The 415,410-nt window shown below is 30.1% G+C and overlaps 43 protein-coding genes, 1 long non-coding RNA gene and 1 other non-coding gene across 73 annotated transcripts; 25 read left to right on the top strand and 20 right to left on the bottom strand.

Moving 5' to 3' along the window:
• Positions 1-4,989: 4,989 nt before the first annotated feature.
• On the top strand, positions 4,990-6,112 carry LOC126833556 (adipokinetic prohormone type 1-like). The gene is made up of 2 exons (XM_050564973.1): positions 4,990-5,340; positions 5,839-6,112. Exons 1-2 carry the CDS (start codon positions 5,164-5,166, stop codon positions 5,884-5,886), a joined length of 225 nt encoding a protein of 74 aa, XP_050420930.1. The 5' UTR covers positions 4,990-5,163; the 3' UTR covers positions 5,887-6,112.
• A 5,044-nt stretch (positions 6,113-11,156) lies between these two features.
• On the bottom strand, positions 11,157-11,228 carry Trnah-gug (transfer RNA histidin (anticodon GUG)). The gene has a single exon. It is a non-coding gene; the product is annotated as a tRNA-His (tRNA).
• Positions 11,229-13,562: 2,334 nt separating this feature from the next.
• LOC126833819 (uncharacterized) lies at positions 13,563-14,385 on the top strand. The gene is made up of 2 exons (XM_050565373.1): positions 13,563-13,708; positions 14,023-14,385. Exons 1-2 carry the CDS (start codon positions 13,691-13,693, stop codon positions 14,383-14,385), a joined length of 381 nt encoding a protein of 126 aa, XP_050421330.1. The 5' UTR covers positions 13,563-13,690.
• Positions 14,386-15,214: 829 nt separating this feature from the next.
• Positions 15,215-16,255, top strand: LOC126833713 (otolith matrix protein OMM-64-like). Its single transcript, XM_050565210.1, has 4 exons — positions 15,215-15,289; positions 15,499-15,594; positions 15,670-16,061; positions 16,131-16,255. Exons 3-4 carry the CDS (start codon positions 15,800-15,802, stop codon positions 16,142-16,144), a joined length of 276 nt encoding a protein of 91 aa, XP_050421167.1. The 5' UTR covers positions 15,215-15,289; positions 15,499-15,594; positions 15,670-15,799; the 3' UTR covers positions 16,145-16,255.
• A 1,590-nt stretch (positions 16,256-17,845) lies between these two features.
• On the bottom strand, positions 17,846-32,116 carry LOC126833428 (uncharacterized). The gene is made up of 3 exons (XM_050564763.1): positions 31,858-32,116; positions 22,455-23,008; positions 17,846-19,043 (listed from the first exon to the last, which is right to left on the bottom strand). Exons 2-3 carry the CDS (start codon positions 22,994-22,996, stop codon positions 18,317-18,319), a joined length of 1,269 nt encoding a protein of 422 aa, XP_050420720.1. The 5' UTR covers positions 22,997-23,008; positions 31,858-32,116; the 3' UTR covers positions 17,846-18,316.
• Positions 27,899-29,209, top strand: LOC126833429 (uncharacterized). The gene is made up of 3 exons (XR_007684945.1): positions 27,899-28,039; positions 28,126-28,279; positions 29,084-29,209. It is a non-coding gene; the product is annotated as an uncharacterized LOC126833429 (long non-coding RNA).
• Positions 32,117-37,810: 5,694 nt separating the features above from the next.
• Positions 37,811-65,782, top strand: LOC126833700 (hexosaminidase D). Its single transcript, XM_050565183.1, has 6 exons — positions 37,811-38,127; positions 62,366-63,068; positions 63,142-63,390; positions 63,460-63,701; positions 63,824-64,069; positions 64,165-65,782. Exons 1-6 carry the CDS (start codon positions 38,120-38,122, stop codon positions 64,571-64,573), a joined length of 1,857 nt encoding a protein of 618 aa, XP_050421140.1. The 5' UTR covers positions 37,811-38,119; the 3' UTR covers positions 64,574-65,782.
• A 1,699-nt stretch (positions 65,783-67,481) lies between these two features.
• On the top strand, positions 67,482-73,573 carry LOC126833341 (small G protein signaling modulator 3 homolog). 2 transcript variants are annotated; one of them, XM_050564609.1, is made up of 16 exons: positions 67,482-67,764; positions 67,957-68,180; positions 68,527-68,619; positions 68,694-68,848; positions 68,924-69,134; positions 69,616-69,746; positions 69,963-70,196; positions 70,867-70,961; positions 71,024-71,169; positions 71,251-71,360; positions 71,473-71,652; positions 71,781-71,891; positions 71,975-72,142; positions 72,417-72,559; positions 72,919-73,079; positions 73,229-73,573. In XM_050564609.1, the coding sequence occupies exons 1-16, from the start codon at positions 67,702-67,704 to the stop codon at positions 73,419-73,421; spliced, it is 2,418 nt and encodes an 805-aa protein (XP_050420566.1). In that variant the 5' UTR covers positions 67,482-67,701; the 3' UTR covers positions 73,422-73,573. The 2 variants fall into 2 exon arrangements, with proteins under 2 accessions (XP_050420566.1, XP_050420565.1); XM_050564608.1 differs by having other exon boundaries at positions 68,691-68,848.
• Positions 73,574-76,212: 2,639 nt separating this feature from the next.
• On the bottom strand, positions 76,213-82,825 carry LOC126833750 (protein bric-a-brac 1-like). 3 transcript variants are annotated; one of them, XM_050565260.1, is made up of 5 exons: positions 82,381-82,615; positions 80,579-80,794; positions 79,366-79,542; positions 78,419-78,698; positions 76,213-76,920 (listed from the first exon to the last, which is right to left on the bottom strand). In XM_050565260.1, the coding sequence occupies exons 2-5, from the start codon at positions 80,780-80,782 to the stop codon at positions 76,616-76,618; spliced, it is 966 nt and encodes a 321-aa protein (XP_050421217.1). In that variant the 5' UTR covers positions 80,783-80,794; positions 82,381-82,615; the 3' UTR covers positions 76,213-76,615. The 3 variants fall into 3 exon arrangements, with proteins under 3 accessions (XP_050421217.1, XP_050421218.1, XP_050421215.1); XM_050565261.1 differs by lacking the exon at positions 82,381-82,615 and adding an exon at positions 80,941-81,095; XM_050565258.1 differs by lacking the exon at positions 82,381-82,615 and adding an exon at positions 82,654-82,825 and having other exon boundaries at positions 76,216-76,920.
• A 657-nt stretch (positions 82,826-83,482) lies between these two features.
• Positions 83,483-91,838, bottom strand: LOC126833674 (eukaryotic translation initiation factor 2-alpha kinase). Its single transcript, XM_050565132.1, has 15 exons — positions 91,516-91,838; positions 91,318-91,444; positions 90,649-90,799; positions 90,368-90,551; positions 89,013-89,181; positions 88,774-88,902; positions 88,582-88,708; positions 87,620-87,718; positions 87,285-87,553; positions 86,147-86,400; positions 85,873-86,025; positions 84,865-85,384; positions 84,247-84,420; positions 83,990-84,154; positions 83,483-83,903 (listed from the first exon to the last, which is right to left on the bottom strand). Exons 1-15 carry the CDS (start codon positions 91,635-91,637, stop codon positions 83,706-83,708), a joined length of 2,841 nt encoding a protein of 946 aa, XP_050421089.1. The 5' UTR covers positions 91,638-91,838; the 3' UTR covers positions 83,483-83,705.
• A 798-nt stretch (positions 91,839-92,636) lies between these two features.
• Positions 92,637-98,247, top strand: LOC126833450 (protein PTCD3 homolog, mitochondrial). Its single transcript, XM_050564797.1, has 13 exons — positions 92,637-92,905; positions 93,450-93,588; positions 93,661-93,858; positions 94,120-94,249; positions 94,374-94,515; positions 94,583-94,679; positions 94,841-94,975; positions 95,076-95,277; positions 95,745-95,964; positions 96,040-96,148; positions 96,742-96,980; positions 97,262-97,448; positions 97,992-98,247. The coding sequence occupies exons 1-13, from the start codon at positions 92,889-92,891 to the stop codon at positions 98,160-98,162; spliced, it is 1,986 nt and encodes a 661-aa protein (XP_050420754.1). The 5' UTR covers positions 92,637-92,888; the 3' UTR covers positions 98,163-98,247.
• A 299-nt stretch (positions 98,248-98,546) lies between these two features.
• On the bottom strand, positions 98,547-102,240 carry LOC126833451 (transmembrane protein 179). 3 transcript variants are annotated; one of them, XM_050564799.1, is made up of 6 exons: positions 102,136-102,240; positions 101,897-102,049; positions 101,072-101,248; positions 100,541-100,669; positions 99,564-99,648; positions 98,547-98,983 (listed from the first exon to the last, which is right to left on the bottom strand). In XM_050564799.1, exons 2-6 carry the CDS (start codon positions 102,004-102,006, stop codon positions 98,750-98,752), a joined length of 735 nt encoding a protein of 244 aa, XP_050420756.1. In that variant the 5' UTR covers positions 102,007-102,049; positions 102,136-102,240; the 3' UTR covers positions 98,547-98,749. The 3 variants fall into 3 exon arrangements, with proteins under 3 accessions (XP_050420756.1, XP_050420757.1, XP_050420755.1); XM_050564800.1 differs by having other exon boundaries at positions 102,121-102,237; XM_050564798.1 differs by having other exon boundaries at positions 101,897-102,215.
• A 919-nt stretch (positions 102,241-103,159) lies between these two features.
• On the top strand, positions 103,160-113,840 carry LOC126833886 (poly(U)-binding-splicing factor half pint). 5 transcript variants are annotated; one of them, XM_050565457.1, is made up of 12 exons: positions 104,143-104,223; positions 105,927-105,987; positions 106,094-106,179; positions 106,686-106,751; positions 107,353-107,557; positions 110,623-110,839; positions 111,119-111,445; positions 111,512-111,788; positions 111,853-112,115; positions 112,189-112,274; positions 112,863-112,972; positions 113,537-113,840. In XM_050565457.1, exons 3-12 carry the CDS (start codon positions 106,167-106,169, stop codon positions 113,644-113,646), a joined length of 1,674 nt encoding a protein of 557 aa, XP_050421414.1. In that variant the 5' UTR covers positions 104,143-104,223; positions 105,927-105,987; positions 106,094-106,166; the 3' UTR covers positions 113,647-113,840. The 5 variants fall into 5 exon arrangements, with proteins under 5 accessions (XP_050421412.1, XP_050421414.1, XP_050421413.1 ...); XM_050565455.1 differs by lacking the exons at positions 105,927-105,987; positions 106,094-106,179 and adding an exon at positions 103,160-103,547 and having other exon boundaries at positions 104,097-104,223; XM_050565456.1 differs by having other exon boundaries at positions 105,927-106,179.
• A 1,225-nt stretch (positions 113,841-115,065) lies between these two features.
• Positions 115,066-115,810, bottom strand: LOC126833889 (NADH dehydrogenase [ubiquinone] 1 alpha subcomplex assembly factor 2). Its single transcript, XM_050565464.1, has one exon. It carries the CDS (start codon positions 115,600-115,602, stop codon positions 115,162-115,164), a length of 441 nt encoding a protein of 146 aa, XP_050421421.1. The 5' UTR covers positions 115,603-115,810; the 3' UTR covers positions 115,066-115,161.
• Positions 115,159-118,620, top strand: LOC126833888 (uncharacterized protein MAL13P1.304-like). 3 transcript variants are annotated; one of them, XR_007685019.1, is made up of 6 exons: positions 115,814-116,303; positions 116,554-116,653; positions 116,806-116,991; positions 117,369-117,507; positions 117,847-117,934; positions 118,011-118,615. XR_007685019.1 is itself a non-coding variant. In XM_050565462.1 (5 exons), the coding sequence occupies exons 1-5, from the start codon at positions 116,498-116,500 to the stop codon at positions 118,192-118,194; spliced, it is 765 nt and encodes a 254-aa protein (XP_050421419.1). In that variant the 5' UTR covers positions 115,159-116,497; the 3' UTR covers positions 118,195-118,620. The 3 variants fall into 3 exon arrangements, 2 of the variants coding, with proteins under 2 accessions (XP_050421419.1, XP_050421420.1); XM_050565462.1 differs by having other exon boundaries at positions 115,159-116,653; positions 117,847-117,946; positions 118,011-118,620; XM_050565463.1 differs by having other exon boundaries at positions 115,174-116,653; positions 118,011-118,614.
• A 397-nt stretch (positions 118,621-119,017) lies between these two features.
• On the bottom strand, positions 119,018-128,081 carry LOC126833887 (glycerol-3-phosphate acyltransferase 3). Its single transcript, XM_050565461.1, has 9 exons — positions 127,408-128,081; positions 123,918-124,247; positions 123,318-123,464; positions 122,916-123,050; positions 121,805-122,038; positions 121,058-121,173; positions 120,846-120,987; positions 119,999-120,207; positions 119,018-119,838 (listed from the first exon to the last, which is right to left on the bottom strand). Exons 1-9 carry the CDS (start codon positions 127,567-127,569, stop codon positions 119,751-119,753), a joined length of 1,563 nt encoding a protein of 520 aa, XP_050421418.1. The 5' UTR covers positions 127,570-128,081; the 3' UTR covers positions 119,018-119,750.
• A 1,718-nt stretch (positions 128,082-129,799) lies between these two features.
• LOC126833339 (protein ABHD18) lies at positions 129,800-134,716 on the bottom strand. Its single transcript, XM_050564607.1, has 10 exons — positions 134,454-134,716; positions 134,010-134,094; positions 133,760-133,942; positions 133,284-133,396; positions 133,059-133,197; positions 131,753-131,842; positions 131,225-131,344; positions 130,685-130,967; positions 130,379-130,613; positions 129,800-130,118 (listed from the first exon to the last, which is right to left on the bottom strand). The coding sequence occupies exons 1-10, from the start codon at positions 134,543-134,545 to the stop codon at positions 130,064-130,066; spliced, it is 1,395 nt and encodes a 464-aa protein (XP_050420564.1). The 5' UTR covers positions 134,546-134,716; the 3' UTR covers positions 129,800-130,063.
• A 619-nt stretch (positions 134,717-135,335) lies between these two features.
• LOC126833427 (tumor suppressor candidate 3) lies at positions 135,336-139,348 on the top strand. The gene is made up of 8 exons (XM_050564762.1): positions 135,336-135,576; positions 136,333-136,499; positions 136,749-136,866; positions 136,958-137,098; positions 137,262-137,402; positions 137,500-137,650; positions 138,817-138,982; positions 139,121-139,348. Exons 1-8 carry the CDS (start codon positions 135,496-135,498, stop codon positions 139,134-139,136), a joined length of 981 nt encoding a protein of 326 aa, XP_050420719.1. The 5' UTR covers positions 135,336-135,495; the 3' UTR covers positions 139,137-139,348.
• LOC126833425 (MMS19 nucleotide excision repair protein homolog) lies at positions 139,171-146,504 on the bottom strand. Of its 2 annotated transcripts, XM_050564760.1 has the most exons (18): positions 146,268-146,504; positions 145,171-145,409; positions 144,947-145,091; positions 144,690-144,877; positions 144,120-144,275; positions 143,824-144,046; positions 143,647-143,759; positions 143,416-143,530; positions 143,054-143,347; positions 142,829-142,979; positions 142,550-142,741; positions 142,291-142,402; positions 142,012-142,180; positions 141,781-141,941; positions 141,612-141,724; positions 141,097-141,253; positions 139,965-140,210; positions 139,171-139,528 (listed from the first exon to the last, which is right to left on the bottom strand). In XM_050564760.1, the coding sequence occupies exons 1-18, from the start codon at positions 146,347-146,349 to the stop codon at positions 139,415-139,417; spliced, it is 2,970 nt and encodes a 989-aa protein (XP_050420717.1). In that variant the 5' UTR covers positions 146,350-146,504; the 3' UTR covers positions 139,171-139,414. The 2 variants fall into 2 exon arrangements, with proteins under 2 accessions (XP_050420717.1, XP_050420718.1); XM_050564761.1 differs by lacking the exons at positions 139,171-139,528; positions 139,965-140,210 and adding an exon at positions 140,377-140,777.
• Positions 146,505-147,329: 825 nt separating this feature from the next.
• LOC126833770 (ubiquitin domain-containing protein 1) lies at positions 147,330-151,715 on the top strand. The gene is made up of 5 exons (XM_050565296.1): positions 147,330-147,670; positions 150,020-150,256; positions 150,555-150,677; positions 151,316-151,434; positions 151,529-151,715. Exons 1-5 carry the CDS (start codon positions 147,592-147,594, stop codon positions 151,673-151,675), a joined length of 705 nt encoding a protein of 234 aa, XP_050421253.1. The 5' UTR covers positions 147,330-147,591; the 3' UTR covers positions 151,676-151,715.
• A 2,553-nt stretch (positions 151,716-154,268) lies between these two features.
• Positions 154,269-156,123, top strand: LOC126833743 (40S ribosomal protein S28). The gene is made up of 3 exons (XM_050565252.1): positions 154,269-154,414; positions 154,515-154,727; positions 156,022-156,123. The coding sequence occupies exon 2, from the start codon at positions 154,529-154,531 to the stop codon at positions 154,724-154,726; it is 198 nt and encodes a 65-aa protein (XP_050421209.1). The 5' UTR covers positions 154,269-154,414; positions 154,515-154,528; the 3' UTR covers position 154,727; positions 156,022-156,123.
• Positions 156,124-156,295: 172 nt separating this feature from the next.
• On the bottom strand, positions 156,296-158,653 carry LOC126833742 (translation initiation factor eIF-2B subunit beta). 2 transcript variants are annotated; one of them, XM_050565251.1, is made up of 9 exons: positions 158,477-158,653; positions 158,332-158,418; positions 158,045-158,174; positions 157,822-157,970; positions 157,346-157,502; positions 157,057-157,251; positions 156,795-156,988; positions 156,382-156,498; positions 156,296-156,313 (listed from the first exon to the last, which is right to left on the bottom strand). In XM_050565251.1, exons 1-8 carry the CDS (start codon positions 158,533-158,535, stop codon positions 156,420-156,422), a joined length of 1,050 nt encoding a protein of 349 aa, XP_050421208.1. In that variant the 5' UTR covers positions 158,536-158,653; the 3' UTR covers positions 156,296-156,313; positions 156,382-156,419. The 2 variants fall into 2 exon arrangements, with proteins under 2 accessions (XP_050421208.1, XP_050421207.1); XM_050565250.1 differs by lacking the exon at positions 156,296-156,313 and having other exon boundaries at positions 156,369-156,498.
• A 588-nt stretch (positions 158,654-159,241) lies between these two features.
• LOC126833351 (39S ribosomal protein L51, mitochondrial) lies at positions 159,242-160,416 on the bottom strand. 3 transcript variants are annotated; one of them, XM_050564626.1, is made up of 2 exons: positions 160,228-160,416; positions 159,242-159,852 (listed from the first exon to the last, which is right to left on the bottom strand). In XM_050564626.1, exon 2 carries the CDS (start codon positions 159,843-159,845, stop codon positions 159,360-159,362), a length of 486 nt encoding a protein of 161 aa, XP_050420583.1. In that variant the 5' UTR covers positions 159,846-159,852; positions 160,228-160,416; the 3' UTR covers positions 159,242-159,359. The 3 variants fall into 3 exon arrangements, with proteins under 3 accessions (XP_050420583.1, XP_050420582.1, XP_050420584.1); XM_050564625.1 differs by lacking the exon at positions 160,228-160,416 and adding an exon at positions 160,056-160,157; XM_050564627.1 differs by lacking the exon at positions 160,228-160,416 and adding an exon at positions 159,990-160,102.
• Positions 160,417-162,992: 2,576 nt separating this feature from the next.
• LOC126833818 (jouberin-like) lies at positions 162,993-167,771 on the top strand. The gene is made up of 11 exons (XM_050565372.1): positions 162,993-162,999; positions 163,575-163,751; positions 164,058-164,265; positions 164,634-164,901; positions 164,997-165,185; positions 165,247-165,454; positions 166,093-166,205; positions 166,280-166,512; positions 166,649-166,808; positions 167,213-167,472; positions 167,552-167,771. Exons 1-11 carry the CDS (start codon positions 162,993-162,995, stop codon positions 167,769-167,771), a joined length of 2,043 nt encoding a protein of 680 aa, XP_050421329.1.
• Positions 167,772-169,127: 1,356 nt separating this feature from the next.
• LOC126833975 (serine protease Hayan-like) lies at positions 169,128-177,736 on the top strand. The gene is made up of 7 exons (XM_050565600.1): positions 169,128-169,318; positions 174,839-176,020; positions 176,080-176,240; positions 176,305-176,411; positions 176,757-177,016; positions 177,094-177,260; positions 177,360-177,736. The coding sequence occupies exons 1-7, from the start codon at positions 169,240-169,242 to the stop codon at positions 177,525-177,527; spliced, it is 2,124 nt and encodes a 707-aa protein (XP_050421557.1). The 5' UTR covers positions 169,128-169,239; the 3' UTR covers positions 177,528-177,736.
• LOC126833976 (palmitoyltransferase ZDHHC16) lies at positions 177,094-180,881 on the bottom strand. Of its 3 annotated transcripts, none has more exons than XM_050565601.1 (9): positions 180,748-180,881; positions 180,395-180,542; positions 180,101-180,292; positions 179,842-179,959; positions 179,553-179,734; positions 179,384-179,486; positions 179,026-179,218; positions 178,215-178,325; positions 177,094-177,523 (listed from the first exon to the last, which is right to left on the bottom strand). In XM_050565601.1, exons 1-8 carry the CDS (start codon positions 180,771-180,773, stop codon positions 178,229-178,231), a joined length of 1,059 nt encoding a protein of 352 aa, XP_050421558.1. In that variant the 5' UTR covers positions 180,774-180,881; the 3' UTR covers positions 177,094-177,523; positions 178,215-178,228. The 3 variants fall into 3 exon arrangements, with proteins under 3 accessions (XP_050421558.1, XP_050421559.1, XP_050421560.1); XM_050565602.1 differs by having other exon boundaries at positions 178,219-178,325; XM_050565603.1 differs by lacking the exon at positions 177,094-177,523 and having other exon boundaries at positions 179,012-179,218.
• Positions 180,882-181,294: 413 nt separating this feature from the next.
• LOC126833449 (major facilitator superfamily domain-containing protein 10-like) lies at positions 181,295-184,178 on the top strand. The gene is made up of 9 exons (XM_050564796.1): positions 181,295-181,871; positions 181,943-182,046; positions 182,116-182,274; positions 182,388-182,570; positions 182,973-183,081; positions 183,153-183,373; positions 183,446-183,536; positions 183,604-183,741; positions 183,827-184,178. Exons 1-9 carry the CDS (start codon positions 181,652-181,654, stop codon positions 183,931-183,933), a joined length of 1,332 nt encoding a protein of 443 aa, XP_050420753.1. The 5' UTR covers positions 181,295-181,651; the 3' UTR covers positions 183,934-184,178.
• Positions 184,179-185,403: 1,225 nt separating this feature from the next.
• LOC126833403 (phospholipase DDHD2-like) lies at positions 185,404-200,156 on the bottom strand. The gene is made up of 14 exons (XM_050564720.1): positions 199,869-200,156; positions 190,142-190,351; positions 188,757-188,893; positions 188,568-188,688; positions 188,306-188,496; positions 188,036-188,215; positions 187,789-187,936; positions 187,336-187,574; positions 187,089-187,265; positions 186,871-187,030; positions 186,378-186,572; positions 186,168-186,307; positions 185,926-186,101; positions 185,404-185,835 (listed from the first exon to the last, which is right to left on the bottom strand). The coding sequence occupies exons 1-14, from the start codon at positions 199,948-199,950 to the stop codon at positions 185,613-185,615; spliced, it is 2,379 nt and encodes a 792-aa protein (XP_050420677.1). The 5' UTR covers positions 199,951-200,156; the 3' UTR covers positions 185,404-185,612.
• LOC126833404 (uncharacterized) lies at positions 190,499-200,363 on the top strand. 2 transcript variants are annotated; one of them, XM_050564722.1, is made up of 8 exons: positions 190,499-190,734; positions 193,305-193,519; positions 193,782-193,962; positions 197,717-197,927; positions 198,505-198,652; positions 198,731-198,857; positions 199,315-199,491; positions 199,572-200,363. In XM_050564722.1, the coding sequence occupies exons 1-8, from the start codon at positions 190,542-190,544 to the stop codon at positions 199,703-199,705; spliced, it is 1,386 nt and encodes a 461-aa protein (XP_050420679.1). In that variant the 5' UTR covers positions 190,499-190,541; the 3' UTR covers positions 199,706-200,363. The 2 variants fall into 2 exon arrangements, with proteins under 2 accessions (XP_050420679.1, XP_050420680.1); XM_050564723.1 differs by having other exon boundaries at positions 193,782-193,911; positions 199,572-200,361.
• Positions 200,364-201,085: 722 nt separating this feature from the next.
• On the bottom strand, positions 201,086-207,239 carry LOC126833304 (dipeptidyl peptidase 9). Its single transcript, XM_050564558.1, has 16 exons — positions 207,049-207,239; positions 206,400-206,897; positions 206,182-206,317; positions 205,961-206,104; positions 205,722-205,830; positions 205,483-205,659; positions 204,139-204,307; positions 203,689-203,848; positions 203,410-203,624; positions 203,202-203,337; positions 202,935-203,107; positions 202,171-202,290; positions 201,942-202,094; positions 201,690-201,832; positions 201,511-201,622; positions 201,086-201,404 (listed from the first exon to the last, which is right to left on the bottom strand). The coding sequence occupies exons 1-16, from the start codon at positions 207,064-207,066 to the stop codon at positions 201,312-201,314; spliced, it is 2,556 nt and encodes an 851-aa protein (XP_050420515.1). The 5' UTR covers positions 207,067-207,239; the 3' UTR covers positions 201,086-201,311.
• Positions 207,240-212,342: 5,103 nt separating this feature from the next.
• On the top strand, positions 212,343-245,999 carry LOC126833936 (F-box/LRR-repeat protein 7-like). The gene is made up of 5 exons (XM_050565533.1): positions 212,343-212,629; positions 223,229-223,341; positions 234,633-235,382; positions 239,909-240,088; positions 244,386-245,999. The coding sequence occupies exons 3-5, from the start codon at positions 234,653-234,655 to the stop codon at positions 244,919-244,921; spliced, it is 1,446 nt and encodes a 481-aa protein (XP_050421490.1). The 5' UTR covers positions 212,343-212,629; positions 223,229-223,341; positions 234,633-234,652; the 3' UTR covers positions 244,922-245,999.
• LOC126833938 (uncharacterized) lies at positions 245,960-247,744 on the bottom strand. The gene is made up of 4 exons (XM_050565535.1): positions 247,380-247,744; positions 247,136-247,297; positions 246,680-246,937; positions 245,960-246,248 (listed from the first exon to the last, which is right to left on the bottom strand). The coding sequence occupies exons 1-4, from the start codon at positions 247,742-247,744 to the stop codon at positions 246,029-246,031; spliced, it is 1,005 nt and encodes a 334-aa protein (XP_050421492.1). The 3' UTR covers positions 245,960-246,028.
• Positions 247,745-247,767: 23 nt separating this feature from the next.
• Positions 247,768-249,219, bottom strand: LOC126833940 (mediator of RNA polymerase II transcription subunit 21). The gene is made up of 4 exons (XM_050565537.1): positions 248,728-249,219; positions 248,176-248,284; positions 248,009-248,109; positions 247,768-247,935 (listed from the first exon to the last, which is right to left on the bottom strand). Exons 1-4 carry the CDS (start codon positions 248,767-248,769, stop codon positions 247,768-247,770), a joined length of 420 nt encoding a protein of 139 aa, XP_050421494.1. The 5' UTR covers positions 248,770-249,219.
• LOC126833939 (zinc finger CCCH domain-containing protein 11A-like) lies at positions 249,190-253,312 on the top strand. The gene is made up of 6 exons (XM_050565536.1): positions 249,190-249,485; positions 249,585-250,183; positions 250,510-250,611; positions 250,675-250,794; positions 250,887-250,995; positions 252,337-253,312. The coding sequence occupies exons 3-6, from the start codon at positions 250,549-250,551 to the stop codon at positions 252,471-252,473; spliced, it is 429 nt and encodes a 142-aa protein (XP_050421493.1). The 5' UTR covers positions 249,190-249,485; positions 249,585-250,183; positions 250,510-250,548; the 3' UTR covers positions 252,474-253,312.
• Positions 253,161-256,401, bottom strand: LOC126833937 (crossover junction endonuclease EME1). The gene is made up of 11 exons (XM_050565534.1): positions 256,148-256,401; positions 255,556-255,717; positions 255,429-255,497; positions 255,205-255,336; positions 254,895-255,038; positions 254,381-254,544; positions 254,274-254,309; positions 254,077-254,208; positions 253,808-254,006; positions 253,545-253,601; positions 253,161-253,472 (listed from the first exon to the last, which is right to left on the bottom strand). Exons 1-11 carry the CDS (start codon positions 256,292-256,294, stop codon positions 253,356-253,358), a joined length of 1,359 nt encoding a protein of 452 aa, XP_050421491.1. The 5' UTR covers positions 256,295-256,401; the 3' UTR covers positions 253,161-253,355.
• Positions 256,402-258,902: 2,501 nt separating this feature from the next.
• On the top strand, positions 258,903-263,217 carry LOC126833359 (facilitated trehalose transporter Tret1-like). Of its 5 annotated transcripts, XM_050564642.1 has the most exons (11): positions 258,903-258,920; positions 259,037-259,127; positions 259,832-259,918; positions 259,985-260,075; positions 260,139-260,274; positions 260,436-260,621; positions 260,699-260,797; positions 260,894-261,087; positions 261,400-261,621; positions 261,685-261,871; positions 261,941-263,216. In XM_050564642.1, exons 3-11 carry the CDS (start codon positions 259,902-259,904, stop codon positions 262,339-262,341), a joined length of 1,533 nt encoding a protein of 510 aa, XP_050420599.1. In that variant the 5' UTR covers positions 258,903-258,920; positions 259,037-259,127; positions 259,832-259,901; the 3' UTR covers positions 262,342-263,216. The 5 variants fall into 5 exon arrangements, with proteins under 5 accessions (XP_050420599.1, XP_050420604.1, XP_050420602.1 ...); XM_050564647.1 differs by lacking the exons at positions 258,903-258,920; positions 259,037-259,127 and adding an exon at positions 259,135-259,239 and having other exon boundaries at positions 261,941-263,217; XM_050564645.1 differs by lacking the exons at positions 258,903-258,920; positions 259,037-259,127 and adding an exon at positions 259,298-259,407 and having other exon boundaries at positions 261,941-263,217.
• A 713-nt stretch (positions 263,218-263,930) lies between these two features.
• On the bottom strand, positions 263,931-273,562 carry LOC126833641 (uncharacterized). Its single transcript, XM_050565085.1, has 3 exons — positions 273,165-273,562; positions 266,666-267,022; positions 263,931-264,583 (listed from the first exon to the last, which is right to left on the bottom strand). Exons 2-3 carry the CDS (start codon positions 266,990-266,992, stop codon positions 264,407-264,409), a joined length of 504 nt encoding a protein of 167 aa, XP_050421042.1. The 5' UTR covers positions 266,993-267,022; positions 273,165-273,562; the 3' UTR covers positions 263,931-264,406.
• Positions 273,563-278,164: 4,602 nt separating this feature from the next.
• On the top strand, positions 278,165-291,721 carry LOC126833402 (2,3-bisphosphoglycerate-dependent phosphoglycerate mutase-like). 3 transcript variants are annotated; one of them, XM_050564719.1, is made up of 5 exons: positions 278,165-278,398; positions 288,184-288,288; positions 288,934-289,166; positions 289,576-289,846; positions 290,957-291,720. In XM_050564719.1, the coding sequence occupies exons 2-5, from the start codon at positions 288,186-288,188 to the stop codon at positions 291,127-291,129; spliced, it is 780 nt and encodes a 259-aa protein (XP_050420676.1). In that variant the 5' UTR covers positions 278,165-278,398; positions 288,184-288,185; the 3' UTR covers positions 291,130-291,720. The 3 variants fall into 3 exon arrangements, with proteins under 3 accessions (XP_050420676.1, XP_050420674.1, XP_050420675.1); XM_050564717.1 differs by lacking the exon at positions 278,165-278,398 and adding an exon at positions 278,692-278,795 and having other exon boundaries at positions 290,957-291,721; XM_050564718.1 differs by lacking the exon at positions 278,165-278,398 and adding an exon at positions 284,536-284,675 and having other exon boundaries at positions 290,957-291,721.
• Positions 291,722-292,465: 744 nt separating this feature from the next.
• On the top strand, positions 292,466-321,384 carry LOC126833537 (protein neuralized). 3 transcript variants are annotated; one of them, XM_050564945.1, is made up of 7 exons: positions 292,466-293,168; positions 317,971-318,252; positions 318,416-318,665; positions 318,738-318,978; positions 319,091-319,445; positions 319,536-319,882; positions 320,128-321,383. In XM_050564945.1, exons 1-7 carry the CDS (start codon positions 293,144-293,146, stop codon positions 320,305-320,307), a joined length of 1,680 nt encoding a protein of 559 aa, XP_050420902.1. In that variant the 5' UTR covers positions 292,466-293,143; the 3' UTR covers positions 320,308-321,383. The 3 variants fall into 3 exon arrangements, with proteins under 3 accessions (XP_050420902.1, XP_050420900.1, XP_050420899.1); XM_050564943.1 differs by lacking the exon at positions 292,466-293,168 and adding an exon at positions 296,184-296,393 and having other exon boundaries at positions 320,128-321,384; XM_050564942.1 differs by lacking the exon at positions 292,466-293,168 and adding an exon at positions 315,063-315,482.
• Positions 321,385-326,099: 4,715 nt separating this feature from the next.
• On the top strand, positions 326,100-330,078 carry LOC126833393 (uncharacterized). The gene is made up of 7 exons (XM_050564696.1): positions 326,100-326,267; positions 327,681-327,759; positions 327,889-327,953; positions 328,891-328,926; positions 329,012-329,120; positions 329,542-329,609; positions 329,707-330,078. Exons 1-7 carry the CDS (start codon positions 326,202-326,204, stop codon positions 329,764-329,766), a joined length of 483 nt encoding a protein of 160 aa, XP_050420653.1. The 5' UTR covers positions 326,100-326,201; the 3' UTR covers positions 329,767-330,078.
• A 10-nt stretch (positions 330,079-330,088) lies between these two features.
• LOC126833392 (uncharacterized) lies at positions 330,089-334,862 on the bottom strand. Of its 2 annotated transcripts, none has more exons than XM_050564695.1 (9): positions 334,766-334,862; positions 332,849-332,963; positions 332,661-332,720; positions 332,380-332,439; positions 332,200-332,262; positions 332,038-332,101; positions 331,855-331,954; positions 331,684-331,797; positions 330,089-331,609 (listed from the first exon to the last, which is right to left on the bottom strand). In XM_050564695.1, the coding sequence occupies exons 2-9, from the start codon at positions 332,928-332,930 to the stop codon at positions 331,478-331,480; spliced, it is 675 nt and encodes a 224-aa protein (XP_050420652.1). In that variant the 5' UTR covers positions 332,931-332,963; positions 334,766-334,862; the 3' UTR covers positions 330,089-331,477. The 2 variants fall into 2 exon arrangements, with proteins under 2 accessions (XP_050420652.1, XP_050420651.1); XM_050564694.1 differs by lacking the exon at positions 334,766-334,862 and adding an exon at positions 333,866-334,115 and having other exon boundaries at positions 330,090-331,609.
• Positions 334,863-338,171: 3,309 nt separating this feature from the next.
• Positions 338,172-340,312, top strand: LOC126833981 (venom protease-like). The gene is made up of 6 exons (XM_050565608.1): positions 338,172-338,541; positions 338,687-338,917; positions 338,990-339,257; positions 339,309-339,568; positions 339,652-339,818; positions 339,897-340,312. The coding sequence occupies exons 1-6, from the start codon at positions 338,433-338,435 to the stop codon at positions 340,089-340,091; spliced, it is 1,230 nt and encodes a 409-aa protein (XP_050421565.1). The 5' UTR covers positions 338,172-338,432; the 3' UTR covers positions 340,092-340,312.
• Positions 340,313-340,602: 290 nt separating this feature from the next.
• Positions 340,603-343,120, top strand: LOC126833980 (galactosylceramide sulfotransferase-like). The gene is made up of 2 exons (XM_050565606.1): positions 340,603-340,792; positions 341,056-343,120. Exons 1-2 carry the CDS (start codon positions 340,683-340,685, stop codon positions 342,059-342,061), a joined length of 1,116 nt encoding a protein of 371 aa, XP_050421563.1. The 5' UTR covers positions 340,603-340,682; the 3' UTR covers positions 342,062-343,120.
• Positions 342,094-345,732, bottom strand: LOC126833979 (U4/U6 small nuclear ribonucleoprotein Prp3). Its single transcript, XM_050565605.1, has 11 exons — positions 345,431-345,732; positions 345,157-345,368; positions 344,721-344,873; positions 344,305-344,667; positions 344,068-344,228; positions 343,912-343,997; positions 343,710-343,852; positions 343,432-343,646; positions 343,223-343,369; positions 343,029-343,125; positions 342,094-342,351 (listed from the first exon to the last, which is right to left on the bottom strand). The coding sequence occupies exons 1-11, from the start codon at positions 345,579-345,581 to the stop codon at positions 342,214-342,216; spliced, it is 1,866 nt and encodes a 621-aa protein (XP_050421562.1). The 5' UTR covers positions 345,582-345,732; the 3' UTR covers positions 342,094-342,213.
• Positions 345,733-348,553: 2,821 nt separating this feature from the next.
• Positions 348,554-392,307, top strand: LOC126833267 (protein similar-like). Of its 2 annotated transcripts, none has more exons than XM_050564499.1 (12): positions 348,554-349,186; positions 360,206-360,393; positions 361,844-362,001; positions 362,460-362,633; positions 367,282-367,580; positions 368,411-368,517; positions 368,587-368,734; positions 387,803-388,296; positions 388,427-388,871; positions 389,003-389,220; positions 389,317-389,459; positions 390,858-392,307. In XM_050564499.1, the coding sequence occupies exons 1-12, from the start codon at positions 349,158-349,160 to the stop codon at positions 391,086-391,088; spliced, it is 2,634 nt and encodes an 877-aa protein (XP_050420456.1). In that variant the 5' UTR covers positions 348,554-349,157; the 3' UTR covers positions 391,089-392,307. The 2 variants fall into 2 exon arrangements, with proteins under 2 accessions (XP_050420456.1, XP_050420455.1); XM_050564498.1 differs by having other exon boundaries at positions 389,317-389,474.
• Positions 392,308-415,410: the final 23,103 nt, after the last annotated feature.

Genomic DNA, 415,410 nt, shown 5'->3' with positions numbered 1-415,410 from the left:
ACAGCATTTCCATGTGTGGTACATCTTATATGCCCAACGTGGGCAATATATACTTAAATAAAAATAAACATATATTTAAACAAAAGTATCAAATAATAAATACATTTGTATTTTTGTTTAGAACAAATATCCAAATAATTCGGTAAAAAAATTATTTACATACCTACATTTAAAAAATAAAAATAAAAGTATTTAAATAAAAGTTCGGATTTTATATACGACTTAACTAAAACTTCATAATAATTTGTCAGAACCCACTGCCCCATCCTATGTATATATCTATATATTTAAATAATACCTTATTTGGAGCAGTCGAATAAAAATTTGTTTAAATAAATTATTATTTGAAAATACAAATAATAAGTTATTTTAAATAGTTTGTTGAGAGTAAGTAAAATAATATTTAAAACAAAAATTATTTGAAACGCTGTTTGCGTTATTTGTCATTTAAATTAAACATGCCCAGGTTTGCCGTAAATTAACAAAATATAATTTCAACTAGAAATCAAAATAAATATAATTGTTTTTAAGAGAACGTCAAAGTAAATTTTTGGAGCAAAAAAGTAAGATCTCGAAATACAATACCTAACTAATTATTAATAATGTCACTTCACAGGAATGTCCGATCCATTTGCATGCTCAATGCTCGTGGAAAGAAATACAAGTCGATGTAGCAATAGTACAAACATGTTAACACCAACCTATGAATTATATTACGGTATTAAACGAATTTAATAAATTCAAGTGTTCTGAGTGTGGACAAAAATAACACCTACACAGTTGCTTCTACTTGATGCAAATACTTTATACTTTATAGTAATGTATATATTATGTATTGTACTTCAAAAATAATTACTTAAAGCAGATTAACGACAAACTCTAAATGCTACTAAAATTGCCCATAAAGTTTGACCACTTTTCAATTCAAAGTGAATTTAAGAAAACGTTTAACAATACCGTGTGTTGTCAAGCGAAAAATGTAAAAAAAAAAACACAATAGCACTGTTGTAACTTATTTTAATATGTTACTGTTATATTTATTTATATTTTAATAATAAAGTCAATACAAAACCATGTAATTGTTTATTTGTATTTAAAATGAAGCATAAAACGATGTCTTCTATATAAAATACTAAATTATACTTTTATATTATGTATAAATTCTCACTTATTATCAGAATTTAAAAAAACATGAATAGCTTTAGATTTTAGCAAACAAAATGTTGTATCTAAAAATATTAAAAGCCCTACACTTAAAATTGTTTTTCTTTAATGAGTCCTTAATAATGCAGAAAGCAATTTGGTATTTATCCAATCCACATCAGAGGCGCTGAAGTCCAAAAAAAAAAAAATCATACATGACATTGATTTAAAAATGTTAAATATTACATCAACTTAATGGATTTATGTATATATTTCAGTACGATAAGAAATAAATCATGACAAAAATTGCGAACACCAAAAAATGTCATTTGGAAATCCATCCCACTACATTAGGAATGACTAATTTTTTACCTATTCCAATTGATTTGATTTCAACAACTGCTAAATAAATAATTCTAAGGATATTATATTTATATAGAAAAAATAAATATTTATCATCAATCTGCAATGTCTGCGTGGACACCATCTGGAGATTCTAGAATACATTCAATATAATATTACAATTTGGTATGAACAAAAAAAAATTCAAAACTTAATTTAAAAATGTAATAGAACAATAAGCAACAATGATCAACTAAATTTAATCGTTTAGGCGTTTTTTTTTTTTAACAGTTGCTTTTTTTGTATTTTTCAAAAACAATAATATTGGCATATGTGACAATATTGTTATTACAATATTACTTTGACCTTTGTTTTACAAAACAAAAGCATGTTAATTAAATTGAAGAACGTGATACAAGTACACGCCGTGATAATTAATGTTTATAATCACATTTTACACATTTTCAATTTACATTTTACTGTTAGTATATTTTGAAAACAACAGCGCAATTATCTGCTGGTGGGCGATTCAAAGAAATGCTATAGTATTACTTACAGGAAATAAATAGTAAGTTAATTAATTGAAAAGTCGGTTTATCCGTATAACAAAATGTATTCATATTAATATGTTTGTATGATAGCTTCGTTTATGCTTACTGAACAACGACCAAAATACATCAATATTTTTTTTGTGGTTATTTGTTCATTAAATCCGTTTTGTTCTATATTATATTATAATTTGGATAATATATACCAACTGTGGTTTGAGATACCTAACTCAATTTTTTTTTTGTCTATTTGCGGGGTTAAGCAGAACACAAAATGTACATGTATTGTATTGACCTTTCTAACTCTATGATCCTGTATAATATGCGTCCACTTGAAATTCTTATTCGGCTGTCTTGAAAATATAGTCATACCACAGCGGCAACCACTTTTACCGCGCACCCATAGTAGTTGTTGTAATTAAAATATTTTATTAATAATTATAATATTGCGTTAAAAGTGTTTTCGTTTGGGTACCCGAAAGTGAAGATTATTTTTGCAGCCAAGTGCAAATTTGTGTTGTCGGTCGAGGCGGCGCGACTAAGTGGGAGAAAAAAAATCTTTACGTTTCGCCGTCCACACGTTATTTTTAATTTTGATTTTTTGTTGTTTTGCTTATCCCGGAAGTGCGTTAAATTAAAAAAAAAAAAATAATGATAACAAAACAGAGTATAGTTAATTTTGCGAAAGTTCTTCCTGTAGTGGGTGTTGTACACAACGGTCGACATTAGACCATGCTTGACGTTATCAGGTCTGATGGGTCTTCGGTTTGCTCGTCCATTGACGCAATTATTTTCGTTCTAGAAAAATCATTTAAACGAAAATAAAACACCCGGCCAGCAGATAAAACTCGGTGAAAACGTTTTTAGACACCGCGTCAAAACGACAAATTGCCCAACCGATAACCTCCCACGCAGAGCTATCGCGTGCTACCCATATGGAATCCATAAAAAATCACTCCATGCCGTTTTGGACGGTCTTCGGTTAAGTCGAATGCAGAATAGGAGGCTTTAAGCAAAACCATTTAACAAACAGCAAGAATGTGTTGAAAATATCTGAAATACCGTTAAAAAGAAATTGAAACAGGAATTTATTACCTAAATAAACCGATTACAATTTTAAATACAATTTTTTTTCAACTTTAAAGCACTGTCAATCTCTATCTAATCTATCATCTATCTGTTTCATCTGATCAATCAAGTACAAATTAAACTAGGATACAACAGCATACAAGTGCCTACTGCAAGCCTGTCTACTATATAAAATTTCCCAAATTCTATTCACTTTACCCAACGGAATCTTCGAAAGTAAAATGACATTAGAATGAGCTGCGATTGTATACTATGCAGAGTAATCTATAGAAGTCGACTCCGAAATCGTCAGTTGACAGTTTTCTTTAATCTTTTTTACGAGTCAAATAATAAATATAATAAAACATAAACAGTAAAAGTAAATAGTTAATCGTTTTTGATAAAAAAAGAAAATTAATTAAAATTTAAATTTAAAAGTTGAATTGAAACTTTAATTAAATACCAGTGTTTGTAATATTTGTACTGCTGTGGGCTAGCTGTAAATGAATAAATAAGATTCATATTTCATGTATCACGTTAACAACTAAAGTACCTATCTATCTAATTTAAAATCGTTTAAATATTTCAGCGGATTAACAAAATATTGAAGTTATAACAACTTTTTAAAACCTAATTAAATTCTGCGTGTAAGCCCGTCTTTCGTGTAACTCTAAAATCGTTTGTTGACGAAAAAGAATCCTCATCCGAAGAGCTCATACAACCCATTTTATTCATTTTAAAATATGATTATGATTTATGTATATTATGCAGAAGTTATAGCATGTAAATAAATAATAATTCAGTCAACGCAAGTCGCAACTGCTGAAAGACATTTAACTTGAGAACATCTTGTGAAGTAATACAAATATAGTTTCATCATTTACAATAGTGAATTTAGCAGATTCAATTCGCTACGGTTAACAGCTTACACTGAAGATATACACAAGTGACACAACACCCATTGAACATAATATAGCATATAAGAATGAGGACTACACCTACCTATTGACTTGGCTCCTACTTAGTAAAAAAAATAATTTTGATTGTGTTTAAACTATCAAAAAACTAAAATCACTACAGTATAGTTCTCTATCCATTATAAAAATGTTTATTCAGCTACTGCAAATACTGCCCTCACATACTTGTCGCCGGCAAACCCTATTTCGCAGATAAATTACGGGTGTGTGGCGTCCTCTTAACCTACATTTATTGCCAGCAAAATACTTTTTACCATCTACAGTTTCGCATTGAATCGTTTATTTCCAAAGGGATTTAATTACAAGTTGGAAGAAATTATTAATCATTTGCCAACGCCTCAAAATACATCTTGAAATTATAAAAAAAAAATACATCATTGTAATACTTTCTTAGCTTTGCACCAAAGCTAAACCATTTACTAAACAATTTTTTTTTTTAATTTTAAGTGGGTTTTAATTAATATTATACCTAATTTTATGCGAATCATAACAAGTGAAAAAATATTGAACAAATGGACAAATTATAAAATAAAATCGAAATCTGGCGACATTATAGAAACAATAGGACATTATATCCTTATTATTTCATATAATATTAAATATAAAAAAAAAAATGTTTATTATTAACAGCAATAACATTTTTTTAGGAAATTATGGGGAATTTTTTGCCCATTTCAAATCTAGGGGTATACAAGTATTTACATTATTTTTATAAATGTTAATACGATATTTTTTATATATATATATATCTTCCTTTAAACGAAATTGCTTGCATTGTTTTTTTTATGAAAATAATGGCGAGACGTGCGCCAGTGCATAGTTAGGTTTCCTCCTTGCGGGCAGCGAGTGGGTGTATTGTGTGTATATAAAAGTACAGCGTTTGAGGGTTGTAGGCAATCATTTCGACATCCCTCGCAAGTCGTGCCAGCCACTCTTGAACGGCAAACGCCTCTCGACCACCACAAGTTCGTTTAAGTATCGTCCGGTCGTTATTATTATTTTTTTTTTTTTGCAAATCGGGCTCTAGTTTTTTTTTTTGTATTTTCAAAAACTCTATTCGGTCGTGCCATAAACGAAAATCCAATATGCGTCCGATTTTGTTGGTTGCCTTGTTGTTGTTGTGTGCCTGCTACGCTGCTGCCCAAGTGAACTTCACTCCGACCTGGGGACAAGGCAAAAGGAACGGAGCCGGTGCTTCCACTTCGGTGACGGACGAATGCAAGTCCATGGACACACTAATCTACCTCTACAAACTCGTTCAAGTAAGTCCGTTGATGCGATCTGTCCAAAGGGGATAGTACTTTCAAACGCAAACGGGTTAGGACGACACTAAAATTAGACAAAGGTCCCACAATGAACGCGTACGTTACAAGTTATTATCCGTTTAGGTTTAACAATTAAAAAATAGTTGCAAATTTGTTTAGCTCCTGAAAATAAATCCCAATATACTGTGAACTCGTATAACAGCTGTATTTGTACACAAAATCCATCACCCGCAAGACTTGGATCGTTTCGTGGACAATATAATTATTTAATAAAAACTTTATTTTATACTTTATGAACCGACAGCGAAAAAGAAAACTATGTTTTTAAACTGTAGTAAATATGTTGTTCAAAAAATAGTTTTATATTCTGCTGACTGATTTGTTTTAATAAATATTCTGGATGTGCTATTAATATGATTATCACTCCCCGTCAGCTAATATATTAGCTTTGTATCTATGTATTTGTTATTGTAAAATTTAATATTTTTTTTTTAGAATGAAGCGCAACGGATTGCTATGTGCGAAAAGATGTCTTCGTCTTAGAACTAAGCCAACCTTAAAGCCGACAATGACTAACAACATACATCAGTTATCAACATATTTTATTATTATTATTATGATTTTAAATCAATCACTTATTATCGTCGTTAATAACAGTTAATAATATTAAATGGTTTACATTATATGCAAAAACGGATATTTTATTTATATAGTTACGCGTAGTAATAAGACATTATTATAATACATTTGATCTGTTTCCGTGCTTGAATTCCATCGTTTACATATATTATATATAATATAAAACAGACTTGCATTATTTCAGACAAAAATGTGTTTATATTGAATGGTTGATATATTAGGTTTTGGGTACATTACTCGAAAACCCACATAAAAACATGACGCTCAAAGACTGTGTCAATTGTACTCGGTCAAACTTAACATAATTCAAACCGTTAGCAATGATAATAATAATAATAATAATAATAATAACAGTAATATTATAGTATGCAGTTCTGATTTTAAGTAGTGTGTTGGCATTTGGTCGTTTCCGGATGTCGGTGCAGTGCCAGTCAAGTGCATGACGCCAACTTATTTATGGGTAAACTCTATTCATATAAAATGTTGTAGTACAGTGGTAGATTTTTTGTTAAATAATTAAAAAACAAACTTGTTTATGTGCAGCGACGTGGGCTCTGTTATTGTCATATTTTCAAAGTATAAATTTCCAGAAAGTCTGTGTCATAAACAAGTGCCACGGTGCAAATTCATCACTTTTAAAATTTTAAGCCTCGAGAGTACATTTTTTTTTTGAAATAGCTGTTTACAGTTTGACTAAAGTGTAATATACTACTTATACACCACGGTACATAAATCGAACGATCTATAGGTCAATAGGTCTAGTTTGAGATCACAAATTATACAACCGCAAATCACTAACAGCCAAACGCGTGAATCGGAATTACCTATTGTAAGCAACAATATAATTATTATTATTCGTTTAAAACTATACAATGGCTTTTTACATATACATTGGTAGTCAATAGGTCCTTTAGGCCTTTCCGATAACGAACCGCTGTTCATTTGAACGGATATAATCACATACACTAATTATTCTAAGCAACAGCTGGTACATAACGCAAGAAATTAATCTTCTGGTAAGTTGTATTTGTTATTTATTGTATATTCATTAGTATAATGCTAATGTGTGAGAAATACCAATCGAGTAACAGTGACAGGGTCAAATTTGTTCAACTTATTCAACACATTCACATAATAAAGATTATTTACCATACTAAGTAGGTACACTGTATAAACAAAAATTTAAATCAAGAATTTATTTTTTGAAACATTTTCCACTAAGACCGATTCTGGTCTTGTATTGATTTCTCTGGCACGTCTAGGTAAAATCACTTCCAACATAGTAAAAAACAACGCTATTTGGTATTTTCAGCATGTTTTTTACGTTTTAAAAATTGTCTAATATGCATTCCAAAAGGTTTTTTTATTCCATTTTCTTTACTGAATTTGGACCTTGCCGGAATTTATGCAAAATTTGTAGTTTTTATTAAGGGGAACGGAAAGCGCTATTTATTAAGGGGCAAAGGATAGGCAATATTTGACAAAAATTGATCTAATAGCCATTTTTCATATGCCTACTAATTTTAAGGTGAACATAAATTATAATTTTCTAATTATAATACATTTAAAGTTATTTTTCTCTGAGTTATAACGAAAGTTTAATAAAAAATTACTTTTGTAGAAGTCATTTTCTGGCGTATTCACTGGACGGATTTCAAGTTTTTTTTAAGCAAAAATAAAAAATCGGCCTTTTAGCACCCATAGAGAAGATGTTAAACTTTAAAACAAACAAAACAATTATTGAAATCGGATCGCTAGACACTTCAGAAAGTGACTCCACGTTTTAGTCTTTATTTGTAAAAAAATTGACACTTTCCGTTCCTTTAAGACAAAAGGAAACTTGAACATTTTTACATTTGTTTTATTAGTCGATTACAACTTTGGAGATAATTATTAAAAACAAAACGTCGTGCTAACGATAATCTGAGATCAGATTCGGATTTGGCGAAAAAAATGTGTACATTGTTGATCTTATTCAAAAATCGTATTGTACAGTGTTATTATAAACTAGAAATTATATTACCATAATTTCGGTGATGTTCCTAATTACATTTATTTGGAAAAATATTTAATGGTGACAATAACCCGCAAATAGGTTCAATATCTCAATAATACATTAAAATATTTAAGTGTTGTTTGATAGCTACACGAAGGCCACGTTTTTAAAAAAATAAATAGGTTTAAACTCACAATACCTTTTTGGCTGTCTAAGCTTAAAAGTTAAATTATTAGTTTTATCTCTGACAATTCGAATTTTTGAGATAGAAGATAAATGTGGCATTTTTTTTAAACGAAAATTTAATAATTGATTAATATTTGTCATTTTATATATCGGCGGATGTTTTATAATTTTTCACAAAATTTTGAGAGAGATATTGAAGAAAACTCTGATGAACATCACCCCCGAGAGTACATTGTAATTATAATTTGCATTTAATTCAGCTGTAAAATAAAGTATAAGACACTTTTACCCTTTTGGTTCTCACCACTTAATTTAATATTCAGCGTATGTAAACAGGAAATGCAAATAATATTTTTCTACAGCAATGATAATAATAATAATAATGAAAGGTATATCGCATTATTAATGTTTATAATACAGAAATTCAGGATAAGCGTTTAAAAGGACTTTAAGTCCTTATGTGGTTATATTATTTTATAAATATACCTACGGGCTGTTATGAATTAGTCCGACCAGCGACCAAGTTGAGTTTTAAAGTATTTTTAGTTGTTTTAAGAAATTTTTTTTAATTGTTTTATATGATATAAAATATAAATACATTGACATATTGTAGTGTTTTTTGGTAAAAAAAATTACATTTTACAATAATAATTTTTGACTTTCATAGAACAATTCACACACAATTGACTGGTATATTTTTGTAATAATCCATTGTGTATAGTTGATACAATAAGCTTTGCTATCTAATTATGAAAACGTATTGCTCTTTATGTTACGAAACTAATCAGACTTAAAAAAAAATGTGTTGTATGTTTGCTTAACATACCACATGTGTGGGACTTATACATTAAGAAAACGACATGATGCAAAAGCCTAACAATACATTGGCCACGTGTCTTTTATAAACATCATTATTCTGCCAACAACCGCAGAATTAAAATATTTTTTGGTGTTAAATGTGTTAATGAGCTGTATCATTATTATTAGCTCTGTCAGCTGTATTTCATTTAATTAAATTTAAGTAGGTAATATAAATTTATAAAAAAATAATTAAATAAATTATAAAAAAAAAAAATAATTTAAACAAATCCACTCACACGTATACTTACTCGGTGTTTGAACTTAGATTTACTTGAGTATTAAATAAACATAGATACCTAATTTAAAATTGTCTAGATCTTATATTTTTAAAGTTCACATAAAACAGTTAAAATACAAGTTTGAGTAAAGGTAATATTTACTTTTAGCTTCGATACGGAACTGAGGAACTGTTTTTAAATAAAAAATAGGTAACTTCTAAATTTTATCCCTGTTTTTACTGCTATTGCAGCAGCGCACTTTTGATTCTTTTTACATATTTTGTATGATTAATGGCCGACCCCATGTAGTCGGGAGTGTGACTTGAAGACGAAGATAAAGCAGAAGATATTTTGTATGATTAAAATAGTCGTATATTATGTAGTTTATTAGTCATATTGTAGTTGACTAATGTAAACAATAAGTTACTAAATTAGTCACTCATTACTTATTGCATTAGTAACGACATAATATTATTATTATATTGTTATAGTCCTATAATATTATATGCACATTAGCAGCTTCCATTGTGTACATAATCACATTCACATAATATACAATAAGCTTCCTACTTCTCTGGATAATTTTACTCTTTTCGATTTGCACAAAACAAATTAATTAACAAAGACTGAACACATAAACATCAATATAATACAAATCCCATCCTGACCTTGTCTGCTATGTAAATGTTTTTATTAATTCATTTGCTTATGGATAGGATATAATATATATCATTCATCATGTAGCTTAACGGGCCATGAAGGCCCAACGCTGCCATCATGTGATGGTTTCTTGACGAAATATATATATATATATTATTATTTTCAAATATGCTAGGTAACCATGCTAGGTAACTATGCAAGTATGCTAACCTATTTAAAAAATAATTGATTTATTAGATAGACATAAAAAGCAAAGGATACTATTTGTCTTAGTTTTATTTTGTAAAAACGTGCGTATGATTTTACACTGTTGGTCAAGTTTTCCAAAAATATTGAAAATAGTTATGTAAAACTAGTTTTTTTCCAAACGGACCAATATATGTTATTTTGGGAAACTCCAACATTATGAATTTGCTCAATTTTTCCTAATTTACACTTGAAAATGTTATTATATTTAGGTTAAAACTTGAATCCGGCACGTTTTATATAGAAAATTTCAGTCTCCACCTTTGCTTATACTTTAAAGGCGACAAATAATGATAGTGTAGTTCAGACAATCATATTATAATCTAAGGGTGCGTTTGTATCATGAATAAGGTTATTAAGGTATTTCGAGGACACAAGTTACGGTTCACTGAGCTCGAAAACGTGTCCTGCACCTTCAATTGTATTATGTAATAAGTAATCTATTTTATATCACATAGAAACGTTTTATCTTTATTTTGGGCTACTCGTGGAATTACGCACGACAGAATATTTTTTAGCTTCGTCGCGTAGCTAATAAGGTATTGTTTTTACATATTTTAATTTTTTAATATAGTTCTAATATTGCTTCTTATAGCAAGTCTGTAGATCAGAAAATATCAAATGAAAAACTTGGCCAAAAAAGTTCACCCCTTTCCCTTGAAAATCGAAAAAATCACTCAATTAATATTAAAAACACACATTTTTCTACATAACATTACGGTGCTCCAAAAACTTTTTTTTTTAATTTATGAAAGTAGTAATTTTATGGAATATTCTTTAGGTATAGGACAATTGCTAAACGTTGGTCGTTGACTGACCTAAAATATATCGTAAACCCTTTCTTTTAGAAGTAAAGCAATGTGTAATAAATTTAATAATCAGTCGATAACAATAATAATATGGCAAGGTTAATAATTTTCTTATAAATACATAATTAACGGGTTAAATACTCGAAACAAATAAAATTAAATGTTTAAGAAACATGTAAAATTTTACAAAAAGATATGTGCCGTGACCAGGATTCGAACCTGGGTTATTGCGGCCACAACGCAATGTCCTAACCACTAGACGATCACGGCCGGATGATTTAAACGAATAATTTCACCTTATTTAAGAAAACGTCAAGTCCATTCGTTGACATTCGGTCTGTTTTATGCAAATATTTTATAAAAAACACAATTAATTAAATAAAATATTATAAAATGGTGAAATTTAATGTTAGATTGATAAATTTTAACACAATCTGATACCATGAATAGATATCATCGAAAAAGGAAATTAGATGATTTATGACTGGGATAATAATTATTATTGTGAATTTTTTAAATGTTGTATAAAACCTAATACCTAGGCATCATTTACATATCCTGGTATTTATCTTGGTATTACCTTGGATTATTGGGTTGGCGCACAACATTATGTTTCAACGTCTTATTTAGTTATTAAAATAATATGTATTAACAAATTAATAAAATAAGTAAATTATTAAATTTAATCGATTCGTTACTTTATTCTATTATTGTGTTTATATAACATTAAAAATATTTTGATTTAAATTGTTTCTCTTATTATAGTCATAAAATTTATCAATTTCGTATTATTTTATCACTTCCTTGCTATACTATCAACAACGATATGGATTTTCAAGTCCTACACAAGTTATACACTTACACTTAGTATTAATATTGTTTTATTTGTGATGATGAGAGTCGAGAGAGGACCTGTATTATTGATCATTGGTACATCTAGGTAGGTATGAGATTTATACTGGTTACAACTGGAAACTGTGTGAGTGTGTGTACATAATATTTTTTTTGTAATTTTTTTATCTAGCCAACGTTCAGTAAATATTTCAGTCGGTGTTACACATTATTAACGAGGCGCGATCTAGTAGTGTTTACGATCCCCTACAGGTTTTCTTATTCTCCAAAAGAACTCGGTCTATTGTCTGTCGTTGAAATGTTTAAAACTATCATTGTATAAACCGTCAAGCCTGTTGTTTGGCACAAAAATGAGATAATATGTATAAAAAATAAAATTATATTGCTGAAGGATCATGGCAATATTTGACAACAATTGTTTTATGACAATTTTAGTTATGTAAATTTGTCAGAAGGGAAATTTGGATATTAATTTAAAACAATTAGTTTTATTTAAAATAGTTTTTTTATGAGCTACAGGGATGTTTAAATTTTAAAAAAACACTACTGGAAAACTTACGGTTTTATATATTTATGTTTTTTTTTCTTTACAAATATAATAACTAATAAGTGATATAGGAATTAGAACGCTACGTTTTTGGATTTTAGTTGTTTTCAATAACAATTACTCTATAATTAAAATATTTCTTAAATGTTAAAGGTAGGTATTTGAATCGGCTTATACAAACTATATATTTTTTCTTTCTACTCAATTTATAAAAAAAAATCATCCCATTTTATTTTTCATATTTTTACTATTAAGATTTGACTAAAACCCCAATATCTCGTTTTAACACGATGACAGCAGACAACAATTATATAATTGTAATATTTACTGGCATATACTTGATTATTTAGTAATTCATTCATTTTTTTTTTTTAATTAATTATCCTGACATGTGAACTAAACAAGATTAATTGAAAAAAATGTCTGACGATTGCGGTCAGTAAAAACAAATTTAATGTCTAAAAGAACGCGTTGTTTTTGGCATTGAACGTGAAAGAATTACATTTTTAATGGACGTTTTAAACATTGGCACGACGCCTTTCGGTTAATTCGCTCCTGCTCTGTTAAATCATTTGTTTCAATTAAAAAACTAGCTATAATTTGCATCGTCATAAACGTCATAAACAAATTATTCACACAATGTGTTATGTGAACGTAACTCGAGCTAGCAATACTGCCTGTAAAGCGACTTTTTTTTTAACTAAACACATTACATCTACACGAAAAAGCAGTCGGATCTTGATCATTTCACGCCACAACTAGGACTGATCAGGCCTTCAGTTTTTTGTCAGGACTTACCTGTGTGCTCTGGACTGTTTAGACAATACGTTTTAAAATTCCCAGTTAATTATAAATTATAACTTAGTTAATTTAAAAATAATAATTGGAAAGCTAACAAATATTTTTTTTTTAAATATCACACAACTTATGATTTTGGTAAATAATAACACTACACATTTACAATAATAATTATTCTGGAACTTATTGTATACATTTAAATATATTATTGTGAACATGACACATATGGCGAACCATAGAGGACTAATATCACGTATGCATGATTCAAATGGATTTAAAGGCAATTAGTGATTTAAAGATTACCTAATCGTACGTATAATGACGAATTGAGATATAATTATTAGTTTTGAGGGAAAACACGGTTTCTAAATTGTTATAATGTCATTAATACGATCGATACTCGTCGATGGCGCGGATATAATATATAAGCCTATTATATTTACATTATACTACACACTTGCGGTGTTACTGTCATTTTGATTCAAACCTGGTCTATTCAGAATACGGATTGGCAGCCAAAAGTACACCATATAAAATGATTATAAACATTAAGGTATGTATATTATATTTTTATAAATAATTAAAAAAAAAAAATATATATATATATGTGTGTGTCTAGAAGGGCTAATCTCACTTTAGGCAAATAAGAATTAAAGCTTTTGTTTTCCATAAGGTTCTGTGTTCGTAATTTGTTTCTACATAACTCAATTTATTCATTTTCTAATTTTTGTTCTGGGAATACTATTTTTTAATATAATTTGGTGGTTAAATTTTTTTTGCCATAAATTGCCGTTGACCCTTTAAAACTAAGATACAGACTACAGACATACATATATATTATATATTGTTTTTATCCATCATATATAGGTACTCGTATTATTCTCCTGTGTTTTTCTTATGGAAATCGGTTCGTCCGTGCAATATGGAAGAGGCCAGGTAGGATATTATGGAGGTCAAGGTGGATACGGTGGCCAGGGATTTGGGCAAGGAGGATTTGGCGGACAGGGTGGCTACGGATATGGCGGTTACGGTAACCATGGTAAATACGGCGTACAAGGTGGACACAACCAAGGATGGGGTGGCAACAACGGCCAGTACGGCTACCAAGGAGGTTACGGCCAAGGATATAACGTTCAAGGATGGAATCAAGGAAACAGATACCAAGGATACAGTGGTGGCCAAGCATACGGAGGATATCAAGGATTAAATGGCGGATATGGACGACAGTAATTTTAAAACCCTAAGGATAGCGTTCTATACTAGAAAGTGAAGAAGCGTTTTTAAAAAAAGGATTATTATCTTTATTTTGTAAAGAATTAATGTATTAATGTTTTTTTTAAACTTAATAAAAATACTTTGAAATAAATGTTCTGTGACGAAACTATGAAAATATATCGATTTGTGTGTTTAATTACAAATAGTTGATATTATAATATGATTTAAATATAAAAATATCATTTCAAAATGCAATAGCCTGATCACAAATAATCCTCTTGTCCTAATGGATCTAATGGTCAGTTATAATACGAGTAAATTAACTATTAAAAATGTAGAGTAGAAGGTTGAGTAAAGTAAAAATAAATTATGTTTTGTTTCCATTATTTGAGCGTTTTAAACCTTGACATTTGCCATGAAAACACGTCAACTTATTAATCAGTCTATAATTATTTTGAAAAATAACACCCAGTATATTTTAGTCAACTTCCCAACAAAATATGTAGGATATTTGGAATGATCGCATTTTTACTTACGCGTGGCCAATAACTTTTGCAATTACTTTAATTCCTAGAAGGTAGTATGATTCCACAAGTTATCCACATTGATCGCAATATGAGGGACAGTGCCTATTATTAATTTATTTTTCAATACAAATGAGCTCCTAGATAATCTACATGCTTTGTTATATTGTCAGTACATGTATAATTCTAGTCATTTGTTCCTAGTATTTTTTTAAGGTCATTTTATTTTAAAACATCGTACTAATTCACTAAATTTCAATATTAAGGTCACGTATACCTACAAACAAACGTGCCACACAGTATAATAAATCACTTGCTGTCCAGAGTTTAGCAACAAATCAACGTTAAATAATTCGATTGGTCTAGTGTTTCACTATTTAAGTCTGTTTTAACGAGTAAGTTGGCAATACTTTAAATGTGTCATTATTAATCAGAGCTGGGGAAAAAACTGGATTTTTCCCAACTCTGTTGTGCTTAGTATACTTTATATATAATAAAAATATAAAAATGGTTGTAAATGGGAAATTATAATTGGGTAGATTGTGAAATTTTTGGAAACGTTAGTTACTATAAATCTGCTTTATTTGACATTTTACTGTTGTAGATATAATCGTAATAACGATACGTCAAAGGTCACAACTCCAAAGTTTTATTGCACTCAACGTTAATAAAACACAATAAAATGAAGACAAATTCTTTGGTAAACATTGTTTAATGTTTGTTGTCATTATTTTAACGAATTTAATACTAAAATAATGTTGATTTTTATGTTTAGACGTGTGTTCTGATGATATATATATTTATAATGACTATTGGGGCATTAGCACAATTCCAAGGAGAAATTATGTTTGGAGGTCAGGGGGAACGCCGAGGTGGATTCGGACAAGGACAACGTGGAGGAGGATATGGACAACGTGGATATGGACAAGGTGGATATGGACAAGGTGGATATGGACAAAGTGGATATGGACAAGGTGGATATGGACAACGTGGATATGGACAAGGTGGATATGGACAACGTGGATATGGACAAGGTGGATATGGACAAAGTGGATATGGACAAGGTGGACGTGGAGGTGGATATGGACAAAGTGGACGTGGTGGTGGAAGATTCTAACGAGGAGGACATGACAAGTTTGATGGAATCGAAAAGATTCAGTGACACATGTAGGTTTAAAAGTTAAACACCATAAATCAGCTAAATAGTTAATAACAAATAAAATTACTTTTTTTTAGGTATTATAAGTTAATGTCGGTGTTTTGAGAAGTCACATAATTCACGTAACCATTACTTTAAAGTTAATAATACCAAATAACAAAAAAACTTAACATAAATACGTTGTAATTAACATTATAAATTAGTGTAGGTATACTTAACGTTTGATATATGTATTTATTATATTAACTATAATAAAACTTGGGTGTATTAATTTAAAAAAAATACATATTTTTTAACAAATTTTTTGTAAATTGTTTTGAATAAATTAAAAAAAAAATCTTTGCGATTATTGTGTAGGCAAAACAATTTTACTTTAAACTTGTTGTGTGAGTAATTTGTATCAACATTTCAAATTTTACTATTGTTATTTTAGTTTAAGTTCTTGAGCGACAAATATTGTAATCTATTTCTTCAGACATATTTAAGTACATTAACACAGCAAAAATCACCGTACGGCTAATCGACACGTAACAAATGGTGATATAGATAATAATAAAAAAAAACCTTTCCTAATTTAATTTGTAAAGTAAACTTCAAAAACTGAGACGTCAGATAAGAAATAACTAATAAGTAACTACCACATTTTGTTAAGTTACCGGGTGTTGGACCATATTAACTTAAAAAACCTTTATGAATTTGTAAAAAAATTGAAGGGTCCAAAGCAAGAACAAGGTAACTCCACTTTTTATATAAAATTGTTTTTTTATGGGAAGATGTTTATGTAAAAATTATGTACTTTTTCGTGCATCAAAATAAAATCGGACAATTACCTACAAAGGTATTACAAAACTCATTTTTTCCTGTCAATGGTGGTAAATGGGACAATGGATTTTCTTTTGGCTGTCCTGAACAATTTCAAAATATGGAGATACTTGATTCTTGCTCTGGACCCTCCAATTAAACTTTTTTAAAAACTTACAGTAGTTTAAACATATTTTAAGCATACTTAAATGTTGTATGTAAACTTCCTAGCTTGGCAGTAACTGTTAAGATTTAATTTATTTTGACAACGAGATATTAGAGAAAATGTTATGAGTACCTAAAGCCCGAAAGTGGATGATCTAAAATGATATTAACGAATTACTTGAATATATTATCTAACTACTTTTATGTGAAGATTAAATAACGTAAACAAATTTTAATATAAAGAAATACATAATATACTAAATTTTACTGTTAATTTTTGCTTAACACTTATGGAAAAAATGACAAAAATATTTTTAAGTTGTATGTAATGCTTTTACAATTTTGATACTTTGAAGACCAGTATTTGTAATATATTACTGATCTCGAGATAAACCAATCAAAATTACATAACTTCACAAAACCAAGTTTGATCTTGGTAAAGAAATGTCTGTTATAGTTTTAAGAAATATTAAGTAGGTATATTATTTTCTAAGCTATTGGGCTTAGGCATGATTTTACTTATTGCATTATTGAAATCATTAATGTACTTAAACTATTTAAAATTAATTGTCTGTAGCATAATTCAGATCATTTTGCAATTCACAGTTGACTAAACAATAATTTATCTCGGTTTTCTTCCAAGTTCATAGTGTACTGGTCGTTCGCCTGAAATTACATAAATACCGCAACTACTATTGCATAGGGTTTCGTGTAGTTGCCTGATATTATTAATAATAAAACAAAATTAAATAACAACAATAGTTACAATAATATAATTTTAATTGATTTGAATTAATGTAATAAGAATATAGTAGTATACACGCGTTACACTTTTGACTTTAGTAAAATGTTTTTGATTCATATAGTTCAGGAATGGTAAATACAAGAATTTGGAAAACATCATATTATTGAAGTTATATGTACAACACATAATATTACACAATTCAGGATTGTCCATACCATTTCACAACAAAGTATTCAGTCACAATAAATTACAAATTGTACAAAATACAAAATTGTTTTGTTTTATGCAAATCGTTTCTAATTTAATGTAAGTTATTTGCATTTGTGTCGATTCCACGTGAATCACTCTCAAAATCTAAAATATTTTATCAGGGCCGTGCCAAGCAACGGTCGCACTCTTGGCAAAATGCATATTTCAATTGAAATTTAATTCTCGGGTCAAAATTTGCTCTCATTCCCTCTTACTTGTTCAATATTTTGCGCCCCAGCCTGTCACCCTCGCGGTCCAGCCCTGCATTTGATAACAATCGATAACATCACCCGATGTGGTCGGTCAAAACCGGGACTCTTCGTTTTTCGGTTGTTCGGGCCTGTGGATTGCGCTGACTCTCCTGGAGAACCGCACGTTGCTTTTGCCGTCCATAGTGTTGCCGTCCTCGTCCAGGTCACACGCTTTGATGGTGAACCCGTCCTCGTTGGACGTTCTCACGCTGATCACTCCCGAATCTTCCAGGAACAGCACGGGAGCGTCGTCGGTCAGACGGTCTTCGCCGTGCCGGCGGCCGGCGGACAGGGCCTTCCGCAGGACACTGGAATCGTCCGAAACGGAGTTCCTGAAACCGTGCAAATACAGATCCCGGCACTTCTTCCGGAAAACCTTGTGGTAGTTGATCAACACGAACGGCACGAGCACGTCGAACACCACGGACAGCCGGCACAGATAGCCGTCCAGCGTGTATTCCCAGTGCGCGTTCCCGCCGGACCGGAAAATTCCCTCCGGGTCGTCCCTGTACAAGTGAGTGCACGACCATATGTATCCCGGCATCACCAGGGCGGTGTACGCTGCCAATATCCGTTTGCACGGCGGCATCAGCTCGGCGACAGGCCTGGGGTTGTCGCCGGAAGCCAGCAAACCTCTGGCGGCCCTCGTGGTAGCCGTCGACGGTCGGGAAACGAACACCAAGTAAAACGACACCGACCACGGTATCACCAAGCCGAAGGCGATCAACAGCGTGGGGTAGAACCATCCGGTCGAGTTGCCAGTGAAACCGCAACGACCCCTGTAAAATATTAACCGATTCGCCAGTTATTTTACATTGCCTAGTTAATGCGGTCTGTTGAAAAACCGACAACATAATGTTCAGTCCTTGTAAACCATGACGAGTAAGTCCGGCAGCGTAATTACAATTTTCTTCTGGGGGTGATAGGCAAAAAAATTCCTAATGTACTACACGTTGCCCTTATGGCCTGACCAAAAAAGATGTAACATCAAGTTTTAATTGGACAAATTGTATTTTGTATCCATTTTTAAAAGTTGGACATTCATACTCTCTCTTGATACAGATACACGATACTCTGATCAAGGGCGTCCACAGGGAGGGGCAAGGGGAGACAACTCCCCACTCCCAGCTTCTCTATAAGTTAAAAAAATGTATATTTAACTAATCAATCCCTAACTGTAATTTCATAATGTGGTATCTACAGGACTGCAAAAGTAATATATAAAACCCGTTCTCTGCATATAACATCCATTTGAATATTTATGATAAAATGCTAATATCAAATAATTATTAAGCCAATACAGATGTGCAATTTAAATAATGTCTGCGCGATAAAAGTACAAACAAAACCCCTTATACATGATTACCAAGAATTATTTGAATGCGTTCTGTTTGATTTATACATATCATTTAAGTAATTACTATTTGTAAGTAAAATTGGATACTATTATCTCGTTCCTTTTAAACTTAAAATGGTATTACGATCATAAAATAATATCTCTAATGTTTCATTATACATTTAACGTCATAGGAGTATTTTATCTACGGTACCTGCATAACGAGAAGTGTAGTATTTCTTATGTCATCTTAAGCAGCTGCCACGCAATTAAATGATGTTATGGTAGCACGCATATGTACGTTTGCATATTATTGCCTGATTAAAAATCTCTATGCGGTGTGTATATATCTTACATATTGTTTGTTCAATTAGTATAATTACTAAATAGTAAAGAAAGCTTCAGAGTTCGATCTTGGCAGGAGACTTGAATAGCCCCACGTATTGTCTGTTCTTACGCCGGTTGGAGTTTTTGAGTATTTTACTATACTATACATGTCTAATCTTATCTGTAATGCTTTGTTATTAAATAATAATGTAAGCCAGATTACGAATACAGTTTACACCCTCTCCAAATAAAGTCAAATAAAAACCATTCGATAACCTTTAAAGGCACCTTTTATAGCTTTTTAATGCGAAGTCGAGTTATCTAAAATTATATGTGACCTGTGAGTAACCTCCCGTTTTTTTTTTACAATACACACGTCATGGAAAGTTAACGCAATGTTTTTATTTTTAATTAATATCCTTCGCAAAGTCAATGTAACGGATATTAAAACCATATAATAGTATTAACCGTAAAAACATAATGATTAAAACAACTACTATGTAATAGTGGTTTATATGTACGGTGCGTGCAGACATTTTTATCTATATATTAATATCTAGAAATCCTACAATTATTAATGGAGTTAACACGAATGGTGTCCCATGGGAAAATATAACCCAATATAATATAGTGCAAAGTAAATCTACATATTTTCCAAAAAACATAACGTGAATTGGTGTATTTAAAAAACAACACTATTGCTTTAAAAATAACAAATATCAAATAGGTGCAAGTGATGAAATCGCTTTATATAGTTATTTATATTTTATAGATAGGTACGCGCTAGATCTTACAATCAGTCCTATTTTCAAGCCGTAGGTCTAAAAGTTCCACCCCAAATGAAAATGAATTTCCAAGTGTAAACTAATCAATCGAAAATGTATTATAAGGCAGATGAAAAATGTAAGTTGCAATCAAATAAATCAAATAGTTTTTTCGAGTTGTAAAGTGTGGTGGCCCTTTTTCGTTGTCTATTTGTGATCTAATTTATTTTTATCTTACACTTTTTATATAGTTTTAGCTTACCGAAATCACTAAATCGCTAACATCTCGTTAATCGGGAGTGCTCATAATAATAACTGTATTTATTTTTTTTTACTATATTTCAACAACCTATGACACTGTAGATCTAGTATTATTATATGAACTACACGAACATGTTAAATATATTGATATTTTCTAAATGTTTGGTTAGACATATTAAATACCTCATAGTATAATATTATGAGTATGATATATTTTTTTTTCTTCATATTTTCAAAATAATAAATGTCTAATTTTTTATTTAATTGAATGGTGACAACAGCTGAGTTGGTCGAAATAACGTAGATTATAATTTACTCAGAAACTAATGACTGTAATAGATATTGTAATAATCTACACTATCACTATCACTAAACCAAAAGGGTGCGAGTGCACCTAATTGTAACCTTTTGATGTTCAATATTTGTATGGGCACAAGTGCCTAATTATTATAATATAGTAAGAGTAAGTAGTTACTACTACTTACTATACAACTATGTAATTATTATGGTACATACATTTTAGCTTCGACGCGGAGTTGAGTAGTAATTGTTTTGTTCAATGCGGTTTTATTTTTTTCTATTTTTTTTTTTAACTATATATATTGAATTATTAAAACAAAAGTAATTGTAACATTTTTAAAATGTATTAAACAGTTGTGTTTTGTCTGTCGAACGATCAACACGATTGTTCCGCTCTTAGGCATCGAATTCACTAGTTGTGTTTAATAAATATTGTAGCATTAAACATTTTTTCGCTAACAGCGGAAGAGGAGTGTTAAGTGTTTAACATAAATTATTGTCTAGGTCACGCGCATATGACGGATCGGACGTGGTTTTGCAATGGATTCATCTTCTATGCAAGCGGACAATATTTATGCCGGTGCCAAATCAAATTGCTATTGACCAAGCAATGTTTGGTTCAATTACGAAACGAAAATGAAAGTTTAATGGGAAAAAAATTTGTATTAGATCTACAAGCGAGAATAGTTCACAGTTGTAGAGGTCTAATTGTTAGACTCCCGAGTGAGTAGTATTAATAATACTAGTAAAAATAAAAACCCTAATAATACAGAGTTACATGAAAAATATCGCTTCTTCCAAGCATGTCTAAACTGTAAGGATGTGTTCAGCTGCGACTGACATCCTTTAAGTAACAATCAACTACGTTTACAGCTGGACAAGCGTTGGAAGATCAAAATGAATTGTCACTTTGAAGGAACAGATGATGCCAAGTACTTGGGAATGTACCGATTGACTCTAGACTTAACTGAACACATCATGTAGGCCAGGAAAACTTGGAAATCAAAAGAAAACCGCGCAAACTATACTGGCTAGAAGATCGACACTCCTAGATCTAATAAGCAAACGTCTTTTGTGCGTATCGATAGTTAAACCGATTTGGATATTGGATCTATGATAACTATCTAAATATGATAAATATGATCTATCATAATAAATAAAAACCATCAACTTGTACGGTTGTGCTATTAATTTGTTTGTACCTGAGTGGAAAGTATCTGGTGGACAGCAACAGAGTGGGGGTGAGTATGACATAAGTGTACAAGGATGGAACAGCCCAGAGGACAGCGGCGGCTGGTGCGGGCAACACGTAGTCCGGCCGGGCGAACGCGTTCAGACAGGAAAGTGCGGCGAACGTGATCAGCTGGACGTTGGGCAAGGCCGCGGTGACGGTGGCCACGACGCGACACTGTACGGTGGCCACGTTGTCGGAGAACGACGACGCCGTCATCACTCCCGGCGTTGTTTTGTCCTGCGACAACAGGTCTTTGGTGACCAGGTAGTGGCCGACGGCGCTGTCCAGCGCGCACTGCAGACACAGTGCGGACACCAGTACCGCGTACGGCGTCCGCAGCCGGTCGCTGGTCAATATGCCGCTAAGTACCATTATGTTGGACACTATGGCCACGGAAGACAGTGTTAGGTACACGGCGGACAAGGCGAACGGCGGTCTGGACGACGAATCGACGTCCGGCAGTATCAACAGTGTTCCGTTCGGACTGGCGTGTATCACTTTGACGTCCATCGATTGCCGTACCTGCAAATGCCATAAACTCAACTGTTTCATAACTGTATTCATCAGGGATCGAATTAAATTTTTTTACTTCAAAATGTTAAAAAGTCATACTTTAAGATTGTATTTTACAAAATAAAAGTAAAATCGCGGATAACCGTTCTTGTAAAATAGATCTCTTACAAAAGTGTTCTGTAAAACTTGAGCTTTTGTTTAAACGCTTATAATATATTTTATAATACAATTGCCCGGCTTATTATTAAAAACTACAATGTTTGTCTGGCCGCACGCAAAATTTTGAGTAACAATTCTTAAAAATGTGAACATGATTTACAAGATGTCAAAAAGTGGTAACTGGTAACGTTAAAAATGGAATTGCCAAACAATTTAGGATTCCGTGGAAATACACTCCAAGTATTTGGGATGTATTATAAATATTAAAGATTTTATTTACAAAATGCCCAAACGTAAAACCCTAATTACAAAGTATATTTTTTTTTAATTTTAGAAAAACGAAAACACATATTTATTAAATTTATTGTATTTGTTTAATAGTTTTCGGTTATAGTCATAATGTATCACTTTATTTTGTAGTGTTGATTTGTGGAAGTCTTGTTGTCTACTTTTGTAGATTATAATTATTATTCTTAAAATAATTGTATGAAAATAATAATATGTGATACCCTTACGTGAAATACAGTTTTTAAAATTTCCCTTGAACAAAACTATAAATCAATACTAGCAAAACACGCTAGTGTTATACCTTTGTTTTCAAAACGTAACTTAGTGTTTTAAAAAAGAAAAACAATATGGCGAAAATGTTTAAAAAAAACATTTTGTTCTTTTTCCCATGAATTAAGAACTATATACCTATAATTATTTTTAATTGCTTTATATTTTTTTTAAATTGTTTTTGCATTTTTTTATATTGAGAGATAGCATAATCGAGTAGACAGCAAGGCAGTTTCTATACCATAGTCCATAAATAATTAGCGCCTTGGCGTTGTGTAACTAAAATGTAATGTTTAGCTTTTTTCCATTAGGAATTTCTTTGAAAAATAACTATAAGTAACGCAATAAGTGTTCTATAATTTAATTAATATGCAATGAACCGACAAAATCCTTTTTTCGGTTAATTTTTTGTACACATCACAAAAAAAACAAATACTCAACAATTTGTCTTAAAATCGATAATTGATCGAAATGAAACTCATATAGTGGATGAAATCTAAGAAGCAAAAACGTTTACAGCGACTAAATGAGCTCACATCGCATTGGCCGGTCTCGTTTGCGAGTCGATTAATAATAATAATACTTTCGTTCTGATTAATGCGCGCCATTACTTAATGAACAGACGCATTTGACTACAGCGTCTGACATTCAACACTGGCAAAGTCAACGCGCACAATAGTGGTCAATGTATAAATAAATATCAACAGCGTTTGTCTTAAAAAATATACAATTTTAAGCGAATAAAATTACTCAAGGCTTTTGTGTTTAGTGTTTATTAATTTCAACGCTATTCGTTTACGAGTCCAAAATACATGAAAATCAATACAACAGTTCACGCTGTAAATAAATTATGGCATTTAATTTTCGAGTCACGTGTCACGTCAGCTACACACAATTTTCAGAAACGACCCTATTCTTTTTTTAATTATTACATATATATATGTTATAATATATGTTTATATATTTATTCCTTTTTTATTAGTTTTTGTCTGTACGGTGTATCGTTTTGTTATCGATATATTCATTTAAGTTATGACTTAATAAAAAATTGACGAAGATCAATAAACTCAAATTACATATTTTATCATAAAAAAAGTCGTTTTGAAAACAAACAGATGACAGATGAGTGAAAGTGATTTTATTTAAAACAGCTGTCCACTTAGATGTCCCCTGTCACCCTTAAACAATCTATTACTTATTTTTGAAAGGAGGAAAAGGTTAGAAAACAATCCTGTCGTGTCTACGACTTCTGATTGTGTGTTTCAAATGAACTAAAATCTAATATTAAACTAATTATATGTTATATAGAAGTCATGTATGCATTATTCGCTTTTTCGGTGTATCATTTTTTTTCAAACCATGTACAAGATCCGACGCCCGCGTATTGTACTTATACAATACATAAAAAAAAAATATTAGAAAAATATAAGTGTTAATGTGAAATGAAATACTGTTTTCCAGTACGACCAAAGTAATTGTACATAAAGTTAGCTATTAACGTGCGAGATCCATCAATCATCATTGAATTCACATTTGAACGTTTTTACCAGAGCAAGACGTACAATTTTTACAATTTCCTCGTGAACTTTTAGTCATATACATGAAAAGCAAAATATTAAAACTATAATAATATCATGACTGACACATTATTCGTGAATATTACTTTTTGAACTAACTTAACGTTACATTAGATTACATTGATATACAAACAATTTTAATAATATACATTTTCTTTTAATCGATGTAAAAGTAAAGTTCATCATTACTTAAAAAAAATTAGTTTCCTAAAAAAACTATGAAACCAATGAAAATTTAATTATTAAAATCCTAATTTCATTTTATACATTTATTTGGATTTGTTGTTTACTATAATTACAAATTCTGCACTCAAATTGAAATATTTTCAAACTCCAACTATGTATTTTGTTTATTAATATTAAAGCAAAATAGTTCATCGGCTGCGTACATTATCTAATTTGCAAAAATTGGTTTAAGCTTAGTTTTTAGATAATCTACTACTGATGTATAATAAAAATCCATAAAATTGTTCTTGGGGACAGTTACCTGATTTTAGGTGCGATTTAAAATAAACCTAATGTGGCATGTGCTTATAAAAATAACAAATAAATTTTAATAAAATGGTAACAATTTTAAACAGTAAACTACTACAAATTACTTTTGAATAAAATATGTAAGTCATGTTAGTATCGCCTTTCTAATTTTGCTAAATCTGAAAAAATTGGAGATTAAGAATTATGTAAATACATATTTTTTTTTTTGTACAATACATCTAATACTTTTTAAACATACTTTGTTCTATGAATAAAACTGTTATTTTAATAATTTTGAGTTTGACTGATATGTTAGCTTTTGATTTTTTTTTTTGGTGAATATTTTACCAAATAGCATGGTAGGTTTTTTGGAGTTAATGCTGGTCGTAGGTTATTACACTTTTTTATACTAATTATATTTTTTTAAGAAAAAAAAACAGATTGAAAGTTTTGACTTTTATAACTCCACTGTATGTTTCAGATGAATAATGGTGCGATGCCTGTGTCTGTTAATACCTTTAGTTGTACACAATCTAATATAGTTTTGAATGAGCTGATGCTATTATGTAAAGGATGGAAGACACACAATACCGGGGATTAACAAAGCCAACGCGAACCCAAATATGAAGTATAAAGATTTTAGTGTACACATTACACTGTACTGGTAGCCATATCTAACCGTGATTACATTATGCTGAGCTTCGGGTAATGTCCACGACAACTGCAATGTTACCCACACGGTTGTAACGATTTTTTATGGTGCATTTAATAACAATAATAATAATAATATCACATTATCCCATGCGCATGCAATCATTTGACCGTTAAAGCAGCGTAACGCGATTACATGGCCGCCCGTATAAAGTATACAATATTATCACTAATATCGCAATAACAACAGAATAATATACCTATATGCTTGGCGTAGGCGGATTTCGGTAAATTTCAACCGAGTATAGATAAATAATATATATATTTTATATTGATTTTTTTCGACCCTTACACCGCCGTTTAAAAATTACAATTATTAAACAACTGTAGAAACATAAAATATTATATTGAACAGCGTTGAGAATCTTTAAAATCAACTTGAGATTGTTTTTAATTAATTTTCGTACTATATGTAGCCTTTTACCTTACTATAGTTGTCTAAAAAAACAAAAAAGGAAGGTTATTAAAAAACCAACCGGACATTGATTTCAAAAGATTTTCAGGACTTTAGACGGTTTTAAAAATCGTTTTACAACAACTGTTAAAATCTTTATAAAATCAAAATATTATTTTATATTTTTTTTCCAATGTTATAAAAAAACTAAATGTTTACTTTTTATAGGCCCCGATTCACAAACGATTTTAGGTTTCTTAGAATTTTTCCAGAGCAATTTTTCAACTTTGAAATTAAGAATAATTTTGCTGTAAAACTTTACTGGTCGGATGACCAGTTCTGAAAAAGTTACTTTTAAAACTATAAAAGATTTAAACTTTGGGTTATTACACTTGAATACTACACTCAACCCTTTCACCCGTCTTCAATTTTAAACTTTAATAATTATTCAAAACTGGTTATCGACTAGTCAACGTTATTAGTAGATTATTATTCATTAAAAAAACTTATTGAAATATAGTATTAAGTTTTTAAAAGTTAATAGAGCGCTGAAATTCACTAAAAAGGATACAAAATTAAAACATTGTGTTAGGTAATAATAAAATGTCTCAAAAAAAAAAACTACAAATTTGCATTTATTTTAAAATGAAATGAAAATTTCATGAGAATGAGTGTACTACGTTAAATGGATCATTTTGTACATTTACAATGTGTAAATAGAAGGAAAAAAAAGTTTACCAGATATGTTGACCATTATTAAAAAACGGTATTTTGAAACAAAACCGACACCGAAATTCGTGTGAATTCGTCTGAATTTTTTGATGTTATTATATTTTTTATGATGTCATCATTTTTTTATCACTGCAATGGAACATTTAGTGTTTCAAAAATGTATGCATTTTTTATTAGGTATAAGGTATTATTACTTCTACAGTAAATAATCGTTTTGTTATTGTGTTATTTACTTACTTATCGCTCGTTATTGACCAAAATAGTACTTTTAAATAGTTCAAATGGACTTTAAGCGAATAATATGGTACCACCTTCATCGGACGATGGTTACGTGATGCGGTCATTGCGTTATCAGTCAATTTCAGTATTCATATAAATAGACGTGCAGCATCTCAGATCAAGCATAACACGATTTTTGTGCAAATATATACTTTGGTAAGTGCAAGCGGCATTGTTTTTATTTACAACGAACGAATTGTTTAGTAAGTAAATACATTATAACCGATTTTGACCTTTTTCAGTATTTTCTTCGCAAGTACTCCTAAAAAACCAACTCAAAAACCAAAAATGGGCGCAGAAAAGGTATCCATGAACATCGTCGTCGTCGGACAAGTGCAATCCGCCAAAGCCATCAAAACCGTCGCCAAGACCAACCTTGCCGCCAACCAAATCATAGTAAGTTTTTGGTTAAGTCGAAATCGTAGAACTTATATATTATAATAGGAAAAGTTGAATTATGCTATCTTAACGAATACATTTTACTAATTAGTTTGTATTTTTTTTTTTTAAATAGTTTTTTTACAAAATATATTTTATAACAAAAAAAAAATTATATTCACCGAAAATAACTTTTACACTTCTAGTTAAATAGATTAATTTACACTGAAAACTTTAATGAAATTAATTTTGTTACAAAAATAAAGTTTGGTAAATTTAATTTAAAAAAAAATACAAATTATTATAATTTATAGAATATTGAGCAGTAATGTAAAATAGAAACTATACTACAGTACTAACTTTAATGTCCCTTGTTGCTGTTTTATAATTTATTTTTTATACCAAAATATGATGTGTAATAACTGTTAAAATCTACAAATTTTTATTTAAGCTAACTTAAAAAAAAGATTTAATAATATTATACAATATAATATTATTTAAATATACAATTAAAACGTGATAATTTCATGAAATTTGTATTAGCATCTAAATTGTTAATTTTATTAATTACCACCATTTTTGTTGATAAGTAAACTAAAAATTAATTCCCTACAACGATTAATTAGATAAATAGGTACATATTACATTTGTTTTTTAAATTTAATTTACTGAGAAACAACAAATATTTTTAAAATATACAACAACAACGTAGCATTGTCATTAATTTTATTGGTATCACAAAAAATTGTTTTTGTACTAGGCATGTATTTAAGAAAAAATGTATTTCTGTTTGCTTAATACCTAATATTTTAATTTTTTCAGAACTGATTATGAAGTAAATTCAAAAATTCCAAACTCAAAAATGCCATAGTCCACAATACAATGCATACTATATAGTATATAATATGTATTGATATCACCAAATAAATTATAAAAAAATCCGTTGAACTATGTTTATTTTTTATTTATTGAATTCTGTTTTTTTCCTTTCAAAAGATAAACGAACCACGCTGTAAGTTTACAAACCTAGAATTTGAAATTGATTTATGTAAATTATTTTGTCAAATCAATTATCTGGACTGACTAAACTAAAAATACGTAGTTCAGCTAACTGTGTTGAGTTATTTTGCATTAAATTTCTATAATGCAATTTAAAAATTTTAATATTTCGTCGGGCCATAGTGGACACGGAGTGTTTACAGGTCTTTAAGAATTAATATAAAATAAAGTGATTTTAAAGGGGAAAAGGTGATTTTTTTTTTTAATTTCACGGCCCAATGAAATACTGCTCAGATACGATTTCTGATCTGTAGACTTGCTACATAAAGAAATCGGTTTAGCGGTTTGGGAGGTATGTTATGTCCAGGCACAAAACTATAAAAAAAATATATACATTCTCAGCTTCGCATTAGCTAAAATAGTTCTTAAATAAATCACCACGAAACAGACGGTGGAGATAGGTAGTTTAGGCCTTGCTTCAAACATGGAACTAGCTACTAAGTATTGAAATAAAACTGGACAAAGACGAAGACTACTTGTATTATTCTACTCACGCCGTTGTTGTAAACGTTCCGTAACTTCAAGAACCTATTTGGCATTTTATTGATGTGTGATGACCATACAACGACTACCGTAATGTCCAATTGAATTCTTTGAAGAAGAAGAAACAATGTTCTTTTCAAAACTGTCTTACTTTTCAACAAACTGTACATCTTTTGTTGGTGTAAAAATTGTTTTTTTTTTTATGTTATTATATTGTAATAGCATTAACAAAAGTTTGTTTCAAAAAGCTTTCACAGAGAATAGTGTTTACGCGTTCGGACAATACTAATGTGCTTTTTCCTAAAATAGAGTAAAGAAAACTAGCCAGTTTTTCTAAAACCCACATCTAATATTATATTGTTTTGGGCGACAACAACAAATAATAATATGGAAATGGTCAAATCCAGCGTAGGCGAGTAGGTGAGATATGACATTTTTTAACGGATATTCGTTTGCACGTTTCTATGGGATATTATTACAAAAAAGACCTTTAACTCTGGAATGGCAGCTGCGGTGGGTGTACATTTTTATCACCCAACTGACATAGTCCACAGCCCAACGGTTATGAGCACACGAGCAGGTGTGCATTTTTTAATGTCAGTGCAGCTTATTTGTGTTGTTCTCCGAATTTGGTTATTTATTAACTTTATTACCAGTCATTTTTTTCTCTCCTATCATACACATACAATGACAATGTCAAGGTCAAGAGACACTGTCGATAAATTATCATAATATGTATTGTACTAGAATGAAAGTAAAAACTCCATTCGCGCTGATGTGTAATGCGTATTAATAACAGTAAAAATCGAGGCCTCTTATACAAATTATTCCACTCTCTTTTTGTCGTCACATACAACATTAATGATTAACATTAAGTTTACTCCATTACAAAATATGTAAAATATAGTTTTAAAAAAATATGACTAATGCCGTATACAAAAGCGAAAAGTCTGCTCTTTTGTCGTTTTAAGCACTACAGATAGTACGGACAGCACCTACTAACTACTTAATACTATTGTTACTTGCATGGACAACACGTCATGTCCAATGGGAAATGTGACACCGCATGTAACCCACTTTGAGTGTTGTGATGATACTATCACATACAAATGACATAAACGTTGTCTCTCTGATACCAATACACCATTGTTAATGAATGTTAAGTTGCGTCGAGCACGATAAGGTAATGCCATAAACTTGTTTATGGTAATACAGATTAAGAACTGTCACTGGCATAACCTGTGTAATTATAATTATCTTTTCCACTCTCCCAACAAATAAATAAGACAGAAATTAAACCAAATTTTTTTAATAGTAGGATATTTTCTTAAATTGTAGTTTTAAAGTTAACTTAAATAAATTAAAATGTTTCTAATAGAATCTTCTTTAAAAAAACTAAAAATCCGGATTTTATTAACTTGATTAGTAATTGCATAACCACCAGATCAGATTTATAATAAAGTTTTAATGGCCGATTTTTGATAGCAAAAGAAAAATGTACAGAAAGCTTTCATATGTTTTTTGTAACAAGTAACAATCAACAATAATAATAAAAAATAGTGAAAAGTATTTAAAATAAAATAAATGTTAAAAAAAATAAGTTTATAAAATATTTGTCGAATATATTATAAGTAAATGTAAAAAAAAAATGTATAATAATATTATGTAACTAATAAAAAATAAACTTATTAAAAAATATCCACAAAAAACGTATCTACGTATCATATAGTAGGAACGTTTTTTATTAACATCGTACATAATATACTTGAATGTTGTTTCTTAAATATTTTATTTACAATACATCACAACTTAAATATTGTACTGTTTAGAAAATTGTTTTTGATACTAGGGAATTCTCCCTGGTATATTTTTAAATTGTTGATACTTTATATAATATATTCTATAATAACTTAAAAATTGAACGCTGACATTTATTTGAAATTTTGTTCTTAGACTTTGAGATGTGTTTTTTTTTTTACTGACTGGACTTGGTCAATAACGGTCAATGACGTTTTAAAATCCGGTGCTTATATAATAATATGGTTTCGGCTCACCTAAGTACTGTCGGTGATCAGGTAGGTTTCTTCACGGTGTGTTCAGAGCGCATCTTCAGACGATCCGAGTCGCTTAAAACGTGCTCGTTACGACCCGCAAACGCCATAGCTGACAAAAGCTCAAGTAACTTAAGCTAAGTTCGCACTGAGTAGAATTAAAAAAAGTAAAAACCAAAAAAAACTTCCAACGACCCACCGCTACACTCGCAGATGTGGACTGACAAGTGGTGAGCGGACAAAGTTCGGTCGTCGTCACTGTTATTCGACAACATAATAAAGATACAATAATAATAGTACAAAAATATATATTATATTATGATGTTCTAAAAAAATATGATAAAGACACTCGATGGCGCGCGCACGCTATACTCGACATTATATTGGATCATACAGAAACTTAGACGTAGCGCCACAAAATGTACACAAGTAATAATAATGCTAATAAATACTACATAATATAAATGACAAACTCGGAAACGGCGACCACCCCGTGTTCTGTTTTAACAGACTGTTGCCCTTAGAAACCCTTTTGGACAACACCTACGTGGCTATATATTATACAAACCTCTGTGGGACTCTACCGCTGCTACACGCCGTATGTGTTTAAAATAAAAACAGTAACTAACCTTTGTCGCGTGAGAAATATTAATCGATACAGCTAGTCTAACGACCCTATCAAAAACTGCCATCGTTGGTTTTTGGACACGACATATCAACCCCCACTATGACCAGTGACCACAGACAGACCAGTATATAGGTTTTGTTTTTTGGCAGCCAATTACACACTGAGTACTAGTTGTGTACTAGTTGGCTTACCAGTATGAGGAATTGCCAGAAGAAGGTAGCAGAACCTGTTCTGCTCGGTGAGTAAGACGTGATAAAAATGGAAAAATGTAAGTATTTTAAAAGATTTATGCAAAGTGATGCAAGTGCAATAATATGTCGTGTGATGTAAATTTGTCATTTGGAGTAAAACCAAATTGTATAAAGTGCAGTGAGACCAACGTGACAAAAAGTGTGAAGCGATAAATGGAGCATGAAAGTAGCTGAAATAAGAATGTTGAGGTGGATTATGTTTTGACTAAGTTAAATGCACAATAAGCATAAACAAGAAAGTTTGGGAGTGGTACCAATGCAATGACTGAAAAAATATGAAAGATCTTCTTCTTATCTTATAAACATAAGCTGATATTATAACGTAATACCTACTATATAAATTGTTATCAACATTAAAGGACTATATCAACTGTAACTGTAATGCAAGCACCCACACGAAACTTATGTTAACTGCAGTCATACTATTATAACTGCATAACTAAGTGTTCGTTTACCGTCTATTATAGTCATTGCCATTAATTATGCTCCCCACGTTATGACAAATGTCTTAATTATACCAATTGAAGTCCGGAAATTATTTAATTGCCTCGTTCCATGTCGGTACACCGCCGAATGAAGGTTCCACCGATTTTTTTGTCCTATTCAATGTATAAAAATAGTTTAGTTTAGCTTCGACGCGAAGCTGAAAAGATATTAATTTTACAATAAGGTGTTTTTTTTTTATAATTTAATTTGGCGCGCACCGTTCAAGTTTATAAGTCGAAGTAATTTTATTACTAATTGGGTTTGCCTTAACGTTACCGCCTGCGGATGTTAAACTGAAACATTTGTGTTTTATATTGATTGAAAGTTATGATTGAAGCTTGACCGAAAACCGAATTTAGATCTATTAGTATAAAAAAAAAAGTGATAGGATTTAACAGATTTCCTTTACTTTCACTTAACAACAACCAAAATATAATCGAATAAATAGTGGCGCATTTAACAGTGGCTGTCTTTAGAGAACCCAGATTTCTATAAAAGTTCTTTTCAAAAACTCGATCAAACACAAACTTAGTTTTCATGGTAAATACAATCTGTAATTACAGCTTTTCGAACTGTGAATTACTTTTGTTTTGCATTTAATGAACGTGTGAAGGAAACCAAAGAAACCTTTAAGTCGTTTCAAGTGTTTTAACTACCTATGCTATTTTTGGTTTATAAATTAACCAAGATAACTGAACGTGTAACTGAATTTTATATATTATTGTGTATATTAATAAATTGCAATTTATTGTTACACGATATATTAATAATATTTCATTTGTAATTAATTATTAACTTACCTGTTACCTCGTTCCCTATGTATTATTATTAATATTAATATTATAACAAGAGTTTTTCTGCAAAACTGGTTAAATTATATTGATTAAGTAGTTCAAAATATTTATTATGGACCTGCTGATAAACTTCAATTGTAACTATAAATCGTGTTAAACGATGTAAGTAATTGCTTTACCGCAATAAACGGTGGAATGGGTTTCATTCGCGGTAACCGAAAAATTCACAATCAAACGGTACCGATACAAATAATAATATTATTTCCCTGAAGCCGTTTAAGATCCGCTTTGTAGACGTAACAGTACAACAATACAGAAATTGCGCAAGGCCTACATACAAATGCTGGCTCATGTCTAAGATTAAATAATTATTGTCCGTGACTTGTGCGTCATTCGAACACCTGTGGTGACTTTGATCATAACATAGTGTTATCGTCTCAAATATGGTCAGTGAGGCTGTATCTGAATTTCCTTTGACTTTTTCCGAAGTTGAATAAAAGGGTGATTTTGAGTAAAAACATTTTTTTTAAAAAACAAAATCGTATAATTTTGCATATCAGACTTAAATATTGTACAACGTCTTTTTTTTATATTAAAATAAAGAAAATGTTTACAACTTAAACAAAAAATACAATAAGTAAATGGGCTGACTTTTACAACTGAACATGACGACGTGTTAGTCGACAAAGAAGATTGTCGGGTATTGTGTAAGAAGATAGCTTGGATATAGCGGGGTTTGAGTGGTCGGAGACGTTCTTATGGAATTTGTATAGTAGTAGGAAGCAAGAGTCGATTGCATTGGTATGTGTTAAGATCACGGAGCAGGGTTCGATTGCCGATATACCAAGGAGCATTTGTGATGAGGCGTAGGTTTCTTGATTGAAGGATATTTAAGTTAGAGGTTTTGGTAGTTGCCCAGACTCGCATACAACGTATACAATTTAATAATAAAAATTGTCCATCTCATAGGAGTTCTAACCGAAAATGTGAACATAGTTTCTCTTTTTTTCTTTTTGAAATGCACTAGTTGTGACCGAAAATTATGCAAAATATGTGTAATTTGTTTTAAATGTTTTCTATACCGTTTTTAGTATTTGGCGGCACGCGCTATTTTAGCACTTAACATCTTGTTTACCGTCGGCTAATAGCGTTCATCTTCGTTAAAATTCTGTTTTCCAGAGGGTGAGCATAATATATTAGGTTTTCTTTGGATTAGTCACGGTTGTACTGGCACGAACACAAACAAACAAAGTATAGTAATAACATACAACGAGTACACAGATGCTGTTGCTTCGGGTGGATTTGATTACCATTTAAACGGTCACAACGCTGGACAAAACACGAATTTTCTTATAAAAACCAATGACGTTAGACGGGTTAGAGCTTTGGTTTTTAAAATTGGTCAAAACTATATATTTTTTCTCTTTAAATTTTAGTTTCCACAACATTTTTGTTTTTCGATAATTACCCGTACTTTCTAGGAACAGCTTAACTAACGTTTTGTGCTGTGAATTTTAAGTAAACCAATTTTATAGTTAAACCACATTACACGTGTCCGCCACGCATAATAATATATTTTTTTACGGTTGAAAGTGTTTTGATCTGAACGTAACACATCTATCGTCACTGTTAGCCGCCCGCAACGTCGCATTCTATTTGTATACAGTTTATTTGCTTCGATATTATACATTCAGTTTAATTTAACAACTCGGTAAAAATAGATTTTAACATTGCGTTTAAAAAAATTATTGAAATTTTGACATCTGATAGTGAATAACAATAAATTCTAAAAATATCCGTATCACAAATGTAACACTAAAGCAAATTAAATTGTTCATTCTGACATGTCTATTACAATTTGAAATTTGATACCTATTCAATAGAACTAACAGTTTTAATGGAAATGTCATTTTGAGAAAATAGTCTTTTTTCTAGTTCGAACAATAAACGTTACAATTTATTTAGACTTACTTCTGTAACCTGTCATTATAATGGATTTTATTTAACTGTTGCTGTTATACAACGTTTGTCAAAAATAATCAATAGGCGAATCGCAAAAAAAAAACAGTTTTGATCTCAAAAAAACAATGTCAATTGTACGTGCATTTAAACTGATTCGTCTTTTAGAGAAATTGAAAAAGCTGATTTTCCACAGAGTTATAATTAAAAGTAATAATATAATTTCATACCGGACATGCTCGTGGTATAAAAGATATTTTAAATATTGAATGAATTATTTAATTTATAGTAAAATTATTGTTTAAACATGTATACAAAACATAATATAATATATTATTACCATACAGCAAACCAATATTAATGTTAATATTGTTAATATTAATGTTACCAAATTGTTGTGAACATTTATTTAGTAGTTTAAAACCATTAAACTATGTTTTGGAATGAGATTACATGTTTAAAAAAATTATATTAAACAACATGTTGTTATAATATTAGTCGAACATAGAAAATGTGATCATACTTTTAATTGTATTTGTAGTAACTACAAGTTGGGTGTAAAAACTAAAATGTATTTGTATTTTCTCAAGTAGACAGCGGGGCAAGTCATAGGCAACATATTGCCTATATTGGCCAGGGCGGCAATTACAAAGGCGACAATTATATTACAAAATGAAAATTTGTACAAATTAATGATTGAAAATGCGACACAATCGGAGTTTGCCTAGGCATAGACTGTAGGCCCACCGGGATACCGGGAAAATCCGATACGCCCTTTTTTTGGGCGACAACTTTTCGGGTACATTTATATACTATAGGTACAGTGTTCGCTACTCAACAAGTGAAAATATACACAATGGCTGAACCAATTGTATTACCTATTAACAAATATTAATTTTAATTATTTCTCCCGATTAAAAGAAAAACAAAATCTAAAAATTACAATAGCTTCCATAGTTGATGAATTATTTTTGTTTAACATATAATATTCTTCACGAAAATGTACGATTATATTTATATATTATACACATTTTATATTTATTTTCATATAGATTCCGTTTGAATTGAAGTTTGAAAAACATGTATTAAATATGCATGATATAAATAACACAAAAGAATACACTTTGTGTGGATATAAAAAGCCGTGTGTGCAACAAAACTTCCCACGAGTCGGGTCTCTTATACTTTTAAGTAACGTTGACCTCTTTTTGTACACTTTTCCGGTAACAAAATTTTACCCTATCCACCCGTGTGCCTAGGGCCTGTGGCCATTTCGACGTCTAGTCGTAGAACCGTCCGTAGAACGCGCAACAGTCGTGGCGAGGGCCCTATGAATGTGGTCTCAGTCCTAGCCATAACGCGCGCCAGTCTGGCCCTAACCGTGGGCCCGACGCCGTACGGTACAATGGCCAAACGGGCGCACCGTAGCCGCGTGTCCTCACGACACCGTGCACAACATAGTTCGGCACGTCGACAACCAGATGGCCTCGCCCGTACCCGACCGTCCGTAAATCGATATTATCCGTACGGCGGACGCGCCAAAGCACGAGAGAAACACACGAAATAATAAACTCTGCCATCTCACGCCGTATACGTCTTCCGTTCCTGTCGGTCGGATCCGGTGCAGGACGCAGAGAGGGAAGAGATCACCGCCGTCGCGTGGGGCAAAAGCGGTGGCACAAGTGTGTGTATGGTGCGTGTGTACTCGGAGCCGGGCTTGGGTGGACGAGGCGGCAAAGGGAAAGGGTGCGGGGGCGGGGAGGTGGCGGCGAGGTTCAAAACTGGAACCGTGGCGGCGCGAAAGGAGCGACTCTACCGGGTCCGTCCGACGCCGCCACTCACCAGTCACCGTCCTACGCCGTCCGCGAACGACGTCGCGTGCGCTGCCCGGTCTCGCCTCGCGTGTGTGTCTTTGTGCTTGCCGCCGTTTTGCTGGAAAGAAAAAAATGAATTAAATAAAATATATCAATCGCCGCCAAACGAAAAATAGCGATCGATAAGTTTACACAGTTGTCGTCCGTAAACAATATTATTTTAGTGCAGCGTGTGCCAAGACGACCAGCACAACCGGACCCGCCGATTATCGACATATTCCGGATGGATTGACACCGCAGTGGATTGGCAACGACCACGATACACACCGAATTATGACCAGGTACACATCGATACACGCATGGTATACACAAGCGTAACAATACCCTCCTGCAGAGTATATAATATTATCTACCTAACAATATATAGCTGTGCGGTCGACCCCTAGAGCGTGGTCGCGCGCGCTGGTATGTCTATGCAAATGGATACGACGACCCTTTAGGATACGAACGTCATGTCATTCGGTTATCCAATAGCCTGTTCCAACCATTGGCTATGTGAAATTACTGTATAATTTACATATTAGTGAATAATAGTGATAACTCAAAAATAGTTGTGGTTTTGTCAAACCAAACATTTTGAGCTAAATCGAGAAATACACCAAAAAATCAAACCTATATTATAAACCCTGTGGTTTTTAAACCTGACTTAACCAATCCGGTGGGTTTTTATTTAATCTAACCTGACCAACCCGATATTTTTCTTTTGTTAAAACCAATAAAGTGTCGGGTAAAAAACAAAAAATAAGGACTTTATCGAGCTTATACGTATACCAAAAAATAACCTAACTAGGTCGGACGTTAACTCGAGTTAAAAAAAATTAACTCAGTTTTTGAAGATTTTAAAAAGTACCTAATTTTGGAGTTGTAGTTGTTTGTTCTGTGGCCACAGATTATATAACCTTGAGAATGTATCAATAATATTATTATATTCGGTTAATTATAATTCAAGACCTGGTTAAAGCTTTAGCGGTCGTTTTATTCAACTATCAGCATGTCATATTTAGAGTTAGGTTGTCAGTGTCTACACACTACCAATAAGACCCATAATTTCGATTTAGTACCAAAGTTTTGCTGGATTTAAACAACAAAAAAACTCCACCAGCTTTTTTATGCCAAATGTGGTCGTATTAGTTATTAATTTCTACACGAGATTTAGAGCGTATATTAAATTTGCTTATTTGACTTGATTGTTCAAGATTTGTGTAAACTCTTAAAACATAAAATCACTGTAAAACATAAAAGAAAGAACGTCATTAATAAATTATTAATTATTGGTGCTCTCGAATCACAAACTTATAAGCGTTGGTGTACGGACACAGAGAGACTTTAATTGGTGGATACTTAACCTTAGAGAAGAAGTAGAAAAAAAAATGGCGCACAAACTTTTTGATAACGTTTTTTTACGGCCGCCCACGTTTAGTATTTCGACGATCCGTTTTTAAATTTAAATTTTAGAATTGTTTTGCGATCCGTGAAAGTATAACTACTACTCGACCGGTCTCTACGATTTGTTCCGTCTCGTTTTGTTTGAATTCTTCAAAACGCGGTCGTGGGTTTGTAAGTACGATAAATAAAACGCTCCGAACCTGTTTTCATACAAACTGCGCGCCCGAGTCTGACGTAAGAAAACCATAGGGAATGATAATAATAATAATATTATCATTATTGCTGCCAGTCGGTGGTGTACCCATGCCGTTTTAATGGTTCGGACGAGCACAGAGGCAGGGGAAATGGTATGGAAGAGATGTGTTTTGTCTTTTTAATTGGTAATCGTTTCTTCGATTTACTCGATATCTTGATCGAGGGCCAAGTCGTTAATCGTTCCAACATATTTTACAGAACGACCGTCGCGTCGGTCACGAAATAAAAACGACCACTTCTTCTCATAGGTATAATATCAACTTTTTAGACGTTTTGAAGAAAATTAAATTAAAAAACTGTTGATACTGTTTTAACGCCGATCGATTGCTGTAGCTTAACGCACAACCGCACAGTCGATTTGGAACACACTGTATAATATACGATATATTTTTTTTTATCATAAGACCAACGCAAACTGATCTTCATTTGGACAACGGCGGATAATATTATATTCTCAAGCCGGTACGCCCACGCATTTTCTAACCGAGTACTTATACCGGCAATGCCGTCCACTCGACATTATACTATGTAGGTACTGTTGCTGCGGTATAGTAATGCTCTCGAAGTAAAGTTGTTTCAGGTCTGCTGCAGATTTATATGTACATATATAAATATAAATTATTAAACACCGAGAAAATGTGGCAATTTTCATTAAAAAAGGGAACTAAAATATTAGCCCGTCGTTAGTCGCGCTGTTGGTCAAAACAACCGCATGAAGTTAATTGTTCAATTCAATTAAATAATTTATTGTTGTGTAGTTAGAACGGCTAGTTAATGCGAATAACGACGTGTTAATAATAGTATACCTACTTAAAATATTTACCAATAAAAATTTTTCTGGTCAGTAGTAATTTTTTGTTTTTAATTTAATAATTGTTGGATAGTACAACAATATTTTATTTTTTAAGCGTTGCTGGTTCATCCATAATATAATATTATATTATAATATCTAACGTATCGTACATCTATTTTAAACCGATCTTTTAGTACAGTCTTGCGGTATTTAAGCGACGATGAAAAAGAAACAAAGTATAGCTGTTACTAAATTTCAGACACATTGTCAGCATAGTGGCGGGTGGTTGTATTTTTATTTGACCAGCACTATAACGGCGGCGGTGATGGCTTTTGACAATTTGCCACAAACGCAAATAATAATAATTATCACGCGCAATACCGTCCGTGGGTGAAACACATTACGCCGTTCACACACGACACATATTGGCGAAAGAGCTCAGGTTTAATTATTATAGTAATAATTGTCCTAATCGCAGTTAAGTCGATACGTTTAAAAAAAAGAAAAAGGTTTTGATTTGTTAATTATGAATTTATAAAACCGATGTTGATTTCAAAGTGCACGTTGCACATTTTCTATTCGTGGTAGAATGGGAACTGAAATCAAGTCGGAAAATTAAACCCATCCGGGCCACCCGAAATTTTGAGTAGGTACCTACTAAAGAATTATTAAAAACAAAAAGTTATTATATAATAATGTTATACGTTGTGTTGACATCGGGTCTAAATTAGCAAACATAATATTATGTCAAGTATACTATGCATAAATAAGTGACAATATTTCATTAGTAAATATTTTATTTTTAACATAATTACAACAAAAAAATGTGAATAACAAATACAAATTTATTCGTTTAAAAACAATAATCATTTGCTCCATGAAATGAAAACTAATATGTTTTGTTTTGTAAAATGCTTAATGCAATTTATTTCACAATGCAAACGTTTAATTCTTTATTTGCTGCGGTATAGTTGTGTTTAACAAAACTATTGATGATTGTTCAAAATATGTCTCATACGCTCTTATTGCATTATCTAATCGTGTCTTTGTATAGAAAATGTATTTATGTGTGGTTGACTCTTAATCGGCCAGCTAGCGATTCGTGCTTCGCTTCTGATCTCATCGGTTCAAATGGTATTTGGTGCATTGTACGTCAATTATTGATGACAATAAAATTACGTTGTATATAATGTTGTTACTTATAGACCACAGCAAGGGCGAGGGTGGCATATACCTGTTTAACGTGTCCATATTTGTACGATGCTTTTGCGGTTATTGATTTTTGAAAATTAACCACCAAATTAGGTCGACATACGCGCGAGGGAGGACGTGGTTCGTGATATGTTCGTGTAGACCATAATATTGGTAAGCGTACAGACACTTCATAGTTCATCATTAGGTCTACAATTGGACGAGGAACCAGTGGAAAACATGTCACAACGTCGTCACACCTTTTTAGGTTAGGTCATATTATAGATATATGTATATATGTGTGTGTGTGTGTGTGTATGCGAATCTCATAGATCTCGTGTCGATGAGGCGTTAACAATGCTCGTGGATTGCCATTTTTATTTTTTTTTTGGCCACTTACTAACGGTACCTGTACACTTACACAGGTATACGCAGGTAATGTGTGTTTATAATAAGTAAGGGCGCATGCGGTGGCCGACAATTTATTAGTATAGTGCAAGGCATGTAAAACCGTGGCTGATCAAAATCCGATTGTCAGCACTGCGCCATAGGTTAGGTTCGGGTAATCGCAGTGTTTACCAGAGTTTTTTTTTTATGTGATAATTTAATTTCCGGGTCGACGGCAGTCAAAAACGGTTTTCGTCCGGCTACATTATTGAAATGGACAGAACTGTCGAAGGGTCGAAACCGGCGCGTCAAAATCGGTCAAGGGACTACTTTATAGGTTTTCCATCCGGCATTCGATTTACAGTGAATCATTGCTAGAGCCAAATTTCACAAATAGGGTGTGTCATTTTGGTCTTCGAATCCGACTAGACTGTCGGTTTGGTCAACTAAAACATCCGTTATTTAATAAAGTTGACGAATCGTCATGGCCTTCTTAATCTTAGTCTTAAATCACACCAGTAGTGCCGGCTACCCTAACCCGACCCAGTTTCTCTCACCTCTCCATAGACTACACTTGGACGCCTACTTCATTCCTCCTGTGCTGATTCTTACACTTTATTTTGTCACCTGTTCTTCCAGTAACTAATAAGGGCCGAATTAAACCACTCATAATGTTTAATGTCATAAGGCATTATAGGTTCCAATATTCAGAGAATTCGCATACAATAATTGTATTTTATCTCTAGAACAATCATCATAATATTTAATATCTAAAACTGTGTAAATGTATATATCGATACCTTAAAGCATTGTGTCCAATACCATATAACGAGCACTTGTGTGCTTTAAGGTATCGATATTATGTTTAAATATTATACGTCAAATTTTTTCATATAGCGACGAAAATCATAAAATAAAGAATGTATTTTTTTCATCTACCTACATACTTTATAGGTATAATTTTTGTAATAGGCTTTGAAAACAATTGGAGACGAATTTAAAATGTATAATAATATTATGTAGAGATATTATTGTGTAATCACAATATATTTTTTTCCATAATGTGTTGTAAAAATATTATAATGTTTTAAGCATATTATTATTTCTGTGGAGTGTAATGGAAGTATAAAATGTACTCAAATCGAATGGTTACACGCTTTAAATTTCAAAACTGATGTTCCGCTGGATGATGTTACCATATATAACGACGACTACTTCCAAATATTGTTATAAAAATATTATTCTTCCGGTTTTTTCCACGTTTTCATTCCCAACGGTTATCGGAACGTGACTTAATTATTATAATACTAACACACAAACTAAAAAAACATAATTAATTATGCACGGAGCATGGTCAACGTGCCCGTCGACTGTTTTTGTGATTTTTCTTTGTCTTTGTAATATTATTATATTATGTATTTTAACTTTTTTAATCTGTCCATGGCTTTCGCAAAAGGCCCATTAAAATATGCACCAGTGTTTATTACATTATTATGTTACACCGTTTGTCGTACTTTGTGTGTAAATAATTTGTTGTAACTTCATAAGGATTTATTCGAAACTCGTTGTCGACCAGTCTTTTTTTTTTTAGAATATTTTTTATTCAAAAGTACATTTAAGTTTCTAAAATTTATTAAGTTATAATAAATAGGTAAAAATGTGGCGATTATAACAAACTATTGAAAATCATCATCTAAATATTTTAAAAGTTCTAGTTGGATTATAATTTTTTTTTTTGTAATCCTATAAAATAGTAGTACTTAAATGATTAACATTTTTATAGACTACATTCAGTTTTCAGAAACAAATCACAACATTGCTAATAATAACAGTTTTTAGAGCACACTTGATAATTTGATAAAAGAAAGTTTTCCTTTTTTTGGAATCCTATTTTTGTAGCTGAAAAAGTCGTTTTTAAAAAAGGTTGCATTAATTAGACCACTAAGTATAATACATTTAAAACAAAATGTGTTTATTATTTTATGCCCGAATAATCAAACAGATAAAAATATTCACAGCAGAGCTGTTGTTGTTCTTTGCTTTTGACGATGCGCAAACGAATCTTTCAGCGCCTCATTCAAACAGTTTTGACGTATATTTATATAAATATTTCATACAGTGTTATATAATCTATACAATGAAATACAAATTGTCAGCTGTCATAACGCATAAAATGAATTTCGCAGAAAACCACTTGAACGATTATTTGCGTTATACGGGGAAGGAAATTGAATATTTTTGCTTTACAGTCGGTTGAAAAGTTTTCCTTTTATCCCCTTGACCATTTCCTTTAGGCGAGTTCAGGACGGAAGACGTTGCGGTATATAAAACGTCACCGTCTCCGCCATAATTTGCGGTCAAAGTTTAATAAACCGGTAGGTGGACAATTGCAGGAAAACAGTTTTCCGCCGAAAGAGCAATAAAATAGAATCGTTTACCCGCCTTATATTTTAATTTCCGTTTGATTTTGTATAAAAGGTTGACATGTCGACACGCTCATCAAGACGTTTGCCCGGCAAACTCTGAACGGTTACACATTTCAATAGTAAAATTTGTTTTCAGAATCTAAATATACATTTTATATTTTTACGAAATAAAAAACTGCTCAAAAGAAATTCCCCCCAAAAAAACCTCCCACTCTCTGTTTGACCTTTTAGACTTTATTCGCTAAAAAAATGTTTGAAGCGTTCGCGGAGAGATGGAAACAATAACAATTTACTCGTATTCATTTAATAAGTACATGTTTTTTAGTTTTAGTCCACGTCACATTATGTATCCAAACTGCACTACAGCAGCAACGCCAATGAGATTTAGAACATGACATGTTATAATTATATTGTTGTATGCTATATTATGAGTTATGACACATTCGTTATTTGTGGTTTTATTGTAAGGTTTTAATCCGATGGATTTTTGTTTTTTCTGTGTACACAATGGTACCACGATGATGTCACGGTGTAATTAACCGTAAAAAGCCGCAGCGGCAACGTTCAAACTTTAACGGTACAAAAGGCCGACAAATCGCAAAAAAAAAAAAATAAAAAACACAAAAGCGATAAAAAAAAAACGCGAACAAAGTATTTCTGTTCTTTTTATTTATCGTCTAGTATTTCCTGTCTGAAGGGATAAAAAAAAACCCCATTAAGTATATTTTTCTTAGTGCATCCGCGATAATTCATTAGCAACAATACTTAACACTTATCCGACCACCGTATACTCCGACAGGGTTTTCTCTAATTATTATTCATTGGCAACGCCTTGTAAAGAAAACTCGGTATTATAATTTAGCTATAACCTTGCTGTATGTGCTAAAAGTTGTTCAATTACCCGTTCCATCAATATATTCATTAAAATTGTCTAACGTGATAATATTTTAAAGTAACAATAATTGTGCCATAGAAAAATATACAGTATTTATTTTTATTAACGGGTATGTTGTATTATAATATATCGTTATTCTTAAAAACTGTCAATACATCAAGCAAAAGGTTGTGAACCTAATTGTGAGGAAACAGCTCGGTCAGGTGTCTTGGGTGCACTTGCACCGTACGGTTAATAATCTTATAGGGCGATATCTTCGGTACACCTTCGAATACCCGATAAAAAAGATACTCAGGGTAGTTTTCGCCTGTTGCTTGTTTCTGTCACAACTCAAAGCGGTTATCCAGAATCCGGTTATTCTTCACAACTAGAACTGTTTGCTCTGTAAATACCGATTTAACGGCTATTATTTTTTATATTATGTATGTATTTCAGTCGCGTTTTCCGTCGTGTAGTTCTCAGTTCTATGCAATAAACGTCTCGTGATAGAAACGGGGACAGTTATTTTATATCCTATATATACCTACCTACAACTACTTTTGTTTTCTCACACTACACCGTAATGGAGTTTGGTAAAAAAAAAAAACATAATAATAATAAGTTCACGTCCGCCGTGGGGCCGCTTTCACTTTTAGCCTACAACAACAGTCCATGTACCCCGGCGTTTGTTCCATTCGTTTCGGCGGTCGTTACGATAAATAATAATATAATAATGGTAACACTCGTGGATTCGCCATAGAAATGCTCGCAGCGTGTTCGAGATGATATTTTTTGATTTTCCGACCGGGCTTTCAGCTGTACAAAGAGAAATAGCACTAAAAAAACCTAGTCACATCGACTTTTCATGCTTGTTTATCCGACTTTGTACGCGCCAAATGTTTCAATTCATATACCTACATTTCAATCGACCGCACGCACAGTTAATATTGTGGTGACCGATTGATCCGTACAGGTAGGTAGATACTAGGTACTGTACATGTATGGTATGTCTGATTGATCGTACAACAACGAGCCAAACCAATTTAAACAAACGCGTGCAGCACAATGTTCGCTATAGTATGCCGAGCCGATCAATTGAATTACCTATGTAAATTGTGGTATTATTGTATAGTAGCCAGTGGGTAGATTTTTAATACATTTGACGTTTTCACATAGAAACCATAAATCACCGCTCAGTATTTATTGTGTCAGGACTTTATTTTGTATACTGTGTGCGAGATGAAGTGGAAACCGTTTGTGCCTTATTTAGATAATATGTCACAAAATATGTATTCAAATTGTACCAATATTCTTCATGTACCTACAGACATTTTTGAGTTCTTCAAATTCAAATATTCTTATTTTATTACACATACTACAAAATAAAAACATAAACACAGTTAAAAAGTGTTGTATATTATACATTATTACTTGCATTCGATACACACAATTTCTGCCTGCATATTATTATACACTATATTCCTTAGTATAATATCAGGAGTAATTTTTAATAGCTCTTGATCATTCCTATATAATTTAATAAATGTACATATTTAGTGTATATAGCTGTACTACAATATAATATACTCAATGATATACATTAACCACTAAAACATTGGACGTTTTGAACATTGGGTAATCGAATAATGTTTTTATAAGCAAGCTGAGACAGGTGGGCAGGGCGTTTACACATTTTTAGGGCACACCTGCACGGCCTGCTAGTAATAATATTAGGGCTGTATCTCCTGAATACATAGTATGTGATATAGCCTATATGGTCCCTAAATATCGTCGACCCTATGGTGTTTATAGATGTTGTGTAACCGAAGACGCATGTAGTTAGTTCAACCGTGACCTTCTCGGTTTTGTATAATTAAAGTTTAAATTCTAATAAAAACCTACTGTGAATAATTCTGTTTACGATGCGTTAGTAAAAATTACCAGCATTTACATTTTAACATGCTGAATGTTTGTAATTACCTCGTGTCAGCACGTAAATAACGTTGAATTAAAAAAAAAAAAAATGAAATAAGGAATTGCCAAGAAGCATCTCGGTAAGACGGAAAACACTGTATGTATTTTTAGGGGGACAGACGAGTGTGACGAACGACGACCTACGCAAAGATTCAAATCAAACGCATCAGGTACACGCCACCAGGTATACGGCGCAGTCGGTTCAGAGGACGAATTTGACAACTACAACAAAACTCGACGGAATTAGAAAAAACACAAAATAATCCGTCGACCGCATTTTATAATTATTATTATGTTTCCTGTATACATCCATTCGCATCGTGTGCGGACGAGACGTTGCTAATAAGATTAATGCTGTAACCGGACACCGCCGGCGGGTTTAAAGAAAACCCAAAGGCAAACCTGCATGCAATTGGGGGTAGGTACACGACAAAATATTATGACGGCAAAGCTTGCAACCGTGCAGGATTTTCTATACTTAAGTCTCCCGGAAAAACGTGCCGTGTAGCCATTTGACGACCTCCCCCACCCCCCCGCGGTGCGCCGGATAATTTGCTTGGTCAAATTTCTACGAGTCAAATGAACGTTTGGCGTTGTACTTGACACAGCCGCACAGCAGTGCTTATATCGATCGGCTGCAAAGCAATACGGCTTGTGTCATCGTTAATGCGTTATTTGTTTTTTCTTCTCCTGCTGTTCAAGCATTATACGCAAAATAACGCGATATTCCAATACTTGGCTACCCGTAAACAACGGTTTACTACAACGGTTATAAGACAATTAAAAAAAAAAACGCCCGAGAATCAAATGACTCTCAAAAACACGGTCAAATACAATTTCTAAGCATATTGCATAATACAATCTATAACTTAAAATGTAAACATTTCGATATAATATTACGTATACTTGTTGAATTCTTTAATTGATATCAATAATGTGCAAAATATTTATGTCGATAAGATAAATGTTATTTTGAAACGCTGATAAAGTAAAATTATTTGATTTAATCAAATGTGTGTGTTCAATCGAACATACGCATTTTACCAAATAATTTCACTTAATCAGTATTTTGCATAGTTACTGACTTTGTAATATTTTATTCGATATGCAACATGACACGATTACTTTCAAAAAATGTTTTCTTTCGAACTGTTCTTGAGTGGTCGGGAAAACACATTGTATAAGTTTTCCGGGCGCACTCACAATGTCTCCCCCACACACTGCTCATTTCTACCAACCATTTTCATATAATATTTTCTATTATTTTTAACTTTAAGTTCTAACTGTATATATTACTTTCTGTTGTTTATTCAGGCTGTAAAAAATAATATCACGGTGGGGATAAAATTTACATTTTTTCTTACCAGCCGTAAAGTAAAACAAATTGTGATCATTTTGTTCACGATAATGGTAAGGTGCCGTTCGCAAAATGGTCATAATATCCTAGCAGAGATAATCGCAATATAATATCAAATAATTAATACCCGGATCCGATTATTAGAATTTAAGATGATTATCCCGTCGTTAGCCTTTTTGTAGTCATTAGCATTTTCTATTTTTTTTTTATCTGGAACTCGACCGGGCAGTTTCATTCAACCCGGTGTATATGTAAGCGAGTATATTTTAAGCCGTTTTTTTCAGCTGGTCAATATTTTTTAGATTCGCCATCACACGTTTGTGTGTACACTGCAATACACTTGGGTACTAGAAAAGTGACCGTAAAAGTAAATCGAGTACATTGGCGCTCATCGTCCAAACTGTATCGTAAGGTTCCCTCCTCGCTCTCTCGGGGGACACACGTCTCCACTGTATGCATTAAATTACTCTATATATATATATAAACTATGTAACATAGTATACATACAAGCCGCACGGCTGTTAGTTTAGGATTCTATACCGTAAATTACCGTCGTATAATACCGTAGTAAAGGGTACTTATAAGCGCCGCTGGTGCGATATGAGGACCATAATATAACAAATATATATATATTTGTGAACAAAAAGGAGCGAAGAAAATGATGCTATAAAAAGTTCATGTTGTTCACTTTTTGTCTGTACATCGATCCGAAATCGTTGTGCAACGTAAACAAATTCAGTTGGTCAGGTTAGAGTTAATAATATAATATTGATTTAACAATTAATATAGTGATCTTGTCGTAGTGCGTGAAATAGCCAAATGCAGGGACGGCGCTAGACAATATTTCAACCTAGATCAATTTTTATAAAAATGTTCAACTCGTTAAAATGCCACCCTAGGCAATATACCTATGTTGCATAATATGTCTTTCGCTGGCCTTGGCTAAGTGGTATAAAATATAAATGTATTTTTTACGTCGGCTATAATATTATGAATTTGTACACTTATTATAAAGTAATGCCCTAACGCGTTTTCCATACAATAATCGAGCCATTTTATGGTTTTCGGAACACTGATTCTTATCTTGGTTTGACATAATATTACACGCAAATTATGTTTTGCCATTATCCGTACTATAGGTACATTAGTATACTAATACATATTGTACACCGTTGTATGTATTAAAAACATTTAAACAATTATGCGTATTATCGTACACATAAATTAAACAATTTTGTTTTTTGGAAAATAATTTAATTATATTTTGTTGAAAAATTATTATATTATATTAACCACACGATAATTATTTACTCAATATGATACATTGGTTTTTAAATATCGTATCGAGGTAAGGGTAGGAAGTATTATGAGCGTAATATTTATTTCACATTTTGAAAAATGTGGTATATTGAAATATTTGTGTTATTTTATTTCCTAATATTTGTTTTTAAATGTTGATTTGCAAATTTTTTTTTTAGAAAATGACAAAATACTACTATGTAATTTTTGATTCACACCACTTGAAATAATAATATTAAAATCAGTACGTTTACCTGAAATTATTAAATTCGGGTAACAGTTTTTAAATACATAACACCTAATGAATAATTAGGTACCTATAAAATAATAATAATACCTATAAAATTATATTACACTTACTATTTTTCTTTGAACTTTTATAAACCATTTAGACCTTAGATTTCATATTATAATTGCACAGTTGTCTGTTAATAAACGGCTTCTCCTCTTTGGTACTCATTTTAGATTACGCAATAGCATTAATGATCATTTAAGTACTGCAAGGCCGTGATTGTTTGAAGACAGACATTAGATGCAATCGGCGTGCCGGTCAATCGATCATTTAAGAATACACGATATTTAAACACTTCACTTAGCCGACAGTAGACGTTAATGAGTAAATTTACATAACCCACATTAACGGTGTTACGCTAATATCGATAACTTCTCTTTCAATTAATATGTTATTGGATTTTGTTTTAATTACATTTTGCCCAACCGACTTAATGTTGATTTGTCAAACAATACTTTTTATATATTGAGTTAAATTGTGTAGGAGAAAACGTCTGCAAGAAAACTAGACCGTTCTCTTTTCCAATCCATTCTCTGTAACCAATTATTATTGTTGTTTCTAAAACGATTATGTTGTTAATTTTTTTTTTGTATGCAAGATACCAGCCTTGTATTTTGTGGTGTCATATTTTTGGCTAGGTGGTGTTATTGTAAAAAAGGTACTGCTTAATATTAAAAGGTGGATAATTACCAAAACAAAATAAACTAAAGCAACTTTATCTGTTTATCGTGTTTCTAGTGGACAGTAGAAAAGAAAATAATTAACGAATATTTTGGAGTGTAACCTTGGTGGACATTCCTACAATTTGTTATTATTAGCTAAATGATATCGAATAGTTAAATTGAAAATTATATTATTAAAAATCATCATATACTATTTAATAACAACAATAGATTATTTTAATGAAAAAATTATGACTGAGAAAAACAATCTGGTACATATGTACGGTTAGTGTTGAAACACAGTCCACAATATTGACCATAAGTATAATTTTATACCTACATTTATCATTTTCTTTCGTGTTCTTTTAATGTACTTAAGGTAACATTTTTTTAATAATATGTAAAGGTTTCTTATTCTGTTTGTACAGACTCTAGTCTCTTATGAAATTGATCTCTTCGATTTTTAACCGGGACTGCTGTGCCTGCTCCATTGGGCTCGCCTATATCGCTGTCTTAGTATTTTTTTTTTTTTTTATTTATTAGAAAATACTTGGCTGAAAGCCGGCACTTTAAACCCGAACGAAATATCACTGACGTTGTCTGGTTACCGGACGTCGGCACACGCATTGAATTGCCAACATTTTCTATATAGCTTTATACAGCCTTTGCAAATTCTGTTCATAAAAAAACAAAAAATGGTTACGTCCCCGGAATAACAAAAACCAATCCATCTACCGATTGCGAATATTTTCAAGAAAAACCATTCAACATCTACCGGAAAACGTAAGTGTAACCAAAAGGTTTCTGGAATGGAACCTTTTGCTTATCATTTTTGAGCACTCACACAATATTATAGTATTCTACTTAATAATATAAGAAAAAAGAAAAAGTCGTTCCTTTCGATGGTTTTCAAGGAAGAACACCAAACCTCTTTAAACCTTTGTAACAAGCATTGTCCTATTTGTATAATTTGTAATACCATTAAATATATTATTGTGTGTTACATATTATTTGGTAATAATTCAATCTAATTTTTCCAAATTGTTGCAGTTCGATCCGAACCTTCATATAATTTAATGTATTGTGTTAAAATTAAGAATTGTCAATTAATTTCATGAAAAAAAAAGATAGGAATAAAAGGTAGGGATTAAAAAAATATCCCTATCACCTATCAGTTGATCCCGTGTATTTAAATAATGTTTTCAAAAGTATTTTTTCCCCTTTTTCATAAATCTTCAAAAAAATTGTCATTATATTATGGTGTAACGAATTTCATAACGATCTCGACCGAGTTATGCCCCTCCCCCCCTCAATAATATTGTTCCCTGTTAAAATACCTGATCGACCTAAATATTGCGATACGATGTGCACTTCCTCCTAATAATGTTCTGTCGGATACGGTTCGAGTACAGACTGTTTGACCGACTAAAACCGACTGATATTTACTGTGTATATATGTATACACAAATGCAAAGGTAGGAAGACGTGATGTGTACCGGAACGAAATTCGCATTGCCAAATTTGTGAACACAAAACCTGAGCTGGCCAATACACAATGGCCCGTGACTAATATGTTTCGTTTCGATCTTCATGGATGTTTTGGATCACCGATCACAAGTTTTCATCGAGAACAACTATGTTTTTCTTATATTTGGCCTCTGATTTGTATTATTATTATTATTTCATTTTTCGTACAATAACAATATTGTTAAATTATGAAATAAACTCAAATTCAACGTGTATTCTTCAACTTTAAAGTATGTAAAATGAGAAAAAAAAAGATCGAATAAGTTTGAAAATCGTCTTAGGGTACACTTCACATTTGATAGCACTACATAATGAGCGTTAGGAACACTTATAAGTTACCTATTGTTTTCTTTTTTTTACTAATCAAGTTGTAAATTGCTTTTGAGCTAACAAGAAAGGCTGACGTTGAAGCCGTCTAGTTTCATTATATTTTACACAATATTATGTATTATAATATCACTTGGCATTTACAGCTCAACGGAGTATAATGAAATTTTAATGGTTTCCTAAGTGTGTGTTGTGTTTCACGTAAGTTTCTATGGAATTAAATTAGTTTAATTTCAATATAATACGTTTTATCGACTGACCCGAAAAACGAAGAAAGTTATAAGTTAATTGAATACATTATATTTCCCTTAAACGTGTTACATTGTTATTTTAGTAGAGGAAAATAAAACATAAAACAATAATAAGAAAGTTGGATGTCTTTTAACACTGTTTTTGGTATAATTAATGAAAAAAATCAAAGTTCAGGTCATCGTGAAATTTAAATTATTGAAATTTAAATTTAAAACAAGAATTTTATTACCATGTGAAACAATCATTTTCGGATAGAAATAAAATTCCTATATTTAAATTTCCTCAAACAAGCCCGTCGACGTTGTTTCCGTTCTGGTTTTGGTAGGCACGGTCGTTAAACACAAAATTAGTCATTCACTCATCCAGCTTTCCATTACAATCCACACATGCACGTGTATGGCACCCTATTCTTGCGGCTGATACACTATAACTTAAGTTAAAGGTGCACGTGGCAATACTTTATAACCTCCTCATCCCACGAAACACAATCCTAGACATGACTACTTGTATCAATAAAATATAACAGTAATGACACTAATTGGAGCGATAGGACCGAATCATTATATACATAACAACACCATCGTAATGTATTATTATTGTCATGGCGATAATTGTCAATTATTTTAATTATACTCTCCTTTTATTTAATTCTTAGACTACTATCTTAAAACTACATCTAAAAAAACCAAATAAAGAAAACCAATTTGGCAATCCAAAAATTATCACTATTATCTTTGTTTCAAGGCAATATTATTGATTTATGTAACTCTTGATAGGAACTGATACGCTTTAAAAATATTGAACTATTGGAAATGTGGTTCGGATAAACTATACGTGGTTGGTCTTTATTTGAAGAATTGAAGGTGTAGAATTGTTTTAACTTTTAAATTTAATGAGTTATTCTTTCATTATTTTCAACTGATAAATATTAAATTCATTCTTTTATTGATTTTCTGCAAACATATTATTTTTAAATAATTTTACAATACCAAAAAAAATATTGTAAAATATATTATTACGAAAAATAATTTCAAAATTTAGTTCTGCAGTGTGGAGAAGTGCATGTATTATAATAATGTTGGTATACAACCAAATAATGCGATTTTTGTATTAACCGGCTTAACGGGTTTTAAATCAACATAATAGATCAATTTGTTCTGTTGAACGATTTTGGTAAACTTGATCCGCAACAAATTTAGAACAGAAGTGAGATAAGTATCAGTGATTGAAATTCACAAATCTTCTAAGAATAAAATGTCGTGGAAATATGTTTAAGCACCGACTGCAATGCCCGGCTGTTGGCGTCGAGTTAATGCGGTATTTATTTCATGCAGTAGAGCATTTTGTATTTTTACTGCAGTAATAAAATAGTAATGTGCAGCAACGGTGCCCCGAATTAGAGTCCACAGTACCAAGGTTTTTTTTTGTGGACGAGTAACATCCTACCGGAATAATAATTATTACTGAAAACTTATTCTCTAGAAACTCCAGCGGCTTTCTCACGGCGGCCAGGCCGATATAACATAATAAAATATAACGGTAAAACGGTTGCCCTAGCTTTGGAGAATGTCTTATAATTTTTACCAGATTTCCATGGGTGTAACACATATGATATTACATAGGACGGTGTGGCGATATATGGAGTATACCACTGTGATTTTTCGACTGTAAGTAATGAATTTTCACTCGGTTGCCCCTCTGAGAGTTTAATAACAACATTTTAGTTTTTTCCCTTTACAACGTTTCATTTATATTTTCGTTTTACATACACATGAATTAATTGTTTTTATGGGTCATCAACAAACGTTTTAATGTGAAAATAAAATAACCTGTATACTATTATGGTTTTCATAGAACGTTGTGTTACGCCCGACTAGTCAAAATATATATTATCTAATGAGTTATAACATTATAATATTATGGACATAGCTTATTTGTGGGTTCTGAATATTAATTTATTTTAGAAACAGGAAAATGACAACAAGCTATACTTGTACTATTAATCTTTTAATTAGTGACACGAACCACGATTACAGCGCGGACTTAATCAAAGTGTACTGTTAAATATTTACATCCGCTGAAACAATTATAGAACAGCTTTATAAAGCGGTCATTAGAATACAACATTTTATATTGGACAAAATAAAATAGATTAGTTACTAGTTACAAATAAACGGGTTGATCAGCATAGTTTAATAAGTTATGATTTATGATAAAACAAGTATTAATTAATACTTACAAAACCTGATGATCTATTAACGTTAGCTATGATGAACCAAATATTATTAGTAAATTAATAGTAGGTATGAGTTTTTACATTTCTCTTAAACAAAAATTGTTAAAATAATAGATAACATTATTTTTAAAAATATTTTCATATAATTAATATAAGTACAAAATATTAGTTTCAACAATGTTTGTTGCTTAGATCAGTTAATATTATTCCACCTTTAGCTCGACTATTTAAATCAAGTACTTATTTAATATAATTAGTCTTTGATTTATAACTTAATATTTAACAAAAATATTGTTAGTTGAAATAAGAAATGAACATTATTTTTTATTTCTAAATTTCATTAATCGTCACTTGTCCCAGTCAAGTGTTATTTTTTTTAGATCAATACCAATTATAGGAATCTTAGAAGTTGTTAAAATTAATTACCAGCCAGTATTGGGTGTTTGATAATTAAACGAAATTATGCTCTCATAAAACCATGACGCCAACCACTAGAGACCAGTTTTTCTTATTGTACGTTTTATTCAGAGACGCCAGACTAGAACGGGCTATTAAACAGTTTTTACACTAGTAGATTTTGGTGACGTTTGTTTTACTTGCGACATAATAATTATTATTGTTCTTACTGTGTGGTCGGCTCAAGGACGCTAATAGATAGGACACTCTTAAAGTGCACCAACAACTGCCATCATATAAATATAGTCCCCAACAATGTCGATTGATAATAATAATAATATTTATTTGCCAACACGGTGACTGATGATCACTGAAGGAGAAAAATAACAAACGAACGTTGCAGTATTTGTATTTCGCATTATTCTTGTATAGGACTGGGTGTGCGGTATACTGAGGAGTGGGGATAACAAATGATCTGGACCACTTCACCTATGATCTTTCTCGGCGAGAGACACTTGTGTTTACAAGGGATCGCCGAGATAGATGATCCGAGAAACGGCCCATTTCCAAGAGCAACCATCTTACCGTGATTCTGAAAGCACTCGAGACCAAAATTTTATAGCAATTTTATAGGAAACGCATTTATTTGTCCAACCATTTATAAATCTTAACAGTTTATTACAAATTAATTTATCCACAAACGTTACCGGTGAAAATCCTTGTACTGTTCATCTAAGTATTCCACCACGGAGAGCAAGTCCTTTTTCTTCCTCGTTGGTGGTCCAGAGAAACTAATTAAAAAAAAGGTACGGACGTAAGCGCTTTTCCACGTGAGCTCCTCAATTATTATACCCATAAAAAAAATTCAGCTCGGTAGTTTTTTAGCGGGAAAAGTACAAGAACACCGTGTAAAGTGTTTCTGATTATTTTATATTAAAAAAAAAAACAACTGAAGCATGTTAAGCTGTTTATTTATTAATTTTTCTCCGGTATTTTTTCGCATAAATCATAAAAAAGTTTTCTAATTTTTTTGTAAATCTGCTTTTTAAAAATAAGCTATTGCAGTAAGGGTTTTTTTTTTTTGTTTAAACGACAAAACACAATTTACGACTTTCGCCATAGCACAGTTAGGTCATGGAAGCTATTACGTCAAATGGGAACCACGAAACTTTTGTGAGATTTTCCAACAGCGAGAAGTCGTATGATACGTTAGTCAGTTTCTTCAATAAATACATATATCGAAAACAGGTCGTTTTAATTTTTAAATAAAGTAGCCTAATCTAAAACTACTAAGTCCATAAGAAGCATACCTCTTCTTATTTTAGACATTGTTATTTTTTGTACAAAATTAATATCGTTATCAAAAAAATATTTGAAAATTTTAAACTAATATAGAGAGTCGGATATTTTATACGAATAGATGTCACAAATCGACGACAGTAGGTATACTATTATATTGTAGTATTGTACTGTGTTCGTTTACATATTTTAAAAGTAATTTTACTATTATTTCTGGACATCGGTCTTCTTGACTGTAATTTCAAAGTAATTACATTGGTTATTCAATAAAATGGCATTGTCCAACAATGACCTTGGTGAAATAAAACTAAAGAACAATACTAATTATCGTTTCACGGTAATTGTTCCAAGTACACCGCGTATGTATTATGACGTGACTTTAAGTTGTTAATAATAATTAAAAGTAGCGCAAATTAAATAAATATAATAATATTATGACGATGATGTTAACCGTTCCGGTAATTTTCGAAACTTGCCGCAACAATAGGTACCTACGTGACATAATATCTACTTGTGGTTAGTATGCTCAAGTAGCTAAACCTACTATATATAGCACAAGTTAAAGAAAAAAATAATTGTTTATATTACAGCTGTGTTTTAGATCATTTTTGTGGTACGATTTGAGTATACCTATTTTACCGTTATCTAGGTGGCTAAATTCGGTCGGAAAAACAACCAGGCTATCCTAGGTAATTATTATCGTGCTACTGCGTGCGGTAAATTTGTTGTGCATAGCACGTTATATTTAATACACCGTATTATGAAAAAAATTGTAATAAGTACTCGTTATAAAAAAAAAAAATAATAATAATAAATAAGTCGCTGTGGTTTTGGGGGAGGGGCAAATTTCAAAGCGAAGAAAAACCGGTACCGACTTTCTCACTTCTCGGTTGACAATGACTTTGTATGTCGTTAGTGTTTACCGTGTACTATTATATTATATAGTAATTATATTTGATTAGGCGGTAACGTACACGTTAGACGGCGGTAACACATGAAATGAAAAAAATTCGCCTCATCACAACGGAGATACGATTCTTCTAGGAACGACTGAATTCGGGGTCAAAGTTTGATAATCACTTTTTACCGATAGCGTTGCCCGCGCAATGACTTGTGACAACGTACAAAAAAAAAAAAAAAACAATGTGCATTGTACCTACACGGTTTGCACGTCGTCATCTAGGAGAGATTAACGAGCCAGATATATCTTTGCCATTTTCGTTTTGGCATCGGTCCGAAAAAAAAACCCTGAAGTTAAATAACATCCAAAACACGACGACGGTGTCTGAATATTCGCGTTGCTAAACGAACACGAACATTTTTTAATTTGAAAACTGTTAGTCTTGTTTTTCTGTTTGAGTCCCGCCGCATCTGTGACGCACAAAAATTATATCGTCAACAAAATTATGATTTTCCGTACAGGTACTTTAATAACTTCAAGTATAAACCTAACCCATACCAAAAGGCAAATATTTGTTTTATAATTATTTTATTCCTTGCCTTTTTCTACATAAGTAATTGCTTACTTCGAAAAATAAGATCTAGTTAGCCATTCGATAGCCTTTCCTCATTCCTCGTCTATTTTGTTATAATTCTATCACGTGAGGAGTGATTTTCATAAAACTCTTCGACTTTTCTATATTGTAATTTCATTATTTTTTTTTTTTAGGGCGAACATGTATGCCGTATGCTTGTACTATTTATAGGGTGGTTTACCGTAAATATTGTAGGACTGGTTATGCATAGGTGTATATAGACTATAGCTATTATGTATAAAAGTTGTGAACACCTCGCAAAGACACAAAACCGACAAAAAAGTGCGAACATTGTCTTTCCGTACTTTTAATTTATCGCTCAGTATTTCCTGTCTAAAGGGATAAAAAATCATCCAATCATTTATTAGCAAACACTTCACTTTTATCCGACCACCGTATACTCCGACAGGGTTTTCTCTAATTATTATTCATTGGCAACGCCTTGGAAAGAAAACTCGGTATTATAATAAATAATTTAGGTACAACTTCGCTGAATGTGTTAAAAGTTTTCAATTACCCGTTCGATCAATATAATATTCTACTATAAGGTCCCGCCCGATAGTGTTTTTATTTGAATCGTCTGACGTGACATTTTAAAGTCATAATTTTTGACATAAAAAATACAGTATATTTATACAAGGGTATGTTGTATGTTATCGTCATGCCAATTCTTAGAAAATAATAACTTATTTTGAAAAATCAATTAAGATGTATGTCAAAACTTATAATATAATATATTAAACTGTCACTTGTACTATTGATTCTGTTTTATTTTTTTCATTTCTTGTCTTTAAAATTTCAATTTCTTATGAGGATTAAATACTACATTTATTTTTATATCTAAAGATACACAAAATTAATTAATTACATGCCTATTTAGTTTTGGTATAATGCTATGTTTGGTATAAAGTATACTGTATACACTATACAGTGTATTGACCGTATATCAGTTAGTATTTTAGGCTATAAAAATAAACACTGGTATTGTGCAATTTGGCCTTAAGGAATAATAGTGAAGATTGATGTAATTTTTGCACCTTGCTAACACAACAATATTATTTATTGACATGACATTTAGTGACTATATTGGTATTATTATATATTCAACGAGAAGCGAGATTTCACATTATGGGTTTGGTCAAATTATTATTTTTTATTTGCACGCAATTACACCGACGTTGCATAAACATGGTAAATACGAAGAGCCGCCATAAAGATGGTTTCCGGGAGATCATGAATAATTCCAGACATGTGATAACGTTGTAAAATGATATTCAAGATTTCTTGACTGATATTTGTCACGGAACTTTGTGTGAATATTTTTGTTTAAACACGTCTTATTTTCAAAATCCTTTCTATAAAGAATATAAATAATCTACATAGATAATTACTATAGAAAAATGGTTAATTCAATAATTATGGTTTTATATTTGAGTTAGCAGATTATCAATTAAGATCGATACATTTATCTATAGTTTATAGATACATATTCCGTAGTTTTATTGAACCGTGCGACTGTAAAACAATATTATTATTATCAATCAGCCGGTACTGGAAGAACAAATGGAACATAACCTGGATAATATTATACTTTTTTTTTAGTCCAAAATAACAGTTATTTTAGTGTTGTTTTTTTTTTAGTTTAACAGCCTGTAAGATTTGAGTATACTCAGTCAAACGTAAATAATAACGGTTGAAATATTATTTACCAAGTAAATTAAGATACACCTCGATTTAGTGATCGTTTTGTTCATTCAAACAGCTTACCGGTATAGTATGAAGTATCTACTAAGCATTATGCAAAAAGCATAATTTGGCAGCATGAGATAATTTGACGGCAAACCTAAAGCTTTTGTTTGATATAAAAAAATAAAACTAACTCAACATATTATAAAATATATTATGTCCACAGTTTAACGAAAATTAAGTCCTTTATAATTTCTTGATAACCGTGTTTCCTCGGCGCATATATCTACCCTTAATAATCCAATTATTACTACCACTAATACTAGAAAAAATTATAATAAATTCATGCAATTAGAATATAAGCCCCCAAAGAAATTTAAGATTGAAGATACAGCATGTTTTTTAATTTTTGTTGTATATTGTCAATTTACTTAGGTTGTTGGGATCAAATCATTCTCAAATAAAACGTTTCGATGCGAATCTGTAGATGATACAAAATATAATACAAATTGTTATAACTAAAGACAATGTGCAAACAATTGTTTTTTTAGTATAGGGATACGAGGTTGATCGTCAGTCTATTATAATTGTATGACGTTGTTACCCAATAATAATTGTGTTTAATATTAAAATGAAAATATTTTTTTGATACCTGTTGTTTGATTTATTCACACATGGCAACCTGGGAATTTTCCTCATCAAATTGTAATTTACCCTTATTTAGTATTTTTCTTAATAAAAAATTGTACAGATTGAGAGGTTGTGATTTTTTTATAGTTCAGACTTTCGTAGCACACCAATTGTAATATGTATTATCAAGTTGGCGGGTAATGAAACAACACCCTCGATAGACGATTGACAATTTGGATGCACATCATTGTCAAAGACGTACAGTAAAAGACGCTGTAGAATGTAGACCGTAAGGGGTTCCCTTTTTAATTTTCAGATACCAACGCAACGTTTAGACTTAAGTATGTATGTCCTATTGTATCGGGCGTGATGAGTTAATTAAATTAACAACTCCTTATTGTTATTCGCTCCCCGATGGTGGGAGGTCGCCAATGGTTGGCGTGGAACAATAATAATAATATATTACTATTGTAGGCAGTCAAATTGATTAAAGCGGCATGTATAACCTTCAACATCGGTGCGGATACCTAACGCGCACATTGCTAATAGGAAATAGCGCGTATTTGGAATAATGGAAACGAATTAGCTAGGGTAAAAGTGTACTTGCAAAACCTTAAGTCGTACACTATTCATCTTTTTATAATATGGTAAACATTGCCAATTTCACATCGAGGCCATCGAATTTGGTCGAATTTTGTCGTAAAATAAAATACTATTGTAGGATAGCCGTATAAAAAGTCTAATGGACACAGCTTTAAACATATTCGACAGTTTGATAGTAATAAAATAATTATAAAAATGTATTTAAAAAGAAGTTGAACTTAGAGTTATTTATGCTGGATTGTATACACATGTATCGGTTTCAAAAAATGTTATTGGTCTTAAAATTGATCATAACGCGGTTTATAGAACCAAAATAGAGGTTTGTGCTTAGCAGAAATTAAATATTAAAAAAAAAACTGTGTAGTAAACGTTGTTATTCTTATTTTTGTTCAATATAGATAAATATTTTGTATGGTTAAAAAAACATTTACAAATGAGCGGTTTTATTATTATTATTTCCAATTTGCTGACAAGTCTAGTACACTTTATCCGACGGAAGCGACTTAGTTTATCACTAAAAGCCGATACACATTATCAAATGTAACAAAATGGGCGTTAAGTAAAATTTTTTTGGCGAAGGTTACTAGAGGTCATGCCAGTGTAACAGATTTTTTATCAAGGTATTTGACTGGTCCTGAGCTACCTGTACACTACTAACATGTACATTTGAATTGCAGCATTGCTTCCATTGTTCAATTACGATGCTTATAAAAAAACCAATCGATTAACATACAAAGTATACACAATTATACGCCAGACAAACAATAAAAAGGATAGGCTTATCCATTCATACATAATGTGCACGCCCGCACGCTTAATGCAACTATACAATAACTCTTCAAATGGGGTTTTAAGTCTTGGTCCGTTTAACAACAAACTCCCACACTAGTGACACGTAGCATCATAAATATATTACACATTTTATATCGATTTATTGCATTTCCTGTTTAACTACAGCAACCTCGTCTGTAATAATTAAGTGTTAATAAAAAATAATGCGGCTGCCTCTAATTGGACGTAAGCGGCATATTTAATTTTAGTATGCGCCACACGTCAATTGCAGCGCGTTTAACACCGTTTGAGTTTTCACTGACTTCAGGTAATAATTGGCAAACATTTTTTTGTGTTTCAGAGCCGAGTGGAGAAAATCGTTGACCTCTTACGCTGGTTGGTTAGCAAATCCACTGAGGCGACGCAGATTCGTAATGCTCGGCCTGTTGGGCAGTGCATTGCTCTTGGTACTCTGTCTGCAATACAGCACCTCCGACGAAATGGCCCACCAAAATTCTTTGCTCATGTCTGAGTTCGAACCGGTCGAGCCACCTCGGCCAGCTCCGGTTTCGGGGACGATTAGGAAGATCAACGACGACGTGCAGTTCGTCGAAGAGCAGCAGGCGCGCATCAGCGTCCAACAGCCTCAGATGAACACCGTGGCCCAGCAATCGCAACCGTACGTACCCCCGCATAGACTCGTCCACTTGGACCTGAAAGGAGCCCCTCCGAAGATACCCTACCTCCAAAAATTGTTTCCGTTGATCAAACAATTCGGCGGCACCGGCCTGCTGTTGGAATGGGAAGACATGTTCCCTTGGAGCGGTGCCTTGGAGCCGTTAGCGGCCGGAAACGCGTACAAAAAGGCCGAAGTCAAGGAAATACTGCGATTGGCCGAAATGAACAATCTGGACGTTATCCCGCTGATACAGACGTTCGGCCATATGGAATTTGCGTTGAAAACACCGGATTTCGCTCACCTTAGAGAAGTCCAGGAGTCCCCGCAAGCGCTGTGCCCGTCGTACAACGCATCGATAACATTTATCGAGCAAATGATCGATCAGGTATACACGAGTAATTTTTAACCACGGTTTTTAATTACATTACAACGGTATTAATGTTTGTACTGTTTCCCAGATCATGGAACTCCACGGCAACATCAAATATCTGCATATCGGCTGTGACGAAGTGTTCCACATGGGCGAATGCTACAGGTGCAGGTCCAAACCCAGGGAAAATTTGTTCCTCTCGCATGTTAAGCAAGTGGCAACGTATGTCCGCACCAAGCACCCGAACACTATACCGATCATTTGGGACGACATGCTTAGGCATCTACCGGTGACTTCGATGCAGATGTACAACATAGGAAACCTCGTCGAACCCATGGTAAACCAATTGTCATTAATATTGTTTCTGTAAGACTGTTGATTCTAACCGGATGATAATGTTGGATAGATATGGGTGTATGCGGAAGACGTGTATAGGTTCGTCATGCAGAACGTCTGGGAAAAGTATCAGGCAGTGTTTCCGTACGCGTGGACGGCAAGTGCTTTCAAAGGAGCGTTTGGAGAAACGCTATACGTTCCGAACGTCAAAAGACATCTTGAAAACAACTTGAACTGGTTACAATTGATGTCCAACGAAGAGAGTAGATTTACCGGCGGATTCAAAGGGATCGCCATAACTGGGTGGCAAAGGTAATGTCCACTATTATTCACTATCGTTTCATAAACAAATTGTGTTATATGTCTGGCTCGTCAGGTCTTTGTAAAAGAAATTTTAAAATTAGCTTTGTACTCACATTTTGTTTATGCTGTAGGTATGATCATTTCGCTGTACTGTGCGAGACTCTACCGGCGTCCGTACCGTCAATGGTGATAAACTTAATGGCGACCACTCACGGGTACATTAACCAATCGCTGCAAACGAAATTGAACGAAGGTCTCAACTGTGGTGTATTTGGCAGCTCCAATGATTATGACGGTGATTTCCTAAATTTAAACAACGATCCTCATCTTTGGGACCAATTTTCAAGATGCTCGTTCCCCGGACATCAGTTCTTTAGGTAAACTAACTACAATCATTTACCGGTCCGGGTCCAAGACGCACGGCAACCATGCTCGAGCATATCTAATTCTTATTTTCATAATTGTATTACAGATTAACGTACAGGCTGCACTCTATCGAAACGGATTACGCGGATTTCATTGCAGCCACTAAAAAAAATCGAGGTTGGATGACCGATTACAACGTGGAACATCAATTTTCATCGCCACTCCGTGTAGACGAGCTGATGTTTGACTATTCGCGTATTTACCGGCCTCTGTTGTCGATGATCAGACCGGTGCAGGAATCTCTGGCGGGCATATACGACAAGTACACCATTGCCGAATGGATCGAACAGAGGATATATCCAATGATCAAGGAACTGGAGAAAATACAGAGACAGGCGCACGATTTGAAATCTAAAAAGACATGGCCCAAGCGACCGCTGCCAATTCTGAAAGAGTTGACGAGGATCGGCGTGTCCGATCGCGAACCGTCGACATCGTCCAATGACAAGGTATAATCTACTCAAGGTAAGCGAATACCGATCAAAATAAGAAGAAAAAAAACGATGATGCTTTTGTAATCGAGAACTGCAAATGCCCAAAGACGCGCATTAAACAAAAACAAACGCAGGACATAATAATACTAGATGTACACGAGACCTTAAGACACACGGTTAAGTTGGCAAAGTTTCAGGGTTTTGTGTATGAAATACATTTCATTTTAAAGGGTATTAACGTAACAAGAATTGTTATTACTTATTAGTAAAATGTTTGGTTTGTAAGTTAGCCCCTCAAGTTTTAAAGAAAATAACGTCCAGTTCTTCGTAGAACACGTGCAATTTAGTTAATAAATTGTTCGTATGAAAACTCAATCTGTATATATGTATTGACTAATCCGAGTCGTATGATCCATAGTTTTAAAACGTAAATATTATACATTAACATGACAAAATTACAGTTACCCTGTGCCATTTATATTGTAGAAACTACTTAATGAATTAAAGTTTAATTTACCTAAGATTTGTAAAACAAATAAACCAGAATATTTGAATTTTTATCGAACTTAAGCCACCATATAGTTAAAAAAAACATTTAACTAGTAGAACTATTATTATTATTATTTATTTAGTACCTTAATTTTGTTAAAACTGTTTTTTCTTTGTTTAGCTACTTAAATTGTTTTTAGTATTTTTTTCTATAGGTACCTTTATTATGTTATTTGTCTAAGAATCTATTTATTCTAATTTTGTTTTTGCGTGGCATAATTTGTATGTGGCTGTGTATTCTTGTTAATGTTACTTCACTGTACACTGTTTACTACGCTGTACACTACTTATTATAACTAATAGCGAACGTGTGAAAGTTGTTCTGAACACAATAAATTGCTAAATTTTATTATAATTAATAAATTGTTGAGAAAGTATCTAAGAGAATTATATTATGCCTAGCAGGGTTATATCGATAAATTGGAACCCGTCGAATAGAAACTACTTATAATAAACATAATTTACTTTTGTCAATTTTAATTTTAATCTTTAATAATTGTCCAATATAGAAAAATAGTACTATCTTTGTGAACATATTTAACTCGAGTGTATATTATTATTTAATGTGATTTAAGTTTTGTTAAATGTGTATAATGAACAGTGAAAATGGAGTATCTTATAATGTTACAAAAACATTATAATTATTATTATATAATTTTTAAATTAGGTAAATTATACTTGATATTTCTACGTACATTTCAATTTCTATTTTTGTTTTATAAATCAATTATTTATTAAATATATATATAAATGTATAGTTAAGTATTGACTGAATGGTTTCTTATTTTTTTATCTTTACATTATTTTATAAATATATTAAGTTAAAGAAGTATAAATAAATATATACATTATACATACATATATATATACACATACATATAAAATATAAATGTAAAATATGAAAGTATTACAGAATTATAATATCTATTTATTGTTAATTTTAAAATACTAAACCTTAATACTTCAAAAGTAGGTATAGATTAACATGTATTCTGAAAGTTTTCGATTCTACGACGGTGTATGTTATAAATTAACATTTATATTTATAATTTTTATGTTAATTATAGTACCTTATGTTTTAAATATTATCAATCTAATGGAATGTATACAATATACAAGAAAACCACTCATACCTATTATATTATATTAATAGAAAATATTATAAAATTTATAAAAAATAAGCTTCTTGATTTTACAAAATTTTGTTGTGTTGTCATTGTGATATTATAAAGTATTTCAAAGTGCTTTTTTTTTTTGTTATAATTTAAATGATTATTATATGGATTATGAATAATTATAGCTCTTGTTTATAAACATGTTTTTGCTACATTATAAAAAAAATACAACGTATTCCGTTTTATTTTTTATCCCTATATAAATATAAATAAATAAAAATGTGTTTATTAAAAACGTCTTTCAAACGCCTTTAATAATTTATTTAGACATACCTGAAAAGCAAAACAAAAATTGGCTATAATTCACACAGAAAAAGTATTCTTATTGATTTTAGAAACAATGTAAATATTTTTGTCCATTAAAAAAAAAAGGAAAAAGTATTTTAGAAAAGTTAAAAATACCTTTTTTAATATTAACTATCAATCTGACTAATGAACATATTATTTAAAAAAAATAATGTGTCATTGTTTTCAAAATGTTATCATCTTTTGATTTCATAATAAATCAACGATGCTATGTGTCAAAAGAATAAATAAACTAACGACAAAAAGTCCTAATTATCGAATCAATAATTAGAATCTAATTACAATTAAATTTTCCAAAAAGTTGCCTATACCGATTGCCCTAACAAATAGAAAGTACAAAGTTCTCTTAGGGGGCGCAAGCTATGAAATTTATATTTTTTTTTTTATGTTTTCATCAATTGGAAATTTTTTAGTTAGGTATTTATTTATTGCTAAATCTAAAACAAATTACTTATAAACAACAAAATGATATAAATGAATCAATTGATTAAATTATGGATATTTAATAAATTAATGATAAATCTGATGATTAATTTTACTGTATAACAAAATTTAAATTACATTTAATTATGCTCATAATTATCGATAAAGTTTAATATCTTCCTAGATATTAACTAGTCACTAGGTTGTAGTTGACCAATCACTGTATATTTAATATTATCAAACTGGGGATTCTAAGGCGCATGCTGCAATACTGGTACAACGCCTTCTTTTCGGTCCACTGCAACTGCATATACATTCTATGTTCATCCGTATTATATTAGCAAATAAAAATTATATCTATTTTTATTTAGTAATTTATATTTGGTATAAGGTTATTGATAAGCTATCTCTTATCAGCTATTATTTTTATATAATATATATCATAGTTTGTTTATCAATATAAATTATCAATTAGGTTTGTTCATAACTCATTTTGAGTGTACTTTGAAAATTGATTTTTGACATATATTTTGTATCGAGTCTCGTGATATTCTTACACGTAATAGATTACTGCAAACGGCTTAAAAGCTACAATAATGGTCGGGCTATGAATGTAAACACATTACAATATTGTATACACATTTATTTTAGCACCATGACAGTAATTTAAGTGTTACTGTACTACATTATTGAAATATGGACTTAAAACATTTATTTTTGACGAGATCACACGAAGGATATGCAGGAAAAGAAGACAACGTAAGTTTAAGTATTTTTTTTTAAATCAGTGTTATTACAACTAGTTTCCAATTTGTATGTAATAACTATTTTGACATTAATTTAAAACAATCTTGCCATATGTTAGGATTTTTCCATCAGCCTAGTGAATTGTTTTGTATCAAGTTAGAATATTTTAATGATGTAATAGATGTAATATGATGTTTTACCTAGATCCACATTGAAACAGCACTTGAAACTGAAGACGAAGAGGATAACGAGATATCAAATGATAGAAATTTGACAAAAAGGTTGTCATTTAACATTAAGGAATGGGGTAGCAATATAAAACTAACAAAAGGAAAACCATTTTCTGGTCTTACTCCTTCTATGTGGCCAGAAGACATTCACACCTGCTACATTCAATATGACAATAAATCACCTCCTAATCAACAATGGTAATAATCATTAATAGTATGAGCGAGAATGAACAACTATAAAGTAATTTATAATCTATTTACATGCGTGATTTAAATAAATTTAGCGTAAACCAAATTAGTTAAAAGGAGTTGACTAATTCTAATCAGGCTTATTTGTTTTAACTTTTAATTCTACATGTATATGTAATAATAAACTAAATTTTCTTAACAGATTCATATTATAACTGGCAAACACTATTACTACATGTAGTTTCATCAAATTTGTTTTTCATTAACCAATTTTACTTTTTTATTTTTTTCATTGCACATGTATTTTTTAAACTAATTTAGAAAATGTATAAATAATATAAAAACTGTAATTTAGGTTTGATGAATTCGGTTTCCGCATAGAAAGTACCAATGGAGTTACCAAAGAATATGAATTAGATGACGACTTGTATGAAGATCCTCAGCAAAGGTTAGTTTATAACTTTGTTTTGTTTAAATATTAACATAAATAAAATATGATACATTTTTTTCTTAATTTAGTAGACTGTTATGGATCTCTTATTTAGAAAATTCTTACAAAGATGAATTACTGGAAAAAGAAACAATCACATTAAAAACTCGTTCAAGTACTTTACGATCTATGGTTCGTCAAGGTATTCCGCATTCGTTAAGACCACAATTATGGATGATATTTTCTGGTATTTAATATTAATAAATTTAACTAACGAGACAATGATATATTGTTCTAATTTTTTTTTTTATAATATTGTTAGGTGCACTTTTAAAAAAACAAACACACAATGTTACCTACAAAGAAATAGTACGATCGTCAAACAATGATACTCTGGTGTCTTCTAAACAAATAGAAAAAGATCTTCTGCGCACCATGCCTAGTCATGTATGTTTTAATAATTTTCAAAGTACTGGTATTCCAAGATTACGAAGAGTATTACGTTCACTAGCGTGGTTATATCCCGACATTGGGTATGTGAAAATAATTTTTTTTTTTATTGTGTAACGGAACGTGAACAATTATTTGTCATTTATTTGTTAAATTTTTTTTTTCTAATTATTTATTAATGTTGTGATAAATAATTAGCATTGTAACAAACAACTTGAAACTCTTTCTAAAAATATAAATATCATCAGCATCAGCTTAACAGGCCTTTAGGCCCAACGCTACCATGACACGATGGTATTCTAGACAGATTCGCTGTCCAGTAATAGGTAATAGGTCGTCAGTCCGTCGTCAAAGAGGGGACAATAAAAACATACAGAATTATTAGTCAAACTAGAGCACCATATAGTCTTAAGACCTCATTAATTTTTTAACTCACATCTGCTATGAATAATAAAACCAAGAGTTATTAACTTTCAGCGGCTTGCTATTTAACCTCAATTAATTAAGAAACATAACAAGTAATAATAATAACAATTAACAAATTTTTTTTTTTTTAAATGTCAGATATTGCCAAGGTACAAGTATGATTGTCGCATCTCTTCTACTCATTCTTGAAGAAGAAGAATCATTTTGGGTGATGTGTGCAATTGTAGAAGATTTATTGCCTGCATTATATTACACAACAACTCTGATAGGTAAAATTAACATTATTTATTTAATTAGCTTCACAGACTTGTTTGGGGTGTTGAAAAATCCCCTTAGTAATATTAAAGTAACAAGAATTATAAATGATTTTGATATACTTATAAGTGATATTAATGAGTGATGTTTAATGCTTAAGCTATTTATTTACACCCAGTACGTCTTCTAGGAATTGTTTTTTTTAAATAATATTTTTTGTATTTTTAAAGGTGTAAAAGCTGATCAACAGGTTCTACAAACTGTACTCGGTACTTATTTACCTGGTGTATGTCAACTTTTACGGTTACACGATATTGAACTAAGTTTGATAACAGTTAATTGGTTTTTAACTTTGTTTTCAAATGTTGTCAACTTTAGAGTTCTATTAAGAATTTGGGATTTATTATTTTTTGAAGGTTCAATTATTCTTTTTCAAATAACAATTGGTCTTCTTAAATTAAAAGGTATTTCAATTATATATTTATATCTATATAATGTTCTACCGAGCTTCAAATGAGCCTTTAAGGATGCCCTGTATATACAATATTGGTTATCTATTTAATTTTTCATATTCGAGAAAATATTTGTTGTACTAAAATTCAATTAAATCAACTAGTGGTCTGATTTATTTTTATTAGGCTTAGAGTATTAATTGTATTATATTTCATTTTATTTTCTACTTACATTTTGGTAGTGCTATTCAACCTTTTGGTATATACACTCACGCTTCTTAAAGGGGTCTAATTTCCCAAAGTTTTGAACGCTATTATAAACTTAATCAGACTTCAGAAATTTTTGAAATCCGATCATTACAAGTGACGTGAGAGTTTATATAGATAGGTTATTTTTATCCCCCAAAATGGAAGTACAAAAAAAATGAATTAGATTTTCGACCTGCTGGCTAAAAAGGAACTGTTAGGGGTAAAGTTTGTGTTATCAATTCAACACATTTCTTTTAATATTTGTATTCTTTTTTTTTATATGTTAATTGTTGAATTAATGTGATCTCTATTTTTGTTTATTTTAATTTTTAAAAATCATGGATTACAAATATTATATACAAGAAGCATCCTAAAAGACACTTTATACGTAGTGTATAAGTCGGTTTTATAATTAGTTATTTTCTATTTTCAGAACCAATACTAAAAACTCTTGATAATTCAGCTGATATTTTTAACGCTTTATCTAATATTCCTGGTAATATATCTAGTATTAAAGAGTTATTTGAGGTACGTCGATTTAATAAATTAACTTTCTTAAATGATAAATAATTATTATTGTCTGTTTATAGGTTTGTTTTGAAATATCTTCAGAACTGACTATTGAAAATATTGAAACATATCGTAGGCGGTATTTAGGATATTTAATGGCTGATGGAGGTGCGTTCGTTCCTAATGTCGAGTGTTCCACAAATTTACCTAAACAACATCTCAATAGGTAAGAAATAGCTTACTCAAAATTAGAACTTTGAACTCATTAAAGATCATTAAACATACAACTTTAATTATATTTTACTAGAAGACAAATACAAAAATCAAAATCTCTTATGCAATTGCTACTCTTTGGCGACGACACAAATGAAGAGTCTTCTAAAACTACAATAAAATGTAAAAATATCCGGCAGACTGGTATGTTTTTTTTTAATATTGAATATTCAAATCAGTTAATACTTATTACTGTATTAGATAGGTTTCATTGTATTCATCTTTCATCCATAATAGCTAGTGTAAATTATTTCAGAGTTTTTGGTCGATTTAAGGGAAGCAATAATGCAAGTAGCCAGACATTTTATTATTACTGATCCTAAACTCAGTAATATTTCTTTGAAACCAGATTTTACAAAAGAAAGCCATTTAAATGATATAGAAACTTATGCAAATGTATCAAGAAATAAAAAAAGAAGAGCCAAAGCACTATTAGGTATACGCTATTGCCTTTTGTTTTTTTAATTTGATAAACTAATTACGCCGTTTATAAATAATATCATATTATTGTAATTTAAAAAAAAAAATACTTATTATTTTACTATTTTTTTTTTTTTTTTTTAGATTTTGAAAGACATGATGACGATGAATTGGGATTTAGAAAAAACGATATTATAACTATAATTAGTCGTAAAGACGAACACTGTTGGGTCGGCGAACTAAATGGTCTAAGAGGTGAAACAATTCTTAATTGAGTATAGTTTATTACAAATAATGTTAATAATAGTAATAAAATAATGTGCAATCTAAATTATTAGGATGGTTTCCTGCCAAGTTTGTAGAATTATTAGACGAACGAAGTAAACAGTATAGTATTGCTGGTGATGATTCTGTTTCTGAAATTATAACCGATTTAGTAAGAGGAGCTCTTTGTCCTGCTTTAAAACAAGTATTAGAGCATGGAATGAAACGTCCATCATTTTTAGGTAAACAGTTTTAATTTTTAACAACTCTAAAAAACTGGTACTTGTCAGTTGACGGGTCTATCGAAAAACAGGGATGAACTACAAATAGGGTAGTGTAAAAATTGTTTAGTTATATTAGGTGATTTTGTAGCGAGTTGTTGGTATATTTTTGTTGAACATAAAACTTAAAATTAATTACATACAATGTATAAAATATTAGATGTTTAGATTTTTGCGATAACCCACTTAAATAAAAAAGTAATTGTCTCAAAACTTTTTTATTTCAACTTAACAGGTGGACCGTGTCATCCTTGGTTATTTATTGAAGAAGCAGCAATGACTGAAGTAGAAAGAGATTACAGTTCTGTGTATAGTAGATTAATGTTATGCAAGACCTATAGATTAGATGAAGATGGCAAAGTTTTGACACCGGAAGAAGTAATTATTAATTAATTAGTTAAAAATTTAATTGTATAAATAACCATCTCATGATGGCAGATTTATAAATCTACCCTGGCTAAAATACTATATTTATCTGTAATTATAATATTATCACGAACTTGTAATATTGAGTTAAGTATACCCTTAACTATACTCTATTCAGAATAAGAGCGGTCCTGTGCGGCGGCTGTGAGATGCTTCTCCCACCAAGTCGAGGCGTGCGATGCAATGCTTCGGAACAAAGCCACGCCCATGCGCACAAATCGGCCGCCCAGACCTCTCTTATTCTGAATAGAGTATAGTTATAAATTAATAATAATTAACTTATTTGAGGTTGTTGTTCTTTTTTTTTCAAGTTGTTGTATAGATGTATTCAAAGTATAAATCAAAGTCACGATGCTGCCGGCTGTCAAATGGATGTAAAATTAAGAAGTTTAATTTGTCTTGGTCTAAACGAACAAGCATTGCATTTGTGGTTGGAATTGTTGTGCTGTTCAGATCAAATTGTCAAAAAATGGTAAATGTTGTACATAACTTAAGTTCTTAAAAAAGTTAAAAAAACCTCCTTTTTTTTAATTATTATAATTTTTTGTTTTTTGCTATTTTGTGATGGTTTTATAATATTTTTTCTTAAGTGCGAATTAATAACACTATTTTTGTGTTCAGGTATCAGCCATGGAGTTTTGTGTGTAGTCCAGGATGGGTACAAGTGAAATGTGAACTAAGAGTTTTATCTCAATTTCCTTTTAATTTAAATCCAAACTGGGAACTTCCACCAAAAAAAGAAAACGCTCTAACATTAAAAGCTGGTGTTAGAGATATGCTAGTCAAACACCATTTATTCAGTTGGGACTTGTAGTCTTTTTTGTTGATGAATTATTGATATCTTTATATAATTTATGTGATCTTATATATGTCAAATGTATTAATGTAAACTATTTATAATATTTATCTTTCAATTTTCTTGTACTTTATTTGCAAAATTATAAAATTAAATTTTTCTACTGAGTGGCTGTGAATAATATATTTCTAAAATATAAAGTATTACTCATACAACTATTGTCAATTGTTTTATCTTTTATATCTATTTCCTACTTTTTTGCATACATTTATAATGTCTTGCCCAGGTTAGGTGTCTTGGTCACCTAACCTGACAGTCTTGGACTGGTATTTAAAAATTGTTGTTTGTAACTAGTACACAAGTTGTAGATCATATTTTTCTACCTTTTTTTATGCTTATGTCACTTAGAATGTACTTTTAACATGCTGTGTAACGGTCACATTTAGCCACCTGTTATCACTCACCTCCAAATATACATTATAAGTATTTTATCTTGATTAGTGGAATTTGTCATTAAATAATAGCTTATTACATTAAGAGAAGAAACTATGAGAATGTTCAATCTAATATAGATTACACTTTTATCTGTAAGCAATTAAATAATGAAATATCTACACATGAAAAAAAAATCTTAATTCACCATTTTGAAATTTATTTTTATTTACAATATATAATAAAAACAACCCATCTTAAATTTTAAAAATAAAATTCAGACAATAATTAGTTTTAATTAAAACGCTAAGAAGAGCTGTCTATTAATAATAAAACTATTTAAAAGTATCACCCTGGGATTGCAATAAAAATTTGTTTAATGTTTGGAGGTCTCCTTTTACAAAAAAATAATGATAATTTCAATAGTTAATTTAGTACAATTCTAAACGTTCAAAATCGTATTTTAGTAACAAAACATAAAATAATATATAATTAATATTGAAACATGCAATAAAAGTCAGTAAGGATACCTTAGGTAAATCTATATTTTAAGTGCTTATGTTTTTTTTTTAAATTAATATTTAAGTATTATATTTATAACATCAGTTTACAAATAAAGAAAGTGATCCAAGTTAAAAAGTAATTATTTAATTGTCAAAAAATCAATAAGATTTACTTAGAATAAAACCTGAACATTACATTTATCACAGCTCAATGATTACCAACAATACATATAATATATAGTTATATAAACCGACTCATTTAACAATATTCCAATCCTTACAAAATATAGTATATTCTGTACAAAATATAATAGTGTAACTATAACAATTTAACTACTTAGTGTATAAAATAAGAAAATCTGAAGGAATAATATCTTATTATTTTGTTAAAGTTTTGAAAAAACTTATTCGTCTTGTTTTTAATAAAGTAATAATATCTATGATTAATTTTGAATTCAGAATTTATGTAAATATGCATTAACAACTAAATGTTTTACAATATATAATTGTTTAAAAACAAACTGTAACTTAAAATAAACAAAAGTTTTGCCTTTCACTTTTCATACTAATATGACATATGTGTAGATTTGTTATTAACAATAATCAAAGAATTGAGATCTAATTAACTTAATTTTATAAAGTTCATACAGGATACAAAGTAATTTTCAAAAATACTTCACTATATTATTTTTAAATTATCTTTTAGTCTAATTTTGTTAGTTAAAGAGAAAAAAATAAGCAAAAGTAATTTAACTATAAATTATAAATTTCAATAGTCTTAAGACCTATATATATCGGTGTGTTGGGCTATATAATGATATATAATATATCATTGTTTGATAGAAATACTAATAAGTGATATCAATTACAGTACATAAGTGAATTAAATATGAATTTATTGTATAATGTATAATGTAATTAGAATAAAGTATAAATTAATAAATATAATACTATAAATATTTTTAATTAGTCTCCATATATCACCACAACACTTACACATAAACCATTTACGCCTTAACATAACAAACTTATATTGGACAAGGTTATTTTCATTCTTTTTCTGTACTATTCTCACTATAAAGTCTAATTTTGAATGACTAGTATCTATATATGACGGTTAAAGGCACTTGTTTATACAAACAAAAATAGTTATGACGTTTTATGGAACATAGAGGAAATTTAATTATCACAGTTTTCTAATTCAAAAAATTGTTACACTGTAATTGTTCAACAACTGTAAGAGAAATTGCAACTATTCTCGTTCTTACTTTCCTTAATAATAACAAACATAATCAAAATATTCTACAAATCTTTGAAACAAGCCCATATCACAGTGAATTTTTAAAATGATAACCTTTCTTTACCATGGCCGGTATTAATTAATTTACACAATAAATATTAAGTTATCACAGAAATAAAAAAAAAAGTTTTTTTGTTTATACCATCGACAAACCATGATTATGGAGACATTATAGTGTGCCTACTGCGCTGTCCTCCAAAAAAAAAAAAAGAACATTAATCATAATAATAACAATAACAATAAAAGTAATAACAAATCTTACGTCAATAAGTATTAGGCTAAGAAAGTTTTTTTTTTAAAAATAATATTAAAGAATATATTGGTAACTTAAAACTGATAAATTATGCATCATTTATCATAAAAAGATAAAATAAATATTAATATTATAACTATTATTACTAAATAAATAACAATTTCTTTAAATTTGTAATTTTTTTTAAAAATGTTAAATAGTATTAATAATAAATATGGCAAATTTGCTGCCAATAAACATAAATTTGGTTCAAATTTAAACCAAAAATATATAGATACCACACTAATTTAAACTAAAATAAAATGTTTTTCAACTGATATAAGAACAATTACAGAGTGCATTAAAACGTAATTTAAAAACTAAGAAAAAGTTTAATAGGTATTTATTTTTTAAGGTAATCTAATATTTATAAAGTCATAAATGTATTTTTTAATATAAATACATTTTTTTTTTTTTTGGTATAATGAATTAATTGTTTACTTTTACACAAGCACAGTAGACCGTAACATTATCTACTATTATAGGTCTATAACAGATTACAAATTTCAACAATAAAACAATAACAATTAAACACTCACGCAATAATAATAATAATAACAAGTCAACAATTAATATGAGTATAACTAAGAAAAATATGATTTATCTAAGCGGGTAACAACGATAAATTATATAATAATAACAAAAAAAAAAAATGTATATATTACGTGATATGCAAACCTTTGGGTCAAGTCGATGGTAATTTATTGACATTAGGCGATGAATCCACTGTTACCGAATTGTCCGTTGTTGTATTATTGTTAGTAGGCCTTGGGTGTCTATAAGACACATGTTTACGCAATGCATCTCTAGACCGCGAAACATGACTACATACTGAACAAGCGTACTGAGCATTTTGATGAGTTTCCATATGAACCCGCAGATTATAATGATTGCTTAGTTGTTTTCCACATATGAAACACATAGTATAGAGCTTGGACACAGGTGTTCGTGACTTGACATTATCAGACTGAGAACCCTGAACAACTGGACCTACAAATAATAATTCAGTAAATTAGGAATTAATTAACTGTCAAGTTAACTAGAGGATTGGGTTTAACGTCACACACTGCAAAACATATAGCATAAAGCATAAAGAGAATATTAATATTTTTAAAAATATTATAGTGAAATGTTATTTAAATGTTTTTAACTGTTAATGAACAAAATAAAAAAAGTTATTGAAACATTTATATTTATAACAATATTTTTGAAACATCAATTTTTTTTTTTGCTGTCTGGGGTATCATTATGGATCTGGTAATTTCTGATTAAAGATAAAATTAATCCTATTTTCTTTAGAATAAACTTAAAAACAAAAATTACTATCAGATAACTGTTAAATAAACTATCACATTTTTCATGTTTTGCCAAAAGTTGCGAAAATGTATGAGTGTTTATCCACATATTTGAGGAACACAACACAAAGGATCATTCACAAAATTAGAACATGTTTAAAAATAATAGCATTATTTTTAAACAGTGGAAATATTAATGAAGTTATACATAGGAAATAAAAAGCACATTCTTTTCTTGATCAAAATAAAAAAATCAAACAAAAATAACAATTCAAAATGTAAGCATTATCTTTTTATAAATAGTATAAATTTGTTTAATTAATTAGATTTTATTATAGTATAAAAGGTGATTCATCAAGGCTAAGACATTCATTTTCTTTGGAACTTATGAAAATTTCATATTTTTTAATATAACTGTCCAATCTAGTATTTATAAAAAAAATTAACAATATTCTTAGCTATCATTGCTTAAAACCACCTATGTTAATGAATATTACGCTCATTGCATATTACCAATGCATTTAAGGGGGGAGGGTTGTGTAAACAGAAGTTTTTCAGATTCCTTTCTTTTGATAAAATGGTAAGATTTATTAAAATGAAATAAATTACATCATGAAATTGTCAATTCAAAGTATTTTACAAAAAGGTTTCATATGAAAAAAATAAAAAATGGCAGCATTGCAGCTGTTTGAATCTGGCTTTTAATTTTTGTGCCGTGCAGCGTACAGGTTACTCTAGTTATCTTAAATAAAAATTCTACATTTTTTTTGTTAAAATACATTCATATGCTTTGAATGAACCTAAAATTAAAATTAAAAATTTAGGATCATTTTCGAGAATACCTATTTTTTGTATAAAAAGTTTCTTAAAAACAATATTTATTATTAGTTAAGTAATAATAATTAATGAACTATTAGGTTCATTCAAAAGCCAGTAAGTTTTGGAATAAAACGTGCTAATCCAAATGTCAATTGGATTAAAATTCATTGAGCTACATTGCACGGCGTGTGAAATTTAAGTAGCCAATTTTCCAAGTTTCGGCGCGCGCTGTTGGTAGATCACCTCCCTATATTTGAATTTTTTTTTTCTTTTTTATGCCAAATTTTATGATTTTATTCAACAAATAATGTGGTTCTTGAAATGTTCACACGACACTCCCCTTTTCCCCTTTTCTCCCCTTCCAATTTATTTACCTTGAACTAAATCTGTAGGTGTTGGAGCTTCTTCGCCATATGAAACATTTATTTCTGATGTGGACGGCTTTTGATCTGTGTTTGCAACTAAATTTACAGCATCGCCTTGATTTTCATTTTCTGGAACACGTTTACTCAAGTCTTGAGCAACATCCAAATCAGCAAAAGCTTCAGTTTCACTCAATGTTGGTCTATTCACCCTTGGTGCCTCAGGTTCATCCACTCGTGATCGTTTCCACCGGGATGTTTTCTCAAATGTACCAGGAGTATAACCAGGCACCTTCAACAAAATTGTTAAAATCAAAAGTTTTAACAATTGTTTCTAATTTAAAATAAGTAAATAAGTTGATGTTTTTATAGAGTTGTTTGAAATATTTACATGGTTTATGATAACACATATATTTACAAATTGGCTTCGCCCACGTTTTGGAAGCCTACCATCTTCAGGACTGTTGCTTGCTGATTATAATGTTGCTTACTCCACTGCTGCCTTTAGGCTCTCAAAATCTACAGGCAGCAGCGAAGCGAACAACCTTCGTCATGCAACACAGTCCTGAAACGTTGGGAAAGTCAATTTGTAATTATAGGTGTTTCTATATAGGATTGCTGAAACCAGTACTTAAGAAGAAGATATAGCTGTTAAATTACCAACGTTTTTACAGGCACGTTAGAAACATTGTAAGAATGGCCCTTAGTATTATTATTATTATTATTATTCATTGAGTAAGTATGTGAAATATGATGTACCTATATTTTATTTGTTGAAATGTTCTTTTTTCAAGAGGGTGTTATACTGATAAAAGTTGTTAACAAAAAAAATAAAAATACAGTGAATAAAAAAAAAGGACTGTAAACCATGTAAATATTTTAAAATATTAATTTTAGGATACATATTTTTAGCTATTGCATATTCAAAAACTTGATTACCCTTAAAAAAAAGAACTTACATTAGAAAATTCTGCCAACCCTTTAATATGTAATGTATCAGCCATTGAAAGCATACTGGCTAATTGATGTTCATAAACATTTACTTCTCCACTGTACATAAAAGTGACTAGAGCACAGAGATCAGTAAATTCAACACCAGGTAAGACAATTACAGGATGATGGCTCGCTCCCAAGTCCTAAGATCATAAATTTACGTAAATAAAACTACAAGTCATAACATAATTTTTTGGTATACGAAAGTATTCAGAACTTTTCTTACTAAAGTCTAGATAAATTATAATTCATTTTACATTAAACATTTTAAAAGTAAAGATATAAGTTTGGAGGTAGTCTATACGCCTTAAACATTTAAAAGACTGAAAACACATTATTCAAATGCTATATTAAATATTTATACCTACATTGTATTTAATCAATTAAATTAGGATAGTTAACGATACAACATTGATTTATTAAAAAACTTAATTTTTGTACTTATGTATGCCCAAATAGATAAGGAGTCAACAGTCCTGCTTTAGAGCTGCTGATGACCACATCGATACCTTGAAGCACACAAGTGCTATGTCCATTTTTGTCAAAATCATGATTTTGGGTATCCCTGAATTTGCGATAAGAAACTGAATCGAATAAACCCAAAATCATGAGTTTGAAAAAAATGGACATAGCACTTACGTGCTTCAAGGTTGAAATACCTATGTAATTACTATATAAATGTACATTTTATTGCGGTTTGGGTTTTTTTTATTAAAATAAATAATAATAATCCATAAGTTCTAGTTTTTATTAGCGTCTAACTTAGTCTCCCTATATCAAAATCAATTCTCGGCATCAACTACAAAATTGAGATTGTCTGTTGGTAATATTGATTTACAATTGTAAATACATATATTAAAATGTATATAAGTTAAACATATTTAAAAAATACATAACTATAACAAAATAGTTATAATAATTTGAAATTAATTTTAACAATTTATCTTTGCAACAATGTTGTACATTTTCAACAATAAAAAGTATGAAGATATACCACTTTTTTTTCTGAAATCCAGATTTGAATTGCCCCCTAATATGAAATTAAGATTTCTGCAATTGTTTTATACAGAACCTCTGAATAAAGAAGCTTATACAGGGAGTATAACATAATTTTACATTGATTGGTCAACCCTGTCACAAAGATCTGCACACACATATATATAACTGAATGACACTAACCTTTGTAAGTGTTTTAAAAAGTTGCTTGAAATAATCACTACAAGCAGACAAAACAACTCTGTGTGCTTTCAGTGTTCTTAGGCCCGCACATAATGTTACATCGGTCAGATCATCGTGATTTAATAGTTGTGGTAAAGTTGACATTAATGAACTTTGGTAATTGTGCCATCTTAGACAAAACTGTTGTGATTCTTCTGTACTCATTTTATTTAATAACTAAAAAAATAGATATTTATACATTGTTATGTTATATTAATAAAAATAAAAATATATAAATTATAAATATTAGAGCTCTCGACCAGTTATGTGAACTTATGTAACAAATACACAAATTTGATAATTGTGAAAAATCATTAACTTACTCAAGCTGCACAAATTCACATGGGGTTTAAACAAGACAATTCATTCGGACAATCGTATACACATTTTTATGTATATACATCAAATAAGCAGCCTTAATAAATAAACAAATATATTGCTAAACAACTAAAATTTGATTTTAAAGCAGTGTCATAATTTCAGTGGGCATACCCAAAGCTCTGTAATTTTTAATTGGGCTTATTAAATTAATTGTATTAAACAAATCTCTCTAAAAAAAAATATATATAAATTTAGGCTATTTGAACAATGCTGACTTCCAAATTTTATATTTTGAATATACCTTTAGAGTTCTCCAAGATAGCACCTATATATATATATATATATATATATATATATATATATATATATATATATATATAATATATGTATATCATTAATATAATTACATATCTGTACTTTGAGTTTAAAAGGGCCAATCACAATTTGTTGACAAAATATATCTACTCAAGTATACATTGTCATTTATTTTATCTTCCTTGAATAAATCAATGCAGTGTTTATTGTGTGCTAACTTAAGTGTGAGTACTATTAATCAATTGATGCTCATTTAGAAAATAATAATTAAGTGATTGACTCTTTTAGACTCACATACAAACAAATATATTTTATACCGCGATACAGACAAATGTATTAAATTAATTTGTTCAGTTGAGTAAACTTAAGAGTGATATTCTTCTTATTTAAACTGTTCTGTGACCTGTTGTAGTTAATTATTATTAAATAATGAGCTATTAATAGAGTAGGTAAGAGAGACATGTAGTAAAACAATTATTTTATAATTTATTCTTATAAAAAGTTTTTAAAAAAATATTAATATAAAAAGGAAAAACTGCTGACTTTTATTCTGAAAACATTATTACGTCAAACACAGATAATATTGTTTATTGAAGCCACTGATATACATGGAATCAATTATAGTTTGTTTTTCCATAATGAAACGTTAATACAGTGCTGGAATACTTAACTACCCTATGGCCAGCAATGACGTATATGAAAATTAGACAACAAAAATACAAACCAATGTAAGTTGGGTAATAGGTAATAGAATACAGTTGACATTTGTTTTGAAGAAATTATCATAGAAATATGGGTTATTGATAGTGGACAGTCATCAAAAAGTATAAAATAAGCAAAAAAAATCACAGTTTAAAATCAATTAAATTTATTAAGAAATAGCAAAAACTTTATTCCGAACCCTGATTATAAGAAAGATTATAGGATTTTGTTTTAAACTAATCTTAGCTGTCACAAATAACGTCAAACTAACTCGTTACATCATTTTTTATGCCAAAGTATAAACACGAGTATTATTCTTTTCAATTTTAGCAAAATTATTTAGTTTAATCAAAAAATGTTTTTACATATATTATTGATAAATATTGAGTATAAATTTGTACATTCATTAATGGTATAATTCTTACCTTGAATGAACCAGTTATAAAAATAATAAGTTAGGAACAGAATAATGAGAAAATAAAACAAGTATAAAAAGATAAATTAATTCAACATAGTCATTGTGTGCTCAGAAAATTTGAATTTGATCCAGCCCAATCTATAATTATAGCCCTGGATAAGCTGGAAATAGGTTTTTTGGACACCAGCCAATCAGTACAAATAGTTTATATTGACAAAAGGTAATACTGAATTTATAACTGTTTTATAATAGTGGTACAATGGGCGTCTTAGTGTCTTACCGATTGTTCTGATTTCGTGGTAATACTTTTTGTAGGATTTAGTAGTGGTATTTACAAAGAAGATCAACGGGAAAAACACTAAATTGACAACGTTAAATAAGAAAATCCGTAGAAAATTTATACGAACTGAACAGAACCGTAATTTTTTTTTATTAATTTTTTCAAGTGCACTTGGAATTTGTGATAAGGTTAAAGAAAAACACGTCACGTGATAAAGTATCAGCTGTTAATAAATTTATAAATTGTATTATCATTGAATAAAGTGCGGGATATTTTGTCCATACCTACCTTAACAGTTAACCCTTTAACTTACTACTCGAAAATCAAGATAGTCTGAAATCTGAATATATTATAGTCCATGTAGCGTATGCCTGTGTCAACTAGTTAAGTACTAATAAACTTTAATATCTGATAACGCTTTTTGAGCCTAACTGATTTTTGAGTATCGGTTATCATGCAAATTTGATCCATATCATAGTTTGTCACAGAATAGTTTTCATCTTTTAATTTGATTCGACAGAACCCATTTTAATTCTAAATACAGAATGCAAATCAATAAGTTACTGGTTAGCTAGTTTAAAATCCCAAATATTTGGGAGGAAAAATATGGAATAAATATTATCGTTGATAAAAATGATAAATTTATAGGAAATTATAATTTATACAATTTATAAAGTATTATATATTATATTAATTAACAAAATAAATAATGAGTATAACAGAGCAAAGGAAAAAACTGAGATTAAATAATTTAAGTAAATATACAAACATTTTCAAAAAAAAATATATTAAAAATATAATAACTATAGTTACGAGTCTTTTTAAGTTATCAGTTATCACAAACATTTATTAAGAAATGTAGATTTTAAATTAACTCTACTTACACCTGTACTTTTTATCTATTATTCTAAATAATGGTAGAATTACCATATATTTTAATGTTTAAACTATAATACTAAAAAAGATACTGTTATTAATTAATACATTAATTATTATATAAGTTTACAAGTATTAACAATACATTTAAATCAAACGACATAAAAAATTATGTATCAATAGTTTTTTGGTGTATTTGAATTGGTAGAAAGGTGTCGTTTCTTTATTCGAAGTTCAAAATGGCAACTATTATCGTCCAATGTAGGATCTAAAGATAAATCTGAAGTAGTTCTTAAAGGTGGTCTAGCTCTTATACCAAATGTTGTTGGTCGTAATTGAGGTTTTGGAGACAACATTAAACACAAAAGATCATACTAGACAGTAACATACACAAACAAAAGTTATACAGAATCATAAATTAAAAAGGTAATGTATATTTTTAAAAATTAATTTGGCTTACTTCATTTTTAAACTTTTTAGAAAACTCTTGGGGAAATACATTATTTCTAAGCTTTAATAGTGTTTGATATCTTTCCATTTCGGTAGTAAAAGGACTAAGTAATTCAAAGAAAATTACACCCAGTGAGTATATGTCCACTTTATAGTTATATGGCATACCTTGAACCTGCAATAAATTATTAAAGAACCAAATTAATTTTAGTAAAATGTATGACTATCAAATGCTAAGTAACAGTTTTAAAGTATTAATTAATTCACCTGTTCTGGGCTCATATATAATTGAGTTCCTACTCGGTCTGTGTGTTGTTCATTAAAAAATTTTTTTTTATTCTCACACGTCGCCATTCCTTCATCTGATTCAAACATTTCAGTAACCAAACCAAAATCACCAATTTTTATTTGTCCATCCAACGAGAAAAATATATTTGAAGGCTATAATATAAAATTTCACTTTACTGTTTATAATATAATGTTATTTTATTTATCAAATATAGAAACCTATTTTATTTAACCTATAGGGGGAAACTAAAAGAGGGGGTCTGTCAGCAGACAACAATCAACACCTGTTCATTGTGCGAGATTTGAAATAAGCAAATTGATGTATGGAGTTTTTTTTTATGCAAAGATACACCAGTGAACCAATTATACTTAAATCTGATCAGTACTAATGCGTTTCTCCTACTACTACAAATACTAATACATCATTTAATATTTTTGGCAAGAAAAGTACCATGTTGCGCCTATCAAAGTCTGTTTTGGTTTAATGAGAGGTTCTAACAAACTGCTTTTCTTACCAGGTGTTAATTATTAATATTAATCGTTAAAATCAATGATATATAACTTCTTTTTAATTTATTTCCAATAAATTACACTTACTTTTAAATCTCTATGAATCAACCCTTGTAAATGAACATACTCGACAGCTTGCACAATTTGCCGAAAAATATCTAAAGTATAGTTCATATTTCTGTTTGTAGTATTATCTTTTAGCCATTCTCTTAAACTATTCTGATGACAAAGCTGCATTTGTATGTATAAATAATGTCTAGCTGTTCTGCGTTCACTATGAACATTGCTAGTTGTATCACATTCTGATTTATATCGACGTCGTTTACTGCCTTTTGTAAAATTTCCAGAGCTAATATCTAATACACAGTCTTTTTTGCTGTTACTGTTAGTTGTTATACCATCAAAAATTATAAATGAAGAATCGCTATTGTCATTATAATTGAGCAATGCACGAGGGTTATTTAATATTTCAGATAGTTCGCCACTACTCTCAGGAAAAGTGATCATAGTTGACAGGCTTTTAGCACGTACGTGCTGTTTGCCTGGATTCAAATACTTCTTTTGCGACTTTTCTTCAGTTGTACTTTCCACACTTATATCTATATTACTACAAAGAAAATGTAATTGTTAGGCTTTTCAAATTGCAAAATATAATAAAATAATATTTAAAACCCTTAATCATAAAAAATTATATACTCTATGTGTATACGACATATTTTGGAAAAATATAACATATATTTGGAAATCTCAGCTAGCACATGCAAACAATATTATCATTAAAGGATTTAGGATGCAGACACCAGCATTTGTATGTATGAAAATTTAGCTGCCAACTTATTATTTTATATATTAATACTTCTAAGTCTAAATATGACTAAATTAATTAAATCACTCATCCTACTCAATATCCAGCCTTCACTTAATGCTGTCCTCAAAAATGGTACTTATCATTTTTATGCTATGTAAATGGCTGTTAGGCATCTATTGTTACACAAAACTCAATTTCCCAAAATATACACATAATATGACACCCATGCACTGTGCTGCTATCATGAAGTTTACAATTATTGTTTAAAACTTTATAAATATACATACCTATTGGATTTTTTAATCCAATCATTATCATGCTTTTCTTGCCAACCGCTTGGAGGTTCTTCTAACCAAGTATTAAAGTACCTAACAATATGTTGATGATCTAATTTTGCTAATGCTTTGACTTCACGCAAAACCCGATTTCGTGATTCTTCTCTTAAAACAATGAAAAAATATTATAAAACATTAATACCCATACAATTAATTATAATAACAATAATAAATAATAAACATAATTGTTTGTATATTTTAGTTAAAAATAATTAATTATTCTTACTGGGAAGGCAGTGGTATTCTTTTAATAGCATAATGACAATCATCAATTTTGTTACGAGCTTCAAATACAATACCAAAACCGCCTTTTCCCAAACAATTGATTGGTTCAAAGTCATGTAAATAACGTGATTTAAACTCTAATGTCGGATGTGACGGCTTTTCAATAGCTATACTTGGTGTCACATCTACACCAGAATCTTTGCAATCATTAGAGCTTTTAATGCATTTTACAATTTCTTCAATTTCATCATTCTTCTAAAATAATTGTTAAATCACTGTATTAATAATTAACAGCTAAAACAACATAATATTTTATGGTTGTATAATGTATATAATATACAGCCATAAATGCTCATTGAAGTGCCCTAAATAATAAATATTAGTCTAGTTATCAAGATAAATAAATAAAAATGCATTTTTTTTAAAAATATTATTTAACAATTTTCAGCTGTTTTATCTAACATAAAGTGTTTGTTGTTATAGAATAACAGCTATGAATATACCTCTTTTTACTATTTAATTTTTTGTATTCGGATTAAGCTAAATTCTAAAAAAATATGGAATTATTACTGTTTAACAAACTATGTTATTTTAGTACCTTATTTGCTTTTTCTATGTTATTACAGTTTACCTTTTATTATTAAGTGACAGGAATTAAGCTTTACGTGATTAAAGGGTATTGTGGTATACCCTCAAACAAGATAACTACCAGCAATGTAACAATTACCCGCAATTTATAAAATGTTTCAGTTCATTCATTTGGTATGTTATGTTATTAAATAATTTTTAAATATTTGACATACTATTAAAACTGGTATATTTACCTAAATAATAATAAAAAAATTACTACTCATGTAATATTAGTAAAAGAAATTGGAAACTTCATCATTAAAAAACTAAATTATAGTTATGCCTTTTTTTAAAAATTAAATAGAATTCGAAAATATGCATCAAAATCGAATTTTAATTAAAAGGTGTAATCAAATTTAAATGAATAAATCACAAATCATAACATTTGTCAAAACCCATCAATGTGGGTTACATCATTCTTTTAGTTACAAAAAAGTCTACCCAGGCGGGTATCAACCATTAACAGATATTCACAAAAATAAATTTAACTACATTATAATTAGACTTACTGGTTTATTACGGAGAAAATTAATTATTTTGAATAACCGTGCTGGAATCAAGATATTTATCAAAATGGCAGTCAAAATACTTATAAACAATACTTCTTTCCACCAGTACCACAATGAAACGATAATTATTTCAACTGGCATTTCAAGTTCTCCTTCATATTTATCAATGTTTTTTGCATCTGTTTTGTTTTCTTCATTTGAAACTTTTTTTTTGTCCCCATTTGTAATCATTTTGGTTTGCTTAGGACCATATAAATAGAACCCATTACCTACATCAAATTTAATAATATTACAATATAGTAATAATAATTATAACTGTACTATGTTATACTTACCATTAATGTATTCTGAAGCGTACAAAACAGATATTGCAGTTGTTTTAGTAATGTCATCAATTGTTTGAACAGCTGAAGAATCAATTGAAATCAATTGACCTATGTAATATGAATAATTCACATTTTTGGATAATGATATAAATAATATGTACATTATCCAATGTAGACATCTTCTACTAAGTTTCTTTAAGAACTTTGGGAAATTATATATAACCTTCTATTATTAAATAATACATAGCAACATTGACGTAAAATAAATAATTAAGAAGTTATAAACCTAATATTGCATAAAAAATATTTTTTTCTGCTAATAAATATATATTTTTGCAATATACTAAATTAAAAAATGACTACCCAATATCAAAAGATATTTAAGTAATAAAAAAAAATAAAAATTTGAATGTTGCCTAATATTTTAAAACAACATAATCTAGAGTATCTCCAAAAAGAAAAACTACAAAATCACTATATTCTAAGAAGAAATAAGTGCCTCATTCTTAATGGTATATCACAAACTAATGTTGCCAATTGTTTTATTATTATTGAATATTGAAAATGCTGTGATATTCTTAGTGAAATTGTTATAATATCACTAAAGTAATGTATTAATACAAGAAATGTGCGTAGTTGCATTTTAGTCCGCAATACAAAAAGTGGCAAGTGACCGTCGCGCACTAAACAATTTTTTGCGATAGTAGTTAATAAATCATTTGCCGTACTTTTTCAAATATTTTAAAAAGGATTCTTCAATGAACGCATAGACAAAAAAAATTAAGGGATGCAAAAATTTTTAAATGTACACTAGCGCGTTGTAGTTATTATTCACAATACAGCTGCACGCGGTGCATAAAATGGTTGTGGTAACATAAAATCCACTGTTTACAGACTGGGTGAGGCCCAGAGTACAACGGAAAAATTACAGCAATACATTTTTTTATTTTTGTAATTTTTTTTTAACATACTCGAAGCTGGTATTGGCTCCCAAGGGATTCTGTATTTGTTTTCATAATTTTCTTCAATAAGATCTGATTGAGCATATACAGAAGCTGCTCCAATACCAAATGCTCTGTCACTCTCTTGAATATAAAGCTATAATTAAAAAATAATGATGCATCTGAATACTACATTATATAAACATTTTTTTTTAAATATACCTGTTTCATGTGCATTCCAAGATAAACTAATGGACCTAGTGCGTTAATATCATATTCAGATTTAAATAAGTCTATTGTTTCAATTTTTCCATGTTCAAATTTCCAAACATTGACAATCGGTGCTTTAAACTAAAATTAAAACAATGATTTAATTTTTTTTTTAATAAGGTACAATATTATCATCATTTCTTAGATTTTTCTTAAAATAAAAATTAATTATTATAGAAAAAAACATGTACTTGGTGAGACCAGATTACTTCCTCTGGGTGATCATATGCTACAGCTGTTATAACTCCTTTGGGAATATTTATTTTAAAATCAAGTTTAACCGTAGGATGAGTAGTATGACAATACTTATTTGAATCAGATAAAACTTTAAGATCATGTTGGCCAACGCTAAAATTCCATCTAGAACATTTAAAAATATATTAATATTTATATATTTTTTTTTTTTTGCTTTACGCGCCATTTAGGCGCTTCGCAGCTTCTACCAAAGCTCTCCAAACTTCTCGATCCTCTGCATCCTCAATACTTGCTCCATTGCGTAATCTCTTTAGGTCGTCCTTAACTCGGTCCAACCACCGTTGTCTTGGCCTTCCTACAGGTCGTTTTTTATTTGGTTTGTTGATGAGTACCTGTCTTATCAGTCCACCCTCTGCACGCCAAACATGGCCAGCCCACTCTAACCTTTTCGACCTTAGAAAATCTTTTAAATTGGCTGTATTAAACAGACTGTTTAAGTCAGCGTTTTTTCTTCGCTCGTATACACCAGTATTGGGGTTTAATATAGGCCCATATATTTTTCTAAGTATTTTCCTTTCGAAAGTCAATAGGTTATTCTCATCACCCTGCGTCGTGGACCATGTCTCACATCCGTACATGACAATGGGGCGCAAGTAGGCAATGTATAGTTTTTTCTTTGTGTCTCTAGATAGCAGTTTCGATGTGAACATTTTTCTCATTGCATGGTATCGTCGGTTTGCTGCACTTATCCTGGACTTAATGTCGTTACGCATATTATTTTTACGATTTATATTAGCGCCTAAGTACTTAAAATTTTCGACTTGCTCAAAAGAGAAATGATCAATGCTCACATTTTGTAACGGAGTAGGTCGTCTACTCATTAGCATATACTTAGTTTTATTTTCATTTATTTTAAGGCCCATCTTTTTACTTGTCAGTATGAGCTTTCGTACTGTCCCTTCTAATTCCGTTTTCGATTCTCCAAATAACACAATGTCATCCGCATATGCTAAGAGAGTTGAGCGCCCCAGTACTTCCATTTCTTGGTCTTCCTGTATATCTCTTACGACTTTTTCAAGTGCTAGATTGAAGAGAGCGGGAGATAGCGCGTCCCCTTGTTTCAATCCACATCTGACCTCAAACTCCTTTGATGTTTCTCCAAGAAAACGCACTTTGCAAAGCGTGTCAGAATTACAGCACTTTATTAACTTATTTATTAAACTTTATTAATATTTATATAATATATAATTTTATAAATATGTAAAAAATAATACAAACAAAATCAAGCCCTACGTAGACAGAGCGTCCAGAATTTAAATGTAATAAGTTAAATTTATAAAACATATATTACCTTTCTACTCCACTGCGTGGTTCTGCCGCTCGAACAGTTTGAGTTTGCCTTTGTAAAACTAAAACATTCCTATCAATATCAGTAGATGCATCACTTGTGACATTGTTGCAATTGGCCATATCACATGTATATAATACCTGGCCGCTACTCATATCGATGCCGTATGTTTGACTTAACTTTCCCCCTTCAAACCATTTTGAAATTATTATTAAACTATTATTTCAATTTAAATTTGTAGAATAAAAATACAATAAATAATTTAAATTAATTAAAAAATATACCTGATATGATAACATCATCATTATAACGAAAAGATGATTTTAACAAAGAATCAACTGTAAATGGTACACGATCAAGGTTTTCTCCATCAAATTTATATAAACTACCACTTAAAGATGGAATCATCCGTATCCAATGTCCATGATTAGATAACTGTAGAACAAAATTGATTTTTCTTATACCATTTACGCAGTGCACAGTGTCATAAATAACTATTTAAAAAATTTAACAAGAACAATACTTGAAAATTCATTATGCTAATCAATTTTATTTAGCAACAAAATAAGTATGTTAATATTTGTTTTCATAATTAAATCAGTTATTTGAAAAACTCATGTCACTATTTTTAGCAAACATTTTTTTTTTCAATCCTTAAATTGTAGAAACACTTATGGAGAAATATTCCTTGTCGTGGAGTTTTTTTCCATTATAAATAAAGATTTATATTCACAAGAGAAACCCTATTAGTAGGAAGAAATTTTTTCCTTGTCCTGTATATTTTATATTTTGTGACTTAAGGTGTTTCTCAAATGACCAATTCAGTTGTAATATGAATGAGAAACCCTTATAATTTATGAATTATCATTGTATTATTTTCATCTAGGTAATATTATTTAAAACAATATATCTAATTAATTTCATCATCCTTTTCCTAATTTAAATTTTATTACCTCTATTTGATCAATACTTGAAGACAACAAAGCTCCTGGCTCTGTTGATAATTCCCAGACTTCTGTACCTCCATTAGCAATATTTAAGGCTGTGAATTTTCCATCCAACGTACTTATAAATAAGAACCTTGGTAAAAACAAAATAATTATTAAAATAACAAAATTGTTGGTATAAATATAACTTTCCAGTTTCCTTACTGTTTATTGACATCATGATTTTCATTACAAACTATTGCTTCATCAGAAGCAATCAATTTCGTTATATTTCCACAAAATGTTAAAATTAGTAACAACAAACAATTTAAAATATAACAATTCATTGTAATACGAATCCATCTAAATATTTTTGAGACATTTCTTACACAAAATAATAGTCTACACTTTTATGTCGATACACATAAGTCATAACAAACATCACATACTTATAATTTAACATAGGTATATGTACATAATATTATTATAGTAGTATAATATTGAATATAGGTATTATAAAGATATACATTCATTATTATCAAAATATATAGAAACTTTTAGTGATAGTACCACGACTCTAGATAGAATGGTTGACGTCCGCCTACACCTCAACAATGTTCAATCGTCGGCTACAAGAGTTCTTATCTAAAACTATAAAAAAGGCAGTGACTGGTAGCGCTCCTTGTGGATAAATCATGGAACTTATCATCTTTCACTGATGATCCTTGTTATTTTCAGTCGCGTTTATGATAACAGTCTGATTAATGATTATCAGCACGAAATATGGTTGCCCCATTATTTTAGAGATTAATCGAAAAACAATTAAGAACAGACATGCAGCGTATAATTTTCAAAAAAAATTGGAGGGGGTTGCTTGGAAAGGTTTTTTTTTGTATTTGGCGTTTTGACCTATAATACATAATAAAGTAAACATTGCCTTCTTAGAAATTGGCGCACTGCCACACAACTTAGTCGACGCTATCTAGTATGCTTATAAATCTAGGAGATTTATCCACAGGATAATCAGTGAAAGATAATCTATTCTGTAATTTATCCTCGAGGAGCGCTATTAGTCACTGGCGTTTCCACAATTTTAGACAAGAACTCTTGTGCCGCTTTATCATAGCTCGATATTGCAACCAATCTATCAGCACAGTCGTGCTGTGGCGTGTCCTCCACGATTAATCATTAATAATATATTTTATCTTTATCGCGGTGTCCACTGCCATGCGTCAGCCGCGAAGCTCTGACCACGGTTGAAGTTTATCTATGAAATAACCGGATAATTGATAATTGATAATATTGATAATAATAATATAAAATAATAAATGTATTATTTTTGGTTAATAGGATACTACGTGAATCACGATTCAAAAAATTTCTCGTTGAATAATTAGAATTTCTATTCTCTACATTTAAGGTTATTTTTCTCTTTAAAAACTCGTATGAGTCTTTTATTTGAAAAACACAAATTTTGTAATTATGTTACTAAGTATTTTTTGATTAATTTGCCGGTTTATGATGAACTGAACTTTGTTTAAGAACATAAAAGGTATTAAGTGTCACTTTTTGAATTTACTTTCTACCGAAAAAAAATAATGATGAATAATTGCAGGTATTGAATATTTTTGTATAATTATATAGTAACATTATAGAAAGTGTTTAGGGATGGATTTATGTATTAAAGTTAAGGACCAACATCTAATGTTTAAAATTATATAGTATACAACAATTTTTTTTACAATACCTATTAAATATTATGGCAAAAGTAAAATGCAGAATGAGCTACTAAAAAGTACTTGGGTTTGTAAAATATCCTAAACTGGTTGAGAAAAAATTGGAAATGAGCAGCGAAACACTTATATTGAATACACAGCTCTTATTAATTAAAAAGTATTTATTAGTATTAATGTAATTAGTTTTCGAGCCATACTTTAATTTGTTTTTTAAAAAATGTGCTTAAAATTACCATGTAGGTATTGTATGTTATTGAATAAAGTATTAATCTTATTTTGTATCGCTCGATATAAAAATTTAAAACAATAACTAACTATAAAAAATATAATTTTTACCATTGTAAATGTATTCTTAATTATTTTATACTTATTACTTAATATAATATAAACAATAGTTAAAATGTGTGTTTTATAATTTTTCAGAGTTGGAATTTTAAGGAAATGCAATGAAATAGTGCTGCTACTACGATTGTTGTCCTCTTCATCTAGAAAATTGTCAAGTGACAAAAATATTATTAATATTCCAAATAGAATCAATAGATGTTCTACTGACATTTTAAAAGTTAGATCTGACAAAATCTTACTTATTTTATTTTATTCTTTAAAATAAATTATCTAAATTAAACATTTTTAGGCTATTTCTAGTACCATACAACGTGACCCGACTGCAGCACACTATAAATATCATGATGATCCTTACCTTATTCCAGTTTCAAATTTTCAAAAGCGAGCCTATGCTTTGAGTCAAGAATCTGGTAGAAAAGCAGCACATTGGATTCGAAGCCAACATGCTGATTTATTTAACCATAAGTTAGCATTTCCACCTATAGAGGTCAGATATTTCTTGTTAATGTAATCTTTAAAGATCAAATTTAGTTGAGTTTAAACTGATCAAAATGGTTTGTTCAAAAAATAGGGAATAGATATAATGAAATCTACATACATAATAATTTACATAAGTACATAGTACATAATTTCTAGCTGTCTCTTTTGATGGGTTACAGATAGTTGCTTTAATCTAAATTTTTTCTTTGAACATTTAACACACTTATACTTAGCACTATAAAAATTTGATTTGATTTTTCTTTTCTAGAAATTTTATCCTAAAGTTGTTTATGATGAAAGTCAAGAAGTAAATGAGACAGATTTACAGAGAGTAATCAAAAGTGGAGCTGTATCTGATGCTATCACTATTTACAACATATTAAAGAAACAAGATACAGGTTTAAATATGTTTATAGTACAAGTTTTAAATGTTATGTTAAATTAAATAAATAAATGTTTAAACAATTAATTAATTAGTTAAAAAAATATTAATTTAAATTACTAACTGATGAATGTTTTTAGATTTAAATTTAGAAACACAACAAGCTCTACTTGAATTGGTATGTTTTTTTAATAGTCAAGATGACATAGAAGAAGATTGGATTGAAGAAAAGTGGTACACACAAGCAGGTCATGAACGAGAAGCATTTAGAAACACTTGGAAGTATAAACTTTTATAAGGTCTTACAAAAATATACTATGATGGTTAATTATTTTTAAAAATTATTTAGAACAAATGGATTTGCAAATAAGTTATTTGCTCAAATTAATAGTCCAAGTGCTGAAAATTACTCAACTATGATATTAGGAATGACTAAATTTAATCAGGTACACAAACTAAATTATAATATAGCATACATCCTTTTTGTTCAACTTTTTTTAGATCAGAATTTGTCCTCAGACTGTTTTTCCCCAAAGTTTTTGTCCATGATTCTTATTTAGAAGTATTATTTTTTGCTGTAAAATTATCTACTCTGTAATTTTAATAGTTTGAAGAAGCATATAAACTGTATAAGCAAGCATGTGAAAAACAATTAGTTTTGACAGTTGATGCCTATAACTCAATTATTAAGACAGCGTTGTACATAAAAGAAGGAGCTGACCATAAATGGTTGCATATACAGGTAAAAAAAAATAACTATATATATTTTTATAAGTTAAATGAAAAATGTAAATTGTGTTAAAGTAAACTATTGAATATGAATTTAATATGTTTGAACTTAGGAAATTTTGATCAAAATGAATGAATTAGGACTACCTATGAATTTGGGGACTCTGAACTCAACACTTCATGTTTTGTCAACTATAGCGACAAATCCAGCAATAAAAAAATATGCATTGAGTACTATTGCTGAAGGGAAAAGATTTAATATTGAGCCTAGTTTGGCGTCTTACTATTATCTACTTAAAATATTTTGTTCTGACAGTATGTAAAATCATAAGACAACCCAGTTTAATACTGCTACAACATGAATTTGTGAAAATAAAAAAATTTTAATTATTAAGAATACCCTGTTTGCTGAGAGAGCATGCCGGGTTTGCGCATGTAGACAGAAGACTAAGCTGACAGACAAGGCGGACTCCGGAAGGAATGCTAGTCACACTGGGTGCCGCGCGGGGATGCGCAGAACGGCCAATTTTTGTTGGGTCGTGGCATGGTCTCTCGGCAAACAGGGTATAGGTGTTATAAACTGCAATATCTGTACTATTTTAAAAACGATGTTATAAATCCATAATATTGCTTGGAGAAAAATAAAAACCCAATACATTTTTTTTAATTTTTACAATATTGTGTAGTTGCAGATTTAAACTTGGATATAATAGTATCATATACCAATAAAACATTTTTGTTTTTGTAATATCAATAATAACAAAATGTGTTTTATTTTCTAGGAAAAAATAAAAGTGCAGTATTAAAAGATATATTAAATGTGTTAGAAGGAAAATCGCTAACCATTAGAGATATTGCTGATACCAATTTTTTTATGGCAGCCATGGAAAACTGTCGCTATCATTTACATGATTTTAATGTTGCTCAAAGAGTTCATTCAATTTTGATAACAAGTGACAACTACAATTTGATTGGCGATTCATATAAAGAATCTATTTATTAGTAACTACATTTTATATGAACAAATATTTTTTTATTTATTTGTACAATATAAATATACATATTTTTTTTTATTAGCCGACATTTTTTTGCAATATTGTGCCAAAATGAATCAGTTGAATTGCTAATGAAGTATTATAACGATTTTGTACCACATATCTATATACCAGAACCAAATATCAGCGAGGTAAAATGTTAATTATAAAATAATATTAAATGTGTTGGATATAAATCTTATAAACATAGTTGAGCTTTTGTAAGTTTGTTTTAATACCACAGGAATACAGGAGCATACTGATTTCGATTAGGTTATGTTATCTATGTGTTAACAGTTTGATAACTTGTCTCGGTTTACAAACTAACCATTTAAAATATTATATAGACTCAACTTTAGAAATTAAGATGTTCATAGGCTACTGAAACATTTTAGACAGTTAAGCTTTAATTTGCTGCCTTTTTTTTAACCTACTTTTTATTTGTTATTTTTTAATAATCAAGAGTTCTTAGCTCTGCGTGTATAACATCTTTAGCAAAGCAAAGAATTACAGTAGTCCTAAGCAATGCATTTTATAACTGTCGACTTTGGCGAAGCTCTGTATAAGAGTTAGAGATTTAATGAAGTATTTAGCAAATATAAAAAAGTTTAATAAATACAAAATTATTTTTATTAATTGGGTTGAAGAGTTTAATACCATTGAAAATGGTATTATAAAATAGCTTACCAATTAAATTTTTTATTTTAACTTTATATACATTTTTTAAATACTTTCTTGATTATAGATGATTGTAAAAGCTATAAATGCATCTGCAGCAGTTGAACTTTATCCAAAAATATGGTCTGACATTTTAATGTTTGACCAAGCTGATCGTGAGCCAATTATTACAGAATTAACTACTGGTATGGCCCAAAACTTATTTCCGAGCTTTGACGAATCAGTGAAAATTAAAATTGGTAAATTAGGAGCCAGCATTTATACTGAAATTGATGATAGGCAACAAGTTGGAAAAATAAAAATGCCGTAAGTTTATCTTATTATTTTTAGAATCAATTAACTATTTGTATTTCATTCACCGAGAGAATTAGACTACACAGAAACGAAAATGCATTATTATTGCATGCACCTGTGCAGACAGGATTAACGCGTTATGGTTTCTGCGCACTCTTATTCTCTCGGCAAACGGAGTATGGACAGTTATTCTAATGTAAATATCTTAATAAGGTTATTATAATAATGATAAAATGTTAGCATAATTGAATAAATATATATATATATTATATTTACTATATATATTTTTTTAGGTGGACTGGCATTATGTTAGGAAATTTAATAGATATTTGTTTGTATGGAGATTGTATTGATGAAGCTGCAACAATTTTAACAAAATTACACAAAAATCAAAATGAAATAATTGGAATTCCAAGTAGTGAAACAATAACTAATTTTATAAATTATTGCATTGAAAAAAATCAATTCAATGAATTACTTGTAAGTTAATTAAGTTTATTACTTGTTTCATGATACAGTTACTTCATTGAATTATTTGACAAGTATTATAAAATCATGTTCTAAAATTACTAGTGATATATTTCAGCAATTTATGCATAAGTACATAAAAAGCACTGTCACTTTAGGTGGATAAGGAACTTTTAGAATCTTATTTTAAATTTCTAAAATTTTAAATAGTTTTCATGTTAGGAATTTTTAGTGAATAATTAAAATTTATCATTTTATTTAAATGCAAAAATACAAGTACTTAGGGTTCAGTTGAAAGGCTAAAATTTGTAAGGTTTCTTATTTCGATGCGCAACTATAGAATAGAGTTAATGCCAAACATTTTTTGACACACTCTAATGTAATTTGATGTTATTAGATATTTTAAAGTAAAAAAAGAAAAATACTATTTTCCAATTATGACATGTGAATAGGAGTAAAAAATTAAAAAAAGGTTTTTAGGGTTTGCTAACTTATTTAAAAAATATACAGAAATGTTTAATCTTTTTTTTGTATTAATTGTTCATGTTTATTTAGAAATGTATTGAATACTCTTTGGAAGTTGAATATATTGAACTTGAAGACTACATTTCAAAAATCATAGAGAAAATGACTTTGACACCAATGCAGCGGGCCCATTTGTCTAAGCTAGTTGGAAATGATTATTTTGTTACTATTGAAAACCGGTTAAAGTCTATTTCTAATTAAAATTTTGTTATTAATTGCATGTAGGATAATTATTATAAATGAACAGTTATGAACATATGTTTTAAAATATACTAGTATTTCTATATCAGGTGTACTGTATGAAGTTTCTATAATTCACCTTATTTATCAATTGTTCTACATGAAAATTGTATTGCTTTTAATTTTATTAAGGTGCATCTACAACGTCAATTATTAAAGTTCATTGTATAAATACATTATTAAATGTCGGAGTCTACCTGAAAAATTTAAATCTGTTTTCAGATACCTATTATCACACTACTTGATTTGAAAAATGTATGTTAACTGCATGTGTGTGTGTGTGTTTGTACTTAACAAGTTTGCATTTTCTTTAAATAAAAAATGTGAAAAAACAATAATCTGGAATTTATACTATCAATAATTACATTTATTCGTTTTTACAAAAAGGTAAGTTATAAATTTAAATTATACAAAAATAAGTGTACAATACTAAATAATATACATAAAAACTATGTCAGTATATAAATATTAAAATTCTAAATAAAAGTTAAAATAAATACATGAAATATTTAATAACAGACATGATATATTTTAAATATTTTATCAGCTTATTTTTCAAGTTGAGGTTCAATTTTAGGATTATTAATATCATCTGGTGTTATATCTGATTGGGTGGCATATGGTGTTACTCTGGTAGGTGCAGCCATTCCTTCATCAATAAGTTTTTGTCTTTCTCTCAACATTGAAGCTTTCATGTTACTCATTTGATGATAGTAACATAGTTTGCATAATGAACAAACTGTCAAGCCAACCCAACATGACCACGATGCCCACACTCCAAACTAAAATATGTGTTATTTATATAATATAATATAATTATACTATATAATATCAGCAAACAAGTTTTATAAGTTAGTTTTGGCACATTCATATACATACTCAAAAAAAAGGATCTTGATATTTAATTTTACATTTTAACTAAACGTGTATTGTTATAATAAGAAAACCCCAATAATTTCATACGTTTTTTAGCACATTTTTTTCATGCAGAGCGGGAAAATAAAATTTAAAAATTATAAAAATATAACCATAAAAAGACGAAATTAAGTAAAAACTCAACTGTTTAACATAAGATTCAATTTTTCTCAGCATCAGAAGTCAATAGAAGTATTGATTTACATTATGTATATATTATTAAGCTAACTATTATAGGTTGATCAATAATTTTAATATGTTAAGTTGTCCAAGAAAGAAAGATAAATAGTAGTGGGTTTGTGCGCCAAGGTTCATTCAGTGCTATTGTTTTATTTTTTTTAAACATTCATTATAGTAAATTATCAGTTTTATTTAACTCTAAACCTTTATTTATATTTCCTTTTAATTATTTCTTTTACATATATATTATTAAGAGAATAATTATACCTGAGCAACACCTAACTGAAAGTAAAACCCAGAAGTATCTATGCCATCTTGAATATCAATTGGATTGCCAGCAGCCATTTCACATCTAAAAGAATATCAAAAATCTAAAACATGTATTGATAATATTTAAATATTTTGAAAATAATACTTTGGAACATATGTAACATTACAAGTTTATGTTACTGGTAAAGTGTTGAATCAAGGTCGTATAGAATATTAAACTTTTTTGGTAATAAAATATGTTATTTCATTAGGCACTTAACCTGTGACGGCCCATCAGGGGAGACTTTTAAACCAAGTTTCCCCTTAAAAGTTTTTAGCTACTAATAAATAATTAAATTTAAAAAATAAATAAATATGGAAACTTTTATCTGAATTACAAAGTGTAATGTGTTTTATCATTATTGTAGGCAACACAATCTATAAAGAGTTATGTTGATCGGTTTATTATGAAGTTATTGAGCATTACGACAGTCACCGGTTCAGTGTCACCCAACAGTTTCAATCATTACATGTTAATCGGCGGCTTTTAACATAGTTGATTTCTAGAATAAGTAAATGTTCTATAGAATGTCATTGTTGTGGTAGGCAGCATATTCAATATCAAACAAATATTTTTATTAATTATTTTATTTTATGCATACCTTTATTCAACAATGTCAATACCATAATATAAAAATATTATGGTATATTATTCTGTGAAAACAACTATATTTCAAGGTGTATTACAAAAAGTAGCGAGTTACTTTTGCTTTAAAAGTTACATGTTAATGTTTTGTTCCTTCTCACATTTAATAGATAGTATAACTATACTTTTTTTGTAACACAAACTATTAGCTTTTGTGACTGTACATAAAACAAAATATTCTTCAGCATAATAGATGAAAATATGCTACTTTTTAAGACATAAAATGAAACATATTACTTTTTTTCAAAACAGAGGCATCAACACATAATTACTCATTAAAACAACTTACGAAGGGAATCTTTCTATCATGTCATTGCACCAAGTCATAAATCCAAATGTTATCATAAGAGCAGCGTTAATTGTGAAAAGACACATTAGTGCACATGTTATGGCATCCACAAAAGTCAACAAAAATGAACTGCAAAAAAAAAATTTAATTAATAGAAAGTAAAAGTGTTATGTACTACAAGTAATGCACGGAATAGACTAAACGACAATATTCATAAATATATAATTTTGATCAATATGGTCTTGCTAAATCTTGTTATTTTGTAAACCTATACAATATTTTTAGAATTAAGCCATTTGTTAAGTCAATATGCATGAAAAATAATAAGAAAATATACCTAAAAAAATGTTTTCACTTCATAAAATTAACATTCTGTTTCCTTTTCTAAAAAATGATAATTTAGTATTTATTATATACATAACTTATGACTAAAATTATGTAATTAAATAAAGGCAACATAAATAGGTAAATAATAATAATAATGCAATAAAATATAAAAACAACATTATTTAACAAAATGTTTTTTTTTACCTATCAGTTCCCTTGTATGCAAAAATTGACATTCTATATGTCTGTATTGATGATATAACTAATAATAAAACTCCAACAAAAATGGAGTAATTACAATAAGCTTGGGATGCCCAGTTGACTAGAAATTGCCCATTCTTTTCCAACCATTGGCCTGAAGAAAACAACAAGCAGTGTCCTCTGAAATAGTTAAATAAAATTCATTATAAATGTTATTCTTAATTGCTGTTACAACATAGTTGTTATATTTATATACATATATACAGGGTTATACAAATAGTATGTTTTTAGTTAAATTATGAAATAATTTATGTTGAAAGTTTTTAATAAATTCATATTTTATGTAATCTATCAGTCGAGCGGGATAAAAATTTACCCTAGCCACATAATATTGTTGTGACTGGCATGAAAAGTTTACCTAAGTCATAATTAATTTGAAAGTGATCTAGAACAAGCCACCAATAGAAGGTTATTGATGAAAAATAATATTTAAAATTTAATAAAAGAATGTTATCTTAAAGGATAATTGTAAGTCAAATAGCTATATACATATTTTATTTACCTATGTAATAAAAATAATGCCTGGTTGATAACCAATTTTAGATAAATACATATTGAGTTATAAGCATTTAAAGGACTTTGAGGTAGACTGTAATGGTTTTTATATCCATAGGTACCACTCACCCACACTTCTTTCCTCCCTTAAACTTTAAATGCTTATAACTAAAAAAGTATTTATTGAAAAATGGTTATTGACCAGTCATTTTTTAATACAAATTTTATTAAGACTTTTTAAAAGAGTAATAGTTTTATTAATAACTTATTTACTTAAATTCATCCTGGTGAAGGCTCATTGGTATGATGATGCATAATGAAAGAATTGTTGCTATTGTATATCCAGCAATTTGACTCAAAAGTAATTTATTTGTAAGAGCCATGGAGTAATATATTGAAGTATATCAACAAACTAAACGGCAATGTCTATAAATAAGAAACATTAAGAATCAATTAAAATTGACACAGCAATAAGATTGATACTTAGTAGTATGTACTTGTATTATATATACATTATGAAAACTACACAACTAATGCGTTAACTTCAGAAAAATATCCTTTTTTTATTGTTTGTTAACTGTAAATTAATGTTAATATTATTTGATTTGATAATATTAAAAAATATAACAACAACGCAATGAACGCATTATCATTATATATGCATATATTATCAAAAGTAATATGGTCTATAATCAATGATCAGCTGTTCCTTTTTGTTTATTATATTATTATGCTAAGCGAGTAGGGAAGAGAAATGGAGCCCAACGACTTGCATTTGTGCTATAGTCACCAACCATTTATAAACTGAGGTAAAAACTTTTACGGGCAAGGTTTACCAGACTACCCTTTAAAATGCTATAAATATCTAACGATATAGTTGAGCACGATTTTCATACAATACGGATGTATCAAAAGATGACATTTTAAAATAAATAACTACTCTTGACCCAAATGTTTGGTCATAATACAATAAAACCATACTTCGATTTATGGAATATAGACTGCCACTGACCACTGAACAAGTTTAAAGACTGCACTACTACAGTAAATCATATGGTTTCTTTTCAATTAAAACAGTACAGTTGCATTTCAGTATACGGCTATTACATCACACTCACACACTGAAATAAACCTATAACTTTGCATTTGAAATTAGTTCTAGTTAGCTCTCAAGGTGAAGCTTACATCATCAGGTAGAGAATATAAATAAGAATTCAAAGATACCAAAATATCAAATTACAAATACCATATTTTTTAAGTTACGCCCTAATTATAAGATAGTGTGTTCTGTAGAAAAAAGAAACAGTTATAGAAATATACCTTTATACAAAATAATTGATAATTATTGTTTTTGGAAAGTCATTTACAACAAATTTACAATAGTAAGTTAATTGTTTTGTGGCGAGGATTATAATATAGTTAAAATAATTCAATTTTTTTGCCGCTGTTTATTATCAAATACTTTTCTTCCATGACTTGCGAGAATTTGTTGTTGGTAGATATTCGATTGGCTGTTTTTATTGTTGATTGTTCCAAATCAAACTAAATCAAATGTTATACGGTCTCGGTTTACGAATAATTACGTAAAGTATGAGAATGATTCAATGATACGAATATACCTAAGAAATTATTCTTGACTTGTTTTGTCATTTGTGTCATTAATTCGGCGACTACGATACTAAAGTAGAATTCACTTTCGAAATTCCGTGATTTTGCATTTAGTGGTTCATACTTCAAACTAAGTTTAATTTTTGTACAGACTATTGATTGTCTGGTTCTGTGTCAACGTTTTATTTTGATAATAGAAAAATAAATAGTTCACACTGTTAAGTATCAGTATAAATACTTATTGATTTAATTTTTGTTTTATTACATTACGTTAAAATATCCTGGTTTAAATATGATGAATGGAGGAGTTGGATTGGTGAGTAACTTAATGTATTTTTTATATTATTGACCTATTTCCTATTTAAGTATATAAAGCAATTTAATTATTTATAATTGGGTTTAACATGTTTTGTGTTATTCCTATTCTTTTAGGGTTATCCTTAATACAAATATACTTTACTTTGCACCCTTTATTTTACGTTTTCTATTATTACAAATTACAGTGTTATTTAGGTGGAGGAGTGGCCAAGTGAATAAGGCGTCAGTGTGTTTGGCGCTCACTGTCACTGGTTCAACACTTGGTCACGGTTATATAATAAATAATAAATAAAATATTATAAGTAAGCCTTTTAAAGAGGCAAAAAAGTTTATCTGATAAAGTAAATTTATACCTTCACATTTATATGTAAATTTCTATCTACTGCCATTATTGACTGTTGTCACAATAAAATCAATTGAAAACATATAAGTTCTTATTTTATGTATTAGGAATAGTGCTTACTAATTTGTTTTTCTTATTTTAATGATCAAAGATATTATGTAGCATATCATACAGTATTTATAATCATATATATTGAAATTGTAGCAACAATCCTTTGCCGATGTACTGCCATCAGCTGCTTCTAACAACTACCAGACTGCCACTATGTCTACTACAATTATTACTAATGGTACAGAAAGTGAACCGCCGGCAAAGATTACAAAACATGAAGGTATAGTATGTTTGCTTTTTATAATGCAAACTCTTTTCCGAGTATTATAAGTTATAACAATTTTACTACAATTTGGAAAAACTATTGATCATTAATATTTATAAATATTTTTTTTATTATGATTTAAGATGTATATAAATATGATTTAAATTAAAATTAAAAAATGGAATTTAGTTACAACAATTTGTGTTCTTACATTTAGATGTTAAAGTTATGTTTGGTTCAAGTTTTCTATTTTTAATCTTAGATAGAAAAAAATTATCATTACAATTTGGTATTGCTAGCCAGCTAAACCAACTAACTAGTTACAGCTTGCACTAAGGAATAATATAACTATAAAATCTTATAACAGTATATATATACTGTTCGGACATTATTTTAATTTATGTTAATTTTACTTATTGGCGTAGTTTAATTTATTAATAAAGTTTAAAAGTTGTAGAGTGTAGAATAACAATTTTTGTAGTAAATATAAAATATGCGCTAGTTATGTTGTTTTTAATAGAACTCTTAAATATAATTATTTTTTTTAGTAGAGTAAATATCCTGAAATAATTCAACATACTCAACAATAGAGTAAATTTTATTCTACATTTAACATTTTATGATTATTTAGGAATTTATTATAGAAAACAGCAAACATTTTAGTCAAAAATTATAATATATCATGCTATACTGTTATTATGAAAATTAATTATTGGTGACTGTGCAGTGAATTTATTACTTTAAATATTTGATTAAAATTGAAGACTAGTAGTAAGAGTATTATATTATATGTATATGATTCCTTTCTTAATTAATAGCCCATATGTACCATATTATGTCTTAAATAAGAGTTATATGAAATCGTTGATTTTACATCTATTTTTAGTGAGTTAATATCTAAATTTGGTAAACATCTTTAACTTTGCTAATGAACAATTTCTGAAATTCAAAGCTTTTAATGTTTTTAAAATGGTATGACAAAATATTTCCAAAACATACTAGGTGTTAACTAATCTTTGTGATTTTTTTTTTTGAGATGTTTCAGGCGGTTTACTGATAGTCATAGTCTATACACTTTCTACACTTCAAAAGATTAAATAACCTATTTGTTAGGGAAGGGTGTGTACAATTTTTCTTTTTTAATAATCCTTGTAAATATTCTCTTTAAATAATTACCTTGATTCATACCACTATCATAGAGAATTCTACTAGAGATTCATTTTTGACTCAATTATGTTTGGTATGATTATGCTTGCAGATTCACAATCATTACCTTTTTGATGAATTTGTTTCAATATTGTTCTGCGGAGATGATTTTTCAACTTCATGTTACTCTTCAAAAAATAAAATACATGTTAATGTTTTTTTTTTACTTAAGGTTATAAAAGTTATTGATAGATATTTTATTTATATATACGTCATTATATATAGATGTATTTATATAAATATATTTGTGTAGCATATAATATTTTTTACCAAGTAATTAAGTATATATTTATATATATTGAATTGCTTGATATTGAACGATTAATTATTAAAATATAATTATAAATGTGTTTTATAATTTTTAATAATTTTAACTCTTCTAAATTTCCAATAAATTTAGCAACTTATTTATTAATACTTTTCAAAAATAATATTAATTATTTAATAGATGTAGGTGTATTTTCATAAACATATTCAAAATTTGTTTTTTTTTTTGGATCAATTGATTTCAGTTTGGAGTTAACTTTCAAATTGTTGGTCCATTGTGTAGGCCTGTGGTTGTTTAAAAGAGTTGTAAGTATATTAGACAACTAAATTAGGAGATTTAAAACACTTAAATACTTTGTATTTTATTTTGGTTTGTTTTTGTTTTCGTCATGCTCTTCTGTGTTGTCTCCAGACCAATATCCCTCTACTAGCAAGTGCAGAACCTGAACAAGTCAGGCCTACTACCCACCGCAGTTGTCTCTCAAATGGAAACACAATGTTTGCTCATATCTCTATGATGTAATTTTATTAATATAATAACAAGCAGCATTTTTAAGTACTTACATTTAATACAATTTAATATTAATTAAAGTAATTTATTACTTAATATGAAAAAGTCTAGTGAATTATATCATGTAAATTAAATATGTATGTAATTAAAGTATGCATACAATACTTGTTGTAAGATGCTGCTTGTTATAAGTGTGAAAACATGTTATTTATGTAACAATGTGTAATTAATTTTTTTATTAGTAAAATGATAATATTAATCTTGAAAATATTATGTTTATAATATAATAAATGTATTTAAAAAAAAATATAGTTACATAAGCTACATGTTTTCATAATCTTAAAATTTTATTTTCAGATGATATTTGGCCCTATTTTATTAAATTATCATTATCATACATTGTCTTTTTTTCTTTAAGTTTTTAATAGAAATACATGGTGAAACAGTGTTACAAACAACTTTATTTTATTAACATCATGATATTTTATTTCAGTAAATGGATCTCCTGCTTTTACTACTGCTCCGTATGATTTCAATCAAGTTGGAACTTTGATATCAGGTACAAAACATGATTCAGTAATTTTCATTATCAATTATTTTATAATATATCAACATTTGTGGGTCAGTGCTTTGAGCACAGAATAGACTAAAGCTAGATAAATATTAAAATATATTAACAATGTTTAATAGTAATATATTGATACTTACATTTTAATTATAAAAGATAGACTTAATCTATTCTGTGGTTTAAGTACCTAAATCCCCTCAGACAAGGGAAGCCTGAGTTATTGATAGAAAAAAACATAAAAATATATGTGCATCGGTATTATGGGCACATTGTAGTATGTTCATATAAATGTAAATATTAAAACAAATATGTGGCTGAGTGCATAATATAGTAGTGCTTTTACACTCTAGCCGTGTTATGTAAATTTAATCACTGATTGTTTTCCCACTGAGCGGGGGAAAATAATAGCCACCCTCTGATGCAGAAGGCAATGCGAAGCCACTGCACTAACATTTTACCGAAGTCCCAAGAATTTTTTATCAACTCAAAAAGGGTTGTAAAAAAATGTGGATTATTTAAAAAAATATAAATATAGCTGTATAATAAAATTTTAATATTTTACTATTAAAATTTAACTATGTATTTATTTTAGGGCCAGGTTCAAGGCTTGGAATATTAGGAGCTCTTGCTGCTCCATTAATTAAGTTGAGTAGTGAACAAACTGAAGCTGTAGCTAAAGCAAAAAAATATGCTATGGAACAAAGTATTAAAATGGTTTTAATGAAACAGACTTTAGCACATCAACAACAGCAAGCTAAATCTTTTCACCGTCATCAAGCTTTAATACTAATGTGCAGGTTAGTTAAGAAGTGTTTTTATAGTTTTACTTTACAAGTCATCTAGGTTTTTTCTCATCATCATCATGTAGAGCTTAATGGGCCATGAAGGCCCAACGCTGCCATCATGAGATGGTTACTTGACGAATTCGCTCTCCGGGACGGGTTGTCAGTCAGTCGCCGGAGAGGGAGATGCCGGCTCCTTTTCACCGTATGATTGCTCGCCCAGCATATGTAGCGCCTGTAACTGAGTATTGAACCAGCGACAGTGAGCACTAACCTTATCGGGAGGGGATGAAGAGGTGCTTTGGTACTGTGAACTTGTTAATTTTTCAATACAGAAACTTTCAAGCATAACATTTTTATTTTTACATCAATTTTTTTTTAATTTTACAATTAACCCATTTTTACATGGGGGAGGGAGGGAGTTAAAAATTATTTTGCTAATCAGGGGATAATGCAGCTTTAAAAATATTAAGAACCACTGTTATAGATAGTGATGGGAAAATCCGGATTTTGCGAAGTTCAAAAAACCGGAGTTTTAAACTTCGAAATTCGAAATCCGGAGTTGTAGTATTCGAACTTCGAAAACCGGATTTCAAAGTTTTCGTTATAAATCCAGATTTCGAAGTTCTCGTTATAAATCCGGATTTCGAAGTTTTCATTATAAATCCGGATTTCGGAGTTTTCATTATAAATTCGTAGATTGGATTTCAATTTTTTTACAATAATAAATAAATTATACTTGTTAAATATTTAGTATTATGTACAACGCGTTTATGTAGTGTACAAAAAAAATTTTAATTATTGAATTGGTAAATTAGGTATCTGTTTTTATAGTTATAAGAACATTATGTATAAACACGATTTACAAGTCTCAATGACACTTTTATAATATATTAGAGCAATAAGTTGTAATAATATGAAAAATACACAACACAATATAATATATATATATATATATATATATATATATACACATAAATTAGGAAAAATAATAAGTCAATCTGGAATTGTATATGTCTTAAATCTAAATAAATAATAATAATACTAATAATACTTTTTGATATAAATAGTTAAACAGTAGAACCAATTACATTATATAACATTGTTGTTAATTTTCGGTTGTTTTTAAAGTAATTGACATTTTAAATAATATGTGCTACAGTTGAGTGGTAAATTGTTCTTGTAATAAAATTATTTTTTACTTTTTAGTTCACTTTTTACTATTTTTTAGAAAAGCATGTTTTTAAAAACAAAGTTTTATTTATTTATTTATTTTATTTTTTACTTTTTAGACCTATTAAAGGTACTTAATAATTGGTGAATAGATTACTAAATTCATTTTAGAAGATTTAAAAAAAAAAATTTAATTTTAGTGAAATGGCCGCCATATTTGACCCCCCGGCATTTGCGACCTGGATGTCTAGGTCCCAATATTTTGACGGAACATTGTATTGTCATCCAAAATGAGTCTCTAGGTTAAATTTCAGTCTATATGATATCAGGAAGTGGGTTAAATTAGTTTTAGAAGATTTGAAAAAAACATGAAATGTTAGTGAAATGACCCCCACATATGTCCCTGTGTAGGGCGACCTGGATGCCCGAGTCCCAATATGATAACACTATATTATAGTGTCATCCGAAATGACTGTCTGTGCCATGTTTCAGCCTTCTACGACATCGGGAAGTGGGTTAAATTAATTTTTCAAGATTTGAAAAATATCCGTACAGACGTACGGACGTACGTACGTGTTAGCAAGTTAAAGAAAAGCATGTAAAAACTACTCAAATATAGCTTACAATTTTTAAATAGGTAATTGTTTTCAATATATCACAAATAGTGAACTAAATACAGCATACTTACTTTGTATTTAAGCTAGATTACATATATGAAACTTAAAGTTCATTAGAAACATATAACTTAGGGTAATTTAGTTGAAGGGGTCCGATAATAGCATTTCATAGAAGATTAAAAGTCAACTAATTTGAACAATTTGGTCATCTTGTACTGCTGAATTAGTAATTACAAAATGGCTTTATAAATTTTAAAATCGGTAATTTGGCTTTTTATTTAAACCCAGGTTACGGTTTCTTAAGTTCAAATTTTGAAATCCGGATTTGTCATAAAACCCGGATTCTTTATAAAATCCGGATTCTTCGTGAAATCCAGAGTCTTTGTGAAATCCGGATTCTTCGTAAAATCCGGATTTTTTTCATTGAACTTTGAAAACCGAAAACCGGATTTTACGGATTTTAAGAAAATTCGGATTTATTTCCCATCACTAGTTATAGACCATAACCAATTAACCTAACCAGATTTTTACTTTCGATCAAGTATACTTGGATCTTTCAGATATGATAAAGAATCACCATTTATTAATCAAAAATGTTTAGTATTATGTATAATTTTTAATAATTAGTAAGCAAATTTAGTAGTTGTGTTAACACATTTTGTAATACTTCTGGCAAACTAATTTTGTATTTAATGTTATAACAAAAAGAAAAAAAAATTAAAATAAGTGAGTGGGCTGCCTACAATATGCAGCTCTTACTGTTACCGGTAAGACGCTCGGTCACAGGAGGACTCATTTACTAAGCAAGGAGTGTCTAATAAAATAGGTGACACACTATTACTCTGCGTTAATAGACTAATAACCCTTCCTGGAGTAGTAAAGTTTGTTAGGAATCCTTTTAGGAGGAGAAGACAGCAATGACTTTAAATGGGCTGCTTTAGCAGTAATCCAATGAAATATGAATCAAAATGATGGATAACTAGAAAATTTGAAAATGGTTGAGACTATTGTCTGTTTAACGGATATTGTGTTTCCCTAATATTTGATCAATTTGCTGATAAGATCTGATTGGTTCATTTTATGAAATAAAGCATTACCCAATTATGTAATTGATAAAATGTTCATTAAAATCACAAGTAGAGTGTTATTGTAATAGTTATTGTAAAAACTGATTTTAGTCAAATTTAAAAATTAAGTTGAAATTTTTAAAAAAATGTAATTTTATATTTACTTTTTAATTATTAGTCTTATAGAGTTCTACTAAATATACTTTTTAACTTTTTGTTATAGAGTCTATGTTGGTAGTATAAGTTTTGAGCTTAAAGAAGATTCGATAAAGCAAGCATTTTCACCATTTGGTTGTATTAAATCCATAAATATGTCATGGGATCCTATTACGCAAAAACATAAGGGTTTTGCGTTTGTTGAATATGAAATACCTGAAGCAGCACAGCTTGCTCTAGAACAGATGAATGGAGTAATGCTTGGTGGCCGCAATATCAAAGTTGTAAGTAGAAACTTCAAATTAAATAATAAAAAATCACTTGTTACTGTTTTACCAAAATAACACAGTTCATTTTCAAACTTGATTGTGTACAATATATATTATACATTATATAAGTAATAAATATATAATTTAGTTACTACATTTACTAATTTTTTACACAACTAATACGAGTTTACCAGCATATTGTGCGTATAATTCAGAAATAATGTTACTCAGTTTTTTTTTTTGTTGCCAAAAATACCTTAAAATGACAATTGCCATTTTTTTTTTTTTTGTAAGGTGGGACGTCCTAGTAATATGCCACAAGCTCAATCTGTAATTGATGAGATCCAAGAAGAAGCAAAACAATATAATAGAATCTATGTAGCATCTATACATCCTGATTTAACAGAAGAAGATATCAAAAGTGTATTTGAAGCATTTGGCCCAATTAGAACGTGTAAACTTGCTCAAGGAAGTACACCCAACAGACATCGAGGGTATGGTTTTATTGAGTATGAAGGACGTCAATCAGCTATTGAAGCAATATCGTCAATGAATCTTTTTGACCTTGGAGGTCAATATTTAAGAGTTGGGCGTGCCATTACACCTCCTAATGCTCTTCATGTAAATTAAAAATACTACGTAAAATATTATTTATTTTTCATAAAACATTTATTATGTCATATTTAGGGCCCTTCATCTGCAAGCCATATGCCTACAGCCGCAGCAGTGGCAGCGGCAGCGGCTACAGCTAAAATACAAGCAATGGATGCAGTTGCTTCCAATGCAGTATTAGGTTTAAGTAAATTAAGTTCTCAATTGGGTGCCCAAACTACTGTTTTACCTGGATTACAACAAATGCCTACCACATTAGGAATAACTTCTACTGCTCTACCTACTGTAGCTATACCACCACCAGGCATTGCCATTCCCCAACAAATAAGAGCTCCTGTTCCAATTATACCAGGTATTATCTTATTATTATTTATTATGTTATTTAAACATTAATTATAAATGTTTATTATTTTTAGTAAATACTGCATTAAGCCCAGTTATGCAACAAACAATACCTCCACCCACAATGGTAAATCCAACTCAATTGGCTGCTCCTATAGTTCCAACTATAACGGCCGATGCACAAAAGCGAGCTGATCAACAAAAGAAACAAGAAGAGTTACAAAAAAAATTACTCGAGGAGACGGAACCACAAACATTGCAACAACAAGAAAATATGTCAATTAAAGGTCAAAGTGCTAGACATCTTGTAATGCAAAAATTAATGAGAAAAACTGAGGTAAAAATGATAATATAATAAAATTGAAAATTAAGCATTTAAAACATTATCATTTATACATATAAATTTATAGAGTCGAGTGGTTATATTAAGAAATATGGTTGGTGTAGAAGATGTGGATGATAGTCTTCAAGAAGAAATTCAAGATGAATGCAGCAAGTAAGTCATTAACTTAATATAAACAAAAATACTCATTTATAAAAATAATTTTTTAAAGATGTAACAATTTATAGCTACTCTATTAATCAAATTGATTTTTGTGTTATATGAATGGACAGTTTTTTATCTGATAGAAAATCGGGTGTTGCAAAATTACTTCATGAAAATAGAAAAGACATTGTATTATCAGAATTTAATTATTTTTTTTAAAGAGGAAGCAATCCCACGAGGGCTATTATCTTTTGATTTAAGAAATGAATTTCTATATACTATAATTCTTAGCTAAAAGTTTTTAAGTATTTAGACAAATCTGTTGTGTAACAATTTATTGATGCAATAAGGAATCTGAAAACATATTCAAATTTGACACTAAGTCTACCTGAAATTGGTCTTTTACCTTTTTTTATTCCAAATTATAATTACTAAAGCCTATTTTAACAAATAATAGTAGTTACTATTTATCTGCTAATATTTGTAGAAATAATCAGTTTCATGTAAACCTTTTGACTTATATGTAATAAAAATCATTAACTAAAAATCAACTTAAAATTGTTGTTTTGGTACTGACTATTTAATATTATTTTTTAGATATGGAATTGTTGAACGAGTTATTATTTATAAAGAAAAACAGTCTGACATTGAAGATGACGATTCTGACACAATTGTAAAAATATTTGTTGAGTTTACACAGATGTCAGGTAAATTGTATTTTATATAAATATATGCAAGTAAATGGCTTAAAACTTTTTTAATAATTGCTTGTCAAATTAATCAAACATAACAATATCAATTATTGTGATTGAGGTGTATTTATTTGACTCATTATTAGTTTCTCAAGACAGTTCTCACCAGTTTAGCTTTAAAATTAAGTATTGTTATGTATTATTAGTTTAAAAAACATTAAAATTATTGGCTAAATAATAATTTAATATTAAGCACATGCAAAAGAATACAACCAAATAATAAAAGCAGGAAGAAAACAGAATAACAACAGAAGTTTAAAAGAAGAGAAGGACCAATGGAGGAATAGCCAAAGCCACTTTAGGAGAGACGAGAGCAAACTTTTTCTATTAGAGCTTAGAGTAGGACAGTCTAAGAGAATGTGATTGCAAGTTACAAATGGTTTCATTAAGGTGGAAGATAGAATAGGGAGATGAGTTTAAAGAAAGATGGAAGGCATGAGTGTGATAATGATTAATCATGTTTTATTTACTAAATTTAATACCAACACATAATTCAATACTTTTTTTTTATTATTTCAGAGGCTGAAAGAGCTTGTGACTCGTTAAATGGCCGTTTCTTTGGTGGCCGCTTGGTAAAAGCAGAACTTTATGATCAAGCCTTATTCGACCATAGTGATTTTTCTGGTTAAAATATTTTCAGAAGTATCAAATTATTACATCTTATGCTAGTTTGTACATTTCATATTAAATTTACCTTAATAGTTATTACTATAATGAAAACTAATTAACCATAATGATTTCATATTATACAATGCTAGATTTATAACACATTCTGTATATATATAAACAATTTTCTTAATAATAAATGTATATTTAAGTTTTATTTTTTCTTGTCACCTGATTCTGACTTTTACATACATATATGTTATATTGAGTTTATAGGTTTAAGTTATATGTACCAATACAAATTATATATTTTGTTATTGTATTTGTATGTATTGGTGTTCTTTGAATCATTACACAGTGTATTGGATTTGTGAATAATTTTTCTGGGAAATAAAAATCTACAACTGATATAAATACATTATGTAATTTTATGCTTTTATCAGTGATAATTTTTACACAATAACAAATGTTTTCCATTTTTAAGATATTCATTTGATAACAAAATCATAGTTACTCTACTCTAGAATCTGAAAATTGTTTTTGTAATACACCCATTAGTTGATAATAATTGTAACAATGCTATGCAAATTTTAATCTTAACGTAAAAACAAATTCAATAAGATATTTTTTAATATTGCATTCTACGTCAATATTAAACAATTTTCGAGGAGGTATTTTTAACAATACCAATGGCCAGTTGAAGGGTATATGACTAAACACTTTATAGACGAGTCATGCATTTAATGTGTAAGTAGTCCTTTCTGGAAAGACGCCTAGTCTCTGGTGTACTAATACTTGATTGTTATATTATACATACATTTACTTGTAACATTACTTTGATTATTGTTAATTTTATATATATATTACATATTTATACATATTATAGTGATTCAAAAATCCTATTTTTTTTTTGTTCTTCTCTTGACTATATATTATTTGGATAAAAAAAATGTATTGATAATTTTTTTAGATATTTAAAGCCATTCTAGAGGTAGTTCGTGTCTGTTTTCTATCAAAATTTCAATTTTTAGGTTCAATAAAAATTGTTTAAAAAAAAAATGTTGATACTCACTTGAAAAATACGAATATTGCTAATGCATGGACCTTCATAGATGAAAATGTTTGAAATTTTGATAAATATAAACATTTTTTTTTTAATGGTCAAAAGAAATAAACAAAATCAAATATTGTAGAACGACGGTAGGTATTACATTATAATGCTAACAAAAGGTTTTTAACTCGATTATTCAGACATGGTTTTTTAACTACAAATGCTTTGTTAATTTTTATTTTGGACCCAGCTTCAGTCTTAAGATGATTCAAAACAATATATGGGTTTTAAATGCTAACATTTTTAAGAACAAATTTAAGCTTTTAGCCTTGGTTTTATATCATGTATACAAATACTTAAATAAAAACAACAGTTAACAATAAAAAAACCGTTATTAACAAATATGTTTTTATTATACATATTTACAAGTAAAATCATAGGTATAATTCATAAACAAAACTATTAGTTAAGTTAAAATGTCCAAAGACTATTTTTGATTATTTGTATATTGACCTGGTTGTCTTTCAAATTTGTCTGACATGTCAGGAAATCCTTTTGCATTTACTTTATCTTTTATAGAGTTACCTTCAGATACCGGGATACTAAATTTATCAGCAATCATCTGTGCATTAACTTTTTTCATTTCAGCAATTGCTTCATTACAAGCTATTTCTTCTTTAGTTGGTGGTTCTAGTCGTCGTCCTCTTAACCACTGTGACCATTCTGGCGTTGGTACACCAGTTTCCTCGTCTACAGGAACAAACCACCTCCTCGGTAAACGACGACCACCTTGAGGATCAGCTGGTATTTCATAATATTTATTTCCTTGTGCATCAGAACCAATAGGTTTTTCTGCGGCTTTAGGCATTAAAGATTTTACAAAGTTATTAAACACTATTCTCCATAAATGCCTTTCCCGTGGAGGCATTTTTAATTTAAAATTTTAAGTTACAGTAGGCAAGTAAAAAATTAACTACAAAAATAATTATACAAATTACATAAGTTAAATACTACTGTGATTAATCATTTACATATAACAGCGTTAAGAAAAAAAGTATCTTATTGTTATGACTTACGTTATATAAAATATTAATTATAAATTTATCTATTCTATCCCAGATAAATAATCTGCGGAACTATTAAATTACCATCTTGATAACGGGCTATATGATAAAAAAATTACTGGTAATAATGATTTTAGATAATCTTAAATTATGTAGGTAAGTTGGCAACTCATGTTTATCAACTTTCAAACAAAACTGCATGTGTACTCTCGTAGAAAAATACACGGCCATATTATATAATAATCGTTATCGTAATTTACCGACTTGCCCATAGATAATAAAAGATTTGTATTCTTTTATTATCTATGGACTTACCTATCTCTTTAGGCACGATAACTTGGAAAAGATCTTAATATTATCAATTTGCGGTCCGATACCGTTTCAATTTTTAACCATTTTTTGTGTCATATATAGCATTGATTAAATAATAGTAATTATATAATTTTAAATAATTTAATTAATGGTACAGTAAACTAAACGACTACCGGTATCGGCAGGACTAGGAGTCGTTGTTAAATAATAAAACACTTCTTGAAGTTAATTAATATTAGTATAATAATAAAAAGTAATATTGATTAAACTTGATAGTTATATAATTGTAAATGATAGTTGATAATTGGTGGTTCCATTATAATTAATCATAATCAATATTAATCAATCATTAATAGAACTTATTCGGGCTTACGCCTATTGAGTACTTATTTTAAATCCAAATTACGCGCACATTCCATTTTATTTTTATGTGTATCTAAAATTATTATGACTATGTGGTCATCAACTAATCAAAAAATTAATAATACAACTATATTTTATAGTTTTACACTAGAAAACAATTTTTATTATTTCAAATTTACAAATTTAGTAAAATACTGGGAAAAATCCTCGCAAGAATCGTTGTTTTCATCATTGTACACTGTAAGTTATTCACAATATGAAATGTGTTTAAGCAATAATATAAAAAATATATATAATTAAATATAGAAATGACTATACTGAAGTGCATGAGTGTTAAACATAATATTTATGAGTTTTTGCTTACCATTATTGATATTTTATTTTATTTGTAGGATGAAATCATCGAAACAGAACCTAAAACTATCTGTGAATATCTTGCCAATATAGAGAAAAAGAGTTCTTTGGATTGGAGTTTTGTTGAAAAAGAATCTAATTTAAATGTTGGTTTAAGTATTAATTTATCAGATGGATTTTGTATTAATCTAGAATTTGATGTGGAGTTAAAAAACAGTGAACATGTAAGTTTTAGTTTTGCTTAAGAATATTTGAACATGAATGGTGGAGTGATATAAAGTATCAATTGGGATTAGATTTTTACTAGTTTTTTTTTTACAGAGCTTTTTTGTTTTTTAAAAGAGATAGTTTAGTTGAAACTAAGTACTAAGACGTTTTAATAGTTATTACAGCCCGGTAATAATAAAAATATATTTTTCCCTAAGTACTGTCAAACATAACAAAAGTTTTATTGATTGGTTATAATAAAATAATAGTATTAATTTTATTATTATCAATAAATTTCAAGTGAAGGTTTGTAGTCTGTGTCCAGTTTATGCAACCTATCATATTAAATGGAAAATATAAATCTATATCTGTTCTTTATTTATGTATTTAACAGTTTTACAAAAATATAACTATGGCTCTACTAATGACAATAAAAAGCCTCAATAACAATCAAGACAACTTAATATCACTTATAAAAAAAAAAGACGAAGAAATCAAAGAGTACATTCTAGAAGGAGGCCAAATATCCTGCAGTAAGTATATTTATTTATAACTGTATACCATAGAGTAATTTACTATGTTACTTCTTTATATGTAGTAATTACCTTTGTTATATTTTTAATGGTTGTCGGTTTGTCTTATTGTCAGTAATAGTGTCAGTGAAAGCCAATTGAAATTAAATTAATCACTGTAACACTGAGCTTTCAATTACAAGGATGACACCCTACTTGTTTATTAAGGATTACATTTTAAAATATAATCTGTGATTTTTTTATCTGTATGTATTATTAATTTGGTAGTATTTGAACCACTAATTTGTAATTCATTTTAGCAATTAAGAATTTTATATTATTATTATCAAATTTTTGTAGAAAATATTCAAACTGAAAGATTTGATGAAAATGAATTTTTTAAAAACTATTCACAAATCAATAATATAATTCAAGTATTTTCTTCAGAGTATGTAAACAAGTATAATTTTAAAATTAGGCTATACAAATGTCGAATTATTTATAAATATTAAAAAACATTGCAGGTGCATTACAATTGATAAGAATGGCTTTGAAAATATAGGAAAAGATTATTTGGATAAAAATAATTCTACAACCAATGTGAAGGACACAACAAGTTGTTTTAAATTATCTAAAAGAACATCAGAGATTTCGAATGTTCCTTTAGAAGTAAAAAAAAGAAAAAGAAAAAATACACTTTTAATTTAAATTTTGATGTACTATTTTATTTTTGTTCATTTAAACATCATCCCTCATCTAAGAGAATAACTACAGGATAACAGGCCTTTTGTGTCAAAGTGAAAACCCCCCCCAATTAATATAATTTTTTTTTTGTTAAATGTTTACAGAATTATTGGACTGAAATACTCAAGTATCACTAAATGTGTTTGGGATTTAAAGGGAGGGGGCCAAAACAAAATAATAATACATTTAAAAAAAAAAATGTTTACTTTTTAAACTAAAATACACTTAGAAATTGACATTCACTACCTACCATATAAAACTATACAATTATATAATAGCTGAAACAATTTTAAACTGACAGCAATAAATTAAGTGCTCCTATACATTTTCCTAAAACTTTACTATCATTGCAGTGCATTATTTAAATAAAATACTACATAACATATGTATATAGTTATAAATACATTTTTATTTAAAAAAAAAACAATTTAGTAAAAAATTAGAAAATACATTGAAAATATGTATGTGTAATTGACAACTATATTGTGAACTAAAATATTAAATAATTTTCTGAATACAACAAAAACCCATAATATAAATCATGAATAAACTACCAACTCTGAGTATTCACTTTTTATATGAAAACATGCATAACAAATATAAGGGAATTTTGTAAAATTGTTATACTTGGATAAATTAGAAAATTATAGTAAATGCATAAATTCTGTACTTATCTCAGACATAACCAAATAAGTCTTGTTTTGATATTTTTTTTCATATAAATCAGTGGTATTGTAAAGAATTCAATAACACTTATAAATGATAACTATAAAGCTCAAAATTTACTTATAATATTTTTCCAATAAGTAACAAAGATAAAGCCTATTTATTGTAGAAACAATTTGAAATGTAACAGCATACAGTTACTCAACAAAAAAAACAATGACATACATAATACACATCTAAAACAAATGCAATATAACAAAAAAAAATATATACATATTTATGTGTGTGCGCGTATGTATATATATATATATATTTTTTTTTTTTCCACTGGTATGAGTATTGTACATGAACAAGAAAATCAAAATAAATTTGTTGAACATTTTAAGTAAAAATAAATAAGCTGAAAAAAAAATGGATATTAAAGTAAATTATCATTAAAATATGTAAATCAAATCCATAGGCAAACAAAAGTATCTTAACCTGACAAAAGTTAACAGAAACTATACAAACAATTCACAATTTTCAACGATATTCACCAAATTTAAAATAATATTACCAAGTCTTTTTGAGAGGCTTTTATAGATCACAGACAGAATCCACAATTAACAGTTATTTCCAAAATCAAAAACTTGATTGGGTAATACAAATATTATTATACAATTATTGATAATAACTACTCGATTACATAAATTAATCTATAATCTAAAATAAATATAAAACCAATTTTTGTGATTTAAATATACGACTAGGTTTGTTCTTGAATTGGTCATAGAATTTTTGTCATTGACGCAAGTCCCATAAATATGTTATTAGCTTCTGACCAATATATGTAACAACACACAATGTATTTTCTGCTATTCGACTTTAAGTCTTTTGCTAAATTCTTCTTGTTGCCTTTCTTTCCATTCCTTTTTTGGTTTCGAACGCTTTAACTGCCCATCCCTGAACAAATTTAGAGTTTAAAAATTATGTTAGACATACATTTTAAATTATAAACGCACATACATTTGGTATATTATTAAATTTGCTAAAATAAGAAAATTATTTCAACAAGTATTCTGTTTAAATAAACTATTTTGCTGAAATGTGTTTATATCCTTACCATACTAAATCAACAAGTCCTCCTTGATCAGCAATTACTCTTTTTACTCTATTAGCAAAATCTGCACCAGATTCATTTTCATTTTGGTACATTGGAGGTAAATACCATACATCACAAACAATGGCCCACGATGTCATCATTAAATATAAATATTGTAACATTGAATATTTACTACTGTTCCAAAATGCATCACCAAATCTTGGGTCATACTAAAAATAATAATAAACAAATAAAAGTAAGACATTTGTAAATAAGACTATTTATGTTTAATTTATGATTATAGATTTCCAGAATGTTGTCGATACAAATATTATTTTGTGAATGTATTATTTAAAAACTGTTTGTATACGGCAACACTAGAATAATAATACTTAAGCATCATTAATTTTACAAACATATACATTAAAGTGTTAAGCTAGGAGCCCATAAGGTTGATACAGTGAAACAGCGCGGGAAGGTACCAGAGCAAAGTTCAGCATTATTCAAATGATTTGTACCAGAATAAATCAATTAATACAAATTATTTTTTAATTTTATTAATTTAATAATACTTAATTTTTTTGAATGTCTAATTATTTTAAATAACTTTAAATTTCTATCGCTCTTTTAAAATATTGTAGTAAATAAATAGCTATAAATTATCGAGTTACAAAATAATATTATTCATAAATAAAAAATATTTATTCAATTTAAACTTTGCCCAACACTGCTCTCAAAAAAGCACAGGTCTTGTGGTGTGGATTACGCTGCGTTATGCTGCATCAATCGAAGATAGATGCTGAGCTTGTGTCTTAGGATCTAATAGTAATCTAAATTTGCTTTCTTGTTACGTAAACATTTGTTATACCTTAATAGCCACAGGATAAATAACACCTCCTACTTCAAAACTTCCTTTTTTGAACTGCATCACAGATGTGTTGTTAATACAGGTTCCTTCGGGAAACACAAGTATAGGAGGATTAATTGGATTTGAAACGTGTTCTCTAAGTCTACATTCAAAAAAAAAAATTCAGTTTGAAAATTTTTGAATGATTTTATTTAAACAAAAAATTACTTTACCTTCTTGCAACAATTTCTCTGTCCTTTACTTCTGATCGTTCAAACCATAAATGAGGTGAAGCTCTAGCTAATGCTCTTTGAAGGATTCCTAAAAATCCTCCATGTCGTTGACCAATCTAATTATGAATATAGAAATGATAAATGATTACTATATTATTATATTATATACATGCTAAATAAACAGACATGTTTGCTATTATATTATTAATAGTAGTGCTTACAAAAAAAAACTTTGGAAAATGTGCAACATTAACCTTTTAAGGTTTTTAGCAACAACAAACCATGCCTGTTTAATTAACTTAACTTTATTATTTAACATTTAATTATTAGTTAATCCAATTATTTAAATAACAAACAAATATACTTTTTTTATTACAATAACAATTTTTTCATAGTATACCTGTACGATAAAGTTGTAAGAGGGAGTGGGTAGAGAATAGTGTGAAAGAAAAAATTGGATATTTAAAACAAAGTCAAATGGAAGAGGTGATAAATAAGGATATAGAATTAAATACTGATTGAAAGTAAATTGTATGAGCAAACATTTTTAGTAATAGGTGATGAGTGAAGAAAATAAGATATGGTATCATTATTAGAAAATAATGATTTATTAAATAAAATTCCAGTTTTTAAATAATAAGTAAGAATTAATTTTGTTAATAAAAGTACTGAATAAATGGTAATAATTGTTTAGATAAACTCTTTGTAATCATGCTATATTTATGATAGTGCAATTTTGTGACATACCAAAGCATATGTGTTGTCACATGCTAACACCAACACGTCAATAGGCGATGTATGATTGGCAACGCATATGCCTCGCTTAGGAAGGTTTTCACGGTTATGGTAAGTTATAACTGAAGATAGTGCAGCCGATAAAACTTGAAAACACATAATTGACACATTGTGATTGAGCCAACGTTTACCCAGACTATCAGGTATAAAACCGACAATAAACGTACATATCCACAGCCACATTACCTATTTGCAAAAAATATTAATCATACAATAATGTTAATACATTTTAAAATCTTTTATATTTTTAAAACGGAGGAGATTTTTAACATAAGAGCATTCTAAATCATTTTTGTAAACAATACTTCAAGTCAAGTTGAACTTACACTTAAACTTATCTTTATTTGTATAAGTTACAGTTTATGTTTTATTAAACATAAAAATTAATTCTTTATTTTATTAATTGTTAATATTTTATTATTAAAAAAAAATTAATTTTTAATATATTTTAGTAATGTTATTTAATGCAGTATAACTGTAAATTTACGATAATTCCCAAAAAAGGAGAAGTGTCTCATCTGTGCTAAGTTATTTTAAATTACATGGTGTAATCTAGCATGTATGATTGATATTAGTCTAATAATACAATCATTCATCACACTTAAATTACCAATATATAATAGTTGTGAGCAAAAAGAATTGCAATATCAATCGGTGATGTATGATTGGCTACACATATTCCATTTTTCTTAGGAATCCATTGTGGATTATGGACATTAATGACTATGGTCAAAATATATTGAAATAAAACAAAAACATATCGAACAACTCCATTTGTCCAACTCTCTTGCAATAATTGATCATTTGTAACCAACCATATAATACTTATAGCTACACTAAGCCAAATCACCTGTTGATGTAATACCTAACTATAATGAGTATAATGCTGAACAAATTATATTCCGCAGTAATTAATGTAATTTTTTTAACTGCTAAAAAAAAAAAATAGTTTTATACAACAAAATTAATTACTATGACTGTATGACTGTATAATGTCATAGAATAATTCATTTTTAACTATTAATTCATTCATTAACTATTTAGTAACAAATCAAAAACTTACCCCAAAAAAGCAAATTAATACACGTAACGGCAACAAGAATGTGTATCGTATAACAAATCCAATCATCCAAATAACTGTTATTTTCCAGTTTATGAACTCGTAATGTCTATTTGTTCTTGTTAATAAATTCCACGACTAAAAAATAATTATCAAAACATGGATAAACAAAAAATATGCAATCACTCTCTAGGAGTAATTTAATAAATGTTAGTTGAATTGTTAATAAATGTTACATTAAACAAAATTTTACGATAGTCCTGAAGTATTATAACATTGATACAAACGAGTATCAAAACTTATATTATACTTAAGAAACAGGTTGCTTTACAAAAAAAAAAGGGTTCAGTAAGTTATACAACATTTTAAAACAAAAGAAAATGACTTATAATTTCTAAAACTTACTTTAAGTTCTTCCGCTTCAAATCTAGAAGTAACCTGATCTTCAATAATAGCTTCCACACCAGTTTTTACATAGTCAAGTACATCTGCCAGTTCAAATTCTCGCTTAAGAGTGTTGAACGATCTTGTTCTTTGCAATATTTGTTTACCCTAAATAGAGGGAATCTATTATTGTTCATTAATTAATACACAAATTACAGCAATTCAGTTATAATAAAAAAAAAGTGACATACAGGATACATTGGACTTTGATTTTTAAAAATAAATTTTAAAAAGCTATAGTAAGATTTTAAATAACAAGAAATTTTACAAATTTATTCAACCAATATTTTTATTTTTTTTTATGTGTCAACTTCTGACCACTCCACAAAGGGGTGAAACATAATTTCATAGCCATTTTGCATCAGTAAAATGGATAACTTAAAAAAATGATACCAAACTTATACAAGTTAGTTTGAAAATTATTACATTTTGCGCCTTAGTAAAAAGCTACGTTTGATTAAATTAATTTTTGTTAAACTAGAAAGAATTTTGAAATTACATTAGTTATCTAGGATATCAAGTTTCGAATAAATCTAATAAATTTATTCTATTTAGACTTACCCCCTCAATTTTTACATTGTTATTTCCATTGTAATTTTGATCAGGATCTGGAACTAATATTAAATCTTGTCTACTTATCAGTGGAGGTGCCCCATTTTGAACTTTTTTATCAACACCATTAGATAAACTATGGGACGAGCTGTTTCTGGTAATTGATCCATTTGCATCAACAACATCTGGGTTAGCATCAGTAATATGTTTATTTAATACACTCTCGTCATTAGAGTTTTCCAGACAAGGTTCATCAACATCATCAGTTTCTTCACCGTCAGTTTCCTCAATAATTTTTTTCTTTTTTTTTGATTGTTTCTCAAGATTTTCTCTGCCATACTATAAATTAATTTTAATTAACTATAGTTTTTTTCAATAAATACAATATTAGTATATACCTAATTAATTTTATACAGCAAAAGAAGTCATACCTATTCAATAATATAAATTAAATTTATTCTTGATATTAATTTTATAAAAATGACTTACAAATATATTTTAGCACAGCTGATGTCTATTACTTATATGCATTGTCAAGTTTTTATTTAATACTATTAATTTTATTAGTCTAATTTGTCTGTTAAATATTTAATAGCTATAAAAACACCAAATTTTAAAATTTTAATTATACTTGTGGGTTATTGCGATTTTAGTGTAAAACATAATCAATGGCTGTTCTCACCAGTTTAACATGAAAATGAAATACAGCTCATCAATACTAATATTAAAGAACGAACTATAATGTAAAGCCAATATAGTGAGCCATACAAGTTTCAAGTTGAAATTAAAAGTATGAAAACCTCAACTTTAAGAATGGCTTAAAAACAATCAGTATGAAATTCATTTACAAATAACAACATGTTAGTTGTTCCTAATGAACTTGTAATTTACTAATAAATAACTTGACTTCTTGATCCATGTGTTTGTTTTCTCCTTTCATCTATAGTAATGTAATTAAAAGTTAAAATTAAGTTAATAAAAACTATATGACTACACCTATAATAAAATATCTATATGAATACAAAGAACAGATGTATAAGAAAAGTTCTCTAATGTAAAAAAGGGTCCCCCTTTTTCACTCCTAATTACCCTTTTCCAAACGATATGTAATAGAGGCGTACAGTAGGCTTTTTATGATCCTGTAAAAGGCCAAAAGTTTATATTTATGAATAGTAATATGTGCGACCCAGGTAATGTCCTCTATCACACATGTTCAACTGACACAAATAAAACTCTAACAAAAGAATATACCAATTGTTTTTCACATTATGTAGAAAATTAATATGCATTGTCACAATAATAATATTCATAACGCCTTATGGGAAAACATACAACAGAATACACAAACAAATAATTAAATATATACAAAACATTCATTAATAAATACAAGACATAATAATAACAATAATTTAAAATAAAAGATGTAGCTACATTAGAAACGCCAATATCATATTTTGCATTTTTTAATATATAAAGGTTATTTTGTTATCACGGCACTGCATACCACCGCCAAGGTCAAATTCTACCTTTTTTCTGTTAACTCGTCATTACACGCATCCTTTTTTTCTATGTCAGTGGTTGTGAGGTGAGAAATTCTCACACTCTTTTTTATATGCTGTCTTAAATTGTATTAATTACTTAAATATGTATAATATATTCACATTATTAATTAATAATAAATACATAAACATATATAAGTATATATTATTTAAAAATGTATATCTGTGTGAAATCCATTGTAAAACAAAAAAGGGGAAAAAACTAACTTGCTTAGTCGCAGATAGAGAACTCTCTCACATTGTGTGTACGAACTGCCAATTACTACCAGTTAAACAGTTGCAGACAATAAACAGTTAACTATTTTTTGTGTGTGTATAATTCTATACATAGACTACATGTTATAGACAAGGTATAGGTATGAAACAAGAAAATAAAGTCTTATAGTGAGAAAAGCTCACCACACGACCAACGACGGGCTAACAATAAAAAAAGTCTACTTTAGTTTTAAAAATTTGATGATAATTGGTTTCAACAATTAAATTTTTTTTTTAAATTTTGACTTATTTAAAAATTAAATGAAAAATTTGGTATACTAATGTTCATTTATTAATTATGATGTAAATCATTATTTTAATTGCACCTACTGTACCAATATGATTTATTGAATTATCATTACATATTTTTATAGACATTTAATACAAGTTAATACAGTTAATGGTTATTTTTATCAATGAATTTTAATTCAACTTAATTATCTACAAACTAACTAGGTAAATTCAACTAGTTCTAGTTTTGTTTAAAGTATATCTAACTTAATGGTGTTACTTTTTAAAAATCATTAGGTATTATAGTTATTTATGACGAATATGAATAGTTTTTTTATAAATTAAATATCAGCAGTTATCTTCCAAGCATAAATATTAATTCAACACTTTTAATTTGATAAAGATATACATAATGTTAATTAATAGTTATACTTTAGAAGCACATAAATTTATCATTGATTCATTATACATAATCAATTCTGTTGAATTATGTTAAAACAAAACCATTTAACTAACCTTTGAGTTATTATTATTAGTTTTTATTTAAGTAGCCTACTTGTAAAAACCTTGAAGTAGGTATTATTGGCTTTCCAAATATACGCTGTACTTTGAACTCGCACACATTTTTTTTTTAATATACCTACTTTATCAGAGATAATTTAAATTTATTTAATCCGAATAATAGTAGTTCACTTTTACAATAACTATAGTTTTATTTTATAATAAAATTGAACTCCACAATAACTAAAATGGGTTTATAGAATCTAAAACCAACTTTTATATTTTAAATAATATTTGGTTTCATTATTTATTTAAACCTACAACATAAAATATAAACTAAAATTCTTAAAAAAAAAAAATTATCGACAGGTAATCTGGATTAAAAAAAATTAATTTATCTTAATTATAGTTTTTAAGAAACATGCAGACACAGTTACAATTATAGTACACATCTAAAGCACATTTTTTATTGTGTAGGTCAGGAATTATATTCAAATTGACTTTTACCTATAAGTTATAACTATTAGTAAGGAAATGTATACTTTCTTTATTAATGAAACTAGAGGAAATGAAAAAAATATTTAACTCGTCTGTACCTAACTACATGTTTTTAGATTATAATTAACAGTAATAATAATATATAAAATATATGTACATGATGACATAACTCTATGTGTATTCCACACATTGTAGAACCCATAGACCTACATATCCTAACATCAATGTCACCTTTCAGCCCCATACTACTTATGTATGTAATCATTGATTTTATAATGGCATAAAGATAAGCAAACTCATTGTTAATGGTAAATGCAGCTAACTGAACAGTAAATATAGGTACAATAAGAGAACACCTTCCTACATTTACCACGCTTGAATACCTGATAGCCCTCGCCAGATTTAATATATTATAAAATCAATGGTAGGTATAATTAATACAGAAAATTTCTTACCTCAAATACTTTAACGAGAAACTCAACGTAAATTCTCCGTATGCCGAGAGTTTTGCCAATGTATGCAAGCAAAACAATGCCTAGGAAAAATATAAGAAATGGAATAAAGATAATAAAAAGTATAGTAAAAGAAAGAGTGTCCACTATTAATATAGAGGACATTGTGATTGGATTTGAGTAAGTGTTATCTTCTTCGGGTTTGGACCAATTCTAGGTACATTCCGTGGGGATATTTAAGGTGTAGCCTGTTGTAGGCGACGACTAGTATTAAGAACACTCGATGTTTTATTTAATAAAAAAAACTATCAATAAAACTGCTCGAAAACAAATTAAACTTTATAAAAAACAAAAAGACCACTGTTATTGCCGAAAAAAGAAGACTAATGCTTCCTACTAAAACGTTTGAACCTATCGTTCCGAAAAACTGACGATAGCAAAAACGCTACACCAAACAATAAAACTAAACAAAAAAAGAAGTCCATCCGATAAAAAATGATATCAATTAATTTGTACGGGAACTTCTACCTATTAACTACAAAAAAAAAAAATAGCCATAACTAAATAACAACAACTCGTTACGGCACGTATCACCTTAGACAACGAAACACAATCCACAATTGGCAAAAACGACGGTGCAGTTCAGACTGTTCAACTTTCAAGTGACTTCTATGATAACTGATATTAACGCGCACGACGTGAGCACGAAATCAAAGAGTTTGTATATTATTACTCTATGGTTTGTAACAATAACATATACCTAGATAATATTGTAGAGCGTACGCGTACCGCAGACCGTACTGCGAAGTGCGAGCTGTGATTACCGTGAAAACGTACAAATGAGATTAACGGAAACCGTCTACCAGGTTAGATGTATGTACGAACCACGAGAATGATATCAGTGTTACGCTATTATAAGTTGTATGTAATAATATGTACAATATATATGTATAAAATTTACATTTTACAGTAAACTGAAAATGTTGACTTAACACTTACGAATTCGTAATTTTTAACTCTCAGGCTATGACAATTATTAATTGATGCATGTCATAAAGAGCTCTTAAATACAAGAATGCACCTATACCCTATGCATGATAGGACGCATCATGCGCTAACAGCAATGCATACGTCAACAGCACGGTTTGACATTGCATCAGTGTCGAACGATTAACGAACACGTTTACAATAAGAGTGTTGCTACTTGTTAGGGTTATCTACCAATTGTCGTTCGTTCACCATGTCGACGTAATTCTATAATTAGTATTTTTAATTCAAAAATAATTTAAGTATAAAAGAGCGAAATTTACTACATTTCTATAAAATAAAAAACGCCATATTATTAGCAAATAATTCTCACCAGTCACCACTATTAGAAAACGACGAATGACGTTAATCGGTTAATAGGAGTTACAGGGCCACGACGCTATTCGAAATTAGGACTTGGGTTGAAAGTCCATTTGTTATATTTAATCTCTTCATGGTCTTTTAAAACTGTCTATTTTACGGGTTTTTTAGTGAACGTCTGAAAAAACTATATAATAACAGTAGCTACTAAATACTAGGTGAAGTGTTCTGAAAATAATTTTTATACGTATATACGTCGCTAGTATATTAGATGCTTGAATAATAATTCAGTATCAATGCAATTAGGTAATTACTAAATAGTGCACTAGCAACAAGGTTTAAGGTTTTACTAGAATTTCAAGATGGGGTGAACTTTTTTCACTTTTGATTTTATGAAGTAACTTTAAGATATGATTTCTAATACACGAAATGATCTACCACCAAAAAAGTTTATAATTAACCTTCAAGCAGTCATTCCTTACAAAATCTCATTGACGGTCACGCTGCGGTGTTTACATCACCAACGTAATTCCTGCACTAAACTCAATATTGAGTTCAGTCAATTCCTGTACTTGCAAATTCGCGGTGTTATCACTACATAAACGACCGCTTGGAGGTGAAAAAGAAATGATTAAAAAAAAAATTAGTTTAAAGCTCAAAACCAATCTTCAGATTGTACCCAGTAGAGTGTATACATAAATGTACGGATTTACCTACATCTGTAATGAACAAAAATGATCGTTTTGAAAAATAGTTGTCTAAGACATGTAAAAGAATAAGTGTTACGTAGATAGAAGTTAATATTTAGATTTTGTAAACCTATTCTGGTAAATTAAAAATAATTTTTAAACTATCGATAGTGTCACTTTTAGAGATAAAAATGTTCATATTCTTTTTGGTAGTTTTCTATTTAAAATAAGATTTTTGCTTAAAACATATTTGCTCAATTTTATTACAGCAAGTATATTATTTAAACAAAATGGCACGTATAAGTGACAAAACAAATAAAATTTAAGTTTCAGCATAGTCAAGGCTAATTAGTATAATAAGTCATAACTTAACTCAATGGCACGAGTAAAATATACAAAATAATAATTAAATTATTTTTGTAATAAAAAAATTAACTATGCCCAAGTGTCATAATTATTGAAGGTCAAATAATACTAAAAAAATGGTTAACACTTTACATTACAGGTAAAAATACAATCATATACAGATAGTGAATTATTTTAATAATAAAGCATATTAAAAGTACTTAGAGAAATTCACAACAACTTCTTGTTCATTATGTTCTTAATTTATATTGTTGTGGTTATTTATCAAAATATTTATGTTGGGCTCGATGGAAAGCTTCAATTATTGCATTCCTAAAACAATAATTACTTTATAAATTGTTATAAATTATCATAAAGTTTACACCAGTTAAATGGGATAAGAAAAACATAACTATTATATTTTACCAATGTTTTTAATATCATTAATAAAGTATACTTTACAATTTACGACGTAATTTGAATAAGTTCAATAAAAAAATTTATCTATTTATCACATAATATTTTTTTTTCAGTTATACATTTTTATGGTAAAATATTTCTTATTAGTACTTTTAATTGTCATTACAACTTACTTGAATGTATTTCGATGTAGTAAAAAAGCAGCTACATGACCAGTGTCAACATACCTAACTTCAGCTCCTGGCCAAACATCTTCTAATCTTGCTACACCTTTTTGAGGAACATAACCATCTCGTTTTGCACAAACTGCTATTACTAAATCCATATCGACTGGTATGTTAAAATTTCTTAAATGAGTACATTCATCCATTATACCCTTCATGAAACTCAGTGCTTCTAAATTTAAATCTACGACAATAATAATTTATATGATACGTGGTAAGAATTTAAAAATACACATTAATTTAATTTTAAACCACCTTCATTTTTAGATTGTTCATTAAAAAATCTCATCATATGTCTCATTTTTTTAGCATCAGATTTAATTTGCATTTTATTATGTTCTTCAATTGTTGGATCATCTAAATTATCAAAAGAGTTAAATGATTTTGTTGTCTTCAAATTTTCTAATTGTTGAGAGGAGTATAATTTTAATGCGGCTTTTTTATTTTTCACAGTATCAAACATTAATTTAGATTGGATGTCAGAAGATGAGCTGGAATTCAGATTTTTTATAAATTGTTTTCCAGCATTAAATTCTCTCTACAATAATAAGCAACAGTAATTAAAATTACAAGTATTGCAAGCTTATAACAGGAACTAAAAAAGTTATTAAAAAGCGTTTTATAGTCTAGCAATAATTATTTACATTGGTCATGTATAAAAAAAATTAATTAAAAAATACATCTAAAATATGTAAGATGTTGATCTCTCTAAATAGTTAATATTTTACATTAACTAAATATTATGTAGTATTTATTTTACCAAGTCATGATTTTTTTTACATATTATAAACTTACATTCAAATGATTAACTTTAATTTTCAAATCATTAACATTCACAATTTCATTCTTATAGGTTGCATTTGATTTATATTGCTGTTCAAGTAAATTCCAATCAATTGCACAACTCATTGCGCCCTGAAAGTATAAATAAAATACTTTAACAACATCATCGGATGTATTCTTAAATGAATATTGTACATTATTTCTATCAATTTATTGCTGTATAACACTTTAACAAATTTTAATTAAATAAGAAGATTATTTATTAACAATCCTTATAGTTCATTGAAGTATAATACAATTTGTAACTATAAATATGTAAACATATAAATATGACATTAAAACTAAATTTTTTGTTAAACATCTTTTTTTTTTTAATTTATGATTGTTATAAAATGTTTATAGACCATATTTCACTTACACCATATGTATGTCATCAAAAAAATTTAAAAAACCGCACAAATTAAAAGTTAGGGTAAAATATGTATAATGGTAAGCATGAAGAATATTTTTATAATATTTTAGCCGTTAAAAAAAATATACCTCTGTAAATACACCAGATGCGGTTGTCCCTGACAAACAAGGTACAAGTACTACTGGTTTAGGCCAACTTGCTGCAGCTAAGGATGCCATCTAAAATAAGAATAAGAATATTATGTTTAATAATAGAAAAATTTAAAAAAAAACATGGTTTATTATTATTATTATGGTTTATTATTATAAATATTTTTTCATAAAAACTGTAATGTTCATTTTTAATTAATTAGTTGGTAATAAGTTTATGATAATTAGATTAATTAAGAGATTAAGAGTAGTTTTCAACTTTTTATCTAGTAAATCATTAACTAATAATTTCAATTCAAACAACAATTATGATTAATTGACTAAAAATATAAAAATCAATTTAGAATTTTTTGATGATGGAAATTACCAAAATTAATAGCTAAAATTTGTTTTTCAAGAAGAGTAGTATTTATTCTTAATGCAAAAAATTTTCACTAGACAAATCGTGGGAACTAAATATTTTTAAGTTATTCTGAAGAAGAGTTATGATTTATTACTATACCGTTTATTTTAGCAAAGTGCCTATTGTTTTTGAACCGGATGACCAAAAAATTTTTTTTTTGTTCAAACACCCCCGGTTGCTTTACACAAATGACCTAAAAAGTTTGAAATAAAAAAAAAAGATACAGTCAGAAATTAAAAGAAATTGTGTTGATAATACATGGAAGAACCCAACTTTTAGATCTAACTTTAAGTAATCATAAATTTTGGTTTTACTTATTTTCGATTAAGTGATTTGTCATATTTTAATTTTTTCTTTTTGTACTAAAGTTTAAAGTTCTTAAAATTAAAAGCTCAAATTCGATTTTTATAAAGTATGATATTTTCTCCTAAAATTAAACCCCAAAACAAAACAAGGTATTTCCTAGTTATTTTGTATAAGAGTTATAAACTTTTAAACTGGTCAACCAACATTCTTTATTTTTGCTTGTAAAATCATTATTTGCCTAAGACAAACAATAAAAATTTAAATATAAAAAACATAAGGCCAGACGATACCATAAATGAAATGACTCAACAGTATAAATACATTTTTTAATTTTCATCCTTTTGGTAGGTGTAATCGACCTTTGTACATAGGTACAAGGCTCCGTAATTAAATATGAACTTACTTAAATTTGTTTGTAATGCAACAGATAGATATTTAAAACAAAAATAATTGTCGACAGACTGATGACCCCTGTCCCGGACAGCAGAATTTGTCAAGACACCATTATCTCTTGATAGCAGCGTTAAAGGCCTTAAAGGCCTGTTAAACTACAATAATAATATACTAGCTACTTACATGTCCACCCATAGATAATCCAGTTACTCCTAGAGGACCAAAACCTTCTCGTTCACACCAATTAAATAATACAAGAGATTCCAATATAAGACATCCACCCATTACGAAAATGTCAGAAACATTACATAATGTAGACCTCCTAGAATTAAAATTATTTCATAATTTTGATTAATTTAATTATACATTTTTATTTTATGTTATATTTAGTTAATATAATATACTTACACTTGATTACTTGGTTTTCTCTTTCCATAAAATGGATTTTCTAAAATTATTGATCCTATGCCTGCTTCTTTTAATAATGGATTCGCCAAAAATGCTCGTCTTCGCCAGTAATACTAAAATCAATTATAAATTGTGTAATTTAATTAGTTATTAAGAATAAAATTGTTGGCTCTATATTATTTAAAACCACTTAAAAGTCCTTCTAAGGACTTAGAAGTAGGCGTAATTTTGTCAGGCTTTTAGGTCTAAATTAGATTTCTTTTAGGAACAAAATTGTTATTACTCATCGAAAAAATTATATAAGTTAAAAATTTTACAAATTAACCTGAAAATAAATTGACACATTCAACATTTATTAAAAACCCTTTTTTTCTTCAATATTGCCTGTATAAAATTTCTTAAAAACCACCTGTTTTCAACCCCTTTAATTAAATAGTTTTAATAAAACTGTACATTTAGTTTAAAAATTAAGTTACCTGATCTCCTGTACCAGCCATATGTAAACATATTGGTTTTGCATTTATCGAACGCCATTTTTTTGGGAGTAAAAGTTGAAAATGAGCTAAATGGCTTTCTCTAGGAACGACTGTTGGGAGATAACAAAAAAATGGCGATTCAAAAACTCCCTCAAAGGTGATAGAATCTGAGTCTTCTTTTTTCTAAAAAAAGTTATATACACATATTAAATACTGATTTGATTATTCAAAGTTTTAATTTTACTACTACTTTGACAATTTTAACTGGATAATCTGTAGGCACAAGTTTGTTGCACGAATCACGATTAACTATATATTTCCTGAACTCAAAAATGCTAAAAAGAAAAATAATAATAACAAATAACAAAAAAAAGCGTATTTAATAAATGTTTAGTGTGATCCAAACAAATATATTTCTTAGAATACGTGCATGTCACCAGTTTTAATAGGTGCTACTGTATAATTAAAAGAAAAACCTTCTATGGTATATATTTTCTAAACTATTATTTTCTATTTTATCTATTTATACAAAGTAGACAAATTATTCTCATTTTTCTATACTCTTTATTAAAAAAAAAACTCTTTCTATATTTAGATTATACTAATTAACAGTATTTATTATTAATAAAGCTAAATAACTTAATACCACCTTATTCCATAATAATAAGTTATTAATTAAAACTAATTGACTAACCTTTTTAATTTTTCAGGATCACCCCAACCATTTACGAAATATTTAGTTAATAGTAATTTCCTGTACAAATAATCAAACTTATTGATTATCATTTTTCGATATATTGTTACAATACGAGTTCTAAAGTTAACATAATATACACTCTTTTGATAGATAATTTAATGAGAATTTAATCAATATTCAATACATTACTTCATAACAAACATAAGGTCAAATAGGTTAAATTAAGAACAGTAATATGTAAACATATCGATAAAATACCATATACTTTTTTTAGAATAAACGTAATTAAGATGTTGAAAGACGGCGGATTTTGTCAAACGAAATGATAAACATCTAAAATGGAACTTAATTTAATTTTTCTTTGAATAAGATGAAGAAAACATCAATTGAAACATTTCGTGAATAATAAACCCATAGAAATCATCAATGATTCACGTTTCAATAATTACTAAATGGTCTACAATTTTTATTATTTTGCATTTTCCACAAAATAAATATAATAATAAACAAATTATTATTAATAGTTGTTATCTATTATCGTCAAGGAATCCGGCTATAAAGAAAATACATAGTTGTACATGGTTTAAATAAAATTCAGTATTTTAAACGAATTCCAAATCTGTATTTTAAATTTTAATCATAATTTTAAATTAAAATTGTAATTGAAGTTTAACATTATTTATTATATTTTTATGTCGATGAATCAATGTAATAATAAATAATTTAATCATAATTATTACTATTATACTGTAATAAATTGTATTACACCATTTTTTATAAGGACCGTGGCTAAACTGTTAAAACGTTATTTACCATCAAACTAACCGGCAATCGCCAATCGGCAAAAACAGTTTTTATCATAAAGGAAACGTCATTACTATTTTCAATCCATGGAACATGGATTAATGATAATAGTTAATACCGAATGCCGAATACCTACCTATTTAATAAATGACATTATTAATATTTTAATTTTCTTTGTTATTAATATAGTATGAAGTCGTTGTTCACATAACAAACTTAAATAAGTTTTCTCAAGATGCAGTTACAAACAATACTTTTTTGTTCAATTGTAATTTTCAATGTTTTTGTTGGAAGCGCAAGAGATGAACGACCAAAGGTAACTTGATACCACAATTTGAATAACGACTAACGTAACTACAAAATAATTTATTTAACAAAAAGTATTAATTTACTTTAATGAAGACTGTTTTTGTATTAAACAAATTATAGAGCGTCTTTACGCAAATTACGAATCATAATTTATAGCTACTTGAATTTTTGGAATTATGATTGCAGAATTACTTGAATACACTATGTGTGAGATAGCTGGTTGACTACTAAAGTAAATTTGTTTTATAACAACAAAAAATTGAAACCATAATTATATATAAAATATATTTTTTTAATCCTGTGAGAGATTAAAAACGTCATTTTTATTTTAATATTGTAAAAGTTAGAAAAAAAATTATTATTTGTTTTTTTGCAGCTGGTAATATTTTTTAAATTTAAATAACCAATTTGTTCTTATTAATGCCAAAAATTGACAAATGGAGTAGTAATTATTTTGAGATTTTTAACTAAATTCTTTTATTAAATAATACTCTAAAATAAAAAAATTGTTATTCTAGTAATTCTTACTAGTAGTTATTTAGCTTCAATGTTTCAATTTTTAAATTTAACTAACATTTCACTTTATTTATAAAAAAAAAAATGTATTCCTATTCTTCAATTATCTGATATTTAGTAACTTTAAATAATAGTTATTCCGCTTGGCTTATAATTGTACTAAATGTGGTCTTTTACATACATGTTGTAATTATGCTCAGATCTAATTTTTCAATTAAAATGTATTATATTTTATTATATGTTTTAGACCCTTGAACAAAAAGTACAACAACTCAATGAAATGTATACTAAGAAATTTGTACTCAGGTTTAATGGACCAAAGTTTAAAGAATTTGTAAAACAGCCACCAAGAAATTATTCGGTTATTATGATGTTTACTGCCATGGCTTCACATAGACAATGTTCTATTTGCGGGTAATTTATAAAAATGTGTATAAATTATAATCTTTACTCTGATGATCCGTCCCGGATACATCAGGAAACCTCTCTTAAAAGAGATAGTGATAGCCCTACATGGATTAAAAGCTGTATAGGAGTGGCAGTATGTTAGAGCACTCAATTACCGGTTTGACATTCGGCAGTAATGGCCCTTACATGGCCTACTAAACTGTCTTTGATATGTTATAGTAATGCAATTTAATAATTTAAATGTTTTTGTTTTAGTCATGCTAGTGACGAATTTATTATTGTTGCAAATTCATATCGTTATACTCATAGATTTGATGGTCCTTTATACTTTGGAATTGTTGATTTTGACGAGGGTTCTGATATTTTTCAAATGGTTTGTATTTTTTGAATAAACATACTATATACTAGTAGCATACTACTAGCTTTAAATTATATGCTAATAGAATTCAATTTGATTACTATAGATGCGTATCAACACTGCCCCAGTTTTTATGCATTTTCCACCTAAAGGTAAACCAAAGCCTTTAGATACCATGGATATACAAAGAGTTGGATTTGCGTCGGAAATGATTGCTAAATGGATTCAAGAAAGAACTGACGTACAGGTAAGTAATTTGGATTTACGCGACCATGATGTAACACTTTGCCTACACTTATGATTTTTAATTATTGGTACAATGCAAGTTAAACAAATATTTCAAGTTATAGTCGACAACATTTGAGGATTGACAAGGATGTTAAAAGAATATATATTTTTTTCTGTATTAGATACGAATTTTCCGTCCACCAAATTATTCAAGTACATTTGCTTTGTCAATCTTATTTGCAATTTGTTCATCATTTTTGTATATTAGAAGAAATAACATGGAAATGTTTTTCAACAAAAATTTATGGGGAATCGGCGCTGTGGTAAGTTGTATTATAATGTTTGGTTGTTATATGATATTTTGGTATAAGTTATACTGTGCATAATAATATAATAATTGTACTACTTTTTTTTATTGAGATATTCTGTTTAACCATGACATCTGGACAAATGTGGAATCATATAAGAGGACCTCCTCTTATGCATCGTACCCAACAAGGAGTAATTACATATATTCATAATTCTTCACAAGGACAGTTTATCGTGGAAACTTACATTATTATTATTTTGAGTATCCTTTTTAAACAATTACTAAAAACAAAAATTAACCATTTTAGTAATTTAGTTGCTGGATTAAAATTTTTTAGCCAGCTACAGGCTTATCAGGAGAAAGAATTAAAAACTACCTTTTTTAAAAAAAAACCTAATTAATTCTGACTTATTTTTTTAACGACTTTGTGAATTCATTGTTTTTATGTTGTTTCATTGGTTAGCTTTGCTGTCTAATGTAGATTACCATATAAAATGAATTTCTTAGATCAGTTTTCTAAAATGTAGTAAAGATAGAGAAAAACTATTTGATTTAGTGATTTGCTTCTGGTATTTTCACATAAAAACCTTAAATAGATGAACTAAAATTTATTTTAATTTTCTACACTGTTAAAAAATAATTCTTTATGAAAATATTTTAAATAATTTTTTACATTTTCAAAAAATAAAATATTTAATTCCCATAATAAAACCTATTTTAAAAATAAAATAAAATTGTTTTCAATAAACTGAATGCTACACACTCACAGTTAGCAAAATCATTGGTTACAATAAAGTAGTTTTGAAAACTATTTTTTTAGTGTTAAAATTTCTAGGTAATTTTACTAGGTTAATGGCTATGTAAGAAATAGATTTTTAACTTTTTGCTTTTTTTATGTAAAAAAAATAGGTTTTTAATATTGAAAAATAGTAAATTTAGTTAAATAATTACTAGAAACTGAAATTTTTAAATAAAAATCGGCTTCCTACAAATATAGTTAAGTAGCCAAAGAACTTGAATATCTTTACAGAATTGGAATCGGCCTACCTTATGTAGTCGAAATTTTGTTCTAAAATAAACCAAAATGGCTTTTACTCATAAAAAAATGATTAAAATTAAAAATAATACCTTGAAGCTTATACAAATTAACCAGTAAATTAATTGACATGGTAGAAATTTATTAAAACCTTTTTTTTCTAAAATATTTTTTATACAAAGCTCCTTAACACTTTAACTGCCAAGAAAAATAACTGCATAAGATAAATAACTAAACTGGGATCGCCGGCACTACCCATGGCAGTTAAAGTGTTAAAAACAGACCCCATGCCCATTTAAAATCCCCTTAATATATAACATACAATTTTCTCATAACTTTAAATAGTAAAACCTAAAGGCTAAAAGTTATATTTCCTTAACAGTAACCACAGATACTATACTAGTTTTTGGTGCTGTAATCATGACAGATTCTTATTCTAAGAAGACTGACTCAAAAACTCGTAAAATTATGGCCGTTGTTGGTTTAGTTTTAGTTGTGTTCTTATTTAGTGTGATATTGTCAATATTCAAGTCGAAAGCTCATGGATATCCTTACAGGTAAAAAATATACTCAAGTTTGCTTTATGAAAACAAGTCAGTGACAGTAACAGTAATCTCACTAGCACATTTTCATAAAGTAGAATAATACAAACCTAATTTTTTTTTTACTAAAACTTATTTATCTTTTACTTTCAGTTTTTTGATCAAATAGATAAAAAATAGAATAATGGAAGATAGATGCACCGAATATATAATTTTCTACTTCCTTTATAAAACAAGATACTACTTGCACCGAAAAAATGTTAAAATATTTAAACAAACTTTTCTTACTTGTATATCACAATTTTATTTTGAAAGTGAGTGTACTTTCTTATTTCATGTTCACTTAGATTGATTTTTATAAAATGTAAAACATTGATTAAATAGTTATAAAAACAAAATGTTAAAAATCTAGTACAATAAATATTGTGCTTAATAAATTCTATGAAATCAATCATCGTCTTTCAACAAGTCTATTTTCATCCATCTAGACTTTGTCCTGACTACTTCCTTGCGAACTAATCTTTTCTTGTCGTCTAAACAATTCCCCAAGTCTTGAACCACCTATAAACAAATAATTACATAAAAAATGCTTTTACAATTTGTATAATGTACACAAAACAAAATTGTACAATTGACATATAACTGGTTATTTTTTAGTACATAAATAACAGAAAATATATTGTGAAAAAATGTTAGCCAAAAATGTATTATGGATACAATGTTACATAATGTATCTACTCATTTTAATTCTATAATAAGGGTTTTAAAGGCCCTATGTCAATTTCCAGCAAAAATTATTGTTAAGACAATTAAACATGTAAAATAAAAAACTATTATTGGGAAATTAGCCTGTTGTATAATTACAGACCTGATTGATATGGAAGATCTCATCTCTATCATTCCTTCCCCTTCCCAATGAAATATTATAATTGTGCCAATACATACATCGTCAGATTAATAATATTATTATTGTATTCATAAATTTTATAATTATTACTTGTCGTTTTAATGGTAAAAGTTTGATCAGTGGATAATCACAGCAATGGTAAAGGCACTGTAAAGCTACAATCCGTACAGACATTAGTTTTGAGTTTTGTGATAGGTTAAGTAATTTTGGTATGAAAGATTGTAAATGGTCTTCTAAAATAGGAGTTTTTGATTCCAAAAGATGACAAAATGTTTGTAATGAATGTAAAACATGGCTTTGTTCAGGACACAATAGCTGTAGAAAAACAGGTAGTATCTGAAAGAACATAATTGTTAAATTATAGTTAGCTAAAATAATTTTATTTATAATGTTAACATATTAAAATATAAACCGATTTCATAATAAGTCAAATTAAATATGTTGAATTATTTACATTTTTTAAAAAAATATTAGCAAAAGCAAATTGTATGTCTTTCCTTACATAATATTGACAAAGCGACACAATGGCAAAAATTATGTACTTTTCTTCTTCTTTTTGAGTCTTTACATTCAATTTTGTAAGGGGTACGTTCGGCCACCCGTTACCACTCGTCCTAAACAATTGTCAATAAGACAATAGGTAGGGGAGACAGCGAACACACAGGACAATGCCCTCCACGCTCACCTCATCAATCAGTTGAGACCTTACCATCATCAGATGGTAAATTAGTAGACGATCGAACTGCGTTCGACTACTAATTACCCCTAATATATTCTGCTTTATTCGCCACGCCTTACAACTTTCATCTTTTATTGTGTGTCCGCTTCTCCAGGACCAGCTGACAATCTCAGGGATCCAGGTAGAAATGTATTATATATATATATTGTGTAGTTAGTTTTACCCTGTAAATACATAGTTATAGTTGCATACTTAAAAGTTATATCATTTAAAAGTATGACCGCCCATTTAGCCCTATCGGCGACTGTTCAGTCTAGTTTAGCCAACTAGTTGAGCAGGCTCATTACAATTTATATTACTCTATTAGGTTTCAACAAAATCGGTGCCCCCCCCCCTATTAATATTGGGTCTCCATAAAGAAAAACCCCTTGCAGGATAAACTAATAAGCTCATCAAAAATCAATACTATTTAATTTGAATTGGTTAAAAATATATAAGCGTAGTAATTTTCTATTAAATATAAATATCAATGTAATACAATACTTTTGAGAAGTAAGGTGAAAGTGTCACATAAGAAAGTCCTTCCATCTGATATAAAATACTCAAGAGGTAATTTTCTTTGATTGGCTCAGGTAAGGTATTATATTTTAATATCAACGGTTCAATAGTATGACAAAATACTCTTTGTCTATACAAAAGTCTGAAACAATATTTTATACATTGTACCTTATAACATAGTATGAATATAAAGCCGCTATGAAAATTAATAAGGTCCTTATTTGCTTTAGGAAAACTAGTATATTTCAACACTTAAATCAAATGTTAATACATTTTGCCTTAAATGATAAAAACTAATACGTATTACAAAAAGTTATACCTTTGTAATACTTTTTGTGACAAAACTGATACATTATAGTTTTCGTCTTTACAACTGTAATATACTACTACTTTACCTGACATAAAAAAAAATTAGGTAGTATTGTTTATACGAAAAATTGGTAAGCAAAATGAAAATATTAATTTTCATAACGATTATTGATAAGTAGTGTCTAGGTTACCTGACTGAACAAAAACATTTTATATTTAAATATTGACTGTCAGAAGTTGCCAACATTTGAAATCCTGTGGAAGCAATTTTTCCATACTCAGGATTTTCTAATAGGTCGATAAGCTAAAAATAAGAAATAAAATACTAAAACGAGTATGTATAAATAATGCTATATTTACCCAATCTAGCCATAGAAACATTTTACTATGTCCCTTAAGTACGAGAGCTTTAGTAATCCATGATATTTGGTTAATCGCTTTTTCCTTACATAAATTAGATGATTTTAAAGTATTTTCTAGTATTAAATTATACTCGTGTAAATGTACATCATACTCGTCCCCTAAAAATAAAAAATGATACCGAATTAAATAGTTTTTATTTTAGACAACAATTTAGTATATAGTAAATACCATTAAAATATTTATTTATTAATGTAGCCGCTAATCTAGATGCAAAAAGGCTACTCAGTGACACTTTAGTATGTGTCGATATTTCAATACAGTTTCTAACTATAATTGTGACATTTTGAATTTCAATGTTTGGGTTCAACGAATTCAGTATGCTTTCAAGTAGAATAATCTGTACAAAAATAATAATTAAATATAATAATATAAACATATCTATAAAAGTATCTACTTCTTACAAATATACATTGAAGTTAAAAGATGCAACAAAATAAATAACAATACCAAGTATGAATATTTTTCTTGGTCTATACTAGAAAGTTCTTTATATATAAATTGACTGTTCTTAATGTCATTAAAGTATTCAATGTACCGCTGAAATATTTGATACTGATTACTGAAAAACACAGTGAAATTTGTTAATTTCAGTATTTAGATATTTTGGAAACTAAAATATAATTAGAGCTATCTTTGTGTATAGTTCATTAATTAAAAATAATGCAATTGTTAATTGTATTGTAATTCTTATTTATATAATTCTTACCTATTTAAGGTTTGCACAATATGGTTAATGACATAAGAAAGATTTTCTAGTATAATTTCATTATAATACACTTCACTTTTACTACAGTTAATAATTCCATTGATCCAAAACATTAATAAATAATTAAAGAGACCTTCCTCTTTAGAAAAGTGTAATAATAAATTAGTGCAGTCAATATTATCACAAAGTTGCCTAATAAAAAAAAATTGTTTTTTTAACTGCAAGGTAAATTTTTGGAGTTTTCAATGTAGCAACATTCAATATTTTAATAATTTTTACCTCATATATTTCAAAGCCAACTGTGTATATTCTTGTTTGTTGCATATATTTTTACACAATGTTTCACTGATTAGAGTAAAAAAAGAGTGTTCACTACCCAAACAACATAGTGTGTTTAAATACTTTGATTTTGTTTCAATATCATCAGATTCTGAAAATTAATTTAATATTGTAAAATGTGTTATTAAAAAGAATATATTTAAACCCAAAACAATAAATACTTACTATCTAAAATACTAATATTAGAATCAATTATAGTTGTCATAACTTCATCGGTAAAATACTTTGCTGTTTCCTTTAAACAGCTTAATGTTTCATTTCTCACATCACTCGACACATCTGATTTAATCAACTCGCTAATAACGCTATAATAATTTCTACGTTGCGACATAGATAGAAATTTAGTAGATAATCTAAGTGCTTTAAGAGCAGTAATTTTTATATTTGAGGCATCATTTTGTGCATAAAATAAAAACATACAACATATTTCTTCCCATCTATTTTCCAAACTAGGTATAGCTAAAACAAAAAATATATTTCACATTTTTTTTAAATTTTATTCCTTAATAAAAATATGATAAACTTACAACTCAACTCAACATCCATTTGTAGACACATATTTGTAATTAGACCTAGGGCCTCTATGATATGAGGGATTTCTGTCTGCGATAGGTCACTTTTGTCCAAAAATATTAAATATATCTATAACAAATAAAAAATGTATTTACATCATGATACATAATATTTCACTAGTCCCTTATATGATTTTACTTTAATTTATTAACTAAAACAAAAAATTTAAACAAAATTGTTAATACCTTTTTAGCTATTCTAGCACAGGCATACTTTGAAGTCATGCCTACACTACAAAGCAATTTAATTGAGGGCATAAAAAAGCTTGTTTGTGCATCCAACAAAAATCTGTCTGAACCTATAAATAGTTGAATTCAAGTTTAACTATTCATATTTAATACATTAAAATTTTTGGACAGTACTTTTTAAAATCAGATCTAAAAAATTAGACAATTGTTCATTAGAGTCATCCCCTTTAATAATAGCTGTGGAATATAATAATGCAGTGAGAACACTAATTGCCGCTTCTCTAACTTCAGTTGATGTATCATCATTGTCTGATAATATAATGATTTTTAAGATACGCCATATTTCTTCAATATGTCCAATTATTTTTGTAGAACTAAAATTTTCACAACATAATTTCTAAAAATAAAAGCATTTAAAAAATTAATATATTCAAGCAAGTTTGTATTTATTTTCTAATCATAATATTTACCAAGAGATACAAAGAGTCTAATTTGGCAACTTTTAAGCTGGCTTCTAACTTTTGCAAAGCTAGGGGAATACAAAAATCGGCAAAATCTTCAGTACATGAAAGACACCGTGCCAAGTTTGTTGCTAAATCATTTCTATTCACTTTACTCTCGTCAGTCTTAAATAAAAAAATTATATTACAAGATGTTGCGTAAAATTTAATAAATATTTGTTATCAATTGAGTAAAAACACTAATTTTCAGTTGAAGCCTGAGAAGTTTAATTTTTAGAAGTTTTTGTTAGTATAAAAAAGTTTTATTAATGAAATTTTATTCTCCTATATATTTTCGGCCATATTTGTAACAAGGTTAAAAAATTATAAAAACCTTTGTCACAACTTTTTTTTTCAAAACAATTACATCCCTTTTATTACACTAACAAATTATGTTTTTTTAAGTAGTTTTCAATGACCTTTTTTTTATTGTCAGTAGATAAATTTTTTTTTTTATCTAGGAAATACTATAGTACACATTTATTTAACTATCAAATAAGTAATAATTTATATCTATATATATATATATATATTATATACTTCTCGAAAGTCTATGGGAAAATAGCAAGCTATAACATCAAAGGCTTCTTCAGCCAAATGACCCAACGGGTAATTGCAGAAAAATTGTGGCAGGATCCTAAATAATAATGCTAAATTTGTTGGATCTCTTTCACCATCCATTGATGAAATAACACAATACAAAAAATCTGGTCCCATTATGCGTACATCTATAAAAATGTTAATACTCAATTAATTAATTATTATATTAGCTTATTAAAACTTTATTTAGTATTTACCATCCAAATGATTCAAAAACACTTGATGCAATATACGATAGAAAGTATTTCGATCTTTATGAAGCTGTGACTGACAATGAAAATGAGGCATGATGACATTGAAATATCGAATAATCATCTCTTTCGATACATGTTTCATTTGTATCTAAAAATAAAAAAGTTCTTTAAAACTAATATGATAAACACATGTTATAATTATTATTTTAAAAAATGTATATACATACAGTACATTCAATACCAATTAAAACAGATGGTACAAATGAATGATGATCGATGAAACGTTCACATAAAAATGTACTTATATAATCAAGTTCTTCAGGCATAAAAAAGTCAACAGGTATCTTTTCAATAACAGTGACTAATGCCTTAATTCCATTTAAACGAACATTTTTATCTACAGAAGTTAAAACTTCTTCTAAACTTTCTACAAATTGAAGAAATGTCAATGATTTACACGATATTTCTGAAACCAAAAAAAAGTAGAATTAAATTATTGAGTTCATTCAGTTTTATAATAATATACATATAGTTATTAAATAATGATTAAATTAATATTTACTATACATTTCTTGAATAAAACTTAAATAACTAAAACGTTTTATTTAAACAAGTATCCGAACACCAAACTGGGGACAGTGAAAGTCAAACACACTGACGCCTTATGAACTGGTCCACACGCTGTTCTCAAATATCCAATAAATATAAACAAATGTGCAATGGTAATTTGAAATATATTTTTATTTGAAAAAATTTAAAAAACAATAATAAAAAAAATGTAATTTAACTTAAATTTTGACTAAATAATTTTATACTTATATACAAAATAAAAGAACATTTCAAATAAAAGAAAAATATTTAAATAAACTGAAGTTAATAATAAAATCAAATACATTTTTATTCGAGAAATTATTTAATAACAGGTTATTTGAAACAGTAAAATAAAATATTGCCTAATGTTCTCATTTGTATTTCAAACCTCATTATTTTAAATAATTATTTTTCATTTAAATACAAATTTACTCAAGTTTGCAATCACATACTACTTATGTTGCCATTATATTTTCTTTTAAATAATCAGTACACATTTTTATTACTACAACAAATAAATAATGTCATTACGTTTTAAATAAAACTTGTTGGACAAGTGCTCTACACACATTATATATCTAACCATGTTTTAATAGATTTATAAGATTACATGAAACACAATAGTAAATAAAAAAACTAATACTGAATACCTACAGTTATATTTTTAAAGGATACTTAGTATATCTATTAAGCACGCTGTGGAATAGTATAAAGAGCTATTATTTTTTTTTACCTTTGCTAATTTGATCACATGTAAATTCAATATTATTTTCTTTTTTCACAATATCTACTATCCCACCCAACACTTTCGACATTGTGTAACTTTTAATTTAAACTACACGGGTATTTTATAAAATCGAATGTTCAAATATCGTCGGTGTTCGGTGTACTAGTGGCCTAAGTTCAAATCAATTAAAATTTAAATCTACGAAAAAAACAAATAGTTTATCCATTTTTATATCTAATATCATTTGATATATTCAATGGAATTAGTGATTAGGGATACAAATTATTGTCGTATCACAGAATAAACAGAAGGGAAGCTAGAGCTTATCAAAAAACGGTCAGATATATTGAGAAGTGGGCAGTGACGCCAGAACTCGGATATTTCCTCGTTCTTAATTTTTCTGTGACTTATGGCTACACTGTTCATATATTAAATGTCGTACGCCGACAACGATGTCGTCGCAATTTCCGATGAACAGTTTAGCCAGAATTATTGAAAAATGAGAATTTCCCTACACTTATCAGCACTGCCCATTTCTCGATCATATTCAAGATGTCGGACATGATTATATCTCGTCTCATAACAGCCTATGTAAAAATTGAATAGTTTCCGTTCTGTTTGTTGTGTGCTTGTGTCCCGTATGCCGGACATAAATAATAAAATATCTACGATGGTTATAATAATGATGATGTCGGACTGTTTAATATAACATATTTCTAATCAAATTAAATTTGAAGTGATCAGTCATAACTGCGCATGCGTTAGTGGATCATGATCAGTTGGCGTATGGTTTTAAGGAATACGCGCTAGGAATTTGTTATTTGAAAATTCTATGGATAATATAGTAAAAAGTGAGGGTTATCATTTTAAATCGTGGTCATAGACCTACATTTATAATTATATATTTCCCAACTGGAAATTCCAATGCGTGTATGAAAAAATCCTTGGTTCAAGACGAACAGCGCTCTCACGCCAGGAAACTGGAACTATATATTGATAAACCCTCCTTGTGCATGATAATGTTTTTCTCACAAAATGTCCAAGCTTGGACAAAATGAACGTAATTTTTTACTTCCACGAGAATTGTTTTCCTTTTTTTTTATCAGATTTGATAATTATTTGTTTTTCATTACTTTTCTACAAATTTATTGTTTTACGATATAAAATATTACACATTTATGACTTATTACGTACAATTTAAACTTTTGTAATTTGATGCAAATAAAACTTGTTAATAATTTCAAAATAATACATTTTACTACGTTTAAAACCGCAGTCATAAGATATAGAAATGTAATCCTGCCATGAATTTGAGGCTTGTCCATACAATATGGGAGGCTGTTTAGGTTTGCAGAGAAATCGAAGGGGAAGGAACGCAACTACAGACAATGGATCTCGTCCGAGTTCGGGTAAAATACGCATAACCAATACTTATTACTAATATGACAATGCTTATTAATGACTTAATTAAATGAAATATTTTGTTCCGTTATGTTATGTTATCTTGTGTATAAATCTCAGAAAATCACATTTTTTATTATTAATTCCTTTAAATAACTGCAAGAAAGTTTTACAAATGCATGTATTATAAATCTTTATAACTAACTAGTTTTAATATTATTATGTTGGTTTCAGTATTTGTACTCGTCCTTACGTTACCTATTAAAACAAATCACAAGAAATAGTGATAATTTAAAAAATCTTATCTCTGTTTACCAATGACTGGTATAATTACATACTAGGAAATTCTCTGACATTTGATGTCTGCTACTAATAATAATTAATACTAATAATTAAATGAAATTAATTAATGAGTTAGTTATTTCAGCATGCTCCTTTGACTCGTTGACAATAATATGATACAGTTCTACTTGTTTCATCTATTCATTTCTATGTACAAACCTTCCCAATCTCTGTAGATAAATTGTATTATGTGTGTAGTAAAAAATGGTGGTAACTTCCAGCATTCTTTGGAAAATGGCACTAGCTTTTTTGACCTGCGATTCTGTGATCTTTAGACTTTTATGATTTTACCTGGATCTGCAATGTATTTTCCTCCCATTGCCTTTACAACTTGCCTCATTTCTCTCGTTCTCCCTCTCTCCATCTTAATTCTGATACTTTATAGTTAGTTTTTATTCACTTGTCTTATTTTTCTCATTACAGTACTTTTGTTTTTTTGTTTTATCGCATATTGTCTGTATTATATCTATTGCCTTTTTAATTGCAAATAAATTAATATTACTACGACATTTCTTCTCTTAAGTTTTCTTAGTTCCATATCATTAGCTATTTATCATATCTAAACATATACATTCTCTCTGTCTAGCTATTACTTTTACCATCTCATTCTTATGAATGTTGGTTGTCCTATTAAATTTGATATTCTAATAATAATATTTATTGTAAATTGTTGTGATCATCATTATTTTATAATTGTGTAGACTTAAAATTATGTCGTTGTTATATTATACTATTTAATTCTAATTAAAAAACATAAGTTCAGCTCGCTTTTGACCAATATAGAAATATTTTTTTTTATTGAGACCTATTGAATCATAACCATCATTACTGTTCAATGTGTAGGGTTACTATATGTACAAGGACATGTTTATAGTAACAGACCAATGCATTGACATTTTTTAAAGTAAAACTGCATGTAAACTAAGTTACAATCAAATACATCAATCACAGGATACTGACTATGTGACAATTTGCTAAATATTATTAATAACTCTCCTTAGTATGACACATTTAGGATCTCAAGTCTTAACTAACTATCTAAACCCTTTTTTGTCGAAGTTAAACATTTTTTTAGCTACATTAAGAAAGTAATTATAATTATAGTAAAGATATAAAATCTACTTGAACCCTAAACCATAAAAATTATACACTTCTTGCATACACGTGTTACGACAACCGGTATGATGACCTTGTGTATATGTATAGAGGGAGATGTTTGCCCGTAATCGGTCTCAGTCTGTTGTTAGCGCTGAAGATGACAACATTGTTGTCGTAACACGTGTACGCAAGAAGTGTATAATTTTTATGGTTTAGGGTTCAAGTAGATTTTATATCTTTACTATATATTTAACCATAAGTTTGCTTAACAGTTTTTTCTAGATTAATTATAATTACTCTAAATTAACTATAATTAGTATAGTTAAAAATATACTGAATCCCTACCTGGAAAGCTGATTGTTAACTTTTGGTATAAAAATAAGCTCTCTTAAGCTGTGCTTTTTTTTTGCTCTTAAAAGTTTTAACATTTTAAAAACATTAAAAAAAATTAAAATACAATTGGAAAGTATCCAATGGTTAGGGTAATTCTTACATAGCTTGTATTCAAATTTATTTTTTTGCCTTTCTTACTCAAAATCAATATAAAAAAAATACTTACAAATTTTAGTACAATAGTTCTATTTCAATTCTAACAATTTGTTGTAACAAAGGACTGTTTTCATTTAAGACTTATGCTTTTTTTTTATTATTGTATTTTTATTTATATTTGAAACACATTATTTAAGAACAAATATGATTTTTTCTACTTCTTTTTAGAATGTTTTAACATAGTTATTCAGACGAAGTAAAAAGTTAATGGTTGTTGTTTATAAAAACATGGAGATGTGTGGAGTGAATAATCGATGACTGATAGAGTTTTCTAGGGAGAGAATTTGTATGGGATAAAGCAAAGAACATATTTATAGTAGTATAATAATAATAAAACATGCATATAATAAAAACACATTTTTTAATAGGTACCAATAGAAAAAACCATCCATTGTGTCACGAGACTATACGTTGGAAATCAGATGTGCCTTTGACTGAAGGTCAATTGCGTAGTAAGCGAGATGAATTTTGGGATACTGCACCTGCATTTGAAGGTCGTAAGGAAATATGGGATGCCTTAAGAGCAGCTACAGCGGCTGCAGAAACAACTGATTTTCAATTGGCACAAGCTATACTTGATGGTGCTAATATTTCAGTTCCTAATGGTATAATTCAAACTTAGCGTCTACCTTATATTATACTGACAATTAATTATGTTAAAAATGTTCTGACATAATTTTATGTTTTTTATTTTATACACAATATTGCAGTGGTGAAGCAAAATGCATGCTCATGAAAGACAGTGAGACATTGCCTACTTTTATTTAATTAAAATAACAAATATTTTTCTTAAACTGTATGTACAGTTATTTACTGTCTTCTCAACTTTAAGGCCTCTCTACTGCAATATTGCTTGACAGATGTTATCTGTATTTAACGTTGAATATTATTTATCTGTTTAAGGATTTTTAACTGAATGCTATGATGAGTTGGGTAATCGATATCAGGTACCAGTGTACTGTTTATCATACCCTATAAATATAGTAAAAGAGGGTAGCGGCAGAGACTCTCCTATTGAACAAACTGGTAAATTTAATATTAATTAGTCTGACTAAAACATTTGCTTAACATAAACAATCTAGACGAGTATGTATAATAAACTTATATGATAAGAGTAAGATTATGGTCATGAAGGCTTGAATAAGAAGTAATTCTATAAATTAGTATATAAATTATTTAATAAAGATCATAATTGAATTATACTATCTATAAGACATATTTTTTTTATATATAGAATACATAATTTAGGATATACAATTTTATTTTATCTACATTTTTAGATAATGTTAATTCATCTGTAAAGCATAAGGATTTTGTGATGTTTTACAGAGATAATTTTAAAAATTAAAATGAATCCTACACATGAAAAATTATATGAGGCTTTTGACATGTCTAAGCATAGACCAATTTGCTTTTGAGTACTCATTAGTTTCAAATTACATATTTTTAGTGTTTAGGCTAAAATAAAAAATCACATTGATATTATTTTAAAAAAAGCTTCCATTTATTATGTTAAACCGTTTTTTCATATAGGTGCTAGAATGGTTTTATATAATATTAAAACTTATCTAAAACCTTTTAAAGATAAATATATTAAAAGTCATAAGATAATGTAAATCCCAAGTAAATTTGCATAGCAGTTATTTTTTTATTTTTTTACTTAGAATCTTTGGATGAAGGCTCTGAAATTATGTTAAAACTTCGTTTATCATCTAATTGCCTAGACATAAAGATGCCACTCATGACAAGAGATACAATAGCTCAAGCCAAAAAGAAATTACAAGTGAGCTACAGTATATTTAAAACAGTCTTTAAAATGGATCATAATTCGTAAAAACATATTATCTAAATTTATATATATATATTTATTAATTTAGGCTAAGGAAGGTATTGAACCACTGCATCAAAGGTGGTTTTTCGGAGGAAAGCTTTTGGGAGATAAGTTGCATATAGACGAAGCCAAAGTTCTTCCAGGTTATGTGATCCAAGTAATCATTAACCCTGAGCCTACTAATGAAAGCTGAATTGTAAAAAAAAAAAAAATAATCAAATTGTTAATTATCATTCTTAATTATTTAAACTAAACGCTTGTCCGTTCTGATTTCTAAAAAGTCAGTAATAAATCAATGAAGATTAATTGTTACAGTTATATTATTATCAACATTTATAATTTTATCAGTGTATTTGTAATATGAGTTATATGACTTTTATTAACTGTTATTGGTTACCTTAAAAATAATGAAACTCTAAAACAAATGAATCTAAATAATATAGACAATAGTCCATCTTCAGAAGAAAAAAATACATTTTGTATATTTTAAATTACTATTTATGAATGAAATAATAAAATCCTAAACATTATTTTAATTTATAATATTGCATATAATAAACTTCCAAAAGTGTACAGTATTTGCGAGGAACAAATTAATAAAAACAAACTTAAATTATCATTTTATTATTGATTAAATTTTTTTTTTTGTCTTTTTGTATTCTAATTTTAATTGTATGTGTAATTTGATTTATATGAATTATATAGTTTTATTATAATTGTATTAATCGCTAAACATAGATGTACAAACCTGAAATCTATGATCAAATTTAATTTTTAAAAATAATGATTTAATAGATGTATAGGGTGTACCTCAATGATCTCGTAGTATTACAATTAAAATATATGTAATCAGACGAATCATTGTGATACACTGTATATTATATAGACAATTTTCTCTTTGTAAATTACAAATGTTATCCAAATGTTTAGATTCAGCAATTATAATAAATGTTAATTGTAATTATTGTGTATAAGGATTTTAAATCTCATCTAAATGTTGTTAATTACTTTATTCATTTTTATGTTTGACCTGTTTTATTTATTTATTAATTATTTATATATATATATATTACCTTTATACATCAGTAAATTAGGTTTTTTTAACTTTGTATTTTTTAGCTTATATACTACTTGGTATCAAATCTGTATGCTTAAATATTATGTTTTGTAAACAATAAAATTACAAACAAAAAACCTTTTTAACTGGAATTACTTATTGTAAAAAACCAGTGATATTATTATTAATAAATATAAATTTATTTCTAGATAAAATTGTTTTGTTAAATTATATCCTTAAAATATATGTTCAAAACATACAAAACTATCTGCTACAATGTAAGCTGAATGAAAGGGTAAACAACACGTGTTGTACTGATATAAAAATATATAATACCTATTACCTAAGAATTAAAAATTTAATTTATTTTTCTTTATACAACATTTTTTTTTTACATTTTGTATGTACTTAATTATTTCTATGATTATTGATGTCCAGTTATATTCTAAGTGTATTGTTTAGTGCTTGACACTTGCGTATAAAATACGTATGAATGTATTTTAAATTTCTGAATTAGCAACAATATTAGTAGACCTTAAACTAATAAATTTCGAACGGTTAGTTATAGTTTATAATAATAAAGTTTCAGTCTTGGATAGTAATAGGTAGTAAATACAAAACAAACACACGTTAGTGTACAAATTCGTAGAAAAAAAATCAATAAATAAAAAATATACAATATAAGAATTTTAGAATAATTTGTAATAATAAAAAAAAACTGTTATTCTATAAAAAAAAAATTAAGTAGGGTCCTCTAGGTATTAGCGATTCGCATCTTACGATGTCCGGGGTTTTCACCATAATTTGTGTGGTGTAAGGGAGAATAGAAACGGGGTGATCTGAGAGGGACAACTTCTTCAGTATCCTCTATAGTTGGGCATAATCTGAATTATAGTGAAAGGATCCCAAAAACCGAACCAGCGGGCAGCAGTATAAAAGACTAATTAGTTAAGCGTTTTAAGCTCGGACGTGCCACGTTTAATTAATCCAAGGATCTTTAGTGCTTTACGGGACATGGACGCAATTTGTTTGCGAAAGCAAGTATTATCGGTATAATAATGACTAGGTCTTTTTATAAAATACAACACGTATATGAAAACTATTTATTAATTATTTTATAAACAAACATGTATGAGTTGCGTTAACGGGGGACATGGATTCGCTCTAGGTTCAATTTTTATAACCAATAAAACCAGTATATAAGTCTGTATATCATTTACTTCATCTTGCAAAGACAAATCGATCTTATATTCTTATCAATGGTCAATGGATCTAATAAGTAATAACCACAGATATATATATAATAAACTAGATTGCTAACTGTATATACCACCAATAGAGAAGATTGAAGCAGCCACTTTCCGCCATCCTGGTGGGAATTAGAACCTTATCACGTGAGAATAATATATGTTTATAACAATCACATATATATATATATTATTGATATAATAATATATATTATATTCATTGATAACACACATAAATCCTACCAGAATGGCAGACCGTTCGCAATCTAGTTTATTATATATATCTGTGGTAATAACTGAGCCTTGAGGATAATTCAACCTTGATCCACACCTGCTATCACTCATGACTCATGAGTACATTAATTTGCTTAGTAACATTGAAAATTAAATCAGGTTTTTTTTTATCAATTATTTAAATGGCTACACTGATCAAAAATTCCCTTCAATAATCCAATGCAAACGTGCTTATATTTTTTCAGTTTTTAAAAAAACTTTTAAGGTTAATATTTTATAGTTTACTTTGGATTCTGCAGAAATTGGAAATATCACTTCCTCAGGACTCGGCGTATTATAATAATAACCAAAAGTCTTGGTGTTAAAGCTTTCAAGTTGCAATTTACAAAATCAGGTGAGATCTCAGTAATTTTAATCGGTATAAATCGTTTGATGATCTTATTTTGTGTTCTTCATGCCAAGAATACGTATGTAATTACTTAATTTTTCCACAGACTTATAAACAAATATGGATAAACCAGTAGTCTTGTCTAGAGTTTTGAAAGTCTTAGGCCGTACTGGATCGCAAGGCCAATGTACTCAAGTTAAAGTTGAATTCATTGGCGAACAGAATCGTCAAATTATCAGGAATGTCAAAGGGCCCGTTCGCGAAGGAGACATACTCACACTCCTCGAGTCCGAAAGAGAAGCCAGAAGACTTCGATAATGTGAGTTACAATAATTATACTACGGTGAAATATAGTGTGATGGTAGACCTCTTAAAGTGTTGCCGAAACAGATTTTTTTTTAATTATACCTAATAGCATAGCAACCGATAGTCTTTAAGTAATAAATATATTAATTGAATATATATATTACTTTGAATCCACAAAAGTTTTAACGCATTCAAATATTTATATTTTTATGGTTTTTAGGAAGTTATATTTGCCAGTAATATGGCAGCAGTTTTTAAAATTATTTTTCTGTATTACATTATTTTATCATAGCTACTATAAGAAGAGTGTATACCCAACTCAATATTCCAATCTTTATGTGGTAAAGCCTAGACTAAACTTGATGAATTTTATGGTTAGCATTTTACACACCAATTATAAAAAGCTTAAACGATAAAAACACTACATACATATTAAATCACTATATCTTTTTAACCGATCGAGAATGTGAAATTTTTTAATCAGTACCCATGTAAAATGCTATAGATTTAAAATAAAAATTAAAAAATAATAAGACTTGTACCTTAGAATGAATCAAGATGGAATTGTACATAATGTACAGTTAATAATATTTTTTTTTAACATGGCTATAGTAATTTAATATAGCTATGAAAAGTTCAACAAACTCATCGAAGAGTTAACTGCAAATATTAAAAAAATATATTGAAATAATTGGTAACTAGTTTTTTTTGAAATTATTAAACTTTATACCCAGTTTAAATATTAATTTCATTTCTTATCTTAATTATTAATATCTTGTTCCCGATATTAATTCTTTTTATTCAGAAAGTTCTAAAAAGAATTAATTACATTTTTTTTTTTTCATAATTCCAAAATTAGAAAAATTATTTTATTTATTAGTTAAATAATGCCACTCTTTTAAGTACTTGTTTGAAATTCTAATGTTTTCTTTATATTTATACATTTTTAAGTATTTCTGAAATTTAAAATGAACGAAATGATGAGTTAAACATTTGAAGGGCTACGGGGAAAAAAGATAAGTGTCAATTTTTTTTCATTCTGTGAAAATCAAGTTTTTAATTTCAAAACGTAATACATTTTGCCGATGCCTAAACTTCTGACGGTCATTACTCTAGACTAATCTGTTTTTTTCTGTGGTTCGAGCACATAAAAGATATAATACGTCAATACAAATAATTTGATACCAAAACCTCATTTTCAAAAAAAATTAACATTGATCTTTTTCCCCGCAGCCCTTTATTTGCTTTCTATTTTTAATGTATTACAATTTTAATTTATCTAAAATTACAATTTGCTTTGGTTGCAGATAATTCAATGGATATGCGTTCAAGTATAAATATTAATCATAAGGTGACAACTAATTTGTGACAAATGACATTGTAATAAATATGTCTGAAACACATTTGCATTGAACGTGTTTTTTATTGTTTCCTTTCCATTTCTCCTCCAGTTAATGAAAATAAGTGTTACCAAAAGTCAAACAAAATTTAACACAGTTCAAATCGAAGACTGGCCACTTTTTAAAAATTTTCATTACAGGTGTGTCTTGCAGCAATTGTGTATAACAAAATAATTTAAACTGTATTGAGACTTTATATCTAAAAAAGCCATTCGTATTTTATAATATTTTAAAACATAAATACAAAAAAAATGTACAGCAAAATACTTTTAATGAGTATCAATTATTATATCATTAGTGTAACATTATGTTGTTAAGTCATAATCGTCTGGATGATAAATCTCTGACAGTAATCTGTAAACATAGGAAGGAGATTGACCACCACTGGAACAGATATAAAATAAATAATTAATAGTTCAACGATTAAAAACGTAAGGAATATTTTAGTATTAGGTGACTGGTGACCTATTTAATTAAAATAACATCTAAATTTGTAAATCAAAATATACTTAAAATATGTAATTGCATTTTATAGTAATAAATATTAAAATCCGTTTAGTAGCTATAACCCACTAAAAAGTATTCATGTTTTGTACATTGGAGGAACGGTCATCAAGACACCTTATTTTTTTCTTTGTAACAGGCTTAACAAGCAATGGTTAAATAAATATAACAATTACTTGTTAAAGATAAATAATGTCACATTTTCCGGAGGCACATAATCATAGGTTGGATTGTAAACATCAACTTTTGAAACATCCGAATCGGAATAGTTGAAAACGCCAGCCGGTGAAACAAATTCATTAAACGCATCTTGATTGTACGAGCACAAGTAACGTGTACTCAATTTGTACATAGGTGCTAAGACTATTACCTAAATTGTAAATGCAAATTACAAACATTAAATAAAATTAAAAAAATAATTGAAACATTTAACGTTACGGGCACAGAGTAATGACGAGCAGCTAAAGCTACAGCGTGACAACTACTAAATGTCCTGAGTCCACCATTGGCCATAACGGAGTCAACTCCAATTATAACTTTATTCACTCTCGACATAATTCCAAACATTGTAGAGTCTGGAATTAAGGTAGATTGAATTTTATGCTTTGAGAGACTTAATGCCAATTGTTTGCCCTTAAAAATAACACAAGATTAGACCAATATCTTTTTAGCTATGTACAGACACAATGTTTAAAATAAAGAAATAACATTATAAAAATATAATTACAGTATTTATTGGAGCACAGTCTGTAATAAATACTTCAAAAGTACGATCTTTAGCGGCTTCTTTTAAAAACATTTCCACGTCAGAAGATTTACCCACTGTCAATATGATTTCATTGGAATGAATGTGCTCACGAGCTTGTTTTGCAATATCTTCATTACTTAAAAAGCATACAAAATAAGTAAAAAAGTGAATTTCTGCAGTCGTAGATCAAATTATAGTAACTTAAGAGAACGTAAGTATTTTTAGAAATTTTAATATTTGGGTATTGGCGACGGACTGATGATGTAGCCAAAAAGCACATTTGTCCATAAATCATCACATGATTGCAATGTATAGAACATCTAGGGCTTATTAGGCTACATGATGATGATAATTTATAACAACTTATACTTATTCAAATTTTATTTTTTTATTAAGTTATTCCTTAAAAAAAATGTTACTCAGTTGTATGTACTACTTCTATTTTATTTGTTTACCTTGACTCTATCTCCATTTGAAATTCATCTAAATGCTCAAATATTGATAACTTGAGTTCAGGGACTTCATTATTATAATCATCTCTATCATCCTCTGACGTTACAATTTTATGTAATGAATCTTGCACATCTATTTCTTCTTCTGAACTCTGTTAAAATTAAAATAAATCATACATATATTTATAATGTAATCACTACTAAGCATAAAATTGATTTTAGTTACTTTTCTAGCTGCAGTATATTCTTCTCGTACAATATTTAATATTCGCCTAACAATGTTGCCAACAATAAATTGTAATGGTAAAGCTGAAGTTAAAATTAATCCATATTTTCGTAATTGTTTCAACAATTCTCTGGGTAATAAACAAAGTGAAGTTAGTAGTTATTAATTATTAGAAATATTGGTCAGCAGAATACAGAATTGTTCATAATTTAAATTTTAACAGTAAAAATAAAAGGTTATTTTGTAATAAAAATATACACTATTTAAAAATGACAAATTATTATTACTTTGCCGTCGACCATTGAATCGTATCAATAAAATGCCTGAAGAGTTTTAATGTTTCTTCAGCAATCATGTAGTTATTTTCCCATTTCCTATAACGATTACGTTGAATCATAAAAATGCCAAATTAGAAATAGAGCATACACTTACTTCCTTTTTATATTTGATACGTAATTGTCTAAGAGTACTTCATGCTCAACTACATCCATATTTTTTTATTAATAAAATTATGGTATAAATTATAAAGTAATCGTGCGTATAAAGAAAACTATTTAAAATAATAATTCATTAAAAAAAATAATGTAAATGAAAATTTCAGACATTTGATTTCCGTTATCATTATTGTCCTTATCAATTTTTGATTTTATAATCACCAAGGTGAATTTCACCTTGATAATCACAGAATTATAATCATCTTGGAAATACTAATAGGACTCACGTATGTTAAACTATGGTGTAACTTGTGATAACTTAAAAACTCTTAGGTTATGAAAGTTAGAATAACACAAGTTGATGCCATACGTGAGACAGGTTATTTTTTACATGATTATCATCATTCATCATAAAAAAGATTAAATTTCAAGAAAAATAATCAATATTATAATAATATTTTTGAAAAACTAAAATTAAAAGTTAAGAGCCCCAAGTATTGTGACTTGTCAGTAATTCAGACTTCAAAGTAGAAATGAGCCAAAATTACTTGTCATATTTTCCTGCATTTTTGAGGCTAATATAAATAAAACCATGAGCCAATTAAAAATATATAAATGGCCAATATTGTTTAGTAGATATAAACTTAATTTATGTCAGTCTGACATAGTTTTACTAAAACCTCAGCCTTAAAAACTTCAAACAGTGCAGTTAGGATGTATCAAAATATCTTTACAAATAAAATATTAATATAATACATTAAAATATAGAATAACAACTAAAATTTATATTACTAAATTATAATTGTGACTTATTATACAATATAAATGTATAGGTATTTTAAGTTCTTAAATAATTTTCAATTGGAATATTAATTATAAAACTACTTTTCCATTCCAGTTCTTGTTTTCCTATTTAAAAATTTGTACAAGTATGTTATCCTCTTTTGCATTTGAGTCCATTTCGTCGGTCTAGCGACTGGATATATACCATGTTGCAGCATTTTTCTTTTCCTCAATAAAACTTGAAATTCATTGCCTTTTACACCTCGTAACCAAGATGGTACATTATAGAGTACACGCACAGGGTGTACAGATCCGTCTCCTAATATATCTATGTAGTCATTTTGCCCAAATAGTGCCCGTTTCTCACTCCAAACATCTTTTGGTCTATATATTGGCATGGGCAATTTAGATTCATCAGCCGATCTTGGTAATAAACCAGACTGAAGTAATGTATTATCGTTGTAGCCATAACGACGAACTACAGGACGGGCACCTTGTAGATCTTTCCAGTAGCGATATCGAACAGGTTGAATGTTAATTTTTGGACTAGTAAGTTTAAATTTGGTCATTATTGATTGAAGCATAATTACTCTGTAAATATAATAATAAATAATTGAAATTGATAAATATATAATAATCATACACACAAGTAAACAAGGTTACCCTACTAAAAGAATTTATAACTAAATAAATTGTACTATCAATAAGTAATAACAGCATTAGAATACCAATTTAATGAACATTTCTAATATTTCAGAGCAGCTATTCTTTTAACACAATATTAAAATGATTACCCTTTAAAGCCTAAAAACAACTGATACATTAATGGGGTTACTTTGCACAATGGTATAATTTATACCCAGTTTTATCATTAAATGCTATTGGGTGTATATATTTATTAGGCTTAACAATGTTGATGAAATTAGTTTTATAATCTATATAAATACACATTTATGTTACATTTACCTTTTCAATATATTTGTTTGTAATATTAAGTAGTAAAACCACGAATATTTAGTCTATTTTGGATATAAAGTAAATATGCAGAATTACAGAATGTTTTAGAGTTTGAGACTGGAAAGAACTAATGAGTAATAATTAAGAATCAGTAAAATTTAAGTCTTTTTAATTAAAAAAATATATATTATCGTGATTAGAACTGATCGTGTTATCATATCCAGAGCGGAACACCGTGGGATGTGGTACAACCGGGTTGCTACCACTTTTCCCAAATTGCATAAATTACCAATGTCTATGTCGAGTTTCTTATCACTTTGCACACATTCGTTTAAATTCTTAGGCAATCGGTAATCTCGCAAAAGATACCTTATAACTATTCAAATTAAATGTTTTAAGGACATAAGTCAATTGTTGAGATACAATATTGCACATATGTAGAATGCCAGAATCTCAATAAAAATTTAAAAAGTAATAAATCATAACGTGTTGGGCGATAAATATTAACTAGGAATTCATGTTTAAGTTTCTTGAAGATCCTTAATAGCTATTATAAATTTATTGCGTAAATTATATACCTACTTCTATTTTAAAAGAATAATGAAACTTAATTTATGGTTTGTATTCACTACCTATTTTCGGATATAAATCAGGAATATTCACACTACCGCCGTCCGTCGAACGAACCCGTTATATCATCACACTATAATTATTATTTGCTTGCTTTTAGCTTTGGCTAAGAAGCCAAAAGTATTCTTATACTAATAACTAACCACTGTAATTGTATCAACTTAATTTAATACACACAACATTCTTTAAAACCACACCGAATCACCAACGAGTTAATTTTTTTGTTTTTTATTCGTGTGACCGTCCCGCGATAACCCATTTTGTGCGCGTGGTACCCGTCCCGCGACAATACGTCACGGGTACATTTATTGGTAATATTATTTCTCCTTCGTCTAAGGCAAGCATGTGAGTATAGTCGGAGCAAAAAGATTTTAGTGTTAAAACTTCGAACGACCAAGTTGCGGTTTTAATCTTTTGCTAACGGTTTTGTTACGACAAATTAACTTGTATACGCTGTTATTAAGTTATAATTGTAATCAAAATAATACTTCTAACCTAAGCCACACACCTATCAGGTTTATCTTTGGAAATACGTTCGAAAAACATGTCTGTCTAAATTCACACGGATTTGCTGGTGACTTTATTAAAATTAGTAGGAAATCTCATTATTTAAATTATGTTTTAATTATTATATCTCTAAGATGGCGGTTGTCAGCGGCAATACATTGCTCTCAGAGGGGGACTTAGAGTGGCCGGCACGCCGCACGCTTCCATGAATTGAGCATATGCGATTTTTTTCTCTGGGGCTTAATATAAGGTTTTTAAACATCGCTACCTTAGAAGACGTGAAGGAGATATCATAGAAGAAAATGCGGCCGTACCGTGTGGAAACGCATCGAAGATCATGTGTAAACTTCAGAGATCGCCAATAGCAATGTATTGCTGCTGACGGTCGCCATACTGGAGACATAATTTTAAAAAAATGGGATTTCCTACTAATTTTAATAAAACAAAACGCCTTTCTCTATGTTTTACCGTTCGTTATTTATAACCCCTCAAAACTCATCAGTCGGCTCCGCCGCATCCTGCATGCATATATCTACAATACAATTACAGCATACTCTACTATACACATAACATTAAAACATGTGAGAAATGAATAATAAGTATCTACGTTAATACCAAAAAATTAAATAGTTTTTTTGAAATAATGGCGGTTTAATTGTAAATCTACCTTGATATGTTACCTAGTAACTTTACTATCAGATAATATAAACAGCGTATTGAGTATAGTTACTATGGCAACTAGAGTTAAAACTACCAACAATATTGCAAATGGGATACAGTAAGATAATATACGTTATTTTTATTATTTATATTATCATAGATATTGTTTTACTTTCTAAATATAGGAAAAAATATGTAAAATTATTTATTAAACTATTAATCCAATGCGCAAAATTGGGTAGGTTGTATGATTCTTGCATGTTTTTTGTTTTACTATATAAAATAAATCATATAACAACAGCCAGAAAAAAATCGAATCTTGTTTTTATTTCATGAATTTACTATTAAATACCTACATGTTATACAATAACACTCACATGTTATTGATACTTTACTTATACGATTAATTTAATACATAAATAATAATTGACGTACATGAGAATTAATAAAAATGGACGACTCAGATGTAGAGCTCATCGAATTGAATAGCAACCAGTGCGGTATGTTATCGAAATCATCTTCCAGAGAATACCTTTTAGAAGTAAGACATTGTATTTTTATTATGGTTTTAATGCAATCGATTAAATGTATCAATCAAATTCATTAAATATTTGTAATAATCAGTTTATTTTTTGGGAATTTATACAAAAATAAAATAAAATATAATAACCTTGAAATATTTTAAGAAATTGTTAAACTAATTGATAATTGTAGTAAAATTTCCACTTTTAAAATAACTTGGTAAGATTGTAAAACATTGTGGTTTAGTTACGCTGACGTGAGTTAAAATTTAAAATTTAAATTATGAATTTTGAATTTTTTTCAAAGTTATTAACCTAATTTGGAATTAAATCTGAATCGATAACCGTATTCAAATATATTTCCAATTTTATGATGATAGGAACCGCCGAAAGTTAAACCCAGGAAAAAAAAATTACTCTTAGAGCACAATTCAAATTCAATGGAATCAATAAGCAATGGAAGGTATGTACGACCAATTTTCTGTTAACATTTTATAGTAAGCAAATTTTAAACAAAAATAATTGTTTTATATTAGTTCGGTTGTATTCTTTTCTTCAATTTTACATGGTTTGAGAACCATTTCAGGTTCATTTTCTGAGCGAAGCTTGTTGCATCGCACTGTGGATGTACTCAGTACATATGTAAAATTGAATACTTGAACATTTTTTCGGTTAAACTATACACAATATACATCGAAAAAATTCCCAAAAAATTATATTAAACCATAAAATCTTCAATCTGCATACACAGTTTAAATTTAAATTATATATAGCCGATAGTTGGTATAAATAAAGCTGTCGAGATGTAATATTATTTGTTTTTGCTGTATAAAAAACAATTGTATTCATTTAAATGCAGAGAAGGTTCAGAAACGTTTTCTATCAGTCAAACGCCATCGCCAATAGTTCAAGAATGGAAAGAAAATTTAAGTAAATAAACCGTTTTTTAACATAAACAATAATTCGACACATACATTATTCACGTAAACTCAAGATGTAATGTACGTGTTATGTGTCAATGTGTGTTTCTATTCGCAGATATTTCTTCTTCAAACGTGCCTGTGCCCTATCCTCGTTCTATCACGAGTAAAACTTCATCAAGTAGTTATAGTTTAAAGAGTAAACTTACCATTTCATCAATATCAGACAAGAGTAGCTTACCCGACAGCAGACCGATAACGCCAGAAGAAAGTGTATCTATTGATTTGAGTGAAAGTGATAATACAGACAGTTCAAACAAAATACGAATAGTACCTTTAAAGTAAAGTCAATACATAAATAATAAAAATATTATTGTTAATGTACAACTAAAAAAACAACACATTTCGTCATTTTAACTTTTTTTTTTTTAATATTTTCAGGAGAAAACCAAAACATTTAAGAAAAAATGTAATTGAAATGAAAGAGATAAAACCTACAAACGATTCAAAGAAGTTAAACGAACCGCAGAGAAGTAATAATAAATATTTTATACGAAAAATACCTTGTATATATAACCTAAAAATAACAATATTTATGTAGATGGAAAAATAGGATCAAATTTAGAGATTTATATCCACAAAACCGATATTTTGAAAGTGGATACGAGAATAAGACACCCTAGTATTATTATTCATATTGTCGATTCTTCCGCGTGGGAGTATTTAAAGAAGAACGATAAGGACGGAAACGGTCAAATGGTCAACATTAGTCCATTATTAACCAGCGAATTTAATTTTAAAACAAACAAGTAAGAAAAATAATGGGAAACAAAATGTGCTTATTTATTTTTTACATTTTACAAGTTAGATTTATAATTATTTTTACAGTTAGAAAATAAAGCGGTAAATTGTAGGTAATTTTTTCCGATTTCACTTGCGTTAGATATTTGAGATTGATAATTTTAGTTTTTTTTTTATTAATTTCTTTTATCGCTTATACTATATATTTTCCTTACATGCACTTCAAAGATATTTTTTAGAAATTGTTTACTATTGCTTGGTTTTACACTTATAATAAAATGTAGTTAAGAAAACAAATGTATGATGAGGATGACGTGCAAAAATTATTATTAGTTAGTATCATTATAATTGACTTATTTAAAATGTATACATTTAGAACAGTACTGCCTGGCTGGAACGAGAGAATATCGGTCGATGAACCGTACGTTAATGTAATAACAGAGAAAACGACGATTTTTTTCGAGCTGGTAGACTTTGTTGGGTCCAATCGACCGCCGTTAATGTCAAATGATTGGTACAGAATAGCTTGGGCGTTCGTCAAGCCTGTCGGATCTAATGGCACAAAAAACACGGGTAAACCGCTAAGACTGCAACTATACAAACCCGGGCGAGCTCCCAAGTCAGTTCATAAAAACCGTCCGATGGTATCTAATTATGATCAACGTTTTATATTTAGTACATAGAGGTAACGCGTGAAGTACACTGCATAGTAAAATGTTTGGGTTTCCCCATTCCTCAGGTCGCACATTGGTTAAAAAAAGGAACTCTCCAAAAGTACCCGAGCACTCTTTATGCAAGTTTGAATGAAATAAATCGCGAAACAACAGCGGTATCCGACAATCGTTTGGAAAGAAGTTCAGTTGGTAGTTCCGGTTCGTTGCGGGAAATCTTAGACGAAACGCTAAGCTCCAGTCCAGAGACTTTCCAGGTATTTGCCAGTTTGTGTACCGCGTTGAGAACTAACTAAGAACCGACTTTTTACTTTCCAGGAGTACGATGTGAAATGGAAACGATTTCCCGGGCAAAAATGTAAATTGCCAAATTCTGAAATAGCAAAGCTTCAGCCGAGTTCGGAGGGTTGCATGTGTTTGAAATTCAGTCACGATGGCCTTAAATTAGCAGTGGCCACCAGTAAAGTGATAAATATCTACACTGTTCCCGAGTTCAAATTACTCAAACAATTGTTGGGTCATCAAGGTAAATTTGTTTAGTCGTACAGTAATTGTCACAAGTATTATGTTATAGTATTGTAGTAAAAATTTAACAAAAGATTTTACTTAAAAATATTAAATTAGGTACTCTGAAGATCTATACAAAAGATAGCATAGATTCTTAACCTTTTATTATATTTCCCACAAAGACTAAGGTTTCTAAACTGGCGAAGTTTGTCCAATATCAGTTTATTTCTATAATAACTGACAACGACACATTAATTCATTAAAATAACAGATTTTTAAAAATTGAAATTTTATTAATCGAGATACTTCAATTACCTATAAATTCAAAAAACGAGCCTTCTACAGTCTCGTAATAATTGTAGTAATGCGTTTGGTTTCGCTTGAATTAAGAATTAGCGGTATACTAAAAAGTAAATGATTCGTCTAGTGATGTCTAAAATGTTTAATGTTCAAAATACATCTATTTAATAATTTTCGATTCTAAACAATGTAATGGAACAAAGAAACACTTTTAGCTTCAATGCTCTTTTTAAATATTTATATTGATTGTAATACACAGAAATGAGTAAGAAAAATAATTGAGATACTCCATTGAGACAGCTAAAGACGAGAAAAGTTTGTAAAATTGCTTATAATCATATTTGTAAAATATCTTAGGTTTGGTTTACACTTTAAGATGGAATAAAGACAATTGCCATATTCTATCATCGTCTTCCGATTATACTGCCTGCATTTGGATGCTTAAAGATGGCGACAAAACTGACTTCCAAGTTAGTGTTTACATGTGTACAATCAAATAATCTGTAGCGCACTTATTTTATCTCAATATGTCATCCATTCACAGATACTTCCGCATCCGTCATACGTGTACTGCGCGGAATACAGTGACGACGTCATATTGACCGGATGCTACGACAGCATTTTGCGACTATGGATTTTTACTCATAACAAATGGACTTTGTGCCAAGAAATGGAATTCCACAAAGGATTTATATCGAGTGTTGCTCATCGAGGTAGCATGATACTATCGGCTGACAGCCAAGGGTTTATCGTCGAATGGACGTTGGTGGATAACAGGTAAAGCCGGTGTGTCACACAATATCTTTATTATAATATTGTAATAGTGGTTAAAAAAATAATTTTTAAATTAATGCACACCCACCGGCTAAATAACACGGCCCGGACGTTGACTAATGGTATTGTTGTTTTAAAGATTGGAAATGAAAAGGGCCATACTGGTTCCGGAAATAAGGAATGTGACCATCAGCAATATTCAGCTCCATCCAGGTGGCAAACGGCTATTAATACAGACCAGAGACAGCGTTTTGCGCATGATGGACTTGCAAACAGCCGCCATTGTACAATGGTTTCGGGTAACCGATATTGTATTATAAAATATTATCGAAACGGACACTGATGCTAATTGGGAAAGCTCATTGACCACATCAGTTTTTATATTCTTACGTCAATTGTAGCTTAGCTACTTCAGCTAAATAATTCAGTCTGAAATTAAGGTATCTGTGACCATAATTCGTAACTGAGTACCCAACAATAATCACGGCTTATGGGGACTAAGGGTGCATTATTGACACTAAAGTGTCTTTAAATTGCAGCGATTGCATAGGCACAATTATAAGTTTATATCAAGCCAATAAGGCATAAGAAAATAGAGGTGCCAATGTACACACGCTAGAGAATGATAAAACGATACATTTGAGCTCGTTATAATGGAAATTTCCAAAATTACCTTCTATATTTTTTTTTTTACTAAATACAGGGCGGTGTAAACAACAAGGTGCAAACCGGTTGCGTTTTGAGTCCCTGCGGCAACCTGGTGTTGGCATGTGGCGAAGACGGTCCCGTGAACGTTTGGGAAGCGTACACTGGCAAGCAATTGGCATTCTACACGAACCGACAGCCCTTGACGGCCACTGCCACTAGCGGTGCCGTCGACTATCATCCACACGATCATATTCTGGCTTTCGGCGTGTACACGCCGGCCAGGAGTTCGCCGGTTTACGTGGCTCAGTACAAAAAGTAAGCTTTCTGCAATGTTTTTTTTTGTCTTGTAGAGTCCTATATTCAATATATACATATGTATGGCTGTTGTCTGCAGAGATCCAGATTTGGACATAGGTCTAAGATTGTTAGCACCTGCGCAGCCGACTGAATGCAAGCGTGGCGCGACCAAGTCTGAAGGTCAGACTCATCACCACAAGATCACGGCGGAGACGACTAGTACGTCACAGCACAATGACCATCAACAAATGAGACCGCTCATGAACATCATACGAAGAATGGACAGTGTCATAAAAACGTACAAAACAAATGCTTGACCAAAACCAGGATGACAAAAAAAAAGAAGAAAAATACACTAAATAAAAATTAATTTTTGTCATTTTTTAAAGTAATATATTTTTTGTACACGAAAATTGTAGTGAATTTCTTCTACGTTCAAGCGTGAACGGGATTATTACGAATCTATACCCTTAATTTATTATAATTTTTTTTTTTGTGTAAAATCAGTATTACGTTGACGCATTATGTAAGACGCATATCTCAATAAAATTAAAAAATAAATGTATACGCAAGACGTCAACAAAAGCAGTCAACGCGTAAACAAAACAGAAATAACCTTCAAATAAGAATTATACATCAATATTAATTTACAAAATGCTACACGTTCTTAACTAAGTACAGGTAGTAGTGTTGCATAGGTGGGGCACTAATACTATAATTATTTCCCAAGTTGATATATATAGCTTCCACGTGGATTCTACAGCTAAATAGGTATTTGTTTTATAGTCGTCTAGTTTTTTTATACTATTCTTTTTTCAATGGAATTCCTAAGTGAATCAATTCACTCATAAAAATATATTCCAAATACATTATGTTATCTTAATAATTATTGTTGATCTAAAATCGTACTTAACTAGGTACGTACTAGCGACTCATCATTCAACAAAAAACTAACGTTATTATATATTATTTAGTAATTGTAGAGATTTAATAACTTTTGGTGAAATCTCATAAAAAAAAACTAACGTTCTTTCTAATTTCTAATATCAATAAAAAAAAAGAAAAAAAAACCTGTAGTAAAAATTATATTATTCAGTAAAATCATAAAAATTAATGTATTTTTCTAATGTAAAGCTCCGTTTTTGCAATTAGTTTATGTACGGTAAGTTAGTCGTGTTATCGATATCATAACATTTTATTTGCAAGATTTAAAAAGAGAGATTTTTGTATTTTTTAGCTTCAAATGTTTTTTAAAAAAGAAGAAAAAATGTAATACTAATTCAGAAGGTATTCTACTTGTTTTTTTTTAATCAAAATTAAAATGAGTAATATTATTGATATTTGTTTACACATAACGACAATTTGTTTTAAAATAAAATCGATGTGAATGAAGGGTCATTTCTAATTAATTCTGAAAAATTATCATAAACGAGTAAATAAACAAATAAATTATCATATGGGAGCTGACAGGCTTTCTCTAACAAATATAATAATAATTATAATATTATATGAATCCTCAAGGTTTTTCCCAGCCGGAGATAATATATTTCCTAAGAAGTGGTATTTAAACATGGTCTTTCTCGCTTATTATTTATACATATCGTTTATATATTTATATGTAGTGGGAAACCAGAATACACGATTTTCAGAGCTCATTTTCGCTATCAATAACTAATAAGCGTTGTCCAGTCAGTCTCGTCTTGTCCGACGAACCGGTATATAGTGTATATCTTCTGGTGTTATTCATATAAATGTTTTCGTTGTCCTTGTGTGAATCGTGTTAATATGTGTAGTATACAGAACTGGCCACGAGGAGTAATTATCGCCTTAACAATTGTGTCTTGTGGTGTAACACTCAGACAAGGTAAGTCGTTTAGACTTGTACACTTGAGTGTAAAATTTCTAATGTATAAGCATAATATACTAGATTGTGTCCATGTAAGTGAAATTTTAGTGCATCATCTGAAAAAAAATGTGTATCCAATAAATTCCTTTGGTTACAATATACAAGACTTATGCGTACAGTTTTTAATTATAAACCATTAAATATATTAACGTAAAACACTGGTAATGCCAAGCGCCAACAATGCTGAAAGGTCGTTTTGAAACATTTAATTTTACTTTATTTAGAGCACATTATAGTATAAAATTATTATCTGTATTTCCGGTTCACTGTAAAGTAATTTTCCATTCGAGTACTATCGTTTGCAGGAAATAGATAAATGTTTGTAAAAAAAATATTTTAAAAATTTCGCAAGTGTAGAAAAAAACTAACAAAATTAATACTTAAAAATTGTACGTACAATAATACATTTTTAGTTATTATTTTTCTATTAATTAATAAAATGGAAAATGTAATGTTTTTTCCAAATTTAATAACACACAAAACCTGATAAAAAATTTAAATCGATTAATAAACTAAGTAAAGCTAGACAAAAAAATGTATTTTAAAAATGTATAATAAATATATAAATATATATATATTTAAAAAATTAATATAACATACATACAAATTAATGCAGTTTCATATTAATAATTAATAAGGTATATACAATAATAGATAAACAATTTATTATGCAATAAAACACCTTGAGAAATTTACAATTAATTAATGGGACAATTTAATTCAGCCTGATAACGGTTAAAGGTCAAGGATTAACATCAATTAAATTTGATTATTCATATAATACATTAAACTAAATACGCTTTATCACTTAAGTGTTGAGGATTTATCGAAAGATTTTTTTTCCAAAATCCCTTGTTAAAGCTAAAATTATTGAGTACGTTTTTTCAGTATAGTAACAATAAATTACTGGAAGTATTTATTATTATTCTTAATGCCACAATTTATTAATCCACAAAAGTGTTAAAGCAAAATAAACAATTATCAAATCGAAATATTATAATTCGAATAGGTATTTAGTAATTAGCTCAAAACTTTAAAAATGTAGAAACAGTTAATTTATTAGAAAATATTTCTAAGACGAATACGACATTTTCTCTAAAAAGTTATCCTCATTCGATTTCATTATTGATGTTTTGGCAAGTAAAGTGCATTATGCGGCCATTTTTTTTAAAAAATACGCCCAAGAATATCGAGTGTATAACGTTACACTAATAATATGATTACATTACATAACAAAATAAATTTGAACTAAAGAAAAATAGACATCGACGTTAAGACTCCAAATTATTAGTTTATTTCAATAAATTATTCTAATGAAATAACAATTAGAAGATATATATAAGTTAGTTGTTAACTTTATATATTTGAGAAACATCGCCCCTTGTACGATAAATCTTGGACAAATCACATGTTTAACTTTTCGAACGCTTAATAAAAAATAAAACTACTCAACATTTTAAAACCAGCATATTCAGTTATAATATGGAATAAATTTAGTTAATGACAAATATTTATTAAAGTATTATACACATTTAAGTTTTAAAAAGTTAACTAGAATAAGTAGTTTATTTAAATATAATTATTTATTGGCACTAATAAGTACAAATTGTCAATCGTTAACAACCTCCAATAACCAGTTGTTATGTTGGACGTATTCAATTGAAGTGAATTTGAATTAAATTATCGCATCTAATAATTGTAATTACTTACATTTTGTCTGTGTTGTCTAACAATTAGTATCTATTTAAAAATTAAACGTTAGGTTAATATAATGAGCGACTCTTCAAAAGTCTTTCCGCAAGAATACGTCAAATAATATAAAACAACAACAGGGTCAAAAGTTTTAACGATTTTTTCACTGCTTATTACGGCAAAAAAAATGTTTGGACTCAATTCTACTATCTTTGAGAATTAAAAGCGTGACAAAGTTGTATTCTGAAAGAATTTGGGTAACTAAGCGACTACACAGGCGTGTCATTTAATCATCTAAGAAAATAAATAAATGATTCTATAACCGATTTACAACATTTTTGCTAGTAAAAGAATATTGATTAAATGTTACATTTTGACCAATGTTTTGTTAATTATAATTAGTTTGTCCGGGTTGAGAATTTCCTGCTGTAGGTACTTCATACATATTTTTTTTAATAGCAATTCAACGCATCTAACCGATTATAGAATATTTATAAATGTATTACAGTTTAGTGCAAAATTAATACTAAATAATTATAAATGTTAGTTCTCAACATCACTGTTGTATTGAATGCCAAGGTTTCTGGGAAACACTGTTTTACCTATAAATTTAGGATTCGTGATGTGCCTAGTAACCTTAAAACTTTTACAGATATACCTAAATAAACCAATTTTTTTAAAGTCCTGACATTAAGCAAAATAATAATTTAATAAACGCGACGTTTAAATATAACAAATATAAATAAATTATATATTTAACGCAAGTATAAGATCGGTAGCACAATGTCGGTTGTCTTCATTGTAAAATTTAAATATTCCATTTAAAACAATTCATTGTATTTTAAATCTGGTAGAAAATGTGATATCGATTAAAATTGAAAATATACTCATATTTAATTATGCACAAATTCAGCCTCGTGTGTACAATTAGAGTTATGCAAAATAAGCTATTCTCTAGTTGATATTTTTTCAATTTTAATAATACAAAGATGAAAGATGTATATTCAATATTCATAAGAATCCGATGTTATAAAAATATATGCATATCTACGAAATGAATACACTAGCCATTTGGTTTATTATAAGTAGTAGTATATTATTTTATTTTTATTAATGATAATTGTTAAACACATATGACATTTGGGTAGTTATTAGCTATTTAAAAACTCATAACTACATTATTATAGTATCTCTATGACGACATTCCAACTGGTTATATTATACTAGTATAAAGACAACAACTCTAGTCTGTACTTATATTATGCTAATTGTGTTTTGTTATGTTTAAAACACATTAAAACATTACGTAGGTTACGGTATTTAATAAAATAATATTTACATAGGATGACGTGGATTAACTGTTCAAGACTTCTTATTTCAGATTTCAGATTATTTATAAAGTAATTTTTATATAGTAATGCAGTTATATACAGTTTAAAGAACAAAGATTGTACACCAATAAACTGTTTAAAAACGTCAAAAGTTAAAGAACAATCACTTTTACCATATTAAAGTCGTTATTTTTAACTTTAAAATATTGTACAGCATATAAAATTCTGAAAAATATTTTATACAGTTCGAAATTTAGGCTTTAAAGCTCCAAGAAAAAACCGGAATTAATACGATTTTCGGGAGATACTCAATTTAAAAGCTACGACCTTAAGCGTTATACAAAACATTTTCGAACTTCTCGAATGTCTACGAGTATAGTAAATACTAAATTACTCAAGAGCCAAATTGGAGATCCAAATCCCTTCAGAAATCAAAATAAAGAAAAGTATAAACTTTGAAACTCGTACATTTAGTATAAATGTAATTTGAAAATTTAAATATATAACTGTTTGTAAAGAAGCTAGTACTTGTGACCTGTCAAAGACATATTATCACAAACTCGATAAGTACCTATAAATAAATGATAGTTGATGTACCTTAAATTATATACAGAAGGTTAAGCTCCCATATACGTAAAACGAGTTAATAATAAGGACAAAGACCTGTCGATATCTGCTTACGTGTGACACGAAGTCCAAATATTATAATATTCGTTTTAAGGAAGTACATGCTTCATTCGGGATCCTTGTATAACTCTTAGTCGCTTGTCTGCATCTGCATGTTAACTGCACGATTTTTTTAAGTGGCTCTCCATGTTGTAAATAGCCTACGGTTTACTCAGTACAAAAGTATCGATTCGACAAACATCAAAGAAAGCTTTTTTTTTTTATTAACTAAGTCTAACATAGATTTAATAAAATACAGACGATTTTTTATACATTTTAGTATTGTTGACTTTCTATCAATTGAACAAGACAATTTACAAATCTCATATTTATTTTAACAAACCACATGGTATGTGCAAAACCTTCTCAGCTTCACATTAAAGCAAACAAATTTACAATAAACTTTTTTCAAAATGAATTACGGAAATATGGAAAAGTATTAGTATTGATTGAAATTAGGTCCAATAAGTCCATGCACTTAAAACAATTTTCATTTTCATATATATTTTTATGGTTTTTAATAATAATAAAAACATTATACTTAAAGAAACAACATTTATTTACAAACCTTAAAATATTATCAATACAAAAAAAAAAATCACAAATAAAACAATTTACAAACAAATGAATTGACAAGTTTTCTTTTTTATCTAATAATATTAATTTATATATTGTACGTTATACTATATTTCTCTTTTTTTCTAAAAATGATTAAAACCTTTTTTTTTATTGCTTTTAGATAGAACAAATGTAACTAAAGCAAAATACGCTGTAAATATCGAAAAAATTAAAAATAAAACCAGAAATATATAAAACACAATTATGAATTTGGATTCTTTTAAGAACAATTTAAATTTGTAGCTCATCTAGTTATTTTCGGACCATTCAGTAAATTAATACAAATATATGAATTTACAGGCCCTAATCAATGGTACCTATTGAGTTCACAGAGGACGTGGCCCCCGGGATAGACTACGCTGTTGATCTAAATTTAGAAAACGACTTTAGGTACTTTATTAAATATTAACAATGCCAAAATAATTCTAAAAAAAAAAAAAATAATACACTTATAAAACTCAGAATGCAATTAAATGCCTTCCTAGACCATCGAGTAACTGGCACTTGTTGAGTTTTATTTATTATGTATGTATTGAGATTTGAGAATTTTGTTATTACATATCGTTCACTTTGATTAATACTAAATAATAATACTATCGCTCGTTTATAATTTTTGTAATCATATATTTGGGGAGCCTAGGATGTTTTGCATTCTGAGCCACGTGATACTTAAAATATGTATCTATTGTAAAGCAGTTAGTAGTTGTCTGCACGAGCCGAATGTGTTGGAATGAACTGCAAAACATATTTGATACATTGAGTAATATTTTTCAGTCCGTTCAAGGTTTGTATAATTATACACATTAAAATTGTTTTCATATACTTATTTAAACTTTTTAGCTTGTAAAATAAAACAATTAAAATTATAGCGTAACCTATAATTACAGTTCTTGCAGGATATTTTGACATTTGATTACGCAGAGTCGTTATTCTTTACCTAACAAGAAAGAAACCAGCTAAAATTTAGTACACTCACTCTTACGAGTTAAATTTTTTTTGTATAAACATTGATAACTAGTTAGTAAAAAAATTAATTGTTCCTTTGTTTAATACATTTAGAATATTCACTTGGGCATAACTCTTGCCCTTCAAAAAAATGGTACATTTATAAAAATCTAAAACTCATTTTCACTCAAATTAATTAACATATACATATTATTTGTTTACACAGAAGTTGGTAGCGAATGTACAAATGAAAACGGAGTCAAAGGGTTATGCCAACTCAGAGATGATTGCGCTGAAAATGCCGATTTAGGAGTGACATGTAATTCAGGGCAGAATATAATTTGTTGTTCTGGAAATGATTCTAATAATGGAAAACATAATTCGAACGACAACCAGAACAAAGGAGAAGAGCTGGAATCTAGATTTGGGTTCAGTGCAGATTTCTTTAACGCTCCTATTATACATTCTAAAAAAATTAATTTGCCGAACTTAAATTATTTTCAACCACAAGAACAACAATTACCCAATAACAATGTGTTAAGACCAAATAACATTGAACATTTTTTAGAAGAGAGGCCTTATCAAAACCTAGATCAAGGTGTAGTCACAAAACCTACTAAGAAAAAATATATGACTACTATTTATGGTCAAAATATTGACGGTTCAAATGTTGAGCAATCATATAACTACGAAAGAACAACCAAAACACCTCAAAATAACAACTACAACTATTATGAAAGTCAAAATCCCTTTCAAAATATAAATCAACAAAATCAAAATAAATATCCAATTGTATCTTCACATACGCCAAATCAGAACCATAATAGTAACAATAACAATTTTTATTATAACAATAACAATTATGAAACTAATCCATACAATCAACATAATAATAATAATAACAATTATAATACCCACCCCACTGTATCTGGAAAACCTAATTATAACCATAATACTTATAATTACCCTTCAGGTGAATCTTACCAATCAAACAAGAACAATTTCAATAACTACCCTAGTACTACTTCGAGTCAAAAACCGAATCAAAATCAAATGTACAATAATCGGCCAAATAGTTTTCCTTACGAATCAAATCAAAACAATAATTATAATCCTAACTATGGAACTCAAAGGCCAAATTCAAACATTTACGTAAACACTCTTAGCCCTTCAAATGGTTTTAACTCTCAAAATTCCAATAATCGTCCAACTTGGTCAAGCCAAAGTAATAGACCAATTAATAATAATAATAATCAACATTCAACCAGTAGTATATTTTTCCCCAATAATTCTGATAACGAAAACAATTATTATACACAAGAAACCACAACGACCAAAAGGTATACCAATGGAAATTATAACAATCCGACAAGGCCAAATGCAAACACTAAACGCATCAGCGAAACTAGTAGGTTAAAAAAAAGCTAATAATATATACATTTTATACAATATTTTAATAACTTGTAGAATGTGAAGAATACTCAAAAACTTTAACGACTACTATTTCTGCATTGCCTTTGTCAATTGATTCATCGCCAAGACCTATATCTGTAGAAAAATGTGATTCAAAAGGAGTTGGATTAATTGTAGGCGGAACCAAAGCAGAACTGGGAGAATTTCCTCACATGGTATGATATACAAACTCAAAAAAACATGATTTCAATGTGCTTAATTATAAATACTTCTTTACAGGCTGCAATTGGTTTTCGAACAGCAAGTGGGAATCCTTGGAATTGCGGAGGAACATTAATAAGTGAAAGATATGTTATGACAGCCGCTCATTGTACACATAGTGCTCTGTAAGTTCTATTATCAATTAATTGCTAATTTATAATTCATTCAAATTAAGTTGTTTGCATTTATATAAAACAAAATAATGTCGCATATGAATAAAATATAATAACCATTATTTTGGAATATATACCTTCATATTACCACAAGGTAAAAACAATGAAACCCTAAGTTATCTTAGAATTTAAACTAAGTTTCTCAAACTGAGAAAAACGATTTTCGAAGTACGTGTCTCATGTTTATGCCTTGTGGTCTAAATATATACGGAAAAAAAAATGTATAAATTGTAAATAAAAACGCATTTAAACTAAAAAAATCTTAAATTAAGCCCTTACAATATTTTGTTTTCACAGAGGAAATCCTGTACGAGTTAGATTAGGTGATTTAAACATACATAAATCAGATGACGGTGCTAAACCAGTAGATTACACCATAGAAGAAATCATAGTACACCCACAATATATCAAGACATCAAAATATAACGATATCGCACTCCTGCGTTTGGATAAGAATGTTCAGTTCAATAAAAACATCCGACCAGCTTGTCTTTACAACAAAAATACGATTAATGCTCATAAAGTTACGGCTACCGGATGGGGAAGCACCGATTTTGGTATTCAACGCTAATATATGCAAAACTTTTTTTTTTAACATTATACACCCAAACTATATATATTTTTTAATTCGTAGGTTCCACTTCAAGCGATCACTTGTTGAAAGTGGATTTAGACTTGATTGAAAATCAACGTTGCAATAAGTTATATGAAGCCGAGAGTAAAACAAATACTTTAAATAAAGGTATTATAGACACTATGATATGTGCTGGAGACTTAGCTGGAGGACATGACACTTGTTTGGTAAGTAGAAGACTAAAAAATGTCATTATATTCTAAGCAAATGGAAGGATAATAGTTAATACAACCTACATCAATCTTATAACTTACTGTTTTTTTTAGGGCGATTCTGGCGGACCATTAGTGATAAGATCAGAGAAGAATATGTGCATTTTTAACGTAGTTGGTGTTACTTCATTTGGAAAACAATGTGCCACTGAAAATTCACCTGGTGTGTACACCAGAGTATCATCTTATTTATCTTGGATTGAACAAACAGTGTGGCTCTAAAATATTAAGATGATTTAATTATATGTTGGTTTATTTTGATTTGTACCTTTGACTATTGTAAATAATTTATTACTATTAGATTTATAACATTATTAAAACCATAATTAAAAATAAATACTAATGTAGCAATATTATATTATATATATATTAATAATATTTTATAATCCTAGTAGTTAAAGTATGCAAAACAATATTGTGTCATAAATTACTAAAATGTTAATACATTATTGTTATTGCCATTTAAAATTACATGTGGTTACAATGTTTTTTATTAATGACAAGTCGTAAGTGTATTGTAAGAGGTAAATATTATATTATGACCATAAATTACTAATTTATTTATCTGTATTTTTTTTATGAACTTAAAATAAACTTTGAAATAACTTTTATTCTGAGGTATTTTTTAAGACTTAATATATTGTTTTTAAAGAAAAATGAGTTTTGATAGCGATACTTATATTTTTTCAAATACCTTGGTCGAGGGAGCAAATGTAATAGTTGTCAACATAGTTAAAAAAAAAAAAAAGACTTATTTTTATCATACAACCTGGTAATGAGATACAAACATAATGTAATACACCAGCGACCAGCCCCTAATCTAAAACTTTATTAACCCAAATGACCCCCTCTTTAGCTCAGTCCGCTTCTGTGATTTGTTGACTTAAGAGTAATAAAATGTATACTTACTTACGTTCTTGTTACTACAATTTTACACATTTCATATCATCTGATGTAGGCCAAATATATCCATTACCCAAAGGCTTATGAGACGAAGGAAATATTATGTGTCTCCAATCTCTAAAACAATATTAAAATGATAGTCTTTATGCTATAGACAGTTGAAGTATGTGGCTGAAATACGTAAAATATTATATAAACATTATAATATAATCCTTATTTTCTCTTTCAAAAAGAATAAGAATATTATTATAATTTTTTTGTTTCTCAATAATTATAGGGAAAAGCAGAGTTGTGAATCATTTGAATAAAAAATATCTAAAAGTTATCTAAAAAATCATCTAGATGTAGACAATACATTAATCGAGTAAAATGTATTTAATTCATTTTTTATATGAATAATTAAAAAAAAAATTGTGCAAATAACTATTTGAATAATTTTTTATTCAAATAATTCCAAAAATAGTTTGTAAGTGCTTTTTTAAGTAATTATTTTTTAAAACATTCTAATATAATACATTTACAAAATATTTAGTCAGTATCTATAGTAAAACTATTTTTTATTCGAATAATTTTTCATTCAAATAAATTTCAAAGTAATTATTTGAATAAGAATTTGCACAACTCTGGTCAAAATCATATCGAAACTTTTAGGCTAAGAGCACAAAACGGAATAAATGCACTTTAGTTAAGTAAAAATTATAAATAATTAATATTTTGCATTGTAAAAATATAATATGTACTTTGATCTATGCTAATAGTTAACAGATTGTAAGTCCAAGTTGCTTTATGAAAGCTGAGGTTACCTGAGGTAAATTACCTTCCACTGTGAAGTCCCAAGAATAGTATCCAATTCATTTTCGCGCCATAGTTATAAACATTAATATACTCAAAATTTAAAACAGCCATGCGTTCTGTTTCATATTTATTAATATGAGCTTCAATACTTGTTTCACCACCACTTATTAATAAGCCATGCCATATAGTTAAAATTACTAAGGCAATGAAAACTGCTGTGATAAAAAATACAAATATAAAAATTAAACATTTTGTTTTGAACTTGTTACTTAGGTTTTAGGTAAAAAAAATTGCTTATTTTAAATATAAAGAACATAAATTAATTGTACTAAGAATCGAGGGATTAACTAAAAACTTAATTTTTTAATAAATAAACCTACTACAGGCTATGAAAGTAATAAACACAATACAGCAAAATCTCCACTCAGCCTCATAGTCGCGTTCGTTATCGGATTCGTCTTGAGAAGTAAGTATCCACTCGTCCTGAAATAAAATAGAGAAATTTAACATTTTTACAAAAGTAAAGAAATATTTTCTATTTTAACATACTGTAGGCAACGAAGTGTTTATCTTCACCGGATGACCTACTGGATGTTCTTCTTTGTAGAATACTTCAGTAAAAACCAGATCGGCCCCGAAAGTTATCAAAAACAAAGAACCTAATGTCATATAAACCATGTACAGAAAAAAATATCGATGGTTATAAAACCCAACACAGTTATTTAACCATGCTAAATAATATAAAGTTAAGAATTCATTTTTTATTGTAACAATATTTTTGCAAGAATAAATTTCTAAAAAAAAATATTTAATACAGAAATAAATAACATAAGGATACGACAATGATGATCCATCTTCAGGATACACTTGTTGCATACTGAACAGTGATGTGTTCGAGGAGGTCTAGGAGAATCACATTTCTTACAGTTTATCACATCATTGATTATTAAAGTGCTCTGGAAAAAAAATGAAACCATTTAAGCCTATGTTAACTATATAATAATACAAATTTTTAAATAATTGTTCAACAAATAACAATATAACAGAATATTATCCATAATTTAGCCAATTTTTAATTACAATCATTTTTAACTAACAGATGACGGGTAACCAGGTAATGTTGTTACTCCCATATAGTAATGAAATACTACATTTATCAATAGCCAATTTCCAACCAACAACAAGCAAACAGTGACGGGTTTACTTTTATTCCACCAATACGGTAATCCAATCCAATAAGAGACGATCACAACAAAAGTTGTCAGAACAACAACCAAGACTACCATCACCTATAAAACCGCACATGTTTAATATTAAACACTACTAAATTTTTTTTTTATGTTATAATACTAACATTTTGTAAGACAATAATTTTACATTATTTAACTTACTTGACTCAATACGACGGTATATCTATCCACAAACTTAAATAAAGGTTCTAAACACACATCGCTGGTTTCCTCCCAACTTATATTTTTTCTTTGTAAATATGTGGTAGATGAATTTTTTAATTTGTACCATGTTCTTTTCAACCTTGATCTATAAAATATAAAAATTGACAATTTTAAAATAGTATATTTGTACTTATTTTTTTCCAGTGTTGTTGTATGTTCATTTGTTGATAAGTTACTCATCAATAAGTTTACCATCTTACTAATGTTAATTGGTTTTACAATTTTAATTCAAGTTAAAAACATTTCCACGAAACAAACATTTTAGCATAATTGTACTATATTAAACTTACTTTAGACATTTTACTGAATACATCATCTAATAATAGGTAAGCGGTAGGCCTACTTTTTGTTATTTGTTATTAAAAAAATTACATGGGTTGTTATGAGTCACCGAAAAGGCCGACTGCCATACTGTTTTCGCGGCTAGATATAGATAATTCTAGGAAAAATCGTGATAACTGTACGTAATCCACGAAAACAAAATGTCGGATACTTATCAGTCCTGACCTAAGCTTCCCTTCTGGTTTCATTGATAAATTGTATCAAGGACAAACGATAAAGAAGCAGGTATGTCAGCAACTTGTGATAACCGCGTAAAAGTGCTGAAGTTGTCGGGCGACCGTGTAATTGTTACTAGAAAATACCAGCTACCGTGTTGTAGTATATTACAAATTTGTGATATTAAAAAATTGCTGACTTACCTGTTAACTTTGTCACGAGTCTTCGAAATCAAAATATGATTTATAAATGCATGGAATAAAGATATATTTCTTATCCAATAATCTTATCAAGTTTCTAAGGCGCATGCCGAATTTCAAATTCCGGTGTTTATTAAAATAGATAATTTTGAAACAATAAACCGACAAAAAGACTACTTTGGTCTTTGAACTTTTTTGCATTTAAATTTTTTTCTACTTTCAAAGGTAATTAACTAATTTAACCTTTAGAAACTGACGAAATGTGATATTATCTGATATCACTTTCTAATCGAAAAGTGAAAGTATATCGCTTGTTTAAGAACTATCAGGGTACAACAGCTATATTATAATCTGAAAGTATTGAAGCTGTTATGTAACATTTTTTGAGGAAAATTATTAATTTAAAAATTCACCACGTAGCGAATACTAGTTTTAATGCACTGGAAATTATCTTTTAGTTTTTTATAAAAGTGCTTTTGTCTTATATTGCACACATATGGCTGCAAAAACATCAAATACCACTGGTTATGTGGTATTTATTTCACTACTATTTGATTTATTAGCGTTTACTATGATATTACCATTATTTCCATCGTTGTTGGACTATTACAAACAAAATGACTCTGAAGGATTGTACCAATGGTTGGAGGGATATGTCGGAGTTTTTCAGAAAATGATAGGTGTTCCAGATAGGTTCAATAGTGTTTTATTTGGAGGTAATGTATATTTACATTAAGATATTTATAATAATTTTAAGTGAATAAATATATGCTGTTATTCATTTTAGGAGTCCTGGGTTCATTGTTTTCGTTTTTGCAATTCACATCATCGCCTATACTTGGTGGAATCAGTGATGTGTACGGACGAAAACCAGTTATGATAATATGTTTGGTTTGTAGAAAAATTAATTTCTTATTGTGTATAATTATTTGGTGATTTAAGAATTAAATTAAATTTTAGATCGGAATACTATCATCGTATGTAATTTGGTCAAAAGCGACAACATTTTCATTATTTGTCTGGGCAAGAGTTATTGGAGGACTTAGTAAAGGCAACGTCAGTTTGTCTATGGCTATTGTAACCGATGTTTACTCACCAGAAAAGCGTGGAAGAGGAATGGTAATTGCTAATTGAAATTTTTAATAAGAGTACAACATGGAGCAATTTTTTTCATTGATGTTGAAAAGCTTTATTTAGATTTTAGTTTGATCTATTATACATTTTTTTTTCAGGCAATGATTGGTATAGCATTTTCAGTAGGTTTTGTTTTTGGTCCTATGATCGGAGCAGCTTATGCAAAATGGTCTCATAGCCAAGAAGGAGCCTGGTTTGTTCAACCTGCATTGTTAGCGGTTGCATTAACTGTGGTTAATATTATTTTTGTAACCTTCGCATTCAAGGAATCGCTCCCAAAGGTACCAAATATAGATTATAAGCAGAGTTGGACGTAATTGAAATTATTTTGTCTAGATGAAGTGATAAACAAAGAAATATTTTTTTTAATGATTTATTATGTTATTTTGTTTCAAACTATTTTCTATTAAATATTGTTATAGTAATTAATATATATATATATATATTATTTTAATAAAATAATATATTTTTTTCTTAATTTGTAAACTATTTGAGATAATTGCTTATTTATAAATAATAAATAAACCAATTATCTTTATTTATTGAGTTAAAAATAATTGTGTTTTTACTATTCAATTATTTATCAAATTATATCTAACATTAATTTTGCCCAACTCTGATTATAGGCATACATTTTTAAAATTGTTTTTATTGTTATTGGTTTTTATTTTCAAATTTTTTAGAAAAATCGGGCACTATCAGTCATTGGAAAATTATCTGAAGCTCTCTCCTACATTAACGTAGTGGATCTTTTTAAATTCAAACTTTTGGATGGTCTTATTTCAAGTGACGGTAAAATATTAAATATTTTTGTTTAGTATTACAAATTACGATACATTATCTTCTCTTATTATGTTCGATAGAAATCAAGAAATTGCGTACGTTGGGCAGTGTTTATTTTGTTTATTTGTTTCTTTATTCTGGTTTGGAATTTACATTGACGTTTTTGACGCATAACAAATTTGGATATACTTCAATGCAACAAGGTTGGATGTTCTTTGGTATTGGTATAACAATGGCACTTATACAAGGTGGCTGGGTACGAAGAATTCCTCCAAGTCGAACAGCCAATACAGCAGTAATGGTATGTATGTTTGTTTAATAAAATGGCTTTCTTTTTCTTTTGTTTTTATTAATTATCAACATTTGTATATAGGGCTTGTTATTGGTTGTACCATCATTTCTCTGCGTTGGATTAGCCAACTCTGCACCGCTCTTAATTTTTGGGTTATTTTTGTATGCATTGTGTAAGTACTTAATTTGTAAAACAGTACTGTAGCACTATTATGATTTTTTTAAATATTTTTTTTTTAGCTACATCTATTGTTGTTCCGTGTATGACAACGCTTGCGTCTCATTTTGGATCTGGTGCTCACAAAGGTAAAGCCATGGGCACATTCCGTTCGTTGGGAGCTCTGGCCAGAGCAATCGGCCCCGTTGTTGCCTCGATATGTTAGTTTGTCATAATATTAGTTTCTCACGTACAACCACATAATGAATATTAATATAATTTATAAATTATGAATATTTATTGCAGTGTATTGGTCTATTGGTCCAGAAATTACATACTGCATTGGAGGTGTGTTACTATTATATCCTTGGTACACATTGAAGAAAACATTAAAAACTATTAAGGTACAATAATAGCGTGTTTTACTATACCTATTTAAATTGTATGAAAATTTAAAAGACAAACATTTGTCTGTTGTTAATTTTAGTTTTAATGCATATTTTTTATGCAATATTATTATATATCATTTCCATTTAAAAAACAAAAATACTTAAGTTTTATACAATAGTAAGTTATATATTGTGTTTTAACTTGTTATTTATTTTATAAGTTAAAGCAATTTATTAATTATACTTTTATAGTTAAAGATATAAATAGGCCTGGTACATACTTATAAAAATTAACACCTACTTATTTATTATTATTATGAATAATATTTATAATAGAAAATGTGACGCATTTTAAAATAACATGCAGAACTCTTAGAACTGATTTTTTATTGCCATTCAATTTGGACTTTCTTGTTTATTACTATTACCATGGAGTATTGTATAATCTTGTATACTCAATTCTATTACTAATGCTATACTTATATAAATCATTGTCATTAATATTTTAGACTACTGAATAACTTAAATGTTGATAAATTAGTAATTTAACTATCCAACTGTATTTACAAACAATTAATAGATCACAATTATTTTATTTTTGTACCCAACACATATAGATAATATGTATAATATATACTCCATAGTTACTTCTTATTATGTTTATTATTTAAAATTTAAATAGTAATATATTTTATTAACAAAATAATGTAATACAAACATTTTAATATTTTTTTCATTTTAATCAGTAATTACAATAATTATTGTCTAGAGTTGAGTCAAATTTTAATTGAGTTAATATGAGTAAAAATCTTAAAATATTTTTTTTTATTATAGATAAATGTATTTAAAATCTCTAAAAGGTTGAGCGAATTTCGGTTAGGTTTTGATCTAGCTTTATATTTACATAAACTGTATAATAATGCCAAAGTGTGATAGAAATTTTAAAAAATGTATTCCTAAATAATAAATAAGTCTTCAACTGAATAATTATATAATAATAAAGAATAGATTAATGTTATTTTTTTTACCATCTAAATGAAAAATGGCTAACTTTGATTTTTACAACCTCTTCTAATACTTTATGATAGTTTATTGAAGAACAATGTTAAATTAGCAAATTACACTCTTTGAAAAGTAATTCGCCTTATGTTAATAATTTTTATCAATGTATCATAATTTTTGTTGGTCGACTGTTACAATTTAAACAAAATGTAGATAGATTTTCAACTATCTATGACCATTAATCATTATTAAATAAAATTACTTTTAATTGTTGTAACTCGTTAAAAAATAATATTTTTACATTTTAATGTATTTTATGTAAAATTCTAACGTAAAAGTTTTATGTGATTATATATATTTTAATACTTATCATTAAAGTTTTGTAAAATAAATGTAAAAATACTCTGTTTATTTATGATAATAATAATATAAAACCAAATTTATTTATGTATTTACAATAATTATAACTTACATATCAAATAACAACGAAAGTATAGTGTTAAGAATTTTTTTGTGATGTATTTGTGATAAATTATAAATTATAACACACATTTATATGAATATTTAATTATTGTTGTATATGTTTAAATTTCTAATTAAAAAAATATTTATACGTAAAGAGTTGTAAATTATCACAGAATAAAGTAAGGTTTTTTTTAAATATTATAAATTTGATATGACATTAATCTTATTATTTTAAACTAATTTTCCGGTTTATCATCAAAAATAGGCGGCAGAGAGCTAAACGATAAATTAAGTAATGGAGGCTCTTCAAACTGCAAACTAGTTGAATAGTTTGAACCGTCGTCTTCATCATCTAAATCAAACGGTAACATTGTCGCGTGTTGCACTTGACTGTCTGGTGAAACGCCTAACACTGAGTATAATTCTTTCAACACTAATAAAATAGTATCTTCCGACTCCCTGTGCAAACAGTGATTAAACTATCAGTACCAAATTCAAGTTTTAAGGATTCTTTGTTACAATTGTGACCTGACATAAGAGTTAACTTACCAGTAACATAAATGACTTCCCACGGCGAATAAATATTCATTGAAACTTTCGAGTGGAGCCTCTTGCAACACATAGTCCACTCTGTTGCCTTTATTGAGATTTCCAATCTTAGAACTACTATGAGATGTACTTTGTTTTGTAGATTCTGCTTGTGACTTAAGCTGTTGGTCTAACACCTAATTATTTTATATAAAAATGTAGTAAATAATCTTACAAGTTTATTTAAAAAAATTTTCTTTAACCATTCTTGGATTGTAATTAGTTGCTTCGGTACTTTTAGTAAACATAGCCATCTGGTAAAATGTACTCCAGGTGGTCTTCACTGTATTTACAAGACGATCTTTCAAAGCAGCTCCCACGTGTGCCATGGTGTCCTTTAATTCTATAGAAATAATTTATAACATCTCACCATCTCAAGAAATTTTGATTGATTAGTTTTAACCAAGTCTTACCTAAATGCATTCGTTTGCGACCTTTGTGATGCGGTACTTGAACAGGAGGTATATTTTCAAATGCAGCATTTATTAAAGGTTCTATACGGTAAGCAACAGGATCGTAGGGATGAAAAATGTTCAGAAAGCCAGGGCACGTGGGAAATTTAAAGTTTTCTCCTAAGCTCTCAATTCCTCGCACAGTGACAAACATGCCTGAAAAATGATATAATTAATTCATAAAACAAACGTTTTACACATTAAAAATGTTTAAAACAAAATTTTTTTAAACAGTTATTCTTTAAGATACTTTATTGGAACAAATCAATTTTATTTGTTTCAGAGAGAATAACACAGACAAAACAATTTTGTTTTTTTAATGTGTTCAAAATTAAAAACTATAAATTTGAAATGAATCAAACATTTAAAAACTTCGGTTTTTGTCAACTCTGATACTTCACATCAGATACCGCATTCAGTTAAGTAAATAGTCATAAATTCCATTAGCAATTACCAATCGGTGAGCCAAAGCCAAAGAAATAATCGAGTCCAAAATTTAACTGTGGATATGTGATGTACGGTTGTCCAGTACCGGCTTTTCCTAAAGTTACATACGACACTCCTCGACTTAGTTTACTCTTTTGTTTTTCAACAGTCGAATCAAATGTTGGATCCTAAAAAGTTAAAATAATTAAAAACAAAATTATAATAACAAAAGAGCTATTAAAATACATTGCTTGTAGTTTGTTTTGCAGGGTTTGGTGGTCGCTGGTTGCACAGCAAATCAAAAGAAATTAATGATCCTAGACTATGACCGCCAATAGAAACATGACCATTAAAATCTGGATTTCTAATTCGGTACTGACTGTACATGCGATTCATTTCATTTCCTATTGCATTCACTATAGTCTTGAAATTAAAACAAACAAATTATAAACAAACATTTAGGTAACAAGCAATTTTTAATTTTAATTATTACTTGACAAAATGTAGGGCTCGTATAAAACAATACATCTAAGATAGTGTCGTTACTGAAATCTCGGAGTTTTGGTATCGAAGGTAAAGTAATACTTTTGAGTTTACGATCAATGCTTTCACTGTGTAATGCTAAATGCCAAGAAATAGGTAATACTTCAATTCGACCGATTGTTTCAGAACTACAAGCCGTTTTAAAATGAGACTGTGTCAGCTGAAGAGCTAAACTTCGAAAGTCGTCCACTGAAAACAAATAAATTGGGAGATAAATGAAAAACATTGCATTGCAAAACAGAACATAAATATATTGTAAGTACTGTATATTATACCTTCATATCGTAGAATGATTTTTTAAACTCACAATAATCTTTTCTAGTTTATTTCACAATAGTTTAATTTATTTATAAAATTAGTAAAAAAGAATACATGCAATTCTATTTGAATCAAAATGACGTACCAACTTCGTAAATCGGTCTCATTTTAAAATCACAGTAAGCCCCAATTCCATGGACAATAAACATTAAATTGTCGACTTTTGAAGGCTCGTCCACAGGAATAATAAATTCGTCTAAGCCCCGCTTAACTATACATTGTTTTATGGAAGGCTGAAAATTATTTTAAAACTAGTATTATTACTTAAAATTACAACAAAATTAGTAATAAAATGCATTCAAGTATTTATTATTATTTTTTTTTTAATTTACCACATTTATTATTTGGTCTACTTGCGTTTCTGGTGGGATTTCGTCACCAGTGTTAAAAGGTACAGCAGATACGCCACAATGTATTATGGCAGTAGGACTGTGCATTACTACTTCTTCAAAATTACCGACCGGAACTTTTCGACCCCATTCGTTACTGTCCCAGGCTGCCTTGTAGTTTTCCTGAATACATTTTTGAAAATTAATTTACATGTATAATAAAAAATAATAAAAATTGTTTTAATTATTATTAATATTATAAATAAATAATACTTCTAAAAGCGTAGCTATTTGTTCGTCGTACGGAATATAGTTGGAACTGCTACGATTACGGAAGAACCAGGAACTACGCCGCACGACAGTCGACTCATCAGTCCAATATGCAGGTTTACGAATTCTTTGGTTTAGGTGCACATCAAAACGACTACCATTTGTTGGTATAATTATTTCTTCATCACATCCTTCTGCAAATTTTTATGCTATTAAAAAGATCATTTACGTACAAATATAAACATGTATTTTTTTAACGTCTTACCAGAAAGGTATTGTTGTTCTAATGCGTTTGAATCTTTCTGACTGAACGGAACCCAAACAATTTTATTAGCGTATTTACAATAAAACCAATGACACTTCACAGGCGAGTACTGTAAAATAAGCTAAACATATAACATAGTGTGTCAGCTGGTTTAGTATTTTAAGAGCATTTAACAATAATAATATTCACCGTTGAAAGATTTTCTGAAGAAATATTATCGTCAGTAACTGGTGGTTTAGTTTTCAAAGAACTAGGACTGCCCATGATAGGATTTGGAGATTTAGACGTACTCGGTAAAGTCATATTATTAGATGGACATGTGTCATCTTTCAAACAATAATAAAAATGTTAAAAAAATGTTTATTATTACTAACTGTAGACAAAAATAAAAACCACTGTCAAAAAAAGTATGCTTTGATGTGAAGCAGTAAACGGTAATAAAAAGTGTTAATTATCAATATAAATCACAATATAGGCAATGTATAGACATGCAAACGGTTTTTGGTGTAATCTCGATAAAAAATAATTTGTAAAATTTTTGAGAAAAAAAATTATATATGTTGAAAGTATACCCTAAAAGTAATATCTGACTAATTTTTGGAACCTAAGTATAAAAAATAATCTCCTAAATAGCCAATTAAAAATGTCAACACTTTTTAGAAGACTTTAGAAGAATAAGTTTTTAAGAATTCGGCTGTAGACATTGTTAAAATTTTTTTTTTTTATAGTTAAATAATACAAATAATTACATTGCAAAATGTAAATAAAATTTCTCATGAGTTACTTTCTTTGTATTTCCTATTGAAATGTTAATTGTTTTTTTTTAATTTCTGATATTATTATTTTATTTATAAAAATATATATTTTTTTACATGTATGTTAAAACAAAGGTCTTTTTCATGTTTTTATGATTCATATGTAAGTAATTGTACTTTGTACTTTTAACTTTGGACATTGCCCGTTTTGTATTAAAATAAAATCTAATAAAATAAAATAAAAAATATCTTCGTTGCTAGACCTATTAAGCGGTTGAATATTGTGATATTCAATACCAAAGTGATGACTACAAATATTAGGTACGGTTTTGTCAATTAATAATTGCAAATGTGTCGATCATGAAGAATCATACATATATAATACAAATTTAGTTAATTGGCAAAAAAATAGTAATCTGATTAACCGAAGAGTAATCTGAAAATTACTGCAAAGAGTAAATAAAAAAAACGTATAAATTACTTAAAATAAATAAACATCAAAGTATTAGAAAAGTAGGTAATTTCATTGCAGTGACTTTTACTTAAATTATCACCTACAACACTGCATGTAGAGATATACCTAAATATAATGTCTAAAACGTTTGAAATTTGAAACTAAATCGATTATTTTATAGAAAGTTTTATCGAATCATGTTATTTTTCATTTGAAAGATATATGCAAAATTGTATGGTTTAACTCGATTTTGAAGGTGTTGGGATGACTTTTCCACATTTAGATCTTAAATGGTACTTTTGGCGAACAATAATTTTCGATCAGTTCTCACCATCGAAGCTAAAAATAAATAAAAAAAATTATACCTATGTCTATTGCGTTGGCTTGTTCACTTTTTAAACGTGGTGGTAAAATATGAGAATTATACTCTTCAAAACTCGAAAAACCATAATTGCCGCTTAAGTGTTCCTTAAGCTGTTCGCTGGCTCTGACCAAAGTCTGCTGTTCGTCAAAGCTTTGTTGTGGCGTGTAAAAATCACAAGATTCTTGGAACCGATTACAAATAGTGTCGCTATCTAAAAAACAAAATATAAGTGTTTGCCGCTATTAGTTTTTTTATGATTCAGCGTACAAATCCGAACCCATCCTTTTATGGGTAAATAGTAAGTATGTATGTAGATAAAAACGCAACGAAAATACTATATATAATTAAAAAACCATTCTTAAACTACTTCATTAGTACCACATATTCCGTGTAGTGTCATCATGTATTTGTTGATTCAGTATTTTGTGTTGTTAACAACAGCCTCGTTCGGTTTAACGAATAATATTATAATTTTAACCGATTGGCAAAAAACAACATTGCAATGCACGCAAAACTACCTTGAAGCCACCCAAACATTTTCAATACAACATCATGATCGGTCCAATGTGACATTAATTGGACTAGACGAATTCGGTAACCTTACAGTAACGTGTAACTATTAAACTGAAGTGATGAAAATCAAAAAGATACAAGTGATTTTTTATCAAATTTTACAGGAGAACAAAATAAAAATTCCACCGTCTCTTGTAAAACTTGTGAAATAATAACAAGTACAGGTAGAATGTTTTATTCACAAAAAATGTATGATCAAAAAAATGTTTTTTTTTTTAATTGTCACTTGTTTACTTTTGGTTCTCATTGCTTCAATTATTATACATTTTTTATTTTTAGACTAAGTGCCAGTCTCGAAAAAATAATAACTTACGTTTAGGGTAGTTGGATATTTTGATTTTTAGGAGGAGGGTGGGGGAATTCTTAACACCAAACACATAAGCAAAACTAGACATTTTTATATTAGATTTCTGAAAATGTTATATTAGAGTTTAGTTTTAAGACTTATGTTATATTTGGTTTGAGTTTTAAGGAATTTCAAATGAAATATAAATTATTTTAAATAATAAACGAATAATCCATTGGAATAAAACTCGCGCAATATTACAAAACTACTTCAGCAGTGGCTGGCAATGGGGTTTCATTGCAAGCTTTTATAGAACTAACAAAGTATATCAAATTAATATTGAGAAAACTAACAATTATAAGATAATCAAACTATGGTCAATAAATTATTAACAATTTACTTCTCAGATTTTAGTAATATAGCGGTAAAACGACTAGCTATAATAATTAGGCTAATGTCAGATAACTTATTTTCAAAATACATCTATTTTTAAATCCCAATATTAGTTATTACTACAATGTTAGTTATTCACTTAATTTATTGTATTTTAAATATACTGAATAATATATAGTATTAAATCAATGCAAAATGCACATGTTTTACTCACCGCTGATCATTATGCAACTATAAACACAAGACAACTAACAATAAGTATATAAAACAAGTATATAAATTTTTAACTTAATTTATATGTTTATATTGTATGTATAATTATAATTTGTTACATCGCATAGCAATGCGAAAATATGTGTGAAAAAATGAAATGTTACATCCCATTTATAACATTAAAAATAAAATTCAATGTCAAATGACAAAGACGTATAACGCGACCTTCGTAAAACAATAAAATTTGAATTTAAAAAAAAAATGAATATACACATTAAATGAATATATAAATTAAAATACTTATTATGCATTCAGTAAACAATTATTAATATAAATTATAAATTAAAAATTCTATAGATAGCAGGAGAGTTTTTGAAATTGTTTTTTGAAAATCATGTGATAATTTTATCGTCAACCACTCATTATCTCATTGGATTTAATAAATAATTGATTTCTTTTTTCCATAATGTTTTTATATAATGTGACCTCAATTTTCTACGAATTTTTATGTTCTTATCCCCTTTCCCAAACGAATTACTCTTATATCAAATTTTGAAACATAAATGATAACGCATATATTTCGTTAACTTTTCAAATCAAGAATAATGTACGGGACATTTTCACTGGTCGATAACAGGTTTTGGATAACTATTTTTGATGTTATTGAAATTTCAAGTTTAGGGCAGGTGGAAAGTTAGAGTGTAGTATTATTTTTATCTGCGCATCATAATAATTCTTATAGCTTTAAGAATAGTTCAAAACTGGTTATCAACCAGTCATTTTTTTAAATAAAATATTCTTAATTTAAAAAGTTATTAATTATATACGTTACCACTTAAGTTTAAAAAGTTGATATAAAAATAATCAGTTCGGGAAGGCCGAAGGGAATACAAATTGAGATATACAATTGAGATCACTTGTATAAAAACACTATAAAAAAAAAATTAAATTTCTTATTACACCTATGAGATATTGAATGGATCACGATAAAATTATCACCCTGTACATAGGGAATATTGGTCATATGTGACTAAAAATTACGCACTAAAATATTGGTAAAACAGTGTGATTCATTAGGGATAAAACAATAATTTTTCTTAAAATAGTTGCAATTTTGTAGTTTTTCTTTTTGAAAACATTTTTATTTATGTAATTTCACAATATTTTCATCAACATTTAAAACTTGAATGGTAATGAAAAATGACTAATGTACGTATTATTTAATAAACTTTTCGAATTAAGAAAAATTTTGACTGGTAAAATAATTAGTTTAGGATAGTTATTTTTAAAGTAATCAGAGTTGAACATATTTGAGCCATATAATACATGATAATATATTTTCTAATATGAAGAATAGTCTATTAAACTAGAAACTGCGAGAATACTTAAAAAAACAAAATAATAAGTGGAGCTTATTAAACAATTAGGTTATGGTATGTAAATTCTAAGTGCTAGCGGAAGTTAACACATATCAGCTATTATAGTATCTTTAGTAATGAGTAATGACATAAAACTATTAGTTGTTTGAGCGACCGTTTTCAGAAACCCCATCTAATCTATATAAGATAATCGACTTCCTCGATAATATTTATTTACGGCAAATAACAATATATATTTACCGAATTCGTAATAATCGTTAATAGCATATGTCATACGTACTTAAATATTTATTTATATATTTTAAATATTTTTGTTTTAGGGAGCGGCATTCGAGAGTTAACATTAAGGAACTTACAAGAAATCACACCGCAAATGGCAAGTCGTCCGACTACAATGCCACAACAGAAAAAAGGAGACGAGCAATATTATTGGAAACTATTGCGAAAAATTAGTTTTAGTAGAAATGGTCGGTTCCTGTTGTTTGCAAATAGAGGAGAGTTTGGCGATGAAAATTTCGCCGAAGGATACAGAAAGGTTTGCTTCAGTATTGGGTCGATAAGTTATCATTTAATTCAATAAGTACCAACGTACTTAGTAAAGTAAACATGAAAATACATTAATATTAATGTACCTATACATACCTAATTAATAAAGAACAAACTGTTCTCGATAGCTGTTTCTTTTATTGGAAATCAAAAAAATTTTAAAACCTCGGACGATAGCAAACCGAACGGATTTTTCTGAAACATTTTTTTTCGTCAAATTGTTTCTGTGTTTGATACTTTTTTTTTTGTAGATCGACATCGTGTGGTGTAAAAACGGAATTTGTGAAGATTGCAGAATGGCTTACGAACCGGTCGCTATGGCAATAGTAAATCAAGCTCCACAACGCAAAAGCGGCGAAGTCGATGAAATTCCATCAAAAAGTAACACTATTAACAAAATCACAACACTTGTTTACATTAAGCGAATATTGAGTAATCACATACAAAGCGATCCGTTATCTAATTTAAATTGCCATACCTGACCTTTATCAACGCATAATACTTGTTTATATAGCCTTTATGCCTTTTATTGAGTACATATCAAATCATAAGGGAGCGTGATGATAGGAACTATGACTGCTCTATGTCTTAATCTACAACTGATTAAAATATATTCACCGTACCAATTTCGATTTTTACGTGAAAGTTGTTAAAGTTGTGCTATTTCAATAAAGTTAGCAAAATGACATTGTATAGTATCTTTTTCAGTTTCTTTAAATTAACTTATGACAGTTGAGAAATGTGTTAAGATGTACCATAAAAAAATTAAAAATTCGCTCCCTTACTAACTCCAAAGACTCCTACCCTGACTTTATCAAATATAATTTGAATACTAATTATTAAAACCAATATATAAACTATTAAGTGTGTACTTAGCCATTTATCACCATAATAAATGGGCAACAAACACCATTGACAAAAAAGTTCACTAGGTGTGGACAGTCTCTATTATCTACATACAAGTAGACTTTCAATAGTTGTCGATTTATAATAGTTTAAAAATAATTATCTATTTTTTACTTAAATATAAACAACAATATTTACTGTGGGTCCACAAGGACGTCATATGATAACATATTACCAATACTAAAAATAATTTATTCGTATGAAAAATAATTTTTTTTAATTTTATTAAAAACTATAATAATTCTGGGACTAATTTAACCAAGTCTAGGAACGTGTTGCTTTAGAACGAAAGCAAATGCATTACATTCGGTGACTGTTTATAATTTACCCCGAATATAATTCAAGTTAAAATCCTTACATTTTAAACGCTGTGTGATCTTTGCAAAGTAAATATACTAATTAATAGTACAATAAATTACTTATCTTTTATTCTTTAATCATACAAACAATCGGTTGTGTATGAGTATAACATAGCAATGCATAGCAATTTTTTATAGCATTGCAATAACTGGACACTAGCCAGGCTATCAAAATAATATATACATAACAAACATAATTAATATTGTGCAACACGTATTCACAATAATAAAAATGAACTATAATTATTAACAAACGTTCACGGCGAATCACCTATTACAAAAATATATTAATGTCTAGTTTTTTAGTTTAGATTTTTTATCCGTGTAAGGTTACTTACACTCATACTTCCATTATTACAAATTACTGAGTTTTGGGTCATGGAATGAATGGTATTTTGTGTTCCTGTTATTAATTCATAGAGGTAACCTTAGGCACTAAGTTGGCAGAAATTACGGTAGACAGATTGTATCAGCTAATATAGGTCACATTGTGTATTCTATATGCTATTACACACCGTACACTTTTATAATAGATTTATATATTCAAATTAAAATTCATACCAATATATCTAAGATTACCTTACCTATAACGGGCTATATGAACTATAAAAATAACAAAACGCTAAATAGCGACGAGCAATCAAACATCAATTATATATTATTTTAAAACGAAATATTCTAAACTAAGTGATTAAAAAATATAATGTGTTCTTACTTCCACGACGAGTAGAAACTACAAAACAAAACAGTACTGGACGATAGATAGGTTAGAAAAAAAAATGAATTTGTTTTATAATCGACTCAAGACGTTAACCAAGACAACAATTCACAAAGAAATGACCAAAAACCAAATTATATAAATCAATGATTTACTATCGTGATCCAAATTCCAAATAGCCAATAGGTACGTTTAGTTGAGAATAACCGGTGGACTGAACATAATCAGTTTGAGTGGTCTAGTTTGATACATTATACGTTTATGAGTTTTAATATTACATATGTATATTACTTAGTATTGATGCTACTGAACTACTTAACCTTGGCCAACCAATGCGTAAGAGAATGACGTCTATATAAATACGCGTAAATTTTATCTGCATTTCGGGATAGAAGTTAGACTTCATAGAGTATTCTTTTCGAAAATAGAAAGACATTATTCCGTGTATGTGTGTTTGACTGTACAATACCTACGTCGGTCTATGCGCATTCTAAAATTTTACCAGTATGCGGTTTTGTGGAAGTTATGTGCCAGTGATTTTTTTTTTTAAATTTATTTGATTTTTTCTTACAGGAAATATTTGTTCATAAAACAAAAAAATAGTGGTTGAAAAATCGTGTGCGCGAATTTGTTCGTAAGACTCGTGTTAAAAAAAAATATGAAATTGTACCAAACTATTATATTTGAATAACAAGGATATCATCATAACTCTTAAAATTTGAATAAAATAAATTCATTACGACAAATTTTAGATAACTATAATTAGAGTCATTAACCATTATGATGTCAGTCATTTCTTGACTTTTACTTTCTCTTTCTAGTAGTTTATTCCGAGCTTTGAAGTTCTAAACAAATTCAGTAGTTCGTTTACAATAAACATGAGACGTTAACACTTAACACTAATTATGGAGTCCAGATAAAAAAAATATATATTACACCTAATGAGATGATAAACCGGAATTACAGTTTTTACTCTAATCATAATAATAACAAGTGTATAATTTATTTTATCATTTTTAAAATTTTTTTTAGCCTTTCTTAAATAAAATATTACGGCTCTATTTTATCATTAAAATTACTAATGATTACCTTATTAAGGTATAATAAATGTATGTTTAAAGAAATTCATATTGTTAATATATAAGATTATACGAAAAAGTAAAAACTTTTAAATTTACTTTGTAATACAAATTTCTGACCTACCAAAGTACTATCTCATACAATTACGGATCGATAAAGTTGCTATTCAAACAATTTGGTCCACAGAAAAAAAATGTATAGTGACTTCAGACAAAAAAAAAATTATTGTAGAACTAATAAATTTTCAGATAAAACGTTTATCAAAAATTATTATGTTTTTAATAGAAATAAATATAATTGAAAAAAAAGTTAGAATAAAATTAATTCTTACATACCGGTTAAATAGTTGACTATGTAATATGATCTTAATTGTAAACTTGAATATACATTATCCTTTTTTTAAATTGATTATATATCCATAAATTATAAAGTTTTTGTTTTAAAATGGTAATATAATATGTATTCAAGAGCCTTTCAACACTTCTGATTACTATAACTTTTAAATCTAGGGTACGGATAATGTTCTGGGTGAAATCATTTTTTTTTATACTTTAACTAAAAACATAATGTTCTTATTTTTTAAAATATGTTTTTCAGAATCAAAATCATTTTACACATTAAAAAACAAATTACATTTTTTTTTAGTTATTAAACTTTATATGGAACAAATTGATTTTTTTTGTTTTGGAAATCATTTGTAATCTTTAATTAGAGAATAGAATTTGAATTTTGTCCAGAACTTTACTTGGACCCTTGACTATAAGTTTCACATTTTGCAAACAAAAATCCTTAAGCTTTTAAATATAATTCAAAACTATTGTAAAATCAAAATTTGTTTGCGTTAAAGATAAATATAAAGCTAGTAATGTGTACAAGTTAATATAGTTCAGTAAAAAAAATATTGATTAGTAGTAAACATTACTTTCAAAGAGATAAAGGTACATTTTGATGAAAGTTCGTAATTAGTGCAATTAGGAAGAATTTAATGTATCTAGTTAACTTTAGCCTAAAAAAAAAAAAATTAAAAATTTCTTCATTTTACAAAATGGTATAATCATAGATATATATAACTAACAATGTATATTGTACAATTTTAACTTATAAAATTGTTTATTCTTTACAGTAAAAGCTTCAGATAAATTTTGGTCAGACGGAGGATTAGACAACTCAAGAGAATTTTTGTTACAACTAGCACCAAATTCAGTTTTGATGGGCATGCCAGGGGAGATAGTTAAATTATATTTTAGAGTAATAAATAGACAATGGTTTCCATTGGAATTAGTTTTTGACTGTTCGGATCAACATGGACTTGTGCGATCGATTTTGCCAACCAGGTACAAATATAAATACTAATAGTGAGGTGTTTAATGTTACAGCTGGGTCAACTAATAACAAAAATATTGTACTTAAAATTTATATAAAAATATTTGTTATTTCGGTATGGGGTGAATAATATAGTTTCATTATTTCTTATGGCGCTTTGCAACAGTTGAATACAAACATAAAAATTGTTGCACGGATAAATTACCTTTTAACATAAATACAACATATTATACAGTAAATTTTGGAATTTTATAATTTGTCTTATTTGTAAAAAGTTTCCACAAGAAAAAAAAACTTAATTTTGTACAATTGTTTTTAGATTTTTTATTTTTATTTTATTACACGTAAATTCAAAATTGTATTTAAATGAAATACAGTGGTGTATCCAGAGATTTAAAGATTAACCCCTCTCCATCTTCTTGAAATTAATTAGTGGTAGCGCAATTAATCAATTGATAAACAACTGAATTCAAAATTTGGGGAGAAAAATGTTAATTTTATAATCAATTGCAATTAGAACATAAAGTGGCAAGTCAAACAGTTTTTTTCACAGTCGTAATAGATCCAACATCCTCTTATTTATTTTAGAATTGTATTACCTCCAAACGGTCCACCATTTGATGTAACGGTAATTATAGAAGTAGGAGGATCTGAAGGAACGACGGACCAAATAACATTTTCAGTGATTCAACCACAGTTGGAGTTTATAAAAGTGAATTTTTACGTTGGGCAGTTGGTATGTATTCAATTTAATGCCAAAGGTTATAAATTAATTAATGTATTTAAAACAACTTGGGTGTTTATATATTAACAGTCAGGAGATACTTCGAGGCCAGCAATAGATTATACTTTCAATGGGGATTGTCGCTTCGCAGATACGCCTCATACATGCGGTTCAGAAAAATGGAATATCGAAGCAACTATTAGAGATGAAAATTCAGGTTGGTAATGTAACACATTATAAACTTTTATAATTTAGTATATCCCGTCCAGTACACCATGAGACTCTACGCTCATTACATTTTCATGCAAGAGTAATGGGTGAACGTCCTCAAGAACTAGATGGGTTATACATGTAAATAATTATATGTTTTGTTATATATATACAGGGCGGCCCACGATGATTTGAAAAATGAAATAACTTTTGTTCTAGTGAATATTTTTGAGATTTAATTTTTTTAAATAATTTATACACATTTGCGTTATAAGTAAAACAGGTAAGCGCAATAAAAACCGTGGTGCTTATAGTGCAAATGAGTATAAATGATTTTAAAAAAAAATCTCAAAAATATTCACTAGAACAAAAGTTATTTTATTTGTCAAATCATTGTGGGCCACCCTGTATATATATATATATATATATATAATAAACATGTTTGATGTTGTTTACTAATGTAGGATTGGCTGCAATACATTCAATACCAAACCGTCTTCAATTTCGAAACGAATTTATTATTGGTACCAGAGATAAAGTAATTGTATATTATTCTGCAACATGCTGTTTTCCAAAAGTGGAAATAATTGCAACAGATCTAAGAGGAAATATTCGTAGAAAGACGATAGATGCAGAAAAACGTAATTACTATATTTGAATTATCATAAATTTAAAATCATTACAAATGTTATGTTTAACGACTTATTATATATTATTACAGAATATTTGAATCTAGCAGAGATCATTGCTTTGGTATTAGCAGTTCTTTTAATCATTTTATTCCTAATATTATTAGTTTGGGCCATTCTAAGATGTCGACGAAGAAGAAAAACTCAAAATTTTATTTCAAATTAAAAGTTCTCAACAAAAAAACAATTATATTTTTTTATACTATAAAGAGTTCTTTTAGAATTCAATGTACTTTTTGAGTTTTTTAAACTCTGGTTATTTTAAATTACTTTTTTTACCCTTTATCGTTCATACACAATTATTGTTATTACTATAATGTTGTTCTCACCTTGATCGTTTCTCGGCAATCTATTTGATATTTCATTACTACTGGATGTATTCATTTCTTTTAAGTTTTCTTGGTCAGACATTTCAAAATTAACTAAAGATTGTCAACAAAAAAATTGTAACTAAAAATAACTTTTTAATTTTAAATAGTATAACTATTAACCAGTGGTTAATAGTATAAATTAAAAATATCTGTACTGCAACTGACGTTCAATCACATCGTTGCATTGGCCATTGATTTATGTTAATCTAAATTGCCTGCAGCAAATATTAAATACCTAATAAAATAAATTGAGAAAACACTAACAAAACGAATTATCTTTAATTTTTGTAAATAATGATAAAATATAATATGATAAGGTATGTACATATGCGGATAAGCCTTATCAAATTAAAAAAAAAACTGCACAAAGCGCAAACCAAGTAAAAATCAGTAATTTATCTGTCTATGGCCAACATATAATTATATATTTGTATATATTTACACATACTTATAAATATTACCAATCATTGATTTATTACTAGGTCAATGTTACAATTATGTATAAGTATTTTTTAGCTACTAGCTTAAAAAAGAAAAATAACAAACAAATATGAATAAACAATAAATAAAATTATAACAAAAATAACATTTTATTTATTGTGATGAATAAATGGTAAAAAAACCAAAACTCTATTAATTAATAACTATTATATATTCAACATTTTTATAAAATGTTTTTTTATTATTTTCACAAATTACAAAATACTGTATCTTTTAATAATTATTAATTTGTTTTTAATTGTTTATTATACTTTTTTTTTGTCTACACGCAATATCATTAATATTATAATGACCGTTCAAATAATTCATTTTTGTGTTGCAGTTTGTATGCAAGTAATTAAAAATTTTAATTAATAAATCATACAGTGATAATAATTTATGTAACAGATCATATTATGATTATATATGATAATATTGCAAGATGCACAAAACTAAAATTGTATAGTATTTTAATTACAAGATGGTACAGAATATTACATTAGTATGTTGAAAATCCAGCACAATACCACCATTCATAGATTTACAAATATTTATAATTTACATAAATAAAATCACAGCAAATATTTTTGCATTATTTATATTAAGTACAATACAAAACGGTTTTATAATAAAATAATAATTTATCAAATAATTAACTAATAAGTTTATGTATATTAAGTATTCGGATTGGGGATTAAATTGGTATTTGCTAAATTTCTCATTTTCGTTAATACAATAATAATATCAAATTATAATAGTGTTTTATTTTAATAAATATACATACATAACATATTTATATTTTTTTTATTTTTATATAATAGCTTGTAGTTTAGTAATTTATTTAAAAAAAAATTAACTAAGCTTCACAATAAATTAGTTTAGTAAAAAATGATACCATGAACATCCTAAATATGTTCGTGGTTATAAATAGTTTTGCAAAAAAGATAAAAATGTAGTATCGTAATGTTTTGTTGCGTCCAAACTTCTTAAGCTGTGTCGTTCGTTAGGATATATCTAAAACGTAAATAATATAATTTATTAAACTTAGGTAATTTATATTATATTGTAAATTGATTAATTAGTTTTAATGGCACAACATAATGTATTGATTTAATCATACCTGCAATTGATATGGTTTACCATATCTTACAAGCGAATTTATTAATAAGCTCGTATGTGAAAAGTGAACATTTTCATCAATCAGACCGTGTATAATGAGAAGTCTATTTTCTCTGAAAAATAACAAATTGTTACATTTTTCATATAAATTTTAATACAGGCAAACGTGAAATAACTTACTCATCTGGTAAACGGCTAACATAACTTAAAATAGATCCATTCATGTAACCAACAGAATTATGTTGCGGTAAGTCCATATACCTTTCTGTATAGCCTGTATCATACATTGTCCACGACGTAACGGGGGCTCCAGCTATGGCTACCTTAAAAGTAAATTACAAAAATTAGTACCACAATACACATACATAGTACCATTATTAAGCATATAATTAAATACATAGTATAATTAGGCAATTTTTAACTGAAGATTACTTTGAAAATATTTGAATAAGTAGCAAGCCCCATAAGACTTAAATATCCTCCGTAAGACCATCCGTGTATTGCCAATCTGTCCATATCTATAAAGCCGAGGTATTCAGCCAGCCATTGGAGAACTTCAATCTGATCTGAGAGTTCTACAGTGCCCTAAAATATTCCAAAAGCATGTCTAATAATCACTTAAGGCGTACAAAAACGAAGTTTTAAAATATCAAATACTAACAAGTCTGCCTTTTAAATGACTTTCAAACTGTAGACCTCTGTGCCTAGATCCTCGAGAGTCTATAGCTATAACAACATAACCCTGAGATGCTAACATATGCATTCTTATATGTCTTGCACCCTAAAACATAAAAAGAAAATTACAACTCTAATAATGTAAAACTCATAAAAAAGTTATATCATCTATATAAATTATATATACAACTAGTGACAAATGGAACCTGAGCCAAATCAAACCTGGGCATTATTTTATACAAATTAAAATAATCATGAAAAATAATAATTATTTTAAATAATAAAAATCAAATATATATAACACCCTGTTATTTCAAATAACAGGGTTTTTAACAATTACGTAAAACATGTAATAAAAGAAATTATTATTTGAATTTATAAAAAAAAAAATAACTTTATGCACTTAATTCAAATTTATTTCAAATAATTTGTTGTGTACAAATAATTATTTGTTTTTTTGTTTAAATAAACAATTCTGAAGTTTAAACTTAAAATTTTTATAGCTCACAAATGTTAACACTTTTTTCAGATCTCTAACCAATCTAAACTAATAAAATTTTTCAATAAACAAATTTAACAATATTGAGTTTGTATTTTTTTTTTATTTAGTTATCAAATACAATGATAAAATGTATGGTTCGAAAATGTATAATATTAAATTTATTATTTGAACCAAACTGAGAAATTGAAAAGTATGTCATATCTTTAATAGTTACGATAAAAAATTCATACTTAAAAAAAATCTTTTACCTTATAGGTGTTTGTGACAAGTTGAACTTCTGGTCCGCCATAAACATGGAGTATAGTCGGATACTTTTCTCCGGGTATAAAATTGTGTGGTTTAAATACCATCGCAAATAAGATATCACCAGAGTTAATTTGATGTGTTATGAGAGTAGGGCTTTGAAGAACAGTGTTGAATTCTAGTTATAAAAAAATATACTATTATATATATGAAATAAAAATAAAAATAATTTATATATAAAAATAAAATCAGTTTATAGTTTTTTTTTTTACCGGAATTTTCTACTAAAAATCCCAATGATTGTAAATGAATCCCATCAACAGTTGTATCATTATGTTCTATTCGAAAGACTTGACAACACGGAGGGATCCTTATATTACTATAAACAGCAACACAAACTTCACAATCCTATGAATGAAAATTATTAAAATTTAAATTCCAAATTATCCTGGGGTAGAGACATAAATTTGAATACTTTACTTTATCAATATCAATTTCATATGAAAAACCAGGTTTAGTGAGCAACTTTATGTTTCCAGGGCTCTTTAACGATACAGCATATAAATGTTTTTCTAATGGCGATTCTCTAACTGCCATAAAATATACAATCTGATACTTCAAATCTACCCAAAGACCTTTACCACATACTTCCCAGTTTCCGCTAGTAAGAGCTAACTTGGACATCATCATGTTATCTACAAACAATGTTTTTGACAATTAATAAAAAAAAATCAATACTTTAATTATTCATTAGCTTACTTTCACTAGGATCAATATTATGAATACCATTTTCATGAGATATTTTAGTTATTATACTAGTTATGAGGTATAGGTGTCTAAATCCAGTGTCTTCGGTAGCCCAAATCATTGTCACCTCTCCGTTACTCGTAATTGGAAATATGTACAATAAATCATGAACCTAAAAAATCACAGATTTAATTTATCAATATTACTCGTTTTTAGAATTTGCTTAAAAATTAGAAAAAAACCATGTATGTATAACAAAGTTCCCGGCTAACACTTTTAATTTCATTTGTTATTACAAGTTCTTTTTTATAATCAATTTTGTTATTAGCAATTTCCACTATATATGCCTTTTAAGTATTTTTTTACATGCAACAATAGCGATTAAATTTATTTTTCTAATTTACTAAATGTTTATTTTCCAATACATAAATTGATACTATATTATTTAGCAATAGTACTTACATTAACCCAAACATTTGATGTTTGAGAATAAATAACTTGTGGTGGAACAAATGTCGAGCAATTAGTCGGATTAATCATATTAGGGGATGCGTGCTCAACAAAATTACCAACAGACAAAATAACTATTTCAAGTCTTTGTTGTCGTCGGTCTAAAATTTGTAGCCATATTCTAAAAAAGTAGAAAAAATTATACATTATAAACCTATTACAAAAAATTATTTAAATACTTGTTGATATATAATATAATACACATAATGTCGTTTTACTAAAACACACTCGTGTTTATGTACAATATTTAAATCCGTGATATCTATTTATTTGAAAAAAAGAGGCCCAATAGTAATATATGTACAAAAAATAAATAGCCTACTGTCTATTGTAAACAAAGTATTAAGACCCAAACTAGATCTCTTAATTTGATAATATTTCAGTGGTAAAATTAATATTAACATACAATTATCGCAGGCTTTTTGAAGTTGTAGTAGGACATTTTTTATTCCATAGGAAATTTTAAAAATGTATTTGACTTCACAAAAACATGCATTTGAAATTAGCCATAGATATAATTTTTATTTATTTGTTTCAAATTTATATTACATACATTTTGTTCTATTTGATATGTTTTAGACCAGTCTAATCATTGGGAAACAATATTTTCTATTTTTATTTTCAAAATAATCTAGTAAAAAAGTATCAAGTAAATACAAATTTAAAAAAAAGGTTTTAAAAAGGAAGTGAGAGGGCAAACATTTTTTTTGGCCTGTGTAAATCATGTATGTATGTGCGGTTGAAAATAGAAGACAATGACATTTTTAAAGCAGAGAAATAGTTTGGATTAATCTAATTTAAATAAATTCTTTATTTAAATTTAAAGTATATTTTTTTATTTCCTAATTTTGAAGGCTTATGCCCAAGAGCTATGGATTTTATCAATAGTAAAATTTAGTAAAACGATTCATAATTTTTGATGATTAAAAAAATTATTATTTTAGGGAAAACATAATGTTTTAAATTTGTATTCTATTTTTATGCTGTAACCACAATTTATTTTGAACATCCAGACTGATTTCTCCATAAAGCAAGTCTACAAATCGTAAATCATACCCATAAGGTACATTGTTAGGTCAAAAACAAGTTAGGTACCTCTTTCCCTTTAAAACTAAGAAAAACACCTTAAAGTATGAACTTCCTATTGTTAACTTAAAACAATTGTAATACAATAAAAAAATTTGTCCTTTATGCCAGTAGAAAAAAAAATCCATTTCCACAAGAATGTAATTTGCAATGCTTTGACTTGGAAGCAATAAACAGTAGTCATGTAGAATAAAAATATTTTTAACTTACAAATCATCATTTGGAGTCCAGCCAACTCTAACTAAATATTCCATCCAAGGAAACATATGAGCTAAAGGATATTGAAGCTCTAAATTTTTTACATTTACTATTTGACACTCTTCGTCTAATTGAAACTCAACTAGTTTCAAATTGGATTTAGAATTTGCTGTTCCGGCTCGTGGAAACCTAAAATTGTATTTCATTTTAATTTTTAATTCAAATTTTATAATACACATACTTTATCATACCGATATTGTTCAATTTCACCGCTACCAGCTGAATTCGATGAAGGGAAGTTGAAAATTTTTACTTCACTTTCATCGACTTCTTCGTAAAGTACTCTATAAATACCATCATCTAAATAAAACAAGAGTTAAAAGTAAATTTAAATAATTTGGTAATGTAACTATTATACACATTATATTATAGAATACATTAATTGTAAGTAAGAATTAAATGTATTAGGTATCTGATATGTATTATTTACCAGTTTGCTTTTTTGGTTGCCACCAATAACCGTGATAGCGATTAAATTCTTCTTGCATTACGTAGGAAGGTACACCTGCCGCCAATGGATCATCTGATAAACAGCGCCCACCTTTATGGGCAAAAGTCAATCTTTTTGTACTACCTAAAACAAAAATTTTTTTTTCTTCCAGATCTTAGAATAAAATTAGTTTAAGATATGTCGTATTAGGTGTAACATACCTGTAGCTATATGAGTAACCCAAATATCAAAATTGCATACATATGCTGTAAGATCAACGTTGTTCGGACAAATTTGTGGGGAAAGCTTAGCCCCAGTTGCATTTGTTCTTAATTCAGTTGGATACAATGAACTATTCTACAAAAAAAAAAACAAGTGTAAAATAGGTACAACATACAGACAAAAATCACAATGTATATAGTTATAAGAAATTAATTACCGAATATTCATTGTCGACACAATGAAATAATGTGCTTGCAGCTGGAAAAACTATTCTGCCAGATTCACTGTTCATTTCGTATGATGTTATACCAAATGTAGTTAATCTTTTTCTTTCAGACAAAAGCTGTTCTTCCCGTGAGTAGCGACCACCCAAAATAACTGTTGGAAAATTCGATTCAATTAAAGGTTGCCACGGAAGTCGCCCAACGACACCTTGATTTGGTAAATCGACATAGAGGAGTGTCTCAAATTCATTTACTGGAGCACTCAGAAAGTACACTCGTATTTTTCCGCTTTGTAAACGCCGAAAAGATACATGAGTGATGGACATGACTGAAACGGCAGAAAGGCGATGGCGAAAATCACATACTGTTTGTCTAATCTCCGACCATGTCTTTTTGCCCCTCGAATTTGTCACTGGTTGATGACCATTTTCCAAGGCATTATTATCTCTATCCGTATCAGTCATGTTGTTAATTGCAACACCACAGTTTCCCTGTAAAAAAAAAATGTTTTAGATTGCATAAATTTACTAGAAATAAAAATTTAAATTAAAAAAAAAAAATTGAGTATGAATTATTCAAGAGCTAATCAAATTTGTTTATTATTTAATAGGTGTATCAGGCATTCTTGGTTTTTAGTTTTACCTGATCGTTAGGTAACATTCTATGTACAGGACTTCATAACATTCATACCAGACGTATTTGTTACCATTAATAAAATTGTTTTATATTAAACTATAAATTACGAATAATTAAATTTAAACATTCATAATTTGGCAACAAAGTTATTCCTATAACAATAATACTACTGAGTACAGAGTAATTATTATTTACAAAGACCTTTCTCTATATTTTAGGTTAGATATGGTGATCGGTGGGGAGAATTCAAGCTCGTCATTCGCCGGTCGTTATCGAGTATCAATGTTCTGTTAAGATAGTGTTATCATATACGACAAAACAGTAGTTCTGAGTTCATAGTTGAGATCAGCCTAGCGAATCGACCCCATATGAGAAAAAAAGGGCTATATCATAAATGCCTCAAAATGTCTTAGATTTATACTTGAATACATACTTCTCCCTGTGTTTAAAAGGGAAATTTTTAAATATTTGAAAACAACTATCTATGTATATATTATAATAATTGTCAATACATTATCCTGCAAGTATCTCCTAATTTGTATTAGGTTCTAACATTTTTTTCGCATTACTCTTTTAATATTAACAAAAAAAACCTGCCGGGTACCTACTTCTCAATAGGGGTAAATAGGCCCATAAGGAGAGATGGATTTTTCCTATGGGCTCCTTGTCTATGTCTATTTCGGTGGCTCCTGCGGAACCACTAATTTTTTTAAATTAAATAAATAAACCATCTAGGTATAACTAAAATTATGAATTATTGTAATTTCTTAACAATATGATGAATGTGGCCGCCCTTGTCCGTACTTACAAATAATAAACGAACACGTATGCGCTAAATACAAATATATTAAAAATAATTGCTAGCTGCTCCTAACGGCATTTATTTGTATTATGTCTAAAAGAAAAAATTCCATACAAACTTGGAACTAATTCGACCATTTTAAAAAATATATAAATCGCCGTAATTTTAAAGTTTAAAATGCAAAATCATTCAAAATTTAAAATATTTTGTAAGAATTTCAACGGTGAATTATAGATTTTCTCTGTTTAGGCATTTCAAATTCTATTTCAGTTTCGATGTGATTTATACGTATTTTACATGTATGTAAATTATTAGGTTTTTAAGTCTAAAAATGAGACCTATGGTAGATCTAGAGTGCTATATTATAGTTGAACTATAATAAAATATACAATTTTCTCAGTTATCTGCTGTTAACCTTTTTGTTATATTAAGGAGAAACATAATAAAAAATGAAAAATTACCCTTTGACCATAGTTAATTTCTAGGTTGCCACGTGTGAGTGAATCAACAGACATCTGAAAATGTTTTCATTAAATTGTTAATTACGATGTAGGGTGATAAATGAAAATAGACAGACAATCAGCCCCAATCATATCCCCCTTATAATAAAAGGATTGTTTTTAAATAAAATCCGTTAAGGAAATTGTTATGTATGACAGACTAAGCTGGGAACTAAATTTAACAAAATTTACAGCAAAGCAAAAATACATTTTAAATTTATAATTGTATGTATAACATGTAGTATATAAATATTATGTTAATGTTTTAAAAATATTTTCTTAACATTATAAAGCAATATAAATACTATGAAAATTAAATAGTTTATTATAATTGAAAAGAAGAATTATGCTTAAAAAAAGTATAAAAATTGTTTTTACACAAGGTACTCTATTAAAACATTCTTTATGGTATTAAAACATAGAAGGTTAATTGTTTATTAATATTCAACAAGTGCATTTTGCTTAAATAATCTCACTTAATTTTAATTCCTTTTCCGAAACAAGACTGTCAAATTCTTTGAATAATTCAAAAATATTAAATTTTGCAACAATCAGTATATTTTTTAAATATTCTACAAAAACTTCTGCACACAGACAACTTTCTAATTTCTCACAACAGTAATTTGTTTCTTTATTGATAGTATAGTCGATACCATTTGTAATATTCTTTAGTGTAGAGGTTTGAATATTAACTGTTCTTAAGATCGCGGGGTTGCGGTCTTCAAAACGTATTACATCCTTTTCATTATTGTATTTTTTCAGTAAGATCAAAATCATAGACATTTTTTGTTTTAATGTCAAAGAATCATATCGATTTTTTATTGTTAGAATATCGGTCATGAGTTCCATAAAATCATCTTCCTCATTTAATTTAAATAAGCTAGCAAATTCATCAAAATGTTTTCGGTAAAATAATATTTCGGTTGCTTCCCATGCCGTATTGTATTTCATCGAGTTTAGCTTATCTAAAAAGGCCCAACATACACGTAACATTATAGTTTTTACCATCAGCATAAAATTAGAATGAACTCGCTTAAGTGAATGGATAGAATCGGAAAGCATTGACATAGGGTCCTTAACTTTCTTCATTTCAAATTGCAGGTATTTTACAAATCGATCTCCGTCTTCTAAACCTCCAAAATTCGTAGCCAAAGTGTTCATAATTTTAGTATTTTCTACCACATTATTTATGTACAAACTTGAATCAAAATCGTCAAGGCCGTCAGGTTTGCTTTTAGACACCATGCTGAGATGTGTACATGCCTTTGTAAGCATTTGAAATGCTGAATTTGGGTCTAAGCTATTCAATTCGTCCACGTAAGAACGATATTTGATTTTAGGCCACAAATGTACACACTGTTCCATTTCCGATTTCAAATGCGCCTCCATGTAACCGTAAAGTTTATTCATTTCATTTTTCGCGTCATGTATTGCAAACGTTTTTATTTTTACCACATAAAAATAAAATATCCATGAAGAGTACGGAAAAACTCCCTTCAATGGAAAGTTACTATTAATTCTAGCGTTCAACATATGCTGAGCCCAATTTGAGCACGTTAAATCAATACTTGCACATAAATTGTCATTCGTGTAATTTCCTGGAGTCATTAAACGCATAAAAACTAACATATCGTACGTATAATTACAATCGAGTTCTTGTATAATTGTTAATAGAACATTTTTTACTTCATAAAATATGCCAAAATCCTTTAAATCGATTTGAGTGGTAAACTTTCCTTTGTTGAGCTCTTGAACATAATTAAATTGATCTATTAAATTTTCTTCAGATATGTCCGTCTCGCTATTTGTGGGTGGTACTGCACTCGATAATCCAACGATTGCCATAAGCATGACCATCCAAATAGAAGTATTATAGAACACCATATCTGAACATATGAATCATACTAACATTATTTTGTAATTTATCGTTCTTTTTTTTTACGAAGGAGACATACATTCGGTACTAACATTTTCGACTGTCACTCATTTTGCAAACACAACAACATATATTTCCAGGTTGTATTAGCATTTGTCTTATACCAAAAATAGAAAACATCTGGTTTTTACTTTTATATTTACTTAATGATGAACAAAAACCAAGTTGCGATTTTGCTTTAATATGCACACTGTACACGTTATAAAAAAATATATTTTGGCAAAATTATTTAAGCTTTAATTAAAAGCAGAGAAAGTTTTGTTTTAAAACGACAATATGATGACTTTAGTTTTGATGCAATAGCCGAGAAGATAATGGTTTTATAAAGCTGTTTCCTTTTTTTTTTGTGTCTGTAGTCAGTAGTCACGATAATTTTTTTTCCTGTGGGACTGATTTACACGAGTATAGTACCTCTATATTATATTCGAAATAGTAGCGGTTGGTACTGTGGTGGGTCAAAAGTAGAAAAGTCAACTTCTTCATCCTCAAAACCGAAAAAAAGGGGAAAGAAATTAAACAAATTTGCAATTAATTGAAAACAAAAAAGCTTTTATTATAAATTAAAACCATATTGCAATTCTGCGAAATAAGTCGGCGGCAATAAGAACACAGCCGTAAACGTATAGTTGCCTATCAGCTAAATACTTAAGGCGCGTTCCTAGAAAATTCAATTCATCCTTTTTGTTTTGTACAAGCAATATTTAAGAAAAAAGCAATTTTAACAAATTTCGACCATGTCAATTAATTTACCGGTTAATTTTGTATAAGCTTCGAGGTATTATTATTTTTAAATAGTTTTTTCCATGAGTAAAAGCCATTTGAGTTTATTTTAGACCGAAAAGCTAGAGAAAATGTTGACCACATAGAATGGTCCAATTTCAATTCTGTAAAGAGATTTGAACTACTACTGTACTGTGTTATGTAGTAAGCCAATTTTCATTCGAAAATTTCTGTTTCTTATAATCAAATAAATAAAATTGTATAATTTTTTAATTATTAAAACCCATTTTTTTACATAAAATAAGCAAAAAACCAAAAATCTGTGTCCCACATATCCTAGTAAAGTTGCCAAAGAACTCATATATCTTTACAGAATTCCAATCAGACCATCCTAAGTAGTCGAAATTTTTTCTGGCTTTTTGGTCTGAAACGTCTAAAAAAAAGACCGCATGCAATCCCCCTAAACGATCCCCGCAAGTTATATAAGATGAACTTTAAAAGAATTTAGAAAGTAAAAATATTATTATAAACAACTCGAACATATGATTTTACTTTATTATCAAAAAACGACAACATTTGGTTAGGAATTATAAAAATATTGTGACAGAAGTTAATAGGAATAAAATATAAGTTTTTAACAAAAAAAAGGGACGTTTATTATAACAAGTATAATGATCAACGACAGCATACTTATTAGCGATTAAAACCCTTTATTTCATCTTAACATAGTTATGCATATTTTTTATTTTACGCTAAATAAAAACCGTAGACAATTTAATTTTCCATATTTAAAAAAATGAGCTTTAGCTAGATTCTTTAGACAGCTGTTTTTTGATATAATTAACCCAACATTCACAATTTATATTTTAATTCGGACATTTTTTAACTTTTTTAATTGCTTGTATTTAAGGTAAAATTTAAGGTTTACAAAAATTTGACGAGAGAATCTAGTTAAAGTTTACCTAGTTTTAACGGTAGTCGGTATCAACATTTTTTTCTTTGACCTTTACACCACGCTTTGCATAAACACGTTTTACGATTATTTAAAAAAAAAATTGAATTTTCATGTTGTACACCGAAAATTAAAAACAATTTACAAATAACATAATATATTAGATAATCCGTATTGTTTACACGGATACTTGCCACTTGGGTTTCCTAAAATAATGGAATTCCATCACAAGCGACACTGCCATGGCGTTTTATAACGACAGCTCTGCACACGTCGTCGGTCGGTCATACACGGTATTTTCGCTGCCATGCGTGACCGCACTGATACGTTCGTTGGCCCTCTCCTTCTTGTTTTTTTTTCCTACTGCAGTTGGAGTCTGCAAAGGCAGATGCTATACCTGTTCCATTTTTTCGTACCGGTTGTAGACTGTAGTATTATCTTTCATTCCACGGAGTGCTTTCAACTGGATATCATATACGCTGCCGCGTACTCGCGTTGTGTTCGGGTTCTGAATCATAACTATTAATTTAATTTTTTTTAATATACCAAAGGAATAGAATGTAGTTTTTTATGCGCGCAGTTTATATAATAATAATTATTGTGTATGTGTGTGCGTGTGTGTGTGTTGTGTACTGTACTTAAAGAAAATATCACTTTCAGCTGACATCAACGACCAGGTATGTTTTTTTTTTTTTTTGTAAACATAATATACTTGGTATAAATTATTTTAAAAAACGCTTTACACCTAAACATTTATATGATTTGAAAAACATAGTCATGCATGTATGTTTTTATAAACTTTTAAGTAGTTTTAGAGTAAAAACAAACATTATCAAATGTTGAGGGCTGTACCATTGGCGGTTTTCAAGTTATAATGCTATTTAGGAATTTATAAAAAGTAGGGTTTTGTTCATAAAAATATTAGAATACCGTATCTTTAGTTTATCTAAAATTTGCTAACATACAGCCACACAAAAATATTATACATTTATGAATTTGCTGATGATTTTTTTTAAAGGCCTAAAGCCGTTATTACTTATTGGCCAAGCAAAACGGGTTTTGCGTTGCTATGATAAGGTTAGAAAAATATTTCAAAACGTTATTATGGCTTCTGCGATAAGGCAGAGAAAAAAATAACATAAGAATCATAATGAATTATCATTACTGTACTTATTTAAATATACACACTGCATACAATTTTAGCTTAAAATAAAGCTTTGCGAAAAAATGTCTATACTGAACCATGTAATAAAAAGAGGTGTAGCGTTTTCTAAATTGTATTATAATATTGACAAACCTATTTTGACAATTAACAGTAGTATAATTTATGTATTATTTTTTTAAATACTATTATATCTATTACTGTTTTCGCCGATGATTATAAAATTATTGATAATATTGAAATAGATGTATGGATATCAATTTATGTTAAATTTTTAAGGTGTTTAGTGAGAATACTTAACTATAGGTACTAATGAATCATACTATCTATATGTATGTAAAATTCTTACATTTCAATTAATAACTGAGTCCAGAGAACCGTTAGTGATCGAATCTTATTACACAACGAACTGTCAAGTATTTATTTAGTAAACTATATTATACCTTATATATTGATTAATGCCTATTACTTTCTTTCGTACCTATATTAATTTTATCTAACAGAAATTTTTCCGAAAAAAAAAATACAAACTTTGGTATATTCAGATTTATTATCATCTCAAAAAATTGTTTATTTTATAATTGACCCGAAAATTATATTTAATTATGACATAATAACAATTTAACGAAGTTAATATTATAAATATTATAAGTATATTATATAAATGTATTACTATATTTTGTAAGATAGAACTTTGCCTTACTTGACAACTGTTATACTGTACACATAATTAAATTTACTATTTATTTTTACCTTATGTGTCTTTTTACCTAGCTAGAATTAACTCTTTTTAGAAAAATTCCATTCAAATTAATATTTTCCGAAAATAAAACAATTTTCGTAAAATAGTTAAAATAATATTAATAGATCCAAAATTGTGTGTAATAGTATATAATATATATTCGTTTTTTCTCTATTATTAATACATCAAACTAGAAACAACTATTCGCCTTCGACATTATATTTAATTATTAAAATCATGAACCTATAGTGATTCCTATTACAAAAATAACCTGTTAATATGTTTGAATTTTAATATATACTTTGTTTCGTAATATTAATTTGTATTTCTAAATAGTGGCTATTTTGTTTAATTAAATGTTACTTAATTAACTACTACCTAACCTAACATTGCTTGTTCCATTATGTATTAATACAATAATTTATTACTGAGCACAATTAACCCAAATGGTCAATTGTGCGTTTTTTCTCAAAAGTTAATAAAACTCTTCTAGTGCAAACTTGTTTAAAGATCGTTTTTTCCATTTGCTGCAGGTTCATAATAAAAAAAACCCAAGTATTGCATAGAAAACAATGTTATGCCCGGGTGTTTGTATTTTGAATATAATTATAATGCGTGAGAGATTTCGAGGTTGGCATATATATTAGGTATATTATAGTATAACATTCCTAAGACGGTACAACAGGTAATTATAATCAATGGAGAGCGTCCACGCATAATATCTTGCAAGTATCATCAGCGTATTATATTTCTTAATACGCCTAGATTACAGTATTATACGCAGTATATATTCGCCTAGAGATATTATAGTATCAAGGGGGTATTATAATAAAAATAATATTATATATTTTTATCTACACAAGTTGTTTGTTCAGGTCCACTCCATTGGTGTGTGTTGTCCACATAAAAATCCGTGGTGGTATAGTATGTAGTAAAACGCTGTGTTGGGTTCCCCGTCGGGCTTTGGTCCGATAAGATTCCGCCGCTGCACGAGGATCCTTGATGTATATATACATAAAAAAATATATATGTACATTATATACACATATAAATAATATATTTATAAGGACGTCCCTTGGCTCTTTGAATAATTCAAATTCTAATTTAAAATTAAAAAAAAAGGTAAAATAACAACTCGAGCTATTAAAAAGTATGGATCCTAAGTTTATGTGATAAAATGAAATACAAACTAATAAAAATGTACGGTAAAAAAAAATCTCAACGTTTCTCGAATAATCCATACAGTAGTTATGTAGCCGATACATTGTGTTATGTCGAGAAGACGGTGGGTTTAATAAATTATAAAAGAAATATATATTTTTACCCTAGTCATATTTTGGTTACACTGTTTATTTATTTTACATTACGTTATAAAATCCGAAATGTCAATTGATGTTTGATTTATGCATTGCACATAAATCATCATACATTAAACAATAAAACGTATTTGGTAATAATTCACAATTTACGTTTAATTTTGTTGTAGTTCTATAGTTCTACAAGTTTGCATACATTCGTTTAAGTCTCCGGAACATAATTTAAACGTCCAATTATAATAATATATTATTTTATAGTTCATTTTTTATGTGTTATATATCCGTGTTATATATATCTTACTTAAACAAAACTAGCTTAAAATTGATGAACTTAAGGGTTCGTTACTGCTTTAATATTATTCAAACTCTGAATTTAGTTTAACTATTATAGCAGTTATAGGAATAATTAATGTAAATGTTCACATGTTTTATTATCTCTCCTTTCATTTGACAACCACTATTGTAAAACGAAAATGTATACTCTGTTTATGTATATATTCACGTACTCATTTAAAATATATCGTTTCTATATAAATTACAATATTATCGCGGAAAACTACGACAACAGTATTTTTTATAATGCATTACTTCTCTGAGGCTATACAGTATTCTTGATAATCGTCCAACTTCCATATAGGTCCATACGGTTATACTCCCGTACAGGTTTTAACCCGGCCAAGATCTATAATGTCTCTGTTGTTTCCATTTATATATTTCATAAAACATGGGCTATTGGTTCATGTACACATTCTTTATACTTACATATTGATTATTCGTTTTAACAGTAAGTATAAAATGGCGTACGTCCACATTTTACTACTTAACCGATTTTATAGTAATTTTGCGTGAAAACAAGCTATATAATATATTAGCTTCTGTTAACCATAATGCGACTACTGTGAATACTATATAGTATAAACAATATAATATAACAGGTTTAATGACACGTTGGCTAATAAAATTAAAGCATTGTTTCGGTAAGATAAAAAAAATGTTATCTCGAAAATCAAACAGCTTTGACAAATCGACCTCTTTCGAAACTCACAGGAGGTATAATATTCGATTTCAATAATGTGCCGCATTATAAACAGTTATAGACAATAATATTTTTATTGTCTTCTGTGGTATACATTTATTACATACAGGTATATATTTGACTGATACACTGTCGTGTTCGCTACTATATTATTTGATTAATAAATAATGTAGAATTAATGACAACATATCGTAACAATGAACGCGTCTATCATTCCTCTATTATAATATTATACCTACATGTATAATGCACATAAAATAAATCCGATAAAATCTCGTCTTAACTTTTAAGTTAAACAGTCGTTCCTATCGCCAATCCCTCGAAATCAAACAGTTTTGATTGATTGTTTGTAGTTTGTACGTTCCTGTTAATGTATACTTTCAAAACGATACAAGTTACTATCCCTGTCTAAATACACATATCGAAAATTGTACATTTATTATACATATACATAATTAAATAACCCGCATAATGTATAGCATATAATACATTGTTTTTAAGTATACCAACTCTACCAATTTCGCAGTTACAGTTTCACGCAGACTTGAATTTTAATTCCAATTCCATTTTTGCATTTATCACATCACACACTATTTGCAAGATCACGATAGTGTAGAAGGTGTGACAAGTAGAATAAGTGTGTGTTTACATGAAAATTATATAAAACTGTACTTAGCCAGATATAATGAATATAACTCACTTATATCCATTATAGTTGAGTACTGAATAAAAAAGATGCTAAGAAAAATGGAAGTGGTTGGAATGAGTCTAGAGAGATGGTTTTGTGGAGTGACAAGGTTAGACACAATAATTAATTAGTATGTAAGAGGAAGTTTATGAGTTAGCCAATAGTAAGAATAATAAAAGAGAACGATAGCGATGGATTTGGCATGTTAAAAAAAAGGTGAAATATGAAATAGTTTATCGAGTTAGAGAGGTTACGGTAAAGAGAAGAAGTGAGTGAATGTAATAGAGACATGATTTGTGAAGTGGGTTTAACATTTGATTGGTCCGAATTTAAGGAAAGAACATTTGTTTGACATAAGGTAAAGCAGATCATAAAACACTGCAAACAAAATAAGTTTATTTGCTCAGGTTTTTTCTAGTGTGGTTAAAAAATAAACTAATTAGTTTTTGAAGTTTTCAAAACATACATATTCTGTCATTATTAGCTTAACAAAAATTATTCTTTAATTTTAAACCTACGCATATTTACACACATCGTGTGTGTTTTTATAGTTTAAAAACTGTATTTCTTTTAAGTTATTATTTTTAAAGCGGTGTTCTAATTTTTATTAACATAAATTAATTGAATTATTGGAGTAAGATAATATTTTGGTTGCAGTAATCTGAAAAATTATAATTATACACATTTTTAACAAAAGAGAGATTTTAACTTCCCAATAACCCAAAAAGTAATTTATAAAACTTTGTATTTTGCTTACATAATTAAATGTAAATATGCTTAACATTTTTATTATTAGGCATTATAACAAAAAACATACAACTGTAATTATGAGTTGATTTTTTGGGTGCAAGGTGCATAAAAAAATCGTTCGCTCGCATATGTTGTGCAATACCGAAATGATGACCTAAACTTACTAGAAAAAAAAATTGTGTTCTTTATATTTCTTAAAAGTTAAGGAATACTTTCTCGGTTTGCTGTATCGTCGAGAACTGATATTGATTATTTTTTATTCTTCTAAATATTAACGTTTACCAAGTAAATGAGAGCACCCTGATAATAATTTTATATTTACAATATGATTTTATACAATATCTACATTTATGTTCAGTCATCGAAAATATGCTTGATCATCTACTTGAAACATTTAAGGCCAACTTTTTTCTATTATGTGTAGACCGAGTACAGTGAACACAATTGTATTTATTAACGTGGTGTACTAGCACCTATAAAAAAATGTCGACACGTCTTGATAGTTCTAAGTGTAAAGGCAAACAAACTACCACCTTAATATATAAGATGAAAATCCTATTGCCCAATCAAAGGTATTCAATAAAAAACACGCGTCGTTTATCAGTCATCTTAATGGTAACACGTTAAGGCTTAAGCCTATATGCAGCTGCAGTCTGACTTCAAATTAGGTACAAATGTACAATAAAGTGCAGATACTACACTGTATGAATGAGGTTGCGAGGAATGAAAATAATAGAATACTGCTCACGAATAGATTTGCTAATAATTTATTGTTGCGCGTAGCAAGAACATACATTGAATAGAGCTGATCGTTTGTGAGTCTAGAAGAGCGAAAATTGAGATTTTTTTTTTGACTGTATTATAAATTAGTAAATTAATAAACAAAAGGTACCTTTAGCTTAGTATCGAAGTTAAAAACAAAGTACCCATATATTAATTATTAAACTAACTCAACGGCTTTAACGACTACTTATTATTTAATTAGATACCAAGGAGGCCTAAGCAATTCGTATATTTTTAAAATCACTTATCGCCCTTTACTATTCTTCAAATTCACTCAAACCAAAATTGATTTCTAAACCGACATTCTTATACACTTTTATGACCGCCATTAAAAGATGTAAATGTTCGATCATTATCGCGGTTATAAAATGTATAAATAATAAAACTGTTTATCATAATTATATTACTATACCAATATTTTACAAGTTTAATAATAACTGTTGGCTGCAATCCATCAATAATAAGTAGTTTAATAAGTGACATCCTTCATTAGACACACAAGGGCTTATATTTTATTTTTTCAAATATGATATACATCTTTAATCGAATATTTCATTATTTAATTATACATATTTTATAATTATTTTCTCAAAAAGTAAACTCGTAGTGAAGACAACTCTTAAAATTTAAACAATAATTTGATTTGTAAACGTTTATCGGTAACACTATATCTAAAGAATATTGCATACAAATTTAGAACAAATTTGACCATTTTTAAAAAAAAATATTGAACGCCCCGTAATTTTAAGTTAAAAATTATGTATTTTTTTTGGATGTTTTTTTAGATCCTGAAGGTGAAGGGGTGTAATTGTTAAATTTTTAGCCCATTAAATTATCTTTCAGGTACGATTACTGATCGTTTCCGAGTTGCTCACGAAGAAATCGGTTCTGCGGTTTGGAGGATATCGTGGGTGTAGACACAAAAATAAAAACATAGCATTGTAAAAACAAGCTCCGCATCGAAGCTATAAGAAACATTTTGCAATTATTTATACCTATTATTTTTTTTTTAATTAATTGCTTTTGTAATTACACATTATAGCACCACCTATTATTTATTTAGTACAATTCTAATTTAATCATTTTCTTAATCCCAACGTTAAAAACGAAGATTATGGCTGAATCAGATAAAAAATAAATAACATAATTTTAGGCGGGTGACACACAGGGGAAATGTGTTTAATCAAATTAATCACATGAAACATATTGCTTAGTCAATACACACAGAACAAATTTGTTTCATAAATATATTTTTTTTGGCTACCTACTTAACAGTACATACAGCTCATTTTAGTAATAAATATATTGTCTGATAAATGATGATGACATTATTGTTATGTGCCATATGGTGATTAAATCAAAGAAAGAAGATTAATTAAAAATACATGCATTTGGTATGATACTAAATAATAATAATATATATGATATAGTAGTAATAATAGTATTATAATTATAATTAATAATTCAAAATATAAAAAAACTATTATTATATAACAACTTACAACAATATGATATTAAATAATCAATTCTAATAAAATTTTAATTTTAAATTAATAGAATTTAAATTTAGTTAACTATGTTAATAAATTAACATATATATTGTATTAAAATACAAAATAATGCAATACATTATTTTATAATTATACATTAATTAATATACATAGCTTTTATTTCGTTGTAAACTGCGCAGTCTATTGTAAAATGATGAAATAATTACATGCGAGACAAAACATGTTTTATTTCATGAAACTTGTTTACAAAATAAATTTGAGATAACGTTTCGGAAACACCAGTATGTGTTGCTCTATTGTAATACACGCGTTTTTCACTAACAAAAGAAATTTCTTGTTCCATGAAATAAATTTTACGACAAAAATTTCCACTGTGTGTCACCCGCCTAAGTCAACATTTTACACATTAGTATAAAAATGGCTACCTAGTTATAATAAAGAATTAGCGATGTTCGAACGCATTAAGTACTTTGTAGTTTAATTTCTCCTGAAATTTTCCCTTGCAATAGGTACGGTACTTATCATATTATACAACAACGGATCTATAGAATATAAGATGTTTTATTTTGATCCATTGGTTGATTATTGTTATTTTTTTATTCCATCTCGTACCGCTTTATACATTTATTTGCACAGGTTTATTTATTATTATTATTATATAATTTTTTTTTATTCGAATAATAATAATAATTATAACCCTTAGCCTTACGTAAACTATATTATTATTATTATTATTAATATCGCGGAGAAAGAGAGAAGTTAAAAAAACAGAACCCAACTTGTATTTATGTTTTGATAGCCTGAAGCTCCTAGTGTCGTGATCGGATCGCGGGAAGGCCCGTACGGCCGTCATTGTAAGCCGTTCGTACAACATCCCATGTGTGCGTACGCGCATAAAATAATCCATCATCATTCCAACATTCACGAACGAACTCACGGACAACACACACATATACCCGTGGGCAGACCGTCAGTTTTACCTGTGGAATGCCACTGCACCCAAACAACATTTTCGCCCGGACTATATCCCCTCCGTTTTCCATTGGTCTCAACGGGCTCGCGCCGTTCCGTCTACTTTACATTAAATACATATTTTATATTATTATATTGTTTCCCTCCGTTAACCTCAAATCGCTTAGGACGATATCTTCCATCGCTTTTCGAGATAACAAACATTTCTTTACATGATTAATATCGTTATTATATCTATTATCTTGTTCGTTCATAATGTCATCAGTCATGTTACATTTTTAACAAGCACCAGAATCAAATAGAGGGAGGCGGGGGATTAGCCCTCACATATATTTGAATGTTCCTTTAAAAAATAATAAATTTAGTCAATTAGTAATTTTTATTTTTTAGAAATAATGTATCCGAGAAATAATTGTTTCCTAACACCTGAATTTTCAATGAAATTCCGCCTATGCATCGAACCTGTGACCACAAAATGTTGACGGAAAACGTCAATCTCGCTGTTTCAAAACACTTGACCTACAACTGACAAATATCATTTTTGATTACATGAAAAATAGAATTATTTTTTTATAACTTAAGTACTACGCATTATTATATTTGACATTTTACAATGAAATAAGAATGTTCATATTTACTTTTACGTTTTGTACTAGACAACACAGTATTTGAAGACATAATAGTAGTTAGAGGCCGAACCCTAACATCCCCTGAATGGTTGTATTTTTATAATAACCGGATTTTCGTACAATAGTTTAATTTAGATACCCTGAAATTTGTTTTGAATACTAAATAGTTAGTAATATAGTAGTTACAATAATAGTTTGTGGGACGTAGTATAAAATGTGATCCCATTCTTATTCGTTAACGAAACGCAGACGTTTAATTTTATACTCGCCAGTGTTGAAGATTGAGAGTAGTCTATATGAACTGTGTATGTGTGCAGTATATGTAATTGAATAATGATAGAGTATACAGTTTGTACGAATTATAATTATGATTTATTATACTCGTCGTCGTGGTGCGGTCGCCGGATCCGCCGCGGCAGTAGTGTGTGTGTGTGTGTGTGTGTGTGGAAAGAGAGAGAGAAACGAATTCTAGAGATGAATATCTCAAATCGTAAAGGTCTAATTATTAGGTCGGCTACAGGTTGTTGCGATAAATTAATACCACGGACTGACGCGATGTCGGAGTTAGTATATAGTATTATAGGATGTATATAATATGCAAATGCCCGCTGTTGGCCTCAGTTGTATTTTAATAACGTGGCGGCATCTCCCGATTGTAATGTTCTGTTATGACTTAAAAGTCTACGTTGGATGATAAATATCGTGGTCGGACGTATCGCGTGTACCTATTTAGTCCGGGAGATTGGTCGGAACACAGTCGATTGTATGTATAGAGATAAAAAATGTCTGTGAGCTGCAGTAGAAGTGTAATGAGTACTTACAAGTACTAAAACGCGTGTAACGGTGATACGTTAATGCAGTTTGTAATTTTTAATTCGTTGAAAAAAAAAAAATTCGAAACAATATAATACTTATTACCGGAGGTGTTTTAAATTAAAGATTTTCTAAATATCACTGTACCTAAATTGTTATAATATACTCGTACATTAAAATATTATTAACTATTTATAGTTTTTAAATAGTAACTTATACTAAAAAAATATATTACATAAAATATTACCTCGTTAATTTTAATACTATTTTTTATGAACTTCGTCATATTTTACAGAGTTCTATCAAACTTTAAAAACTGAAATGGTGACGTACATATTTATTTATAACTTGTAGCTTTGTGTTAAACATTTTTTAGTGTAAGAGAAAACTTAATTATTAATTAATTTTGTTTTCTATATTATTTTGTTATAACATTAATTAGAAGCTGCAAAAGGCCTTAATAGAGCAGAAAAAAAAAATGAATTATGACTAATAATGTTATTTCTTTCTAATTATTTGGTAGTCCTTCAACGACCTCTGTTATTTGTCTTAAAGTTAAGTTTTCCTCATTATTTATGGTTTTTTTTAATTACAGTCCCATTAAATTAGTTATTGTAAAAAAGTATAATTTGTATATTATTGTTGTCGCAGAATAAAAACTAGAAATTGTTAGGCTATTTGTAAACTGCTATAGGAAGATATTATGGTAGTATATTCTCATATGTCAATACAGAATTGAGTTCATAGAAATCATAATACCTACGATGCACAACAGAGTGTATATTATATTAATAAAACATATATTTACAAACGTTATGATATATATATATATATATAATTTGTTTTATAACTATATATTATGTGTGTGTTTAAGGTTACAATAATTCCAGACAATATATCCAATACTTAACATCATAACCACGGCAATGGACAATTAAAAGCATATCGATCACATGATTGATTACTCCGATGTCTAGCGCCAATCAGGTAAGATGATTTAATTGTATTTAGTTTTATTTACGAGCACATCTTCAATAATTTTATCGTAACTACAGTACATGGGCGTAAGAACCGGATGCTCGCTCGAGTCATTTGAAACTGAATGCAGATGAAACCTGCTGCCGTTGCAGGGAGTAGATAGGAAAGGACGTACCTAACAGTAAATGTCGTGTCTTTGGTATATTTGATCGATTTATCGCCAAACGTCACTCCATCTCGACTCGCAATGTCTTTGTATCCGCGTTGGCTTATTTCTTATTCCATTATATATCCAGGTCTGTTATTAGATAGATCCGGAACAACACTATTCCTTAAATACAAACTTGACCGCGTGTAAGGAATACGGAAACCCGTATATATAATATATTCTGAAACTAGGTACGACAATTGTTTCAGATTGTTTCAGTCGAACATAATTAGTAATTACAGTGTCTCGATACACTCAATGTACTACAAACCTCTGTTTCTGTTTAAAGTCTGTTGGTTTGTCGAGATGGATTTTTTTTGTTATTTAGTAGGTCGTCAATATTCGGCCACGTGGTTTAATATATGACTGTCTCCGATATTGAGGTATATATTGAACAAAGTCCGTATTAGAACTTTGAAAGTCTAGCGTCTAACGCTAATTTAAGAAAAACGTTTGCAAGGCTCGTGGTATATCGTTCATATATTTGTATTAAAAGCTATTCTGTACTATAGATGAGTATTGAAGCGGTACTCCTATACATACTCAAATGCCTATATTACCTATCCTGGAGTGCGGCAACTGCGAAATGTCTTACAGTTAACACATAAGCTCTTATCATAATCTCACATGCAACCCATAAGAATCGCCATAAATGCCTTTTCATTGATGCATTATTGCGATACCACGGTGCAAACTTGGCTGTCGGTGTGTATAATATAAAAACGCTTATAGCGAAGGCGCGACCACTCGTGATTCGGTGTGCCATGGTCGACAACGACGATCTATGGGTTCGCCGGCCAATCTTTTCTGAGGCTATCCGAATCAACGTAAGTACAGACCCGGAGCAACCCGGCAATCAGAGGCACCTGTATATATAAATAACTTGTATAAATATGTACAATGAGCTATACAACGACGGTTGTTTTTTTTGTTTTGCATCCATAAAGTTCTACTAGCCGTCCTATACGATACCGATCGCTGCCGTAGTTTGCTGGCGTAGGATGACCGCTCTATCTTCCTAATCTCGGCACGAGCAACAATTTAAATAATAACGACAAACGCATAAAAAACCACATGGCATATGCACTGTGTGAATGCATTCCCCTCAGGTGTTTTACATTGTCTTTAATATCTCCAATTTTGCTCTTTTTCTTTAGGCATCTATATCTCGTTTCCCGTTATAATGTTGTACTTATATTTTATGTTCGGCAATCGTAGGCGGACTCGCGTTATCTGAGCCCTATATGATTTATATATTTTGGGTGGTCCCAAATAAGCGGCACTTTGAGGGGTAGTTTACGATCTACTACATGCCTTGAATACACCACTAATGTTATCGCACAACAGAAGTATGAATTCTGTAATTTGATTTGCGAAAATCTATAAACAGATGTTACATTACCCCTCTTTTAACGTTTCAACCGGTGGTCGCGGTCATCTGACTAAAATACAAAAAAAACACCTCACTTTTACGGTCGATTATACGGTTTATTATTGGTTATAATGTTTAAAAAGAGTTTGTATGTACATATATATTTATATAGTAATACATTCAGACAGCTTACGAGTTGTCCCGCTGAGCAAGAAGGCACGTAAAAATGTTTTAGCTGAAAAATAATTTTGGAAGTCGCTTTAAATATATACGAATACTTCGAACAGTAAAAAAAAAAAACAAAAACGTGAGCGTACACAATCCTTGGAGACACGAACATTATATTATTTTCTATAATATCAATTATCATATACTGACATACCTATACACGCCATTTTGTCGGAACGAATTCTCTTTATATACGTATTCTAATTTGTCTTGTAGTGTACCACAAGGTATCCGCTGAACACCTACGCGGAATACCAAAATGTATTATAAAGTTATTTTCAAAATTGTAGTATTGTACAATATTCACATTCTAAACCTCCCAGGTCGTGTCGTGTTTGCTTGGAGATTATGTGCTGAGCAACGTGTAAATTTCATTGGCTGTGACGTTTTTAAGAAAAATAAAACATTACAATACGAGTATATACATGAATGGAAAGATAGACGCGGACGCATTGGGTCGCTGGTCTTGTAACATTACGCCCGTGCATAATAGCATAAAGAAACTTGTCAGAATACTACATGGGTACAATCGAACGCATTGCAGTTGTCGGACCTCGCCCGAAAGAACCGTATTATTTTTGAAGCTGTCAGGTGCACAAACGGTTTAGCGCAGCAAAAAGAAAAAGGAAACCTACAAATGTTTCCTTTATATTCTTCTCCGTCAGTCGTCTCGTGTGTGGTGTATATTATAAAATAATATTATTTCTCACGCGGCAAGACGGTCGTTTGGGGAGACTTAAACGCGCCGACGCAAATACGACGTTTAACTGAGGGATTCGATTTATTATCATAATATTATATTATAGAGGAAAGCTGAAATACACGTCGGCAACAAAATAAGACTAGTTTGACGGGCCGCAGTAAACGTACCTGAGCGTAATACTATTATGGGAAAAGGGTTAGTTTTTATATTGGAAGGGTTTACGTGTGACGACTGGGTATTATTAATCAACCGCGGGTGTTGCGTTCTGACTTTAGTGACGGTACCGTCCGACAGACAAGGTTGGGGTATCCTTGGCTTCTCTAGGGGTATGACGAGTGGTTAATCAAAGGTATTTACTATAATATGTCGTACGAGGAAAACATCCGCTGGAACACTTTAGTGTCATAATTGGTTCACTTCATGGTCGGTTTAGTCATGAGCTTCCGGTCTGGCGGCTTTATACACGCAGTCAGTTTAGCTGTATAATTGAAATGAACAATCGAAAAAAGTTTTTTAAAATAAGCCGATTCGTGTGAGTGGACACCGTGAACTGGCTAGTATGCAGCTGTGGCGGTGGCAGTCCGCGGGGGGCGACTGAGATGAATTTTTTTTTAAAGAAGGGTCTATATCGGATTAGTCTCGCACATGTCTTTCATATTAGTCACAAAGGTTCAACCGACCGTACACTGTGACTTCAGGTTGCCCATAAAATATTAGTATACAGTGAGAGAGTTATGCGATTGGAATTTCGAATTTTACTCTCAAATTTTTCTATTGATTCTTTATTTTTTCCTCCATATTCATTGATAGTCGATAGATGCTGCAAGATGCTGATCGCTACCGCGGTGTTTGGAACACGTTGATTTTAATTGCAAAACTCTTCACAACTTAAGACTCCATGCACGGCATAATATATAAACGTTATATCTGCACTGGCTATGACTATACTGAAAAGCAGTTGCTCCACTTGCAGCAAATGCGGTCGTGTGTGTGTATAATCGTCGGTTGCTGGGTAATGGGTAGAAGATACATAGAAGCAAGGGGGGAAATTAAAATAAGAAACGACGCTCATTCACACGTTTTGTATATTATCTCCTAGTTAACTACTATAGTTTACTGCTATCCAGTAGCCGTAATTCTGAATCCGTCCGTGCCGAGACACATAATAAAAATCCAATCTCCATCCGTCGCGCATTAATTACTTTCCTATAATGTATTCGCCCATTAATTTGCTCTCTCGCCCAGGCATTTTCCATTTTGCTCGCTTCTGTGTGTGTATACTTAGTTACACGATGACCACGACGACGAATGTTGAGCTGGAAATAAAGAAAAAAATCTCGACGTGTTTTAAGTAAATAACCAGTTTATATACGCTCACAAACTCACGCAAGTGACTTGTTACTTAACAATATTGCGATTACTAATGTGCAACTAGTAGCCGCATATGGTAAATTACGTTTTCATATATGTATATATTATATATACCTATACTCAAACCCCGCCACGTGGACCACCGAAATAGGAATGTCAAAGCAATCCTTTTAATGGGATGTAGCATAATATCGCCCCCCTATTCCTGCCGCCGGTTTTTAAAACTTTATTTATTCGCTATTAAACGCTATATATATATATATATATATATATATATATATATATATATATATATATATATATATGTGTGTGTGTATATAACATGATCTGTAAGTCTGCGGCGCTGGAGTTTTTTAAAATTGTTTGCCCAGTATAACGCCTTTGATCGACGTTGCTTCCCGACAAATACTTGATCTGTGGAATCCGGATCGTGTACGCGTTCAAGGACCGATAGAAGAACGTCGTATATTGCTTTGCGAGTAATCTGAAGAAAAAAAAATGATAATAAATAACTGATATTGTTCCGTCGGTTTCGACCAAGGTCCAAGCATATTCTTCAAGAAGATTCTAGAAAACGGGATTACACACAACGAATGCGGTTGGTCTTCATGGATTCAGTAAAGAATTTGAGTTAACTATTGTAAAACGTTAAGACTATAGTCTATAATATAGAAAGCAGAAGTTTTATCGGTGTTGTAGCACATATGATTTATTAAGAAGCCGGTTCACCCACCTCTGTTTTTGTATTGCAGAGAAAGCAAATATAAATTTTAGACATAAAAGTTTAAACATTTTTTTCTTGTTTCCGACAGCTTAATATGTCGTTAAAATGTTAACGCGGGGTCCAAGCAAAAAATAGTGAAATATTTAAATATTCAGATTTCATTTCGGGTTTTCGACAAATAGCTAGCTGAGTATGAAAATCTGGTTTTATAATTTACACGCGGCTTATAGTGTGTTTATACACTCTTCAGTCTATAACCGGTTGTTTTTTGTAGATACATAACATACATTTATAAATATAAAAACCAGTATTCTTTACTTTTCGTACAATAAATAAATGATTGCTAATAGTTTCTAAGTTTGTTGTTAAATATTTCGTGATTTTCATGCACAACTGGACAGTAGTGGTATCAATAAAATTAATTTACGAAAAGATTTTTGGCTTCTATGTATGATAACGTGTTCTTAATAATAATTTACTATCTTTACAATTTGTAAAATTTACATATTTTTTAATTAAACTATGTGCTGATATTACATAGGATTGTGGAAGCAATGTTCTCAATAAAGCTGACGCAGTGATGGAATGAATTGAGGTAGTTTTAAGCCCTCGACCTTAGGGTCTCTCTTAGATTGCTTGAGACTATTTTACACTTTATTTATCATAAAACGTTGTTTTTTTTACTAAATTATTCATCCGTGCGCAGTGCGTGTGGTATTTAGCCGGTTTAATACATTCGATAATTCGTTAATGCTTAAAACTAGAAAACTATAATATTTTACCATTTAGTATCTATGTCAAGCGCTCACTCGGACTACTTGCGTGAACAGTATTCACGCGATAACTGTAAGAAAATAGTTTTTTTTAAACATAAACAACAAATTTTAAATAATTTTATCGAATTTTCAATATTTTACGTCCGCAGTACATAGGTTAATAAATACGATATTTATTAATTTATACTATACAAATTGCATAAATTACTTTTTATAATAATATATGATTTTGACGTTTTTCTCGACGTAAGTACTAAACGCTAACAAACGACATTACTATTATATTCTGAAAGCATCGACATTAGTGTTTTGAAATGTAAATCTAAATATTTAAATACCTACACTTTTAACATTCGAATAAAAATAAAAATAAATACAGAGTTCAGTGAGGTGTGCGGTTTGCATATTACGGAATACTTTTATTTTTTCATATTCTTTAAGCTTTAAACCGTTCATATATGTTTAATGTGAGGCGTGACGGAGGATAACTGTCGGCTTATTATCCGAATAGTAGCATGTTTGATCTAAATCTCGACCTAACCGTCGCGTCATGTCAATGTTCCATGGCTATACAGTCCATTTGCATACTTAATAACACACTACACTATACGCTATTATATATTTTGTTCGACAGCGAGTTTATCTGTAAGAGAAGCCCGGAATGCATATACCTATACTTAGGCACGTTATAGCGTTTGAAATGAAAGTATATTTATCAGCAGGATCGTGCGAGATATTACTATATTTAAGAAACAAAAAAATTGTATGTAAATTAAAAGACTATACAGTCCTATATTAACCATTCATTGGTCGACGATAACGTTTAAAAAAGTGTCCAACTAACTAATGCAGGTTATTAATTTGTACACCTATATTGTGACGCTTTGGTGGGAACGAACACTTTGGCGTTAAATAAGACTATAATATAATAGTTGATTTCTATGAAATCGTGTTACTACGGTAGAATAAATTGACCGCAATGACATGTTTTCATTGTTAATCTATAAAACCAAAAGCTGTGGACATTTACAGAACTTGTTGGGTTATTCAAACGTTGATTTGACGTTGATTATCAAAAATATATGCATAACAATATTAGGTAGTCGTTTGTGAATATGAAATAAATATTGCTACAATAGAGCGAACATATATTTTTTCGAATACAGATCTTAAAATATGTTCTGATCCGTCAACGAAATTCCTCAAACAAAATACTTTCCCACGGGCACTAGGTCGTTTAATTAATCTATACATTGCATTGAATCAATTGAGTTTGGAACATCAATTCTCAGTAGGCTTTTTTTTTGTTGTTTTTGTTTCCTTTATTTTTTCTACCGTCAATTCAGTGTATACAGTATGTATGTGTAGCAGATAAATTGCTGGCGTATTCTCGTTTCGTCTTGGCAGTAATTAACAAAGAAACCGCCAGCGTGTATGAGGTATGATAATATGTGTTGTTATGTATTTTTTTTTATCGGCTACAACGACAAGGCGCATCTTGTTGTACTGGGTAGAGATCTTTGAACCTGACGAAAAATCGGTTTGGCCTTTGGGCACCTGCATTCTTTGCGTCTGCCCCCCTTGCGGTCGGCTCTCATTAGACCGACGAGGACGAGTTGCCTCCGGTGGCATATACTCATACACACACACGCGCGCGCATATTATTATGATTCACTGTGGCCTGTGCCACGATTGCTATATAGTAGTCACGATGAGAAGTGTATGAACGAATATATGCGACGACCAAGAACAGTTCATCCACAGTCCGCACAATCAACCTTTTATTAAATAATCAATCTCAATTTATATAATAAATATGCTTTTTTTTGTTTATCAGCTTAATCTTTCAATAATTATCAATTTGTTTTTTGTTACAATATTCAAAACCATTAAGATACCTACTCATCACAAAATATTATGTAACATTTAGAATTTCAAATGTTTTCCAATAAAAAAAAAATTCTTTATCGAACATTAGTTTAAATGTATATATCCTATAAATAATTTATATCCTAAATGTCTATAAATAAATTATGTATAAAAAAACCCATGTAAATTAAGCCAATAGTTTCAGAGATCAAGTAGGTATAAAAACATAATTTGTGCTGTCTCCTCCCCCCGCCTCAGGCATCCTGTGTAGCGCAATTTTGCAAAGTACATTTGAAACCAATGACCATGAACAGATCTATCGAATGACACTACAACGGTTTGTCTCGATCTCACCCCGTCGCGTCGTCGGGTTACATTCTATACATGGAAACTTTGTTAAAAGTGAAAGTTTTCCTACACAACACCAAATTTGCAAACGTATTCATTCAAAAAAATATTGATAATGGATATAAGGATTATTAGGGTTGGGACTTCCAAAATCTATTTCTAGTCATGAAAAAATACTAAATACATGTCTAATTGAAATTAAGTACGAAAACAAATGTTTGGAAACATTACCGACCGAAAAAAAAAATTACAAAATTAGAAAAAATTAAAATATTTGGACTTTTTTAATTGTATAGATTTTCTCACTCAGTTTTGACTTTTTAATAAGTATTTTTAATTAAGACACATATCTAGGTACAAATTGTGTATATACTCCTTCTTTGCCTTATTTCATACAAATGGGGTCGTAAAATTATATAAATCGTGTACAGAATGAATATTATAAATATTTAGATAAATTGGAAATAGAATTAAATATAAATTAGAATATAGGTATTTATAAAAATACAAATTTTTGCTGTCCATCCCTAGGTACAATAATTATTAGTATTATAATCTCAATTGTTAAACACTTAGATATTGAATGTTGAGTTTTTATAGGTGTACAAAAAAACATAACTAAGCCGGGATTTACCACTTGTATGAATTGGTAAGGAAAATTCAAAAAAGGAGCCCATGCCTCTAGAGTGTAGTACCTTCTTCCACTTATGGTACTACTCTAGGTACCTACACTTTTTTCACAAGATTCATTATGTTGAAATTCAATATGTTTTCGATCACGATGTCCGAACAGAATAAATTCGTATGCATCCGTGCACATAATATATATTATATAGAGTCGTTTTTATTATTATAATATATTTTGACAGGGGTGGAACGTGTAATTTAAATTCCAAAATATTCCGTCGGGCTATCATTTGGTTAGTTAACGTTTGACGGAAGCTGTCCGCCGAGCCGTGGCACACTAGTTTTTCGTTGAGTAAAAATAATAATAGTGCACATAGTTTTATTTTTGTATAATACCTATAGTGTGTAAGGAATGAACGGGTTATTTAGGTGCGGATGATTCCGTGTAATATACAACGCGTTTGAAGTTGTCGATAGTCCGACATTAAAACCGTCAATTATTATTTTCTACTTGTAGGCTACCCAAACGGAAATGGGCAAAAATACAAAGACAACTGATGGGAACAGGGTCAACGCGGCACGTCGTTTGCAATGGTTATACTATATATGCCTTGCCGGCATAAACATCAGCCATACGGCATACCCGAAGAAAGTGCGACTTGAAGAAAGAGCCATGAGAGTTCGGTTAGAATGCAAGATTATAATAATAATAACAATATTACCCGCGTCTGTGAGATGACAGACCGTATGGAGTGAAAGGACTTGGCCGCGACTCCTGATAAGGCAATAAAGCGCCGTAGAGCATATATAAGTCAATTCTTTGGATCTGTGATTTCTAAACAATGCAATTAATTTCAAACTTGTTGTTTGCCTTGCGCTCAATGCTATACCTACGGTTATTCTGGAAATCTCGTATTTTGACGTTTTCTTAAGAATTGGATCTAAAGCGTTTCTTTAGAGAACAGAGTAAAAATCATATACGATTTACCTACCTAAATTCTAAAAAAAAATGTTTTGTTACCAATTAGTGTATTTGAAATGCTCAATTCATACATTTTTATAAACCAAAATTGTATAAACTATACATAAAGATATCCACCATCAATTTGTATGTGTGTTTAGCTTCGAAGCCTACACTGGACTCAGACCCAGAAATTCGCAATATAGCGTTTGTCGGTGATAAATGACTTGAAAAATAAATAGCCACCTTGACCCCACTGACGTAACGTAATGGTTTATTCTGTGCACTGTGCAGGCTTACTTGGAAACCTTTTTCGTAACTTCAGCTCCCAATATATAACAAATGTATATTTTTACCAATTACAAAAAGAACTGTCCTCGAGATACTCCTATAATTTTTTTTTCTATTCGTATGCATGTATATTGTACATAACCTGACACTGGCTGACGGATATTTCAGTCACGAGGCTATTCGATGTTTACACAATGTGTCAATTTAACATGCAACGGAAAAACATATATTTCTATAGACGGTTACAATCAATATTCAGCGAGGTACAATATGGCGTCAGGTATTAAAGCTGAACATCCGTTCTACGTTATCGTTTATCATCAATGTACATGCATTATGTAATGAACGATAGGTTTTTATTAAACCAAAAAATACAATATAATCTTTTGGACTATACACTACCCCTTTTTTAATCCTGATATCGTGCGACTGTCGAGATAATACTGTAATTAAAATAATTGGGTTAAGCAAGGAATCACCGATATTACTTTATTGATAAAGACATAGAGTGAATACTTATTATAGGTATATATTAACAATAATATCAAGTTATATTTAAGTATAAATATGATATTTTTGGTTTTAAACGAAAACTTATTTTATCAAATGAATATCACAGCGAAATCAGCTTTAGTTTTTGAGGAAAATTCTGTTGTGAGGCCTTCGTGTATTTGCTTTTTCGGCATCTTATAACTTTTTACAATTTTATAAGTTGGGTGTGGAGAGGTTTCAGGATTGATGAAATCATTTCTCTGGCTTCCTACACGAGTCCTGTCGGGGGTGCCCCCAGGATTCATTTATGTGAAATAAAATAAAATAATTGTCGTTTGTACGGTTGGTTGATAGTGCGGCTAGATTGTATTAACTTATCTTGTACTTAAGTTATGAACGGGAAAGTAACCGCACGGACAGAGATGTAGAGACGATTTTGTGCATTTTTTTTTGATTGATCGGAAAACGTATTTTGTTTTTTTGTTTTTGACAGTCCTGTAGTTTGACCAATAAGTTCTTAGCCGGTCGTTAATTTATTACACGCGTTCAAACCGAGATGACTGGTAAAAGACAAATGATCTACAATGGGGCACACAACAGCGCGATGTGCTCGCCGTTGGTTGAATAAATGGCAGTCCTATGACAAATAGAGTTGCTATATATTATATACACACATATACTCGAACGTAAGTGCTTTATAAATCGAACATTTGTTTTATCGCCGTGTTGAACCAAGGAAAGAAAACACGTACCTACGGGAAACCGTTTCTATAAATCATTTCGGTTGGCCGAATACTGTTCGAGGAAATTTTATAAATGATTTGTGAGATACCTACGATACTACGATCTCCGTTTGGCGTTCGGGGTACGAATTTTAACGTTAAACATCCAGGTTTAAATTCCCAAGGTCCCACGCATGACCGAAACGTAAGAATATAATTTAAAATAATAATCGAAAACCAGAGAAATCTATGTGTAAAACAAAAACACACCATATCCGTACCGTCAGTGATCGTCCTAAAAAAGTCAAATTTTTAACTAAGCGATAATGACATAAGTGTATTTTTTTAGGTTTTACAGAAACGGTGTTTGAAAATTCATAATGCCATTGATATACATTACACGTATTTAATACACTTCTGAGTCCTCTAACAATAAAAATATGAATCACTGGGTTTCAATATTTGTTGTAGGAGGTTATAAGGGATCTATTGCTCTATACACGACGAAATTTCCAAAAATAGTGCACTTATAACATTATGCGATCGATATTTTGTTTTAGTTTTCACAGGGTAGTGATTGATATGGATTATTGTTTTTCGTTTTACAGGTGGGCGTCGCAAGGGAAGGATGACCCATGCAGGCCGTTTGTCGCCAGTGATATGCCCGCTGGCGAAGTTGGGACGGTCGTCTCCAGGCTCGCTAGAGTTCACGCCGTCCGCGCGGAACGGTTCCTATTGTCCGTACACCGTGCTCGAGGCCGAGACTAGCTTCACGTACAGTCCGACCACGTTGCGGTGCAGTTCGCCGTCCCTGGACCAAGGATACCACACCCTGGTGACGGGCGGTGGCGGTGGCGGCGGCTGTGACGTTGTCGTCGGTACCAACCCGCCGTCGTTGCAGTCCACCGCCACCAAGCACAGGCGGTCGCAGTCTAGGACCACCGTCGGCTGCTACTTCGATCGACTGCGCGATGAGCTGATGCTCAAGATATTCTCGTACCTCGGCAGCGCGGATCTTAGCACTTGTGCCGCCGTGTGTCACAGATGGGAGAACCTCGCGTGGGAGCCAGTCCTGTGGCGAACCATCGCGCTGTCTGGCGAGAACACCTGCGGCGACAAGGCGGTCAGGTGCGTGTTGCGCCGGCTGTGCGGCCGGACCCGGACGGGCGCGTGTCCGCAAGTGCAGCGACTGTTCCTCAGCGACGGCACGAAAATCTCCGACAAGGGTCTGATCGCGTTGGCCCGGAGGTGTCCGGAGCTCACGCACGTCCAACTGCACGGCAGTCCCAACATCACCAACGCGGCCATATCCGAACTGGTCACTCGGTGTCCTAACCTGCAGCATTTGGACGTTACCGGTAAGTAGGCATTTATGGTGTAGGAAAAATAGTAACAACGGGGGAGAGCTTGGGATACTAACCTCCTCCAGATATAATTTTAGACCCCACCTCCCCTAAGCTAACCAAGTTGGACAAAATAAGGAACATTACTCTTTCGAAGGGATGATAAGTTTTTTTGTCATCTCCTTTCGTTGTCGGCCATGCCTCACGTCCACATACCTCAATATAAGCCGTAGATATGAAATGTTTAATCTTGTATTTCATTTTCTCGCTATAGTAAACTTAGGACTAAATAATACTACTTACTTAAACAACTTAAATAGTAGTTCTGCCTGACTAGAGTGGAAAAAGTCTGGCGCCGGATGTACTTCAGTTAAAACGTGTAAAGAATTCAATCGGAATTCGCCGGTCTTATGACGTGCCCGAAACAGGTGTCCGGGCGTTTAAGTCGCCGTAGCCGCCTTGTTTTGCATTTTTACAATAATTCAAAACCGGCCGGTAATTTAATTAAAAAACTGCCAAAAAGAACACCGCTTCATATGTATGCATGTATGCGTTTGTTGTGCATTGATAAATGTGGTGTACCTAATCATTTATGTTTTACACACTGCAGTGCGGCCAAGCTTCCTCTCCTCCGACGTGCGAACGTCTATAGTTTATAATAACAACGACAACAACACTGGCAACTCGTCGCGGTCATACATAATATTATATTTGTCGGCAATTGTGATTCACGGAAAAGCCTCGGACGCGCTTACAACGTTCTTCTTTGCCTCCGTCGTTAAAGGATATAAAAAATTACCTTATTTTGTGCATTTTTTCCTTGAGTTTTTTTTTCTACATCGTCAGACTGAATGCATCTCCGTTACATAACCGTACGATCGCGTGTGAAACGGCTTAATGGACGAATAATAAAATATAAAAAGTCACATGCGCTTAAGTTTAATAATAATACATTCTATTCTTTATGGCGCGAGTTCCCTCCGTCGGACATGAGTTGGCGGCGCCAATCGTAGTATTAATTATTATTAATAGAACAGTTGTTCTGTGTGTGTGTGTATGTTAAGCCTACATACACACGCACACATTTGTTGACGTTTGTCATTTCATAACGTTAATAAAAGAAAGTTTTTTTTTATTTTGTAACCTTTCCCGAAAATCTTAATTTGACTTTTGACCACGTCACAGGCTTATAAGTCCACCGGAGTTTACTTCCATCATAAAATATACATAAATATGTATTATATTATGTTGCTAGATCACGGCGGACGACGCCAATTAGTACTCCAAGCGCGGTATAATATTATTATCATGATTGTACTGTTGTAATACCTATAATAATGATATTGTTGTTGGTTCATAAACAATAGGAGGCGGACTGGGCGGCCAAAAGGCTAGTGGGCATGGATATAGGGGCGCTGCTGTTATGGCATGCATAAAAAACGGTATATTATAATATATTAAAGTGTCCCGAGGCAAAACAAATGATTATGTTTTAAAACGCAGATGAGCATTGATACTAGGTACAAAATTTATAATTTTCGTTTTTCAGTTTTTTTTATAATACCTAATAATAAAAAAAAATCTGTTTTAGTAGTTTGGTACATATTATCAAATATCGTAATTCATAAAAAAACTAACTTATTAGCCATTTAATAATTATATTTTTTGAGACAGTTCATAATACGCAAACGACTTTGGCATTCGAGTAGGTATATGATTTTTTTAGTGCCACTTGTAATTTATTATGTTATCGTGGTATGTAGTTAGTATTGTTAATAATACCATGTTAACAATTCAAATGGGATAGGGACGAAGCTACTGTTGTCGTCAGCGGTATAATTATTTTGTTTATTTGACCCAAATTTATATATTTTTTATATTATAAATAATATTTGAATCGTTATGGCGGTCCGGATTAAAAATCGTCGACTACAGAAACCGGTATATAATAAAAAAAGAAAAATGTGTTTATTATTGAATGAATCGAACGGGAAATATGTATTTAGTTTGAGGCTTTTGGTCCTCCGGCAAATTGTGTTCATAGAAACGGATAAACAATATAATATGATATATGTATATTATACAAGGCGTGTATAGATAATTCTTTAGATTTCGTTGGAATGGCCTGAAAATAAGTGTCGGCCTCGGCCGTTGTACTTGCCATGTTCAACATAGCAAACTATATATATATATATGTATACATGTACTATATTTATAAACTATAAGCACACTTAGGGGCGTGTGATGTCTGTCGAGTTATATGATGTCGCTAAGATTATTGTTTGGCGTGTACTATAATAATAATTATTATTTGCAAGAATACTGATATAATATATGTATACCTTGTCTATCCATCTCCGGTCTGTTATGCAAATGCACCGCGAGTATTTCGCAAACCAATATGTATATGTAAGTTTATTATCAATGTTATATTACATTGCGGACCGGTCGACGCTTTCGGCTATCGCCCACGTGAATATATATGTATAATAATATTAATAAAATTCCGAAGGACTTTATTCGTTATTGTAATAAATATATATTTATATATATATATGTCAACATAACATATGCGTCTGCCACCGCTATAACGATAAACATACCTAAAATAATATTAAATTATACTCAAGACGAAAACTCTGCAAAAATAGAGCACTTGTTATTCTTATTTACGTCAAAAAAATTGTTTTTTTGTTTATTATTATACGTTCTGATTTTTAATGTGTAATATTTAAAAAAAAGTGGTTTTAATATTATAATATTATCGAATAAAATTGTGTAAACCAATTACCAATTATTTAAGATTATAAATTATAAATTAGGTCAAAAAAACAGTAAATAAACCGGTATTTCAACTGAAAAATGTGTTAATTATATTTTGTTATTAGTGATTTAAATAAAGATTACCAGGTTTTGCATAAACGTTTCAATGTTTTCTAAACTATTTTATTTTCAATAATATATGTAATTAAGTTGTGTTGTATAATATATGTATCTAAGTTAATTTTCTATTCAGACTTAGCTTATTAGTCTATGTTATATAATATACATATATCATTGTTAATTGTACATTTGTTCGTATTATTTAAAATTTTAATTAAATTAATATATTACAATAATTGTGCAACACTGTCACGTTTTGCATACTTTTTTTAAAAAACATTTCTTCGCTTCTTGGGGTGTCAGAGGACAGCTGGTTTTTTCCGAGAAATCAGCAGTAACACACCGACTTGGCGCGAAGCTCCGTTACCAGATAGGTTGGGCCAGATAAATTATTTCATTACCTATATTGCTTGCTAAACTGCACCGGCAAGCATTTACACTGCACACGGTTGTAATTATAGTGCGTTCACAGTCGGCACTTTCATTGCGGTCGCTGCGACACACGGTTGTAACCATAAAAATATTATGTATAAATATTGTGTTTGACCAGGGGCGCGATCAACACAAAGTGTACATTATAATATACTTCACGATTAGCCTAGGTATGTTATTATTAATATATTTATACATATAATATTAAATTATCATGTCGTAAACGCCGTTGACATTTCACGTGTGTACACGCCCCGTTTATAGCCGGTCGCGGCTCGTGTGATAATAATATTTCAATCGGCTCTTGTGAGTTGTGTCGATAAAAACATTTCAAAAAAAAAAAAACTATCCGCGGAGAGAGTTTTACAGTTATGGGCTCGCAACGGCCGCAGGTCAAGCGAAATAATAATATTATTATTATATTGTAATATACATGATATTTACCTCCTTTGGGGGGGTGGGTTAACACGGACGTGGGCCGAGAACTAAGTATAATATAGTGTATATATGGCCAACGGTGTTGGATAGCTGATACAGATACTCGTCTTATGCCATACGCAGCACGCATAATAAATCTGTATTTTATACAGTTTATCCGAGTCGAATGGCACGCCGTTCTTGCTATCCAAATGCTGCCCAATAGGAATGGAATAGAAATTTCCGATGAAAGTACTATTCATTTTTTTTTTAAACAAGAACCGAGAAATACATTAACTAGGAGTCCGAATCTAGCGACATTTCTGAGGCCAGATTCGGGATTCAGCGAAAACCCATTAAGCGAATTTACTCATAGCTGTTATCAACAGTCACGGCTCTAACTTTGGGAGTGTTGAGCTTAAACAATCTGTAACATTTGTTATATGGTTTTTCTGACTGTTTTAGACCAAAATCTTTGTACAAGTTCGACTTCTTAGGTTAGTTGCTACGAAATTAATTCTAATTCAGTAAAAAGAAATATGGTGATTTCGCTAGCCTCTTCACTAGATCCGTTTTCTTGGTATTATAAAAAATATGTTGGCACATTATTAAACACTAAAATGGAACTTTTTACCCTAAAGAAAGAAAAATCCGATGATCTCGTACTATTTTACAGAACTCAAAATCTGACCATCAGACATTTTGTATATGATATGACAAAAAAAAATAAACCATTACTATTAACACACAATACAATTATGTTGGACGCGATTTATTGAGAATTATACCGTTTGTTTTTGTGTTTGCAGGTTGCGTCAAAGTGTGTACCGTCGGGGTGTACAGCCGGCCGGAACCTTCGCTGAGGCTTTGCCTTCAGTACTTGGACCTAACCGATTGCCATCTTGTGGACGACGCCAATTTATGCGTCATCGTCAGCAATTGCCCTCAACTGGCCTACTTGTACTTGCGACGGTGTACGAAAGTCACAGGTAATATCATAACCGAATGTCTTCTATCGAGCCCCTGTAATACGTTTATACAATCCGGCATATGAATTGTGTCTTAACTTTTCTATAGAAAATATTATAACAACTGGTAAATTTTGGCGGGACGCAGTCTATATGATAAATAATTCAGAGTGGTTCTTTTAAATGTTTGTTGAAGATATTTTGTGTTGAAGTCCTGCAAATCGATTTGAAATAATTGTTATAAAAATACTATAACATTTTTCGAGATTTGTATTTGTTCATTTGCTTATGTCAGAAGTTAAATTTAAATCCAGTTATGATCCCAAACAATTATTCAATTTAGTTTTATTCGATGAAGTTTACTTTTAAAGTTAATTACAAAACCATCATTCATACTTAATTTTTTAAATTCCAAAAAAAAATAATCTTTTTTATATTTAAGAAAATTGTTATAAGTAATATAATTGTTATAAAAATTCAGATGTGTTTGGGGAAGAAAAATTCACCTAATATTATTACTTTACAAGCTATATGAATGAGACCAAATCAGGGAAATAAAGAGATCCGTATAAAAATCTTAATAATTAGTATACTCGTTTTGTAAGAAGCTGATGTAAAGTAAAAATTAACAAATACTCTTATATATAATAATTATCTGTGGGTTTTTTTGTAAATCCACGTTATCAAATTGCAATTTATAATAGTAATAATTTAATTAGTGAAAATTATTTGGCGAAATAGGTATCTAGCGGTAATGATTATTGGTGTAGTATACATATGATTTGTTACAACAACAACACACATGGTATACAATAACGGTGTTAAAACAGATTAAATATATAAATTATTATAGGTGTATATATATATATAATAAACGGTATTGACCGTGCTTGTCGTTTACTTTTAGCCATTCAGTGTCCATAATTTACACTGTAATAATAATATTACCATACGTACAAACTATGTAGGCTCTTGTGTCGGTAGCGTTTATACCTCATGAGAATTTTTTTTTTTTTAGTTTTGCATCCATAATATTATTATATACCTACGCGTTTAGGTATCGTTAACGACTCTGAGTGGTGGACATTAATAAACGCGACGGGTAGATATACCTGGGCTAACCTAACCTGTATATTGGCTATATCCAGCTGGTAATGCTGGACGCAGCCGGTATTTTTATGTAGGGGAACGCGGAAGACGAGCATGTTTAGCACTAACGGATATAGATATTAATTATTTTAGTATATACACTATATTATGTACAATGTTATGTCATTGATACCGCACACACGAAGGACCCGTGGGCGCCTGAAATAGGTATAATCCATTTTGATAACCCACTTAAAAATTGTTTAGGCCGAACAAGCATAATAATATGTCGTTTCACCTGGAACCGCATCCGCAATGACGTTCTCGTTGGTCCTCTTTCTAAATTCATGTACCATCACAGATAAATTCATGTATAATAAACTAGATTGCCAACTAGTAATAAGAATTGAAGTCGAAGTCCTCCATTTTTGTGTGTATAAAATAATATTATATTGTACACTTGTTATTCTATGTTATCAAATTAATTTATAATTTGTATAAACATACGATACGGTTCTAATTCTCACAAAGATGGCGGAAAATGGTAACTTCAATTATCTCTATTGGCGGCATGTACTACATTGTACACTTGTCAATCTAGTTTATTATATTATATAGTATGAAAGTTTCAAGTCGCTAGCTATCATAGTTTAGGCTGTGCGTTGATTATGAATCAGCCAGGACTTCTTATTTTATATATATATAGATATATAGCTGTGTATACTGTACAGTGTGATTATTCTAAAATCGCCAAAGTATGAAAAACAATTTCAAAAAGCTAACAATTTTTTGGTTTTTGTAATAATTTTGAAATGTTTTAGTTGTGTGTCGAATGGTTGTCGATATATAATTGTTAATACTTTTAAGATTGGAATATTTTTCTCTGCAATTGGATATTCTTGGGAGTTCGAATATACTCATTGACCTTAAAAGGTATGATAAGAAATAAAATATTACCAGACGTGAGGTTCTGAAACACAATGAATATTATCGTATACAGTTGTCAGTAAGTATATTACTATCACTTCAACAAAGAGTCCATAACCATTACACAAATTTTCTAGTGACAAAATCCGCCTTTCTAAAAGATTTATTATACTTCCCAAAAAAAAAACCTGACTAAATCAATTTACAATCGCTAGCTAGGTGGCCCTACTTTTTTATTATATCTTAATGTATGTATAAACTATAAATTATAATACAGGTATTAAAGTCTGATGAATTATTTCTTCCTTTATTCAGTGACGAGATTTAAATGGGTACACCTAATTATTTCAGAACAAAAATATAATAAAGCGATACAAACTGCGGTTAAACTGTGTTTCATAGAGATGTGGTAGTTACAATTTCGAGTTGGGCGTTTAAAAAGACATTTTTGATTATTTCTTAATAAAAAAGGAGGTTTGACTGCGCAGAATAATTTGTTTATGTAACAAGACCGCATGAGATCCACTTAAAATGTATATTTTTCAGAACTCAAGTTTAAAGAATACACCTAAAAAGTGAAATAAAAAACCAAGAGATTATTGATAAGATAACAGCTACAAACTTATTTTGGCTTCAGTATTGCCTTACTATGAATTCTTAGGTTGGGCATAGAAATTAAATAAAAATAATTACCTTATGAGTAATAATTTAGATGTGACTTTTTGTCAGAGCTTGACTGTAACAATAAATTATAGAAAGTTGGCTCTAAGCTCAGAGCTTGTAAAGAAGATAGAAAATATAATATTAAAATTTTAAAAATAAATTATTAAAATTTTTTACTACTAAACGAATATTGTCATTTTCGGCTATTTTTCTTTTCACACGCAGATCTCCATCAATATTATTGTTGGTGTAATTCGGTCGGCGAGTGAATTCCACAGGTGAAATCTTTTCAATCCGTTTCCGTTGAAGATGAGCCGGACCGGACAAACGAATATTTTGTCGTGTCGCGGAATGCCATTTTTGTGCCTACTCGCGCGTGTGTGTGTACAACGTATTACATTAATATTATTATAAGTAGTGAGCCGTTTATAATATACACAACGAATTCCTGGAAATCCGGTTTTAATTCATTAAGACACTTTTTATTTGTGCGCGTGTGTCTGTGTGTGTGTGTTTTTATTCATAATATAAATATAAACATATTATATTATACTTGTATATTGTATTTTGTGTGTAACGCGAGTGTGACACGGAACAGTGTGCTATCGTTTTTATTGCTGTCTTTCTCCCTTCGTACGTCCAAAGATAGCTGATGCAAATGCAGTCTTGGCGTTTATTTATTTTATTATTAGGTAGGTATGTGGTGTCTCTTCGGTCGGTAAATTTACCGGAGTCGCTGTCGCCATGCTAATGGCTTTTTACGAATAAAACCGCCTGCGATTAAAAAACTATATATATATATATATATATATAGGTAACGTAAAAATAAATAAATGTTATATATTTTTTTTTACCTTACCTACATCAAATAATCAACAAAGCTTTTATACGTACATACTACTTTTGTGCATACTATTATTTAAGAGGAGTATATATTATATGTATAGGAGCACGCTAATTGCTTAAAAGTTATACAGGATGTAAAGCTGACCAACTATTATTTATTTCCTTTTTTTTGTATATAGTTTTTAGGACATGAGGTCCGAAAATGCTAACGAAGTTAGATCTTATTAAAAATTTGTAATGAAAATATTTTGTGATGTGTAATATTTCTTTTTATGTTATACCGCTTAAATTTTTTTTATTTTTATACGAGTTGTAAAAACTTGAATTAAACATTAAAAAATAATGTCCACAGTACTTGAAATTAATATGTAAATCCGTTTACGTGTAGACAACTATAGCTTAGAAGTTAGAATAAACAAATCGCTGGTGTTCTGAAGTGGAATAATTTATACCGAATTATCTTACAAACAAATCTACTACTATTTATTTAGATAATTATGAAGTTAGGTAATTGTGTGATGACTTTATTACAATCATAAACTCGACCTAAGATACATATTATAATTATTCGATCTACAATCTACGTTCTATAATATTATTCCTGTATAACCTGTAATATAACCTGTGTACCTATACCTGTATTGAGATCTACTCTAAAATAAGTATTATAAATTAAGTCAATATTTACACACCCCTCCCCCGAGAAGAAGTCTTAATTAAGTTGATATATCTAATTGTTGTTTTAGATGTCATGCCTAGTAATAATGTTTGTTTTTTTTTTTTGTTTTTCCAGATGCCGGCATTAAGTTCGTGCCCAGTTTCTGTTCCGCCCTGAAAGAGTTGAGCGTGTCCGACTGCCACCAGGTAACCGACTTCGGACTGTACGAGTTGGCTAAACTGGGCGCGCTGCTGCGTTACTTGTCGGTGGCCAAGTGCGACCAGGTGAGCGACGCCGGGCTGAAGGTGATTGCGCGCCGCTGCTACAAGCTGCGGTATCTGAACGTCAGGGGTTGCGAGGCCGTCAGCGACGACGCCATCACCGTGCTGGCCCGGTCGTGCGCGCGGCTCCGGGCCCTGGACATCGGCAAGTGCGACGTCAGCGACGCCGGTCTGCGGGCGCTGGCCGAGAGCTGTCCCAACCTGAAGAAGCTCAGCCTGCGCAACTGTGACCTGGTCACCGACCGTGGCATCCAGCTGATCGCGTACTACTGCCGCGGTCTGCAGCAGCTCAACATACAAGACTGTCAGATATCCGTTGACGGGTACAAGGCGGTGAAGAAATATTGCAAACGGTGCATCATCGAACACACCAACCCCGGGTTCTTTTAATCGGCCGTCTCGTCACCGTGCCATTTCCGGTTTGGACAGAGTTGCCGAAAAAAACCCCGTCGAACATATTTTGGTGTTTGCCCAAAAATATGGGTTTATAGGCGTGCCCTCGAAAACTTCACCGGGTCGAAGTTAATGAAAAAAAACCCGCGTTTTGCCAACTCTGAATTAGATAAGAATCCTTCGGCGGACCTCCGATTGCGCCACCGATATCTACACCGTGATCAGTCATTGTAACGGTATATACAACTCATCATAAGACTGTGAACACAAAACTTTGATATACCTTATTATATGTTAAGCGTTAGTTTTATATTCAGCACAGCGACTTGCTGAAGACCAAAAATATTTAACACCAAATTGCTACTGTCGACTACTCTAAATAGGTATTATATATAACATAGCATTAATTTAAACGTGGCCATTGTTAAGTATCATACTATTGTCTAATATTTAACTATGTTGTTATAAATTATAAACATTTATTTTTATATTTTTACATCTATGTAAAATTAATCACACGCGATCAACATGCCAAATCGTTTAATCTTTAAAATTTTATTTTTTACTATTGTCACCAAGTCTGATCATTGTTCAAAACTTTTATAATAATATAGTTAACATACCGTTATTTCTGAATAATATTAATTCGATACAATTCTGTACTTGTTAGAAAAAAAATTACAACACTGAATATTTACTTTAAATTGTGTGTAAATGATGATTTATGTCAATATGTTGTACAGTTCTGTTATTATACGTTTAAAATATGTGTATATATTTTATATAACAATGTTTAAGCTGTTGTTGTTTTCAATTCTGTTATTTTGTATTTATAGTCATCACATGTGTTTAACTTGCCCTAAAATACATGATTTCCAATACAACAAGAGTCAATAACATGGATAGGGACAAAATTAAGTGCTAACCAACACGACCGATTACACTTGGCCAATTATAAACGCAAGTGGGTCAAATAAATACATTTAGACAGAAATAATTTCTGCGTATTTTATAGGAAATAATTAAAAATTTGTTTTTGCGCTTAAAATTTATATATATATTTGTTAAATTACCGTGATTTAAAAATGAAAAAAAATACAAATCTTAACGCTTTTTATAAACACAAGGTTTTAATTCCAAAAGGGGTAATTTCTTTTTTAGCGCCGTCTTGCTGATGTCGTGAGTCTTTTTCAAGTCCATGAAAACAAACATATCGTTTGATTTGTCAATCTTGACGATTTCGAACCCATACTTGGTCAGCTGATTGGCGAAATTGTTGATATCGTCAAATCGACTTTCGACCTCCGCTATTTTCATCAAACCGCTGAGGACAAATTGTAGGCATATTAGAACTACGTAACGGGGTCCAGTGCCGGTTATTTATAATATAAATTTTATATTGTAAGAGTTAAAAAACCATTGCAAATATTTTATTAAAAAAAAAAAAAATTACTACACAAGAAAATTGTCAGATTTTTTATTTTTATGTCAATAATATTGTACAGTTAGCTCAAATTGTTAATTTTCAACAAAATGATAATTAACCTCAGGGGAAAATTAAATCCTAATTTGAGTATTTTTTAAAAGGTATCGAAATTAAACAAAACATATATTTTCATTTTACGGTACTAACTAATATGAAAATAATATTAACTTTAAAATAAAAAAAAATTTGGGAGAAATACAAGAATTTAGCAAGTGAACAAAATTCCTATTTTTGTTGAACATGTTTCGGAGTAAAAAAAAAATACTTACTCAACTTTTAGAACCCTGTTGGCTTCTTTGATGAATGACTGCAAGTTTGTGCCCATCAAGGACAGACAAAATACAGCTACGTCAACGGACGCATTAGCTAGACTGGTGTGGGCCATATCTCCAGCGGTGACGAATTTATTTACCGCTATTAAATCGAACGAATGTATTTTGTTTTCGGGAAATGTTCGAGCGAGATCAGCGTCCCCGCAACCGAAATCTGCCACGACAACAGGATTGTCTTTTTTGGATTTCTTAAACCTTCAAGAAAAAATTAAAAAAAAAAAACGATTAAAAAATTTGCAAATAAATTATTAGAGAAAATGCACAAAATATTATAACATGCATTTTTAAATATTATACATCAATACAAAATCTTCTTAGAAGCTAACATTTAAGTAAATCTTATTTTACAAGTAATGTTTTCATTAAAAGTAATTCACGACAAATCATACGTACAAAGAAGTGAGTTGCTTGATTATAACATCCAACGGCTTTACTGGCCACTGTTTCACTTGCTGCATGTAACCGTTGTGGTAAGCCTTGAACGCATCAGGTTCTTTTTTAAAATATGTCAGAGCGTCTTGGCTTGTGGATGAGTAGAATTGTTCGTTCAAGTAGCTACAATTACATTTAATAGATTTAATACCGATTTTAAATTTGTGAAATTTACTATGTAAAGTCAAGTGTAATTATATCATACCGAAATCTCGCGCTCTTTAACTTGTCTTTCATTCTCTTAATGAACGACGTCGGAGTTTTGTCTCCATCGACCTTTTTCTGAGGCCGATAAAGACTAGACGTAGAATTTATCGGCGCTCCTTTATAGCTTACGTTAGTCAATTTCGTCAAACTATCCAGAGTGCCTGGCTGTTCCGTAGTTGTTTTAGGCTTTTTAGTATTACTTTTCAGACCCACTTCAATTAAGGCTTTTTTCGATATTTTCTTTTTCTTTTTGCCTTTTAATTTTTTATCAGACAGTCGGTTTATTTTGTTTCTCTTAATTTTATGTGTTTTACTAATAGCAGATAACACTTTTGCAACGTTTTTTTTATTATTCGTTTTCATTGTGATAAATACGTTTTATACCACTATGAAGCGTTATTATCGTTACTCTGTTGAATGTCTAATTGCTGTTGTGCAATATCAGAAAGAGCGGCCTGTATCTGTTCTAAAAGATGTTCTCCTTTGCGTACGACTTCTTCCAACCGTTCAGCAGCTACTTGATTTTCTTGCTCTAATCTTCTCAGACTCGCTACCTGAATGAATTCATGTACAAACCGTAAATAATTTAATAAGTCACAGAAAACTTTTTAGGTATAATATACATACTTGCAATTCTGTGGACGTGTCGTCGTTGGGTAACGATTCAATTAACGCATCAATATCTTTGGCGCAACGAGTAATAAGCGAAGAAAATAGACTTGTGTAATCTGAAATAAAACCATATAACCAATATAATTTTCAAAAGTATTTTCGGTGATTCAAGTACTACCTACCTTCTTGTTGTTGAGGAGTTTGAGATCCGTTACGGTCAAAATTTGAAAACTTGGATGGAACAGCACACTGTTGCAAAATTCCAATGCTGTTGCAGAAATGATCCGCTTGCTGTAATACCAATAATATTTAACAATTATATTAAACAAAATTATAACAACAATAATCATAAAAATAACTCATAACCATATTGTTGGTATCCATAAAAGAAAGTCCTCATTAAAAAACTAAAACTACATTTTTATGGCAACCCTCCCCTCACACTAAGAGGCCAATAAAATAGTCCATATTGAATTTTTAGAAAACAAATTGCGTTAAGTAAACAAATATAAAGGAAACATTTTAAACTGATCTTGTGAAAAATTAACATTTTGTACTTAAAACATTTATAAATTAAGCCAACAATTTTAAAAATTGGTCACAAAAACCAGGGAAAAGTATTTTTCTCAAAGCCATACTGTGATATTCAGAAAATCCGCCAGATAACATTATACATATTTTAATATTGGTTGAATAAGGATTTTTAAATAACACTTTTGAGAACTGTAACATACCTGGTTAACGATGTCTTGGAGTTGAGTCAGACGATCGGCCATTTAGGCTGATTTCGACAAACACATTTGACCGAAGATGTTACGGAATTCGGAATCAATGGATAGACTACTGACCATAGACAAGTGTGATACTGACTGGTGTAATCAGATAAGTATGAAACAAAAATACTCGACAACCAACGGGTCAAAATCAAAATAGAATAAAGTTGAAATTTGAATAATTAATAGTGGATAGATGTATTACATGTGTGTTGAATGCGACGGACAAGCGTGTGTGAACTGTGAAACTAGCAATTTGTGATAACGATTTTCCGTATAGACCGCAGTGGTTACCGACTAGTTACCTAAAATATACCATGATTTCTACCGCTAGAGGCCGCATCATATACCGTGATCATTGATTAAATACCGACACCCAACAACGGACACTCGGTATCGTTCCGTTATAGCCGAACTCCCGGAGCCCGCACTGCGCACAGCCCCGCCGTGCCCGTAAACTAACCTATCCTGTATAAAATTTTTTAAACTTTACAAATATATAAGTTTAGTTAGCAGACTCGTTCCGGAACTTACTACTGCCTGGTCGCATTACATTACAGGACGGACAAACCGAGAATAATGAACATAGTATATGCTTACAACAAAAAAAAAATGGTTATCATGACGAAAAAAGTCAAAGGTATGTCGGCGACTCGTGATAGCCATTAAAATGGCTGCCTGTAGTCGCGTATTGACATAAACTGCAGCTCAGCTTGATGGTAATAATAATTATTGATAACGGCATGGCTAACTGGGGTTGCTACCACTTTTCCCAAATTGCATAAACTACCAATGTCTATTGACGAATTTCTTTTTAGTGGGCGGAATTCAAACTGTTAAGGACGGCAGGATACCGGGTGTTGGGCACTCTTTCTCTCCGCGTGAACAAAATTATCCTAGGATTGCAGGCTTCCGACGTCTAGGAGGAGCTTACAGGTTTTTTAAAGTTAAGATCTGATAATAAACTTGTCATTGGAAAAGACGTGTACAATGGAAAAAAATGGTCCTTGGTAACGCATGCAATTTGGGAAAAGTGGTGCTATCCCGGCAGCGGTAAGAATTCAAAGAGGTTAAGGACATGCGGTCGCTGCTGTTTGCCGAAAAACACCGATAACTCACGAACGTACGGCGAGCGTGTATTTTGACTTTTGTGACTAAATTTTTTCCTTTTCGATTTCGACTTTCGTTTCTGTTTAGATTTTTGTTCGTTCTGTTGGCCGTTTGCTCCGACCGCCGCCAGTGGTCTCTGAATATTGTTGATGTTTCTATGATTTTATTCGCATCACATTAGTGTAATTACAGATAATAGAAAAAACAACACCGAATCATCGCGCGGACGACTCAGCGCGCCCGTCCGATTTTTTTTTGGACACCGCTGGCCAACGCAGGCAACGGCAATCCGTCGTGTACCGCACAGGTAAGTCACCGGGACGTTATCAAAAAGTCGAACTTTCCGACTCCTCTGCCGCCGCCCCCGCCTCCACGACGGTAAACGTGGACGAATCGTCTTGTAGTAAAACGTGACCCCGAGTGGGGTAATGCGAATCCAATAAACGGTTTTGGCCGGCTTTTTGGTAATCGTTTAACGTTCACATGGTATAAAAACCGACCACTACTGTCGATAAACCCGGGTTTTAGAAAGCTTGGAGTTCCTAAAAAAAAAACCGACCGACATACCCAACCAGGCGGGCGTCAAAACGTGTGAACGGTGTGGTTACAGTGAGATTTTGTTTTGTATTTCAGTTTGAATAAACCGATCGATCGTCACATACAGTCGGAGAAATGGAGAAGAACGACAAGAAAAACAACGATTGTTATTTTTTCTTTTATTCAACGTGTATGAAGGTGAGTGTGTCGATCGTCATGTACAAAAAATGTACGTTATCCCATTTATTATTTGGTCTGTAGGGAGACAAATGTCCGTTTCGTCACGAACCCCTAGCGTTAGGATGCGAGATGGTTTGCAGTTATTGGCAGAGCGGAAAATGTGAAAACGATCATTGCGCGCTACGCCACATGGAATTAAAAGTATGCAATGTTCTGCTGTTTTTTTTTTATATGTATAATAATGTGTACAGTTAAATTGTATTTACTATTTGTATTACTTTGAAATGTTGCAGAAAAATAGAAAAGCTATACAGTGTTATTGGGAAAAACAGCCGACGGGATGTCGTAAGCCATTCTGCGCATTTATGCATACCAAGCCTCGCGAGACTACTGAAGATCCAGGTATGCCGGAGTAATACTGAGCCTGTATATCCTAGTCACAATTTTTTTTTTTCACTAATATTTTATCCACATCTTTGACAATATTTTCCAATTATGTTTTTATTTATTACTACTATTCGATTACCAGTGGTGGTGTGACTTCTTGTTAACTCTAAAATATTTTTTGTTTGTTATTTTGTACTACATTAGTCTGATAGCCTTAGCAATTTTTTTTTTTTAATTTAATGAATTATCTATTCTTATTTCTGTCTATTTAGTTTACGTCTATATACAGTAAAATGTATGAAATATCAATCGATAATAATACATGAAAATTATGTAATAATATTATAAAAGAAAAGTGCGATAATTTTACTAAAATCTTACACAAATGTAATACTTAAAATCGAGGATTAGATTTTATATAAGCTTCTACTCTAAATAATATAATGCTGCCATGCGGTTAAAACCGAAATCACGTGTCTTACGTCGTTTGTTTGTTTTTAAAAATTGTGTTTTATTATTATTTTTTGTACTGATACATATAAATTAGTTTTAAATATTGTGGTGTTTAATATTTTGGAAATGTTGTTTTTGGATGCGAGTCATGGTCGGTAATGGACTGAAGTTATGTCACCTGATTTTGTCTAATGTGAATATTTTGACCGACATAATTGTGAGATATAAGCGAATCGTATCTAGCAATAAAATTACTATTGTACAGCTATTTCTACTGAACATTTACTTACATTTATAAACTGACCACAAATCGACTGAGTTGGGCTGATATATATTAAATTATAAAAACATTTTTTTTTTCAATTTATGAAAAATTTGTTTATTTTTGACGATTATAGGTGGCATAAATTTTAATGGACTTATAAAAACACCAACTGCAAATTAAATTGCAACAAAACATTTTTAAATAAATTTATTTTTTGAATATATTATAATACTTAGTTTATAATTAGTAATACTTTAGTTGTTAAGAAAGTAATTATTATCAAAATATATTTTGTTAACACGTGTTTTATTAATCATGTAATTACTATATAATGTTTTCAAACAATAAAAAGTAGACGTATTTGTTAAAACTGTATGTCTTGTTCGTGAAAAATTATTGTCGATGGGTATACACCCTCTTTTCTATGTATGCGTGCACTCAAAGCGAGTACTTACGCAATCCCACTACTAGAGTACACACATTTTTGTTAAGAATTCACTCATACTTTACGCCACTGAATGTTGCCCAATGTCGTACTCTAGAAAAATATAGTTTTTGTTTATAAAAATGTATTATGATAGTGTGAAATTGCTTTCAGTGAGGTAATTCCGATTTGTTTTTATTGTTTATTATATCAGGCGCCATGGCAATTGCGGCAAACACCATGGCCATTGAAAAAAGTTTTCGTATGAATCCGTTGGCCGGTGTTGCGTTGAGCGTAGGCCCTGAAGCAGCTATGCGGCCCCGTTATGATCAGCCATTAAGAATGAATTGACAACCAATGAATGCAAGTTCGGCACCGTCTGTGTATAGCAATTCTGTCGTCTCACTGCCATATATATTCAGTAATAATAGTAATAATAATACGTCTTCTGCTACCGTGTTTCTCGATCGTAGAAACTTCAACGGCTCCATGTAAATTTCAACAAAAAACCAACTAAATATTTTTTTTTTCCCCAAGAAGATATTTTTTGTTTGAAATTAATTTCAGTTTCCATTCATCGAGCTATTAAGTTAAAAAAAAAACTCGGTATTTAATTAATTTTCATTCAACACCAAATTCTAATTGGCCGAAGCTTGTTTTTCTTTATTTTCATTAACAAATGTTATTTTTTTTTATTATTATTTTATAAAACTTTGTTATTATTTTTTAAAGTCTTATTTATTTAAGTTTTTGGACATGTATTAATATGAGCATTTTGTTTTAAGTATATTTATCTGTGCACGATTGTTAAATTTAAAAAAAAACAAAAAACGTGTGTTGTGCACATATTTTCTACGTTTGATCAGCTCAATTTTTATTAATCTGTTTGTATCGCAAATGTGCTTTAAGGAAAAACAATAAACTAATGCTTTTCGTTTTTGACCTTAACCATTTTTACATTATAAACTATAAATAGACATATGTTAGATTGTTATTTTTCTTTTATTTATTACTTTATGTTTGTAATAAAAATATATGTGACTAAATTGATATGCATGTTTAATATAATAACATTTATATATTGCTATTATTCAAAGAGTATATTTTAGATGTGGCTAGTCAAAGCACACATAAACTAATCAGTATGAAAGAAATAATTACCAGTAATACAAGTTGTTATTTGAACAGTTTATTGTGTTTTTTTTTTTAATCTTTATTTACTCAATGCATTTGTTATTCTTGCGATAATAATGCTTGTCCCGTGTCGTCCATAAAAAATAAATATATCTTTTTACTCAATTCGGGCCCGACGCGGCGAGTAGCAACTAATGGACCATAACCGCGGCGTACCTTAAACAAATTATTTAAAAACATTTTTGTAGCTAAAATTGCAATAGAATTTTTTTGTTAAATCTTACTTACGGGAATGTCCTGAAGCAAAAGTTCTCCCTCCATTCTTGAACTGCATTTTTCATACGCCTGAAATTTTTTGCATACCTAATTAAGCGAACGTCAATAATTTTACAAGTATTATGCGAGTATGGAATGTGTGTGATACGCTCAGTGTTAAAAAATGTTGCCATACGTTTTATGACATGGACATTCCCAATCAGTCATACATTTTTAAAGGGACGTTTAGTAATATTAATCGTCATTGCAAATAAATGGATATATTTTCTCGTTACCTCTAACAACAATGTAGGTGTTTTGTAGACAGTTGCAATAGCTTCGCTCGCTTCGAGTGAACACAGTGGAAACTGAGATAATTGTTGTCGCCATAGTTGATTTAAACCAGTGCCGTTTTTATCAACAGATACGCAGTTTTTAGAATGTCCGGTTGCGTACCATTCACAACCTTCTAGTTCTTCATTGAATTTATTCACCCTTCATAAATAAGTTAACATAATATAATGTTGAAATGACAGTTATAAAAAAAGAACACAAAAAATATTACTTGAATGGTTTTTGAGCAACAGCCTTAGTGAAATTAACAATAGTCGATCCAATTTCGTTTTTAGTCTCAACGAGACGAAATGTGACACTACAACTCAACATCATTTTCTGGAGACCAATCAACATAACTGATCTACAAAAAAAGGGTTATTTCATATTTAAGCTGGTAAAAAATGTATGGGTAATTAATCGTCATACTTGGTGAAAGTTCCTTTTTTACGGGATTTACATTTTCTAAAATCATAGCCGTTAAAACCATATAATTAGTAAATGAGTCAATGAATTTCAAAAATGTATATTATTACTTGAATTCCTCAGCAGAACCATATACTATAAGAGAAATATGATTTCTATACATCTTTAAATTGTTTATACTTTCTATTAATCGATCGGATGATATCAAGTCCTTGATGCGATCAAAATCCCAAATCAATAGCATAAAATTTTCATTCTCGTCGACATTGTCAGACTATAAAATTTAAAATATTGGTTTGACTTACTTTAGTCAATTTTAAATTAGAGTGACTGTAGAATCATGTATATTATTAAAACCCAAATGCATAAATTTTTTTTTATTTTACACATTCTGGTGTTTGCGCTGAAGATGGCAACACAATTGCTAAAATACACATATTTGTATAAGAGTGAAAACATTTTGTGCAAAGGGTATTTAATAATATTGTGTTAAATTTTTTTTTTTTTTTAATATAAATAATTTTTATTAGTTTTTATTCGTAGTATATATTTTACTTTAACTAGTTAAATTTTACTGTAAATCTGATTGCATCAATATTCGAAAAATAAAATAAGTATGCTTACAATATTTCTTGACCACGTTACAGAATATGAAGCATTTGGGTTTAGTTCACATTTATATTTTGATTCCATAGATTGTAAATCAATCAATATTTGTTGGCCAAATTCACAGTTTTGAAGATTTGTATCTATATGTACCGTTATATACTAAACAAAGAAAAATTAATTATTTATGTCCCGGGGTGGACTGGACTGAGTTTATTATACTCGGGTTTTTTTAAGTGTTTGGGACACAATAAGCGAACAGTTTACACCAGTCCGATTCCGTTGAGGTCACTGACTTATAGAAAATCGTACAATTCACAACACCTACTTTTATACACTCTGTTGGTTTAATGCGTTTCAACGCCTCGGTTATTTTTTTCTTTTCATTTTTCCTAGACAATTCTTCTTGCTTTTTTTTTTCTTGTTCGTCTTTGGTCAGACGTCTTTTTTTTGGTATTTCCTATATTTAACAAAATAAAAAAAATTACTAATTTAACAATAATTAACTAAAGTTAACAATAATAAAAAATTGTATTATTTTTTTTTAGTTACCAATATATTATGTATGGCAAGTATATCTGACGCTTGTACATCATTTGATTCAATATTTTTTCTTTTTCTCTACATAAGATAAAAAATATGTACTTCTTGTTAAGCGGTTACTAAATTTAAAACTTACTTGTTTGGTACCTTTAACATTTATATTCGGTTCTAGATGATCTACGATCATACATACATCATCATCGTCACTGTAATTTGGTGGTGGAGGAGTTTCAGAAATCGGTAGATTTTTTTTATGGTGAAAATTTAATTCTGGCGAAACGGATATTAAGTGCTTTTGCTAAAACAAAATGTTAAGATTAAAAACATAATAGCAATTACAAGTAATTTATCATCTGCAACTGTATTGTATCTGCAATTTTTTTTTTTTAGGTCCTATTATTTTGTAGCATAAAATCTTAACATGTTAATTATTAAAAAAAAATCAACTAGCCTTTTAAATAAGTGCAATTATACCAGTGGTGACGATTCTCACGTTAAGGGGTCGTTACTTTTGCTATTTTACCTTATTTATAATTTAACACCTAACTTTTTCTCATCATCTTTTTCTATTTTATGTCTCTTTTTATGCAATCTTTCCATCACAAACGTATCTTACCAGTGGGTAAGATAAAGTTTTAATCAGCGACACCTCTTTTCTCTTTATATGCCCAGACCACATTTATCTTCTCTCCAATATTAATATTTACAAGAAATAAAACATAACATACATTTTTTAAAACTTGGCGAAAGAATTCTGGTTCACCTGGAGACGATGGACTGTTGTCTAGCGTCGAATTATTTGGACCACTTTCGACAATGATAGAATCATTATCGGAATCTGATATTGTATAAATATTATGCTGGTTATTATCCATTTCATCAATAACTATAATTTGGTACTCAAAACAAAAAACCAAAACAAAATGTTGGAAACAGGAGAAAAAAAAAGTAGCATTCAAAAATTAATATAGTTTTGCAACGAATGACGTTAATATAAATTTAAAAAAAAATTATCAGTTATATGTTATCAATATCATATTATCACATTTAAGTATGCATGATAACAATTGATAGCGGTGAACAATTTTCGCGGTATTTTTTCAATTTGTTACCTGCCTTTCAACTGTTGATTGATTGTGTAACAAATGGATGTAAAATAATTTATTATTATTACCTGTTACCACATAAACGATTCTAAAAACGTATTCTATTCGTATATTTTTTAGCAGCTAAGCCTAAACGGCCCACCCACAAATATATTAATTAGTCTTGGTTACGTTGAGTATTTTGGAAAGAATGTTAGTATGTAAATCTTGAACAGATTTTTAAAACTATTTTCTATCAAAATAACGTATTTGCGCATTAACTATGCTTAAATATTGTGTATTTGTAATTAATGTATAAGCTAGTCAGTTGTGTTCAGTATGTTCAGTATTGTGTCAGTAATTATAAATTATGAGTATTTATCGGTCACAGTCTCTGAGGCTGTACAACACCAGTGGCGTAGACAGAAATTTTTTATGGGGGAGGGGAGGTTCATGGTTGGAAAAAAAAAACTCCTTAAATTAATTTCACTTATAACAAAATTTGTATTTTTCTTGGCTTACTTGCTAATTCATCCAATACTTTTTCAGGTATTGCAAAAAAAAAACACTAAGTTTATTTCACTTTTTAACACTTATAAGTTATAACAAAATATCTATTTTCATGACTTTTTGGCAAATTCATCTTGATAATAGATTAGAAGAACTAAGCCATTTAGACGATCCTGTTTAAAATAAGTTAGATGATTAAAATACAATTAAAAATTGTATATGATTACAATTTACCTCTTTCATAGTATTTCTAAGGTATGTTTTTACTCTTTGAACAATTGTAATTTTTATATTGATAACTGATATGTGATAACAATTAAAACAATTAACGGTATTATAAAATTTAAGTATTAAGCTAAATAAAGTGTAAGGGGGGAGGGGTTTGAATCCCTAACCCCCCGTGTCTACGCCACATTACAACACAAAGAGGTAATTATACATCATTAGCTTAACGCTTCTGGAAAATAAGTATTATCTACAGATAAAGCCTAAAGGTGTTTTGATAATTTTTTAATTAATTATTTAATGAATATGATATAATTATATAAGTACATACAAATTAATACTATCATTACGATTTATATAATCGATCAAATATTATGTAATAATATGTTTCTAGATAATATTATGCATAGTTACATACTTTAGTGTATAGATATTAAAAAATATACACTACATTACAATGTTTTATACATAATTTTGTAATAAACATTTTTTTTTATAATGTGCATTATGCATCCTTATACCTATGAAAAAACTATGAAGAAAATCGATTTAAACAATATAATAGGTAGTTAACATAATATGGTTAAAACCACAGATTTTATGAAATATAGTCTATGTTAAAACCAAAGTGAGTACTTTATAAATTCGCAGTGTTCAAAGCTTTATGTCGGTGTTGATTCTTATCAGAATTATTAACAAAAAAACTCAATCCAAATTCCAGACGGATGAAATAAACATGTGAACACGGGATAACCAGAAGGGAAACTTTAGAAAAATTACATTGGTGCTTTTGAGCCGCCGAACAAGGCAGACTGCCATATTGCTATCGCGGCTGGGAGCAAACTAATATTATAATGGATTTTATGTAATTCTTAGGAAAATCATAATAATTGAAGGGGTGTGTGGTCTTAACTGAATTTTTTTTTTTGTAAAATAGTTATAAAAATAGTGTGTTAGGATTAATGATTATATTATATTACACAATTTAGCAAAATATCATAACATCTGAATGTATGTTGAGCTTAAAAATGTTTAAATTTCCAAACATTTGAATATATACCTATTGACTAAAATGTTGTCTCCTGAACACTTTTGAAATTGTCACATTTGTCCACAGACCACTCGCAACCTTCAATATTATTGTACGTAATCCGCAAAAACAAAATGCCAGCACTTATCTGTCCCGGTCTGGGTTTCCCTTCTGGTTATTCTGTGATATATGATTATGATGATGTTAATTATTATACAATATGCTTTATGAAATATGAATTCACATTATGCAATGGTAACAATGCACCGTGTACGTCATACTAAGCTATTGTGATTCTATATAACACAAAATGTAACAAACAAACAAAATGTCCTTAATTTTAATGAGCATAATATGATTTTAAGTATAATAAATATCTGTAGGAAAGGTAGTTCTTAATATGTAATATTACAATTTTAAAAATAGTCACCTACCTATTGAAAATGTTTAAGTATAACATATAATTATTATATAAACAATACATAAAAAAAAGCTATTTTAAACCTCAAACATTTTATAATTAATATTTCACAAATTTTTTTTTTGTAACACGATAACTTACAAATAATATTTATAGACATTTGGAAATTTTGTTTTGCAACGAAGTTAAATAAATAATGGCTAAGCGATTTTTGAATAAATAATATCTAGGTATGATTTTGATTTATTTTATATTCCGGCACTTGACTTGTTTATCTATGAAACCGTTTTGTGCTATCAGCAGTCTTCAATATACAACACCATTTTAATAACTTTTTGTTTTGTAGTCATCTAAATCTGATTGCCACACATAATAAATTTAATGGGTTAACTTTGAATAAGTCTATCTGATGCATTTTTTTTTTTGCAGATAACCAGGTAAATATGTGTTTAATTAATAGTATCAAATTATTAATAATAGTATATTATGGTATTTAATGTTCCAACTGAACAATTGGAATTTGGAAATTTTATCAATATAATATATACTGTAAGAAACTCGACTATTATGCCATATTAGATAATTTCATTAACAATATAGGTGAACGTTGTTGCAAAGATTAAACCTACCTCTTATAATATTATCATCATAGTTTTATTTGACACTTGTTTTTACATCTAGCACTTATACTACTATTAACTATCGCTTTATTGATTGGTACAGAATATATATATATTTTTTTTATAGTAAATATAGTTGTATACACATTACACATCATTCATATTTTTATTAGAATACAACCTTTATGTAGAAAATTAGATAAAATTAGATAACTATTTTATTATAGAATGTGTAACATAATGTTTTTTTTTTCATAGATTTATAAACGTTATAAATTGTACGATTATAAAAGACACTTTTTCATAACAATTTTTGTGCGAGTTTGGCAGGTCTTATTGTATTCAATAGGTACACATAATATGATGCAAATAACTGTTTATTATTATAAAGTTATCAGATGATAGTGTTTGTTTGTATTTTTAAATGGTTAGATAAAATAATTATTAGTATAATTACTTTATTTTAAATTGTCAATATAAGTGAATAGACACATGATTATAATCTCAGTACAATTTTGAAGGTGAACGGCTTACATTCAGCTTGTATGCAACGGAGACAGCGGACTGTAGAAAAAACAAATTAAATTGAGCATGGCGACTAAAGAAAAGTATTTGATATTTTGTTTTCCAAAAGTAAAGAGATTGTAATTTTTAATTTTGACACCTGTTTCTAGTTTAAATTTTGATTCGGTACCATTAAATAAAGATGCAATAAATGAAGCACAACCACCAAATGATAAAATTGAACCTTTCAACTGGGCAGTGGTAAAATGTTTTGTTTGCATTAAAAAATAAATTATTTACAAAAATGAACCTGATGTCCTATAGTTTCTAGCGTGCGTGTCTGTATCCACGACCAACTTACATACAGGATTCGCGTTGGGATATTCTGCCATAGTCAGCGAACAACTCGAACGGTCACACGAAATGGGCATACTGGAAAAATCTACCTTGTCGTTGATTAGTAACTAATTGTTTTTTTTTATTTTAACAAACATTAACTAGTCGTACTCCTTATTTATATTTTTAGACATTTAAGTGGATTTATTGAATAAATGTATCATTTGAATTTTTAAAAAGCTACTTGAATCATTACATCATTACATTATTTTTGTATTATTAAAGCGAGCAGTGTCTCAATAGCAGCTCCTTTAGGTTGTTTGTTCATTGCCTATTCGTTGGATAAATTTGGCAGAATCGGCACGTTTAAAATGTCGTTGTGGCCTTGTTTCCTAGGTTGGTTATCGATCGGAATAGCCCAGAACACTAGCATGATTATTTTGGGCAGATTACTTACCGGATTTGCCATGTGTATGTATTTTTTTGTAGTAAATTTTAATTTAGTAAGTAATAAAAAAAAAAAAATTGTTACATCAATTTGATTGCAGCTGTCGGAACAAATTCAGCAAACGTTTACATGGCGGAAATTTCCACTCCAAAACTTAGAGGTTCCATGATGTCTATCGGTTCTGTTATGCTGTCATTTGGTAAATCCGGGTTTACACAGTTTAAGTGTATACATACATTTTTTATAAATTTGTTGATAATTAAATATATATATATATATATTTTTTTTTTTTAAGGTATTTTATTAATGTACACTGCTGGTATGTTCTTTCACTGGAGAGTCGTTGCTTGGATAGCGTTTGTCGGTGCTGTCATGCCTGTTTTTATGACAGCGTTTTGGACACCCGAAAGTCCACTTTGGCTTATTTTCAACGAGAAAGAATCCAAGGCAATGCGGTCTTTGCAATATTTTACATCAAAATCGAACAGTGTAAGTTTTAACTATGATTGTTTGACTCTATTTATAAATACTATATGTTAAAAAAAAAGTTAGGTTTATTTTTAAAACTAGAACAAACTTGAGCAACACTTGTTGACAAACTGAGTCTATTGTAAGCGCAGATGATAGTAACATTGCTGTCTAAATACGTGTAGTATAATCTAAAGTATATTATTATTTTTGTGATTAGGGGTTTTATAAATATTTCATCATTTTACTTCTCTACTATATTTATAAACTTAATAATATATTTGTTTTTAATGTACCTATATTATAAAAGTTAATAAATTTTGTTTTTTATAGGAATGCGTCGGCAACGCTAAATTAGAAGATATCAAAAAGCTCAAAGAAAAAAAAGTTTTTTTGCTCAGTCAACAAGTCAACGGTAATTGGTTTAAACGTGCCATCTGGCATTTGTCTAAACCAACTGGTTACAAACCTGTGATTCTGATGACAATATTTTTCCTACTACAACAGTTTACCGGAATTTATACGTTGCAATTTTACGCTGTCAATATGTTAAGTGTAAGTATGATTTATTAGAATCAGACTAAAAATCGTAAGTCTTATTTATACATTTTCTAATAGAATATCGCAAAAGAAATTGACATTAAACTGGCAACTATTATTTTCGGAACCGTAAGGTTAATTTTGAGTTTTATGGCGACCGGTGTGCTACATAAATACGGTAGGCGTCCTTTATGTATGAACTCTGCAATCGTCATGGGGCTCTCGTTGTTTGTTTCGGGATTATGTCTTTATTTAAGAAAGAGCGGTCAGTATTTGTGTGCAACATTTTTAAGCGGATTATACAAAAAGCAATTTGTGTTTTTTTTTTTTGTAGGCGTAGAAAATGTTGTAATTGTCTGGTTGCCATTCATTTGCATGTTGTTGTATATTTCGGCCGGTTCCATGGGACTAATGTTGATCCCTTGGATGATGCCCAGTGAAATGTTTCCGACTGAAGTAAAGGGTTTGTTTATAGGCCCAATAATGGGTTGGTGCAATGCGGTCATGTTTGCCGCAGTCTATTCGTATAAGTATCTGTTGGACGCGCTGGGCATGAGCAACGTGCTATGGCTTTACAGTAGTGTATCCTTATTGACGGCTGTATTTGTTTGGGTGTTTGTACCCGAGACGCACGGGAAAAAATTGTGTGAAATTGAGGAATATTTCAAAGACAACACTATTTATTTGTTAAAAAATAAAAAGACCATTATTGTTTCCAAAAGCCCGGCAGTATAATACTTGTTTGTTATTATGACTATAAAATATGATAATTATTATCTCTGATTATATAGTTATATATATATTAGAATACATTATTGATCTAAGTTTAAATTATTAATTAAGTTGTATGTTGTTAAATTACTGGTTAGTCAATTGTATACTTTATTTTTCTACTCTACCAGTTGAGTTATTCTGTGATAAGCTGCCATGATTTCAGAAATAATTTTTATATTTATACTTAAATGTTAACTTGTGTATTAAGTTATCAATTACTTGATAAATTACTTAGACAAAATGTGAAACTAATGTATTCAAAAAAATGTTGGGTTATTGTTTTTTGTATACCAAAATATTAATGAAACAAACATTAACTTATGAAGAACTGTGTTAATGAATATTTTTTTATGATTTAGTGCTAAATTCTATTTATATTAAATGTAATTTAATAATTTTTTCGTTTTTTTCCCCTATACTTACTATATTTTTATATTACCTATTTGACTAGCAGAACCTAATTTTAAATATTTTCCATTTTATAGTAGATTAAGATATAAGTACAAGGTAGATAGTGATTATGGCTCAGATGTTCATGAAATGCGTTCGGTGAGTCAACAGACTTATCGGAATATTTATTATTTTTTTAACGGTTTTCTGTCCACGTAACAACGAATTATTTTTAAATATTGTGATGACTAATATATTGTTTAAAAAAAAAAGATAACTTAGCCAATTTATAGTAAAATAGCTGTAATGATAATAATACGCGTTTAAATATGATGCGTTTTTAATAGCCCAATATAGACCAGCAATTTGTGACCAGTAGGTTTTGAAATTTTTGCCTTTAATTTGAAACCATAGATTAAATATATTGTCACAAATTACCGAGTTATTTTAATTATTTTTTTACATCTTTGTGTAAAGCTAGCAATTTGTATCAAACGTTTAATATTATGTAACCAATGAAGAACCTAACACATAATTATTTTCAATTTTAATATTGGTCCAAAGAAACCAGACAGAATAAAAATATGAAGTACTTTTAAAATGTCAATAATTTTAAAAAATATTTCCTAACAAGTTTTTTATCGGGAGTTTTAAAAATATTATCTACAAAATATGTTCGTTATTAAAATCGTATAAATAAAACATTATGGACAAGACAATATTCTAACATTTTGTAGCTTGTAAGAACATTTTTGAAACATGTTGAAACTCCGACTGTTGGAACTTGGATTGTTACATGTTAAACAATTGATCGACTAAGAGTATTCCTAAGTTGTAAGACTTACAAATGTAGATCTTGCAAGACCTGTTTGGTGTTAACATTATGAACCTACTCGTTTTTTTTTTAATGAATGAACGAGACCAACCAATAAGTGTACATTCTATTTTATTATTTGTTAACATTATGTTGTTTTCAATGAAAGCATGTAGGACACTTACCTAATACATTCTCTGTGGCGGCGAGCGGTACAATGTACAAATTGTACAAATATTATTCGAGTAATGTTATATTTAATTTATTCAGTATTATTAGAAAATTACCGAATTACTAAGTACGCATAAATATTTTTTCTGAAGTAAGATATAAAATATTTGTAGATTTATTAGTAAAAAAAAACATATTATTCCACTTTGAAACGAAGACAATGGTATCAAAAATAAAATCTCAAACAATGTATAAACTCCTGATTAACTGTAGTCTACATTACTACAAAAAACTTAAGTTAACAAATGTATACGTATATTATTAACACAATAATATCGGTATTCCTAGGTATACACTTTAATATTTATATTATAACATCCCCGGCTCTATTTTAAACATGTTGGATGGTGGTGTTAAGTGTTAACTTAAATTAAACAATATACATATTTATAATTAAACAACTAAACTATGTTAAACTTAAAATTATAGTTTTTTTTTTTTTAGAGTATACCTAGATAATACTTAATTATACATTACAATAAAATGGACCTATAAGTAAAAACATTGTACGCAATGTAGTTATATATATAATAACATATATGTGTAATACATACATTTATATATATATATATTTTTAATTTATTATTAATTTCATAACGGTTTATCGACTCTGGTAGTTGGTTTTTCGTTAGTAGTAGTATTTTTGTTCTGGACAATTTTACCAGTAGACAACAGAGTTATGTCACCGTGACTGTTGAAAACGAACAGGGACGAATATCTAGGAGCGCTTTCAACCACATCTTCGTACTTGGGCGGTGATTCCAAGATCTAAAAAGCAATACAATAACATTACTGTGTATCCCATTATCTATAAATATAATTAAAAAATTGAGCGACCAGGAAAAATCCCAGGTGTAATATGTATAGTTTATTATATTTATACATTTTCGTTATATTTAAATTTTCAACAATTCTACAACTAGATTGTAATTTGTACTTCAACAAATGTGAATATTACAATTTGTTATTTCCTCTAAATATTGAGTATTTATATACTACATATATAGTGACGGCCCAAGTTATATACAGTAGCGGTATCTCAAGTATTTATAAGCTTTTGTTAGTTAAAAAACAATTCTATTAGCTTAAATTTTGACTCGGACAACTTAAGGTGAAAACTAAAAAAGTTTTAAAAATTATTTTTACCGTTAATGGAATAATAATGTTTAAATTAATATGTTTTCACTGAATCCGAATGCGGACTCAAATTTTGTTCCAGAATTTTTAGTTATTTACAAAATTGTCTCCAAAGTTCCAACTTACAAAAAAAAATTCCTAATTTTTATTTGTGTTAAAAGAAATTCTAAATCAATTCTGAAAAAATTGAAATGTTTTAAAGTTTCTTGCTCTATTTTTTTTAGATTTTACTGTATTTGAATTAAATTTTAGAAAAATTGTTCAAACATGTTGTAAAACACGCTAAAGAGACCACAAACGGTGTTTTTTTTACAATTATTTAGGTGATTTAAAAAATAACAAGACGTGTTAAAGAAAGTCTGAGACAGCCTTAGTTTAAACCAATAAAAAAAAAACCCCTAAAAAAATTATATATTATTTATTTGAAGCGGTATAAGGTTACTTAACTACTTTAAAGTTGTAATTTTATTAGTATTACATCAATCACTGATATTAATCTGCGTTTCAAGCAGATTTATCTCGTTTTTTTTTTTTGTCAATTTATTGATTATCCTAAATTAACAATACACCGTGGTTATACATTTAATGTATCTAATTAAATTACACGCTGTTTCGGTAAAAGTAAATTATTTTAATACATTATACCTACATATTTTCGCCTCTAAATGCGGAGAAGTATGTTTTGCCATAGCTGAAAATAATTAAAATCCTCGAATAATCCCTGTCCCTTTGAGCTAAAGTTTAACAGACTCATGAGTTACATAGTATTATAATGAAAAAATTTAATTAATTGAATGCACAATACATAATTTCCTCGCGAACTTTTGTCATTTCCTGGTAAGTAATAATTAACAATTGACGGCAAATTATGATATTTACATAGTATTTTTTTGGGCATTACAGTTTTCCGCCAAAGTCACCCTCGACCGTTATCGCCATGACCGTTTGCCGCCAAAATAAATACAAATTTGTTACTTAATATTTTTTGAGCACCCCTGAACCTAATTTATAAAATTGTAATTTTTTTAGTCTTCTAAATTTAATTTTGACATTAAAATAATTAATTAACTAAAAATAGTTTTAAAACTGTGCAACGATCGATGCCTTGAAAATGTTATGAAGAATTAATAAAAAAAAATCGATCATATTACATGCGTTATAAAAATTAAAAAAAAAAATTAAATACTAAAATAGATACTTCTTTTCTATGGTAATGTATATATTTAAAAAATGTTTGCTGAATGTCAAAAATTGCCTATACAATGCGCCTTAATAAATGCTAGTGTAGAGGCTCCTTAATACATATTGCGGGTCTAAATAAAAAAAATAATACTGTGCCTAATATTTACAGAAAGAACCTAACCAGACTAGGAGATTTCTAGACTCAGCATTTAAACTTAATCAGCATGCGTCTTAAAATTTACACTTTAAGAGAGCTACAGACTCGGGTTAGCTACGTACGGATTTTTAAATTTTATAAACTCCACCATCTAAATTGTTTAAGATAAAATTTTGAATTACTAAGCCCACATCGCAACTTAAAATTTGTACGTTGGCCATTTGAAAGTACTGGGAATACAGATTTCGCTCAACTCTATTCACCATCGCCCAGTATCCACTGTGCTGTAGTACAGTGGCCCTGCTTATATATTGAAAATAAGATCCCACCTTAATTTTACTGATAACATGAACATTAATTGCATCTGAACTTACGGCGGTACGTCTCCTTTCTTTGCGTTTTTCCAAAATTTTCATAAACATAATGGTCGGACTTATGATTAACATGATCAGAGCAATGGCAATCATTATAATCCCGGCCACGATGGCCGGCGTCCCGTTGTTGTTGAACGCCTTGGTGTCTTGATCGTCCGTAGATGCTGTGTTGTTCCCAAACGAATTTCCATCATTGTTCTGATGCTGGGACGAAGTTTGCACCTGGTTGAGTCCTTTGCGCAAGAGCATCACGCTCACTGTGCACCAGGCAATCACCTGCGATGCCATGACCAAATACTTGGCCGCCACATTTCCATTGAACGGCATCACACTTCTTTGATACCGCCATCAAAGTCCCTGACGAAGCATACGATTTCAATAAGTACACGTTAAAAGGATATTTACAGAAGGATATCAGTCCAAAGTGTTTAATGTATCAAATCCCTTATTCGTCTTAACGTTTTTAAGGGATGCACCAGTTTGGTTCAGAAAAAATACGTCATTCTAAATTATTTAATGCAATAAAACAATTTTTTTTTATTGTGGATTATCCTGTTATGGCTCTATGCGTCTCATATATTACTATCTATTTATTACATTATACTTTATGACGGGAGGAAGGGCAGAGTGTAGTATTAATTTTATCTGTGCGCATTACTCAACCGCACTCCAACTCCCGTTCTAAATTTTACCAATTTTAATAACTTTTTAAAAGTAATGACTCAAAACTGGTTGTAGACCTAACAAAGTGTTCAGTAAATGATTGTTAATTTAAAAATATAATTCAACGTATATGTGACCACGTAGGTTTCAAAAGTTACTCTCCCTAATTATGTCTTATAACTAAAAAAAAAAAAACTAAATTATTATTGATTGATAGAAATCAATATCATAAGCATGGGTGCTTTTTTTTCAAAATTGTAGTATATCATAAAAAAATCAGGTTAACAAGAAATTACGAATCCTGTCTATATATATATATCCTGTATATAATAATGATCATAAAAAAAAGGTATTATTCATTTATTATAATAGTATGTATTAGGTCCTAACCGGAGGTATATACATGTGCATGTTTTTATTGAATGGTTAAAAAAAAAATTGGGAGCGTTATAAAAACATTGGATTCCTTTGATTATAATTTATAAGGCATAATCTTAAACATTTTCTATTTAAACTATTATCAAATTATTTTTTTGTAATTTCGTGTACCAAAAAGTGCTAATAAGTGATAATACCAATATAAAACGGAACATTTTTTCAGAGCTTGAAATCGGTTAACATCCAAACGGAAATTAAAACGCTGTAAAAAAATATTTGAAAAGAAAATGTATGTTTAGTTTTTTTAGAGTACCTCGGTAGGTATACACTTCCGGGCCCTACGAAGTACAAATAAGTATATACCTATTTTTAAAAAAATCGAATCAATGGGTATGCATTGTACAGGTAGAGTCTTATTCTGTATAATAAAAATTAATAGGTAACAAAATAATCTTGACGGAAACGACCGTCACAGTCACCGCTGCCATCGTGATCGACATAGTAATAATTTCTACATTATTGAACCAGCCGTTTAAATCTCACTCACGTTCCCGTCTATTCGTTTATTCGTCACAATAATAATATCATTTTAATATGTAGGTGCATACATTTATAGTAGACAGTATTGTTAAAGACTCAATGCCGCAGGTATTACTAATAATATGATGATGTCCTTCGCGTTCATAATAAAACAGTGCTTATGTATGACTAGATTCGGTTAATGAGATTGGTACTATCACTATATTTGAATTTTGATCCATTGTAAGACAAACCGTGAGCCGCACACCTACATACTAACACACATTACACTGAGACCTAAGTAAACATTGCCAACGCGCGTGCATTGACTATGACAGATGATGACTTTTAGGAGTTCCGCACTCTTCTAGCTTCCATATGTCTAGAGTGCCTACAGCTGGTCCATGGACTATAATAAGAAAATATATTGTCTGTTCTCAAACTTTATCGGCTATCACAAGCGGTACGATGGGAGAAACCGGTTCCAAACTCTTTGGACAAAATCAAAATAATGTCATTGGCGTGCGCAAATTAAGGTTAAGGTCAAATGGCGTTCACGGGTCATTCGATAAGACATATTTTAACCATCCGTGTTCGTCAAAGAATAAGGACGAGATAGATTATTATAAGACCGAGTTAAGTGGAGTAATTTATTGTAAACAAACGAGGCAAACGTAAATTCGTTTTTTTATTTCATCAAAACGATCTATTTTTTTTTTTTTTACTGAATCCGAGCATGTTGGGGCTGGCAAGTCTTATGAGTTATCGGTTATGAAATCACTTTCAAATAAACGCTTTAAACGTTTTGACTTCGTAAAATTGTCTACAATTCAAATACAATTTTTAGAACTAGAACAAATTTATATTAACTTTGATGAAGCCTAATTTCAAAAATGATCGGATGAAATATTTACACGTTAATTCGTCTGTACTTTACCTATGGAAATTGAACAAGTCCGATAAGCCAAACAACTAATTTTTGTAATAGTAATTATTATACAAAAATTACTGACAAAGAAATTAAATACCAACAAAAATCGCAATAGTGAAATCAACAGATACCTTTACAATTTTTAAGAAAATGTTATGATTAGTTATTTTTTAGTTTTTCCTGAACACAAATGAAGTTTGACTACATATTTAAATTAAAAAAAAAATGTTTATTTCATAGACCTCTACTAGATCTTCCTTCAATCAAAATCGTCGACCTTAAGTCCTAAAACTAGCGATATAAAGATCTTTAACTCTTCAGAGGGAAATAGTTATTGACAATTCTTGTGTTTTCACTAGGGCCGATGGGGTGTTACCGGTATTTCAAAATACTGATAAACCGTATTTTTCGGTAATTACTGACAATTCGATAAATACTGAAAACCCGGTAATTACCTTTATGATTATTAAAAGTTAATTTAATAATATGCAAGTTTTACTTCCACAAGATCATAGGCGCAATTTCAATTTTTAACTTGGGGGGCTGGAAATTTTTTTTAAATATATATATATATAAGTAAATATATTTTTGTATTTCAAAATTGTATGCATAACCTAATTTTTTTTTAGCCCCCCGTATTTGCGCCTATGCACAAGATATAATAATACATTATATAATTATAAATTATTCAAGGACATTTTTTTTTAAACAACAACTGACAATTTGTATAATTTTTTATTAATTTTAGATAAATTACTAATCAGATTAATTAGTATATATTAAAAAATCCAAAAATCGTGTTGTACAATTTTTCTTATGACACATTACAACAATATGACAGAATTAAACAATTACATTTACGGCAATATTGATGGTAATCCCGTTGTTTATTCGTTCCAATTGATCTTCATCGCCGTTGTGTTGCTTTTTGCCTTATTCGGATTATGATGGAAATAAAATCTTTCTTTTTAATCCTATATTAGGAAGTATACTTCATTCGGAATAAGAAAGTATATTCAGTCCCACCCCCCCAAACGTCGCCATAGTCATGCACCATCGGGTAGTGGTGGTGTTTTTTGTAAATCAACGAGCAACCAGTTTGTTAGTTGAATGAACTACTTACTTATGAAACATCATACGATTTTCAGGTGGTGTAGTAAAGTCCACAGTGCACTCTTGTGTAAGAGTCCCCACTTTTTTTATTTACCACATATTGTGATGCGTATAAAAATATAACCCTTAACAAAAATTCGTCACAATGTATTTTAATTTTTTTTTTTTTGATAACATAAAGGATGGATGTACTTGAGAATACGTGCATGCTCGGCCTCTAAATTGAAAATATTTGAATATAATATTCAGTCGAGGCAACAATAACGTGGCATTGGAAAACTAAGCTATTGTAATACTAACATTGTATAATATGTTGCGTATATAGATAGAGTTACATTTTACTAAAATGTAACGAATTATTTAATTTCATTATTATTATTGTAATTGTTTGCAAAAGTGTTTTCCGTACTATTTTTTATATTATAATTAAGTTTATACATTTCTGAGAATTCCTACCCTCCCCCTGCTGCCCCCCACCATTTTTTTGGTTTAGATTTTATATGCCTATTTTAATATCAACAAGAACGTATTTATCATATTATAATGGTCAGCTATGTCGGTTTTAGTTAGAATTAATGGCAATTCGTTATAGAATGTTTAATTAACGGTTAACCAATTAAGAGGCCTAAAACGTCTTCTTGATATAACAAGGCTCAATCACGTGTAATAATTACTGATCATATTGCACCGAACAATAACTATAATTAAAGTAATTTTTTTCAATCGATTGTTTTTGTACTAATAATTAATATAAACTATAAACTCATCATATTCAAGATACAAATAACTATATAACATGTACTCGCAATAAAATTAAATACTTTATTTGTGTACAATTATTGCACTTGAGTTCATGCAAGTCATCTTAAATATTAATTGAAATCCGGCGTTCACCAATGATGCGACATTACTCGTTATTCATAATTGTTAGGCTCATTACACCGATATTCATAATATTGTATTTGTATTTGAGATACAATATAATCTTTTTTCTTCGTTGAAATTATTGCGATATTTACCTTTTATCGTGCACCTTTCACCTCTAAGCGTCGTATAGAGAACAAACGATTGTTACAGTTCAAACTTTAAATAATATAGTACCATTTAGAAATAAAAAATAAAATAGTTGTTATTTTTATGTTTTTAGAATGATTCATTTTTCCCGTTGTGTCCTGTATGCATTGTAACTTTGAAATTACTGGACTGATTTACTCAAGAAGCGTATCACTCGATCATAAATCATGCATAAGTAGTACCTACTACCAACCTTGAGAGTTGAAGGGTCAAAAATGAATGTAATAATAACCACTAAAAAACAAATTTTCCTTGTTTTTCATCTGCTCAATTTGAACTTTGTAACTTAATAAGGTAATAATTGAATCACGCATTTTTAAAATCACGAATTAAGAACGTTTAACCAATAACGATGAAATCAAATTAGTCTCACATGAGAGGTAAAGTTTTTTTGTTGTACAATTTTAGATTCGGTGCGTGGAGCTGAGAAGGATTTGAAAAATAATTTCATAAGAACTCGGAAAACAGTATTTAGAATAATTTAATAAGGCGTAACATATAGGCAATTTTTTTTTTTAAAACCAAGCTTTAGTAGATGTTGCCATGTTAAGTGGACGCTACCCAGCCCATTTTTAAGGAGTAAAGTCTAATAGATCTTATCTCATAAAATCTTAATTTACAGCTTGAACTATAGTGTATACTTATTAATACAGTAATGAGGATACTTTTATTCCTATAGGATATATAACAATTGTTTTCAAGTATTTGAGGCCAGTATTAACAGTAGATTTACCAAATTTACACAATGTAAACTTTATCTATGTGGTAGGGTTTTTATTTTTTTGTCATCTATATTTAATATTTTTTTTATAGACTAATGAAAAATACCTTCTCGCTTTGCATCGAAGCTAAAAAATGGGGAGAGAAATTTTCACAAATGAATAATTTTCATTGTGCTTAATGTTATCAAAAAATTAAAAAGCACTACCTCGTAGATAAAGTTTTTCTCAATCCACTGTAAAAATTGTATACGGTTACAGTTAATACTGCCCTCACATTCTTGTACCCTACAAAACAATTTTTTGCGGATAAATTACCGATGGGTAGCGTCCTCTTAATAATAATAGAGGTTAATTATTACTATAACAGCATCAAAATGCAATTTATCATACTATTTTTTACTGTTTAGTGATGATTTTAATTTTTACACTTTTCGGTCATGTAACATTACAATGTTGTGATTCCAGTTCAATAAAGTAGTACGAGTTTCTGGGCCTCTTTATTAAACACTATATAGATGTGTTGTTGGAACCAGATTTTCATAAAAAAAACAAACTAGTTTCTAGCTATTAAATATAACAAATGACAAACAATGTAAACATATTTTTTTAAAACGTAATTTTTTACCGCCAAAATAAAAAACCGTAATCAGTTGGAAACCTTTTTTAAGTATAATCGTGGCTTTGGAAAATGTTTGCGTCGAACATCCAAGTTTAATTTACTTCTTAATACATTTCAGATGGTTTGCCATGCGTTCATTTACCGAAAAACAAAATGTTTTTATTAGACTTGGATAAGATGTCCTTAAAATTAACAACTGCACCAGAAGAGACTTTGTTCGCAGAAACCGGCAACAAAAATGTTCAATTGATTGAGCCAATTAAACAGTTTTCATCTTATCGACGGTCAATTGATTCGCGACGTTGTTGTAGTAATTCTTATGTTTTGCCAAACACGCACACGATCTTAAATATAGTCTCGACGACAACAACAACGTTAAAATTCATTGAAAAAATTATGTCTTTGTGTTATGTGTACGCGAAGAGCTTACAAATCTAACATCAATAATATTGTATACCGAGTACTGTGTAATATACTTACTGCCATTATCCGATTGCTGGAGGCGCATGTGACCGGCCCGTGTCACAAATCCCTTGTTCGTACCGATTTTGGCCACAATTTTTTTTTTATCATTCGTGAGACTCTTTTTTTTTACTGTTTCACCACCGCCGGTTCGGCATCTACTGATAATATATTTTTAATACTGTTTTTGTTTATTAGCTAACGAAACGAATGTGTTTTTGACCGCGCCGACTCGACGCTGAAATAATGATGATAATAACAATAATAATTGATAATATTATAGATAGACACAGCATACACCACACGACCGCAGTGGCCGTGAATCACTGAACGGCACACGACCGATTCAACGTACACATTTTGAACGATTCACCTTCTTGCGGTGGCGTTCGTTCGCGCAAACAGCCGTATATACACAGCTATGTGACCAGCAGAACTAACGACTGCACATAGTGGCACAACGCTGTATAGGAACCGCCTGCAGTAGATCAGTGATAATAATAATATTATACTGTCTTAATAAAAAAAATATACATATGCTTAGTGCTCAAACACACTTTGTCCAAGCCCAGTAAATTATTATCAGTGTGAGTCGATTGATTACATCGTGTGTGAATTTGTTATTTTTTTATAGATTCACCGAGAGGCATAGAGAATTAAATATAGTCATCTAGAACCTAGATGACTATTATCTAAATTCTAGATAATAATACATTTTAATTGAATATTATCCAAACCGTGTAATTGATGATGCGATACCGATAGAAATGTCTGGCTACTTAGATATTTTAAAGCATACTGTGTATACATTTGTCATTTAAATTATTATTTTAAAGGACGCATTAATAATCATTACAGTTTCATACAATTAAATATATCAAACAATTTGTAAATTAACTTACAAATATATACATACATACACAGTACAGTAAATATATATTGTCATAATAAGGAAAAATGTTAATTAAAAATTAAAAATTAAATAAAATAATAATACATTATTCATTTAGATAGGACAACAGATGTGTTTCCTAAATCTTATCTTGATAACTGATAAGATACATTATATTTTTTTTATTAAATATTTGTTTATTAATTTATATGTGCTGTAAAAACCTTTTAGTCGGCGGTAAATCAAGAGTAACTATTTAAAATTGTAAAAAAATCCCCCCTCCTTCAAAACTGCCAATGTTGTTCTAACCGTTATTGCTGGTATTTATACAATAATAATAATCTGTATAGAGTATATTATTATAATTTATACTATAACAATGGCTAATTATTATTGTTCTTATTAGTCAAAACAAATTCTGGGCCTCCTTACATAAATTCCCATCCAGAGCCAATACCTCCCTTCTCTTGCTCCCGCTCCAATATGCTTACTCATATGTTATTCATCACTAATTCATATAATTATAACACTTTACAACAAACAGTACAAAATTCTTAAAGCCAAAGCTAAAAATCAGCCGTTTTTAACAAAGCCTTGCCATTAACAACAATAATTACTAATTTGATCAGGAAATGTTAGGAAATGTTTTAAACATTTATTTATTTTGTCATATACTTTATTTTTTATCGACAAAGTATTAAAAAAATATAGGAACAAAAACAATAACTACTGTAGGAGAGTTATAATTACATTTACTCGTATATTACATTTTTACTCGAAAAACGAGTCTAAGGACTTGGGTGCAATCGTTCTAAAGTCTTAACTATCAAGGGATTAAATATGATATTTTAAGTTAACAATTATACATACTAGTGACTCTGGTCGGTATGCTGGTAGTCAATGTTGAAATTGGCCTCATAGTAACTGTTCGTTTAATAAATAATATTGTTTCCTTAAAGTCGTTTATAATGCAACTCATATGTCATTCGTGTAGCATATGCAACATAGCTAATAAACTCGGATTTTAAAAACGGACGTTCGTCAAACCCAGTTGTTTTATAATTATGCATTCATAAACACAGTAACCTGTTACAGTAACTTGTTCAATAAAAATTTTTTTAGCTAAAAAAAAAAAATTCAAAATAAAATCTTTATAACTATTAAATGAACAAAATTAGTATATCATTTTTGAGGTCAAATATTGTTTTAAGGGTAGTTTTAGAGGTTAATTCTAATTTATTAGTAGTCAAATAACAACCCACCTTATAGGAGTTCAAATATAGGTTGCAAATAGTTTATGGCCAACATGAAACGAACCGGATTAGTATTTTTAAGTAGTAACTAATAAGACAATTTGATTAAAAAAATAATCCCTTAGATATTTTTTACAATCTAAAAATATGAATCAAAATGAAGCCCGAAAAATAAAAACGCTTAAATTTATATATATGGCCATAGATAACTGTTGGAGTATTCTGTGATATTATTTTCTGATTTCATTAGACCCGTATAAGTAATCGTATTAATTCATTTTAACGTTTAAAATGTTTCTTGACTTAAGCATCGATGACCATCAACCTAAAAAAACATTATGTAGCAGTTTTCTTTTTAGTAGGATATTTCAGTTTTATTTTTCGCAAGGTCGTATCTGTCATAAAACTACTTAAAAAATGAACACTAGTAAAAAGTACACTATAAAGGATTCGTTAAAAAAAAAGCCAATATTAGGTATGAGACCGTTCTGGGTTTTGAGTCTTATTATGAACTATGAAAATTATAAAAAAAAAAATTCCTGTTACCTTTTTACGCTTAAACATGTATTATTTCCCCTGCGCAGCACTGGTTGGGTGGTGTGTTGTAAAGCAGAGATTGTAAACATTTACAAGAACTGTATGATTTTTGGATCAGTCTTTCTACAACCAGATTTGACCTGGTAAGTAATAAACCAATGTAAATTTAAATCTAACTATGAAAATAAATAAATACTACCATGCCGTTAGGTACTCGAAAGTTAATACGTTTTTATTTACTATAGAAAACATTTTTAAATTAATATGTGTTAATTGAAATTGTTGTACAAATTGTATTGAAAATGGTATCAACCTTGAACACTATTATAATAGAATTTTAATATCCGTGTTTTTGGTTTTTTTTCAATGGCAAGGATGGTCTCTATAAGGTTGTAACGGTCAATAAAATATAATATTTCATACACAGATCATTGGACTTGCATAGGACTTATGTATGCGTTCTCTTCGGAACCGATGGAATGTCGAAGGAGGAGCCGCAAGCCGCCGAAACGTGTCATGTATGGTGAGATATATAAATCAAAATAATGATAGCATATTTAGAGAAAAAAAAACGATGTTGCGATAATAATTATAATAATTGTTGCTGTTACTATTTAATTACACCTGTAGATTACTTACAGGAATGTTGATTTCCCGAACACACGTGTTACAAATTATATTTTACATTATAATTTTGAAGTGAAACCAAGAAAAAAAAATGCTAGTTGTATGCCTGTGACGCTTTTTATAAACATTATTTTTTTTATTGCATTCTTGAAATTCAAATTTTGTATTCAACACCAGTATAAATGTGAATGAAATATTAAATCGATTATCAATTGTAAGATCAATTTCATAAGGTAGATAATAATTTGTCGTTTTATAATAATATTCTCATTTCGTAATCAATGTTATATAATATATTTAATAAAAATGTTCCATTTCATACACAGAACAAGTGTTTTTTTTTTATTAAATAAATATAAACTTTCAATTATAAAAGTTTTGATTAGATCAAAGGTCTAATTTTACTACTTAAAAAAATTCCTTAGGCAAAATTAAAAATTAATATTGTATAAATTAAATCAACCCATTAAATGGTAATAAATTAGGCAAATTTATGAAGTTTTCGATAAAAAGAAATGTACCTAGAAAAATTGTTATTCGTCTCCTGAAAAAAACCAAAATTTAATATTGGGACCTTGTTCTAATAAGTGTCTCCTCAATTTTATAATTTTTTTCAATTCTCGAAAGAGTTGTTAAATTTATATAAAAATTCACTTCATAGTTTTCGGTACAACATTCTACAAAAAAAAAAAAAAAGTACGGAGGGTAGAAGGTAACTTGTAAGCAATGCGGAATGTTAGCACGTTCACTGTCCTAATGTTAAATTAAATCAAAAGTTATTAGTCCTATGATCCATATATGGGTCACGTTAAACCTTTTTGAGTAGTCCATGATCCACATATGGTTCATTTCAAACATTTATTTCTCCGGAGATTTATTTGTATGGACTATATTCTATGAAATTCATAATAACACAGTTGGACAGGTGAGATGATAGGGACTTAATTAATTAATAAATTAGGGACTTATCTATAAATAAATCATGAACCACATAGGGGTCATCGGACAGTGAACGGTTTAGGGTAGGTCCTTTACCGAGATGTCCGTTTGTATTACACATTGTAATACTTTGTCACTGCACTGATCTGTTTTAAAATAATAATATAGTTGGTTTGATGTTTCAGCGGGCCGTTATTGTCGATGGTTCCGGCTGTGGCATGCTATATTATGATTCGGCATAGCTGTTGTAATCGACCGGCGCGGTGGCCGCCGTCGCCAATAATACAAAACCCTCTCGACAGTCTCGAGTACAGCGGCCGTAAATGCGCGCGCTACTTCCCTGCTGTGACACCGGCGAGGAGGGGCAAGAGATACGAGTAAACAATATTATAATCGCGTTATCACTTACCGTAATACGATTGTTGTTATTTTTAATTTTACCGGTACGCGATGTTGGTTTTTGTTTTATTCGTATTATTACAATTAATATCGGATAATTTTACAAGTCATAAACGTTATTTTTGATAATAATTTTCCTAACCTAACCTAACCGGCGGTGTCGTTTCGGTCAAAGTACACGCCAACAATTTTATAATAATTGTTTTTGACAATATTATTCGAACAATCTCGGCGGAGCCAGCATCGGGACAAAGACTTTAGGGCCAGTGAAAACAGACGCCGCCCGCCCGCTACCGTGGCCGCCGCCGCAATCGTCGTTGTCGTCGTCGTCCTAGCCGCCGTCGCCGCCGCAACCCGTGTTTAGTGTTGGAATTGCCGCCCCGGCGCGAGCAAACGGTACCCGAACCCACACCGATCAAAGGCGGAGATACGGCAGACGGCAGCGCGGACACCGGAGAGGCGGCGGCGCTGCGACTCGCAAACCAAAACAAACGCACACGCTTGTTTTTGTTTTCACAACGTACGCCAGCAGCAGCAGCAGCAGCACCAGCCACCACCACCACCACCGGCACCACTATCGACAAACGTTCATCATCATCACACAAGTACGTGTTAGCATTTTAATTTGTTCAAAAATGTTTTTAATCGGTTAACCGTGTACTTAATTATACTGCGAGACTTGCGCCATAATATTTTATAATTGTACAAAAATAATCTCTGTGGCTGCGATGGAACGACGCGTTTTGGTTTTTGTCCGCGACGACGATTAAAAAAAAAAAAAAAACAAACCGACAGTAATAATAATTTTGAAAATAACGCCAATTATTCAGTTACGTTTAGTTTTACACCATCATAATTATTCTAGTTTTATCGCCGGGTCGTTTCTTATTCTTTACCGTTTTTTTGTTAACGTTCAAAATTTTAACGAGATAACATTGTTATCAATCGTGTCGACCTAGTCCTGTGCGTTATAGCTGTGATGTGTATGCAGCAAAGAAATAGGTACAATTTTTTTTTACTGAATGCTGTATCAATTTGGTTTTTTTTCAACTTTTAAATGGTTTTATAAAATTCCAAGCTTAATTTTTGTTGTTACGGGTTATTGATCAAAATAATTATAATGACGTGTTGTGCAATGACACTGACTAAAAATACATTATTAAATTAATAATAATTGGCCAGATAAAAGCCTGGCCCGAGCCAACAACTAAAAAAATATATGCGGAATGTCGTCAATAAAATATCTTTAATGGATATGCATTGTTAAAATGTATTTTGTATTTATCGGTGGTGCATATTTTGTTACTGATTTTTCACCTCGAGCGAACACGGGTTCAACTTACGTATAATAATTAACAATACGTGTGTCTTTTATTAAGATAATAATAATCTCTCAGATATAAGCCAAGAATTACATTGTTAAGCCTATTATGTATAACGCTTATATGTTAATCCACGGAAACCCGACGATAAGACGTTCGGTGGAAACTGGGAAACTGATATTTAGCTGTTTATTTAACAAGAGTTTCTCTGTGCCTTTAACATATTGTTTATCTTTTGACACATTTTTTTCCCCTGTATTTTAATACCGAGTATCACGTTACTTACTACGAGGAAGCCGTAGTATTATTCACGATTTATGCTAATTAAAATTATAAATATATGTTTATAATATGTTATAATATAATATTTCTACACTTGTTAAAGAAAAATCGGCGAAAGCGGTTAGTAACGTCAAATTATCAGCTGTCAAGACGTTAAAACGCAGACGCTTTTCTTTAAAAATAAAAATAAATTGCTATTGATTAAGGTTTGTTTTGATTATATTCTATTATAACTGAGTATAAAAACCAAACGTATAAACTATTATATTTTATACAAGTTTAAAATTATTGCTGTAGAACTGTTTTATCGGTAATTTTTTTTTCCAATATTCAGCGGCTATATTGTAACATTAATATATTTTTCTTTTTTATTGTGTAACACTAAATTTAAAAACCCAAATTTTAATATTAAAATACAATAATTAACGTGGACATCTTATACTAGGTTTCAATACGTGTCACATATTACCCACCGAACTAGGTAAAACTGTGTATAGGTACAACGTGTATCTGATCATAATATAACTTACTATACGTCGTACAATGAGTATTATAAATTGTAAGAGACTACATAAATAACTTGTTTGACAGTCGAGTTGTTCGTTAATGTCTGGTACGGTAAATGATTAAATAATCGATTTTTTTTCAACTGATTAAAAAAAGAACTGATAACGTACCTGAAACGGAAGCGTACCATGTTCGCAGGATATTCAATTTCAAGTTATCTTGTTTGTTCGGCAAACGTGCGGAATGTGTACAGCTTTTTGTATTGGATGTAAGATGTTGATTTTAAGTTTTTTTTCCTATCTAAATATGAATTTATTGAAGAAAAAAAAAATTAGTAATAACTACGTGCGACACTATTCGATTTCGGCGCCAAGCCAACATTTAAAAGCTTTGAAGCGCTGCTGAAATAATTATTATCAAACACATTAGTTTAACCCTTTCAGTGCCAAGTGTTGAAATTTGCAAAAAAAATATTCAAAAAAAAACATTTGTTGGATAAAATAATATCCGATTGTTTAGAAAAACCTGTTGCAAATTTCCAACACTTGGCACCAAACGGTGCAGCAACAAATGTATTTTTGATGTCGGCTAAATTGGCTAAACGTTAGAAAATATTTATCACGTCGTATATCAAAATACCAAAGGCTGAATTTTCACTCGGTGGCGTGTATGAAATAATATAAAATTGTAATAATATCCAATAATAACATTATTATAAAATGTTTTGCTGTGTTGTCGCTCAACGTTGTTCTAATCTGTTCTTTGATATTGTTTTTCACGAAAAGCCCAATTCAACCACATCCTCAGATACGATTATCGTTGTACAGTTATAATTAGCAATCGGAATTGTATGCAAATGCACTACAATTGTGCTACATATAGTGTCAATAGACCTAGTAGTAACTAGTAACAGCGGTCTAACATACACTAGAATGCATTAAAAAACAGCTGCTTTCATATAAATATGTGTACAATACATATGTTCCACAATCCCCGTGGTACTCCCAAGTAATTTAAAACTTGATTTAAATGCAAACAAATATTAGTCAACATTTTTAACTAAAATACAAAATGCAGAAATAAAGTGTTAACAATTAAATGCTTTAGTTTCAATTATTTTGAGCGCCGTGGAACTTTTAGACTTACTAATGTAATAAATAATGTTTGATTCACCAATTAAATATCAGAATGATCTAACGAAAATTATGAGTAGTTCAACTACTGTAGTTTATAACCAGTTTTGAATAAGCAATTGTTGGGTTATTAGTGTTTAAAGCCTATAGGTATAAGCGAAAAGAGTGATGTTTTTTTATTTGCCTGCACTTGCCACTTCGCCCATAAATATAAATGCCAATTATTGAATTCAAAAGTTAATATTCTAAATAAATGATCGACCAAGCATTATTTGTGTTATGGGGCATCCCACTTTAATAAAGTAATTTGTATAAGTATATTACTAGAGTTACACCCAAAAACCACCCTCAAACAAATATTTTTGCCTTTCATGATTTCAATTTATTTTAATAATTTAGTATAATAGATATTATCTAAGACTTTTTAGCAAAAACAATTATTTCATAGAAATATATACCGTACCATAAATTTCTGAAGATTTTATAAGTCTGTATGTATTAAAAAAAGTTGACATCGGCCATTAAAATAATAATGATGTTATTTAAAATAAAATATAGCGTAAGAATTTATGATTAAGTGTAAAATAAAAAGATTTTGCTAGATCAAGTAAAAAATGGATTTCAAGCCTAAATGAGGAACTTTTTTTTAAACTATAAACAAATTACACTTTCTAAGAAAATAAAAAATTCAACCAAACCATGTAGTTTGTGTATTTTAAGGGGTGTTTAAATATCGAATTTAGAGGTGCTTAAGTCTCTCTTAAATCTCTAGTTACGCCCATGTTAATAACTATATTATAGCCTTTCCAAAAAAACACGTTTTGGGGCCACATGCATAGAATACCTAAAATAGAGAACCAGAATTCTTCCCGGCCAGGATCTACATAATATAAAAGTTTGTTGACATTTACAGTTTTTAATTATTTTCATTAAAATACATAGTTATAACGCCAGCCTTTTATTTATGTAGATAAATTTTAATTGTTTTCTATTCTAATCTTTATGTGGAATTAAAAAATAAAGAATTAAGAAACTATTTTAAAAAAATGCACTCATCTGCAGTTTACCATAGTAAAACCAGTAACGTATTAAGGTTAAGTTATGAAAACGGGTCAAATTTCTAAATGAATTTGTGCCAATATGTTTCCGTTCTAGGTATTGTTCAACAATTATTGTATTTTCTTCATAGGGAATTGGGTATAGTTTTCAAAATTACAAAGTTTTTGGTTTTTTTTTACGATTCCACGGGTCTTTTGCTTAGAACATTTTCATTTTTCACATTCAAGTCGCGCAACTGTTAATCTTTCATCATATTTTTGTACCTCGAACCGTGATGCTTTTATTAACTTTTTCTAAGTGTATCCGGCATTGCTGTCAGGGCGATTTGTTTCTGCTGTTTACCGTGCAACACGTCGTAAAAGCCACACACTCAGAATGTGGTAAACGTTTAAATGTTTAACGATCGCCTCGTCCGCGCTTTGTTTCAATTTATATTACAAGATTACTATATCACTATATTATTATTGAACGAGTTGTTTAGAAAATATGCTGTAGTTAGCAGACCAGCAACGATTTGTGGAAATGAGTGTTGGACGTTGCATTAAGATGCCGAAAGTAAAATTTATAGCTTCTTTTTTATATAATGTAAGAGTATTAAAAAAAAAAAGTGTTATTTCCGTTTTGTAAATTGCTTGCAATTAGGAAAGCCATTTGAAAATAAATTTACTTGCTACTCTGAGGCCAGATTTGGATTAAGCGAAAAAAAGTCGTTTACAAAAGAATCAGTCATTTTGAAAAGGCCATATCTCTACATTTTTGTGAAATTTGTTTTTTCAACAAAAGTGCTCTGTCTAGGTGAATAATATAGAGCATGTTATTATGGTTGTCCCTATGAGACAGCCATATTATGTCTTCGAGATTTTCAAAAACGAGTGCATTCAAAAAGGCCGTTTCTCTAAAAATAACCAGGTTTGTATGTCGAAGAAAATAATGAATTATTGCTAAATACTGTTAAAAATAAACAATTTTTATACTTTTTGATACAATGACGTTGATAATGTTAAACATTTGTGATTTATGGATGTATGGCCTTTCCGATATGAATGATTTAAGTATTTTGGTCTTATCACAAAATCGCGCCGAACAGTATTATTGGAGACGTTAATTATTTTGTTCTTTTACTCATTTAATCCTAATTTATTAGGATTAAATCAGTGTTTATCCTATTTTATTTTCTGTTTCTGTTGCTAAAATATAAGTGATTAATGATAGCGAGCTTTTGATCTTGATTGTTTAATTATGTAATTACGCTTATAACCTATTATATCTATAGTGGACTGATATAGGGATAGTGTATTTTATTGATATTCAATTGAGTAATTACTTTGGAGTTTGGTTATTAAAATGAGATTATTTGATTTTATTTGATTTCCGCTATAAATTCTATCGAAAATACCTTATCGATTCAAACAGACTAGCACGATAAGATTTTAGCACATTGTAGTTGAAGCGAATAATATTCTGTTCAGAAAACGCTTTGATTTAAATTCGAAAATAGTTTTATTAAATTGTAATAGTCAAAGGTTAATTTGATTAACTTAAAACAATATTTCGAATAGTATTGATTTGTACTATTGTATTATTATTTATATTATTCAATTTTCAGATATGGAAATACAATTATTTTTCTTCTCCTGCGCCTTCGTCCCAATTATTATTTGGGGCTGAAGACTTTTGTCCTTAACTTCCATAAACTTCATTATCTTTTGTCCTAAACATCCTGTCCTAACTTCATTATCGCGTACACCAGCAGTCCTCCTCATATCAAACTTAACCACATCCAATCATCTTTTATCGGTCTCACCACACCCTTTTAGAACCTAATTTTTTAGTCTCATTGGAATTCTCTTGTCACATAAAACACCTGAAGCTTCTTTTTACTTGATCATCCACCGCGCAGATCCTATGTTTCACGTCCTCCGTTAAACGCCACCGTTCACTTATCAAATTGCGTTGTTAAACAAGAATATACTTATAATAATTAACAACAGTTACATCTCATCGTAGTATCGCACAACACCTTTTGATCGCAGATAAAATATGGTATTTACTATTTACACATAAACAGCTATAGTGGAATGAATTCCGTGTATTCTTGTTGTGTACACGTGGGGGTATTATTAATACTATGATTAGTATTATTATTTTTTTAATTATACTTTATCACATAACCACCCCCGCCGCATGTTCTAATATCAACTTTTTTTTTTGTTATCGGCTTATCCGTTGTGAGATAGAATCTTAGAAAATTATAGTGTTACATATTATTATTAATATTGTTGTTGATTAACGATCAATCAACCCACGTGCATCGTGCACCAGTAGAATGCGCCGTGATCGTGATCCAAAACAGTATATACTATAATGTTTAATAATAATATTATTACATATACGTCGCGTACCTAGAGGAGGAATCCCGACTAATTATTATTGTCAGATAGATTTTAACGATCGACGTATTTTAATAATAATGCAATTGGTATGCCGACAAGCATATATTATCGCGTCTTTCGTGTGTTGTCTTTTTCGAGTAAACACATATCTTTAAGCGGTAAAGCGCACGCCTTCGCGACGACTAAGTAGGTATTTTTTTTTTACTGATTTATGCATGGTTCGGAACTAGCAGTAGGTATAACATATGACAAATTAAAGAAAATCTAAAACGAAAATCATTTCCAGAAAATCTAGATATCCAAAAAGTGTATGTCGTAATAAGTCATTCGTGTGAACATTTTATGATATTTTTAAATATTTAAGACGTATCCAGTTTTAGATACTGTATCGGTGATTGCGGAATCTCTGTTTGGGTATTTTCAATTTTCAGTGCATTTTGTTCGTTCAAAAAATGACTTGTGTATTCTATTTGAAGTCATAACTTGTTTTTCAACAACCCTAGCCATAATTTAATCTAAAATAAAAAAAATAATTTAAATTAATTTGTTATTTTTGTTTTAAATTACAAAATTAAACATTAGTTCAACAATTATTTCAATGAATGTATTATAATGTGATATTATGTAGTTAATTAAATACATTTAAATACTTAAAATATTATCTGGATCATTCAAAATATATATTGTCAAATATTAGTCTTCTAAATGAACATAATTTCATTACTAGTTATTGGAATTACTTTTTCAAGAAATATTGTCTAATTTTTAAAAATAAAATTATGTCAATATTAAAAAGTCGATTACTTTAAATAGATAAATAACTAGGCATAACTCTTAAGGGTCATTTTTTTTAGAAAACAATTTTTGTTTCAATTTAAGTTATTTTTGATATATTGTCGATTGAATATTTATTTAAACAGTAATTATGTTGTTAGTTTATTTAAATCATATTATTTGTGATAAATCATTTTTATTCAAACAAAACGTTATATTAAAAACCTTACCTAACCTAATCGTTTTGCACTAGTTGTTGTTATTCTTGTTTTAGTTAAATTTTACTCGACCCAAATGTTTGGTATGTGCTATCTAAACCCAAAAAAGTATGGTTTAAACGAAAAACACACATACTAGTCACCCGTTAGTTTAACTTTGAATAATTAATTTTTTTGGAATTTTTCTGTGGGACCAACAAGAAGGTCCCCGGTTGTGTTTGTTGGACCTTGCAAGCATACCAAGACAGCAAAAATTATTTCAATTATTTCCTCGTGTGCCTATATTATTGACGTGTCCGTCTTATTGTTATTATACAACACATTCATTGCATGCATTCATCGCATTGCAGACATATTATGTTGTTTTTTTTATGCGTTCACTTTTGTTTTCTTTACGATGGCCGTCGTCGACGTTGTTGTTGTTGTTGTTGTATTGTAATATTTATTATCATCGAATTATACCGGTCGGAGGAAAGGACGAACAGAGAAGACGAATTGAAGAATGTTTGGGATGCCTTCGACGATGACGATCTGGGAAAGAAAGCCGGTTCAGCGGACAAGTCACAAGAGTAAACTGCGCATACGTTAATCGAACGAGTCCCAGTTAAACAACAGCTCCTTTTCTAGCGGCAGTCTCATCAATGAAATAAATTACGTCGGCAAATAAACAACAACGATAACGCTGAATCTTTCCCTCCAATTGTTATCTCCAGCACGACGACGACGACCACGCCTCTTTTTAGTAAACTAAAAGCACAGATATATTATATTATAATAACCTAGATTGCCAAGACGTGTGCATGCCAATAAATGCCAAATGAAAGTTACCATTTTCCGCCATCATTGTGGGAATTATAGAACCTTATCACACGAAAATATGTCTGTATGTTAAGTTGATAACGCAGATATATGTATATAAAGCTTACCGCGGCTTAATCCAGTTGGATAAAGTGGTCTGTTTGGAACGACAAACATAAACTTAAGCATTTCGGATTGGGGGAGGTCACAGGTCTAAAGGAGTAAAATATGGTTAACAGTAAAATTATCTAAGCGTGTACTTGTTCTTGGATGATTTTTTTTTAAATTGATTTTGATATATTTCTACTGGCATTTTTGGCTCTGGAGATCGCGTCTATGCATTATCGGTTTATTAAATTATACTGTTTTATTAGTTGTTTTGTATTATTTATTACTATCTTATTTTTTTCGCATTCCTACTATAATTATCGTGTTATAAAAAGTTGTATTTTTTTATTGATAAAGATTTTCAATAAAAATTAATTAATGACGAAAATGTTCTCGGTTTAAATATTAATTATTTTAGCTATGCTGAAAAAGCATTGGTTTTTTAATGATGATTTATTACTGAAACAAGTAAAAATTAACTCAAATCCGCCACGCATTCATCTGACGTTCCACACTATAATTGCTGCGCATAACGCATTGTTTAGGGTGCGTTTTTTATTTACTATATTTTGCTTTTATTTTTAAATAAGAGGTGAATGTTATCTTAGCGCGGACAAGGTTTAAGGATAGGTACGTCTTGTGATCCAAATATTTTCGTTGACTCAGAGGAGTTATATGTTAAGCCACCGCTTGCTGTTTATATAGGTAGGTTCATCGTCGGTTCGCTGTGATATTATAATTATAGGTATAGTGATAAATCATGGAGTCGTGCAACGCCGTGCCAAGTCTAATGTTTCCCATTCACAGTGTATTAACCCGTTGACTTCATAATAATATTATTTTGCTTATGCAATGCATGCTTGCATATAATTAATAGAAATATGATGTGCGCCGATGACCGTCTTTTTTTTTTAATACATACATAACAGTATTATTATTTTAACTAGATTGAAACGCAATTACAATCATACAAAATTACCTATTCAGTTAATAGGCGGTCACGGTTTACTCATTTGAAGATAATTATTAAATAAAAGAACTTCCCTGCAAATCCCGAGGAGGGAGGGCAGACTATAGAGAATTGTTCGGCTAACTGGTCTCTGTTTCAAAATGCACATAGGCGCAACTAGAAAGGGTGCTAAGGGGACTTAAGCACCCCCAGACTCAAAATTAGCACTCCCAAAAATTCAAGCCCCAATACGCATAAAATATTAATCGTGTAAACAAATAGCCGTTTTGTACAGTTAACATAATGCCAAAATAATTAATGTAATGGGAATGAATCATTTTTTATTAGAAAATTTTTAAGTGGCTTTTGTTTAGTATTTTCTGTACGCTTACAATAACAATGTATATCATTATCATTTAGACACTATATGAGTAAAAGGTAAGCACTATAATCAGTAATCACACATTTAACAATAGGAACATGCATTAGTGAAAATTGTCAATATTATAACATTTTTTCTTACATTGATTACATGAATTTACTTGAATACATTTTGGCAACTGTTATGGTAAAATAAGCTTCATTTCAATCTAAAATATGTACTACACAAAGTGTGTTTTTATTTTCCTACCTATGACACATCTAATTTATTAAACATGTGCATATACATGTTTAGATAATGCTCGCATTATGAATAATGTTATCGTTATCTTGGCATTAATAAGATTTGTGTACTTTAAGAGAATTAAAATCGTTGTTAAATCAGGTCGATTATTGTAAACGAGTAGTTTGTCTACACTAAAATGATGTTGAAATACCTTAAGTATATATTTGTTTAATTTTTCAGAAATGACGGGACGGAAAACTGTAGTTATGGTAAGACATGGGATGAGCCAGTGGTCTGAAAATAACGTCTTCTGTGGATGGTACGATTCGGAGTTGTCCGAACAAGGTAATAAAACACACAAATTTAAATTAATGATAATAAAAAGTTTTTGCATATATTTTCTTAGCATTTGCCGAAAAAAAGTATTATAGGAAAATGCTAATATTTTTGTAGAAGATTACAAATCTTGTTGTACGGGTGTCAATCTTTTTATAGAGATTTACATGTCTGATATTTTGGGAAGGTTATTTTTTGTCAGAGTTTACCGTACCTCAAAATTGTACTCATAATCCTTGCGGCTTCTATGGTTGGGGATAATTATCATATGAAGAACGACTTTTTTTACTAAATTAGTTTGATTGTATACTTTTAAGGATGAACAATTAGGTATTAATTAATGAGACGGGTCGAGAGAATGTCAGATGAATGTGTACTATAATGAGTGATTAGGTTAGACAGAACTATTTGAATATGAGGTGAAATTTGGGAGCTACTCCGATAGCAGGAAAGTCAAGAGAAAATAGATTGAGATAGTTTGAGAACGTTAAAAGAAAGGAGGCAAGTGATATAGTATAACAAGATAGATAGGTCACAATGGAGTGATTTAGAGGTAGTAGTAGTGGGTTGATGTGTATTATGTTTATGTTGGGTGTTCGACGAGGCAAGTCAACTGAAGATGATATAAATGATCTGTGATTTTCCATTTTCTAGGATTGGAAGAAGCTCACGAGTGCGGTCGTTTGATGAAATCCGCGGGCTATAATTTCGACATTGTGTTCACATCTCTGTTAACTAGAGCTCACCAAACATTGGACGTGGTCGCCAAGTACTTAGGACAGCCCGATGTGCACGTAATAGAAACATGGAGACTGAACGAACGGCACTATGGCGCTTTGACCGGATACGTCAAAGGCCATCTGGTCGACATACACGGGGAACAACAGGTAATAACTATCCGTTGAGTTTATGTTTTTTACACGTATCCTTTTGTGAGCCGCCTTTTCCGTAGAAGGGCGCAGTTGTTTCTGAACCGTCCGAGAACCGAAGATGAAGTTCTTGGAAACCATCACTTGGCTTATGACTTTTCCATTTCGATTTCCTGTTAAAAGGTTGTAACGTGTAACTTAGTATACGATATTGTAGTACAAAAAATGCAAACGACTCGGTCTTCCAACAAGCTTATTTTTTAATTAAAACAGCTAGGCGACAATATCCTAATACGCGCATTTAAGTCAGCATATTTGCGATGACCAAATTCGGTACAGATGTAAAATAAACTAAGCAACCACACACCAGGGACCTCCTCCTAGTTAGTTATTTCTGTGTACTATTGAACACATTGTTTGATTGCAGGTGAAAATATGGAGACGGAGTTTCGACGTGATGCCACCACCGATGGATTCTGACCACAAGTATTACGATGCGGTCATGAACAACCCGAAACTCAAGAAGTACGCCAACGAGCATAACGTTAAGTTCCCTGTGACTGAATCGCTCAAAGAGACCATGGAGAGAGTGATACCGTTCTGGGAGCAGATGATTGCGCCTGCCGTGCGACAGGGACAAAGGGTATTGATCGTTGCTCACGGTACGGTGTTGCGAAGCCTCGTCAAGTATTTAGAAGGTACCGAGAGTTTGTTAAACGACTAAATATTCTCATATAAAAAATGTCATAGATAACACGCCGAGTTCAAGGGGTTTGACTTTCGGTATGTTTTATTATGATGCAATTAATGAAAAATATATAGTCGGGTCGGGGAGTTGACATCGGTCTGCAGGAGTTGTATGTATAAGTGATAACAATTAAAGTGAAAATCAATTAAATAAAAAAAATACTTTTAGGCAAAACCGTGTAAATGGTAAAAAATATATATTCAATGTAAATGACGAATGTAGATCATTTAGATAGACTTTAAAATATGTATTTACAATACGGTGCGCGAGATAATGGTCAATTTATGACGAAGATGAGTTTGCCACTGGACATGTAAACTAAAATTGTGTAAATTGTGTGAAAAATAGTACTTCAGCGAAAAAAATTGTAAAAGCTATAGAATTACAGAGCATATTTATACACTAGCATATTATTTATTAAGGCGCATTGTATTGGTAATTTTTGACTAAAACTTAACATAAAGCTAAAATTATTAAACATATATATTACCATAAAAAAAAGGATCTATTTTATTAATTAAGTTTTTGTTTTAATTTGTATAAAACGCACATAGAGTCTATTTTTGTACAAAAACATTTGTTTCCACTTCAAACGTACTTTTCCTAAGAATACTTCTATTTAAGTTATGACTAATTCTTCATACATTTCAAGACATCGATCGTGGCATAGTTTTAAAATTATTTTTTGTAAATTAATTATTTCAGTTTTGCATCGTAGCTAAAAGAAATAAAAATAATATAATTTTCAACTAAATATTGAACGCATTAAAAAAGTCGTTATTTTATAGACACACACTGAATCTTCATTCAGTCTCATTTTCAGACTTTTATTTTTTGTCAATTAATTAAGTTTAAAAAAAATTAAAAATTGTCTATTTTATTAAAAATATTTTAATCGTTTAACGTTTGTTTCGACGAAAGCAGACGTTAAGTTTTAGTCAAAAATTGCCTATACATTGCGCCTTAAAAAAATGCAAGTGTCCCTTTAATACAATCTACAAATTGTTGTATTTTTTACCGCTAATAGCAACGATAACGTGTTTTATTATTGTTTGTACAGGCATATCAAACGACGACATTTGCTCAATAAACATTCCATCTGGTATTCCATTCTTCTACAAGTTTGACGAGTACATGAAAGTGGTGTCGACCAAGGAATTTCTGGGAGATCCAAAGCGAGTGCAAGAGGGTATTGCCAGAGCCGCATCAATCGGTACCATAATACCACGTTGAACAACTGTCATTTTTTATGTACTCTAAATGTTCGGACTGTATTCGGATGTACTAAGCGTTTAAAAAATGACTATTTTGTGTGTTGTTTTATGTCTTGGCTCTTCCTATTTGTCCACCTCTTTCTCAACCCCCCCCCCCTTATTTTTTCTCCAACACTCGTCGTAAATTGTGTTTTATTTATTTTGTATAAGTTAATTTTTTTGATATTTATATATGTATAATGATTAATGAATAATGAACTATAATTTTTTTTTGTATTGAAAAACATATTATATTAGGTAACAATAATCAAAATATAAAATTAAAAATATTTGTAAGAGGCGATTAATTGATTCATAGGTACCCGTGTACATTTATAGTTTATTTCTAAATTAAGAAAAATGAATTTATCAAATGTTTGCATAGTACCAATGCCCAAAGGCAGTGGTATATTGGTAAATACATTTGTAGGTATACGCCTTTTTTAAACTATAATTACAACAAAAAAAAAATGTTCCGCTCTAATTTGAGATACATGCATTTACTTTTTCTCGCTCTACACAAACTCATAAATCCACATTTTCCTTTAATGTACTATAAAATGTTTTTTTTTAAAAATCTATAATCTTCTAAGTACTTTATACAGTATTGAATATACGCACATGTAAGTCAATATTTTAAATGTATTTAATTACCTTAACAATACTTTTTTTACTACGAAAAAGGAAATTCAATTTTTTTAATTTAAATTAATCATGGTGTTTATTTTGTATATGAACTAGTGTTAACTATTAAATTTATTAAAATGGTACAATTAATTTAATCACATAGGTAAAGTAAAAAATAATTTTTGAAACACAACAAGTTCAAGTATTGTTTACATTTTTTTAAATTTAAAACCAATACTCTACAACCTGGTTAAGTTAGGTTCGGTCATGGGCAAGAAGTTAGATGAGCAAAATTCGCTAATTCAAAAAAATACAATTTCGCATTTCCTGTGTTTTGATCGTCTAGGAGAATGAGGTTTTCGATTTTTAATCAAAAAGTATGTCATATTTTAGTTGTAATTATCTTACTTTTATCTTCCTAGTTGAAGTAGTGTCACTGGACACCTCCTTCTTTCACTTCGTCCTGCCACTGTAAAATATTCAACAAATTTACTCATTTTTTTTTAAATATTATTGATTGTAAACATATTTTTAAATAATAAAAATATATCTTATTAAAAATAGGATCGGCGCCACTTATATAGATAATTTACACCGAAATTTAAATTGCAGCCTGTACTAAAATGTCGTCACAGCAGAATTGTAATACTGTAAAAAAACAATTAATCAAACAAAAGACACATAGTGGTAAAAAGTAATCCGTTCCGAACACGTTTTGTTAATTTTAATGATAACGTGTAATAAGGTTTTTGTTATTGTCTACCGGCTACCCTATTAAGTCTTGATGTTCTTTTTTTTTACACGTTAATTGAAACGCCTTGACATTTTTGACAGATATGCAACACAACCAACAGCAGAGCGACCGCGCGCTCTGACGGACAGATAGCGCTGAACGTTTGAACTTTCCCGTGGACGGTCAACGGCCAACCGCGTTATCACCGCCGGACGTCGTGTAACGTAACACCGTTAGTATTTCACACTGTAAAACATCAACCAATGAAGAAGCCACGGGTATTGTACTTTGATAGTAAAATGTAATAATATACCTATATAGTATAAATTGTGATTGTATGTTATTTTACATTATTCTCGACGTGCTGCGATTGGTTTTTTTTAAACTTTGGTCAGTTATCTGTAGTTAGTCGGGCCGGCGGTTCGACGTTGTGCTTACTGCTTAACGTAAAGTTTATGTAATTTAAAAAAAAATAATAATATTGTTTTTAAAAAAAAATTGATGGCCGTTCGTGTTTTTGGCCGCCGTTATCGTTTCTGTTGTTTTGTGCTAAATTCGACACCTGTACTTTGATATTATCCACAAATATAAGTATTATTATAAATGCGTGCGGTCGACGCGGTTTTACTTGGTAATGGGACATTCGGAAAGCAAACCAGGTAATAACCACACTATTATTATTGATGATGGGTAAACATTATTTTTTTAAAAATCTGGCCCAACAACGTCGCGTTTGTATGGATTCAATCGAATGGCTAGGTTTTCTATCCGTGATAAATGTATATATTTAGATAAACTTTGTACATGACTCGTATTGACTGGCACGACGATGATGAGATTTTTTTATCGTTCTCAACATTAGCCGTTTGCCACTTGGGCTGCTAGCCAAAATGTTTGTACCTCCCTTCCCGGGCAAAAGGCCATCAAGCCAAATAATTGTGTATAAAACCCCGCTATGTATAAGTACTTATGTATACTTGGTTAAAACTAAATTATTGTTCTTAAATTACACTTTAGTAATAGGTATCATGTTTTTTCAATAATAAATTACTTAAATTGTTTTTCTATATTATGTCCGTTCATCGTTTGTCTTTTGGGTTTCAGTGATAACCTAATTGAGTTGTTCTCGTTTGAAAATAGTGAAAAAAACGACCTAAACTATTTTTCACTCGACTAATATAATAAGTTTACTTTTGTACAGAAAATTAATCCAATTTTTTATTATTGTTTGTATATTTTAATTGTTCTGAATAAAAAACAGACATTGAAAAACGTGAAAGTCGTTAGTCACTTTTTCCCCAAAATGGCGACGATTTTGTAGCATATTTTTATTATTTTTTCCTGCCAACGGGTATTACTCGAGTCGAGATATTTATTATTAAATATTTTTTTTCCCTTGTGATATTTTACTTCTTTTATCGATCATTAAAATTGACAAATATAATACTCTGTTGATTAAATTTTAATAATATGAACCCACAAAAAATGCTCGGTTGAACGACTGAAATTCGGCACGAATTTGATTTACCAAGGTTTTGTCGTGGTCTAAACAATAATAATTACAGTATTATAGTCTAAAAATATTTGAATATAATACTATTCAAAAAACGACATACTGGACCCATGACCTGACCGTGGCCTCTGCATTAGGTTTAAAGTTCTTCGGTGCCTATTACCGTTTAAATGTATTACAATTATATTATGTTAAATCAGTGCAATTTTTTTATTATATAGTATAAACAATTTTTTTTAAACTTTGCGATCACGTGGGGGTTAGGTTAAGGTACCGCAAACATGTGTCTTTGTGAACGTTTTATTTATGTATAATCTGACAAAATTTTAATTGTTTTGTATATTGACAACACCAGTTAACGTTGTTGTTAGCTGTGACTAACTAATGTTATCACTTATCACTAATCATTGCACATATGATGCTAATTGTATTGTGGTAAAATATTAGTTAATAATTACTTTACCAAGTATTACTTAATAATTAAATACTTTTTTTAGTTATTAAAAATATTTTTATTTAATATTTGTTATCGCCATTTTTGTACCTGTCCTAATCTTCTTACTTATAGACATTAAACAAAATAATTGTATGGAAAATATTAATAAAATAAAATTAACATTCTTTTAAGGTTATACATCCAAAATGACAACATTAGATATAATCTCATATCAACTTTATTGGACCTTCTCGCGTATAACTTTAATCTTAGTTTTTTTTGTGCCACGCTTATACTGTTCCAACTTTATGTTTACACAAATGAGTAGTTCATGTTCTTGTAACAAAGATGCCGCTAGGTGTTTTTTATTTTGTTCGTTTTTTATTATTATTCATATTATCATAATATTATAAAACATGTTTTTTTTAATGGTGTTGCCTACTAGCTGTAATGTAAAAATGTGGGACTTGAATTTTAAACCGTTTCTTTTAAACCTAAACTCTTAATGTTATACGAAACACATGAATGAAATACCACGTCGGACGTCCTAATTATGGGCAATTAAATTCCGTTTAAGGTACTACCCACCAAAATGGTCAAACGATTATTCATCTTAACGCTAGATAAATATACAATTATTTTTTTGAGTACAAAAAGATTCCAAAAGCGTTTTCCACGAATCATCCTGAATAATCTACTCAACATTTTCTACGCCTTCGCGATGACATTATTATTATTAGATGTGCCGGCCACCAACCGCAGCTCTACTTGATTCTTTTTAATTGTAATATTTCACCGCCACACACCTTGCAAGCATTACTGACTCACAATTTATAATCATATCATAGCTAAGCCCGTTTTGTGGCAGGAGCACTGCCCATCAGGTGTACATTTTTTAACACACTATCCGATTTATTAAAATAATTATACAATTGTTACTTACATTTCTTTTTAAATAGCCAAAATCTTTACATAACTACATGTAGTTAAGTTGGATACTTAATATTCGGCGATAACTACTGAATTAATCATACAAACCGTTCCTCGTTTATTCATTTTATGGGTTGTAAAAATAATTCAAATTAAATTTCAAAATATTGGCCGGTTACTAAATATGTACAGTCGCAGATGTTTGATACATCTCGTGTTATGATACTTTTTAGTAACAGCTTTCTTTGTTATTTACGACATTTATTTGATTTGTGTAAAATTTGATTTCTCAAGGAAAATTGGAAACGTATGAACCTCGGCTTTAATTTTTTAATATATCACCAATATCCCGGGGGGGGGGGGGCAAGTGCCCTTTGGTTACTCGTTATATTTTGTATTAATGAACTTTCGAGCAATTCAAGTCCACCCTCTCTTTTCCTTTTTTTTAGGTATGGTTCGATTTCACTATAATTTTACTAAGGCAATAAAGATGATTATAGATAATAATTTCAAATACACACTCGAGTTGTTATTATTGAAATATATATATATATAATATATCGCGTGAAAATCGTTTTCAAGACTAAAAATAATCGGAACCGGTTTTTTTTTTTTTGTAGACCGTCATAATCTTGAATCTTGTGTTTTGTTCGGTATACATACGACCTTGCACCAGTGCAATTATCACCAACGACACAATTATTATTATACAATTTTCCTTGCGTGTGTAATTTTCGTATCGCGTTCGATGTAAAAAAAAAAATAGTAATAATATCGTGGATCAAAATTCGTACTATGCTTCTTCTGTTTTTCAGCTACTAGTAGGAAATTTGTTTGATCAATAATTGTTTTATACATTATTATTTATTATTTCGATGGCCCCGCGAACCCGGAGCGGCGGCGTGACCACGGGATGTCTTCCATTCTCCAGCAACCGTTTGGTCAACGCTTTTGTAAGAAAAACCACCCGGGCCAAGTCCGTACTCTTGGCTGCTGCTGCTGCCGGTAAGTCTTAACTCAAATTACTACCTACTCGTGTATTATGCTGATTTAAATAATTCGACTGGCGCAGCTGCTGTCCATCTAACCGTTGCGGTCCGTTTAGCACATAAAAATCACCGGGCCCAAATGGCTATCGGTCGTGTTTGCTTTCATATTATTATTATACACACTATATTATAACGCCGAGAGCACTTGAACACGGCCGAAATGTCTGATTTACACGGTTGACCACAAACACAGCCACAGCAACAATAAGGTTATACGGCATTACACAGTCTGTGTGTATCGGTTGAGGCCACACGGAGTGGCGCGCGCCATTGTGTTCCAAGCAGTGCGGAGACTGGAGCAAGGCCCTACCGCGATAACGGCAATGAAAAAATAAATTGATCTTTTTTTTTTGGGAACTGGTCAACGCGGTCTGGTTTAATGTTAATAGCCGTGGCGATGGTCAGTTTTGGCGGACATCTGCCACTTTCTGCCCTCTAATAGGTCTCCAAAGTGGATGCAAAAATTAATTTTCGCAAACAATCCCCAAGCGGTTTCCACCAACGTGGATTCACTGGTGTATTAGTGATTCGCTGTGTACCCATAAACTTTTATGAGCTTTTTTTTATTGCAAAACCCGATTAGAGGTAGACACAATGGGCGAATGGTGCAAACCGCTCTCTCGCGTAGGAGTGCACATCCTTATCTAATAAAACGATTTTAACAGCCGGTCACTTTGTGGTCAGTTTTTCGGCCGGTATACAATATATTGCATATTGCGATAGTGCAATTTGGTAAAAGGTGCACATCTGTTTGCCCAAGTGGTCTTTATCCATTATTTCGTCAAAGTGGCGATATGCGCCAAATTTCCCCTTTGTTAAATTTAAAAAATAGATTGTATGTTGAAAATTTTAATTTTAAACGGTTTGCCATTTTTCCTTTGTGATCCTTTCTCGCGCATATGGTCATACGTGTATTATTAACGTATCTATTTCTATACTGTATTTCCGGGATAGCTATTTTTTATTTAAAATAAGTTTTAATTGTCGAAAACATTGTAGATAGCTTTTTTAAAACTTTTCCTGTTCTTTTTTGGCCATTAGCTTCTTATAATATTGTTTGGTTTTAAAAAATAATAATGCAGTTACATTTATTATAACAGCGGTTGTCCTTTCGATGGGAAATGTTTAGCAAAATATATTATGTAAAATTAAAGTACAGTCGAAAACTTTAAAGTTTGGCCGTTCATATCGGTAAAACGCATATACTCGTATGTGTGTCTTACATAAATAATTTGAATAAGTGTCCGCGTTTTAGTGATCGTTATAACTTATACAGCGTTGAGTTTTAATAATGTGGACTTATAAGGGAGTTCTGCGACGAATATAATTAGACACCGTTCGTTGACCGCTGTGTATTCATTGTTTGCAATGAGCATGGGATTTTGATTTTTTTAGTGTTTAAAATAGTCGGTTTTTTATTTCGCGTAACACGTCTATAACGATTTACCTGTTTCTAAATTTTAAAAAGCGATATTATTAAATTTATCTTCGGCCAGATCGTCAAAACCTTGTGCAAACTAAATATACTTTTTTGACAGAACACCGGTCTCGTCAGTTCTGTATAATTTTACGATAGGCATCAATTTTTTTTTTTTGTTTGAGTGGAATCTAGTTTGCAGCAGGCTTTTATCTTATAAATAAAATGCAAGCGGTGGTGCTCGGTCTGGCGGGCCAAAGGAAAAAACCAAATCCAGTTTAAAGCCGAGGGGGCCGTCGTGTGTGTACAGTCGTTGCAGCTGTTGTCGCGTACAACAGCACATTATCTTAATGCCCGTATAAAAATGAGAGCTCGCGCACGCTAGAAAGGATCCGTCGACCGGAACAGGATTTTGAAAAAAAAAATAAAGTAAAGGAAGAACAACCCCTCTTCCTTTCCAAAGTATCAAGTAAGGGGAGATGCCGCCGGCGTAGAGCAACAAGACTATTCGACAGGTAAGTTCCGGTGCTCGGTCACCGCCCCCCAAGTGTTTACAGCCCGTAAGACCACTCGGGTTAGATACTATTGTTCAATTTCTATTCATATGAATATTATATCTATATCGATGGCGTAGTGCACAAATGTCATATAAGTGCACTTTTTTGAGGAAATCGAGTTAAGTTTATAGAAATAGATACCTACAAGTTGTGTACAATTAATATTGGAAGACAGAGACTCGTGGTTTAACTACGTTAGTAGATTTGGAATATAATTAAAAACATATATTGATATGACATTATGAATTTTCGAACACCTGTACTGATCTGTACTAACGATATTGTGCATACAAATTTAGATCTATACATAAATTATCGATAGTTAATTTTTTTTGTTATATGGAATTGGTATAGAGTATAGACACGGTCATGGTGTTGTAGCTTGAGCAAGATGAACGTATAATAATAATAATCAAAAAATAATAAGTCTTTTTTCCGTGCATGTATTTAATATTATATTATGGACATTCCGGTTTTCGGTGGTGCTCTCCTCGTGGTCACGCTTTCCACATAACTATATACCTCTTCGGTTGGTTGGCGGCACGAACGTGCGGCCACAGCTGGCCACGGACTTAACAATCGAAGAAGAACGGCAATGGTATATGAGAAATATGTGTGTCCCGATTATTTACATTTAATTATGTATAGAGTATCTCATAATATATCGGGTGAACGCCCAACTATGACCCAGCAAATCTCTCCGGAAAATGTTATTAATTCTTTGTTGACAGAACATGATGCTAATTTTGTTATAATTTCTACAAGAAATGACCCTCCCCCTCTTAAATTAACTAGGTTCGACTGATAGATATTGCAAACTAGTAGGCCATAGGGTAAGAGAAGATGGGTAAGAGTAATTTTTTACTTTTTTTTTTTTTTAAATTGTTTGTGTACAGAATTGAGCAATATTTAAATACGATAAAAATAAAAATAATAGACAATTTGACGAATAATTATAGATTTTTTCTTCGTAAATAAAATTATTTAAAGCTCGATTGATAAAACATACCGTTAATAACAAATAAATAGTGATGACGGAAAAAAATATCAATGTTTTCAAAAAGTTTGTTATCAAGACGTGTATTTTTAAATTTATGACGGGATATCGTTTAAAATATAATAACAAACAAAATATTGTTCAAATACTATCATAACATATGAAATATAAAAAAATATTTAAAAACAAAAACTATTAGATAACGATTTGTTGCCTAATTTTTCCATAAATAGTTGAATAACAAATGATTGAATAAACGATATTTTTTTACTTATCGTTTCAAAAATGGTTTGAATAATGCCCAACTCTAATCTGGGCCGTATAGCTTTAGCCCAACATCATCCACAATTCACGAAACCGTGTAATCGCGTAAGCAGTGAGAATGGGATGTTACTAATTATTATTCAACTACAGTAATAATAGTAATAATTATAATTGTATAGCTTTTTGCTCCGGACTATGGGAAAATACTTTTGAAATACCCGACAACAGAAATGTGTCCTTTGTCCGTCCGGTTTCGTTGTATTCACGGTTCGACATGGAATGTTGTACTTAATATAATTAATCTAGTACCTGTTTATAACGTATACCGTTTAAAAAATAATATGGGTATATACTGTTTTTAATCTTATTATTACTCCACTATCATACTATAAAAATAATATCAAAACGCAACGTTAATAATAATTAAAACGGGGCGTAACGATACAATACCCGACTGTGTTGTTTTTCAAGCTGACGGAAGATTTAAATTGTATATTATAGTTAACAGTTATGTATGCACATTGTCTTAAGGTTATGGGAATGTCCAGCTAAACACACGGGATATTCTCACCCATAATGTAAATTGTAATACCTAACATAAATTATGTAATAATATGTATAAAATTATATTTTACCTGGTAAGGAAAATTATGGTATAGAATGCATTTTGAGAAATGCATCAGCTATACCGTGTAAAAATTATATAATATTGCCGGTTGAATTAAGTATAGTGGACATTCTACATTTCATCATAATTTAGGCTTTACTTTTCTTAAAATTATTTTTACATGTTTTGACTATACTTTTAAAGAAATTTGGCATTGTTTAATCCATTTGCTGTGAAATAGTATTAATTTTTGTGATTAATGAAAAATAAATAATTATTGTCGTTTGTCTTTCGGTTTTGTATTTCATCAATTAATTAAAGTATGAACAAAGTATTTTATAGTATTTTGATTATAATCATAAATTGTATTTTTGATTACTTAATGGGCAAGATGACTAATCACTACAATTACAAACATACAATTATTACAGAAATATAATCAATGTATTATGTAAATAAAAATGCATTATCTAAAACAATTTCTTATACAAATACAGACAAAGAGAACATAAAACATAATATTATTTACTTATTTGCTAGAATGACTCAATGTAAATCCCGTTCACTTTCACTGAACTTAAATAAAATAATAAAATATGTTAGCGATAGGGTAAAAAATAGTCCCGGAGTTTATCTAGTCAGTCTCTGATACAATATCTCATAGTAAAAGTTGTTGAATCAAAAGGGTGTAAGTGAAATTTATAAGAAATTTTACAGGTTGCAAAATAAAAGTACTTTCTTTTATGTTTCCTGATGGGCGATATTTATTAGTTTTCTTCAATATCTCTCTCAATAACTGATGAAACGTTATAATTTATAAACAAACTCAGTCAGACAATTATTGTGTGTTTAAAACGTGTCTTTAAAAATAATGTCACTTATGAACCTTTGGTGGTTATCACTTCGCTTATAACTAAGCATACAATATTTGCTTAATTGCAGTAATTACACAAAAATATAGAAAATTAAATTAGGCTGACAAAGTATTAGCAAAATCTTAAGTTTTAGATTCGTATATTTTATAGTGTTATTTTTATGTATTATAAAATATAATATAAAATTAAAATGTATCCTAGAATGAGTGTAATTAGTTACTACGAGTCAATCAGTCATTAATATATTAAATGATTATGTAGGACTTTTGTGATATACAAGGCTATAAAAAAAAAAGCTTTGGAATTATGTGGTTTTAATTACGATCCCTTCGACGGCACCCACGCCGGAAGTGATCGCGTGTATAAAAGAGGGAATTTGCCTCTTTTAACAATAATCTAATAACAATAACTCTGGGGGTTAAATAATCGAGGAGGGTAACGATAAGTGTGACAAAATCCTCGCCGGTCGGGCTAGTAAAAAACAAAAAAAAAATAATAATAAAAAATTGGTGTCGTTGCAAAAATATGTCCCCTTTTGCGACCATTGCACCCTGTCAATCTAAACACTACTGTTCACTCACAGTCGATACACCCCTCAGGTTTTCCGGATATTCGTAAAACGACATCAAAGCTCGGTTTCTCGTATAACGCGAACGTGGAAGTACATAATATAGATTTTTAGTCGAGATATTATAATATAGTTTATTTTCGCCGGTGGCTGGTACGGTTGTGCGACACGAATAAAACTAGCATAATATTATATTATTAATAATAACTTTGTACACGACTTTAATCATCTTCGGACTAGTTGACTCAGGTTTTAGTTTCAACGATTCGTTTGATATCAGATAGTACACGGTAGAGCTGTACTAAAAACAAAAAAACTTGTCTTGGATTGTTGTTAGTTGAATGTCGAAGATGGGGGTGGTTTCTTTGAGATGAGAAATGGGAACTATAAGAGTAAAAGTGACAAATTTTTAATCATATAATACACAATATATGTATGTATCAATCTCGTTTTCTAACTGTATTCGTTTTAAAAAATTGTCATCAATTTTCGAGAGAGATATTGAAGAAAACCAAGGTACATCATCCATAAGCAAACTTAGAAGAGATAATTTTCATTTTGCCCTCCTGTGAAATTATATTGCTGTCACTTATACCTTTTTGATTCTCACCGCTTCAAATTCGGATGAAATTGATCCCTCGTTATTTTTGTTTTTCAAATCTGCTAGATATTGTCGAAAATTTCTGTGCACACTGCTGTACATAGCAGACAGCTCCGCTATTATATCGTCTTTTGTGCAATGTATAGGAATACTAAAAATATATACATGACTGCACCGTTTTTTTTTTTGGCCAACTGGATGCGATCCCTCTGACTGCGCTCGTGAGAGGTACAACATCTGGCGTAGTCATACGGCGGCGCTCACAGGGGAGATATCGCATTTACGTATAATGTAATATATATAAGTATGAAAAGCCTCTAGAAATGTTCTATAATAATTACGAAAAAGTACCCCTACTAAGCAACTGTTGCTCACACATGTTAAAGGGGAGTATCGAGAATACAATGATTTTTGGCTGCCCAAACATGCATACAAGCACCGAACGAATATAATATTATTATTATACTCGTCCGGGAGAAGTTTTAAAATAAACTTGTTGCCCTCGCCAAACAAAAATAGTAATGCACAAGTCAAAAACCGAACCGGTCTTTGAACTTTGTTAGTATATTAGTGCCCTGAGTCATTGAAGTAAATTCACGGGGGGCCTGCACATCTTTTGGATATTAGGCTTTCTTCAGACTCCAGTGAATACACAATCAATCAAGTTTAAGAGTAATGTATGTATGAGTGTATTTATAATATTATGCTTGACAATATACCATCAGTATTTAAATATATATATACTTTTAAGTAATTACATTACATTATTACAAATGTTTTAAATAAAATATGATTGACATAAATTTACAATTTAGGGTTATAATTGTACGTCTAAGTATAGAAGTATGTATTTTAAGCAAACCATTTGTAAACTAACTCGAGTAAACAACTTTTATATGGCTAGAATAACGTTTTTTTTTTTTTATAATTCGAATTATGTGGTACCATTCTAGTTAAAATTATTATTAAGATAATGATATTATTTTTAATATTTCTGCTAACAGATGATTTTTGAATTTTTCGTTAGAATGTATAAACCCAATAATGACAATGCTGACCAACAGGCGTCGAAAATCGCCATTCCCGTGGGATAATTTTTCCAGTGTTTCGTAAATCTTTTTTAATAATAATAATAAAAGAATGATAATTTTTAACGCATTCATCATTCACGTGTACATTTTTTTTTATGTGATTAGTTCTTGCCCCCCACGAAAACAGTCGATTCGTTGACATGAGAACTCACTTCTCACTCCTAACTGTTTTGTTTTTGTGATTAAACCACATTAGTTATACGTGATAGGAAACTTATAATAGGGGAGGGGGCGACAAAATCATATTATGTTCAGAAAAAAATGTTTGGGCAAATACATATTCAATATTGTATTACATAGACCGTATACAATCACAACAAGCGCTACACGTATATTGGGTGCTACTGCTCGGGGTGTGTATAGCTTGATGAACACAATTCTATTTGACTTTGTCGTTTAATAAGTCAACGTATGGTCGTCTTTCTTGCGCTTATGGTTAAATGTGTCGTTTAATGACATTTGTTCGATCCCATTTCCGATTGCTCGTTCGATCCGCGTTTGTTACCTGTGCCATCTGTCAAGGGACGTCTTATATACCTATGCGGCCAACAGTTGTTTCATTTCCACCATATGGGTAGTGTGTATGTCTTGTTAAACATATTATGGATCATCAGTAAATGGCTAGTTTTTTTTTTTTTTAATTCACGGACCGTCTCAGTTATATCTAAAAAAAAGGACGCAACTTTGCAATATGTATAGAAGAAAATATACAACTAATTTCCGACTTTTAAGTTATTAGATTTTTAGCTTCTATGTTTTATAAAGTCATTAACGCAACACCGGGAAGAGAAAATGAACGATGAACACGTCTGATAGCTTTGTCTGACCGCCCACGATTATAATATTAAAATAGCGTTTTCACTATTATGTTAAAACCCGTTCAGAAAATGCGTTGTGTGTTATTAAAGGAATTTGTGTGATTATTATGACCATAATAATTACCATTATTACCATTCTATGTATTATCTTATATTATATAACATACATTTTTTTTCAAAAACGTCTTTTTTTTTGTTTCAGTCCCTTTGTCTCTCTTTATACAAAACCAAAACCGATAAATAAGTTAACATTTTAAAGATTAAGTTCACCGCTTGGGAGTAATCGTTAATTCATAGCTTTTCAAAAGTCGAAGTTGAAGTTAAAGTATTCTTGTCCTAAGAGGTCAAAATTACGATAAGACGTCCTGTTCGTCCTAAGACGAATGAATAACTCTTGTCTAATTATGTAGTTTTTTTTACTAAAACAAAAAAACGTTATGAGAACCAAAAGAGTACAAGTGATATTTTGTCAAAAAATATTTGTCTACTGAAGATGTCAAACCTAAAAATGTGTTAAATATCACTCGTATCCTTTTGCTTTGTACCACTTAATTTCAAGTAGATACTTAGTGTTACCATATTATTTATTTATTTTTTTGTAAGTTAAGTATTTTGCCCATTTCCGACTAGGATCTGGTCAATATATGATATGGGTTCAAAACGCCATTCCAATCTTATATGACGTTACCCGTTACCGTGATCCTTTATTATATTATAATATATAGAACCCAAAGCACTCTCGCTTTGAAAAATGCATATTATATTTATTAATAAATTAAGATGATACCCTTTTGCCCATTGTGTCGGTGGCACGCGTTACACGGCTGGTTTTCTTAATAATAACGACAGTACAGACCCAATATACGATGGTGATAATATAATGTTATAATGTATGTATATATAAGTATCGGACGTGCCGGTAAAGGGTTATATGGTGTATATTATTGTATTAAGTGTTCAAGTCTGCGGCGGCTGATGGGGAGCAGATGTGATTTGCGCAGGACGCGTGGCCCCGCACATTATACAAGAAAACAACTGCCTCGGCAAGCTGCTCCTGCCGGTAATAATTATCTTTTCCCGGATAAACACACGGTAAAAATCGGACGAGGCGATACCAGCCGTTCGACGGCGATCCGAGATGGAGCAGCTGTTCCCTACGGTTTATAGTCGCATTATGTAGAGAGACGGTAGCCGGCAGGGAAGAGTCGGGACCCGCGGGGGTATGGGCACGCGTGTCGGAGGTCCCGGTCGCGTGCCTGGTGTTTCCCGCATCTGCCCGTATAACATAAACGAGTCCCCTCCACCATCGGCATCCGACACCGAGGCAACACCGTCGACCTGGCTGTTGTCACCTGGCCCCCCGAGTCCTGTGAATGTATAGGTAGGTGCTACCCGGTCAGCTGTTCTCTGTGTCCTTTGTGCGGCAGACGGAGGATTTCCCCCGGGCGGAGGCTGAGTCTTTGGCTCGGGGTCTTGCTCAAAGATTCTCACGATTGCGCAACACAATAGGACCACGGACGGAGAAAGACCTTAGCCCGAGATCACCGTTACGGCTCGTCGTTGTTGTTGTTGTTGTTGTGATTTTTCTCTAAGGTGTATTCCACGGAGGGACTATAACAGGTCCCGGCGATCATATGATCGACAAAGAAGCACAACAGCTGATCCGCTGAATCGCCAGAGAAATCCGTGTGAATCATTATGTACATGACGGTCGTAAACACGTATATGCATTGGGTATGCATTGCACGACGGATATTATCTTTGCTCGCCGATGAAAACCAAGTATTCCACAAATCGCTGTTGCCGATCCCGGGAACCGAAAAATCCAAGGTGCGGTTTTGCGAACAAAACACTCGGTAACCGCAGATTGTTTGAAGAAAAAAAAAATGAAATGAAACCACTCTGACCGCACGCTCGGGCTGCGAGCCAACCGATGGAATAGATAGAAGGCGCACGATATATTATTATTTAGCCCAAGTGGAAAACCGAGACTTTGCTAGACGAATCCGAGCGGCGTCGGATAACGGGAGAAGGACGACCTATCGTCCAAGTATTGCACAAATGACAAAAGGATTGCCGTGCAAAGAATCGGCGAACGGGTGTGTCGATACGCGCGTGTAAGGGTTGTTGCCCCGGTTTGTATTTATAAAGAGTTGTAAAAAGGGGGTATGGAAAGAGTAGCACAATGCCCGGCTAAAGGGTCGTAGAACGATTGGCGCCGTTATCGATTTGTGCCGGAAAGAAAGGTGTTTGCAATCAAAAGGATGCATTTGTTAACCAAACGGGGAAGGGTTGTGCCAAAAGATGAGCGGACGGCTACCGCGTTCCAGCTGTCCTAAAAGCAATATATAACACCTTAACCCTTGCTGCGGTTGTAAGAGCTCTTTAGCAGACGTCTACACCGACTATAGTCTTGCCGGACGGAGCTGACAATAACCGGGTTAAAAAAAATAAAAAGCACTTATTTGTTGGTATACACCAAATATTTACTAGGTTGTTTGGGTTTTTTTTGCTAACTTTGCTATGGACTGCGTCAAGTAGTTGGGCAATATTTTTTTACAAATAAATTTAACATTTTTAAACGGTTTTTTTTTTTTTGGGATACACTGCATGGCGACGACCGCAATGCGTAATAGTCAATCGATGCACATTCCGACACCAAAGCCAGTGACGTTTATTTTATTTTTTTATTGTTGTCGTTGTGCCGATCTAATACTATTCTAGAAGTCGCAGTTAACAGCTGCTGCTGCTGTTGCTGCTGCTCTGTTACCGTTGCTGACAGTGAACGCTATTCGTTCCTACGCCCAAGACTGCAACTAGCCTAAATATAAACCCACACGTCCAACGCGCGTTATATCGTCGCAACCTGCATGACAGTATAATAATATTATTATACACCATTATTGTACAGAATTTGATGATATTATATTGTACATTATACATTTTCGAATGCCACGCGTCTTTGTCGATCGGTAACAGGATGATATTTGTACAGCCTAGCAAGATAAATTTATAAAGGATTAATTAACGACATAGTCACGTCATAAGTCCCAACTAATTACCGAGTCGACATTTTTTTGCCACTTAATTTCGCGCAAATGAACAACATAATTACTGTCCCATAGGCTTTAATCCAAAAGTAATGTTATATCAAATGTAATAATAATTAGTGACTCCGGCCTCGTATAGTTGAAACTATGACTAACTAAAAGTAAATAAATTAGAAAGTATTAGTGTATTATTAGGATTTTACAAGTAATTAACCAAACTTTTTTTTTTTTGAATATCGAGTCGTTAAAAAAATACTAATAAAATGTCGATTATAGTAAATATATAAAATAGTATGTATATTGTATATTTAATATAATTATATTAATAGCTACATATTACATAATATTTTATGTATCCGTAAAATATAACATTTTATTATTTTTCAAGTTGGTATGACGTTTTACAAATAAATAATTATTTCCAATATCATTATCGACATTACTTGCAAGGTTAAAACGAGTCAATCATGATTTCGTTTCGGGTTTTTTATTTTAATGAAATGTCCACTAATTAGTAACTAAACTTGTAATTACAAGTCTTGATTCCAATCATTAAAATCTAGAAAAGTTTTACCAAGGTAGACAGTTTTGTATACACCACCAGTTTACTATTATAAATCAATGTGTTAGCCAATGTGAGTGCAGCTATTTATTTGTAAAACCAACGAAGGTTAATCATATTAAATTATTTATTTATATATATAACTGTTTATGTAGACAACATTATTATTAGTGTTTTTAACTTATTTTTGAGCGACTTCTCATTTACAGTTAAAACTCCGTCCGAACCTTGTTTCAACTAATTAGTTAGTTTTCATATAATGTACCATTAATGAAGATTATAGTTACATATATACTGGGTTATGACACTCATTGGGTGTTGTTACATGAACCGTTATCAGACATGGCCGTTGCCTCGGTGAACACTTTTCTTGTGTTATTTTTATATTATACAAATTAATGTTATCGTAATATTCTTCTCGTCGTATAATTCTTTGACATGTAAAGTGAATAGCGCACTATATGACGTCACAAAGGCGACACGGCATTTGTATGATAAATTTGTCGAACTGGTTATGTTCTTGCGTAATACAATTTATGATAGAATTTTAATTTATTTTAATCACCCAGTTATATCTGACATATGTTTAAATGTATTTGGTGAAACTGCTTGGAATAATATTGAACAGATAATTTTTGTTGGAGGAAGGGGAGGGAGTTATCGCAGCCGTAGTAAATGAGAAAATGTTTAGGACCGTTGGAATTAAGGTTGTTGTTTAGGATTAAATAATTAGTTTATGTTAGGTTAGGTTAGTTTGGTAGTAAAAACAGATAGCCTCCCGGATTTAGTGATTAAAAAAGAAAAAGTATTTTTGAGATAGGATTAAACCTTTTGAATTTGTTAAGGAAAAACTTATCATTTTCACCTGACTAAAGTTAGAATCTCCTCTCTCCTCAATTACAAAATCCTCCGTTGTTTGTTTGTATAATGTATTTTCAATTACTTACAGTGGTTAGGATTTTCAAGTTGTCCACTCTGGTCCTTAACATTTTTGTACTTTTATTGAACCTTTTTATGCGACTAGTGTGATGTTTTTTTTCGTATGAATAAATTAGTACATAACTTCCCTAGCGTGTTGTACGTATATTCTCATCTAGGAGAGCTCAATGGAAAATATACTACTCTCATGAACCCATCATCTCTCGAACGGTAATTTCTTGGACCGTGTTCCGGAAGACTCGACAGACTTATGTAGTGTATATGTTTGCACGTATGTGTATATATACATATTTTATTGGTATATCATTATCGTTGCGGTCTTTGGAATGCCGCCAAACAGTCTCCGTCGAAAACCGTCCCATTGTGAACGGTCCCGGGGATTTCGCACGACAGATTCACACGATCGATGTGCCCCCGAGCCAATTGCTGTCTCCCCCCCGTTTTGGTGGTCCGTGGGGGGAATCGATATACAAGCCCGCGGTCAATGTCGTGAGAATCCCAAGCCTGGCCGCCGACTCTCTCCCCGACATGCACAGGAATTGTAAGCGGAAAATACTTAAGTAGTCGTGTGTTTTTGCCCGTTTCCCACGGTCTCCGCCGCCGCCACCGATTCTGTTTTGTTTGTTTGTCTTAACCTCGACCGACTCCTCGTCTCTCATCACGTCTGTGTACGCACCGATTTTTATCCCATTAACCCCGTCGTTCGCCGCCTCCACCACAGCGACCTGCACGTGTGTCCAGGCTTATTGCTCAGAATGCCGATGGGGTGATTAAGGAGATGCCCTCGCCTCCTCCTGTTTGCTTGTTAAGCTGAGAAATAATTATATTGGCCAACAATTTCTCATTACAAAATCAACCGAGTTTGCCGTCTATTGTCATAATATATATCCAAAAAGCACAAAAACAATCATAGTTCACACTATAATACTGATCAGGTTGAACAAAGATGGTAGTACTAAGTCACTTTTCAATATTAATAGTCGTGGCCTGTAAAGTGTGCGAATATAATTTTCAAAAAAATGAATGCACTCGTATATACGATGGTATAATAAAGGTCGTAACTGATCTAGAAATTACATAGGAGTTAATTTGATTAAGGCTATTAGTTCCCCTCACAATAAGTTAGGACAAAATTACCAAATACATATGGTATAAAAATTGGCTTTTTATTAGAAGACAAATAAAATGGTAATATTAGCTTGCATTTAATATTTTACTATACGTTGTCCTTCTCCCCGTACAAAATGTGTGGACATGCCACTGGTGTTGTTGGTTAATAGCATTGGAAGATATTTGTTTCCGGTTAATTAACAATTGGTTACCCACTCCGCCGAACACCGTCGAATCCATTATGTAATTATTATTGTTTAAATAGTACTTTGACTGTACGGAAAAATAAAAAAAACGTGCCGACTGGCAAATCTTTCCGGTCGCGGTCTCTTGGTCCGTCGGTCTCTGCCGCTTGTCTCTCCTCCTACTTGTTGTTTCGTCACCGTTACCGTGACCGTTTCCGGCGGATGTGATTTATCGGGCCGTAAAAAAGAAAAAAAAACAGCCAAGAGTCTTTTGCGCGCCCGAGTTCCTTCACCTATAACTAACAGGAAGTTTGAACGCGAGACCGAAGCGCCGCTGTTGGGTAATTCTTTTTTTTTTTAATTTTTTTTTTTTTTTATAGTGTTTACTCGTGTTACGGCATTAGCTCGTGTGTAACAACTTCTGCCTGACGAGCCGCCGCCGCGGTTTCCGTTTACCGGACGTTGGTGGGCGATAATGCTCGGAGGTGCGCTCCACGTACCGAAACGACAGCCGAAGAAACCCTACATATTATAATATTAGTATTGTCGTACGCACAACTTACAGTCTAATTTCAAACGCGTTTTAAACATTTACATTAGCCGTTTGCCTGTACAACACAACGAGCGAGTCACGGTCAAAGGACCCGCGGTCGAGACAAAGGGAATTATTATTATTATCAAAACGGGGTAGCAATGGAGTTGGACACATGTTTTTAGATTGTCTATTTCCGCTGTTGTACGACCCATATTTATCTTATTTAACTTCAGTAGGATCCATATCGAGTACCTGCTAACATTAAGTTAGGAGAACTACAGTGCAACTTGCGAGGTAACCAAACGCAAAAATGTCTTTAGGAATAACTAATTTTGTTTTGTTTGTAACATATTTTAAAACGTTTAATGGAAAATTCATCGCATTGTCGATTATTTTTTTCAGTAATGTGATGTTTGCACCTGTCCATTTAGCTTTTGTTTCCCCACTTCATTCCGTACAGACCCCGACTGTGAAGGTTCCGGTCCCCTATTCGTATTGCCAGCGTCCCAAAATGTGTTCTTAAACAAATATATTTACCTTTGGGGAGCCCAGTAGCCCAGTCTAGCCCTTATGCTGTATTTTAGTATAGAAATTAGTAATAACGCAGTGACTTATTTTAACGCGAGTCACCTATATGATATAATTTTCTCAGTTTCGATTGATATTCATTTTTGTATCTAGTATGACAAAAATCACCTTTTTGACTTACAATATCGAAACTAAAATTTGTAATTTAACGCATCGATTATGTTAAATTGTATCACAGACGTCAAACGTGCGCCGGAAACGTGCCACCTTTTCCTATCGATATTTTAAAAAGAAAATAATATGAATATGAACTAAAAAAAAGATGACGTCTCATTAATTTCCATACCGTTGACGTGTTTCGTTCTAGTTAGCAATGCCAAAGGTACCCACGACGACGGCAATAATAATATAAAATGTGTGCCACGGTTCCATGTATGTTATTGTGTTGTGCTCCATTCGAAACGAATATATCTTCTCATACGTGTGAGCGCAATGATTGTTTTGGCGACATCAAAAATACTGCATTGTTCCCAAGCAGGGTCTATGTGTTGGTCCTTTTTTTTTGTAAACTTCATTTTCAATGCGACCTATAGCGAACAGCCAACAGTGATATTCTGTATGAAAAACATTTTCCGTTGTTGTTATCTGTACAGCCGCCGAACAGCTGATGGGTGTATTTTTTTTTTAATTGCCATAAATATATAGTATAATGTTATACCATAACGTGTAATATGGTGGTAGACTTAAAAAAAAACTGAACCCTTTTTTTTCCTTATCCCTTCTCAGACTGGTGTATACTAATATGTGCGCTGGCGGACCGTGGGATAACACTCGAGGAAAACACCGGATTGTCGTTACCCAACGTTTTCTCAGCCAAAGGTCAACAGGTGTAATGATAACAAGACGTATACCTACTATTATTATCGGAGGAGGTCGCCGCCGATCGTATAGTAAATTGTGTTTACGACGGACTTGAGTTCTGTAATTTTGCTTTTAAACGTTTAATAGTTTCTCGTACGTCGACGACAGGTGTATGCACTATTATAGGTATTATTAATGAGGAGTCAGGACGTCCTCGTCTAAAATCATTCGGCTTGGAGTTGAACCTTTGTATAAATCTCTTCTCATCTACATTGTTTTATCGATAGAATTTTTTAATATTAAGTAGTATAAGTTGTATTATAATGAAAAGAGCCGTTTTAAACATGCCAACTTATTTAAGCGTAAATTATTATTGAGTTTTTCTAGTTTCATAACTTTTAAATTGATAGTACTTGAGTTATTAGGTATTTTCATAAAAAAGTTATTCTTCTAAAATCACTCTCTGGCTTTCTTTTTACAAAAAGCTTACAACCTTCTCTACGGGGGCTTAAAGTTTTGACTAGTAATTACTATCATAACTTAAAAGTCTAGAAAAAGAGAGTGGTGGTGTGCCGTGTGAGGCACAATACTATTGTTATATTCAAGTACTAAATATTTAAATGCTAAAATGTCCTAAAGTAATTGTAAGCTAAAAACAAATGACGTCGATGGAAAATTAGCCATTTTAACCGGTTTATGTTTTATTCTTTTGCATTAGTATGACTTATGACGCGATGTGACGTACGTTTGTCAAAAGGGAATTTTAATTACATCATTTACACGTTCACGGAGAATCCAAATAGGGCATAACTGCTCTAATCGGTTGCACTAATAGTCGCGGAATCACAATAACAATATAATAAAAGTCTGAATAAAAGCGTTAACCGATTCGTCACAAAAAAAATTTAAATTTAAATTAGAATCGTTACGTTTTTGTTATTTTTTTTTAAGAATATTCTAACGATATAATAATAATATTACTTGTGTGTTATCATAAATGTGAGCCATCGCCAGCAGTATATTATATTTTTATAAACCAGTATAATAATATTATACTATGTAGTATAATAATATATTGTGTGACCAATCGAACGTATTGTACGGGAATGTTAATTAAACTTTTGTAACTGGAATTCTCGGCAGTCGTTTGCTATACAAATTATAATTGACCGTGTATTGATAACCCACCGAACAGTCGGTAAAGTGTCGAATCGTATAAACAACCTGGTCGATTGACCAGAGTGCATTTTTTTATCTATAAATATATATTGTATTATATAGATCAATCGTGTGATATTTGACTCCGTAATATTATAAACCTTTATTGGATTCTGAGTGAGAGTGTGTGTAATAAATAATAATTAGTTTAAGCGAGGGCAGGAATTAAAAGTCTACCTCGTCGTACGTTGGTAATACATATTATATTCTGTTATATTATATAGAAAACAAAAGTAATCGGATGGACTTCACGGTCACTCAAAGCCGGTGCCGCATATTATTATACATATATATTTTAACAGTGAAACACAAGCGCTGATTATGGACAGATCGTGATGATTTTTTTTGTTTTGTTCTATTGTGTCTACTGTCTAGTTAAAAAGATAAATTAATTTACACATATTATAGACCAACATCAAATAATAATAATTATCAATGAATCAAATATCAATCATGTCGTACTGATCTGATAGTCTTAATTATTAGTTCTGTCGTTGTCGTTGTATACGTGTAATTGAACACAATTTAAGTGCAATAATCACCAAGTAAAAAATGTTATTTGCTCATCACTGAACATTGGGTTAAAATGGACAGTTTCCGTTTTTAAAAGATAGCTAATGAAAATAACAAATAATAACCATAAATGTCAAAATTCGCTAACTATGTAAGATTGGTCATCGTAGTAGACGTTAGCGATAGCTTAACGCGCACATATGTGTTGAGTAAACACTTGATAAAAGTTGTGTTCTTCAAAAAAAAGTGCTAAAGACAATTTGTATTATGATGAGACAAAACAGAAAACTGTTTTATAATATGATAAACAAGTAATTTTCTCATTTATCATTTTCTTAAACCGTCCTACTTTTTTTTATAGTAACCATAAAAAATTATGAAATTGCATGAATAGAAAAAATACAAATCAATGAGACAAAACTGTATTTGGACATATATAAGTATTACGTATACAATATTAGTTTACATTATAATATAACCCTAGCATTTGTGGCTATATTATGCATCAAGAGATTAAACAATTGTTTGAATCATTCCCATTACCAGTGGTGTATTTTCAAGATTTTTCTAGGGGCTCCAAAATGTTGGCAAACCCGATCAAAACACAAACAATACAATCAAACAAACACTTGTACTTATTATCCGGGGGTCTTGGGGTCCATTACCTCTACCTCTCCGGGTAAATACGCCCCTGACCATCGCTATTTTTTTTAGCATAATCGTGTCCCCAGCCATCCGTGAATAATTATCGATGAGCCGTTTCTAGCTGACTCGACGACGGAACGCGATTTTCAATAATAATCGCCAACGGCCGTTGTATTATGTCAATATTCAAATGGTTTTTCGAATGTACACCTACACCGAGATTGTGCGCGTTTTCCCGGCGTTCGCCTTTGTGTTGTACATAAATTGTTGGTATTTTTTTCTTCTGCTTCTTCTTCTTTTAAGAAGAATTGTAAAGAAGAAAGCGAATCTCCGGGAGACTCGAAGGCGGGTTTAGAGGGTTTTCGGGGGTCGGGTACGCCTCGAGTCGCTTTTTGGCTTTTTTACGATCGGTCTTTGTCGGGAGAGAAAATAAAAATAAAGATGGTCATCTTTGTATGATTATTCGCGACACGGGACCAGGTGAAAATCGCAGGGTGTAGTCTCCGAGAGCCAACAACACACCACATACACCACCTGCGATCACCAGCAACCCCCCACTGCCGGACTTACCGTACGCACTGCGTTACCACCACCACCGCCGTCGCCGCCGGTATACCATTACCACGGTCGCGGGGCAGCGCACAGATGTCGGCGGCGGAGACGCGTGCCCGTCCACGACCGGCGGCACGATAGTCAGTTCCGTTCGGGAGCCGATCACGATCACTAGTCGCTCCTTAACCGCGTCTTGGCTGGTCGTCGTCGTCGTCGCCGCTTATCGATATAAGAAATTACCACACGAGAACACAGTCTTGTGTTTATTATATTTATTTAGTCGCAAAATACGGTGTATATACTTTTTTTTTGTGCGTGTGTTGTCGTTGTGTATGCAAACGTTGGTCCAGTTTGGTTATCGTTGTCCGACGGATTTGCCAATAGATTTTTTTTAAATGGGTGTGCTCGGCACGGTCAACAACGTGAACAGCATCAGCAGATCCGCGGTGACCGCCGCCGAACCGCCGTGCCAGTGTAGCGTAGATCATTTTTTAGCGCCACTAAAGTTCAAAATGAAGGGCCTGAAGAAAATCCGAAAGAAAATGGGACTAGGTACGTTTTTATATTTTGTATCCTATGTAATAAGTGTAAAAGTCGTCGGCAACAAGTGATAGTTTTTTTAAAAAAAACAAAAAACCTACGAAAAAATAGAAATCGCTGGAACTAGTGAATCTTATAGGTTCCTAATATTAGTTATCTAAACCAAATGTGGGTACGAGTGACATTTTTGTGAAACCCCGTTTGTAATTGTTTCGCCTATTTTTCGAAAGGCGAAAAAGAATAACCAACATAAGATTACAAAATTTATAGTAGAATTAATCATTTTCATTTTTCTCTCCTTTAAAATGTTATTAACCCTATTCGGATTATCGCCACCTCGGTTGTAAGTGTTCGATACTAATTTTATCCGACTGCAATTATTTGTACCCCTTTTGCTGCACGCGGTCGTTTAAATATTACAGTAATGCGTTTTGCATGAGTTCTGTCCCGGGGGAACGGTTCGATTGTGCAATCCGCGGTGTCGTTAATAAATAGAGCAGGAGGTGCTTTTGGGATTTCACTTTATATTCGCCCACGCTTTCCTCGACTTTTCGCCCTTGTCCCCCTCGGGTATTCCTGTCCCGGACGGCACCGGAGGACCTATAGGGATTAGCGACCGTGTTGCTGATCACGAAAATAACTGTGCAGATGGCGTACGTTCCCGCGAGGGTTGTTGCTGCTGCTGCTCCAGGGTCACCGAACCCCTTTTGCACATAGTAGGTATGCTATTATAATATATTGCTACATCGCCATTGGCTCACCGCAACGCGTTATACTACCGCCAAAAGAAAAAACCGTTATACGCGTCCCTCGCGCCCTTTATTTCGAACATGCCGACCAGGCGGCATTGCAAAAGATGTAATATTGTCTTTACTCGCTGGACCCAACAGAGAAATGCTGTTATTTTTTTGATTTTTCCCAAAAACTTTGACCGATTCGTCATCGCCGTTGTCGTCGAGTAGTAGTAGTAGTACTAGTATTTTTTATTATTATACAGTGACATTCATTCCGTTCTCACGGTTGTGTGTGTGTATGTGTGTGTTTTTTCGTAACCGCCTGTGCCTGATACGCATACAGAACACCGTCGACGTGATCCATTTAAATAAATATGTGTACAACGGTCGGCCGTATCCGCCGTCGCCTCGTATGTATGTCAAATCTTCTACCTACAACTATATATACATATAATATTATGCACTTGTGTATAAGCCTTTTCGGTGTGTATAAGTCCATTGATAAGGAGCCTACTGATGGGGGAGGGGGAGAGGAGGCGCGGCAAGTAGAACTTGACGGCGCAGCACGTTTGTTTTTTGATGAATTTGGCTCTAGAACAAATATATTTTTTTTAAATAATAAACTAAATTATCAAGGCGTTTTTCGCTATTGCTGTGCTCGCGTACGTACGTTGTTATAACGCTTGGGGGATTCGGACTTCCGGCGGACGCGTGGTGTGCAGCTGTCGGTCGTGATAGGCAAAGAGGAAGAAGAGGAGTTGTAGAAGAAGCGAGTGGGCGGACATGAAGGCGAGGGGAGTAGGTAAAACACCGGAAACCGTGCATAATAGCCCCAGTCGATTGTAATGTTTGAAATTTTCCTGTGCACAAGACCGCAAGTGCAACCGCTAGAGTATATAATAAGTACGCGGTTTTGTCTTTTCGCCAATGGGTTTTCATCAGCTGGTGTCCTAGTGCACAAGACAGACGTTGTATGTGGTAGTACGGTTTAGGCGATCCGTATTTAGACTTATTAACGTTTTACACGTGTTCACGTATCCGGACCGGGTTCGTCTACCGTATATAATAGTAATAATAAATTATTCACAACCCTTTTGTGGGTTCGCCGGATACGCGTTGACATACCGCACCTGGTAACCACGTTTATGCGAAATCACGACCGACCGCCATGTGCTGTCGAGGGTTTTTTTACTTGGCCTTAAAAAAAAAATTCTCCACTAAAGTACCTCTACTCGCGTCCTCGTATAACGGGCAAGGTCTTAGTTCGTCATCGTCGGGTCTTTTGGTGTATTGTTCCTGGGATTTTTTTTTTTTTATGACTTGTCACAATTGTCCTGTTGACGACTGCTCTTATACCTACCACCCCCGCGGCAACCTAACCGCTTTTCACGTGACGACGCTCATTGTCCGTCCCAAACCAACGAGTGGTTGGATGTAATAAAATAATTATTGTTTTTTATTTGACGGTCGCCGCCGCCGTGGGAAACGAGCCACCGTGACGCGTATGCCGAGCGATGAAAATATAATAATGGTTATAATAATTTCTTAAAGTATAAACTATAATGTAACGTAGTCGTCGATCCGTTTGTGTGCCAGGGTAGGAGGTAAATGGTTGTAATTGATAGCCGATATTATGCATTTGTCATAAATATGCGCTTTATGTGTGTATCGTGATCCAATTTCGGACTCGAGGGGGGGGGGAGGAGAAAAGTCGGATTCGACCGAGTTTTCCGTTGCTAATGACAAGTTTGTTTGGTCGGTTACAGCTCCGAAATCGGGTGCGGGCGCGGTCAACCCTAACTTGCCGCCGCTGAGGTTCCACAACGTGCACGGCGACAACGTGCGGCTGTACAAAAACGGATTTGTCGCCAAACGAGTGGAGAGCTTCTGCAAGGGAGTGGCGTTCAGCTGTCGGCCCGTGTCTGTCAACGAGAAGGTCTACATCAAATTCCTGGAGATATCCGACAACTGGAGCGGAGTGTTGCGGTTCGGTTTCACCAGCGAGGACCCGCTCAACGTCAAAAAAGTGCCCAAGTACGCGTGTCCGGGTGAGTGTCTAGAAAACGTATATTATTATGTATTGAGAGATGGGCGAAAAGCGCGCATGGACTTATGAGAGAAAAGTCGTCGTAAATGTAAATTTATCGCCCACCTCGCTCAGGTCGCGCAAACCACAAAGACTAATTCGGTTTGATTTTGTGTTTTTTCTAGATTTGACCAGCAAGTCGGGATTCTGGGCGAAAGCGCTGAGCGAACGACATGCCGTCTCCGACGCAGTGCTGTTCTTCTACGTGGACGCCGGCGGAGACGTTCACTACGGTCTCAACGGCGAATCCAAAGGCGTGTTCATGCAAGGCATTGACACCAGGTCACCTTTGTGGGTGCTGTTGGACATCTACGGCAATTCCACCATCGTCGAGTTCCTCGACTGCCGCCCACAGCTGAACAACAACCGAAGGAGGTATGTGTCTTATCTGTCCGTCTCCGTCCGTCCGTCGACGTTTTTTAATTTCATTTCTCTCTCGCTGTTTAGTACCGATGAATTGGACATTACCTCGCAAATGGCCACCATGGCCGTTTCACCCGCGGCCGCGCCCAGGTCGTCCCAGACCGAACGCCTAGAACCTTTGGGTCTGGTGCGCAAAGGCCGGCACGTCATGATCAGCATGAAGGACGGCGTGCCTTGCGTCGGCACCAGACTGTCGACGGCGTTCTTCCAAGGGTACACGTTCACCAAACGGCCTCTGATCATCGGCGAAAAATATGTCGTTCAGGTAAACGTCACAATTAATTATCTCAGGGCGCGTTTTTTCAACGAACCCGGTGCCGGTTCCGATAAAAACTCTATTATCATCGACGGTATTATAATATATTATGTTTTTACAGATCACGAAAACTAGTCAACTGTACGTGGGAAGTCTGTCGTTCGGCGTCACTTGTTGCGACCCCAACAGCATCGGCATAGGCGAACTTCCCGACGACCCCAACCAGCTCGTGGACAGACCCGAATACTGGGTGATGAGCCGAAACGTGGCCGAGGACACCAAACCCGGTGACGTGCTGGTGTTTTCCGTCAACCACAACGGCGAGGTGTTGTGCAGCAAGAACGGCAGTGCCGACGCGGTGCTCATGTGCGTCGACCACTCTCAGACGTTGTGGGGTGTGTTCGACATTTACGGGACCACCACGCAAATAGTCGTGTCGAAAATTCCGTTGCCGCCGCCGTCGTCCAACATGACCGGTAAGTGATCAGCGCAGCGAGACCGACAGTTCCGGTACGCCGTTTTCTCCTGGTGTTTCTCGTCTAAGACGTTTTTCTCTCCGCCAACAGGTTGCATGCAAAACGCCATCGTGCATTCTTCGCCGCAACCGTCCACTTCTTACGAGCCGGTTCCGATGCCTCCGTCTCCGCCTCGACAACCGGCCGCCGCCACCATGTGCTACGCTCCGCCGCCGCCGACGGTCCGTTCCAACATTCTGGAGGTGAACACCGACTCTCACGGCAGCACCGTGCTTATCGTCAACTTGCCGGCCGCCCAAGCCAGTCAGGTGTGTCATCCGTCGCCGGCCCTGTCGCAAGCGTCGTCCGTCCAGTCCGCGGCCAGACCGCCGTCCGTGACGATCCAACAAATACAGTCCAGGCCGGCGCCGCCTCCCCAACAAGTGCATCTGCCAGAGGTAAGCGTTAACAACCGTCAAACGTTTTTAAGTACTTGAATGTAGTGAGAACTAGTAAGGCACAATGTCCTACTAATTGTGACTTGTATAGAAAATTATTATTTTATCTTCGGCTTTACCGGTTGTGTACGGTTTTCACTTGTTTTTTGTTTGTTTGAAAACCACTCTTTTCTCAACTCTCACTGTTCAGAGGGTCCATTTAATCTAATTGGTTTTGCTAATGATAATTTTTTTTTTTTTTGTAGCAATTACCTTCGGGCGAAGGAGAATGCTCGATATGTTTCGAAAGAGCCGTCGACTGCGCTTTGTACACTTGCGGTCATCTGTGCATGTGTTACGAATGCGCTAAGAAACAATGGGTTCGGCTTGGACGTTGTCCCATTTGCCGGGCAGTCATTAAGGACGTAATTAAAATCTACAAGTAAACCCGACAACATCCATAGACCTTCTTCGCTACTGTTTGTTTTTTTTTCTAATTAGTACATTTTTTTTTTTTTTTTTTTTATATTGATATCATTATTATTGTAAACGAATGTCGAAGACAAAATTAACAGCGCCAGTCTTTTTTTATTATTATTAATTATAATATTATATAGCGTTTTGTTAACTGGTTTTTTTTTTTTTTCTATTATGTCGAATTTACTTAAAAAAATAAAACTAGCTTCTTTTGACTTTTTTTATTTTTACAGATGCGCACTCTGTGTAAAGATGCGCACTCTATACAACTAACTTGATTGATAAACAATGAAAAAACATGACTGATTTTTAATTCAAACATTTTTGTAAATTAATGTAAGCATTAATGAAAGACTGGCGTTTTATACTTCTATATGCAAATACATATATATATATATATTTTTTTTTTTGCAAATTTAATTAGTTTTATTATTATTATTATTATTATTATTGTTGTTGTTGTTATATTAGACGTACACATTATCGGTACAGTATAATTATGTATGATTAGTTTATAATTAATGTTATAGCAGAAACAAATGTATGACGAATGGTATTTCTGTACAATCGTTTTGATGTTATACTCATCGAGCTAGGCCGTTCTAGTCAATAGTCAGTTAGGGCTGGATTTTTAATTATGTTAACATAATGATAATATTATTTATCGCCGGTAGTCTGAGCCGCAATTGTTGTTGTCGGCGGCGTATGCGACACTTTCGTCGGGGTAGTTACGATATTTTTTTTCTAAGTCATATTTTAATGTAAATTTAGTCAATTCGAAAAATGCAATCGAGACTCTGCCGCCGGAGCGATCGGACAAAAAGTGTTTATTTTGTAAAACTTTTTTTTTTTTTTAATATTAATTAATAATATATATTTTGTTGTACCTATCACAAACGAATTTGTGCAATTGCGACGCGTACTACTATTTTGATGTATTAAGTTTGATAAAAAAAATAATAAATTAAATATTGTACTTTTTTATACTATTATAATGTTTACACTTTAATTGATGAACAAGCTAAATGCCGAATATAATGTATGATACAATTGTTGCCAAGAAATGAGTGTTTATTTATTTGTTTATCTATTTCACTTGAGCTTGAAAAATCCGGTTGGACTGATCAAAAGTTTATATGAAAAACTGAATGTAAAAAAACCACTTTCAAATAAACCGAATCGATACGAGTCTGTAAATAATAGTAATAGAAATATCGTCAAAAGCGTTGTAATGATAATAATGCATTTAAAATTGGTATTTTTGGTGAAAGGTAGATTGGCTACTTAATTCGATGGACCAGTATTATAAATTTATAGCAGCACTTAGATATGTAAATTAGTGTACTTTTTCAAGTGTATGTCCTTGATCACTACATTGTCCATATGGTTGTTGCTTGGTAATAGCTCCATTACTTTTGTTTTATTATCATTCACAGTCATGGATTTTGCTTTGTCGATGCAAGTTCAGTGCAATAGTAGTCAGTGGAATTATCGTTAATTAATTTTAAAAAAATAACAACCTGTTGGATATTATGTATACATTTTTTTTTTAGATAATTATAAATTTTCTTTGGTGCAAAACTTTAGATTGCAAAATCTATTTTATAAAAACATAAATAATTTTATAGACAATAAATGGCGTTATTCAATTTTCTGAGTTTTCCTCAACAAAAAAGCTTGACGATAAGTTTTTTTTTTAAATAGCGGTAATGCGTGTATTTGGGGCTTTAGTTAAGAAGAAGTTACCAACATAAAGATCTGGTCTTGGCAATTACAAATGCTTTAAAAGTGGCTACACACTGGATGCAGTTTAAAACGTAGTAGGTACATCCATGATCCATAATTGATAATGTAACTTATATAATGTTGGTAACCCAATTACCTAATTCACGTTATTTATTTATTTAATTTGTCAATATTATTATTGCTGAAGCCTCGTAATACCCAACTTGAACTATTAAACTTGAAACTCTGAAACATGGATTTTTCTAAAATTTATACACTCACAGGGAGGTCAGACGTTCGTTTAAGGGATTGAAAACTGACGGTTTTCAAAGAGTTTTACATAGGCATTATCCATGTCAATTAATTTTCAGGTTAATTTGTATAAGCTTCAAGGTAGTATTTTTGACTTGTAAAATTTTTTTTTTATTAGTAAAAGCCATTTTGGTGGTAAAACAATGCTTTTGCTGTGACAGAATTGTAAGACCGGTTGATCCAATATCAATTTACTGGGTTACGTTCAAAATCTATTTTTGTGTTAAAAATTCAGTTATTTTGTAATTAAATAAAATTCATGTTTTCTATAATAATAAAAAGCGACCAAAAAAAAACCACCGTTTCCAACACAACGTAGCTAAATGGCCAAAGAACTCGGTAAGTCCAATACCTCTCAGAATTGAAATCGGACCACCCTAAGCAGTCAGATTTTTGTCAGTCTTTTTGGTCTAAAATGTCAACAAAAAAAACCAGACTGCATTCAATTAATTCCCTTTATATGAATTTTTCGTTAAAACTAGTTCGATCGTAAAGAAATATTTTGAACGGTTTAAAAAAAAAAAAAGTCTTGTAATATTCTTCTAATATCTTGTAATATTGTAATCTTGTTTTGTTGTTAATATATACAAAATTACTAATTTTACAGAAAACTTTAAATTAATTGAGGGAAAATCACATTTTTTAAAATTTTAAATGATGAGTAACTAAGTAAAATTATTATTTGCCTACAATCTTCAATATCAACCAAAAGTATTTAGTACAAAATACTCAGATTAGAGAAATTAGCTCGGCTTAGAGAAATTTATGGAGGAGGCAACCCGGCAGTTTTTTTTCAAACCCACTAAAACTAAATTATTAAATTGTATTTTTCTTTCTTTATAACTCCGATAAATGCGACGGTTTCTAGCAAAAGTGAAGTCTTAACGAATAGCAATTTAACGTCCATATAAAAAAACATAAAATTGTGACTACAAACACTTTGGAATGCATTGTGAGTGTATTAGAAAAATTAACTTGCTCCATTCAGTGGCAAAAGATTTAATGTAAGCAATTGGAAGGCACAGGGGAAAACGGTAGTAGTCACATTATGAAAATTTGCTTTTTCAAATAGTTTTTTTTCAATTTATGTCAATAGATTGTTTTAATAAATACATTTATTATTAGAATAGCATTTAATGTGATTGTTTTTGTTCTTATGTAAAAGGGAGAGGAATTCACGAACTTTGTTTTTGCTATATTCTAAAATGTTCTAAGTGTCTACTATTACCGTTTTCCCCTGTGCTCTTTCAATTCGAAACTGGATCGTTTATATATGAAATGTGATAATTCACAATTTTTTGTGGAAATTACTTTTTTTTTATATAAATATATGCTGTGGCGAATCCTTACTTTTGAGAAGGATCGATTACTTTTGAAAGGTGTCTAACATTTACAACATAAGTTCCTAATAAAATATATCATTATATATCTTTGGTCCCGGGTAGAAAGGGCTTAAGTCAATTTTTCACAAAAAATGTTATTTCCGTAGATTTAAAGCTTGATTTTTGTTTTTGGTTCAATTGGTAAAATTGACTTGAGCCCTTTCTACGAAATACTATGTGAAAGCTTAACTTTTTTGACTAAACCTATAATTATCTTAAATAATTGATTCAACTCGAACGGCCGACTGATATAGATGGTATTATTACCTATGTCTCCGGGGGTAATCATTGCAAAATGGCTAGTCTTGAGATAGTTTTTCGGTTTGCTTCGTTGGTTTGGGCGGATGTACGTATCCTTTACACGTGGAAACTGGCGGCAAAAGGTGTGTAAATTTTGCAGGTGATTTTGGCGGGTTCGGTCGCCTTTTCAATGGCGCAGATTCTCACGGCCAAGAAGAAAAAGGGTTATTATTGTACAGCGTAGTAAGGTGTACGCACGACGCATTGTAAGTAGTGGATTTGCAACCCTAACCGGTGTGCGGATTTTGGCCAAAGGGTTAGGTCCAAATCGAATATGGAAAAACGTCGTGGCCCGGACAACAACAAGACACCTGCATGACATCTAAGTCATATCTAACCGGTGCACTTGTCAGAGTGCACTTGCCTCTTGTGACCCATATACACATACTATCTATAGTAGTACTCTGTATAGCGCCATTTATTTGGCGGTAAAAAGGTCGTTTCGGCAGATGCGAATCGTTTCGATATAGCCGACATTTTCCCACCAAAACGACCCGGTGGTTTTTATTCTTGGCGGGCATAACCCCCAAAAAAAATATCCGGCTGCAAGAGTATTCTTCGGTATGTTTAAATTTTTCGCCGCCTAAGTACATTTTTTATCGATTTTTCGATACGATTTAAGAGGGGCAACGCCTATTTTTAAGGAGTAAAGTATAGGCAATTTTTCACAAAATCTTAATTTAAAGGTTAAACTGTGATGTGTAACTATTGGTTCAATAACTAGGACTCTATTTTGGTAGTTAATTTATTTTTCGGACTATCACAGCATCCTTGAAAGCGATTTAAAAATGTTTTTTCATCTCTACATGTTTAAGCAGACTGAAAATAACTCGCTTAATTTTGGTTTTAGAGTAAAAGCAACCATTATAAAATTAAAAGAGAACAGTATTTTGGAGGGCAAGACGTTGCGCTTTTTTCATTATTCCAAGTATAACGCTCAATACATACCTAGTTTAGAAATAATGACTATTTTAACATTGTTAAATGACTGTAACTTTTCAAAAAAATAATTTTTTTAAAAAAACGCACCGTCTTGCCCTCAGGAATATTGTTCTCTTTTAATTTTATAATGGATGATTTTACTCTAAAACTAAAACTAATCGAGTTATTTTCTGTCTGCTTAAACATGTTTTTACCACTGAAAATCACCGGTGCGACGCCCTCTTAATCCATTTGCCCTGAATATTAATTTCCCCCCACCCCATGTATGCTAAAAAATAACACCCTCGAAGAAACCGGCTCGGTTTATTTGTATTATTGAAACTTGGATAAGATAAAATAATTTATTTTTACATTTTTCTAGATTTTAAATTATTTTAACGTTACAGAGATAATTTTTTTTGGTATATCTAATTATTGTGCGTATCGCGTAGAAAAACAGAATTTGTCATATTATTTTGCAGTCATTATTTCTATTACTATGGCAATGAACATGCAAATTAATGAACGGAAATATTATACAAAATAAGTTTCTAAAATTGAAAAAAAAAACGTATTTATCGTCCTTCGTAGACAGACAATGATAATGATTTACAAGTTTTATTGTATTTTAACTTACGTGTTCGACCAGTGCATACATCAATATATACAGTTTATTCATTTTTTATGGGATTATTTCAAGTGCAAACTAAATCAATCGGTGGGGTTCACTTAAAATGCATCTATTTTTCAACGCTACAAAAAATATTATGTATTTTGGATGTAAACTTGATTGATAAATGATAATATATTTTGATGATACATAGTAACGCATTTGCATGGCTCGTCCTCGAAATAGAAATTATGATTTCCGAATTTGATAGTGAAAACATATTACCCGGGCTCGTCATTAACCGTGAGGGCATTTATTCAAATTTCCTTGTATTCTTTTTTTTTTTTAAATATTATTATCATTATTATACACACATGCATTTTGTACGAATTTTCCGAATTGCCGGATGCTTGGAATGATTCAAGGACTGCCATGGATATATGTAGATAAACTGAATTGATGAAACGATAAAAAATAAACCGATATAAAAGCCATCAGCGATCAAGTAGACTTGTCAAAAGTTCAGCAAAGTCAACGTTGTACGGTACTCGACATTCTAAGTTTAGTTTACTTACATTACTTGTTCTTTCATTACACCGTATATTCGTCCATCATGATGGTCAACAAAGTGCTTTTGGCCGCCGTTTTTGTGTTGTTCGGTTCTCTGTTTTACAGCAAGGTAAATTTGATATATTTTTAATAATCGTTTTTTAGATTATAACATGTTATTCTTGTACTTACCTCTTTTTTTTTGTTGATGTAGATTTTTGTTTACCCATTCAACACGATTTATAATTTAAAATACTATTACTTATTAACCATTTCAAGTACCTAATTTGTAATTTTTAATTTATTTGATTTTTTATTAAGACTTCAAATAATACTTGAATTTAATATTTTTTTTTTGATCATATATAACACATAAAATCATAAACTATATAAAAATGTATACATGTATATTTAATAATGTCCATTTGTATAAGCCATTATACTTGATTAAAAAAAAGTGAGCTCAAATTTTAATTATTATTTAAATTAAAAAAAACTATATTTTATAAAACTATATTTTTAAAAATGTATATATATTAAATGTTATTTATTATTTAAATTTTTCATAATACAATATTCCGTAAAGTTATTTTATTGGATCTTTATTAAAATTATAAAATACTATATTTACTTTAAATTAATATTATAGGAATATTATTAAAATTTTAATTCTAATCTTAGGGTTAATTTATAAAGAGATTAACCCTAAAATATATATATAAAAAAAATTCAATATGCGTTAATGAAAATGTCTTATTATGAGCTGTTTACTACAGTGGAAATAGACTGATTTTAATTTTTATATCATACTCGTACATCTTTGAATAATATATAACTTTTTTAATATGTAAAACCTACTAAAAAATAAAGGAGTTTTTTATCGAACCGAAAATGTTTATTAAAACATTGTGTTTAATACTTTTTTAAATGTACACATTTCTCAATGTTTTTATTAATAATGTGTTTAATTTTTATCGACTAAAAATACTAAACTTAAACAAACAAAAAAATACATATCGCATAAAATAAAATCTAATAGTTTTAATGATAAGTATATACAATTTGTAATCTATAAACAATGGTAAAGTTTTAAAAAAAAGGCCAAAAATATTAAACAAATTTATATTTTTTTGCTAATCGGATTAAAAGCTTAAATAAAATAGATATTATATTAGAATGATTAAAAAAACATCCGAACCTTAAACTGATCTTGTTATGATTGTTATACATTAATATTTCCATTAATTAAATTATTAGTTTTTAAATGGGGGAGGGAAGTAAAGCTCGTTAAAAATAAATTCTTAAACTAACATATTTGAATAGCATTCATTTATATTGGTTGTGCGATCGAAACTATTTAAATAACACTAATTTAAAACAAAATATTATTATATCAAACTTTCTTTAAAGGCAATAGTTGTGGCACGTACCGCATTATAATTATTTAGATAATAAGCTATCTGAATAATGAGATGCTGTCATGGAAAATAATATATTACTTCTTAATATTGAATTAAATAAAATTCATTTCTTATTGTTACAGGTCGCCGGTGATGGCGACAGGGAAAAGGTAGCAAAATTATTAGCGACTAGCATTAAATGTTTCAACAAAGTCGACTTAGGTAATTCAGTCATTACTAAAATAATTTTTTCCTTGTCCTGGTTTTCCTAGGATGAACCATTTAAAATATGATAAAGGTCTTTTTTCGACTTTTGCAAATCACTAATCAAGTTATATTGTTTTTTAACAGACGTTTGCGCCGAAATGATGAAAGGCGAGTACGACTCCACTCAGCAAAAGTACAAGGATTGCAATGTGAGTATTAAAAATTGATTAGTTTTAGGTTTTAAAATTATAATAAAAGGAGGAAATTTCAACAATTGACACCAAAGAGCGGTGGAAACAAATATAGCAAAACACAAAATACGAGTTGTTGTACGAACATTTTTTTCTAAAATAGGAACTGTACAAAAGATGATAAAACAAGGTGGAATGAAAAAAAAAATGGTAAATTGAGAAAAATGCAATGTGTCTTGAAAATAGTTGTCATTGTCTTACTGTTATCTTCTTCTTCTTCCTCTGGCCTTTAATACTCTCTAAGAGTTTTGGCCGCCATCACAATATCCCTCCATTTCTCTCAATCCTGAACTAATTCTCTCCATTCCTGTACTCCCAATTTTTCAAGGTCTTCTTCCACAACATCCAGCCATCTTTTCCTGGGCCTCCCTCGAGGTCTTTTTCCCATTGGTTTCCAGTTTAGGACTGTTCTACTTATATCATCCTCGCTCTCCGCATCACGTGTCCTAGCCATTAAATCCTTTGCCCTCTAATAAAGCTGATGACTGATACAATTCCCAATTCGTCTTGCAGTTCTTTATTAAAATTTTTTCTCCGAGTTGCATTTTCGGTATCGTAAATTGGTCCACAAATTGTCCTCCAAATTCTGTTTTCAAAAGTCCTGAGCCTTCTTTCGGTTGTACTGGTGGTACTCCATGGTTCACAGCCATAGGTGAGCGTAGGCCTTATTATAGTCTAGCTTTGGTTTTCTTTGAGAACAATTTTGATTTTAAGAACTTACTTATGGCAAATGACGCTCTTTCAGCCTTTGTTATCCTGACTCCTATTTCCCTTGACCAATCATTTTTAGTACTCAATACAGCTCCTAAGTACCGAAATTCATAAACTTTTTCGAATTGTTACTGTTATCTTCTGACAAAATATAATATTAATTGTATTATTTATGTTTTTTCAGTGTGCTATGGCGTGTGTAGGAAAAGATTTGGGCTTTGTAAGTCGATATCAATGATATAATACTATGTTTAATGCCTCAAAGCTTGTGTTGAAGTTTTTAAAATTACATTTTTCGTTTGTAGATAGTCGACGGTAAACCGGTTCCAGAAAATTATCAAAAAATGGTGAGCGAAGTTCAAAACGCGACTATCAAAGCCGAATTGACCGACATCTATGAAAAGTGCCCGGACCGTAAGTATTGTTATTGATTTATACATGCTCAATTGAAAATTATTTATATACTTAAGCTCAGTACTTCGGACGCGCAGTACACGGATCAAGGTCGACTTTGAAATTGTTTAGGCATGTTCTTAATATCTCTGTATGACACTGTGCTACGCATGTAATAAAATACATACCTACCTACCTGCCATGTTTGTAAAATATCTGCAATCGCACTTTTGGAGGAAAACTCGAAAAATTAAATAACACGACTATACCTAGATAGTTTTTCTTTTGTTATAAAATTATTTGTATTTTTATCATACTCGGTTTCTACATTGAAGCTTTTGTCCGAAAGTCATTTAATCATACTCAAACAAATGGTTTAGTCAATCTCTCCCTCCAATATATAACTTACCTATAGTTGTACCATTTAATTACCGTTTTGCAGCCAAAGGAGACGACGAGTGTTCTCTTTCAGAAAACTTCATGACATGCGCTCTCAAAAGCTCGCCTAAGGTTTGTATTTGATCAGAAACGTTATTATTTTTTTTTTTATTACCCACACAACAGTTGGTTACACAGCTAACACTTGCGTACGACTTTTTTTTTCCAGCTTAAAGACCGTTTGACAGCTGTAATGAAAGCCATGTCGGTTGCCATGCACAAGAGTTAAAGGTTTACAAAATAAAATGCATCTTATCTGTTCAATTGTAGCCTAAAACCGAAATTAAATTTCGTTGTTATATCTTTACACTAGCATGAAAAAATACACTTGCATAATAAACGTTACCTAATATTGTTTAAATTAATTATCTTCGTCCTTCAACTAATCGCATACGGAAAGGGTTGCTTGGATGAAACAAGAACATCTGTATTTCGACAAGAGATAAGCATATAATATGTTTTATTAAAAAAATCTTTGGCATCATTTCTATGTATAAACCTAATTTACACTATCGACATTTTACGTTTAAATGTACATTTCAGAAACATTATTACTTTATAGTTTTTTTTTTTTTTACATGCAATTGAAAATTATAATAAATATATTATAGTGAATAGGGTATAAAAAAGACAATCATAATATAAACAAATGAGTTAGATGATTTTCTTTTCATCCAAGTAAACACAACTATTTTAATTTTTGATGAGTTTCAATATTGTAGCACTTTGATATTACACACAATCGATTAAAGTTATACAAAATCGTTACCTAATTACTTCCTTAAAAACATTACATTTACAATCAGTGGTTTACAAATTTCTACTCTCATCTGACTATATTTAATCAAAACATAACATTATGTAGTAAAGTTAGGTTAGGTATCGCCTAGAGGACAGTCATACAAGTGCTAAAATGATCGATACATATACGAGTAATTAATTTTAACATGGCCTTAATAAAAAAACTCTAATGACTTGAAATTTTTAAAATTTATTATTTTCAATTTAAAATAGAAACATTAGTTCAAATTATGATTCACATAAAAAAACAATTTAAAAAGTAAAATGAAATAGATTTTTTTTTTTAATGTTTAAAATAACATTTTATTTATAACAGTCTCTTAAAAATGCATTTAAAGCAAATATTATTTTAAATTTTAAATCAAGTTATATCAAACTATTATTACTTTAAACAAAAAATAAAAATGTATTTCATTTTTAATTTGTATTTGTTGTTTTTATTATGATATCACTTAAGTCCTCCAAGCGATTAAGCTACTGTCATTACAATTTTTTACAACCAAAATGTATTATCTATGTATAAGTTGTGACAATAATTTATCTATTAACATAATTAAAATTTTAAACAATTAACATTTTCAATACAAAACATGTAATAGTATTATCTGACAATGCTAAAATATTCTGAACGATAAGTGCTTTTAAACATGAAACAAAAAAATTAAATCAACTAATTTTTTCTTAATTATTTTAATAAGTTTTGACAAACAAAATACAAGTTAATCAATGTTTTTAAAGAAAAATGTGTTGAAGAGAGATGATTTGAGAGAGACAATATTAACCCAGTTAGACCTAAGTTACCGATTTAATCATAACCAAATAAGTTTGAATAAAGAAGTCTTATCAAGTTTTGAATAACAAAATAATAATTTCTAAAGACTAGATTTTGTACTTAAACACGTAAAAAATAATTATGAGCTTTATACATTTTTACAAGAATAATGTTGGTGGCAGTCTTAAATAATGAAATTAATAAATAAAAAGTCAAATCAAGAATAACAAATCATATTGTGTTGACACTTCGAACAAAATACTAGTAGGGCTTTGATTATATTAATACCAAGTTACATAGATATGAAGTATGAATACTCAAAACATAAGGCACATATTTTGCAAACATCCAAAATAAGGCAATTGTTTCATTTCAAGTCTGAAAACGATAGAAATAGAAATTTATCTATAGCAATCTTTTTACTTTTCAGTTTGAATTTTTTTTGAAACAATAAAACCGCTGCCTCTCGTACCATCACGTCAAACAAAAATTGTGTTCCCTAATAATACACAAAAAAAAAACAGTGACAAAAAGTAATATAACAATAGTCGTTGAAAATATTTGTTTGCTCACTGTAAATTGATGAGGAGGTATATTGAAAAAACTTTTGAGGGTAACGTACATTGAAACTTTTTGACCTGCATTGAACATTTTCTCGTACAAATTATAAGCGGTTTGTAAATATGTCTGGAAAAAATAAATTTACAGTATTTTTTTTGTGATGAGTTTGATATATTTACTTACAGGATCAGGGGGATTTTGTTTTAGTTTTATGAAATCGTGTTGATGTTTATCCAAGAACTTGGTTATTGATTTAACCGTAATACCCTTCATTAGGCGAACACTGTAATAAAATACACAACATTTGTACATTAATTATTTGTAGTACATATTAAAAATAAATATTATGTTAATCAATAATTTTACACGTCAACGAAACTTAGTTCTTCAATATTTTTCTTTCGTTTAGACTTGGTTTTGGGCAATCCTTCTGTAAAAAAACATATTATTTCGAAAACAACATTAGTAAGAAAGAAATATTGTGTCCTTAGTTCTATAAAAAATAATGGTTATAATTATTGACGTTACCAGCATTGGATGTATTGGGTGCATTGCTTTCATCTCTCTCAGGCGAGTGCAATATTATGTATTCTAAAAGTACATAAATATATATATACATTAAATTGTAATTTCACATTTAAAAAACAAATATATGTTAATTACACTGAATAATATTTTTTCTTGTATTTTTAAACAAATATAACAAACCTGCATAGTTGGGTGTGTTGCCATCATCGTCAATTTCACTTTCGATCAACGGTCCAACCCCTGAAAATTAAATAACCAATAGATTAAATTGACGAATAAATTCGGATAACTAAATATTATACAAATATTTTCATCGACAAAATAAACTTAGTTTTGCAAGAAAAAGTAGGTTGATATCTACTATAAATCCTTGGCAAATATAATAGATTTAAAAAAATATCTTAAGTATTTAGAATCATAATTAATACTTATAAATTGAATAGACAAATCTGATTTCTTACCGTATGATAATCGTTTTCTTTTGTCGAGAGATTTGCGTTTTGGCGTCCGTATAATATATTCTATAAAACATAAGTAGCATACAATTATTTCAAACAATTCCAATAAAATAACAAATTAAAAAGTGATTATGTAAAATGAAATATTTAAATAATTATATTTTTTTTAATGAAATATTATAATTTTATACCTGAGTACCGAACTTCGTGTTGATCTACTTCTGGAACGATATCCCAAAAATTATTTGATGAACAAGGACTACCTTTTTTCATAATAGTTCAATTCATAAGGTACCACCAAAACACCTAAACAGCAAAGCAAAAGGTATATTTAAATATGTTTTGTAATAGCATTTTTTTTTAACATTATAAGTTTATGCATATTTTTTAATATTTATGTTGTTTACTGATAATTTTGTTAAATATACAAAGTCTATTGAGAAATACTCATAGAAAATATTTGTCCAATGCAAATAATAGACAATTAAAGCCTAACAAGTAACATATCAGCGATGTGGACAGATATTTTTGCGTCTGGAAATTTGAATATACTTGTTCAACAATTGAACAAAAATGTTGTATAGCAAAGGAGAACCTTAACCAAACTTGAGCATACTAAAATAAGTATGAGTTATATTCAAATTATAATGATATTTATACTAATTTATTGGCTTAGAGTACTTGGAACTGGTTGCTGATAATCATTTTTAACTGTTTTAATAATTTATTAATTTAAATATATTTGATTATCAGTTTAATAAACAAAAAGTTCTCATCGGTTTCACTGTAAATAATAAATCTAGAAGAATCTTAAAACGTATACAAAACCAGATTTGTACAGGTATAGTTTTATATTATCAAACTGGTGTTTTTTTTATACAATTAGGTTTAAGTATTATTATATATTAGAGTCATCGATTCTGAAATAAAACCAAAAACACTATAGAAACGTTACAAGCCTTAACATTTGTACATTATGCTATTTAAAATAACATATTTATTAAAAATATAAAAAACGATTTTATTTGATGACATAATGTTAAAATAATATTGTTGGGTTTTAATTTTAAAAATTTCAAGCAGCGGTAATATATTAATAAATACTTTTTTAAGGCATTTAAGATAACTTAACAATGATCCTTTTAAAATGATAATTATCAACCGGATAATAATATCTGCGGCAAAAGAGTGACTACTTCACTACTCACTTTAATTAAATATTCCATTGATCGGGAGGTAATTAAAACAAATACGTCATAAAGAAATAAACAGCATCGCTTCCATTTATTCGCCGTAAAGTGTAATTGCGCGGTTGATTAATCATTAGAAAACACAAAAATATGGAAAAGTTTAACGCTTATATTGGAAAAATAACACTAATCAAAACGCCGACCGCTAAAAATAATATAATATTGCTGTCCGACTGATACAAGTCGCGCGGGTAAACAATAACGCGGTTGTTTCCTCCTTCTTACTTAAGTTATCAATTAATAGATAGAGACTGATAACATAATATCTATGGGTTATCATCTGCTATCACTTATCACCACCATAACCGAATAAACCGGCGAGTCTAGCTCTGAGCTTTATTAGATCATGACATCATGTTGCTGTTTGCCAAACAAACGCCCATTCTTGATACAGACTGTATCAATTTCAAACAGAAGTTCGTTTAGTAAAAAAATCTAGCCAAAAAAGTCTATATTTACAACGTGACCGATTTAGAAGGAATATGGTCAACACGGGAATATATAATAAATTATATATTATATCATATATGACCATTGATTATAAATATGTATAATCAATGATATGGCTAATTAGTTTATAATTATTTTCTTTATTTTTGCAAATTAATGTGATTTTACTAGATAGTAGATAGGGACATTCGGCCTTATGGTATTGGCATACCACGGGAATAACTACTAATCTACCACGAACTTCAGCGTACCTACCTATTACATAAAAATAACCTACATATTACATAAAAAAAATGTACTACATACTACCTTGTCTATTCTGTATAACGTATACTCTGTGGCAGGGCATCATTTTTTTAAACGAAATAATAATTACGTTCAATGTTCATTTTTGGTGTACATACTTACTTAAAATGGGTCACAACTCACAGGACTAATTGCAAAACAAGAAGTTTAAGTATTAAACTTGAAAGTTAACTATTATAACTAACAACGTATATAGGTACCTTGAAATAAAAAATGTACCAATACAATTTTAAATAACTATATTAACTTTAAAAAAACCAGTCAAAACTTTTTCTTTAATTTGTTTTTTTTTTTTGGTTGTATTTGGACGCGAGGCATAAAAATGAAAATTTGACTGAAAATAGATCTAATGTGTACCTATCAAGACACATACAAGTATAAAACATATTATAGGAAAAAACATAGATAATAAAAACTATTATTATCTATGAGAAACAATGAAAAGAACTTGTGATAACAAAATATATGTTGTTATTATGAATTTATGGACAAATTTGTTCGATATTATTAATTATACCTTATTACTTGGACAACATCGAAATTGGCACATGTGCTCCTGGTACACGTTGGTGTTTTGTAGATCCCGTAGGAACACTCGTGGGATGCACCGTCTGAATGTGTGTTATTCACAAACCGTTGGCATGAGACCCTGGTAGAATTGATACTATAAAACGGCGCAAAAGTGAGCTGATCCGCCGATGAAGTGCAAGCGGAATAAAGAAAACGTGGCAGAGCACAGTCGGACATTTTACAATATTTTTTTTTTCTTTGACTTATTTGAGTAGGTATTCAATTAGTAATTATTAAGTGAAAAAGTTTGTGTAATATACTAGTTACAGATCTGAGATCAATATTGTATACACTATATGTACATTTTATTATATTATAAACATATTATACCTTTTATTAATTGTTATAACAACTAACATTGATTAAATATAATATATTTATAACGATATGTTTATATTAAGTATTTATAATATATATATATAATATTGTATTACGTATAGTATTTATAATACCAATCAAATTTTCAGAAGTTTGCGTTAGTTAGGTGTGAATTCTATTTGTAGTTCACCTAGCAATTTTTCGATTCATTCGGAAAAAAACATGGAAATGTTAACCTTTTGAGCCCAACAGTGATAAAGAATAAATCGTTTAAATTCACTTAAATGCACTTTTAAAATTGTGCATTATTATTTCTATTGACTAAGCTATTGATTAATTAACATAAAGTAAACTGTATTAATATATGTTTTCTTTTTTTCAATTAGTCATTCTTATTTCTTATTCTTGAACTTATTTTACTAAAATCTTCGTGAAGCATCAATCGATACCAAATTTTCTGAGAATTAGGACATACCCGGTTAATAATTTATGGGTATTACGAAAATGATGATCGTGATTGTTATATTAAATAGTATATTAGCATAATCTTAGTAGCAATACTGAACATTATTTCACGGTCGTGAAAATATTTTCCCCAATGACTAATCTTTGGTATAGGTGGATTTTTTTTGTTTCACAAGTTGTTGTAATTTTTTTTTTGTATACAATTTCTAAATTATTTAATAGTCAATCGAGTCTAAGCCAAATTTGAATAGGGTACATAACCAGAATTGTCAAACACCCTGGCTTTTTTGAAAAACTCTAACCACTCGGGTACTTAGGGGGTTTTTCGTAATAAAATGGGTTTTATATTAAATACTACCTGGTCGGTTGAATCGGTTTTTATGGGGGAAAAACACATTCAAAACCGGTTTTTTTGAAAATAGATTTCAATAATTAATCATTTTTTTTTTTTTACTTTAATTTTTACTGAAACGTGACCTATAGTTTTGACTTTTGTGATTTATGTTGGGTATTTGTATAATTATTATTATTTTTATGCAATATTACCAGAGATGTTATTTTTGAATTAGCTAAATACAGAAAAACAGTCCTTTATCAAGTACTTACTTTTTTATATGATTAGTGGGATTTTACCTGAAAAAACAGCTCAGGTTTTTTTTTTTTAAAATAGAGTGAGTTTAGCCCCGAAAAACAGACCGGACTTTTTGGACTGGGCTCTTTTATGAAACCTTGCACATAACCGACTATACTTCAACCTAGCGGTGTTTTACGGTATTATGTCTAAAATCTATGTCTATAACTTCTTATGTATAGAATGCCAAATCATTTCCAAGCATAATATAATATCCTTAAAAAATCTGGGAAATACAACGACATGTTTCACGATTAGGCTTTGCGATCATCTTTGTCGAACACGACTTGGCCTTGCGTTGAACCATCTCTTTATTTATATAATTAATAATTATAAATAATTACACAGAAACATGGTAAAAAATTGCTCTTGCAAAACTAAAATGTACCTACTTATTCAAAAAAAAAAAATTGGTGCCAAATTATTGACTATTAACAATTTAACTATGATTCTGAATAAAAAAAAAGTTCTCCCTTTATTTTTTTAAAAAAACCCTCGACAGCAAAGACCAGTGTTTATTATTTTTCTGGATTTCACCATCAGTTATCTGCCAAAAATGGTACTAAAAAATAGATGAACTTTGAGCAATTATTAATAAAATTATACAAACTATTCAAGAAAACAATTTTTTTTAATATCTATTTTCGTCGAAGTTGTAATGGTTTATTAGCATAAACTAAATCTGTTTCTTAAAAAAACTTGTTATAGTTTTTTTTTTGACATCCGCTAAGTGTCATAATCATAAGCGATGACAAAAAAAAACTAAACTTCTTCAAACTCCTCTCCCAACTTCTAAAAATATTAAACGGTGTATAAATGTGTTCACTTGAGGTAAAATAATATTTATAACACCCTTAACAATAAAATATTACACTCTCCGCGTATAGGTACTTATTTCGGCAACTATGTTGTCATCTTCAGCGCTAACGACAGATTGATATTTTATGGTTAAGGGTGTTTTAAATAATATTTTATTATATATAACCATAGTTCATACATAAGTAAATAAGTAGCTCAAGCTTTTTCTAGATTCCCTTGAGGTATTTAATATTATACATAGGTGGTTATGCATCAATGATACTTTGAAATAATGTTCAAGCACCCCCCAATTGCGTCTCTGAAGTCTAATTATAATGCATAAACGCACTAGTGTTCCCATTTGCAGATTAGGGACAAGAATAGAAGTATTGAATAATTGTGGTTCTTAACTATTATCTTTAATTGCGATACACAGTAATACAGTATATAATATCTTAGTGTACCTACACATAACACGGTATTAACAGGTACGGTTGTGTGAATAGATTGTTGTTGTCGTAACTCGTAAGTATTTAAGAATTACTATTGTACTTAAACCTAGGTACCTAATATATTTAATAAATAACATAATTGTGACTAATATATGTAACCTTGTATTTTGATTCTCGAAACACTGCTGGAAAACCTGTAGTGAGATTAATGTATACATATTACATTGGCAAGTTGGCAGTGGACTATACAAATATATATACATATAATTTATGTATTTTTATATCTAGAGGCATTCGGCAACTGTAGTGGCGCATCGTTCTCAATTAAAAGTAGACAAATCAAATATTTATACTCAGTGTACAGTGTACTGTGTAGTGATGCACTACTCACTCGGACAGAGCTTGACGGCAGTATTTGTAATATAATAATGGAACAATTTTAATTAATTTAACAACTCAATCAAACGTACAATTTTTTTTTGTTAATTAATATAAAAATAGATATTACCTATATAACAAACAGTTTACACATATCATGTTTTTAATGGCTAAATTTATGAAACTGGTGGTGGTGCTCTTGGTTTTTGTAGTATTGTGTTTTTTCACTTCAGGATACGATGCTCATCAATTGGATTTATATGAAGGTACACCTCACCTAAATTGAACCGTTCAGTATTGAGTTTTTTATTAAAACATTTAATATTTAATAATTTTTATTTGAAACATACTCAGTTGATATACATTAGATATAAATATATCTAACAATTTTAATCTGTCATAAATTTACAGGAGATATATGCCTAAAAGGAGATGGTGATAGGTCGACCGACTCTGTATGCAAACGTCTCGAACACTGTGTTGTAGCCAAACAACAGATCAAACAACACATCATACCCAAGTTGTGTTCGTTCATCAAATCACAGCCAGTCGTATGTTGTCCACCTCAAAACAACGAGATCAGACCGCCAGAAAAACCTCCGGCCAACCAGCCCGAGATCAAATCATATTCTGCTGTCGAGAGTATATACATTATATTCTTCTTATTCTTATTGTTGATTAACTGTAGGTCTTTACATTTTTTTGGATTTGTAGAGTGCCATCAATACTCGGAACTCATTTACAGCTACATAAAGAATCCAACATTGGTATCACAATCGAACAACAAATATATTAAAGTGAAAAACTGTTACGACGTACAAACGTTAATTGTAGGGGGTACAAAAGCTGAACCCAAGGAATTTCCACACATGGCGTTGGTAGGATTTGGGAACACAATCGAGGAAGTCAGGTGGGCTTGCGGAGGTTCATTGATAAGTAACATTTGGATACTGTCGGCAGCACATTGTGAAAAAGGAAACAAGTATGTAATTGCAATTGGTTTATATGAAAATAATTTATACGGTTTTTAAAGGTTATTCGCGCGATGGGTCCGACTTGGCGATCTCAATATAGATACGGACACCGACAACGCCAGACCTAGCAATTATGAAATTGTGAAACGCGTGATACATCCAAACTATCAACCTCCTTCATTGTACAATGACATAGCGTTATTCCGTTTAAACAAAAATGTTGAATTTTCATCATACGTTCGGCCTCTTTGCCTTAATATAGACAGATCGTTGACACCTACCCGCGCAGTGGCTACTGGCTGGGGTCAAATTCAGAGCGGTCAGTACCATTTCGTTGTGTTAAACGAATATTTTTTTCACTGAAATACATAAACTGTATAATTTACTTAGAATAATCCACAGGCGGACCAACCAGTTCTGATCTACTAAAAGTAGTCTTAAATAATATACCGTCGAGTCAGTGCAACGTCAGTTATTCGTCTAGCGTCGGCCATCAATTGGCGTTTGGAATATTAGAAGAAAGTCAGATATGTGCAGGTCATGTAGACGGTGGAATAGACACTTGTGGGGTAAAATACATATTAAACTATAGGTTTGTTCATTTTTGTTTATGATATAATTGTTCACGGTGGTTTTGATAAATTTAGGGTGATTCTGGAGGTCCTATTCAAATAAAAAATACAAAATACCCGTGCATGTACACTCAAGTGGGAATTACTTCGTTTGGAAAGATTTGTGGCGATAAAGACGCACCTGGTGTTTATACTAAGGTGGCTAAATACATCTCGTGGATTGAAAAAATTGTATGGCCGAAAGATATTAATGCTACTGCAAAACATTAATATTTTATTTCACATTAAAAAAATAAAATTATATACTTATAATGTGTACGTACAAACTAAAAATGATCTACTTATATTTGTTTTATTGATATCTTTAAAAAAAAAAAAATATATATATATATATGTATATATATAACATGAATAATATATTTACCTAGAATGTTATTTTTGTATAATGAAATAAATATACATACTTAAACAGCAAAAATGTAAAACAAAAATGATCAAAACCATACTTTTTATAAGACTATTATAATATTTTATATTTTTTCACAATAAATTGTTTTAATCTGTTCTTTAAGTAGTTTTGTTATGTCGATTTTATTAAAAAATTGTTTGATATTACCTTATAGTCTAGCCAAGCAAATCAGTTTTGTATAAGACATACATATATTCAAGTACTTTAAAATAATGTCAAAGAAATTGGTTAAACATTATATACTTGATAGGTCCCCACTAGTAGAGAATACATAAACACTTCAAAGATAACTAGATTACAAATGCATTAAGCAATATCATTTATGTGAAATAGACAGTAGTAATAACTAATAAGTCTAACCTTTTTTACGGTAATGAATTTTTTTAGTTATCATGGGGTTTGCAAACAAACATATATTTACCCTAATTGTGATTTTAATAACTTTGTCGTTCTTTACAAATAATTATTTAAAATACTATGATGATGGAAAACAAATACACCAGTGAGTTTTTTTAAAATTTTTAAACAAATAGTATCATTCATTGGGTGTTCTTCGGATAAATACTGTGTGTATTCACCTTCTACTTTAATATGTATGGTTGTACTCGTACATAGAAAATTAGGAGGTGAGAATACACAGCATATACTCTTTACAGATTACACTAAAGATTTTAGAAAATGTATTGTTAATTTTTATACTTCACTAATTTGATTAAAATGTTTTCAAGTCTTTAGAAATGTTTTACATTCTTTTAAATTTTATAGGTTAATAGTCAAAGAGACGTCAATACCAAAAAACCGTATATTTTTTTTGAAAACCCACAAATGTGCAAGCTCTACTATTCAAAATATTTTATTACGCTTTGGACATCAACGTAACCTTGACATATTGTTACCTTCTAAGCATAATTATATCGGTAATCCCAAACCCTTTCAAATTGATATGGTTTCAAAGGATTTTCTAACAACTGACGGCAAGTACGATTTATTTGTCCATCACACCAGGTATTCTCAACATGTTAAATCTGTAATGAGACCAAATACAATGTTTGTTACAATATTACGCGAGCCGTCTACATTATTTGAGTCAATTTATTCATTTTATCATTTCGATAAGAAATACCATGTAAATTTATCTAATGTGATAGGAGATCCTTCAATCTTAATGAATTCTACACGCTACGGTCATAAATTAGGAATAAACCAAATGAACTGGGATCTGGGCATGAATCCTGAACACTTTGAAAATGTCGAAATGATAAACAATTATATTGAAATGGTGGACAGAGATTTTGATTTGATAATGTTGTTTGAACATATGGAAGCTTCCCTGGTTTTATTGGCCCATTTAATGCAGTGGCCGTTGGAGTGGGTAGCGTACATACCTTTGAACACTAGAAATAAAATTTTTAAAAAAAAATTAACGGAATTTGATAGAGTAAGACTTAACCAAATCAACAAGGCCGATTACATGCTATACAACCATTTCAAAGATAAATTCAAAACAAAGATCAAAGAGTACGGAGTGGATAAAATGAAGAAGCACATTGGAGAGCTGATTGGTATAAATCAAGGAATAATGGATCGATGTGTGTTGGCCAAGACTGATAAAGGCTATGGTCGAACAATATCATATGAACTGAAAAACAACGATACGTTTTGTCAATATTATGTTATTCTCGAATTAAAGTATACATCGTTACTCAGGTCTATACAGTATAATCGACTGAATAAAATTGAAGCTCTAGAAAAATTATTAAACGAAAGTTAAATACAAACAATAAAACAAATTTACAAAAAATGTTTCATAAATTATTATAATTATAATTACTAATATTTTTCACGACAGTACATTTGCATTACTTGTTTAGACACTTCAGGTATTCAAGAAAAATATTTCATGATGAAATAAAATGTAAATAATTAATCCATTATAAGATCGCTGTAAGCCAAATCCCAATAATGTTCTACTCCGTGCTTTTTCAGCTGTTCTCGAGCCAGTTTCTCAGAAGCACAAACCTTAAATTTGATTTCTCCGAAATTGCGTTGCTTTGACATGCCCTGAAAATGTTTCAAAACATTACCATATATTTGAATTCTTATTAATTAAATTTCAGTGAAAAGTAAACGTGTCAAAAAAAGGTAAAAGGCGTAAGGGATTTTTTTTTTGTTAAATAGACTTAATTGAGAAAGTGATAAAACATTTCTAAAAATATCATGTTTTTCAAAACAAGGCATTAAAATTTTGAAGTATTGCTTAAACCATTTCTATTTTGGCTCTTTAAATTTTTTTAAGAAGTGAGGTGTCTTTTTGTAGTATTATTGTCTATGTACTAGCCACTAGGATTGTAGGGTGGATGTAGCACAGTCGTCAAGCAGCTGGCTACAGCATATATGGTTATCAGTTCAATTCCAGGCACGGCACAAAAATGTCTTGCAGTATTTCGAAACTATAAGTGCCATCATCTGATTGCACTACACCATTTCACCCCACTACTCCACTGGGAGTGACGTCCACACACGTGTCTCCTAACTTAATGGAAATTGTTCGTACACTACTACCAAAACCAAATGAAAAGTGTTCCTAAAGACCATAGTCGTCGCAACAAATTAGTCTTCAGAATCGAGGCCATCGAAAAGAAAATATATATATACTATGATTGTCTATATTTTTATTATTTATATTAATTAGAGATAGATAATCAATAGTAATTATTACTATTATTTTTTTTAATTACCTCCCATACTAATGAACATTTGTTATTAGATTTAGGTTCCAACTCGTCTTTTGTTTTTATAACATCTTCTTCCCACTTCATTCTGTGCAACATCAATCTAAACAAATTTTTTAAATTGTTTTGTTAAAAAATAAAACGTAAGACTGTTAGTTAATAAATATAAATAATTCACTTCTATTATTCTAATAATTTACCTTTTGTACTTTTTTTGCTGTTTTGGACCACCTTCTACAATAACAACATTACAATCTTTGCACATAATGACACATCCAGTCATGAATAACTGTTTACAATTTGTTTCTATTTTATACTTCTTAGAAGGATTTGTTAAATTATTAATTCTAAAAAAAAAAAAAAAAAATGAAAATACAATAGATTTTATTATAACACAAACAAAAATTACCTATAAATTGCAACATTAACTCCGAGACTGGTGTCTTCTTGAATTTTTCTTATTTTCTTCTCCCGTCTTTGTTCTGGGTTTAATCTCCGAGAAGCGTTAGCTTCTTCGTGGGCTTTTTGTCTTTTAGCCATTTGAGCTCTAACATGCGATTCCATTTTTGTTGGATCTTGAACAGCCTCTGTCCCTAATACTCTCATCAAGTTTGATATACGAAGCTGAAGATAAGATTCGTTGGTAAGTACACTTTAAGTTAACCTAAAAACTCACATCAAACATACTTTAGGTTCAGCTGGAGGTTCTAGACCAAGACGTATTTTCTCCTGTTCTTCTTTCCATGTTTCACGTCGATTTTGTCGACGCAATTTCTTTCTTTCCTTCTTGGTTAAAAATACGGGCATGAAAACTGGTTTTAATGGATCACCTGTTTTCCAGAAAATAAGTTATTGTTTTGAATTGAAAAAGTTTAAAAATGGTCCTTACTTGGCGGTCTCATTTGTAATGGATGCTCTACCAAATGAGATATATTACTACGTTTAATTTGAACTTCGCCAGTTTCACTCAAATACCTAACAAACATTTTTTTTTTTAATTTTAATAAAAATTACATAAGTATTAAATTATAATAAAATATCTTACGACGAGCCATCTAAAATAACACTATCCCACCATTCTACATCGGGGCAGTGTTCAGTTAATTGTTCTTCTTTAGGCACGAGCAAAGCCATTTTCGTCACTGATGATATTCCAGTCTTCCGAGCAATTTGTGATATTTCATTTTGCAATTTTTCTAATTGAGCCTGAAAATGTAGTCAATTTATTAATTTTTTTTAGAAATAAAAATAAAAACCATAAGAAGCAAGGTAAGTAACATACCTTCATTCTAAGTCTATCGGCAATTTGTTGAAACTTTCCTGGTTCGTGGAATTTTAATGACCGCTTTGTACGAATATTAGTTTTCATAGTTAAACGAGGATCAAAAAATTTTACTTCTGAAGAATCTTCAGTCGATTTTTCACTAAATGTTTGTTTAAATTCTTCCCGTTTTTTGGCTCTTATGTTCGCTTTTAATGTTGGTATGACCTGAGTCAATTGTACTTCCTTACCAGTTATGTCTATTGTACGACCTTCACTATCAAGAATAAGGGGAGTTGGTTTTTCTGCCGATGAGTTTAGAGTCTTGGGCACACTCGGAACAGTTTTTATCAAACCACTAGCCAATTTTTTTTGTATTTGTGCCTAAAAAAACCAAAATTCATAAATGAATTAAAGTTATTCAAAGTCAAATTTACCTGTAGTTGAGCAATTTTTGCTTGCTTTTCGAAATCCGTCGTTAATTGAGGCTTTTTGTCTTTATTATTAGAAGACTTTGGAGCACTTGTTATCGCTAATGCTTTTTTGCGTTCTTCAATCATTTTTTGTGCGTTTACCATCATATCTTTAATCTAGTAAACAGACATACAGTAATTAATACTTGAAAGATAGTGGCTTAATATACAATTTTTTGCTTGAAAAAGTTCTAAAAAATACTAGTGAATTAAGCCCACTTTTTTTAACCAAAATAAACAATGTACAAACTACCACATGCAACTAATGTTAACTTCTGAGATGTTACGTTACATATGCTGATTTACTTTTGAAAACACAAAATCGCCAAATACCACACAACACCTTTTTGAATGCAATAAATATGTTTTAATTTATATTAAAAAGAAAAAACAAACAAACCTGTCCAGTAGAAAGTGCTTCCTCTTTGATAGTTGTTAAATCTTCTTTTTTTATACGTTTAATATTATTTTCTTCATATTCAGTTTTTATAGGTCTCTTGTTTGTTATAGGAATGTTATTGTTTTTCATAGTCATTCCTTTGGCTAAATCGAACGCTTTATCGGTTAGCGACGCAGCTTTGCCAGGATCTAATATCGATGACCTCAGCTTATCTAAGAAAAAAAAATTATAACAATGAAAGATGCTACAAACACGTAGGCTCGTATAATTTTACCAGCTGTTTTGTATTTATCGTAACCCGAAGTAAAGCAATGCATAAGTGTTGTAACAATGGAAGGTTCTCGAAACCCAAGAAACTTGGTGACAGTCTTTTCTAAGTACGGCTTGATATCTTCTACTTCCTTTTTACTGATTTCAAGAGCCATGTTTCCTATTAAAATGTGTAATGCTATACTAATCAAGCACCAACACACATAAATAAATCACTAAAATAAACACTTTTAACAAAAAATACTGAAAAATTAAGTACACTGAACGACAACTGAAACGTTTAAAAGCGTTAAACTTGTGGTCGAACGCTTATCTAGGACTAATACTATCTAACGCCGAATCAGTGTAACCAACATAATATAATGTACTTCTGGAAATGTTTTCAGTAAGTATACATACATCATTGAGTTCAAAATATATTTACTCTATAGTATAGGTACACTATAAATCATAGACCAATGATTAGGATCTAAGGTTATAAATAAATAATTATGTACAATAATTGACTTCCCAATAAAATATTTCTATGTTCGCTGTAATTAAAATTTAAATCCTAATTATTACAATAATTTGTGCTACAAATGTTGACAATTTTTTTTTGTTAAATACTCAAATGATAATACCTATATAGTACTACAATCATTGATTATAAATATTTTAGATGACCCACCGTGACAAATTTCAGTTCTGTACTTCGACATGGGACGGCCGCTAGTACCTAGTATCGTTTTCAAAAAGATATAAAGATACTACTAGAGCCCCCCTCCCGTTACGCCTATGGTTGACTCCATACTTTCAGTTGACAATGTCTGTCCCAGCCAATTATGACATTACATAGATTTGTCTACTTTCAAAAAAAAAGTTGTTTTATTTTTTGTGAAGTACTACAAAAGTTTTTATTAAAAATTTCAGTAAATTTTGTTTTGTATAATTTACCTAATTTTAAGCTTGAACATTACGCGAGTCCCTATTAAAAAATCTATATTTAAAAAAGACGGGATCGTAATTATACATTCTCATTTTTACACTTGGTTTACATAATTATTTTTATTTGCACACCTTATTGATAATCACCTTTTCTATAATATTATAAATGATAATATTTCTAATCACGGCCTTAGAAGATCTTCTAAGACCGTGTATCTAGAACTGAATATTCTATTATTGAAGCCTTATACTAATAAGCGAAGCATGCATGTAGTTCCAGCGGGCCAGAGTAATCACTTTTCTATGGTAAAGGCAATGTTTGTCTTAATCTGGTGATCTTTGCACTTACGGGATTCAAATTATCAATTTGGTAGTTCATGATTATTACATGATACATACATAGAGATAAATATACAACGATAGCAGTAATTTTTTATGATCTATGTAATTACGTATGGCCGTTTATGAAGGCAAATAGTATAGTAAGAATATTTCTATAATCCCTCTATGGGAAAGTGTTTTAAATTGTAATTATATTTCATCAATCAATTATAATAAAATAATTCTACGTAAATTAAATATTTTTATCAGTTTACATTTTTTGCATTTTATATTTTTTTAATACGTCTATCAAGTGCTTTATCAATTTTTATTAGTGTATATTTCAATGTGAAATAGAGCCAAAAGTCTTTCATGATGAAATTTTTGGGATTTTAGAGGACACGCCATAACTACTATTTAAGGCATTCGGTATAGGCGATTTTTTGCAAAAAATTATTTTGTATATTGAGCACCTCCTTTCGACCTTACCTTTTTTTTGCTATATTGCAAAGTTTTATAATATATATATATATATATATATATATATATATACATGTTATGTACCTACAGCTCGTTTTGTTTACAATGGATAGCGAAAAACTTTATCAAAAGTATAGCGTTTTTAGTTTTTTGATAACCTAAACACGATCAAAATTATTCATTCGTAAAAAAATTAAAACGCTACGGAATAGATAAAGTAAACGTAAAAGCTATTTCCTGAATAATGTAAATTATAATTAACAATTTTCAATTTTAATCGAAAATAAAATGTCAAAATATATTTTACAAAGAGATCCACACATCAATTCATCTTCTTCTTCCCTATCTTGGCTCTCAACTACATGGGGTCGGCCACCCTAGTCTTACACCATCAATTATTAACTTAAACCTAGAGATGAGCAAAATGGACTTACAATTGAATTACGGATTACTCGTAATCCAGGATTAATAAAACAATTGTACTACATTTATTCTAGTAATCCCGAGTTGTTGGATTACGAATTTTTTTGTACTCCAGTAATCAGCATTATGAATTCATACTGGGTTGGATTAGTTATATTCCAATACGTTCCAAAACGTTTCATTAAAATAAAAACATTAATTTTAGTTAAAACAAAAATGTACTTAGTTTTTCACTTTGATGAAGTATTGTTGTTACAAAAACGTGTTTCAATTTTTCTTTTGTGTCTAGATCAGTAAGTCTACAGACCATAAATCGTACCGGGAAGGTACTATATAGGGTCAATAATTTAGTCCTATCCCCTCTTCTTATATCAATAATCTATATATTATTTTTCTATTATCTGTATTATAATTGTTTTTTGTTAAGGAAAACCACTAAAAAAAGAAGAATATAAATCCAAGACCATCAGCTGATACTAATGGTATAATGTGTTATCCGGTCGACGCCACAGCAGCTGTTCCGAGCGTTCGGGTTGCTTACATATTATTACATCAAAAGCAAAATAGCAATGTGTTACAAATATAATAATATTACAATAATGTCGAATGTTAAATGACGTTACGCACATTTTTGGGTGTAAAACAATTTATATGATTATTTAGACATTTACTATAACGATTTACAATATTGCACCTTATACAAGGTGGATCAATCCACCTTGACTATATTAATGTTTTATAATATACGACGAGTTATGTGTATTGCTTTGGTTCGATTGCGATACTGATAAGTCTCGAGTGATACTATATCGTATTGGATTCCGAAATAATTACACGGAGCGCCTTCGACGTTGTCAATGTTTGTTCAAAGTGTGATAACATCAAACACAATATTATCATTATCATGAATAGGAACTGACGGAACTCCGCCTCCAGCCGTCGGTGGTAGGGCGGTCGTGTCGAAACTTTCCGTCACATTATCGGTGTCCGTGCACGACCGAGTGGCGAGTGTCCGTCCATAGTGCGTCGCCGTGCGCGATATCTGTGCGTTTTTCGGTCGTTTTATTGTTATTTTTTTTTTGTTGCTTTTTTTACCGTTCAAAAACACCAGATTTTACCTGATAACGCTCGCGATAACGAGCGAACGATACAAACAGGAAAAATACCAACAACCCATCCTTGTGTTGTGCGGCCAAGAGATATCAAATCCAGCCTGCATAATTAATAATCGTTCGGTGTTTAGTCTGTTTATCCGTGATCGACGTGTAGTCGTTCCTCGTCGTACATTGGAAAAAACAAAAAAAAAGACGTTCGGTTTACAGTTTGCGATTGTTGTTTTCGGCCGAGTTGTGTTTTTTTATATTTGTAACTTTTAAGAAATCGTGTACTTATTTCGCCAAACTTATATTAATTATTGCAAACGGATTACGTCGGTGCGCGTGAGTTTCGCGTTAGTCTTATGTTGTTTATCGTGTGTGTACTTATTCGATTCTGTGTTCTGTGTACGCGTGTGAAAGTCTGCCGTGATTTTCAGGCATAATAAGTAGTAAACGGCACAGGAGTTACGGTGGCCGACCATCATGGAGAAAAAACCAAAAGAGAAACGAAGGTAAACGTAGGACATAATATCTACTATTAATTATTATTATTATTTTCGTTCAATTTTTCTACGACGTACTCGTCTGAAAATCGGTAAATCTATTGACCGGATCGTTTTCGAAAAACCCATATCACCTCCATGATATTACGAGAGAGATATTATTTCATGAGGGATATTATTTGCATAATATCTCTCTCTCTCCTTTTGCCTCTGTGTTTCGTGGTCTATTGTATTGAGGTCAACACATTGGTCCAATTAGACATTTTAAAATTATTTTATTACATATGATATACACCACATACCAATTACCTGCCTACTTATTTAGACACGTTGAGGTTATTAGATAATCTTTTGTACAACATTGGTGGTACAGCTGGTTTGTTCGTTAACTGCACCTATCAATGCTTTGAGATTGCCATAAACAATGTCAATACTGCTGTGTTTATTTCAAAAACTTTAATCAACTTAAATTTCTTCGATTAATAAGTAAGGTTTATTTGTTAAAAACACGATCTTACTTTCAAATTGCACCACCATCAAAATAGTTGTATAGCACTAGGGGAATAAAAGAGTTAATAATTATATGTTATATTCGAGAGGTCGTTGTACTCTGTGGTTTATCATGTATAATTTAGTAAAAAGCCACCCAATAAAAAACATTTGTTATTGACCTAATGGTATTATGCTAGGTTACCTAAATGTTAATGAAAAACATACACATATGTATTGTGTGTTCTTGTTTCCCAAACGCACAGGACATGGAAGGTCATATTGTAAAATTGAAAAATCTTATCATTAGAATAATATTTGATTAAAAAAATAATGTGAATAATTAAATTTCACAATATCCATTTCCAAAGTTTGTTTGAAATTAGTTTTAACTATTTAAATATTTTAAATGTTTGCTATAATTTTAGGAATACCTAGCTACGCATAGATATGTTTCTTTTTATCTCTAATGTTATCTAGTATGTTCAATAATTTTTAGTGGTTTGGTTGGGTTCTTTATCAATATTGATTTAATCTGTAAATCTACAATTGTTAGCTATCATTGTATGCTTATTTATTTACCAAAATGTAATGGCTTATACAGTTATTTAACACACCAAAAACTTAAGACTAATACATTTGGTTTGTTTCCATAAGAATCCGGTAGTATACAGCTTGTTTCAATGGTATGACAAACTCAAAGTTATAGAGAAGTAGATCTAACTTTTTTCTACCAAACACCCACCCACTCCCTATACTTCTATACTGGCATCTAAAAATCTCAAGAACCAATAGTCTCTAAAATTATTGTACATTACTCTACTGGCTCATTCAAAAAGTTGGTAATTATTGTGCAGTCAACTTAGATTTTTATCCTACCTTGTGTTTGTCGTGATATGTATTAGCACAAATAAAAATAAATTATCTTAGTAGGCAGTATTCTCCAAGAATTATAGATTTCATACTTTATACTTATATGTAGGTATGTCTTTTTGACCTTCAGCAATTTTTGTTTTCAAATATATTGCCTATTTTTAATAAAATTTTGTTTTATAGTAATTTCTAAGCCCAATAGTTTTAAAATGTTTAGTAATTATCAGCTGTAACACAGTTTGTGAAAATTTTAAATATCAAACATGCTTATATCTAGTTCAACTGTAGGTAAAATATGACTTGGTTTTAAGTACGTTAAATTCTAAACATTCTTTTTTTTATATTGTGGCAAAATCATTACTTAGTGATAAGAATGGACAATTTTAGTTATGAAAAAACCTTTTTTTGAATAATTTCAAGTATTGCACTACACATTTTACAACAGACTGTTGTGACACATGATATAAACGCTTCATCATCTTTGTGATTAACTTTTTAAATAACATGTTTTGTGCTTCTAAGCTTTTTATTCATTGTTCATAATATGGTTTAAGAATAATTGTAAAATAATCTTTAATTCTTCTTTTTCAAGTATAGTTGATTTTTTAAATAGATGACTGTTATGTAATATACATATATTCCACTTATATTAAAATTATCTTCTTATACTTATCTTTTGAATACAATTTATGTTGTTTGTAATAAAGATGTACTTGAAATCATTATAGAGATATTTTACTTTCCTAGGTAAAAGCTTTTAATCGTATCATTTATTAATATGGTACATTAGTTTAACCTTGTGTTTGTTGAATACAATTGTACCTTATCCTAGGCATAGTTCATTTTGTTAATGACAGTAATTCTCAGCAACTATTACCATCGTAGTCATATTATATTACAATAATATACTGCATTGGTAATGCATATAAACTCTATAAAACAAGATATACATTTTCAAGTTTCTAAATCTTTCTTTTGAAGAAACTTTCATACTACATGTATTTCTAAACTTATTATTATTTATGTAAATCTGCTATAAAAAAGTAAAGTACTCTAAAAATAATGTTGTAAAATTAGTTATGTATTGGTCATTAATTTTAAGCAAATATTATTTGTATATAACTTCCTGATCTCCATTATAAAGAATTTTCAACAGTGTATGATTTAAATTATAACAGATGTTAATGAATAGATAATTTTTTAATACTAATAATATAATATAATATTTTTTTAGGTATGAAGTTAAAGTACCATTACCTTTAGGCTATACAATAATGAATAATAATAAATATAATTCAGAAATCTTTTTATCATAATGTAGTTAAATATTTTATGACTTTGTTCATATTATGTATCCTCGTTGCTCTAAAAAAACATGTAAATATTCAATAGTCATTACAAAGTGTAGGTATTTAAAACTAACATTTAATTTATTTTGATTAAAGTATCAGCTCATTTGGTTGACATAATTGTATTTGCTCTTTTAATAAAATTATTTATCCCTCATTAATTTCTTAATTGAGAATTCAATTTTGAGAGGTACAACTTTTTTCCTTATTTAGAGGTATTGAAATGTCTAAAATTTTATTTTTACACAAACGAGATTAAAAATTGCAAGAGAGATTTTGTCCTTCCATTTTAATTAATAACCTTGTTTATAACAAAAATTAGCATTGCTCGATTCAATTTTAACATGCTACACAAAATGAGGAGTTAAAATTTTCGAATATAATTTTGCAATTTAATATTTATAAATTATGTTTTTAAAATGTTAGAAAAATAATGGGTTTGAAAAGTACTTGGTGGGCTTTATTACTATTTTATTTTTATTATTTCATCATCATCATGTAACTAAATAGAGCATGGGATGGTTTCTTGACAAATTCATCACTTCATCGCCATAGAGAGGAATAACACTCTTTTTCACTAGTCAGTTTCTCACCAAGCAACCAGTATCACTTGTCCCAAAGATAGATCTATGTTTTTGTAAATTTTTAGGCCTCCTTCACCTAAATCAAATAGAGCATTTGTGTGTATGGGACACTTAACATCTCTTTTGCACTGTCACAAGAACTTTGGTACTAATATTGAATAAGTGTATACTTTTATTCTATTTCCTAAAGTTTAATTTGAGGACACTTACACAAGCTAAAGATTCTTAGTTTTGAAATTGTTTGTGTTTCAGTTGTATGGAGAGACAATAATTTTGTAAATATACCTCCTTTTTTACGGCGAAAATTGTGCCTCTTTACCTTTTTTCTATATTATGCTGTACACATCCATATCTTGCAAATATTATAATATTAAATAAAATATTTTTTTTTTTACAATAGTAGATATGCAATTTAAAATTAATAATTTCATAGTATAGCATGAACTTATATTAACTTAAATGATGTAGTATATCAATCAACGACCGACAAGTGTAGTTTTAGATCTTATTTCTGAGTAATAACATGTCGTAATTTGTAGTACAACTATACTCTTATAGTCAGGGACCTCTGTCCTTTTGAATTTCTAGTGAGTTTTTCAACATTGTCTAAAATTTATCAACAATTACATTTTAGTGTTAAATGTTGCAAAAATGTGTAAAAAAAAAAATTAATAATTTCTATGACATACAGTTTTGTCACATTAGTGTTGTATTTGCGATATACTCATTAGTTAAACTAGTTATATTTTTAACTGACCAGGTGAAGGTGCATGGAATGTTGAACATATTTCTGCCTTAAGCTAAGCAATTAAGCAAGCTAACGTCATCAGGGAAACAATGTAAGCTAGAAAATACCATTGACTACTAATTAATAAAATAATTAGGCTAATAGAGGCTTTTGCTCTGGTTAGTTTTAGAATTACATTATTGTAGACACCACTAAAACAATAGACAGCTTAACCTTAGCAACTTTGATTGTAAGTTATTACAAATCTGTACCTATGTTGTGTGTGTTACTTATCAATTTCATTTGTATTTAAAATATAATTCTATTTAGCTATGATATTTTTTTATTCAGCATAATAACATTTTTGATTAAAGACTGGAACTATATTTTTGAAATATGCAACATAGTTTTTGTCGGCTTAGTAGCAAGGTTGCAACCAGCTGGTTAGAGTAGGCGATGTAATAACCATCTAAATAACCAATAATAAACATACAGTTTATACACATTTGACTGTTGAGTAAATAAAATATCCCTTAAAATATTATCTTTAAATTTATTGAGGGGGTGGGTAGGCTGCACTTTGTTGATTTTGGGGGTTGGTACAAATTTTTTTATGTTAACAGTAGGTATGATGTGAATTTGGTGCATTATGAATATTTCATAATTTGTATTTAATTTCAAAAATCTTAATATGTAAACATTTTTCTAAAAAAATCGATGGCTTAATTTTTTATTAAAAGTTGCAAGTGCAAGTTTGATGATGAAAATGAGCACTTGGAATCATTAGTATGTTGCGAAACACACTGTGTTTATTAATTCCGTACGTAATTTTAACAATAAACACAATTTCTACAATTGGTAGTATGTAATTAAAATTACTTAAAAAATATTGAAGTATATTTGCATTAGCATACAATTGGTATATTGTAACGTTTATTTTGTTTTTTAAACGTTTCGACTTAAAAAGTAATAATATATGGCTTTACCAAAATAGGTGAACCATTTCTCTACTTTAACAATGTGATTAGTGTATAGGTACTCAAGTAAATGGTCTATCACCTGATTTTATTTAAATCTCTGTTTAATTTTTATGCGCTTTTATAATCGGTATGCGTCTAAAGTTGGTGTTTTTTTTTGGTCTCAGCTGTTTATATTTAGCTATTTTTGATTAGTATACAAAAAAAAAAAAAAGTCACGTTACTTAAGACCAACTATAAACGTAACATAATTTCTTTGATAATAAACATATTATAAATTAATATGTATGCTCAGTACTTAACGAAACGTTAAGTCGATATTGTGACTAAGTTTTCAAAGTACACTCACTATATGAAAACCTAGATTTTAAGCTGAGTAACTCTGAATTTTGGTGATATTCTATTAATATAATAATATTCATAGTATCCGTTGTAATATTTGCAGCAAACGAGTTAAAACAATTTTTTAACGTTTTAAAACCTAAAGTCGAAACCCAAAAAATCTTAAAACCATGTTTCTTTTCAAAACGCAAAAACCGAAAAATTCGGATTCGTTTTACTCCTTGTGACTGCAAAGGGGTGTCAAGTAGGGAGAGGAAAAATTGCGTCTACAGCTTTAATAGTTTTAAATTTTAAAAATGTTAATGAAGCATATCAAAAATTCAAATTTAAAACCGGCTCGGATGAATCTAAATGTGAATTGTTATGAAAATAAGAGTAGGTATACAATTTTTAAAATTATTTTGGAAATTTCAAAAAATTTAATGATTTTAAAATTTCTTAACCTTATATATATATATATATATATATTAGGCAATTTTTATTTGAATGTCAAAATTAAACGAAAAAATCACTAATAATTCTCTGTACAACAATCATCAAATAGCTAGAAAAGTTTAGAGTCTAAAAATAATACTATTATAATGAAGACTTTTTTTTGTAGGAACAGTCAAACCACACTTGATGGTACAACTGTTCGTGTCGCCTCATGAAATTTAATTTTGGATGGATATTGTCACTCACTTTGAAACTTATGTCACAGTTATGGCTTGTTAGATTTTTTTAAGACGTTCCATACAAACCATAGATTATCATAACCTATTTTAGTGTTAAAAGTTTAATTACTTATTTATTTACTTATGAAACTAAAATTAAAATCCTTGAAAATTATCACTTATCCTAATATATATTTGGATTTATTTTGGTGACATTAATATCGATAATAATATTTTGGTCGTGAATATTGTAAAACAAATATTTTCCTAAAACGTTTATTTAATTTTTCTTTTGATTAGTTAGTATACAATCAATGAACTTTGGTGGCTATTCAGTATTCTAAGTATTTCTAACGAACGAAAATATGACCTTTTGTATCTTCTTATCAGGTTATATGAGCGTTTCCTGGTCGGTTTGAGCTTACAAACAATCTGAAAACAACTGTCGATTGTGAGTAAAATTATAATCAAACTTAGTTTTCTTTCTAGATATTCAGTATAGTGTAGAGTAAAACCGTGAGATTAAAGCGATAATAATATGACAACACATCTTACAACGAACTATGGAAATTGTTAGGTTGAAATTATGTTTTAATAAAAGAATACAGTAATATGAGATAGTTCTGTCAAGTTAAATTTGAAATTATAATAGACCTATACTCAAGTTTTTAACTTGTTATAATTAGATAAGTATAATATATGATTCATGCCGGTTTGGGTTGTATTTTAGTTAGTAAAAACATCAGACTGAGTATGGCCACGGCAGCTTAACAGTCGTGGATATCATCGCCCTGAAGATGGACTGCAAAGAGTCCGAAACGTCGGCTTAAAAATAGTGACATGGATATATCTGAAACTCATCCGCATAACATCAGACTCACTATGAAATTAATAGCTATTAAAATTGTTCATTATAAATAATTTTAATTAAAAACAAAAAAAAAAGCAATTATTTCACAATATTTGTCGTTTTATAAATTTGATTTTTTTGTATTAAAAAAAAAACCATACTACAGATGAATTTCTTTTATAAAAAATAATGTCAGTCGCGGGACTGAGTGAAAAAGGCGGCAGTGTGTAACATACGGTCGCCGATTCGAATCTCGGTTTGATCGTCTGGACGGGCATCTGTCTTGGATGAGAAATGGTCACCTGTTTCTCTTTGGCACAACTTGTTTTGTTAGCGGTCAGGTGTAAATCCAAAAACTAGTTCTACCTTTTGTCTAATTTTCAGACCATAAGCCCTAAAACTTCATAAAAAAAGCGAAGTAAATAAAAAGGGGAAATGGTTTATGGTATTTGTTTGGTTAATCAGCATTTATCGGTAGTACTATGTCTAAAAAATAATCCATACAAATTTGGAACTATTTTTAAAAAAGTTATAGAACGCCGAAATTTTGTTGAAAGACATACACATTTTTTGTTTTTTTTCTCGATTGTGAAGAAGAAGTGAACTTTTTAAAATTGTGTTCCAAAAAAAATACTTTTCAAGTACGATTTCTGATGAATAGAGCTGCTACACGAATAAATTGGTTCAGCGGTTTATAAGATATTGTGGGCCCAGACAAAAAAATAAAATCACATTGTAAAAACAAACAATACCTTTTCAGCTAAAGCTAAAATATTTTTCTTATGTTTTCATTCATGTTTAAATAAATGTAGCCAAGAGTATCGAAAAACTATAGTAAAAGTCAATAGTTCAATATTTAAAAAAAAACATATGTCTATAAAAATCATTTTAGTTGTTATTGTAATATAATACATGTATATAAAAATAGAATTTAAAAATATTTTCCCATACTTATGACGGCTTCACCTATTTGTATATATTAAACAAATGCGGTTTTTATATATTATAACGTTTGTGTCACACAAACGTTAGAAGTTAGGTTAATTAGGTATATAATCAGATGTTCATACTAGTATTTAACAATTTTTTTTTAAACAAATTATTGTTTAACACTTATCAATTTTGTGTGTCAAATAGCACATTTTAAATGTTATAATATAATATTTTAGATGCACTGTCAATATAACTTTTTTAGTAAACCTAAATTATTATATTTATTGTAGTATTAGGAAAATTGAGTTTATACAATTTTAAATTTATCGTTCTAAAATACCAAATGAACAAGCAAAAACAATCGATTTGATTTCTGTCGGCTGTTTATGTGTACACAACAAGATCCATATGGTTTGATATTTGCTTATTTCAATTTTTATATGTCGAATGATCATTTAAGTATTTTAAATTGAAGTTTTTTTTAGATTCATCAAGTAAAAAAAAATATTTTATTTCGTTTTATTTGATTAGTGTTGAACGAAGTATTGAATTTTCGCCAAGCGATTTTATGGATTAGTTGTTAGTCATCTGCTTCGATTCAAACAAATTTACCAATACAAACAATTTTAGAGCTCCCTTGCTCACGGTCAAACACCTACGCTTACATAATAACCAAATGCAGAAAATATGATGATCTTTAAAGAATCAATCAACTGCTCGACGATTTATTGAAAATCCTAGGACCCTATTCCGATACCTAAAAAATTATCAATTTCATTTCACAATCCGACTTGTATAAACTTATGTGTATACTATTTTTTTTTTTAAAGCTAAACAATATTATGTATGGTAATTTGTAAATATAGTACGTAAGATAGCTAGTTATAACCTGTAATTTATAGCTAATGGTCTATACAACCGAGGCTTTTGCTCAATAAAAAGAAAAAAAAATAGAGCTCATATGATTGAATAACAAACTTAATAATAATCCTTTATGAATCTGTATGAATCAATTAGTGGTACTGTTAAAGTTGTTTATATGATTGATTATCACTGGCCTACACACATTTTGGTGCGTAAGATTTTCCTGCTGGTTTTGATAGTATTTAAGTGCTGATTTCAAATATGTCATCAGATTTTTCCTATCAGCTCTACTTTTTGAGATATAGGTACGCTAAATCTCAAAAAGTGCCTAAATATGATGACCTAACCGGTATAAATTTACTCTACAAAACACCTTTTTTCTTAAAATGTTTTTTTTCTCGAATAGATAATACTTTTTATGCAGATTGCGAATCTGCAAATATTTTGCGCCTATCGCACTTAGTTTAGAAGTTACAGACGTTTTAAAATCGCCGATTTAGCACCCAGCGACGCGCATGTCTACCCGCGGCAGGTACCGTCCGCCGTTCGCCGCGTTGCCTTATCGAGAGCGGCGAAAAGAAGAGCTGTTAGGAAAAATCTGATGATATATTTGAAATCAGCACTAAAAATACTATCTAACCCAGCTGGAAATTCTTACGTACCAAAAAAAAAAAAATTGTTTTGTCTGTGTTATGAAAATAGCTCATTTGTATGGTAGTACTCATGTTTAATATATTAACAAATGTAATAATGGACACCGATGTTAGGATACCTAGCCGAGCTTGTCGTGTATCAGAAATTGGAAAATTTTAGAATAGAAAGTGCGCTCGTATTTAAGTTTAAGTGTTTTAATCTATACTGTTTTTAAATAGATATTTCTTATTATAGGCCGTCTTGAGTGTTTTGGATCAATTATATCTTACATGCTGTAGGTACTATCATCTGTATTGCCATTTATTAGTATTTGACGTTGCGCTGTTTGTATTTATAATTTGTTCAGCGTGTCACGAAGAAACCTTTTTAATTTATTACTTATTAAAGTAGTACAAAGAATTTCTTACGTTTTTTACAAAACTTGTTCATGCACAAAAGTATTTTAAACAAGGCTTAAATTTAAGAATTATCATGTATATCAAAAACATCCGGTAGGACTTTTTTTTGGAAAAATGTTATTATGGAGCGTTTATATTACTAAGATCCCTTACAAAAATAAAAGTTATAAAATAACAGTTATATAGGAACTTAAATAATTATTTTTAAAAGTTGTTTAAAACTTTTAAAAGTTAAATTTATTTAATATAACTTATTATTTTAAACTTTTTAATAAATGTTCCTGTAAATGTTATTTCAGAATTGTATTTACTTATGTGTCTCCGTAGACATTATATTTTTGAGGACATTTAAAAAACTTGACTTATGTAACTTCCATTTTTAATAACATTTAAATAACTGTTCTTAAAAAACTTAAATTTTTGAGAACTTTCAAACAAGTTTTCCCATGAGACTTTTATTTGTAGAAACTTTTAAATAACTATTAAAATTAAATTTTTATAAAAAGTTCCAAAACTCTTTCGGACTCGTTCATACATAAGTATGAATGATTTTTTATCTATTGTCTCACATAGTTAATAGTAAAATGTTCATATTTTATTTTTTTACAACGGTTAGCCATTTTTTAAATCATACACAATAAACGTACATAGTTAGTGTTTTAAAAACAAAAGAGTCAACACTTACTGCTCAAAGTCTAAGGTTAAATTCGGAATCTATGTTGCTGTAGTTAAAGGAGTGGTAAATAAAACAATAGTGTATTTCTATAATTTATAGTCTAATGGTGTCAAGTAGTTTTATTAATTTTTACCCTTTCTCTTATAGTATAACCTTCGGAGTATAAACAACTTGTGCCGTTTTCAGAACAATATTTAAAAATCAATCGTTGTGAGTTTTCGTGTAATACTTTTCGTTGTGTCTTTTCGTTCAACTTGTCAGTTGTTGCAAACAAATGCAAAGTTCAATAATACTTCATATACATATATATTCAGGTCCGGGGGGGGGGGGGGGTAGACGTTAAATTGAGTTGGAGTGATTTCAATCGATGTTTTTATAATTATATTGAAATTTATTTTTGGCTCTTCTTATCGAGTTTTAAAATGGATTTGGCTGGGGGGCGCAAATTACAAAATAATTAAGAATTCATATTTTTCTTTTTTTAAATAACTCCATTTCTATGGCATAAGGTGAAGGAGAAGACGATATATTATTTTCATTTTAAATTTCTTATTAAATTTAATATATATATATATATATATTGATTAAGAATTTGGTTGTTGAAACCAAGTGAAGTATTAAGTATTAAGTTTTAAATACTTTTTGTTTGTATTTTACAGAAATTCTGAAAGGCGTAAAGAAAAGTCTCGAGATGCTGCCAGATCCAGGCGGAGCAAAGAGACAGAGATATTCACCGACCTCGGGACTGCCCTTCCGTTGCCGGGGACTGTTATAAGTCAACTAGACAAAGCGACTGTGATGCGATTGACAATTGCTTCGTTCAAAATCGTTGACGCCTTATCTTCGAGTAAATGTTTTTTTAAAATAATTTTACAACTTTTTACGAGCGGTTGTAGGTGTTGAGTTTGAACGAAAAAGAGGATTATTATTTTTCTGGCTTATAATTAATCGTACTATTAGGGTAGATATTATACGGATTTGTTTGTCTTTCCGTTGTGGTGTTAAATGCGTTGGCTTGACTTTGTGCCAATGTGCACGATGTGGTGTTCATATTCAACCATTGAATAAAAATCCGTTTTTTTTTTCATTTTCATCATTAAGAGTCGTTGACTAAGCAAACGATAACGATGCAATGAACAATGTGTTTTTACTGATTAATGGGCTCTTCATATAAGCTATCACGTGCTATTTTCCATATTCGTCAGATAAAATTATACAAACCGTGTGTTGAACCCAGAACACTGTAAAGCTGTAAAACAATGTCGTTCGACAACCGATTTTACATCATTAATTATTATGCTGCATTGTTTGTGAATACATACGTGATCATATTTTTGTAATTAAGTGGTACAAATAAATCATTAAGTACATCTATTTTAATAAACTATATTTAAAGCTCATACTCATTAACAATTTACAATTGCCACTGGCTTTCCATTTATTAGTTAGTATTAGAATCAAATAAAATTCATGGTATCTTTGATTCTTATTAAATTTAAACTACTTGAAACTGTAACAAGTTATAACGAGTTATTGTCAATGCTTGAAATTGTAAAAATAATTGTTGTCAACATGAAATTAGGTGTTCCTTTTATAAAAATAATAGCAGTTTTAAATCATCATTTATTTTAAAACGTAAACGTTAATTTACAAGTCTGTTTTTTTCTTGTAATTTTGAGCTGTATCAGTTATAAATCGAGTCTTTTTGTAAGTAAAATAAAAAAACTATTTTCATTTGAAGTTTTAAATGAACAAATTAAAATCTTTATGAACACAGGACGTTCAACACACATGAAAAAAACCTTGTAATATTTTTAATAGTTGAAGTGGTAGGGATATTATAATGAGTAGCTATTAGTGTTTTCGCCTCCAAAAAACTTCGTTACACAATATAATACAACGTTATAATATTATTAATGATTATTAGGATATTACTTTGTATATGTGCCGAAAATATATAACTGATATTATTATAATATTCACTAACACATCTCGAGTATTCCCAATTGGCTGTACAGCGGTATTTATTGTACAAGACAATAGAAAATAATGCGTTTTAGTATGAAAAATAATCATAACAATATTATTACACTAGAGAAATCCGGTTAACCTTGGCGGGTCAAGGAGCCCCGAAGCTGTATAATGTAAAATTATTGTTGTGCGTGTCCCAACTATATCTGATCATTATAACATTACATACTACATGAATAATTTGTATTCGTTGCTCGGTTTTAAGGGACAACCGTATAATTGCAAAAATAAAAATGGTTAATTGATTTTATTTTTTTAATTTGCAGTGCACATTGATGACAAAATCATCGAGAAAAACGAGTCGCCGCTCAATTTAAGCGAAATTTGCAATAAAGCTCTTGACGGGATTGTGTTGATTACAACATCAGACGGTGATATAGTGTTTATTTCTGATAACGTTTCCAGCTACTTAGGCTTATCACAGGTAATAATTATGTCATCTTACTATTCTCCCCTGCTCACACCCAAAGTGTACTCTAATGATAAATAGGGGTGGGGAGGAAGTTGAAGTAGGCCATATACTCGTATGTATTCATGTAATATTGAGATTGATTAAAACAAAATTTTACAAAAGACTAATACTACAATACATAATAACAATAATTTTTTTTTCAAACCGAGCTACTAATATTTAAAAAAAAGTATATAGTATATTTTTGTCATCACAACTTCATAAAAATCGACACAAAAATAAGGAGAGGGAAAAAAAGAGAAAATCAGCTAATAAGAGATAAGACAGTACATAATAAGAATGGTGATTGATTAGAGTGAGGACAAAAGATAAATTGTATAATATTATGTTCTTTGTTTTTAATTTCTAATGCATTTTAATAATTGTTTAATTTTTCAAACCTAACCCATTTCTATTTTTTTAAATTTCAGATTGACTTGATCGGACAATCGGTGTACGAATTTGCTCACCTTTGTGATCAATCTGAATTGAAAGAAATACTGACCAGCAAAGATATTGGAGTACAAAAGTCGTTTTTTATCCGAATGAAATGCACTTTGACCAGCAAGGGTCGAAACGTCAATTTAAAATCGGCCACTTATAAGGTTTGTACAAGATAAACACATTTAAAAATTCTCAACTCCTCAGCATAGTTAATATATAACCTGTATTTGATTGCTACTTGCCTAGCTTATATTAAGCTGTTTTTAATTATCCAATGTCGATAACCAAGTAGAAATTCCCACTTGAAAATGCTACTGGCGGCTTTGAACATTTGCCTCAGATAGGCATTACATAGAACTTATACATAATCTAGTTTGTTACCCATTTGCTGTACTCGCTCTTTACCGGTTTTTTAAAGATAAGGCATTATTAATGACGATACTCTCTCGTTACTTAGTATTTGCACTGAAGATAAAAGTATATAGTATTTATTGTATACAATATCTAACTAGCAAAATAACTAAATTTGTTACTTATTTTAAGTGCACAGTCGAATGAAATATAACTATAAAAAACAAAAAAGCAATCATAGTGGAGTGGAGGAGAGGTTGTATTGCAGGTCTTCAGAAATTATTATAATTAAAAGTGATGAAATAAATTTAAACAAAGTATTTCGATGCGAAACTATTGATAAAAATAATTAAATACTTGCAAATAGTATAAATAATTCTACAGAATAGAAAAATATTTATAATAGTGTAGTTTAAGTGTATAGGGGCTTCTATAAAAAAAACTGTGTCTCAAGATTTATTAAGTACCGTATGATTTTTTTTATCTATACTTAGACTTTCTACATGAACGAATCGGTCTGCTGGTTAAAAAGTTGTGTCGTGCGTTCGGGCGTAAAAATAAAAACAAATCATTGTAAAACCAATATTTTCTCAGCTTCACATCAAAGTTCAAAATAATTAACAAATAATAATAATAGCATTTTTTTTTGAAACGTGCCTTGAGACGTCATCGAAAGATAACGCTATTCTATACGAGGTCTTATGAGATCAGTATAATATGTGTAATAGTTTGTAGTTTTCTAAAAACGTATGGTTTACAATATTATTTGAAACCTGTTTTTCAAAACTAGACGTTACGTTTGTTCCTAGTGGAGTGAAACGGCAGCAATATTGGCCGCACCATTATTCTTTGTATTGGACTTACACGGTGTACACGATAGGATAGTGAAAAATCTCTACGAAATTTGATCTCTCCGATCATGATCCCGCCCGACCTCATAAGTAATATTCCTGTTTAACCGGTTTATGTTTTTCATAATTGTATTATTATTATTATTATTATTTCACTCCGAGCTTGAGTAACTTTGTTCTTAATTATATAGTAAGTACATGTGACGTATCACGTTAGCCTAAACGTCTTGGAATCGCAAATACACAGAATCGTTAGCACGTAACCTGATTTTTGTTGTATGATGATGTTATTACCTATTGCTATTTAGCAGACACCGTGTTAATATAGGTACCTAATAATAATAATATATTGCACGTGCATATTTTTTTCTTTTTTTATTACTGTATATTCGCGGATCGCGTCACGTACGCCCACGGTCCATCGTCAAACGATTTCACTACTGTAATAAAACCCCCACGAGGGGTGATGGAGGGGGACTGACCAAATAGATCTTAGTAGGCGTTCGGTTGTTTGATGGTTATCGAACTGAAAATATAAAAACGGTTTATTGCTTATCCGCAAGCCCGATAACAGGTTTCAAGTTCTCAGAGTGATTGTGAATTTTCGTAAAATTATCATTTAGATTATAGTTGGAGATATGCAGTGCATGGATGATTTTGTTTGGTTGGTTAAGATGTAAAGATAGAAGGATTGGATTAACTGATTAACGACATTAGACACGAGAGGACCTTTTACAAATTATGTTTACTAAATAATTTATACTCTAGGGATAGATAACAATTTTGAATATCTAATATTTACTTATTATTATTTTAATTTAGTATACCCCAAACAATTATAGGTCAGTGAGCCCATTTTTAAAACATAAGGTTAATTATAAATGTTCGAAGAAAATGTCAAAATCTGCGCTCACCAAAGGAAAACAATGAAAAAATGTCATCCTTTTTGAGAATTTAAAGAGAAAAGGATTAATGTTGTTTCCTTGGTTTTACTTTACATTGTAAGTGCTACCTTACCAAATCATACTCCAAAACAATTTTTCTGGAAATTATTGTGAAACACGAAAAAATTATTAAAACAGAATACTATTGTAAAACAAATGCCTTCTGAGTTTTTCCCATCGAAATTTTTATAATTAAAATTTGAAAACGAATTCTGTAGATAATTAGAGAAACAACATTTTTTGAACATAAAAGTAAATTTGCCCTAATTGTGTGTTGCTTTTGTGAACACTGTAAAAAATTCGTCTTTAAAAAATTCCGTGGTTAAAGGTTCATTGATAAAAAAAGTTTAATTGGTCCATAAGAAAACGGTTTTATCATTTATATCAAAGTTCATAAATAGTCTGATAATAGAAAAATCCAAGATTTAGTTTTAAACACCATACAACATGTGTTATGTGTATTAATATGAGTTTGTTGAACGTTGGTCGGCTGTGCATTTTTCGTTTGAATATGTTTTAAAAGAAAATCAATGTTAACTATGAAAAATACTTAAAAAATGTAATCGTATTCATTTTTGACTAGAAAAATCTGAGTATCACTTGTGATTATACTGAAATCAATAATAAAATATCAAAAAACCATAAAAATAATACACTTTAATGTTTAGTGTATACGCGTATTTTGGTTGCAATATAGATTATCATCAGCGCTCAAAACAAACTGATAACGGACAAACAACCTCCTACTATACCTGAGCTTATCTACCACGTTATACCGGAAGTAATGCTGAATTTTCACCACATGTTTTTACAGATTTTAAGGAAACGTTTTGTAATACATCTGAGACTAAATTTAATAAATTATTGTTTTTTTACCTCAAAGAGTTTAAACATATTAATTCGATTTTTAATATATTTGTTTGTGTTGTTATACTTGTACACATTTGTATTGTATTGTACAAATATTATTCTCTTGCTAAGAAGAGAACTTCAATAGTTCATAAATATCTCTAAAAATCATAAAGATATATTTAAGAAATTACCATACCTATTACAGTTTCTTAAAGACATGGTATATCCATGTATTTACCTGTTGCTCTAAGGAATATGTATCATCTTAATTAATTATTTATGTAGACAACTGCTTGTAGACTCTGAAAATAATGAACGCCAGTACCTATCCTTGTTTAAAATTAAAATTAATCTCAAACATGTGGGTTTCTAGGTCAATCAATATTAATAATACAATGAAAACAAGTTTGATGGTTGTTTACTCCGTTTGCACAATCAATTAGTTGATGATAAATTTATCAATATGTTTTGGGTTTAACGTTGAAAAATTGTTTATGCTCATTTTCTGTGACATTAAACCCGCCAAGCACCGTTATACTTTTTTAGATCGAAATTTAAATTAAAAATTGATTTTTGGTTTTTTTTTTTTTTTATAGAGTTTCCTTCTTGTGTTGATTGTATTCAAGTACTTTTCTTGGCAATAGGACTCGTATAACGAAAATATTTATTTATAAATTCTTCAACTACTTTTACAAGTTTCCTACTCAATTTGACGTTAATTCAATAATAATAGGGTTCCAATCATGTAAGCCATTCAGGAATGTGGTCTATCACACTAATCGTATAAACACGTTAGTCTCGTTTCCATCTTTAGTTGTTGAGTAAATAATATCTGTTAAATTTATTATTGTTTCTGGTAAAATTATCTAATATCGTGGGTCTATTAGATAATGATCTAATAATCACCTTTTCAATTGCATACGTACAATTGTGCAATAATCAAAAAGAAATAGCTAAACAGTTATATGCTGTTTTCATCCCTTAAAATGTTTATAAGATAGATTTTTCAACATGTATAATGTAATATACTCGTATCTTATGTTTTTTAAAAAGACATTGAAGGAAATTAATGAACATCACGCATAAAAATACTTTGAAAAATTATAAAAAAAAAATTTCGTGTAAAAGTTATTTATATTTTTTGGTTTACATCACTTCAATTAAAATTTTAAAATAGTTATTGATGCAGGGTTATCATCATAAGTCTACTACGTATAGTCACTTTGCAAGAATGCGTTAAAAACAAATCTAATGTGTATTACAATGGATTTGTTTTTAACAAATTATATAATTAAACACAAATTATTTAAAAATTAAAATTATATCTTTATAACGATTATTATTAACACTTAAATCTTACTACCTACAGATTCGTTTCGTGGCATTTGTTTTTATCACTTTTAATAACAACAATAATTTTCACTGAAAATTAAAAAATACAACATTTATACAATTGCATTTATCTTAATTGAAAATAAAGATATCTCCTCTGTACTATTTGTAATTGAAAAATACAAATTAGTGATTGTTTACGTATTTCCGTTAAAGTTGACCTACTTTTCTCGTGTATAATAATTAATACCCGATAACAAAAATAAGTTCTTGTTAAAACCCAAAATTTTGTTTAATAATTTAATTATAATTTATAATAAATTGGAAGTTGTCTAAAAATTGTTAGCATATATATGATTAATGATTGAAACGTTATCGCATTAAGTGTGGGTCTGTAAAATTGTATATTTGCAATTATGTTTCTAAGAATAAAACGCAAATAAGCCCAACGATATTAAAATTACAGTTTTAATTTTCAGGTGCTGCATTTCACAGGACATTCTGTAATGAATTCAAGTGCCAAACGGAAAGCTATAATATCGAACGATGAATCGGACTCGGACTACGAATCGGACAAGAAAACCGATTCCGACAACAAATCTAATAACGAGGATGAGCAACATGAAACGTCTGTTAGCGATGAACCTTCCCAAATATTTGTATCTATCGCCGAGCCTATTCCACATCCATCAAATATAGAGATTCCGTTGTATAAACAAAGCAGAATATTTTTCAGCAAACATTCGTTGGATATGAAATATCTAATCGCTGATGACGTGTAAGTCATTCATTTCTTTAAGAGGACGCTACACAGGCCATTTCTAAGGAGTAAAGAATAGGCAATTTTTCGAAAAATTTTAATTTAGAGTTTAAACTATAATGTATACCTATTAATACACTAATGAGGATACTTCGTTGGTTGTCATTTTTGTTTGTCAGATTATCACAGTCATTTCTATAGGGTAAATTACAATTTTCTTCCCCTTCAAAACAGTATTACGCGGATTAATTTTTCTTAGGCTTCTTACATAGTTAAGGAAAGAAATTCATACATATTTTATAATATGACAAAATTATCTGTGCTCCAGCATCCGTATTTGTTCGATATAATTAATACAACCGACACTATATAATTTAAAAGTCCTTTCTTAGTTAATTAATTATTCATTAACTGGTTGAAATATTAAAAAAAAGGGTCATGGTAGAGCACAGACAATGATTTTATAATATAGTAAATATAAATTTATTTCAAAAAACTTAAGCGCTTAATAAAAAAGTACTTTGATTAAGTAATACAAGGTATTCATTCAATTGAATACTCACTACAAGAATTTGTTATTTAAATAAAAAATGCCCAGGTTTCAATTACTCAAAATTACCTTGTCCCGTACTACCGATTTTAAACTTGTTGAAAAGTAAATAAATGAAAACTAAAATATTGAGGTATAAATATATGTTTGCAATATTATTATTTTTTACATCGATGTTTGGGATATTTGTTTTAAATTATTGTATTTTATATACTCGTAATGTAATGTGTAGACTAAACATAGTAACTGAAATTAAAGTAATAGTAAATTAACCTGTCAATTCTTTTTCAATTTTCAGAATAACAAAATATTTGGGATACGAACCGGAATCGTTGGTGTCAAAATCGGTTTTTGATTATTATCACGCCCAAGATTGTAATTCTGTAGAAAAAAGTTTTAAAATTTGTAAGTTACATTTTTTATTCGATTTTATATTACTTGAAATTAATGACAAGCATGTTGTTTGCGTTGTAGTATTTCAAAAAGGTCAAGTCGAAACGAATAAGTACCGGTTTTTGGCCAAAGGAGGTGGTTACGCTTGGGTCGTAACACAAGCGACTATTCTAAACGACCACAAAGGACAAAAGCCGGAAAGCGTCATGTGTATCAATTATATAGTCAGGTAATGATTTGTTTGTTTATGGACGTTATTTGGCGTTTTGGATTTTTTTTAATTTATACATTAACTGCACAATTTTTTTGAATGTGCTCTCGTTATTGTTTTTTTTCTTCAATATTGTCACAATATTGTCTGAGTGGAGTGTCGTTTACTCCAATGACTACGGACGCCGTATTGATGTACACTGAATTGTGTCGTTGAATACTAATGCACATTATACGTATGCAATTGTGGAATTTGATGTAAGGATTCAAATTCAATGTTATCTGTGAATTGTATGTTAAAAACAAAAACTATTTTATTCTGTTTGTATAACAACGTTGTAGAAACAGCAAATTTTATTAAAAACAAATTATACACTCATTAAACTATACCTTACCCATAATTTCATTTAATTTTTGTAAATGTATTAAAACTGTTTAAACGTCTACCGATTTTTTTTCAAGAAAAAAAATGATAAGGTTGTTTGTATGTATTTTCAGTTAAAATTTCTTATTTCAATTACTACTAACACTCCTTCGCACTTTGGGGGAAAGTAATGGTTTTTTTTTTTAAAGATCTCTTAAATCATATAATATTAATATGTTTTCTTAAATCATGTAATATTAATATGTTTTTTGTAACGACGATACTGTTTGTAATGAGTTAAACGATTTGAAAAATATGTTTTTTTTTTAATTGCTGATAAATTAATATTTCAAACGACTGTTTACTATTTTGTGTGGAGCCAAATAATTTTATTCAACGGCGTTATCCATAGGCAATTTAATAGCACATATGTAACAGGTTCATGAGTGTAATAATATTGTATACGATTATACAGCTCCATATCAAGGCGTTCGATAATAAAACTATTGATTATAATAAAATAAAAAAAGTATTTATAATTAATGGTAAAACTAAACTGAAATACTGAAATGACTTAATAAAGTTTATAGCTTTAATTTAAATAAATAAGGTTTAGGTTTATTTAAAGTTTTAAGATAAATAAAACAAAATAGTTACAAATACAAAATTAATAAAACATTTTTTTATTGAGGTCGCTTAAATAAAAATTGATTTGCAATCATTATTTGTTATTTTTATTTTGTTATTTAAATAGTGCCTAAGTTAACAGTATAAAGAAATATTTTTGAACATTTTAATAGAGTTCTTTAATTTAATTTTTTTTTATTTAAAAAAAAAAGATTAATCATTTATTTATTCGTATAAAAATCTAAGTACCTAAGTCAATTGTGGAATGATGTACTGACGTATGCTTTTTGATAAGGTAAAAAAATTCACTTAAAATTTGTGTACATTTTATCTTTAGCTTATACTTTGTAGTAGGTTATGTTGTGTAGTAATTTAGATTAAGAACCTTTTAATTGACGAGCGTCTAGGTGTGTTTAGTTCTCATTGGTTACAAGGTTCATTTTTTTCAATGTCCTGTTAAATCACCCGCAAAAAGTTGATATGTGTTTTCAACGAAATGTAATGTACGGATTTCTGAAGTCCAAATTTCAACCGCCGAGAAAACGACCATAATAATAATTTTCAACACATGAATATATCTAAAAAATAGTATATTAGTATTATTAATTAATACTGTAAGGTTATTTTAATATCATCAGCCAGACGAATTATTTGAATGAATAAGGTTTTTTTTTATAATTTCAAGTCAAGTTGTGGACCCATGTTTTTGTCCCCATTTTCGATTGTACTCAAATCACAAACGCGCCACATTCACAAAGTATATATATATATATATATGTATGTATTCTTATAAAGTTGATTACAAACAAATGGTCAAGTACTCTTGAGTGTGTTTGAAGTAACTTTTTGTGGCGATACGCTGTAAAAATGTGTATGCCGGTCCGGTGAATGAACAGTTGTACACTAAACTCTGATAATTATACTTAAGGCGATGTGTTGATGAGTGGGTCTATAATAGGCTAGTTACACGTGCACATACTACATGAACACTATTACAAAAGTAGTGTAAGTTAAATAATTGCAGTATCATTGACTGTAACCGCTTGACTGTTGACCCTATGTATCACTGACTTGATGTTTTTTTTAGTTAATTGTTTTTATTTTGGTTTTTACTAAATTCAGTCAGGTATGGCGTACATGATCCCCATTTTGAAATACTACAATTCGTCAGAAAGCCTTATTTATATTTGTGATTTATGGTAATCATTTCTTCAATGTAAGCTTTGTTTATTAAAAAGTACCCATAACATAATAATACTATTTTCCAAAGAAAACGGAAAGAGCATAATGTCGTATAAATAAATATTAAAAACACCGAAGTCAATTTCCAGAATGTCTACCAAACGGGTTTCAAATATTTTTCAGCTTATCGTATCTTTTATGAAGGCTAAAAGGTTAATTTGTTTTTTTAATATACTGTTACATTGTACTGTTGACTAATATTAATACTGTTATATGATTTACTTGATTATAGTTTTTATATTATGCATAAATATAATAAAACAATAGCCTCTAGCCCTCTTAGAAAAAATGTTAGTTTTTCAATAAAAATACAAAAATTGAAATCCGTTTAATTAATCAGTCGCATTTATTGAAACTCAATTTGTAATAAAAATGTGACATAACATGTATTGACAAATACATTATATAAAAATTTGTATCTTAATAAGTTGGCTTGTTTAAAGTGCTTCCTAGACATTTTTTTTGAAAAAATATTGTTTAACATTTTTTTTCTATAATAAATAGCACTTGTCCTTAAGTTAACACAGATTGCAGTTGTAATTTTCCAGGAAAAAAATATTGAAGTTTTAGAAAATATATAGTCAGTTGGGTTAAGTTGTAAATAAACTGAGAAAAGTCAAGGCAATTTTTAAAAATAAAATATTCGACAATTTTTAATTTATTTGTAAAGGGCAAAATACAAGCAGTATTTGAAAAAAGCGGTTGTTTTATTGCATAATTGTATGGCGTACTTAATTAAAAGCACTTAGTAAATAAAATCCCACATTTACTCGTACATTTGCCGTATTCGTTTACAATTACCTTAATAATTACCCACCAGGCTTGTTGACGTTGTAAAAAAAGTTTTAGCAATTTAATATATATTATATATTTTGTAAGTAAGATAATTTAAACATTACGGAGGTATATCAAATAAACATAAAAAACTTATCGAAATCTCAGTTGTCGGTGTTGACTGATAATAAACTGATGTTTAAAAAACTAAATCAAGTGCGCAAATTTTGCAATCTAAACTATAGGTAGGTAAGTGTATGTTCTTAAAACATTCATTAAATATGCGTTCTATTTTTGCTTGTAAATCGTCTAATTATAATTAGTTGGTGCTGTTTAATAATTGGCAAACTAAGTAGGTAGTTTTAACATTTAAAAAGTGCCGATTGAGCGATACGAACAACGCAGTAGATAGGTAAATGCAAAACTGTGCACATAGTTAATTGGATTTTATTATCCAGGTAGAATTTTTCTTTGAAAAATTTTCGTTGCCCAGTGCATTTTAGATAAGTAATAATATTATGTTTAATAGATTACGCTTCATTTTTTCCCTTATCATTAAAACTTATAAATCACGTACCAAGAATAAGAAAGGCGCTATTGTTGTATAAATAAAATCAGTAATTGAAAGTCGTACCCGTTTTAGCCAGTTATAGATTTTATAGGTTTACAATGTATACAGCATTGCATCCGTTCCAATAAATCATTTTTCATTTACCTATATAACACGCTTTTGATGATTTATGAGTATAATATAATGAACATAGGAAATGCGATGTACTTGTTATGAGATAATAGGAGGTCGACAAAACCCTGATTAATATATTATAATTGGGCTTTAAACAGTTTGCAATAATTAAGTAGATTTAAATTTAAACAACGCCAAATGTCTCTTTAATACATATTATGAATAAGATATTTTTTAATAATCCTTATCTACGAGTAATAGCATTCACTTTAATAGTTAACACATTATAATTATCGTACTATTATGGACATTAATTCAAAGGTCAACTACTCCGTGTAGTGCATTTCAGTTTTATTGCTGCTCAGTAGGTTTTTATTGATCAATATACCTAAAGTTCACAAATTTCATTTTTACCGATTTCCATTTATCATATAAATTCGTTAAATTTACTTAAGTAATTTTCCTTAAGTGAATGCCATACCAGCTGTTAATGATGTTTAAAAATAAAGACCAGATTCGTTTCGTATCTAAAAGAATATTATATCAACAGAATGACAAAATTAAAAAATTGTCTTGCTTGTTTTTTTCCCCTTCATATGAATATCATATACGTCTAAATGTAATTCTTGTTCTTTACTATTGTACCATAATATACTTTACTCTAAATTTAAAATTTATAGTGATACCGTTTTTTGTTCACTAAAAAGAAAGTACTCTATCAGAATGTATATAATTATAATAAAATAATTTGGCCTATCATTTTTTAATTTATGGACTCTAACTAAAAAAATAAAATACTTCTGGCGATATTATATTCTAATTAAAATATAATGTTTATTTTATAGTTTCCTTATATTATGCATATTTTTTTTTATGTTGATGAAAAACTAGATTTAAATTAATAATAGTAATATACATTTAACCGTTTAATCAAAATTAATAACTGTCGAATCTGGTAACGAGTTATTAGTTTGTCGTTTTACTTGTTGGTTTTGGGCTACTTAAATTTGTCCTAAGTTTTTATTTAATACTTTTTTTCCCGTACAAATTTATATGCTAACATTATCGCTCTTTTAAACTGGTTTGACAGCTTCTTGTAATGCACATTTTTTTTTTTTTGAGCTTTGTAATAGTTTTACCACTGATCCCAAACAAATATATACGCTTGTATATATCGATTATGAATTATATTATAATATTATGTTAATTCACGGCTGAATTTAGTGTTTTATTTTTACATTGTATGTGATCTGCCCTACAATGACCCCGAATAGATGCACTTCCAGTCTGCTGGGTAACGTTTTTAACGAGCTTTATCGAACAACTAATTCGATTTTGCGCACTCGAAAAAATTCTAGAAAAACTTTATAATAGGTAATTGGACTGACGTTATTATTTTACATTACGCAATCGTCCAGTATAATTTTTTTTTATTGCTTTTTTGTTGTTGCGCTCCATGAATCGTAATAAACACGATGTACATATAATCAATCAATATTATTATTCTACTATTTTATTGCCAAATTAATATAATAATAATTCATTATAAATTGTGAATAGTATTTTAAATATATATATTTGTATATTATTTTTGTATGAATGTCATGGTTCATCGGGTCATCTGAGATAGTTGATAACATCAGTTGATAGTGCTGCTGCTGAAAGGTATTGCTGGTTAATGATTGGTCGGAGGGCTGGTCGGGGAAACCTTACATCATTTCCATACATTATTATTATTATTATTTAAAAGCTAACTAAGGTTTACGCACAAATTATAATATGTTAAAGGTATTTGCGCAGCATTTGCATACACACACTGTGTATAGAAATTGAAAAATGATTATTACAATTTTATCGAATATTCAACACCCCTCCCCCCTCTATAATGTTACATTACTATGTTTTGATTCTTCGAAACGATTTCTGTGATATCGTGAATATATCTAATAATGCATTTTTGTATGCAAGATGGAAAATTTCTCATCCGTTTTAACACACTGTACGCTGCGAAATAATGAACGATTTTTTTATTATTTTTTTACCTTCTTTAATAATTTGTATGAGTTTGACAATTTAAAAACTGTCAAACACGCTTTTATAAATTTGTTTTTGAATATGATTTTGCTTGCACACGATTAACGTTAAAAAAATATTCCCGTAAGTACTGATCATACATTTTAGAGTTTTAACGATCACTAGTACAAACTATTCTGTTGTGTATATTATGGTGACGTCGCTAACGCACGGTGGTATAAGCTCTATTTCTGAACGGTTCTAAAATTAGCGGCCCGCTTAGTAAAAAAATTGTTCTCCAACAATCAAAACAAGGCCATTCACTTGCCTTGAGGAGTAGTATGTAACTTCTTCTTATTTTTTACATTACTTGTAAACACGGCATACGCGTCAATTTTAAACTTGTTTTTACTTGGGTGCGACATCGAATAGGTGTTATTAATGGTTTTTATTTAGTATGTTTTATTGGTCAGAAATCATCATTTAATTAATAATCGATGGATCAGAGTTGAAAAAATTCCTCTCTAAATCGAGTAAAATATGCCATTAATTTACCGAAAATAGTCGGACTCTACCTAAAATTTGTTATGCTTTTATGCAGAGCTGAGAAGGTATTGGTTTAATAATAATGTGTGTTTTTTTGTTTCTGTAAACACGATTTACTTCAATAGTACTTCTATAGATCCGAAATCGTATACGATTGGTACTTTGTTTGATCAAAAGTTGAAAAGTTTAATTCCTTCATCCCTTTTCCCACCAAAACCGGGAACCCCTCAAAAAATTGCCGGTTTCTATAAAATATTTATTATATATATATATATATATATATATATATATATATATATATATATATATATATATATATATACTTCATTGGGTTTAAAAAGAAACTCAATTTTTTTTGTATTTTCTCCTATCCCAACTTAGTTTTTTTAATAGCAACTTTGAAAACTTAAATGGTAACGCTTACATTGTATTAACTTTTTTAATTGAGAATAAAGTAATACAAATTATGACTGGTCGATAAACAGTTTTGAAAAACTATTTTTAAAGTCAAAAGAGCATAGAAGTTAGGATGGAAGGGGAAGTGCGGTTGGGAAGATTGCGCAGATAAAAATATAACACCCCACCTTTCCTCCTGCATAAACTTGAAACTTCAAAAATAGCTATCCAAAACTAGTTATTGACCAGTCAACATTTTTAGCACATTTTTCTTAATTAAAAAAATTAATGAAATATATGCGTCACCTTTTAAGTTTCAAAAGCTGCTAACAAAAAAAACTAAGTTGGAAGGAGGGTAAAAACAAAATAAATTGTGAAAAATTGAAATCACATTGAATAGAAACATAATGGAAAAAAATATATTTCCTTATAAACCCCTATGAGATATTGAGTAGTTCACAATAAAATGATCACCCTGTATTTACAAATTTGTAATCAAAATTATTATTTATTTGTAATTTAGTATACAGTTTGTTGTATGAGTACTATATTAAAAATTTATATAATTATAGGAACTAAAAAAAACTAAATTAAAAATACTTTGATCATATGTAATGATCTTTTTATTTTTTGGATTTTTCGCTCAATTGCGATAACTAAAAAATTAAGAATATAGTTATGTTTTCCACTAGACTTAAGTTTGTTAGTTTGTGGAACTAAAGGGTATTGAATGCAAAAGATAAAAAAAACGGAAGCATCTGAAATAAAAATGTCAAGATATCGATACCTTAGAGCACACAAGTGCTACGTTCATTTTTTTTTTAATCGTGATTTTTGGTTTATTCGATTCAATTTTTCATCATGAATTCAGGGATACCAAAATCACGATTTTGAAAAAAAAATGGACATAGCACTTGTGTGCTCTAAAGTGTGGATATGTTGAGTGACTAGCGGTTGGGTAAAGAAGATGAGTTTAAAGGATTTGGGAGTGGCGTCAATAACAAAATAAATATTTGTGGAAAAAGAGGGTTTTATTTTATATCGGCTAAGGTGAACCAGTAATATTAAAACATTTAGTATACATTATGAAACATTTTACCTATATGTGAAATATATCATAATTGCTATAGTATTTTAAACTGGAGATAATATCACGTTTTAGCATAATTTTAATCTAGACCCATTAAAAGCTTTATTTCACAGTGATAAAATGATATAGTTCTTTGTACGTAAAAAACAATGCCTAATGCGGTTGTAGTCAACTACAATGTTAGGGATTTTAATAATCAGTTAATTGTACATAACACATACAAAATTAAATTACGATGTGTAACACAATACGTGAGGAACTACGTACGTTATTAATTATGACGTTCATAAAATCTTAGGTTAGGTTAGGTTAAGGTTAGGTTTTAAACATATTAACTATTTAAGGATAGCCTAATAATTGATTTATTTTTTCATCAAATAATAAGCTCAATTTCTGAACGGTTATTATATTAGCGGCCCGTTTAGTAAAATATTGTTCTCCGATTTATAAAGTAATCAATGTCAATGTCAATTTTGAGTTGCTAAACGTTAAAAGGGAACTTCTCATAGTATTTACATATATATTACCGGGGAAAAACATAGTTGTAGTCCATATTTTAATATTAGACGAACAAATTTACCATTCTGTTACAATTTACAACCTTGTTATTATCGACAGAAATCTACTCTCAACATCAAATGGGGCCCTTATATATAAAAAGTATATTTTGGAAAAAATTTGGTAGGAAAAAAAATGTAAATCTGCTTTTAAATGTAGTAAATTTGTGAATTAGTGTAAATAACTTGCCAGAAGAGAAGAAGTTGTAAATTGGCTTTTACGGACACAGACATAATTTATGACTGTCAGCTGCGTACTCACACGGAAGATCGTCTTTTGATATTTTTCTCTTTAAAATATCGCCACGGCTATTGACAAATCGTCTGTAGACGTTGTTAAGTATAAAAACATTAAATAAATTATTATCGCATGTGACGTGTCCATTGAAGTCCGGTCGTAGTTCGAAACGGAAACTCGAATAAAAATAAGCATACAGTACACACACGAAATTAATTCAATAGTGTTGACAAATACTATATGTAATTCTAAATTCATAAATCATTCATTAACAAAACGATAACTGTTATTTATCAACTAAAATACTGTAGATATTTTTTTATACCGTTTACGATTAAGACTTGGGAACGACTATCCGAGTTACTTATAAAATTTCAATTGAAAAATTGTAATATGCGACCTGATACTGTTGTTTCGAGGATATTTTCAATTTGATATTACTTTTGAAATCGTGTTAACTTTTTGTTCATTATAATACCTACACATTATACATAAGTAATAATACTTATGTATAATGTGCTTATTTATACGATACCGTTAAGACAAGTAGGTTTAGCTGCTATTTGAATATACATTAATTTAATTCAATTTTATCAAACTAAGTATCGTTGGCCTGGTCGCAATAATATAGTAAACGTTTTGTTTTTGCCACGATTTCGCTATTCATGAACGTTAATATTATGAAAATATAAGAGGTGAAGTTGAATATATTATTATTATTAAATGTATTTTTATTTACGATGAACTGTCAAAACTACAAACGGGGTTCTACATTTTTGCATACCCATTCGATCGAGCATAGTAGTATATAGTAATAAAGTAGAATATTGTAGTGATAACGTGTACCTATACTTGTTTTTTTTAATGATAATTTATTTCGGACCCAACAAAATATATACAAAGTGCTTTTTTGATAAAAATTCAATTCAGTATTCATCATCGAAAAAACAAAAAAAAATTCCTATAAGTGTATTTTCCTGCACAGTTTTTCTACAGTACAAGTACTAAAAAAATAACATAAAACTACTCAAATTTTTACATAACTATTTCACAAATTTCAAAAAAAATATCTAATCAAAATGTGTGTGATTTCTTTACTCTTACGTTTAACAGATCTCTTTTACTTAGTGTCTTTTTGTTGTAGTATTTCTTCAGTTGATTTTTTTTTCTGTTTGTGGTTTTAATAGACATTTTGTTTAATTGTTTTGAAGCCATGAATTCATTTTTCGTTGTTTAAACTGGAAACGTTATTGCGGTATATTGCCTGGTTTGTATCACAGTTTATTTTAACAAAAACAAAAATAGTAACAAAGTACAAGTTACATTTAAACCTGTAAATAATGCTACTAAAACTTTAATTATTAAAAATTAGCAAATAATAAATAGTCAAAAGGACCATAAGGATTAAGAGGTATGCATCAATAAAAATGTGAGAGCAAAATTAATAGACATGTCAAAAAAAGTAAAAGTAGACATGAAGAGTATACCTTTTGTTGAAATCGGACTAAAAAAAAAACATTTCCAAATCACAATAACTCGAATAATGTACAAAATTATGCACAATTATGCATAATACACACCTTAATTAGTACACTTGAAAATTACAATGTCTGCAAACAAGTTAATAACAATGGATTCAATGGTATTCTTAATGCAAAAACCGATTTTTTAAAACCGCCAAATAACATTATATACGAGGACATCGGTGATAGAAACACACAATATAGTTAAACTATATGTATAATAATACATAATATAAATTTAATATTATTTTGTTTAACGGCAATAAAAAATATTATATACTTATAGTAAATAATGTAAAATATAATTAGTTAAGTTATACAATATGTTTTGAACTGTCTAGATTTTCTATATCATGTTATTTTATCAATACATTTTTAGTAATCTAAAAATAATTATGTTATTATATAGAAACTGAAGAGTTGTGAAGTAAACAGCTATAAGTACTAATTGCGCTGTGACTGTGTTTACAAACATGATATTTTTTTAATTATATTATTATTCTCGTAAAAAATTAGTGATTTGATATTTATGATAATTGTTTTTAAAAGACAGCAATTGTGTGTGTAACATTATATTATCTCTCCTCGTTTGTTCCGTTTTAAGGCGTGTGGATGAAAATGAATTACTAAACTAAAGTATTGTGTATTTACATAATAACGTAAGGGATGAGTTATACGCATAAAAATAAAATTGCCAGTGGCAATTGAAATCCATTAGTAGCGTTGTCGGTCGCCGAAACAATAAATCAAGATTGCCGACTGATGTCAATGAACATAATATTTAGAGTGTCACTATGGCTTAATCTTATTCAGACATTAACCAATAAATAAATCGAAAACGATTGTACTTAGAATAAGGTCCAAAACCATATAACCACATGTCGATCGTATAAAATTGGCGTTAAAATAACGTTTATCACTTAACTTGGCAAATATAAACGTTTTTCGTTTCGTCCGAGAAATATTATTTTAAATTCGACATGGTGGCCGTTTAACAATTTTTATAGTGTCCTTGACAAAGAGAATCATTCATATTCCAACTGTCTATAAACTGCTTCCACCTCGGACCTTTCTGCTTTTTATGTCGTTCAATAATGTTATTGGTTCACTCTTACTGACATGAAACATTTGTGGTTTGAACGACGAGGGTTAAACGAAAGATGTTACATAATATGGTCATGTCCATCACGTTTCCGGTTAAAACGGACAAAACTGTGTATAAACGAATCCATTACCTTTAAAACAATAAAAAATTGTTCATTGTTTTTAGTTTGCATTGAGTATATTTTTTAAATTATTTTCCAAATCCGTCAGCTTGCATGTCTCAAACTGGGCACGGCAACACAGCCCTGAAGATGGAAGATGTAAGACTTCTGGAACGTTTGCAAACCCAAAGCCAAAATGGATATATATGTGTACTGAGGTCTATTGACCAACAATTTTGTACATAATTAAAACAAATATTGTTCCATGAAAGCTTACACGCTAATGCATTTGTTGTAAATGTACAATTTTCTCCATAGACGACAAAAAAGAATAACAACAATTAGAGAAACATGCTTAATTTTTTTTGTTAAACCGGAGAATCGGATTAAGTATAATATCACGTAAAAGTATTGGTGGAAACAAAAATGGTTCAACATTATAAAACTGTTTTGTGGAATTCCCATTTAATTTGGTTTTGACATTTTAAATGCAGTCCTATTATATTCACGACAGCTGTGCTGTACCTAAATATAGCATTTAAAAGTAGACATATAAGTTTCATAAGTTCCAGCTTATAAAACAAAAGTATACGTTGGAGAACTTTCAAAGAGTGATCTAGATCATAATAGTGAATAAGAGGAACTCTGTCGTTAAACCTTATTTTGGGAAATTTCATTTGGAAATATCACTTTTAAAACAATATCGAGTAAAAAAAAACTTGCCTTTTAGTGAATATTTTCTTGATTTCTCGGAATCAATTGGTTGACGGTGATCCAAAAAATGTATACTTTGTTGATCCCCATACTTTGCTAACTTCTCACTGATGTATACTGTGATTGTTTTTGTGGTGTTAGACATAACTATTGTTTCAATGTTGTTAATTTTTGTTCTGTTTTACGGTTTGATTTGAGAAAATATGAGTTGATGATCTATGAGAGAGCTTAGATAAATAAATTCACTAGACGTCCCCATCGAGCTCTTTGGTTTTGGAGTTTTCTTAGCGTGTACACCTTTAAGTTTTTTCTAATACTGGAACTACGATCATATAATCAATAATTTGTCCTGGCGGAAATGGATTTCCTTATTGATAGGTCAGCGACAAAGTGCAAGCTCCGGAAAACCCGTTTTGTGACGTTTGTCAGGCGTTTATAATATATTATTCAAACAATAATAATATGAACTAAATAGTAGGTTTAGTAGATGCATAATTAATGGTTTCTATCTCGCCTCGAAAATGCAAATACAGGTAACGCTGCAGAGCCTAATGGACGGAAATTGAAAGAGGAGAATGATAAAGGAAGTGCTGCAATAATTTGTGCCTGATAGTGTTTTCGCTTTAAATTATTAGGGCTAAAACAGCCAGGTAATCAATATTTAAGTTTCGATACGAAGCTGTATTTTATCTCGATTCTACGATACACGTATGATATACGTGCAGTCTAATGGTAATGAACGTTGTTATCGGTGTTTTTTGTGATGAACAAGGAAAATATTAGGCAGATACACAACAATAGTTGGCCAATCACTAATAACGTTATCGACGCTCAGCATAAATTATGAATGATAATTGTTAATTAATTATGATGTAACAAAATTCGTGGGTAATAATATAATTTAATATCGTACCTATACGGTTCTAAGATAAAACTCTTGCCGGGGTCTAAAAAGATATAATACATTTGATTTTCTTGCGAAATATTTTTTTAAATCACTTTTACCTACGTCGTACATTATTAGCTCTAACGTTGAATTTAATGATGCAAATGCATACTTTGAACTCGTTAACACATTATTGTCAACAGAAAAACGTGTTGTCCGTTTAACGTTACCGCTATTGAATCTTTGGGTCGAATCATTTTCAAATCGTTCGATAATAATTTGCAAAATCGAAAGTGAAATTGGTATATTATGTTTTATGTTAAATGGTACACGCGAATTTCTTATACGTAACCACTTATTAATGGCTCATGCTGCACTGTTGGCATAGTAGTAATAGTAGTAGTAGCAGCAGTGATAGTAATGGTAGTAGTATATAGTTGTGGAATAAGCCATGAGGCCATGCAAAGTGTAATATACTCGTTGTGAGACTTTTGAACAAACCAAATAACCTGACACTCGAACCAGATTGTCTTGATCGACGACGCGCTGGTTTGCAACAGGCTATTATGACGAAAATACGGGAAAATCTGGTTTGGCTATATATTATATGAAGGATAATACATTAGAATTACACCGAAATAGTCGGGTTCCTCAGTCGCATTCCAAACGACCTAGACTTTATTATACTGCCCGATCATATTCAATACACACTGGTAAATTTAAATAATACAAAAAAAAAAATCGATCATAAACATTCAAATATATCACAGTAGTTCTTTTAAATTATAATTTTCTTTTGTCTGAAGAAAACGTCACTGTCGCTGTAGACTTAAAATATTTCTAATTTACTCACATGTGACTAGATCCCATAGATTAAAATTAAACGGATGCCAACCAGTATTAGTGTGTGGCATTGGCGCAACTCAGAGGGTGTTAGCTATTTTCAAAAATTTGCAAGTTTGAATTAGTTTTATTAAATTGGTTATAATTAATAAATGTCCCACTAAAAATTAAACTACAAATTTAGGCTTATTGGACTGTTCTGACTTAATTTTTTATAGTGTTTGAATATGTCTAGCACTCCTTAAGTGCATTTACCATCTCAAGTTTCTGTAAAACATGTTATTTTAATGGAAATTATAAAAATTTGTTCAGAAGGCTTAATCTCAAGTTTTCGATGAAATTATATTTTAGAAAACTACACCGTACAACACGATTTCGGAACAAGTACCAATTATTTTTTATAATTATTTAAAAATTAATTAATTAAAAAAAAAACTTTCTTTAGATCTTAAGACCTTAAAATAGTTTTCTAGCAGTTCTTAAAAACCCGCCTTCGAGGCTGTAAACAAAAATCAGATTTTTCTATCCTTTTTTTTTATCTCGCACGTTTTCAATGTTAATTATCGTGCGATGAAAACTTCAAAATGTTATAGAAATGTGTTTTTTGTTTTTGACATCACCGTTACAGGTCTTCGGTTCATTGTTGTGGACTCCAGAGTCTCTGCGAATCCGTTCATTAATGTTTGGGTTATTTAATGTTGGGCTAACTTACATTCGAATCGAACGTCGTCTCTAGCGTTGATAAGAACGCTGCGTTTATTTATCGGTTTTCAAACGGTTTAGTACTTAAGCGTGACTTTCCCTAAATGTCATCATATTCCGTTTCTAAGAGTAGTTTGGATTCTGGCTGTAGTTATGGACTTATTCTGCGGTACTGGATTTGTTGTAGCACTCCTATATGGTTAAATATAATAAGCGTTGCTATTTTATTATGATATCCCTTGTCGCTTATTCATTTCACGACTTTCCGGTTTTTCTGTTTTTCCACGCAGCAGACACACTAAAAAAAAAATGAATCCAAGATGCATTATATAATACATTTTTTATACGCAATAATCACAAGACTAATATGTAGCGATGCGTTATTAATAATAATATTTAACTATTGTCTTGCAGCGGTGGAAGTGAGATTTAATTTTAAATTGTGGGTTTTTAGTATTCATATAATTACGTCCATTGAATACCAACCAAAATTCAAGGCTGTAACCTTTAAGTATATTTTAAAACAATATTTTGGAATTATTTGTGTTTTTTCTACACTGTGTGTGGGTGCGATAATTTTATGTCTGATTTTAGAATTGGTCTTATGTTTTAAAGACAAATTCATTTTTCTAAACTTTACCTAAGATAATTTTGGTACGTGAAATGTATTATTGCAAATTGTTTGTAAATTATGAAGACTTAAGATTCTTTCAAAATCAGGATGTTTCTTTTGCGGACGAGTTAATGTGAAAGTTAAACGCGACACTTTCTACACGCAACTTGCTCGCATTTGACGACTTTTTAATCTCGTAAAAATAATCATCTTTAAATACATCTTTACTGAAGTCCGTCGATGAGTCTTATTTGTTAATTGCACCATAAAAAAGGATTGCAACTATCAATAATGCTGTCGTGGTCTCGTTTTTGTAGTAATAATCATTGTGGTAACGTCTCGGTTCAGATTCCATTGGAGAAAAACCATTAAGTCTTCCATCGAACGGTGCCGTAAAAATATAGATACTGGTTTTGACTTTTGTTTGTCCATTGTTGATAAAAACTGATAATGAAACTGCTGAAAGAATTATATATATATATATGTTTCCCAGCTAATATGCATACATGTGCAAATTGGTATTGTCATTTTTGCAGTTGAAATTTCCTGTAAGGATCTTTGTTTAAAGAGTTGTCGATTGAGTTAAGATTATCTTATTCTTTTAAAAACTCGCTCTACTGGCCCAGACTTAGGATAATAAGAGTGATAATGTTTGTCAAGTTATTTTCTTAACGCCCACACCCTCTGTGTTGTAGGTATATGTTCTTTCGTTTTTATTTATTTATTATTCATGATAACTCCCGTACAGTCGGTATTCGTACTAAACAGAAATCAAGTTGCGTTTAGATAAAAGTAAAACTCGATTATTGACGAAAAAAATAACAAACTTGAAGTTGTTCACCCCGTTCTCACTTTTTGTATGCTAATCGATTCTGGTATTGTAATTGGTGTGTGTATGTGTTTTTTCGTATACTGTTGAACGTTGTTAATGATTTGGCTCGTCGTCCGTCGATACGTCATTTCTTAAAATATATTACGTACGAAACGATGGACGAATGTATTTTATTGTAATTTTTATTATGACACTTTGATCATAATATATAATATTGTTGTTGGCTCAATGGCGTTCCGAAATGGCTCTAATAACAATAATTATCGGGTATTACAAATTACAATAGGAAAAGAATCGGCGAAAAATCTATTCCGATTTGTCGGTAAAATAAACCTCATTAACTGTGCAGGTTTTGTTATGTACAAGTATTTGCACAATATATTATAATAAGTGATAAATAGTTTTTTTTTCTCCGCCTCTGTACGTTCTCCAGAGGTTATCGACTCATTATTGACTGGTAGGTATATTTTATGCAGATAGTTAATATAGTAATAATAATAAATTAGTGTTCTTCTGTATGTGTGTGTGTGTGAGTGTGTGTGATATCTATTGATTGGAGATTGTGCACGTGAAATGTAGATGATACGATTTTTATTTATATTATTATTTCATATTAGATAAATTTGACAAAACGATAAGTGATTGAAAAAAAATAAAGCAGTAATAATAAATACCGGTAGCAGAGGCGGCGGCGGGGCGCCATAGCCGTTTCTATTGCCTGGTAGGTAAGCGCTGCCAACGGTGGTCACTCTGTCAGCAACAGCTGTCGACTAGTCTAGTCTAGACTTGAATTCAGTTGCGTGCTGGCTGCCAGTTGCGCTATTTTGCTGTTCTAACTTTCGCGTGATCTCCGCCCGTCGTTTTATTTTTCAATAATTACTTAATTTTAATTTTAAAATAAACAATATTCTTCTTAATTCGCATGGTCGTTGTCGGTGTTCAATGACAAACACCTTATTATTACTAAGATTTTAAACGGTATTTTTGTTTGTTTTATATATTTATTTTATCATTCCTGTTAGTCTATTAATTGTACATAATAGTTATTAAAAACCAAAAAATCGCCACTGTTATTATTATTATCACCGTTGTAGTAGTAGTAGAAGTAGTAGTAGTAAATACAAGTCTAAAAGGTAATTGCATCGATCCTAACTAACGAATTTTATTTATTTTTCATTTATTTAGTATACAAAAATATATATATATATATATATATATATATATATATCTATACTTAGGCGTATGATGTAATATTATTGTCGTTTCCCACTCGGTGCGGACGCTTTTGGGACTTAGCATCGCCGTTTTGTGTGTAAATAAGTAAAATATCAAATACAATGTGTAAATACGGTAAATTGATTTGCAAAAATTTTTCTTATTAAGTTCTCTTAACCGGGTTACCGCCTTCGTCCCGTCTCTGTTCGACGTGGTTATTATTATTATTTTTTTAATGAAAACGCTTTAATTTTTTCTGTTGTTTTTGTTCGGCCTTGCGCACAATTATGTGAACTTATGTAAAGTAAAAAAAAAAATAACACACGCACACGCGGCACAAACGGCGTGTGATGTAACCGATCGTGGATTATCCAACGTAATATAATATAGTCGTCGCGCTCATTAATATTATTTTTATTAATATGATTTTTTTTTTTTTTGCTTAAGTACACAAACTCAATTCGTGTATAAAAACGACCGAGTACTTGTGGGTAACAATGTGTAACGTATACTACAGTCTCAAAGTATATAATACACTGTATAGTATGTGTAAAAACCAAAACTTTTGTTGCTGTTGTTTATAATATTAATTTCGTTAAAGAATTTTTGACGTGGGTTTTTTTTTTTTTTTTTTGAAACAGTTTTTGTACTATTTTTTTTTATGTAAATTAAAAACGTTATATTTTTTTCATAAACGGTTCAAGTTTACTAATTAATAATCAACGGTGATCCGTGCGCTGTTGAAGTTTTGGGACACGCCGTAGTGGGTTTTATACGAACTGATACGAGCCCGCGTGTAACGATTATTGGTATAGTACAATTATTAAATAGTATACTATTAAAACAATTTAGATTATACACGACTAACTAGAGGTTCTCGAGATATCCGATGTAAAACAACCGTTTTATTAGCTGATGTGTCTAACAGTATGTTGTCGTTTGATCGATTTGGCCAAAAGATTGACGCCTTGGGAGGTTTAATGTAATTTTGTTACCACAAGTTTTTCAATTGACTGTGTGAGGTTTTTTTTTGTTATTGTTTTTTTTTAGCGGAAATCCGTTTTTGACAAAACAAAAACAAAATTTCTCTTTGAACCCGGATAACCGTCGCGTTGCTAATATCGTTTTGCTATTAATTTCACGTGACGCGGCGACAATTGAATGCTATTTATTATTACTTTTTTTTTTCAACAGCCTGAATATTTTTTTTTTTTTTTACTCGAGTGGTTTGTCTCGTGATCCGCGTAGTAGTAGTAGTATTAGTAGTATAGGCGGTGGTGGAGGTGTTGTAGTGCAGTAGTGTCATATAGTACGAAGGAACCGCAAGTTGTTTATTTATAAATATTCCTCCGAGAAGTGCAGCAACCGCGTATGTCGGGCCCACACCGAACGGTCGACAAAATCGTTAAACCACCTTTTTACCGGCCGAGTAATAATTGTTATCCCGGCTTGGAATTTCGTGTAGGGTTAATCCCTATTCAACAAATGTAATTCCCCGACGGAACGCGATAAATACATATGCGTATAAGGTGTATAATTTATTTAAAAAAGTTTTCTTTAGCTATTACACCAAACGTTGCCGTTCGTTTAACGGCCAGATTGTTTCTATCTGTACAACAGACGCCGTTTGCCGGGTTGTGTTGATAAGAGCAACACACGCGGTAATAAAAAAGCGCTTTGCCGGCGTTATTACAAGATCGGGTTACCGAACGGCCTTGAACTTTTTTCACCAAAAAAACGCCCGAGAGTTAATTGCGCCTTACCAACGGGTATTTTTATTTGGCGTTTTTTTTTGTCTTTCTCTTTTGCTAATCGAGAGATGAAAAAAAACCGCCAAGTGACGCGCTCTCGTGTTACGTTACCGTGAACTTCTGGCGAATCGAAAATAAACGTCCCAATTGGCGCACATTCTTTTCGGCCGTCCGGTTGCCAAGTGGGAAAAAGACTCGTGCAAATTGCGGTAGGCTTGTCGTGAGGATGCGGACGGTCTTTTAAAACTTGTTCTCTGCTATTCTGTTACAGCGGTGTGGAAAACGGCGACGACATTTACTCGCTGTGCCAGGTGCCCCAACAAGTGCCCGTCGTAGCACCGTCATCTAATCCCGCAGTCGTCTCCAACGCCGCAGCGTCTTCGTCATTGCCGTCGGCGGCTCCAGCCAAAGCGAAACCGGCACCGGTGAAACCATCGCCTCCTCCGGACTCCGGGGAACAACCGCTGCAAAAGCCCGCCGTCAAGAAATCCTGCACCGAAAAGCTGTTCAAACCCAAGTGCCTGGTGGACTCGTCCACTTTCCTGTTGCCGGCCGGCAACGGACCCGTGTATTTGGATCCGAAAAACGTCCAACCGGCGAAACCGTCACCATCACCACCGGCCGTTGCCATCGTCCCGCCAAGCAAGAAGCCCGCCGCTTCTTCCGACAGTCCCAAAGCCGCCACGGCCAAGATATTCGTCCCCAGAACCGAAGACATGAACAAAGGGTTCTTGACATTCTCCGACGACGACACGGGTCTTACCAGTGAGTCGTCGCTAAAAGCTCAGTTTTCTCCAGCACCGGGTAGTTGGAATGCTAATGAGAACTTCCCGGCGCTACTAGACATTATCCAGTCTTCTTGTACTAACTATGTGCTCTTTTTGTGTGTTTTCAGTGCTCAAAGACGAACCCGAAGACCTGACTCACTTGGCGCCGACGGCCGGTGACGTGTGCGTGCCCCTGGACACTTGCGGTCTTAACCATCTCGGGTTCGTCATGTCCGACGTCCTCGAGGACCTCATACTGACGGACTGTTCCCTAGCCCCGTTCGACTCGATGCCCCCCAACTCTATGCACGACGTCTATTCCAACCGGTCGTCTTCGCCAATGCAGCACATCGGCGACGACCTGTCGCAGTCGCCGGGCCTGTGCGATCCGACCATGTCGACGCTGCTGGGAATGGACCTGGACAATAGTCAGAGCGACCTGGATCTGGAGCTGTCGCTGAAAAACCAATTCATACCCATGTACGAGGACGATCTGTATCCGCTCCTGTCCGGCGACCTCCTGTGGGGACCAGCTGAGAGGTCTCCGTCTCCAAAGCCTACACCGATCAATTGGTAAGGGATTGTTGAATAACCTCTCGCAGCACATTGAACCCCTTTAAGGAAGTTCGATCGGTGCATGACGATCATAAGTTTGGTTTGGTTAGGTTAGGTTATTAGTAATTAACGATTGGGGAATTTCACAGGCACATACCACAATCCGTTAAGGCACAAGACAAGAGAGACACGAATTCGCCAAGCTTGGCAAAGCTGTTGAAATCAGAAGGCAACACAGCCAGACCGCATTTCGATAGCGGTGGCGGCAACGGCGGCGGCGGCTTGACCGATGGCGGTGGCGACTCTTGGGGTTCGATAAGCAAAATGCTGCATCAGCGGTACAACACGGGCTCGGCCGACGCCAGAGGTGAGTAAATAAAAACTGTTGAGAGTAGGAGGAGGGGGTGGGGCTGGAAAAGCGCCTTTTGCCCTGTGTTTTGACTTTTACCATTTTCACCACCAGATGACACCACGGATACCAGGTCCAACGGAGGCGTCAAGCGGGTCGGACCAAATGTGACGACGGCCTCACAGTCGTGGAAGCGGTGCAAACAGGAAGAGACGGCCAAACAGGGAACGTCCAACAGCGTGTTGATGAATTTGCTGGTGAGCGGATGCGACGTGAGTGCCGGTTATGTGTGCTTTACGTCGAAAAAACCCAAAAGCACGGCCGTCCAACAGAGAACACGTTTTTATAATACCCAAACCCGCCAAAACGTGGCGGCAAAGTGATAGCATCCCTATCTAATCGGTGAAACGTTTAGGTGACAAATTTAGATGGTGTCTTTGGTGGCCGGCTCTATTCGGTAGAGCTTGTGGCCGGGACACAGTACCAGGGCGAATACAAAAAAAAACCATAACTGTATAATAAAAAAAATCATATACACTCAACAATACGATGACACGTAGTTAGACATATTTAGAATATTATGTATGTATGGCATTCTGTCCTAGTGAAGTGCTCACGTACATAAAATTACTCAGCAAACCGTTTGCGAGAGTGTAGTAAAAGAGTTCCTTACAGTAATATAATATTTCCAGGGAATTTTTGTACTTGAAAAACATATATTGTAATTTATAGCTTGACATTTTAACATTAGCAGTAGAAGATGTACACGATTGTGGATTAGTCACGTCTAGTGTATCCATCGTTAAAAAAGAGACTCTTAACAGTATAAGAATTGTACGAAATACAATTAGTAGCAACAACCACCGCCGATCTACTACGTACATATATATATTTATATATATATATTTTGAATTGTCTATTGTTTAATTTACTTATTACTATTATTATATAATTACTGTTGTTATATTTGATTATTTTGTTTTAAAAATAATTTTGTTAAATAATAATAAAAAACTATACACATTGGTTTTTATTTCTCTCGTTGTCCTTTATGTATATATTATATAAAAAAATTGTGTTCTCCTTTGTTGAATTTTTAATGCTCCTTGCATAAACATGTATAAGCATTTGTTTGAAAAAAAAAATGTTCTATACATTTAACACGTTATACTGCGATACACAATATTTATCTGGCAACAACACTAAAGATTTTAGTAGCATAACAATTCACAATGTTGTTTACATAAATAAATATATTCATATTGGTGTTGCCATAAATTTGAAATTTCTAGAATTATCAATTTATTATGTGTGTGTCTGACGCTATAACACATATTATGTGCAAACAACAAATGCACAGTTTTTGTTTTTGATTATTATTTCATTGTAATACAAACATTTTATCATAACTTGTAGCCGACAAAAATGTCGCTTGTATTAATTTTCTGGAAAATACCAAAAATTCACCACAATCTCTCTGATTGACGTAGGCAAACAACAAAGAGAAGACACAATTTTTTAAAAATAATTTTTTACCCAAACTATACAATTTATCCTCCTGGTCTATCACTTTGCCACACGCCGAGTTTAAATTGTTGAGATATTATTCTTTTTTAATTTGTCCACCAATAAACTTATGTTCTGTATGTGTTTAGGACGGAGTGAGCAAGTCTGTCAGTAAAGACACGATTATCAAAAATGGCTCTCAACCCAGACACCGATCGCGGTTAAAGAGTGCCTGTCTATTGGATCCGGGCAGTACGACCATACCTTCGTTGTTGGACTTGACCGAACAGGACTACGACGTAAACGCTCCCGCCGGAGGCGAACTGCTCCAAGGGTCCGAATTGTTGAAGGCCTTGGAAATCGGCAATATCACCACTTGAGCGCTTAAACAATCCGAGACAATTATTTTAAGACTACAATCAATAACCATTCTATTTTATTTAATTATTATTATTATTATTATGTTAAAAAAATATTGTATAACGAAAACGTTATTATTATTATTTTTTTTTTAGTACCGTAATACCAGCGGAGCGTTGTCCGACGCACTTATGTCGTGTATAATATCATTCCACTAGACCGACATAGTTGTTAACAATTATTATTGTTTGATGTAATTTCAATGAAATTGATATTATTGGCACTAGAAACCAGTTAACTGTTTTTAACCAAAAAAACATTCTGCGGAATATTCAGTTACGCTCCGCTCGGTTCCAAAAAACGATTACTAACATTTACGTTTTTTGCATTTTACATAGAACCGCGTTTGTGTACCATTTAGTTGTTTAGTTAGTTCTTATTTAATGTACACTGAAAAATATTTTATGTACTAGGTTTTGGGCTCCAGTGGCAACGCCGTAATGACTTAGTTGACATTTTATTGCGTCGGTAATTTAAACTGGGCGACAAATGTATGGCAAACGTGTATGATCGATGACTTGTTGTTGCGGCTTAAGACAATATTTTTTTATATATATATATATTTTTTTTTTTTTTTACACTGTAACATATAAACCATTTTGGATCAGAGTCGTAATCTCTATTCGGATTCGGTTTCCGAAAACTAACTTTTAATCATAAATAGATATCTTAACGAATTGAATCAGAGACGTAATCTCTATTCGGATTCGGATTCCGAACGAAACTGTAATTCCTTTTTTTTTTTTTTATGCAAACATATATATATATATATTTTTTACGGAGGGGACGAACGTTGAAGGCATGACGGCCGTATAATGAAGTATAACACTATTATATATTGTCATCAAATTATTAAACAAAAAAAAAAATCAAATTAATACTACAAAGAGACGAGGCTTTTTTTTATTAATTGTTTTATTTTTTACTTACTAATTGTGTTCGTAAAATATATTTTTGTTTTGTTTTAATTATTCGTCAAATTGCCATGAGAAGTTTTTGTATGATGAAAGGTGATGGTTATGTAGAACACGTCCGAATGCTCAAATATTATTTTGTATAATTCTTTTTAAGAAGGAAAAATTATATTTTAGTGATATTTATTAAGGTGAATATTTTGTGAGTGTACGTGTATAATATTTTTCACAGATTTTTCTCTAGTTTTTTTTTTTGTTTTATTATTATTATTGCTATTTTTTAAACATTTATAGAGTTTAGCAGGTTTAGCTTTGCTACCTTATTATTATTATTATTATTATTATACATGTTTACATGTTTAGATAATATTTATATCTTAAGTATAAAGTATGTATATTTATACAAATATATAAATATAATCATAATTTTAAGCCAAATATTTGTTTTTGACTATTATTATTATTTTGGTGGACAAAATGGTTAAATGTTGCCTGAAGATTTTACTCTATTCTTGATTCTTGAAGAACTTTGAAACAAACTAGACTAGACTAGTTAACTTTTTGTGGACTCCAAAATAATAAAATAGGTAATTTGTATTTTTGTTCCAAAAATCTTGTGTAATTATGGAGAAAAGAAAGTTTTAAATACTAACGTTCTTAAGTCTAAAGACATAAACCTGATAAGAAAATGTATGCTAAAAAAAATATCGTACCACCTATTAGAAAATAGCTTAAACTTAATTTTTTCTAAATCGAATTATTAAGTTTTTGCTTCTCGACAGTTGAATAATAAAATACAGTTTCCAAAAATATTTAAATGCAATGGTTTCTGAACGCGATAACCAACGACCCGCAAGACCGTTGAACTTTTCCTGCATAATATGTACTTAGGTAGATAAATATTATGTTTTTGGAATTTCATATAATATGATAACCTTAATAGATAGCAAATTCACTTAGAGCAAAATATCTTTTACTGTAGTCAAAAATGTGGTGTTTGCTGCCTAACAATATTGGGGCAGCAGGATCCTAAACCGCATTAGGTTATCTAAGCGTTTGGCCAAGATGAAGAAACATTTAATCAAATAAAAGTGAATTTCTTTGAAATGGAAATGACTTGAAGTTCTCTTGAACTGTAGGTGTAGGTCAGTTCTATATATATACCTATTATTTTGTTTTAATTATCAACGTCGGCACAACTCGGAGAACAATAACAACATACATTCTAACAGTAATATCAAGTAAATAAAAAAAGAAATTAGGCAAAACAGTAACGTTCAATTATTATAATATTATTATCTAAATCGAGTAAAGGTCGACGGATCAATTGCTTAATATAATATTATAAATAATTACAATCAATCTAAGTAATATGATTTCAACAACACTATTTTAGTGTTTTTCATCAGCTCTATAACGGCGTTTCTTAAAACTGTTAATTATGTAATTGATGACTCAACTACAGTTTAGTTAATTGTAATTGGCCAATTTACAAACGGTGAAATAATTATTACCACCCATAACTGTACCTAACATGGCGAATAAGGATAATGCCCAGAAATAGTTTTTATTTCAAAATTATAATAACAAAAAATTTGTTAATATAGTATAATATTGGTTTGGTTGACAATTTTGAAACGGAAAAACTTATTAAAATTTAATCGTCTCCAAGTACCTAATTAATTTGTCTGTGGTTTTTAACTATATTACACAATTATTAATATAACTGGTCAATTATGACATTTTTTAAAAGCTCCATGTTTTTTTATAATGAGCGATAAAGCGACAATCGAATAACTGTACACATTTTTTTTGTTTCAAATTTATCACGCCTATTATGCACTTTGCTAAAAACCTGTGCTAATTAACAAACTAATAATTTACAATACATTTGGAACACATATTGAGTGTTTAATCTTGACATGTGATCGGTGTATGTTGCTCTGGCAATAATCAGCAGTTTTTAGATGCAAAAATTGATGAACGGAAATTGTAGGTAAAACCGTAACCAAAACGTGTACAATGTAGTTGAAAACGGCTTTAAAAGATTGCCAATCGAAATTCTTATCATCTAATCCCTCATTTATTAATAGATCATTATTCATTATAATCTATGCTAAAAATGACCTGTTCGATCATTGATCTTTTTTTTTTTTAATATATAATAAGATTTATGTCGGTGAGTACCGATTCACAAAATAATAGCAATATATATGTGTAGTTACACATTGTGTATATATATATATTATTAGTATAATTCAATGTAACAGATATGAGGTATGCATATGTACCTAATTAAATTTAATTAGATGTTCGGCACGGTTTTTTTTTTTTTGTCTGTGAAATCTAATAAATGTGTTAATCGCAACCTACTTATCAACGTTTTAACAAAATTCTATTTTTTGATGCACGGTTTAGCAATCACGTGTACCGAGTAGTAATCAAAAGATAAGCCAGAAAATAATATTTAAAAACAAACAATAAAAATACACAATTATAAATGTACAAGTAATGATTTTTTTTTTCATAATATGAGCAACGCACCGTTTATCCTAGCCCATATAGTGTGTGCTGGAGGACCGCAAGGTGTAGTAATAAAAAATAGGTATCTAATATTTTAACTGGCGCACAACCACCACGAGCTGACTTAAACCTTATGGCATAATTAATTGCCACCGGATTGGAGTAGAAAGTTTTTTTCCATATACATTTTGTTGTACACTTGGACTTCAGTTTGTAAACTCGAATCTAGAATCTTATCTACTATACAATACTACTCGGTGGTAGGCGTCTCGTTTGAAATGTCAATTATTGGAATATTTGGTTGTATCTCCTTTGGGCATATTTTCAACGGCTATTCGAATATTATAAAATCAGATAAATAGTATAGTAAAGGCGGGCTGTACTGGCCATTTCTCTTTTTCCAATTATAGCCTTAGACGCTACTTTTTTTAACCATCGTCGAATTTAACAGCTGTTGAATACACAACTTACATCACAAGACCGACGGCATTGTGAGATTTCAACGGCAGTGCGTCAATGCTGCTAATCTACTCTAGCTACTACCGACTACGCCTGTATTTACAAACAAACATAATAATATTAGAAAAAAAACTTATTGATCACCGTGAAAATGCAATTGAACCATACGAACGGGTTGTGTTTTTTTTTAGATAAACCATTGACGTAGGCGTAATTCGAAAATTAAATAATAATAATAATATTATCGTAAAACGTGAACTGATCTGACCGGCGCGGCGGCAGCCAATTACACTGTTGCCCGTGGTATTTCAACAAAAAAATTCAAAATGAAAAAAAAATACCCATATTCTATATAAGACACTAACACGATGAAGTTTTTTACATAATATACTGTAATGATATTATTACGGTGGTTTATATAAGTCCAACTTGAGATAAAATTGTATAAAACCAATAATTTAATTTAAGAAACAAAGTCTGTTGTACAAAAAAATAGTATGCATCATTTATATATTAAAACAAACAATTGCATGTAGTACAACTTTTACATTAAAAAAAAAAAAAGTAATAAATAAACAAAGCCGTAGACTAAATTCAACACATATTCTGAATTCTGTGTGTTCTTTTAGGTTTTTTTTTTAAATTCTAGATTTGTTGCTCTATAATTAATGATTTCCATTATAAGTTAATTTAATTACAATAAAAACAAATATATTTCACGTCTTATTAGACGTTTTTACTACTAGTGAAGAATTTAATTAATTTTTAAGTGTAGTCAAAATTTAAACATCTATTATAGTTAACATTCTATTTGTTGGACAATATTTGTAATTAAATATTGTTTTGTAATATTATTTTCTAACGATTTTTTAAAAAATATGTTCTTATAGTTTAACAGACGAAGAGGAAGACGAGTGGGAATTTGGAGAATTTGGAAAACGAATGGAATAGTAGACTTAGTTGTATACTATAGTCGTAGATGCAATTTTTTTTAATTATTCCACATATATTTTATTTATTTCATAATTGTTTTAATTTATTTTATTAATTTTTATTCCAAAGTTTTTTTACTTTTTTCTTATATGTTGGTTATTTTTTATACGTTGTTCTTTATTGTTTTATATTTTTATACATTGTTCTACATTAGTTATGTTTTTTTCGATAATTTTGTGATTAAATACATTTATTAAATAAATAAGATGTAAATCTAAATTACATTTGTTTTAATTTTTTTCAAAACGTTTGAAAAGAATAAGTGTATCACAGGATTTACACATTTTTTTATATACTATTAGTTTTTTATATCTTATTTTTTAATTATACATAATTTATTATATTTTTTAAAAATATGTTCTTAAGATAATCATTATTTAACACTTCAGATTATACTGTACTGGTAAAAAGTGTTACGGTGTTTTCAAATCTTAAGTAACTACCCTATCCTATCCTATACTATATAGAGATTTATTTTTTAAGCATCGTGAACTCAATTATTATTAGGGTTATTCAACAGAAATATAGAAAACGTTCTTCTTAATGTTTTGTTTTGTGTTCCCTTAATTTTAAAAATATTAAATAGGTAACGTTTTGTTTTTGTTCTTGTAAAAACTATGAAAAGTAAACGCCAAACAGCCTTTTGACCAATGAAATTATTAGCAAAAAAAAAAAAGGTAGAAGAAAATGTCAACACTATAGCCAAAAGAACTTTATATAAAAAAAATAAAACAGTGAGTTTAAAATAATAATTCCTGCACAAAATCCGTATAGTTTTGATAGTGTCGTTTTTGTCGTTTGATAGATTGTTCGTTTCACGTTTTGACAACAAAAAAAAAAACAAATTTATCATTTGAGTAAACGTTAACTTTTATTTTTAAAACGTTTGGATTGAGTTCTAGTTTAAGAAAAATCGTCCATTGCTATCTCGAGACAACTTGGCGAGAAATTCATATCTGTTTTCAGAATCCTTATCTCATCGTTGGTTCGGTCGTTACGTTAGCATAAAAATTTATCGAAAAAAAAAAACGGTACCGTTTCTGCAATCTTCTTAATTAAATCATATAATTCGGGTTCTTAACAAAAAAAAAAAAAAAACTTCTACTTTCTTGTGTAATCAAACATTATAATATTATGTTAAGCACATTTAATTTCTTTAGGTTGTTTATGCAACACATAATTCATAACACTTTTAGCTTTCGGATTTAATTCAATGTAATAATTATCAGTGTAATCTTTCAACGATAAGTACAAAATAGAAACGTCCAATTAGCTTATTTATCGTGTACCACCTATACGAGTGTAAATCGCATAAAGTTCATCGGGTACCTACGTTCAATGGCTATAACATAAAAAGGTTAAAAATATATATTGGTAATAACGGTTATAAACTTTTTCTGTATCTACACGTTTAGACAAACAGCTGCTGTTGTTTTTTTTCCATTTGGAAGTAATTTACAATGGAGATAAGTTCTGAAATTTTTAAAATCGACCAAATCTTCTTTATTCGTCGTTTGAAAAAAACCTAAATTAACAAACGTTACATTTTTCAAAAACTCAACGACAAAACTCATGAGCACCTAATATTTCCTTTCGGCAGGTAATCTCGAGCAAAATGTCGCCAAATTTATAAGTTAAAATGAAATCCTTTTGCAATTTAAAGGAAAATTCATTTTAATTCATAAACGTTTTATAAATATTCTAAAATTCGATTTCCGGATAATCCGGAAAAATAGCATTCAATCCGTCGTACCACGAATTATAAAACTTACAAAACTACTTACCCCTTAAAATGTACGGGGCAGTTTGTTCTAGATTTTTATTTGTATTTTGGAATAATCATAAACGACGGTTGTAACGTCTAAGACAGCGCTGTTATTTAAATGCACGCAAACCGGCCAAGGCGATGAATATTACTTGTATGTTAAATACTATTTTTGTGTAGCCAATTGACATGTACTATTTTGAAGAGCATCGATTCACCATTGCACAGAAAAAGTAAACGAGTTCGAAAATCCCACTTTGCTTGTGTGTAGTTATTTGATGGACCTGTTGCGAGGAGGAAAAAAATACGCTTGATTAAACACCCAAAGGCCATAATAATAAATGTTGCTTTTCGGACACAAACCGATTACCGTCGCATCAGTCATACATAATCCACAGAGGACCCTAAGTCTACAACGACACAAACCCTTTACACAGCCATTATCAATTTCGAATGTAGAATATCTCTCCGTCATAGTGTACACTCAACGAAAAAACACTATCAAAATTATTTATCAACCCTTAATAAAACCACTTTATTCATACGGGGGAAAAAAGTACTGTCAATTCGATAAACGAAAATTAGTACTTTGTTATAGATTTTATTAAAATGATAAACAAACAAATTTTCAATCAATTTATCAAATTAGTCTACATCTCGTGTTGTTATTATATAATTATTATTATTTATTATTTATTCTTGTACAGAAACCTAACCTAACCTAACCTATCCGGTTGTCTAAGCCAAGGCGTTGTTGTTCGTTATGCGTTTTTGTCGACGTCGTCCGTGTAGTAGTAAACAAGTTTTGAAAGTATTTCCTAAACGTGAGGGTAATGTTCGGCTTTCAGTTCAGCAAAAAAAAAAAACGTCTGTTTGTAAAAAAATAAAAAAAGCCCCACAGGCACTCAACGTTTAAGCCCCGGCGGAGGGTAAAAAATTCACGACTTCCATACAAAAGCATTATTAGGAGAGATTGTCTAGCGCACAAGACGAGGGTCGTCAAGCGTTATGATTTTTTCATTGTACATTCTCACTTGAACGGTAAAAACGTGAAAAATACATCAACGCGCGCAAGTAGCTTTAAAAAAAAAAAACACATACCTGCTCGCATTTTGTATAGGTGTTTTTTTATCAGGCGGCAAAACGTTAAGCCTATTTCTTATTATTTGAATAAATCCCTACTAGAAAAGTAAAATTCTGTGGTTTAGGCCAATTCGCTTTTTCTCACCTAAAAAACTAAATTAAATCTTCTGGAACCTAGTCAAACACATTCTATGTTAGGCCTTATGTATAAGTTAGATTGGCCCTTCTCGACCCAAGCCACTGAATTTCTCACAGAATGTCTACACGTCATGACAGGTAGTCGAATTATTACAGTAATTGCTTCGTAGTTTAAGTTATTTCATCTCAAAATGTAATTTATTCTATGGTGTTTTTGTTTCAACATTTTAGCTAAATTATTGTCTTAAAAACTATGTAGGTTTATTGATAAATTACAATTTTTATATTAAAAAAAATAATATATTTTATATAAAAAAAGCCAGCACAGTCGAGAGACGGGCATGGTGGTAAGGAAGCATATCGAGGACAAAGATATTCAGAATATTATAATTACTGCAAGTAATAAAACCGTGGGAAGATAATTTCAATGAAATATTCTTTTTGTTTGAAAAATTGAATAACTAAAAATGTGTTAGTTTTTTATGTTATAATGCAAAAATATGGGTTTTAATTATAAGTATGATTGAACGGGTTTGATATTAGATCAAAAATCGATATACTGTTTATCAACTGTAGTTTAATGATTTTTTTTCCAAGGTTTTAAATTATGATAAAGATTATTCATTAAAAAATATTATTATGTGTTGGGTAATAAAAGTAAAAAAGGTTTGATATTACACAATCATCAACCGTGTAATTGACAACCATCTAACTGGTAACTTATGTATTGATAATAGAAATACATACTACATACATGTAAAAATATATTATCAAAAATTGTTGATAAATAGTATACTATTACTATTATGTAAGTCTCGTGCACGGGTTTCTGTGAGTTCATTTAACTCTGTACAACAAATTAATGCACATGCCAATCGATGCACGCAAAAACAATTTGAGCTCAACTTTGTAGTCAATAGAAAACCTTTAAACTAGTTTTTACTTTTTAGAAGCTGTAGAATGTGTTAACATATTATATTTCCTGTACAACATCTTGTTTTAAATTACTAAAATCTATTTCTTCTTTTGTAAATAACAACAAAATAAATTGAAAAATGGAGAAAACGTACGGTCAACGTTTAGATAATATTATAACCTTCAAAAAAGCTCTGTGACAAAGTTTTTATATTCTGTATTTGTGGTAAAACTGTAATTTGTAAAATAAATTATAGTTCAAAGAAAAAACATTGCAAATGATAGCTGTGGTAGTTTGAAAATAATTAATAATTAACCACTAATAATGCCCTCTATTAGAAAAAAGTAAAGTTCATATCTTTAATTTTATGTTTTTATTCCAAGTTTGTTTTTGAGCTGTTCTATTAAGCGAATAAATCCAAATCAGTTTTAAAAATTTGTATTAGGTACAACATTTATAACCGGTAAAAGTAGTTAAAACACATGCAAATACATATTTTTTAGGAGTTTTAAGTAGGCAAATTATTCGACAACTATTGATATTCTATGCATTTTCGAGAGAAAAGTAAAAAACAATTATTATTATTGACATTTTTATTAAATATAATTTTATGCTCATTTGTCGATCCTTTGCTATTCATAATTTATTAAGTGTATTATTTTAAATATTAAATAATATAATTATTCAATAAAAAGCAACTCTCAATAAAAATTGTTTATAACTTTTGTAAGGCTATTTTGCACGTTCTTGACATTATTCAATGGCAAAATTCAATCTATAACACAATTTCATTGCAATTTAATGGATTAAAAAAAAAAATTAACTTGTGGTACACGAACACATATTTAAAAATGCAAATAAAAAATGTCTTAACGATTTGGAAATACAACACGTTAACGGTTAATTAAAGATAAACTTATTGTAATAAGTATAAATACTCCTAAACGATAATACCATGTTTGTCGTTTTAAAGTCGGCTTTACAGTAAGTAAGTAGTTTTTTTATCGAAACTATATTTTTTTCTCATCATTTGATTATTCTGATCAGTTCGTTATTAGACAAAGAAAAATAAATATAACGTAAATATTAGTATTTAATCATTTTATGTGTATAATTTTTCATTCGACATTATACTATAATATTATTGTGTTTTTCCTTGTGCTATAGTGCGAATACAAAATGAACAAACTACTAATGTTTATCTTGTTTCTCGTTTCAATAACGGTAAAATACACACACAGTTGGTGTTTAATAACAGAATGTAAGAAAGATAAACCGATCTTATGCAAAACATGGACTGCTTATCTAGTAAAAAAAAGTATATACAAGACATGTAAAGACAATAAAGGAATGTCCAGGTTTCGGTGCTGCTATTGGCCATTGCATCAAGGTAGGTGAATAACCAGAGAGAAAAATGTAGGAAATGCAAGGCGATCGATAAGCTGACATTTTAATTAAGAAAACAAAATTGTAATCGTTTTCACAGAAAACGATTTCCTTGCTTCTTTATACTGACGAATCTGTATACTAGTGGACTATGAAATAAACTTTAAATGATTTGTTATTGTGTTCATATTTTATAGATAAGCATTTTTGGCCCGGCAGTGGAAATTAAAACTACACAGATAAGACAACCGGATAATTGAGAAAAAAGTAAAGAGCCAACACTTTAAGGTCTACTTAAAATATTATTTATATTTAAAAGCGAATTACAACATTTGTTTACGAACATGTTACTATATTAATAATTCGCGGGTCGTAGATTTTTTATGATTTCAATAAAAAATATATTTTGTTTATCTAACGTTGTATATATTTAAAATACAGTCTAATTATGAAATAATAGAACTAGATGTAAGTATGTCTACAAAACATACATTACATTATCTAAAATCTTTATTTTGTATTTTTTTATCTGTTTGTATTGTATTTGGCCAAATTTTTATGTCTGCTTAATAAATAGACATCATGTAACATTTAATTTTTCAACAATGGTAGAAGATATCGTATTAAATTACAACACGGTTCATTTATTTGTAGCTAATAATTTGAATAAAATAAACTAAATAACACAAACTCGAAACAATTAAAACATAGCATACAAAATTTGTGGATGATTTTCATACAGTTATCGTTATACAGTTCTAAATTATTATCCGCCTATGTATTAGTTATAGCTAACACTCATCCGCTGTCCGTTATTGGTAATTTATATTTTATCATCTATTTCAAATGTTGTCTTTGTCTATTGAAACGCAAAGCCCATTTATTAAAATAACAAATTTAGTTACAATTATAATCATTCGTACAAATTATTATTTTAGCTCTCAAATTTAATGTTAAATTGTGTAATTTCGGTTTGATTTATTATATATGTATATATATATATATATATTTCAGTATATTTTTCAAAGCATAATTATTGATTATGCTTAAAAGATTATACATGTACCTATCTTATATGCGTTTTGAACACAAATGATGTCGTTGCCTCAGGTTAATCGTGTGACATTTATGACATCTTAGATTTTTAGTGGTATAATATATAAAACATAAGCCAACAGTGATATTGGCTAAGCATTGTTAAGAAGGATTTATCATCCGAGGCAACTAATATTCAGGTTTGAACAAAAATGTATAAAATCTAAACACAACTAGTTAGGTTGAACATTTAAGTTGGTATAGCTTAGTTTATAATTTTTTTTTTATTGTTAAACTTCACTACTTCTCCTGGCTAAATTGGTTTGAAAAGCCATGAAACAGCACACGTGACGATTAACGTTAATACATGTAAAAAACTCACGTATTTAAATTACTTCATAAAAAATTGCACGCATGGTATTAAAATACACATATATTTTACAGTCGAATAATCTAAAAACAATCTGTATTGTTTTTCGTTTGAATATTTAAATAGGTCGTATTAATTTTTGTTAAATCTTTTTTTCTTGTGTTACAGTTGTCAAAAAAAAAAAAAATTATAAAACAATTGTGTATCGTTTTGTTCATGGCGATAATATTGAGCTACACCAGCTATGGTTATTGACAAAGATTATCAGAATTATAAATAACTGCAAGTTAACCATGGGGAAAAAATGTCAATAAAATATTCTATTAGTTAAAAATTTACTAACCAATAATTGTGTTAGTTTTTTATGTTATAATGAAAAAATATAATGTTTAATTAGGTTTTTAGCTGTTTTAATTACGGTTGAACGGTTTTGATATTCTATCAAACATCAATAGACCGTTTATCAATTGTAGTTTAATACATTTTTTTCAAGGTTTAAAATTATGATATCGATTTTTAGTTAAAAAATATTATTATGTGTTGGGTAATAAAAGTAAAAGTTTGTTATTATACAACCATCAATTATATAGTTGATAACCATCTAACTGGTAATTAAACATTGATAATACATAGTACATATGTGTATAAATATATTATCAAAAATTGTTGATAATAGTATGCTATTACTGTTATGTAAGTCTAGTGCATGGGTTTCTGTGAGTTCATTTAACTCTATAGAGTACAGAACAAATTAATGCACATGTCAGTCGATGCATGCAAAAATAATCTGAGCTAAACTTTGTAGTCAAAAGAAGACCTTTAAACTCAGATACCAACTAGTTTTTAGAAGGTGTAGAATGTGTTAACATATTATATTTCCTATGATATTTGTTTACATAGTTTTATTGTTTTAAATTACTAAAATGTATTTCTTTTTCTGTAAATAACAACAAGATAAAAAGAAAAATGGGGAAAACGTAAGGACATTAAAAAGTAAAGTTTATAACTTTAATTTTATGTTTTTCTTCAAGATCCGGTGACGCGATTTTTTATTCAATTAAAAAAATGTAAGAAACAGAAAACTACGTGGATAAATCTACATCTGTTTTAAAAAATGTGTATGAGGCACAACATTTATATTGTTATTATCCCTGTGGGAACTGGTAAAAATAGTTAAAATACATGTAAATACAATTTTTTCAGGAGTATTGAGTAGGCAATATATTCGACAACTATTAATATTCTATGCATTTCGCCAAAAATGTAAAAGAAAAAATTATTATTGTCGACATTTATAATAAAATCAATACCGTACATAATTTACCAATTTTATTGTGAATAAAAAAAAAATTCTGAATGTAAACCTATTCAATTAACTTCCGTATTAGTTTTCTGTATTTTAATCAAAATAATCAAGTACAGAATTTTATATGTGTTGAACTTTGCCTATACTAAGAATTGCATTGATTAAATTTGAAGCGAATATCATGGTTTATTATTTATTCATTTATATTAACTGTATTAGGGTTGTGTGTGTTTTTTGTTTTGTTTTAATGAAATCATTTCCCTTCGCTGAAATAAACGCAGCGTTAACTATAAATGCATATTCGTTTCGATGTAGGGACGGTTGAACAAAATTACTTACAAATCGACAAATACTATATTTGTCATGCATTCAAAATTAGCTTATAAATTGGTGCAGACGCTTTTAGAATCATTCGGAAGATGTTCAACACTGAAATAAGTAAGAATAACAGTATTGTATTCCCTGTTGTTTTGCTTTTATTTTACAACTCCTTTATTGTTCAATGTAAATACGCCAGTTTCAAATCAATACGTCTTATTTTCTTTCGTTTATTTATGTTTACTGTTGCTCGAAAAACGTAGAAATGGAGCCTCGGCTCGCTGCGCTTATTTTTTTTTTATGAGAAACTCAATTAGGTGAAAACGAATATCAGAGATGTTATTTTTTTTAGACTTCTGTGTCGAAATAATGTTACAACAATATTTTTCAAGTTGTTTAATTCACCAAAAAAATAATTGTTTACAAATAAATATTGATCGGAATAGGTATAATATATATATATATATATATATACCATGAATAAGGTATTTTTTTGTTATTATGTCAAGTCAGTATTCAGAAACTAATTGCACCGATTCATCTACAACACTCTTTGAGTATGTCATGAATAGACTATAGAAGAATCAACCTAATTTATTTCATATTCGAATTAAAAAAAAAACACACTTGGGTTGAATACCGCACAGGAGTCCCATGTGGTGATAATGGATTACCCAATAGTCTTAACAAATAAAATTAAGTCATTAAGCTATTTCGATTCTTCAAGTATTCAATGAAAAATGTAATCCACCAAACTCGGCAAACGTTTTGTGTACAATTATTTACCGTCGACAAACAAACTATAATAATATCTTTTTTCAATATTCCATTGCTGCATAATGCCCATATCTGATCTAGAGCACGGGTTTCTAACATTATCTTTATCGCGCCTGTATTATAAATTTACCACAGAACACCACCAGTTTGTCTCAAACACAACTCTATACTCGAATTGGTTAAAAATTATAAAAAAATATGACGGCATTTCTTTCGTTGTGGAAGTAAGAAAATAAATAAGTACAAATGACTCCGAAGAGACTAGCTGGACACATTTTATAATCACTCCGAACTCGTTGAACAAGTAATCCGGAAAAGGTTTTCGCTCGGTGTAGAAGTAAATGAAGTACGTTTCGATTAGGAAATAATCAAACTTTATAACCATTAAACTTTTAAGAGTTCCACAGGGGAATTGGGCGACACCGTCACAGTCTCAGCTGCAATGTAAGGCAGCGGGTCGTCTCGCGTAAATGTATATTGTAAGCTTAAAAATGTTATTTTTCAACAATTTTTTCACCTAGCAAAATAACTATACATTATTTTTTAAATTGTATTTATACACATCGCACGTTTTGATTGATTCGTCGTGATATTACACGTTTTGTATTTGTGGTTTAGCAGTTTATAGATAGCATTGCATTATAAACAATACTGCACTTGTAAGAAATATTTCACGTAAGATGGAAACATTTCAATACAATCGATTTTTTTTTTAATGGATAATTTATGATTGGAAGCTGAACCGTAATTTGGATGAATTCATTAAATGCTTGATTATTAAAAGACTACTTTTTTTTTGTTTTCTAAAATTTTTAAATAATTTTATACTTAGTAATTAATATCAATAGAACTAATATACCTACAATACATTTTTTCGTTTGGGTTTCGGTTAGAACAAATAGAGCTAGGATTCGTTGAAGTAATTTAATCGTTTTATTTTTGAAGTAGGTAAATACATGATGTTTATTTGATTTGGTCATTTTAAGTTTTGTAAAAAATGGTTTGATTTAGTAGCTGAAAATGTGTTTAAAATTGAAACTGAAAATTTGTTGCTTGAGTTCCTTTAAATAAAAATTTAATTGATTTAATTACTAATCGAGTTTAGTTTACTTATTTCCATAGTAAATGTTTATTTCTAATGATTTGTGGTCATTTATATTGCTACAAATTTCAATTAGTTGTAGATGATTTTACAAACATTCGATCTGATTTGTTTCACAAAACGGTTTTATCGGTCATCCAATCTCTGGATTTCCCTTCAATTGTCTTAAGTTTTCCGTAGGACTTGGAACTTCACACACATTTGCATATTTTTCATCTTTTACTACCCACAACCTGCATTTTATTGGCATAATATTGGCATAACTACTGCATAGATAAGTTTTGTTGGATTTCATAAACTTAATACTATACAGTGGCGTGCATAGGGGGGGGGGATGATGGAGGATATATCCCCCCGCATGGCCTTTTTTTTATACTTTTAAAAAATGCTTAGGTCAGTAAACTACATTAAAGCCTAAATTGAATCACTAACATGTCTCTATCGATTACCATTTTTATGTCGCTCTCTTAGATCTTGTTAGTCCATTTCCTAATTTTCCTTTAGTTATTAACATCTTTATCACTATCATATTATCTTTAATCAGCTGATTTTCTTTTATTTATCCTTATAAATCCCCATCTTGATCACTATCATACCATGTATACTGTCATGTTAAAATAAAAAATATTGTTCAATAAGAATTAGTTTCCGTTGAAGTCTTTCCCTCGAGTGAACACTATACTTCTTGTATGCTGGGTTGATCGGTCGTCATTAAGTCAATAGCTGTACTCTATTTAAGATAAACGGTGACAAGAAAAACCCATTAGTATCAGTCTGAAACTGTCAGAGGATTTTTTTTTAAAAAAACCTGCCGCTAACATACATCATCTGTTGCTAATAATACAAATTGCCATTGTTAATATATATTATAATCGTCAGGGGTATAATAATAATATAATCATCTGACTTTGTTGGTGCGATGCGCAAAAAACGCCACCAATGCTGTAAAATGTATTACAATAATAAATTATAAAAATAGTAGTATAATAATAAACCAAAAACAGTGGCTAATCGTTTTACATTTATCTGTTTTACAACAGGCGGTCGTGCATAATTAATGGTATCATTAATAATACAGTGTTATTTTTGTGTAAGTCCTAACGCTAAAAAAATGTGTATTATAATAATAGTTTATATCATATCAATTGCATGATTGTATCACGTGCATTATAACTATGTATAACGATTGTTCATTGATGTATATATGCATATAATATATGTGTACGACTGTACAGAATTATATTAAATTTTCAACTTAAAAAAAGAACAAACGAAATATTGAACTCGTACTTTAATAACACTTAGACCTAAGAAAAATACTGCAAAATGCATACACACACACACACAACATATGATAGCCTATATAGGTAACTTCCATAAGACATAGTGAGTATTCTTTTCGCCTAATGCAGTTGAATACATTTTTAGTGGTTAATAGGATTTATTTAAAAAAAAAAAAAAAGAGATGAGCGGGAAGGCTAGTGTTGATCTGTCCATAATCTGGATACAAATTAGATTAGATTACGTATTAGCCGTTACTTAATTTAAACTACCGAAACGAGGTATTCCCATAGCACTATAAATTATAATATAGTCTTGACACACGTCTTTGTCGCTGCCAATAGTCTTATTTGTTAGTACTATTGGGACGTTTCAATTAAGACGTTTTCCAGATCTTGTTTCCTTTTCGGATCGTCCGATTATTATTAAATAATTATAGCCATGTTTTCTACATTTTTATTTTTATGGGACCGAACGTACAGTTTTCTGGATACTTTATTGACGGGTCGATGATCAAACGTACGTTGACATTTTTTTTTACGACCTATCTCATTAGGCCAAAACCAAAGCCACGGAGCGGCGAGCAGCATGTTATCGTAGACGATGATCATCACTACAACGCCGACCCTATCTCATACTGTATTATGCTCTGTCAGGTCTACGTATTCCGGTTTATCAACGTGACTTGGTGTGGCCAAGTAAATGGGATTTAATTAAGAGTCGGTTGTATTCAAATGTCAGTTGATTGCAAGCGCACCAGCAGCAGCTGCAGTTGCTCGCCTGCGAGTGCGTGTCATCGAAATCACCGTACTCGGATAACAATAGTCGATACCCGATCCACAATGCACTCGGCATACCTATGGTTAATACAGTGATAAGTTACATAGCATATTTTTACTCAAAGGTGATACGGCTAATTTAAATTGACCGAAAGCAAGAATTCATCGCGATAGATCCTCGAGTGAACACGGATTGTATACTTACACAGTAGTGACGGTAATAATATTGTAGATCATTGAACGATTTTTAAAGAGTCGAATATTATGCCTATTTAATAGGAAGTCGTATACTCTTTAATAATAATCGTCACTGTCAAAGTTGCTGTGATAGTCCGAGAAAAAAATGAATTATCAAAAAAGAGTCCAATTACTAAACTAAAATAATAACACATTACAGTTTAAAGTTTAAATAAGGTTTTTGTAAAAAATTGCCTATATTTTACTCCGTAAAAATGGGTGGAGTGTATCTTAATGATGATGACACATTTTGGCCAAGAGCTTGACGTAAGTTGGGTCAACACACTTGCACATTGTTGTAGTTGCGACTAACAAAATTTAAGAAAAACTGTTTGTAAAATTGAATAGGCGGTTCGTTAAAAGTGTTTAATTAGTATATGTTTTTTAAAAATAATTTTATGGTTGGACAATTCAATTCAATTTTAAATATGAAAGTATTTAATAAATGTACCTATGACAATACTTTTAAAACTATACATTTTAACTGTATAATTATACACTATTTGTTTGTCTTTAAAGTATACATAAGATAACAAAATAATTTTTTTGATTATTTTTTCTTCGAAGAGGAATCTACGGATCTTTGGAAATTTTGTTTTACGAATCTCGTTATGTCAGTATAATCATATGTATTTTTTATCGAAATAGAACAAATATATTATCTACATCAAAATTTGTCATCGGTAAGAAGAACTTAGTAGTGCTTTTATACAATTAAAACTAAAAATATTAATTTATGGATTATCTAGAATGTAACTCATCAAATAACTTTTTGGGTCAGGGCTGAATAATAACTGTCAAGTCTGAAAACCCCGTCAGGGTTTGCTGACCTAACTTACAACGTACACTATTACACTGTGCAAAAAATAAAATGACTCGACAGGAAAAATAAAAGTGGATGACCCTTTACACGGTGCTTTGGCTGACCCTTGTGTCTACACTCCATGTCGTCTAATAGTAAAAAGCCGCGGTGGCCTATTAAAAATGTTAGCGGGGGTCTAAAGAAGTAAAAAAAAAATCGCCATTAAGTAGGTCACGTCGCATTTTTTTCAAAAAACGTCGACTTAATGCATCGCGGAGTGTGGTGCAGAATATTTAAAATCACAAAATCGAGAAAATTCGTTTAATATTTTTTAGTTAGTTTTAAGTTTTTTATAAGTATTGAGTATTTGGGCTTACTATCCCAAGAGAATGACAATAACTAAGGACTACAAAAATTGCCGTCACGCTTGATTAAAAAATTGGACGACTAGACGTGACGGGTTAAAATTCATATCATTCAGAGAACTACCACACTTTAATTCGTGAAGCTCAAAATGTCCCGTCGACGTTTTGGACAGGATTTCGCGTTTGTTATAGGCCTCTATATTATATTATCATTTGTGCGTGTCTCGGTTGTCATAGCAGAGACACACGGCGCAAACAGCGGGGAAGAGGGGACTGATAAAAAAAATAACACCGAAATCAAAGTCCTCGTGGAGCAGACTGCAGTTGTGAAAAAAAAAAAAAGAAGCCTTTTCCGGTCGCCCTTTTGCGCTCGTGAAATGCTCTATGCTGGTCGGACGCGATACGCATTTTAATCGGCGCCATCAATCTCGTGGGCTTAGCGCCCCGGCGGCGGTGCTGCCACAGGGCATAATATCATATCCTCTTTGCCGCCGAAAGGACCCCAGGTGGAACGATCGACCGTTGCGAGGGCATCGTCAAAAGGAGGGGGGGGGGGTTATCGAATATAAAATAAAAAACTGACAAACTTTTTTTTCCCTCGGCCGCGATAAAAAATGATAATAATAATTTTCAAACGTCGCGAATCGCATTAACCGCCACACACGGCCAAAACGTACCCGTCTGCGGCGATTAGTTTAGCGGCCTATCCAAAAAGAGTGTTCAATATTTCAATCTCGAGTATATATAATATAATATATTATGGAAAAAAAATGTATAAATAAATTATGTACGAGTATATCGTTTATAATCGCCGGTTCGCCAACGAAAAGAATGACAATTTTGCTGTAATAATATTGTTAAGTATAATTAGAATGTGTTGAATACAGTGTCTCGACAAAAAAAAAAAACTATAATTTTAACACTAACTGTAAATCAAATGTCACTGAGAAAACTATAGATTTGATTGCATTAACAACAAACTAATTAGTGACAAGTGTTTTCTGGGTTTAGCATCATGGCGACTGCAGACTACATCAATAACAGTGTAAAAATAATCATAATTTTAATACAGTAACGGTTATATAATTGTTTAGCTATTTAAAACTAATATGACATAGTTAACCCAATAAAATAATATCTAATAAACTCAACACGGTCCCAAATAACCCGTTCGCACGCCCTAGGCCCTAGGCGTCGCTTGTCCCAATTTCTAGAATATTCTTACAAGATTGTTGTAAAACATATTATTTATAGTACTCCTGACACAAATAATTTCTACTTTTTCTTCAATAAATATTACATTACACATTCAGCGTTCTCAACAAACGGCATTTATATTATTATAACACATTGTAATACAGTATATATTTTATAAAATATGTGTTTTATTATTTCTTTGGCCCAGTTTCTATTGTTAGTCCCTGTGTGTTTTGTCTGTGTATATTAGTTAATTATTCGGCCTTGGATATATATTGCATGATGTGTACAACATTTAACTTCATACAAAATTATGGTTTTTTGTTATTAGTATTATAATAATTAATCACGTCTACTTTTATAATACGCCCGTCGTAAAGCGCGCAGCCTTAACTTCATAAAAAAGAGTGCTTACTTTATTGTATAAACAAATTTAAAGGGTGCACCTTTATAGGTTGCCATAAACGTATAAAAGAGTACAATTCTTAAACTTTCCTTTATAAAAATACCCCTTAAAAATATTTAATCGTTTGGCCTTAACGGCGGGAAATTATTTTATGGCTTAGTATTATACGCAATTAAGATTTTTTGATACACATTTTTACATTAGGGCATAATTTTTATAAAGAAAAAGAAAATTGCTATTTTATTTAATATTTATTAGTATTTTAATATTACATTTTTTTTTCCAAACAAATTACATAAGACTAAAAAAAAACGGGATTTTCGTTTTCGTTGATACTAAACTTACAAAATATATTCTTATTCAAGACAAAATAATGAGCTAAAGTACATAATTTTGTTTATTGAACAATTCAATGCCCTATTGTTTTTATAACGAAGGTAGGGGTAGAATAAAACCATACTTGTTGTATTGAATTTATATTTATATAATCATATTTTTGACATTATGGTGGTAGTATTAACGCAGCTGGATTACATCTTACAAAACAGTATAATACTATTGCGACTTAAGCGTCATCTTGTTTTTGTTCGAGTCGTTTTTGGTAAAGGGGAGACGGCTAAGTGTCTTAAGTATGTTTTCCTTGGAACAAGAATGGAAACGACGCATAAAAAGATAATATTGTACCCTCATCTTTTTTTTCTCTCTGAAATAAGATTTTACTTTATTGGTCGCTTATGCATCACTCGAGTTATTATAGGTGGTGATTTCCTGGTGATTTTCGCTATTAATGCTAAATGTAATGCGAATTTTATGTTTTCAAACTAAAAACTAAGTATTGCTTGGTACTACAGTTCAGTAATCGGACTTTGTTTTTGTTTATTAGATAGATATTTTTTAAATTAAAACAATGTAAATTTTTTAAAAATAAAAGTACGTTTAATTGAGATTATTTCTAGTACATCTATTAGAAGATAAATATAACTGGTTAATATTGCCAAAATAAAAATGCAGTTAGTAAGTGTTTTGTTTACACTAAATTTTCAGTGTTTTCAATTAATATAAGTAACTGGAGATATCTGGAATTTTCAAAATAGTAATGGTTAACGTCCGCCAAAGAGTTCACTCTAAAATGTTTCATTGATGTTTGCTGGAAAATATTTTAAGTCAAACATACATAATATTATCTTTGATGTTTTGAAAATAATTGTTAAAGTTATAATATTTCAGAAACATTATTGATAAATTTGTGTTGTTAACAATTAATTTTCGGCCAATGCATGATGTAAGCATATTTTGATAATTATTATTATTTTTATGGGTACTATAATTTTTTAATATAATCTTATTATATTATTGTCATAGTTCACTGGTGCATTTAAATCACGTGATTTTATATTGAACATTAATTAGTGATAAAATAAAATATAAAAAAATACTCTTTTTAAATTGTCAATATATTTGTGCATCAACACAATTAATAAAAGTGTCTTAATTCCTAGATTCATAGATCCGAGAGTTCTTTAATAAATAATGTACAATGTGGCTTCATTAAAATTGCACTGAACAAAATACATAATTTGTAATTTGTAAAAACACTGAAATAGTAAATGACTCAATCACAATAACTCGTGCAGTTACAGTGTCACAATTATAATAGTTGTTAATTTTAATTACATATAAATTGAATCGATAAAAAAAATATAGGTTGAATTCTAATTTTTAATTTTATTATTATTATTATCATTATTATTTTTTGTTCAATTTTATTTTTATGTTTGTGATGTAGTGTAAGATTGATTGCCTACTAGATATGCAATGTGTTTTATTTTGTTTAACTTAAAAATATCAATGTTTAAATGTTACTAATTTTTTTTTCTTGTCTTCATAAATTGTCATAAGAGTAATCACTCTGTGTATGTATGCTGTGTTGTATTGACAACCCAAATTCATCGTTATTTATTATTAAAGTTGTTTATGTGTTTATATGTATACCAAATGTGATTGAAGTTACTGTAGGTTTGGTTGTATTAACGATAAACTAAATAGTTACGCAGGTGACTAAAGTAGTATTTATAGTAAAGTAAAGGCGTTCATTAGTACATGAGTCATTCAAACCACCAACCATAACTATAAAACCGTAACACATTTTAACCAAAATAACAATTGATGTTTATATAATATAAAATATAATAATATACGGCCAAATTAATCCGTTCGTACGCCCTAGGCCCTATACGGGTTACTAAAAACCGTTTAGTCCCATCAACAAAACTAACTACCATTTCCTCCATTTACAAATATATTATTACAAAAATGTAGAGTCTTTTCTACATAATATAGCTTTACAAATATTTTTAATTTTAGTGTATTTTTCAACTTTTTTTTTCTCCTTGGTGATGAACGTTTATAAGATGACACGTAGTTGGCTTAATTTTATGGAACCACACGGTTATAGTGTTAAAATTCAAACGAGATGACGGTTTTCGAGGAGTATGTGGAAAACAATTATTGGCACGGATGTTTCCGTACGTTTAAAACGAGTTATTGCTATTTGTCGGTTCGCCCTGGAGATAATTTAAAAATATACTTGCCATTATCATTTTTTTTAGCTATATCCCAACGTGATGGTCCGAGCCATACTCTCATAATATTATACTCTTGACGTTCCGGCAACCGGCCATTCAAAGGTGGAAACATATTGGCAACGCACACACAATGGATTGATGAAATTCTGGCGTTTCTTTTGGACTGACCGCGAAAAACGTCGCAGATGGTATATTGTATTGCGTACGTTTCTTTAGAAAAAAACACATAATATATAATAATATTATAACGTCCGACGGTATTATTATATGATATGCAATCCCCATAGGCTCGCCAGACTAACCGAACTAACCTGTTCCGTAGACGCGTTTGTCCATCAATGGAGTGAGCGTAGAATGCGATCCGGGCACGCCGGCTGAATGAAATTTGTAAGCAATTTTAACTAGACCGTCGTCGTTTTTCATACCACCGTACCGAGAAACTTGAACCGTCGACTTGCCGCCGAGGTTTACAAAAGGATAAAAACCTATTTCATCCGCACGTTTACTAGGAAATTCGTTGGGAAACAATGAAAACCCAGACAAGGTTGCGCTTTGGCGCGTTTGTATAAGGAAATCACGGGGGGAAAAAAGTGACCCAATCCGAGGAACATCCGATAAGGCAGAGAGGTAATATTATTGCGTTATTTTATACACCTGACGGTATTTACCATCGCGGGAACAGCTGTACAAACAGCGTAGGTTCAATCATTACAGACTACAGCAACCCATTTGAGCGTGACGGTCTGAAAAGTCATGATGTCTATTGAAAATTATTAAAATCCAACCATAGTGATGTATCGATTGAGTTTTAAAGATTGAACAACAGCTATTAGATACTTGAAATGTTATTTGAGCTGTTATATCAGTTCGGACTGTTCGCAAACGCAATTTAAACTCCAATAAATTTCAGTCGTACTTAGCCGAGACTTGGGCACTAACCACATATTACCACGATATTCGAGTGACGATAAATGTAACGTATTTAAGGGATCGGACTCAATTTATAAGCATATCACAGACATGTATGGTTGTTTTTACTAAACTAAAAAGTAATTTGTTTTTATTGCACGAGCCGGAATACGATCGCCTAATTGGTTTTCCAAAGTCACAACGTCGCATTTAGTTGGCAAAACTTCGTAGTAAGTTATGTCGCACGTACGTGGACTTGCCGCGAGCCTTTATCTTTTCACATAATATAAATTCAGGACTTTTAGGGCAAATTTACAGAGTAGGACGGTCGGTCGTTCAACAACTAGATAATAATATGGTAATGTAGACATTATGATAAAACGTCCCCGGGTCTCAGAAATCATACCATAGACTTTAGATTTTAAAGTAAAAGCCGTATGCAATATTATGACCCGGATAATAAAGTAGCTAAGTACGTTGTGTTGCTAACGCGCGCCGCGAAGGAAGTAATTGTACAGAGTGATCAATCTAACGCAAGACACGCAATATCTAATAAAATAATATTACAATTTTCTAGTTTTTTTTTTTGAAAACACATTTTTCTAGGTTATTTTATTAATATATATCTATTTTAGT

This window comes from Adelges cooleyi, unplaced genomic scaffold (genome assembly GCF_023614345.1).
Source record: "Adelges cooleyi isolate 19-005CV unplaced genomic scaffold, UGA_ACOO_1.1 ACOO_flye_CR_arks_rails_tigmint_CR_PRNA_2, whole genome shotgun sequence".
NCBI lineage: Eukaryota > Metazoa > Arthropoda > Insecta > Hemiptera > Adelgidae > Adelges > Adelges cooleyi.
Note: the sequence above shows the minus strand (reverse complement) of the source record. Positions and strands in the feature narration are given on the sequence as shown.

Coding starts and splice junctions, on each gene's coding strand:
- LOC126833770 (XM_050565296.1), top strand. CDS start 147,592: ATGGGAGGCTGTTTAGGTTTGCAGAGAAATCGAAGGGGAAGGAACGCA. Junction 150,678..151,315: donor CTCTCCTATTGAACAAACTG/GTAAATTTAATA, acceptor TTTTTTACTTAG/AATCTTTGGATGAAGGCTCT. Junction 151,435..151,528: donor AAGCCAAAAAGAAATTACAA/GTGAGCTACAGT, acceptor TTATTAATTTAG/GCTAAGGAAGGTATTGAACC.
- LOC126833937 (XM_050565534.1), bottom strand. CDS start 256,294: ATGGATAATAACCAGCATAATATTTATACAATATCAGATTCCGATAAT. Junction 255,498..255,555: donor ATGTTAAAGGTACCAAACAA/GTAAGTTTTAAA, acceptor TATCTTATGTAG/AGAAAAAGAAAAAATATTGA. Junction 254,310..254,380: donor GGTTCTGCTGAGGAATTCAA/GTAATAATATAC, acceptor CTATGATTTTAG/AAAATGTAAATCCCGTAAAA.
- LOC126833889 (XM_050565464.1), bottom strand. CDS start 115,602: ATGCCTCCACGGGAAAGGCATTTATGGAGAATAGTGTTTAATAACTTT.
- LOC126833393 (XM_050564696.1), top strand. CDS start 326,202: ATGATGGTCAACAAAGTGCTTTTGGCCGCCGTTTTTGTGTTGTTCGGT. Junction 326,268..327,680: donor GTTCTCTGTTTTACAGCAAG/GTAAATTTGATA, acceptor TTATTGTTACAG/GTCGCCGGTGATGGCGACAG. Junction 329,121..329,541: donor CTATGAAAAGTGCCCGGACC/GTAAGTATTGTT, acceptor ACCGTTTTGCAG/CCAAAGGAGACGACGAGTGT.
- LOC126833450 (XM_050564797.1), top strand. Junction 93,589..93,660: donor GTTCTACTGACATTTTAAAA/GTTAGATCTGAC, acceptor AAACATTTTTAG/GCTATTTCTAGTACCATACA. Junction 94,680..94,840: donor GAATGACTAAATTTAATCAG/GTACACAAACTA, acceptor TAATTTTAATAG/TTTGAAGAAGCATATAAACT.
- LOC126833341 (XM_050564608.1), top strand. CDS start 67,702: ATGGACTTAAAACATTTATTTTTGACGAGATCACACGAAGGATATGCA. Junction 69,747..69,962: donor TTACACAACAACTCTGATAG/GTAAAATTAACA, acceptor GTATTTTTAAAG/GTGTAAAAGCTGATCAACAG. Junction 70,962..71,023: donor GTATTAAAGAGTTATTTGAG/GTACGTCGATTT, acceptor GTCTGTTTATAG/GTTTGTTTTGAAATATCTTC.
- LOC126833641 (XM_050565085.1), bottom strand. CDS start 266,992: ATGCCGTTCAATGGAAATGTGGCGGCCAAGTATTTGGTCATGGCATCG. Junction 264,584..266,665: donor AAGAAAGGAGACGTACCGCC/GTAAGTTCAGAT, acceptor ATTGCTTTTTAG/ATCTTGGAATCACCGCCCAA.
- LOC126833886 (XM_050565455.1), top strand. CDS start 103,524: ATGATGAATGGAGGAGTTGGATTG. Junction 107,558..110,622: donor GCTTTAATACTAATGTGCAG/GTTAGTTAAGAA, acceptor TTTTTGTTATAG/AGTCTATGTTGGTAGTATAA. Junction 111,789..111,852: donor TCCTGTTCCAATTATACCAG/GTATTATCTTAT, acceptor TATTATTTTTAG/TAAATACTGCATTAAGCCCA.
- LOC126833818 (XM_050565372.1), top strand. Junction 163,752..164,057: donor ATCTATTGATTTGAGTGAAA/GTGATAATACAG, acceptor ATATTTATGTAG/ATGGAAAAATAGGATCAAAT. Junction 164,902..164,996: donor TTCATAAAAACCGTCCGATG/GTATCTAATTAT, acceptor CCCATTCCTCAG/GTCGCACATTGGTTAAAAAA.
- LOC126833888 (XM_050565462.1), top strand. CDS start 116,498: ATGACTATGTGGTCATCAACTAATCAAAAAATTAATAATACAACTATA. Junction 116,992..117,368: donor AGTTAAAAAACAGTGAACAT/GTAAGTTTTAGT, acceptor TGTATTTAACAG/TTTTACAAAAATATAACTAT. Junction 117,508..117,846: donor AGGAGGCCAAATATCCTGCA/GTAAGTATATTT, acceptor AAATTTTTGTAG/AAAATATTCAAACTGAAAGA.
- LOC126833750 (XM_050565258.1), bottom strand. CDS start 80,782: ATGAGTACAGAAGAATCACAACAGTTTTGTCTAAGATGGCACAATTAC. Junction 78,699..79,365: donor GGTTGGCAGAATTTTCTAAT/GTAAGTTCTTTT, acceptor ATTTTGTTGAAG/GTGCCTGGTTATACTCCTGG. Junction 76,921..78,418: donor ACCTACAGATTTAGTTCAAG/GTAAATAAATTG, acceptor TATTATTTGTAG/GTCCAGTTGTTCAGGGTTCT.
- LOC126833392 (XM_050564695.1), bottom strand. CDS start 332,930: ATGAAAAAAGGTAGTCCTTGTTCATCAAATAATTTTTGGGATATCGTT. Junction 332,263..332,379: donor CAACACACCCAACTATGCAG/GTTTGTTATATT, acceptor ATGTACTTTTAG/AATACATAATATTGCACTCG. Junction 331,955..332,037: donor GAACTAAGTTTCGTTGACGT/GTAAAATTATTG, acceptor ATTTTATTACAG/TGTTCGCCTAATGAAGGGTA.
- LOC126833887 (XM_050565461.1), bottom strand. CDS start 127,569: ATGTCCTCTATATTAATAGTGGACACTCTTTCTTTTACTATACTTTTT. Junction 123,465..123,917: donor ACAATGTAAAAATTGAGGGG/GTAAGTCTAAAT, acceptor CCCTCTATTTAG/GGTAAACAAATATTGCAAAG. Junction 122,039..122,915: donor TATTAATTTGCTTTTTTGGG/GTAAGTTTTTGA, acceptor TTTTGCAAATAG/GTAATGTGGCTGTGGATATG.
- LOC126833940 (XM_050565537.1), bottom strand. CDS start 248,769: ATGGCCGATCGTCTGACTCAACTCCAAGACATCGTTAACCAG. Junction 248,110..248,175: donor AACTCCTCAACAACAAGAAG/GTAGGTAGTACT, acceptor GTTTTATTTCAG/ATTACACAAGTCTATTTTCT. Junction 247,936..248,008: donor ACACGTCCACAGAATTGCAA/GTATGTATATTA, acceptor GAATTCATTCAG/GTAGCGAGTCTGAGAAGATT.
- LOC126833537 (XM_050564942.1), top strand. CDS start 315,326: ATGGGTGTGCTCGGCACGGTCAACAACGTGAACAGCATCAGCAGATCC. Junction 318,253..318,415: donor GCCCAAGTACGCGTGTCCGG/GTGAGTGTCTAG, acceptor TGTTTTTTCTAG/ATTTGACCAGCAAGTCGGGA. Junction 319,883..320,127: donor AACAAGTGCATCTGCCAGAG/GTAAGCGTTAAC, acceptor TTTTTTTTGTAG/CAATTACCTTCGGGCGAAGG.
- LOC126833449 (XM_050564796.1), top strand. CDS start 181,652: ATGGCTGCAAAAACATCAAATACCACTGGTTATGTGGTATTTATTTCA. Junction 181,872..181,942: donor CAATAGTGTTTTATTTGGAG/GTAATGTATATT, acceptor TATTCATTTTAG/GAGTCCTGGGTTCATTGTTT. Junction 183,082..183,152: donor TGGTCTTATTTCAAGTGACG/GTAAAATATTAA, acceptor TATGTTCGATAG/AAATCAAGAAATTGCGTACG.
- LOC126833742 (XM_050565251.1), bottom strand. CDS start 158,535: ATGGATGTAGTTGAGCATGAAGTACTCTTAGACAATTACGTATCAAAT. Junction 157,252..157,345: donor ACTGTGCTCCAATAAATACT/GTAATTATATTT, acceptor GTTATTTTTAAG/GGCAAACAATTGGCATTAAG. Junction 156,989..157,056: donor CTCGTCATTACTCTGTGCCC/GTAACGTTAAAT, acceptor TTTACAATTTAG/GTAATAGTCTTAGCACCTAT.
- LOC126833556 (XM_050564973.1), top strand. CDS start 5,164: ATGCGTCCGATTTTGTTGGTTGCCTTGTTGTTGTTGTGTGCCTGCTAC. Junction 5,341..5,838: donor ACCTCTACAAACTCGTTCAA/GTAAGTCCGTTG, acceptor TTTTTTTTTTAG/AATGAAGCGCAACGGATTGC.
- LOC126833339 (XM_050564607.1), bottom strand. CDS start 134,545: ATGATAATCAATAAGTTTGATTATTTGTACAGGAAATTACTATTAACT. Junction 133,397..133,759: donor TGGCTGGTACAGGAGATCAG/GTAACTTAATTT, acceptor AATTGATTTTAG/TATTACTGGCGAAGACGAGC. Junction 133,198..133,283: donor AGAAAACCAAGTAATCAAGT/GTAAGTATATTA, acceptor TTTTAATTCTAG/GAGGTCTACATTATGTAATG.
- LOC126833351 (XM_050564625.1), bottom strand. CDS start 160,084: ATGTATCAGTTGTTTTTAGGCTTTAAAGG. Junction 159,853..160,055: donor TTGTTTTTAGGCTTTAAAGG/GTAATCATTTTA, acceptor TTATATTTACAG/AGTAATTATGCTTCAATCAA.
- LOC126833304 (XM_050564558.1), bottom strand. Junction 202,291..202,934: donor TTGTCACAAACACCTATAAG/GTAAAAGATTTT, acceptor TTTATGTTTTAG/GGTGCAAGACATATAAGAAT. Junction 202,095..202,170: donor GTCATTTAAAAGGCAGACTT/GTTAGTATTTGA, acceptor GGAATATTTTAG/GGCACTGTAGAACTCTCAGA.
- LOC126833402 (XM_050564717.1), top strand. CDS start 288,186: ATGACGGGACGGAAAACTGTAGTTATGGTAAGACATGGGATGAGCCAG. Junction 288,289..288,933: donor TTCGGAGTTGTCCGAACAAG/GTAATAAAACAC, acceptor TCCATTTTCTAG/GATTGGAAGAAGCTCACGAG. Junction 289,847..290,956: donor CCTCGTCAAGTATTTAGAAG/GTACCGAGAGTT, acceptor TTGTTTGTACAG/GCATATCAAACGACGACATT.
- LOC126833359 (XM_050564647.1), top strand. Junction 260,076..260,138: donor AACCTTTCAACTGGGCAGTG/GTAAAATGTTTT, acceptor GATGTCCTATAG/TTTCTAGCGTGCGTGTCTGT. Junction 260,622..260,698: donor ACTTACCGGATTTGCCATGT/GTATGTATTTTT, acceptor ATTTGATTGCAG/CTGTCGGAACAAATTCAGCA.
- LOC126833451 (XM_050564799.1), bottom strand. CDS start 102,006: ATGGCTCTTACAAATAAATTACTTTTGAGTCAAATTGCTGGATATACA. Junction 101,249..101,896: donor CTTCACCAGGATGAATTTAA/GTAAATAAGTTA, acceptor TAACTATTTCAG/AGGACACTGCTTGTTGTTTT. Junction 100,670..101,071: donor GCATACAAGGGAACTGATAG/GTAAAAAAAAAC, acceptor TTTTTTTTGCAG/TTCATTTTTGTTGACTTTTG.
- LOC126833939 (XM_050565536.1), top strand. CDS start 250,549: ATGGAGAAGAACGACAAGAAAAACAACGATTGTTATTTTTTCTTTTAT. Junction 250,795..250,886: donor TACGCCACATGGAATTAAAA/GTATGCAATGTT, acceptor GAAATGTTGCAG/AAAAATAGAAAAGCTATACA. Junction 250,996..252,336: donor CGAGACTACTGAAGATCCAG/GTATGCCGGAGT, acceptor TTATTATATCAG/GCGCCATGGCAATTGCGGCA.
- LOC126833403 (XM_050564720.1), bottom strand. CDS start 199,950: ATGTCTGACCAAGAAAACTTAAAAGAAATGAATACATCCAGTAGTAAT. Junction 188,497..188,567: donor AGAACAACAATACCTTTCTG/GTAAGACGTTAA, acceptor AAAAATTTGCAG/AAGGATGTGATGAAGAAATA. Junction 187,937..188,035: donor TAGACCAAATAATAAATGTG/GTAAATTAAAAA, acceptor AATAATTTTCAG/CCTTCCATAAAACAATGTAT.
- LOC126833981 (XM_050565608.1), top strand. CDS start 338,433: ATGTTTTTAATGGCTAAATTTATGAAACTGGTGGTGGTGCTCTTGGTT. Junction 339,569..339,651: donor CTGGGGTCAAATTCAGAGCG/GTCAGTACCATT, acceptor AATAATCCACAG/GCGGACCAACCAGTTCTGAT. Junction 339,819..339,896: donor GTGGAATAGACACTTGTGGG/GTAAAATACATA, acceptor TGATAAATTTAG/GGTGATTCTGGAGGTCCTAT.
- LOC126833743 (XM_050565252.1), top strand. CDS start 154,529: ATGGATAAACCAGTAGTCTTGTCTAGAGTTTTGAAAGTCTTAGGCCGT.
- LOC126833938 (XM_050565535.1), bottom strand. CDS start 247,744: ATGAAAACGAATAATAAAAAAAACGTTGCAAAAGTGTTATCTGCTATT. Junction 246,938..247,135: donor ATCAAGCAACTCACTTCTTT/GTACGTATGATT, acceptor TTTTTCTTGAAG/GTTTAAGAAATCCAAAAAAG. Junction 246,249..246,679: donor AACAGGGTTCTAAAAGTTGA/GTAAGTATTTTT, acceptor ATTTGTCCTCAG/CGGTTTGATGAAAATAGCGG.
- LOC126833936 (XM_050565533.1), top strand. CDS start 234,653: ATGACCCATGCAGGCCGTTTGTCGCCAGTGATATGCCCGCTGGCGAAG. Junction 235,383..239,908: donor GCAGCATTTGGACGTTACCG/GTAAGTAGGCAT, acceptor TTGTGTTTGCAG/GTTGCGTCAAAGTGTGTACC. Junction 240,089..244,385: donor ACGGTGTACGAAAGTCACAG/GTAATATCATAA, acceptor TTGTTTTTCCAG/ATGCCGGCATTAAGTTCGTG.
- LOC126833979 (XM_050565605.1), bottom strand. CDS start 345,581: ATGGCTCTTGAAATCAGTAAAAAGGAAGTAGAAGATATCAAGCCGTAC. Junction 343,647..343,709: donor AACCTCCAGCTGAACCTAAA/GTATGTTTGATG, acceptor TCTTATCTTCAG/CTTCGTATATCAAACTTGAT. Junction 343,126..343,222: donor CAGCAAAAAAAGTACAAAAG/GTAAATTATTAG, acceptor AAATTTGTTTAG/ATTGATGTTGCACAGAATGA.
- LOC126833425 (XM_050564760.1), bottom strand. CDS start 146,349: ATGTCGAAAGTGTTGGGTGGGATAGTAGATATTGTGAAAAAAGAAAAT. Junction 144,276..144,689: donor TTCCCATAGACTTTCGAGAA/GTATATAATATA, acceptor TTTTTATTTAAG/ACTGACGAGAGTAAAGTGAA. Junction 143,348..143,415: donor AATGGATGTTGAGTTGAGTT/GTAAGTTTATCA, acceptor TTTTTGTTTTAG/CTATACCTAGTTTGGAAAAT.
- LOC126833976 (XM_050565601.1), bottom strand. CDS start 180,773: ATGATGTATTCAGTAAAATGTCTAAA. Junction 179,735..179,841: donor GAAGATGGATCATCATTGTC/GTATCCTTATGT, acceptor TATATTATTTAG/CATGGTTAAATAACTGTGTT. Junction 179,219..179,383: donor TATTACTTTCATAGCCTGTA/GTAGGTTTATTT, acceptor TTTTTATCACAG/CAGTTTTCATTGCCTTAGTA.
- LOC126833980 (XM_050565606.1), top strand. CDS start 340,683: ATGGGGTTTGCAAACAAACATATATTTACCCTAATTGTGATTTTAATA. Junction 340,793..341,055: donor GATGGAAAACAAATACACCA/GTGAGTTTTTTT, acceptor TAAATTTTATAG/GTTAATAGTCAAAGAGACGT.
- LOC126833404 (XM_050564722.1), top strand. CDS start 190,542: ATGTATTTGTTGATTCAGTATTTTGTGTTGTTAACAACAGCCTCGTTC. Junction 193,520..193,781: donor TCGCCGAAGGATACAGAAAG/GTTTGCTTCAGT, acceptor TTTTTTTTGTAG/ATCGACATCGTGTGGTGTAA. Junction 198,653..198,730: donor ATTTTTACGTTGGGCAGTTG/GTATGTATTCAA, acceptor ATATATTAACAG/TCAGGAGATACTTCGAGGCC.
- LOC126833700 (XM_050565183.1), top strand. Junction 63,391..63,459: donor GAAACCTCGTCGAACCCATG/GTAAACCAATTG, acceptor AATGTTGGATAG/ATATGGGTGTATGCGGAAGA. Junction 64,070..64,164: donor CCCGGACATCAGTTCTTTAG/GTAAACTAACTA, acceptor ATTGTATTACAG/ATTAACGTACAGGCTGCACT.
- LOC126833674 (XM_050565132.1), bottom strand. CDS start 91,637: ATGAATTGTTATATTTTAAATTGTTTGTTGTTACTAATTTTAACATTT. Junction 91,445..91,515: donor AATCATGATGTCAATAAACA/GTAAGGAAACTG, acceptor GTTTTTACCAAG/GTTCTTATTTATAAGTACGT. Junction 87,719..88,581: donor GGAGCCAATACCAGCTTCGA/GTATGTTAAAAA, acceptor CATATTACATAG/GTCAATTGATTTCAATTGAT.
- LOC126833428 (XM_050564763.1), bottom strand. CDS start 22,996: ATGGACGTCAAAGTGATACACGCCAGTCCGAACGGAACACTGTTGATA. Junction 19,044..22,454: donor ACCAGATACTTTCCACTCAG/GTACAAACAAAT, acceptor AATATTTTACAG/GGGTCGTTGCGGTTTCACTG.
- LOC126833267 (XM_050564498.1), top strand. CDS start 349,158: ATGGAGAAAAAACCAAAAGAGAAACGAAG. Junction 368,518..368,586: donor AGAAAAAAGTTTTAAAATTT/GTAAGTTACATT, acceptor TTTGCGTTGTAG/TATTTCAAAAAGGTCAAGTC. Junction 388,872..389,002: donor AAGCCTACACCGATCAATTG/GTAAGGGATTGT, acceptor GGAATTTCACAG/GCACATACCACAATCCGTTA.
- LOC126833427 (XM_050564762.1), top strand. CDS start 135,496: ATGCAGTTACAAACAATACTTTTTTGTTCAATTGTAATTTTCAATGTT. Junction 137,099..137,261: donor AAGAAAGAACTGACGTACAG/GTAAGTAATTTG, acceptor TTTCTGTATTAG/ATACGAATTTTCCGTCCACC. Junction 137,403..137,499: donor TATGGGGAATCGGCGCTGTG/GTAAGTTGTATT, acceptor TTTTTTATTGAG/ATATTCTGTTTAACCATGAC.
- LOC126833975 (XM_050565600.1), top strand. CDS start 169,240: ATGTGTAGTATACAGAACTGGCCACGAGGAGTAATTATCGCCTTAACA. Junction 176,412..176,756: donor CATTGTACACATAGTGCTCT/GTAAGTTCTATT, acceptor TTGTTTTCACAG/AGGAAATCCTGTACGAGTTA. Junction 177,017..177,093: donor ATGGGGAAGCACCGATTTTG/GTATTCAACGCT, acceptor TTTAATTCGTAG/GTTCCACTTCAAGCGATCAC.
- LOC126833713 (XM_050565210.1), top strand. CDS start 15,800: ATGGACAACGTGGATATGGACAAGGTGGATATGGACAAGGTGGATATG.